General features: G+C 33.7%; 2 protein-coding genes, 1 long non-coding RNA gene and 2 other non-coding genes across 8 annotated transcripts; 4 read left to right on the top strand and 1 right to left on the bottom strand.

The window, feature by feature from the left end:
* Positions 1-102,337: 102,337 nt before the first annotated feature.
* Positions 102,338-427,479, top strand: LOC118186179 (regulator of G protein signaling 2-like). Of its 4 annotated transcripts, none has more exons than XM_085823246.1 (6): positions 102,338-102,520; positions 254,880-255,542; positions 414,409-414,494; positions 416,114-416,250; positions 419,084-419,247; positions 420,538-427,479. In XM_085823246.1, the coding sequence occupies exons 1-6, from the start codon at positions 102,476-102,478 to the stop codon at positions 420,721-420,723; spliced, it is 1,281 nt and encodes a 426-aa protein (XP_085679372.1). In that variant the 5' UTR covers positions 102,338-102,475; the 3' UTR covers positions 420,724-427,479. The 4 variants fall into 4 exon arrangements, with proteins under 4 accessions (XP_085679372.1, XP_085679371.1, XP_035212133.1 ...); XM_085823245.1 differs by lacking the exon at positions 102,338-102,520 and adding an exon at positions 251,272-251,399; XM_035356242.2 differs by lacking the exons at positions 102,338-102,520; positions 254,880-255,542 and adding an exon at positions 375,854-376,055.
* On the top strand, positions 237,121-237,194 carry TRNAS-GCU (transfer RNA serine (anticodon GCU)). Its single transcript has one exon. It is a non-coding gene; the product is annotated as a tRNA-Ser (tRNA).
* LOC146995304 (uncharacterized) lies at positions 315,159-340,529 on the top strand. Its single transcript, XR_015042935.1, has 3 exons — positions 315,159-315,285; positions 320,215-320,278; positions 338,465-340,529. It is a non-coding gene; the product is annotated as an uncharacterized LOC146995304 (long non-coding RNA).
* TRNAT-CGU (transfer RNA threonine (anticodon CGU)) lies at positions 407,903-407,975 on the top strand. The gene has a single exon. It is a non-coding gene; the product is annotated as a tRNA-Thr (tRNA).
* A 58,979-nt stretch (positions 427,480-486,458) lies between the features above and the next one.
* Stip1 (Stress-induced phosphoprotein 1) lies at positions 486,459-535,851 on the bottom strand. The gene is made up of 13 exons (XM_035356240.2): positions 535,701-535,851; positions 525,092-525,301; positions 518,370-518,514; positions 512,154-512,301; positions 511,870-512,047; positions 509,379-509,505; positions 509,187-509,289; positions 504,974-505,094; positions 497,928-498,024; positions 494,220-494,381; positions 491,705-491,808; positions 491,441-491,604; positions 486,459-486,757 (listed from the first exon to the last, which is right to left on the bottom strand). The coding sequence occupies exons 1-13, from the start codon at positions 535,716-535,718 to the stop codon at positions 486,685-486,687; spliced, it is 1,650 nt and encodes a 549-aa protein (XP_035212131.1). The 5' UTR covers positions 535,719-535,851; the 3' UTR covers positions 486,459-486,684.
* Positions 535,852-566,738: the final 30,887 nt, after the last annotated feature.

The following is a 566,738-nucleotide window of genomic DNA, read 5'->3' on the forward strand; positions in this document are numbered from 1 at the left end:
TCCATATTAACCCTTTCAGACTATATTTACAAATAAATGTATGTGAAATAATAAATAGTTAAATATTAAATATTTTCCAGTACTTGGTTTCTTCCTTTTAACACGTGTTTATTTACTTCAGAAGAAGCAACAAATACACTCAAAAATGTAATTCCATATATTCACATTCAATAAAAAGGATTGTATATAGAGTTTCATATGAAAACATTTACTATCAAATGTTTGTATCGTGTTTCTCTAGTATATAATTTAATCGAATGAATAATTTAGTGTTTCGTAAAATGCGAGATAGATATTTTCGTTTTTTAAACAGGGCTGTCGCTTTATTGAACTAAAATACTCACTACTTTTGATATTACCAGATAATGGCATAAATAATATTATTTTATTATATGGGTTAGTTGTTATTACGTGCTAAAATATAACATATGCATTAAATAGGAAGAGAAGTAAATAAAAGCATGTTTAGTACTGCTTAATAAATATTTATTGTCATTCTTGAAATATGAAATAATAATTTTAATTCTTTTAATAATGTGGAATAAATATAATATATAATTTATGGATGTCATGAATAAATGTGTCTCTCGCACTTTAATTCCTAACTCAAGAAGCTTATTAATGAATTTATTTTCCCTTTCTGTTGCTTATTCCTTTGAGATTTTAGCATGCATATATAAATTTACCTAATCTATATACCATACATTTTTAATATCCCCTCGTCATCTGACCCTCAAAATAACGAATGATAAAATAATAATATATAAATCGTAATAATGATTCGCTATAAAAATAATATTTCATAATAATGAATAATTCGAATAAAGGAAAATGGTTTCAAGTTGAAGCATTTCATTAATGCTATACTCCCAGAAAGTAATAAATGTATTCTAATTAAAAATTATTGTGTTATTACTTTTTCGGTTTTGTCAGTTACTCAGAACCATTATTCAGAAATTCATGATCATTATTTTATAATATTTATACAAAATAAATTTATAGTCATAGATAATAAGTAAATAGTAAATAATCCATGCAGTTAAATTTCAGCTAACGGCAATATGAAGTATATATATATATATACTTCATATTATATATAGATACTTGAATTCCCTACAGTATTGGCGCAAGAGAATATATATATATATATATATGTGTGTGTGTGTATGTATGTATGTATCACAGTGTACATCGTTTCCACAAAAGTACTTAACCGGGCTTTATTACTGCAATCTTTGGTTATAGATGTACGAGAAAATTTAATCGATATATTTAATTTTAAATTTCAAATAACGTTTCGTGAAAACTCAGGAAATGATTACAAACGAAAGAAAGCACTACTTAAACATGTCTTTAGCTAAAAATAAAATATAAAAATATCAGCTTAGAATAATTTTAAGAAATCTAAAATGGTTCTGATTCTCAAAAGGGACAAGTTTAATATGATTTCTCAGCGTAGATTATCAATTGCTCAGATCGAACAGAAAAACATTTTATAAGCTAATAGATATACCGGATGATCCAAAAGTTCGTTATATTTTGAAAATCCATGCTCGAAATGACATGGGGTGTTATCGAAAGCGTAAAAAAAAAAAAAAAACGCAAAAAAGTCCAAAATATGGAGCTGGGCAGCAAAATGTCAGTGACGAAGCATGAAAATCATGTATGAAACGAGCTGCAGTGAGAGCGAGAATCAGTCCCTTCATGACTTTGTCACCTTTCTATCCTCGATACCGGGTGTTGGTCAAGGTGAGATAGGGATTTATCAAGTAAATTATAATAGGACCCTTTTTTTTTCAAGAAAATGCGTGGTTCTTCTATTCAAACTGTCAGTGTGGCCGGTGCGAGGCACACGGATGTGTTACAGAATCGCACCATCTCTCGTCTGGCTGTTAAAAACCTGTTGAAAGGTATGACGTTTATGCGGGATGGCGCTCCACCTCGTATCGCTACACGTGTGAAAGATCTTTTGCACACATCGTTTGCTGAAGATCACATGCTGAACCGCGACTTCCAACATGCTTGGCCTCTTATGTCCCTAGATTTCAATCCCTGTGATTATTGGTTGAGGGATGACCTGAAATCGCAAGTCTATCGCGATTGTCAGACCTCATTAGGGATGCTAAAACACAACATCCGACGGCAGTTTCTCACCATATCTACAGATATGCTCTAGAGTGCTGCTCAAAACATTGTCCCTCGACTACAGGTATTGTTGATGAATGACGGCCGACATGTTGAACATTTGTTGTAAGAAACATAGTCTTTGCAAAAAATCAATTGTTATCCTACTTATTGCTTTTGTTAACATATGAAGCGCCATCTGTTGGCCGTTTTAAGCACTTTTTTGCTTTTAATAAAACCCCATGGCATTTCAAGCATGTGTGTTATTTTTTACCTCTTTTATTATTCATTTACTGAATTTTCAAATGTTAACGGACTTGGGTCACCTTGAACATTTAGACTAACATAGAAATGTTACGTATCTTGTGTATATTTGAAAACTGAAGAAAAAAAACATATAATTTTATTCCATAAAAATATGTAATGTTTTTAATAGGATATATCATAAATAAAGTGCATTTTTATTCAAGTGAATCAGATTCAAAAGTAAACAAAAAATATTTAATAGCTTGGTTTTTTTTCCTCAATAAGAGATAGATTAGGTTTGAAAGGTAAATAAATGTCTTACACTTTTATCTGAATTGCAACAAACTAGAATGACTAGATGAAACAACGCATTAAACTAAAACTATGCTAAATCGCACTTCGAGAATAATAGCCCTTTCGAGCTACAAATGTTTGATGTTAATTGATTAAATCTCATCCTTGTACGAAGTATTAAATTATACGCAATTTGCTCTATTTCATTTAAACTTATTTCCTGGAATTTCATTTGAGATATATTTCTCATTCAAATAATATAGTTCTTACTATATTATATATATATCTTATTAAAACTCATGTGTTATTTACTTTTTCGGTTTTTGGTGCACAAAACTGAAAATTTACTTTTGGTTTCATTCGGCAAATGATGGCGCAGAAACTGTTCTAATTCATTATTCTTCAAGTAATAGTTTCAGATGTAAACAAATATGGCTGTCATGGTAAAAAATATTAGGTTTAGCCGCACTTAAAATAAGTTTAGATTTGTTGATAATTCTACAATTATTGCATGCAGAGCAACTAAATGCATTAAAACTTTGAGCGAAAGATAAGAACATTATAACAATTTACCAATATATAAGAATAAAAAAAAACTGAGCTCAGGCAGCCGATTTACAGAATGGGTATATATATATATATAGTACGGCCGATTGCAACCAAAACGAAAGGTGCACAACTTAATGTTATAGCAGTCCTATTTACAAAATTTCAACGTTCTGAGACTACTCGTTTCTGAGCTATACGAGATAACCCATACGTCAAGAAAAAATCGTTTCTGATCCATTTTAAATTCTTTTTGCAACTCGTTTTGGGGTAAAGCATCCTTTATTCTGTCCCTGGGTACAAGGTGTCACACAAAAACATCGTTAATTTGCATTCGATAGCGGTCAAAATGGATATTTTCGTCGAAATATGATACCAGAAAATTTTCGCGAATACAATACTTCCTTTACTTCGTAAAAGGAAGTAAAAGCATATTCAAACTTACACAAAAAGAAAGCTTAGTGCTGAGTTTGATGTAATCTAGTATTTCCAATTTAAGTTTGAATTTCTTTGCTGTTAATAAATACTAAATTTGATATTTGAATAAGACGTGCTGTTACCAAGAGGTAATTAATAATCTTTAATACTTAATATTCATGTAGTTGTAATATCGCATGCCAGTTGTACTTCTGTTGACTAATAGTTCTCTGTCAGTATTAATCGACGTGCTATTTCAAGGGTCATTACTGAAAGGTATAATGAGCAACGGTAATATAACGCGTAATTCTGTCACTCTGACGTCATTCGTGACGTCAGTAAACTGATGAATTAATCACGCTAAGTTATTACAAGTTGGATTTCAGCAATATTTAGATGCACCTTACGATAATAATATCAATGTCGATGCTAACTGTATAACTTATCGAAGTAGAACGTCTTAAAGTTTTGCTGTAATGATTCCTAACTAAAGGAAGTTATTGTCTGAGTTAATTACAATGTATGAAATATCTAATATGAAAAGAACATTAATATAAAAATTTCGTCTAAGAATGTTTTCGCATAGTAATTTGGTAATACATCTGAATAAATTGGAAATCACAAATTTAAAAAGTAATTAAATCTCTTTGCAAGAATTTTCATGGTTCATATTTATTTTTATTATTTTTTATTTCTTTGTAAGAAGTCATAGAAGAATTTGTAATCACAAAAAATTTCGGGCGTCATATTTCTGCGAAAATTTCCATTTGACCGTTCCCGAATCCATTTGGATGCTTTTTTTCCGTCATGTCTTTCCATACACACAGCAAAAGGGCATTTTTTCAAAACGTATTATGAAATGGATTTAAAATGAATTCAAAAAAAATTTCTCTTGACACCTGTACGTATTTATTACACATGCATATAGTATGCATCGCATAATTCAAAAACGATTGGTCGTAGAACGTTCAAACTTTGTATACGGAACTGCTATAACTTTTTAATAGATGTCGTCAGTACTACATGTACACACACACATTATTACATATATATATCTTTATTCTTTTTTCTTTAAATTTCAGTAGATTTTTTAATTGGGTAACTGCTTGTTTAAAAGTTTTGGTTTTAATATCTTTTAAATTTTCTGTTGCATTTATAGGATTATTTGAAATTTATTAATTATGAAATTCAATTTCTGAACTTTGTGAAAAATTAGTTCTAAATTTCTTTCTTTATATTGTAGAGACTTTAGGTATTTTTTTAAAGCAGGAGTGATGAAAAATGAGCAACGCCCTCGCTGGGAATCGAACCAAGGACCTCTGGAATACGCACCCAGCGTGCAGACCACTACACTATAAAAGCATGCTAAGAAGTCGGAAGAAATACTTTATATACTCCCCCTTTTAAAGCGCGATGGGGTTTTAGGGGACCCAATCATCAAATCCTGGGTGTGGATAATCATCATACACCAGCCTTTTAGTTCGCGCGCCACTGCAGAGACATTATGTTTTTTTTAAAGGTGAAATGCGTTGCTCATGCGTTGCATGAGATCAGAAAGATCAGAAAGATGCGTTGCTCATGAAAAATGAGCAACGCATTCACCGGTAATTGAACCATGGACCTCTGGAATACGCGGCCAGCGTGCAGACACTACGAAGGCATGCTATAAGATGGCGGGAAAAATATCTTATAATATTTCTTTGACTCCAATTTACTTTTAACTTTAGAATTTTTAAGTTTCTCTCTCCCTCTCCCTCTCTTTCTATATATAAGGTATAATAAAATACGATGGCTATGTTAATAAATAATTGGCAACCTCAAAATAAACTGTTCTAAATTTTATGTTCTTCCCGTGAGTTCATCTCTTCTTCCAAATTAGAGAATTTTTCATGTTACATAAAGCTGCGTGGAAAAGGTAACTAAACCTAAAATTAACCAACCACGGCTTAGTGTTACATATGCGCCTACATAGTATAAATATTGCGTCGCGAGCAATGATGACCCCCCTTTTTTCTGACTTCCGCCATGCAAACAAAGTCTCCGTGCTGCAATACTTACTTGCCTGAAATGACGTCATATCGTTTTATCTTTGTATATAAAAATTATCGTATTTAAGTATGATTAGTATGATTGAATAAATGTGTTGTCTACTAGAATAATCTGATGTGAATTATCCTGGAATAAAATTATGTTTTGAAAGGGCCACGTCTGGAAGCATATATATATATATATATATATATATATATAATTCTTTCCCCGGTCTTTGTATTCTAAGTCGTTGGCTGTGGGTTTTAAATGGCGAAAATATTCATGTTTCGGGTAATGCGAATGAAGAAAATAGATTCGACAAAAAACGAAATCTGACATTTAATGTTATTCCTATACTTACATTTGGGAAAGTTTTATACTCGTTATGGAGAAATAAACTTATAGGAACGACTCCCATGGACTAAAATTGACCGGAATATTTAATTTTAAAATTTACACTTTTTGATGTGTTTTTCAACTTACCTCGAGGGATGGTTCAATCAAGTTTAAATAATGCGAGGAAACAAGTTGAAATGAAATGTAGCAAAAAACTTTAAAGCATTAAAAAAACTGTTTTTAACCTGTGAAGATTAAACCTGTTTTCCTTCAGTTATTCTTAATTTTCCATGTGGCGCAATAAACTGAGAATAACTATAAGCACTTCTAATAACAGCTTCACTTTTGAATTCTGTTCTGTTGTTTGTCAAACAACAATTCAGTGTTTTCGACTGATATATTGACGCTATCACCACTATAATAAATGGCACAGATTTTTTTCTTTTCCTAATAAGGAAAAAATTTGGTTTTGAAACAATCAGAGTGCTCATCTCTATAGGTAAATAAACAACAGAAAACCTTACCCTATAGTCATGTTAAATTTTCTCCTTTTCTAATCTGAATATTTATCCAAAATGTGTAATTTAATTGAATATTTTATTAATTTGTTTAAATGATTAATTTATCAAGAGCATATTTTTGATTCATCAGAAAGAACCAAAGATACAAACCTGCGATTGGAATCGATATCTTACATAAGACATCAATCGCGAACACCCTGTGAAATGTGCAGAAACGAATCACCAGATCCCGACAACATGAATTAATCCACAGCAAAGGAGGCGGAAAACATGAAGAATAACAGACATTATGTTATCAATAAAACTGTATGCATGTTTTTATATTAGGTTCATGCTGAGCCATAAAATATTTTACCACAAAGTCACGATGAACCAAAAATGGCTTCGCAATAAAACTTTAGCCCTTATGAAATATATGTGGCAAAAATGGCAATAAACCTTTAGCTCTTATGTAATATATTTGGTTTTAACCAGAAGGAAGCACTCATAATTATAAAAGATTTTCTCCAACCTATCCGCATACCTTCGTGGTTTAATTGCAAGCGTACTCGACGAGTATTCGAGAGGTCCAGGGTTCGAATGTCGACGAAGGCACTACATATTTCTCGCGTCTCCTGCTTCAAGATAACCAGAATGGGTTCCCGAACTGAAAGATGATGGACGATAATACGTTACCATTAGGATTTGCCGACTGCGTCTTTTAATCTCCAGTCCCCTTTAAAAGAAGGAGTATATAAGGAATTTTCTCCATCTTTTCGTGATGTACTTGGAAGCATAATCGACGCGTATTCGAGAAGGTTCGAGTTCCGGCGATTGCAATGCCCGTTTTTCATATTTTCTGCCTTAAAAAAATCTAATGAATCTACATAACTATAGTTTAAAATTGACATCCGTCTAGCAAAAAATGGGAATATAACACTATTTTGTAGTCTAATTCAGAAACGTAATTTAAAAGTAATAATTTTAATAATGGATTCTGTAGCACACTAGAAAAATTATATTATGGATTTAAACTATTAAGAATAAGTTCAGGATAAGCTTTACGCCATAATTATACGAAAATATGAAGATTTCTAACTTAAAATGCTGTCTTTGGAAAATGCACGACCCTCCAATGAAGGTTATAAAAGGAAATCGATAAAAAATTTTACAGAGGCAGCGTAGCTTGCCTGGAGATATAGAGGTGTCATAGTTTGCTCCTAATCGCAGGGAAATCTTTTTTTTTTTTTTTTTTTTTTTTTTTTTTTTTTTTCCTTTTCTCGTTTGGAAGCAGATAGAAAGGCAAGTGTAAAAATCATTTTCCAACCCTTTCGTAAACACACGCAATCTAGCTCGCAACCTTTTAAAATTTTCGGTTTGTTATCATTTGAAATTCAGTGATTAGCAAACAAACCATCACGATATTAAAGATTTCTCCAAAATTATAAGTATTTGACATTTAAACATTATCTACAAAACTGGAAAATTAAAATTTATTTCTCAATTCTTAGTTAAAATATCAAACTAAAAGTAAGATACACAATAGCGTCATTAGAGTTTTTGAAGTAGGAAACACGAAAAATAAGCAATGCCCTAGCCGGGACTCGAACCTGGACATCTGGAATACGCGCCTAGTGGGCTACCGTTACACCTCTAAGAAATGCAGAAAAGAGGAAGAAAATTCCCTTTATACTCTCCCTTCTAAAGGGCTGCTGGGGAAAAAATCTTATTACAAATCTTTAAATGTTACATGATGTGAAAATTTATAAATTACAAATGATATGCATGACAATTGCTTAGCAGCCAGAAAATTTTGTCTGTAGGTTTTGCGTTTATGTATTGTGTTACCAAATGCTTCTTCTAAAATATAGTTTCAAGGTATACATTTCCTGTTCATCTGGGATTTTTGCTAATGTATAACGTTAACGCGAATTAATTCCCAGTAAAAAGTGCTGCAAAGGCTTTGTTTCCATAAAGGAGATACTCCTAGTGTGCGTTGCCATAATTCAATATTCTTCCCAATTTTATTCGTTTCAATTTTTCATTAGTTTAATTTGTAGAAGCATTAGAATCTTTTTTGAAGCAAGAGATGAGAAAAATGTGCAATGCCCTTGTGGGGACTCGAACCTGGACCTCTCGAATACGCGCTGAGTGTTCAAACCGTTACATCACGAAGGCATGCAGAAAGGAGGGAGAAAATACCTTATATACTCCCCTTTTTAAAGGGCGACTGGGAATTAGGGGACTCAGTCGCCAAGTCCTTGTGGTGAAGAATCATCATAAACCACCTTTTAGTTTGGACGCCACAGTAGAGTCATTAGTTTTTTTTTAGAAAGAGAAGTCATTTAATGAGCAAAGCCCTCGGCGGAACTCTAACCTGGACCTCTCTAATACGCGCCGAGTGTGCTAACCGTTATGCCATGAAGGCATGCTTGAAAGAGGGAGAAAAATGCCTTATATGTGTAAGAATTACTTGATTATTAAGTGAAAACTTGAAATCGAGAATAAATGCTTATTTATTCTTAATTCATGATAAAAATCTAAGAATTCCTTCATGAAAATTAAGGTATTAAGTCTTAATGTGCATGATCAAATGCAAAATAAAGATTAAAAGTCATCCACCACCTTTGTAGTTCAGGCCCCACTCTAGAGTCATTAGGTTTTTTTTTTAACTAGGAAACACGAAAAAAGAGCAATTTACTTGCCGGAACTCGAACCTGGACCTCTCGAATACGCGCCGAGTGTGCTACACTTGTAGAGACATTAGGATTTTTTTTTTGAAAGCAAGAGAGATGAAAAATAGCAACCGACTTCGCCGGGAATCGAACCACGGATTTCTGGAATACCGGCCCAGAGTGCTGACCACTACACCACGAAGGCACGCTAGGGAAGTGGGAAAAATACCTTATACACTTACACCACGAAAGCATACATAAAGAAAGGAGAAAATACCTTACAAAACTTACATTTCTAATTCCTTAATTTACTATTCAAAAATTTAAATGTTGAATGAAAATAGCATTTTTTATCATTCCTTTACATTCTAGTGCTAAGATGTTCAGTAGCTAAGGAGTGTTTGAAATTATTATAAAGAAAGAGCTGAAGACTATAAAAGTATGAGAAGAAAGGCGTATTTATAACTAACTACTAAGACAAAACAATCCTCGTGCATGCACTGAAATAAAAAGGCAGTGTTATGTTTATATATAAAGTCTCTAACAAGAGCTGAGAACTATGTGTCCTTCACAGCGTCGTCTGGCCCACGAAGGTTCGTTATTTCTGCACATAGCAAAACTTTAGATCTGTTTTAGTCTAAATTTCTCCATGCTTTCGTAAATTTAGACGCAACATAGGAAACAGCATGCTCAAACATTTTTGTTTCTCATTTCGTCTCTCACAGTTTCCTTGAGTAATCTAAAAATCGCCGACGGTTGCCAGACTGAAATATACTGCTTCTCCTTCGGAGAAAGAAAGGCAATCTGTTACACAACTGGCATCATGTGTTTAGGAGATCTGTTCTCCTTTTCTAAACGCGGTTATTTGAGAGAACGCGAAAGAAAGGAACAGCCGGGCGTCTTACTGCGCGGTTTTCATGTTCGATGTTATATCTAGAACATCTAGCTTTTTTTTTTTTTTTTTTTTTTTCTTCCACTGACATCTGACTGCATCCATCAGATTTCAAGATACAGGTATCATGAAAGTTGTCGTAAATATAGAGCTGGGAAAGGCATCATTCAGTGACAGACGTTTGTTCTAATTTCAGATTCTTTCGAAACAGGCGCTTAAGTTTCTATGACAGTACATTTATGGATAGAGTACGTTAGGCTTTACTTAGATCCTATTGATTTTTATGCGAAAAGTGAGCAATTATTATGTTATGAAATAAAAGGCGATTACATTGCAAATTTTACACAAATAATTTTATACAATAATATGCAGTTGTATTTTATTGATTTATGTTATGCTTTGTAACAGTTAGGAAAATATCAGAAGAAACATTTTCCTTCTTGCAAATACTGACTATAGAAACACTCCAAAAATAGTCATAGCACACTCGAGGAGTAGATAAAGCTATTGAGTATTGATAATTCGGTCCGAGTTCACATCCTGACAAATAGTTTGGCCTTCGTGGTGCAACTGAAAGCAATCCCGCCGGGTACTCTTGAGCTCCAGGCTTCGAGTCCCAGCGAGGGCACAGCACATTTTTCACGTTTCCTACTTCAAGAAAAAAAATGTGAAACGGGTACCACATGACTTCCTATACAGCCTATAAAATTATACACATTTTTTGCTGAATTTCATTTTAACTTATTTCCTCAAACTTCATAACAGATTTATTCCTTATTCAATTAATTCATTTCTCGCAAAAATACATAAAAACTTAAATAGTCTTCATTAAAAATTGAGAAGTATAGGAAAAAAATAAACCGCCAAACACAGTTAAAACAATTAAAAAAACAATTTTTACAATTAAAATTAGTTTTTTTTTTAAACACAAGCCATTTTGACAATGGGCAAGAAGGCACACACAAAATGGTGCACAAAATTGAAAGTTAACTTTTGACCCCACTCGACAAAAAGACACTGAAGATGAAGAAATTGACTTCATTCACTATTCTGCTGAGTTTCAAATGTAAACAAATATCACTCCTCCGTTAGGCTTAGTCGCACTTAAACAACTTTTAAATTGTTGATAATTCTACAACTATTGCATGCAGATTAACTAAAGACATCAAAACGTTAACCGGAGGATAGGAAAAACGTAATTCAATCATTTTTAAAGGGAAAAAATTGCAAAATTTACTAACATAGAAGAATAAAAAAAAACTGAGCTCCCGGAGCAGAGTAACAGAGTGGGTTTTCTACTCGTTATTAAGTTATGCGAGATACATGCTTAGGCCCGTACAGACGTCACGAACAAGTCTCTTCTGTATCCATTTTAAATCCATTTTACAATTCGTTTTGAGAAAAGAGTCATTTATTCTGTCCTTACGTTCAGATGTTACACAAAAACATAGTTAAATTGAATTCGAAAGCCGTCAAAATGAATATTTTCGTTGAAATACGATACCCTAAATTTTTCGCAATTACAACACTTCCTTTACTTCATGCAATGAGGTGAAAAACGTAACGCCTCCTAGACGGTAAAGTATCGCGGCCCGGGTTCGAATCTCGGAGAGAATTGTCAGCCCCTTCATAGAAGGCAACGGTGTCCTATTAGTAGCTTCCGCAATAAAATGACCACCACCCCTGGCTTTAGTAGCTGCCAAGCCTAAATCTGCTACGTTCCCGCCAATGGAGGGGTAAAAAAGAATTGGCTGCACAAATATTTTCTTAGTTTTCTTGACTTATATGAATACAAGTCAGCTTCTGTTGTAGAGTCATTAGGTTAATTGGAAGCAGAAAAGATGAAAAATATGCAACCGCCTTCGCCGGGAATCGAACCACGGACTTAATGGAATACCGGCCCAGCGTGCTACCGTTACACCACGAAGGCACGCTAGGGAAGTGGGAGAAATACCTTTTACTGTTAAAACTTCCATTCGAAAGCAATCTTCCTCTTTTGGCAAACAGTCCTCGTGCGATTAATGTTAAGTAATTAACCTAACGTAGCTAGAAAATAGAATATGCAAGAACGAGTACAAAGGGAAAAGCTTTGGATTTTATCTCCTAAGAAACAGACTAAATTAAATGCCCATTGATACATAGTAGTATTTTCATACGTAAAAGGACCACAACGTTAACTCATTAAGTTTGTTCTCTGGTTCGTAAATGCTTTTAGCTCCTTCACAAAGTTTAAGCTGATTTATTAACTTAAATTGTTTGAGAAAAGGTAATAATTGAATTTATATGTTACGCTTCGCTACCTAAATGCATTACATTTCGCTCTAATTCGCAATAGCAGTAGTTTAAATAATATATTTAAATAATAGTAACTTTAGCGATTTTAATTCATAATCTTATCATTCATTAATAATAAAACCATATATCTCGGTCTGCTGAAGAAGAGTGAATAAGATCATTAATGATTTAATACTTCCTGATTTAGTTTCGGAAGGAAGGACAGCAGGAATAATTTTTAGTATCAAACACTCAATTCTGAATAATTAAAATGCACTTTATTATAATAATATGGAAAAAGTTTTTTAATTGTTTTTAATTCCCGATTTGAAATATTTTTTTAAATGCATCTATTTATTTTGCGTAATTTTAATTTCTGTTTTGCTTGCTAAACCTTTTTACTAGATATAATAGTACTTTTTTCATAAGCGTATTATATTTTACAGGACAATATTATCATTCATTTCTGATAAATTAAATTTAATCAATCTCCGCTGCATTTGTTCTAAATTTTCACATTAAAAGTCCTAAATCTTACTAAACTTTTAAACTTTTTGTTACAATTATATTACATAAATATATAAAGAACTAAAAATAGGTAAAGTTTGCAGTTAAAAAACCAAATACTTGCGCCAAAGGTGCTAAGTAAGAAAATATTAATTTATTTAATAGAATAGTACTTGTATTGTCTCCTAAGAAAAGAAAGGATAATAAAAATTGTAAATTTTAATGATAGTTTAGCAAAAATCTTTAGCAATCTCTATGGGTAATGAAAACATATTTAATGAAAGGTATTTCGGGAAAAGTGTAAAGACTTAATAAATGGAAAATTAATGAAAAATATCAATAAACTAAACCTTTTTTACGAAAATTATTGATGCAGGTATTGCCATTAATTGTAAGTTAATTGACTTTTCAAAGGGAATAAATTAATCTCCGATCAATTAGTAATATTTTATATAAGCAACTGGTTGTTTGGGGGGTTATTTATGCGATTGCAACAAAGCCTAGAGAGTTATCTAAGGAGAAGGAAACCTTCGTGGAGAACGTTTTAAGGAAAACTGGTCCGTATACACGTTACACATGGGAAAAAGCAGCCCGTTTGAAAGATTCGAAACCTGAACCGAACTACCAGTGTTCAGCGACATTACCGTTCAGCTGCTGGTGGGCCCTATGAGCGATTGTGTTCTGTCGTTTTAAAATATGGAAGAACAAAATGTAATCTTCTTAACCCGCGAGCACACGCACCGATCCGACGAACACGAGAACACGCGCCGGGTATGTCATACCCGAATAAAAAGTTGTAAATAAAAATTTGCCGAAAAACATTAATCGATTTTTTAAAAGAAATTAAAATGTGAAACCAAGTTAATACTTCATTTTATACAAAATAGGAAAAAATAAGGAGAGGAAAAATTATTTACTTACAATTTTTTAACATTGTTTACAAAATGAGGTCATATGTTCCATACATATACTTTTGCTACAATTTTCACAAATGAATCTAGTCTTTCTATCTTTTTTCTTGAAACACTCTGTACACCTCTTGTAAGTCATTTTAGGTTTTTTGGAGGGCGGTCCATTGTTAACATGTTCGTCGGTGGTCAGTGTTCGTCCAGAATCAGGAACCACAGATGCTTGTGTCGTTCATTTTGAACATATTCTATTAGCTGCATCCCTAAGGCTTTGAGAAAAGTACTCATCCCGTTCACGAGTGAAATTTTCTCGTATTGAATCAATATAAATATTTTTATTGTCAACTAAGGACTCCAAAGGTGTTGAGAAGCCTTTAGAATACTTTGTATTTCCAGGGAGTTTAGTTATAATATTTTGGGCGCCAATTCTAACATTAGTCCGGAATTTATTTTTGTTCCATTTTACTCCATTTTTTTCCCAACATGGAACTCATTGCTACATTCCAGAGTTTCATTCTGTTTCTGTATCTGATTCACTATTCTATATGGATGAATCATGATTACTAATTATATTCTTCGTCATCAACATCTTCCTCTTCTTCACTAAATGAATCCTCATCAGAAGAAACTGTTTTAAGATTTCTCAATCTTTTCATCTCTTCATCGTAAGGAATATACGGCGCCATGCTTACAACTCAAGAAAAACTTATACTAAAAGCTTGAAAACGAGAAGTGAGAAGTGACTCACTGAGAAACGCCAGTACACGCGCGGGTATGACATGCCCGAACAATACTGGTCCTAAAAAACCGTTGCACTTGCTACCTCAGCAATTTTCCCCATTTAAGTATGCGACCTTGAACTCAGCTACACCAAGTTTCGTCCTTTTATGAAAGAATGGGCGAGAAATATACAAAAAGAAAAATGTACATGGGTATGCCATACCCGCCGCGTGTGCTCGCGGGTTAATAATTTTTATTAACTACTTTTTAAATCAGATTTGGCACAACGTCTTCCAGGTTTAGTTCTGCATTTGGTTCTTGCATTTTAAGACGACGAAACAAAATCGCTTATACTAATTATTGTTAATTGATCGGAGATTATATCCACCTTTAAAAGTCAATTAATGTCCGATTAATGGCAATAACTGCATCATTAGTTTTCTTTAAAAAATGTTTAGTTTATTTCTGGTTGTCCATTTTCATTAATTTTCTATTTAGTAAGCTTTTGCTATTTTCCTGAATTACCTTTCATAAAAAAAAATTTAAATTATCTCTAATAAATACTAAAAACTTTTTGCTACTTTAGCATTAAAGTTTACTATTTTATTTTCCTTTCTTTTCCTAGGAGATAATACAAGTACTATTCTATTGTATATATATAATAGGGGGACCGGAAAGTTATGTCGCTTTCTTACATTAAATTCAAGCGAATACATTTTAAAAAGTTTTTATTTTTAATTAATAATATAATCACCCTCGTTATCAACAAACTTTTGCCATCCAATGTGCAAATTTTCAATCCAGGACGATAAAAATCAATTGGTTTTTGAGTAAAATATCTCGAGAGGACATTTTGGTCATCATCCAAATTTTCAAATTTTTGCCACTAAGAAAATGTTGTAGGGATCCGAATAAATGGAAATCCAATGCTGCGATATCGGCCGAGTATGGTGGGTGAGTATGGTAGTACCTCCCACCCCAATTCATTCAATTTTTTCCAGTGTTCGTCTTGTACAGTGCGGTCTTGCACTGCCGTGTTGCAGAATGACGCCTTTTCTGTTGACAATTGATATTTTTCGATTAAAGATTCGTTCACTCCCTCCAATTGTTCACAATAAAGGCCTGCATTAACAAGTTGTCCAGGTTTCAGCAATTCGAAATGAACAATTCCGCGAATACTCCATCAAACACCCAGAAGCGCCTTTTCGGGATATAAACCCTTTGTAACTCCTATTAAAACTGCCTTTTGCGTTTTGGATTATCATATAGGACCCATTTTTCGTCTCCAGTAATCAAATGATCAAAAAACGGTTCTGTATGGTGCCGTTGAAGCAATACGTTGCATGGGATGGATAGGTTGGCTTTGTTCTCTTTGGACAGATTATGGGGGGACTCAAACACCTGCTTTGCTTATTTTTCCATTCTGCTTTAAATGTTCTTGGATGGTCGACCAAGGTTGGTTAAGAGTGTTTGACATGGATTTGCTTCCACTTCTGCCCTTAGCATGTTGTTGTCGACATGCGCAGAAACGACATTACTTTCCGGTCCCCCTATTATATATAATCTTTTATAAAACACAGGTAAAAGCTAAAGTTATTTAACACAGAGAGCAGAATCCTTCCAAAATTCATTATGTATCAAATAAGACTATAAATATGTTTTAAACATTTTAAAATATTTTAAGGCACAAAAATCCTTTTTGTTGAAACTTTGGTGATATGTTACCCGCTTTTCAACGTGTATGAGCCATGTGTACAGTGAAATGCGATGTGTATGGTACGCATTCGCTGTAGCTAATGTGAGTGAGAAATAATCCCATATATAAAGCAATAAATTCCGTATAAATATTTTCATGTAATAAAAATCCTACCTTAGTTAAAGTGATTCATATGAAGAAAGATTATCTTACGTAAAAACTTCTTCTCAATACATATTGCTCCCACTAGCTATGATTCTAATTATTACAAGAGCGTAAGGTGATATCTTTGATCTTAATGCACGTACTCCGTGAATAAAATCCAGCTTCTCTTAGATGATCCTCCATCAAGGCATCCTGCCCTTAAGTAGATAGCCTTTGCAGACTGTTTCTCTAACAAACCTCTTAATAGATATAACATTAATGTCAGTATCATTGTGCGCAAGTGGAATTCTTCGCTGATGAAATAAAAGTTCTTTTTTTCCTCTACTTTATTCATAGATATTCTTTCTTCGACTGTTCCTTCTTCGGATCTTATTGTTCTTTCTTCGATTGTCCTTTCTCCTGTTCTTATTGTTCTTTCTTTCCATAAGGACGTGTATTTTATGCAACGGTTATTATAAAAAAAAATAGAATAGTTATTCAAGTTGTAGAATGATTAAGTTATTTTGAAACAGGAGACGTGAAAAAACGTGCACTGCCCTCGCCGGGACTCGAACCTTGGACCTCTCGAATATGTGTCGTGTATGCTTACAATAACACCACAATGACATGCGGAAATTAGGTAGAAAATATCTATATATTTCCCCTTTTAAAGGGCGAATAGGGGTAAGGGGACCCAATTGCCAGATCCTGGTGGTGACAAATTTTGGTCCCCACCTTTTTAGTTCGGGTACCACTTCTAGAGCCATTAGGTATTTTTAAAGCGGGAGACATAAAAAATGTGCAGTGTCCTCGCCGGGACTCGAACGCTGGACGTCTAGAATACCGGTCAAGCATGATTCAATTACACCATGAAGGCACGTGGAAAAAGAGGCAGAAAATATATAATAAGGATAAAAAATAACTTTTTCATACTTTTCAACTATTCTTTTGAATTGGTTGATACCTTTTCATGAATGGATATCACAGTGTTCTTAAGATCATCAGCTTCTCTAAAATCCTCATTTTATGAAGTAAGACATGCAGAATCTGTCACAAAGCTTGAACAGCAATCAATTTAATTTTGTTTGTGAGTTCGTATCCATAGGGTCTTCAAATATTCTTTATTCGCACTTCTGAAATGGCTTCGGTCACAAAAATATTCCTCCCGCCCCCAATGGCAGGCACTTGCCTATAACAGCACTGGCCACTATTAACGCCAGAAGTGGCGGCCATTTTATTGTGGAAGCACCTAATAGGAGACCACCGCTACTTCCTATGAAGAAACAAACATTTTTACATCCGTGCCTTCTCCGGGATTCGAATCTGGTCCCTTAGCACGCCTAACCAAAATGCCGTCTGGGCTTGCAAGTTAAAAATAATACTGTGTATTAATGTTGATTTTGCTGAGTGCGAAATATGTTTGCATTTAGATAAAAAGAACTTGTGCCAAGTAAGGTTTTGTACAAATGCCGTAAATTTCATTTATTTCTACTGAGTGATGAAAGTACTATTTAAAGTACTATTTACTTATTACGGTCTGTTCTAACAAAGTGCGTATTACAGAGACGGTTAGCACATTTTTTACACATTTCAGAGTAATTACAGAAATATTTTACATAAAGTTTCTATATTCTTCACTATCTTTATACATCGTAATTTATAAGACAAGAAAATCTCTTGCAGTATCGGAAGAGGTATTTTACCCATTAATCTTGAACAGCTATCCATATTCTAAGGAGGTTGATTGTAGGTCGACAGTTGGATAACTCTCTTTGTAAATGTCCAAAAGCGAAAAAAGCAGTGGTAATAGATCAGGAGATTTATTAGGGATATGAGTTAAGAGTAAAAAATTTGGTGTTGGTTTATTTAATTATGGCAAAGCACACTAGGGCTACCTGCCTAAGGGAAGGGATGCCTTCGTGGAGGACTTTCTAAGGGAAACTGGCTCGTATACACGTTACACATGGAGAAAAACACAAAAACGCCCATGCAGCCAGCCCGTTCGCGGGATTCGAACCTCGGACCGAACTACCAGTGTTCAGCGACTTTACCGCTGGGCCGCTGGTGGGCCGTAAGAAATTTGGTACCAGTTCCTTGTTCCATTTTTCGCTCTCTTCTACCAAAGTGCACATATCTCCTGTGCTTTCATCATGGTAGCTTCTTAATACAGTTTAACGTTCTAAAATGGTTTCTTTTTTGTCCATGCAAATGATCATTTAACTTGCTCAGCAAATGACCGCTTGAGATTAAATTATATCAAAGACATTCTTCAAAACTAATCCGATTCCAAACGGTTTAATAACTGATTGAAGAAAATGTTTCACTGCAGGCCCCTTATTCGTTAACAAAAGGTTTTATAATGAAATTAAATTTTGCAGACTATCGACAGGCTAAACGACAGAATTAAAATTAGCATTGCAACAGAGGGATTTAGATTTTAAAGGATTTATTTTCTCGTCTTAAATTTAATGGATTCCTCTGAATTTTACAGCTTAATAGTGAATGTTAGCAAAGATGATTACTGTGTCTCTAATCTACATAAATTCAAGGGCTAATAAAATCAATTTCAGTTCCCTTCAGAAACCACAGCCACATTTTACGCCGACTCTGCGTGCTTTATCAAGTTGTGGGATTAGTTATTCATATCTGACGATATTTCTGATAACCATATAAATACATATTCGTATAAATGCTTAAAATGGGCACTGCTTCACTTCATTCTATACAAGTTAATTCAGAACAGAAAACATTCTTCAGAGCAACTAAACCTTTATGTAATAAAAGCAGCAAGTTGATATAATATTTACGAAGTGTTTAGAATTCCAGAATAGGAAAAAAAAAAATGTGGACACCACATGACTGAATTGTCTGGCCTATTAAATTATACACAACTTCTGCAGCATTCCATTTAAACTTATTTCCTCGAATTTCGTTACAGATATATTTCTTATTCAGTTCTCACTTCGCGGCAAGGCAAAAATACATAAAAACTCAGATCATCTTCGTTAAAATTTGTAAAATGCAGAAAATCATAAACACCAAATACAGTTAGAAACAGTTTGTAAGTTTTGAACAGTTGTCTTTAGTTAAAGCTACTTTCCTATCCCTCCTAATTTCAGCTTACAATTTAATACCAGCATGCGTTTTTAGAATCGCGGTTAATGCAAATGAGTAAGAGCAATATTTAAGTCGAAGTTCCACTGACACATAATTAGAGAACCAAGGATTCTGACTAGCGCGCGTGTGCCTTTTGGCTACACTCTGTCTAAGCTATTTCTAGGCTCGGCCGCATTTCAGGCCCTTGACAGCTTCGCCAGTTTAGTTGATACTTAGGGGCCAACTACTTAGAAATATTGAGAGCTTCGGCTATATCCTTTTAGTTAAGCTTTAGTTAAGTTTTACTCTTTATTACTTTAAGTTCAACTCCAAGTGGAGGCTCTACTGTACGCCCTGAGAAAGGGACCATCTGTTAATTTCTCATTTTGAGAAAAAACGGATAATTAAGCCTTCTCGAGTTTTACGTATCTGTTTCTGAACTAAAGCGATTATTCTCTTAAGTGCTCACGAGGCTACCCTTAGCTGTTAGATAAAAGGTTGGAACCCCACAATTTTTTTACAATTAAAATTAGAGTTCCTAAGCAAAAATAAACAATTCATCCAGCGGGTAGAAAATAGATTTTTCGGTGCCCAAAACGGAAAGTTTACATTTGGTACTATTCGGCAAACAAACACTGAAAATAGTGCAAAAACTGACTTAATTCACTATTCTACTAAGAATTTCAAATCTAAACAAATGGCGGCTTCATTAGGCAAAGTAGCTATTAAGCAACTTTTAAATTGTTGGTAGTTCTACAACTATTGCATGCGGACTAACTAATGGCATAAAACCCTTAACCGGAACATAAGAACAACATAATTCAATCATTTTTAAAGCACTGAGATGACCAAGCCGAGTAACAGAGAGTATATATATGTTTGCTGCGGCCGATTCCAACCGAAAAGGAAGGTGCACATTTACATGTTATAGTAATTCCATATACAAAATTGCAAGGTTCTACTGATTTTTCAGTTATATGAGACAAATACATACCTACGCATGTACGTACAGACATCAGAAAAAAGTCTCTTCTGACTTCATTTTACAATCCACATTACAATCCGCTTTGGGAAATGAATCCTTTATTCTGCCCAAACATACGGATGTCCTGCAGAAACATCGTTCAAAAGGATTCGAGAGCGGTCAAAATGGAACGGTCTTTGAAAACGTATACCCGAGATTTTTCACAATTACAATACTTCCTTGACTTCGTACAAGGAAGTAAAAACAAAAATAATTGTAGGCTGGCATATTTCAATAAAGCCTCCTTTGATAAAATCCGTTAATTGCATGATTAAAGGATTTTAATGTCTGACAGATTCCAAAGGGAAGTGTGGTAACTGTCCATTAAGTATTGCCACCTTACTCGAAAAAAATACAGTAATAATTAATTGGTAAAATATTCTTAATAGGGTGAAGATATTTAAATATGTAGGTCAAGGTTACATCTGATGGGATTAAGCTATAAGTATCCGACAGACTTGTTCTCCTTTATCTGTCAGATCAGGTGTCAGTGAAAAAGCATAAAAAGTTGCGTTTTGAAAGAATAATTCGAGCGGAATAATCATCCCTAACTCATAACTTGAATCTTATCGTCTGCCATAAGGAATCCGCTACTAAAGTTGTCTCTTTTATTGTGAAAGCAATCAAACTGTGCTCATCCGTTGGGAAAAGAACTATTGTTCCCATCGATTTTGTTGCAGAAATGTTTTCGCCATTTTCTTTCTTTGCAATCAGTGTTTTTAGGATTCCCACAGACTCAAACAGACAAAAACTTAGATTTCAATCTTTCTCCGTTTCTTTTTTTTTTAGCCAAAAAGTCGTTGTCCCAGAAGGATTATTAATATCTTTTTGGCACTTTACGTGGAAAACTTTAAATGTCCGTTTCACTTTTCAAACTGTTGCCACCCGATATTATCACCCTGTGATATATTTAAAGAATTAAGTAATGAAGAATCTGCATAAATATATGTATGTTTCTTGCATTGTGATAAAACGACGGTACCTAGAGCCATCCAATTTTGAAGAACGTAATTCTCTACCGAATATGGCCATATGGGAAGCCCCAATTTGGACTTTTTTTTATTATCTATTTCATATTTTGTAAAACTTTAATGAGTTTTGAACCAACAAACTCAACGATCTGAAAGCGAGCAATCGTAATACTGTACGCGAAGAAAAAAAAAATCTTTATCTTCAGCGCGCGAGACTGTGTATCGGAAATTCTAAAGATATGCTCATTTTAAAATTATTTTGCGATATTGCCATTGAATTCCGTTTTATGGTGGAAATACGAAGAACATGATATTTAATAAATAAAGGTAACACACGAAACGTTGAAGAACGCCCCTTTGGGCGTAATGCAAAATCTGAAAGCTTTCACTTTCTTTAAACAATTAAAATTAGAGTTTTCTACGCAAAAACAAGTAATTCGGCCAGTGGTCAGAAAGACGAAATTTACGGTGCACAAAACCGAAAGTTAGCTTATGGTTCCGCTGGGCAAAAAGACACTGAAATTGGAGCACTATCTGAATTAATTCACTGTTGTACTAAAACTTTGAAATGTAAGCAAATGGCGCCGTCTTTAGGGTTAGCGCCACTTTTAAATTTCTGATAATTCTACAAGTATTGCATGCAGATTTTCTAAAGTCATGAAAACCCTAAATGGAACACAAGAACAATATAATTCTCTCACTTTTAAAACAAAAACGAATGCACAATTTACCAAGATTAAAAATCTTACTTCACTGAGCTGATTAATAGAGTGGGAGGCAGTGCACAACTAGATGTTATAGTAGTCTCATATACAAAATTTCAGCGTTCTATAGCTACTCGTTTTGAATTATCCTATATGAGTTATACGTAGGTACAGACGCCACGAAAAACCTCTCTTCTGAATCCGTTTTACAATCCGTTTTGGAAAAGAGTCCTTTATTCTGTCCGTACGTACAGATGTCAAACAAAATTATCGTTCAAATGGATTAGGGAGCGATCAAAATGGATATTTTCTTTGAAATGTGGTACCAAAAATGTTTCGCGATTACAATACTTCCTTTACTTCGTACAAAAAAGTAAAACTTGAATGGTTTTAAAGTACATTTTTAAATAAAACTTTAATATTATTAACTAAATATTTATCAAAACGTATATAAATAGTAATAATAATGACACAAACGAAACATTTATAGTACTTATTTCCTGCCTGAAATGTAAAGGACTGCATCGGCAAGAAAATTTTGTTGATTACACTTTGTAATTTCATTGTAACGTCGGCCAAATTTATTCAGATTAATTTTTGTTTCAAAACTTTCTAATATATTAAATTAAACACTTAATAACTTACATTTAACTTAATGATAAACAAATTACGAGAATTTTCCAAGTGGGATAAAACTTGAGAATAAGTTATGACAACTTCTTTCTTCCTCTTCTTAAATTTTTCTATAATGTAAAAAAAAAAAAAAAAAAAAAAAAAAAAGCATATATATATATATGTTACCGCTGAACTGCTGTTTGACAAACAATGGAAATCAATACCGGCCGAGCGGTAAAGTCGCTGAACACTGGTAGTTCGGTCTGAGGTTGGAATCCCGCGAACGGGCTGGCTGCATGGGTGTTTTCGTGGTTTTCCCCATGTGTAACGTGTATGCGAGACAGTTTCTCATAGAAAGTCCTCCACGAAGGCATCCGTCCCCTTAGGCAGATAGACCTGGTGTGCTTTGCCATTATTAAAAAAAGCCAAACCAAAACCAACCTCGTATTATTTTAACTTGATTGAACGATCCCGCGAGGTACGTCGAAAAACACATCAAAAAGTGCAAAATTTAAAATTAAATATTCCGGTCAATTTTGGTCGCATGGGAATTGTTCCTATAACTTTATTTTTCCATAACGAGTACAAAAACGTTCCCAAATGTAAGTATAGGAACCGCATTAAATGTCAGACCCAAAATATGAATATTTTCGCTATTTAAAACCCACAGCCAATGACTTCGAATATAAAGACCGGTAAAAGAATTATGTGTATATATATATATATATATACCTCACCCGTGTGTGTATATGTTACCGTGAAAGACCGAAATTAGAGAATGTCGACTTTCACCGGAGAATGTTAATATTTACCAAATACGTCGGTGAAAGATGGAATATTGCATTACATTCTTGTACATTGGGACCCTCACCGGAATATGTCGACAATCACAGATATGCTCTGGTGTAGGTCGAAAAGAGAGGAGTATATGTACACGCTGTCATTGCAAAAAAAAGTGTTCCATAAATAAATACAGTTGTAAAAGCAAGGGCCTCTTGTGCAATTCAAAGTGTCATAATAATTTAAGTTTGTGCAATAAATAAGATTTGAATCACATTATTTAGTAAGTTTTTAACTTCTATTATTTTCTTGTCTGATTTTGAATGTACTGTGTGCTTTAAGTTCTTATATTCTTAAGTTCTTATTTTAAGTCTCAAGTGCGTGTTTTCGCGACTGAATTACGAAGAAGAAAATATAATATTGTTATATGTTCAACATTGACCGGTGTAAGTCAGAAATAAGAGTATTTGGAAAACACTTCGGACATACACCAAGCGACTACGTGAATGTTGACATTCACCGGTGAAAGTCGACATTCTCCAGATTTCGGTGTTTCACCGTAACATTATATATGAAAATAATTGTAAATTTCTTTAGATCTTATTACTACTTTCTGTTAAAACATCTGATGGCGTTCTAATTTGATAACGCTTGTAACTTTGGAGAACAATTACTAGAAACTCTTCATAATCTATTGTAATAACTTCATAATCTATTGTACTAACTTCTTCTCTATTGTAATAATCATCTGTCAGTTTGGTTCTCTCCTTTGACATGTTAATTTTCATTCTCAGAAAAGACTGTTCACATATAAATGCATTCCTAAATCAATCAATTATTATTTGAAAAATTCGTATATATGCTTATATACTGAGGGTATTTATCTTTTAACATGTAGGAAAAACGCAAGTCAAAAGCAACGTCTTCAAAATCATTGAATGAGGTTTATATCAGAGGGCCAGTCTGGTTCTCTCCTTTGACTTGTTAATTTTGAATCTCAGAAAAGACTGTTCATCTATAAATGCATTCCAAATAATTGCAAATGATTCAAATAAAGTGATTATTCTTATTTCAAAAATTCGTAAATGGAGGTATTTATCTTTTGACAAGTAGGAAAAACGTTAATCAAATCAATGTCTTCAACCTTTTTGACAGGCGTTTACATCAGAGGGTCAATCTGGTTCTATCCTTGATAATTTTCAATCTCAGGAAAGACCGTTCACGAATAAATGCATTCCCAAATAAAATTATTGTTCTTATTTCAAAAATTCGTAACTGAGTGTATTTATCTTTTGACAAGTAGCAAAAACGACAGCGAAATCAATATTTTCGAAATCTTTGAATGATGTTTATATCAGAGGGCCTGTTTAGTCTTTTGACTTGTTAATTTTCAATCTTAGAAAAGACTATTTACGTATAAATGCTAAATGCCTTAAATTTATATCAGAGTGTCAATCTGGTTCTCTTTTTTGGCTTATTCATTTTCAATCTCAGAAAAAATTGTTCACGTATAAATGCATTCCTAAATAAAGCGATTATTCTTTCGTAAATAAATGTATTTATCTTTTGACAAGTAGGAAAAAAGACAATCATACCAATGTCTCCAAAATATTTGAATGAGGTTTATATCGGATTGTCAGTCTGGTTGTCTCCTTTGACTTGTTAATTTTTTAATCTAAAATAAAGCTATTACGCTTATTTCAAAAATTCATAACTGAGTGTATTTATCTTTTGAGAAGTAGGAAAAACGACAGTCAAAAATAAGTGTCTTCAAAAGCTCTGAATGAGGCTTATATCAGAGTGTCAATCTGGTTCTCTCCTTTTACTTGTTAATATTTAATCTCAGAAAAGACTGTTTAAGTATAAATGCATTCCCAAATAAAGTGATTATTCTTATTTCGAAAATTCGTAACGGAGGTTTATAAGGTACACTGGTGAAACAAATTAAGAGAATTTGCATATTTTATCGAATTGCATGAAATGAACTGAACTGAAAGAAAAACTACTGCTTCGAGATAAAAATGGAAATCTTGTACTGCAAACACATAGGCGTACACGTGTGTGTAGGCGGAGCCAGCAGAACAGGCTTTATAAGCGCGTGGAGGGTAAAACTAAATTGCGTTCGATAGCACACCTCGGCAACTTTCTTGGTGTTCTCTTGCAGCATTAGGTTAACTTCACATCGGAACAGTAAAAGTGAGTAACCAATAACGTTTAGATGATGGAATGAGGTGGCGAGTTGTGGCGAGGCTAGAGGCAGGCCAATCGCAAGGCCAAATATGCAGAGAGTTTACTTTAACGCCCAGCGTCGTGTGTAATCTATGGAAACAGTTTCAGGATACAGGATCTATCAAGAGAAAGCCTGGCAAAGGTCGTCCAGAAGCCACGACGGCCCAGAGAAGGTCGCTATTTGTCCATTTTAGCGAGGAGTAACAGAGGGACTACAGCTTCTCAGCTCTCTCGGGACCTGTATGCAGCCACAGGAACCCGTGTAACAAGGGTGACTGTTTCCAAAAGACTGAATAAGAGAGGGTTGTTTGCCAGAAGACAGGCTGTTTGCGTCCCGCTCACGTCTACGGACAGGACAGTCCGATTAGCATGGTGCAGGCAGGATAGTGATTGGTGTACGGAGCATTGGGCGACTGTTCTGTTCATCGACGAGTCCCGTTTTAGCCTAAACATCAATTCTCGCGTACTTTCATATGAAGAGAGAACCAGGGACACGCTACCTAACCTCCAATGTCTGCGAAATCAACAATTTATGGCGATGGCGGTGTAATGGTATGTGCAGGCATCATGTTGGATGGCCGCATACCTCTCCACGTCTTTGACAGTGGCTTTGTGACTGGTGTGAGGTATAGGGGTGAGGTCTTGGACCCTATGTTCGCCTTTTCTGGGGTGCAGTGTGCCCCGAGTTCATCTCACAGGACGATAACGCGAGGTCACATAGAGTTCTTCTGGTCGAAGAATTTCCCGAGTATGAGGATATTCGCCGGATGGATTGGCCAGCCAGGTCTTCAAACTTCAACCTTATAGAACATGTCTGGGACGCTCTGGAGAGGGCAACTGCAACTCGCAACACCCCTCCAAGAATCATCTAGAACTAAAAACAGCGATGCTGAATGCGTAAGACCAATTGCTACAGGTACTGATAAACTGCATTATTTCCAGTACGACATCACGCTGCGAAGACTGTACGGCTGTAAGAGGAGCCCATACTACCTATTAACCCATTTTTTTTTGTGTGTGTGTGTGTTTTCTGCAACCGCTGTATCAGACCTTCAGTCTCCCAAGAGTGTTACACACGAACATATGTGTCTATTATAACTGTTGAATGTTTATTTTGTTTGTATTATATCAACCTATGTTCACACCAAATTGTATTAAAATCTCTCCAGTAGTTCTGGAGATCGTAGATCAAATATGCAAATTCTCTTAATTTATTTCACTAGTGTATTTCTCTCGCCTTCCTAGCGTGCCTTCGTGATGTAGTGGTTCTGCACGCTAGGCCAGTATTCCAGAGGTCCGTGGTTCAAATCCCGGTGAAGGCAATTGCTCATTTTTCATCTTGCCTTCTTCCAAAAATACCTAATGTCTCTACCAGTTATCTTTTGACAAATAGGAAAAACGACAATAAAATCAGTATCTTTAGAATCTTGTTATGAGGTTTATGTGAGTGTTAATTAATTACCCCCATTTGTAGATTTTCTTTGGAGCTATTCGCGTTCATATTTAATGTTTGTAGAAACATTAGGTATTTTTGGAAGCAGGAAGGATGAAAAATTAGCAAACGCCTTCGCCGGGAATCGAACCACGGACCTCTGGAATACCGGCGTACCGTGCAGAACTACTACACTACGAAGGCACGCTAGGAAGGCGGGAGAAATACCTTACATACTCTCCCTTTTAAACAGCGACTGAAGTTTTTAGGGGATCCAATCGCCAAATCCTAGGTGGAGAGAAATGATCATCCACCGCTTTTTTAGTTCGGGCGCCACTGTAGAGTCCAGCATACAGACAGATTTTCATTCACTGGACTCTACATGGTAATAAAATAATTAAAAATTAAATAACTAATTATTAAAGTCTTAAACATTTTCTTCAGATTTTTATTATTGTAATGCTAATTAATGAAAGGGACATGTAGTCTTAGCCATATAAAATTGCAATTTGAGACCATTACCCGACAAAAAGTGCCAAAATAGGTAGAAGGTACTTGACCTCGTTCTATCAGTTTTCTGTACACTAAACAATTAATTATATTTGCGAATGAGCCTCCTCTTGCAAATTAGTGTAAACATTTTAGCAATGGCTTTTTAACTAAAATTTCGGCATACATTATAAATAAATTATAAAAAGTTATTATATTCTAACAAAACAATTCTATCAAAATCTTAATTTTTCAACTGCTATATCAAAATTCTTCCTGAAAGTATACATGGAATAATAAGAAATAGGTAAACATTTTTCTCCTTAAGCTAATGTTTTTACCATGAAAAGGCGTTGATGTTATTCTAGCGAAAACATAACTGTCAAAAACACTCTACTGAATGTACACTGCAAATATAAAATGCAGGATTCCATCCACATGACAATTATTCGCTTGAGTTGTTGCGAAAATCGAGAAGTAATAGTTTGTGTTTGTAAGCCACCCAAAAGAGGACGTTCACCTCTATAACTACACAGAGGCGGATGAGGAGGGGTAAATAAATGAAAGCATGTCACTGGCATGTATCAGAAACACATGCATAACCAAATGATAAAAAGAGATTACAGCATGTAACAATTTACAAATATTTTGATTATTATTCGAAATAATTCGGTAACAAAATTTGGCATGAATCTATATCATTTTAAAAACTATAGTTAAGCATGCATATAATTTAATTTTTAGCCCAGAAGGGCTATTAATTTCGTTTTGGCATTTTGCGTCGGTTTACCATAAACGACGAATCACTTTTTAAATTGCTACCACAAAATATTAGAGCCCTGTATTATATTAAACGAAATTAAATAACGAAGAATCTGCATAGATGTATATACACTGGTGTGCAAAAATTAAGGACCAGACGGTTTTTTCAATATAACTTTGTACAAAAGCTTTCCAAATCAACACATTTAATACCGTAAGATCCCCAATACGTAAGGACATGAGTAATGTAAGCAACACTTACTAAAAGAGAAATCAGAGGAATAAAAAGAAGCTTTATTGAAAAAGTAGCATGGAGCGCAATGCGACTGAAGGCCGAAACATCCCTGTGATGGGTGTCCAGCAAGAAACATCCGGTCTTTAATAGGAGATATGATCCCCCTGACTGCTAGGCAGGTTTCACAGCGTCTGCCCATGCTGAGAATGAGGGTGTCAATGAGTTGTTGAGCCATTGCTGCCCATTCGTCTTGCAGCGCCAATCGAAGCTGCGGAATCGTTACTGGTGGTAAGGTACGAGCTGCCAAGCGTCTGCCTAGAAAATCCCATACATGCTCGATGGGATTGAGATCCGGAGATCGTGCCGGCCAATCCATACGTTCAATATCCTCACTCTCTAAGAGCTGTTCGGCAGCTACTGTGCGATGACATGGTGCATTGTCGTCCATGAAAAGGAACTGCGGACCCATAGCGTCTCTAAAAAGACGCACATATGGAAGAAGAATCTCGTTACAATAACGGATCCCGTTGACTGAACCTGCGTCGAAGATGTGAAGGTCTGTACAACTACCAAGCATGATGCCTCCCCAAACGAGAACACCGCCACCTCCATACCTGTTCCTTTCAATGATGTTCGACGGATGATTGCGGCTTCCCCGCTCTCTCCAGATGAGTATGCGATGAGAATCGCTACTCAGACTGAATCTGCTCTCATCTGTAAAGAGTACTCGTCCCCATTCATTGTCTCTCCAATTCCGGTGCTCCCGGCACCACAGAGAACGCCTTCTCCGATGGGCAGGCGTTACAGGTACACACCGTATAGGGCGTCGTGCAAACAGACCACCACCGTGCAGTCATCTGGCCACGGTAAAACGCGTTATGGGTCGTCCAGTCGCCTGTGTCGTGTGTCAAGCGATTTCTCCCGCTGTCTGCCGCCTGTTTCTTCTGGCCTGTAAGGCAATATACCGGTCATCTGCGGGTGTGGTTTCTCGTGGACGACCACTACTAAACCCCCGGATAGCTGTTCCTGTAGTTTGAAATTGTCTCAAGTCGTGAAACGATGCTGTGAGCAATTTCGAACTCTGCAGCCACACTTGTCACACTGCGGCCTTCCTCCAACTTCCCAATGATTCGACCTCGGGTAAAAGCATCCAGATGTCGTCTAACAGATTATTATTCGCCATTTCTCGCTGAGGCAGCAACTCGGTGTGATTTTAACTGCTATACGGCCTGCAATCTCTTTGCCAGAAATACTGATCTTACACCGACAACATGCTTTATACTACTCAGAAACTCCCCCATTACGTCTACCTGCATATCTGCGCATGTGCTACCGTACATCACCTTACTTAATCTCCTGATTGATCTTTCTGTCCGCTCTGCCTCTTGGTTCAGCTGATATGCTAATTTTTCGACTTCGTCCTTAATTTTTGAACACCAGTGTATGTTTCTCGCATTGTGATAAAACAACGGTACGTAGATCCATCCAATTTTGAATAACGTACGTCTCCACCCCAATGTGGCCATCTGGAAACCCGAATTTGAAATTTGTTTTATTATCGTGTAGGAAAGCGGGAGAAATACCTTAGATACTCCCCTTTCTAAAGGGAGACTGCGGTTGTTAGGGGAACCCAGTCGCGAAATCCTGGGTGTGGAGAAACCTCACCCAACACCCTTTTAGTTCAGGCACCACTGTAGAGACATTAGGTGATTTTTTTCGAAGCCAGAGAGATGAAAAATTAGCAGCCACCTTCGCCGGGAATCGAACCGCGGACCTCTGGAATACCTGCCCAGCGAGCAGAACCACTACACCAGGAAGGCACGCTAGGAAAGCGGGAGAAATACCTTATAATCGATTTCATATTTTGTAACACTTCAACGAATTTTTGATTAACAAACTCAACGATTTCAAAGCGAGCAATTACAACACTGCACGAAAACAAAATTATCTCCAGCGTGCGAGACTGTACATCGGAAATTCTTGCTCTTTTAAATATAGAAATATGCTAAGTTAAAATATGCTCTTTTAAATATTTTGCGATATTGCTGTTGAATTGAATTTCATGGTTTAAGTACGAAGTACATAATATTTAATATTTAATGGTAACACACAAAACGCTACTTTGGGCGTAATATAAAGTTTTAGACTTTAGTTTATAAACATATTTATTCAGAAATAATTTCCGGATTAGAAAATAACAGTTATATTTTTAAAAAAACGTTTACTTCTGCATTATTACCAACCATTGAATATTTTCCTTAAAGCTTATCTGAACAAATTATGAGATTTAAATATATATTTGCATATAGGCCTCCCAGACGGTATAGTGGTTAGGAATGCCTGACTGCGATACCGAAGGGCCTGGGTTCCAATCCCGGAGAAGGCAGGGTTGTAACTGTCCGTTCCTTCATAGGAGGCGATGGTGGGACACCTATTAGGTGCCTCCATAATAAAGAGACCATCCCATTTGCCTTGCATAAATTAATGGGCTGTGTTACACTGTAACTGTTCACAATCTGCCATTGGAATATATATATATATATATATATTCTGTGAAGCTTTCAGAGGTATTTATTCCGATGTTACAAGCACAAAATATGAATATGATTGAATATGATTATGAAATGATTATGATTTTATTAATGCAAAGATAACCAACAAATTCCTGAAAGGTCATCAACTTTCCTACATTTACACTAGTTATCAAAATTGAAGCATAATGACAGAAATAAAACGTAACTGATTGAAATTATTAACAGAAATTTGTTCAAAAGCATTAATTAGCATAAATTGCAATATATGGTAGTTGATTATTTTCAAAATATCGGAATTAAAACTAAATTTATGGAAATTGGTAACGGATGGAAAAATTAAGTCACCTCATCTTGATTTTATAGATTTGTGTTGATCAAATTGCGCTACCAAAGTTTTGATCAAGTCTCGAGAAATTGCACGCCACGTTTCTTCTCACGCCTCTTCTACAGCTCCTGGAGTGTCCGAGGAGGAATTTGGCTCGGTAAAATTCAGCGTCCTGAGGCATCCCATACATGCTCAATCGCATTCAACTCGGGTGAGGAAAGTGGCCATTTCGTTCGAGAAATATCTTCTATTCGCAAGTATTCTGACATCACACATGCTCGATGAGGCTGAGGCAAATTATCCATTAGCAATCATAACGAAAAAACTAGACCAACAGCATCCTTAAGCAGTCTAACAGTGAGTAAGATACAAAACATTCGTTTTTCTCGCATACACTCCAACCTCGTTAAGCCTTCGCGTATCAGTATAACGGCTAGTTCGAATTTCTTTGGTAACCTGAAGGTCTAAAACCAGTATAGACCAGTGTAATTGTATAGACCAGTAAAGTAAACAAGCACGTAATAATATTTAAACTATTTTCCGGTAATTTGAAATCTGTGGAAAACTTTAAACTGGTTTGTTAAAAACACTCTAAAAGGGAGTAAGAATAGTTATCATAAAACGTGAAATTTTGTAGGGAATTAGTTACCAAAAGGATGGTCACAGCTAATTGTACACCACTGGTGTTTTCCAGAAATTCTTCAAGATGAAGATGATCCTAGATCCACAAAGCCTTGTTTTAGTAACAACATACCATGAAAGTGTGAAAGGTGAAAAGACAACGTGCTATGAAAAAAGTAAAGTATGCTGTTTTCTTCAGAAGTACAGGACTGGTCAAAGCCATCAAGCTGGAAGAACAGAGGAATAGTCATAGCTAACTGGTACACCGCAAAGTGCCATCCAGATATTCCTCAAAAAGTGAATGTTGGAGGACTCACGCTCCACCATGACAATGCATCTTCTCATTCAGCAAAATAATTATGTTCCATCACTTTGATGTGAGTGACAGCATATGTTCTATCACTTTGATGTGAACAAAAACACATCAAAGTGATAGAACATATGCTGGATGTCACCCGATCTAGCTATATGTGACGTTTGACTATTTTGTAATCTAAAAAAAAAACTTATGTGTGCATAATTTTCATTCTGATGAGGACATAAGGTAGTATCTACTCCTTCCTGGATGGCACACTCAGCGCGTATTCGAGGGTTCCAAGTTTGAGTCTCGGCGAGGCCATTACTCATTTTTCTTGTCTCCTGCTTCAAAATATTCTAATGACATCAAAATATTCTAATTTTTTCATCAATTCCAAGAAAGGAATGGCTTCAGGCATTTAATGTTTGGATAATTCACCTACAGAAGAGCATTGATGCTAGAGGAGACTTTATAAACGCTTCTAAAATTTCGTAAATATGACCTACGAAAACCTGTATGTATCTCAAAAATTTCAGAGTGACCCTAAAAGGTATTTCTCTCTCCTTCTTAGCATGCCTTCGTGGTGTAGTGGCTCGACGCGTATTCAAGAGGTCCGTGGTTCGAGTCCCTGCGAGGGCATTGCTCCTTTTTCATCTCTCCTGCATTGAAATAACCTAATGTCTTTATAACTCTCGATTCTCCACTGTAGTACACAAGTGAAGATTCTTTTGAAATCATACAGAAAATCGTCTTTACTACAGGAAGTAATTATTCTAATAAAGGCAGTGTCGGGGTGAAAAAACACTTTAAAATGCATACAAAAAAAGGATAAAGTTAACTTGTGCTATTTGCTAATTTTCGACTTTTTAATTCTTTATCTAATTTTGCTCTTCTTTAATACACTATAAGTCCTATAAAAATTATATTCAAATCCAAAATTTAATCATCTAGTTTTTTATTCCGTGTCATTCGATGTGTCCTCTGAAATTCTTAGCATGCTCGAATGATCATAATAATTATGCATAAATTTATAAGTTATTTTTATCGTCTGATATGAATTTCTCACATTACGACATGTTACTTATTTTTTAATGCAGGTTCATATATTTTAAGCTCCTATTTCACTTTATAAGTTTAATATAATAAGTAACAAGCAAGTTTTTTTTAAACAATATTGATATACGTGTTTTGCGAAAGGTATGATGTGCATATCATAAAAGCAAAGAACTTAAAAATGCAGGAAATCTTTAAGAGAGAAAACCCTCTTTATTGGTTTATATATTTGCCATTTAAGCTCAAATTAAAACAATTAAAAAAGAAACTGCAAAAATGTTGAACATATTGTTAGACGCAGCACTTTTTTCAAAGAGCACATTTGATTAATCAGGCGAGATTAAATATTCATATTATAAATTTCTGATGTAAAATTATTTTTCTTTTACATCGCTACTCTTTAATAATTAATTTTAGCCTCAGGGTCGACAAACTATAAACTGATTAAGTTTTATTTCCGGTACTTTGAGAAATATTTAGAAATTTAGAATACAATGTGATTAATTAAAAGTTTCAAATTTATAGCTTGTGACTAGATTTCATATCACACCTGCTACATATTCATTAAACGATGCTTAAACTATGGAAATTTATAAAACTCGAAATACTTTCATTTCCGTGTTTCTGTTTCCTGATTGAGGTGAAAGCTTCACATTAATTTCACGCTTAATATTCGTCTTAATACGCTTTGAAGTCGTCCTTCGCAAATGCTTTAAAAATATCAAAAAGCTCTAAACTTGTATAAATAATTTCTTTTATGATATATTTTTAATTTACGTTTTCAAAAATTGTGATTCATATAGAAGAGATTTCAATCGAAAAAATTTTTCCGTTCATCTCAATCAAAATGTAGTATGAAATGTTTAAAGAGCGCATATTATATTGTTACGAATTTTGTATTTAGATAGTTAAGGTTAGTAGAATTATAATTAAAATTGTTTTATTTCTCCGAGAAATGCAGCGCGAGACGAGTTTTAAGAGAAAGCTATGCCGGTAAAGTAAAACTACAGGAGCACGTGCATTTACCTTTGAATAAATGGATATTCCGGTAATTTACATTTAATTTGAATAAATGTAATTGACTACTATGTTAGCTGTAACCTTAATTCTACTCTTTTTGCCTTCCAGAAATCTCGAGAAGCAGAAATTACTAGAAATTTCTCGCCACCGATTGAAAGCAATAAAAATCCAGCCAAAGAATATCTCAGCTCCAATTGTTTAGATAGCTGCTGCTGTTATTATTGCGAATTCGCGATGAGATCGGATAAGCTTTTGCTTTAAATGCGCTGCGAATTGCGCTCAATTTAACGTAATTGCGTTCTACTGATTACTACTGCCAGATATTGTGAACACTTGTACGAATATCTCTGAGAAAACTTCCAGCGTTTTGTTATATTTCTTGCGATCAGAATGAATTTTATTAACCTTTTATAGGACTCGTGCATTCAATGTGTTACGAACCCGTATGCACGCAATAATATGAAATATCTAAATCCAAAAACATTATAATGGGTAGCATTAATCTGAAATTATATTCTATTTTGCTGTTATTATTAAAAGCGTGTATTAAAATTATTAGCAAATGCGAAATGTATCTTTTAAGATTTAAATAATTTTATCTGGTCTTATAAATTATTATAGGTAATATGAAGAAAAATATCTGATGCCAACACCACATTTCCTTGTATGGCCTATAAAATTGTACACATTTTTTGCTGCATTTCATTTAAACGTATTTCCTCGAATTTCATTAGAGATATATTTCTCATTTAATTAAATCAGTTCTCCCTTCGCAGCAAGGCAAAAGTAAATAAAATGTTCAAAACATCTTCATTAAAAATTGCAAGTAAGTAACTGCTATGGTTGTAGAGACATTAGGTATTTTGGAAGCAGGAGATGTGGAAAATGAGCAGTGCCCTCGCCGGGACTCGAACCACTGACCTCTCGAATACGCGTCGAGCGTGCTGACCACTACACCACGAAGGCATGCTAAGAAGGAGCGAAAAATACCTTGTATTAAGAAAAATACTTTGGTAAGTTAATATAACCGGTGACACAAAAAATAGAAAAAGCACCGGCGTTTCTATCATCAAAAGTATGAGTAAAGAACTATAATTATATATCTCCCTGTATTAGAGTGAACAATAACTTATTACTTCTGAAAGCTTATTGGCATCATGTTGTATTTGGGATACACAGAGGCATCATGTACATAATCCATTTTTCTTTTTTATACATCATATATTCCATTAATCTTTTCCTAATTCTTATTTTCATCTTGAATGAATTATTAGTTAGAATTATTTCGAGCAAAAATTCCATAACAGTGTTACTTTTAGGAATTTTTACAAGTAACGCTATAGAGACGTTAGGTTAATTTTGAAGCAGGAGACATGAAAGATGAGCAATGCCCTCGTCGGGACTCGAACCTGGAACTCTCGAATACTCGCCGAGTGTGCTAACCGTTGCACCACCAAGGCATGCAGGAAGGAGGGAGAAAATACTTTATGTACATTATATACAGAACAGATTATCGGATAACTAAACGGAAAACATCCAATAAAATGGATCTAAATATATATGAAGAATGGAATAAAAAAATGGAGAGATTCAGACCGTAAAAAGGACTACTTAGAAAACATTGAAATCTTAAAAAAAAAAAAGAAAAAAGAAAAAAAAAGAAAGAAAAAAAAAAGAAAGAAAGAAAGAAAGAAAACCATAACCGATAAAGACCTTTGTCAGATCCTTTCACGTCAGGGTAGATTCCCGGCTTACCTAAACAAATTTAAATTTCAAGAAAACATAAATTGTTTACTATGAGGAAAGCTGGGAAATAACAGGCACTATATGGAAGAATGTGAATTACAAAAGACCTTATTTGTAGCAAGAAGGACTTTAAAGGCCTGGTTTATACTGGAAATGACGCAAAAACGTAGCAAAAGAGATCATGAAAAAAATTAATAAAAACCTGGTCACAATCGGAATAGAACAATAACAAAGAACACCAATATGGCTGCTGATGGAGATTTCGTTTATTTATGTTGTATTATCTTATATGTTTTTTCTTCGCGGCCGCAAGCCATAAGGCAAGCTTGGTATTGCTTAGTGGGATGGACCGCGTACTTTATATACTTCCTCTTTTAGAGGGCGTCTGGTGATTAGGGTACTCGAACTCCAAATCCTGGTGGTGAAGAATCATCATCCGTCACCTTGTTTCTTAGTTCGGGAGTCACTGTAGAGACATTAGGTTAATTTTGAAGCAGGTGACAGGAAATATGAGCAATCCCCTCGCCTGGACTCGAAACTGGACCTCTCGAATACGCGCCGAGTGTGCTAACTGTTACACCACGAAGGCATACTGGAAGGAGGGAGAAATACCTTATAACGCAATTTTTTAAATTTCTAAAACTTTTAAAAATTAGTTTCTCCTTTCAGTTTAAGACATTGCTTAATTCTCAAATGTGTGATGTCTTACATTCAAAAACTTGTTATAACAAATGTAAAACATCGCAGAAGAAATATGTCATTTGTAGTTTGACATTTGGGCAGCAAAATGTAATTTTTTTCTCGACGTAGTAATAATTAGTATGTTAGATATGTGATTATTACCTGCCTGGAGCATTTAGCTTGACTCTTAATTAGTTATCGGCGAAGGCAGTCCGTAAGAAAGGTTACTTTGATGACCTTTGATTCCTAATTTGAAGTGACGAATGTACGCAACATCGATGAATTATGCAATAAATTCAGGGTTCTAAGGCGAAATAATTATCTCCGAGATCGAAAACTTGATTGATTCCGCTAAAACAGCAAAAAAAGTTAATTTTCCAGTTATTTCAATCGTTTTTCACTTAGTGTGGTGTTGTGTGTGACAATCTATCTTAACTAGACACTTGCAAGTATCAAACCAAAGTTACATGTTACCAATGTTTGCTGGCCTAAAAAACGATATTTCGTACATTGCGTTGAAAGAGTAATAAAATACTTCTTTTACCCATAAACATGTCAAAAGGACGTCAGAGAACAACTTGTTTGCTCAATCTCACTTTATTTAACCATTTAAGCATTCTCTGGGTTAACCCTTTCCGGCACGCTACCTTTTAAAATCGGAGGTTTGATTTTTAAAAAAAAGGTAGGCACTCTAATTAGGCCTAGAGTAGTACACAAGTAAAATTTTGTGAAGATAGCACTTATCGTTTTAATTCTGTGGGTGTGCCCAAGGTGGCACACTGATTGAATAGAGCTTCGAAAAGAGTGCCGAAACGAGCATTGCTGTCAATTGACTGACCGATGAGATACGGAAAAACAAAGAATACAGAGTCACAGTTGTCCTAGATGATCGGTGAGTCCGGTCTGGGCACACCTGGGGTTCGCCGTTTTATTTTAGGCAAGATTTCAAGGTAAAAATTTACAACTAATATATAATAAGAAGATTAGCATACAGCCAAAAAAATAATATCGAAATTTCTTTTCAAGCAATTCCTTTTATGCCCTAAAAAAATCTGGAAGATTTCTTTGAAAAATGAAGGTCTTAAAAAACTAAACATGCCTAAAATATATGGACTGATTTGTGTTGAGTTTCCATCTACTATAAATAAAGAAGGTTCAGAGTAACCTATAAATCCTAATTAACCTATAGTAACCTATAAATCCATGTTCATTCAATTTTTCTGTGCGTACAGAAGGAAAATTTTAGGTGTGTTTAGACCGGACACACTTTGCCGCAAAGGGTTAAACACATCATATTAATATCAAAGCACACAAAGTATAGTAAAAGAAACTGAGCAGCCCTGTGAATACTAGAAAACAAATCTAAATCAGCAAACATCGTTCCTTTTCCTTATTGGAAATATTACTACGCTTCGTACACACAGTCCGGACGTTGTTTTATATGATTCGTAGATTATTTATTTAAATAAATAACAAGATTTTTTCCAGGCGTTCGAACAATGGTATACTGAAGTCACAAACGATAAGGAAAGCAATACGTGCAGGGGGTGAATGCTTGAGTAAGGTGAATAATTTTCCAGAGTAGGTGGATTGTATTAAATGCAGGTGTGCACATAGATGTTATTCTAGAGTTTTGAGAAAAGATGGACAGAATTTGGGTTAAGAATGCCCTTACGACTTGAATGAATCCGCAGAATTAAGAGTCAGATTTTTTTTTTAAGTCCAAAGGGGCAATTTGCCCAGAAGGACTATTAATTTCGTTTTGGCATTTTGTATTAATTCACAAGAAATGTCAGACACAAGAAACTTTTGACTTTGTTACACCAAATATTAGAGCCCTGCATTACATTTAAAGAAATTAAATAATGAAGAATCTGCCAAAACGTGTGCATGTGTCTCGCATTGTAATAAAAAAAAAGTACCTAGAGCAATCCAGTTTGGAATAGCGTACGTTTCCAACCCGAATATGGGCATCTGGAAACCCAAATTTCGAATTTGGAATTTGTTTTATTATCTATTTCATATTTTGTAAACTTTAACGAATTTTTCATTAACAGTCTCAACGATTTCAAAGCGAACAATAGCAATACTGTGCGAAAAAAAAAAAAAATTATCTCTAGCGAGGAATTTGTTTTATTATCTACTTCATATTTTGTAATACTTTAACGAATTTTTTATAAATAAATTCAACGATTTCAAAGTGAGCAATGGCAACACAATACGAAAAAAAATAATTTTGTCTCCAGCGCAGAATTTGTTTTATTATTTATTTCATATTTTATAACACTTTAACGAATTTTTGATAAACAAACACAACAATTTTAAAGCGAGCAATAACAACACAATAAAAAAATAAATATTTGTATATCCAGCGCGGGAGACTGCGTATCGAAAATTCTAAAATTATTTTGCGATATTGTTGTTGAACTGAATTTCGTAGTTTCGTGGTTTCGTGGATATTTAATAAATAAAGGTAACACACAAAATATTAAAAAAACGCCCTTTTAAACGTAATATAAAGTCTGAAAACTTTCAGATTTTTTTTCTTTCTGCAGTCATTTGAAGTCGTGATTGTGAATTGAATGTCAAAAGCTTTAATTAATCGCATTTGCTTTAAATGCAATGAAATACCATTGATATATTATTCCTTTAGTAGTAAATATGGACTGCAAAACGAAGCAGCTCAGTGCTGGTTTCAAACGCAAATTCATTCAGTTTGCAAAATAAAATGGAAATCGTGTTGCAGCAAGGATGTTTGGTGTTGGTGAAAGATGGAAGGGATTACGATTATTTATTTATGGATCAGAGTAACAATGATAGTGAAGATGAAACAGAATTCGACGATGTGCCTGTATGTAAAATAAAGGGGCTAATGAGGAACTTTTTATGCTATCTAAGCATGAGAATTTGTAAGTTCAAAAGCTATGTCATTTCTTTTTAAATAAACAGCTTTATGTTATGTATATGTAAAAACCTAATTTTGTATGCTTATTTTTGTCTTATTTTTAAATGTATAATTTTTATATTCGGCGTATAACTCGCACGCATAAATTTCGATCTTATTTTTTGTATTAAAAGTGCCTTAGAAAGTCCTCCACGAAGGCATCCCTCCCCTTAGCGTGTTTTGCCATACTTAAAATAAAGCAAATAGTATTAAAAGTGCACATTATACGTTGGAATATACGATATCTCCTTCTTTATTTTGGTGCCTTTGAAATGTATGTCGAAAGATTATTAATAAACTAATTTTTATTATCTAAACAAAACCAAACTACTAGAAGTATAGAAATTTTACTCATAACTCTTCTTAAAATTTTCAATCCCATTAATATATTAAAATTATTTAAAAGCAAGGTACAATTATTTTACATTGGCAAATCATGTGAATTCTTCCCACAATAATCAACAAATCTTATTTATTTATATATTTTAAATTAGCTTACTTCACGTTTCTTTCGCTATTATTTCAATTTGTAAAATTTGTATTTTTATCAATAGAGTACACGTAGATTGTAGAGACATTAGGTTAACTGGAAGCAGGAGAGATGAAAAACACCTTCGGCGGGAATCGAACAACGAACCTCTGGAATACGCGCCCAGCGTGCAGATCACCACACCACGAAGGCGGAAAAATACTTTATGAGATGGCATTTATAATATTTATACATTTATACAGATGTTACATATTATTGAAGTAAGTTATATAATTTTCCTTTTTTTACTTGTTTGTAATAACATCGATGAGAAAGTATTAAAATAAAGTTACTCTTAGTAACATCGATAATCCGAAATTTTTAATGCAGGAAAATTGTGAAAGTTATTCTGAAGTTATAGGATATTAGGATGGGAATTGGATGGATTGGAATTAGGATCTTTAAAGGAATTAGGATCTTTTAGGTTAACTGGAAGAAGGAGAGATGAAAAACACCTTCGGCGGGAATCGAACAACGAACCTCTGGAATACGCGCCCAGCGTGCAGATCACCACACCACGAAGGCGGAAAAATACTTTATGAGATGGCATTTATAATATTTATACATTTATACAAATGTTACATATTATTGAAGTAAGTTATATAATTTTCCTTTTTTTACTTGTTTGTAATAACATCGATGAGAAAGTATTAAAAAAGTAACATCGATAATCCGAAATTTTTAATGCAGGAAAATTGTGAAAGTTATTCTGAAGTTATAGGATATTAGGATGGGAATTGGATAGATTGGAATTAGGATCTTTAAAGGAATTAGGATCTTTTAGGTTAACTGGAAGCAGGAGAGATGAAAAACACCTTCGGCGGGAATCGAACAACGAACCTCTGGAATACGCGCCCAGCGTGCAGATCACCACACCACGAAGGCGGAAAAATACTTTATGAGATGGCATTTATAATATTTATACATTTATACAGATGTTACATATTATTGAAGTAAGTTATATAATTTTCCTTTTTTTACTTGTTTGTAATAACATCGATGAGAAAGTATTAAAATAAAGTTACTCTTAGTAACATCGATAACCCGAAATTTTTAATGCAGGAAAATTGTGAAAGTTATTCTGAAGTTATAGGATATTAGGATGGGAATTGGATGGATTGGAATTAGGATCTTTAAAGGCCGAAGGCAAAGATGAATTGGAATTCTCTTCTCGTTAACGATCCTAATTCAAATCCATCTTTGCCTTTGGCCTTTAAAGAAATTATGTTTTAGTTCTGGTTTCACCAACAGATGGCGCCACTTGCTTATTCTTGTCCAGGCTTTCTTATGTTATCTAATCATTATTTCTTATCTTGTTCATTTGCGGTTTTGCAGCTGAGGATGCTGGTTTGGTAAAATATCGAAACTAGTCCTGTGAAAATTTTGAAAATATAACGCTGATTTTTGTTGTTTGACTTCGGAATTAGACTCTACAGTGCTTTAAGTTTTAAGTCGCCCGCAGTTTGATTTAATATTAAATGATCATTAGCAAAACAAATTACGATTAAATAAAATTCTAACATTGCTTCCGAAATATTATAAATGTGAAATCTAATTTTCTATTTTCTGTCTGGATATATTAGCTGTTATGAAGTGGACCTCATGAACCTCATGAAGCTTATAAAATGATGAGTTATGGACCTCATGAAACTTATAAAATATCTAACTGAGTCAGAATACATTATTAAAAAGAGATATATAATAACGTTTGACGGTTAAGATATGGTCTTAAACACTTTTTAATTAAGCAAGACTACTAAAATTAATTGGTTTTATAACGGCTCTAAAAGTTTTCATGAAATTGCTACAAGACCTTTCATAACGAGTACAGAATATTTTTGATGGCAACTGAGTACATAGTTCAGATTTTCACAGGTACAGCGCACCTCTACCATCTCAACAATAATTGTACCTGTTGTACCACATCAACAGTAATGTTTAAGAACCAGAACAGCACCGAAACATAAATTAGATCAAACGCTAACGCAGACTGCATTACATTTCAGTTTAATGCAGTAATAAATAATTTAACAAATCTGTTATTACTTTCATAGCATAGTGTTGCGTGCGTACGGGTTTGTAACAGACTGAATGCACAAGTCCGATAATAATTTAATAAAATCCGTTCTTATCAACAGAAATATATCAGAACTCTGGAATTTTCCTCAGAGATATTCGTACAAGTGTTCAAAATATCACGCAATATAATCACGACTTATACTTCAAACTACTAAAAACCTTAAACAGAACGCAATGGAAAGCGAATCTAAAGAGAAAGCTAACTAGGATTTCTCAATTCACGCAGAAATAACAACTCGCAAAAGCAGTAACTAAACAACTGAACTCAGTTCTCTCTCCGGCCTTTTACAGTTTTCAACCGGTCGCGAGAAATTTCTAGTACTTTCTGCTTCTCGAGATTTCTGGAAAGCAATAAGAGAAGAAAATTATGGTTACGGATAACATAGTGGTCAATTATATTTATTCAATTCTAATACAAATTACCGAGATAATCATTTACTCAGTGTCAAACGCACCTACCCCTGTATTCTTACTTTTTTTGGCACAGCTTCTTCAAATTTGTCTCGCGTTACATTGCACAGGAATATACAGCAAATTTCAATTATAATTCTGCTAAAATTAGCTATCTAAATACAAAATTCGTAACAATATTATTAAAATTGTCTCGCCCTACATTGCACGGGGAAATACAGCAGTTTTAATTAAAATTCTACTAAAATTAGCTATTTAAATACAAAATTCTTTACAATATTATTACATTTGTCTCGCCCTTCATTTCACGGGGAAATACAGCAGTTTTAATTAAAATTCTACTAAAATTAGCTATCTAAATACAAAATTCGTAACAATATTATTAAATTTGTCTCGCCCTACATTGCACGGGGAAATACACTACTAAAATTAGCTATCTAAATACAAAATTCGTAATAATATTATTAAATTTAAAAGTGTGCGGCTACATAGTTTATGTTTTTCCATATTTGACGTACCCGACCAATAAATTGTGTTGAGCAAAAAAGATGTTCATGCATGCATAATTTAAAATGTTTAATCAAATAATGAAAAATGCCTGAAAATTATAGCTTTTGAAATATTTCTCCTTTGTATTTCTATTTTCTTCCAGCAAGATACATCCCATTTTTCTGAACAAGCAATTTACAACAATTGTGAAGAGCACTTTTTTTTGCAGGACTAACAATAGATTGCTAAAGAGGTCCTTCAAATATTTAAAAATAATTTTGACTATAAACGCATAAATTACTAGTTATAACACAGGTAACAATATGAAAAGTTATAAAACGGGAACGAAATGAGATAATATCTCAGATAAGGGGAGCATTTAAAAGCTGCCTTTATCTGAAAAATGAATTTGCACTTTACTTCACTATAATGGATGAATATTAATGAAAATATATTTTAAGCTGTGAAAGGTGATACTAAATCATAAAGATTTAATTTCTTGGAAATTCTTATGTACGATGCTCAGTTTAATAGGAACATGCTGTCATAAATTGTGTTTAAATGCACAAATGTTGCTGCATTTAGTTAAAGGCAGAAGAAATATTAAGGTATTGAGATGATAAACCTTGCATCCTTGCATTTACTGTGCATTTAACACATTTTCAGGCTTTACGATTTAACACATTTCATTTAGCTTTGTTAATCGTAAATTTGGAACAAAGTTTTAAACTAGTTTTTGAATCCATTCTACAAAGCCAGTTTTCCCGAAATTTTTCTGTCATCCAAGTTTTCTATAAAACTACAATTCCCCATAAGCATTTTTGTTGATATAAATTTTGATTCTGATTTTATTTTCCATGTCGTTCCTTAATGATAAATTAATCACCGCAAAATTTCAATCTAAAACTATCAGAGTTATGAAAAGGTAAAGTTCTAAGTAAAGGTCTTTGAAATCTTGCAAATTGTGAATATTCGATGTTATTTTTTTCTTTAAGAATTGATTGATTTTATTATTAGTACATTAGAAGAATTAGAATAATTTAGTTTAAAAGAATTTTATTATTACCTAAGAATTGACACAAAGAGAAAGAGAATAAAACGAGATACGAGGTAAGTCAACCAAAAGAATTGACTCGACAATGTCTCGAGGGTTATCTGCCAAAGGACAGTTATGCCTTGGTGGAGGACTTTCTATGGGACACTGGCTCGTATACACATTACACAGGGGCAAAACCACGAAACCGCACACGCAGTCAACCCTTTTGTGGTATTCGAACCTCAGACCGAACTACTAGTGTTCAGCTACTTAACCTCTCGATCGCTGATGGGCCTCAACAGAAAGAATATGCAAGGAAGGGATCAAGTCTGATATTGAACCTTAATCGGCATAGAGGGATCCCACCATACGCGTATAAGGACCTCTTTCTATCTGCTTCCCAAACTAAGAGAGACGTGATTGAAAATTCCTTTAAATAGCTAATTCCACTTAAGGCCCTGTGGCACAGTGGCTAGCGCATCGCGCAGCAGCACCATATGTCCGGGGTTCGAACCCCGGGCTGGGCAAGGTCGACTCAGACTTTCATCCCTTGATTTCCCTCCCTTGGGTCGATAAAATAAGTACCGAGTTCGCTTCGGGACTAAACACTGGGGGTCCTGTGACAAGCTGACCACTTGTTCAGGGCATAGGCTTACGCACCCCGGGACCCACGATCAAGAAAGCAGATTTCGGGGCACTGCAGGCCTTGGCCCATTAGGGCTGTTTGCGCCACTGAGTTTAGTTTTTTAGTTAATTCCATTTATTCCATTTTTTATTTTGTGTATTGTTGTGTTGTTGGTGTATTTAATTATGGCAAAGCACACAAGGGCTATCTGCCTAAGGAGAGGACTTTCTAAGGTGTATTGTTGTGATAGATATAGTTTCAGTTATTTATATGTTTAAATATTTCCTTTTAAGGAATAAATTTTAGTGATTTTATTGTAATCGAATTTGCGGGGAGGTAATTTGTCAATAAATGCTTGTTTCTTGCGTAGAGTTCTTTATTATTTCTTGTAAATCCTTTCAATCCTCTGAATCCAGCAACTTTGAAATTGCGGAAATAGTTTAAATAGAACACTAGATGTAGGCAATATTTTTACCGATAGGCGTATCACAAAGGGGGGGGGACATTTATCAATTTCTCGCTAATTGGTGATTTACTGGACGTTTCGATAATACGTATGTTCAAACATCTAAAAGCAACTATTCCAGCAGTTTCCAGAAGGCCATGATGTACCATATAAATATGGTTCCGAAAGCCCAGTAGTTCTGCAATATTTCAGAAATCGATGAACGATAACGATTTACTTGATGAACGATACCGATAATCTAGGTTATATTTCTATATTGCCTCTTCTCTGATTTTCCTTGAAAAAATTACAACTGCTATTTTTATTCTTTACTTATTAACTGTAATATATTGTTAATATCTTCCTATTCATTTGGAGCCATTATTTGAAAAGATCTCCAGCAACTCGTAGTTCACAACTACACTGGTGTGCAAAAATTTAGGACGAGACGGTTTTTACAATATAACTTTGTACAAAAGCTTTCCAAATCAACACATTTAATACCGTAAGATCCCCAATACGTAAGGACATGAGTAATGTAAGCAACACTTACTAAAAGAGAAATCAGAGGAATAAAAAGAAGCTTTATTGAAAAAGTAGCATGGAGCGCAATGCGACTGAAGGCCGAAACATCCCTGTGATGGGTGTCCAGCAAGAAACATCCGGTCTTTAATAGGGGATATGATCTCCCCTGACTGCTAGGCAGGTTTCACAGCGTCTGCCCATGCTGAGAATGAGGGTATCAATGAGTTGTTAAGGCATTGCTGCCCATTCGTCTTGCAGCGCCAATCGAAGCTCCGGAATCGTTACTGGTGGTAAGGTACGAGCTGCCAAGCGTCTGCCTAGAAAATCCCATACATGCTCGATGGGATTGAGATCCGGAGATCGTGCCGGCCAATCCATACGTTCAATATCCTCACTCTCTAAGAGCTGTTCGGCAGCTACTGTGCGATGACATGGTGCATTGTCGTCCATGAAAAGGAACTGCGGACCCATAGCGCCTCTAAAAAGACGCACATATGGAAGAAGAATCTCGTTACAATAACGGGTCCCGTTGACTGAACCTGTTTCGAAGATGTGAAGGTCTGTACGACTACCAAGCATGATGCATCCCCAAACGAGAACACCGCCACCTCCATACCTGTCCCTTTCAATGATGTTCGAGGGATGACTGCGGCTTCCCCGCTCTCTCCAGATGAGTATGCGATGAGAATCGCGACTCAGACTGAATCTGCTCTCATCTGTAAAGAGTACTCGTCCCCATTCATTGTCTCTCCAATTCCGGTGTTCCCGGCACCACAGAGAACGCCTTCTCCGATGGGCAGGCGTTAGAGGTACACACCTTCTCCGATGGGCAGGCGTTAGGGCGTCGTGCAAACAGACCACCACCGTGCAGTCTTCTGGCCACGGTAAAACGCGATATCGGTCGTCCAGTCGCCTGTGTCGTGTGCCTAGCGATTTCTCCCGCTGTCTGCCGCCTGTTTTTTCTGGCCTGTAAGGCAATATACCGGTCATCTGCGGGTGTGGTTTCTCGTGGACGACCACTACTAAACCCCCGGATAGCTGTTCCTGTAGTTTGAAATTGTCTCCAAAGTCGTGAAACGATGCTGTGAGCAATTCCGAACTCTGCAGCCACATTTGTCACACTGCGGCCTTCCTCCAACTTCCCAATGATTCGAACTCGAGTAAAAGCATCCAGATGTCATCTAAAAGATTGATTATTCGCCATTTCTCGATGAGGCAGCAACTCGGTGTGATTTTAACTGCTATACGGCGTGCAATCTCTTTGCCAGAAATACTGATCTTACACCGGCAACATGCTTTATACTACTCAGACACTCCCCCATTACGTCTACCTGCATATCTGTGCATGTGCTACCGTACATCACCTTACTTAATCTCCTGATTGGTCTTTCTGTCCGCTCTGCCTCTTCGTTCAGCTGATATGCTAATTTTTTGACTCCGTCCTTAATTTTTGCACACCAGTGTATAATATCAATAAATTGTGTTAAAGAAATTGAATCTGCTGCTATGGCAAAAATGTTATCCGCAGTTTTATTTACTGAGCGTTTTTATATGAAACTAATTTGACGTAGACAATTCATGACTTCCTTGTACGGCTAGAAATTACACACATTTTTGCTGCATTTCATTTAAACTTGTCTCGCGAGTTTCATTAAATGTATATATGTGATTCATTTAATTCAGCTTTTCATTTCGTGGCAAGACAAAAATAAATAAAAATTCAAACCATCATTGCTAAAAATTGTAAGGTAGAGAAAAATCTAAAACACCAAATACAGTTAAAAATAGTTAAAAAAATGTTTACAATTAAAAATAGAGTTTGTGGCAAAACAAGCAATTTGAACAACGAGAGAAGAAAACATTTTCAGTGCACGAAACAGAAAGATCACTTTTTGTCCTATTGCGCACACAGACACTGAAAAGCTGGAGCACTAACACACTTAATTCCTCATTCTATTAAGAGTTTCAAATGTAAACAAATGGTGGTCTCGTTAGGTCCAGCGCCACTTTAAAATTATTGATAATTCCACAACTATTGTGGGCAAATGAACTAAAGGCTTCTAAAACCTTAACCGGTACATAAGAACAACATATTTCTATCACTTTTAAAGCAACACACATATGCACGTGTGCTTATACTAGCGTATAAGAATGAAAAACAGAGCTCTGTGTGATATTATATATATGTGTATAGATATATATAGTTTTAGTGCAGCCGATTACAATTAAAAAGGGAAGTGCAAAACTACGTGTAATAGCAGTCCCATATACGAAATTTCAATGTTCTGCCGTTAATCGTTTTTGAGTGAATAAATGCGTACTTGTTAACGTCACGAAAAGTCCTTTTTGATACCATTTTGAATCCATTTTGGAACTAATAGTCCTTTATTTTGTTCGTACGCACAAATGTCATGCAAAACAAATCCTCTAAATGGATTCGAGAGTGACCAAAATAGGTATTTTTATTGCAATAGGATACCCGAAAGTTTTCGCGATTATAGTGCTTCTTTTACTTCGTATAAGGAAGTAAAAAAGTGTTTTCTCACATTATGAAATGGGAATTATTGGTATAGTTATTATAAGGAAAGATATGGAGACCGTAGAAACTCCTGCTATTAAAAATAAGTAGTCTCCACTGTATATTTGCGTATGTATGCCTATTCTTAAAAGCAGTAGATCCACAATACCTCTGGGTTTCAGAGATGCAATAGTACTTTATTTATTCGGAGCGTTAATATTTTGTATAGGTCAAGTCAAATGAAGCTTTATAATTTATAAAAGTGCTTTTCTAGTTGTGTTAATTTAAATCGTCTACAAAGGTAATGCACTGGAAGTGTGCATGAAGAAATTTCGTTTATTTGGATGCATCAGTACGATTTATGAATAACCATAATATTTTGGGCAAATAATACAACAGATAATATTAACGAAAAGCAATTATGTATCGTGTACACAGGTAATATTCAGGGGAGCATCAGACCATGATAACAAATCACCAGGTACTGTTCCCACTTATTAGACTTGTTGTTCTCGTTGCTCATTTGTCTGACCTATAGTCAGCCCAAGCCCAGGAAATTCCCCGTGGCAAGAAGCATAAGCTTACGCATGTCGTTGGCAACAGGCCTTGAGCACCTTACAGGTGACAGTGCGATTTAGCTCACTCTTGCCCTCAATTTTGATAGAGAGCACCCCAGGAGGGGTACGTGTCCGAGGATCTCCCACCCTCTTCCCCTACCACCAACCTCTGGAGAGGACTTTCGGTTCGCGGCATATTTAGAGTGCTCCCATGCCGCACGGACACTATACATTTACAAACATCCATGCCTTCTCCGAGATTCGAACCCGGGCCCTTCGGCATGGCAGTCAGCGTCGCTAACCACTATACCGCTTGGGCGACACTATACTTCTTTAAGAGCTTATGTAAGTTAGGAGTGACCAAATCGGAAAACCCTTCTCATTTAAAAGTTGTATTTGTTCCATGAAACAGAATTAGCTCCGCAGCCTGTCCAGGTAATGAGATCTTAGTATTTTGGTTTACATAAATACACTATAAAATTATTACAGTATCAAACTGAATTAACTGGTTTTTTACACTCTGCTTTAGTCTTTTCATCAGTTATTAAACTCTGTTAAGTGCTATTTACATTTAGGTAACGTACTGAAGTGTTCATATATATTATACAGAGAATATTCATTTCATAATTAATTTGTTAACTTTGGTCACACAGATTTATTAAAAACAAAGTAAAATACTAGGTTTAATAGACGCAGAGGAATGTATATCTATGTTTCATAACTCTGAATATATCATTCTATCGAGTTATTGATCTGACATTTGACATAGGTCTGTCCCGTACGTTGCTAATTTTCTAATAACACTTTTAAATTTTCCTATCATATACGCAGTCTTGATTAGGTATGTTTTGAAAGCGAGCTTATTGCTAGCTATGTTCTTTATAAGAAACTCAGAGATTAAAAGACATCTTTCAAGATGTATAGGAAGATCTGTACCTCCTGTATCCCCATATGCACAGTATACGGAGCGTTTGGAATTTTTCTGTAACTCCTAATTAGGCCCACCAGCGGCCGAGCGGTAAAGTCGCTGAACACTGGTATCGGGTCGCTGAATACTGGTATTGAAGAGATTCAATTTGCGTTTATCATCCGAGGTTCGAATCCCGCGAACGAGCTGACTGCATGGGTATTTTCGTGGTTTTCCCCATGTGCAACGTGTATACGAGCCAGTTTCCCTTACAAAGTCCACCACAAAGGCATCCCTCCCCTTAGGCAGATAGCCCTAGTGTGCTTTGCCATAATTAAATACACCACCACACCACCGTAACTCCTAATTAAGCGCAGATAACATACCGCTTTCCTGTAAAAAGATTTCATCTTCTAAATCTTATAAACCAAAGTAAGACAAATATGTAAGTATATCCTCAGACATTTATTACAACATTACTTGTAAAAGTTTGCAATAATAAATGGCAAAAGATGGATTTGTTCTATTTATTTCATTTTTAATTAAATGACGAAAAGAAACTCGTTCTTTTGTTTTATTTATCTCTAAATAAACAAGTCATTGTGTCCTGAATATAAGTAACTGAGGAAAAATTATAATAAATAAATTTTCTTTGGAACCCTAAAGTGAGCATATTGCCTAAAAAGGGACGCAGTTTGATTTATAATGCAGAGAGTGGCGAACGATAAATGTACACTGCAAGGATTCATTGCGCATGTACTTCCATCAAGGATTCATTGCGTATGTACTCCTTGAAAGAAAAAAAAAGGAGACTGTTCTATATCTCCCGTTCTACTGAGCCGATTGACGAGATTCAACTTGCGTTTCTCATGTCTCGAATGCGCAACTTAGGATATGTATTAGATTTATATATAGCATTGTTCTAATATACCTATTTTGACACAAAATCGGACTTTTTCTGAAATGACATCCCAGTTGTTTTTCCATATTTCGATTCTAAGACTCAAGTTACGACAAACTGCCAAATTTTGAAAAAATTGCACGAGTCGTTTTCAAAAAATTAGCTCTCAAAATTTTAGATCCTCAATGTTAATCCAGTTTGGTATATATATTTATTAATCTCTCTTTTAATTAAACTTATTTGATTTTTCCTTTAATCTTTCGAAATTCAGGTTCATTTGAAATAAAATTCGGCCATTTTTATGACTTATTTTTAAAATTTGTATTTTTAAATAATTTTCATAAATTTTTCGAAAAAAATTTCGAATTATAACCTATAAAATTTTTACCATCAACATAAAGTAGATTTATTTCTAAGCATATCTGCAAAAAATGACAGTTTTTTATTCAAAGTTTCCGAACGATATTTATATTTTGGCGCGTTTTGAAATTCGGCATATTTGTTGAAAGCGATAGTAACATCAAATGTGGTTTAGGCACTTAGTTCAAATTATTTGAAAGTAGGAACGATGTGAGTTTTTTCCCGCTCCTTCGCAATGGAAGGGAAAGGAAAATGGGTTGCCATATATTAAGAAGTTCGCCAAGCGAAATATTCTTGGCGCGAAATGAAAAAATACGCCAAGATAAATTTATGAATTTCACTGTAAATTTTAAAGAAAAATTAATATTTAGGCATAATTTGAGTCGTAGAATGGAAATATAGAAAAAGAACTGGCATGTTATTTCAGAAAAAGTCCGATTTTGAGTCAAAATACCTATAATAAGACAATGTTATATATAAATCTAATATATATCCTAAATCGTGCTTTCGAGCCATGAAAAGCGCAAGTTGAATTCCTCCAATCGGCCCAGTAGAACGGGAGATATAGTACTGTACTTCCCCCCCCCGCAGTGTACATGTGCCCTCCGATATAGCTGTCATTTCCATGTTCCATGGTTCATTTGCCAGTAGCTATTTCCATGCCTGTACAAAAAATCGCCAAATCAAGGAATTTTCAACGAAACCTTTCAACGAATCACCAAAACGGAGAGAATAATTGCATCCGTTTCCTGTTCTCAGCAGAATCGCTTCTCATCATCGCATTAGTATTGATTTTCCATTTTGTTTGTTTTGAGGCCAGCTCGATGTATGCCACAGATTACTAAGGCGTTTCTATGAGCATTACGTATTCCTTCAATGAAATGTCAATAAAGGGAGAATTTATTTCCTATTCTTGGCAGATTATACTCTTTATTTCAATAGATTGAAAAGTACGTAAAACTAACTAAATTTTAAAACGTAAACATATATTCATGACACAAGTTTCATTATAAATCCTTTGTTCTCACCCCGCATTGCTTATCGTTAAGGTTTCCCGTAACTTACTATTAAATAAAATGCTTTAGTGAAATTATGATTTAAAGATTTCGTACGTTCAAGAAAAATATATCAATATACAAAATCCTTTACACTTAAGAAAAAGTAATTAAAGGGGCAAAAAAAGCTCCTTTAATTACTTTACTTATTAGTCCGAAGGGCTTTGTCCCTGAGGGACTATTGTTTTCGTTTTGCGATTTTGCATTGAATCATTATAAGTGTCCGTTTCACTTTGCAAACTGTTGCCACTCAATACTATCGCCCTGTATTATATTTGAAGAAATTAAATAATGAAGAATCTGCATAAATGTATGCATTTTTCTCGCATTGTGATAAAAAAGGGTACCTAGAGCCATCCAAGTTTGAATGACGTAATCCTACTGCAAATACGGAAGCCCAAATTTGAAATTTGGAATTGGTTTTATTATCGATTTCAAATTTTGTAAAACTTTAACAAATTTTGGATCAACAAACTCAAGGATTTCAAAGCAAGCCATGGCAACGTTGTACAGATAAAGCATTTTTATCTCCAGCGCGCGAATGTGTATCCGAAATTCTAAAGATAGGCTCAAAATTATTTTGCGATATTGCTCTTGAACTGAATTTTATGGTTTATGTGACGTGATATTTAATAAATAAAGGTAACATAGAAAATTTTTTTAAAAACGCCCCTTTGGGCGGGATTTAAAATCTGAAACCTTTGAGATTTTTTTTAATTGCTTCAGTTTTACTACACCTGAAAATAAAATACATAAAAACATTTGAATATGAATGAAAAAAGTTCATTCTTTCCAAGCAATTTCATGAATAATGTTTTATTTCCAGACCAGGAAGCAAAAACGTTGACACTTCAGGTTAATATGCAAAACGTTATGATTTAATGTAATATAACAATTATTTCTCAATATCAATAAAAGAATTAACCTGGCAATAACATATCGTGTCAATTATACTAACCTCAAACAAATGCGTTGCCAACAGCAGCTGTTTATTTAAAACGAACAGCATATGAAAATTTTTGAAATATTGAACAACGAAAATTTTTCGTTCATGAGAAGGAACGAAAAATTTTTGACATACAATAACGTCACAGGTAATCGCGTGCTTTTTCAACATCACAATATCTCTACATATAATAAAAGAAAGAATCTGTCTGTGTGTCTGTCTTTCGTTTGCGCTGCGCGTACGCTAATATACCCATGGCTACGAAATTTGGTACATAGGTGCATCTAGACAAGAGTCAGTGCACCGCGAAGCGATTTTTTCGAAATTCGAATTAAATTTTTTTTATTTTATGTTTTGTGACGAAATCGCGTCATTATAGGCACATAATGGGCTATAGGAAAGCGAGATTTTACTCTACACACTCCATTTTCACATCGTCGTGAAACGTAGGCACTTAGCTATTTTACGAACTTAAAATAAATTCCGTGTTTCAATAAATCGATTCAATACGAATTTATTTAACAAAGTGAGCTTAACACCTTTTCAACGGGATTTTTTTCTTAAAAAGTTTATTTTTAAAAATGTACAGTTTATTTTTCTTTGATTTTTGGACACGTTAACCTTTCATCCTTGCGACTGCTTTTACAAAAAGAATTTTGGAAAAATGATAATATTTTGTATTTTTTAAAAAAATTTTAAATGAAGCTTCCGAGTAAACTTCTCTAATCTCAAATCTTTAAAAATGTGATTTCGGCAACAATTTTCCTGTCTTATTGTTGTTGATAGATTTTTGATGAAATCGCATCATTTTGAATAGTTTCATTCTTTTAGAAATATGGGTTTGGCAACAATTTTTCATCGTATTTCTTATGTCACTGTTTTTAAGAGATTGGCATATTTCATTATCATTTATATATATATATATATATATATATATGTATGTATATATAATACATTTTTATTGATTTTTTTTTATAAAGTTGTTCTGTAGAGTAAAATTCTGCGCGGAATTTTATGTTCTTTGAGTTGCTTTCATGTTATTTTTTGCTTATTTCACTGTTTGTAAGATATTGAAAAGTTTTGCATGATTTTTTTTCTTCAACGGAAAGTTGGTTAATTTTTTATTAGGATAATTAATATTTGTATTAAAGGTTAATCTTATTTCATCGTAATTTTTTACTCTTGAAAATATAAGATAAAATATCATTAATTATACTTTGCTTTTCTGAATCTTTCGTTTTTTGTATTCTTTTATGTTATTTATTGCTCATTTCACTGTCTTTAAGATATTGAAACGTTTTGAGTGATTTTTTTAGGAAACAAAGTTCTTAACCTCCTTTATACTATTTGAGTTCTTAAGATTTTGCAAAGGGAAGTTGGTTAATTTATTTATTAGGATAATTAATATTTGTATTAAGGGATATTGCTTATTTCATTGTAATTTTGTTATACGTAGTAACTTTTTTTATGAAGTTGTTCTGCAGAGTAAAATTCTACGCAGTTTTTAAATTTAACGTTTAGTGTTCCCTTCAGCCACTTTTCCGGTACATTTATAAGCCAGCCGAAGGCGGGCAGCGAAGCTGCTAGTAACATTATTTAATAATGACATATTTAAAGTTTGGCAATGATATTTTTATTTAATATTTTGTAAAACTTACACATTTTTGATTAACAGACTTTACGATTTGAAAGCGAGCAGTGGCAACACTTTTCACAATAAAGCAGATTTTTATCTCCAGCGCGTGAGACTGTTGCCACTTAAAACAAGGAGGGGGAAAATTCGCGTTTTCAAAATTTTAAATTAACATATCGGCTGATTAAAATCGTACGAATATCAGAATATTCGAAACGGCTTCCCACGAATTTTTCACTACGAAGTAATATATTAAATGTTTGGCAATTCTATGTTGTTTTCATATTTTGTAAAACGTACCAATTTTTGATTAACAGACTCTACGACTTGGAAACGATCAATGGCAATACTTCTCCAAAAGGTAGATTTGGATTTTTATCTCCAGCGCGCATGACTGTTGCCGGTCGGAAAAATAAGTGCCAAAAATTAGCATTTTCAGAGTTTTTAATTAATATATCGACTGATTATAGTCGTACGAAGACGTGTCACGAATTTTTGGAATCCGGGAGTACCTCTCGCGGAACTCAATTCTCCGCTTTTCCGTAGGAGACAATGCCACAAACAAAGAGACACACAGAAGTGCAAAGGTTTTAATAGAATAGATATTTTAAATGTCAGGAAATTATTTTAGATTATGATTCAGAAACGAACCAAACGCAGAAATTCCAAAATATAACAGCCTACTTCAAAATATTGTTTCTAATTAAGACATAATTAAAAATCGGTGAAAACAAGTAACTTATTAAATCTTATTTTCAAAATGTTTTTTCATAAAAAAGAATATGGGCTGCTTGAAAGATAGAGCTTAATTTTATATAAAAAGAAAGGATTTGAAAGAACTGAAGCAGGTAAATTTTACGAGATTTAATATGAGAGATGGTTTCATAAAATAAGAAAAAATGCTGCGTCTATTTTTAATTAATATTCCTGATATTTTGAATTGTTTTATTTTAATTGTTTTAGTTTGTTAAATTGAAAACGTGAAGCTTCATGAACTAGCCTTTGCTTGGAATATTTTCCTTTTATTTAGATTTAACTTAATAATAATGTAATTCAAATATTCCTTAAGTAACAAAAAGGCTCGCATACGGCAATACGCAAACCATACCAGTAAAAAGAAGCGTCTTGCCTCAAGAATCAATTGAAACTATCTGATGTGGACGTCACATGACTTCCTTGTACGGCCTATTAAATTATACACATTTTTTGCTGCATTTCAATTAAACGTATTTCCTTGGATTTGATTGGAAATATATTTCTCATTCAATTAAATCAGTTCTGACTTCACGGCAAGGCAAAAATACATAAAACCTCAAAATATCTTTATTAAAAATCGAAAGATATAGATAAACATAAAACACGAAATACAGTTAAAACAGTTTAAAAAAATGAGTGTTTCTACGCAAAAGGAAACAATTCGGACAGCGGGCAGGAAGGCAGTTTTTTCGGTGCACACAAATTGAAAGACTACTTTTGGATCCATTCGATAAAAAACATTGAAATTGGTACTATGAGTTTCGAATGTAAGCAAACTTCGGCTTTGTTAGGCTTAACTACTTCTTAAACCAGGTAGGCAGGTAGGAAGAAAAGATGGATGGATGGATGGATGGATGGACAGCGCGGCCGATTGCAACCGGAAAGGGAGATGCACAACTACTTGTTATAGCAGTCACATATACAAAATCTCAACATTCTAAAGTTATTCATTTTTGAGTCAGATATATACGCACGTATGTATATACAGATGTCATGAAAACGTTTCTCTGAATCAATTTTAAATCTATTCTACAATCCGTTTTAGAAAACAAACTCCTTTATTCTGTTCGTATGTACACAAGTCGCAAGAACATCGTTCAAACGTTTTCGAGATTTCTTGAAATGGATATTTTCGTTCATATATGACATCCGAAATTTTTCGCAATTACAATTCTTCCTTAACTTTGTACAAGGAAGTAAAAAAATGATTCCGCATAGCGTAAGTTTTACTTACATTAATAACACTTTGTAAACAGCCAGTTACTTAACCCTTAAATGCCTGTAGTTGCCATTTGGAAACATAATGATATTCATGTAAATCAAATCATAACACAAATTTTAGCTTACTGCATAGTGTAACCAATTGCATACATACTGTTTACGTATACAGTTCTAAAAGTTTCAGTGTGGTGGCACCACTAACGATGCAACGGTCATTATTGTTAGTTTACGTATAAGGTGTGGACATCATTTGCATTACGATTTTTGATTTTGGGTTTTTTGTTATTTTGATGTTTTCAAAGTTTTAAAATTGTTTGAGTAAGTTTATAATACATGTATAAACACATAAAACAATATTACATAAAAATTGTGGTTACACTGTAAGGATTATGTTGATTTTATTAACAGTTAAATTTGAAGTTCCTTTCCTATCGTTTTTTAATTTCAACTTACCACTTCCGGCCAGAACACAGTTTTAAAATCACGTCTGAATACATAATGAGGAAGAGCGGTATTTAACCACGAAGTTCTTCGGTCTTAGAGAGAGAGAGATACCAGGCATTCTGTTTGCCTTTTTAGGCTACTCTCTTACGTAAGCCGTACTTTAGGTCCTTGATAGCTTCGCAGTCTATTAACGTTAAGGGGCCAATTCGGTTAGAATCTTGATATCTTCGGCTATATCTCTTTAGTTAAGATTAGTTAAGATTAGTTTAGTATTATTCTTAGTCTCTTAAGTTGAAAGCCCCAGTGTCGGCTTTATTGTACACTGCAAGACGGAGTTTGTTAAACCTTAGTTCGAATAATAAAGGGTTAGTTTACCCTTCTATCTTGTTGTTTCCTGTCACACGAACTCAAGCGATTATTCGCTTATCAGTTCTTAAGATTCTTCACGTTCAACAGTAACTCAGCATTCCACTGTGAGGAACTCTACAACACATTAACCTATCATTTTTTTAGCAAAAGTTAATAATATTTTTTTAATTGGTATAAAAGCTTTGTTCAGATTTTTTTTAGTATTTTTCCTATTTTATTTAATATTAGTTCTAATGTATTTTCACTAAATAAAAATAAAAATTCATGCATTTAAGGGTAATAACACATTTTATTAACTATTTTTCCAATTTTCCTGGGTTGTATACTCTGTCGCATTTTTAACATACATTGTACTTCATATAGAAAGTACGTAGAAAAGTAATTCTACTGCAAATTAGAGCATTTTGAGTCCCTAACTTCCAAAAATGTCTTCTTAAAAAAATTTGAAAGACATCATTAGATGTTGTAACCTGCAATGTTAAACTAATATACACGTTTTCCTTATTTTACCCCAGTTATATAGGACTTTTAACTTCTAAATATATTCTGATGAACATTTATTCAAAAACATCTAAGGAAAAAACTGGACTAGATGCTCAGCCACGATTCAAGTTTTTTACTATTGTCTAGAAATTCATGAATGTCTCCTTTTAAAGTGCATATGTTTCTATAGAAAGATGCAAGTCATTTATTTCTTTTATAAAACATTGACTCACTATAAAATACTTATAAGCCAGCCTCAGCTTTTCACCACAAAACATTGACTCACTATAAAATACTTGTAAGCCAGCCTCAGCTTAAAATTCATGTCGAGCTGTTTTGGGGATTTACGTTTCCTCAAAATGCTCTTGATTTACCTTTTTCATTGAAAATTGCTCATTTAGAATAAGAAAAATTAGTTTTTATTTTTAAACTATAATGCAAACTGTAATTAAAACTAAGTTCATTTTTTTTTTCGTTTTCCTTGCACTAGGTGTAGACAAACCAATTGCAAAATTGCAAATATTCTTTTATTAATATCTAAGACATTTTATAAATTTCCATGAATTTCTGTTTGGAATATATTAAGTAAAATACACTCTTAGAAAAAAAAAGACGCACAACGACGCACCGAGAAGATATAAAGCAAATTGGACACAAATTGATATGCATACCGGTTCCGACGGAAAATGCAAAATTTTACATTTTGGCTGCCAATGAATGAACGGTTGTCGCTACAGCGCATCTGATCTGCGCAACTGGCAGGATATTTAAGAGGAGAAATTATGATTCCAGATCATAAATTCTTCACGAATTTCATTCCGTGTACTCTGCTAGACAGTAACTATGCCTCGCATACAGGTATGCGAACGATATGCGCAGATGTCAGAATTTGAGAGAGGTCGTGTAACTGGGCTCAAAAATGCCGGTTGGTCTCATCGGCGAATAGCTCGACATTTGAGCAGGAGCGATGCCACTATTAGGCGATGTCGGCAGGAATGGGTGAACCAGGGCCGCACGCAGCGTTAAGAAGGAAGCGGTAGGATTAGAGAAACGACAGAACGTGAAGACCGAGCAATCGTCAGAGCGTCACTCACAGCACCAAATGCATCATTATCATCGATTGTACGTGCAACTAGTGCTTCAGTCATCACAAGGACCATTCATAGATGGCTCACAGAAAAGGGCTGAGGTCACGGCGCCCCTTGCGCCAACTACCATTAACCTCTGTACAACGTTAAGTCCGTTTGCAGTTGTGTCGGGCTCATTCGCACTGGCAATGCCACTGACTGGAGTAGAATAGTCTTCAGTGATGAATCAGTGATGAATTTGAACTGAGCCCCGATGACCAGCGAAGGCGAGTCTCGAGATCCCCCCTCGGACAGCGGTGTGATACCAACTTGACTGTCTTTCGGCAGACAGGCCGACAACCAGGAGTGATGGTCTGGGGAGCCATTTCATTTCATAGTAGGACACCTTTGGTTGTCATCCGTCGCAACCTTACAGCACAGCGGCACATCGACGAAGTTCTAAGGCCTGTTGTGTTGCCCTTCATGTAACGCCCCCCTGGGCTTATATTTGAGCAAGATAATGCCCAACCCATAATGCACATGTTTCTACGGCTTGCCTTAGTGCTTTCCGAACATTACCTTGGCCAGCAAGGTTGACGGATCTCTCTCCTATTGAGCACGTTTGGAGCATCATGGGCAGGGCCCTCCAACCAGCTCGGGTTGTTAACGCTCTAACGCGCCAGTTTGTGTACAACCATATGACTTCAAGATACTCTCTCTGAAACTAAAGTTCTTACGTGTATCAAACGACACGTATTCTATGACCGTGCATTACATGCACTTTTGCAGACATTAAAAGAATTCAACAATTTTCGATATCTAATAATTTTGTTTCTTTACGAATTAAATTCAGTATACAGTTCTGAATGTTCTACAGATTGCTATTATGATGCTTGCCTAACTAAAATCTGCGCTAGTTATTTAAATAATTAACTAGTAAAATATCTGAAATTTTAACGTTTGATGGCTTAACTCTTTTCTAAAAAAAAGCGCAAATGCTTCGTAGTTTGATAATTTAAACAACTAAATGAATTGGTAATAAATCAAGTTACATTTTAACTTTGCATTTAACTGAACTTTAAATGAGCTATGTTCAGAGCGGTGAAAGATTTTTCAAAATATCAAAAGAATATTTGAAATTAATATCCTGTTTGAAATATTATTTCTAAGATAGTGTTACACTTTATACACACACGCACATGTATGTATTTAAGATAAAAATCAGCTTTAGAATTTAATTTAGTCCCTTAATTACTCATTTTTAACTTGGGTATTTCGTCTCTCTATTCTAAAAATAACAATATTTCTGGACTCCGCCATTTCTAGGTTAACAGAGCTTGCGTAAAGTTTATGACGTAGTTAATTCTAAAACCTAACTTTATGAACTGAAACTTTTCTAACCTAAACAAAACCTTTCGCTTAACAGACTGCCATATTGGATTAATGCACACTTCGCTTCTACCATCTGTGTTGTCTGAACGCTATTTCGCTATGCTCTTCTCCTATCGTAATAATATCAAAAATGTAAATATTCTTGAATACGCAACGATTAGAGTGTCAAGTAAACTGTGGCCACAAATGTGAACTTAAATAAAATGGAATTTTATCTGCCTCGACTGTCAAGTTTCCTATTTATTTTTAATTAGTATTCTACGCAATCAAAATTCTTCCTCTTTGATATGCCATCTACGTGCTTCGCCATCAGTATTTTATGCTTTTCTACTTCTTTCCTACATCAGTACTTCTCTATGGGTCATATAAAAAGGCTCCGCGCTTTTTTTGGTACATATATGAAGAAAAATTTTCTTTTTTGAAAATCAATTTTAAGCAACTACATACTGATCATTATTATCTATGACCTTTGCCCATTTTTAGGATAGCTTCATAATTCCATCGGTGTAGAACTTCTATGGTTTATCGTCGAAAACCTTAGCCAAGTCATTTTCATCGGTGCTTTGGTTGGCCATATTTTTACCATCAAGAGAGTTTTGCAGAGTCCGAAACAAATGGTAGTCAGATGATACAAAGTTCGGGATATACGGTGGATGCATCGAAACTTCCCAACCAAGTTCCGTCAATTTGCTCCGAGTCATCAAACATATATGTAGCCGCGCACTGTCATGATATCTCCCTTTCTGTTGGCCAAGTCTGGTCGCCCTTTCTGGACTGCTTCGCTCACACGGTCGATTTTTGTGTACAGTACAGGGCCGAATTGATGGTTTTGCTAGGTTGCAGTAGGTCATAATGGACAATTGCCTTCCAATCTGGACATCGAAATTTCAAAAATGGAATCAAAGAATCCACTGATGCGTCCTCCGCTTACTCGGAGCATTCTCACCGTATACTTCACAAATTTTTCGGCATGTTTTTGAAGCGTTTTTACCTTTTTTATAGTAAAAAAGCATCATACTGTATTTCTTCAGATATTTCACTCATTTTCAATTCAATATAACTTTTGCCACGAGCAACAAATTACACAACTATCTTCACCAACAATGGAGGCTGAATGTCACCTTTCAAGCACATGTTCGTTTGAGACAATCGAGGAGTGCTGCCGGAGATATAGGCATCAATACCATCTAATGTCAAAAAAGCGCGGAGACTTGTTATATGACCCAGTATAGTATATACATACATAAGTTCGTATTCTAAAAATGATAGAATTTATCAGATGCATAGATGAATTGGTAATTTCTTTCACATTTATTTACTCTAAAGAGATGTAACTGTTAAATAATTTATTTTTCTAATGTCTTTCATCTTACTCACAGATCCTGTCATTACCATATTAATTCTAAATTTGAAATAAGAGCCCATAAAACTTTGAAATCGTTTGAAAACTTCCAGCGAGGAATGTCAGAAAGAATTTACTTGATATTTTGATATTTTATACTTCAAACTGAATCCAACAATTTATTAGAAAGACTCTTAAACTAGAAATTAAAATTCCATTCCCAATTAACAGACGGAAAGAAATTTTGCTAACAGCAACCTCATGCGAAAATTAAATAACTTGTCAAGCTACGATGCTTTCGGCTTCACGCTGAATGGATATCTGAAATTAAAATTTTTAATTTATTTCTAATCTGATATTGCATAAATAATTTCACTCTTAACAAATGAAATTTTTATCGTGGCAAGACTTGTTGGATGGCAACAGCATACTCACGTTTAATGCTTCAGTTAGCAAAATAAACATATAAAAGTTTTGTTTATTAGTCAACGTTACTGCATTAAGTAACATTCGAGAGGAGAAAAATTTAGTTGGCTTACACGATGATAATATTTTGAAAAAGAAAACTGCAAGTTATGTACAATTTAAATTTAAAATACGTCATATAGCAGAGATTAAATAAAATAGACGGCTCCTAAAATTTTAAATCTGTTATGTATTCATATATTTTATTTTTATTTCGGTAACTGTAATACCATTAATTGCTACAGGTTTGAAAATAATGGCGCTAAGAAGTGCAAAATAACATACAAATAGTGTCACATGAAAACCTAAATAATCATCTAAATTATATGTTACAGATTAAACTTAATGATTCTTATTTAGTCACTTTAATTTATTATGCGCATTGTAGTTTCTCAAAGAATAAATAAAAGATATTCATTTTGAATAAGCGTTATTAAATATTGACGCTATATAACATGAAGCATTAAATACGTCTAATATTCTCTGAGAACTATTACATCGAGAATAATCCAAATATTTAAAGTTTTTAAACTAATTTCCTCTCATCAAATTTTATTTTTCAGCATGCTAAAATGTAAATAAAATTTTCGCTATATTGAATGTTAACATCGTAAATTATACGTTTATACTTATAGGTTAATAAAATTAATTTTTATCAAAAGAAAAATTTTAGAACTCCGAAATTTTCCCCAGAAATTTATTCGTGCAAATGCTCACAGTATCATACCGTATAATCAGTAATTACTCCAAGCTACAAAAAACGTTAAATACAGAGCAATACAAAGCGTATCTAAAGAGAAAGCTAACTCGGATATATCAGTTCACATGGAACTAAACAACTCGCAACAACAATAACTAAGCAAATGAACTCAAATACTCTCTCTCCTGCTTTTTACAGTTTTCAATCTGCAGCGAGATATTTCTAGTACTTTCTGCTTTTCGAGATTCCTGCAAAGCAATGAGTGTGGAATTAAGATTACAGCTAACATAGTGGTCAGTTACATTTATTCCGTTTTGATGCAGATTACCGAGATACCCATTTACTCAATGTTAAATGCACATGCCCCTGTATTCTTACTTTTCTGGCATAGCTTTCTCACGGAAATTTGTCTCGCTCTAAAATTACACAAAATACAACAATTTTAATAATAATAGTAATAAAATTACCTATCTAAATGCAAAAAAATATTTATATATTAATATATATATATATATATATATAATTGCAATATAATTCTTTTGAAAACAAAATATAAACATGCCTAGTAGTTTCGTGCATTAAGCTGCAGAAAAATTATCATTAAAGACATAAAGTAAGAAATTTAGAACTAATATTTCCCAAAGACCAAAAATTGAAATTCATAATTAACAAATTTCAAATAATTGCAATAAAGAATTTAAAATTGTTAAAACAGAAACATTTTAAAAAAGCAACACCCCATTTCAAAAAGTTTATGAAGTTTTTAAAAAAAGGAAAAAAAAAAAAAAAACAGAAGAGGAATTCAATCACCTTCAATATCGGGGGGGGGGGAGGAACATCGAAATCCATTGAAATCTATCCCTCTTCTACAAAAATCCTTGCTTTTCTGTATCCAGAATTACCCGAATAGCCATTTCAAAGTATTTTAATTGTAATAGTTCACCCGAAAATTCCTGGCCCTTCCCCAAAGCAAAGAAAAAACAAAGTTAATTCTAATTAGAATAATTAGAAAAACCTTTAAACTTATATATATATAGAGTGATTTCACATTCATGGTACAACCTCGGAGAGTTAATTCTAATTAGAATAATTAGAAAAACCTTTAAACTTATATATATAGAGAGTGATTTCACATTCATGGTACAACCTCGGAGGGGTTGTACAGAACAAATCCGCAACCGAGATATTTAGTCATAAAGACAGGGTATCTTACTTCAACTGAAACAAGATGTTTACAAGAACGGCTGTAATTTCCATTCACCAACAGCAATTCATGCTTAACAGCGTCGGTGCAGCGACTGGCGTACACTGGCAAAGATGCCAGTTATTTGACGCACGCATGCAGCAACTACTTCGAGCAACGAGATCTTCAGCTGAGTCTGCTAGAGTCGCATAAACAAGACTCTTCAGATGTCCCCATAAAAAGTAATCGAGACTTAATAAATCGGGAGATTGGGGTAATCAAGAGACTGGTCCACCACAGTCAATCCATCGAGCCCCAAAAGTGGCATTCAGATAATTACAAACTTCAATGTTGAAGTGGGCTGGAACCATATTCAGTTACATCTTGCAGCAGTTATGGTAATAACTGTTCTAGAAAAATAATATAACGTTGGCCATTGAGTCCCTGTGGCAGTAGGTATGGGCCAGTTAAAATGTTTGGACGATACCCGCCTACACATTCAACACTGATTCGTTGTCGAGACGCATGTGGTCGTTTTGCTTTTGTATTCTCACTTTCCACACATGAGAATTGTACCCATAAAATAGTACATCATTTAGGATAAAAATAGTCTCATCTGTAAATAGCACATGAGCTGTGAAATCCGGCTGCAAAAGCCACTGGCGGAAGTTCAGGAGTTAAGGATAGCCTTGCGGATTCAAAGTTTGTACTCGATGAAAATGGAAGAGGTCTAAACTATTTTCATTTAATACTACTCTCTAAATGGTATATTGACTCAAACCTACGTTTTCTGCAACAGTTCTTGTGCAACCTGACTCGGGCTTGTCAGCCACAATATTCAAGATGCTTTCTCCAACTTTTGGACTGCGTATAGTTCGACATCAACAAACATCCTGTCCAGTGACGTGGGAAAGAATCTATTTCACGAAGTTGGTGAAGTAACCATTGAAACATTCTGTGCTACTTTATTCGTCTATCAAAAAAAATCATAGTTTTCTTAATCATAGTTTCGAATAAGAATATTGTTCGTATCTTTGTTCTATTCCTGCCTTTGAAATTTGCACCATAAATTTGCTATCATCCCGTATAAAGATTAACAGGATCTTATTTAGCCATTTATCTAAATATCTAAATTTCTAATTTAGAAGCCATTTATCTCTCTTTTTCCCCCAAACGAATTATAACGCATTTGATGTGCAGTTCAGCCATTATTATATATCTCAGAGTCATGTATTTTGAATAACTCAGCGGATATAATTCTAAAGCTATTTCGTCGTAAAATCAAATATTTTACAGTCGTTATTAGATGAAATTCTTTGATCAATGTTTCTTCCAAATATTGATATACTGAAAAGTAAAAGTAATTTCTTAATCAAACATTTTTCGATCACACAACGGGCTGTTACAAAAAGTAACCAAACTGATCTCTGATACAGAGGAGTGCGGTCTACGGATTACGCTTTTACAGAAATGCAGTTATTGATGAAAATATTCTAAATTCATAATCGACTATTCCATAATAAAATGCATAAGAATCGAAAGATGTTTTCTATGAAAACATGTGTTATTAATTAGTGATGAATGTAATAAGAATAAATAATCTAATATTGTTTAAGTTCTTTTATTATGCTCGGATTCTCTGTTTGTTTGCTGCTTATTTAAATCATAGTCTGAAATAAATATTTGAGTTCCTTACACTGAGTTGATTTTCTTCGCATTTTTTACACAAACGTATTTGCGATAAGTATACAATATACTTAATTTCTTACAAAATTCGATTAATACTTTAATATGTTAAATTTCACTAATATTTCTGCTTAACATTAGATTAACTCCTGCGTAATTTTGACCTTTGCACTTAAGAGTCATTAGATTGCTTTAAAACAGAAGGCGTGAAAAATGTAATGCCCTCGCCGGGACTCGAACTTGGACCTCTCGAATACCCGCCGAGTGTGCAACCGTTACACCACGAAGGCATGTAGGAAGGAGAGAGGAAATACCTTATATACTCCCCCTTTTAAAGAGCGACTGGAGATTAGAGGACCCAATTGTCAAATCCTGATGGTGAAGAATCATCATCCACCACGCTTTAGTTCGGGTGCCACTGAAGACAAATTAGGTTATTTTGAAACAGGAGAGGTGAAAATGAGCAATGCCTTAGCCGGGACTTGAACTTGGACTTCTCGAATACGCGCCGAGTGTGCTACCGTTATACCACGAGGGCATGCAGAAAGAAGAAAAAAATACCTTATAGCATCATCGGATAGATTAAAATTTAATTATCTAAATTAAGCTGTTTCGGGACTGTGAATTATAACCCTGTTAAGTGCAGTTTCGAAACTCTAGTCACGTAGCTATGTTTGTGAGTGTAGCTTTAATGCAGTTTGAGGAGAACTAAAATCCTTCGATTGGAAAGTCTTCTCGGGAAGTTGATGCTAGGGCTTCGGATTACATTTTTCATGAGAACTGCGACTAAATCTGGACTGGAGCTTAGGCAGATAGATCTCTTGTAATTTATTTATATTATTTACTTCATTTGAAGTAACAGAATGTAATTTATGCCATGGGATAGACAGAAAGACCCTGAAAAAAATTATATCACATATACATCTTTCCAGTTCAATTTAAAAAGAATAATTTTCCTATGCTTAGGAGAAACTTTTTTTTTTTTTTTTTTTTTTTTAATTATTCTCCGTCTATCAGACAGAGTTGAGAGTATAAAATAAAATTTAAAAAATAATTTTAAAGAAGAGCATGAATATTGGTATAAAATGTTTACATTCATTTAGTTTAAATTTCTGGTTGTCGATAAATTTGCTTCAAAGTTCGCTACTCTTTATATTCTACTGATGTTTGAAATGCATGTTAGAAAATAATACAATAATTAAAAAATTATTATTTACTCTTAGTGATTAAATGTGTAATTTAATTATTTTTAATATACTCGGATACAATTTCCTTTTTATTATATATTTCATTTAATTCATATATTTCATATATTTGAATATAGTAAATCTGAAAAGATTTTCAGATTTACTATATTCAAATGAAACTGAGTAATTATATGTAAATTTCTTTCACAATTGGTAATTGTCTGACAGATTAATTTAACAAATAAAATTATTTATCTATATATTTAATTGCCGAAATTAATTGTAAAAGAAAAGGCTATTCAAAACGGCTCATCTCAAATTAATTTTGATAAACGGAGCTATATTCTATTAGTGATGTAAAACAAAACACAAATTAACAAAATACAACTTTCTGTAGTAATGATATTGCATTTCACAGTGTTTTTAAGTAAATGACTAAAAGATAGGTCTTAAAAACTTTAATTATGCAAATAGCTATTTTTTTTCATCTCGTAAACAGCAATTTAAAAGCTAAATGCTTTTGACATTTTTAATTTACTGGATGGCAATATATTGACGAAATTAATGGGGAAAACCATATAAAAAACTTTCTAAGGACTGATAGAGCTATAGAGGCTGCTACAGCGAAATTGCTGTAGAAACGTTTACATAATTCTCTACAGTAATTTTTCTCAATACCATTTTTTAAAGTTTTTAGAAAGCTTTCAGATAGAAGAATTGTATCGAAATATTGCATCACATAAAATTTTATAAAAATGTATGTGTATGTGTAATAAATTTTATGTGATGAATTACATAAAATTTTATAAAAGCTTTGCTGAATGATATTCGATAGAAATCTGCAGACTTCTCAAACTGCAATCAAAGCAAATTGGCAATTTCTGATGCACTTTTAGAATACAGAAATAAAAGTAAACCAGTTTGTAAGATTTTCACTGCTTAATTCTCAGTTACTGTAAAAAGTGACGAGTCTTAAGAACTAGTTAGCGAATAATCGCTTAAGTTCGTGTGACAAGAAACAACAAGATGGAAGGGTAACTAACCCTTTATTATTCCAATAAGATTTAACAAAACTCCGTCTTGGAGTGTACAGTAAATGCAGACACTCGGGCTTGAACATAAGAGACTACAAATTAAACTAAAACTAATCTAAACTAAAACGAAATACAGCCGAAGCTATCAAGTTCAAATCGAGTTGGCCCCTGAACCTTATTTTTGACTACGAAGCTCATCAAGGGCCTGAGTACGGCTGAGCGCAATAACAGCTTTGAGAGAGAGAGTAGCCAAAAGGCAGACGCGCGTAAATCAGAAACTCTGATTCTCTCGAACTTTTTAAGTAACTTCGCGGTTTAAATACCGCTCCTCCTCATTAAGTATTCAGAATGATTCCAAAACTACGTTCTGGCCGGAAGTAGTAAGTTGAAGTTAAGAATTTGACAGGAAAGGAACTTTAACTTAAAATTTAACTGTTAATAAAATTAACATAATTCTTACAAGTTTTATTCACTGAGTCATTTTTAATAGAAATTTTTACCTTTTGTTATCTAACCTAATTTATTTTAGCTTTAAATTTTATATAACATTTTGAGATATTTTTTACTTACTTGCACGAAGTAAAGGAAGTATTATAATCACAAAAAAATTTTCCCGATACCATATTTTAACGAAAATATCCATTTTTACCTCTATCGAATGCAATTTAACGATGGTTTTACCTGACATCTGTACGTAAGGACAGAATAAAGGACTTTTCTTCCCCAAACGAGTTATAAAACTAACTTAAAATGGATTCAAGAGAGATTTTTTCGTGAACGAGCGTATGTATGTATCTCGATTGATTCAAAAACGAGAAGCCTCGTAATGTTGAAACTTTGTTTATAGAACTGCTATAACATTTAGTTGTGCACCTCTCGTTTTAGTTGCAATCGGCCTCACCAAAAGTACATAACTATAAATATATATATTTATATAAGTATATGTATGTGCAATAAATATGTAAGTCAAAATACCTATGTTAGAATGATGCTATATATAACTCCTAAATCGCGCTTTATACATATCCTATACAAAACTATATACATATCCTAAATCGCGCTTTCGAGGCATGAAAAACACAAGTTAAATTTCGGCAATCGGTCCCGTAGAACGGGAAATATGGAACTGCCCCCTCTTTTTTTTCGTTCGAGGTGTACATACGCAATAAATCCTTGATGGTGTATAAAACACAGATAAAATCGAAATGTGCTCTTATTTCGTGCAAGTAAACATAGCCTTATTTTATATGAATTTTCATTGTATTAACGGAAATAAATTTTGAAGGTATTTTTTTTTATGTTGACCAAAAAAACTATCTTTGTTGAGTCAAAATCTAAGAATTAACTTAAAGATTTAATGAAAAGATTTTTATCTTTGATACTAATGAATTCAGCAATGTCACTTTAAAAAAACTAGAATGTCGAATGATATGCATTGTTAGATGACAGAAGTAATTTCCATCCAAGTTTTTTTTTTTTTTTTTTTTTTTTTTTTTTTCCATCCTTTTTCCAATTAGTCTGAAAGACTTCCTTTAAGAGTTGCGATAGACTGGCTTCATTTGGAAGACATTCTTCCTGGTGGTGGTAAAAGGAACTGAAAAATTCAACTAGAACATTGTAAAGGTATTGAATGCATTTGCAGCTACATCTTTCTATTATTCATTTCAAGAAGTACTGATTAAGATTAAATTCATTTCTCCCGAGAAACAAATAGGAAATCGCCTGTTTCTGTTACTCACTTCTGAGACAAAGAGCAATATTTCTTTCATGAGCTTTATGTTACTGCGGAAGGTGTAATTCATTCAAAGTTCTTTATTGTAAGACAAGATAAGAGAAGCATTTGAGACGTACAGTTTTATATATGATACCAGATCCTGATTCTTTCAGTACTGTATTTGTATGGATAGGGTAAACTTCAGCTATTTATGGAATATACAGTTTTGCAGCTCTTTCGGAAAATTTTATTTATTCAAATACACTGAACAAGAAACGTTGAGCAGTATTACATATACAAAAAGTAACGACTGCAGAATTCAGAAGTTGGTTATTGTGATGGTATGGACAAAATCTATAACATTCAGTATGAAATGCCAATGCTTTCGAAGATACGGATAAATAAATTGGAGACTTTATGCTTTTCTTAGCTAAAGACAAAAACTATAAAAACTGATATAACTTAGCTAATTCCTGCCTGTACGTTAAACGTTTTGTAACTGTTAAGGTATTTCCCCCGCCTTCCTAACATGCCTTTGTGGTGTGGTGGTCTTTATGCTGGGCGCGTAATCCAGAGGTCCTCGCTTCGATTCCCCGCGAAGGCGTTGCTAATTTTTCATCTTGCCTGCTTCAAAAAATACCTAATGTCTCTACAACTATATCAGGTTACTTTTACTCAGAAGAAGTGAAAAATGCTCACTGTCTTCGCCGGGATTCGAACCCTGAACCTCTCGAATACGCGTCGAGTATGCTTCCATTTGCACCACGAAGGCATTCGTAAAGGAGGAAGAAAATACTATATAATCCCCCTTTCAAAGGGCGACTGGGGATTGAGGGACTCAGTAGCCAAATTCTCGGGGTGACAAACTATCATCCACCATCACTTTATTCGGGCGCCACTTGTAGAGTCCGCTGGATGCACAGAATGTCCCAAAAGGTCGTTTACAAGCTTAACGTGCTGATCTGTCAGACCATGACAAATACTTTTTTTATAGTTATATCCGAAATCGTGATCAGCCGCCGCTATAAGAGGTATTCGCAAGCGTATGGGTATCATTTCAAGCGTGACATTGCAGTGGAAGGATGCATCGGTTCAGTAACAATGAATGGGCAAATTTGTGTTACGCTTATGGGGTCATGGATAGGTATTAACAAGCCGTGCGATGTAACGCTTCCCAATCAGACGTCTTCCAAGTCACCTGTTGTTTGAAACATTACACTGCAGATTAAATGAGGCTGCAACTTTTCGAGTAAGCAGCTACGTTGGTTGGCAACATACGATACACACACTTGTCGTGGAGGGCGAAAAACAGAGAAAAACCTTCGAACAAATATCACAGAAATCGAAAAGATTTAGATGAGCCTCGCCCCATCGTTATGCATATATTGCAGAAGGATATTCTACACATCTACCACGGAACCCCTGCATTCTTCTCATACAAAGCCCTCGCGTGAAAATATCCCACTTTCCACGAACATCTGTTTCTAGCGGAGACAAACATCTTCTTGTAGCTGGTCACAGTTTCAAACACGTCTTCCTGTATAAAACTGTTTGATATCATCTGATAGACAAGCACGTATAATTTGTAAACGACATTTTAGGACACACTGTATACTTTGGATACTGGAAATGACAATAGGCCTCTTCTGAAATTCAGGTGATCCAATCCTTCTATCGAAAATTTATTGCTGATTGATACTCCTATCAGCTTTTTAAGGAACTTTCGTACAAAGACATTTCAAGTTCATCCACTCACCGCCAAAACTTACAAACGCTCACCTTTCATAATGATTTAAGTCTCCGGTTTTTAGCAAGAACGTTCATATATAGTACTGAGAAGGCCTAGAAACTAAACTTGGGAAAATAGTATTTGGAGCTGCAATATGAACAAAGTTTACACTTTCGTTACTTTTTATTATTCTAATAAACTAAATTATTCTATTTGTGTGCCTTCTGAAGAGTTATTCTATTTAATCTTATCATTTGCATGTTTTAGGGACAGTTCGAAAACCAAATTTCGGGACATATTTAGACAAATCGCCACCTAATAATGTGCATTGTAAAATATTTACATCAAACCTCGGCAAACTACGAGCGACTGGTCACCGACTAATCCATTTCATAATTTCAAGTGAGCCATTTGAATTCTAAAAATAGAGTACAATACATAAATTACAAAATACACATGTGAAATAAGCATTTGAAAAATACAGAAAAAAATGAATTAAAAAAAAAGCAATAACAATAATAATTTTTTTCGCTGCAAAGTTGCAGTAACAAAAATGCATCTTTATTTTTGAAAAACAAAAATTGGGCTATAATTTCAACGAGAAATCGATAAGTTTGGCAACGCCAGTCCATGACCTATAATTCTAAGAAAAAATCTGATGAGTACACCACATGACTTGCATTTCATTTAAACTTATTGAATTAAATCTATTTCGTCGATAGCGCATAAACCCCAATAGAATAAATGTACTCTTTAATATTCACTATATTTGTTTACCATTAAATCTTCTTCGTCAATAGCGCATAAACCTCAGTAGAATAAATACTCTCTTTAAAAATCATTATATTTGTTTACCATAGCGACACTCTGGCCCTAGGTTCACTTAACAGCGTTACATTTCGTTCATTTTTTAACTATGTCTATATCTATGTCTTATCACTTAGTAAGAGGCAATCGGCCATTAATTGCCTTTACCAATATATTATACTTGACTTTTAAATGCGTGAAGAATCGAATAAGTTGTATCCAATAAAATAGAAGTACTTGTGCACATGCTGCGTTAGAACTCAGAAATTACTAGTGGCGAAGGATCCTGTGCCGCCGTCCGTAGAATAAGTAAATTTTGAACAAATGAGGCGCTCGTGTGACGCCATCTATTAGTAGGGATAAAACGAATTTTAGCTCACTGGAGCACTGGTGGCGCCATCTCTTGCAGAACGTATTGTGAGGCATTTTTAATCATTTTTCAACACAGAATGCACAAATTTTATATCATCTTAAGCATTACCTAATCGTTGCCACATGTTCTATTCAAATACTATAATAAATCTAAAACGATGTATAAAAGAAATTAAGCAAAGAACAACAACAAAAACAAACAAAAAAAGAAACTGTTTTTCACAGACGATTCAGTATTTCTCATTCAAGTAATTCAGTTCTCACTTCGCGACAAGGCAAAAGTACATAAAAACTCAAAATATCTATTTTAAAAATTTTGAAGTAAATCTTAAACACCTATTTCCTCGAAAAATTCCAGAAAGGATTAAGCATGATTTAATTCTCAATAATAAATAAAGGCGTTATCTTTGTTGTTGCGAAACTTAAGTCTCTCTACATTGGCAACAAATCTACTATTCTGCTGTTTCAAATGTAAAAAATATGTCCGCCATGTTATTTAAGTTTAGGCTTAAACAGCTTTTAAATTGTTGATAATTCTCAAATATTGCTTGCAGATTTCCTAAAGGCATAAAAGTCTTAACCGGAAGATAACAACAACATAATTCAATCATATTTAAAGCAAAAAATGCACAATTTACAAACATATAAGAGTAAAGAAACTGAGATCACTGAGCCGGGTAACAGAATATATATATATATATATATATACTTTTGGTGCGGCCAATTGCAACCAAAATATGAGGTGCAGATCTACATGTTATAGCAGTCCTATATACAAAGTATCAACGTTCTAAGGCTACTCGTTTCTGAGTTATGCGAGATACAAATACAGATACACAAAAATAGACACCACAAAAATTTTTCTTCGGAATTAATTTTAAAGGAGTTTTATAATTTTTTGGAGGAAAAGAGTCTTTTATTCTATCCTTATGTACAGATGTCACGCAAAAACATCGTTGAGTTTCATTCGATAGCGGCCAAAATGGATATTTTCGTTGAAATATGCTGCCTGAATCTTTTCGCGATTACAATACTTCCTTTTTACTTCGTACAAGGAAGTAAAAAGGCTTTGCCTATTCGTCCGCATCCGATTCAACTTATTAATGAGAGCAAATACTTTCACACATGAAATTTAATTTAAGTAGGAGCAGGAGCAGCTGAACTACTCAAAATTCAGATGCTTTTATTCGTCTTAAGACGACTAACTATAAGACAAGCTTAACGAAATTGACGTCACAAGTTCAGCATCAGGAAAGCCATTGATATCGAAGAGAAAAATAATAACGTTCATTCAGTTAAGTTTGTTTATATAATATTTGGAATTATACATTTTATTTTTATTTTTACAGTTCAGATCGTATTGTAATTATTTTCCCAGTAAAATTTATTTTACTATTCACCAAGAAAGACTATTCCAAAATGAAAATAACACTGACCCGAAGCATCTTTTCAATATATACATTTCGTTTGACATTGATCTGAAAAAAGAAAAAAAAAATCGTGTTAAACACAACGGAATGCAAAGCGCATCTGAAGAGAAAGCTAACTGAAATATATTTCAGTTCACGCGGAGCTAACGACTCGCACAACTATAACTAAGCAACTGAGCGCATATGCTCTCTCTTTGACCTTGAATAATTTTCAACCGGCCGCCAAGGTATTTCTAGTACATTCTGTGTAGCGTCATTAGGTATTTTGAAAGCAGGAGTGATAAAAAATGAGCAACGTTTTCGCCGAGAATCGAACCACGAACTGGAATACGCGTCCAGCATGCAGACCGCTACCCCACGAAGACACGCTAAGGAGGCGGGAGAAATACCTTATATCTGCTTTTCGAAATTACTGGAAAGCAATACGAGGTAGAATTACGTTTACAGCTAACATAGTGGTGAATTACATTTATTCAATTTCAATACGTATTACGGTGTTACAGGGACCGGACCAAAATGTTGCCAAATGGTCGCCAAATTTGACGAATTTTGGCGATTTCTCGCCAAATTTCTGAGAAACCCATTTACTGAATGTTAAATGCATTTGCCCCTGTATTCTTACTTCCCGGCATAGCTCTCCCGTTTTATTACACACCAAAAAATACAATAATTTCACATATAACAGTACTAAAATCATCTAGCTATGTTCAATATTTGTAACACTATTATTACCAAGAATAAAATTTTACTCAAGCATTTTGATTCATCTTTCATCGAAAAGCCATTGCTCTATTCCTCGAATCACTTTTGTTTTTTATTTTAAAAAAAGGAGACAAAAGTTTTCTTTAAATACGTTAATGTAAAGAAACTTTTAAGTACATGCATAAATCACCAAGAAATTTATTACTTACCGAAGACACTTTCGATCACCGCAAACAGTTATTCATAACTTTCTCAGAGTAAATAAAAATATTAACACTTCATTTACACACCTGAAAGACTTGTTGAAAATTTTGAGGCTTTGGGCAAGAAAGATTTTTATTTTATATTAATTAAATGAGGTGCACTTTTACGATAATTAACTCGGATAATAGTTCGTAAACCCTGATGTAAAATTTTTATGCCTTTAAACAGCACCCTTTCAGTCCATAATTATTTCGCAAAAACAAATTAAAAGTATACTTTCTAAAGTGCGTCAACTAGATGTGAGCTATTAAGGTAATGGGAGAAGAATATGGACTTTTTAATAAGTCTTTCATTAAATCGTTTTGACTCGATATGATTTATTAATTGTTGTAATTCTTCGAATTATGACACAGCCGATAATTAAGTATTAAATTATGCATCCACAAAGGAGAAATGGTTGGAGACACAATAAGAATATTAAATAAGTTCGCAGAGAATGTTTAATAGTGTCATGGAAATTTCTGGTTATTTGAGAGTAATATTGCAATAGCGAATTATGGAATGAAAGCCCAAAAAGATATGTAAATATTAAAATTCATTTCCAGAACTTCTTGAACATGGTTTTCAAAATGAAATTTGGAACGCTTTGGAATTGTCCTGGGAATAACTTAAGCACACTTACTCTCAAATATTTATATTCGCAAAGGACCACTTTACTTAATTAATTTCCAGTTTAGGATAGTTCAGAGTTTTCATGTATTTTACTTACATGAATATGAAGATAGAAAAATTTATTTTGTCTTAGATCATATCTTCTTATTGATCGATCATAATATGACCGGATATATAGAACAGTGCACTATGTGATTATAATTTTTTTTTCTTAAAGTAATCAGAAAAACACTAGATTCGGACTACAGATGGACGATCTGCTCCGGAACCGATTCACTTTACTGAACGAATGATCAGTGTTCCGACGAAAACGGAACGCTAGTTCTTTAACAGTTCACCGAGAGCTATTGCTGGGAAGCGTGACAAAATGTGATTCCTCATAATGTAAACACTAGCATTCTTTCCTTTATTGTTTACCGGAAACGTCTATAACTTATTTATGTGTGTTATGTATGTATATATGTTTGCGTTTGGTTTGCTTGTGTTCCATCTTGTATTTTAAACACAAAGCGTTAAATAAAGCGACGCATCTCAGCGAAACTGACCACCTCTGTTTGCAAATTGACGGAGTTTTCTTTTTCCATCTGGCAGTGCGAGGATCTGTTTAAAGTACGTGGATTATAAGAACTTGTTCCTCGGATTCCCAGCTGTCAGCGCTGCAGCGCTAGTCCCAGATCTGGGCTCTTCGGAGTCCTGATTATTAGTCCAAAGGGATTTGAATCCCGAAGGACTATTAGTTTCGTTTTGGCATTTTGCGTCGGACTCATAAATGTCGGTTCACTTTTCAAACTGTTGCCACAAAATGTTAGAGTCCTGCATTATATTTGAAGAAATTAAATAATGAAAAATCTGCATAAATGTATGTATATTTCTCGTAATGTGATAAAACAACGGTACATAGAGTCATCGAATTTTGAATAACGTAATCCTCCAACGAATATGAGCATGTGGAAGACCAAATTTGAAATTTGAAATTTGTTTTATGATCGATTTCCTATTTTTTAAAACTTTGACGAATTTTTGATTAACAAACTCAAGGATTTCAAAGCGAGCAATGGCAACGTTGTGCAGAAAAAACATTTTTATCTCCAGCGCGTGAGTCTCTGTATCGGAAATTCTAAAGATATGCTCGTTTTAAAACTATTTTGCGATATAGCTGTTGCACTGGATCTTATGGTTTAAGTGCGAGGAACATGATATTTAATAAAGAAAGGTAACACACAAAATGTTAAAAAACGCCCCTTTGGACGTAATTTAAAATCTGAAACATTTAAGATTTTTTTTTTTTTTTTCTTTTTTCATCGTTTCTGCTTTCTAGCTGCGGATCGCTTTCGACGGAGTCTTCATTATTCGCTCTTGCTCAAGCCAGAAATCTGTCTCCTGCGGAGTCTTGATTATTTGCTCTTTTCGCTTCCTCGGAGCTGTTCCTTTGAGATTCATTTGATTCTTTGAATAGTGTGCCATAGCATAGCTATGCATATTACGTATTACTATGCATATTACGTATTATTAGTTTTGAATTTCTCTTTAATTTTCTTTAGAATTAGAATATATTTATAAACATCAATTTTTCCAGCAATGTTGCAGAACAAAATGTGGACCCTACCGAATAAAACCTCGAGCGGTATTTGGTATCATTTTGTCAAATCAGATAAAAAAAGGGAAGATGTCGGTATTGTCAGCAGACAATTTCCTGTTCTTTGGGATCTGCCTCCAATCTGTAAATTTATTTTTACACTGTGCTTTGTAGTAGCAATAAAATATAAGTTATAGTAATAAAATAATATAATCTTTAATAAAAGTGAATTTAGTTTTTGTTATTTTTTAACTTTTTAGCACTTTTTTACTCTAAAATTTCATTGTTGTTCTATGTAGAAAGGTTTCTTTTAAGAAATCTCTAAAATAGAGTTGAAAGTAATCAGTCCAAAAAGTGAACGGTTTGGTTGAGTTGATTCCAGCAATACCACTCCTTATGCTCTCCGCCTCCTTTCTGCTTTCCCCCCATCTTTGCACACAGCTCTTGATCCACGCCTGTTCCGAGCGCATTCATCGAGATCATTGTTAATGAGCAGTGAATTGTTAAAAAGAACTCATTCACTTCACTGAGGTTCCGATCAGATCCCTTAATGGAGCGTTTTCGCCCACCTGTAATTTGAATATACATTTCAGTATTCTTCATGTCACAGTTGTGAACATGCTCCTCAGCAATACTAACGTAAACGCAGAAATTATTTACCGAGTTATTGAAACTCCGTATAATACTGAATAATTGATTTTCAACTCGAATTAAATAATATAATGCATCGTAAGTATAATAGCCTGCAGGCATATACATTATATGCAAAAGATATAACAGATTTTTGTATTTATTCTTTCACGAAAAAGGTCTTTCTATCCTTGGTAATTCGTTTCGAAACCTTTTTATTATCTTTGATATCGCTTTCAAAATATATAAATAATACAATAATGGTATTGTTATAGTTTGGCGCTTCTCATCATAATAAGCAAGACTGAAAACTTTTATGAGCCAGAAGGAAAGACTGTTCAGTGATTGCCAATATTTAACCACACTAAATTATACTTTTGATATAATTATTAGTCCAAAGGGGCTTTGTCCCTAAAGGACTATTGTTTTCGTTATGAGATTTTGCGTTGAAAACTTTAAAAGGCTGTATCACTTTTCAAATCGTTGTCACCAAATACTATTGCCCTGTATTATATTTGAAGAAATTAAATAATGAAGAATCTGCATAAATGTATATATGTTTCTCGCATTGTGATAAAACAACGGTAACTAGAGCCATCGAACTTTCAATGACGTAATCCTACTGCGAATTTGGGCATCTGAAACCCCAAATTTGAAATCAGGAATTTGTTTTATTACCGATTTCATATTTGTAAAACTTTAACGAATTTTTTATTAACAAACTCAACGATTTAAAAGCAAGCAATGGCAATACGGGGCAAAGAAAACTTTTTATCTTCAGCGCGTGAGACTGTGTATCGGAAATTCTAAAGATATGCTCAATTTAAAATTATTTTTCGACATTGCTGTTGAACTGTATTTTATGGTTTAAGTGCGCAAAGAACATGATATTTAAAAAGTAAAGGCGACACACAAAATGTTAGAAAAACGCCCCTTTGGACGTAATTTAAAATCGAAATCTTTCAGATATTTTTATTTATTATTAATTAGCTTATTATTAATATTATATAACACATTATATTCAAGAAACAAGCGTGCTGTGGCCAAAGCAAAATTTATAAATTCTATGTACATCTGAAAGAAAATGGATAAATCATTCCAATATAAATGAAATCAGTTCATTCTTTCCAAGCAATAACCAATTCCTAAATAATTTGTTTGTTGCCAAACCAGGAAACAAAACCTTTTGACACTTCAGGTTTATATGTATACGTATGATGTCATAACTTAAATTTAATGTAATATAACAACTTTTACTCAATAAAACAATTAACGTAGCAATAACACTCTGTGTTAATGATCTTAATATGAAACTAAAATGTTCCCAACAGTGGCTATTTATTTAAACTGCTGACATTAAAGAAACATTTTCGACATCATGGACCTTATAAGAAATAGACTAACCCAAATGGGTTTTCATTCTCGTCTGAGGCGTTCCCGGCTGTCACCTTGATCACATCTGGAGGAGTAGGCGCGACTTGCAGAAATTTAACAGTGGTTGCCTATTGCAGCGTGTATAATTATCAAGAAAAAGCTGGCTGTAGCTCCTCATTTCACAAATTAGAATTTATACATATTTTTACTTTTGAAATTTAGATTGATTTTTAAAAATTTAGCATATTTATCAAGCATAATTAACGTTCCAAATAATTATAAAGCTATTGTATGCTTTCAGGGCTGGATATTTTTTTAGCTTTTCCTATGATGTAACGAAATTTGTAACTACTTCTTTAAGAAAATAATATTTTAAATCAGAACTAACAGAAAATTACAAAAAAGGAATTTTCTCTTGCAATTTTTATGCTTTTTATTGGTGAAAATATGTAAAAAATACTAAAATATTTAAAAACGAATTTTTGAAAGTTTTGTTTAAAATTCTAAAATGTGCTGCTTTTTTAAAATTATAGATGAGTTTTATAGCACAATTTCTATAAAGGAGATTTATTTCGACTATATTTCATAATACATCATAGTGATAAACACTCCTTAAAACTTTTGACGCCTTAAAAATTTTTATACATGTAATTCTAATATTAAAATTGTATTTAACCGTAGTAATTAATTTTGCTTGTATTTTATAGTGATTATTTTTTTTAATTTATTTTTAGTTCTGCATAAGATTTTTTTTTTTATTTACTGTTAATTTAATTTTTTAGCCCAAAGGGGTGGTAACCTAGAAAGGCTGTTAGTTTCGAAGCGGCATTTTGGGATGTTTTACTATGAATGTCCGCGTCTCCTTGCAAATTGTTGTTACCTAAATAATGAAGAATCTGCATGAATACATGTATGTTTCTCGCACTGTGACAAAAACGACAGTATCTAGAGCCATCAAATTTTGAATAATGTAATCCTACACCCGAACATGGGCATCTGGACGACCGAATTTTGAATTTGTTTTACTCTATTTCCTATTTTGTAAAACTTTAACGAATTTTTGATTAACAAACTCAACGAGTTCAGAGCGAGCACTGTACGGAAAATGACAGTTTTATCTATAGTGCGGAAATTCAAAAGATATGCTGTTTTCAAATGTATGTGGTTTACGGGCGAAGAACATGATATTCAATAAATATAGGTAACACACAAAACGTTAAAGAAAGGTTCCTTTTGGGCGTAATATAAAATCTGAGTGCTTCTAGATTTTATTTTACCTTTTTTTCCCCTTCATTACACTCAGAAATTTTATGCTCCAAATTTTATAAATTACTAAAATAAATATTCCACTTTAATGTTAATAAGTTAAGGATGATATAATCAAATAAATGATCGTTTTGTAATGTTATTATAGTTTTGAAAATCACTGCCTGAAAATGGTCATTAAATTTTAAAAAAAATTATCAGATCTTGTTTAATTTAACTTTATTTATTTCAAAGTATCACGTACTATCAATTTTATTTAATTTTACATTATTTGTACGCAAAATTAAGTTCATAAATTTTGTGCTTAGAATTTTTACCGTTTTACCAAAGTAAAGACGTTTGTACAAGAATTACGCGTCAAAAAAAGTGCGCGAAATGCAGTAAAAAGTGGTTTAATGAGATATATTAAATCCTATTTGGAAAAAACTGTGGCTTTCATAATCTCATCATTATACAACGTATCACATTTAATAATTAAAAAGAGTTATGTGATGCAAACGCCATAGGTTTCAGTGTTAAAGTAAACCAGATCGTCCGTACTCTTCCTTGCCGACATGTCGGTGACGTGCGCCCCGCCCACGGGGTTAGTCTATTTCTTATAAGGTCCACGTTCGACATACAATGACGTCACATGATATCACGTGTTTTCTCAACAGCAGAACATAGCCATATATAGTAATAATGTATTTAATGTTTGGCAATGCTATTTTTATTTCATATTTTGTAAAATTTAAAAATTTTTTGTTAACAATTTCTACGATTTGAAGGCAAGCAGTGGCAACACTTTTCAAAATAAAGCATTGGTCATTGGTCATCAGGATACAATAGGCATTTAGCATTTAAAATATGCTTTTACCTATACTTGAAGTTTTTTGCCCTAGGGCACTGGCGTTACTTAAATGTTTAAGACAACAGGATTGCTCACGCCGAAAAGGCGAATTTATGGATGAATTTTAAGTTACTAATGGATTTTAATTTATATAGGGATGCACTTATCTTTTTAATTTATTATTTAGTGCCTCCACTACCGACTAAAAGTGTCTTTAACTGAAAGCGAGAGATTTAATCACAAGCTTGAGCTGCTTGTAGTGGGAGCTCAGTCAGGATACGTAGTATGTTGATAATGTAATTTACAAGTGGATAACACATATTTCTTGTAATATTTGGAGTATGCTGTAATTTTACACTTGGAACTATAACGCTTTGAAGAAGAAAATACACACTACAAGTCACTAAGTCCAAAAACCTGCGTAGTCAGTTATTGCAAAGTCACCCGCTTTGTCGGTTGATAAAACACATAAACTTTAAAAGCACATTTGAAAATGTTGATAATAAATGAATACGGGAAGAACAAAATCTCCGCTTTGTAAAAGTTGAGCAAAGAGTCTATGCCGTGCTTTGTCAGAAATAAAGCATTTTTTCTCCAGCGACTCCTGAAACTGTTGCCACTCGGAAAAAGAACGAAAATGAGCGTTTTCAGAGTTTTTACTTAATACCCCGGGTGATTAAAGGCGTACGAAGATGAGAATGGTGGAAATGGCTTCCCACGAATTTTTGGATTTGGAAATAATATATTTAATGCTTAGCAATGCTATTTTTATTACATATTACTTAAAAATTGGAATTTTTTAAAGAAATTTTGCGATTTGGAAGCGAGCAGTAGCAGGCCTTTTTGAAATATAGCAAATTTGTCTCTCCAGAGAGCGAGACTGTTACCACTCGGAAAACCGAAGGCGAAAATTAGCGTTTTCAGAGTTTTTAATTAATATCTCTACTGACTGAAGTCGTACAAAGATGAGAATGGTCGAAACGGCTTCCCACGAATTTTTGGAATCCGGGGGGGGGGATTTCTTTCGAAAAACTCCCCTCCGTTTCGGAGGAAATAACGCCACAAACAAACAAACACACAGACAGACAGCATGCGCAGATTTTAATACAATAGATTACTCTCATTATTATGTTATTATTATATAAAAATTTCATTTATAAAAATTTTATTAATTGTATTATTATTAATGAACAAACTTTACAGTAATGTTATAAATTGCAAAACAGACCTCGTTCTATCTTCTCGTTCTCGTTTTTCTCTTAAAAAGCATAATCGAATTTTAACTTTGAAAAACTAAGTTAATATACATCTCTAAGTAATGAAATTATATTATGATATTCAAATTTTGAATTCTTTCAGGTAAAAACTATTGAGATTGGTTTGTATTTTTAAATGCAAGATAAATTACTTAAATTCAAATAGAATTACATTAGTCTGGAAGACAGTCAAGCTAAATGTTTGGAAACGCAGTTGATCCTACATTTGCAATTTAATTAACATCCTACAGTTGTAATGAAAGCGTTGGATATAATAAGAATTTACATATTGTATGTCTGTTCCAAACCGTGTAACATCATATTTCATTCGAAATGATAGGAGAATTTCTTTAGCTTTCTGAAATAGTTAATTTTCTTAAAAGGTACAGAATAGTTAATTTTACGGTAAATGTCGATTAATTACAGAGATTTTACGTGCAAGAAAGGCAACTTTCTCTCGGCATTTGAAAAAACATTTTGCTTGCCGAATATTCTATTTTCGTAACGCAAAATACCTCGCTTCAAATCACTTTATGAAAGCAAATGATTTTTACTTATCATATATGTTATTAGCTTTTTGGAATTATAATAAAAACAAAATATTTGCACAATCGGGTTTTCAATTTAACACAAATGAATGTATTCGAATTCTTTAATCGATTTATTTCTGAACACGATTTAACAAATCATCGTGTCATGACGTCACAAACAGTAGGTTTATTCCCTCTTGGTAGATTTGATTCATAGATGCATTCAACTATGATATTTCCGGATAGGGCAAGAATGATGAATGACTGAGAGTAAAGAACGCAAAGAATTTTATTTTTAAAATAAAAAAATTGTGGAAAATTTATTGCTATAAGAGCCTGCGTTCTAAAACATAAAAACAATAAGCATAAACAACATTCACATAGAAACAATTCAAGTACTTCTTTTAAGAGACCATTTATTTTCAAAAACTCCTTCGATCTCGATATTCAAAAAAGATTAAAATTTCATCTGCCTCATCAATCATATTGGAATATTTTAAAACAGGCTATTGAATTTTCGCTACATGATGTTTATACGTTATTTTTGGTGTTCCTACTTAAACTGTACGAGCCAGGTATGTTTGTATTTCATCTATGAATAATGCAATGATTCTTATTAAATGGTTAAATTATAATTTTTTTAAAGCTTAGTATTTTATTCCTTTCGTATTCGAAATTTCTCTGAGGAGGACTCACTTCTTATATCTCCCGGAGGAAAAAATACCAAAATAAATAAATAAAACTATTTAAAAAATCTGAAAGGTTTCAGATTTTAAATTGCGTCTAAAGGGGCCTTTCTTTAACATTTTATGTGTTACATTTATTTATTAAATATCACGTTCTCCGCACTTAAACCATAAAATTTAGTTCAACAGCAATATCGCAAAGTAGTTTATAAGGTATTTCTCCCACTTTCCTAGCGTGCCTTCCTATTGTAGTGGTTCTGCACGTTGGGCCAGTATTCCAGAGGTTCGATTCCCGGCGAAGGCGATTGCTTATTTTTCATCTTGCCTGCTTCCATAAATACCTAATGTATCTACGAATTTTAAAATGAGCATATCTTTAGAATTTCCGATACACAGTCTCCCGCGTTGGAGATAAAAATGTTTTTTCTGTATAACATTGCCATGGCTCGATTTGAAATCCTTGCGTTTGTTACTCAAAAATTCGTTAAACTTTTACAAAATATGAAATTGATAATAAAACAAATTCCAAATTTCAAACTGGGTCTTCCACATGACCACATTCGTCAGAGGATTAGGTCATTCAAAATTCGATGGCTCTATGTACCGTTGTTTTATCACAATGCGAGAAATAGACATACATTTATGCAGATTTTTCATTATTTAATTTTTTTTAAATATAATGCAGTATTCTAACATTTGGTGGCAACAGTTTGAAAAGTGAAACGGATATTTATAGTGAACCAACGCGAAATCGCAAAACGAAACCAGTAGTCCTTCAGGAACAAAGCCGCTTTGGACTAATAAAATCAAATCTGAAAGGTTTCAGAATTCATCGGTTGCCCAAAGGGTTTGTTAAGGTTTTTATAGGATCTCGCTGATCTCGCAATCTATCAGTCTGCTCTTGCACTTGCTCCTATGAACCTTTTTTTTTTTTTTTTTTTTTTTTTTTTTTGTCTTTTTAGTTTTATAAGGTAAGTTTGAAAGGTTATGTTTTTCCCTCCTTCCAGCATGCCCACGTAGTATAATGGTTAGCAGACTCGGTGCGTATTCGAGAGATCCAGGTTCGAATCCCGAGAGGTCATTGCTGAATTTTCATATCCCCTCCTCCAAAATAACCTAATGCTTCTACATTGGCGCCCGAACTAAAAGGTGGCGGCTGATGATTCTTCACCTCCAGAATTTGGCGACTAGATCCGCTAAACCCTACTCGCTCTTTACAAAAGGGTATATATAAGATATTTTGTCCCTCCTTTCTGCATACCTTCGAGGTGTAAAGGTAGCACACTCGCTGCGTAATCGAGAGGTCCACGTTCATGTCCCAGCGAGCGCATTGCATATTTTTTATGTATTTCTACTTCAAAAATCCTGATGACTCTACAGCGACGCCCGAACTAAAAGGTAGTGGATGATGATTCTTCACCATCACCATTTGGCGATTGGGTCCATTAATCGCCACTCCCCCATTAAAAGAGTATTTTCTTCCTCCTTTCTGCATGCCTTCGTGGTGAAACGATTAGCCCTCTCGGTGCGTATTTGAAAGTTCCAGGTTTGAATCCTGGAGAAGGCATTGCTGATTTTTAATATCTTCGGCTTAAAAACTCCTAATGACTCTACAGCTTGTAGAGTCATTATGTTAATTGGAAGCAGAAAAGATGAAATATATGCAACCACCTTCGTCAGGAATCGAACCACGGACCTCTGGAATACCGGCCCAGCGTGCTACCGTTACACCACGAAGGCACGCTAGGGAAGTGGGAGAAATACCTTATAAGCTTTCTTATTAAACATCATTTTCTTCGCGCTTACGACATGTAAAATTCAATAGCAATATTACAAAAATTTTCAAAGCATAGTAGCAGTTTATAATTTCTGATGCAGCGTTATGTGTTGGCAAGAATTCTTTTAGTAGTCTTTTCTTGGTTTATCCTCTCAATGTTCTGTTTTCTTGCGAAGATGAACTTTTTTATGTTATATTAGTTTTTATTAATTTTATTCCTAAATTGAATTGCTTTAGTTTAATTTTATTCAATTGCTTTTGTTGAATTCTGTTGCCTGTGCTTCCGCTTAGAATGTTTTTCTCGATTTATTTTTTTAATTGTTATCTCTTAATTATTTAATTAGATCCTCAGCATTTTGGTGATTTTAAGAACTTATTAATTTAATTTGATATTTCTGAACTTTTTATATATATTTCCTATTCTTTAGAAAAACCTTTTAGTTTCTACTTAAAATAAAATGTTTATATAACTTTTTCATATTTTCCTTGGTCTTAGAGAAATGTTAACTAATATTCATCTTAAGACACAATAACACGCTGAATAAATACTAATTTAGAAGTCAAACAACAAAAATCAGCGTTATACCTACAAAATTTTCACAGGACTAGTTTCGATGGTTTTACCGAACCATCATCTTCAGCTGCAAAACCGCAAATGAACAAGATAGGAAATAATGATTAGATAAGATAAGAAAGCCTGGACAAGAATAAGCAAGTGGCGCCATCTGTTGGCGAAACCAGAACTAAAACATAATTTCTCTAAAAGCCGAAGGCAAATTTGGATTGGAATTAGGATCGTTAACTAGAACAGAAAGATTTTTATGAATGTGAAATGCCTCTAGAAAATCCAGTTCTCCAATGGAAGATGTTTTTTGAATAATTTTGGCAGCAGAAAAATTGAAAGTGTGATTTTCGGACCAACAATGTTGAGCAACAGAAGACTTCTGTGTTTCCTTTTTTCTAACATATGCCTCATGTTCTTTGACGCGAAATTTTAAGGCTCTCTTAGTTTGGCCAATGTAAATTAAACCACACTGGCAAGGAATCCTATAAATACCCCAGGAATTCATATCCGGAATGGGGTCCTTGAGTATAGAAGTTGGAATTTTATTGATGGGAGAATAAACAACCCGAAAGTTAAATTTCTGCAAAATATGTGCAACTTTATAGCTAATTGATGGAAAGAAGGGAATGACAACAGAATTTTTATAATCTCCTAAAACAAGAGTGTGGCTTTTAGTGTGTTCAGATGAGAATTTTTTAACTGCTTGATTAATAATGTTGGGTGAAAAGCCCCTGTCAATAGCTATTGCTTTTAAATAATTTAGTTCTTCATCAAGGGCTAGTTTGGAGGAGCAAACTTGAAGAGCACGGAAAACATAGGAATAAAATGAAGCTAACTTTTGTTTAGTCGGATGACATGATTTAAAGTGTGTTGGAAGGCAAACCGATGAAGGTTTACGGTAAACTGTAGTACTGAAGTTGGTTTACGGTAAACTGTAGTACTGAAGTATCTTGTTCATTTGCGGTTTTGCAGCTGAAGATGATGGTTCGGTAAAACCATCAAAACTAGTCCTGTGAAAATTTTGTAGGTATAACGCTGATTTTTGTTGTTTGACTTCTGAATTAATATTCATCTTATTTAAGCAGGTGGGACAAAAGGCACAAACCAGCGTCATTTTATTAATAATAACAAAATATTCAGACACAACTAGGTGGTAGTTCTAATATTCAATGCAAAATTTTAGAACAAACTTCGTAATCATTTTAACATAGTATGTTTAAAAACATTTCAGTCGATACATAATACTAGGGCAAAACAATGATTTAAATCATAAAAGAAAACATGTTATTCAGATTAATGTTGATATCAGTTGCTAAATTACTTAAACATCTACTCCCTCTGTTGCATGTTAATAATTATAACAGTGAGACAGTTTCCCCGCAAAGCGGGTTTAGGGCTGCTTGAAAATGGCAAAATAAGATATGTTTGCCAGATTTCGCACGAAATCGCACACTTGGCAGCATTTGGCGACAAAATTGGCGATATGCCATGGACGGAGCGAGAATCTTCTAGAACGAATTCTCATTGGTTTACCCCAAAATGCTCCCGAAAGCACGTCAAAAGCTATAAATATCTTCCCTGTACACGGATCAGCAGTGCATCGTCGACTGAGTCTTGAGTTGTATCGTGGAGAGTGAGTGAGTGAGCGCCACCAAGGAAGACCACTGACCTGTCTTCAGCCTCACAGTGTGATAGTTTCCTGGCAGAAACCATCTACTTCTGCTCCACTCTGCTCCGGGAAAGTAGCCGAATAGATGGCCAAAAAAGCCTCATAAAGTCTACATGTAACCTTGGATACTGTTGTTCGGGGAAAGAGTATTTTGTTAGGAACTACTTAAAATTAAGCAAAGAAGCAATCAAAAGACTGTTAAGAATCGCTGTTAGAATAGACAGAAACTTGTGTTAGATAAAGTAAAGAGAGGAGGACTCTGCCTGAAAATTTAACTGCTGTGGATTTTCTGGACTTGCTAAGTGTCTACATGCGGGTGCTAATCCTGACACAACTGTCATATATTTATGGGGCTTTTGTAAAGTCGTTGGTGCTGCATGGAGGAAAGATGTAACCTATTAAATTATTGCACATAGTAAAAGAGAGAGAGTATAAAAAAATGATTAAAAAAATCCTAGCGCACAAACATAATTTAACGCAGATTACTTTCCATGTGCCTGACTCTTATGTAAGAACATTTAAAAGATTGTGTATCTGTTATCACTAAGGTAACAAATTCCTGCATAATTTAGTTCTTTGCGCAAACTTAAACTGTACTTGTTTTACAAATTGAACCCTGCACCTACATTTTCTTTCGTAGTACTTGCAAACAGGATAATACATACATAAATACAAAACTGAATATTAAAGTAAAAAACTAACATGATACTGAGTTCAGAAATGTATCGTGGAGAGTATCGAAAGTACACTGAGTTCAGTAGTAATGTCTTGATCTCCGAGAGCGACCGAACTGAGTCGAAAGCCATGCTTTAGTGCTTTGCCGTGAAGCTGTCTTCATCGTTATAGCCTGATAGCCTGAAGGCTGCGTTGCTGATTGCTTCAGCGTGTTTGTCGCAGTTTTTCGACAGCTGTAAACATGTTTTTGGAACTCTCCTGTGTAATACTGACAAATAAATTGTTCTTTATTTCTTCATCATCATAAGACTCATGTCCAGCCGGTTTTAAATTATTGCAACGAAGTGCTGGTCTCTGCAGCGGATAGAGTCCTAGGTATGCTTGATATTTTCCAAGATCAGGCTTTACGCTTGATCACGGGAAGTGTTAAAACTACTTCTGTACTTGCTATGAATTTGCTTTGTGACTTACAGCCAATGGCTAACCCGGTTCGGAGGAATGCATCTATTCTTTATAGGAGACTTACTAGACTCCCAAATATTTCTTTTTGGCGTGAATACGATCGTAACAGAGTACGTAATCTAAAGACTCAGAAGGGCTTCATTCAATGCATCCAGGAGAACGCTCAATATAATACCACTGACGACAAGGCCTATAAACCGTTAACTCATATAAGTCCACTGGAATTTATGGTTCTCGATATCAGATTGGGCTTGACTTTGAATATGAAGAAAACGACAACTGCTCTTCCTGCCATCGCTTTGGAAACCATTAAATTCGCTATCCTCCTGTTGAGTGGCTTCCCTTTTAGTTTTTACCCATGACGCTGGTGCTGGCGTCTTCTGTGATCCGTTTTCCTTTTACTTCCATGTTGGCTCTCATACAACCCATCTTGATGGTGAAGTCGGGGCCATCCCTTCATCCCTTCAACAGCTTTCTGCCAGTATCTCTCCCCTTAATAAGGATGCAGTTTTATCGGACTTAAGTTCTGCTCTTCTGGCCTTAGCGACCAACTTAGGAAAACAAAGTGCTCGTGTCCAGAACTGCAGGGAGCTGTTGAGCAGAATTCAGACAAAGGTTGCTTTTCACTGAATGCCATCATGCCATGGCCTTTAGGTAAATGAAATAGCGGATCTTTTGGAAAACAAAGGGGACGGATATTCTCTAAAAGTTTTCCAGAGACCTACCTCTTCGCTCTACTAAACTTGGAAGCAATATGATTTATAAAAAATGCTTTCGTAATGCTGCTGTTAGTAGTACTGAAAGTAAGTCATCGAGGATGCTACTAAAAGGCGACTATGTCTCGGACTCTCCCCACGCTACTTCTGTGGTTGAGTTTAGACTATTGACTGGACATGATAGCCTTGGTGCTCATTTGTTTCATTTTAATCTGACTGCCTCACCTTTATGTGCTTTGTGAGATTCTGGACAAGTCATGGATGCTGCTCATTTGGACGTGTGATCTGCGCTTAAGAGTTTGGACTGTATTGTAAAAGAGTATTGGAGAGCCTAATGACCTAATGGTCAATGGCTAGGTATTTGATAAATAAAAAAATCAGTGTTTCTTTATCAAGGGTTGTCCTCAGTCACTCCAAATCCACAAACCCGTAGAACGCAACGGTATAGAAATGAAAAAAAAAAATTCCCACGATTTCCCGGCTAGATTACCAAAAACTTTTTTTACCTTAGAATACCTCCATTAACTCAAAATTATCATTTATCTATTTTTCTAAGAATTTTTTAATGAACTTTTATGTTATTTCTGTATTTATGTTATTTCAGTTTTAATAGGGTATATCTAAATTTCTGAGTAAAATTGATACATGTCATTTCCGACAGAATTCATACATTTTTTTCAAATAACCTGTCGTAATACTTTCGATTCTGAGAGAAAAAATTTGGAAATATCTGCAGCCAAGCAAAAACTAATTTGAAAAAATTGGATATTTTTATTTTATGCTTATAAAACGTTTTTATAATTAATATTTTTTAAAACGTGGCAGAAATATTTTTCTGTGCTCCAAAGACAGATGCAAATTGTTCAAACAGTTCACCTTCAGCTTTTGCAAATCGATCAAACCGTTCACTTTCAGCTTTTGGAAATCGATCGAACAGTTCACCAGTTATATAAAAAAATATTATTTTTTTCATTTTAAGTTTAATTTTCCTAAATAAGTAATATTTCAAATGGCTGAAAACATTACCATACATAAAATAATCTTTTTTTAATACGCAGATCTTAGGTTTATATTAAAAGACACCATAAATACAAAATTAAATTTTTTTTCCAGACCTTAAAAAATAATCTTCCATTTCGAATTTTATTTTTTGTAACCTACGAACGTTATTATTTTCTGAAACTTACTTCCTGAAATGTGTGTTCAAAATTTTAACAAAATGATTTAAATTATTTTAATAAGCTTAAAAAATAAAAGAAAATTGCAAGTAGGTACGAAATGAATCAATAGCTTCAAACAAATTCTGCGGGTGAATCAAAAAAGTGAACTTTTTATTTTCTCTTTTCTGAGAAAAGAAGATTCGATTTTCACTTAATCAAATAATGAATACCGAGAAGCGGTCAGCCTGGTTTTCGGAAAAAAAGGTTTTGGATGACACTGTAGCTGGCATTCCTCTTAAGTGGATATTTATGTCTCTTCTCGGAAATCTAGAAAAGAATCGATTTAATGCTTCTATGAAAAGTAATCAAATAGGTGGAATTTGAATCATCCTGGAAGAGAGACTGTTAATAAAATGCAAACAAAAATTAGATTGTGCCCTCTAAAAAATGTAATCCTATACGATGATATTAAACAGACAGTAGTATTTCGATGTGAAATAAATGTGGTATTATATAGAGTGAAATATGAACTTCAGAAATGAACAGTAAATTTCAAAGAAACGAAGAAAAACTTTTAATGTCATTTTTATAATTCTTATATTCGATTACTTTTATCATATCTGAAAATTATAGTGAGTAACAACTATTAATTCACTGACGCCATAATAGGCATTGAAGCATGAATAATAAATATTTATGCACATAGTTTTTAAGTTTACTTTAGATATAAGATATTAAAGTTAACAAAGTTATGTTCCCAGTTGAATTTATGTTATTTCTGTAAAACACCAAATCCAACTAAATGGTCTATGATATTTTCTGTAGTTCAAAATCACTTCAATAGTTTTTAGCCCAAAGGGCGTTAGCCCAGAAAGGCTATTAATTTCGTTTTGGCATTTTGCGTCGAAAACTTTAAATGTCCGCTTTACTTTTCAAATTGCTACCACTCAATATTATCACCCTGTGTTACATTTAAAAGATTAAATAATGAAGAATCTGCATAAATGTATGTATGTTTCTCGCACTGTATTAAAATAACGGTAACTAGAGCCATTAAACTTTGAATAACGTACGTCTCAACTCAAATATGGACATCTGGAAGCCCAGATTTGGAATTTGTTTTACTATCGATTTCATATAAGAGCTATCGATTTCATATAAAGCATTTAGGAGTTTTTTATTAAGAAACTCGACGATTTCAAAGCGAGCAAAGGGAGCACTGTACGGAAAAAAATAATATTTTTATCTCCAGCTCGCGGGCTGCGTATCGATTAGGTGCGAAGAATATGATATTTAGTAAATAAAGGTAACACACAAAACCTTAAGAAAACGCCCCTTCGGGCGTACTGTAAAATCTGAAAGCTTTCTTATCTTGTTAGATTTTTTTTACTTCTAAAATGAGAAAGGAAGAATGCTCTAGGTCATTTTTTTCAATTAAAAATGCGTTTCATAAATTTACAATTTATAAAAATAAAGTATCTAAAATTATAACATGCAGTTTCTAAACATCTTTCTTAAAATTAATTTAGAATCAATCTAAACCCTTTCCCTACTTATCACTGTCATTTGCAAAAACATCATAAGAAAATTTGCATATTTATGTATACAGAGGGTGTTTACGCATCTTTATAACGATTTTTGGGGCGTTTAATTAATGTTTAAACTGTAAAAAGTATTTTTCTAAATGCTTAATATGATAGCCTTCATTCTGAGCTAGAAGGCTGCTTTGTGATTTTCGTGATAGAAAGGCTTGTATCTAAATAATTTTAGGATGAATTCAGAATAGTACAACAGATAAATTTTCCATCATTTTGTTATTCTGTTTTAAATCGTTTAACTTATATAACATATGTTTATTATGGTGTCGGCATTGCGTATGAAATTACTTTTTATATTATTAGTAAAATTTCTAGTCAGCAGCAAGTTAAAACTCAAGAACATGTAGAGATTATTTCGAAGGAAGAGAGATGAAAAATGAGCAATGCCCTCACTGGGACTCTAACCACGGACCTCTCGATACGCACCGAGCATGCTGCCCATTGCACCGCGAAGATATGCTAAGAAGGCTTGAGAACTACCTTATATACTAGCCCTCACCCTTTTGAAGAGCGACTGGCGATTATCGGACACAGTCGCCAAATCTTGATGGTGGAGAATCATCATCCACCACCTTTTTCAGTTCGGGAGCCAATGTAGGGACATTAGGTTATTTCACCAATACCTTCGCCGGAACTCGAACCAGGACCTCTCGATCTGTTCCGAGCGTACTAACATACATGAAAACGGTGTTACGCCACGAAAGCATCCTAATAAGGCAGGAGAAATAGCTTGTAAAGTCAACTATTACTCGCTGGTTTAGGCGTAGGGGAATGTTGGCCTCCCTTACTTCCACATAGTTCAGGAATCAACTATAATTTCTAAGAACACTTGTTATATACGTAACAAAATTTAAATATCACTTTTAGGTATCAGGTATACGCAAAGTAAAACGAAACTGTTTTCCTGGCCATAATTAAGAACTAAATTAGTATTATTTAAAGTCGAAATTCAATAATCAAAACTGCTACAAGTACGAGTAACAACAATAGTTATATTACTGCATGTACTTAAACCACTGATTTATGATGAAACCTGAGATAATATTTATAATTAATAATTACAAATATAAAAGCAACAAGCACACAGGAAAAATTATCAACAAGCACACAGGAAAAATTAATTAATAAAATAAAAATATTCCAAAGTCATGTAATTGGAACTCTTGACATTATCTTAAAACTTTAAAACTTTCACATGAAAACTTTGTTATTGCTACTTTTAAAATACCCAATACCCTACTGATCACGTATATGGGTCATCCAATTTAAAGTTCATTTATTCCCACTTGTTTTATTTATAGGATTTATGCATAAAATTTAAAATAGCCTGCAACAACACTTTATCAATGAAATCAATGTCATTGTAAGGTGAAATTGATTAATATGTTCTGCTCCTCTAAGCAGCATAATAATTGCTGACAAGGGATGGAACTTAAAACTGCCGTTGATTAATGAGTAGTGGGAATTTCCTTTCAAGATGACTTTTGACCTTTTCTTTAATCTCTCAAATTTCAGTTTTTAATTTTTTCGTCTGTAGTAGCAAAATAAGCTGAAAGTAAAAATCATGCTATTTTTACACAATCGATATTTTGAATGAAAGAAATATTATAAATGAATCTAATTTTGAGTTAAGTATAGCTCTGTACAGTTGGGAAGATTATTAACTATGAATTTACAAAGTTTTAAAATTTCTTATAGCTATCGTCTTTGCTGTAATTTACTAGGCTATATATCTAAATATCTAGCCTATTTTTACGCAAATATTGTTCCGCTTCAAAATATATATCGTAAGATATATTTTAATTTTATAACAGTTACTTAAATTTCAATGTGCTTTCCTATCGATTCCTGTTTCCATTTACAACCCCTTAAAAGAATGAGTTTTTAGAATCGCGCTGAATGCGAATGAGTTGGAAGTAGTATTTAAGGAAAGTTCAACTTACTTCGAGACAGAGAGCTAGAAATCCTGAGTAACGCGCGTTTGCCTGCGGGCTAAGTCTCTCTCGAAGCTGTTACGTTCGACCGTACATTGCGTGCTTTTTGATATTGACGGCTAGTAGCGCCAACTACGCTAGATACTTGTGTTTAGCTTCGGCTAAGTCTCGTTTAGTTATAGTTTACTTCTTATTTCTTATTCTGAGTTCAAGCCTGAGTAGAGGCTTTGTTGTAAGCCCGAGAAAGGGGCCAACTGTTCATCTTATTTTGAGTGAAATAAAGGGTAGTTAACCCTTCTTGAGTTTACGACTTTAGATATCTGAACTCGGCGATAAGTCACTAACAAGTTCACTTAGGTTCTTCGATATTTACTGCAACCAAAAAGGGTGAGGAACCCTAAATATTTTATTTTTCAAAGCGTTTTAAAGGGATGCTGAAATTTTGAATTTTATTCCTTTCAGAATAGTAAATAATTTAGAGTCCCGATTTTATGTTTGGGAAATTATAAAATTATTGATAAATTTAATTTATAGAGTCTCACCTTTTTGAGAAGCATAAACTAAATATCGAGACTTAAGCTGCATTCTAAGCGACTCATCCCTATGTCCAGCAAGAATACAGAGAACGTATGAAGGATGTAAAAAAACCTTTTATTAGGAACTCAATTAGTTTAACAGAAGGCAATTCTTGTGCTTACAAAACCAGCCAGCATTTTCTGTAGTAACTAAAAATGATACAAATTCAAACCAAGTTAGTTCGTAAGTTAACCAAATGCTCAGCAGACTGATTAATGCGCAAGGTTTTTAGCCCAAAGAGCTTTAGTCCAGAAGGGTTATGAATTTCGTTTCGGCATTTTGCGTCGAAAGCTTAAAAGTCTGAAGCCCTTTTCAGATTGTTGCCACCAAATATTACCCCACTGTATTATATTTAAAGAAATTAAATAATGAAGAATCTGCATACATGTATATATGTTTCTCCTATTGTGATAAAACAACGGTACCTAGAGCCATCCAATTTTGTATAACGTACATCTCCACCCGAATCTGGGTATCTAGAAGCCCAAATTTGGAATTTCTTTTATTATCTACTTCATATTTTGTAAGGAATTTATGAGCTTTTAATTAAGAAAAGCAACGCTTTAAAGCGAACAATGACAACACTGTATTAAAAAAAAAAGAAAAAAAAAAAAAAGAATTTTCATCTTTAGCGCGCGAGACTGTGGATCGGAAATTTTAAAGATATGCTCTTTTTAAATTATTTTGCCAATTGCTGTTGAACTGAATTTTATGGTTAAGTGCAAAGACCATGATATTTAATAAATAAAGGTAACACACAAAGGGTTAAAAAATAGTCCCTTTGAGCGTAATATAAAATCTGAAAGCTTTCAGATTTTTTTTTTTTTTTTTCCCTCTCTTTTCTGGAGGGCACTAGCCATTTTCAGGCTAAGTCTCGTTTAGTTAGCCACTACAAAGGCCGGGAACGGTGGTCATTTTCATAGGTTGCCACCGTTACCTCCTGTGAAGGGACGAACAATTTACATCCATGCCTTCTCCGGGACTCGAACTGGACCCTTTGGTATCGCAGTCGGCTTCCCTAACCACTATACTGCCTGCCTCTCAAAGCTATACCAGCGTGTCACGCACTATTGGTTAGACTTACGCAATATTAAAGACAAACTGCTATCAAAGAACCTCAGCTAGCAACGTGGCCTTCAGAGGGCGGTAAACGCTCTGATTAAACAATCTCAAATCTTCCTCTAAATCCTGCCTCTTTCTACCTCATTCGAAAACGCGTGAATTGAAATTTGTATTCTGGCAGGAAAATCGAAAGCGAGAATGACAGTAAAGGTACTGAATTTAAAATAACTGATTAGATAAAAATAAATAACTCCTTATGAGCCCAAAGGGCGTTAGCCCAGATCGGATTTTAATTTCGTTTTGGCATTTTGCGTTGAAACCTTTAAATGACCATTTCATTTTTCAAACTGTTACCACCAAATATTATTTCCCTGTGTTATATTTAAATAAATTTAAAAACTTAAATATTAATTAATTAATTAAAATAAATTAAATATGACATATTTAATTTCTTTAATTATTTAAATACTTTAGTAATTTAGTTTATTTAAATATAGAAGAATCTGCATGTGTATATTTCTGGCATTGTTATGAAACAACGGTACCTAGAGCCATCCAAATTTGAATAATGTAATCCTCCACCGAATATGGGCTTCTGGAAGCCGGAATTTGTTTTATTATCGATTTTATATTTTGTAACACTTAACGAATTTTTGATTAATAAACTCAACGATTTCGAAACGAGCAATGGCAACACTGTACGGGAAAAAAATTATCTCCTGTACACGAGACTGTCTATCGGAAATTCTAAAGATATGCTCATTTAAAATTATTTTTCGATATTGCTGCTGCTTGAATTTTATGGTTAAATGCAAAGAACATGATATTTAATAAATAAAGCAACACACAAATAGTTAAAAAAACGCCCCTCTTGGCCTAATGCAAAATCTGAAAGCTTCAGTTTTATTTATTTATTTATTGGTTGGTTGTAATACGCATAAAAATCTTTTTTGTTGGTGGGCATTGCGTTAAATAGGAGAATTTTGTAACTGTTCAAATTTTTCTAATTTTCCGATATAACAAATATAGAAACATTTCTAAGCAAATGTACATCGGGATTTTCCCTTAAATACAGATACAGATTAAACGTTTTGAGACATCCTGACTTCACAGCGTAAAAGTAAGCGCTGATATAAGATATTCATTAAATGATATAAAAATAAGCTTTCAAACCCGAGATAAGAATAAAAAATGTAAGAAATCTCGCTAATGAGGATGTGAAATTATTTCTGTTGCAAAGCTCCTGATATAGAAAAGAAAACAATATGCGAATTAATATAGAAGATCAACAAATTTCTCCAAGAATAGAAAAACAAATATTCCCTGGATCCACTTTTTCAGAAGAAAAACCTGGGGGGCGGGAAGGATTTGCAGGAGCTATAGCCAAGAAACGTATCAAGCAAGTCGAGCTTGTTAAAGCAAGTTAGTTAGTTTACTAGAAATGCAGAGAACTGACAATTAAATAATGTATGAAAGGACTAGAAATAAATCTAAATTTGTTCCATTTTATTGGAGGAAAAAAAGAATACTGATGAATAGGACATTAAAGGAATTCCATTATTCTTGTAATATACATTGAGGAGTGCTTAGGCTATAGTACAAACACGAAATGAGAAACGTTGTAAAGTGGTGATTTACTACAAAGAATTGTGAAACTTGTGTAAAATTTGAGAAAAAATGGATGATAATATATCCGCAAATACTTCTTTCTCGAGTAGAAAGACACACTTATCTTACTTAGAAGGTATTTTCTCCCTCCTTTCTGCATGGATTCTTAGTAAACGGTAGCACACTCGGCGAGTATTTGAGAGGTCCAGGTTCGAGTCCCGGGAAGGGCATTGCTCATTTTTCATGTCTCCTGCTTCAGAATAGCCTAATGACTCTACAGTGGTTCCCGAATTCAAAGGTGGTGGATGATCATTCTTCACCACCAGGATCTGGCGAGTAGGTCTCCTAATCCCCAGTCTTCCTTTAAAAGTGATAAGATATCTTCTCTCTCCTTTCTTGATGCCTTCGTGGTGTAACGGTAGCACACTCGGCGCGTATTCGAGAGATCCATGTTCGAGCCCCAGGCGAGGGCACTACTCATTTTTCACATCTCCTGCACCAAAACAACCTAGTGAGGCCTGAAATACAGTGGCGCCCGAACTAAAAAGGTGGTGGATAATGATTCTTCACCACCAGGATTTGGTGAATGGGACCCTTTATCCCCAGTCGCCCCTTAAAAGTTGGAGTATATAAGGTATTTTCTCCCTTCTTTTTACATATTTGGAGATGTAACTATTAGCACACTTGTTGCATAATCGAGAGGTCCAGGTTCGAGTCCTGGGGAGAGTGTTGCTCATTTTTTATGTCTCCAGCATCAAAATTATCTAATGACTGTACAATACATGTGTAAATTAACTATTACATCTTACTAGAAATATATCGCCAAAGATGCAGTTTAAACTCCTTTTTCCAAACACTATTATTCTTACTAATATCTGTTCGCTGAACAATCAAACAGGACAGGCGTAATAATTAAACTTATACGATAATTGACTTTTAACTATTCTTAGTTAGGAAGCAAAGCGTAGGTAGAGAACATAATGCGTAGGTGAACAAAACAAATAAGCCATAACAATTGCTGCCTACGTCTTTTATAAATGGTAATTTATCTATGTCATATAAATGAACTATAATTTGAAACATCGGAAATAGTAGATTTAAAGCCTTGAAAATCTGACTAAATCAAACTAGAAGAGATCCACATCGATATAAAATTTTAAATTAGGCAAAAACTGCAATGTTAAGGTGTCATCCTACCCTAAAATCGATGAAATTACCGATTTTTCAATTTTTTGCTAAAGCATACCTTAATTAGCCTTTCTACACTAAAGAGAAATTTTGAAATGATCTGACGATAATAAATGGCCTTTTAAAAGATTTGACAGTTCCATTCCCTCAGTGTTTATTAGTCCAAAGGGACCATTTGCCCAGAAACACTGTTAATTTCGTTTTGGCATTTTGCGTTGATTCACTATAAATGTTGATTCACTTTTCAAATTGTTCCCACCCAATATTGCAGCCCTGTAATATATTTAAAAAAATTAATTAATGAAGAAGAATCTGCATAAATGTATACATGTTTCTCGCATTGTCATTAAACAACGGTATTTAGAGTCATCCAATTTCGAATAACGTACGTTTCCAATATGAGCATCTGGAAGTCCGAATTTGGAATTTGTTTTATTATCGATTTCATATTTTATAAAACTTTAACGAATTTTTGTGTAACAAACTCAACGATTTCAGAGCGAGCAAAGGGAACACTGTACGGTTTAAAAATATTATCTCCAGCGCGGGAGACTATGTATCGGAAATTCTAAAGATAGGCTCATTTGAAAATTATTTTGCGATATTGCTGTTGAACTAAATTTTATAGTTTATGTTCGATGATCATGATATTTAATAAATAAAGATAACTCACAAAACGTTCAAAAACGCCCTTTTTAGAGTAATGTAAAATCTTCAGATGAAAAAAAAATTTTTTTTTTTACTTCTTACGTGTTTCAGTAGCTTATTAAAAGTCGGTGTAAAAGAAGAGGAATGTAATTAAATATGACTGGAAGTATCAGCAAACTCTCTTTGTATGTGTAAACTGATTTATTTAAATACAAAGCGAATTTGATAAAAAAAAATTCACATTTAAACAGGCAGGTCTGTATATTTTGTTTCAAATTTTGTATTTAGATAGTTAATGTTAGTAGAATTATAATCAAAATTGTTTTATTTCCCTATGTCATGCAGCACGATACATATTTTAAGAGAAATCTACGCTGGAAAAGCAAAAATACAGGAGCACGCGAATTTAACATTTAATAAATAGATATATCGCAATGAATAAATTAAACTGAATAAATGTAACTTGCTACTGCATTACCTGTAATTCTACTTTTTTGCTTCTCAGAAATCTCGAGAAGCAAAGAAATTTCTAGAACTCTCTCGCGACCGATCGAAAACTTTAAAAAGCAGGAGAAAAAATCTGAGCTCAGTAGTTGTTTACTTAGCTGCTGTAATTATTGTTGATCGGTTTAGTTTTCTCTGTACTGTGGATTGCATTCTATTTAACGTTTTAGTAGTTTAAATTATAGTTACTGATTATATTGCGTAATATTGTGATACCGTACAAATATTTCTGAGGAAAATCCAACGTTTTGTTATATTTCTTGTAATAAGAATAAATTTTATTAACCTTTTATCGGACTTGTGCATTCAGTCTATTACGAGCTCATACGCAAGCAACAATATATTCAGCTCAGGCAACTATTTCTATGTGTATGTGTATTTTCATTCAATTTTACTATGTTTCTTCAAAAATTGGAATTATTTGTGACAGGACGCCAACAGAAAAAGGTTACGTAATGAAAGCTATTGAGTTTCTGACTATAGCATTATTGAAAATCGTGCTGGAACAAACACTTGAATACTAACTAGTTAAAAATAAATAGATAAAAACCTCACAAGACTATACCATTTAAAATGACGTGGAGATTCACTATTTTACTTACCGTTTACTACAATGAATACATAATTATATTTATAGTTAGACAGGACACATTAAAGCGAGCAAGTTAAAGTGTGTTTTGTATTTTTAAGCTATATTTTTTAAAATCCTTTAGAAAGAAACCACTACATTCTCAAGGAAAAACCACTGCATTCTCGTTGGGAAACGAATCAAAGCGATTCAACATTTTAGCTGGACTTACTTACTCCGACGTCACTGCGTAAACTGTAAAAACGCTTACGAATCTTCTTATTACCTTGAGGTGAAGTTTAGAAGATTTTTTTTTTTTTTTTTTTTTTTTGTAAATTTGCATTCTTTAATTATATCCTAAATGCAGTCAGTTTAGATAATTTTTAGTTCTAGTAGTGTTGTATAACAAAAGAAACATACTTTAGTTTTTTTTAATCTAATAGCAAGATTTCGAGTTTTATATAAACAATAGAAGTGATATCCAACAGAAAATAAAATCAACAGCTTAGGAATAAAAATTATATGTATTCCTGTTTTTCGGATGCTCACAAGAAACATCACTTTTTCGTTTAAATGATCATTAGATCCTAAACTTAAGTTTAACCAAAAATAAACTAAGAGTAAGATTGGCCACAATCGTAATATAAATAGCATAAAATGGTTTGATCAGAACTACATTATATTGTAATGAATTAATAAAAAAAATTTAAAATTAAAAATCTGAAAGCTTTCAGGTTTTATATTACTCACAAAGATGCTTTTTTCATCGTTTTGTGTGTTACTTTGATTGATTAAATATCATATTTTTCGCACTTAAAACATAAGATTCAATTCAAAGGCAATATCGCGAAAAAATGTTAAAATGAGCATGACTTTAGAATTTCCGATACACAGATAATTTTTTTTTTTTTTTTTTTTCGTACAGTGTTGCCATTGCTCGCTTTGAAATCGTTGAGTTTCTTAATCAGAAACTCGTTAATGCTTTACAAAATATGAAATAGATAATAAAACAAATTTCTAATTAGGGCTTCCAGATGTCCATATTCGGGTGGAGACGTACGTTATTCAAAATTGGAAGTCACTAGGTGCCGTTGTTTTATCCCAATGCGAGAAACATACATACATTTATGCAGATTTTTCATTATTTAATTTCTTTAAATATAATACAGGGAGATAATATTTGGTGGCAACAATTTGAAACGTGGCTTTTAAAGTTTTCGACGCAAAATGCCAAAACGAAATTAATAGCCCTTCTGAGTTAACGCATTTTTTGCTAAAAATATATAAATTTAAAAAAAATAGCAAATACATTTAAAATTATAAACAGGTACACAACGGAAGCTCGTTTTTTGTGTCCATTCTGCTATTTTTAATTCCCTACATAGAACTAATCAAGGAGGGCTTCTTCACCTTATTATCCCTTCTCACTCTCTGTCTCCCTTACTCGAAGCCGGACAGGGCTGTGAATGACGTCACAGCATAAGTAGAGGGGTAATGGGGTCTAGTCGCGAATTTAGACCACCTTCGCGCATCCCGTGACGTCACTGGAGGCGCATGTGCCCGGGAAACCTAGGCAGGAAAACCAGAAGATCCCACAAATATCTCTTCAGTATGACAATATCCATCCCTCCGTTCTCATCGAGGATTCTTTTAGCGCCCGTTACTGCTATTGGTCGATGATTTAAACTGAATCTCTGAGAAGTTGAGAGGTTCTTCGATACTTTGCAGTTGATGAGTTAAATTCTTTGCATACTGCGTATCTCTCGGTGATTTTCTGATGACGTCTGCTTCGTGGTATTTGATAGCAACCCTTCCTGAAAAGGTACGTTAGTTGTTGCTTCCTCCAAACTGTTGCGTCCGACTTTAAAAGTTGCGTCGAGAGACTTTGCACTGTTATTGTCTTGAGCAAAGTTTTATATTTATATGTTGATGATAACAACTTGCAGTGTTTAAAATTGTGAACATATTATAAAATCTACTTTGAAATTAATATATTATTTTAAGTTAATTCTGAAAATTAAATAACTTTTAAATTTGATATCGATATATATTGTGAACATAATATAAAAAATATTGTGAATATATAAACAATATTGAGAACATAATATAAAATCAATTTAAAATTAATATATTATTTTAAGTTAATTCTGAAGATTAATTAACTTTTAAATATGATACTAAGTTTCTTCGACGTAGTAATGAATTGCAAGTATTATTATTTCAAAGCTGAATACTTTTGCTTAAAATGTATTAAATTCTGTTTGAATTTGAAAAAGATTTATCTTAAGTATAGAGGCCTTTTTCGTTGTACTTTCAAATTTCTTGCGCCTTTTAAAACATTGTGTCTAGAGTACAAATATGAAGCTTAAAATTTAGGATGCGATATTAAAGATTTTTATATTTAACTTTTGATTATAACATATTGTTAAAGCCTAATTTTTGTTTTAGACGTGCTGCGTAATAAATTTCAAACTTAATATACGAAAAGATTTCCATCATAAGATACAGTGTCAGATTTTAATTTAGCTGTAAATTGAAATATAAAGTTGGAAAAAAGTGTTAAATGAAGTGTTTGTATTCATTTCTTTCTGAATGTTTTGTAAATTCTTTTTATATGGAAAGCTATATAATAAAATGTATTAGTACGCTAAATTAGAATTAACAATTTTATATAAAATATTTACCTGAAAGAAAGAGAGATTTTTTAGATTCAGTGAAATTTCTTAAATAATTATCTGTTGAAGAATTATATCTAGATCGAAATATGTTGTAATTTGCTCAACCATTTTACTTATGTTTCCAGAACGACACGCTTTGTTGTAAAAGTTCATTCAAAGTTGGCTAATTTGAATTGAGAGTGAAATGCAAAATAATAAAGTTACCTAATATGACTAATTCAAAGTATCTAATTTCATTAAAATTAGTTATTATTTTTAGCCCAAAGCGGCAATTTCACCAGAAGAGCTATTAATTTCGTTTTGGCATTTTGCGTCGGTTTACTATAAATGTCGGTTCTTTTTTCAAATTGTTGCCACCGAATATTAGAACTCTGCATTATATTTAAAGAAATTAAATAATGAAGAATGTGCATGTATGTCTGTATGTTTTTCGCACTGTAAAGAAACAGCGGTACCTAGAGCCATCCAGTTTTGAATAACGTAGTCTGCCATTCGAATATGGGCATCTGAAAGCCCAAATTTGGAATTTGGTATTTGTTTTATTATCTTATAAGGTATTTCTCTCGCCCTCCTAGCGTGCAATCGTGGTGTAGTGGTTCTGCACGCTTGGCAGGTATTCCAGAGGTCCGTGGTTCGATTCCCGGCGAAGGCGATTGCTCATTTTTCATCTTACCTGCTTCCAAATAAATCCTAATGACTCTACAATCTGTTTCACAATTTGTCAAACATAAAAAAAAATTCGTTTAACAAACTCAACGATTTCAAATTGACAACATTGACAACATTTTACGGAAAAAACATATTTTTATCTCCATCGCGCAAGACTGTGTATCAGAAATTCTAAAGATATGATCTCTTAAATATTTTGCGATATTGCTGTGGAATTGAATTTTATGGTTTGAGAGCGAAGAGCATGATATTTAATAAGTAAAGGTAACACACAAAACATTTATAAAAAATTTTTAAAAAAAAAAAATTTTGGGCGTAATATAAATTTGGAAAGCATTCAGATTTTTTTTTGTGCCAATGTTTCTTTTGTTTATTACTTTTCATAACGTTTCTACTAAGATTTAGTTTTTATATGTTTGTACAGAACAGAACCACAGAAGCCAAAGTTGCAGATGATCTCATTAAAAGTTTCCACTTTGTACATACTCTTTTTTGTTTTTACTTACATAACAAACCAAAATCTTGAATACATTTGCGGAAAGAAATCTCTGATCATTTACATCATTTTTCATTTCAACAAATCCCTTTATTTTTCATAACATGCCGTCAGTTTCTGAAGGTGTTCGTAGGTGCTGTTCTGCTTCGTTTTGAGTTTTATTGTTTTGTGCTTCATCTAATAACTTTGTGCCTCATCCCTTCAGCAATTTATGTTTTTTATCAGTATTTGATTGAAATATTCAACTGACGTCAACTGATATATCAGTGTTCTGCAATAGGTACATCGACACGCTGTTATTGAATATTACAGTAATATTACAGTGTAATTTATAGTTTACGATTGTTACTGGTGTGATTTCTTTCTCGGCTTATAATTCTAGTCCAAATACACCAACTACATAACTAAATCAGTTACCGCTTGCGTATCTTTGTTATGTAAAATTTTTCCAAATTCCTTGTCGACTGAATACATGTTTAATATTTTGAACGACCCTTAAAGCCGTTGATTGAATGATGATACTAATATTTGAAAGCGATTGTACAGTTTTATGGCAACTCAAAAGAGCAGTGTTATGATGAGTAAATCAATTATCAATGAACCTCAATACAGATAAGCTAAGAAGAAGCTTGACTGAAGACAAGGCATTAAATCATGGAAAAAACATACTCTAACATAAATAAACTCTAATATTTTCAAAAATGATGTACCTCCAGATTCGCATTATCCCAAACAATAAACTTGTCTTTATAGGAATTTGAGCTAAGTAAATAAATTTATTGTTAAACAGAACAAGCAAATTAATTTCGATTAGTCTGTTTATAAGGATAGTTCTCCTGCCTTTTTAGCGTGCCTTCGTGGTGTAGTGGTTCTGCACACTGAGTCGGTTCGCGGTTCTATTCCCGGCGAAGGCTTTCTGAATTTTTCATCTTTCCTGCTTCCAAAAAATACCTAATGTCTCTACAAGTTTTAGCTACAAAATTTTAAATTAACTACAGGGGGTATTCACACACTTTTGTAAAAATTTTTCAAAGATTCTATATATATATATAAGCGGCTTAAGTGTTTGTCGCCGATAGTTTATTGGTTGCTTGAGTAACTGTAAATTGTTTTATTCCCCGTGCAGTGTAGTGCGTGACGAATATTATGAGAAAGCTAAGTCGGAAAAATTAAAAATGCAAGAGCACGTGCATTTAACATTTAATAAATAAATTTAACATCTATTTATAATGGAATTCGGAAATATGGAACTGGCAAAAAACGGCAACAATAAAAAAAGCAAATAAAATGAAATAAATAAATATCTTTATTATATGTGGCTTAAGTGTCTGTTTGTCGCCGATAGTTTATGAGTTGCTCGCGTAACTTTACTAGCCAATGGGGTGAAGTTGCCACGGCACAGGGGTGCCGTTTAAATTGAGACGTAGACAATTTCCTGTAAAACTTGCCTTTGCTATGACCATATCAATAAGTATAAGAGCCAAACGCTTAAGCGTGTTGGCATTTTTTTACCTGAGCCTGCGTATGAACACGGTCAACTTTATGTTGCCTGTTCAAGAGTTCACGGAAGAATGGACGTGAAATTAAAAATAATGGATGGTCCTCTGCAAGGCGAGCTTAAAAATAATGGAAAGATCTAAACAATAAATGCTGTGTATAAAAAGATCTTTGACATGGGAATTAACATTTTATTATTTAAATCACCTTTATTTATTGAGCTAGAGGTGGCTTTTAAGAAATGTACCGCCAGTGGTTTCCTTCATTGCACTCTACTTTAAGCAATTAAGTAAGTAGAAGGGGGAAACCCCGTGGGGCAGTAAGCAAAGGGGCGTCCTGGCCGCCTGCCCTGGGTAATTCAGTTTGAATTAGCATACACCTTTGCACAAATCATTTTAATTACAATTTATAATATCTAGAACAGCGGTCATTTCGTATGATTGCCGGGCTTTCTAGTTATATATAAACAATCCTTAGAATTTTATTTCTTAATATGTTCGGTCTTGTAGCCCTTTTGTTAAGCTATCATATTACACCTTGATTTCCAAGATAAAAGTCCTTTTCTTAAAACATAAAGGTCGATTACATTCGACTCCTCCTTCAAAGTCTTTCAGAGTCCATCCAATGTTTTGGTATGCCGCTTATGAAGAGATTCTTTTAAACGTCCAAATGCACAGTAATGCGTAGGAGACACATTAAGGGACTTGGGTGGGAGGAATTTAAAGGTTATAAGGTATTTCTTCCGCATTTTTAGCATGCCTTCGTGGTGTAGTGATCAGCACGCTCGGCGCGGATTCGAGAGTTCCGTGATTTGAGTCCCGGCGAGGGCATTGCTCATTTTTCATCTCTCCTGTTTTCAGAAAAAAAATACCTAATGTCTCTACAATATATTGCGTCATAGTAACGTCTAGAGAATTCCTTTCAAAAATAATGTGAGCGTTATAAAATTAATGCACTGCAAAAAAAAAAAAATTGCATATTATTATGCTAAATAAAAATTAGTTATTATCCATTACTGCCGTTTTATGTTTTACCGTGAAACGTTTATGCTCTACATATCCTTAGAGTAAACTTGAAAGGCCTCTCCCACCTTAGCCACGCCCCTTCGTGGTGTAATTTGAAAGCATGTCCGACCAACATCGGGATATCGAGAGATAGAATCCAGCAAAGGCATAGCGCATTTTCATAACTCCTACATCGATAAGCATGATGTCTCTGAAACCTGCTAGAAATATATTTCAAATGATTTACGAAAACTCTTACTACTTCTCAAGTTTACGTTTGAAAGTCATTTGTTCAATCAACATTTCATATTTAACTCTTTCTGAACACATTTGAAAAGAAGTTTTAATTGGTAAAATGCGCATCATCATTTCGTAGTTCTTTAAGAGCTACGAGAGTTTCGACTTAAAAGCTTTTCAGTTATATTTTATTACAGTTCGATATACGCTTAAGAAACAAATACTTTATTGCGTCATTGAGTAAACTGCGCCGCTCCCAGGGACGTCTGACCTTGAACCTGGAAATCCACGGGCAAAGAGGAGATAAAGTTTTGAACTGTCGGTGGCTTGAATCCTTGCGACTAGGATCACTTTCTCCCAAAATTTACGCTTTGAATATTAAGCCAGAAGGCAGAAAAGTATTTTTCTGGAACTCCCGTAACTTTTACTGACATTTTCATGAATAATATTCCATTAGAAGATAGGAATTGTGCTGCTTAGAGTCTTTGTAACGTTCCATTTTCTGTAACCAATTAAAATTCTAATCTTATACAAGTAACAAGGGCACGAAAATACCAACATTTCATGACTTTATCGTTATCGTTACGTAAATTTTTTAGCAATTAAATCTGAATTCTTCATGCAATAATTCAAATAAGCATTAAATTTATTATTCTGAACGCATTTATGTAATTCATGAACACTCATATGTAAATAAGAGCATGGATTAAGAAAGCGAAAAGTCAAGTTAGAAAAATTGAGATTTCCAGTCTCCTGTAAACAAAAATCAAATGGTTTATAAAGTATTTTATACGTGTTTTTATTCACAGAGTGTTTCTAAGTTAGCAGAAAAAATTAGAACTGATAGAACGCACCCAAAACAAATTCTTTTCTCCCCCCCCCATAGAACAGCGATTCTTAAACGGTGGTACCACTGGTGGTCCTCAAAGAAACAAAGTAAGTAAAAAAGTATTTTTAACGATTCATTTCAAAAATCTTGTAAAGGAAAAGATCAATTGATAGAAATTTTCTCTGATCGAACTCTAAATGAAGATTTCAAAAATAAAACACATGTTAACATTTGGCTGAACCAAAAAAAAAAAAAAAAAAAAAAAAGAATTTAAAGGCATTTCAAATAGAGCTATTAAATTTTTATTGCATTTTCCCACAGCCTATTCGCGTAAGCAAAGATTTTCTTCCATGTTATATTTGAAAAATAAATACGGAACAAAATTCAAAATGGATCTTAATGTACGGTTAAAGCTAAGTGAAATATGACCAGACATAAAGAAATTGATTTCTCTTAAACAGGCCCAAATCTCCCAATTAATTTCAGATTTAAATATTATAACTTAAATTTTGATAACGAAAATGGTAACCAATTTTTAATCAAATATTTTAATGTGTTCTAATAAGAATAGCCAACAGGTTGTGCAAATGGCAAAATATATTTTTTTAATATATTTATTGCGAAATTGAAAAATAATCAAAGTAAAATGTAGTGAAGGTACTAAAATTTTTCAGTTTTTGTTTAGATCGTTCGCGTTAGTCAAAAGGTTGAGAACCGCTGTCGTAGAAAGTATAGTTGCAAGTTCAGTGGTTATGCATTAAATAGTGCGTTCCTGTTTATCATACATATGCAGTTTGATGCATGAGGAAGCCAAAAGTGGCACGAAAAATCGAAACTAAGCATTAATAATGAGAGATAAATAACTTCTTAACATCTTAACGAAAAACTAAGATCAAAATTACATAAATTATAAAGTAGTATAATGAAAAGAAAATGACAGACCTGTAAAATTATAACTGTTAGGAAACCTAGTGAACTTATAAGGTATTTCACCCACCTTCTTAGCATGGTTTCGTGATGTAATGGTCAGTACGCTTGGCGCGTATTCGAGAGGTCCGTGGTTCGAGTCCGGCGAGGGCACTGCTCATTTTGCTTAAGTCCAAGAACAGAAACGTAAACTTAAGAAGGTTTAATTACCCTTTATTCACTCACAATAAGGAATTAACAGAGGGCCCCTTTCTCAGGGCGTATAACAAAGCCTCCACTTCGGCTTAACTGAGAATGAGAGAAATAAGAACTATCTAATGACTAACTAAGGATATTAAGCCGAAGTTAACACAAATTCTAACCTAATTCTGGCCCGTAATATTAAATTGTCCAGCGAAGCTATCAAAAAGCACGTAATACGGCCGAGCGTAGTAGCGGTTAGAGAGATGTAGCCAAAGGCAAACACGCGCAATTCAGGAATCCTAATTCTCTCTCCCGAAGTCCGTGGAACTTTGACTTAAATACTACTCTACTTATCATTTGCATTTAAAGTGATTCTAAAAACTCATTCTGGTAAGGAATTGTAAGCTGAAGCTAGAAGAGATAGGAAAGTCGGATTATAAGGTATTTCTCCCGCTTTCTTAGCGAGCCTTCGTGGTGTAGTGGCTCTGCACGCTAGGCCGGTATTTCAGAGGTCCGTGGTTCGATTCCCGGCGAAGGTATTTGCTCATTTTTCATCTTGCCTGCTTCCAAAAATATACTAATGTCTCTACAGTGGCACCCGAACTAAAAGGGTGCTGGATGATGATTCTCCTCTCCCAGCATTTGGCGACTAGTGTCTCCTAAAAAACCCCAGTCGCTCTTTAAAAGGGGGAGTATATAAGATATTTCTCCCGTCTTCTTAGAGAGCCTTTGTGGTTAGTGGTCTGCACGCTCAGCGCGTAACTGAGAAATCCGCGGTTTGATTCCCGGGAATGCGTTGCTAGATTTTCATCTTGCCTGCTTCCAAAAAAATACCTAATGTCTGTACATTATAAACTTAAAATAGCTGTTATAAAATCAGGATATACCTTACAAGATATCTGTAAACCAAATGTTCAAAATCGCGCAAAAAATAATTAACAAAGCGCTGCAGATATCCGAGCACTTTAGATAAATAGTCTAGAAAACGCTTTTTCAGAATGTTTTAATCTGCATAAAAGCCGAGCTTCGATTATAAAACAATTGATAAAGTCTTCAAAGAGCTTTTGTTTTTTAACTTTTCATTTCCAAAACGTTTTACTTCTACCGACATATTTGCTTTTCTAAAGCAGAACGTAAAGTTATTTATTATTTATTAAGTAAAAAGGTAATTCAGTAATTGATTAAATTATGGCTCGTTAATATTTTTCTACTATTATCCCACGAGTCCAAAAGTTATTATGTTTAATCTTTAAATTGGGTTCTAATAGGATGATCAAATTCTTTCTCTCTCTGTGGAAAAAGAAGTACGTAATGAAAAAGAAAAATCTATTATTTTTAAATCCCAATAATTAAAAGATTTTTTATTTCAGGTGAATTAAATTAAAAGTAATGCAGATAATTTAATTAATGAAGTTCCAGCTATAATTAATTTAAACACCTCCGTTTAACTTAGTTTAATCGCTAACTTAAATTTCTTTCTGTAGGTTCAATTCAAAATTAATACAAGCCAAAAAAGGAAAGTAGCATAATTAAAATGATTTGCTTGAAATTTGCTTGACTTGCTTTCTGTTTATTAAAATATCAAATGTCCGCCAGCGGCTATTTCAGACGATAATGATATATATTTTTACCCAACATCGATACGCAGTTCTAAGGAAAAGGAAATACGAAGACGCTTGTTTCCATGGAGAAACTCAACTGAAATAATTACATCTTACATTCAGGGCAGCGTGGATTGAAAACAGATATTTCAGAATAATTTATCCTTTGTGCTGTTAAGAAAGAAACGCAAAGAACTGAATTTTACCATTTTCAATTTTAGAACTTCATTTGACTATATAAGAGCAAGTGAGCAAAATTTTAAGGGGGGCGGATAGAAAGCAACTATAAGAGCAATATTCCTCATACACTGTATGGTCGGAACGCAAGTGTTGAGAAGTTAAAAGGTAGTTTACCACTGTCACATTTAAAGAATTAACACAAGAATGAGAGGAGATACTTCAGGAAACGTTTTATTAACAGAACGTCACAGAAACTGCTCGAAAGACCTTTCGCCAACTGTAATGCAGGCTTCGCCCCTGCAGGATAGGGACTGACGCACCTTTGCTAAGACCCCAGGCATTTGCTGAATAACACCGGCAACATCGGCGATCCAGGCGACTGGATACATATTGGTTTCAATGGGGCACTCGTAGATTAGCCTTTTCATATGGCTCTTCGGAAAAAGTCCAAACACGAGAGATACGGTGATCTTGGTGGCCAAGCTATGGCACCACATCGCCCTGGAGATTTTGTGATCGTATAACCAGCAATCCTCTCGGCAATCCGCGGTAGAAAATGCCGTTGGGTACGCGGGCCCACCTTTTTATACCATTTATTCACACTGCCACCTAGCGGCTCGCCGTTAGGATTCCGACCATACATACTATGACGAATATTCCTCGTATGGCTGCCTTTTATCACCCCCTAAAGTTTTACCTACTTGTTCAGATTCCCCCATAGATTTATTGTTTAAGATCAAAGTAACAAGGTCAAAGTAATCGAAGAGCACGTAATTTTGATTATAGAACTGAAAAATTGATATATTTTAAAATTTAAAAATACCTGAATTTTAATTCGTGGTATGTGTCTGGTTCCATAAAGCATTAACTATCTTCTTTCCCAAAATCCTTTTATTCACTTACTCAGGAAGAGCATATAATTATTGTGAGTCCAAAGGGTCCTTGATCCCGACGGAATATTGTTTCCGTTTTGCGATTTTGCGTCGAATCACTCTGAATGTCCGTTTGACTTCTCAAACTGTTGCCACCCAATATTATCGACCTGTATTATATTTGATGAAATTAAATAATGAAGAATCTGCATAAATACACGTATGTTTCTGGCATTGTGATAAAACAACGGTACCTAGCGCCATCCAATTTTGAATGATGTAATCCTACTGCGAATATAGGCATCTGGAAGCTCAAATTTGGAATTTGTTTTGTTATCCAATTAATATTTTATAAAACTTTAACGAATTTTTGATCAACAAACTCAAGATTTCAAAGCGAGCCATGACAACGTTGTACAGAAAAAACATTTTCATCTCCAGCGCGTGAGACTGAGTGTCGGGAATTCTAAAGAACATTATTTTGCGATATTACTCTTGAACTGAATTTTATGGTTTAAGTGCGAAGAACATGATATTCAATAAATAAAAGTAACACACAAAACATTATAAAACACTTCTTTGGGCGTAATTTAAAAGCTGAAACCTTTCAGATTTTCTTTCTTCCCCCCCCCGAAGGTGTACCCTTTACCAGATTATAATGGGGAGATGCTTCAACAGTGTCTGTCAAATAAAAACTATTGATCAGTGTGCACAATAATTTGTCAAAAACTTCAAAGATAATTAATTTTGATATGTTCTACAATGTTTGCGACAGACTGTGGATTGTGAAAAGAGTAACACCGACCAGTAAAATTTTAAAAAAATTTTGCCTTAACAGATTTTTTTGTCTTAAGCAGCAAAATAACATGTAAAATAAACAAAAAGAATCCTTTATCAATAAAATAAAAATTAAGAAACGTTAAAAATTTTAGAAATTAATCCTATGCATCTAACCCCAAAGGCCGTTTGGAACAAATCTAACAGACACCCCCTCTCGTCAATTTTTTTAGCAGGCGTACATACACTCTTAGATATAAAAAAGGACGCATCGAGAAGATATAAAGCAAATTTAGCAAAATTGATTTGCATACAGGTTTCGACGGAAAATGCAAAATTTTACATTTTGGCTGCCAATGAATGAACGGTCGTCGCTACAGCGGTTCTGATCTGCGCAACTGGGAGAATATTTAAGAGGAGAAATTACGATTCCAGGTCATAAATTCTTCACGAATTTCATTCCGTGTACTCTGGTAGACAGTAACTATGCCTCGCATACAGGTGCGCGAACGATATGCGCAGATGTCAGAATTTGAGAGAGGCCGTGTAGTTGGACTCAAAAAAGACGGTTGGTTTTATTGGCGAATAGCTCTACATTTGAGCAGGAACGATGCCACTGTTAGACGATGTTGGCAGGAATGGGTGAACCATGACCGCATACAGCGTCAAGAAGGAAGCGGTAAGCCTAGAGAAACGACAAAACGTGAAGACCGAGCAACCGAGAGGCGAGTCATAAGACCCCCCCCCGGACAGCGGTGTGATACCAACCTGACTGTCTTCCGGCAGACAATGCGACAATCAGGAGTGATGGTCTGGGGTGCCATTTTATTTCATAGTAGGACCCCTTTGGTTGTCATCCGTCGCAACCTTACAGCACAGCGGTACGTCGACGAAGTTCTAAGGCCCGTTGTGTTGCCCTTCATGTCACGCCACCCTGGGCTTACATTTCAGCAAGATAATGCCCGCCCCCACACTGTAAATGTTTCTACTGCTTGCGAACATTACCTTTGCCAGCAAGGTCGCCGGATCTCTCTTCTATTGAGCATGTCTGGAGCATTATGAACAGCCAGCTGCCAAGCCGAATAACGGCTTGCATAAGGGCCAGAGGTGGACAAACGCGTTACTGACTTTTCCCTTTGTGAAGCTCTATCACTTCAATAAATCATCCAATTTTTCTCAAACTGTAATCATTTGTTTTTTCTGTACATGTACGTCATTTCTACCGATTTTCGTCCCATTCGGATAACTCCTTTTCGGTGCTTCTTCTTTTTCTTTTTCTTTTTTTTTTTTTTTTTTTATTTATTTTTTTTTTATTATTATTATTTTTATCTAAGAGTGTATTTAATTTGTTCATTCAAAATTCACGTAATAAATTTTATACGAAAATGAACCTAAGAGAAAATAAAGAAATGACTTTTGAATATCCTGAATATCGCAAGGAATTATAATTTTCGTGAAACACCTTTCAATGGTTTTCTCCCTTCTCCTGATTCTCTGTTTCTAACTCCAAATTAATTTCTCGTTCAAAGCCTTTAGAGAAGCCTGACATTTCGGTCATCTCATTGTTACAGTTCCAGTCATCAATTTCGCGTATTAAATCTTGCAACGAAAGCCTTGTTGCTTGATAAACTGCATACACTTCATTAGTCCGGTACTTGTCAGTAACGGCAGTCGAAATTAATAGAGGTCTAACGAGAAATCTAACTCAAATTTCAATCCGTTTTACGAAAAGGTGAAAAGTTCTTGCACCTAGATTATTTAAGGAAGTTCATTTAAGGAGTTCATTTAAGGATTTAAGTTTATTAAGTTCATTTAAGGAGCTAGAACCAAACATTGCGTAAAATAATGGAATTTGATTTTTGTCCATCTACTTTTGAACTAAGAAAATAAATCATCATTTAATTATTTTAATCAGGAAACTTAATAGGTTGTTACACTGCGAAAAAGAAATGGGCCGATCGACGAAATTCAAATTGCGCTTGTCATGTCTCAAAAGCGCGACTTAGGAATTATATATTAGATTTATATATAGCATTGGTCTAATATAGGTATTTTGACACAATATCGGACTTTTTCTGAAATGATATGCCAATTGTTTTTCCGTATTTCGATTCTAGGACTGAAATTATGCCTAAATATTACATTTTGTAAAATTTGGAGCGAAATTTACTGAGAAATTCAAAAATTTATCCTGGCGCATTTTTTTCAGTTTGCGCCAACAATAATTCACTCGACGAATTTCTTAATTTATTTGAAACTTATTTTTTCTATCCTTTTTTTCGTCGTACACCAGTGGAAAGAAGGTCATCGTTCATTATTTCAAATAATTTTAACAAAGTGGCTAACCCACATTTGGGATTATTATCGTTCATAAACAAATATGCCAAATTTTAAAACGCGCCATATAAGTTCACGTATATCCTAGAAAATTTTGAATAAAAATTTCGAATTTTCTGCAGGTATGCTTAGAAATACATCTACTTTAATTCGATAGTAAAAATTTCATAGTAAAAATTCAATTTCTTTTTCGAAAATTTATAAACAATATTTAAAAATAAATCATACAAAAATGGCCGAATTTTATTCAAAATGAACCTAAATTTCGAATTCTGGAAGAAGGTTTCTAGTAAGTTTAACAAAAAAAGAGATATGAATAAATATATATCAAATTCAATTAAAATTAAGGAGCTAAAATTTTGAAAGCTACTTGTTTTAAAACTGCTCGTGCGATTTTTACAAAACTTGGCAGTTTGGCATGATTTGAGTCGTAGAATCGAAATATAGAAACAAATGGGAAGGTCATTTCAGAAAGAGTCCGATTTTATATCAAAATACCTGTATTAGACGAATTATGCTATATATAAATCTAATATGTATACTAAGAATGGCTTTCGAAACATGAAAATTCGAATTTCGTTAATCGGTGCAGTAGAACGGGAGAATAGAACTGTCCCATTATTTTTTTTTTCCTAGACACAAAAATCGGAAGCGAAGTTCTCTTAGAATGTAGCAAAGTACACTTCCCCCCCCCCACTTTTTTTTTTTTTTTTCCCTTCTTGGAACGCTTGCTTTCATTTGCGCATAATTTCAATGAAAACGAACCCAGAGCAGTGAAAAGAAACCCAATTGCCTAAAATGAACTACTTTGAATGTATGTTTTTCCTTTAAAATTGGTCTGCTTTGCCTTTGAGACCAACATGATATTAAAATAGTGTACTAAATTAAAGAATCGTAAAATTTCGTTAATCATCAAATGTTCTCTATCTAACATGTACTGAAGTTCAATTGAATTCTATGTAAATTTCATAATGGAGATCAAGTGGATTATTTATTTTATTTACTAATAACTGACTAGAAAAATTTAAGTGTAATATCAGAATTCGAAAATTTAAGATGTGTATTTTGCGTACAGGATTCAACTGATAATACAAAATGGAAACAACAAATACAATAAAAATATAAAAGTAGAGTTGCACCATGAGAACAGCACGGTAGTGAAGGCGAAAATTCTTTATTCTTTAACACATCAAAAGAGCAACTGCGGAGAATAAGATTTAGTCGACCAAATTCAGATGGTGCGAAATTAGTGCTCACCACGTTTTAGGACACGCCTAAAACGTGGTGTATTTTCCGAAATGGCAGATGACCCCTAAACGTGGTCATCTGACATTTCAGAGTCAGACAGCGTCAGAAATGGGGCGGCTCGAACTCATTCCGGAACTTCCGACCACTTGCTGGATATACTACCAATTAGTCAACAACAAATCGCAATAGGGAAGATGAAAATTCCTCATAATAAAGTGAAAACAAAAGCCGGAACAATTTATCATTTTGTAGCGCTTCTATTGGAAATAGCGTGAATTTAAGAATGGAGAACAAGCAGCAAACATTTATCATGGAATTAGAAAATAATTTATAAGGTATTTCTCCCTCCTTCTTAGCATGTTTTCGTGGTGTAATGGTCAGCACGCTCGGCGCGTATTCGAGAGATACGAGGTTCGAGTCTTGGCGAGGGCATTGCTCGTTTTTCATCTTTCCTGCTTCGAAATGGCATAATGGTTGTACAGTGGCGCCTGAACTAAAAAGGTTGGGGGATGATGATTCTCCACCACCAACCATTTTAGCTAAGGGCGACTGGGAATCAGGGAACCCATTTTCAAATCCTGGGGGATGATGATTCTCCACCACCAGGATTTAGCAAATGGGTTCCCTAATTCCCAATTCAGAAATCAAAATTTTTCTGCCAGTGCTTTTTGATAATATTGGAAGAAGTAATAAAGAAAGTGTTGTTCCAAAGTAAAAACAAAAGAATTATGTCGATAACCGTATTTAGGAGCAGCATGAAATGGAAGACAAAAGCACTGGGGTATAGCAGTGACGTTTGGAATGGTACTTATGTTACTGCTTCTTAATATTCTCGGAAACTACATTTTGCCCCGATGGAAGTTTCAGAAATTTTATAGCAGATATCTTCAAGTTATCTTGAGCCTATGTCCTTCATTTAACATAGGGCAATTTTTAATTCCTTGATCGATCTTATCAACTTATGACACCTTTCTAATTTCGTCGAGAAAGATTTTAGGTCACCAGGAAATAAGTCATTCATTATATTCCAAAATTATAAAATGATAACCGCTAGTGCCTAAAATGATGATTAGAAAATAATGAATATTCAATTATGAAACTTTTCCATCACCATCACTGCGTGAGGCTCAAATCGTAGATTGCATTGGATTACCCAATTACTTTCTGACTTTTCTCGGTGTGCCTTGGTGATTAGAGTTCTCAAGAATTAAACTTCAACAAATCGTAATTAAGATCGTAACACTAATTAAATTTCATGACGCTTCTGTTTTTCATAACTCTCTGTTAACTGATGTGTGTTCATGATGGTAGAAGATTTGATGGAAATAAGATAAAAGTTAAGAAATAAATATCACTATTATTTACAAAAATGTTAACGCCGATCGTACGGTCATTTTTTATAGATTTTTCATTGTTACGAGTTTTGTACATATACATAAATAATCTGAGTAAAATTGCATGTGAAACTTCTGTACCTTTTTCTGTATAATGTAACATAAAATTCTAAAGAGGTGTTGCTCAGACGGAAAAAAAAACTGCACGAATAGTTTTCAAAAAATCTTAGCTCTCAAAATTTTAGCACCTCGGTGTTAATGAATTTGGGTAATAATTATTAATGTCTCTTTCCTTTATTAAATTTAATTCATTCTTTTTTCACAGTTCGAACATTAAGTTGGATTCAAACAAAATTAACATATGTATTCTAATTTATTTTTAAAATTTGTATTTTAATAGCTTTTATAATTTTTTCGAAAACATTTTTGATATATAACCTATAAAATTTTTACCATCACCTTAAAAGAGATGAATTTCTAGGCACAGATGCAAAAATTTACGGTTTCCTTATTCAAATTTACAAATATATAGTGAATTTATATATTAACACGTTTAGAAATTTCTTGTATTTGTTACTAGCGATAACAACGCCAAATGTGCTTTAACTCTTTGAGGGACAGGAAAAGGCAAATAAATTTTTCAGAAAAACTCTTGTTTTATTTACTATATCAGGTGCTACAGTAAAACTATTTGCAACAATTACACATATTTTTTCCAAGACGCCTGAAAAAAATGACCACTTCTGGTGGTTAGTGTCAGTGACCACTGTCCACACTACACATCCCTACAAATCAGTCTCCATGGTACTCATGGAAATAGTTTTTCAAGCGGAGCTCAACTTTTGCATGTGCTGCATTCCCACACTGTTCTTACAGGCTTTTTCCTGGTTCTGCAGAGTGCACATCGTCGTGATGTTATATTCGATGGCTGATGCTTATTTTCTTGAAGACGAATTGCTGCATCATGGCTTATGTTTCTTGATTGCCATCTAGTGAGTTACAAGAGAACTTCAGAAACGGTCAATCTTGAAAATCACTCACACGAGTGAGTAAGACGTTCAATAGAAAAGGGGGTTACTGTAGGTAACCTCCGCCCTTCAAAGAGTTAAGGCACTTTGTTAAAATCATTTTAAAGAATGGACGATACACCTTTTTTCTCGCTCGTGCACAATGAAAAAAGGGAAATAAAAATATGTTACTATAAATTAAGAATTTCGCCAAATTTCGCTCTTGGCGCAAACTGAAAAAAGTGTGCCAAGATAAATTTTTAAATTTCTCGTTAAGTTTCTCACCAAATTTTACAAACGTTATTATTTAGGCATAATTTGAGACGTAGAATCGGAATCTGAAAAACAAAATAGGTATCTCATTTCAGAAATCCGATTTTGTGCCTAAATACCTCTGTGAGAACATAGGTGTATATATAAATGTAATATATATCCTAAGTCGCGCTTTCGAGACATCAAGAACGCAAGTTAAATTTCGTCATTCGGCCCAGAAGAACGGGAGATATAGAACTGTCTCCTTTTTTGTGTGCAGAATGTACTTTAATTCATTGTAATATTTTAATGAATTATTTATTACCTTGCTGTTTTACATTTCTGGTAAAATAAATTATCTAATTAACAAACAAACTTATAAAGGGGGAATAATTATGTTAAACGTTACCCACGTCGAGTGTTTGTGCAGTGGGGGCGAGTCTTTTATTTAATTTGGAGCTCACCGCTTTCGTTAAAAGAGTCTTGTTAATAAGTTCGCGCTTTTAGGCAAAGCTATTTATAAAATAAATTTCTAATCTTGGAAAATAGAATTAAGGGGAAAAATAAATAAGAAAATTAATTTTAGTTTCTCATTAGAAATTAGATTAGTTTCGTTCCTGTATTTAGTAGTTTAACTTATTTTGAAGCTTTCTCAGGAGATCGTTTACGTAAAGAATTATTGGAGAATTAGCTCATCCTTTGTAGCTCTTTCTTAATTTAATACAAGTGCTAAAATATTTAATGTATCGTACATCTTTCTAAGAATGATCCAAATGTAAATTTACGAGGATAAATACTTCAATCATAATCTCAGTTTCAGATAATATATATAACATGCATTATATTCCAAGGTAAGAACTTCATTTTTCGCATTCTTGATAGTTTGTGCATTTAATACAGTTAAGGCGTCACTATTCTCTATTTAGAACACATTTTGTAAAATAATGATAAGTTAGAATAACTATGAAATCTTTATTTAACAAGTTAGAGAGTTTGCTTAACTGATTTAGAACACAAATAAAGGGTGGCCATCTAACTTTTGGAATTTAAGTCGGTCATTAAAAAAATAAAATAAATAAATAATAATAAATAAAAACTAATGAATTTTTTTTAATTATGAGTTTATTAGAAAACTTGTACATTTTCATTTAAGAATGAAACACAGCACCATTCAAATGCCTGCCACGGCTAGCTTGATAGCACCCTATTCTATCAACCCAGTTTTTCAGTACATTTTCGATTGTTTGGGCTCCAATAGCATAAATGGCAACTTCCATTTCGTGTTTCAAGGCATCAATCGTCTCTGGATGGTTAGCCGTAACACTTATCCTTAAGTGTTTCCCACAAAATTAAATCCAACGATATCAATGTGGGTTTTGGTCTGGCATCATCATTGGGCTATTTTTCTTCGAAAATGAGCAAGGAGCTGCCGTTACTGTCAATAATGAACGTTGCCGTGCCATGCTGAACGAATGTTTGTTTCCAAAAATTGAAGAGGGTGGAATAGGTGACATTTGGTTTCAACAGAACGGGGCCACTTGCCCCACAGCCAACGTAACCATCGATCTTTTGCACACCGTTTTTGGAAATCGAATAATCAGCCGAAATGCTGATGTCAATTGGCCGCCTCGAAGCTGTAATTTGACACCGTTGATTTTTTTTTTTTTTTTTTTTTTTTTTTTGTGTGTGTGTGTGTGTGTGTGTGTGTGTGTGCGGAATCCTTAAGGCTAAGTGTTATGCTAACCACCTAGAGACGACTGATGCCTTGAAACACGAAATCGAAGTTGCCATCTATGCGACTGCTGCCCAAATAATCGAAAAATCTACTGAAAAATTGGGTTGATCGGGCATGGGGGTACTGTTAGGCCAGCCTTGAATGATGTTGTGTTTCATTCTTGAATGAAAATGTCAAATTAATAAACTCATAATTCTGAAAAAATATTAATTAGTTTTTTTATAGCCGATTCAAATTCCAAAATTTAGATGCCCCCCTTTTATAATACAAATCAAAGCTGACAGTCTTTACAAACGTTTAAATCGAAGTATAGAAAAACTTAACATGTGTTTTAAGTCTTAAATATGTCCAGTCTTACCCATTAGGCAATAATAGCAGGAGTATATTCCAAAATGAGTACGTAACATGCTGAAAAAGAAATTAAGCACAAGTTCAACGTTAGCACAAAATCTTTTTAAGGCTTCTGCACCAAAAAACCTCCATCCAGCCAGAACACAGGTAGAAATCCATTCTCACCAATATTTACATCGATCGGCGCTCGTTTGTTCTTGATGTTGCCGAGTTTCATTAAGCAAAGGAATGAGACTAATTTTTGCTAACAATTCTTACCATGACAATCGGAGTACTTGTCTGAACACAGGACATGTTTTGGATGCCCACTTTTGTTGCCAGTAAAATATGGTACGTGTAAAATATCGTATGATAATAGGGTAATAGTGTAAAATGTGGTATGATAGATATTCTGTCAACAAATTATTTGTTGACCATTCCGAAATCCGCATTCAGTAACTGCTTTCGAGAACTAAGTGAAGGTGAAAGACGCTTGACGTTACGTTGACCCTATAATTTAGATTGTCAAAAGTTTCTATACGATAATGTAACAAGAGTTTGCGAAAAGCAGCGAGATGTGGACAAGCATTTTCCCGCAAAATCCGAATTTTCTGAAATGGCATGCCAAAGTTTTTCCATATTTCTATTCCACGAGCCAAATTATGCCTAAATATTTAATTTTGTAAAATTTGGTGCGAAATATACAGAGAAAATCAAAAACTTATCTTGGCGTATTTTTTCAGTTTGCGCCAAGAATAACTCACTTGGCGAACTTCTTAATTTATAGCAACTTATTTGCCTTTCCTTTTTTTCATTGTACTAAGGCGGAAAAGGTCACCGTTCGCACTTTCAAATAATTTTTAACAAAGTGCGTAAACTACATTTGGCGTTATTATCGCTCATAACAAATATGCCAAATTTCAAAACGCGCTAATATATAAATTCGCGTATATCTTAGAAAATTTTGAATAAAAAATTCTAATTTTTTGCAGGTGTGTCTAGCAATACGTCTACTTTAAGATTATGTTACAAATTTTATAGGTTTTAAAGCAAACATTTTTTTCCGAAAAATGTATAAACGAATATTTAAACATACAATTTAAAAAATGCGCGAATTATACTTGAATTAAGTATAAATTTCGAATTCTGAAAGAATTCGAATGTAAGTTTAATATAAAAGAGATATTAATAAATATATTTTCAAATTAAAATAACATGGAGGAGCTAACATTTTTAGAGGCAATTTTTTAAAAACTACTCGTGTATTTTTTACACAACTTGGCAGTATGGCATAACTGGACTCATAATAATCGAAGTATGGAAAAAAAAATAGGCATGTCATTTCAGAAAAAGTCAGATTTTATGCCACAATACCTATATTAGAAAAATGTTATATATAAATCTAATACATGTCGTATGTTGCACTTTCGAGAATTTGGGAAAATGTTAGTTAAATTTTCACAATCGGTCTAGTAGAACGGGAAATATAGAACTGTCTCTTTTTTTTTTTTTTTTTTTAATATTTTAGTCCAGAGTGGCTTTGTCTCTGAAGGACTGTTATTTTCGTTTAGCGATTTTGCATTGGTTCAATATAAATGTCCGTTTCACTTTTCAAACTGTTGCCAATAAATGTTAGAGTCCTGCATTATATTTGAAAAAATTAAATAATGAAAAATCTGCATGAATGTATGCACATTTCTCGCACTGTGATAAAACAACGGAACATAGAGCCATCGAATTTTGAATGACTTAATCCTCCTACGAATATGTGGAAGCCGAAATTTGGAAATTTCTTATTATCGATTTCATATTTTTATTGATCAAGGATTTCAAAACGAGCAGCGGCAACGTTGTATAGAAAAAACATTTTTATCTCCAGCGCGCGAGACTCTGTATCGGAAATTCTAAAGATATTCTCAATTTAAAATTATTTTGCGATATTGCTCTTGAACTAAATTTTATGGTTTAAGTGCAAAGAACGTAATATTTAATAAATAAATGTAACAGACAAAAATGTTAAAAAAACGTCCCTTTGCATGTAATTTAAAATCTGAAACTTTTCAGATTTTTTTCCCGTAGTCCAAAGGCACTTTCTCCCTGAAGGACTATTGTTTCGTTTTGCGATTTTGCGTTAGTTCACTATAAATGTCCGTTTTACTTTTCAAACTGTTGCCACCAAATGTTAGAGTTCTGTATTATATTTGAAGAAATTTAATAATGAAAAATCTGCAAAAATATATGTAAATTTCTCGTATTGTGATAAAGCAACGGTACGTAGAGCCATCGAATTTCGAATGATGTAATTCTACTGCGTGCGTGCGTGCGTACGTGTGATTATGGCAAAGCCTCGAGGGCTATCTGCCTAAGGGGAGGGATGCCTTCGTGGAGGACTTTCTAAGGGAAACTGGCTCGTATACACGTTAGACATGGGGAAACCCACGAAAACGCCCATGCAGCCAGCCCGTTCGCGGGATTCGAACCTCGGACCGAACTACCAGTGTTCAGCGACTTTACCGCTCGGCAGCTGGTGGGCTAATTCTATTGCGAATATGGGCATGTGAAAGCCCAAATTTCAGCAATCGCCCCAGTATAACGGGAGATATAGAAGTTTACCCCCCCCCCCCCAATTTCTAGTGCAAGCCATTTCATGAGATGGGAATTGAAATTTTTGTTCATGGTCCATAACGAAAATGTGCTAGAGTAAAGTAAAACTAGCCCAAAATGGAAAATGCACAGTTCATCATATTGGAATAAATTTTACTCTTGAAATGAGAACCGTGATGAACTTCCTTTTCATAATCCCCCGTTAGCATGTGCCTCAATGGGCAGTGCTTAGATTACCAACGGTCCATAATGACACCGTATTTCGAATTTAAATATGTAATACGTTGATGAAAGGATTTATCTTGCCACATGCAGATTCAAATAATGTAAGTGAAAAATTCGCGTTTCTACAACTTGCTAGATAAATTCATATTTGTGGTTAACTGCAAAGTGACATAAATTCTGCCTTTTGAACGCACTGTCGTGCAGCGTTTATCCCTACGTTACCAGGTCTTTTCGATTTATGATATATTTAACTAAATATCCATTATCTTTCTACATAGAAACTGTGAATTATTAGCCGAAAAAGGGCATTAGCCCGAATGGGCTATTAGTCTCAAAATGGGATTTGGCGGCGTCTCACTTTAAATCTCTGAATCGCTTTTCGGGTTGTTGCGACGAAATATTATCGCCCTGCATTAATTTTAAAGAAATTAAATAATGAAAAATCTGCTTGAATATGTTTTACGCGCTGTGAAAAGACGATGTTATGTGAGTACTTTATAATTTTTTATTTTTATTTTGATTCACAGATCACATTAGTCCCAAACCTCCCTTTTCCGTCTGTATCATCTGTCAAATGTTTCTACCAAATGTTACCGCCATGCATTATTTTTACAGAAATAATATAGCGAATATAAAAGATGTATGGCAACACAAACAAAAGGATGTCGCCACTAAATATTACCTCCATGAAAAATTTCTATTTCTATTTTTATTTTTAAATATTCTCTGTATTTTTAAAGAAACAATTTAGCGGAGGTAAGAAGAAAGAAACAAATAAGAAAAACACAGAAATCTGAAAGATTTCAGATTTTAAATTACGTCCAAAAGGGCTTTTTTTAACGTTTGGTGTGTTACCTTTATTTATGAAATATCACGTTCTTCGAGCTTAAACCATAAAATTCAGCTCAAGAGCAATATTGCAAAATAATTTTAAAATGAACATATCTTTAGAATTTCCGATACGCAGTCTCACGCGCTGGAGATGTATTTTTCTGTACAACGTTGCCATGACTTGCTTGGAAGTCCTTGAGTTTGTTAATCAAAAATTCCTTAAGTTTTACAAAATACGATATCGATAATAAAACAAATTCCAAATTTGTGCTTCCAGATGCCCATATTGTTTTTCAAATTTTGATGTCTTCAGGTATCGTTGTTTTATCACACTGCCAAAAACATAACATACCTACATTTATGCAGATTCTTCATTATTTATTTTTTTAAATATAATAAAGAGCGATAATATTGGGTGGCAACAATTTGAAACGTTAAACAATGCTTGTAGTGAATCAACGCAAAATGCCAAAGCGAAACTAATAGTCATTCTGGGCAAAATGCCCTTTTGGACTAAAAATAATGTATGGAAACATTTAACACTTTATCTAAAATTTTAAAGATTTCTGACATAAAATATCTTGAACCATTAGCCACTAGTTTGTTGTCATTTGGCAAGCATACGATATTTAATTTTTCTTTTAAATTCAATCTGCCTGTTATTGATAATAAGTAATAAACATAGCACTTTATAATTTTGTTAATTAACAGATGGACAAGTGAAATTACACTAACTGTACTTATTAAAAGCAATATATATATATATATGAAATGTAATTTCTCATACATTATTTGTTTTGTGCAGCCGGGGCAACATGAATGAGACAAATTTTGTAATATAAAGTGGTAGGTTTATTTTAGCATCCATCTCACAAGCGTTCTCCTCGTACCTTGAGCAGCCCTACTTATACATATGTGTACGGTCACGAGGCTCCTCCAATCAGCGATATTAATTGAAATCACGAGGTGACGCTATCTTCTCATCAGGAGTGTTCTTAAGTACTTTATGTGATATGACAGATTTATGAGTTTGGCGATTTGGCGGGCGCCAACAGGTTAATATATTTTATACTAAAGAAAGGATTTCGCCAAAAAATTTAGGAACAGGGATGCAATTTAGGTAAAGAATCGCCAACACATTATTAAGCAATATTAATAGAATTTAATTTAATCAATTGCTTTAAAAATATCATTACAGATTATCCCCCCCATCTGAAAAGGCTTGCAGTCGCGGCCGTCGACCCAAGACAGTCCAGATAGTGAGAGCAGAAAATTTAGTTATTAGGAAATTAAGTGAGTAGGAAAACTGATTGGATTTACCTCAAGGGACACAAAATGTTTACATAAAATATGACATAAAATATTTGAATATAATTAATACAGTATATAAAATATAATAAATGATTAATGAAATTATAATATAGTAACTAAGTGCAGAACAAATAAAGCACTAATAACATATTGCTGGTTAGCTACGCGGCGATAGGAAATAGTAATATAACTGAATTTGTAAGTTTATATCTTAGGGCATGCCATTCACAGTTTGTGTATGAGTCCATACAATCATTATAGTTGTCATTCAGTCTCATCTTCAGTCTTTTACTGGTCTTTGGAGATCTCCGGATCATTTAATTAGCGCTAGAATTATGGATTAGCATTGGCACTGAAAACATTTGAGTTTTTATGTCACGATACTAGAGCTCTTATACTCTTGTTGAAAATACACATTTTTCTAGGTTTTTAACATTTTTTGTCTCTCTATTTTTCTAATGATAACAAAACAAAATTTAACTTCCAACATCCATACCAGTTTTTTGTACACGATGCTGCAGAAACATAAAGTGAAATTCAGAAATTTCAACAACTGAAATTTAACGTTTTCAACTGTTGCTACAATTTATAACACAAACATAGGAAAACATGAGCTCAAGGAAATGTGAGGGTATAGTACTCTACTTGTAGTATAGCCTCAATTGAGTGTTTCCCACACGGAAAGTGCATTGAACCTGAAACTCAAGTTTGAAGGAGCCCAGTAAAAGAAAAGGGCAGACAAACTTTTCAGGCACTGAGAGATAAATCAACTATTAAGGGGGACAACAGGATGAAAACTAAAAGAAGGGTTATGGATAGTTTATTGATTTATAAATTTTGATTTATTCATGATGTAATTTAAAGTTCTCGGGTGGATAATAGAACCTTAATTTTGACGCATGTACAATCTCAGTTGGTTTCTTCGTGTGAAAATTTTCCCTGTCGATTTCATAATTAACTTCAGATAATTTATTCATAATCCGATAAGGGCCTGAATAGGGTGAAGTCAATTTTCTAGTATTTGGGTATTCAAATTCCTCGTAAAGGACAAAATCTCCAGGTTGAAATTTAGATTCTACAAATCTGATGTCATATCTAGTTTTATTCTTTCGGTGGTATTCGATAGTTCTTTTCTTTGCTAAAGCCCTTGCTTCATTTAAGGAAGGGTATTTATTTTGATCAATTGGAGATTCAAAAGGGAGCTTACCAAATAGTAAATATGCTGGGGTGAACTTAGTTACCGTATGAGGGGAGTTGTTATATTCGATAACAACTTGCTCTAGCACTTTAGTCCACGGTACTTTTTTAGAAGAAGAATTTACTTTACATTTTAGTCGACTTACTATTGATTGATTTACTCTTTCTACTTTACCATTTGTCTGGGGATGGTGAGATGAAGTTAAAAGTTGTTTAACATTATGCTTTTTAAGAAATTTTTTGAATCTAGAGGAAGTGAAGGCTGCATTCCTGTCACTCAGAATTTTTTCGGGGACTTGTATTTGAAATATTTGTTTTAGACAATTGGCATAGGTTTCTGAAGTTACACTTTTAGAGGGAAAAGCCCAGACATATCTTGTTGCATGGTCAATAACTATATGCAAATATTTTTTTGTAGAATTATAATAATTAAATCCTCCCACAGTGTCAATAGAGAGACATTCGAAAGGTTTGTCGGTTGGGGGTACGTCTTGCATAAGACCAAATTTTTTCTTTTTATTAAGTTGACAAGTATGACAATGTTTAACAAAATTTCCGATATCTTCGCTAATATGAGGCCAATAATATTGAGAGGTGATTAAGTTAAGCATAATTTGAACTCCCGGGTGACCAAAATTTTCATGGGTTTTATTCAACAATTTTAATCTTAAAGATTTAGGTACTACAATTTTATAAAAATTCTTTTTCTTAATTACCATCATATCATTTATCTCTTGGTAATTTTTTCCGGAGACATTATCAGTTTTTTGTTGTTGGATTATTTCATTTCTATCAAGTAAATGTATATAATGTTGGAGGTGCTGTGAAACAGGATGTCTAGAAAGCATGTCAGCTTCAATATTGGTAGAGCCCTTCTGATACTTTACTTCATAATTGAACATACTTAGTTTGAGGGACCAACGGAAGAGTCTACCTTTTAAATTTTTAACATTTTTGAGCCAAACGAGGGCCGCATGGTCCGTATGTATAACAAATTTTTGTCCATGCAGATAGTAATAGAATTTGTCTAGGGCATCTACTATGGCCAAACATTCTAACTCAGTAATCGTATAATTTTTCTCATAATTTCTTAAAGTTCGGGAATGATATGATACAGGGTGAAGGACATTATTTTCATCTGGTTGTTTCAAAACAGCTCCAACAGCAGTTTGAGAAGCGTCAACAAAAATATGACATGGCCTACTGGAATCATACAATTGTAAAACAGGTTTGGAAATCAGTATTCTTTTCATTTCGTCGAAAGCTTTTTGACATTGGTCATCCCATTCCCACTTGACATCTTTTTTCAAGAGTCTGTTTAATGGAGCTCTAATAGTTGCATAATTCGGAATGAATCTATGATACACATTCACACTTCCCAAAACTCTTTGGTGTTACTGGGGTTTTTAAGTTTCTTAATAACTTCTATATTATGGTTATCGGGAATTATTCTACCATTTTTTATTTCATAGCCAAGAAATGTGATCTGATCTCGGGCGAACGCACATTTGTTTCGATTCAATTTAATATGCTCCTCTTTAAACACCTCAAATAAAATTTTTAAATGTTCTAAATGTTCCTTCTCAGAGGAAGAGTAAACGATTATATCATCAAAGTAACTGCAAGCGAAATTAATTTTATTTTTTGTTAATATTCGTCTAATTGTTCTGTTAAAAATTGCAGGAGCATTTTTGAAACCAAAAAGGAGTCTTAACCATTCGAATAATCCAAAATTCGTGCAAAAAGCTAATTTCTCAGTATCTGCAGGGTGAATCGGGATATGCAAAAAACCAGATCTCAAATCAATTGTAGAAAATACTTTTGCTTTACTTAAGTTGTCTAACAAAGTGTCAATGCGAGGAAGAGGGTTTGCATCTGTTTTAGCCAGGGAATTCAATTTTTGATAATCTATACATAATCTAGTTTTTTTTTCCTTCCTCACGTTTAAGTACTAAAGTCACGGGGGACGAATATGGGCTACAACTTTCTTTAATTATACCTGCTTGTAATAATTGATCAATTTGGGTCTTAATTTCCTCTTCTTCCATAGGGAATGTTCTATAAGGTCTTAATGATACAGGCAAATCAGAATTTAAATTAATTCGTTGAGGTTCAATATTAATTTTTCCTACATCATACTTATTTTTAGAAAACACAGATGAATAATCATTTAACAATTTTTCCAAGTTATACCCTTTGTTATCGACAGTATTAGAAACAGCATTTTTCACATAAATGTTAGACTGAGAAACTAATTCCTTTGGATTTGTAGTCCGAGATTTACAGGTTGGAAAATTTCTTACATCATCATCATTATTATTAACACATGGATAAACATTTGTTGTACCACCTTGAAGTTGGAGGTGTAGAGATATGGGTCGGCTGTCAAAATGGCAGTCATCATTAAGTACAATAGCTCTCTGTTTAATTTTTAAATTAGTACAATCAATACTCAACTCAAATAATTTGCATTCATAAAGTCCTAAAATTACATAATTCAAATTATTATCAAGAACAAACAAGGTAATTTGTTTACTAATCCGTCCAATTTTCATTTGTATACAACATATTTTGTTGAAGATTATTTTTCCTTTAGTTTGGGTTACTGAAAATGATCTAACTCTTTGTACTTTTAAACGTAATTGTCTAGCTGTTTTGGATGATATATGGTGGCACCACTGTCTACAACACACTCTAGACGTTTCTTATTGGGCAAATATCCCGACGCCTTTAATAGTCAACTACTGTGAGGGGTTTCTGGGGTTGGTTCTATTGCAAGGGGCGTAACATTAGGTGTATCAGATCTCTCCCTTCTGAAAGGACAAACCTGAAACTAGTGAAAAGCATTTGGGATTCCGTTCCGGGTGCAAAGTCTACAGGGACTAGGTGGCAATGGCAATCTATTTTGAGAATTATAATTATGATGGCTTGTAAATCCTGGACCACTGAACCGATTATAAAAATTACTTGGTCTCTGAAAACGTTGGAAATTGTTGGGTCTAGGAGAATCTTGTCTCACAGTAGCTGAAATTCTACTTCTATTAAATCGATTGTAATCTTGGGGACTGTTCTCAATCGGAGTAACAAATCTGGGAGGTGCACTTTTGATTTGTTGATTTTCTCTAATCTTAATAAGCTTATGGACATGAGTAAGCCAAAAGGTGGGGTCAGAGGGTGCGTTGATCGTCATTAAGGATTTTAATTCTATAGGAAGCCATCCGTCAGACCCTCCAAGATCACTTCATGAGTTAGATTTAATTTTTTACCAATATCTAATTTTTTGCGAAAATATTGCGTTATGTCCTCTTTATGATTGTACTTGTAATTGGCAAAATCACCAAACGTAGTTAAAGTGGGGTCGAAAAAATTTTCCTTTAAAATTTGGACTAATTCCACATATTTAGTAATTTTATGGCAGTTTTTGACATATACGCTAAGTGCATTACCTTTTAGATATCGAGCTACATTATTAAGCTTCCACGTTTCATCTTTATCTAAATGAGTTTTGTTAAAGTACTCAAGTCATGAATTTATATCCATATCATTCTGCGCGTCAAAGGGAATTATACTTGTTTCAGGTTCAGCGCTAGCTGCCCTTAATGAATCATCAGGATCAGAGAGGTTTTCATTAGCCATTATTCTGTTAATAATACTTTCATAAATAAAACTAATAATACTTTCATATATAAAACTAATAATACTTTCATAAATAAAACTAATTCAAAAATAATACTCTTTAAATTTTCCCAAAACAATATTAAAACCAAAATACATCCTTTTAAATACCAAATTTAAAAAACATTTATAACAAAATACTTTTTAAAATTTTCAAAATAAAAACACTATTATTAAATCAGTAATTATAATTCAATAGTAATAATATCATTTGCATCGCCAATCTTTTTACTAATTGCTTCTGTTTGACTTATTGTGACGAGAATACGAGTGATGAAATCGACACGAAAATACACATTTTTGTGCACTCTTGATTAGATTTTCGCAAAACACGATCAATCACCACACAAGCACAAAGCTCTCGAGAGCAACACAGAACGGTGTAAACGTAGGGAAAGATTTCCATCCTCAAAAGTAGGTCAACGGTAAGAGCACATTTGATGAACGATGAACTTTCGATGGAAACACAAATCACACATCACAGGGGGCAGAAGGATGCTTCTCTGGACGTAAAATAATCTGCAGAATACCAGAATACAGGTAACAGAAGGATGATTCTCTTGAATCAAGAACGCCTAGCGAAAAATGTAGAAACATAGAAGTCGCACAGCGGCAAATTCATCTAAAGTGCGTAACATTTTATCCGTATAATCCTTGGGGTATTTTCTTTTTTAGATAATCCCTTTGAAGGTGGTATCCTACCGGCTTTCTGAAATGTAATTTCTCATACATTATTTGTTTTGTGCAGCCGGGGCAACATGAATGAGACAAATTTTGTAATATAAAGTGGTAGGTTTATTTTAGCATCCATCTCACAAGCGTTCTCCTCGTCTCCAACTCCAACTTGCTTTATTTGCCGCGATTAACCTGCGAAATCGCAGGTTGTGTTCCGGCTATCGAACTTTCGTGCTTCTAGTAGCGCTGCAGGTAAGGAAATGCCGAACGTAATTCTCGTGGAGACATGATAGCAGATGCAGGGGGTGTGACCAATGTCACGTGATGAGCGATACGACATCTGGTTGGCGATGATGTTCTCCTCGTACCTTGAGCAGCCCTACTTATACATATGTGTACGGTCACGAGGCTCCTCCAATCAGCGATATTAATTGAAATCACGAGGTGACGCTATCTTCTCATCAGGAGTGTTCTTAAGTACTTTATGTGATATGACAGATTTATGAGTTTGGCGATTTGGCGGGCGCCAACAGGTTAATATATTTTATACTAAAGAAAGGATTTCGCCAAAATTTAGGAACAGGGATGCAATTTAGGTAAAGAATCGCCAACACATTATTAAGCAATATTAATAGAATTTAATTTAATCAATTGCTTTAAAAATATCATTACATATATATATATTACATTAGCATTTTTACATTAACTATTTTAGGCGGCTGGCCACGCTAATGGCTAGTTAATGTTACTGCCAATTACTAATAAAAATGGGGAATAAAAATAACTGTTACCAAATTAAGCTTAATTATTTTGATTTACGTAATTTATATCTCGCTTATAATATTATCAAAGTTATATTTTTCAATTATTTAATTAATAATTTTGGTTAAAATTTTAGAATTTTTATTTTTCAAATTATGCTTCTCTTCATTTGCTAATACTTTAGCGCTTTATCTCTTAAAAGGTCTTTTTGAAAGTCAAGCCATTTTGTTTTTGAAGATAAAAAAATTATGTAAGATAAAAAGATAAAAATAATGTAAGATAAAAACTATGTAAATAAAAATTATAACTTAGCAATAGCCTTTTTAATTCCTCAATTTAATTTGGGTATTTCTTCTCTCTATTCGGAAAATAGTAATAATTTATTTCTGGGCTGTGTCATTTCTAAATTAGTCTTTCATATGACTTTTATATTACGATGATGACGTAATTAATTCGGAATTTCAACGGGCACCTTTCTCTTAATAATATACCATATTTGACAACTACTCACAATATAAAAATGTAAATGTTCTGAAGGAGACATGACGAGAGTGCCATGTGAACTGTTCTCACCAGCTTCAAATGAAGTAAAAATGAATATTTAATCTGCCTTGTCTGGCAAGGGTACTGTTCATTATGAATGAATATCTATTCTATCACTATTTCCACATCATCATTACACACACACACACACATATATATATATATATATATTATTCTCCTATAAAACGCTAATTGTTTTTCATCTTCTTAAATTTTCTGTAGGAGTCTTGCTATAAAGGTTTCATGCAAAGATTTTTCAACAATGATTACCAAACCACTTGGAGTACCATTTAGTATATTTCAATGGACAGTACAGAATAAAATGCATATTATTTGAAGCAAAGAAATTCATTAGTTTTATATCGATGTAATTTATAAATTAGATATCAGTTAATTTTTTCTGCAGCCAAAATTATTCAAAAAAAAAACATCTTCCATTGGTGAATTAGATTTCTAGAGGCGTTTGACATTCAAAAAAGTATTTCTGTGCTAGTAAACGCTGTAACCCTAATTCCAATGCATGTTTACCTTCAGCCTTTAAGGAAATTATGTTTCAGTTTTCTTGTTTCATCAATAGATAGCACCAGTAGCTTAACTCATGTCCAATCATTCTTATCTTATTTCGTTCATTTGCACTCTGACAGCTGATGCAGATAATTCGGTAAGTCTTGTGAAAATTTGCAAATATAACACTGATTTTTGTTGTTTGACGTTTAAATTAATACTAATTACTTCATTTATATACCAATGGAATAATTTAAATATAAAAACTCCCAAATTTCTTACTTGGGTTGAATAATAGCTTATTACTCCCTCCGAAGTTTTTTTAAAGAATTTAAAGAAAATTTTATATTATCCTAAACACTCCATCTTTGATCACGAATTATCCTTTTGGAGCATTTGCATTAAAAATATAAAGTGGAACAATCCAAAGTTTAAAACAGAAACCCAAAATGCTTATTAACAAAAACCGATGGAAAATATATTTTAGCATTTCTGAAGTTTCCGAAATTACTAAAAGACTGGGGAAAGTCTTCTAGTTTAAAGACATACAATGCAGCTGAAATAATCAATAACTTCAAAGAGCTTAATCGCCAAAGGAACATCTCCTCCTCCTCTTCAGAGAGAAAGAAAAGAAAATAAAAACCCTACTGCACAAGAAGTCATTAAATTCACAATTAAACTCAGCGTTCTTTAAAAGCCAAGCATGCGAATCACTCAGTCTAAAGAATGGGTTTTTGATATCAGGTGTTCCAGAAAGATGTGCCTGGTGTTAAAAAGGAACATTTTGGGAAGTTGGGGGTGCGGGGAGATTCGATACAGCACTGATGGAACATTCGTCTTTTGAAAGAGATGGTCGGAGATCAGCTTCAGAAAAACTATAAAGTATATATATACATATATACTTTTGGTGCGGTCTATTGCAAGCAAGAAGGGTGGTGGATAACTACATGTTATAGCAGTTCTACAAAATTTCAACATTCTTAAGGCTACTCGTTTTTGAGTTATGGGAGATGAATACATAGATATGTACGTACAGACGTCATGGAAAAATTCTGTTCCAAATCCATTTTAACTCCTTTTTGCATCGCGTTTTGGGGGAAAGAGTCCTTTGTTCTGTCTTTAATACACGCAAAAACATCGGTAAAATGCATTAGATAGCGGTCAAAATGCATACTTTCGTTGAAATATGATACCTGAAAATTTTCGCGATTACAAAGCTTCCTTTATTTCGTACAGGGAAGTGAAAATGAGTTAAGTGTTATAACATTCTTTTCTTTTGAAAATTCAAACGTAACATTTAATTAACATACGAGCAGTTCACAGTTCTTGTAAAATATGCAAATACCTCAGGGTGTTTTATGCTCTACTGTAAATAATAGTATTTTTCCTTTGTAGTTTAAATTCTGTTTTCAAAGTTTTTACAATTTCTTTAAAAGGTAAAAATGACATGTATTTAAGAATAGCAAGGAAGAAAGTTATAAGGGAAATAATGTTAATGAAATAATTTTTAATGACAATACATTTAATGAATTAAATCCAATACCATACTTAGCTTTTTATTGCTTCCAAATAGTTAAAATACTCTGAAATTAAAGAAGCTCATTAGAATATGTGGTGAGCAAAAACTCCCTAGCTGAAATGCAGATTGATTTAGGAGATTTACTGTGATAAAAGTTGTTATTTAAATGTATTCTTAAAAGAGTTTTAGCAGATGTCGTGGCAACCACGATTGAAAATTAATTGTTTATTTCTTAAATTCATGCGCCGATCCAAGAGTTATTCCCAAAGGGGGCATGTTCCACACGTTTTTCAGTATTTTCTACTTACACTTTAGCGAATTACATTCAACTCCCAGAATCACTTTAATCAAAAGAAATTTATAAATTGGAAGATCTGCGAAGCTGAAATCTGTTTTTTTCAAGTTAAACTTGCAGATCTTTCAGATCTTAAATATTGCTTGTAATATGGTTTTACACTATTTCACGCTACTCTATTTGTAAAAATTATTTCTCGAAATTTTTCTTGTTATTGGTATTTTCTAATATGTATGCACCTGACTCTCTAGAAAGGAAAAAAATCAGTTCAATTATTATTTCAGTTCAGTTCTTAATCAATTAATTCAGTTCTCACTCAATTAATTCAGTTCTCACATCGCAGCAAATTAAAAATCCATAAAAACTCAGAAAATCTTCATTAAACATTGAAAAAATACAGAAAACGTAAAATTCCCATTGCAGTTAAAGCAGTTTAAAAATACAATTATCAGAATTAAAATTAGATTTCCTACAGAAAGGCAAGCAATTCGGCCAGCTGGAAGTAGATAGACATTTCGGTGTATAAAACTGAAAGTTTACTTTTGATCGCCCTCGGCAAAAAGACATTGAAGGGGCAGAAACTGACTTAATTCACTACCCTACTGAGCTTCAAATGTAAACAAATGGCGGTTCGTTAGGCTTAATTTGCCACGTGAGCTTTTAAATTGTTGGTAATTCTCTAACTATTTCATCCAGATAAACTTTTTTTTTTCCAATGGCAGTTTGTGGACAATTACAAATGTAACCAAGTCCATTAATCTATGCAAGGCCGGATGTGGTGGTCTCTTTATTATGGAGGCACCTATTAGGTGGGCCACCATCGCCTTTCCTATGAAGGGGACGGACAGTTACAACCATGCCTTCTCCGGGATTCGAACCCAAGCCATTTGGCATCGCAGTCAGCTTCCCTGACCACTATATCGACTGGTGCAGATAAACTAAAGGCATAAAAACCTTAACCGGAACATAAAAACCACATGATCCAATCACTTTTAAAGCAAAAATTGCTCAATTTACCAACATATAAGAACAAAAAACTAACCTCGCTAAGCCAGGTAACAGAATGGAAATATATATATATATATATATGTAATAATAAAATTCCATAGTCAAGAATACAGTTAAATTTCTAACTGTATGTTCTTTTCATTTTTAATGGCGACGTTCTCTTATTTGAAAGTGCGTGGAATTAAATCCATAGCCCCGTAGTCAAGTTGCTTTTCCCGCCTTTTTCTACACGTACAGTTTTAGAATGTTCTCGAGATATTTAAAGCGAACTGGAATGGCTGACGAGGCTGACGTCATTTCTTGGAAGCTCGGCCGTTCCAGAGGCTATAAAAGGACTCGCAAAAGAATATTGGCGGCTTTTTCATTAATGTAACGATGCAGTAAACTTCTTACAAAAAGTTATTAGTAATTCTTTTTTATTTACTCCGGATATCTGATTTTGTAACTGCTATTTCTCCTGAAATATAATAAATGGATCCTGTTTTTTAAACTTATCGTCTGATAATTTAAGCTACGACTACATCTATGATTCTTCACGAATCTATTTATTCCGGACAAAAGCTGGTACATCATATATATATATATATGAATGCTGAGGCCATTGCAACTAAAACGATAGGTGCACAACTACATGTACTATATACAAAATTTCAAAGTTCTACGGCTACTCATTCTTGAGTTATGAAAATATACATACGTACAAACATACATACATACATACGTACAAACGTCAAGGGAAAAAATCTCTTATTTTACAATCGTTTTTGGCAAAAAAAAAAAATCTTTTATTCTGTCCGTTACGTACAAGATATCACGTAAGAACATCGTTCAAATGGTTTCCCGAGCTCTTGAAATGGATATTTTCTTCGAAATATGATATCCGAAATTTTTGGAGATTACAATACTTCCTTTACTTTGTACAAGGAAGTAAGACGATCACGTTTACCGATCTAGTATGATATAGAAATTGATTTCATTGATAAATCAAGAAGCCTCTTATATGTCAAATTCAACAGAAGGAAAAATGAACTCAAATCAATTAAAAGCTTTTGCACATGATAGAAGAATAAAAGTTAACTTCTGTTTTCCAATTTCTTTAGTTTTCACATAAATCGTTTCCATAAAGTAGCTACGAGGAAAGTTACAAAATTTCAAAATGAAAGTATGACAGGCCGAAATATAATACCAACTGACTATTATTGTATTTCAAACGCAACTTTTTCCTTTACTGGAATTTAAATCACTCCTGTTAAGTAAATAAATTATTAAAAAGATGTAAAATTATAAATTACGTTATCCGTGGATTTTTTAGGCGTGTACAGTGAACCCTCTTTAACGCGAATCCCAAGAGACCGAAAGGTTAGGAGTTGCTTCTAAAAAAATTCGTGTTAACTAGAGACTCGTATTTTATTTTTGGAATAGATTTTTCTATACGCTAACCATTAACAATACATAATTATTATATACGTACTGCAGTATATTATTCATGTTGCCACAGAAGGCGTTATAGTGCTACATTAATTAATGTACGGTAACTTTAAAAAATGTACTTACAAATAATTTTCTGGTGAAATATTCCTGCATATTGCTTTATTGCAGACGAGAACGAAAATGCCTAGAAATTTCATAGCCATGTATATTCATGGCTTCCGTAAAACTAGCGGCCAATTCATTTGAGAGGCGGCATTTGAGAGGAAAAATGGCAATATCCTAAAGTGTCTAAGGCGTACTGGCAGATGGGAGAAATTATACTGTCTTCCTCGGTTTCTTCTGATGACATTTCTTGCACTTTAGACACAACTATTGGGCTGTTCGAGAAAGTAAATTCGTTTTTTTCCCAACAGACGCCTTAATTGTATTTTTTCAGAGCCAACTGCACACTCAAGCCGCATAATCATTATACATTATGAGAGCTGATACGGCAAGGCTTACTTCTGAAAACGTGCGATTGATTCTACGCAGTAATTTTCGGTTGATGCCCTTTCAAACACAGAAAGTGAAAAGCTTCGGCATATTTTATTTTTTTACTATCGGAAAGGCAAAAATGCGGTTCTAGGAAGAAAACAATTATCCGATGGAGAAGACATATCGAAAGAACGTCAGTGTCAAAACTTGTTTACAAAATTTCGATCCGGCAGATTTTGATCTTGAAGATGCACCACGTTCTGGAAGGCCAGTTGAAGCTGTTGAAGACATAATAAAAAAAATCTGATGTGTACACCACATGACTTCCTTGTACGGAATATTAAATTATACGCATTTTTATTTGCATTTCATTTAAACTTATTGGATTGAATTAAATCTACTTTCGCCGACAGCGCATAAACCACAATAGAATAAATGCATTCTTTAAACTTTACTCTATTTGTTTACCATAGCGACACTCTGGCACTAGGTTCACTTAACAGCGTTATATTTCGTTCATATTATAACACAGAATGCACAAAATTGTTATCAATTAAAGAATTATCGAATCGTTGCCACATGTTCTATTCAAAAGCTATAATAAAGCTAAAACGATGTGTAAAATAAATTAAGCAAACAAAACAAAAAAGAAACAGTTTTTCGCAGATGATTCAGTATTTCTCATTCAATTAATTCAGATCTTACTTCGCGACAAGGCAAAAATACATAAAAACTCAAAATATCTATATTAAAAATTACGAAGTAAATTTTAAACACTTATTTCCTCGAAAAAATTCTAGAAAGGATTAAGCATGATTTAATTTGCAATAATAAATGAAGGCGTTACCTTTGTTGTTGCGAAGCTAAGTTTCTCTAGATTCTCAACAAATCCACTATTACGCTTTTTCAAATGTAAACAAGCAATGATCGCCATCAAAAAAGTTATTAGGCTTAGCGGCACTTAAACAACTTTAAAATTGTTGATAATTCTAAAAATATTGCATACAGATTTACTAAAGGCATAAAAACCTTAACCGGAAGATAAAAACAACATAATTCAATCATTTTTAAAGCAAAAATGTACAATTTACAAACATATGAGTAAAGAAACTGAGATCACTGAGCCGGGTAACAGAGTGGATATATATATAAATATATTTATATACGTTTGGTACGGCCGATTGCAACCAAAATACGAGGTGCACATCTACATGTTATAGCAGTCCTATGTACGAAATTTCAACGTTCTGAGGCTACTCGTTTTTGAGTTATGCGAGATACGTACGTACATACGTTCGTACAGACGCCACGAAAAATACTCTTCAGAATTCATTTTAAAGCAGTTTTATAATTTTTTTAGAGGAAACGAGTCTTTTATTCTGTCTTTACGTACAGATATCATGCAAAAACATCGTTAAATTGCATTCCATAGCGTTCAAAATGGCTATTTTCGTTGAAATATGCTGCCTGAAACTTTTCGCGATTACAATACTTCCTTTTTACTTCGTATAAGGAAGTAAAAATGAATTGACGCAAACCGGCGAATAACAACTCGTGAGACCGCTGAGAGATTACATTTATCGAATTCGACCGTTCATGGTCATTTGAAATGCGTAAGTTTAATTTCAAAGCTCGACATATGGGTTACCCCTGTTCTCAAGCTCTTCACCAGCTTCAACTTACCTTCCAGAGCGTGGTGCATCTTCAAGAACAAAACTACCGGAACGAAATTTGGCACTGGCTTCTGTCGGTAAATCTTCTCCATACACATTCGATACTTTTTTTCCTTTCCTGTACAGGATTTTTAGCTTTTTGATAGTAAAGAAATTAAAATATGCCGAAAATGTTGCTTTTCACTTTCCTTATTTGAAAGGGAACCAACCCAAAACTACTGCGTAGAATCAATCGAAATTTTCACAAACACGCCTTGCTGTATCAGCTGTCAAAATATATAATGACTATGCGGCTTAAGCGGGAAATTGGCTGTGAAAAATACAACTCAACCCTCTGTTGGGAAAAAAACGAAATTACTTTGCGAACAACCCAACACTTGAACAGAAGATTCCTCTGAAGCATACACGACTTGCTGCATTTGAGAGGAAAAATTTAACCTTCACGTTGGTTAATTATCAAACTTTGAAAGTTCCTGTTAAACGAAAAAAAAATTCATGAAGCAACGGACTAAAAAACAGTTTGTAATTTCTGCTAACCGAATTAACGTTAGCCGATAACACTTCCTACAAGACCATGTAGGGAAATTTTGTTCATGTTAACCGAGTGTTCACCTTTAGCAAGTTTATGTTGAAGGGCGGTTGCTGTAGTAAGAAATCTGCATATAATTAAATTTAATGTAATTTCTATATGCTCAGTTTTGTACATATCTTTTTACTGATTATAAATTAACCACACTTACTAAGCAAACATAATTATGACAAAAAACATGTTCTAAACGTTTTGCTAATGGATTTTTTTTATTTAAATAGTTCGAGATTTACTTACAGTTAAATTAGTTCCGTGACCTCGTGTACGCCTTTTCACTGATCATAATTCTTACGAGAGGCGAAGCAACATCCATAAGATCCAATATTTAAATTACTCTTTTCAGACTCTGACACCTAAAAGAATTATGAATGAATAATTTTCTGACATTTGGTCAAAAATTCAGCAATATAATGAAATATCTTAAAAACTGAAATTTATTTATAAAGTTTTAATCTTTCACCGAAACACATGCCATTTGGAAAGAACATTAAAAAGAATCTCTAAATTTTGAAAGGAATAGTAACTGTAGTATATATAGGCTAGGTTTCAAGCAGAAATATATATCTGAAAATATTTTCAATAGGCGTATTTGACTCCACATTTATTGAAAGTTCCTAAATTACTTTTCATGACGTTAATAAAACAAATGTTTCTTAAATTCTTAAGGGAATAGGTATTTAAAGAATTTCATTAATTAATTCTTTAATTAATAGGTATTAAACAAAATGATACTCAAGAAATTTTATTTTAAACTACAAACAAAATATCATTTATATTGCATAAAGCAAGTAGTAGGCGATATACACACATTTTCAAGACTTACAAAATCTAACCCTCTTAGGCAGCCTACACGATAGACTTTAAAAAGAAGAATCTATTAATGAATTTTTTCTAGCCTTGTGAAGCAAAACAAAAGTCAGAAGAAGGGTACATAAGATCCTTTTCTTCGAAAACAAACTTAACAGTTACCCAACTTGAGTTTACGCAAGCCAAACACATCTGGCTTAAAAGAAATATATTACGACAAACAAATTCAAATTGTGGTAGATTTGACCTAATGGCTCACAGGATAATTTAACGAGCAGACAAGGCTCTGGTTTGTAGAAAACCGGCGATACAAAGCCAAACTGGCTAGAAGCACCCAACGCCACTAAATCAGGTTGCTAATAATCACGGCATAAAGTGGTCTGGAATAGACAGACACGCTCTAAAACTAACTTCTGAAACTCTTGCTTAAATAGCACTTCTTTCTATCTTAATCTAAATGATAAATACTGTTGTCAGAAACACAAATACTAACTAATGTAATGAATCATTCGTATGTTTTTTATGTTGATATTTCTGTAAAGTAGAATTAAATGTTCATAGAATATACTTTTAAAATAAAATACTAAATCAGGAAGTAAATTTGAAGTGTTCTAGAAGGTATTTATTTTTATTCTGAAACTATAAAACGTTTAAGTTTCACAGTATCTTCCAACATGTGAACTCTTTCGTTAAATTTCGCAGTTTCATGTCGCATGTTTTGACGTTATTCTACCTTCGAAATGCAAACAGTTTAATTTCTTTCCATGTTTCTCTTATCTTGGAACGAGAATTTATTTTACGAAATAACTAACCCGTAAAGACTTAAGTGCATCCTTTTTTTGTTTTCGCTTCATTATAAATTTTAAAACTACCGTCATTTAACTTAGAACAAAGACTCGAGGACCTATTTAATTCTTTGAATATATTTTAGCTATTTTATATAGTAATTATATGCAAACTTTTCTAAACAGTCTGCATTCTTATTGTCATGGCATACTCCAAAAGACGAAACAAATTCTTTCGCATAACACCACGAGCTTCTAAACTTTGCCCTTCTAAAACTGGTATTAATTAGGGCAGTTAAATTCTTAAATTACATTCAAGCTTAAGGTAATGAAGAAAACTTTAGAAAAATGTGAGGTATAGAGAAAGTAACGAGAAGAAAATATGAGATAATATAGTGAGGTTCCAAAAGTAAACAAAGTCCTTTTTTCTGTCATGTTAGAATTCTGTGCTAATACCTAATTAGTTATTAATAGTATTCATGAAGCACAACATTAAAATATTATATTATTAGTTTCCTTGTTAGAGCAACCCACAATTTTGCATTATTGTTTCCTTTGTCGGTGCAATCTAGTGAACATTATTCTGAGGTACTATGAAATCTCGTGTTCTTTGGTAGCATCAAGTATACGAAACTTCTAAGACTTTAAGTGAATTATCACTTTGTCTTGCAAAGTATCACAGAGACTGAGAAAGGGTGTAAACCTTCTCTCACTCTTCCCCTCTATTTCTCAATTAAAACTACTTCTTTTTCTTCTCTTTTATTTAACTCAATTAAAAGTTAACAGAAGGCACCCCTCAGGCTTACAGACTAGCCAGCATTTACGGCTTACTGATGAATTTGACTTGAACTAAGTAAATGTAAATTACTATTTACATTCAACAAGTACACATATAGAGAAGTTACACGAGTTGGTTCTGACCTAAAGTCGGCGTGTCAAGTCTAATGTCGAGATTAACGGAACGCTGCAGATTACAGCTCTCAGGAGAATAAAATTAGCATTGTGACCTTCAACAGGCGAAACACGCTTTCATTCTACCCTCTAAAATATTTCTTTATACACTATTTCCTTTCTACCTCATTTGAATATACGCGAGGTAGAAATTCACATTTTGGCAGACAAATAAGAAACGAGATGGACAGAAAAGCAAATTAACATTAAAACTAAATGAATGCTTACAGTACACATAAGACAGGATTCATTGTAATATGCATTTATCTAAAAACGCCTTAAAAAACGGCATACCGGCCCTATGCCTCAAATCAAAAGCAGCGATAGACAAAGCGGAAACCGAGATAACCAAAACGGAAAGCATGAGCTGAAGACACACACCATTTACACGATGAAATGCGTTAGAGGGCTGTCAGGATGTTGCAAGGCATTCTGCTCTTGAGAAAGAGCTGAATCTGCATCGTAGTATCATCAATAGACTGTGGAACTGTTACCATTGGTGATCAAAACCCCTAGAAGATGTGGGTCTGGACGCCGGAGGATTCACACAATGGCTGACGATCGCTGCCTATTGTTATGTACAAGACATCGTAGATCACTAACAGCACGATAGTTTGTTTCGCATCAGCAGGACGGTCCATATGACTGGTGACTATGACTGGTGGTTTGTGTTCTTTTGTCCCCGTTGCATGTCATAGCGGGACTGAATTAGGCCCAAGAACATCGCAGTTGGACTTCAGAATAGTTGGACAATGTACTCTTTACGGATGAGTCTCGATTTAATATCCAGAACCATTATCAAAGGGCAATGATATTGCGAAAGCCGAGAACATGTTGTTGGTCTCCAGACATCGTTGAAAGAGAACATTACGGAGTAGGAAGCTAACTTGTATAGGCTGGGATGGCAACAAAAGGCCGTTCCGACCTCTACGTGATTCCTGGTGGTTCTTTCGCAGCCGTTTGATATCGCGACGAAATTCCACACCTCTTGGTTGTCCTTTAATCGTTGCAATGGGTACCGAAGTATTATTTATGGACGATAACACCTCCTCGCATACAACTCGAGGGGTGCGGTGTTATCGGAAGAGCAAAACCATTCCACATCTGCAGTGGACTGCTACATCATAAGACCTGAATCCCATAGAATACGTGTGGAAAATGTTAGGCCGACGGACAGCAGGTCACAGTGCACCGCCAGACACCTTACACAAGCTCCAGCACGCATTACTGTAGGAATAAGCGCTACTGCCACAGCAAGCGTTCAAAGACACTATTGCCAGCTTTCCTCACCGTTGTCAAACATGCATTTCAACTAGAATGTGCAATGTAAACATCACGCTAATAACAGGGTATCATACCCGTTATTAGCGTGATGTTTGCATTGCACATTCTTCCGACCCATTTGGTCTTCACGATATAAGGTAATACATGTGTTTGCTACGTGGTCTAGTAATGCCACAGCAACCTCTTGGATCAGTTTCAGGCATATCCGTTAGACAATTTTTCTTTTATTCCATGTTTTCTCTTTGTTGCTTATCTTTTGATCAGGAGTGTATTTTACAGAGATTCTTGAGTAACTTTGATAAATTCTGTTCTAAATTTTTATGCCATATTTGCATGGATAGTATTGTACAGACATTAGGTATTTTTGAAAGCAGTAGAGATGATAAATGAGCAGTAGAGATGATAAATGACCGTGGGGTTCGAGTCCCGGCACGGTCCTCTCGAATACGCGTCGAGCGTGATGACCACTACACCACGAAGGCATGCTAAGAAGGCGAGAAGAATACTTTATATACTCTCCCTTTTAAAAGGCGACTGGGAATTAGGGAACCCAGTCACGATATCCTCGTGATGGAGAATCATCATCCACCAATTTTTAGTTCGGGCGCCACTGTATAGACATTAGGATTTTTTTGGAAGCAAAAGATATGAAAAATGAGCAATGTCCTCGCCGGGATTGAAACCACGGGCCTCTCAATTACGCGTCGAGCTTGCTGGCCACTACACCACGAAGCCATGCTAAGAAGGCGGTAAAAATACCTTATAGTATAAATTGGGTTCCTTTATGACAAAACTGCATTGTCACCTCTCACACTAATTCAGTTATTTGAAATTACTACTCGTTCTTTAACCTGGTCCATACAATTACTTCTTATTCGTTAAAACTTAGTTTCGATTGCCATTCGAGTCTTCATTCCTGAAATAATTGATTCGAAATTTAACGAAGCATAACAATTTATCCTAATTACAACAACGTTGTAATGATCAAACCAGTAATTAGTAACCTTCGAATAATCTTAAACCTGCTTTCAAGTACTCAGAGATAATAGAGATTCTGTGATGCATAGTATTTCGCCCAGACTAATTCAATTTTTATTTTCTTCAGGGAAATACTAAAGCAATTACATTATGTGGGTCAGAAATACTTAACAGCCTTCAAATATTACCTTTGAAAATAATTCCCACTCGGAATTGCAAAATTGTGTGTACCATTATTCATAACTTTTCCTTTCAAGCTACTCTCATAACCCCGTTTTGCAGTTTATATTTGCGTTTCGGATCATTACTCTTCCTTTGATGGAAAACTTGAGCATCCAGTTTTGACATTTTCTAGATAAAATCCTTTGGAAAGCGTATGAATAATTATAGCAGCGTTAACCATTTTTTGTTAGTTTTCCCAAAGTGGGTGGGAAAATGGGTATATTAAGTTACATACTATCGTGTCCGTTGTGCTATATGTTATACATAATGCACTGGAAGCTTTTATGTTCTTTACAACGTTCGAAGCAAAAGGTGTGCGTCTTGCATTTAACAAAATTCCAGCTTGAGAAAACAAAACCTTATTTATTATTTCAAGCCAAGCATAGATATCTACTTTATTAGCTTAGTTAATAAGGCACTAATTCTTTGAAATGCTGAATATACTGTGGAGGCATTAGGTTATTTTGAAGCAGAAGATCTGGACTCAAACCTGGACTTTTCGAATACGCGCCGAGTATGTTACCGTTACACCACGAAGGCGTGCCGAAAAGAGGGAGAAAATACCTTACGTAATCCTCCTTTTAAAGAGCGACCCTGGGGATTAGGAAAGCCAATCGCCAAATCCTTGTAGGGAAGAATTATCACACACCAACTTTTAGTTCAGGCGCCACTCTAAATTTATTAGGTTAATTGGAAGCAGAAGACATGAAAAATATGAAATGCCTTCACTGGGACTCGAAACTGGACTTCTGAAACAAGCTCTGGTTACGCTACCGTTACACCACGAAGGCATGCAGAAAGGAGAGGGAAAATACCTTAGAATACTAGTTTGAGAATAAACATTTTCCCTTTTAAAGTGGGTTTATTTTTATTTAAGGTATCCGAGGAACTGAAATCTACTATATAGACAGCAATAAGTAACAAGGTATCTCATTTTAAGGCTTTGCAGGCTATCATCCATCGATCGAAATACTGAAGAATAATATAAAGATGATTATGAAAAATATGCAATGCTTTCACCGGGACTTGAAACTGGACTTCTCAAATAAGCGCCGATTATGCTACCGTTACACCACGAAGGCATGCAGAAAGGAGAACCTTAGAATACTAGTTCGAGAATAAACATTTTCCCTTTAAAAGTGGGTTTATTCTTATTTAAAGTATCCGAGGAACTGAAATCTACTATATAGACAGCAATAAGTAACAAGGTATCTCATTTTAAGGCTTTGCAGATCATCATCCATCGATCGAAATACTGAAGAATAATATAAAGATGATTTCCGAAATGCTTCTCAGAATGCATAACTTAAAATTCTCTTTCTTACGTTCTCTCATTATATGTCACACATAAGAAATATATTTGAAAAACAATTATTTCTTAAATACATCAAACGCCGCGATATAGTGGTTAACGTCGCCGACTGCCGTGCCGAAGCGCCGGGTTTCGAACCCCGGAGAAGGCATGGATGTTTGTAAATGTATAGTGTCCGTACGGCATGGGGACACTCTAAATATGCTGCGAACCGAATGTGCTCTCGAGAGGTTGGTGGGAAGGGAAGAGGAGTAAGAGACCTTCGGACCCGTCCTCCCGGGGGTGCTCTACATAAAAATTTTGCTACGGAACTGAGCTAAATCGCATTCTCACCTGTAAGGTGCTCAAGGCTGTTGCCAACGGCAGGCGTAAATTTGCGCTCCTTGCCACCATGAATTCCGTGGACTTGAGCTGACTGTCAGGTCAGACAAGTGAGCATTAGCAACAACAATAAACTCATAAAACGGGCATTAGCGACTACAGGATGCACGAAATTCACAAATAAGGTAACATTATAAATGTCTGGAGGTTATAAATAGATGAACATAAGAATTTTTTTCTTAATTCTATTTCTAATTATAATGCATAGAAACGATCCTATTTTTTTGCTCCTTGCTTTCTCCGCAGAGCTTGAATAAACGCAGATCTGTTGCTCCTTATATTTTGCGAAATATGCTCTATCGTTCTCAAGAAATGGGATTATAGGCCTTTATAGTGACAGCAACTGTTTAACAAATAATTATTATCATTTGTTATTTCTCGAATATTATATTCTAACCTACGGGCGATTAGGTCTACCTACGGGGACGATTATCAAAAGTAAGTTTTATTAAAGTCTATTGATTCTAACCTACGGGGTTTGGGTCCCCTAATCCCCCAAACGCCCTTTAAAAGGGGGAGTGTATAAGATATTTTCTCATTCCTTTCTGCATGCCTTGGTGGTATAATAGTAGCGTAATCCAGAGGTACATGTTTGAGCCCCGCCGAGGCATTGCTCATTTTTCGTGTTTCCTACTTCAAAAAACTCCTCCTAATAACTCTACACACTTAACGTTTCTTCCTCTGAGAACGCTTTGGGCAACTAACGTTCCCGATATTCGAAATTCAAGTAACTGGAATTATAGCATTTGAAAATTGTATATCTGCAAATGTGTTTGCATATCTGCAAATTTCCTAGTGTGAAATACGAGTATATTAGCTATAAGAATTTTAAAACAAATTATATCCTAGATATTAAACCATTGATAGCATTTTAGTACTTTTGTGTACGAACTAGCATTCTGCCTGAGACATTCATGTTTTGTTTCTTCCTCTGTAAATATACTTCTAGTTAGGTGAGGTGTATTAATTTCGTACCAAGCGCGGGTAAATAGTTCCCATTTAACAAAAATAAAACTCATTTTACTTATTATATCATATTTTTGTTCTGGAATTTTAAAAATTAATTAAAACGTTTTAAAATCAAATTGCTAAGCGAACCGTATCATTTCAAATTTTTCTCACATATGATTTAAAAGCGCCATTTTATGCAGTAAATGACGCTTTCTTCTGAGGTTGGAAAAACGCTTTGATGGCTTCCAAAAGATTTTATACGTTCTTAGTAGGTACTTAAAGTTGATAGGTACATAAAATAAACGGAAACCTCCATTATTAATTTCATTGCTCTTTACAACAAATTCCTTTTAGTTTACAAAGCGTCAAAAGTTTTCATAAGTGTGGATTAGTCCGGTTTATTATTAATACCGAGGCATGTTCTTAAGCACAAAATCTCGTATTTTTTTGTTTTTCAACTATCTCGAAAGTAAGTTTAAGACTCTTAAAGGATAGATTTGATTGCTGTTTCATAAACTGCCTAAATTTTCTTTCCCCGAAGCTAATTTGAACCATACTTTTAAGCTCAGTTTCTTTTGATTGAATTGGAAGTTCTAATTTATTTTTCGAATTTATAATTTATTTTCATGAGTTTACTGAGGGTTGTAAGTAACTTTTATTTCTTCTTTCGCGAGTTCGAAGATCAAAGGAAAACTTTTCTAAACGCATTTCTATTGTTTTAAGAGATAATAATAATTTATCCATTTCAAGCGAAATATATTATTTCTAACGAACTGAATGCTTTTCTCGTGAATTTGTTTTGCTTTTTTCAGTAACAATACTTTACGATTTATGAATCTTTATGCTTGAATTCGTATTAAAAATAAACAGTTTTCCTTAATCGCAAATTTTTAGAACATTATGTAGTTAATAATTGTTTGACACTATAATATGGATTGGATTGGACTACTCAATTATGGCAAAGCACACGAGGGCTATCTGCCTAAAGGGATGGATGCCTTCGTGGAGGACTTTCTAAGGGGAACTGGCTCGTATACACGTTACACATGGGGAAAACTACGCCCATGCAGCCAGCCCGTTCGCGGAATTCGAACCTCGGCCGCTGGTGAGCCTGACACAATAATATAATGTTATAAATGCAAGCTATGCTAGAATTAATTTAGCCGCCCAACCGGAATAGTGGATAGCGACGCTGATTGCCGTACCGAAGGTCCCGGCTTCGAATCCCAGAGAAGGAATAAATGCTTGTAAATGTATAGTGTCTGTTTGGCATGGGGACACTCTAAATATGAGGCGAATCGAGAGTCCTTTTGAGAGGTTGCTGACAGAAGGGGGGGGCAGACCCTCGGACCCGTCCCCCCCGGGGTGCTCTCTAACTCCATCAAAACGAGGACTTTCGCCTCGCCGCATATTTAGAGTGCCCCCATGCCGTATGGACACTATACATTTACAAACATCGATGCCATCGCCTGGATTCGAACCTGGGCCCTATAAATGAACATGTCCCAAATATATGCTAATATCTATGTATTCAGTACCCAGGTAATGCTGTAGTTAGTACTCATGTACACAAGTAATTAGTTCTTAGGTACTTATGTATTAAGGAAATTAGGTCGGGCTTATGAATGAACATGTCGCAAATGTATGCTAACATTTATGTATTCAGTATTCAGGTAACGTTGTATTTAGTACTCATGTGAACACGCAATTATTTCTCAAGTATTTATGTATTTGGGTATTTACTTGTTATGTATGAAGTGGCATCTATGTATGTATTTATGTGTTTAATTAGGTCGGTTGTATGAATGAACATGTCGCAATGTCTGCACAATGATATCAAACGAATGTATTACTGACCCTGTTCGGCCATGTAAACTTTTTATTGGAGTTCAATATACGCTGGGCCCGGACACTTTGGACGTTAGTCCACCCTGTTGACATTTGGTCTGCATGACTGCTGAGGGTACGGTCCGGGCGTTGGGACAGGGCGTCTTGTGCGAGGCTCACGTGTGGCCCCTCAAGGGGAGGACATAGATTCGATAAGGGATAGATAAGGGATTCGATAAGGGATAGATAAGGGAGGGCGTGGCGCTATACCAATTGACCATCGTGGTAGAGGGATGGTGCCCACGCCCTCCGTCACTTATCACTTACTTATCAGCACGTCAGTCAGCGAATCTAACCACTATGGCGGTTGGGTGGCATGAAAGAACTGTCAGAAAGAAATGAAATTTATTCCACACATTTCTGATAGTGGTACAAATAAACGATCAAATTTACAAGACAAAAGAAAAAAAAACGAACGTCAGAAATCAGCCCTTTGTTTACCCTCCACGTTGAGCGATGAGAGCCTGTACACATCGTGATATGGAATCATAGAGGTTATAAGTATTTCTCCCGCCTTCTTAGTGTAGTGGTTTGCACGCTATTCAAGAGGTTTGTGTTTCGATTTTCGGCGACGGCACTGCTCATTTTTTAACTCTGCTTTGAAAAAAATTACCTAATGTCACTAAATTGGCGCCCGAACTAAAAAGGTGGTGGATGATGAGTATCCACCCCTACGATTTGACGATTGGGTCCTCTAATCGCCCTTTAAAAGGGGGATTACATAAGGTATTTCTTACGCCTTCTTAGCGTGCCTTCGTGGTGTAGTGTTCTGCACGCTCGGCGCGTATTCGAGAGGTCCTTGGTTCGATTCCCGACGAGGAATAGTCTTATTGCTCATTTTTCAAGTATCCTGCTTCCAAAAAAAAATACCTAATGTCTCTACAAGGCTTTGAATGTAATCCTGGGGATGACGCCAGAGTCCAGTCTTAGTGTGTTCTCCACCAGTTGTACGAGAGATTCGCCGACTGATGAAATCCCAAACATGCTGACTCGGCTACATAGCAGGGGGAACTAGTAACCCATGGAAGAAGCGAAACCTTTTGTGCCCTAAAGAAGGCTTGTGCAATCTGAGAAACATGTGATCGGCCATTATCCTCCTGAAATAAAGCTCTCGTAATGCGTCAAAGAATGGGGAGGACTTCTGACTCCACTTTCCCTTATGTAGCGATCACGGTTGAGGTTGCCCGCAGTCTGCCACCAGATGGAATCGACAATTATACCCAGTAGCTCTCCGCACCATGGTGCCAGGCGTTTGTGAGGTATGACACTACATAATACACTGTAGGAGCAGGCATTCACATCTGTAACGTCTGACGTGTACTCTTCCATAGTGTACTCCAAATTGTAGCGAGACTCATCGGAGAAAACAACTTGCTGCCACAGAACACGCCACGAACTGTGTGAAGTCGGTAGCATCTGTAATTCATCGATAGGGAAATCCGGTGTAGAGGAACCGAAACCCTTGCAGGCAATTCACGTTGCAGCAGACGGCGACGAAGCAACGAACCGTGGAGCTAGACAACACAATACCTGTAGCCGTTCTCCAACGTTGTGCCAACATACGAGAGGACGCTGTACGATCCGTCACAGCCATGCGGATGAAGTGTCTGTCGTCCTCTGCCATTGTACTATGGCGTACTCCACTGCCAGGATTTCGCCTTGTTTGGTTCTCCTCTGTCCATTTCTTCTAAACATGCATCACTGTTGTGGCATCACGCTGCGTGTCGGCTGCGATTGTTCGATACGGACGTCCACCCTCTCGCATATCGACGATGTGGTCTCGTTCGAACTCTAATTGTTGGTATGGCATCCCCCGCTGTTGACAAAGCATACTGACCACTAATTAAACGTTCACCGCAGACAGACGACAATAAAGAGATTTCAGCGCAATTTTACAGTCCTTTATATACATGGAACAAGCGGCCGGTTCTCATTCTATGCATGCGCGATCGCTTTATAATTATAATCTTTGTTATTATATTTATATATATAAAAGGGAGTTAACTCAAAATATGAAAACATTTAGTAAGAAGGAATTAATTTCTTTATGAACTGTGATTTTTTACATTCAAAACTGCTGGAATTCTTCTTTAATAGACAACTGTAAATCTCATGCGATAGATTATACCTTGTTATACTAGTTTCCTTTACAAAATGTGCTTTTTGCAGGGACCTTGAACCCTGGTATCTGAAACTAACTCAGAGTTTAAATAATGTCAATTTCAGTGACAGAGAAGACCATGGAAGATAGAAAATCGTATCGGCATTATCAGAAAAGCGTGTGTTTTTGTTTCAGGTTTATAGATTGGAATCTTATCCCGTCCTTCAGTAGTACCTTTTGAGGGAAATGATATAGAATGGTCTTGTCCGTCAGAATGCTTATAGTAGTCTATAGCTGGAATATGATACCGCAATAAAAAAAATCCTATCCAGCAACAAACCATGACATGCCTACCCAAAGAAATAATTGAACTTCCACAAGCAATCCGGATAAAAAAAACTTAAATGTTGTTCTTAACACATCAGTTAAGTCACAAATGGGAAATATTGTGACAGTTAACCAAGCCCCACTCCAGAGTTCCACTGATCGGTAGTCCATGTTTTATAACTGTTTCACGACGCTTACTTCTTTTATCAGCGGTTTAGAGATCGACCATAAATTCCCTATTTATGAAGTTCTCTTCATTCTGTTTCGTACTTACAGAGTTTGAAAGCCGCTTCCCTCATCAGTCACTTTTCTGTTGCTAACTTATTTTTGCAAATTAATAAACACTTTCTACAAATTAGGCTTCTCGGAAAAAGTCTTTTTGCAAAACAATATCAGATTCTTACTCCAAATATAGCACCTTGTGATACACAAAACACATTAGCCATTTTGATCGCATTGCTGCCCGCCTATAAGGGACCACACAAATTTCTTTCTCTAAACTTGCGTAAAAATTTATCTGTGATCGCTAGTTAGAAACCACCGCAGCTTTCTACTGGTTTGAAAGTTTTCTTATTTCTCGTGAAATGTAAAGAACCACGGCACCATCTACATTTTCAAGTAAAACCTACTGCCCTTTTACCAAATGTTTCGGTCTGGTTCTGTGTTTTGTCACTCGACATGTACTCACACACAACAACACAGTTAAGCTGCAAAACGTAATCACTCTCATAAAACTGTAGACTCTGAGTAAAGCCTCGAGGGCTATCTGCCTAACAGGAGGAATACCTTCGTGGAGGACTTTCTAAAGGAAACTGGCTATACATGTTAGACATTGAGAAAACCACGCAAACGCCTGTGCAGCCAGCCCATTCACAGGGTTCGAACCTCTGACCGAACTACCAGTGTTCAGTGTCTTACCGCTCGTGCACTGATGGGCTCCCAGAAATGAGGGAGAAAATATTTTACATATTCCCCTTTTTAAAGGGCGAAGGGAATTAGGATACCCAATCACCAAATCCTGGTGGTGAATAATCATCAACCACCACCTTTTTAATTCGGGCGCCACTGTAGAATCATTAGGATTTTTTAAGTAGAAAACACAAAAAATGAGCAATGCCCTGGCCGGGACTCGAACCTGGAGCTCTCAAATAGGCGCCGAGTGTGCTATCGTTACACCCCGAAGGCATGCCGAAAGGAGAGAGAAAATATCTTATAACACTTTTAATTGTGTATGCCTCAAATAATTCAGGAAAGATTTCTTTCCTACATTTTTCCGTCACATCATATTTTAAACTGAAGCTTAAGAGAAAGAGACAGTAAAAATTCAACTAATAATAACTAATTTAACTGAATTTAATTTTTCTTGAATCTCTCAAGATCAACATAAAAAGTAGTTAAAGAAAAATATAGATCTTAATTAAATGAAATTTAAAAACAAAGGTATAATACACTACGCATGAAAAAAAAACTGTCTTCAAGCAAAATATTATTTATTTTCAGTTACAAGAAAACATTTTATATGCATGAACTCTGCAGAATAACATTTTATATGCAAGGATTCTTCCAGAACATTCATAGACTTCTGAATAAAGAATGCTCAAATTTTCAATTAACTGTTATTGCTCCGAAACTCAATATTGAATTAAACACAGCAGAATAAATTCGACAGCAGTTCTGGAACTACTTATTTACATTAGACTACAAATGCATACATTCCGCAGCTTTTCTATTAACTTCGATTGCCTCTAGCGAAAGAATTTCAATTGCCTTCAAACATATTTCTTCAATTTGCAGATTAAAATTGCTTATCAGAAATTTTTGAAGAAAAGGAAATTACTGTTGGCAAAATTTATTACATAAATATATTCATCGATTGAAGGAGGAACGCGTACTTTAATCTAACTACATTCGTCAACGGAGATAAAATAAGTCCTAATAAATGTAACATTTTATTTTTTGGGAAAATCATGCACTTTATTGGTATAGCATTCGTTGTCAATTACATTAAAGTATTATTTCATCTGTCGTAACCTGCGTAACATTTCAGTGACTTATTTTGTTGCCAGTAAATAAATAAAATACTACAGCAGTGCAATCAAAAAATACTTCAATATTTATATACTATATTCACAACAGTATTGGAAACAACAGTACATTTTTAGTGCTTATAAACACTAAAATGGTTAACTAACAAATAACAGAACTACTTTTAAATGTCTGGAACATGCAAAATACTTTTCGAATTCAACTTTCCACGAAATTTAGCTTTAATTACCGACAGAAAAACGAAACATTTAAAATCGTGCATCAGTCGCTTAATTTTCTTTCAACAATTATTGTTTGAAATCAACTTAAATGTGAATTGCTTAATACGATTTTTCGTCCCGTTTGAGATTTTGACGAGTCAACATTCTGAATGTTCAAATATCCAGTATACCACTAGGCTTTATAGCAAAACAATATCCCGATATATCCTAGAGCTCCTTTGACTAAATTATTCTCAGAAAGGATTTATCATTTTTATTCTTCGAAGATTATTCATTTCCCCATCTGAAACAACCTCGTGAAAATTGAATCTGCTGGCAGAACATATTGGAAACTGGAAGCAAAGATTCTGGATACTGCTACAGCTCCAGAGAAGTAAAAATAAATTCGAGAGATATCTAATGTCAAAGATTCTCGTTTTTATTCCAAAGTTATAAATCACATTTATGATAGATATAGTGGTACGTATATTTTAAAGTAATCCGACGGTACACAAAGAACGAAGATGTTAAAATAAAGTAAAAATTCTAATTGCATTAGGAACACTTTTATCCTGAATACACCTAATTATTTTTAGCCCAAACGGCGTTATCCCAAAAGGGTTATTAATTTCGTTTCGACATTTTGCGTCGAAACTTTAAAAGTCTGAATCACGTTTCAGATTGTTGCTACCCAATATTATCGTCATGTATTACATTTAAAGAAATTAAGTAATGAAGAATTTGCATAAGTATGTGTAGGGTTTTTCGAATTGTGATAAAAATACGGTACCTAAAGCCATCCAATTCTGAATAACATACATCTCCACCCGAATATGGGCATATGGAAGCACACATTTAGAATTTGGAATTTGTTTTGTTATCTCTTTCATATTTTGTAACACTTTAACAAATTTTTGATTAACAAACTCAACGATTTCAAAGCAAGCCATGGCAACACTGTACGGAAAAAAAAATTATCTCCAGCGCGCGGAATTGTGTATCGGAAATTCTAAAGATATATAATATATATATATATAATTTTATTCTTTTTTTCCTTTTGGATACTTTTGCAATAAACCTGGAATTTTCGTCTCAAGGATTTAAGTGCTTTTAAATATTTAACAGCTGCTCACAAATTTAAGTAATTATTAGCGCGAAACTTAGAGAAATTTAAGTTATATTTAAAAGACGAATTGTATTACAGTTTCCTTGGATTAGCAGCAATTATTGGTTCTCAACACCAAACTTTTATAGCCTGACTTCACTAACAAAATTTATTTCTTCGACATTGGTAGTTAACTTATTTATCGCTAAGTAATTAAGTTAATGGTGCCTTTTAAGAAAGCTTTTTCTAGAACTTGAAAATTTTTCCTCCTACCGTAATGCAGTTTTCTTTTTTTTTTCTCCTAATTTATAGTTTTAGTCATAAACAAATTTGGGAAAGAAACGTCTCGAGGTTAAATCCTTCAAATAGACTATGGTAGCAAAGTATGTTTAAGGCGCATATTTATCTTTTAGCATTTTAGGGAAATCCTATTGCCTTTCCCATTGATTAAATTCAAATAGACTATGGTAGCAAAGTATGTTTAAGGCGCATATTTATCTTTTAGCATTTTAGGGAAATCCTATTGCCTTTCCCATTGATTAAATTCAAATAGACTATGGTAGCAAAGTATGTTTAAGGCGCATATTTATCTTTTAGCATTTTAGGGAAATCCTATTGCCTTTCCCATTGATTAAATTCAAATAGACTATGGTAGCAAAGTATGTTTAAGGCGCATATTTATCTTTTAGCATTTTAGGGAAATCCTATTGCCTTTCCCATTGATTAAATTCAAATAGACTATGGTAGCAAAGTATGTTTAAGGCGCATATTTATCTTTTAGCATTTTAGGGAAATCCTATTGCCTTTCCCATTGATTAAATTCAAATAGACTATGGTAGCAAAGTATGTTTAAGGCGCATATTTATCTTTTAGCATTTTAGGGAAATCCTATTGCCTTTCCCATTGATTAAATTCAAATAGACTATGGTAGCAAAGTATGTTTAAGGCGCATATTTATCTTTTAGCATTTTAGGGAAATCCTATTGCCTTTCCCATTGATTAAATTCAAATAGACTATGGTAGCAAAGTATGTTTAAGGCGCATATTTATCTTTTAGCATTTTAGGGAAATCCTATTGCCTTTCCCATTGATTAAATTCAAATAGACTATGGTAGCAAAGTATGTTTAAGGCGCATATTTATCTTTTAGCATTTTAGGGAAATCCTATTGCCTTTCCCATTGATTAAATTCAAATAGACTATGGTAGCAAAGTATGTTTAAGGCGCATATTTATCTTTTAGCATTTTAGGGAAATCCTATTGCCTTTCCCATTGATTAAATTCAAATAGACTATGGTAGCAAAGTATGTTTAAGGCGCATATTTATCTTTTAGCATTTTAGGGAAATCCTATTGCCTTTCCCATTGATTAAATTCAAATAGACTATGGTAGCAAAGTATGTTTAAGGCGCATATTTATCTTTTAGCATTTTAGGGAAATCCTATTGCCTTTCCCATTGATTAAATTCAAATAGACTATGGTAGCAAAGTATGTTTAAGGCGCATATTTATCTTTTAGCATTTTAGGGAAATCCTATTGCCTTTCCCATTGATTAAATTCAAATAGACTATGGTAGCAAAGTATGTTTAAGGCGCATATTTATCTTTTAGCATTTTAGGGAAATCCTATTGCCTTTCCCATTGATTAAATTAATAGAATTTTGAGCTTTATAATCTTAATACTTTACTGAGCAATGGTTTTAATAACAAGACTTTCAGTGCCCGCTTATAACTCCATGTAGTTGCATGTAAATGCATTTAACTTTTTTGTTGTCGTCATGTAATATATTTAGATAATAAATGTAACTTTGACAGCTTTTAACCTTTTACATTCTTTGATTTTTGATGAAATGAAATGTTGTTTAGTGCACCTTGCAATTTCAGTTACATATTCAAAACAATTTTTAAAGACCCTGCAAATTCCTCAGTTAAGATAGGCGTTGAATATTTTAAGTTAAACTAAAGTTTTTTTTTTTTTTCTAATTAGAATCAAATGTATTTTATTCAATGTATTATAATATAAAACATAATTACATAACACAATTGTATTATATAAATTAGAAAATTTAACACTCTTTTATCCACTCTAATTTTAAATCAATTTATTCATTTTAAAGACTTAAGTCACCCAGACAGATGAAGTTCTTTCTCTAGCAGCGAAAGCGTGAAGAAAAATTTATAAAATTTCTCAGACTAAAATTAAATGCTTTTTAATCAATATGTGATACTTCTTAGTAAATGTATGCTTGAAACTATGTGTGCAAGGGAAAAAATTTAATTTATATTTAAAGTAAAAATAATCTATAATAATAAATAAAAGATATAAAAGAAAATATTCTTTTAAAAAAGAAAACATCATTAAGAATTTCTAACATCTCAAATTTCACAATATCAACTTTTACTTCTAACGTCAATAAATCAGTGAAACGTTTTGAAATTTAAACAAAATAATGCGTGCCAGTTATAACTACGTTTCCGTAAAAAAAAAATTCCCGAACAAACTTTTTAATCGCATAAGTTTGGAATAATATTTCTTGATTTTGATTTGAAATTTCTCATCTTTTACCCATTCTAATACTTTTTATAATGTACTCGAAGATACTGGAGAGATTGTAAGACATTTTTCTCTCCTTTCCTCCTGCCTTGGTGGTGTAATTGGAAACATACTCGACGAGTACTCGAGAGGTCCAGGGTCCAGCCCCGGCGAGGAACTTGCACATTTTTCACGTCCCCTGCTTCCCCCAAAACAAAACTCTTATGACACTACAAGTGGCCCCCGAACTAAAAAAACGAAGTGAAGAACGGTAATTTGTCACCACCAGGATTTGGCGATTGGGTCTCTTCATCCCCAGTCGCCTTTTAAAATGGGGAGTATGTAAGGTACTTTCTGGCTCCGTTCCGCATGCCTTCGTGAAAGCATACTCGACGCGTATTCGAGAGGTTCGGGGTTCGAGCCCCGAGGGAAGGGCATTGCACATTTTTCAAGTCTTCGAAAAAGACTAATGACTCGACAATGTTATTACTTTTAAATAAATCTTAAACACAGAGAAGTTGCCATTTTCTTCAGTACTGATAAAGAATCTTGATTGGTTGAGAAAAGCACAGCAGAATTTTTTTATGTTTAGGACTAAATGCCTGAAATTCTAGAATATGGACAAGGAAAAAGATATTAACTATAAGTATCGAATACTACTTGATTTTAAGTACATTTTCGGATAATGAATCAAAATCATTTTTTTTATTTTCCTACTAAAAAACATAAGCGTATAAAAGTATAAACTAAAAATATTAAATGTAATAATTTACTGTCATTATATTAAGTATAAAAATATGTATTTGAAGAACCTGTTTTTAAACTAGTAATTTATATGAATTTCAGGTACTAGTTTCTAAAACATTTTGAAGTCTGATAAAAAGCACTTCAATAGAGATGCTGCTATGAAATATAATATCTTATTTAAGAGCTTAAATATTTTATAAATTATTACGAACACATTATGATGAAATTAAGAAACATCTTATAATTTATTTGATAAACTTTATATTAAATTAGATATAGTAACTGAGTACAGAAAACGCATTTTATCAGGTTTCAGCTCAGTTTTGACCATAATATAATGCTTCTTCTGCTAAATTTATTTTTAGTTAAAGAAGTATTTGCTTTAAAATCTATACCTTCATCGATTTATTTCTTTTGTTCATTTCAAAATCAAAATTAATCAACAGTGATATCAAAATATACTGAAATTAGATTCAATTCAAAGTGCACTATTTTATGACTAAAATCACAAAATTTACTACATGCTGGTCCAAGGCCGTCTTGGTAGAACCATGAACCTCCGAGCCTTTGTAGTTATACGTTATGTAACATCTTCACTTGAGAATACGTCAAGCTCCCTATAGCATAATTGTTCCATTTTCAAGTGGTTTGAAATAAATGGTGAAAGTATTTGTTTCTTCATTAAAGAAATGGATTTCTGGGCGCAGAAAAAGAAATTTACAGAAACGTTTTAGGACAGTGAGGCTTTGAAAAATAAGAGCGTGTTTCTTTTAATCTTTTCCAATCGTAATAGTTAGAAAATTGCCTGCTTTCTAGGGATTTTAATTAGTTAATTAGTTTCGTAGCTCACTGAGGATTTTGTGCTAATGAATGGATGATGCTTTGGAGAAATATACTCCTATGTGCAGATTCGATCTTGAATTGTAGACAAGACCCGGATCTGGAATCAGATCAGGAAAAAAGGAAAAATATAGGCGAAAAATTCTTTTGGGTGCTTTTTGGAGGATAGAGGCTATGAAAAAAAATCTTTTTTGGTTTCTCCTTAAGCTGTTAAGGGAATTGTAGTTAGACTTGGTTGTGGTTAATAAGTAAATTGTTTAAGTGGTCTATTTTTTAAGAGTCATTATTTGTGATTTGCCGTTTTTTGTTTTCTTCCTGACTCAGGGGATATGCTGAGAACTTAGATGTTTTCAAAGAAACCGATTAAACATGTAAAGTCATTAGACTTCTTTTAGGCTGGAGACGTGAAAAATTTGCTATACTCTCGCCAGGACTTGAACCTGGACCTCTCGAACACACGCCGAGTGTGCTACCGCTACACCACGAAGACATGCAGAAAGCAGGAAAAAAATACCTTTTTCAAGGGCTCCCCCTTTTCATACTGCCCCTTTTTTCAAGGGCTACTGGTGATTAGAGTACCCAATCGCCCTGGTGGTGAAGAATTATCATCCACCCTCTTCTAGTTCGGGCGACACTGTAGAGTTTTAGGTTATTTTAAGCTCGAAACGTTAAAATGTGCAATGTCCTCGCCGGGACTCGAATTTGGACTTCTATAATACTCATCGAGTGTGCTACCATTACACCAGGAAGGCATGCAGAAAGTAGGGATTAAATCCCTTATAAACGTACAACTCTAACTGTATCACTTTTGCTTTAGAGTGGTATCAGTACCTCGTGGATGGTCCGATTTTTCTTTATTCATTTCCAGGATGTGTTTCAAGATATCCCTTTACTAATGAAACCTAATTAAAAATGAACGTAGGCTGGGTTACGTTAAGTGTCAATTTTGATTAATGATTGAGAAACGGCGTAAATAGTGAGAAATTTTAGAAGAAAAAGAAGAAAGCAAAACGAAAATAAGCAAGGAGGAGAAGGGATTAGTGCGCAAGTAGATCTGACTGACTTACTTGTATTCTTTTTGCTGTTGCTAATGCTCACTTGTCTGACCTATAGTCAGCCCAAGTCCACGAAATTCCTTGCGGCAAAATGCGGAAGTTTACTTAGGACGTTGGCAACAGCTTTGAGTACCTTACAAGTGACAGTGCGATTTAGCTCAGTTCCGGCCCCAATTCTGATGGAGAGCACCCCGGGTAGACGGGTCCGGGAGTCTCTCACCCGTCTTGCTCTACTCCAACCTCTAGAAAGAACTTTCGGCTCACCGCATGTTTAGAGTGCCCCCGTGCAGCACAGACACTTTACATTAACAAACATCCATGCCTTATCTGCGATTCGAACCCGGGTCCTTCGGTACGGCAGTCAGCGACGCTAACCACTGTACTGGTTGGTCGTACTTAATTTTGTTTTGATCTGAAATAATTTGAAGATTTACTACAGTAAAAGAGGTTTATAAGTGCTATGGAGTGAATTTAGAAATGAAAGAAGCAACCACCTTTGTCTGGTTCTAGGTGAAAATTGCTTAGAGCAGCGATTCTCAGCCGGTGGTAGGCAAGAGAAAAATAGGTACGCAAAGAAGTATTTTAAGTATTAAATTCAAAATCTCCTGAAAAAAAAACAATTGTTAGAAATTTCCTGTGATCGAACTCTAACTGGAGATTGCAAAAATTTCTTTTGGCTGAATCTAAAAAAAAATATTAAAAGGCATTTTAAATACCACTATTACATTTTTATTGCCTCTTCTGCACAACCTATATGTGCCAAGAAATATTTTCTTCGGTCTTATATTTCAAAAATAAATACTGAACAAAATTAAAAGTGGATCCTAATTTACGGTTAAAGTTAAGTGAAATAAGACCAGAGATGAGGAAATTGATATCTCTTAAACAGGCCTAAATGTCACACTAAATTTATAATTAAAGTATTATAACTGAAATTTTGGTAATTAAAATGGTAACCAGTTTTTAATCTAATATATTTTTGTATGTGTGCACATTTTAATGTTAATAACCAATAGGTTGCGCAAATGGCAAAATATTTTTTTGTAATATTTCTATTGAGAAACGGAAAACTTACCATTGTAATGAGTACTGGTGGTACTAAAGTTTTTCAAGTTTTGTTTAGATGGTTACGCGTTGGTGAAAAGGTTGAGAACCGCTGGTTTAGAGGATAAAATTTTACCTTTCCGAAATGGCAACGTTTAGTTTGCGATTGAGTAATATTGTTTTTTTAAAGCTTAAGAAGAGATTGCGTTACATCGAATATCTTAATGCTGATTTCGGCTGAAATAGTCTGAGTTGCGGTTTTTGTAAGTGGAACTCTGTAAATTTTCAAAACGCGTCTTCGTGTGATGTATTATCCGACTACATTTCTTGACTGCTAAACCTTTGCGGGCGTTGGAGTAATCCTACCTTCTGCAACTTCAACAAATAAAAGTTCATTTCGCCAAATAATCCTCATTCAGCCTTCGGTGTTTCTCTGTGTGGACTCCAGCTGGAAACGTATCTCGTAAAGCTGAGAGCGGATTGTTTCGTGTGCTGCATTTATTGGATTATTCATGAGAATTATAAACTCAAAAAACTAAAGAATCCTCACAAAGACAGTTCGCTGAACTCTCGCTGAAACCATTGAAGAAGAAAGCCTCCGTTAAGTAAACTTTCTCTTAATGTGTGTCTTGAAAATTTGTAGACTCACTGATGGAATAAATTAAATATCTAATTCTAAATAGGACAACGGTTTTAAGTGTATCAAATCAGCATTTGCCTTTTGAATGTTGCTTATATATTATTTAAGATGTTCTTAAGGTTTTTAACATCGGACTAAATAATGCCTTGTTTAAATAGTTTATGTCAAATTTAAGATAATTAATCTAAATAGTTTATAATTAGACAGAATTATTTAGAAGAAATATTAAAGTGATCATTAGATTGCTATGAATAGTTTTCCTCTCTATTTAAGTTAAAGAATCAGAATTAATGATTCAGTTCGAAACTGTTCTTGTTTTTCTTCTAAATGCCAATAGTTTTCGGCCCCTTGCCTATGCTTTTTCTAGAAGTGAGTTTTTTAAATTGTGGATTGCGACTCCCATCCCGATTGGAGTCGCCAAAAATTTTGTTTGTCGCAACAAGTGAATTTTGAAGTGAAAATGATGAAACAGATCATCAAAAATATGAGTTGTTTAAAAGTGATAAATGAACATTTTCGGTGGCTTGAAAAAGACTTCTGAGAAATGTTTCCATTCAAATTTTAGTGCCGAAGAACTAATATGGATTTCGAAAAATCATCCTAACAAGGCAGCAACGAGCTTCAGGAATGAGTTTTCAGTGACTGTGTCGTGTCTGACTTTAAAAACATTTCAAAGAGAAGACATCAAATCACATTACACAAATGTGAGAAAAATGGAGTTCCAGTGAATCTCAAGCAGAGTCGAGAAATGCTAAGCAACAAAGAAAAGATAGAAAGAAGATGCCTCATGAAGATAGTTACCTGACGGCTTTATGGAAAGGTGCTCTTACACCAAGCAACAATACGTATTGTTACGAAACGTCCAGTCGCTGTAAGATAGCTTCCCCACAATCCGGGTTTAGGGTTTGCAGAAAATAGCAAGGAAAAGCAGGGTTGCCGAACTTGGTGCGAAATCGCCTGTTTAGCGACAAAATCGGCGACATGCCATAGGCGGATGGAGAACATTCGGAAACGAATCCTTACCTGTTTGGCCCAGAATGTTCTCGAAGGCAGGCCAAAAGCTATATAAACCCTGCCTGTACGCGGGGTAGCGGTCTAGTATCGTAGAGTATCACGAGTTGATGCATCGAGAGAGTGTGCATCATTGAGGCTATCGAGTGTATCGTCAAGTGCGAAGTGTAGCGTAGACAGTCTCGAGAGAGTACTTTGAGTTCCGACAACGATCAAATCGAGTCAGGAGCTGTACTCTAGTGCTATGCCGTGAAGCTGTCTTTTCCGTTATAGCCTTACAGCCTGTGTTGCTGATTGTTTCAGTGTTTTTGTCGTAGTTTTACGACGACTGTAAACGTATTTTTGGAGCTGTCTTGAGTAATACTGACTAATAAATTGTGTATTCATTGTTCAAGTGTTATCGTCAATCACTCCAAATCCACGAACCCGTAGAAATGCAACAGTATGTTTATCTTTTTCCTTTCCGCAGCATTTTCCACTAGTAATCTTTTCCTCCTATTTAAAATTTGCAATACGACTGTGAACAAAATACTACCGTAAATTTTAAATAAGCAATAATTTCCAGGAGCAGATTAACCCATTTTACGTTAACTCTTACGGGAAAAATAGTTTTGTTTTACGACCATTTCAGGTGATGATATTCTTTCAAGAAGAAATTTATTTCATGAATCAGCGTTTCACTACAATCGATTTCCTTATCTTAGCTACCACATTGCGTTTATTTGCTAAAAGAAGGGATCAATTCAGTTGAATAGTGTTCAGTTCAGAACTCGATTCAGAATGTCCTTCGAGTAACTATCTTAGAGACTTTTTTTATGTACACCGTAAAAAAGAAAATGGCACAGGTCTAAATCTTCCGTTCTACAATGCGGATTGATGAAATTTAAATTGCGGTTTTTATGTCTCGTAAACACGACTTAGGATATATTTTACATTTATGCATAGCTGTGTAATAAGATAGGTATTTTGAAATGAACTCGGACTTTTTCTGAAAAGATATAACGATTCTTTTCGATATTTCATTTCTACGACTCCTTACGCCAAAGTGCCAAGTTTTGTAAAAATCACACCAATAGTGTTTAAAAAATGTACTCTCAAAATTTTAGTTCCTCGGTGTCAATTGAATTTGATATATATTTATTAATATCTCTTTTTTATTGAACATACTTGATTCCTTCTTTCACAATTCAAAGTTTAGGTTCATTTCAAATCGTATTCGTAGATATTTTTGACTTACATTTTAAATTTTATTTTTTAGTAATTTTTATTAATTTTTCGGAAATTTTTTACATTATAAAATTTTTACCGTCACCTTAAAATGGATATATTTTTAGATATACCTGCAAAAAATTATATTTTTTTTAATTCAGAATTTACCAACATATACGTGAATTAATGTCGCGTTTTAAAATTTGGCATATTTGTTAAAAGATGATAACGCCAAATGTGGTTTACGCGCCTTTGTTAAAATTATTTGAAAGAATTAATGGTGGGCTCCTTTTCTTCCCCTTGTGCATAATGAAAAAGAAATAGGTTACCAAAAATTAAAAAATTCCGCCAACTGGCCAAATTATTCTTGGAACAAACTGGAAAAAAAGTGTGTTAAGATAAATGTTTTCATTTCTCCGTATATTTCTCACCAAAGTTTACAAAAATTTTACATTTAAGCATTATTTGAGTCGCAGAATCGAAATATGGAAAACAAATCGGTATGTCATTCCAGAAAAGCCCGACTTTGTGTCAAAATACCTATGTTAGAACAATGCTATATATAAATCTAGTACATATCCTTTCGAGACATAAAAACGCAAATTAAATTTCGTCAATTGGCCCAATAGTAGAACGGGGGATACTGTCCCACTATTTTTGTGCAGAGTGTACCCAATTTTCATCGTTTCACAACTTCTGTGGTATTGTGTAAGTGTGCAGATGAAAAGAAAGGAACGATTTGGATTTTAAATGAAAGTTCTTTTAAAAAAATAAATCTTGCAGAATTGTAAAATAAAATCTTACAGTTAGTTATAGAGTATTAAATTTTACAGCTAATCGCGAAAATATTTTCACATTTTTCTCGATTTAGTCCTAAGAAATTTCTCACTGGTTTGGTTAGCAAATTTAAGACCAATAAATTAATGTTTAAAGGAACTAACGTTGTTTAAACGAACTAAAGAGAACACGATTAAAATAAGAAAATCATGAAATAAAATATAAAACAATTAAAGACTTCGAAATTAGTATAAAATGCTCTAAACTTTAACAGAAAATAAATATTCAAAGCTTAATTCAAGACCCTTTCTAATTTGGATTTTACAGTACCTCTGCCAAAAAATGAAGTTTTTAATTGTGACTTTCTATAAATGTTATTTCTTTCAAACTGCTGAAACATATGCAAAGAATAAAAATTATTACTTAACATGCAAATTAATTTTTTAAAGCATTAAGTTAATTATTAACCAGTGAATTAAGGTATTAAATTACAAGTTTTGGTTTTAATTGAAAAATGAAAATCTGAAAGCTTTCATATTTTATATTATATCCAAAAGGACCTTTTTTTAACGTTTTTGTGTGTTACCTTTATTCATTAAATATCATGTTCTTTGTACTTAAATCACATAAAATTCAATCCAACAGCATATCACAAAATAATTCAAAAATAGCATATCTGTAGAATTTCCGATACAAAGTGTCCCGCGCTGGAGATAAAAAAGTGTTTATTTCCAGGAAAGTGCTGCTATTGCTTGTTTTGAAATCGTTTTTGAACTTATTAATCAAAAATTCTTTAATGTTTTACGAAATATGAAATAGATAATAAAACAAATTTCAAATTTGGCCTTTCAGATGCCCATATTCAAATGGAGGACTACGCAATTCAGAATTGGATGTCTCTAGGTACCTTTGTGTTTTCCCAGTGCGAGAAACATACATATATTCATGCAGATTCTTCATTATTTAATTTCTTTAAATATAAGCCAGGGCTCGAATATTTGGTGGCAACAATATGAAAAGTTAAACGCCGTTTATAGTAAATCGACGCAAAATGCCAAAATGAAATTAATACACTTTCTGGACTAACGCTTTTTGAGCTAATGAATTTTTTCCTCTTGGATTTTATAAAATATCCATCTACGAGTTGGTGTTTTAGTTAAAAAAATTATTATCGATTTATTATACGAACACGACATTATGCAATATTCGAACAACATATTTTTACAATTTCATACACTCAAAGTTGATCCTGATAATTTAAATATACTACCACCAATCATATGAATTGATCAGAAATCACAGTTATAAGCATTTCAACAGACTGAAAAACTGCTTTTTTCAATTCGTTTAAAAGACTTAAAAAATTAAAAAATCAATCCTGCTGCTTCAACTAAAATACGTTTTGTTACCTGAAAAATTCTTAACCTGACATAACCTATTTTTTGTACGACGCATACTTTTCCGAATTTAATAATTACAAAGATTCGCAAGACATATCCTATCCCCCAAAATTAGTTTGCAACATTTGAAAACGCTCGGGGGAAAATTTTATAGATTTTATATTTCATCAAGCAGACACTCGGTAAACATTATCTCCCGAATTATTTTCCGACAAAATAAATGAAAGTGAATCAAGTGCTGAGTTAATTTATTTTATAAAGTTCTCATCCTCTGTGCAATAAAGCTAAAAGTCAGCATAATGTAATACTTCCATGGGAAAGTGAAAAGTACTTTCCTCAACTAAGGTTAAATCTAGTTGAAACCCCAAGGGCTAAAGAACAGAACTAGGAGGAAATAATAATTTCTGAGACTACTGGTTAATTTTTGTAACATATTGATTGCTTTTATATTAAGGATAGATTAAAGGAAGTATTTTAATGAGTACTTTGCGCTGTATAATTTAAGACATGATATAATCTAGAACTAAAATATTTAAAAACAGTTTTTAAATTCTACGATTTAATTTAAATGCACTAAAAAGTCTTGTGTTCATAAAAAAATTAATTTCGCTTTGCACAAATAGATAGTATTATGTTTCTTTTGCTATTCTTCTGCCAAACTTACATCTTTTCTAGCCAAACGGCTATTAATTTCGTTTTGCCATTTTGCGTCGAAATTTTTAAAAGTCTGAATCACTTTTCAAATTGTTGCCACCAGATATTAGAGCCCTCTATTCTATTTAAAAAAATTAAATAACGAAAAATTTGCTTAAATGTATCTATGCCTCTCGCATTATGATAAAAACAACGGTACCTAGAGCCATCCAATTTTGAATAACGTAATCCTCCACCGAATATGGGCATCTGTAAGTCTTAATTTGTAGTTTGTTTTATTATTGATTTCATATTTTAAGTGTTACAAACGATCAAACGTGAGCAGTGGTAATGCCGTATCTAAAAAAACATCTCTATCTCGAGTGCGCGAGATTGTGTATCGAAAATTCTAATGCTCATTTTAAAATTATTTTTGATATTGCTATTGAAATGAATTTTATGGTTTAACTGCGAAGACCTTTAATAAATAAAGATAACACACAAAACGTCTGAAAGCTTTCATATTTTTTAAGGTTTCCCAGCTGATACTTTTAGTTTGCTATAGAAACGAATTCCGTGTATTTTTGTTTGTAATTTTTAGTTTACTGTCAATTTTAACATGCGGTGCAAAAAACAAAAAGCATTTTCGACATATTTCACTTTTTACTTCCTTGTACGAAGTAAAAAGGAAGTATTGTAATCGCGAAAAGTTTCAGGCAGCATATTTCAACGAAAATATACATTTTGACCGCTATCGAATGCAATTTAACGATGTTCTTGCGTGATATCTGTACATAAGGACAGAATAAAAGACTCCTTTCCTTCAAAAAAATTATAAAACTGATTTAAAATGAATTCTGAAGAGAATTTTTCGTGGCGTCTGTACGAACGTATGTACGTACGTACCGCGCATAACTCAAAAACGAGTAGCCTAAGAACGTTGAAATTTCGTACATAGGACTGCTATCACATGTAAATGTGCACTTCGTATTTTGGTTGCAATCGGCCGCACCAAACATATATAAATATATTTATATACATATATATCCACTCTGTTACCCGGCTCAGCGATCTCAGTTTCTTTACTCTTATATGTTTGTAAATTGTACATATTTTGCTTTAAAAATGACTGAATTATGTTGTTCTTATCTTCCGGTTAAGGTTTTTATGCCTTTAGTAAATCTGTAGACAATATTTTTAGAATTATCAACAATTTTAAAGTTTCTCACCCTGTTCGTGTTCTTCCTTTCCTGTGCTTTGTGTTGTCACTACTGCACCAGGAAAGCCTTTTCGACCGTGCATTGCTAGGTGATTTTTCATCGTCTAGGTGTGTACTCTAACTCTCCTGAATTTTTTTTTTCCTTTGAGAACATACAGACTCCCCGTGCACCACATATGTACAACACGGGGCTTACAGAAGTAAATTAACTAGAACATTAAAGGTTACATGTATAAATAAACATTAAAAATTACATAAATAAATAAAGCGAACAAAAGCAGAGAACAGCAGTCTGGACTTATCGAAAACAGATAAGTTCACTGGCCAAGTCACTCCGAACATTTTCAAATCGTTCTGTAAGCATAATCTAGGGCCATCAAATGTAGGGCACGAGAAAATCAAATGTTCCACATCCTGAGGAACTCTTTTTGAACATTCACATAAATTGTTTGATCGTAGATTAAAACGAAACAGATAACTTGCAAATTTACCGTGACCAGATAAAAACTGAGACACTTTAAAATTTAACGAGAGGAAAGACTCGGAATTCAGTCTATGGTAAATAGAAGGAAGGAACGTTTTGGTGACTTCAGCATTACAAGATGAAATGTATTCCTCATTCCACATAGCTAAAAGCTTTTTATAATGAAAGGACTTCCAATAACTGTTTGGAATGCTAATGTTGATATCAATGGGTAAATTTAAGGCATCTTTAGCTAAGAAATCAGCTCTTTCATTTCCGTAGAAACCATGATGAGCGCGCACATAAGCAAAGCAGATATCAATACCTCTAATTCTAAGTGAACTAACAGTTACTGAGAAACACCCTGTATATTTTTAAAAATTCTAATTTGATTTTTCAATTTCTACTATTTTTCATTTCTTGCATTATATAATTGAAAACATTTTGGCTATAAAAAAGCTTGTTTGGATTTACTTCAATGGAATTTGAATAACAATTCGGTTTTGAACTTCCTAATAATAATTTCTTCGATACCTTCATCTGAAGCCGATGCTTTGATTAATAAAATTATGTCACTATCCTGAAAAGATCGATAACTACTGCATTTGTTAACATGTTTAAGTCTGTATAGTTGCCAACTGATCTCAAACCAGTGACTTTGTTTAAGAGTTAAACTTTTAATGCATCACCTCAATATATTAGAGCTTTCAACAGATATTTTTATTAAATGTAGAGATTGTAAAGCTATTATGCTATTTTTTGAGGGAAGTAGGAAATGTGAAAAATGAGCAGTGCCTTCGCCGGGATTCGAACCTGGACTCTCGAATACGCGTTGAGTGCGCTACCATTACATCATGTAGGCATGTAGAAATGCGAGAAAATACCTTATATACTGGTATCTGGGGACCTAGTCACCAAATTCTGGTGGTGAAGAATCATTATTCACCATCTTTTAGTTCGGACGCCACTGTAGAACTATTAGGCTACCTTTTGGAATTAGGAAATATGAAAAATGAGCGGTGCCTTCGCTAGGATTCGAACCTGGAACTCTCGGATACGCTTCGAGTGTGCTACCGTTACACCACGAAGGCATACCGAAAGGAGGGAGAAAATACCTTCTATACTCCCCTTGTTGAAGGGCGACTGGGAATCAGGGGACCAAGTCGCCAAATCGTGGTAGTGAAGAATCATCATCCACCATCTTTTAGTTCGGGTGCCACTGTAGAATCATTAGGGTTTTTGAAGTAGGAAACATGAAAATTGAGCAGTGCCCTTGCCAGGACTCGAACCTGGGACTGTCGAATACGCGTCGAGTGTGCTACCGTTACACTACGAAGGCATACAGAAAGGAGGCAGAATATACCTTATAAAATTAGTTAGACAGGATTTATAAATCAATATTCTATTAATATATTTAAGATTTAAGAAAAAATAATTCAAAAAGGAAGAAGCAATTGTAATTGGTTATCTTCAATGAATTTTTCAAAATAACTCCAGACTCTCTTTCCAGCCTATATTTCTCCTAAACACTTTTCTGATAATAAAAATAATGTAAATATTTTGAACTCGGCAACAGCCAAGATTATTAGAAAGCTAAAGTGCTGAAATTTTTATTTCCTCTTGGTCGTCGCTCCTTGGGGGATGATTGATGAGAAATAACTAAATCAGGAGCACGCAGCCAGAAGATCAATTCAGTGCACGCGCATATTTACATGATCAGATTAAGGAATTGACGACGCAGAAACTGCATATCGATCACACAAGGAACACTTTTCGTCAGTGCTACTTGATGAAATGAATTTCCTGCCATTTTCTCCTTTCATATTCATTTTAAAGAATTGTCTCAAAAAAAAAGATACTTATATGCATGTTCTTGAATTAATTTAAATACTTTAAGGACATTATATAAGTATAATTAATTGAATGAATACCACTGTATTCATTCAGCTAAAATTTTGAAAATAAAAAATATCGATAAAAATTCTTCTCTATTATTGTTATTTATTTGCAACTAGCGGAAGTACCCGATGCCAGTTAAGTTCGATTGAGAGTAATGCATCTAACAACAGAGAGAACGATACTATTTGTAATCCTTCTCCAATAACGACGCAAAAAATACGATTCGTAGCCATACATTTTTCAGTCTGATGCGATATGGAACCCATAAAAAAAATTCCATAGAAAAATAAACTAATTCTCTCTCATTATATCAACAAAAAAGGCACGCGGTTTTTAATGATTTTCGTTTTTCTAATCAAATGGTAGTAAAAACTAAAGTTCCGTTGAATATTTCATATATATTCAAGTTTAGTCTATTAAATGTGGGGAAAATTGATCAGAAATTAATAACGCGAACAAACACACAAAGTGGCATTCTTCTTTATATATAGAGAGATAAATATATTTTGTAAAACTTACAAAATTTTTATTAACAAACTCTACGATTTGAAAGAGAGCAGAAGCAACACTTTTCGAAATAAAGCACTTTTATCTCAAACACGTGAGACTGTTGCCACTCGAAAAAGTGAAAGCGAAAATTAGTTAATTAATACCTCGGCTGACGATAGTCGTACGAAGACTGGAAGAGTCGAAATGGCTGCCCACAAATTTTTGGAATCGGGAATAATGTATTTAAAGTTTGGCAGTGCTAATTTTATTTCATTGTAAAACTTAGAAATTTTTTATTGCAGACTTTATAATTTGAAAGCGAGCAGTGCCAACACTTCTCGAAATAAAGCACATTTTTCTCTCCAGCATACGAGACTGGAAAAATAAGGGCGAAAAGCGTTTTCAGAGTTTTTAATTAATATCTCTGATTTTAGCTTTTTTTTTCGGGGGGGGGGACAAAGTGGACGTCGACCTATCCCAGGACTTAAGAAAGAATTGTAGAAAGTTTACTTACGATAGGTATAGTAAGGATTGAATTAATCGCGAACAAACACACAAACAAACATTCTTTTATATATATAGAGAGAGAGAGAGAGATTATGAAACGAAATGGGACAATTCAGAAAATATTTTTCTTTATTCTTCTAAAATTATATTTTACGCTATGCTCCAACTTTAATTATTACAAATGCTTTTGTGAATACGATAATTTAAAGCTTCCACCTAGTGACAGTTACAGAGAATCACTTACATGTTGATCACTTACACAATAACAGCGATTTTATTATTGTACTCACACGGTATCTACAAATGGAGCCAAAAAGTGTTCGTACACTTACCAGTTTCAGTGAAATGTTGCTTTAGTCATTAATAAAAATTAATATTTCAGAATGAAAGTTTATTAATAATATCTATAAATTTCTGTTAGCAAAACTACATTCATTATTTTATGAATATGTAGCGTCATTAGGTTAACTGGAAGCAAGAGAGATTGGAAAATGAACAACGCCTTCTGCGGGACTCAAACCACGGACGTCTGGAGTACGCGCCCAGCGCGCAGACCACCACACCATGAAGGCATGGCATGAAGGCGGGAGAAATACCTTATACACATATTGAAACAGTTTTTTGAAAAATCCATTATAAAAAAGTAACATAAAAATTACCTCACAATAGCCTTCGAACTCGTTAAAGAAATCTGCATATATTAGTAAATATTGTAGCATTTTGTAACATATCCTGCAGTATTCATGATAGCCTTCAAACGTCTGGGTACAGATTTCAACATTTTTGGGGTAATATCTGCATCATTCCTCCATTCCTTTATCTTTTCTGTTATTAGTCCGGTTTTTTGTTTTAATATAGTGTCTTCGTACTCTAACGTCTAATTCTCTCCAGATGTCTTCTGTTGGGTTTAAATCTGGTGACTGTGGTGGAGTTTTCAGAACTTGCGGACAGTTACAGACACCCAAAAGGCGAACGGCGTGCTTAGGGTCGTTATCCTTATAAAAAATAGTATATTTGTTGTTTCCAGTACCCAAATTTTGAGCCGATAATTTTAAATTACCTTTTAAAATATTTAAATAAAGACCTTGTTTCATTGTGCCATCTACAAATGCTAAATTATTTAAACCTGATGCTGACATGTATCCCCCCTCATACAAAACCCCTCCACCTCCATGCTTTACTGTTCCAACCAAGGTCTTAGAATTAAGCCCTCGTGTTTTTCTTTGTACAATTATAAGCCCATAGGAAAGAAAAACTCTTTGCAACTTTTATGCTGAAAAACAAACAGAATTCTTTTACAAATTTTAACATTTAGCTGAATCTCGCAACATGAGAATGTGCATAAAAAACTTTTCAACGTATATTTTCTAGTACGTACACTAATATTTCTCAGCTCTAGAAAGGAATCACCCGGAAGAGATACTAAGCACAATAGGTAAACAGCTGGCGTATTACATCTAGTGTGCATATCTACATACCCACTTCATCTTTATTAAGTAAATTCTAAGTGCAACAAATGTCCCCAAATGAGACAAAGCATTACTAAGAGGTGTAAAATTGATCTTTAATTCACTTGTAGACACATCAGGTATTTTTTTTTTTTTGGAAGCAGACTATGTGAAAATTGAGCGACACCTTCGCCGGGAATCGAACCGCGGATCTCTGGAATACGCGTCTAGCGCGCAGACCACCACACTACGAAGGCATGCCAAATCTGTCTTTATCAGTCTAAGTCCTACACGCCGAAGTAAGCAGTGCTATATTGCGCAATTATAGCATCAAAAACATAAACAAATTCAAAAAGAATGATAGACAAATAAATCGACAAGACAAATAGACAAATCAATCGAGTTCAAAAACAAAACTTCCAAAAATAATGAACATATATTTCAGGACTTGAAAACAAAAATTCGTAATCCAATATTTAAGAAAACAAAGTTATGAAAATTTTAAAACTATAAAGACTCCTCAATAAAAATTTAAATTCCAAATTAAAAATAAATAAATAAATAAATAAAAGCACAAAAAAATCATAAAAAATTCTAGAACCTTTCAGATTTTACATTACGCCCAAAGGAGCGTTTTTTAACGTTTCGTGGGTTACCTTTATTTATTAAATATCGTGTTCTTCGCACTTAAAACATAAAATTCAGTTCAACAGCTATATCGCAAAATAATTTTAAAATGAGCATATCTTTAGAATTTCCGATCCGTGTTGGAGATTTTTTTTTTCGTACAGTGTTGTTATTGCTCGCTTTAAAATCGTTGAGTTTGTTAATTAAAAATTCGTTAAAGTTTTACAAAATATGAATTAAACAAATAAATAATAAAGAAATTCAAAGTTCCAAATGGCTTCCAGGTGCTCATATTCGCATGTAAAAGTACGTTATTCAAAATTGTATGGCCCTAGGTACCCTTGTTTTATCACAATGCGAGAAACATATATATACATTTATGCAGATTCTCCATTATTTAATTTTTTTAAATATAATACAGGGCTCAAATATTTGGCTGCAATGGTTTTAAAAGGGAACGGACATTTTAAGTTATTCAACACGAAATGTCGAAACGAAATTAGTAGCCCTTTGGGGTAACAAGCAATAATACAAATTTTACAATTTTAGTACGCACAAACCAAAAAAATCCAAAAGAGAAGTAATCCAACAAAAAAAAACGAAATAAATGAAAGTTTGATCTAAATAACACAAAATAAAGAACAAAAATATAGATGTAAGTTCCTGAAATTTGCAACACAAGAGCAACAAAACATTTGAAATCGAAAAATGTATTCGCCTGTATAACAGCCAAAACAAAATATGCTAAGTAATGAATATATGTGTTTAGCATTTGCGTTCATTTTTATTCCCCTTATGTTTTGATTTTTTTACGCTGTATATTTCCTTTTTAAATAATGCTTTTAAGTACCGTAGAAATCCCAGATATTCGGTTAAAATAATACGTTATTTTTTGAATGGTTATAGAGCTTGCTAAAGACCCATTTCCCATCTGGAGGACATTCAAACATTTGTACATTACAGATTGCTTTCTTGTCCCAACTGAATTTAAGCAAGTAATGTTTCAAATTATCTCAATTCTGTCAGCTTCAGTAATGTGTTCTTTTCTCCAGCTAAGGAGGTAAAGCTTCAGAAAATCTTTTGACAGTTTGGATAAGTTGTCAAAGGCACATCACCCGTGTTACAAGTATCGGGACAAATGAAGTTAAGTTTCTGCTTTCATTTTTCTTCTCGCCTGTCCAATGTGTCATATAGCAGTTTTCTTCGTTATCCCTTATACATCACTTCCGACAAAACGATTTTTATTTATTTTATGCTCCATAAATAAATAAAAGCGTTTACATTCGATACTATGGTTTAGATAGAATAGATATTTATTAAAGCCTGAATATTTTTAAATTTTAAAAAGTTGCAATAAGGCGTACGATAAAAACAATGATAATAACAATAAAATTCATTTTTGATTCAATAGAATCTATAGAATTATTACTTTCTTGTACGAAGTAAAGGAAGCATTGTAATCGCAAAAAATTTCAGGTATCATATTTCAACGAAAATATCCATTTCACCCCCTGTCTAATGCAATTTAAGCATTTTTTGAGTGACATCTGTACGTAAGAATAGAATAAAGGACTCTTTTTTTTCCCTAAACGGATTGCAAAATGCTTTTAAAATGGATTCAGAAGAGAGTTTTTGAGACATCTGTACGTACGTATCTCGCATAACTCAAAAATGAGCAGCCTCAAAATTTTGTATATACCATGCAGTTGTGCACCTCTCTCACCTTTTTTGGTTGCAATCAGCCGCACCAAACGTGTATATATATATATATATATATATATGCAATGTACTCAAACTCAGAAGCAATGACCAGCAAACTGGAGGCGAAGGTAGATTAAATCTTCACAAGTCGGCACATTAAATGTGCCTGTTCAAAAGGCTTACATTTTTTATAACTTTGTAGCAAGAAAGCAGCAGCAGACAGACAGCAGTGCAGCTAGGCCAAAACGTTGAAAGCAAGTGCGTAATGTTCAGGATGAAATCTTAAGTCAGACTGAGTTAGTTTTGGTTCTCAAGGCATTTTGATTGGGTAGTTAATATTGCTGTAAAAATATTATTGGCTGCTTGAGTTTTAGTTCAATTTACATCACCAGAATCACGTAAGAGTCATATGACATAGATTTTTCTCGAAATGAGGCAGTCCAAATAGATATTGCTATTTTTAGAACAGAGAAGGAAAATTAATTTACGCTGCTAATTTAATCTTTTACATATTCTTTATTTTTCTTACATATATACATATACGAACTCTGTTACTTGGCTCGATAAGCTCAGATTTTTTATTACTTTGTTAGTAAATGGTTCATTTTTTGCTTTACAAATACTGAATTATATTAATTATAAAATTAGCAATTATAAAACCTTAACAGCGACGTAATTTCTAATTTATAATATAATTAGCAATTATATTATCAATTAGAAATGATGTTGCGTTTAGGGTTTTTATGCCATGCCTTTAATTAATCTGCATGCGATAGTTGTAGAATTATCAATAATTTTAAAGTTTTTTAAGTGTAGCTAAGCTTAACTTACCAGCCATATTTCTTTCCATTTAGAACTTAGCAAAATACTGACTTAAGTCAGTTTCTGCACCTTCAATGTCTTTTCTCCGAGTAAGGCCAAAAGTAAACTCTTAGTTTTGTGCACTGAAAAATCTGCCTTCTTGCCCGTTGACCGATTTGCTTGTTTTGCGTAGAAGGTCTAATTTTAATTGTAAATATTTTCTTTGAATTGTTTTAACCTTATTTGATGTTTTATGTTTTTCTATATTTTTAAATTTTTAATGAAGGTATAAGATTTTATGTGCTTCTGCCTGCTGCGAAGTGAGAACCGAACTCCTTGAATGAGAACTATATCTCTAATGAAATTCGAGAAAATAAGTTTAAATGAAATGCAGCAAAAAAATGCCTGTAAATTAATATTCCACACAAGGAAGTCATGTGGTGCCCGCATCACAAGCAAGTCAAATGGTGCCCGCATTTTTAGGTATATTATTTCAAGTATGTTATATCTCACACCAGTCAAAGTTCCTTCATGGAGCACATACAGGTCAGTGTGACCACCGAGAGTGATCCCAGCCCAAAGCGTTATTTCACCGCCTCTGTAACTGCGTCCTTCAACAATGCGGGATTTAGTTGTATGTGGTGCGTTGTTTCCCTCCAGATCAGCTGACGATCTGAACCTGGATTCGCCTGTGAAGAGAACAGACGCCCATTGCTGACTGGTCCAGGAGACGTGTTTTCTTGCAAAACATAAACTCTGTGTCCTCGGGTCAAGGGAACACAAACAACTGGTCGTCTTGCATATAGACCTGTATTGTGTAGGGGTCTGAGCACTGTAGTAGCCGAGATTCTGGTTCTTGTTGCCATTAAATGATCTGCCATGAGCTGAAGCAGAGTCATGTCACTCCTCCTTCGTGCCAAAAGAACTAAATAACAGTCTCATTCAGGTGTTGTAACTCTAGGTCTGCCTGGAACATGTGTTCTAGACACAGAATCCTCGGATTCAAACTGATCCGTGGACGAGAGACATTGAGATGTCTAGCAGCACCAGCTTGTGACATCCCCATTTCCATCCATCCGATTGCCAGCTACCTCAAGAAATAGGGCAAGCGAATTCTCCTGGACATTGAAGGACTCTCCTGAATATTGCCAACGAAATTACTAATAACTATTAAAGATGAACACTCGTGAACAAAACTTACAATTTTTGCATTTTTCCTCCAACTCTTATATAAGTATTCATTTCTATAAAATAAAAGTGGTAGCTATTACTTTTGCATTTTTCTTAAACTTCGTTACTATCATGAATATAAATTGTGAATTTAAATATTACAGACATTTTACATGGTGAGCTTTGAGACACATGCTGTTCGTTAACTTTTGGAGAGGGGCAGTGTATATATACCCACTCTGTCACGCGGCTTGAAGAGCTCAGTTTTTGTTTTCTTGTATGTTAATAAATTGTGCGTTTTTTGCTTTAAAAAGGATTGAGTTACGTTGTTCGTATCTTCTGGTCAAGGTTTTTATGCCGTTAGTTAATCTGCATGCAATAGTTGTAGAATTATCAACAATTTACCATGTAGTTGTGCAAGTTGTTTAAGTGCGGGTAAGCTTAATTTTTTTTACCATAGCAGTCAGATTTTTTCACATTTGAAACCTAGCAGAATAGTGAATTAAGATAGTTTCTGCACCTTCAGTGTCTTTTTGCGAGTGGGACCAAAAGTAAACATTCATTTTTGTGCATCCAAAAATCTGCCTTTGGCCAACAGGCTTGTTGTTGCATCCAAAAATTTGCCTTTGGCCAACAGGCAATGTGCTTGTTGGCCAAACTGTTTGTTTTCGTAAACAAAGTCTAATTTTTTTAAGTGTTAAAATTGTTTTCTTAATTGCTTTAACTGCATTTGATGTTTTATATTTTTCTATATTTTTCAATTTTTATTAAAGATATTTTGAGGTTTTATGTATTTTGGCGAAAATATTAATGTTTGGGCAAAATAAAATTTTAAAAAGATTAGTTTTGGAATAAATAACGAAATCTAACTTTACTGTGCAGTCTCCCGGTTTTTATATTTAGTTTTGGGGAAGTTTTATACTCGTTAAGAAAAAAATAAAGGTGCAAAAAGTTTGACACCCGTAAAGCAAAAATTGACCGGTATTTTCCAAATGTGCAGTTTTTGGTGTCATTTTCAACTAGCCTTGAGGAATAGATTAATTAAGTTAAAATAATTCGACGAAATAAATTTAAATGCAGTGCAACAAAAAATGTGTATAATTTAATATATCGTGCAAGCTATTCTAATGGAAACTAAGTTTTGTCAAATCAATTCTGCTTCGTGATCTTCATCCCTATTCTGTTTCTGAAAACATCATGAAAGGATCGTCATCATCTTTATCAAATGTTCTCATTTGTTTTTCTAAACTTTTAATATAACACTCGAGAAGTTTGTAAATAATATGAAGTTGAATCGAATGGAAAAGCTTTTCTAAGTACAGAATGTTAACTTGGTTTCTTAGATTCAGAATTAATGGTCCATGTAGGAATCTTTCCTTAAATCTTTTCTTTAACGACAGGAGAGAAAAATACCTATTTCCTATAAGATCACTAAAAGAAACTTTTCGTTTCTTATATTTGCAGTCCTGCCATGAAGGAAAGTTACCTCCGAAAATCCCTACAATAATAGTAGTAGGAAAGATTTTTTTTGAAACCAGTTGATGGTGCACATAAAAACGTTGCCTTAGGATAAATATTTTCTTCGGTTAGTATAGTTACCAGTGGCACAGCAGTCTGGGTTGTTGACCTCTAGCATTTTTACTAGATTTAATCATTTAAGCGCTTAATAGATTACTTAATCTTAAAAAAAGCCTTATTGTGTTACGAATTTTGTATTTAGATAGGTAATTTTAGTAGAATTATAATTAAAATTATTCTATTTTTCCGTGCAAAGCTGCGCGAGACAAATTTAAGAGAAAGCTATGCCGGAAAACTAAGAATACAGGGGCACGTGCATTTAAATAGAGTAATTGGTTATCTCGCTAGTTTGCATTGAAACTATATAAATGTAATTGACCACTACGTTAGCTGTGACCGTAATTCCACCCTTTTTATTGCTCTCCAGAAATCTCGGAAGCAGAAAGTACTAGAAATTTCTCGCCCCCTTTTTGAAATCTAAAAAAGGCCGGAGAGAGAGCGTCTGAGTTCAGTTCCTTAGTTATTGTTTGTGAGAGTTGTTTAGTTTCGCGTGAACTGAAATATCCGAATAGTTTTTTCTTTAGATGCACTTTGCATTGTGTTGTGTTTAGCGTTTTTATTAGTTTGAAGTATAACTACGCATTATACTGAGTGATATTGTTAACACTCGTACGAATATCTCGAATATCAGCACTCTAGAAAATTTCAGAGTGCTGATATATTTCTTTTGATAAGAATAAATTTCATTAATCTCTTATCGGACCTGTGCATTCAATCTATTACAAACCTTTGCCCAGGCAACAATTGTAAAGCGCTATTCAATTTATTTCAGTGCTTGCATTTTTTTATTGGTGTTAATGGCATTTTCAACTGATTGCATTGTTACCTCAGTCTACCGCATCATTGTTACTTCAGTCCTTTGTTGAATTGTTACTTCAGTCTATGGGGCAAGCATACCTAACTTTTCATCTTTCGTGGACTTAAGGAGCAGTACTCTTTCATTTCAATAAAGTATCCTTCCGCAGGAAAAAGGCCTCCAGGTCGACGCAGGAAAAACCTGTGAATTTACTGGCTCAAATCTGTACCGTGGCAGTCTCGGCCACGGGAGCATAAAATCTCAAGCCTGGTGGTTTCACTTGCACAGTTGGGAGATACCTCGAGACGAAACTTCATTGGCCCAGTCTGAATGACTTGGAGTAAGCCATGTGTATGACCAGTGTGACTTCAAGCTTCCCGCGTAGTACTGATGAGCAGCATTTTTGACGACCAGTCAGATCTCCAGGCGTTTATATTCCATACCATTGTGATCACTGAGAGCCGGGAGTGGTGACCCTTTACCGGGGGGGATAGCAGTGTTACAGAGAAACTTTAAATCTGCCGTCTCGGAAGGGGGGCCCCGGGGTGGAAGCATAAGCGTTGATAACTATCCTCTTGGGGAACTTTGACAGGTGTGCCCACCCCTGCCTGACATGGGGAACTGTCATTTGGGATCCAATCCATGCAGTGCCAAACAGGCGGAACATGTTAAACAACCATTAATTTCAATGCAGGTAAAATAACGAAAGTGTAAATAACCCATTTAGATTGACTTCCATGAACTGTATACTGTTAAGTGTCCTGGCATTTACGGCACGCCATAAATTACATGATTTTCATGCCATCGGAACACAACTAGACAAGGCTGATGTCACGCTACACTTCGCTTAAATGTTGAGAACTTATTTTCACAACAGTCTTTGATGCCTTTAAAATGTTACAGCATCTGCAGTGATCAGCTAAGCATATTGTCGACTGAGTGAGAACCGAGTTGTGAATCAGGATGGCTTAAAATATTCTTGAAGAGCTTCCTATTACGGATCAGCCAATTTATTGAAGAACCCCGTTCTGTGCGAAGATGTCAAATTCGTAGGCTTGGAACTGTTACAACAAAATTATTTTCATATCATAAAGATTCTTACAACCTTCTCTGTTAAAACCTGGAGGTTTCCGGAATCGCAGAAGCCGACAGCCTGGTATCTTCAGTAACTAAGAAAGCTATAAATATATACCATAATGGAAACTCCATGAATGAATGTTAAACCATGTGGTTATTTGTAAAGTTTTAAAATGAAGTTCAATTAATTATGTTTTTATGTTTCTTCAGCTCATAGCCACCTGAACGCCTTCTGAATAATCGAAGGTGAATCAGAAGATGCAAATGAGGTTGGCCAAAGATCTTAAACTCTATAAGTGTGAATGACTTGTTCAACTCCGTCTTAATTTTGAGAACGTCCCGGTAGAATAGAATTCAAAAATCTGGTATCCTTATTTTCCTCTCACAAATCTCTCAGAAAGATATAAATAGAGACATTAAAGCTATCTCATGTTGCTGGAACCTGTAAAGTAAATCTCTGTCGATTTCGGGAGCGACAAATTTGAGTTTTTCCCTGTTTTGTGCCTTTCGAAAATATTATTTTTAAATTAACAATAACTTGAAAACTAATATTAGTAACTTACCAGCAGTGTTTTTCGGGTATAATAATATATGTATACATTAAACGATGATAAAAAGAGTAAATATATTGAAGCAATGTAACCAATTCTTTAATATAAACATTGCTGTTACTATAAACTCTAGTGGACTCACTCTAGCAACGAGGTGTCCTCTGGTGAGTAGCGAGAGAAAGACTTCAGTAAAGGCCAGGTGATGAACCTGTTAAGTTGTATCAGACACCTGCTCTGTATGTGTTATGTTATGTTCGCGTGTTCTCAAAATAAAATTTTGTGTTATTTTCGCGTGTGTCCTTAACCATTGTAAAAAATTATTGTTACAGGATAAAGGTTTCTTTTATGACCTCATCCAACACGACCCCTCATAGTAATTATTTTTATTAGATCGAGTTAAGAGAAACGAAAAAATTGACTTTTCCATCACAGGTTCCCTCTTCTGCTGAAGTGAAATACAGCTTCGAAAGACAGTGGAAGTATCGACAGATTTTAAGTACCCCTATCCCATTACGAATTATATAATCATTATGTAAGGAGCCAAGACAACAAACTGTCAAAAAAAATCCCTGCATTATCTAAATTTCGAAACTGAGACCAAATGTATGACATTCTGCAACTATTCATGTCCAAAGCGGCATTTTAATTTTATCTTACTGCATAGTTTATCATTATTATTTACCTAGGGCACTACACGGAAGGGAGGGATGCCTTTGTGGAGAACTTTCTGAGGCAACTGGCTCGTACTCACACGTTACACATGGAGAAAACCTCGAAAACCCCTTGCAGCCAGTCCGTTCGTTGGATTCGAACCTCGGGCCGAACTACCAGTGTTCAGAGACTTTACCGCTAGTGTACGAGTGTTCAGGATGGGCCTAATGCATAGGTTGTATTTCATTCCTTCTCTTATCATGCAACCAAAAGTCTACGTTTCTTATTCCTAGCCAAGCATATTTATTTAAAATCTTAAGATGTTTTGTCCCTTTTTACTGCGTGCTTTCGTGGTGTAACTGGTAAGCACATCTGAATAGCAATCAAAACGCCCAGAGCTCGAATTCTAGCGAGGATAATGTCCATTTTTTCAGGTTTTCTACTACGAAATAAAGCTAATGACTACAAATAGTAAATAAAATGTGACGGATGGTAATTGGTCACCACCAGGATTTGGCGATTGAGTGTTCTCCTACTCAGTCGCCTTTTTAGTGGGGAAGACTGTTAGGCATTTCTCATTCTTACCGCGCGCCATCGTAGTGTAACTGGAAAGCACATCCGATCAGCAAACGGATGGTCCCGAGCTCGAATCCAGGCGAGGGCATTGCTCATTTTTCACGTTTCCTGTCCAAAATAAAACAAATGACTACAAACGTATGTTTATAAATAAATTGAAATATTCTTTATATAACAAGTAATTAAATTACTGTTTAATTATTAAGCAATTATTATTTAAATATTATACGGATAAAACATTCGTTAAATTGCAAACAAAAAGTGATTTCCGTGAAATCTGAGTTTTTTCCCTACTTCTGGTCTGTAGGAAACGTTTCTTTAATTAATGATTATGTAAAAATTAAAATTAGTAACATTCCAGCATTTTTTAGATAACAAAATAAATATATTACTAAACAGTGACAAAAAGAATAAATATGTCGAAGTAATTATTTCTTTTCAGATTGAGGTAAAAAACAAAAGAATTGGTTTTTGTCAGCGAGGATGAAGGGGAAAAAAGACGGAATTGCGTAACGTCAAAAATTGTTCGTCCGAGCTCCCCTTTTTTAATAAGTTACGCTTCAGTTGCCTGGAAGGATTTATATTTGATTAAAACAATTTCCCAAAAAACTTATCTGAAACCATAGTTTTTTTATTATTATTATTATTTTAGTCGAAAGGGGCTTTGTCTCTGAATGACTATTGTTTTCATTTTGCAATTTTGCCCTGAATCACTATAAATGTCCGTTTCACTTTTCAAACTGTTGCCATCCAACGTTAGAGTCTTGCATTTTATTTGAAGAAATTGAATAATGAAAAATCTGCATAAATGTATATATATTTCTCGCCTTGTGATAAAACAACGGTACATAGATTCATCGAACTTTGAATGACATAATCCTCCTACGAATATGGCATGTGGAAGACCAAATTTGAAATTTGGAATTTGTTTTATGATCGATTTCATATTTTGTAAAACGTTAATGAATTTTTGAGTAACAAACTCAACGATTTGAAAGCGAGCAATGGCAACAATCTACGGGAGAAAAAAAAAACCTTTTTATCTTCAGCGCGCCAATTGTGTATCGGAAATTCTAAAGATAGGCTCATTATAAAATTATTTTGCGACATTGCTATTGAGCTGAAATTTTTGGTTTAAGTGTGAAGAATATGATATTTCATAAATAAAGGTAACACACCAAACGTTAAAAAAAGCCCCTTTGGACGTAATTTAAAATCTGAAACCTTTCAGATTTTTTTTTTAAGAAATAGCATTAAAATGCATAAAATAAGAATTATCATTTAACTTTGGCATAAGCTGAAAAGACTCAACACTTCATGTTTTGTTAGCTTTACTATCAATTATTCTATTACATATAGCACATTGGTTTTACGTATTTTAATGCTTGAAGGTAGATTTTTGATTGCTAGAAATATGTCAAATTATAGCAAAGCGAAATTTCCTTTCGAAATTTATCTATTCTGCTGTTGTTGTTGCTCATCTGACGTAGTCAGTCCATTCCCACGGAATTCCTCCTGGCAAGGAGCGGAAGATTATGCCTGTCGTTGGCAACAGCCTTGAGCATCTAACGGGTGACAGTGCGATTTGGCTCAGTTCCTCCGCCAATTTTGATGGAGAACACACTGGGGGATGTGTCCGAGGATCTCCCACCCCTCTCCCCTTCCAGCAAACCACACGAGAGGACTTTCAGCTCGCCGCATATTTAGAGTGCCGCCATGCCGCACCGAGACTAAACATTTACAAACATCCATGCCATTTCCCGGATTTGAACCCCGCACCTTCGGCACGGCAGTCAGCGACGCTATCCACTATACTGGTTGGGCAGCTCATCTAACTATTTTGAGATACATATACACATTTTTTGCTGCATTTCATTTAAATATATTTCCTCGAATTTCGTTAGAATGTCCTCGTATCTCCTTCAATTAATTTAGTTCTCATTTCGCGGCAAAGCAAAAATGCATAAAACATCTTCATTAAAAATTGTAAAATACTGAAAAACATCATAAAACACCAAATACAGTTAAAATAGTTTTAACAAAAATTTTACAATTAAAATTAGAGTTTCTACGAAAAAAAAATTCGTTCGAGAAGGCTGATTTTTCGGTGCACAAAACGGAAAGTTTACTTTGGGTCCCACTCTGCAAAAGGACAACTAAAGTTGCAGAAACTGGTCAGTTCACAATTCTGCTAAATTTCAAATGTAAACAAATGGCGCTTCGTTAAGCTTAACTCACCACTTAAACTTTTAAATTGTTGACAATTCCACAAATGTTGCAAGCAGATTAATTAAAGGTATAAAACCTTAATCGGAAAGTAAAAAGCCACATAATTCAATCACTTTTAAAGCAAAAAATTCCCGATTTACCAACATATAAGAATAAAAAACTAAGCTCACTGAGCCAGGTAACAGAATGAGAATATATAGTTATATATGATTGGTGCAGCCGATTGCAACGAAAAAGGGAGGTACACAACCATATTTTTCGCGATTACGATACTTCCTTTATTTCGTACAAGGAAGTAAAAAATTGTTGCCATTTTCAAAATTGTGTAACTACCTTTAACTACCTTATAGTTAATTAAATGCTGTACACATCTCACAGCCTATTACAAAGTGTAATATCTATTAATGTTTGTAGGAAAGCTAACGGATATAAAACTAACATGTTTTATTTAAAATAAAATACAAATTTTAATAATAAAATTCAAAATGTGAAAATTTGCATAAAATAACTTTTGTTTATTTGTAGTTTTTTTTTTTTTTTTTTTTTTTTTTTTTTGTTTTGTTTTGTTTTGTTTAATGATATAACTACTTAAAATTATATACTAAACAAAATAGAAAACTTATTTTGTAGTTCGAATATCAAAATAAAAAATCTCTGTGATCTTTTCTCCTATACAAATGTCCGACAGTAACTTTTTCAGAACTCTTCTTAAGGCTACATCTCTAGTAGTCTGAAAAATATAACATTTTCTAATAATTAACGCTCATTTTTCGTGGCAGCTTAATAAATAAATCAAAAATTTCTTTTATTTTCAAGCAGTCTTTTTCTATATAAATGGTCTTGTAATTTTCATTACTGTAACAGTCAGCAAGAATACTTCGCCGAAAAATAGGATTCACATTGAACTTTAACTGTTGGTATTGAAGTGAAACATGTCAGATTAAATAGCGTTTTTATTCTAATATTCCTGCCATATACAATTTTTATGTCCGTAGTATGATATTAATCACATTTTTGGTTTCAGAAATTTATAAAGTATTTTTCGCTCCTCTTCGCATGCCTTCGTGGTGTAATTGGAAGCACACTCGACGCGCAATCGAGAGTTCCAGTGTTCGAGTTCAGACGAGGACATTACATTTTTCACGTCTCTTGCTTCAAAAAAAAAAACTAATGATTCTACAAGTGTCGCCCGAACTGGAAGATTGTAGACGAAAGTTCGTCACCACCAGGTTTGGCGATTGGGTCCCCTAATCCACAGTCACGATTTAAAAGGAGGAGTATATAAGGTATTTTCTTCCTCCTCCAGATTTCGAGTCTCGGCGGGCGAGGGCACTGTTCATTTTTCACGTCTCTTGCTTCAAAAAAAACCGAATGACTCTACATACTGAAAAATGAATACATATTTGCAGAAAATTAGATGTTATAATTTAGTAAAAAATATTACTCCAAAAATGACTTAAACACAGAAAAGCTGAAATTCGTTATTTAGTATATTCTTTAAAGCGTTTATGCAAATTAAGCCCAAAAAGTTATATTTTCAGTTTTTATACAAACAAGACTTATACACATTTTTATGAACATATAAATTATATTCATTTTTCAAGATGCGATTTGTTTGCATTGAATTCTGAAACTGTGTGAAGAAGAAAATAGAATGAATATTCTTACGTGTGCTTATTCTAGGAGACCGATTCCTAAGGGGCACGTTAGGAGGCAAAAGCTTTAATTAGGTTTCAAAAGCGATTAAATTTTTTCATGCTATAGGAAAAGAGCTTGCATTAAAAATTCTTTCTTTGAATAAATAATAAGAGACGGCAATTTCTACGGGTTAATTATAAATAACAATCTATCCTGTTTCTGCCGGGAATAAACTATAATACATAATATATATAACTTCAATTTTTGTATGCCAAACTATATAAATATTATCGTTTAATTTCCGGGTTATGTTTGTTTAACACATGTTTCAATTTCTTATTTCAAAATCATCTTTTTGAGGAAATTAAAGAATGTGTTTAAGATTTCAGAAGAATTTCAAATCGTTATTTACATTTTTGAAAAATGTAATTCCCTTAGCTTCGTGAGGTATAAAACTTGTAGATTAAATTTTACTCAGTAGAATTTTCCATGTTAGTAAAATAGTTTTAAGGTTGCTATATGAAACTAACAGTTATGTATAATTTCAGTCTTTACTACAACTTTTAGCCTTTCCATCTCCTCTCCAGTCTGCAAATTAGTTAGTATTTAAACTGCAGTTTCTGGATTGCGAAACAGAACGTGTTACTGTTTCTCGAGGCCACGTTACCTTAGCTCTGCCATCTCTGATACGTTTGTAATGACTCGGCTTTGCGTTATTTTGCTGCCGATAGTTATTAAACTTATACGCCGGTTAGTTTTCTGAGCCAGCTTAAATTGAAATATGTAGTCTTTGACTACTGGTCCACGTTTCAAATATGAATTTGACTGTTTCTTTTGTTTCGTCGCAAGGCAAGTAGTGGTTGATTTTTACCAAGCACAAAAAGTGGATTTACATTCAAGTTTCATTTTGATAAAAAAAAAAAAAAAAAAAAAAAAAAAAAAAAAAATTGCTTTAACCCTTTTCAAGTCCATGAATTATTTCTGATACAGCGATAAATCATTCTACGTCTGTTGAGATTTTCTATCTAGTTTATGATTCGAAAGAAAATCAAACTCTATATAATTTTTCATTCCAAGCTAAGCGAATAAACTTTTGTTGTTTTAATTGGTATTAAGCATTTAGATGAAATGCAGTTTTTCTCAAATGTGTGTCTTTATTTCTTAAGCGGTGGCTGAATATTTGACAATTAGTTTGCTAAATATTTTTTTCCGTTATATTTTAATTCTCAGATTTCGTTGAAAACAGATAGTTTATAATTAATCCCATCTTGAATATAAAATCGACAAGTATAGGGTATTACATAATTTATATGACAGCTTTCAAACAAATAAGTGAAAACTGTACCGCAAAATGAAATGGACCAAACCTGCATGAATGTATGTATGTTTCTTGCATTATGAAAAAAACAATGTTACCTAGAAGCATCAAATTTTAAATAACATAACTTTAACTTTGTAAACATAACATAACTTTGTAAAACTTTTAACGAATTTTTGATTAACAAACTCAACGATTTCAAAGTGAGCAGTGGCAACACTGTACGGAAGAAAACATTTTTATCCCCAGCGCGCAAGACTGTTTTTCGGAAATTCTAAAGATATGCTGCTTTTAAATGGTTTGTGATTTTGCTGATGAATCGAATTTTTAGGGTTGTGAGAGCCAAGAACGGGAAATTCGAAAGATATCATGTTTTTAAATACTTTTTTGATTTGCCTTTTAATCGAATTTTATGTGCGGTAAGAACAATTTCGAAAATAACAAAACAAACAAATTTAAGTCATCTTAGTAAGAAAGCTAAACATTGATATGGTGAACTGAGAAAAGACTGAATACAAAAAAAATTTCAACACTTGACGCTGCATTTGGCAATTCTAAATGTACTACGCAACCAATAAACTTCGTGAGCTTTTTGTCACTTATCAAGAACAGTCTCCAAACATCTTAAACACTCATTTTATTCTTCAAAATAATCATCATTAGCTTCAATTACATACTCTCAACAAGAAACAAGTTTATAAATACCCTTTTTGAAAACTTTTTTTTTTTCTGGAGCCCAAAAATTGTGATAAGAGCCTTTGTAACATCGTCGCAAGTGATCATCCATGGTCCAAAACTGGTAACAGCTCGATGGAACGATGTCCAGGGAATAGCGTGACTGAGGCAGAATTTCTCAGCCCAGTGTTTTGATCACCTGTTTGGTCGCTTTTACGGTATGAGATCCTGCATTATCGTGAAAGAGGGGAGTTTCTTTTCTGTTGACCAGTGCTGGCTGCTTCCGGTGCAGTGCAGCTGAAACTCTTTGCAATTCTGACAAGAAGACTTCGGCTGGTATAGTTTTTCCGCCCTTTAGATATTCAGAGTGGACTATGCCAGGACTGGTCTACCAAACACACAATACATACAGCATGACCTTCTTTTGGTGAATGTCCAGCGGCCAATGAGACCGAACCAGAAGCCGACCAACGATGTTTCCTTTTTCTTTTATCATACCTGATCCATTTTTCGTCACATGTCCAAGATTTGGTCCAGGAACGAGGCTTTATTACGGCGCGACAGCAACAAGTTCAGCCGTTTTGGCTTGTTTTCTCGGACAGGACATGAGGAAAACATTTGCTTAGTTTCCATGTCATCCCAAGGTTATGAAAATGCGATCAAATGGTTTCGTCGGATTCTCTAAACTTGTATGCAAGATTGTGGCAGGTTTTATGAGGATTCTGCTTGATTTCCTCCTCCAGCTGGACTTTGTCGACGGTGAATGGACGAGCAACACGAGGCTTGTCTTCAAGGTTCTCATCTTTGGAAATAAACTGGCTGAAACACTTTTGAGCAATCCGTTCACTCACTGACGTCTGTCCAAACACAAAGCATATTCTAACAGACTCCTCAGCTTTCTTTCCCAATTTATACTCGTAAAGCAAAATAGGCCTGAAAGGTCTTTCCGAAGGTTTCCCTTGGTACAAAACCGATATCGAAACGTACGATGCACTGAACAACTCTCTACTGAATAAGGCTTTAAAGGAATGTGTAAATATATGGCGTCATTGGAATCAGTTTGTTCACACCGAGGCGCCAAAAGTAATTGTTCTCAAAAACCGCGCGAACTTTCTTGGCTACCTGATATACTACTAAGCTACTTTTAATTTTTTTTTAATTTTGCTGTTAAATCGTATATGGCGTAAGTGCGAAGAAAATGATGCTTAATCATAAAGTTAAAAAGACAAAAAAAAATGGGTTAGTAGGAATGAGTGTATACAGTTTAGTTTTCTTAGGAAGCATACACTTTAGAGATAGACTTTAAAAAGACTAGTGAAGAATTATCTTCTAGCCTTGTGAAACAAAACAAAAGTCAAAAGAAGCGTGTATAACACCCTTTTATTCGAACACAAAATTACCAATGACACAACTTGAGTTTACACAAGCCAAGCACTTCTGGCTTAACAAAAACACGTAACATTGAACAATTTCAAATGTGGTAGATTAGCCTAACGGCTCACAGACTAACTTAAAGTACAGGAAAAACTCTGATGTGTAGGCAGACCGGCAAGACAAGCCAAAAGGCCAGAAGCACTCAACGCCACTAAATGTAGTCGCTAATAATCGCAGCACAACGTGGTCTAGAATAGACAGACACGTTATAAAACTAACCTCCGAAACTCTTGCTTAAATAGCACTTCGTTCTACTTCAATCTGAATAAACGCTTGCTGTCTCATTTACATTCTGGCTTGAAAGGAGTATGACAGAAAAGTACTAAAAATTAACTATTAGTTAAAAATAAATAGATAAACCTCACAAGTGTAACAACAGGCTGGTAGACTGCGAGCTTAGCTTAAAAGTAAAAAACCTTGGTACTTTTCCGTTTTGCCGGCGCAAACGATAAAGTCGCCAATAATGGTACAACCAATGCCAAACAGAATATCTTCGCTGGTAACCTTTTACGCCTCATTTTCAAAACAAGTTGCCATTTTAACCATTTCTTACCAGATTGATTGTTTCTTTCAATACTGGCATACAATTACATAGAATATTTACAAAGATAATTAAATTTTATGCCCTAAGACCATTCGCGGTCATTAAGTCAATTAGGATGCAATCACACCGCTCACCCGAAGGCGAAAATATAGAAAAGGCAAAATCAAGGGTTAAATTTATCCATTCTAATGAGAATGCACTAGCGAAGTAAAGCACTGCAATTTGACATAATTTCTGAGTAAGCTATTCGTACGAATTGAAATAATTCTTGCATTTAAACTTGTATTCCAAATTAAGATTTCACTTGAAATTAATGTAAATCATTACTGAGAGAATTAGATTTTTGTAACGTAGTTTATGAGATCACTTGGGGTCACGTGATACGAACCGGCGAATCAGGATGTTGAACCGTGATAAATGGTTCATGGTTTAAGTAATAGTAAATTATAGTAAATGCATAGTAAATTTTTAAATTAATGTCTTTTTACAAATTTATTGTCTTTATTTATTGGCTTTTTACAAAATTTTAAACCATATTAAAATGTTGATGCCTTCAAAATAAAAAATTCTTAGAACTAACATTTGTTAACAATTTTATGTGTATACTGTATGTTGTCGCCAACAAAGTCTGCTTGGCGAGATTTGCGCAGGGAAAACTAAAACGTACCAAAACATTAAACCATTTTAGGCGACCGTCTAAATTTGAAAGCTTTCAGATTTTTATTAGTTATAATCTTAAATATGGAACTACAAAATGAAAAAGTAATAGCTTTTAGGTAAGATAACTTGTTACTTCCTTAGCAAATAAATGGAGCCTAAAGATTTTTGACGACATTTTCTCGAAATAAATACATTAGTTAACGAACATGAATAATAAAAGATGACGGCATGATTTCCATTACAAATATAAAATAAAACAAAGACGACATAGATTATCTCCCTTCCCCATTCCATTTTCACATTCTATGTGTCTTTTAGCAGGGTATGATCTAATGAAATCCAACGGAGCATAAACGCTAACATTAATCGGAAGCGAGAGCCTCATAAATAACGGAGGGGAAATTGTTTTCCCGGAGGAGAGGAGACATGCTAATAATTTTTCTTCTTTAGAACAACTCGTAATCATTTTTTTAGAGCTGTGATCCCTCACGTAGAAGATGTAAGAGTTAAAAAAAAAATCTTCAGAAACAGCTACTCATTCTTTCTTGACAAATAAAGAGAAAAACGTATTTCGAAAGATTTGTTGGAACATTTCGAGATTTATCAATACGGAAACTGAAAGGAATTTCTAAATCTCATTGCAAAACATAAAAAAATGATTTATTCTCTTTTTATTTTTCGGTAATGTTTACTCCGGTACAGATGTGGTTTTAGCAGTACAGCAAAATTTACTCACAAGTTAATGGATTTACGAAACGCATTACCGTTATTGCACATAGAATGAAAAAAAGAAAGGAAAGACTTTCTCTTAAATATTTCATAAAAAATTCTTCCCATCCACATTACGTTTCTATTATAATTCAGAGATTTGTTCTTACAATAGAAAATCTATTTAAACCTTGTTTCCTTAAAATGCATGCCATGATATTCTTCCCATCCATATTAGATTCCATAAAATTCTTCCCATCCGTATTACGTTTCCATTATAATTCAGAGGTTGGTTTGTTTTTACAATAAAAAGAACTATTTGAATCTTGTTTCCCTAAAATACATGCCATGATATTCTTCCCAACCATATTACATAAAATTCGTCTCATGCATAGTACATTCCATAAAATTCTTCCCATCCATATAACGTTTCTGTTATAATTTAGAGATTTGTTCTTACAACAGAAAAACTATTTAAACCTTGTTTCCTTAAAATACATGCCATAATATTCTTCCTATCCATTTCCATAAAATTCTTCCCATTCATATTGCATTCCATAAAATTCTTCCCATTCATATTACGTCTATAGTATAATTCAGGGATTTGTTCTTACAATAGAAAAACTATTTAAACCTTATTTCATTAAAATACGTACCATGATAAACTAATTAACATATAATTCTACTCTGATGTTTTCGGTTAAAATGGTAGGAATATTACTCCAAAAAGTAAGTATCTTTTAGGGTATTTAAAGGCATTTACATGAAGCACATGACATGGAACCATATTGTTGTCATCCAATGAGACGATTATTAAATATCTTATAGCATCACAAGTGTGATAGTATTAATTATGATAAAGTATGATAATGGAAAAAGTATGATAATTTTACCATACAAATATTTTGATTCATTGGAAGTTTTTTAAGTCTGCTCTCTTTTTTGGAATTATTGCCTAAGAGCAGGTTTAGCAGGATTCAGTCTTAACACGGTTTAGCATGAACACATAATTTTTAAATTTTAAAATTCATTTGTCAGTCTAATATTACCGTTTATTATCGCTAGCTATTTAAAAGAACAGATCTTATCTGGTTCGCATTTGCTATGAAATCTCATGGAATGCATCAAAGAAGGATCTAAAATGTTATCTTACAAAATCCCCTGCATCTGACCGTCGACATACGCAATACCTAGCGGCTACCTAAAATTGCGAGTTCACGGATGACCCTGTATTGCTGTCTACTTCAATTAGGGGTAAATATGATGCAGAAAATCTTGAGGCAAGTTATATGAGTTGTAGAGCCATTAGGGTATTTCGAAGCAGGAGACATGAAAAATTAGCTAAGCCCTGGCTGGGACTCGAACCCGGACCTCTCGAATATGCGCCGAGTGTGGTACCTTTACACAACGAAGCTTGCAGAAAGGAAGAAGAAAGTACATTATGTACCCTCTTTTAAAGGGCGACTGGATATTAGGGGATCCACTCGCCAAATCCTGGTGGTGAAGAATCGTCATCCACCTTATAGTTCAGGCCCCATTGTAGAGTAATTAGGATTTTTAAACCAGGAGACATTAGGTTCAATCAATTAATTTTTGATTTTCAAACAGAAGCCCTTATACGCTCCTGCTTCAATCTTTTTGAAATTATTACGTTCAATAACGTGTCACAGTAAAATTTTCAGTGTATAGACATCCGTACCTCTCTCATGAGTAAACTTTTATTCAAAATCAAATATCATATGCTTCTAATATATATACACATAAAGGTACTTCGTAAACTCAAAATTGTTATTTTCCCATTAAATTAAGATACATGTCAACAATTCATTTGTTCCACGGCCTTTTTCACATAGAAACATTAAGTTTCTTTAAATATTTTGATTCTAAAATTTAGATCATTTTTTGAACATCTATTATATAATTTTCAATGTACCTGTGTGCTCATGTTAAGGCTATTACGAATTTTTTGCTTAGAATAAAAATTCATTAATTCGAATTTATATTACTCGAAATTTAAATAGCTTGATTTTTTTAACATACGTAAGTGAGAATGAAATTTAATGCAATCAGAAATCACAAAGCATATGTTTTTCTTCATAATCTTCCCTTTATGTTTTCTATAATATTTTTTTTTTTTGATATTTTCTTCTTTTCGGAGGGTGATAATTATTTTGAAAAATTTATTTAAAATTTATCAGTCCTAAATCATTGGTCATCTAGTAAATGACACATAGCATTCTTAGCTCTTTGCATCAAGATTTATATTTAGATAATTATTTTAAATTATATTTGTAGCGATTTTCATAACTTAATTTTAAATTATATTTTTTAATTTCCTCACCCGTTATTTTAATTTGAAGCACCTTTCTTTTCAGTTTTCATTTCATTTCCCTGCCGGAATGCAAATTTTCAATACACGCAATATTCAAATTAAGAAGAAGGAAAGAATTATTAAAAGGATGAGTCTAGAGGGTGAAATCAGAGCGTGTTTCGCTTACCTGAAGACCACATTGATATCTTTGATTCTCTAGCGAGTAGAATTTCACAGCTTTGATTTATTCTTCCTTGTTTACGCCGACTTTCAGTCAGATATAGCTGGCGCGATAGTTAATCTGTGAAGCCGTTAGGCTTAGGAAGTTAAGTATAGCCGTTAGGCTATACTTAACTTCATTAATTTTGAGTTATTCATTAACTTTTGAGTTAAGTCAAACGTGGTGGCTGTTGTAAGCACGAGTTGATGCCATTTGTTAAATGTTATTTCAGTTAATAAAGGGTTCTTTGCGCCCTTCTCCTGACTATGTAGTCCCTTAAAAGACTTAATGATAATTCACCAAGAGTCTTAATGATAATTCTGAGTCGTAATGATAATTCAGCAAGAGATTCACCAACGTCGCGTACATTTTGTGTTAACTAAACATACATAACGTTATAAAGTAATTGAATCTATATTATTCTTTCCGTGGAAAAACAGCCATACATATAAAAAAATTTTATTGAAACATTTTTGTATACAAATACAAAGCATAAAAGTAAAGGGAAGAACACTTAAGTATTTTTATCGCCAGTTCTGGTTAAGGATTTTACATCTAAAGTGTTCAACTGTAAAACTTACAGACTGCTTATTTTTCTTAACAAAAATATATAACAAAAGCAAGATTCGTGACGTATTTCCTTTCTTAAATATTTTGTGAAAGTTAAATAAAGCTAAAAATCCAACATTTCCATTAAAAATAAGTCTTGATATTTTTTCTCCTTCCGCTGGGAAGTGTTGCTTCCCAACAAGAAGAATGTCTTGTTGAAGGTTTCAGCTGGAATATAAATTGGTTACTTAGCATATACTTATAGCTTCCTCAAGTTACTTATAAACCACGAAGAGCTCTTTCCCCTCCCCCAGCCCCCCACACACAGATTTCTTAAGCTTTAAGTTTTAAAATGAACGCTACTAATTTTTTTTTTCAGGAATGATTTTCTGTTACTTATACCTTTTTACTTCCATGTGTGAATTAGCGTAATCGCGAAGAATTTGGGGTATCATATTTCAATGGAAACATCCTTTTTGACCGTTCTCGAATCCATTTTGATTACTTTTTGTGTGAAATCTCTAGGTATGGTCACATTTTTTTTTCCTTGCAGGGTTGCCATTGCTCGCTTTGAAGTCGTTGAGTTTGTTAATCAAAAATTCATTGAAGCGTTACAAAATAGGAAATCGATAATACTACAAATTCCAAATTTGGATTTCCAGATGCCCATATTCGCAGAAGGATTATGTTATTCAAAATTGGAGGGCTCTAGGTACCGTTGTTCTGTCACAATGCGAGAAACATACATATATTTATGCAGATTCTTCATTATTTAATTTCTTTAAATATGATAATACAGGACTCTAATATTTGGTGGCAACAATTTGAAAAGTGAAACAACGCTTGTAGTGAATCAACGCAAAATGCCAAAATGAAATTAATAGTCCTTCTGAGCAACTTGGCCCTTTGAACTAAGTGAGTTTTTATGTGCCACGTTTATCATATAAGCCATCTGTTTAGGAATACTATTACAGATTCTGACCCTCTTTGGTAAAGTACACTAAAGTACACTCTTGACGAAAGCGAATTATCACTGCTTCTGGGAATTTGCAACGGAGACGTAAAAAGAAGTAAAAGACCGTCTTATTAAAATCAGCAAATTAACAGAAAACACTGCTCGTGCTTACAGAACAGATAAGTAATTATCTTATTATCCAATAAATAATTAATTATCTTAAGATAATTAATATCTAATAATTAATTATCTTAAGATAATTAATAATTAATTAATAAGAGAATTAGATAATAATATTATTAACAAGTAATTATTTTATTATCCAATAAGTAATTATCTTAATATAATTAAAATAATTAATAAGTAATTAATAATTAGATAATAAGTAATTATCTTATTATTCAATAAGTGGTTAGGAATATTAAATTAATCCTTATAATATGCATGGTAAATTTGAATACACAAGCAGGTTTCAAATACTTCAGATTTCAACTTGAAGAAATCTTACTATTATATATCAAAAAATATTTATTATATTTGCTGTTTACCTTAAAATACACCAATAGAGAACAATACAGATTTCAAAATGACTAGGGGCCATTTAGTTATTTCTGAGAATAAGTAGGTGTCATTTATTATATATTAAAGCTACGTTAATTAAAACGTTATCCAAGTATAATATGGATTAAATTTTAATTTAATTATATAAATTTGAAAAAGCTGGAATTTTTTAAATACTTGTATGGCAATTTTGCTTCCTAAAAAGTGAATTTAAAAATCTGTTCTAAAAATAAACATGTTTGAAAAGAAGGCATGTAGCTCTACCACTTTTGATTTTCTACGTAAATTTAAATGCAATTTTAACGTTTAATTAATTTTATGTCCTCATGCCAGTTATGATTACTAAAAATGTAAGAATTATTTAAATTTTTTAATACTTATTTTTAATTTTGAAAGCCTTTCCTTTAAATTCTCGTTTACCACCTACAACTCCCTGCTAGAATGAGATTTCAATATCGCGTTTTATGCAAATGAAATAGAACCAGTATTTAATGGGAAGTTCAGTCACTTCAGCAGAAGAGCTCAGACGTTCTCAGTAGAACGTGTTCTGCCTTCGAGCCACGTCGTTGCTTTAAGCCTATCTTAGTACGTTTGGCTGTAGCATTACGTGTTGTTAGTATTCGCCGCTGAGGTTTAGTTATGGACCAACTCGGTTAATTAATTTTGTACTGCTTCGACTAAAAATTAGCTAGTTAGAATTAGCTTAGTTCCTTATTTTCGATCTTAAGTTAGAGGCCAAATGGAGGCCTTCCTGTAAGCCCGAGAGGAGAGTGAATAAAAGGGTATAACCGTTCTTTGGTCTTATATTTTATAATTGCAAGAAGACCAGCGATTCTCAACCTTTTGACTAGCGCGTACCATCTAAACAAAAATTGAAAAGGTTTAGTACCACCGCAACATTTTATAACGAAAATTTTTCAATTTCTCAAATATTAAAAAACCTTTTACCATATGCACAACCTGTTGGTTGTTTGTATGAAATATGCACACATAAAAATACTCGATTTAAAAGTGATTACCATTTTAGTTACCAAAATTTAAGTTATAATACTTTAATTCTAAAATTTAATGTGAAATTTTGGCCTGTTTAAAAGATATCGATTTCTTTGTGCCTGGTCTTATTTCACTTAGTTTTAAACATAAATGAGAATCCACTTTTAATTTTGTTCTGTATTTTTTTTTTCAAATGCAACACGGGAGAAAATTTTGTTAACACAAATAGGTTGTACAAAAAGGAAAAAAAATGAATTACCTTTAAATTGTTTTTTTTCGGTTCAGCCAAAAGTTAACAGGTGTGTTATTTTTAAAATCTTCAGTTAGATTTCGATCACAGGAAATTTCTATCAATAGTTCTTTTTCTTCACGAGATTTTTGAATTTAATAGTTAAAAATACTTTGCTTTTTTTTTTTTTTTTTTTTTTTTTTCTACCACCTGTCTTTCTCGATGTCCGCAGAAAACATGGAGAAAACAACGCAAGGAGAAAACGTCGTGGTACAAAACATCGTGAGATAAAACATCGCAAAGAGAAAACATCGTGGTACAAAATATCGTAATCGAAAATAAAGCGGTCCAAAAACTTCGCAGTTTAAAAACATCGTCATCAAAAATATCGTCGTAAAAAATAACGTGCCTGCAAATCAATGCATGACGATAACATCGCACACATGCGTTTTCAGGCTTTGAAAGATGTAAATGCATGTTCGTATAAAGATCATAGTGTTCAAGAAGGAAAGAGGGCTTCTTTTACTTTTACATTTCATATATTTGAACGAACTAATAAATTTTTGCTGAAAAAATAAGAAGGAAACTTAAGCATTTAAAATCTTAAAATGAGTAGAAAATTAATGCAACTTAAAAAGCTGAATAGAATTTTAAATTTATATAGTTAATTAACAAAGATTATTAATAAATTAAGCTTTCTTTATGAAGTTTAACTGACAATTTTTCATGAAATATACAGTCTAAAAATGCTTAGAAAAAGAAAGATAAATAACTACATAAGGTTACCTCTATAAAGATTGCTTAGTTAATGATCAAATTATCTTCTTTCACATTTGTTCATCTGATATTGTTTTAATGAAAATTACATATCGTTTTGTTTCCGTTTATTCTTAAAGTGTCGTTAACATTTTCATGTACAGCATGCAAAGAATTTTTCGGATGTCGATTTGTTAGTTATGACGAAATTCAGTTATATAATATGTCACTATGCGATTTGAAAAACCCATGTATGCGATGTTATCGTCATGCGATGATTTGTACGTTATTTTTTACCACCATATTTTTCACGACGATGTTTTTAAACTGCGAAGTTTTTGAACCGCTTTATTTTTACTACGATATTTTGAACCACGATGTTTTCTCCTTGCATTGTTTTCCCCACGAGGTTTTCGTCCGCGATGTTTTCAGCTGTAACCGTCTTTTCCCTTACATACTACCAGTGGTACACGTACCACTGGTGGTATACGTACCACCGGTTGAGGTGGTACACATAACACCGGTTGAGAATCGCTGCGCTAGACACATTACGAAGCTCTAGTAGCCAAGGACACGTAAACTAACGAGAACATTATAAAGTATTTAAATTTCGCAATAAATGTGCTTACATTTTCTGAGTGGGAAAACTTTAATATAATGTTTTATTTTTCATACTGCGTATGACAGTATGAAAAATGAAACTGCTTATGACACTGTAATGTAATTCGCGATTACGCATGCTTGAATTAAATATTTCATAGAGTTTTTGACAGCGTACAAAACGTATTTCGAAAACTAAAATATTGTACTTTTAACTACATTATAATCTTAGCCACATGCGCAGGTTAGTGACATGTGAGGCACACAGAAAATGGGGCACAAATATCCATGCAATTAACACTAACCTATTAGTAGCTGTAGAACGTTGCCTATCTGCGTGTTATAGAGAAGCACCAGCATAAAGATGCATTTCTTAAGTCCTTTCTTATCATTCTTGTATTGATAAAGTGGAATTTTCCATAAAGAAAGCATGTGGCAATTGCTAGCACATGATTACGGTATATTCCGGTGCATAACGCGCGCTTTTAATGCAAAAAATAGGACCGAAATTTACGGGTGCGCATTATACGCCGGATATAAAAAGGTAGCTTAATTGCTGCTTTTTTAAAAGAAATGACATACCTTATGAAATTAAACATTTTCATTATCGGATAACATGAAGAGTTCGTCATGCTCGTCTTCCGCTATATCTTCAGGCGTACCATCGAATTTTGTTTTATCTTCACCATCATTGCTATTTTGATCCATAAATAAATAATCATTATCCGTTCCATCTTTCACGAACACCAAACATCCTTGCTGCAGCACGATTTCCATTTTCTTTCGCAAAAGGAATGGCTTTGCATTTGACACCAGCACTGTGTTTGTTTTTCGCGGGAGCCATATTTACTACTAAAAGTAGCATTAGATCAACTGTATTTCAACTAAAGCAAATGCGATTTACTAGAGCCTTCGATTTTCACTTCAAAGTCGTGGCTTCAAATGGCTGCAGAAAGAGAAAACATCTAACACGTAATTCCCCGAATTCATTCAGGTTAGAACTGCTGCACAACAGCATTCTTTTGGACATCTGCATTGAATACAATCCACCCTCTTTGCCGGAATATAAACTCCCTTAAGCAATTAACCCACACAAATATTGTTCCCCTTATCGCTTGTCAATACGGTTTACCATTGTTCGAAACGCAAGGACAAATGTTCGAACAAGTGACCTCAAAAGATAAGACCATCTTACATGTATCTTTTAGGTTTCTTCATGAAGAATTGGGTATGCGTTATACGGCGAATATACCTAAAAATTAAAACATAATGCTTGGACTCCTAGATGGTTATACACCGCTGCGTGTTATACGGAGGAAAATATGGTAGTCACAATAAATAATATAATAATTTATACAAATATGTAACATCTAAGAAATGGAAACAATGTTTATTAATACCTCCTCAATAATGAAACAAATCCAAAAACTAATTCATGTCAAAGCAGTTCATACTTTGAGTCCTGTCCAACTTCGGTCTTAAAAATCAGATATTAAGAAACCTTTAAGGCCATTGCCCCTTTCCTACTCGTTTCATTATAAAGCGTCTGAAATATGATCTCTATCATGTACTGAAATAATCTAAATGAACATCATTTCCACAGAGAATCTGGAAGTGATAGCGAGAAAATGCGTGCTAATCCCCTTTACTATTTGACATTCGTCCAATCTTTCGTACCATCACCTGCCAGATATAGAACACATTGATATACACTTGTTCTAAATTTGGTTAGTAGTAGGTGTGATAAAGCGTGAACCGAACACATCAAGATAGCTTATGCCGGAAACTCGTGTTAAAGTACCTAAATCAACCACACAAATTAACTGCTGGTGCCAGCTGATGCGAAGAAGGATTTTATTGAGGATTTTGATGTCTTTGGCATTATAAGATACGATTATCAAATACTGGGTAGAGCTGAATCCCCTTCCGACAACTAAGGTTATTAATCTGAGTTTCCGGAAGGAATATTGATTAACTAGTATTCGAGCCCATGCGGGTGAAGCGAGAGTTATGGAGTTACGAGACTCTGCTTATCAAAATATATTTTGTGGCTTTAGTTTGGGAACAAAGTAGTTCGCTACATAATTAATGGTTTCTCTAAACGTAAACAAATTTAACTCCTCATATATGTTAAATACCCTAAAAATTGAGAAGTCATACGAGTAAATATTCCGTACAAAAATATGCAGTCGAACACGTTTAGAGTGAGCACGTTGTAAGGTGTATTTTAATATTTAGTCCAAAGGGGCAATATGCCCAAAAAGGACTATTAATTCCGCTTTGACATTTTGCGTTGATTCACTTTTCAAACTGCTGCCACCAATTATTACAGCCCTGTATTCTATTTAAAGAAATTAAATAATGAAGCGTCTGCATAAATGTGCATCGCACTGTGATAATGCAATGGTACCTAGGGCCATCTAATTTTGAATAACGTAATCCAGCACCGACTATGAGCATCTGAAAGCCTTAATTTGGAATTTGTTTTATTACAAATTTCATATTTTGTAACAGTTGAACGAATTTTTGATTAACAAACTCAACGATTTGAAAGCGAACAATGGCAACACTGTACGAAAAATAAAGCCTTTATCCCCAGCGCGCGAGACTGCGTATTGGAAATTCTAAAGAACATTATTTTGCGATAGTACTCATGAAATGAATTTTATAACTTTAGTCCGAAGAAAATTATATTTAATAACACAAAAACGTTAAAAAAACGCGCTCTTGAGAATAATGTAAATAATGTAAAGAAAATCTGAAAGCTTTCAGATTTTCTTTACAACAGTTATTTTAATTTTGTAACCCTTTCCTTTCAGTTCTTGTTTTCCACTTACTTGTAGTTCCTACCAGAATGAGTTTTTAGAATCGCGTTGAATACAAATGAGTAAGATATAGTATTTAAAAGAAATTCTACTTACTTCAAAAAAAAACAGAGTGCTTAGGGCGCTTGTGTGCCTTCTGTCTAATTCATTCTTGAATCTATTACGCTCGGTCGTATTGCACGTGCCCGTTTATAATCACGGGCTAGTTTAAAGTAAGGGCCAACTACGTTAGATATTTGTGTCTACCTTCGGCTAAGTCTATTTTAGTTAATATTAGTTTCTTATTTTTCTTATCCTGATTTAAAAAGACCGAGTGGAGGCTTTCCTGTAAGCCCGAGAAGGGGCCAACTGTTATCATTTCTCTGAGTGAATAAGAGGGTATTTTAACAATTCTCGAGTCTACGTTGTCAATGCTTGAACTCAGCGATGACTCGCTGTGCAGTTTACTAGGTTCCTCGACATTTGATCATAGACAAAGAAGCGAGGGACATTATAAGGTGGACATTTTAGGAGAAACTCGCTTTAGACGTACGGAAAGCCATGAAAACGCCCCTACAGCCAGCTCGTTCTCCAGGCCGGACAGAACTACCAGTGTTCAGCAGCATTTACCACTCGGCCGCTAGTGACCTTTTTTCAAGTATTAGCGTAATATATTATCTATTAATTTGGAATAAAATAGTCAATTAAACAATAAAACATTAGTTAATTTTCACATGAGAGTATGAAATTTTTTCAGTTTTTTAATTAAATTAATTTTTAATTTAAAGAAATCAAAAAATGTTTTAATGTCGTCTGTATCAAAGTATTATATTCATATTCAAATGCGGTTAAGATAAGCGGAAACTAGAATCTTGCCATAAATACTGCTCGAAATGTACATGCTCAAGAAATGAAACTCAATTATATCCGTATGGCTTCTGGAGCAAATCGGAAACATAATAACTTCTCGTCAAACGTGTATAATTATTGGGAAAAAAATCAGAATATTTTGAAAATGAAAAACTCGTAAATCTCGTTTGCCTATTGGTGTCTCAATTTATAATGCTGGAGAGAATCTAAGGTTATAAAATAATAAAACTTATATTGTTATAAAACTACAGAAATAGTAGTTGTTAATTAAGATACAATAACACGCCGAACAAGTATTAATTTAGAAGTCAAACAACAAAAATCAGCGTTATGTTTTCAAATTTTCACAGGACTAGTTTCGATGGTTTTACCGAACCATAATCCTCAGCTGCTAAAGCGCAAATGAACGAGATAAGATATAGTGATTAGATCAGAAAGACTGGACTGGAGTTAAGCTTTTCCGCCATCTGGTGATGAAACGAGAACTAAAACATAGTTTCCTTAAAGGTTGAAGGCAAAGATGGATTGGAATTAGGGTCGTTAACTAAAACAGAAAGATTTTTTTTGAATGTGAATGCCTCTAGAAAATCTAATTCATCAATTCATGAATAATTAATAGTACTTAATTATTCACCAATCACTCAATTGATAGTAGTTGTTATTTTAACATTTACTATAGCCATGAATGAACTATCTCATATTTGTTACAGTTCTAAACTTTAAATTCATCCAAAAGATGTGAAGCATTACAGTTTCACCATTTTATACCATTAAAATTATTCCTGATTTTCTGACCCGTATAAAATTTTGCAGTTCCTCCGTGTAGATGCTTTGAACACTTCCCACACAAGAAATATTATCTAAACAGTGCATTGTTAACAAACTCTAACTAAATGTTTCCAGGGAAATTCATATTTCTACATGAGTTAAGTTTACGCTTTCCTGTGCTGTATCTAAGTATCATAACAGTGCTTGGATAGCAGTAATAAAGTAGCTTACAATGCAATTACAGCTTAGATCTAACTCATACTGCGAAATTTTTCGTAAACATCACCTAGAAACTAATTTTTGTTTTTGATTTCCTTCACTGCTACTGCAATCTCACACCCAACAGTATGCTAATTCATATTTAGCATTATTCCACTTAACTCACACTAATATAGAACCATTAAAATACTTAACCATCAGGAATTACTTGAATAATAATATACCTTGAAAATAAATTGTTTAAGACAGTGAATAGGATCAAAGTTATACTTTAAAGGGGAAACCGTAATAAGCTTCATTAATTTTAGTTGCCAAATAATTTAAATCAGTAATATTTCTCTGAACGTTGTATCTCAATAATTCAGTTCACTTCAGTCTCCATTGTTCGAAGACAGCTCTTGTAAACTTGGAATTGTTAAGCTTTAACAGTTCTTTTAAACTAGGTTAGTAAGAATAAAGTCAGTGAAAATTATTATTCCCTTTATTGTAAACAATATTTTTACTCTTTTTTTAGGCTGATGTTCTTTAAAAGGGTTTTGTATTTGACGTACATTTTTGTTGTATAACGTTGCGCGCCTCCAACTTGCACGCAACCAAGAGGTGACTGTGAAAGCTGTATAAAACACAGAGTCTTGTAAAGGGTTTAAGTCCCTTTTTATTCAACGTAATAAATTACAATTGCGTCCTCTTGACGCTTACAGACAGTGCCAACTCGGCAGTCAAATAAAAATAATAACCTGAAAAGAAACTAAAGACAAGATTCTAACTACGAGGCTCTCTAAAATAACTAACTCACCGCGTTTTACAATACCGCTGCTAATTCAGCAGACTTGAAGCTCACTGGAACGATTACCACTACTTCCCGCCAAGCACATAGGCCGCAACGCGGGGTTCTTCAATTCTCGCTAACTACCTCCGCGCTCGTGCAGTAAGAATATCACACCGAACTTGTTTCCTCTCTATTTAAATCATACTACTTCCGCTGATAATTTGAATCCTTGCGCGTTCTACTCAAATTTACATATTCTGGCATTGGCAGTTCCAGGGGAAAGTAAGGCTTGACAGGAAAGATAGTTTAAACTTAAAATAAATGTTAGTTAAAATAAATGTAAACCCTACATTTGCCGCTGCCAGAATTTGGAAAACTTTGAAGCAGGTCCTACAAACGACCTGTTGTAAGTTTCTCTAATTCTGAACTAATTGGCGAGAACCTCGTTTACACAAAAAAAATATCTTATGCAACCATTTGTATACTAAAATTCTGTTGATCGTTACAAAGCTCTCTTCTTACAGCAACTTTTCCTGGACTTCATCAATCAATCTTGGTCTTTCCTTCCAGCATCTGGAAGGAATAAGTATCAGTATCTTTCTACATACATTATAATTTACACTTTCTTGACACAATAAATTTTTGTTTTTAAACGATTCGTTTTTCTTAGTTATTGCTTACTTCACATTCATTCAATTTTTCAAGCATTAATTTAACTTTACCCTGGCTCTCCACCGTGTGTGGTGTCAAACGGGAATATTCGTGTTTTAGTCTTACAACACTTCCCCTAACCACCATGATTTGTTAGAATTCAACGACCAAATAGACACACCTTACTCGACATTCTACAACTCAATGAGCTACTTTAATAGTCTTAAAAATTCAAATGTAGGTGAAGAACCCTACAAAACACGTTCATTCTAACTTCCCCCTCATTCATCTTTAAACATGCAGGCTTTCGCTCTAAAGCATGACTTTATGTACAATTTAATACTTAAATTTTGACTTCATAAGCTAAATAAAGCTAATAAAGTAATAGCTTCATAGCTAAATAAAGTAAAACAAAACTAAGTCTCAACCGAGACATATTGACTTTCGTCAAAACATAGAACTTCGTACTTATGCATAACATTTCGGAACAAAAGAGAAAAAAAAATTATAGAAGGTTTTAACTTATCTTTGAGTTTTTGATGCTTGAAACTCCATCATTCGTTTTTGGCAGAATTGGTCCCAAGTTAGAGGTTTCATGGATGTTAATCTCCTTACTGCCCTCCGAGTGTCGTCCACCTGACTTTTTCTTTTGCGTCCTCTACATGCTGGCCTCTTGACGGAGTAATCGTCTGGTTGTTGGCCTTTCCGTTTCTCCCTGGGACGGCTGGTCTTGACGTCCTCCGGTCTGGAGTCCTTCTTGAATTTCTTCTGTTCCTCGTATTTTTGTGCCTCCTGTTGGCGTTTCAGTTTCCGGAACGGCGGCCTTGCTGGCACCTGACTCTGGGGCCGTGTGCGCGTTTTCCTTGATGTGTAATTTCTCTTGCTATCCTTTGTAGGTGGTGTTCTTCTCTTTACCACGGTTTCTTTACCCGGTTCATCTGTATTTTTGTTTTTCTTAAACGCTGGAGTTTGAAAATTATTTTTTCTTTTTGATACCGACGTCCGGGTTGTAGAAGTGCTAGGTCTCTCTTCAGTTCTCTGTTTCTTGGGTGGTGGAATAGTTGTTGTAGTCTTTGGACCTTCTACTTCGTTTAGACTTGAGTCCTGCAAGAAACTTTTAAGGATTTCAAAATCATTTGGATTATAGTATTTTTTCACCTGGTCGGGACTTGCTTTACAGATTTCCCCTCTCTCGTTCTTAAGATATAAGACTACTCCTTTGATTTCCTGAATTACATAGGGGCCTTCAAACTTTGGAGCTAGCTTTGCCATAAAATTGTCTGGGGCACTTGATAAAGAAAATTTCCGCTTCAATACTTTATCCCTAACTTTAAAATCTGCTTCCCGGCGTTTTCTATCGTAATATAGTTTCTGCCTATTTCTTGCCGTATCCGAGGTTTTAAGCGCCTGATCAATGAGCTTTTGCACATCTTTTTGTTTAAACTCCTGCTCTCTTTGTTGCACAAAGAATAATTTATCTAAAGGCGTAATTAATTTTCGGCCTAAGAATAATTCTGCTGGAGTTTTTCCCGTAGTATCATGATGTGCCGTTCTTAAAGCATAAGCTAATTCATTTATGTAGCCATCCCAGCGCTTGTGATGTGTGCTCACGTAACTGCGAATTATTTTTACTATATTTTTATTAACTCTTTCTGCTATGTTAGCTTGTGGTCTATACGGAACCATTTTGATATGGCGTATGCCAAGTCCATTGCATATGTTTTCAAATATTTGACTAATGAATCGTTTTCCGTTATCGCTAATGACTTTTATCGGTGCACCGTATTTTAAAATGTATCTGTGTAAGAATGCATCTGCGACTGTTTTGGCTGACGCGCGTTTAAGTGGAACAATTTCTATCCATTTTGAAAAATGATCTACTATTACTAAAAGAAAACGATTTTTATTTAACTCGCTCTGGGGAAAGGGACCAAGGAGATCTATGCCTAAAATTTCATTCGGAAATGTAGCGCGAATGCTATTTAAGTACCCGGCCGGGCTGTAATTAATATCATTTATTAACTGACATTGATTGCAGGACCTGACATACGCCGTTACTATTTTGTATAATTGCGGGAAATATACCGCCTCGCGTACCCTTTTTATAGTCTTTCTGACCCCGAGGTGGCCCGCTGTTTTTTCTTCGTGCAACTCCTTCAAAATGCTTAATCGAAGCGAGGCTGGGATGACTGGCTTATACTCAAGATTTTCGTTTGTTGTTTTCGTATAAAATAATAAATTATCTATTATTTCATAGTTTTTTGCTCTATTTCTTATCGCATCGATATCTGTATGCTCAAAGCTTTCGGGGTCTTTCAAATAAGCATAGATATTTCCAAATTCAGGATCAGCTTTCAGTTCAGTAATAACCGTATCTCTAGAATCTAAAATTTTTGAAGTCAACACAGCGCATTTAAGTTCATTTCCTTCATCGTCCAGTTTTATACGAGAAAGTGCGTCAGCTACATTGTTTTCCTTACCCGGTTTATATTTTATTGTGATATTATATTCTTGGAGTTTTAAAGCCCATCTTATTAACCTGGGCGTTAGGTTTTTCCCCGAGTAAAGTCTACCAACAGCCGCATGATCCGAAAAGACTGTTACTGGCGATTTGCCGAAATAAACTCGAAATTTGTGTACAGCCATTAATACGGCTAATGTTTCTCTTTCTGTAGCTGTATAAGTCCTTTGTGTCTGATTCAACGTTTTACTAAAAAATGCGAGCGGATGGTTATTTTGCATAAGAACCGCACCCACTGCATAGTCTGACGCATCTGCTGCAATTTCCAGGTTTTCGTCCCCCTCCGGAAATTTTAAAACAGGGGCATTAATAAGCGCTTCTTTTAATCTTTCAAAAGCTGTGTTAGCTTCCGCTGTCCACGTAAATTTACTCTTTTTTCTTTTGATTACTAAGAGTGGTTCAACAATATTAGCGAAATCTTTTATGAAAGATCGATAGTAAGAACATAACCCAAGGAAAGACGAAAGTTTCTTGGCGGTGTTGGGCGGTGGGAAATTCTTAATAGCTTTTATTTTTGAATCTTGCGTTTCTATACCCTTTTGCGAAATTTTATAACCGAGATATTTAAGTTCTTTAGTTGCGAACTTGCATTTTGAGGCGTTAATTGTAAGACCGGCCTCTTTTAATAATTTAAAAACTTGTTCGAGGTCATTAATGTGTTGTTCCAACGTACTACTCGTTATAATTATATCATCTAGATAAATTAAAGTTGACTTTCCTAGGACAGGCTTTAGAACAATGTCCATAGCTCTCTGGAATGTTGATGGGGCCCCACACAACCCAAAAGGCATGCGTAAAAATGCATAAGTGCCCGATTTTGTTATAAACGCGGTTTTATGTATATCTTCGGGTCTCATAGCTATTTGATAGTAGCCAGACGTTAAGTCCAAAGTAGACATATATCTTGTCGATTTGATCTGTCTAATGATCTCGTCTATAACCGGCAAAGGGTAAACTGGAAATTTAGTAATGCTATTTAGTTTTCTGTAATCGATAGCAAACCTCCAAGCCCTTTTATCCGAAGGAGGAAACTCGTTCTTTTTCCTACATAGTACGACTGGACTCGCGTACTCACTATTTATATGCGTTATTATTTTATTCTTTAACATCTCCTGAATATGTTCTTCGATGATTAAGTCTTTTTGTTTGTCATAACGGTATGGCTTAGTCCTACAAGGTTTTTCGGCATTTAATTGAATCTTGTGTGTCACGATTTGGCAGTTTCCTGGTTTTTCTGAAAACAAATGAGAAAAATTACTCACCACTTGCTGTATTGCTTTACTTTCATGGTCATTCAGATGGCTAAGGTCCACTTCAGGTGTCTCCACAAGTTCCACCACCCTCTGGTCCATCTCCAACACCACGGAACTATCTTGAAAATTTAATTTGGCCCTCGCGGCCCTTAAAAAGTCCATACCTAAAATAAGAGAGTGTTGCAGGTCTTTCACCACAAAAATTAATACTTTGAGATTTTCCTCTTTTACCTGTAAGTTTAATGATAATTTCCCGATGCAGTGACATGTTTTTCCTTGCACCGCTATAATTTCCGTATTTCTGGTTTTAAATAATCGTATCCTATAAAAATTCTTTTTGAAGAAATTTTCACTCATAAAATTTCCTTCTGCTCCTGTATCGATGAGGGCTTCTACTGGTACATCGCCAACCAGGACTTGTATAATTGGTAGCTGTGAGTTTTTTACGATGACCGTGTTTAAATGTCTATTTGAGGGTTTTTTTAAAACTTCCAGGGTCTGGACCCTCCCTTTCACAGGCCCCTCTACTCGTTTAAAGCTTTCCTTTCAATCTGTGTCTTCTGGGTACGCGGATGTTTATTTTCAAATTTTCTTTTTGGGCCTTGACCTTCGAGTTTCGATGCGTTAGCTTGATAGTTCTTTCCCCCATAAGAGCGATTTCCATTTCCGGTTTCCTCCTTTGAAGATTTCCTTCGGGTACTTTGAGAATATGTTTCCCCTCTCGCATTTTCCGCTATTCTGCGATTTTGAAACTTCACCGCCAATTCGAAAAGTTCCTGCAATGTGCTTGGGTTTCTAATTTCAAAGTAGTCTTGAACAGCGGGTAACAATCTTGGTAATATTATTTCAATAATCTCCGCATCGGGTTTCTTTCCATACAGCATATCCGTTAGCTTGATTTTTCGTAGAATAAAGTCCGTCAATTCTCCTGTATCCCGTTGGTAGAAACTATATAGTTTGGCTTCCAGCCGTGCGCGATCTTTAACTATGGGGAAGGCCTTTACTAACGATTTTTTGAAATTTTCAAATGTATACGTCGGGCTTCCAAATTCACCTAGTAAAAATTTGCCTATGTTTTTCCACCATAGCGTGGCCTGTCCTCTTAGTGCTGATGTGGCGATGGCAACTTTTTGTCTTTCAGGCACAGGGTAGAGCTGAAAGTGGTTTTCTAGACTTTCTAGAAATACCGCCACCGAATTTTTTCCGTCGAAATGGACGTTTGGCTTGATTGATGCTCTCAAAGTCTGGACCAGGTATCCAAATCCTTCTAACTGACTTGTCATTTCTTGGTGTTGTCCAGCGGCTTCCATTCAGTTTTCGGCCATTTCAGTTCGATAATTGTTCGGGCGCCAATATAACGTTGCGCGCCTCCAACTTGCACGCAACCAAGAGGTGACTGTGAAAGCTGTATAAAACACAGAGTCTTGTAAAGGGTTTAAGTCCCTTTTTATTCAACGTAATAAACTACAATTGCGTCCTCTTGACGCTTACAGACAGTACCAACTCGGCAGTCAAATAAAAATAATAACCTGAAAAGAAACTAAAGACAAGATTCTAACTACGAGGCTCTCTAAAATAACTAACTCACCGCGTTTTACAATACCGCTGCTAATTCAGCAGACTTGAAGCTCACTGGAACGATTACCACTACTTCCCGCCAAGCACATAGGCCGCAACGCGGGGTTCTTCAATTCTCGCTAACTACCTCCGCGCTCGTGCAGTAAGAATATCACACCGAACTTGTTTCCTCTCTATTTAAATCATACTACTTCCGCTGATAATTTGAATCCTTGCGCGTTCTACTCAAATTTACATATTCTGGCATTGGCAGTTCCAGGGGAAAGTAAGGCTTGACAGGAAAGATAGTTTAAACTTAAAATAAATGTTAGTTAAAATAAATGTAAACCCTACAGTTGTTTAAAACATGCAGATATAAAATATTAAGATTCGTTTTCATTTAGAACACAAATTTTGACTATGTCCAGAATTAGAAAACATTTTTTCAAATGGATTTTAAACTATTAATTCGTTTAAGGTTGACTGCAGCGAGAGTATTTTGAGTATTTTTTCTATTTTTCATGAGGAGAGGAGAAGAAATTGTGGTCCTTTTTATTATTTCATGCCAAAACGTAGCGAGAGAATTCAATAAATAAATACACAGTTTTAAGTTATTATTTAAAACCTGAGTATGCATTTCTTACTATCAGTTAAAGTTCGCGATTTTAAATAGCATAATTTAACATATTGCTTCAGCTGAACATGTTAATTCACTGACAAAACAATTTTGTGAAATAAATTTAAAAAAGAAACTATGTGTGTTTCAAAAACCTGATGTGGTCGCCGCATGATTTCCTTGTACGGCTGATTAAATTATACACATTTTTGCTGCGTTTCGTTTAAACTTATTTCCTCGAATTTCATTAGAGATATATTGCTGATTCAATCAATTCAGGTTTCACTTCGCGGCAAGCCAAAAATACATAAAAACTCAAAACATCTTCATTAAAATTTGTAGAATACAGAAAAACATAAAAAACCAAATGCAGTTAAAAACAGTTGAAAAATCCATTTTTACAATTAAAATTAGAGTTTCTGCTCAAAACCAAGCAATTCAGCCAAGGCAGGAAGACAGATTTTTAGGTGTCCAAAACTGAAACATGTTTAAAAACAGCAGCTTTCCATTCTGGAAAGGTAGTATTCGATACGTTAGTACGATTGCTAGCTAGTATAATAAATTTATTCAAATCATTTTCGTTGCATTTAGGCCTTTAGCTGTTTCTTTTGCTAGGGCATCCACTTCCTCATTGCCCTTGCTGCCAACATGCGCTTTGATCCATGATATTGTTACGAAATGTAGAGGCGCGGTGAGATAGCTTCCCCGCAAAGCAGGTTTTGGGTTGCCATAACATGGCAAGGGAAGGCAGAGTTGCTATATTTGGCGAGAAATCACCAATTTGGAGACAAAATTGGCGATATGCCATGGACGGATTTAGAACTTTCTGGAACGAATTCTTACCGGTTTAGCCGAACACAAGCCAAAAACTACGCGGAGAGTTAGAGTGCGAGATAGTTAGTCTCGAGTGCGAACTCGATGACTTTAGCATTCCGTGCGAAGTCGATAGAGTTGACACCCGGGCAGCGAGTGCCGAGTGGGTAGTTGAGTGCATCGAAGATTCTCTTAGTGTATCGCGGTTAGTGCATCGTCGAGAAAGTGTGTTACGCTCCGGAAACGGCTGAACCGAAGAATCGGGAGCTGTGCTCTGTGTGTCGTCTAGTGCATCACAAGTTGTAGCGTGGAGAGTCTCGAGAGTAGGTGGAGTTACGAGAATGACCGAGCAGTGTCGGGAACTGTACTCTGGTGCTTTGCAGTGAAGCCGTCTCCACCGTTATTGCCTGACTATATGAAGGCTGTGTCGCTGATTGTTCCAGCGTGTTTATAATAGATCTTCGACGACTGTAAAAGTGTTTTGAAGCTTTCCTGATTAATATTGCTAAATAAAGTGTATTTCGATATTCCATCAAGTGCTGTCGTCGTTATTCACTCCAAATCCACACGAACCGTACGAAAGTGAAGGAAGAAAATAACGTAACAACTGGTGTCAGAAGAAAACGCAACAATATTATGAAATGCTGGTTGGCTGTGTTGGAGGCAGTGTTGAGTACTTCCTGGATTATCGGGAATCTATTCAATAGATAGGCTATTGCGTGCATGGCGGATCTGTAAAAAGATAGGAGGATTTAAAGGAGTGGTGAATACTGTATTTGATGACGTCTAATATCGCAGTTGCTTCTGTTTAAAAAACACTATTTTCTTTATTTAGTTGAAACTTTTTCTCTTCTGTTGACTGGCTGTTGAGGTAAACATTTAGCGCATATCCCTTTCCACATTCTAGGCCGTATTCATCTGTGTAAATTTGTGGCAGTTTTTTCATGAATGGCTCTTTGTTGATGCAGAGAGTTATACTGTTTGTTCTTCACTGCAGGATGTCGCTCACACGGGTGCAATTAGCGTCTTGTATAAATTAAATGTATTACTAACATCAAACTATAGCAAAGCAAAATATACATTTATTTATTTGTTATTTGTGCTCAGATGGAGCTCCCGGAAAATCGACGCTATAGGCATTTACCTGTGCCAACTGTTCTTAGAACCTAGATTGGTCTTACCTTAATCAAAGCGTATAAATAATAATTAAATAATTTATAATTACCTGTGTCTCCTGTACTTGGAACCGAGACTAATCTATAAAGTACTATTTTCTCCCTCCCTTCTGCATGCCTTCGTGATGAAGTGAAATGTAGTGGATGATGATTCTTCTTCATCAGAATTTGGCGACTGGATCCTCTAATCTCCAGTGGCGCTTTAACCCATATTTCCTCGTCGTCCTAAAAATAATACAGAGCACAAAAATGGTCTTTGTCGAAAATCTTTGAAATAATTCAATTCAAATTAAAGACGATTTATTATTTAAGAGTCATTTAACTATATATTTGTTTTTATCGCAAGTTAGAATTAATTTAGAAAAATTTTATTAATTTTTTTAAATTGAGATTTTTGAAAATTTTATGTGTATATTTTGCTTATGTTTTCAACGTAAAAGTTTATTAAAATTTTGAGCTCGAAGAAAAACAGGCATATAAATTTGCTGAGATAATATTACCAACTTTTATACCAATAAAAACATTATCAAAAACTTTTATCTGAAAGATAAATTTCCCTTGCATTTTTAACTGTCCTAAAAATAGGACGAGGGTAAAATCCACTACTATCAAATTCCCATCGGTTTGGTAAAAGAGATAATTCTTTCTTTCTCTGTTACATTCCAAATATTGCTATTCTACAACTAACCCGGGCCCTTTAGTCTAACTGGCAAGTGCACGTCAAGTGACAGAGAGGTGTGTGAAATGTGGGGAGGGGGTTGAGTAAATATTTCAAACATTGACTTCTGAAGTCAGTTTGTATTCTGAAATTCATTTAAATAGACTAAATTTCTCTCGTTTTCGCATGCTTCAATTTTGGAGAAGAATAAAAATCCAAAGACACAAAAGAAGAAACCAACTAAGAAAATCGTGAATGAGGCCATTATCTCATACAGTTGTCCAGAATTTACTTTCAATAATTACAAAGCCTTAAATACATAACAATTATATGGGTAATTTCTTTACTTTCCATGAATTATTATCCGTTCTTGCAAATAAAAACTTCTTCGCTACAGGTAGTGTTAGAGAACACAGAGTATCTAAGTGCCCACTTATACTCTCTAAAAGAATGTTGAAAATGGAGCGCGGCTCTTCAGGTAGCAGTTTTGATTCAAAAAAAAAAAAAAAAAAAAGTTGCAGCAGTTCGATGGAATGAAAGTCGCGTTTTTTCAGTAATGTCCAACTTCGAAGAAACAAAAAGTGTATCATTCGTAGAAAGAAGAGTAAAAGGTGGCGGAAAATAGGTAAACATAAAGCAAATGTGCATTGCATCTTACAATAAATATAAAAACGGAGTTGCCCTATTTGATAATCATGCAGTAGCTTATGTTACTTTAATTCAAGGAAAGAAAGGGTACTGGTCTTTATTTGTTAATGCGTTTGAAACAGCATTTGTTGCTTCACGGAAGCTCAATTAATTATTTAGTGATGATAGTCTGAGCCTGCTTCAATTTTAAAGACACATAACAGTTGCCTATTTGGGACTTTCTATTCCAAGAAAATCATCTTGCAGAAAACTGGGTGTTCAACAGGTTAATGAAGATTTTTCTAGAGCTTCAAAATGAACATGTCATTGCGGAGAACCCATAAAATAGACAAAGAAGATACAAGCTAAAAACTTGCACACAATAATTATCTGTGTAACATGTAATGGTGCTTGGATGCTTAACATGCTTTCTCCCATTCCAGTTACGTAAGAATGATTAGAAATGGATTACACCGTTGTCCTATTTTTAGGACAAGCTGTATTGATCAAACTAATAAAAATTTGATATGTTTTTTGATTTTATATGTATACAAAGACTTAGAGAAACACATATTTAAGAATTTTAAACATGTATTAATTTCTTCAATGCTTGGTATGATATGGATTAAAAGGGGGAGTATATATGGTATTTTCGCCATCCTTTCTGCATTCCTTCGTGGTGTAACGGTAGCACACTCTGCGCGTAATCGAGAGATCCAGGTTCCAGTACCGGCAAGGGTATAGCATATTTTTCATGTACCTGCTTCCAAATAACCTGATATATCTACAGCGGCGCCCGAACTAAAAGATGGTGTATGATGATTCCTCTTCACCAGGATTTGGCGATTGGGTCGCCTGATCTCCAGTGGCGATTTAAAAGGGGGGAGTATATAAGGTATTTTCTCCATCTTTCGTGGTGTAACGGTAGCACACTCGGAGTGTATTCGAGAGGTCCAGGTTCGAGTACCGGCGAAGACATTTCTCATTTTTTATTTCTCCATATCCAAAATAACCTAATGACTCTACAAATCTTGCACTAATCAAAGTGTATACATAATAATAAAATAATTTATAAATACCTGTGTCCCCTGTGCTTGGAACCTAGACACTAATCAAAGCGTATAAATAATAATTAATTAATTTGTAAATTTGACATAATGCATTAAACCCTTATATAAAAACACATTTCTTCATTTCATTTAAAGAAAAACATTTAAAATGTCTTTCAAATTGTATCTCCAAATATTAGTTTAAAAATAAATAGAAGCTTAGTTTGAAAACAGAGAGCAACATTTTTCTTAAGCTAACGAGTGCAAAGTAATAAGAACGTTTAACAACGTATGGGGCGCAAGGGAGAAATATAAACGAAATATAAAGATTGTCAATGAGAATCTGATATGTAAAAATGTCATGTTTCATGTAAAGAAAAAGAACTAATGTTTGTCCACGAATTACCGTATCACTAAGCCAGTCCACGGTTTAACTTCTAAAATAAGAATTACAAACTCAAATTAGGTTTCTTAATTATAGTTGCAATGTGATATTTGCATAAAAGTGTACTTTCTTCCCTATCGATATTTATATTCTGTATGCATAACTGCGTACGATTTCCGCAGAGGGGAAGATTAGAATGACGTATACCTTCTAACTTTCTAACTGTGTACCTGAATATTAAATCCTTCTGTTGTGAAATGAGAGTTTTCGGTTCGACAGTTTAATATAGCGTTGTAATTTTAATAAGACACGTTTAATGACAGTTGAAGCAGAAACTACTAAGTCAGGAAGCAATAACTTTCCAAGTTTCGCCCACTCGAGTTCTAAAGCAAGCATGTTATTGAGGGCGATGCCTCTTTCTTGACATATTGACCTTGAATTTGATGCAGCTGGTTAAATTTCAGCAAATTTTATTTTATTATAGGTATGCCTCGTGTCTTACTTCTTTTATGTTTGGGTGTTCAGCAAATATGCTGTTATATTTGGCAGATTAAAACACTGTGGGTCAATGGTACGTCTTCAAATAATTTCAAAGCTATATTCAAAGATTTTACGAGTGTCCAAGCATAGATGAATAAAATTAACTACATAATAATATATTCTGGATAATCTGATGGATGTGGGGCAATAAAGGAGTCTGCTGATAAGTATTTATTTCGCCTTGAGATTTCTAAACCAGTGATCAGAAAATGGTAACAAGTAAACGTTCGTTAATATCAGCTGTTCATATTTGAGCATTGACGTTCAGATAAAGCAATTAGAAAAGTTAATTAATGGTTGATAATCAGGCCCCGAATTTTGGATATTTAAAAAATTCATTGAAAATGCTTTTAAAAATGACCAGACAAAGCCCTTAAAATGGAAAAAAATGCTCTTAAATACTCTTAAATACTTTTAAAAAGCAAAAGTCTTCAAAAAATATGAAATAATAGAGCAGTAGATTAAAATCCAAACAAGCATGCATATTGTATTGTTGTGAATTTCCCAGCTGAGGTGAGATAGATTCCCCTCAAAGCGGCGCTTAGGATTGCCAGAAAGTATCAAGGAAACGTAGGGTTGCTAGATTTGACTCAAAATCGCCTATTTGGCGATATTTGGGGACAAAATTGGCGATATGCTACTGAAGGAGCGAGGAGATTCTAGAACGCATTCTCAACAAGTTCCGGTTATCTCGGGTATCTATCGTTCCGGTTCCGGTTATCTCGGGAATGTTCCCGAAGGTAGGTTAGAGCTACACATACCTGTCTATACGGTGAAGTAGTAATGTCTTGAGTTTAGAGATTAGCTTGAGAGCAATCGACCGAGTAGGGAGCTGTCCTTTAGTGCTTTGCCGTGAAGCTGTCTTGACCATTATAGCCTTGAGGCTGTGTTCCTGATTCTTTCAGCAGGTTTGTCGTAGTTTTTCGACGAGTGTAAAAGTGTCTTTCGAACTGCCCTGAGTAACAGTGCTTAAAAACTGTGTTTCAATTCTTCATCAAGTGTTACCATCAATTACTCCAAATAATTCTAAAGTTACGTGAATGCTACCGTTTATGCTAAGAGAATGTTCTCGTTAGTATAAATCGGCAAAATATAAAGCTTAAATTGGTGCAAAAATAATAAGATTTTTGCTTATTGACGAGGCATAACCCAATTTACACGCTGGTACGAAACAGCTGCTAGATTTGGAGTGTTTCATGATGAAAATAGGTATTAAATACGATTACAATGCCGTAGTACAGTAAATTAGGCTTGGCGTAAACAACATCCCTAGCGCAGCAGCGCTCTCTATAAACCAAGAGACGAAAAGTGGAAGAGTCCTGCCCAAAAGTACCATAGCAGTTCACCCTCCTTCTTTACACTCCGTGCCCTTCTAGTACACTGCATCTATGGTCTAGTGTAGTGGTTATCAAGATTTTTTGCCCCATGAACCTCTCACTGATTTCCCCCCTCGTAAAATACAGCTTCATATCCCAATAATTCAACAACTTTTAACCGCGTTTAATGAAAATATTAATTTTGCAAACATTTTTTAAAACAAACATTGTACTTGTATGATCGCGAAAATTATGTATCAGTTATTACCTATATGTAAAAGATTATTGGATTTCATCAAAAACGAATGCTTATGTTGAGTTGTAAGCACTTTATCTCCCTTCGTTTTAATATATTGTATTTGTTATACAATGTAAGGTACACAATTAATTATCCCAAAACCTGTAATCGACAGCATTCGCTAGGATAGAATCGATGCTGTTCACGCTCTATGTGTTTTAAAGTTTTAAATCTGCTAATTAGTGTACTTAAATAGCAAACAAAAATGTCCTTGCAAACGTTTCGAATAAATTTAAGTTCCTGAATTTAGTTAATTAGCTCTCCTTACTCCCTGCGAGTGCTTACCGAAGTTTGAAAGTTACCTTGATAAAGTCCATGACAATTGCATTTTATTTATTTATAAAAAGATCAGTTTATAAAATGTTACCTATTTTGTAACGTGAAACAAATAGCGTACTTTTTAATATATAATTTCCAATCGCTTTCAAAATAGAATGAAAATTTAAAGTTACAAAAACATTTTCTGACATTGTTGCAATATATTAAATTAAATATTAGCAAGCCCCAGAACACAGCTGAAGTATCTTCTATTCTATGTTTCATTCGTTACAAAATGTTTGAAAAATTTTTAGAACAAGAGTTAAATCTTTCAATTGAAAAGATTCGAATATAAGTTTTAAATAAATGAAATAGATATGCTATAAGAATATTTAACTAAAGCTACGTAGGTGTAAGATATCACTTTCAAAGCTTTGTAAAAAATTGTTCAATTTTCGTTGTACTATTTCTTTTTACTGTTTGTTAAATAAATTCGTTTTGAATGTAAAGCGAATTTTTACTCTGTCGATTTTCCAAAACAGCAAAGGTGACTGAGCAAAGAACATGCATTAAATTCTGTTTTCGCAATGGAATTTCTGCTAAAAAAGTGTTTCAATTCTTGTAAAGAGCCATTCTGATATATGACGAGAACAACACATCATCATAAATAAAAGTGGAATACGAGAAGCGTCTGAGAAAAGCAAAGAATGCTTCGAAAAAGATAAATCACGTTCTAGGGAAAGGAGGGAGTATATAAGGTATTTTCTTCCTCCTTCGTGCTGTAACAGTTAGCACACTCGGCACGTATTCGAGAAGTCCAGGTTCGGCTCCCTACGAGGGCATTGCTCGTTTTTCATGTCTCCTGCTTCAAAAATAACCTAATGACTCTATAAACTTATAAGGTATTTCTCCCGCTTTTCTAGCGTGCTTTCGTGGTGTAGCGGTCAGCACACTCAGCCGGTATTTCAGAGGTCCATGGTTCGATTCCCGGCGAAGGCGTTGCATATTTTTCATCTTGCTTGATTCCAAAAAAAAAAAAAATCCTAATGACTCTACAGTGGCGCCCGAACTAAAAGGGTTATGGATGATGACTCCCCACACCCAGGATTTGGCGATTGAGTCCCCTAAAAACCCCAGTCGCCCTTTAAAAAGGGGAGTATATAAGGTATTTCTCCCTCTTTTCTAGCGTGCCTTCGTGGTGTAGTGGTTTTGCACGCTGGGTCGGTATTCCAGAGGTCCGTGGTTAGATTCCCGGCGAAGGCGGTTGCTATTTTTTATCTTGCCTGCTTCCAAAAAATCCTAATGTCTCTACAAACTTATTTGCTGATATGGTAATATGTAGAACTTAAATGCTGAATTATAAGAATGTGGCATATATGAAGGAGTAAAAATCTTTTTTATGATTTTATTACAGAAAATAAGATAAGAAAACCAACAAATAACGCAGTTTATTTACAAGGAATAATGTATTTATCCAGAATTTCGGTGCACTGTTTCACTTAAAGTTAGAATAAGTTTAAGTGAAACAGTGCACCAAAATTCTAATTTTGGTGCACTGTTTAAATTTTCTAGTGATTTTAAACAGTGCACCAAAATTAGAATTTTTAGTGAGTTTTGGCCATTTTTAAATGATACATAATTACAATTTTGGATTTAAGCAACACTTTCTATCAAATTACAGTGCATTAATCTGGAATTTTAGTCGATATGCAGATAATAGTTTTTGATAAGATAAATATTCAGGTAAACCGTAATTTTTTTAATTTTTCGTTTTACATTTCTTATAATTTAATGTATTGTATTGATATTATATTAATTTTTTATCTATTTTAGCATCTGTGTTATTTTATATCTAATATATTAATGACTCCCATTTAATAAATATGATAATTTAATAATTGTACATATTTAATAAGTATAATATATTTAATTAAATAAATGGTACAAATTTATCTTCCTTTCTTAGCTCTATTTTCTGTCTTTTGAAAAATATGAAGGAACAGAAATATGCTGTATTATTGATCCCTTTTTGAGAATCAACTTAAATTTATATCCTAAGAGTATTTATTTGACCTTTCTTACGAACACTAATACTTAATGTATAAGCATTTTATAATATGTAAGAAAATTACCTATGTTAGATCTTTAACATTTTATCATAAGTTTTAAATTAGCTTTATTAACAGATTGTTTGATTAAGTATATTTTTTCCTAATATTACTACCTTGATTTACTTTCTAGAAGTTTCTGCTTTTATTTTCAGTGAAGATCAGACATTTTTTTTTTTTTTTTTTTTTTTTTTTTCCATTTTTATATTTTCCAAGACCTTACTGGTTAAATGCTTGCATAGTTCTTTTTTATTTCCGCCTTTTATCTCGAAATTTTGTTTTATGTTTCGTAACTTTGATATATGAACACATTTTATTTCATTTTTCTTGATTTTCAAAATTTGTTTTGAAGTTTCTATAATACTTTCATTAGCATTATTGTTTCACGGCTTCAAAAAATATATAACTCACTTTTTTTTCTTATTTTCTGAAAAGTATTAGTTTGAATAGGTGTTCTAATTTTTTTTTTTTTTTTCCCCATGCTGTCAATTTTTATTTTTCATGTTTACCAAGAAAACTGCTGTAGGCTTTAATAGCAATTTTTGCTATATTTGTTTATATTTTTAATATGAATTCCACGAATCAAAATTATTAAAATATGGGTTTTTAATACTACCTTTTTAGTATTAGTAATAATATTCAACAATATTTTACGCGTAGTAAGAATCCCTATAGAAACATAATTTTTAAAAATCTGATGTCTACACCACATGACTTCCTTGTACGGAATATTAAATTATAAGCACTTTTTTCTGCACTTTTAAATTTATTTCATCGAAATCATTAGGGATATATTTGTCATTCAATTTATTGTGTTCTCAGTTTGCGGCAAGGCAAAAATACATAAAACCTCAAAATATCTTCATTAAAAATGGAAAAACAGAAAAAACACAAAAGACCAAATAGAGTTAAAACAATCAAAAAAATCTTTACAATTAAAATTAGCATTTCTACGCAAACACAAACAATTCGGCCAGTAGGCAACAAGGCAGATTTTTCAGTGCACAAAAATGAAAGTTTAATTTTGATCCTACTCGGCAAAAAAGACACTGAAGTTGCAGAAAGACATAATTCACTATTCTGCTAAATTTCCTGCTATGGTAAAAAAAAAAAAAAAAAAAAAAAAAAAGGCTTAACCACACTTAAACAACTTTTAAATTGTTGAGAATTCTACAACTATTGCATACAGATTAAATAAAGGCATAAAACCCTAAACCGAAAAATAAGAACAACCTAATGCAATCATTTTTAAAGCAAAAACTGCACAATTTACCAACATATAAGAATAAAAAAACTATGCTCACGGAGCCGAGTAACAGAGTGGGTATATATTCCCTTGCTTTGGGGAAGAGCCAGAATTTTCGGATGAACTATAATAATTATAATTTAAATACATTGAAATGGTTCATCGATTAATTATGGAGACAGAAAAGCAAGGATTTTTGTAGGAAAGGGTATTCAATTAATTTCAAAGTTCCTCCCCTCTGATGAAGTGACATTGAGATTGACTGAATTCCTCTTCTGTTTTTGTTCACTTTTCTTTAAATTACATAAATTTTGAAGTGAAGTATCGTAACAATATATATATTGTTACGATTTTTTCTTTTCTGACTCCAGCTGTTACGTTATTTTCTTCCTTCACGTTCGTACGGGGTTCGTGTGGATTTTGAGTGAATAACGACGACTCTTGATGAAGTACCGAAACACACTTTATTGGCCGGTATTAATCAGGACAGCTCTAAAATCATTTTTACTGTCGTCGAAGATCTACTATAAAGACGCTGACATAATCAGCGACACATCTTTACGGTTTTCAAGCTATCACGTTGGAGACAGCTTCACTGCAAAGCACCAGAGTACAGCTCCCGACTCTACTTCTTCATTCTCGGAACTCCATGTACTCTCGAAACTCTCCACGCTATAACTCGCGAGTTGCACTCCACGACGCACAGAGCACAGCTTCCGACTCTTCGGTTCAGTCGTTCCCGGAGCTGAACACGCTCTCTCGACGATGTATTAACTATTCGAAGACACTCTTTCGATGCACTCGACGACCCACTCGGCACTCGCTGCCTGGCTGTCAACTCGATCGACTCCGCACGGACTGATTTGCCAGACGAGACACACTCTCGATACTAATCAACTCGCATTCTATGTGAGGCACACACTGACTCGACCTCTCGACGAGGCACTCACTCGATACTAACTAACTCTCCGCGTACAACAGGGTTTATATAGCTTTCGACTGGTGTTCGAGAACATTCTGGGCTAAACCGGTAAGAATTCGTTCCAGAAGGTTCTCCAACCGTCCATGGTATATCGCCAATTTTGTCGCCACATTTCGCCAAATGTGGCAACCTTGCTTTCCCTTGCCATTTATGGCAACCTCAAAACTGCTTTGCGGGGAAGTTATCTTACTGTGCCTGTACACTTCGTAACAATATATATATTTATATATTAATAGTTCATATTTATATATTATTAGTTCATATTTGAATTTATATATATTAATATACTTTTGGTGCGGCCGATTGTAACGAAAAAGGAAGGGGCACAACTGCATGTTATAGCAGTTCTAAATACAAAATTTCAACGCTCTGATGCTACTCGTTTTTGAGTTATGCTAGATACATACATACATACGTACGTACAAGCAGACGTCACGAAAAGTATGTTCTGAATCCATTTTAAATCTTTTTTTGCAACCTGTTTGTGAAAAAGAGTCCTTCATTCTGTCCTTACGTACAGATGTTATGCAAAAACATCAATAAATTGCATTCGATAGCGGTCAAAATAAATATTTTCGTTGAAATATGATACCCGAAACTGTTCGTGACTACAATGGTTCTTTTATTTTGTACAAAGAAGTAAAAATGTAGTTTTCATGGAAATACATAATTATCCCGAAAAATGTATAGCATTTTTATGGCATCACACTACTCATGATTAGTAATTTTTTTAACTGTTTAAAATAAATATTCTTTTGAGTTCACTCTTTGACTTCATTGACCTCAGATTGCAGTCAAATCAACCGCAGTTGTATTTCACATGATATATTTTAGAAAAATGATGACATAGTTAAAATTTAAAACATTTTATAATAAAATATAATAGCATTTATACTGTAAAATAACTTTCTTTTAATAACAGGAATTTACGGAATATGGGACAAAATACAGAACATAAATTTACTTCGGTATTAATCTGAACTTTAATTAAACTTATTACAGTACTCGCACTGTTTTTCCTTTACAGTATAAGTAACCAATGATTTTTCATAATAAAATCGTTTGTTTATCTAGCTAAATGAATATTAAAATAAAATATCTCAGTTTACATTTCTCATAATATATTTTTTAATCTCTCATCTATTCACATTCTTTAACAAAATTATTTGTCAGTTATTCCGAAATAAATAGGCCACAGTTGGCAATAAATTTATTGTAAAATTTCGGAAGATATCCTTCGCCAAAGATTTCAAGGTACTGTCTACAATGATGCGCGCGTTGCTAAAAATGGCTGCTACTTTCATTGATTGCATCGAAGATCCGCCTACTCCAACAGATGCCAGAACACATGTTACTAAATATAGATCCACTGTAGCCCCTTTCTCCGGCAATCGGGTTTACAGATTCTTTACCGAAACCTAGGTGGCAGGAATTATCGGCTTTTCCTAGGAAATGGTGGGCATCAGGTGGGACGGAATTCACTAAGATGATCTCTCGGATTATTCCTTGCAGTTGAGATCGCTTTAAAAAATGTTGATTTTTCGTCTTTCCGCGGTTAGATTGTTAGCTTAGAACATTGTTCGCCAGAATTTCATCGTCTAAGCACTGTTTATTCGATCGAGTAAATAAAATTTAAGCTATTTGGATATTTGTTCTAAAACTGTGGAAGGATACTATAAGAAATTGTTGCTCAAGTAATATTATGCATTTAAATAGGTTCACGTTTTAAATATGATTTTTTTATTTTTAAAAACAGGAAATTGCCCAGGACTTTGGCTTCACAATTCAGATTTTTAATATTGAAAAAAATCACTGACTACGAAAATATTTGTATGATAAACACTGGGGATTATTCGCATATTAATTCTAGAATTAAAATGCAGTATTTCAAATACATATTAATTAACTGAAAAAATAAATAATTTTATTATCAGTAAACAAACGTAGACTACAGTGTTGGCAAACGTTTGCAATGAAATTGGAAAAGACATTTCCAGCGGGCACATTATACACAGATTTCGCACTTTTAATATAAGAAACTTTGATTATAGGTAAAAAAAAAAACTTAGATTATAGGGTTGGCAAGAGTTTGCACTGAAATGAAAAAAATCCAACATGACTCCCTTGTACGGACACATGACTCCCTTGTACGGGATCATGTACAAGGATCGGGTACATACTCTCTCGTACGAGATCATGTACAAGGTACGGGATCCCCAATCCACATGACTTCCTTGTACGGAATATTAAAATACACGTATTTTTTCCTGCGTTTGATTTACATTTATTTCCTCGAATTTCATTAGAGACATATTTCTCATTCAATAAATACAGCACTCACTTCGCGACAAGGCAAAAATATATAAAACCTCAATATCTTTATTTAAAATTCAAAAGTATGAAAAAACATGAAATCATGAATCACTTAAAAAAAAACAAGTTCTACAATTAAAATTAAGGTTTCTAACCAAAAAACAAGCAATTCGGCCAGCGGGCAAGAGGGCAGATTCTTCGGTGCACAAAACTGAAAGTTTACTTTTGGTCCCACTGGACATTGAAGACATTGAAGGTGCAGTAGCTGACATAATTCACCATTCTGCTAAGTTTCAAATGTAAACAAATATGGCTGCTGTAGTAAACACTTTTGGCTTTGCCGCACTTAGACAACTTTTAAATTTCTGATAATTCTACAACTGTTGCATGCAGATTAACTAAAGACATTAAACCTTAACCGGAAGATGAAAACAACATAATTCAATTATTTTTAAACCAAAAAATGCACAGTTTACCAACATAAAAGAATAAAACAACTGAGCCCACGAAGCCGAGTAACAGAGTGGGTATATATATATGTCATAATAAGAGCAAAGGAAAAAAAACGGAGCAGTGTAGATGCGTGATTAGACCCATATTGAAGAAGAATTTTGATTGCGTAGTATTTAAAGAACTTGGCAGTCGAGGCAGTTTTAATTCCATTTTTATTTCCAATTGATATTTGTGGCCACAATCACTTGGCACTCTAGTCGTGCCTTTCCACAGAAGATTTACATTTTTGATATTGTTGGGATAGAAAGCAAGCCAGCGAAATTACATCTTAGCACAGTAGAGAGCAAAAGCTAAAGTGCGTAGTTATGAAGGGTGGAAGCACGCGAAGAGGAAAGTTTTTGTTTGTTATTTGGTGATTGGTCAAGAGGCATCTGCATTAGCGGTTACGTAAGATCGCATGATTAATTTGAATGACGCAATGCAGAGAAGTTATTACGATTTTAGAATAAAGAGAAAGAATTAATGTTTTATAGTTTAATCTATAATTTTGATTCATATATTTTTATCTTACATATTCCCTCCTTCAAAAAGAAAAAGGCGTAGCGACAGAGAAGCCTTTTTAAGGAGAAAGAGTTAAAGCACTAGCAAATGTAAAAAAAAAAAAAAAAAAAAAAAACATAAATCATAAAATTTTTGTCCTGTAAAGTATAATTTATAAATATCAATTTTTTTTAAATAAATTTTTAATTTTTAGAGTCCTATTGAATTTTTCAGCATTTCGGCCCAAAAGTCTTTGTTAGAGAGTTCACATAATCATAATTCTTCAGGGAAGGTTCTTGTTATCGCAGAATATCACAAAATAAACTTTTACATAATCATTACTTATAATTAAATGTAATGCACATAAATATTTATGATACTTATTTCTATACTGATCAATTATAATTTAACATCATAAATAATAATATGAGTAAGCTTCAGAAATTATTGTTTCACCGTTATCATCTTTCATTTACAGTTCCTGATTTTACCAAACTGGAAGCCTCGCAATACTTCTAAACAAACATATCCATCAATAGGGCTGTCCTCTTGAGCTAGCCAGTGTGTTCTCTGCACTGGTGGCCCAGGGTACCTAGGCAGTTACTTGAAAAGGCCTCCGTTCCTTGCATTAAGGTAACTGGCCTTTGAGAACTGCACTAATACATTCCATAATACAAAAAAAATATAATAATAATAATATAGAAAATTTACATGCATTCATAAAATGAGAGCCTCCAACATTATCTTGCATGAAGAGGGTAAAAGGAACAACTGTACAGAGGTAATTGCAGGCCTCTGTTGAAGGAACCAGTACACCCTCATCATACTATACTTAACGTACAATCACCCATACATTTAACATGCATTTACCATAATTTCATATTACTTATCTGTAATAATTTCACTTATTTGTTACACCTACTTCATTTTTAGAATAATTATAAAATTCGTATTCAAAATTCTCAACAAAATTTCAAAAACATAAAAACTTATCTCAATATCCTTCCCTATGAATAATTTAAATAGCTTAAAATTAATTACTTAATTTGCTCACACATAATTATGAAAAATTAGAAAAATTAATGAACAAGAATTTCAGATTTTCTCAAAACAAATTGCAGAAAATTTTAACCAAAGTTGAAATGAAAAGTATAGAATCCGCAACACATTAAATAATTTAGTTCCTGAGCTAGATTCACACGAATGTAATAATTTTTGAGCTGTTGAAAAAGCGGAAGTGCAAATAATTTTCTGTCGCGCATACTTGCAAACACTAACTCGGATCGACCTTGAACCCGCTGTAATGCTGAATTCCTAAACGGTAATTCACTGATGATTTCCTTTTCACTAGGCATTCGAACTTCTCAATTTATCGAGAGATTACTTTCAATCTGTAAACACTACGCGTGATTATTTTCTTGAAGCACTTGCAAAACACCACAGCAGAAGAATGATCTGTTATTTTTTAAACACTGAAAAAACTAAGGACAGTTTCAGTTCCCAATGATTACGTCATCAGAGCTGCGCCGATCATAGAGTGATCTAGAAATGACGCAATGCAGAGAAGTTATTACGATTTTAGAATAAAGAGAAAGAATTAATGTTTTATAGTTTAATCTATAATTTTGATTCATATATTTTTATCTTATATATATATACTATGGTGCAGCCGATTGTAACAAAAAAGGGAGGTGCACAACTACATGTTATAGAAGTCCTATATACAAAGTTACATCGTTTTCGGCTACTCGTTCTTGAGTTATGCGAGATACATACGTATGTAAGGAAAATCTCTTTTGAACCCATTTCATATCTTTTTCGCAACCTTTAATCTGTCCTTACGTACAGATGTCAGGCACAAACATCGTTAAATTGCATTCGATAGCGGTCAAAATGGATATTTTTGTTGAAATATGATACCTGAAAATTTTCGCTATTAGAATACTTCCTTTACACTGTACAAAGAAGTCAAAATACATCTGCAGCGCACGCATTATACAAAGATTTCTCCCTTTTCATATAAACCAAAGAATTTTCAAAATTTCACTATCATTGTTTTGAATGAAAAGCGTATTTTTACTGTGCCTGAATAAATTTTTAACATTTATAGAGAACCAATCCGTATATATACCAAATATTGTTCACTGCCTTATAAACTACACACAAGGAATACATCTACATAAAATTTACAATTTTATATAATAAATGTAGGTTAAGTATCCAAGATAAATAGTTTTACGGAAAAACTCTTAACACGTTTTCTGTTTAAATCCTTAGATCCTGAATTTTCATTACAGTATTATCAACAGCGGCACCTATTATAGGAAAAAATACAAATTTATTTTAAATTTTGATAATCATCTTCGCATTTATCATGATGGCACGACTTATTACTTGAACATAACTGATACGTCTTTAAGTGCAAGCATACTTTAATTACTAAAATAAAAAAAAATTTGCTTTATTTAAAAAAACAATTGTGAAATTGAAAGAGTGTAACACTCCCTATGTTTAACTATAAAAAAATATATTATTCCTGTAGCTATTGAAATGCAAAAGGTAAGGTTTCTTTTTAAACACATTTTAGCCATTGAAATTTGTATGCATTTCTTTGTTGAGAATGCCTGCAAATCTATATAAGATCTGGGAATGGCTGGAAAAATTCCAAATTGATCCTTTGAGAGCTTTTCCATTCAAAATAAATCTAAGGCTGCCAGTAGATCCATTGAATTCTAAGGATGATTCAAATACCTTTTATAGTTCTGCTTTTTTGTTAGATATTGAAAATAAAATCTTCATATCAAAGTTAGCTTTATGACTGGCTATATGCAGACGGAAGAAGTTAAAATATTCATGGTGACATATATATTTATCTTTAAAAGCTTAAAATATTTATGATGACTCGCTATTTTTGTAATTTATGTATTCTGTAATTTGTGTATTTTAAGAAAGCCTCGATACCAAAAGGTTTAAAAATAAAGTTTAACACTTCCCTCGTATAATAAAGAGAACAAATAATTTATCTTTCCACAGATGCATACTCGTTATACACTTCAACAGTTTGGTTTGGTTGGTTATACAGATGTTGTTCGTACATTTTTAGACTACTTTGCTTTGTTATAAAGAATCATCTGTATGGAAATTTTGTTAACTACATTTTTTAAAAGGTAAATTATCGTCTGCTATTTCATGATTTTGCTTGCCTGCAAAATGGCGCTTTTAAAGAATTAATGGAGGGAATTTGTGCTCTTTCCGAAGAATATTATTCATATTTAGTTATTAAAAATTGCTATAAAAGGCCATGACTTTTTGGTATCTAAAGCAACGATTGTGAATCGATAAAAATGTGTGATTTTACCTATGTTGTGAATACAAAAGGAAAAAAAAGAGTCCAAGTTTAGCTTCGAAGAGAAATATCATATTAAACTAAAAACGCATACATATTAAACTAAACATATTAAACTGTCCATTTATTTCTTTCAATTGGATACGTATAAAAGTGTCTTCAATAAATTTGAGCAAAAAGTTGATACGCGATAATGTTCCATTTTTTTTTTTTTTTTATATAATTTGAATGCATTCAGACACAGAATGTCTAAGAAATTAGAAATATCTTTTTGTAGTACTTTCTGAGTCATTTTCTTGCTGTAGAATACGCTATGATAATTCCATCGCTCATATCCACTCCAACCCATTTTTTTTTATTACAATCACTAGCTCCGTTTTTTTTTTCTCTGTTTCTATTACGTTGTCATTATGTACAAAACTTACTAAATAACCTCCCTCTTCCCTCTTATCTTTCCATTTCATTAACATAATATACGCAGGACGAGTATACTCGTCAATACACAAAATCGTGTCACTTCTCCATAACGAGTATACTCGTCAATCACAGTTAACTGTTTAAAATGCTCAGTGTCAACTATAAATAAAGTAATTAAGGCTGATTTGAATCTTAAAAAGAAAAAAAACGTAATGTGCGTCGTCTTTCTCCACGACATATCGCCGAAAGCAAAATGCGCTCCAGAATTCTCTATGAGAAACAATTATTCTAATAAAAATGAAAAGGTTTTGTCACAATAGATAAATCTTCGGTATATTTAAGTGACCATAGTAAAAAGAGATCCATTTATTATCATCAGAAAAAAGAAAAAAATCTTAGAAGATAGTTCAAAGAATCTAAAGAAAGCTTTTACAAAGGGATTTATGAGTGTTGCTGGTGTTTGATATAACGACAAATAAAAATTAAAATGAGTGCAGAAAACTGTTCAAGTCAACTTCGCATATCATCAGAAAAATATCTTATACCCAATTTTCAAATATAAAATACCTTCTCTTTACGCGCAGTTCCATCAATCAGTAGAACTGCATCAAGACAGCCGCATGTCAAAATCCACTGTTAATTTAGTGACAAAAATGTAACAAGAAACGTATATAAAAGCCATACTCTTCACTCATGTCCCTACTAAATTTCCTGATGCATCACCCACAGATTTTTGTGCTTTTGGACGTTTAAAAAGTGCATTGTCCAGACGCAAACCTGTAAGGTATTTCTCCCGCCTTCTTGGCATGCCTTCGTTGTGTGGTGGTCTGCACTCTGGGCGCATATTCCAGAGGTCCGTGGTTCGATTCCCGGCGAAGGCGTTGCATATGTTTCATCTTGCCTGATTCCAAAAAATAACTAATGTCTCTACAAACCTACAACAACTCCTTGGACTTTGGAAAGCCGTTCAAATGAAATGAGATGAAATACCTCTTCTGGTAATAAAAAAAGCTGCATTGTTTTGGAAATTATGGTATAGAAAGACAGCGAAAAATAAGGGTTATCAAATGGAATATTTAAAATGCAAAAATTTTACGTCAAATATATGTGTAAAGACAAGGAAAGTCATCTAAAAAATATACGAACAGCCTTAGTATGCTTTGGCCCCAAACCTGCCAATCGTTATGTCAGACACATCAGAACATTCTGGCCGTTAATTCCAAAAGTAACAGATATAACTACAGTTATCGGGATCCTTTTATGTTACTTCAATACTGGAATATTAATATATAATTAAGGAATGTAGTACACATTTAAGGAATTATTAAATTTAAATTGGTGCGTGTGATACATAAAATTAGCTTATAGAGTTTCAAAAATTTGAGACTTCTAAATATAATAAAAAAAAAAATCTGAAAGCTTTCAGATTTTATATTACGCCCAAAGGGGCATTTTGTGTATTACCTTTATTTATTAAATATAATGTTAAACCATAAAATTCAATTCAACAGCAATATCGAAAATAATTTTAAAATGAGCATATCTTTAGAATTTCCGATACACACACACTCGCGCGCTGGAGATTTTTTTTTTCCCCGTACAGTGTTACCATGGCTCGCTTTGAAATTGTTGAGTTTGTTAATCAAAAATTCGTTAAAGATTTACAAAATATGAAAGAGATAATAAAGCAAATTTCAAATTTGGGCTTCCAGATGCCTATATTCCGGTGGAGACGTAAGTTATTTAAATTTGGATGGCTCTAGGTACCGTTGTTTTACCACAATGCGACAAACATACATACATTCATGCAGATTCATTATTTAATTCCTTTAAATATAATACAATGAGTCAGTTTTCTGGTCTAAAAACCCTGAATTGATGAAGATTTTACATTTTTTTGGGGGGGGGGAGATTTCGGATCGTATTGGTTTTAAATTTCATTTATTTCGTATCTTTGTGACATTAGTTCAAAATTTATTACTTTTCTTTTGTCTATAATTAATTAATTTTTCAACAGCATATTGTGCGGAAATGATATTGGGTTATTTTGGTTGTAAAAAATTTCTATAGACTAAGCACACCTGGAAAATTTCTTATATATAAAGAACTGCATCCAATCCAATCCATTATAACAGAATTCGTATTGTAGTTTTTGAATTTGCATTAAATTATTAATTGTTAATTTAATTTATTATTCAGTATTTTATGATTTTATTAAATATTAATTTTCTTTACAGTTTTTATTATATTTAAATAGATTTAATATTTAGGTCAAAATAACACGCCGAACAAAGTTTAATTTAGTAGTCAAGCAACAAACTTTAAACTTCCTGCATGGTTCCGCAACGCAGACGATACTTTTACCCTATGTGACGGTAATAAAGATGATTTAAATAAAATTCTTTCAGTAGTGAATTTTATTGATCCTGCTATTCAGTTCACGTTTGAAACTAAAACATGCATTTCTCTTCCGTTCCTCGACATTTTGGTCACATGTAATGCATAGAACTTCACTACTGCTGTTTACCGTAAACCTTCATCCGTTTACCTTCCATCAAATCATGTCAACCGACTAAATTTTAGCTTCATTTTACTCCTTTGTTTCCAGTGCACTTAAAGTTTGCTCTTCCAAATTGGCTCGATCCAGAACTAAATGATTTAAAAGCAGCTACAATTCACAGGGGCTTTTCACCCAACATTATTATCAAGTAGTTAAAAGATTCTCATCTCAACACACCAAGAGGCATACTCTTGTTTTAGGAGATTATAAGAATTCTGTTGCCATTCGTTTCTTTCCATCAATTAGCTATAAAATTGCACGTATTTTACAGAAATTTAACTTTGGGTTGTTTATTCTCCTATCAATAAAATTCCTAGTTCCATACTTAAAGACCCCATTCCAGATATGAATTCCTGTGGTATTTACAGGAATCTTTGGCAATGCGGTTTAATTTACATTGTTCAAACTAAGAGAACCTTAAAATTTCGCGTTAAAGAACATGAGACATATATTAAGAAAAAGGAAACACAGAAATCCTCTGTTGCCCAGCCCTGTTGGTCCGAAAATCACACTTTTCATTTTTCTACAGATAGTTAGTTAAAAAACATCTTCCATTTGTGAATTATATTTTCTAGAGGCGTTTAACATTCAAAAAATTCGTCTTATTGTAGTTAACGACCCTAATTCTAATCCATTCTTACCTCCAGCCTTAAAGAAATTACGCTTTAGTTTTCTTGTTTCATCAATAGATGGCACCAGCAGCTTAACTCCTGTCCAACCATTCGTTTCTTATCTCGTTCATTTGCATATTGGCAGCTGAGAAAGGTGATTTCGTTAAACCATCGAAACTAGTCCTGGAAAATTTGCAAGCATAACGCTGATTTTTGTTGTTTGACTTCTAAATTAATTTGGGATTTAATATAATTTAAATTACTATCGCTATGCCTTGCTTAAATTTTTGAATTTTTATTGAACAACGCAAATACTTGAATGATGTACATTTAACGCCTAGATTCAGATGTAGATAAATGATTTATAGTGTATTTGGAAAACATATGTTTACATATAACAGTATTCAGGTGAACGTTAAATGTATGCGAGAACATAAAAAATTTAATTTTCTTGACATTTGATAGTTGCTTTTATTATATCTCCGCTTTTCTCAATCTGTAAAATACGTGGGTGCAGAAATATGAATATTTGAAGGGAATTTGATTAGGTTCTCAGTAGGTGTGACTCACGGGTGTTTGAATACAATGGTGTTAAAAGACACTTTAGTTTCTGAGGATTAGCGAAAACGAAAATTTATATTTACCCGAGGAAAACGTTTTGATTTATTTCAGAAGAAAGGGGCGTAAAAAAAATGCATCAGACTCCGTTTTTAATATTCAAAACTAAAAGAAACGTTCTAAACTTAAAATGCAATTTATTTAAATGATTTTTTCTGAAGTAATTCATAGCAAAAAAACCCAGAAATAAATGTAAGATCTCAAGAGGGAAATAAATATGAGATACCACATTCGAAACATTTGAAATTCTAAGGAAAAGTATTTTTATGTAGCCAAATTCAGCAAACAATTTCTGAAGATATTTGAAAGAAAGGTTTTTTTTTTTTATTTCTGTAACATAAATTCATAAAAATAATGAAACATTTTCCTTCACTATTATAATTAGAGAACTTCTCTCGATCAACGTTCTAAAAGGTATATGAACTATTTCTTTCTCAATAATTTAGATATAGGTTTTTTTTTTTTTTTTTTTTTTTTTTTTTCCAGTTACTTTCAAAGCACATTTTTTGTATTTCTTGCTTCAGTTTTCGTGTGTATTTTCTTATATTTTGATGTCAAGGACTTTTTGGTTGTGTTGCACCTGTATCATATTATTTTTAAATGGAGAAAATAATTTTTAAAAAAATCTGGAAGTTTTCAGATTTTATATTACGCCCAAAGGGACTTTTTTCTAACATTTTGCGCGTTACCTTTATTTACTAAATATCATGTTCTTCGCACTTAAACCCTAAAATTCAGTTCAACAGCAATATCACAAAGCAATTTAAAAAGAGCGTATCTTTAGTATTTCCGATACACAGCCTCGCGCGCTGGAAATAATTTTTTTTTTTTTTTTCTGTCTAACGTTGTTATTGCTCGCTTTGAAATCTGGGAGTTTGTTACTCAAAATGAAATCGATAATAAAACAAATTCCAAATTTGGGCTTCTAGATGCCCATATTCGCAGGAGGATTAAGTTATTTAGAATCCGATGATCTAGTACCGTTGTTTTATCACAGTGCAAGAAACATACATACATTTATTCAGATTCTTCTTTATTTAATCTCTTTAAATATAATTCAGAGCTCTAACATTTGGTGGCAACAATTTGAAAAGTGATACGCCGTTTATAATGATTTAACGCAAAATGCGAAAACGAAATTAATAGCCCTTCTGGGCTAAAAATTAATTTTCATTTATTTTGGTCTTGCTAAATAAGCATCTATATTTATTTCTTATCGTATTAAAATAAGGTATTTCTATTAGCACCGAAACTAAACACATAACTTCGTATTTAGTCAATTAAAACCAAATATATAATTTTCGTGAACCAAAATAACAAAAGAAAACCATAATATTAATAATAAAGTAACAAATATTATTAAATACCCTGCAATTTATAGTAAATTTGCAATTTTAATGGAAAAATCTTTACTGGCCTTTTAAAAAATACGTTCTGCACAAAAGTACATATTTATATTATTCATGTGTTAAATCCTACAGTTTCTATTATATATATATTAAATGTCAGCAAAAAATTAAAGACGTAAATTAATTATCAAGCTGAATTTTACGCTGTCTAAAAAGAACAAGCAATTGGGATAACTGGCTTTTATATATTTGAACCTGTACTGTAGTACTGAACGCTTCCTTTGTGAAAAATTAGTTTCCTTTTATAAAAAGTTGTGTGTGTGTGTGATTGTGGCAAAGCCTCGAGGGCTATCTGCCTAAGAGGAGGGATGCCTTCGTGGAAGACTTTCTAAGGAAAACTGGCTCGTATACACGTTACACATGGCGAAAACCACGAAAACGCCCATGCAGCCAGCCCGTTCGCGGGATTCGAACCTCGTACCGAACTACCAGTGTTCAGCGATTTTACCGCTCGGCCTTTGGTGGGCTTTATAAAAAAGAAAAATGTTACTTTTTAGAAATTTAATAAAGTGTAATATTTTTCTTTTTTATTTAAAAACCTTTAATTTATTTCTTCGATTAAAAGAAAAAATCAGTTTCCTTCTATCGTATTTTTAACAGTGAGATTTTTGACAGTAAATCTATAGTGAATTACTTTTGTTTATTTAAAAAATTAACTCTATTAATAATATTTAAATATTAATAAACATCCAAAAATTATCGAAACAGTTGAATAATGAACGATTTCTAATCAACTGAAGATTTTAAATAAACGTCATGTATTTCTAAATTCTCAAAAGGTCTTAGCAACCAAAATAAAAAATTCTACTTTATTTATATACGAAACCTAACCTTTTTACTTCCTTGTACGAAGTAAGCAAAGTACTGTAATCGGGGAAAATTTCGGGTATTATATGTCAAAGAACATAATCATTTTGACCACTCTCGAATTCATTTACAGAATTTTTTACCCCGGGACATCTGTAGGTACAGACATAATAAAGGAATATTTTTTGCAAAAGGAACTGTAAAATGCATTCAGAAGACTATTTTCGGGACGTCTATACGTGCGTACATATATATCTCGCGTGACTCAAAACCGATTATCCGTAGAAAGTTGAAATTTTGTAGATGAGACTTTAACACCTAGTTGTGCACCCTTTTTTGTTGCAATCAGCCGCATCAAACGAGTATATATATATGTGTGTGTACCTACCTTCTTATCCTGCTTAGTGGCTTTTATTCTTATATGTTAGTAAATTATGTATTTTTTGCTTTAAAAGCGACTGAATTATCTTGTTCTTATCTTCCAATTTAAAGTTTTTATGCCTTTAGTTAATCTGCATGCAGTATTTGCAGAGTTATCAACAATTTATAAGCTTAATTGTGCTAAGCCTAACGAGGCCGTTATTTGTTTACATTTGAAACTCTTAGTAGAATAGTGAATTAAGTCAGTTTCTGCACCAATTGATTTTCCTTTTATCCAGTGAGAACAAAGTTAACTTTCAATTTTATGCATCGAATTTTTGTCTTAGGTAGTAGGCCGAATTTCTTGTCTTGAACTGAATTGATCGAATGAGAAATAATGAAATTTGAAGAAATACTTTTAAATAAGTGTAGCAAAAAAATAACAAAATTTAATAGGCCCTATAAGGAAGTCATGTGGTTTCCACATCATATTGTTTCCTTATTTGTTTACAAATAAATCTGCAGATTTTTTTTTTTTTTTTTTTAATTTTAATGAAAAATTTTATTATTAAAGCAAATAAAGCAAAGTATGCAATTACAGAACTACTAGAAATAAGGGAAAATCTGTGAATTATTTAGTAATACACAAGAGGGCATATTTTATTAACTATAATTTTATGAGGGATAAAGCATCATAAAATCCTCTTCACCTCCTGGGTCGAAAATGCACTTTTTAGGCCGAGTGGGAAAAATCACGTCACAACTCAGCAAGCACGTTTTGTTGCTTTTAAGCCGGTAAAATATAAAATTATAAAGTATTTCTTTCGTTTTCCTAGCGTGCCTTCGTGGTGTAGTGGTTCTGCACGCTGGGCCGCTATTCCAGAGGTCCGTGGTTCGATTCCCGGCGAAGGCGATTGCTAATTTTTCATCTCTCCGGCCTCCAAAAAAATCCTAATGTCTCTAGAAAATATTTGTGTAAAGTATAGAAATTAAGTAGTTTGAAATTAAATCTAGGTGCGAGGGCTAATCTCATAGTATTAAATTTTCGATAATCTCAAGCTAAGTGGATTTCTGCAGATTCTAATTCACAGAATGTAAAAACTTAAAGCGCTCATATTTACAATTGTAAATTAGCTTTCCTATGCCTCTTTTGAAATTGCCAGAGGTAAAGAATTTACGACTCTAATTATAAGGAAATTACGGAATAAAAAAGTCTAAACCTCAGCATTACGAAATAATGTATATGTTATAAAGCGATCAAACGTTTAGAGTATTAGCTTATATTTGAAAACTAGCTGTACCCGCCCGGCGTTGCCCGTGCATTTAGAAAATGCAGATAAGTGAATAGCGCAGGAATAGTAGTGTAGGACATGTAGACTGTCTCTCTCTCTTCCCCCCCCCACACACACACAACATTCCCCGTCGATAAAAAGGAACAATATATCCTAACCATGAGCCATCTGTTAAAAAATTAGTTTAAATGAGAACAGACCTCATATTAGCACATGCTAGGAAACCGTAGTCATGTGGTTATAATCATTGGTCTGAAGTATAAAGAAAAGTAAACATAAAAAATTCAAAATCAAAGATAGGAAAGAGTTGAAAGGGAAAGATAGAGAGTACAGTACAGAAAAAATAAAAAGTAACGAAAACATGGATGAAATAAAACATCCTGCTTACAGGAAATTTGGAGTTAAGAACCAATTAAATTTTTAATTTAAGTGTAAGTTAAATTTAGATGACAATGAATTAGAAGAGGAGAGTGTTTGTGTATGTTTGTGGAGCTCGGGCTGGGGTCGCAAGGGCCCCTGACCGATTAATGTCTGTTGGTACGGCAGCACCATTCGGATTATTGCTCATGCTCTCAAGAGAGCACTAAACAATAACATCACTATTTAAAGCATGATAGTCAGAGTTAGTTTGGGAGAGTGGAGAGTGGCAATAATTTTTCGTTAGATTGTCCTTTTCGTTAGAGAGCCTCGGGATAAACTATATTTAATGTTCTTCCATTCGGAGCTAAGATGTGTAGATTATCGGCATTACCAACTCTTGAACAACCCACGTACAGTTGACCATGGGAGAAACACGGCTTACGGAGGTCGAGCCCTACAACTTTGAGAGATTGTCCTTGTGCCTTATTAATGCTCATCGCGAAACTCAAACGAACAGGGAATTGTAGACGCTTAAACTGAAACTGGAGATCGGAAGGGATTATAGGAATTCTTGAAATAAACACATCTTCGCCTGCAGCATGTCCGGTCATGATGGTGGCTTCTATAATATTTGGCATCAGTTTCTTGATAGAAAGTCTTGTTCCATTGCAAAGTGCAGGCGGATCCAGATTCCTGAGGAGAATTATCGGTGCTCCAACCTTCAAGTCCAATATGTGGGAGGGTACTCCAGGTGGCTCTAATTTGTTGAGAAACTCTGTCGTATAGTTGACAGCCTCGTCAATATTGCATGTCGTGTCTATAGATTTGTAAATATGAAGAGTTCCGGGTAAGTTCTGTAAAAGTTCCTTGTTGATAACACTGACGGCTTCGTTTGTTGGGGCAAGAATTGCTCTTTCGCACAGCCATGCGTGATCAGTGAAGTGGTGAATCACATTCGGAAACACAGCCTCTTTCAGTTCTTCTTCAGTAGTCACAATCCTTCCAATGCCTTGCATCGCTACATATCCATCTTCATTTTCTGAAGTAAGGGCTCCATTTCCTAGTTTCAGTAGATTATCTGCAAACTGCTGGGCAGAGGGATCACCGTTGAGATGAACTCGCATGTTAGTCGATAATCCAAGTGTTTGAATGCCATTCCAGATGTAAGAAGATTTTATGCAGGCCTGCATTTCATCTGCCCTCGTTCCACGCGGAATAACTGGTAGCGTCTGTCGAAAATCGCCTGCCAAAACCATTACGACGCCTCCCATTCTGTCATTGTTCCGTCTGAGGTCTTTCATGGTGACATCTAATGCTTCGAATGCGGCTTTGTGGGACATAGTACACTCGTCCCAAACGATGAGCTTGCAATCCTGTAGAACCTTTGCCTTTCCTGAATTCCTTGGGATGTTACACGTTGGAGTCTCTGTGCTTGTCAGATTTAAGGGTAACTTGAACGCCGAGTGAGCAGTCCTACCACCTGTCAAGAGTGTAGCAGCAATGCCGGATGAAGCGACAGCCAGGGCAATCTCATTTCTGTGCCGCACCTTTGCCAAAATAAGGTTGATAAGAAACGTCTTCCCGGTTCCGCCTGGAGCATCCAAAAAGAATATACCCCTTTGCCTATCAAAAACTGCTCTAGTAATCTTGTCAAAGGCTTCTTTTTGATCTTGGACCAATTTAGGCTCATTCTCCTGTATATAAGCTGCGAGCACATCCATGTTATAACTTCGTTCTCTAATTACTTCACTGGAAATGGCAGAATCGCTGTTTCTGTTAGGTTGGGGAAGTCCAAAGCTTTTCAGGTTCAATCCTCCTAGAGATATTATCTTGTTCTCAATGTAGATTAGGGCTCTGTTAAAGATGTCGTCATTGTAGTCCAGGTCCATATTCTGCTGCTGGATCCTTGCTTGATGCAGTATGTCTTCAGACAGGTTCTCCCTGTGGTTCATCCATAACTGTTCAGGGCCCGACATGGAGCACGTTTGAAGCATTACAGCAAACAGATTACGCATCATCTTGGGTGATCGAGATGCAGCTGCTTCTTCTAACGCCGTGTTCCAGTGTTCGTCATTCTCCAGAAGTCCTTGAAGTTGGCAGGCCTCTTTGAAAGTGTTGCAGACTCTTCCTTGAACGGTTCTCAAATCCGTGAATGATGTTGGGCCTCTAACTTCATGTAGTAATAGGCGAAGGTGGAAGCATTCGGAGTTGTTGGGATGGACGGTGTAGACACGGCCAAGAGCATCAGTAGACCGGATTCCTGTTTCTTCTGGAACAATTTGTCCTTGTTTACGGCGGTTCCAACTCTTGTTCCTGCTGTTCCATGTGTAGTACTTTGGAATTTGGTTGTAAAGTAAATTGCGAGCAAAGTTATCTTGGGTGCACAGCTTGAAGAAAGATGTGAGCGTTGTTTCCTGGGGTGCCTGGACCCGTTCAGCAGCATTTTCTTCAGTGAAGTACACTCTCTGGCCATTTTCAAGGTGGACGCTTAGATGAACGACTGTGGGATGACGTTCGTGGATTGGAAAGTTGAGTATTCTCCACACTGCTTCATTGCTGCTAATGTATCTTCCCATCTCATATTGATGAATTTCATTCAGTTCATTGGCTCCACTGGTGACATCAAATACAGCCATGTCGGATCCTTTATTGACATACTTGCATACATACTTTATGGACTTGACAGAATTGCAGTACTCAACGTTGATATGTGCGTTAAAAATTTTGGATAGTAGTGGACAGTAAGGAACAATCCAGGCATTGTCCACCGAAACTTCTGATCCTCGTAGATTGATGCTTGCTGTAAAACCTCCATCTGCAGGGCTTCTACGACGATACAGTGGATATCCGTCTTGTCCCGTCTGCGTCTCTTTCAAAAACTGGCGAGGGTATCGCTCTCTTGTCGATTTTTATTTTCCAAACATTTCTTTTTTCGAGGTGGCTGCGGCATATTTCTTCTAAAATCTGAAAAGCAAAAGTTAAGCAACCAACAGAAGAATGATTACAAAAACTGAAGAAAACGCTACAATAAAGAAATCAATTGTTATAATCGAACGTTATTTGAAAATAAATAATAGCAACACGATCAGTGAGTCAAAAAACCATGATAATATTAATTAAGAAACAAAAAGTTTATAAAGTGCAATTCTGAAAAAAAAAAGAAATTAATGTGTCATGAAAACAGCAAACTAAAGTTACAAAAAAGAAATGAATTGTAATTAATCGATTTAATGTATCGTCAAAACAGCAAACTAACGCTAGAATAAAGAAATCAATTGTTACAATCGAACGTTATTTGAAAACAAATAATAATATCAGTGAGTCAAAAAAACCGTGATTAATTAATTATAAATAATTTTTTTTAAATTTTTCTAATTCAAAAATCGAAAATCGGGCTTCGAGGTCTGGTGGCCAGCCCCTTTGTGCTTCCGTATAAAAAATTCCAGGTCCCTGCGTGCCATAGATTTGGCTGGAGAGCTCGGTCAGACAGACAGACAGACAGACAGACAGACTTACACTTGCTTTTATTATTATAGATAAGGTAATAATGGCAAGAATAATATACACGCTATAAGATTTATAATCCTTGTAATGGAAAGCTATGATTTCATTTAAAGATATTCAAAGCCATTTATGTGAAATTTTTTATGACATGCAGTTTATTTAAAAGCATAGAAGTTTTAATCGGAACATAATAACAATATATTTTAATAGCTTTTAAAATAAAAAATGCACAATTTACCAACATGTAAGAATAAAAAACAAAGCTCAATGAGCCCGGTAAGAGTTTGGCTATATATATATATATATACGTGTGTGTGTAATAAAAAAAGGGACTTTGTAATATTGATGGTGTAGACTTTGCACTTTGTAGGACACAGATAGTTGAATCCGTAATGAACACCAAGAATTTTGATGTCGTAGAATGTCGAATTGCCAGTCCACAATGAATAGGAAACTGGCAGCCGAAGCAGATAAAATATTTTACTTTGGCAAACATGTCGCGGCCGCAAACAACTCGGTACATTATTTGTGCCTATTTCAAGAGGTTTACATTTTTGATAAATTTGCAATAAGAAAGAAGCAGCAGATAGCGGTCCAGCAAGGCCGAAGAGTAGTGTGCGAGATTGTTATGTTCAGGGTGAAATCCTAATTCAGACTTAGCTTTGGTTCTCAGTACATTTTGATTGGATAATTATTAATACGGCTGTAAAATTATTATTGATTGTTTGCGTTTTACTTCCATGTACATAATCAGGATTCTGGAAGAGTCGTATGGCATGGATTAAACTCGAAAAGGCGCAAATCAAAGAGAGATCACTATTTTTAGAATAGAGAAGGAAAATTAATTTACGCTCCCAATTTAAATTTTATCTTTTACATATTCTTTATTTTTCATATATATATATATATTTCCAATGTTTAATTTTTACCAGTAGTTTTGAATTAAAATGCATAAACACGAGGGTGTCGGGAGACAATTACTCGAGCAATATCAATTTTATTGCAGAAATTGCTTTTCACTCAAAATTGAATTAGTTAAAATGCTTAATCCGAATGAGTTCTTTGTTTCTGTGCATTGGTTCTTGATCCCTTCTATTCACGGAAATATTTGGCCTAGCTTGAATTGCCGGTTTGGCATCGCCTTATTACTCGAGTAAAGGACGAAACACCTTTGTATTTATTTCTTAATTATTGTTTTCATTGAACGGGAGTTGGTTTGATTCCCGTGAAAAGTCAACTAATTTCCGATCAACGGCAATGATTACTTGCATTTAATTTAATTACTTGCTTTAAATTTTTTTTTTCTTTTTACAATTAAAATGTTATTTATGATTTAATTCAAGTCCTCGTTAAACATTTTTAACAATTTACACTCAAGTTACTTTAAACAATTTTCGAAATTGAACTTACTAACTATGGATTCACTCTTTTAAGAGGCCCACCTGCGGCCGAGCGGTTAAGTCGCTGAACACTGGTAGTTCGGTCCGAGGTTCGAATCCCGCGAACGGGCTGGCTGCATGGGTGTTTTCTTGGTTTTCCCCATGTGTAACGTGTATATGAGCCAGTTTCCCTTAGAAAGTCCTCCACGAAGGCATCCCTCCCCTTAGGCAGTTAGCCCTAGTGTGCTTTGCCATAATTAAATACACACACACTAACACACTCTTTTAAGATAATTCTACTAAAATTAATCTTAGGAGATAATATAATCAATATTTCTTTAGTAAATAAATTATTATGTACTTTATAGGTTAGGTTAGGTTACTTAATTACGGCAAAGCCTCGAGGGCTATCTGCCTGAGGAGAGAGATGCCTTCGTGGAAAACTTTCTAATGGAAACTAGCTCGTATACACGTTACACATGGGGAAAACCCCCGAAAACATCCATGCAGCCAGCCCGTTCGAGGGATTCGAACCTCGGACCGAACTACCAGTGTTCAGCGACTTTACCGCTCGGCCGCTGGTGGGCTATATACTTTATATATATATACTTTATACTCGTATATATATATATATATATACTTTGTCAGAAAATTTGATGACTCAGAAAGCATAAATTTCATCGTACTTAGTTTGAATCATTATGGAATATATAATTTGGAGAAGTTAATCTGAATTCTGTCATTCGAATGGAATAAAGATGTGTCATTAAAAGGTGAATCATTTTTGTGTCATCATTAGATTCAGCCTTATCACTCTGCTACAGAAATGCCTGCCGTATCATCACATATACGTTTTGTGCGGCCGATTACAACAAAAAAGGAGGGGCACCACTAGATATTAGAGCAGTCCCATATGCAAAATTTCAACATTCTACGACCAATTGCTTTTAAGTTAATGCAAGAAACATATACACATACAGACATCATGAAAAAATTCCATTTTACAATCCATTTTATAAAGAAAAAGTCTTTTATTGTGTTCGTATGTACAAATGTCAAGCAAAAGAAAAATCGTTCAAATGTATACGAGAGCTGTCAAACTGGATAACTGTGTTGAAATATACATTTTCGATATTTTTCGCGATTATAGTATAGATTTTTACTTCGTACAAGGAAATTAGAATGGAAATAAAAACGCTTAAGGAGAAAATTTTCAGCAGACTAAATTTAATTAATTAATTAATTTAATTTAATTTACTCCCCCTTTACTTTATTTTTCCCACATATCAATTTTAGTGTCTGTTAACATTCAATTGCAATTTCTGTTTGTTCTAAACGTCTCAGTTAACTATTTCAAATTCTGGGCAAGAAAATGCATATTCAACTATATAATAATCAAACAAATATTATTCTAATTTTTCACTACCAAAACTTAATCCACAGTGTGGAACATATATTAATGCATGTAATATTCTAATACGTCCTCTGCGAAAAAAAATGGGGGGGGGGATGGGACAGTTCTATATCTCCCGTTCTACTGGGCCGATTGACGAAATTCAAATTGGGTTTTTCATGTCTCGAACAAACAAAAAATCTGAAAGATTTCAGATTTTAAATTACGTCCAAAGAAGAGTTTTTTTTAACATTTTGTGTGTTACATTTATTTATTAAATATCATGTTCTTCGCACTTAAACCATAAAATTCATTTCAGCAGCAATATCGCAAAATAGTTTTAAAATGAGCATATCTTTAGAATTTCCGATACCGAGACTCACGACCTGGAGATAAAAATGTTTTTTCTGTACAACGTTGCCATTCCTCGCTTTGAAATCCTTGAGTTTGTTAATCAAAAATTCGTTAAAGTTTTACAAAATAGGAAATCATTAATAAAACAAATTCCAAATTTCAAAATTGGACTTCTACATGCCCATATTCGTAGGAGGATTACGTAATTCAAAATTCGGTGGTTCTATGTACCGTTGTTTCATCACAATGCGAGAAATATACACACATTTATGCAGGTTTTTCATCATTTAATTTCTTTAAAAAATCTTTACTTTAAAACAATGCATCATTTTTCAAACATCTTTATTCCATTCGAATGGCAGAATTCAGATTAACTTCTCCAAATTATATATTCCATAATGATTCAAACTAAGTACGATGAAATTTATGCTTTCTGCGTCATCAAATTTTCTAACAATATAAAGTATATATATATACGAGTATAAAGTATATAGCCCACCAGCGGCCGAGCGGTAAAGTCGCTGAACACTGGTAGTTCGGTACGAGGTTCGAATCCCGCGAACGGGCTGGCTGCATGGGTGTTTTCGGGGTTTTCCCCATGTGTAACGTGTATACGAGCCAGTTTCCATTAGAAAGTCCTCCACGAAGGCATCCCTCCCCTCAGGCAGATAGCCCTCGAGGCTTTGCCGTAATTAAGTAACCTAACCTAACCTATAAAGTATATAATAATTTATTTACTAAAGAAATATTTATTATATTATCTCCTAAGATTAATTTTAGTAGAATTATCTTAAAAGAGTGAATCCATAGTTAGTAAGTTCAATTTCGAAAATTGTTTAAAGTAACTTGAGTGTAAATTGTTAAAAATGTTTAAGGGGGGACTTGAATTAAATCATGAATAACATTTCAATTGCAAAAAGAAATTAAAAGCAAGTAATTAAATTAAATGCAAGTAATCATTGCCATTGATCGGAAATTAGTTGACTTTTCAAGGGAAACAAACCAACTCCCGTTCAATGAACAATAATTAAGAAATAAATACAAAGGTGTTGCCACCAGATATTATCTCCCTGTATTATATTTGAAGAAATAATACAGGGAGATAATATCTGGTGGCAACAGTTTGAAAGACATCCAATTTTGAATGACGTAATCCTCCTGCGAATATGGGCATGTGGAAGCCGAAATTTGAAATTTATTTTATTTATCTATTTCATATTTTGTCAGACATTAAAGAATTATTGATTAATAAACTCGAGGATTTCAAAGCGAGGCATGGCAACGTTGTACAGAAAAACATTTTTATCTCCAACGCGCGAGACTGTGTATTGGAAATTCTAATGATAGGCTCAACTTAAAATTAGTTTGCGATATTGCTCTTGAACTGAATTTTATGGTTCAAGTGCGAAGAACATGATATTTAATAAATAAAGGTAACATACAAAATGTTAAAAAAACACCTCTTTGTGTGTAATCTAAAATCTGAAACCCTTCAATTTCCTCCTCTCCACGAAATTCTTGAGAAAACTCGAGAAATGCGGAATGAAATATCTTTTGTCAAGAACTGGAAAACGCTAGAGAAATCGTAAACAGTGCATGCGACGATTCTGCGATTTCGCATCTGTGTTTGTCTTGCAGCGCCATCTTTTGGGAAATCATAAGGTTTACTTACGATAAACAAAGAATAAAACGATTCTGTTATTTTTTATAATCCATCAAAAATATCAGTGACACCATTTTATTTAAATTTTGCATTTTATTTAAAATTAAATAATTTTTAAAGAATATTTTTAAACATAAAAGTGAAAATTAATAAAATATGATTTAAAAACCTGGAAATTGGAAGTTTAAATAATGGAATGATACAGAATATTTTAGCTACAAATAATTAACTGATCAGCAATTTTCAAAAAAAAAAAAAAAAAAAAAAAAAAAAAATGTAAGTTTTTTGATTTTATATTACGCCCAAAGGGGTTTTTAACTTTCTGTGTTTGGCTTTATTTATTAAATATCCTGTTCTTCGCACTTAAACCATAAAATTCAATTCAACAGCAATATCGCAAAATAATTTAAAAAGAGCATACCTTGAGAATTTCCGATATACAATCTCGAGCGCTGGAGATAAAAACTTTGTTTTCATACAGGGTTGCCATTTCTCGCTTTGAAATCGTCGAGTTTCTTCATGAAAAAATCATAAATGCTTTACAAAATCTATAATAGATAATAAAACAAATTCCAAATTTGGGCTTCCAAATGCCCATATTCGGGTGGTTCTAGGTACCGTAGCTTTCACGATGCGAGAAACATGCATGCATTTATGCTGACTCTTCATTATTTAATTTCTTTAAATATAATATGGAGCGATAATATTTGGTGGCAACAATCCGAAAAGTGAAACGCCGCTTATAGTGAAAGATCACAAAATGCCGAAACGAAATTAATAGCCCTTCTGATCTAATTCCCTTTTGGCTAAAATATATATATATATATATATATATATATATAAAGCAATTGGCATTCTAAATCAGTATATTTATTTCAGCCAATTTCGGAATGCCTTAAAAGCTAGAATTTTTATGAAATGGTATTTCATGAATCACTTGTCAGCTTGGAATTACAAATTCTTTCAACGTGACTTTCTAAGCCCTTTTGATTTATTTTACCATTTCCTATGCTAAATATTCATTTTGCCTTTCACTATTTCATGAAGCATTATAGCGGGGTTTCTCAAACGTTCTTGCATCATGCACCCCTATCGTCATTGCTGAATGATCGTTCCCCACTTCCATTCCAAAACTTGAAAAATACGTATTTACGTTTATAATAGACTTAGATTATTTTATAACGGGTTTTATAAATTAAACAACAAAAAGTACAGAAAATGTTAGTAAAACCAAAACTTGATCAAAAGTAGTATTTTATATTCATAAACTAAAATAAATACTTAACAACTATATAAAAGGCTGATTCCCAGAACTCCTTTTACATAAAAAGTATCCTTTCTTCGTTACTTTTACATCGTATATTCGTATATTATTTATACAGAGTCATATCTAGAGTTTTCAACTCCCGGGGGCAACAGAAGTTTTTGCGCCGCCCCCTTCTGTATGACAAGAATAGAAAACATTTCATTCTAAAATTTCTTATTTACAATTGGAGCTCTCTCAATGCTGCACCTGGGAACAAATATCCCCCCTTGTCCCAACCTAGCTACGCTACTGTATTTATATGCAGCTCCATAATAATTCTGATAAAGAAATATCTACAGTCGCTTCTCAAAACTTTCCTATACCAGATTTTATTTCTAAATATTGCCCATAGATGGCAGCACGAGAAGCATGAATGATGTGTGAACCTGTCAGATCATTCTGAAAGGACAATTGCGTAGCATTTGGAATTTAAAAAACAAATGCTTCTCTTCCAAATTTTTTTTTCTTTTTTTAAAATTTTTTTTATTTATTTATTTTACATATCGAATGAATATTTTCTTAGCATTAAAAGTTGTGATCAAGTTTTGTAATTTTATATTATTAATTTTTACATACATAAATCTTTAGTATGAGGGAAGGAACTGATCCATAAATTCTTCTTTATGCCATTATCTAATATATTCACATTTTAATTTCTTTTTTTATTAATTTTATAAGGAATAGATTCACAAAATATGTAAGATGATACAATATAAGTAAGGATAAATACTACTTAAGAAATTTTTCAATTACGTATTTCTCTAACGTTTTTTAAGTTAAAAAAATTTTCAAATTTAAGATTTACCTGTAGGAATAATAATGAATTATCAAACAGGCTTTTTTACTTGCAAAAGTATTATGAAAGTTCGAGGAAGATAAATTCGACATTGAAAGGAATTTTATCTTAAATTCACTTTGGCAGGAAGCTGCTATTAACTTTGTCAGACATTTGAAAATATAGAATTGCTTAGGTAATTCGAAACCATAATACAATAATCGTCATATGTATTAATGAAATTCATAGAAATATATATTCGTGAAATGTAGTATACTAATGATGTTATATATACCAGTGAAAAATGTTCGCACGAAAAAAAGAGCAATATCAGCTACAAATAATAAATTCCTGGTTTATAAGAAAGTTTACAAGAGGAGTTTTCCAGTTTCCGTTTTAGCTTTAACGATATTTTTAAGGTTTATATGTTCATTTATGTTATCTAATATATATTGAATATGGCAGTTTTGCAAGGAAACATTCTGTCTTCACTTATAAGGATAGATTAATTGCAACTTCAATTAATTAATATTATATATATATATATAATATTAATTAATAATATAAAATATTAATTAATATATATATGCATAAAAGCGAAATATAGTGTCAAATCTGAATGTTTTGGGGGTAGTTTTTGTTGGGCGAATCCGGACACCCTTATCCACAGAATCACTGGAGTGTTGGATATTGTCATAACTATACTAGATTAAAAAAATGTCTGAAAGCTTCCAGGTTTTATATTAAGCCCAAAAGAGCCCTTTTTTCTTGCTGTATTCAAAAGGAATTTGAAAAGTGCTCCATATATTCAAAGTCATTTAACGCAAAATGCCGTTAGACATTGTAGCGTCTTTGCTTTGCTACGCTACAAACGTAGTACCAGTAAGAAATGTAAAGAAACCTCGCGCATGAAATATCCGTGCTTGAAGTTGTACGCGGTGTTAATGGAACGCTTTGAAATCGTGTAGTTTGTTAATCGAAAATTCGTTATAGTTTTACAAACTATGAAAAAGATAAATAAACAAATTTCAAATTTGCATTTCCAGATGTCCATATTCGAGTGGAGGACTTCGTTATTCAAAATTTGATGTCTCTAGTTACCGTTTTTTTTCTACATTGCGAGAAACATGCATACATTCATGCAGATTCTTCATTTTTTAATTTCTTTTAGGGCAACAATTTGAAAAGTGAAACGCCGTTTTATAGTGGACGACGCAAAATGCCAAAACGAAATTAATAGCCTTCTGAGGAAATTGCGCCTTTGTTATTGATATAATTCAACCGTTGCTTAATTGTTTTGAGCTAAATCAGTGTCAGAGTTTAATAGAATTCAATGAATATTGTTACTGAAATTTAATTTAAACAATGTCTGAATTTTCCAAGTGATTTCCCAGTGAGTGCAACCTTTTATGGTTGCATAATCAGAATTAATATCCAGAATTATTTTTGATAAATAATTATACTTGTATGGCAGTATTTTTTACTCTCTCTAAAGAATTATTAGCCGAAAGGGGCGTTAAACATAAAGGGCTATTAGTCTCACGGCATTTCTCTCTCTTTCTGCGTTGATTCATTTTTAAAACCGTTGCCACCAAATATTATCGCCATACATTATATTTAAAGGAACTAAATAATGAAGAATCTGCATGAATGCATGAATGTTTCTCGCATTGTGGAAAAACAACAGTACCTAGAGTTTTCCAGTTTTGAATAACGTAGTCGAACATAAGCACTTGCAAACCCGAATAAGGAATTTGTTTTATTATCACTTTCAAATTTTGTAAAACTTTAATGAATTTTTGATAAACAAACTCAACGATTTCAAAACCAGCAATGGCAACACTCTTCGGGAAAAAAAGAAAAAAAAAAACATTTTTATCTCCAGCGCGCGAGAATGTGTATCGAAAATTCTAAAAATATGCTGTTTTTCTGCTTTTCAATATTTTTGCGATATTGCTGTTGAATTGAATTTGATGTGGTTTAAGTGCGAACTTGATATTTAATAAATAAAGAGAACAACACAAAGCGTTAAAAAAACCCTTTTGAGTGTAATATAAAATCTGAAAGCTTTCAGAATTTTTTTTTTTTTAGTCCAAAGGGGCTTTGTCCCTCAAGGACTATTGTTTTCGTTTTGCGAATTTGCGTTGAATCGCTATAAATGTCCGTTTCACTTTTCAAACTATTGTCATCAAATGTTACAGTCCTGCATTATATTTGAAGAAATTAAATAATGAAAAATCTGCATAATTGTAGGTATATTTCTCGCATTGTGATAAAACAAGGGTACATAGAGCCATCGAATTTTGAGTGACGTAATCCTCCTGCTAATATGGACATGTGGAAGCCCAAATTTGAAATTTGGAATTTGTTTGATCGATTTCATATTTTGTAAAACTTTAACGAATTTTTGAGTAACAAACTCAAGGATTTGAAAGCGAGCAATGGCAACAATCTACGGGGGGGGGGGGAATCTTTTTATTTCCAGCGCTCGAAAATGTGTATCAGAAATTCTAAAGATAGGCTCATAAACGTGGTATTTAATAAATAAAGATAACACACAAAACGTTAAAAAAAAACGCCCCTTTGAACCTAATTTAAAATCTGAAACGTTTCAGATTTTTTTTTTTTTTTCATTAAATTTGTACTGTTAAACCCCTACAAGGTTGTCTAAACTTTTATTTGTTAAATGGAGTGCTAGTTCAATTGCTATCACTACATGAGTCAGAACTTTGCAACTACTGGTCCTCAAGAGTGTAAAATATTTATTCAAACATAGTCCATTAAAAGAAGCTTGTGCTTCGGATATTTGAATACATGTAAAGCCAATAACTCAGTTTTAAGTTTCGCCAGAACACGCGTACCAGATTTATGACGTCATTGAATATAATAACCCAATCGCGTTGCCCTTCGCTTTCCCGCCCCGCAACTTGCCGTTTGCTTTGGGAAAGGCTTGTTCCCTTGAATTCGGTAAACCGTTTTCTAACTATCTGTTCGACATGGAGAGACATAACGATGAATCTGTAATGAAAGTAACAGAAAAGATGACAGCATCCTTCATTACGAAGTTCGTACGAGCAGCGATCGAAAACTTGGTACCGTAATTTCATTGCTATTTATTTTTATCTTTTTTTTTTCTCCTCCATAAATTTCTCACGCCTTATTGCTTGAAACAAAAAAGAATTCATTTCAGATAAAGGGATGAGCTAATTTGTTTTCTCTCATAAATAACATGTTCGTTCGTTTTCGTTCGAAAAGTAAATGATTGTTTTTATTATAAAAATAACTATTGTAATTTTTGTGCACCAATTCAGTCTTTAGAATCTGACCAGCTTAAAATAATTTCATCCTTTCAGAAAACGTTATGCTACAGGAATGAAATATACATGTAAAATTTAATTGTTCTTTTGCTGCGCACACTTATGGAGTGTGTTAGAAGTTTAAATAGCTTTAAACTTCTTTAACTTACGTTCCGTTAGAAGCGTTTATTTTTAATTTTCTGAATGTTCTAAGCTCTCTGCATTTTGGAAAAAATACTTCTGTCGTCGATTGTTAATTCGTATTCTTATGAAAGAGCATTCTGTTCACAAATTCCCCATCTTTTATGGCTTCGAAAAGATTTTGCAATTTTATTTTCTTTATTTTTGATTTAATAGATGAAAGGTAAAATCTTAAGTATTGCTTCCTTTCCTTAACTTCCAGGAATAATACATTTTGCACAAATGAGAAGATATCGTCTGCATGCAACCAATCGAATGTGAACTCATTTCAAGGCATTTGCTCAGATTAAATAATAATTTTGCGCAAATGAGAAGATATCGTCTGCATGCAACCAATCGGATGTGAACACATTTCAAAGCATTTGCTGAGATTATATAATAATTTTGCACAAATGAGAAGATATCGTCTGCATGCAACCAATCGGATGTGAACTCATTTCAAGGCATTTGCTCAGATTAAATAATATTTTTTCTATAAAAGACAAAACTGCTTGAATCAGCCGCTCTGTAAAACCGCTAATAAAAAGAGGTAGAAGTAAATTTACGAAAAAAAATTTTTTAATGTATTTAAGAAGCATCGCAAATTTTTTATTATTGTATTTCGGGAACAAGAATTCATTTTAAATAAAACACGATTTATATGTAACTTAATTTTTTATAATAACTAATTATTTTTAAGTTGATAATTATAAGAGGAAATATTTCAAAAATACAGTTTTCAGAAAACTCAATATTAACTTTTAATTATTTTGAAAATTTACGCAAAATTTTGCTTTGAATATGATTTAACACATCTGTAATTCCAGTTGGATAGCTTATTTTAGTATACTTTTTATGTTATGTGTTTCTGGTGTAGATGTTTCTATCTGAAATACAGATATACCTTATTCACGGATGTTCGTTTTATGTCATTTTATATCAGGAAAAACATGTATTAGTTCTTAGCCCAAAGGGCGTTCGTTAGCCCAGAAAGACTATTAATTTCATTTTGGCATTTTGCGTTGAAAACTTTAAACGTCCGTTTCAGTTTTCAAATTGTTGCCATCGAATATTATCGCCCCGTATTATATTTAAAGAATATTAATTAATGAAGAATATGTATAAATGTATGTACGTTTCCGGCACTGTGATAAAACAACGGTACCTAGAGTGAGTCGAACAATTTCGAATAACGTAATTCTCCACCGAATATGAGCATCTGGAAGCCCTAATTTGAAATTCGTTTTATTATAGATTTCATACTTTGTAACACTTTAACGAATTTTCGATTAACAAACTCAACGATTTCAAAGCGAGCAGTGGCAACACTGTACGGGGGAAAAAATTTATCTCCTGCGCGGGAGATTGTGTATTGGAAATTCTAAAGATATGCTCATTTTAAAATTATTTTGCGACATTGCTGTTGAATTGAATTTTATGGTTTGAGTGCGAAGAACATTATATTATTAAATAAAGGTAACACACGGAACGTAATATAAAATCTGAAAGCTTTAATTTCTTTTTTCTTTTCTTTTGTTTTTTAGAAACTTTTAAGCTTGGCTAATTAAGATTCTCCTCTTAGCGAATGAGCACTGAAGATCTTTCTGACAGCATCACCTTGAAAATGCGGCACAGCTAATTGCGCTTGAATGATTAAAGCCCAACTTGGCATCCGATCCTAAAATAATTAAGGTAATTTTGCGGCTGAATGATGTAATTAAGTTTTGAGAAATCGATCACTGTCTGGGAAGTTGTTCGATCAGAGGATAATTTGCAATTATTATTTTTACCACAAATTATCATTTTGACTCTTCAATATCGCGATGAACTTATGTTTTAAAGTACTTTTGTTCATGTGTCCGTTATTTTACTTATTTTTAATACGTTCCTTAATACACACGAGAAACACTGCAGGAACATATCCAGAAATTTTAAGCACGGTTGCTGCACTGAACTTGAATAGGGTACTTAAAAAAATTCAAAAAAGCGATTAATTGTTAAAGTATTTCCTTTAACAAAAATAATTATGTTGAAATATTTACTTTATCACAGTTTCAAATAGAACATTAAATTAAACAAGAGGACAATCGTTTATGCGGAAGTACAAAATTTAAAAAAAATTAATCTTAAATCACTTTCAGATTTTATATTACGCACAAAGCAGCATTTTCTTTCTTTATACGCACATATACGTTTCGAGAGCCTTTGGGCTAAAAATATTTAAAAACAGCATATCTTCAGAATTTCCGATAGACAAGTCTCGCGCACTAGAGATAAAAAAATTTTTATTTCATACAGTGTTGCCATTGCACACTTCGAAATCGTTGAGTTTTATTTGAGTTGAAATCGGACTTTTTCTGAAATGAAATGCTGATTTTTTTTCATATTTCGAATCTTACAGCTTAAATTATGCATAAATGGTAAATTTTTGCGATAAATTTAAGCACTCGTTTGAAAATTTGTCTTTGTGATAAATTTAAGCAGTCGTTTGAAAAATTTAACCTTGTATTGCATGCATCAAGATGCCCACGATCAGTAACGATGCCAACAAAAAATGAAATAAAGGATAAATATGAATCTAACCACAGAACGCAAGTTCAGGTGCAGCTAACTAGCCCCTTTTAGCGTAGCGTTTTGTGAAGTTTAGTGCCACTAGCTATGCGAAACAGTCGTTCATTCTCCAACGCTTAATTATGAACAAAAAAACTCTATTTTCAATGAAAAACTTAAATAAATTGTCTTCTTAGAGCATTTTATGCATCATTTTCACTTTCAGTGACATTAAAAACTAGGCTGTATCGTGAATGAGCATTCACCAATCCTCAAGTCACAAAAATTTAATCTGATTACAAGTACTACACCTTCTGATTACACGTACTACAAGCGCAGCAGTCATACTTGTAGCACATGTAATCAGTAGATGTAGTACAGAAAGCGGAAGTCATCATTTTGCAAAAGTAGTCACATCTGCGAACATCATTATTTAATCGTGAATTTTAATTGTAACAAATAGAAAGTTTGTTTTCAAATAATGGTACATTATTTTGTGAAAAGTGTTTGAATTTTCGTTGAATAATCCAGGCATTTTCTTTCTAGGGTGTTCTTACGGAGGAGTCGGAGAACAATAATCCAAAATGGACGCTGAGTACCATGGAAAAATATATGCGAGACGAAAGCGAGTCCAGTGTAGCCTTAGGACTCGTATCCCAGTCTCCTCTTCCCAACAGCAAGAGGAGACAACCTCAGGCCGCATACCACCATCAACAACATATACCCAGCTATTCCACCCAGAATGGGGACGTAGTGGAAAGTGGAGGAGAAGAAAGCAGCCCATCTTGGGCTTCTAGTAGTAACACACCTTCCTATGCTAGTGGTGGAGTATCCTTCGATTTCAATTCTAAGCCTGAAGATGGTTGCGACAAAGTAGCTCCCACCATTACCACAACTAGCTGTACTCCAAATTCGACACCTGAAAATGCTAAGAACAGGAAACAATCCGGAGCTGTGCCATTTTCTTTGAGCACTGATCTGCTGGCTGCCTTAAATTCCGATTCTGAACTGTCTGCTGTGAAACCAAGGAAATCTAGGAAGGATTCGGACAGCAGCTTGAAAAGTCAGAGTAAAGGTTCCTCTGCGGCTGGGTCTCGCAATGGTACACCTACCAAAACCAGTAAATTAAGCAAACTGCTGAGAAGGACACACAGCGCCGGCTGCTCCAAAGATGTGCCGGCTCATTCGCAATTTATGAAAGAGAAAGCGGTAAGTGTTTTTTTTTTTTTTTTTTTTCTGTAAGTGGATATGTTTGCCATGTCTCAAATAGTATCAAAAACTAGATCATCGAATCAGATTTCTCTTTATTGTCAAAAATTTTGGATTTCATTTCTTTATAATTACTAATATAGGGATAGCATAAGTGATTCATTCGTTTTGAAAAGGCTATATTTTCAAAAGTATTTTACGTGTACACATGAAAGATATACGAAAGGAACCACAGACTCACCAAGTTCATACACACTTTACAAATATTCAGTATGGTGGAAAAGACACACATATAATCGAGCTCATTCCATACATTTTGCAGCATTGTTGTCCAGATGTTCGTCCTGTCAATTGACCAGATGTTGCGAATACCATAAAAACGCTGTGGAAGATTTTGCGTCAGCAACAAATAAAGCCGGAGGAATACGCCCGTCGATCAGATTTTATCGTCAGCATTGGAGGGCGAAGAGTTTGCCATCAAGATGATATTCAGCGATGAAGTAACGTTCCAGTTATCTGGCAAACTTGGTGAAATAATGAGAAAAACTTGGTGAGTTTTTGGTTATTTTCACATACCGTATACACTCGTGTAATGTCTGTGCTTCTGTAATGTACGCATCCCAACTTTACAAATAAGATTTATGTTAAAAAAAAGTGACCCGCACAATGTCCACATCCCCAAAACTAAAGAATTTCTTACTTTAAAATATATTTTTAGCATCGCCTTTTCCCCTTTATTCAATAATATTAGTCAATAAATATATTTAAATAAAGAATATGTATTTTGTCTTTGGTTGGCGCAAGGGTTGGTTGGCTTTGGTTGGCGCCAGGATGGAAAGCATCTGCTTTCCAACCTGGCGCCAACTTGTCGTAGCATCAACATCCTGGCATCATAGCATCCTGGCGCCAACTTGTCACAGCTTGCAGCTGTTATTCAGTCATGGCATCGGCGCCAGGAATTACTCGGCAGATGAGATAATAAAAGAAGGCAGTTACCTCACTGGCTTCCAGGAAATACTGTTTTGTAATGAAATTACTCTCCTCTCCTTCCTCCTTGGAGCATTCGCATATTTCAAGATTTCTCTTTTCATTCATAGTATCATTCGGAATTTGTGATAGTTAGCAAGTAGCCTGCTTGAAATGAAAAAATACAGTAGCTATATAGCGGCTTCTAAATTGAAAGTTGTAGACTTTGCGCAGGAAAATGGAAAAAGAGCAGCAGCAAGAGTATATAAAGTGGACGAAACGTGTGTGCACAATTGAAGCAAAGAGCGTGATCAACTGGCGGCAACGAACAAAACAAGATGTGCGTTTCCTGGTTCGAAATGCAAGTTTCCGAACTTAGCAAAAAATAGTTCCGTATCTTCGTGATATGCGGGCTCAAGGGTACGCAGTCACTCGGGAAATGTGCCAAATAAGAGCGCTTGCTGCGGCACGAGAAGAAGATATTCTTACATCGCAATTCAAGGCGAGTTGTGGCGAATGATGAAACGAAATGGATTTTCATATAGTGCGTGAGAACAGATTTTTTTTAAATAATGTGTGCAAGGTATTATAAGAACCGACGTTTATTTAATTTTTATAAAATTAAACATTAAAATTGCAAGTATTGGTTAATTTGTGCTTCTATATTGCGCTGCTGGGCGAACTAATACGCGCCGAGTGTTGATAACGTAAACAGGGTCATTTATGTTATATGTGTGGATGGGAGAAAGTGAGTTTGTAAATTTTAGGTAGCTATTAGACAACTTTAAATTTGATACTTTTATTACTTATGCCATTTTGTTCCACTTAACTTGGCTGTTTGAAATGAAATTTATACCCAAAATTTCTCAAGATAAAAAGCGCGACATTTGAACGACCCGTGAAATGTCCACGCCTGCATTTTCGTAATGTAGTTTTAGTAAAAAAAAGTGCGGTCATTACCTGAGCATATAAGGTAGTTTTTCTGTGCGTACCCGTAATACTTTTGAAAATATATCCTTTTCAAAATGAATCATTTATACTAACCCTGTATTTTAAAGTACTCTATTTTCATGAGAAAAGGTGCAAATTATCTCCAAAAAATTTAAAATAAACTTGAACCGATCACAAAACTTTATAGTCGGTTAACGTTTGCAGTATTTCTGTAGTACTTCATAAATGAGATATTCTGTAGGAATACTTTCTTGATTCAAAATCAAGAAAAATAATTTTTTTCTTGTCCGGTTAAAGTTAGTAGTATTTATACAGTATTTCATAAATGAGATATTTTGTAAGAATGCTTTCATATTAAAATCAAGAATCAGTAATCAGTCAACCAGGAATATTTTCGGGATTAAAATCAATAGATACGAGTATTATGTAAATACTTCCTTGCTTAAAAAAAAAAAAAAAGGAAATATTTTTTTCTTGACCTGTTAAAGTTAGTAGTATTTATACAGTATTTCATAAATGAGATATTTTGTAGGAATATTTTCTTATTAAAAGCAAAATTCAGTAATCAGTTAAGCAAGAACCAATTCTTGATTAAAATCAATAAAATATTTTGTAAGAATACTTTTTTGACTGAAATCAAAAACTTTTTTTATCTTGACCGGTTAAAGTTAGCGGTATTTATTCAGTACTTCATAAATGAGGTATTTTGTAGGAATATTTTCTTGATTGAAAAAGATAGTGAGACACATAAATTTTAAAATAAAGCAATCTAGGAAGTTATTTTTCAAAATATCAATAAATAAAAAAGTCTGAGACGAAATACTTCAATAATTGTTGGAAATTTTTTTGCCCAAATTGAACAAGAGTTTAAGTCATAAACTGCAAATTTTTTTTTTATTGTTAAGTTGTTATGCTGTTTTCTTCTAGATCATTTAAATAAAAACTGATATGATAAATTAGTTTAAAAGACTTTCCATGACGATAACAGCGCAGCATGCTCTTTTCAGGCTTTAGTAATTGTAAATGGATATTTTCATAATGATTTATGAGCGCAAGTTAGAAAGAAGGATAATTTTTACTTGTATATTTTTTATTAACTAATAATTTTTTGCTGAAATAGTAAGAAGGAAACTTAGGATAGAAAATTAAGGCAACTTATAGCACCTAAACAGAATTTTAAACTGACATAGTTAACGAACAAAGGTCATTAATAAATCATTTTTTATAAAGTTTTACTGGTAATTTTTCATTAAAAGTATAATCTAAAAATATTAGAAAAAAGAAGATAAGTAACTGCATGGCCTTATCTATAAAAAAACTGCTAAGTTAATTATGAGATTATTTTTTTCACTTTTGTTAATCTAATACTCTTATAGTGAAAATTATTTCTTTTTCTGCTTCAGTTTATTCCTAAGTATTAAGTTTCCTTCTTCCTCTTTCAGCAAAAATTTATTAGTTATTAAAAAATATGAAAGTAAAAATCTTTCTCTCCATCTTGCGCTCACAAATCATTATGGAAATATCCATTTACAATTATTAAAGCCTGAAAAAAGCATGTCTGCGATGTTATCGTCCTGCGATAATTTGCCGACACTTTATTTTTTACCGCGATATTTTTGACAACGATGTTTTTAAACTGCGAAGTTTTTGAACCGCTTTATTTTCGACGACGATATTTTGTACCACGATGTTTTAGAACTGCGATGTTTTCTCCGCTACGTTTTCGTATGCGATGTTTTTGACCCGATGTTATCGGCGGACACCCGTAAATGAAGCAATGCACAAAAAGCTATATATAGTTCTTTGCATACGGTTTTAAATGTATTTCTCTGCTTATTTTATTATATTAAATCTCTTACTAAATATGAGAGAAAATTGGGACCAAGAACATAAAACTAGTATTACTGAATGAGTACGATGCTTTCGGCGGAAGTAAAATCTCAGGGAAGATATTGCTTTTCGGCTTCTGCATAAAACATTTTACTAAACAAATAAATGTGCGACATAAAAGGACTACACAAAACACTTTTCTAATTAAAGTTTTCGGAGTTAAGATGTGATTGATCTCGCATCCATCGCTGAAACTTTTGAATGCAGGTGAATATTTTAGATCACATGGATAAATTAAATACTATGAAGCTGGAAAAGAATAATGGATATAGACTAAGTTAGGAAATGAAAAATCATTCCATTGTCGTTCTCGGATACCATATTTCTATTTTATTGTTTTTTGAATCAAAAGCAGAAATTAGCAAAATGAAAACAACAGTTATAAATGCAGGATGGGCACAAAATCTTTGATAAATAACAAATATGTGATGCCGCGTTGGAGTTTATTTTAAAATAACATGACTGGAGTTTATTTTAAAATAACATGTTTATTTTAAAATAACATTTTAAATAACATTTTAAATAACATTTTAAAATAACATCCAGCGAAATATAATCCATCATAAGTATCAAAAATAATTCCAAGTAATTTATTCACAATTCACTACTTTAAATTAATATTGATATAATGGAAATTTAAATCTGAAGTAGCAAAAGTGCTCGAACATTGCTTTCGAATTTTTCGAATTTCCGAATTTGCAGAGCTTGATTCATCCTAGCACAACTATTTCTCAAAATAATGCTTCACTTTTTTAGCCCAAAGAGGCAGTTTGCTCAGAAAGACTATTAATTTCGTTTGGCATTCAGTGTTAATTCACTATAAACGTCGAATCGGTTTTTAAATTGTTGCCACCCAATATTAGAGCCCTGCATTATATAAAGAAATTAAATGATGAAGAATCTGCGTAAATATGTCTATGTTTCTCGCATTGTGATAAAAAAAAGGTACTTAGAGAGCCATCCAATTTTGAATAACTTACGTCTCCACACAAAAATGGGAAGTCAAATTTGGAAATCGTTATATTATCTATTTTATTTTTTGTAAAGTGTTTATGAGTTTTTGATTAAGAAGCTCAACGATTTGAAAGCGAGCAATGGCAACATTGTATGGAGGGAGGAATATTTTTATCTCCAGCGCACGAGACTGTGTATCGGAATTGCTGAATTAAATTTTAGGGTTTAGTTTTAGTGAAGAACATTATATTTAATAAGATGCAGAGACATTAGGTTATTTCGAAAGCAGGAGAGATGAAAAATGAGCAACGCCTTCGCCGGGACTCGAACCACGGGCCTGTCGAGTACGCGCCGAGCGTGCTGATCACTACACTACGAAAACATGCTAAGAAAGTGGTAGAAATATCTTATAAAGGTAACACACAAAACGTTAGAAAAACAAAGGTAACACACAAAACGTTAGAAAAACAAAGGTAACACACAAAACGTTAGAAAAACGTCTGGTTGAGCGTAGTAGTAAATATGAAATCTTTCAGTTTTTTTTTTTCTTTTGTAATGCATGTAAATGTATATGCATCATAACAGGTTTATGTTGAGAAGTGCATAAACCATTCATAACCACAGTAACTTCCCACAAAAATGTACTAATAATCGCAAAAATCTAGCAATCTCACCAAACAGAAATCAATTATCCGAGACTGATCGCGGGCTTCAGAATTGCAGTAGTAGAGAATACTTACGCTTGAGGATTTCACAGGACCCGATTCCCAGTTGAAAACTGCATATTTATCATTAACTTGAAGCAATACTTTTAGCTATTAAAGTTATGAAAAGTCAAAAAATACGCCCAAAAGTACATTTTTTAACGTTTTGTTAAAATTATTATTAAATATTGTGTTTTTTGTATTTAAACCACATAAAATTCAACTCAACAGCAATATCACAAAATATTTAAAAACAGCATATCTTTAGAATTTCCGAGATACAGTCTCGCGCGCTGGACATAAAAAAATTTTTTTTTCGTACAGCGTTGCCATTGCTCGCTTTCAAATCGTTGAGTTTCTTAATCAAAAATTCGTTAAAGTTTTACAAATATATGAAATAGGTAATAAAACAAATTCAAAATTCGGCCTTCCAAGTGTCCATGTTCGGTTGGAAGACTACGTTATTCAAAATTGGATGGCTCTAGGTAGCATTATTGTTTTCACAATGCGAGAAACATTCATGCAGATTCTTCATTATTTAGTTCCTTTCATTTAATTATTTTTCTTTTCACGGCGATAATATTTGGTGACAACAGTTTGAAATGTGAAGCAACGCAGAAAGCCGTTTTGAGACTAATAGCCATTTTGGGTCTAATGCTCCCTTGGGCTAGAAATTGTGTTTTCTAAAAAAAAATGGCCACGGTTTATGATTCTACTAGTTAATGTAATGTAATATATAGAAATAATGTAAACGCTGTTTCCTGAGCTGCATCAAAACTGTTTTCTTTAACATAAAGTACATTAACATTTGTAGTCCACGTAGTAACAGTTAGGATGTATGTCAAAAAAATTAAAATCTATTAATTTTGTTGTCTACTGTAATAACGTAGTATTTTTCAATAACTGTATTGGATAGAAAACATTACGAATAATTCAAAGTCATTATTCTTATTTCCCTTTTTACTGGATTCAGGTCAGTATCAATTTAAAGGGAGGATGGCAGTAATCATTTCGTGTCATTATAGTGTTATATCGTTCCTTTCACACGCAAATTTAACATTAAGGTACATTAAAATATTTTAAGCGTAGCTGGCTTAGAAGGTAACGATCACGATTCAACGTATCAATTTGTGACATTCACGTATGTTTCAGAATAAAGTGTATAATCAAAACCGTCTATCTTTTTATTCTAAACAACACTAAGCGTATTGGATATACTGTGTTCTGTTTCTCAATCTAAAGCTACATTAAATGAAAGTGTTACAATGTTTTTACAGAACTTCCGTATGTAATAAAATTTAATGCTTTAAATTCTGTTTTGTTTCACGCAATGGATATGATCTGTTGCAGCAGACTCTAATAACGATGTGCATTATAAAAGCGGATTAAATCATTTGGCAGGTTATCTGAAATGATCAAATTGTTCCAGTCTGTTGTAAAAATGAAAAATCCGATGTGGGCAGCACCTGACTTCCTTATACAGAATATTAAAGATAAATATCTTACATTTTTCCGAATAACAACAAACTCGAATGAAAAGAGAAAAAAAACGAAATATCGCTTTTCGACATTAATAACCGTTTTGGGCTGAAAATTTCAACATTTTAAGTGTTTATTTAAATTTCATAAAAATATATCAGTGATTATCAATTTTTTCTTCTAGGGCACTTTAACGAACTTTTCCTTAAATTTCTCTGTATTCGTTCTATTTTCGTCAGTATTCATTAAGAATAAAACAACAGACTGCAAATTTTTAGCTCTATTACTATAATTGATGGCGATATTAAATATAATTATAGTTAGCTAAGATCTGCATAAAGATCTCAAAATATAAGTTAAAGAAAATCTGAAGGCTTTCAGATTTTATATTACGCCCAAAATGGCGTGTTTTTTTTTTTTTTTTTTTTTTTTTTTTTTTGTCCTACGTTATGTGTGTTACCTTTATTTGTTTTGTTAAATATCATGTTCTTCGCACTTAAAACACATAAAATTCAATTCAACAGCAATATCACAAATTATTAAAAACAGCAAAATAGCATGTATTTAGAATTTCCACCGTTTCGCTCGCTGGAGATAATTTTTTTTTTTTTTTTTTTTTTTTTTTTTTTTCCGTACTGTGTTGCCATTGCTCGCTTTGAAATCGTTGATTTTGCTAATCAAAAATTCGTTACATTTTTACAAAATTTTAAATAAATAATGAAACAAATTCGAAATTCGAGCTTCCAAGTGCCCATGTTCGATTGGAGAATTACGTTATTAAAAACTGGATGGTTCTAATTACTGCTGTTTTTTCACAACGCTAGAAACATAATGCATTTATGCAGATTCTTCGTTATTTAGTTTCTTTAAATATAATACATGGTGATAATATTCGATGGCAACAGTTTGAAAAGTGAATCGACGCAAAATGCTGTTTTGAAATTAATATCTCTTCCGAGCTAACTTCTTTTGGTCTAAAAAATTGTTTAATTTTGTCTGTAAATTTATACCTTGTTTCTAACTATTTTAACCCGAAATAGTTGTTACTAAACTCAGAATTTTGATTAGTTTTAATATCGACTGGTCTATCGTTTGATATAATCTTTAAGAAAGATAAGACCATTGTATTTAATATGTTATCCGGTAACTCTATAATACACAACTACGCATTTAACAATTTTACAGCATGACTGCACGAACACGGTAATGTTGCTAAACAAGAGGCAGTTATGCCTGAATTCAAGGTTAAAGTTCTCGTGATCATATTTAAAAAGTGAATTGCTGGAATTTTTTTGTTGCTGTATAACATCGCAAAAATTCCTAATTAATTATCCTTCCTCTAACTTCGCTTTTAATATTGTACCAAGAAAATATGCTTCGCGACTTCTTAAGACTGTATGTTAAGGTAATAAAATTGCCAGATATCCCGGACTTACATTTGAATAAGCGTCCCGCTTTATGATATGTCCCAAAAATGTCCCACGTTCTGCAAACATTCTTGAATTTCACAAATATTGTTGACATGATTTTTTCTATAAAATATTTTTTTCGAGAAACGGGATTTTGCGTTGTTTAACTTTTTATTCGAGACGGTTGCTATTCCGAAAAATGTAAGTATTGTTTTTTCAAATTTAATCTGTCTATTATTAATCAACAAATTAAACTATTTAAAAGCAATATACGCAGTTCTAAAATTAATTATTCTTTGACGTTTTAATCAGATTTAGTTAAATAAAAGTGCATTTAATTCAAGATATAATTAATTAGAATTATTGAATAATTTTTATAGAATTACGTTATATATATATTTTTTTTTTCATTTTTCAGATATAGAGAAGAAATATAATGTACCTATGTTAGTCTAAATTACATTAATGTAGTATATTTTGCTAATCTACCTGGGCTATTAATGTTAACGCTGATAAACCATATTAAACTTTAAAAGAACTCTTTTGAGCGAACTTTAAAATCTGAACTCTTCCAAATTTTGTTCGGGAGGATGTGATCAGAAACATATTCAATAATCAAATAATCGTGTTTTCTGGATATATACTTATAGAACATGTATGGTTCACAAAGAGACATTTGTGGATTTCTCTTCTCAGCTAAGATTAATATTTGGAAAATAAACAGTAAAATTAATATATTTGAAGAATTTTAAATGAATGTCACTTTTTTAAAATATTATAGAATGTAAAGATATAGAAGAAAGTTTACTTCCCGAAAGAAAATATTTTGAAAAAAAAATTATTTTATTCGACGCTACGCGATGAAACACTGTACTTAAAAAGGCTAAAAATGATTAAACAGTTTTCTGACTATAAAACTGAATCTGGGCGAAACGGAGCAAAGTAATCAAAACAATATTGTTTCTTTCCAATCTGAAACGTTTATAACTGAACTACTATGAACAAGTGCAGAAATATAATGCATATTTCAATAATAACTGTCGTGAAAATTCTCATGGTAATCATCTCTAAACCTGAACATCATCGATAGTTATATTATTATTGGGCAGGAACTGTTGGGAACTTTGAGGCTTGTGCTTCATAAGATTTTGCTTCAAGTAAAGTTGTGTCATCTTCTCTTTTCTGAAGTCGCCGAAATTATCCTGCCTCTAACTGACACATCCTGCCTTAAACTGACTTGATTATATCATATTCCTTTTCATTCGCTATCTGAGCTATAAATTGTTTGAATGTACATATTTAAGAATAACACAAATAGTTTAGCAAAAATGATTTTTATTTTCCCCTAAGTTTCTAAGACCACAAAATGCAACATGAAACAACAAGATAACATGAAACAGCATGTAATTTTATTGTTTCGCGTTGCATTTTTGATCTTAGAATCTTAGGAGAAAATACTGTAAAGCATGCTAATCGTATTGTTTCATGTTTATAGGGAAATATGAATGTTATGAATTTATAACGTTTTTGTTGCAGTTGTTTTTCCTCCGGATTCTGACAAAATCAGACAAGGTCTAAGAGACCGTTGCCTCGGTGGTGTAGTGGTCGGAACCGCTATTGTGAAACAGGGTTCAAAAATCTTCTAACGTGAGTTCCAACAATAACATAAATTTTAATAAAATAAAAATCTTAACATTCACAATGCATGACAATGCGGGACTTCGATACATTCAGTCCCGTAATTTCAGATATTTGTAAATGTGAAAATACGCTACCGCTATTAACATTATACACAAGGAGTGATAGTTCTAGTTGGCCAACACGCCCATAGCTCCAGCAGGAAAGTCCTCGCTCGTCTCATGAAAAACCTTTTATATCTCACTGTGTCGTTACCTGCGCTAAACTCCTGAGGGTGGGATTCCTTCACTCGTACATAACAAAGGTATCCATATTCTGACCCTGATGAGAAGACTTATGGACTTTAGCTCTTTGTCCCTTGGAGTGACCTTCGAGGCTGCAAACGAAGTTATTAACAAAGGCACCTCGTTGCTACTGGATTTAACCACTAATCTGAAAGAATTACCATTGCATTCTGAAATCATTCATCCTAGACAAAGAACTTCTATGTGACCTTATCACAAATCTAAAGTCGAGCAGAAGGAGGGGATTGGTATAAATATCCTCTCTAGAGAGGTCCCAAATAGACGAAAATATGTTCGACAGAAGCCTGATGTTCCCTGCACATGTGAAAAGGATTTTCATGCCCTCCTTGAGAGGGTGGCACTTTATGTGACCCCTGCCAATATGTGAGAAATTTATATCTCTTAAACAGGCCCAAATTCCACATAAAATTTTAGAATTAAAGTATTATAATTTAAATTTAGATAATTAAAATGGTAACCAGTTTTTAATTTAATATTTTTATGTCTGTATATTTAATACAAACAGCCAATATGTTGTGCAAATGGCAAAATATATATATTTTTTAATATTTCTACTGAGAAACAGAAAAATAATCATTTTAATAAGTACTGGTGGCACTAAAGTTTTTCGAATTTTGTTTAAATGGTATGCGTTAGTAAAAAGGTTGAGAACCACTGTTGCAGATCCTTTGGAAAGCTTGAGTTTCTCATCTCTTCAACCTTTCTTCGTAAATTTTTTATAAAGCTTACAACATAAGTTAGTATGGGAAGGCATTATCAGGGGACTCATGCTACATAGCTGGTTCCCCCATACTTTTACCTGCCAGAATAAGGTTGTGAGTTTTATCTATTTATTTTTAACTGATAGTTCATTTTAAGTTTGACTACTTTTCTATGACTCTCTTTTCATGCCAGAATGTAAATGAGACAGCGAGCGTTTATTCAGATTAAGGTAGAAAGAAGTGGTATTTAAGCAAGAGTTTCGGAAGTTAGTTTTTAGAGCGTGTCTGCCTATTCTAGGCAACGTTGTGCCTTGATTATTAGTGACTTGATTTAGAGGCGTCGAATGCTTTTAGCCAATTGACTTTGTCTCGCCGGTTAGCATATTTCACAAGTGCACATCAGCGTAGCCACTGAGGGAGGAGTTTCGAAATTGGACCAATGAGCTTATCGAGAAAATGACTCAAGCTATAATTAGCCTCGAATATTATGCATTTACTTAACACCCGTGGATTAAGAAAATTTAAGTGTATAGTTTTTTTTTTTAATATTTTTTTATATAGACTGCAATAAAAAGTGCTGATTTCTATATACATATATAATTGGTGTAAATATTTTTCTCATATGCATAGTTTTATGTAAAGATAGCATTTGGGCTCAAATGTTGTCACATATTTCTTTCTTCATCTTATTTACCACTTATTAAGTAATATTTCACATGGATATTTTTTGCGGAGTATCCGAATTGTGTTTGTATTTATTTTAAATTCTTTCAATCAGGTAGTGAGATCTTCACATTTGCAAACTTTCAGAAGAAATCGACAATGCTTTAATTATTTTGTACAGAAAATTGCGTGGCAAAATATTTTCAACCATTTTGCTTAAATCTTAAAGCATGCGACGAAAGTTCATGTGACATGACAGAAATATTGTTGGATGCCCATTGGTCCATCCTAGAAGCCACACCCTCAGTGGCTACATAGATGTGCACTTGTGAAATATGCCGCCGGTTATCTACCAACCAGAGCTTTGCATGCGCGTTAAATTATCCTGTGAGCCGTTATGCTAATCTATCACATTTTGAAATTGTTCATCGCTACGTATTTCTGTTAAGCCAGACGTGCATGTGTAAATCCATGTTGAGTAACTGTTAAGTTGGTGTTCTATTAAAAGTGTCTCATACACCCTTCTTCTGATTTTTTTTTTTTTTTTTTTTTTTTTTTTTACAAGGCAAGAAGATAATTATTCATTAGTCCTTTTTAAGTTTATAGTGTATGCTCCCGGAGAGAGCTAGACTTTATGCGGTTATTGACAGTAATAGTTTCGATTCCCTTTCTAAATATTCGATTATTTATTGTATAAAGGAAAATAATGCTGAGACTATATATGTATCATAATTCTAAATTCTTGATCTGAAGAGCTATGTATTCTAAACTGAAGAATGTGTAAGTTTTCAAACAATTATTTTTTCAAATATATATATATATATATACATTAGAATTATTAGGTTATTTCGAAGCAGGAGACATGAAAAATAAGCAAAGTCCTCGCTGGCACTTGAACCTGGACCTCTCGAATGCGCGTCGAGTGTGCTACCGTTACACCCCGAAGGCACGCAGAAAGGAAGGAGAAAATACCTAATATGCTTTTTAGCGGTATTATTTAAATCCTTAGCTATTGATAACATAAATGTCTAAACTCTTAGCTTGCAAAAAGAGGGAGTTTTCGTGTGAACATTCCAGCTAATTCTGCAATAGTCAATTCATTTGCAACAAAGAATGCATCTTGCTTTTCCGATTAGAAGATTATGGCTCTTTGATATAATTCAGTTAGCTCCTGTCATTTAAAGTTTTCACCTGGCACATACATTCCATTTTATCCGAATCCCGCAAGAATTATGATTCATCAGGTTTGAATGACGTCATTTGGCGTTATCGACTTGCATGCTGATCAGGCCAAAGGGAATTGAAAATAAAAAATCCAACAGCTCCAACAGATTTAAATAACAACTTAAGGCCTATGGGACACAAATTTGAATTCTACCTGCTGTTTTCGTTTTACTGCTCTAGGTGGGGTTAGGATAACCGCGTGGAGCGGTAGGGTGGCTATTACATGATTCTTATTCAGGGTCGTCTACTTTCAATGACGTGCGTATGACGTAAATGATGACCCTGAAAGTGCGGAAGAGGAATGGGAGGGTAGACACAGCGGAGCGGACACCTCAACCGCCGATAGACAAAACAACACCAATTTGTGGTTCTTGGTCAAAGGGCGAAGCTTATAGCCAGGATGTTTGGCATGAACGGAGTTTTACCAACGCTCGTCCATCGATTGTGTGTTAAATCGTCTGATCTCCAGAGAGTATCATCCGCTATCGTTCCCTCATTCCCGACACGCAAAGAAAATTATGACTAAAAATCTTTCCAAAGAGAGGCAAAAGCATTTGTGGTGAGAATCATCTGCGCTGAATGCACGTACATTCGAACCAAATGTGGGCGTTGTTATCCTAATCCAAAATTAAATGGAAGTTCGTAGAGAAAGATACCCAGGCGTTATAAGAATCTTAATAGATAATATAAGGATACAATTATGTTTATACCTACGCGGAGAAAGCTCAAAAATAAATTTAAAAACATTACGCCCAAAGGGGCCTTTTTTTAACGTTTTGTGTGTTACCTTTATAGATTAAATATCATGTTCTTCGCTACTTAAACCATAAAATTCAATTCAACAGCAATATCGCAAAATAATTTTAAAATGAGCATATCTTTAGAATTTCCGATGCATTGCCTCGCGCGCTGGAGATAAAGATTTTTTTTTTTTTTTTTAAGACATACAGTGTTGCCATTGCTCACTTTGAAGTCGTTGAGTTTGTTAATCAAAAAATCGTTCAAGTGTTTCAAAATATGAAATCGATAATAAAACAAATTCCAAATTAGGGCTTCAAGATGCCCATGTTCGGATTGAGACATACGGCATTCAAAATTGGATGGCGCTTATTACCGTTGTTTTGTCACAATGCGAGAAACATCCATACATTTATGCAGAATCTTCATTATTTAATTTCTTTAAATATAATGCAGGGCGATAATACTGGGTGGCCAACAATTTAAAATGTTATTCCCTGTTTATAGTTAATTGAGGCAAAATGCCGAAACGAAATTAAAAACCCTTCTGGGCCAACGTGCTTTGGACTAAAAATTCTTATTCTAATATATTGACAGAAATATAGTTTTGGCTGTTTGAGATCTGATCAGTTTTAGATTTATATTTCAATAATCAATGTAAATATGCACTAAAATGTAAGGGATAATTAAAATTAGTGCAAGCAACACACCTGAGAATTTTAATGATAATTCTTATCTTCCTTAAATTTCGGTTCAAATCCATTAACAGGAAACCGCAGAATGAGCAGCTGTTCCATCCGATGAAAGACTTTCAGATTTTTCTTTTCATTTAGCAGCTTTTATTTTATTTTTTTTTTTTTTTTTTTTTTAAATTTTGGACACAAATTTTTGATATAGTGGTGATTTAAATGTTATAGAGAATTTTTTACACTTTTACAAAGAATGGTTCATTTTATTGAACTTTTTCTGTGAAGCAAAACATTTTGTTACAAGTATAACATAGATGTTATAGAGGACGCTGACACTTTAAATGTTTTGAAAAAATTAGAACACTGTTGTAGAATATTTTTCGAAAAGTCATGCAAAGGCGATGAGCAGAGTTGACAGTGGATACTTTCGACATAAGGTATGAGATACCGAAAAGATTTTACAATTCTGGCAAAATATTTTGCAAACTCTGAGAAAATTAAACAGTTTAGAGGAATTATTTAACAAAATCAAATAATGTTACAAAAATAAAAGGAAACTAATAAAATTGCTGGTGCAGGTAACAGTTTACTAAGATAGATAAATACAAAAAATACAGAATATAGAAATTAAATTCTTAACGATTTTAAGAAAAATGCAGTGCATTACATTATGTGTACAATCTAAAATTCTCTGAGTTTGTTGTTGTCGTTGTTACTTATGCGTACTTGTCTGACAGTAACATCAGCTCAAGCCCACGAAATGAAATTCCTCGTGGCAAGGAGCGCTAGTTTACGCCTGCCCTTGGCAACAGCCTGGAGCAACATATAGGTGGCAGTGCTATTTAGCTCGGTTTCGTCCCCAATTTTCATGGAGAACACCCGGGGGATACGGTTCTTCCACCCCTCTTCCCCTACCATCAACCTCTCGAGAGGACTTTCGGCTCGCCACATTTTTAGAGTGCTGCCGTGCCGCACCACCATTCACTTACCAACATCCACGCCTTCTGCCGGATTTGAACTCGGGTCCTTCAGCATGGCAGTCAGTGACGCTAACTACTATACCGGTTGGGCGGCTCTGAGTTTCAAATCCGTTAACAGTCTGAAAGAGTTTCTTTCGCGTTTTCTGGCAAGAAATGGGAGATTGTGTAAAAAGCCACATTATTGTCTCTCATTATACTGTTATGGCAAAGGAAGAAAAGGCAGAGTTGCCCCATTTGGCGACAAAATTCGCGATATGCCATGGACGGATGGAGAACCTTCTGGAACGAATTCTTACAGGTTTAGCCCAGAATATTCTCGAACGCAAGCCGAAAGCCCTGCTGGTCTGCAGTCAGTTAGTATCGAGTGTGCCTCGCCGAGAGAGCGCGTGTGTGCCTCGTCTAGCGAGCTGGTAGTCAGTCATTGAGATAGTGTCTCGAAGTCTAGCGCCGAGTTGGTCGTCGAATCCATCGAGAGTCTTTTAGTGTATCGCGAATGAGTGCATCGTCGAGTTTTTTGTGCTCAGTCGAGAGCTATACTCTTGCATATCGTCGAGTGCATCGGAAGTTGTAGCGTTGAGAGTCTCGAGAGTACGTGGAGTTTCGAAAACGACCGAGCAGAGTCGGGAGCTGTACTCTGGTGCTTTGCAGTGAAGCTGTCTCAACCGTTATTGCATGACAGTGTGAAGGGGCTATGGCACTGAACTTGTCAGCGTGATTATAACAGTTCGACGACTGTAAAAGTGATTTTGGCGCTGTCCTGATCAATATTGGTAAATAAAGTGTGTTTCGATATTCCATCAAGTGCTGTTGTTGTTATTCACTCCAAATCCACACGAACCCCGTACGAACGTGAAGGAAGAAAATAACGTAACAATTACGTTCTTAAAGGAAAATACTCTCTTGTTTACCAGGATTCTGATAATGATATTCAACCTTGCTGATTAGAATGTGAAAAATTACTCAAAGCCCGCTAGTTTGCTATGTTCATCGACCCTACTCGGACAGCTAACTTTAGAAATGTACTTTTTATTGTTATCTTTGAAAATATTTTCAATATATTTCAGGAAATTAAGTTAATCTGCTCTATTATATACATATATGTTGCTCTATTTACGCTTAAATGCTTATCTTAATTAAGTTTTGCCATCTCATAAATATCATACTTTAAGGAATAAGGTAGTTTCTCCCTTCTTCCAGCATGCCTTCGTGGTGTAACGGTAGCACACACGGCACGTATTCGAGAAGTTCAAGTTCGAGTCCCGGCGAGGGCATTGCCCATTTTTCACATCTTCTGCTTCAAAATAACCTAATGACTCTACAAGCAAATATATGTATGTTAGCGGCAAAGCTTGAAATCCGGCATTGTATATAATGCCTAAAACTAGCCTAAAATCAACGTATAAACGATTCATATTTCACACATTTCCTAGACTTTTACTCGGCGCAGGTATTACTCATTCTTCATGTCTGCTGTTTCAGAATAACCTAACGACTCTACAAGAAATAAGTGATGTCTTATATACAACATATAAATAGGCACTTCTGATAGCATATCAAAAATGTTCTTACGTGTGTATAACAGAAAATTAATGCACATAATAAGATAAGTCTTTTTCATCTCTTACAAGATAACTGCTAATCAGCGAATAACGTCTACTCAAAATAATATTCCATCTTGGTTGTAGCAAAGAGAGTTATTCTAAAAATCATGCATATGGTAATGTGGAATTTTACATATATATATTTGGGTATTGTCACTCACTTTCATATCAAACTAACTATAAGAATTTACCATAAACTTAGTAGCTGTGCAAGTTTTGCACATATTTTCATTATTCAGTTCTTGAAATTGGCACAGATGAAAGGGATTCGTACTGCATTATTAGCCCTCAGGGGCAATTTGCTCAGAAGGACTATCAATTTCGTTTTGGCATTTTGCGTCGTCCGCTATAAAACGGGCGTTTCACTTTTTAAATTATTACCACCAAATATTTGCGTTATATTTAAAGAGATGAAATAATGAAGAATCTGCATGCATGTATGTATGTTTCTTGCATTGTGAAAAAACAGCGGTACCTAGAGACATCCAATTTTGAATAACTTAGTCCTTCACTCGAATACGCCCATCTGGAAGCGCAAATTTGGAATTTATTTTATTATCTGTTTCATATTTCGTAAAACATTAACATTGAAGAATTATTGATTAACAAACTCAACGATTTCAAAGCGAGCAATGGCAACACTGTACAAGAAAAGCATTATTACCTCCAGCGCTCGAGACTGATCGGAAATTCTAAAGATATGCTCTTTTTAAATATTTTGTGACACGGCCGTTGAATTGATTTTTACGGTTTAAATGCAAAGAACATGATATTTAATAAATAAAGGCAAGACATAAAATGCCGTTTTGGACGTAATATAAAATCTGAAAGCTTCAAGATTTTTTTTTTAATTTACTTATTTTTCTTTTCTTTTCCAAGAAAGTTAGGTAAACAAGAAAGACCTTTAACAATCTAATGTGTTAAGAAGAAATCAAAGAAGAATAATTAAACCAATTTAAATTAATTTTTAATGTTAAAATAATCGAGAATTCATTAATCTCAAAAGATCTGAAATTCTGTTCAGTGATAACAAACCGGTTTTAAAATTAAAAGCAAATCATTTATGTTAAATATTCAATAAATTTTAGTTATACAAAAACAAGTAAATGGAAATAATATAATAGTTATATTTTCTATTCTCCAACATTTCCTTTTTTTAATCAATTCCTTCCAACCCTGAATAGAAATATAAAATAAACAGTAGCAAATTTAGTTCATGACTGATATATTGAATAATGTCAGTGAGGCTCAAAATTTGCCAATCACGCGACCTTATTCGAACTAAGTTCGACAAAATTAATTCTGCAGAAGCACTCTTTATTTCTTTCGAATACGAAGCAACACGTGGTGTTACGTCCCGCTACAAATTTTGCACATCGTGTCGCCAAATGCTGGTAGTAAAGAATTATCACCCACCACCTTTTAGTTCGGGCGCCACTGTAGTGTTCTTATGTGTTTTCTTTATGCTGTAGAAGCGAAAATGAGCAATGCGGTCCTCGGGACTCGAACCTGGACTACTCGAATACACGCCGACTGTGCTAACCGTTGCACCACGAAGTCATGCAGAAAGGAGGGAGAAAATAACTTATAGGTCTATCGGTTATTATTTCTCAAACACTGCACAGAGTCATTACATACTTATTGGGGCAGGGAATATGTAACGTCAATGCCGACCCCGCACTCTCAACCTTCCGATTGCTAGTCTTACGTGCTTCCAATTACGCGTGCAGTAAGGAAGAAAAATATTCTCTATAGCTGAATCCTTAACGTTACAGGAACTTTTAATCGATTTTTACTTCCTTGAACGAAGTAAAAAGGAAGTATTGTAATCCCGAAAAATTTCAGGCAGCATATTTCAACGAAAATATCCATTTTGACCGCTATCGAATGCAATTTAACGATGTTTTTGCGTGACATCTGTACTTAAGGACAGAATAAAAGACTCTTTTCCTCCAAAAAAATTATAAAACTGTTTTAAAATGAATTCTGAGGAGAATTTTTCGTAGTGTCTGTACGTACATACGTACGTTATGTATCTCGCATAACTCAAAAACGAGTAGCCTCAGAAAGTTGAAATTTTCTATATAGGACTGCTATAACATGTAGATGTGCACCTCGTATTTTGGTTGCAATCGGCCGCACCAAATGTACAGGTAAATATATTTATATATATACCCACTGTGTTACTTGGCTCAGTGATCTCAGTTTCTTTACTCTTATATGTTTGTAAATTGTGCATTTTTTACTTTAAAAATGATTGAATTATATTGTTCTTATCTTCCGGTTAAGGTTTTTATGCCTTTAGTAAATCTGTATGCAATAGTTTTAGAATTATCAACGATTTTAAAGTTGTTTAAATGCCGCTAAGCCTTTTTTTTTATGGCGGCCATTGATTGTTTACTTTTGAAGCAGCAGACTAGTGGATTTGTTGCCAATCTAAAGAAACTTAGCTTCGCAACAACAAAGGTAACGCCTTCATTTTATTATTGCCAATTAAATCATGCTTAATCCTTTCTGGAATTTTTCCGAGGAAATAAGTGTTTAAGATTTACTTCGTAATTTTGAATATAGGTATTTTGAATTATTATGTATTTTTGCCTTGTCGCGAAGTGAGAACTGAATTAATTGAACGAGAAATACAAAATCGTCTGTGAAAAACTGTTTCTATTTTTTGTTTTGTTTGCTAAATTTCTTATATACATCGTTCTAGATTTATTATAGTATTTGAATAGAACATGTGGCAACGATTAGATAATTCTTCAAATAATATACATTTTGTACATGCTGAGTTATAATATGAACTAAATATAACGCTGTTAAGTGAACCTTGCGCCAAACTATCGCTATGGTAAACAAATATAGTAAATTTTAAAAAGTTCCTTTAGCCTATTGTGCTTTATGCGCTATCGACGAAGTAGATTTAATTCAATCCAATAAGTTTAAATGAAATGCAAGAAAAATGCGTATATATTCCGTACAAGGAAGTCATGTGATGCACACATCAGATTTTTTATATTCATATCTGTAAGAATCGATACGCGTAAGATCTGTAAGACTCTATAGAATGCAATCTCTGAACAGTGAAAAGCAGTTTATTATGTTTTTTCAAATAACTGAGCAGACAGAAGAAGACAAGGAATCCCGCCAAATTATCTCCACTCTAAGCCAATGGAATATTCGTGGGTTGTGCTAAGAATAAGTGTGAAAGTTGAGATACCCTCCCCCCCCCCCATGAAATAATATCCGATCTGACAAACTGCTGCAGCGGATGTGGATGCGAGTTATGAATAGAGAAAATTCAGAATTAACTTTTGGAATCTATTCTTAGGCACCTAATAATGAGCCGTGGTTTACGAAGAAGACATCTAACCGCAAGTCAGTTAAAAAAATAACCCTTTTATGAGCTAGCTGCTCCTAATGTGAGGCAAACTCAGTATATAGCAAACTTGTTGAGAGCGTACGGGTTTGTAACAGATTGAATGCACCATTCCGATAAAAGGTTAATAAAATGTATTCTTATCACAAGAAATATAACAGAAAGCTGGAAATTTTAAAAAAAAAAACCACTTTCTCAGGAATGTTTCACGCAGTAATAATCAGTAGTTATACTTTAAACTACTAAAAATGTTAAATAGAACGCAAAGCATATCGCAGAGAAAGCTAATCCGATCAGCAATAGCAACAGCAACTAACTAACAACAGTTGAGCTAAGAATGTGTTTCTCCGGCTTTTTAAAGCTTTCATTCGGTCGCGAGAGAGTTCTAGTAATTTCTTTCTTTCTCGAGATACCAACTAGAGGACGGAATTACGGTTACAGCTAACACAGTAAGTTAATTACATTTATTCAGTTTCAATACAAATAAAAGAGGTATCAATTTATTCAATGCTAAATGCACGTGATCTTGTATTTTTACTTTTCCGGCATAGCTTTCTCGTAATTATTTGTCTCGTGCTGCATTGCGCAGGGAAAGTTAAAACAATTTTAATTATAATTCTACTAACGTTAGCTATCTAAATACAAAATTCGTAACAATATCATTTTTTGTTTAGCCTCGAAAAGATCTGGACGTACTGGACTTTATTGAATAGATGGAGACTATTCGGATATGAAAACTATTCTATTTCAAGGTATAAAATTATTCTAAAAGATAAGTCGAAAGAAGAAATTAAAGCAAATCGTGGCATGAAAAAAAATTAATTTTTAAAATAAAATGCTGATTTGGAAATTAATATGGATTAAAAAAACGTTTGAGTGATTTCTTTCAAAACTTTTTGAATATTTAAAATTGTTCTTTTAAAGATTAAGGTACGGAACTGTTTTTAAAACAGTTACTATGAAATTTTAGATAAAAAGAAATCAAGAAGAAATTCATAGTAAGATTGTTAAGTATTCCTTGTGATTGAGAATAAATTACAGAAAGATTTCAGAAGGGAGATTTTCCATTTGAAAACGTTTATAGGATGTAAATAATTATTATTGAAGATTAATAATTAATTTATTAATATAATTATTAATCTTCAATAATAATTATATTAATAAATAAGTTTAAATTTTATTAAACACTTCCGTTTTAAAATTTAAAAAAGTGGGATTATCTTCTTAATGTTAGTTCAAACTGTGCAGCGGAACTTACCAAATTAAAATTATTTGCGTGTATCATTAAAATATTTTACGCCTGTATAGTAGAAAATATTTCGCCTCTTTCTATAGAGTCATTAGATTATTTTGTCGCAGGACATGTGAAAAATGTGCAGTACTCTCGCCGTGACTCGAACCTGGACCTCTCGAATACGCGCCTAGTGTGCTACCATTACACCACGAAGGCATGCAGAGAGGAGGAAGAAAATACGTTATATACTCCCCCTTTTAAAGACGATTGGGGTTAGGGGACCCAATCGTCAAATACTAGTGGTGAAGAATCATCATCCACCACCTTTTAGTTAGGGCGCCACTAAAAAATTACTAGGTTTTTTTTTTTTTTTTTTTTTTTTAAATTTTTTAAACCAGGAGTACATGAAAAATGTGCAATAACCTCACCGGAACTCACCTGGACCTCTCGAATACGCGCCGAGTGTGCTGCCGTTATATCACAAAGGCATGCAGAAAGGAGGGAAGAAAATATCTTATAGTTTAAGATTTAACTTCATTGCTAATGGCTGTGATTTTAGAGTAACTTTTAACTTGTTAAAATGTATTATCATTTCTCTGTAAATTCCGAATATTTTATCTTAATTTTGCAGTTCTGTTAACAGAAAAGATGTAGAGTTACATTAGAAATAAAACATTATTTATATCGCAGCAATATTTATTGTCAAACCTTGAACTTAAGGCTTTTGGCAATCTTCTCTTTTATATTTTCTCTTTGTATAACTCTAGTTTGTTGAATAAATAAATCATAAGTTTGTTAAGCGTGTGAATGGCTATTGAAAGCACTGACGTATTATGAAATGAAAGAGAAATTTAAAATTGTACAAATATTTCCTTATTACTATGTAAATCACACCATCAGAACGCATCTTCATTCCTTTATGCATTCAGGATTCGACAATTTTAACCGGAAAATTTTTTAAAGGCTCTGCGTGATCAGGTATGTCTGATAAGAGCGGTAAGTTTTTTCAGGCACATGTTATAAGTAGCTTTTTCTGAAGCCAACAATTTTTTTTTTTAACATTTCTTGAGATTTCCAAAAAGCTTTTGGTGAGAACTTTACATCAGTATTTTAGATGGGACAGAGAAAATCGAAGGACTCAACATCACAAAACTTCGGTGGCTCAGATCAAAATCCTCAGGTACAATGTTTTGAACTTTTCTCTTCCATAAGTATATTATTTGCTATAAATTATATCAGAATACATGTATAGAGCTGAATTTATATCCAAGTTACCCATCACGTATTATAAAAGTTTATTTGTTTCTTTTTGGCATATGTATAACATCCGAAGAAGTATTTAAAAACCTAAAAAAATCAATATATATATATATATATATATATATATATATATATATATACTATATTCAATCATTCAGATCACTGGATTTCAAAGATAAAACTGTTATGCATCTGCGATTTAATATGTCGAACACCTATATACCATCATGTTTACGGCTTTAAATCTGATCAAACTAGGACAAGAATTTTGCATTTGTAATAAAAATGAAATCTTTATTTCATAATAGCTACGATTAGCAATATCTAATTAAAACAGAACTAATGGGACAGTTTAAAAAAAACCGGAAGGTTAGGTTAGGTTATTTAATTACGGCAAAGCCTCGAGGGCTTTCTACCTAAGGGGAGGGATGCCTTCGTGGAGGATTTTCTAAGACCGGTAATCTATCCTGCGAACCTTTTGGTATATGCAGGGTTTAATGGAACTTCTATTTAGGATAAATACATTCACCATACTGTACCCTCCACTGGCCGAAAGATCCACTGTCCTCGCCAACAAATATCCTTTTATTAATCAAAATCAAAAATACAAATCATTAAATTTACATATTTACATAAAATTTTACATAACAAAATATCCTATTTAGGATTACGACATTTTAAACAAACATTTATACAACTTGTATTTCATACATAAAATAAATCATTTATACAACTTGTATTTCATACATAAAATAAATCATTTATACAATTTGTATTTCATAAAATAATAAGATCATTTTCTTTAATAACAAAAATTATTTTATAATTAAAACAGAGACTAAAAATATTCTTTTCTTACAAATTCAATAAACAAACTATTAATCTCATTAATAACTTATTACATTTTCAAACAAAAATACAAATCCTTTGCATATTTTAATTTAATAGAACCATTAACCATAATCAGTTCTTCTAATCAATAAGTCATATTGTCTTTTTAGACATTCACAATTTTTATCTAGACTAGAATGTCTAGAATCCAACCCAAGTTTATATTTTTTGTTGGCTTCTTTACAATTAATACATTCTGGATCTTCTTTACAATCCCAATGATTGTGACCTTCTCGAGCACATCTAGCACAAATCTGACTTTTTATACAATTTTTATGAAAATGGCCAAATTCTTGGCACTTGAAGCACTTAACAACATTCAAATACTCTTTAATCGATATTCGGAACCATTTCAAGTTAATTTTTCCTTGATTTATAATAGATTTGAATTTAGCAGGCTGAACTTCAGCCACCCAATGCAACTTATTACTTTTTGCTTTGATTGAAAACAAAAGTTCAAAACCTCCATTTTCAAAAATGTGATTTTGTTTAATCACCGATTCTTGAATCTCTTTCTTTTTTAAATCAGCTTCTATATTATATAATATTATCTTTGGACTTTTCTTTTTTAGAGCCTTTGTTTCAACATCTTCTTTCAACAATATATTTGATCTTATTTCTTCTTCTAAAATTTCAACTTCTTCTTTATTTACACATTCTATAACAATTCCTCCGTTGTTAATTTTTCTCACATTTTTTATTCCAATCTTCAGCTGAGCCGGATCTATTGCTTCAACCACCTTCATTTTCACTTCTTCAGATGAAACCCCTTTCACCTTAGGGTATAATAATGCTACTTGTTCTTCTTTTTTCTTAAATTTATCCTTCTTTTGAATCAATTTCTTTTCAACTCTTTGTTCTTGAACGATTTCAGCAAAGGACTTTTCAATAAAAGGTTGTGGTTTCTTTACCACTTCTAATTTTCCTTTCAGGTTCTCTATTTCCAACGCTTGTGAAACAATATAACCAAATAGCACTTCTTGTGCTTTAAAAATCCTCTTACGAAGAGGTATTGTAACTCTAGAGGCATCTTCTAGACAAGTTTCTAGTTCACTAATAAGTGAACGAGCCTCCTCAATAAGTTCTGATTGAACAGCAGTCTCTGTCTGTACACTTTCATCCATTATCAAGCACTCTATGTGGAGTTTGGATTAGACCTCCTCCCTTAAGAGGAGGAGCCCCCAGACCACGACAAGGTTCCAAACTCCTGGGAAGTTTTCTTCAGTTAGCTTATCAAAATTTGCAAGTAAATAAAATACTTTCAATAAATAACGCTTCCAATCACTTTATAAGAGCTAATAACTTCCCCTGGGGGAGAGGATTTTCTAAGGGAAACTAACTCGTATACACGTTAAAACGCTGAAAACTATGAAACGACCCATGCAGCCAGCCCGTTCGCAGGATTAGAGCCTTGCACCGAATTAGCAGTGTTCAGGCATTTTACTACTCGGCCGCTGATGGCCCCGAAATGGACTTGAGGAAAAGTAAATTATTCCGTAACTCATCATGCGCTTAAAAAACTTACGAGTTATATCATGCCTTATGAGTGATTGTATGAAAATAATTGTATGAGGCTTATCTCTGGTACTCTGACTTTCAGTTTTACAAATTAGGAAAGAATTTTATAAACTGGTCGGCTAATCTTTAGAATATGGTAACAGGTAGTTTGGCGACATTTTGGTAAGGCGATAAAGATTACTAGGTAGAACTTTAACAATAATCTGAGAAGTACACAGTTCGAATCACAGATTATTTTGTCTCAGAGAAATAAGAGATCATGGTGTATTGGTGTATTGTGAATACGGCAAAGCACACTAGGGCTATCTGCCTAAGAGGAGGGATGCCTTCGTGGAGGACTTTCTAAGGGAAACTGGCTCGTATACACGTTACACATGGGGAAAACCACGAAAATGCCTATGCAGCCAGCCCGTTCGCGGGATTCGAACCTCGGACCGAACTACCACTGTTCAACGATTTTACCGCTCGGCCGCTGGTGGGCAATAAGAGATCATGAGACATGTAATATGACATTTTCCGGAAAATTCCGATCGTGTTTTTAGCTAATAAGCACTTAGAAACAATTTCGCTGCTAAAGTCCAGAATAACCCACTTATTTCTTTGGCGCTTTTTACAAGAGTAAGAAGAATTGGATTTTTGTCAATTTTCTTTGACTTTTTAAGTGAAAATAGGTCGATGTGTACATAGATAAAGTCAAGAGTGTGCGCAATGCCATTTTTGTGCAATTCTGGGATTTTTTTTAAGTGAAAATAGGTCGACGTGTACATGGATACCGTGTATGTCCAATTCTTAAAAACGCGGCAAGCAGTTTGCGATTCTACACTTTCTCCCAATTTCGCACCTAATCTTCGTCATGATTAAACATTTTTGTTCCATAAAAGTTCTAGTATAAGCGTAATTCGGCTAGCAGATTGTTGGGGAAAAAAAAAATGCTTTTACTTCGTGAAAACAAAATGGCGTCCAAAACAAAACTAGCAGGTTTCTGTAGCACTGTTGGTCACCAAATTTTCGCCAAAAAATCGCCAAGTTACCATAATGTAAAGATTCACCACTGGTCTACTTCTTTCTAACCAAAAGTATTTTTAATGTTCCTGAGAAAAATTCAATATGATCTTTAAAATAAGGAAGTTTGAAATCATGAAAGCATAGAAATTTAAAATTTTCTACTCGAATTAAATGTATGTTATTTTTCTCTTTAAGCTGTTAATGTATAACGAATCAAAAATAAATTGATTAGAGTACTTTTCTTTGTAAAAATGACTAAACTAAACGAGAAGTATAAACAGCAGGCGGATTACTAATATTTCTCAACAGCGTAATTAACTTGACACGTTATCCTAATGCTTCACTCGAAGTTATTTTAACTTCAAATGGGTTAGTTTATTTAATTACTGCAAAGCACTCGAGGGCCATCTGCTTAAGAAGAGAGATGCCTTTGTGGAGGACTTTCCAAAGGGAACTGGCTCGCATACACGTAACACATACCGAAAGCCACAAAAACACCCATGCAGACAGCCTGTTTGCCGAGATTCGAACTCCGAGCCGACCTACCAGTGTTCAGTGATTTTACCGCTCGACCGCTGATGAGAGTTAACCGCAAATAAATATTCACGGGAAGCAATATCATGTTATTCCTTAATGTATGCTGTAAGGTTTGTGTTAATTTCTTTAGCAGTTAAATTTTGAGTTAAATTTCCTTTCTTATCGTCCTGAATTTCAACTTGCAACTTCCGGCCAGAACGTAGTTTTAGAAACGCGTTTGGATGCAAATTGAAGAGAAGTATTTAACCGCGAAGTTCTACTGTCTTCGTCGGACCGAACCAGTGATTCTGACTAGCACGCGTCCTCCGTTTTAGGCTACTCTCTCTTAAGCTATTATTACGCTCGGCCGTACTTTAGGCCCTTGATAGCTTCGCAGTTAATCAGCTTTAAGGGGTCAACCCTGTTAGAAGTTTGATAGCTTCGGCGATATCTTTTTAGTTAAGTTTAGTTCTTAGTCTCTTGAGTTCAAGCCCGAGTGTCGGCTTTATTGTAAAACTCCAAGACGGAGTTCTGTTAAACTTTAATTTAATTCTGTTAAACTTTAATAATTTAACTTTTTTCAAAGTGGGTCTTTAACCCTTTTCAAGTCTTACTCACTGTCTCACGAACTCAAGCGATTATTTGCTTACTAGTTCTTAAGATTCCTCAAATTCAACTGTAACTTAAAAGTACACAGTACAGAATCTTACAATGCCTTATATGGCAATTTTAACTGACACCAGCAGTGTGTCCCTAAACAGAAATTATGAACATGCTGACATACATTTTGAGCATTTTTAACAGTTATATTTACACTCCACGTTTCAAAGGAGGTGTCAGCTTTCCCATTTCAGCTTTTTCCACTTCAGGTTTTCTGAAGGCGGCCAAAAAGTCTTGTCATTTCAGGCATTTTCTTTCCTTATGTTGGTGTTCGAGATGAAAGAATTTTTTAAAAAAAATCGTGTCATTTCAGTCTTTCTTCTGCATAATGGAAGAAGCTTCTTGCTTCTCTAACGAATAACTGCGGAACAAAAGTTGGAACTCATTATGTACCTTAAAACTGAATTATGTAACAACTTGAGTGACTTCACTAAATGACGTCATTTGCCACAAACTCTGAAAACAGTTTGTACGTGAAAGAAGGAACAATGAAAAATTACGGCTTTTTAATATGGACATAAAATACTGATTTGAGCTGAAAATAGAACAAAGGCGCTATTTAAATAACTTGCATTAACTCTATTCGGCAGTTGGCCATAAAAAAAAAGTCCTTTCTTTGTGTACATTTCAACTTTCCTCTTAGAGATAAAACGCACTCTTTTTGAAGTAAAAATTACTAAAATAATAATAATATAATAAATAAATTACGAACATGTTTTATGAAAAACTGTGGCAACAGTATCACTTACGATTTTTCGTGAGTCTTTTGTAGTCACCAAATAATGATGACTAAATAAACACAACGTCGATACTAATTAAACTGTTTTATTTATTGAAATATTATTTACAATTTCTGAGGACTTTAAAATCGTTTAAATTCATCCATCAAACTCGCATTCTGATAAATAAATAATTTTTACCCTAAAAGGGACGTTGGCACCGAATGGGATATAAGTCTCGAAAGGGGATTCTCCGTTTGAATCACTATAAACGACCTATCACTTTTCAAATTGTTGCCGCCAAACATTATCGCCCTGTGTTATTTTTAAAGAAATTAAATAGTAAAGAATTTGCATGAGTGTATGTATGTTTCTCGCGTTGTGCAAAAACAACAGTACCTAGAGCCATTCAGTTTTGAATAACGTATTCCTCCACCCCAATATGGGCTACTGGAAGCGCGAATTTTCATTTTCGAATTAGTTTTATTATCTATTTCACATTTTGTAAAACTTTAAACAAATTGTTGATGAACAAACTCAACGATTTCAAAGTGATCAGTGGCAACACTATTCGGGGGAAAAAAAATTTATCTCCAGCGCGCGGGATTGTCTATCAGAAATTCTAAAGATATGCTGTTTTTAAATATGTTGTGATGTTGCCGTTGAATCGAAATTTATGTGGCGTAAGCGCCAAGAATGCGGCATTTAATAAATAAAGCAAACATACAAAACGTTAAAAACAAAAAAACAAAATAGTTTTTAAAACCATCTTAGTAAGAAAACTGAACATTGACACGATAAACTGAAAAAAGACTGGGGGGGATGTATGCAAACACTGCTATGCTGCTTTTAAAAGTTTTGAAATTTTGCTGTTGAAGTGCGAAGAAAATGATCCTAAATAATAAAGCTAAAAAGACAAAAAAAAAATGGATTAGTAGGTGTGAGTGTTACAGCAGACTGGTAGACTGCGAGCTCAGCGAGAACGTAGAAAACCTTAACAAACCCTTCAGAGTGATCGTTAAAATCTGAAACATTTCAGATTTTATTATTATTATAGAAAAACTGTTGTCATAGCAACTGTTTGAAATAAAATTGCAATAATGATAATTGCTTTTAGTTAAATTATGAAAAGGGTTTTTATAGGCATAAATTTAAATTATTAATTTTAATTCTACGTTTGGATGAAACTTATTAATATTTAAATATTTTTAGAATTTTTAATACATTTGTGCTCCTACAAATTTAAAATGGAGTTTACTTTTGGTGTACACGTCTAGACCAAAAGTTCTCAGTTTTCATTAATGTGCATAGTTTTCAAAATGTTTTATCTAAATTTTTTCTCCAAAAATCCATATAACCATATCGCAAGATAATAACAATACTTATTTTTAATTAAGTCAAATAAATATTTATTCATGTATACTGGATTATCACTTTTATGGGATATACTTAAATATATGTCACCATTATGGAATATTAATGTTATAACTTCAACATTTCCTAAATTCAAGGTTTAAGGAGCGAAACGTCATTGAAACATCATTTTTACACATATTACAATTGCAAGATTTCCGATCACATTTCCGGAAAGTAATTTTATTCGACAATTTAAAAAATATCAGTCTCTCAATCTATTTTTTTCCTTTCCCAGTCTGCTTAACATTTCAGTTTTTAATGCTCATAAATCTTTCAACATTATTCCAGTGTGTTAAAGCTTGGTTTGGTTTATTTAATTTTCGCAAAGCACTTGAAACATGGGAAAACTAAAAAACGCCAAATCAGGCAGCTCATTCGCCGGGATTCGAACCCCGAACCAAACTACCAGTGTTCAGAGTCTTTACCGCTGCTGATGGGCCTCTAGCATGTTAAGAAAGTTACGAATCAAGTATACAGTAAACTAATTATTTGTTTTAGAAATCGATTCAAGCATAACATGCCTGCGGGCAAACTAAACTGGAAATTTTTGTGGCTTATGGAAAATATCTCCAAAACCTCTGTGTAATCGGCCCTTTAGCTAAAATATGAAACCAGAACGAATAATATCTGTACAGCAAACTTATCTATTCAGATATGATAGGTATATGAAACGGAATTTCAGGCTGAAAATAAAAAGTTTCTTCCTAACATATTTTTTCCTTTTTGTTTCATGATCAATAGATAAGAATATTTATTGTTATGTTAATTATCGGCTATTTATAAACAAAGGATTCAGCATCTTGCCCCATATGTTTTCCCAAAATCCTGGTAAAGAAAAAGAGCCAAAGTAAAGAAATCATAATGGAAACCATAATCAATTTTTATTTAACTCATAAATTATGTAATTTAATTTTGGTTTCACTGTCTTGAAGTCATTTACTATAAGGCATAACAGACAGAAAACTCTGTCCACGTATTCGCGCCCAAAAATTTAAATAACGTTCACATTTTCGAATTTCTTTTAAACATTCACCGAATCATAGAAACTGTTTTTTAATTGTAATTGGAAGAGACGCTTATGTTCAACTGACTCTTGAAATGCAAAAAACATTTCCTTTGAATTCAGTTAAAAGCGTATTTTAAAACTTCAAATTTGATCACTACAATTATTGTAGTGCTGCCATCTAGCGATTAATTTGTACACTATTTTATCGCGCTTAATTTAAGGCATTTCCTTCGACTCGTTTTCTTTCCCACAAGTTTGTTACCGAATGTGCTGCCATCTCGTGATTAAATGTTAGAATGGATTTTAATCGTAATTGTGGATTGAATTGTATATTACTTATACATAAACAATTACATTGTGATATTGGTTTTCATAAAACAGCGAGGCTAATTCTGTTTAGCAAATGTATGTATAGTTATTTTTAAAAGTAATATATTAAAAACTATTTAAGCACTATAAAAGGATGTTCGTGACTCTTTGAGATGAGGAGTAAATAAATGTTTTTGTAAAGGGTTTTGAGATTATTTTTATTATGCTTTTGCACTCAAACAGTCAAGAATGACGAAACTTGTAGTCAGTACTCCTTAATTGTTCAATTTAATTTTAATGTTTTAAATAATTACCCCCTGATGAGTGTATTTGAAGCATTAAAATATGAAATTAATATGCAGATGTTCATAAAATTAATAAAAAAGTTTTTCCAAAAGTTCGGCGTGACTTGACTAGTGAACATATCTGTTTTTGTGAAATCTAGACTGAAAAAAATATTTAAAAAATAATCTTTAGCTAATTCAAAATGTTTAATACGTCATTTAAAATGCTTTATTAGTGATACACTATTTTCTTATTCTAAATTTACAATTAAAATGTTTCTTAAATTTCCAAGATGGTATAATCATTATATTAAAAATATTTTATATCTGGAAATATATACAGTACAAAGTCCGAGATCCGGGCCGTCTGGACCTCCACGATTCCGGATTTGGGATTTTTCCGGATGACATATCATCATTTTAAATCCAATTAGATGGCATGTAGAAATTATAAAATTAAAAATATGAAGTCGTGATTTATGAAAGACTAGCAGCTTCGTTGCCAGCCTTCGTCTGGCTTTTAAATGTACCGGAAAAATGGCTGAAGGGAATACCAAAGGTTAAATTTAAAAACTGCGTAGAATTTTACTCTTCAGAACAACTTCATAAAAAAAAGTTGTTACGTATAACAAAATTACAATGAAATAAGCAATATCCCTTAATACAAATATTAATTATCCTAATAAATAAATTAACCAACTTACCTTTGCAAAATCTTAAGAACTCAAATGGTATAAAGGAGGTTAAGAACTTTGTTTCCTAAAAAAAATCACTCAAAACTTTTCAATATCTTAAAAAGAGTGAACTGAGCAAAAAATAAGATAAAAGAATACAAAAAACAAAAAATTCTGAAAAGCAACGTATAATTAATGATATTTTATTTTACATTTTCAAGAGAAAAAAATTACAATGAAATAAGCTATATCCCTTAATACAAATATTAATTATCCTAATAAAAAAATTAACCAACTTTCCGTTGAAGAAAAAAAATCATGCAAAACTTTTCAATATCTTACAAACAGTGAAATAAGCAAAAAATAATATGAAAGCAACTCAAAAAAAAAAAATCTGAAATGTTTCAGATTTTAAATTACGTCCAAAGGGGCGTTTTTTTAACGTTTTGAGTGTTACCTTTATTTATTAAATATCATGTTCTTTGCACTTAAACCATAAAATTCAGTTCAAGAGCAATATCGCAAAATAATGTTAAATTAAGCATATCTTTAGAATTTCCGATATACACAGTCTCGCGAGCTGGAGATAAAAGTTTTTTTTTTTTTTTTTTTTTCTATATAACGTTGCCATTTCTTGCTTTTAAAGCATTGAGTTTGTAAATCAAAAATTCGTTAAAGTTTGACAAAATATAAAATCTATAATAAAACAAATTCCAAATTTGGGATTTCAGATGCCCATATTCGCAGTAGGATTTCGTCATTCAAAATTCGATGGCTCTATGTACCATTGTTTTATCACAATGCGAGAAATAGACAATCATTTATGCAGATTTTTCATTATTTAATTTCTTCAAATATAATGCAGGATTCTAACATTTTGTGGCAACAGTTTGAAAAGTGAACCGACGTTTATGAGTCCGACGCAAAATCGCAAAACGAAAACAATAGTCCTTCAGGGACAAAGCCCCTTTGGACTAAAAAAAAAAAAAAAATTCCGCGCAGAATTTTACTCTGCAGAACAACTTTATCAAAAACAATCAATAAAAATGTGTTATATATGTATAATAAATGACAATGAAATATACCAATCTCTTAAAAACAGTGACATAAGAAATACGATGAAAAATTGTTGCTAAACCCATATTTCTAAAAGAGTGAAACTATTCAAAATGATGCGATTTCATCAAAAATCTATCAACAACAATAAGACAGGAAAATTGTTGCCAAAATCACATTTTTAAAGATGTGAGATGTGAGAAGTGTACTCGGAAGCTTCATTTAAAAAAAATTTTAAAAATACAAAATATTATCATTTTCCAAAATTCTTTTTGTAAAAGCAGTCGCAAGGATAAAAGTTTAACGTGTCCAAAAATCAAAGAAAAATAAACTGAACATTTTTTTAAATAAACTTTTTCAGAAAAAATCCCGTTGAAAAGGTGTTAAGCTCCTTTTGTTAAATAAATTCGTATTGAATCGATTTATTGAAACACGAAATTTATTTTAAGTTCGTAAAATAGCTAAGTGCCTACGTTTCATGACGATGTGAAAATGGACTGCGTAAAGTAAAATCTCGCTTTCCTATAGCCCATTATGTCTCAAAATGACACGATTTCGTCACAAAACATAAAATTAAAAAATATTCGAATTCGAATTTCGAAAAAATCGCTTCAAGGTGCACTGGCTCTCGTCTAGATGCACCTATGTACCAAATTTCGTAGCCGTGGGTCTATCATGGGTCTATCACCTTATGAGAAATAGACTAACCCAATTGCGTTTTCTCCCTTGTTTGGCGCGTTCCCGGCTGTCACCTTGATCACATCCGGAGGAGTAGGGACGACTTCCAAAAATTAGCAATGGTTGGCTATTGCAGCGCGTACAATTGTCACGAAAAAGCTGGTGGTAGTGCCTCATTTCACAAGTAAGAATTTTTAAATATTTTTATTTTCGACACTGAGATTGCTTTTTAAATACTTAGCATGTTTTTCAAGCATAATTAACGTTCTAAATAATTATAAAGCTGTTGCAATGCTTTCAGGCTTGTATATATTTTTAGCTTTTCCTATGATGTAAACGAATTTGTAACTTCTTCTTTTAAAAAATAATATTTTTAATCTGAACTAACAGAAAAATTCAACCAAGTAATTTTCTCTTACAATTACTAAAACCATAACTAATACTAAACTATAGCTAAATACTAAAATGCCTAAAAATGAATTTTTGAAAGTTTTTCTTTAAAATTTATAATTTTTTGCTGCTTTTTTAAATTATAGGTAAATTTTAATTCCTAGCATTATAACTAATCAAAAATAAGAATATTTAAGAACGAAAAGTATACATCTTATATAGCTGGTTTTGTTGTTAAAAGCTTAGCTTATAAAGTGAAATGTAATATCTGTTTCTCAGCTTTAGTTTCAACAGAACCATATGATGGTTTGCTAGGTTTCGAATATTATAAATCTGGATGTAAAGGTTTGACTTCTCCTTCCAGTGACGTCCGAATGATCTGCAAAAATGCAAAAATAATTTTTAGGCAGACTGAAAAGGAGTTTAAATTGAATAAAAAAAATAGTATAAATTTCATGACTTTAAAAGTCTTAAAAAGCGTAGGAACACATATATTTCCTTCTCTTCAAGACCATATTTATGATGATGAGCCAGATAAAAACCTGATTAAATTAATTACAGCAGTGATATTTCAATATTTAAAAATCAGAATGCATCATGCAGTTGCATGTTACAATGAATCTAAACAGAGAGAAAATATTCAAAGCAGATTTACTAAATTCATTTTATTTAAGCATCAATAAACCATATTATCTGTTTCTCTTCCTCTCTCTCTGTAAATATATATATATAGGTGTGTGTATTTACATTAATAGATAAATAGATATAATATTGTTTTCACAAATATTTGAAATAAAAAGTGAAGTAAGCGAACTTTTCAATGCTACAAATATCCTAAATTGTTTACTTTCATACATATGTATTTATGGATGTATAGTCATTCTGCTTAAAGTATTTACAGGTATATAAAATTACAAGGTTACTTTAGGCGCATTAATAAAAATTTAAGATTGGACATATAATATCTTGTATTTTATAGTAATTATTTTTTTAATTTATTTCTAGTTCCGCATAAGAATTTTTTATTTACTTCGAATTTTTTTTTAATTTTTCATTACACTCAGAAAAGTTTATGCTCCGAATTTTATGAGTTATTAATATTGTCATAAATGATCATCTTTTAATACCATAATAATTTTGAAAACAGAAAAAATAAATAAAACAATCCTTGGTTTCTATAAACATTTGAAATGATAAATATTTGCTACTACTGCCTGAAAATGTTCATAAAATTTTTAAAAAATTACCATATCTTGTTTAATTTTATCTTATTTGTTTCATAGCATCATGTACTATCAATCTTACTTAATTTTACTTTATTTGTAGGCAAAAGTAAATTCATAAATTTTTTGTTCAGAGTTTTTTACCGTTTTATCAAAGGAATGATGTTTAGACAAGAATTACGCTTATGCTCAAAATGCAGTAAAAAAAATACTCAAAATGTACTAAAAAGTGGTTTCATGAGATATATAAAATCTTATTAGCAAAAACTGTTATTTTTATTATCTCATCATTTATACAACGTATCACATTTAATAATTAAAAAGAGTTATGTGATACAAACGCCATATGTTTCAATGTTACGATAAACTAAATCGTCCCTACTCTCTCTTCCCGACATGTGTGTGACGCACGCCCCGCCCACTGGGTTAGTCTATTTCTTATAAGGTCCATGGGGTCTATTAGCTTACGCGCAGCGCGAACGAAACACACACACACACAGAGAGACTCTTTCTTTTATTATATGTAGAGAAGATTGAAGTATTTATGATCTAAAGGATATCAAAATTTACATAAAAGGTTAACATTCATTAGTTTACTTTATTAAAAATGTCTTTCAATTAAGTTCCTTTTTTTCGGGGGGGGGATAATACTTTGTCTTTAATTCGACAGACAAACACAATTTCTTGTTGAGTTACAAAGTTCCATTGTTCAAGTCCTGTAATTGCTGTGTCGAGATTTCCGACTAACTTATCAATTGAAATTTTTTCGTTTTCAGTAAACTCTCTGTCACTTTCTTCACTACCGGCAGCGGTATTTTCTGGATCTAGAACCATACCACAGATTTCTCCATCCGTTAATTGATTGATGATTGAGAAGTATTGCCATCACAAAGAAAAACTTCTTTTATATCATCTTCATTTATAACCTCTTGTCCGTATTTCTTTACAGAATCTGTTAATTAAAAAATAGCTTATTTGTTGTTAGTACGGTCGTATTACCACATGCTGATCAAATGTAATTTGTAAGTGTGTTTCGATAATTTGCTCTACATTTTCAAAAGCTAACCAAAGAAGTGAATAACTTTCCAAGAAGTAACAGACTCAATGTATAGAATAATGATATAGCATAGTAATACTGACATTTCTTTTCATTTAAAATAATATTAAATTCAAAATTATGAGTGTAATAATAATGATTTTTAGTGTGAGAATAATAATAATTTTGATAATAATAATAATATAAGGTATTTCTCCTGCCATCTTAGCATGCCTTCGTCGTGTAGTGGTCGGAACACTCAGCGCATATTCGAAAGGTTCATGTTTCGAGTCCCGGCGAAAACATTGATTATTTTTCACATTTCCTGCATCAAAAAAATACCTAATATCTCTCCAATGGCGCCCGAACTAAAAGATGGTGAACGATGATTTTTCACCACCAAGATTTGGCGATTGACTCCCCTAATCCCCAACGGCCCTTTAAAAGGGGAACTATATAAGGTATTTTTCCCGCCTTCTTAGCATGCCTTTGTGGTGTACTGCTCAGCACACTCAGCGCATATTCGAGAGGTCCGTGGTTCGAGTCACGGCGAGGGCATTACTCATTTTCATCTTTCTTGCTTTCAAAAAAATACCTAATGTCTCTACAATAATAATAATAATTTTCAGTATGATAATAATAATTTTGAATGTGATAATAATAATTAGTAATCAACGAATGTTTTCCCAAATAACGACATAATACACATACGAAAAAAATGGTTATTTGCCACTGAGAATCAATTCATAAAACTAGAGCCGGGTGATTTGGACTAAAAACCAGTCTCCAAGCGGAAACCGAATAAATGGCAACGTGCCCTATTCTGAAGACTGTGATAACCCCAATTGTTCGCTGTATGCCTTTCGCAAAACCCTATACATTACAAATAAAAGTAGGTGGAGACATCAGAATTTCAGCATCGGTTACACAAGTGTAGTTCCACCACACCACATGTGCGGCTTCATCAGAGAATCCGAAGAACTCGGAATCCTAAAACAGAATTCATCCCCGAGGAGGACACCCCGAAGAGGGAACCAGGCTCTCCCTTTTTTTCTCCTTTACACCAAACTACTCGAAGGTACTTTTGGCTCGCCAGTATTTTAAGTACCCCCATGTCGATCTTTTCGCTAAGATCAAAGTGTAAACACCATAACACTTTCAAATATGCATACTTTCTCCTAGATGAACTCGAGTCCAACAATATGGCAGCCAGCATCATCAACCATTATACCAATAACGCCACGTTTAATCTCGGCAGAAAGTAATAAAGACAGTTTCAAAACTTTTCAACGTCTTTGTATGTACATTCTTTTTTTTTACTTCCTTTAGTTTGGGATAAAGAGTACGTGATTGTGGCACTTCTATATGTTTCTGGTATCATAGCAAAATTTTGTTCCGGAGATTGATTTTTACTAATTTTATTTGCAATAAGGTTGTTACGTTAATTGATTACCTAAAGCACCTACCTCACCTAAAGTACAACAAAGCAAAATCTATTAATGGAGAGAAATGCCTTCATGGAGGACTGTTTAAGAAAAACTGGCTGGTATCAAAGTTGCACGTGCGGAAAATTACAAAAAACAACCATGCAGCCAGCTCTATCGCTGGGATTTGTCGAACTATCAGTCGACCCATCAGTGTTCGGCGACTCTGTCGCTCGGCTAGCATAACATTCTAAATCTATATAAAAAAAAGAATCGTTTTATATTACTCCCAAAGGGGCGTTTTTTTAACATTTTGTGTGTTACCTTATTAAATATTACGTTCTTCGCATTTAAACTATAAAATTCAATTCAAGAGCAATGTTATAAAATATTTAAAAAGAACATATCTTTAGAATTTTCGATAAACAGTCCGGCACGCTGGAGATTTTTTTTTTCGGGGGGGGCAGTGCATTGCTCGCTTTGAAATCGTTAAGTTTGTTAATCAAAAATTCGTTAAAGTTTTACAAAATATGAAATGGATAATAAAACAAATTCTAAATTCTAAATCTGGGGTTCCAGATGACCTATTCGAATGGAGTTATTCAAGATTTGCTGTCTCTACGTACCATTGTTTTTTCACAGTGCGAGAAACATACATACATTTATGCAGATTCTTCATTATTTAATTCCTTTAAATATAATGTAGGGCTCTAATATTTGGTGGCAACAATTTGAAAAGTGAACCGACGCAAAATACCCAAACAAAATTAATATCCCCTCTGGGCAAATTACCCCTTTGGGCTAATAATATTGTATCAAAAGTAGTTAAAGTATGTTTGGTACCTGGTATCATTTAAGGTAATTAATTTTTGAAGCAAAGAATAATTTGCTGCCTTATCTGTTCTAAAGAATACTTTTTAATTCGCCAGACAGAAAAAGCAATAAACTAATATTACTTCTTCTCTTAAAAAATTTCGCAAAATTTTCATGCATCAGAAACTTTAAAAAAAAAAAAAAATAGTTTGGTAACCGTACAACAGGCGAAAACTTTACGTAAAGTATTCTCTTTACCAGTCGAAATTCATTTAGCATCGCTTATCGTTGCAAATTCGAGGCTTAACAATCGACCTTCAGACTACTGAATTGAAATGTAATCAGTAGTTTAGTTTTTGTATAACTAGAAAAACACACTCATTAAAGACTATATGTTTAATCCTTTTTTTTTTTTTTTTAACTGTTTATAAAAATTTAACGACTGGGGATGGGAAGCCCAAGCGGTCTTTTCTAACCCCTCCCCCCCCCCGCTTCTCATAATGTTAAACTGTTCTTCAACACAGCTGAAATATAAGAACTTTGTTTACCGAAAGCGACCTTGAACAAAAGTTACCGATATTTTAACGAAGTTAATCTCAGAGCAAGTACTGTATTCAGCATTATTTCCCTAATGAAACGGAAAAGGAATATTTTTAATTCTAACAAAAATATTTTTAACAATGAAGAACTAACAAGACAAATATTTTAAAGTTTATTTTTCAAGGCGAACTAAGGAAAATAGTTATGAAGGATATTTCAATTAGAACTCAAATATTAAAACTGCTTGACTATTATCACTCTATATATAATCTAATGCGCTTTCAGTGTGTTTAAGTGTAGTGCAAATGCAATATAATAGCTGATACTGAAATTGGTTCTTTGAACAATGAAAACAATATCATTTGTATAAGTCTGCTTATAACAACTTCATTTATTTCCATTATCCTTATATCAGTTTTATTATTATTTATACTAGCACTTCATAGCACCGACCTGAAGATTAGCTCGAACGTGTAGAGTCGATGTTTTTCTGCTGGAAATATTTAAAGTGTTGATACAAACATTGCTTTACTTTTGTATAAATTGTTAATTTAATTTATAAGGTATTTCTCCCACCTTCCTAGCGTGCCTGGTGACACTGGGCCGGTATCCAGAGGTCTGTGGTCCGATTCCCGGCGAACGCGATTGCATATTTTTCATCTCTCCTGCTTCCAAAAGTACCTAATGTCTCTACAGTGGCGCCCGAACTAAAAGGGTGGTGGATGATGATTTCTTCCCACCCCGGATTTGGCGATTGGGTCCCCTAAAAACCCCAGTTGCCCTTTAAAAGGGGGAGTATATAAGGTATTTCTCCCACCTTCCTGGCGTGCCTTCGTGGTGTAGTGGTTCTGCATACTGGGTCGGTATCCAGAGGTCCGTGGTTCGATTCCCGGCGAAGGCAGTTGCATATTTTTCCTCTCACCTGCTTCCAAAAATACCTAATGTCTCTACAAATTTTATAATTGTAAAAATTTTCGTAGTCTTCCGTTAGAGCGAGTGTCCCTTAGAAAGTCATCCACGAAGGCATCGATCCCTTTAGCCAGATAAAACTAAACCAAAGTAAAACCGAGCCTAGGAGCGCGACGTACACTGAGCCGATGCTAGGCGTTTCGTCTTTTGTCGTGATCACTGCGGCTTTAAAAATTTTACTGTTTGTAAATGCTGTCACCCTCACCGTTTCGGGCGCCGAAAGTGCGTTGCAAAAATTAGTTGCCTAGTATAACCATATCGGCATGCCGAAACATTTCAGGTATGAAGAATCTATTCTGATTTTGCTTCATTAAGATAAGTATATCTTAATCTCTCTATATAATAATATATCTTAAGATAAATATATCTTAGTAATAATAAATGTAATATCTAAATTTATATCCTAATAATGAATGTATCTTAATTAATTAAGATAAATATATCTTAATCTTTTAATAAATATATCTTCATTAAGATAAATATACCTTAAAAATAAGAATTTTATACCCTTTTTAAAATAAATGGATAAAAGTCGAAAAAATACAAATGTGGGTGGAGTTGGTCAGAAAATAGACGGGAAATAACTTGACAAGGACAATAAGAGTCAACGACGTCAGAACATTTTTGCATCGTTTTATATAACCGCTTCGAAAACGAATATATTCGCGAAACAGAAACAACCCGTCATCAACATAGTAACCCAATGATCGCATGTTCCTAAAAAGCACTACAACCTTGACCTTCATGAAACGAGCGCTTCGAAATGGAAAGAAAGCGAAATGAAAATCAAGCTGTCAACGTGAAGCCACAAAATGGACCGTTTGATATACTTCCTCTAAATGGATACAGACCGGAAATTAGAGGTTGGGGGCTATGAGAATTATCGTGCTCGTACCCAATTTAGTGCTGAAGCGTTTTTATTTACTTTATCCACTTCTTCAAATAGAAAGCTGATGGTGCCCTTGCCTACAGTAACAAGAATAAGCTATTTTTGATCGCAAATATTTAAGGTGATTGGGAAATAGGTTTCACTTACTTGAGCGCTGTTAAGATGAATGAGCTATGTTTAGATTGCCAAGAAATAAATTTATTCCACTTCCGTCGGTCCAACGAGAATGCTTTTTATTGATTTTCTTTAATCGTGAATGTTCATTACTCGTAACGTTTCGGCGTACAGTAGGTTATAAAGCTTCACAAACAAATTATAATTTCATTTCTATTGAAATCAAAATTGGACAGAGACTATCTGCACCAAAGTTCGTGAAAGACACCCAAACCTGCGTTACCTTCTCTCGTCTCTAATTTCTTATATCGGTGCTTCTGCAATTTGGTTACAAACTTTCAGGAGAGATAGAGTACATCTAGAGGATGAAAAAAAACATAGCAATTGCATGGTCGGAAACGCTTTACTGGAGTGCTAGTGACGTAACACAGAAAAACGCGGGAAAGGAAGGACATGAACAAGGGGAGAATATGTGTGTTTATTATGCTTAGTGCAGCGAAAATCAAGAAATAACAACAAAAAAAGACAATCGTCATTAAGAAAGTAGTGTTCGAAATTACATTGGAATTGTATCCTCAACATACGATCGGCAGGGTGGTCCGGTCTCCAGATATCACTTGCATTGACCACTCTCTCTGAACGTACGTCAAGACACTGATGTATGAAATCCCTGTAAAGAGTCGTTCAGATTGGGGTTTATCTGAGCTAAAGGAGTCAGTTCCACGTGTCCACTAATTAAGCTGCGTTCCCACTGGGGTTTATCTGAGCTAATGAACACAATTGACGCAGCCGACCCATCTCCAAAACCAGTTTTTTCCCATAGGGTGGCAAGTTGAAACATCTGAACTGCAGGCACAGCGGAGCTAGTCGACACATAGAACTGATTCCGTTAGCTCAGATAAACCCCAGTGGGAACGGGCCTTGCCCTATGGAAAAAAAACTGGTTTTGGAGTTGGATCGGCTAAGTCAGTTGTCTCCGTTAGCTCAGATTGAACGGCTGAGAGCTATCGGAGTCAGTTTAAAGCTGCGTTCCCACTGGAATTTATCTGAGCTAACGAACACAATTGACGCAGCCGACCCATCTCCAAAACCAGTTTTTTCCCATAGGGTGGCAAGTTGAAACATCTGAACTGCAGGCACAGCGGAGCTAGTCGACACATAGAACTGATTCCGTTAGCTCAGATAAACCCCAGTGGGAACGGGCCTTGCCCTATGGAAAAAAAACTGGTTTTGGAGTTGGATCGGCTAAGTCAGTTGTCTCCGTTAGCTCAGATTGAACGGCTGAGAGCTATCGGAGTCAGTTTAAAGCTGCGTTCCCACTGGAATTTATCTGAGCTAACGAACACAATTGACGTAGCCGACCCATCTCCAAAACCAGTTTTTTCCCATAGGGCGGCAAGTTGAAAAATCTGAACTGCAGGCACAGCGGAGCTAGTCGACACATGGAACTGACTCCGTTAGCTCAGATAAACCCCAGTGGGAACGGGCCTTTACGTGTCGACTAGCTCCGCTGTGCCTGCAGTTCAGATTTTTCAACTTGCTGCCCTACGGGAAAAAACTGGTTTTGGAGATGGTCGGCTACGTCAGTTGTGTTCGTTAGCTCAGATAAACTCCAGTGGGAACGGCCCTGAGGAACTTGTTGCCCGCGTCGTAGCAGCTGCTAGAGAAGTTCAGTACACGCCGTGTTATTTTCCAGAAAATCAGATCTTCCATGTTCTGGAGACGTAGGCCTGCATCAGAGTCCGGGGTCTTAATTTCAAACACCTTCTTTGATGACGATCGTTGTCTATTTTTGTTCTTACCTCTTGATTTCTGCTGCACTAAGGCATAATAAACGTGTTTCCTCACCCTGTTCGTGTTCCTTTCTTGTGTTTTATGTTGTCACTACCGCTGCAGAAAACCCGTTTCGACCATACATTGCTACGTGATTTTCCATCGTCTAAGTGTACTCTATCGCTTTTGAATGTTTGTAATCGATTTGCTGAAACACCCTGTATGTGCGCCTTAATTATATGAGAAAGTGGATGTTTACTTTCAGTAAACCTATTTAATTATTTAAACGAACAAGCATCATTAATCATAATATATCTTAAAATTAGTTTGAATGAACCTCTCTGCAGCGGTCAGCCAAGCTACGGCACTTTTTGTCTTTTGCAGATATGACAATTGCTTTTATTCAGTGTAATTAATCTTAATGGATTGAAACTTCTCCGTAATATCGATAATTTGTTCAGTACAATTTTAATCTACTGTAGGGGTTGTCGCTTTAGAGAACATGGCTTTCAGAGATGCTGAATACCTTTATTTGTTTACTATGTTCTTAGAAATACACCCATTAACACCTGACATTTTGCAATATGCCTGAGAACTCTCACTTTAAAGAGGAAACAAATCGTTCTTCAGTGGGGTGCCTGGCCATTGTGGCCTTTGGAGCAATAAACGAACGGACTCCCTTGCAGAAATGTGCCTGCTTACTACAGCGTCCTAATACAGCCATATCTTACTGGAGGATTGAACTGTTTATTTTACGTCTAATACCTTACGAGATCTTCAGATTCGTACAGCCTTAAAAAGTTGGAGAATGACAACTCCTTGTCTTATTCCCGATAATCGAAAACGCAAAGCAGTTGCGAATCTCTGTCTGTCTACAGGATATGACTGCCTTGCCGCCCACCTGCACCGAGTAAACATTTCAAGCGGTCCTATTTGCCCACTTTGTGATTCTGGAGAAGAAATGGACAGGGACCACCATCTTCGAGGTAAGGGTTTTCGTGGTCTTTTTACAGACGAAAACGCGTATAATTTAAAATTCCGTGCAAGGAATTCATGTGGTGTACACATAAAATTTTTATTCCTAATAATAAATATCTTAACAAAGCATTTTTTCCTGTCCCGAAACTTTTATATTTGTGGAAGTTTAAAAAATTTAGAAAACTATTTATGTATTAGTGTGCAGATACTGTAATTTTACATCTACCTTTTTAAATCTGTATGTAATATAGACAGAGCGACTTTTATCAAATTTCTTTTTCCAAGCACGTAAGATATCTGAGAAAGAAAAAGGAATTCTAAAAGCCAATAATAATTTTATAAAAAGCCTATCTGATCCACAATCTGTTAATCAAAAGCAGGAAAAAGTAAATAAATATTACATAAATAATATAAAGTAGAAGTGTCATGAAAATGTTTCTAACCAGCTAAGAAAAGTTTTAAGAAACTAGGGCAACAATCCCGCTATAGATTGACTCCTTTACCTAATAAATTAAGAAATATTCCGTTCGAAGCAATATTAGTTTCTTAAATGTCAGAGGAGATTTCAGTTATTGCGCTTTCTTCTTATTGCTGTCTACTTGACGCGTATCTAATTTAATTCGGAATTACTTTACTTCTTTCCCCTTGTCTCAGTTTTCATTCTTATCTTAAGAAATTCCCTTTCTTCTTTCCTCCATTGTTGTTATTTATAGATTTGAAAAAAATCTACGTAAAATGCCGATGGAATGTATTTAGCTTGAATGAGTTTATTTGAATTGACGTCATACAAATATGTTACGTAATCTCGTTATTTCAGTATTAGTATATTGTATTTTGATTGTAATATCAGATGAAAATTCTCGAGCATTTATTCTTTTAACACTGCTTATGCGAAATTATTGCTTGTTATGAATTTCATTCGTATTAATGTGTATGCGTAATACCATTCATGCTACTCTTAGTTATGGAAGGAATTAAAAGTAAACTTTGCTTTCTGTCAGAACAATGTTTACAGATTTTTTTTTTTTTAACCTGAAAGCTTTCAGATTTTATATTAAGCCCCAGTGCGGCATAATAAGGAATTATTAGGAATGAATTACGCCCTAAGGCAGAATAATAAGGCGCGTTTTTTTATTATTATTAGCACATACATACACGTTTCGAGAGCATTTGGGCTAAAATTATTTAAAAACAGCATATCTTTAGAATTTCTGGCAGTCATGCATGTAAATAAAAATGTTTTATTCCGTACAGTGTGTTAACACTGCTCGCTTTGAAATCGTTGAGTTTGTTAATTAAAAAGTTCGTTAAAGTTTTAAAAATGTGAAATAGATAATAAAATAAAATCGAGATTCTTGCTTCCGGGCGCCCATATTCGTGTGGAGAAGTACGTTTTCCTAAATTTGATGGCTCTAAGCACCGTTGTTTTTTCACACTGCGAGAAACATACATACATTCATGCACATTCTTTATTATTTAATTTCTTTAAATATAATACGGGGCGATAATATTTGGTGGCAACAACTTGAAAAGTTGTAGAGACATTAGGATTTTTTGGAAGCATGAGAGATGGAAAATGAGCTACGCCTTCGCCGGGAATCAAACCACGGACGTCTGGAATACGCGTCCAGCATGCAGACCACTACACCACAAAGGTAGCTGAGATTCTTGTTCCTGTTGCCACTAAATGATCTGCCATCAGCTGAGGCACAGTAATGTTACTCCTGCATCGGGCCGAAAGAGCTAAATAACGGTCTTCCGCAGGTGTTGTAACTCTAGGTCTGCCTGCAACATGTCTTCTAGACACAGAATCCTCGTATTCAAACTGATTGCATAGTCCAAACTGATTCTCGTAGTGGCCCACACTACGAGAGACATTGAGACGTCCTGCAGCACCAGCCTGTGACATCCCCATTTCCATCCATTCGATCGCCCCCCACCTCAACGAATCGGGCAAATGACTTCTCCTGGACATTGATAGACTCTGTATTTTCAAAGAAATTTCTAATAGCAGCTGAAGATGAACACTCGTGAACAAAACTTACAATTTTTGCATTTTTCTCCAACTCTTATATAAAGTATTGTTGCGTGCCTACGTGTTCGTAATAGATTGAATGCACAAGTCCGATAAAAAGTTAATAAAATTTATTCTTTTCACTAGAAATATTTAATATAATGTAATATACTAAACGCTGGATTTGTCGTCCAAGATATTCATACAATATCTTAAGATCGCGCAATATAATCAGCAGCCATTTTTATTAAACTCATTATTTTTTAAATGATGTCACCCATTTTCTAAAATTTTCAGGCAAATTAAGTCTGAATTTTTCAGCATTTTAAATGCAATGTCTATAGTTCTTAACTGAAATATAGTAGTTAAAATTTCTTATAGGTAGTTCAGCTTAAGTCAGATCTCTTTAACCGTTTTAAATAACACCATACAATCTTGGCAATAAATTCATCTTAAAAACGAAATTCGTAAAGTTAAGGAATCTTTCTTCGGTACCTAATCTACGAAAACAATGCTAAGGGTTCTCGACGTACGGATTCCTATATAATTCACTCTCTTTATGCTTCGTATTTATAAGTCTTTAGAACTTCTTTCAGTCTTTAGAACTTGAATGCTTCATCCTCTGTTAGGGCCTTTTATTATCTTGACTTTTGCCAGAGGATACGCTTTCAAGATCTATTGTTTAGATATTTAGGTCAGACTTCTCCCTTCTCTAACATGCCCAGAAAAATGCGCAAGACGAATATTTTCTTTTCTTTAATTTCCTGAAGCCATAGTAATTTCAGGAAGTGATCTTTGAGATTCATAATATCAAAGTAATACCGAGAATGTGATATCCGTTGTGTGGCTTAGAGAAGACATTCAGTCTCACCAAGCAAATATCAAATGACGTTAGAAAACCTCGTCTGAAACTAAAATATTCATTAGGTACTAATTTAAAAAATACAATCCTTTGAATTATGATATATGTTAAAGGGATTATGATTGTATATTGTACTAGACAAGCTACATTGTACTAGACAATACAATTTCCAGATACGGCTACTGAAGCTTTCATTATTTTATTTTTTTATTATATGACATAAAGGAAAAAATTTAACAAAGAAAAAGATCTGAAAGCTTTCAGGTTTTATAATACGCCCAAAAGGGCGTTTTTTAAACGTTTTATGTGTTATCTTTATTTATTAAATAACATGTTCTTCGCATTTAAACCGCACACAATCCAATTCAACAGAAATATTGCAAAATATTTAAAAGGAGCATATCTTTAGAATTTCCGCTACACAGTCTCGCGCGCTGGAGGTTTTTTTTTTTTTTTTTTTTTTTTTTTTTTTTTTTTTTTTTGTGTGTGTGTGTGTGTGTGTGTGTGTGTGTACAGTGTTGCCATTGCTCGCTCTGAACTCGTGGAGTTTCTCAATCAAAAATTCAGAAATGCTTTACAAAATATGAAAGGTGTCCAGATGCCCATATTCGGGAGGAGACTTAGCATTATTCAAAATTGAATAGCTCTAGGTACCGTTGTTTAATCACAATGCAAGAAACATACATACATTTATATGCCACAGCCTCCAGGTTATCAGGCTATAACGGTGGAAACAGCTTCACTGAAAAGCACCAGAGTACAGCTCCCGACTCTGCTCGGTCGTTCTCGGAACTCCAGGTACTCTCGAGATTCTTCACGCTACAACTCGCGATGCACTCGACGACACACAGAGCACGGCTCCCGACTCTTCGGTTCAGTCGTTCCCGGAGCTTTAACATAACTCTCTCGACGATGCACTAATCGAGATACACTAAGAGACTCTTCGATGCACTCGACGACCCACTCAGCACTCGCTGACCGGCTGTCAACTCGATCGACTCTGCACGGACTGACGAATTCGAGACTAACTATCTCCCACTCGCTCTCTGCGTACCGGCAGGGTTTATATAGCTTTCGGCTTGTCTTCGAGAACATTCTGGGCTAAACCGGTAAGAATTCGTTCCAGAAGGTTCTCCATCCGTCCATAGCATATCGCCAATTTTGTCGCCAAATAGGCGATTTCTTGCCAAATGTGGCAACCCTGCCTTCCATTTTTATTATATGGCAACCTTAAAACTGCTTTGCGTGGAAGCTATCTTACCGCACCTGGAGATTTCGTAACAATATTATGCCCAAAAGGGCGTTTTATTGACGTTTGGTGTGTCAGCTTTAATTATTAAATTTCATGTTCTTCGCACTTAAAAACGTAAAATTCAATTCAACAGCAACATCACAACAAAATATTTAAGAACACCAAAACAACATATCTTTATAATTTCTAATACACAGTCTGGCGCGCTGCATATAAAAATGTTTTCTTTTTCTCGTACAGCATTGCCATTGCTCGCTTTCAAATCGTTGAGTTTGTTAATTGAAAATTCGTTAAAGTTTTACAAATATATGAAATAGGTAATAAAACAAATTCAAAATTCGGGCTTCCGAGTGTCCATTTTCGGTTGGAAGACTACGTTATTCAAAATTGGATGGCTCTAGGTAGCATTATTGTTTAAACAATTCGAGAAACATTCATGCAGATTTTTCATTATTTAGTTTCTTTAAATATAATACATGACGGTAATATTGGGTGGCAACCATCTGAAAAATCAACTAATGCGAAAAGTGAAACGATGCAAAATGCCGTATTGAGACTAACGGCCCTTTGTGTCTAATGCCTCTTTGGACTAAAAACCTTTTTGCCACATCAAATATATACAATCGCCAAGTCACGTGCTATCGTGAAATAGCCTCCAGCTAATTTGTCAGCTGAAAGCATATTCGGGTGTAGTTGTCAAAAGGGCTGATTGTAGTGCACTAAAGTGTAGAGCTTAACAGGCGTTCATGTTTTCTAAATTATACGATTTTTATTTTAATATTCAATAAAAAAACCAAATAATTCTGTACCGCGGCAAATAATATACGGCGTTAAAAACTTTTATTTATTACAGTTATGCTGCAAATGTTCCTAATTATCAGTTCGATATATTATAAATTAAATATATTTTTATTATATGAATGGGCTGAAATAATTGGTCAACAAATAAAATAAAGATTGTTGTTGTGACCTATCTCACTTGCCTGACAGCAACATCAGGAAATGCCTACGAAATTCATCATGGCAAGGAGCGCAAGATTTCGCCTGTCGTTGGCAACAGCCTTGAGCACCATACAAGTAACATTACGACATTTTTGAGTTCCGCCCCCAATTTGGATGGAGAGCACCTCGGGTGGACGGGTCCTAGGGTATCCCACGCCTCTTTCCCTACCATCAACTTCTCGAGAAGACTTTCGACTCGCTGCATGTTTAGAGTATCCCCATGCCGCAGATATACCGTACATTTACAAACATCCATGTCTTCTACAGGATTCGAGCCAGGGCCCTTCGGTACGGCAGTCAGAATCACTAGCCATCATCCCGGTCGGACAATAAAGCAAAGATTTAAGTTTCGGAAGTGATTCATTGCTTTTCAATCGCTTAATTTGTTAATCACTTATAATTTCAAAGATAAATTAAAGTTTTTTTATATCATACTGAACGGCACCGTTTTTGAAATTAACTACCTTTTATGCCGTGTGGAAGATCACTTAAAGATCTTGTGCCTTGTTTAATAATAGGTAGACTTTCCAATGTTATTAAATGGCAAAGTAGCGTAAAATAAACAGCCCAAAATATTGAAAATGTATGCTTGGGAAATTTCTAACATCAAAACTGTGCATTGCGTATTTCTCTGAGAATTTAAAAGCACTACGATTACGTAGAGATTATTTAATTTTATCTTTACGTTTTAACTATTTCTCTATTAATAATATGATCAAAGTTTTATACTAACGAAGGCAATAATCTCTATGAGATAACTGTACATCTTTAGGAAGATACATTGTGTGTATAACGAAACCGCGCATTACGCCTTTAAATATTAATTACACGATCCAAGAATCAATAATATATACCAAATGTAAACGTAAGTGGAATGACCTAAGCATCTTTACAAAATTTTCGGCCTTAAAATTAACGGCTGTTTAAAACTGAGACCCTTGACAGTTCTTTCAACTTACAGGGCTCATAATTTATACATAAAAATTCTTTCTTTATATATATATATATATATTATAAATTAATCTGATAATGGCATGCCCACTTGTAAATAAGTAAATTAAGTAGCTAGTTATTCAAAAACGACAGGCTTGATTTAAAAAAGTTTGCTTTATTAAAGTAATTGATTCTTCTGTTTCTCAGTTAGGTATTCCCGACAGATTATGGATGGGTGAATATGTTTAATGGCTTGTAGGTTCTAAGAATAGAAAGTTATTTGAGGAAAGGCTATCAGAGTTTTTCCCCTAAGTACATTTTTGAGAAAAGAGTGGTTTCTTTTTCTTATCAAAAGAAGAAAATTCAATTTGAGCATTAGGCTGACGTGTTTAATGCGAAAGTAGTTGTAATCCTATTAACATACTGGGCATGAATAATAAAATACCACTTCATGCGATAGATTTTGGAATATTCATTAACTAATAAAGCTAGACTTTGCTAACATGAATTTCGCAGTGACGCTTTAGCTTTCTGATGTCCATAATAAAGTATACTTTCATAGTTTAATGTAAAGTGTTCGAAAACTCGCAGAACAAAGTTGTTTCGCCTACAGAGTTAGAAATTTTTCTGTAGAAAGGCGAAATCTTAAAAAACTCTTCGTTGTGGACAATAATAAGGACAGATTTTTTTTAATAAAAAATCAAATTAAAACATTAAAAAATGTTTATTATTTTTCTTTAATGTCTATTATTAATGGATGTCTTTTTTTTTTACACCAAAGGGCTATTAATTTCGTTTTGGTACTTCGCATTGGTTCACTATAAACGACGTTTCACTTTTCAAACTGTTGCCACCAAATATTAAAGCTCTGCATTATATTTAAAGAAATTAAACAATGAAGAATCTGCATAAATGTATGTGTATTTTTCGAACTGGGAAAAAACAATTGTACTTAGAGACGTACAATTTTGAATAACGTACGTCTCCACCCGAATATGGGCATCTGGAAGCCCATGTTTGGAATTTAGATTTGTTTTATTATTTATTTCATATTTTGTAAAGCATTTATGAGTTTTTGAATGAGAAACTCAACGATTTCAGAGCGAGCAATGACGGCACTGTGCGGGAAAAAAAAAAAAAAATTATCTCCGCCGCGCGAGACTGTGTATTAAAAACTCTAAAGATATACTCATTTTAAATTATTTTGAGATATTGCTGTTGAACTGAATTTTACGGTTTAAGTGCGAAGAACATGATATTTAATAAAAAAAAAAGTAACACGTAAAATGTCGAAAAAAGAAAACGCCCCTTTGGTCGTAATACATCTGAAAGCTTCAGATTGTTTTCCCTGAGTAATTAAGGATCTCTTTTTTTAATTCGATAACAAGTTTCCTACAGAGAGTTTACGTTTTACAAAAATCAATGTTTTATAAGTGTGTATTTACTGAATACTTACTATATTTAAATTAATTTAGTGCCGCCTCGTTACTACACAGAGGGGTGAGTGAAACCTTAACCAGAATAATGCTATCCGCGTTGTAATGAGACAGTAATTTTCCACTGTAGAAATCACATATTTGAATGGAATAAAAAGTTACTCATATATTTAATACAATCTTTAGAAATTATTTTTAGGCATTTCGCTCAACAAACTATGTAGGAGATAAATAATAAACAAAATAGGAAACTGCAAATTATAATTCATAATACACAAAAATTAAATACGCAGGATCGGTTGTATGCATGAATGAATAAGTGGATTAAAATTCCATTACGTATGGAATTTTTGAAACTCATTTAAAAATTTTCACTTTTTTGTGTTTTTCTCTAAAAGTAAGAAATTTTATCGCGAGGAATTGTATGGTTTCACTTCAGTTTATATTTTAAATTTCAGCTCAATGCCTTCATGTATTCTCAGCTTTCAATGACTTTTAATTTGAAAGTGGCGCTTTTTCTTTTTCTTACTGCTTGCTTCTTCTCCTCGTTTTCCTGCTCAATTTAGTTACATTTTTAAAGTTCTTTGAGCTTAATTTTATTTGTTTTGTTGTTACGCATAATCCCGGGTGGAAGGAATGATAGGTTTTAAAGCGACACCCCTGTAATATCAGAATCCGACGGTATATCCGGTGTCAGAAATTAGCATATAGTTCAAGTTGCGATAACCGCTAACCATGAGTAAGCTTGAAATATCCGCTATAGCAGCGCAATATAAATTGAAGCAAAGCTGCGTAGAACGATGTAGGTCCGTTGCCAGTACCGCCAGAGAAAATGTGCCTTCCTAGAAGAAATCCGTCCAGTTCAGTAGTCGAGTGGATTCTCTAAGACAGCCCACGTCCAGTAGCGTTGTGGATTCTATTAAAGAGGAGAAATTAAATCAAGTATTTGAGTAGATACAACAACTGGGATCAAGTCTAAAGCAGTCGAGTGGATCCTACAAGCGTCTGGCCTTATCACAGAGAGACACTTATCACATAGAGACTGAATGGACTTTACGAGGAATCTACAACATCTGTCCAGAAAGTTCGGTGAATGACAGCATAGTGCTCACGATCGTAAGAGTGTGCAACAGGCAAATGTAGCGCCGGACTTGAAAATACTGAAATGTCTGCTGCATCGCATCAAGCGGGTATACCTCCAGTACGCCAACAAATGCAGCTGCACCCTGCTCTACGGCAATGCCCGGCCACAAACTGCCTTTCTGGTATATCCGTTCCTGACCAACTGGGTAATTGTGTCCCTGGGTGACCCACTCTACTCCCCAGACTTGTCTTCTCTGAACTTTTTCGCGTTCTCCAAACTGAAATCAGTTCTGAAGGGCCAGAAGTTTTCGGACATCCAACGTGACTACTATGACCCAATTGAAGGACATCTCTAAAGACGACTGAGTTTCCAGGACTTGTACAGCCTTTCCCAGATATACATTACCATCAACAGGTATTACTTCGAAGGACAGTAACAGCGCTTTATGTAAGACATCAATCCATTGTAACTATAAACACATTCACCGAACTTTCTGGACAGAGGCTGTACATGTCAGTGGTCCTATTCCCCAACTAACGAGTAGAATACATCTAAAACGCTTGACATCTTTGCCTCCGGGCACCATTCCATCGGCAATGAAATTCAGCTTAGTGCTCTGTCCACGCTGTCAGTCCCCGTCACTAGAACTGAGGGGGTCGAACCCCCGAGGACTCCGCCGTTAAATCTACAATCTAGACCTAAAACAGCCGAGGGAACGGACACTGTAGTTCCAGTATGATCTCTGCCAGGTCCGAACCTACCCTCGAATAAACAGAGGCTCTAGTCCTGTGAAGACAAATTATTTGCCCCTGTGGTTGAGACTGCCTAAGTACAGATCCTAGCCAGTACTTCCCAGGTCTCCTGAGTCAACCACGCGGGGGCCCCTTGAGAGACAATCAGAGAGGAATATTCCTAGGTGGAAATTTCAGTTTCAGGGCAGGAATACGGTCAACATTTTACATGCTTTTCAGCGTTTAGTTTTTGTTTCTAAATATAAAAATCTACTTTCATTCAAAGTTTATTATTTATGAACATTATCTATACTTTTTGTTGTTTAATTAATAAAACTCGTTAAAAATAACCCAAATCTAAATAAATGTATATGTATTTTTCAAGTTTTGGAAAGGGGGGAGGTATAAACTTCTATCTGTGAAGAAAGGGGCGAGAACGATTGAGAATCCTTAGTCAAAGAGAAGCTGTATGGTAATATTGAGAGTTGTCTAACTTCACCTAAGATTCTGTTCTTGTTAACCTTCTTGTGTTACGTTTCGTATCTCAGGATTGTTTCAATAATAAAACCATAGTTTGGTTAAAGATTTTGCGTTTTTTATAAAGTAATATTTCAAAGTCAAGTTTTGCAAGTTTTCAAGAGTTAAAGTAAGAACTTAAAGTTCCAAAATTAAACTTCCGATATACTAAGGAAAGATCGGGGAAGTATTATAAATAGTTTTAATTAATTTAGTTACCTTTCTTTCTGCCGTAAATTTAATTTTACAGTTTTTATATATTACATCACATATTACAAAAAACTTACAACAGAAAGTCCAGTTGCAACAGCAAGATGGCAGAAATTCTGAGAAACCTTGAAGAATGTAGGTCAACTTTCGAGGGCTTCACAAGCATGCCGATTGCGGAAGAAAATAAGCAAGGACATTCTGTGGTGCAGTGTTTTTGTGTTTAATGATATGCCTGAACTATTTAACAAATTAGTTCTGACAGATGTCACTTTACATATCCATGATATTAAATGATCGATGGGGCCCATGAATTGAATTATTTTCGTGAATTGAGAAAGTTAGAGTATTAAAATAGGAAAACAACTCAATCAAAATTTATTTTAATGGAATTAACTAAAATGAATGGTATGTGTTCTTATTACATGGTACGGACGTAAACATTAAATAACTAGTATTTGTAATAATATAGAGTTTGGTTCTGTTTGGTAGCGTAAACTAATATCAAATGCAGACAGACGTAGAGGGAATTATCGCTGGTCTGAAGTAATCACACAAGCTCGAAAAGGTTTTAAACAAACCTTTTTATTAAATCAGAACTTGAGCATAAAACGCACTTGTCGTCCTTGACAGGCTCAGCTGCCGCTTGTGAAGAGGTAACTTCAAGTAACAGTCAGTTCAAAAAATTAAATTAAATTTGTCAAGTCTCCTGCTTCCAAATAACCAAATGTCTCTACACGTAGAGTTGGCTCAAAACTTTTCACCGGCGTAAAAATTTAAATGTCGGCAGCTATAACGCAACGCCGAAGAATTCCAATCTAATCATAACTAGCGAAACCTAGTTACGTGGCCTTGAGAGACAGAACGCTAGACTAAGGTCCCAAACACATTATGTTTCGGCTACGCGGGACTTGACGTCGAAAGGGACAAGTCTCAGAACCCGCATATTTCCAGCGAAACCTACGCAGCTAGGTTACCATTTTCACTAACTACAAAGACTTGAACGCCAAACGGTAATCGATTATCGCTCAGATTGGGATCACGTGATTCTTCAGAAACAGAACTTTCGTCTGATTGGTTGACCTTTACCCGGTACAGAGTTCCAGCCGAGACATTTTCGGTGCAGTTTGAAAAACTCCCCCGTAGCCGTTACATCGTTTCCGTAGCTAAACGGGACTTCGCTTCCAGCGGGGCTCTTTTTTCCAGGAATCCTCCCGTTTAAGTCAGTGCTACCAGAATCTCGTTTCTTAGAAAAGTCCCGTCTAGCAGGAACTGCCGCCATATGCGATAACCTCTTTAGATATCCGTCCTGGATCCTCAAAGGGAACTGCCCCTCGAGGTTATGATATCTAAGGTCCAGAGACCTCGTCCAAGGGGGCGCAAACTCTGCAGTCCCAGTCTGGCTTTGTACAAAGCATGGGACAGAGCTTGTAACGCTAGCAAAATATGGTGAGAAAAATATAAAACGCTTGACATCTTTGCCTCCGGGCACCACTCCATCGGCAATGAAATTCAGCCTGGTGCTCTGTCCGCCCTGTCAGTCCCCGTCACAAGAATTGAGGGGGTCAAACACCCGAGGACTCGGCCGTTAAACCTACAATCTAGCCCTACAACAGTCGGGGGAATGGGCACTACAGTTCCAGCATGGTCTCTACCAAGTCCGAACCAACCCCCGAATAAAGGGAGGCTGTAGTCCTATGAAGACGAATTATTTGCCCCCGTGATTGAGACTGCCTAAGTACAGATCCTAGCCAGTACTTTCCAGGAGTTCTCCTGAGTCAACCCCGCGGAAGGGGGACTTGCGAGACAGAAACATGCCGTTTCTTACAGACCAAGAACTTCGACTTAAATACTCCTTCTTCATTGTCTCAATAGCCAGAGAGGGCCCTGGCTTTCTCTAGAAATCTTCTCCAAGCACCTCTGCGTTTGGCAACTGTTTTTGAGTTTTACACCTTTCGAATGTTTAGGTCATTTTAATGTTTGGTAATTTTAATTGAATGTTTACGTAAGACTCTGTAGAAGAATTTTACCACATTTGTAGACTTTTCCTTAGTTCAATTAACCTATTATTCAAATTTTTATCTTTCCTGAACTCCTCAACTTTCCCTCATTTCCTCGCCAGGATGTAAATTTAAAATTAAGTGACACCTACACGACAGAGTAAAGGACTATTTTTCCTAAAACGGATTATAAAATGGATTTAAATTGATTCAGAAGGAATCGTTTTCGTGACATCTGTACGTACGTACATATATATGTATCTGGCATAACTGCAAAACGATTAGCCGTAAAACGTTGAAATTTTGTATGCGGGACTGCTTATAACAGGTAGTTGTATACCTCTCGTTTTTGTTGCTCTCCGTCGCACCAATTATTATTTTTCTAAAGGATTATTGAGTAATATATTCCGACCTGTCAGCCAGCTCGGTAAGCCCAGTATTTTTGTTATTTTATGTTAGTAAATTGTGCACTTTTTGCCCTAAAACTAGTAGGTATTATTTAATTTTCTAATAGTTATTTTTAGTCAAAAGGGGCTTTGTCCCTGAGAGACTATTGTTTTCGTTTTGCGATTTTGCATCGAATTACTCTGAATGTCCGTTTCACTTTTTAAACTGTTGCCACCAAATATTATCCTCCTGTATTATATTTGAAGAAATTAAATAATGAGGAATCTGCTTAAATGTATGTATGTTCCTCTCATTGTGATGAATCAACGTTACCTAGGGCCATCCAATTTTGAATGACCTAATCCTACTGCGAATATAGGCATCTGGAAACCCAAATTTGAAATTTGTTTTATTATCGATTTCATATTTTGTAAAACTTTAGCGAGTTTTTGATTAACAAACTCAAGGATTTCAAAGCGAGCCATGGCAATGTTGTAAACAAAAATTATTATCTCCAGCGCGGGAGACAGTGTATCGAAAATTCTAAAGATACGCTCATATTAAAATTATTTTGCGATATTGCGCTTGAACTGAATTTGATGGTTTAAGCGTCAAGAACATGATATTTAATAAATAAAAGTAACACACAAAATATATTTCTTTTCGCCCATACATTACAACTACATACATTACATTAACATTACAGAACGTTTTTAAAAAAAAAAAATCCCTTTTGGAAGTAATTTAAAACCTGAAACCTTTCAGATTTTCTTTTCTTTTTCTTTTTTTCTTTTTTTCTTTCTTTCTTTCTTTTTTTTTTTTTTAATTTTGAAATTCTTATTTTCGATATGCAACTCCCTGCCAGAATGAGATTTAAGTATCGCGTTTTAAGTAAATGAAGTAGAAACAGTATTTAATGGGAAGTTCGGTCACTTCCGTAGAAGCGCTCAGAAGTTATCAGTAAAGCGTGTTCTGTGTTCTGCCTTCGGGTCACGTCGTTGCTTCAAGCCTATCTTACTGCATTAAGGCCGCAATTTGCCGGTAAAGTTTAATTACGGGCCAACTCGTTTTTTTTTTTTTTTTTGTTTTGTTTTTGTGTGTGTGTGTACAGCTTCGGCTAAAGTTTAGCTCGTTAGATTTAGTTTAGTTCCTTATTTACTATCTTAAACCCAGCTGAAGACCTTCCTCCAAGGCCCAGAGACGCCGTTTGTAATATTTCTTTAAGTGAATAAGAAGGAATTTTAACCTTTCTTTGGACTTACATTTTACAGTTGCAAGAAGACCAGCGAATTGTCCCTAAGCACTTTAATAAGGGTTTAGTAGCCAGGGACACGTTAATTAACTAGAACTTTATAATTAAAGTGACTGAATCATATTGTTCTTATGTTCCGGTTAAGGTTTTCATGTTTTTAATTGAGCTGCATGCAATAGTCGTAGAATTATCCAAAACTGAAAAATGGCGCCTGTTAAGCCTAGCGAGGCCGCCATTTGTTTGTATTTGAAACTCTTAGAAATCTTTCTGTTCGTTGGCCGAATTACTTATTTTGGGGAACAAAATCTAATTTTAATTGAAAAATTGTTCTTTTTAACTGTGTTTAACTGAATTTGGTGTAATTTCTCAAAACAGTGCATTGCGTCCCATACTAAGTTATGCCTGCCGTTTCGGGCATATTCATGCAAATCATACAGGAAAACGTTACAGCAGGCATATAAACTTGTGTCCTAAGACAGATCACCAACTCCCCCTGATACGTTCGAAATCAAAAACGCCACGATGAATTTGGCATTGAAGAACTGAAATATATTTATTGCCGGCTTGCCCGGAATTGTTATGCTAACCTCACAAGTATCAACAACCCTGTTATAAGGGTCTACGATTATGATGTAAATGACCCTAATAATTGTAAACGGCCTATAGCCATACTTAGTACTCATATTGATTAATTTGACTTACTTTATGACTTATGCTATGTTTTAAATGCACCAGTTGACCCATACTATCTGTATTGTATGTACTATGTATCTCTAGACTCAGGTTAAAGCCAGCTCTTTTCCTTTTTCTCAACTCTTCCAGATGACATTTTCAGATCTTTATTGGAACTCGGCGCACACTTTATTTCTGCCAGAATATCTTATTATCCCATTACTCAAAATTATTATCATAATTTATCAAAAAAAAATCATATGTTAGTTACTCATGACAACAACCTACGTATTCGACAAGGGGTAGGGTCCTTGACCCAGGCACTCTGGTGTTACACCGCTTCTAAGTGCGACTTAGGTTTTTCTGTATTTAACAATTTGTAATGGAGGTTTTTTTGAGCTTTTATGTGTTTTTGCCTCGCCGCGAAGTGAGAACCAACTGAATTGATCGAAGAGAAGTATATCTCGAATGAAATGCGAGGAAGTCAATTTAAATGAAGTGCAGCAAAAAAATGTGTATAATTTAATAGGCTGTACAAGAAAGTCACGTGATGTCCACATCAGAGTTTTTTTTTTTTTTTTAAATTTCAAAGAAAGAAAAGAACGGAGGAGTAACCAAACATCCGGTTATTGAAAAGGAACGTTTAAAAGCCATGTTTTTAAAAAGAACTGCTTCTGAAGGATAACAACGTCTTATGCACAACGAAATTACTTCTAATTCTTTTTTTTTTAATTATTATTAGTCCGAAGGGGAAATTTGCCCAGAAGGGCTATTAATTTCCGTTTTGGAATTTTGCGTCGATTCACTATAAACGGCGAATCACTTTTAAATTGTTGCCACCAACTATTAGAGCCCTGTGTTACATTTAAAGAAGTTAAATAATGAAGAATCTGCATAAATGTATGTATGTTTCTGGCGTTGTCATAAAACAACGGTACTAGATGCATCAAATTTTGAATAACGTACGTCTCTAGCCGAATATGGGCATCTGGAAGTCTTGGAATTTGTTTAATTATCTATTTCATATTTTGTAAATATTTAACGAATTTTTGATTAAAAAAACTCAACGATTTCCAAGTGGCCAATGGCAATACTGTACGGAGAGGGGGAAAAAACATTTTTATCTCCAGCGCGCGAGACTGTGTATCAGAAATTCTAAAGATATGCTTTTTAAAATTATTTTGTTATATTTCAGTTGAATTGAATTTTATGCTTTAAGTTCGAAAAACATGATATTTAATAAATATATAAACTGCCCTTTGGGTGAAATATAAAATCTGAAAACTTTTGGATTTTAATGATTATCTTTTATCTTACTCAAATATTGTAACTTACCATTAGAAACGAATCTGCTTATAATCTGCTGTATCGCTGAATTACGTAGAAATCTAATTATGCTTTCGAAAATTATGTAATAGAACTGTATTAAATCTTACAAGCATTGCTCCAAATGATTCATTCAACAAAGCTATGCTTTGAGACATCTATTATTAGGTTGTTGTGAGTTACAACATTTCAGTTGCCATCTTACACCCAAACAAAATTATCTTTTCCCGCAGACAGCGTATCATGGGTATGTTTGCTTTTTAAAGACGTCGCTCAGGGTCGCTTTGTTCCTCGCCGACTGCACTTCTGTTATTCTAGAACCGTGGAAGGATACCCAGAAGCGATAGATGTGCTTTGAAACTCAGTCTTAAGCCTGATGATGTAACTCGGCAGATTTCTCGAGCGGATAATAAAGGGTCATAACTGGTAAATATCCCTGCTATTCTCTCCTAAAGTAACATCAGTCTGGTATCTCCAGACACTTCAATTAGTTTCGTTGGAGTCCGTGTCGTTTCCTAGCGCATATCGTAGAACCTAATAATTGGTGAAGTCATAAATCTTACTAAGAATGATGAAACAGTTGCGCATTACTATATATCAAAAGAAAAATTAGCTTCTCGAATTATTCATCTATGTGCTACCGTGCCCTCAAAGCAATGTAATATTGATGATATTAATATTCTTGAGTGGAAAAGTAATTTTTGGATGTTTAATTACAGCCTTATGCGCATTATGTGTATTTTTCTGGTATATATAATATTACGAGTTTCTTCCAAATATTCCCTTATACCTTTTGCGCACAGGCTCTGTCAAGCATTTCTTTCGAATAGGCCTTTCAATTACAGGTAGAGACAAACATTTCATCCAAATATGCAGCTCACGAGTGGCGAAGCTGTAGTCACTGAACACTGGTAGTTCGGTCAGAGGCCTGAATCCAGTGAACGGGCTGGTTGCATGAGCGTTTCGTGTATATGAGCCAGTTTCCCTCCGGAAGTCCTCCACGAAAGCGTCCCTCCGCTTAGACAGATAGCCCTAGTGCGCTTTGCCGTAATCTTAATGAACCAACCAAACCATTCCAAGAACGCTTGCGGGGCAGTTTGCTGGTTTCCCAATATTATCCCCTAACATTTAGATATAATATAAATATAAGTTATTTATTTATTTAAAGGGGTACATACACCTTAAAATCCGTAAGATCTTCGAATATGTGACTGTTGCGAGAACTGGGATATTTTATTTATTTTGAAAGCAATTACTTCCAACATTCTACAGCTGACTATATAATACAGCTGTTTTCTGAACTAGTAACCAGAAAGTTTGTGTTGCTACAAATATTTTTATGATTTATTTTGCTTTGTGACAAAATTTTTTATGCGCGCATAGTTTAAAACATTCTGTTGCATAATTTAATTCTATATTTAATATGTAGCTTTTATAACATTTGAAAACTACTGCGAATCCAAAATCCTAAGAATTTCATGTTAAATTTTTATTTTATTTGGAGTTGAGTTTATAACGTTTTTATTAAAAAATGTATAATATTTTCGTGCATAAATTTTTTTAATATTAAAATATTCATGAGATTTTTGATTAGAACCAAAAATATAAAACTATCTAATTTCAAGTGCATACCATTAGCCATTTTTAAAGTATGCGCGCAAGGTAGAAGCATAACGTGAACGCATAAAACATTTTGCCACAAAGCAGGTTAAATTATTAAAATATTTTTGGCAACACAAACTTTCTGGTTACTAGTTCCCAAAGCACTATATTATGTTGTCAGCTGTAAAAGTTGGAAGTAATTGCTCTAAAAATAAATAAAATATCCCAATTCTTGCAAGTCACCTATTCGAAGATCTTAAGGGTTTTAAGGTGTATTTGTCCCCTTAATCAATACGGTAAAGTGCATGCGGACTATTCGCCTAAGGAAGGGATGTCCTCTAGGGCGACTTTCTAAGAAAACCTGGTTCATATTCACGTTCCACGCAGAGAAGCATGGAAATGCACATGCAGCCAGGTCGAACTAACAGTGTTCACCAGTTTTACCTATTCAGCTACTCGTGGCCATACGTCTACTACAAATACATAAAAATAAAGCGTAAATATCTTTCCGAACAGAGTTTTTTCGGAATGAAAACCATTCACAATTTACATAACAGAATATGCATTGGCCTCCACTAGCTCACAGTGGTACATTAAGGTGTTGGAGGCTAAAAATCTTCAAAAAATGGTGATTTGGGATTATTGCATTTTCAAATTCTTTGGACTTTTATCTTTCTAAAAATACCATACTTTAATCTCTATGAAAATTAGAACTGCAAAAAAAAAAATCTACTTTTAATTTTTATTATTGAAAATTTTAAATTTCTTGTGCACCACATAGTATTACAAAAGGCTTACAGAGGTAAATGAAAAAAATACAACAACACAAAATAAACTTACAAATTCACAGATGACACGTAAGAGATAAATTTACGGAAGAAAGAGAAAGCCACTTTATCTTGGACAAAATGTTTTACTTTTAATTCATGATCGAATGTTTTGATAAATGAGTATTTTTACATAAATGTTATTTTTCTACATTCGATGTACATTTTCTCAGTATTTGCTCACAGGTATTTAATTTTTTTTGGCTTATTTATTATGTTTACTAATGTTTACTGAAACGACATTTGTGATAAAATAAGAAAAAACAAATTTTACAATTTTTTTTTCTGAAAAAAGTGCTATATTTTACATTGCCTAATACAATATTCTATGGATTACTCTAAAACTCAAAATTTTTCAGAAGCCCAGTTGAGTGTAATCAGAAAAGTGTACTTTAATTACACAAAAATTTCAAACATGTATGTGTAACAGATTTTGAGGAAACGTACGTCAAAAATGATCAATTTAACATGGTCTATACCGACCATGTTACAGATACAGTTAAGGGAGTTCCGACTTCCCTTAACTGTATCTTCACATCAGGCCAGAATCGCCCATTGTTTTATAATGTACTGTAATCACGTAACTTCAAATGACTACTCGTCGCTAACCTTATCTCTTGCACTCTTCTCCTAGTCTCCGGACAGTTAACATCACTGCGCAAGATCTTTATCCAAGATCCTCCTCCTTAAGTTTATTATGTAAATTGTTAAATCTATTTACGATAATCTCATCCCGACTAGCTCAGGACATCTTGAACAAGAAAGATTAGGATATCCAATCGCCAAATCCTGGTGGTGACGAATTGTCGTCCACCACCATAGTCAAAGAACCTCTAGCCTAGTCAAAGAACTCCTTAAAGGTTCTTTGTTTTGGTTCAGACACCCCTTGTAGAGTCAAGCAAGAGACGTAGAAAACGTGCAGACCCGGAATTTGGACCTCTCAAATACGTGTCGAGTATGCTTCCAATTACACTGTGAAGGCATGCGTAAAGGAGGGAGAAAATACCTTATAAACGTTAAAGTAACGCACAGGGGCTTCAGCAGACTATGTGCATAATCTGTTCTTTTTTCTTTTCTTTTACAGTTCTTTTTTTCTTCTTTCTCGATGAGAACATTATCTGGTAAATTATTTGCATATAGTCCAGAATTAGAATCTTAAATAATTTAAATACGCTACTTCCTTGCTTTTGTCAGCTCGCTACATTTCCAAGATTTTCTTCTGTTTTCATGATCATAAGGAGTATATCAGCGGCGAAGCGGATAAAACCACAAAGCACTGGTAGTTGGCCTCAAGTTTCGTTTCGATGACTGAAGGTATTAGCTGCATGGGTGACTTTTCTTGCATCATACACAACGTGAAAATGAGCCGGTTCCTTCACGAAGTTCTCTACAGAAACGTCCCTTCTAAGGTAGATAATCCTTGTGTCGCTTATTATGACCAATAAGTTAAGCTGACATGATTAAAAAAAAGGTATTCATTATACTGTACAGTAATTTAATCTCTCATTAGTATTATTATTATTTTACACTTGACTGTTTAGTGTCTTTTAATAATAGGGGGACCGGAAAGTAATGTCGTTTATGCGCATGTCGACAACAACATGCTAAGGGCAGAAGCGGAAGTAAATCCATGTCAAATACTTTTTTCCAACCTTGGTCGACCATCCAAGAACATTTAAAGCAGATTGGAAAAATAAGCAAAGCAGGTGTTTGAGTCCCCCGTAATCTGTCCGAAAAGAACAAAGCTAACCTATCCATCCCATGCAACGTATTGCTTCAACGGCACCATACAGAACCGTTTTTTGATCATTTGATTACTGGAGACGAAAAATGGGTCCTATATGATGATCCAAAACGCAAAAGGCAGTTTTAATAGGAGTTACAAAGGGTTTACATCCCGAAAAAACGCTTCTGTGTGTTTGATGGAGTTTTCGCGAAATTGTTCATTTTGAATTGCTGAAACCTGGATAAACTGTTAATGCAGACCTTTGTTGTGAACAATTGGATGGAGTGAACCAATCTTTAATCGAAAAATATCAATTGTCAACAGAAAAGGCGTCATTCTGCAACACGACAATGCAAGACCGCACTGTGCAAAACGAACACTGGAAAAAATTAACGAATTGGGGTGGGAGTATTCCATACTCACCCACCATACTCAGCCGATATCGCAGCATTGGATTTCCATTTATTCGGATCACTACAGCATTTTCTTAGTGGCAAAATATTTGAAAATTTGGATGATGTCCAACATGTCCTCTCGAGATATTTTACTCAAAAACCGATTGATTTTTATCGGTCCGATATTAAAAATCTGCACATTAGATGGCAAAAGGTTGTTGATAACGAGGGTGATTATATTATTGATTAAAAATAAAAACTTGTTAAAAATGTATTCATTTGAATTTAATGTAAGAAAGCGACATTACATTCCAGTCCCTCTATTACTTTGTCAGATATCTCTTAATGCCATCGTCTTACGAACAAATACTTCCATGAAGCTTTAATCTTTGTAATGAAAACACAAGATTATTAATTTTCCATATAAATATTCAACAGATAAATAAATGATGAAGAGCTTTGAAGATTATATCTTAGGGTTTGCCGCATACTAATTAATCAAAAAAGGTCGTTGACTGGTTCATGCATATATTAAACAGATTTTTATATTTTTCAAATACTTTTCATCTAGTTAATTAATCGTAAGTATTCTGGTAATATCAATTATTAATGTGAATAATGATCGTGCCGCTTCTACGTGCAAGGTGTGAAAGGATAAACAGTACATGGCTAAATGCATGAGAAAGAAATATTCCACTAAAATTAATACCTACCAGGTTCTTATGTAATCATCTCTATAATGTCAATATTTTCTTAACGTTAAAATATCAGTAAAAAATTCTTTTCCCTTTTCCGATATATATAGGGCTTTATTTCTAAAATCTGAAGTGCCGGAGCCCTCTGAAAGGCTGTCGGGAAGAAGAAAAAAAGTAAGTAAATAAAAATTTTTAAAAAAAGAAAAAAATCTGAAAGTTTTCATATTTTATAGCACGCCTAAAGCGGTGGGGGGGGGCTTTTTTTAACGCTTTGTGTGTTACCTTTATTTATTAAATATCATTTTCTTCGCACTTAAAACATAAAATTAAATTCAACAACAATATCGTAAAATATTTAAAAGAGCAGATCTTAAGAATTTCCGATACACAGTCTCGAGCGCTGGAGTTTTTTTTTTTTTTTTTTTCTCGTACAGTGTTGTCACTGCTCGCTTTGAAATCGACGAGTTTCTTAATAAAAAATTCGTGAAAGTATTACAAAATATAAAATCGATAATAAACCAAATTCCGAATTCGGGCTTCCAGATGCCCATAGTCGGAGGAGGATTACGTTATTCAAAATCGGATGGCTCTAGGTGCCGTTGTTTGATCACAATGTGAGAAACATACGTATATTTATGCAGATTCTTCATTATTCAATTTCTTTAAGTATAACAGCGGAAGATAATATTTGGTGACAACAATTTGGAAAGTGATTCACACTTTTAAAGTTTTCGACACAAAATGCCAACACGAAATTAATATCCCTTCTAGGCTAACGCACTTTGGGCTAGTAATTAAATACTTAAATTTAATAAAATATAAAGATGTAAATAAAAATTAATAAATTAATTCATTCATGATAAATAGTTAAGGAAAAGAAATAAAATGTCGTGTTTCATCTTATGTGGTGCTCCGGCTGAATTTACAATTTCATTCAGAAAACTAATCGATAGCTTATCCGGTTTCAGGCTGAATTGAAGCCCTGAATATACTGTGTAACGAACTATTTCAAGGGATAAGAGAAAAACAACTACTCCTTTTACAAAACACCAATGGAAAACGATTAAAGCGTCACTAATGAGAATAGACAGAGTGCTGCAAAGAATGTGAAAGTGTAGAAAAAAAACCTTAATGGAGAGTTGTACTTCGAAAACAAAGAGAGAAGTGCCCTGAGATTTCTGACCGCGATGCTCTGCCGATATAATTCCAACTGTCAAGCAGAATGAAACTGGGCAAAAACATTTCCCCGAATTCGATCCGACAACTGCATGAGAACAAACGTAAGGTTTACAGAAGCGACAATTTTTGTTCCCCATATTTGGTTACATAATTCAAGTCTGTAGGAGCTCTGCAGTGAGAGGTCACTATCGCTGGAAGTGTACGACAAAGATAATCACTTTTAATACTTTCGGGAACAAAATATTTTACCCTCTCTGATAAATTCCATTGCACTACATGGAGAAAAAGCCTCTGACATGTGGGGATGTGGGATTTTCTTTTCTTACAAGTCTTAACACCTCTTTCCTTTTTTTCCCAGAGAAAGATAGGTATGCATTCGAAAGTTATAATTGATTTTTAACGCATATTTATTTTTAAAAAAAAATTTGCCTTCTGAAACTATGTATCATTGACATAAAAAAGTACCGGAACGCTTTCATTTAGGGTTCCGGTACATCCTGGCTAGAATCACGATTTACTTCAGAAACAGAAAAGTAGCGGAGCAATTGGGGTATCATATTGCAACGAAAATATCCATTTTGACCCCTATCGAACACAATTTAACGATGATTTTTGCGTGACATCTGTACGTAAGGGACAAAATAAAGGACTATTTTTCCCAAAACGGGTTGCAAAAAGGATTTAAAATGGATTCAGAAGATATTATTTCGTAACGGCTGTACGTGTTTATTACATATGTATGTATCACAGAACTCAAAAGCAAATATCCTCATAACTTTGAAATTCTGTATATAGGACTAGTATAACATGCAGTTGTGCACCTCCCTTTTTGGTTGCAATCGGCTGCACTAAAAATAATATAAATTTATGTATATACGTACCTACGCTGTTACTCGGCACCGTGAGTTCAGTTTTTTTATTCTTATATGCTGGTAAATTGTGCAATTTTTGCTTTCGAAATGGTTAAATTGCGTTGTTCTTATCTTCCGGTTAAGGTTTTTATGCCTTTAGTTTTTATCTGGATGCAGTTATCAACAATTTGAGTTATCAACAATTTGAAAGTTATTTAAGTATGGCTAAGCCTAATTTTTGTTTACCATAGCTACCATATTTGTTTACATTTGGAACTTAGCAGAAAAGTGAATTAAGTGAGTTTCTGCACCTTCATTGTTTTTTTTTCCGATTTGGACTAAAGCTATGCGTTTTGGGCGCCGAAAAATCTGCCTTCTTGCCCGCATGCCAAATTGCTTGTTTTAGCGGAGAAACTCTGCATTTGGTGTTTTATATTCTTCTATAAATTTGGGATAAAGGTATTTTAAGGTTTTATATATTTCTGTCTTCCCACGAAGTGAGAATTGAATTAATATAATGAGAAATCCATCTCTAATGAAATTCAAGGAAATAAGTTTAAATAAAATGCAGCAAAAAAAAAAAAAAAAATGCGTATAATTCGACATTTCGTACAAGAAAGTCATGCGGTGTATACATCAGAATTTTTCATATTATACTGGAGTCGTTTAGTTATAATCTTTTAATAGCATACAGATAAAAATTTCCTTTAAGAAATTATTTAATTGTTAGTTTTTAGTACCTTCAAATTTACTTATAGTTAGTACATTTGTAAAACTTGTTAAAAATCCATACTTAAAGTGAGGACTCAGGGTGTCCACAAACAAACAAAATCTTATGTAGACATCACATGACTTCTTTCTACGTCCCTTTAACTCATACACATTTTTTGTGAACTTCATTTAAATTGATTTCTTCGATTTATCCTAACTTGAATAGCCGATGAACTTAAGTAACTCAAAGGAAATTGAAAACGACGTCACAGCAAATATAATGATGCCAAACGCGCTATGAATTATTATTCTTTTAACAAAGAATTAGTGAAAGAGTTGTTTTGTCTTCTTCACAATGCTTTTAAATCTTAAATAAAATGTTGACATCTGGCAACATGCTCATATTTAGTCATGTAAATCAAATCAAAACACAATTTTAGCTTACTGTATAGTGTAGCCAATTGGATACATACTGTTTGATATACGTATATAATTGTGAAAGTTTCGGTGTAAAAGTAACGGTGTAAAGGTCATTATAGTGAGTTCATGTATAGGGTGTGGACATCATTTGTGTTTACGAATTTTGGATTTTGTGTTTGATGTTGTGGGGTTCCAACCTTTAATCTAACAGCTAAGTGCTTACAGCTAAGTAACAGCTAAGTGTCAGAAACAGATACGTAAATCTCATGAAGGGTTAATTACCCTTTGTTTCTCAAAATAAGAATTTAACAGATGGGCGCTTTTTCAGGACGTACAGCAAAGCCTCCATTTGGGCTTCAACTCAAAGTAATGAGAAATGAAACTTAACTAAACTAAAGAGATATACCCAAAGCTATCAAGATTTCTAAATAGTTGGCCCCTAAATATCATCTAAACTGGCGAAGCTATCAAGGGCCTAACATACAGCCGAGCGTAGTAACAGCTTAGAGAGAGTGTAGCCAAAAGGCAAACGCGCGCTAGTCAGAATCTCTGGCTCTCTAACGAAGTCGGTGGACAGTGCCCACGTCCACCGTCACTTATCACTCAATGAAGTCGGTGGAACTTCCACTTAAATACCACTCTAACTCATTTGCATTAAACGCGATTCTGGAAATACATTCTGGTAGGAAATTGTAAGCTGAAATTAGGAGGGACAGAAAAGTAGCTTTAATTAATGATAACTGTTAAAAACTTAGGATAAACCTTACAATGTATTCAAAGTTTTAAAATTGTTTGAACAAGTTTATAAGGTATATATTATTACATAAAATTGTTATTACAAATTTGACTATCATATTTTGTTTCTAAAAGTTAATAATTTTTTTTTTTCAAAACGTGGCATAAAAACTTGTTTAGATTTTTTGTCCAAAGGGATTTGAGTCCCCGAAGGATTATTACTTTCTTTTTGGCATTTTGCGTCGGACTCCTATAAATGTCGGTTCACTTTTCAAACTGTTGCCACTAAATGTTAGAGTTCTGTATTATATTTAAAGAAATTAAATAATAAAAAATCTGCATAAATGTACATATATTTCTCGCATTGTGATAAAACAACGGTATTTAGAGCCTACCAATTTTCAATAACGTAATCCTACTGCGAATATGGGCATCTGAAATCTCAAATTTGAAATTTGGAATTTGTTTTATTATCGATTTCATATTTTGTAAAATTTTAACAAGTTTTTGAGTAACAAACTCCACCATTTAAAAGCGAGTAATGGCAACACGGGGAGGGGGGAACCCTTTTTGTCTCCAACGCGTCGAACTGTGTATCAGAAATTCTAAAGATATTGTTACGAAATGTACAGGCGTGGTGAGATGGCTTCCCCGCAAAGCAGGTTTAGGGTTGCCATAAAATAACAAAAGAAGGCAGAGTTGCCATATTTGGCGAAAAATCGCTCATTTGGCGACAAAATTGGCGATATACCATGAACGAATGGAGAACCTTCTGGAACGAATTCTTACTGGTTTAGCCCAGAATGTTCTCGAACACAGTCTTTTAGTGCATCCCCGAGTTTTGTCTTAGACTGTGCTGAGTGAAAAGCTATACTCTTGTGTATCGTCGAGTGCATGGCGAGTTGTAGCGTGGAGAGTCTCGAGAGTACTTAGAGTTCCGAGAACGACCCATCAGAGTGGAGAGCTGTACTCTAGTGATTTGCAGGAAGCTGTCTCCACCGTGATAGCCTGATAACCTGAAGGCTGTGTCGCTGATCGTGTCAGCGTGTTTATAGTAGATCTTCGACGACTGGAAAAAGTGTTATTGGAGCGGTCCTGATTAATATTGGCTAAATGAAGTGTGTTTCGATACTTCATCAAGTGTCGTCGTTATTCACTCCAAACCGACAAACCCCGTATGAACACGAAGGAAGAAAATAACGCAACAACTGGTGTCAGAAAAGAAATAACGTAACAATATGCTCATTTTAAAATTATTTTGTGACATTGCTATTGAAATAAATCTTATGGTTTAAGTGCAAAGAACATGATATTTAATAAATAAAGGTAACACACGAAACGCTAAAAAAACGCTCCTGTGGACGTAATTTAAAATCTAAACATTCCAGTTTTTTTTTTTTTTTAAGTATTTTCCCTATTTCATTTGATATTAATTCTAATGTATTTTTTATTTTAAAAATAAAAATAAAAATTCATGCATTTAAGAGTTAAGTATGTTATATTCCTTAATTTAAGGAACTAGGTATTATATTTTGTATACATTCACTGAGTCATTTAGTCAAAATCGAGATTATATTAATATTATTTATTGAATGCTAAACTATATAAGGTAATTTTCTTCATACGAATTAAGGGGGGGACTCCTCAAATTCATTCGGAAAATAAAAGAAAGAGAAAAAAACCTTTACTCCCACTCACGAAAAGAAAGTAATAAAACAGCCATCCTCAGCACCCACTGCGAGAAAAAAAAAAAAAAAAAGAAACGAAAGAAAAACTTATGAAGAATCACTTGTTTAAAGTTGTCCTACCAACCCAGTCAAGGAAATTACGATCCTCGAATACTGTTAAATTACTGAAGCCCAGCTATCTTATCAGTGACTTAATGCCGCCCTCCGCTGCAAAATAAGTGGAACGAATTTTGTTCCTTCCTTTTTTCCTAAAAAAAAATGTCACCAGTTCTTCTTCAAGTCATGTTGCCTTTTAAGAAGAGCTTCTCTAATGTCAAAAGAAACAAACGATGCTAAATAAATATAGCTCATCAGACAGATGCACATGAAAGTGGCGAGAAAGCGTGGAAATGAGCTGCACGTGTTTTTGTTTTTTCGCAAATCATAAGAAAAGGAAAGGGAAAGGAACTCGTTCTTTGTCACAAGTGTGAGATTTTAAACAACTCAATCAAGCTCAGGAAAGCGAGGCTTGTAAGTTGAACAGAGTTGTTGATGGCTTAAAAACAGCTCTGTTTTTCTGCTCATAGGCTTAACTATCTTCAGCTGGATCAAATTGTTCTAAATCTTCTGCTTTCACTAAATACCTCCTTTTTCTTCACTCTTTCGGTTCCTTTTTAAGATAATTCTAGTCTCGGGTAACTTCAGCAAGATATTTCTGTCTTTTATTATGTTGGTTGAAAGGTAATGTCGTTTAAAAACTATTCTAGGTTAGTGTAAATGGTTTTCAGACTTGGAGTTTTATCAATGTGTCATTACCTGCCATGAATTTATATTTTATCGATGATGGATTTACATTTCATCGATTTTATCCTTACATTTTATTGATGTGTAATTTGGATTACTTTCAATTTAACGTAACATTTGACAGTATCGATCTCGGTAATGAGAGTTTTTGTAATTAGACAAATATTCATCATAAAATATTTTAAAATATTTTTCATTTTTTAGCATTCTTTTGTTAACTGTGCATCGTAATTTTTATATAAGGTTGTATTACATATATATATATACAGGGTGTACCGTAAACGTTGGGACAAATTTCTAGGGGGTAGGGCACATTATACGGATTAAGAACTGCATAGGAACCCATGCCCGAAACTGTCAGGGGTAAGTGGTAGAAGATAGGAAAGGAAACAAGAAAGTGATCAATTTGAAACATTTATTGGACATGAATACAAATGGTGTACGACAGTTTGAAGGCTACAACAGATGCTCGAAGTTTGCATCATCAGATGCCAAACATGCCTGACACCGACGGACCATTGATTGCCGGACGTGTTCAAACACACCCGAAGTTTCTTTGTTTGTAGCAGCTGCGTAGGCGAGTCTTGCCACAAGATACATTTCAGACACAACAGGATCGTGATACATGACATTTTTGATGGCGCCCCACAAAAAGAAATCAAAGCTCAATAAATCCGCCCGGCGTGAGTGCCAGGAACCGGACCGTCACGCTCAGTCCATCGGTGCGGTAATGACCTGTTCAAATGGCTATGAACATCCAGTCCAAAATGAGCAAGCGCTCCATCATGTTGGAACCACATGTTCAAAAGCTCTCCCTTCGTATAGCGTTCCACGTTCTTCGTATGGTGCCTACCGCTTCCAATGAGGCAATCCTCACTTTCCACTAGCGGCGTACAGTAACGCTTCTGGTCATGGGTTCCTATGCAACTCTTAATCCTTATGATGCGCCGTATCTTCCCTAGAAGTTTGTCGCAACCTTTACGGTACACCCTGTATATATGTGTGTTTGTGTGGGATATAGCCTGTAATATTTTGATGATTGGGTGATAGCTGCAATGGATTGGAGATGGTGATGTAGTAACAACTTGGTGAAGTATCAAATGTGTAGATAAAGATGACAGAGAGACGTGACCAAAGCCAAGATATAATTTATTGTTGGACAATTAACTTTTGATACACATATTCTCATTCACATATCAGTATAAGAGCGATATGCACCCCATAATTTGTATAACGTAGCACATCTTTATGCAATGGACGACACAGAGAAAAGAACAATGCATGTTACCAGCACCGAAACTAAGAACAGCCAACAAAACACAACGGCCACTAAGCCCTGGCGTGACATCACAACCCTCTTGTGAACACGACCGTCACCACTTAAGAACAAGGCCTTGGCACAACAAGCGTGATGTTTCTAGAAGGGCAAAGGAAAGAACGCGCTGGTACACTGCGCAAGAAAAATAGGACAGTTCTATATCTCCCGTTCTACTGGGCCGATTGACGAAATTCGAATTGCGTTTTTCATGTCTCGAAAGCGCGACTTACATATATATTAACTTTATATATAGCATTTTTCTAACATAGGTATTTTGACCCAAAGTCGGTTATTTTCCGAAGTGAAATGCCAATTTTTTTATAATCTAGGAAAGATCATACTCAATATTCAATGTAATTTTCCTGTACCAAACTGACACATCCAATTTATTCATTTTATACATATATGCTAATTGCTATAACACCAACACTGTCTGGTAATTTCTTTTCATGGCGTTTTATACCTTGCTATATGTTATATACTGTGATTTAGTTTCATTAAATTCTACATGTAACTTTTTTAACAATCGTCAGTGTGGTTTTTACCAGTGTGGTTGGAAATAAATAAATTTAAAAACACACAACGAAAAATTTTAGATTAGGAATTTAAAGCTTAGACTATTCCCTGCATTAGTTTTCTAAAACATCTCCTATTCAAATCTATTTTAGCTGATAAAATTTTATATTTCATGCGAGTTGGTCACTAATGCATTAATACAACATTTTTACATATCAGAATATCACAAAAATATGTATTTCTGTACATAAAATCAATTGCGAAGTTCAAATACAGCAAGCAGAATCTAATTTACTCAAACCTCGTAACTACAGCGAAGGTAATATGTATGTCTTCATTTCAGTAAAAAACGCGCGTGTATTCCTGGAAAATTTGATTCTTTCTGGAAACTGCCACGTGCGATTTCTCAAATCCCTAGAGCTTTTCAAAAGAGCTTCGATCAAAAAAAAAAAAAAAAAAAAAAAGATCTGCAAAGGCTTCTCCGAACGAAAGAAGTATACGCACGTGTGGCAGAAAAAAATCAAAGATTTAGCTTTTCGGAAAAAGAGAGGAGAATTTTTGAAGCATCTCACCTAAGACACTGTTGCGTGGTATGAAATCATCCCTATCGTAAAAGAAAAATCAAAAACGAAATCCCCTTCCTAAAAAAAAAAAGCGCGGGTCAGTCACATTTGTAACAATGTATCATATTCTTCGACAATTCCAGTATGAAACTCTGAGGATTCTTGAAGGTAATTCTTTTTGAAGAACAGCTTTACAGGTCATTGACATGAAAAGATAGCCAGAAAATAAGAATGATATACCTTTGCTTGTTATTTATTTAAAAAAATAGGAAGGAAGAAAAGAAATATTTTTTAAAAATATTGGTTTCTTATTTTACTTACTTACCTGTCATATGTTACTATAGATAGGTATTAAGAATAAATCTTTTAGTCGAGAAAGATACGTATTTCAAAGTTCGGTGTTTCCATTTATAGCGCCGAAACTAATTACAAAATTAATTTTTTTAATGTTGGATTTTAATGCTTTATTAATTAAAGAAAGTACATGAAAGATTAATTAATGCAGTTAATTTTAGGTCTGAGGATAACACAATTTTTTTTTCACTTTAATGAGCCAATTGAAATTAAATATTACTTTTCAAACTCTCCCTGAAAGCTGTATCCTCGGCAAGATATATGTAATCTCTTTTCATAAATTTAACAAACAAATATTTTTAAATGTAATTTACCTGTTTCATAAAATTGGGTTGATATTAATAGGCCAGTACTGTGGAACTTGCTAATATGTACAGAAATATTTGGGTTAAATATTTCGTATAACATTTGACTAAAAAATTAGCATTTCATTATTTTCTAAACGGGATTTAATTAGTTATGATAATCGATCGTCTGTTTCTTGATTTAAATTTAAAAGAATAATTGTATTTTCTAGCATCAGTGTGATGACATTATTCCAAAAGGGAAAAAAATCTGTTGTGGACATTACGTGACTATCTTGTTAAACCTATCAAATTATATACATTTTTGTCTGTACTTTATTAGTCCAAAGGGGCTTTGTCCCTAAGGGACTATTGTTTCCATTTTGCGATTTTGCGTCGAGTCAGTCTGAATGTCCGTTTCACTTTTCAAACTGTTCCCACCCAATATTATCGCCCTGTATTACATCTGAAGAAATTAAATAATGAAGAATCTGCATAAATGTAGGTATGTTTCTCGCATTGTGATAGAACAACGGTACCTAGAGCGATCCAATTTGGAATGACGAAATCCTGCTGCGAATACGGGCATCTGGAAGTCAAATTTGAAATTTGGAACTTGTTTTATTATCGATTTCATATTTTGTAAAACTTTAACGAATTTTTGATGAACAAACTCAAGGATTTCAAAGCGAGCCATCCCAACGTTGTACAGAAAAAACATTTTTATCTTCAACACGCGAAGCTCTGTATCGGAAATTCTAAAGATATACTCAATTTAAAACTATTTTGCGATATTGCTCTTCAACTGAATTTTGTGGTTCAGTGCGAAGAACATGGTATTTAATAAATAAAGGTAATACGCAAATGTTAAAAAAAACTCCGCTTTGGAAGTAATTTAAAATCTGAAACCCTTCAGATTTTTTTAATGTATTTTCTCGAGTTATTCTAACTTGAGGCAAGTCGTAAATGACATAAAAATTGCAAATTTTGGAACTAAATATCCCGATCAATTTCTAACATACGACAGTCAAATTTCTTCTAATTTTTATTTTTGATAATGAGTATAAAACTTTCTCAAATATAAGTGTTATAACCGAGAGTTAGCATTAAAAGTTAAATTCCGTTATTTGTCGATTTTTTCCCTGAAATTTGACATTGCCAAAAACATGAATATTTTTTTTTAATTTTTAAAACACTTCAGTAACTGGAAGTATACGACTATAATCAACGATTGCTAAAATAAAGGCTGGATAAGAACTTTTAAGCTGGGTGAGAAGGTGTATAGATTATATACAAATTTGCAACTAATAAATTAATTAATTGCACTTCAAACATTTCCAGAAAAGTAATTAGTAACGCAGTCACTAATTAAATACAACGAATCAAAAATATTTGTACCGATACACTAGATAATCAAAACGAAATATTAATACTTATTGATGTTTTAAAAAATAATTTAGTACCAGATAGATTTATTAATTTCTGTCTCAAAAAACAGGCGTTAAATACTAAATTCAAATCTGTTAGTGATAATTCATTCCTAAACCTACAAACGGTGGAATAATTTGGATGTCTGTTAGTTAAAGATTTGTAAATTTTGTAATTAAGTTCTATATATAATGTAAATTTTAAGTTTTTTTCTGGCATTCTATTCTTTTACTAACTAATGGGCCTATTTCATATTTCTTAGTCTGATAAATGACCTTTTACCAGTAAACGTACACTGCGGAAAAAAAAGGGGGCAGTTCTATACCTCCCGTTCTATTGGGCCGACTGAATGTCTCGAAAGCGCGACTTAGGATATGTGTTAGATTTATATACAGCATTATTTTAACATAGGTATTTTGACACACATTCGGACTTTCTCTGAAATAACATGTCAATTTTTTTTTTCCATATTTCGATTCTACGACTCAAAGCATGCCAAACTGCCAAATTTTGTAAAAATCGCTCGAGCAGTTTTTTAAAAATAAACTCTCAAAATTTTAGCTCCTCTATGTTAATTGAATATGATTATTTATTAATACCTCTTTTTTTTATTAAATTTATTCCTTCTCCCATAATTCGAAATTTAAGCTTAATCCAAATAAAATTCGCACATTTTTTGTGATTTATTTTTAAAATTTGTATTTTTAAATATTTTTTATTAATTTTTCGAAATATGTTTTGAATTATAACCTATAAAATTTTTAACATCATCTTAAAGTGGATGTATTTCTAAGCATATCTATAAAAATTTAGAGTATTTTATTGAAAATTTCCTAAGATATGCATGAATTTACATTTTGGCGCGTTTTGAAATTAGGTGTATTTATAATAAGCGATAATAACGAAAATGTGGTTTACGAACTTTTTAAAAATTATTTGAAAGAATGAACGATGGAGTTTTTTTTCCTCTCGTGCATCAGTGAAAAATAAGGAAAGTAAGCAGGTTACTATAAATTTAAGAATTCCGGCAAGTGAATTATACTTGGCGCAAACTGAAAAATATTTGTCAAAATAAATTTTTTAATTTCTCCCCAAAAATTATACAGAACTGTCCCTCTCCCCCCCCCGCAGTGTAGCTTCTTCTTTATGTGTTTTAAGAAAGTAGTCTTTAATGATAACTTTAACTAAACAATAAGTTTCTCTCACCAACTTTATGGTATCAAATAGAGTACAACACGTCACTAACCACTACCTTTTTTCCCCTAATACGGCAACCGTATTACATTCCATCACTGAGTACATTTACAGTTACAGCTATTTCATTTCAAATTTTGCAAACAAGTAAATTAATTTCAATTTCCTATCTGGCATCGATTTCTACCTAAATTTATATTTAAGTACATATTTGTGTTTTTGCTTTCAAATATAAAAGAATATGTTAATTCATACATATTTCTATTGTTTTCAAATATTTTCTTTTGCACATATTTCAATTATTTTATAATAATTTCTACAAGTCTGAATACTTTTTTAATGTTACTGTACTGTAAGAGTGTCGGTGAAAGTTTTTTCTAAAGTGAGAATCTCATTTAATTCAGTTCTTAACAAGTACCGGCCCACCAGCGGCCGAGCGGTAGAGTCGCTGAACACTGGTAGTTCGGTCCGAGGTTCGAATCCCGCGAACGGGCTGGCTGCGCGGGTGTTTTCGTGGTTTTCCCCGTGTGTAACGTGTATACGAGACAGTTTCCTTTAGAAAGTCCTCCACGAAGGCATCCCTCCCATTAGTTGATACTGCCAATTGCAATAAAAAGGGGGTGCACAACAAGATATTTAAGCAGTCCCATATGCAAAATTTCAACATTCTACGGCTAATCATTTTTAAGTTACGCGATGTAAATTCATACATAGATACGAACGTACGTGCAGACGTCACGAAAAAGTCCATTTTGAAACCACTTTTAATCAATTTTATCCTTTATTCTGTCCGTATGTACAGACATTGTGCAAACAATTGTCCTAATGGCTTCAGGAACGGTCAAAATTTATATTTCTGTCGAAATATGAAACTCAAAATTTTTTGGAATTTAAATACTTCCTTTACTTAGTACAAGGAAGTAAACCCACTCAAAAGCTTATTTAATTTCTCTGTAACATTGTGTGATTAAATATGTTTGGACTGATGATCAAGTAAGCTTTGCATAATTCATTTTGGTCTGAATTTTAAGAAAGTATAAAAGTGAATGTGCACAAAATAATAAATTAATCACTAATTAATCAATAAAACATTCTTCATGTAGAAATAAAATATTTTATTCAAGCATTTATTACAAGTTTTTTAGAATATTCTGATATTTTAAAACATTTGTTTTTTTAATTTTTATTCGCAACTGATGATAAGAATAGATTATAACAGTAAGTGATTCTTGTAGACAGGTTAGTTCTAGGATTTAAGGCAAAGCATGAGCTGGTTAAATGTCCAAACACAGAAGCCGGATGCTTCAAAAACTAGCTTATTAAAGGAAACCAAAACGCATTGTCACCTGCAAATGTGCTCAATGCTGTTGCCAACGGCAGAGATAAACTTGCGCGAGGAATATTTTGCTATAGGTCAGATAATTGAGCATTAGCAACAACAATAATTCATTATGATCTGTTTCGTTTGCTAAAAGAACGGGGAATATTTCGACCAGTAAAATTAAGAGATTATTTTAATAGAAAGAGTTTTGAAAAGTTCTTTATTTATTAACTTTTTACACTAAAGTCATCAAAATTCATATATTTCGCCTTTTAATTTTTTTTTTTTTTTTTTTTTTTTTTTTTTTTTTTGCACTGGCTCCTTGCAGAAGACTAAAGTAAATATTGCTTTCACACTAAATCGCAACAGGCTTTAAAAAGACTAAAAACAGTTTCAAAAATTCAGCTGAAACACATATTGTGAATTCCTTACGACCGAACACATGCAAATCATACACACCAAAGTCAAATTGTCCGTGACATTGTAACAAGTAGGCTATGTAAACAGATAATATTGATTGGTTTAATAAACAATACTCCAACAAGTCCAGTGTAAAATTCTCTGAGAGCTCTCTGTGTATGTAGAGGACTTTTAGAAGAAATTGCTTCACATTTACATCCAGTTTCGAGAAAGTTCTCGCTAAAAACATCGCGAATGAAATTACTCGGAAAAAATAATGCAAAGGAAAATATCTTGCAATTTTGGAATTTACTTACTTTGTTTCAGTATTGTTAACAGTGGACTCTGTGCTTGTAGCGATGCTGTGGAAAAGGTGGGAAATATTTTATTGCATTGTAGATCGCATGCAAGTGCCAGAAGTGCATTAAAAATGGGTTTAGGGCAGCTCTCTGCTTGATGGCCTCCTGTCTTGTATGATCTTGTTAGAAACTCCGAAACCTTCGCGGCCCACCAGCGGCCGAGCGGTAACTGAACACTGGTAGTTCAGTCCGAGGTTCGAATCTCGCGAAGGGACTGACTGCATAGGCGTTTTCGTGGTTTTCCCCATGTGTAACGTGTATACGAACCAGTTTTCCTTAGAAAGTCCTCCACGAAGGCATCCTTCCCTTCAGGAAGATAGCCCCTGCTTGCTTTGCCATAATTGAATAATCTAAAGCCTTCGCACTCCTGCGCGACTTTATTTGTTGTCTGAACTTTTAGTATTATTATTTATATGACTGGATTTTAATTTTTTATGTGCCACTGTATTATTTTGCGTATTATCTATGATTGCGTTATGTATTAATGAATTTGATTGTATTGTTGGTGTGTTATTTTTCCTTTGTATCAGTATTAAGTACTATTTCATTTTTATTATTATTGTATTAAGTTGGTTTATTTTCTTTTATAGAAGTATTAATGTAGTTTAATTATTCATGGTATATTTTAGTATTTTGATTATAATAGTATTTGTATTTTATATTTTTCTTTACTTTCTTCAGAATATTATGTTTTTATTGTTGAATTGTATCTTCTTGTATTATGGGTTATTTACTTACATCTGTAAGCCTCGTGGAATGCTTCGTGAAACACGAGGAGTTTTGTATTTATTTCTTTAATTTAAAAAAAAAAAAAAAAAAAGGCATAGGAGGGGAAAAAATGGGCAAAACTTTGCATTATCAATGCTTTTCTTTTTCCCACGATGTTTTGAAACTTCAAAGTTATATTGCTGCTTGATTTTTACTCTCTTGATCAAAGTAAAAGATGTAGAGTAATCGACAAAAATTTCGGGTATCATATTTAACTCCATTTTAACCACTCTCGAATCCATTTGAGCGATTTTTGCATAACATCTGTAGGTATGGAAAGATTAAAGGACTCTTTTTTTCCAAAACGGATTGTAAAAGGGATTTAAAATGGATTCAGAAAGAAGTTTTTCGTGGTACGTACCTATGTATGTATCTCGCATAACTCTAAAACAAGTAGAACATTGAAATTTTATATATGGGATTGCTATAACATCTAGTTATGTAACTTCCTTTTTCGTTGCAATGTGCCGCACTAAACACACACATTATATATATATACATATATATTCCCACCCTATTACCCGGCTCCGTGAGCTCGGGTTTTTATTCTTATAGGTTAGTAAATTGTGCATTTTTTACTCTAAAAGTGGTTGAATTATGTTCTACTTATGTTCCGATGAAGGTTTTTATGCCTTTAGTTAATTTGCATGCAATAGTTTTAGAATTATGAACAGTTTAAAAGTTTGAGTGTCGCTAGGCCTAATGTGGCGCCTATTTGTTTACAATTGAAGCTCTTAGTAGCATAGTGAATCAGTCAATTGCTGCACCAACTTCGGAGTCTTTTTTCACAGTGGGGCGAAAGTTAACTTTAAAAGTTTGTGCACAGGACTTTTTTTTTTCTTTTTGCTCGTTAGCCGGATATCTTGCTTTGCGTAATAATTCTAGTTTTAATTGCAAAAAGAAAAAAAATCTTTAACTGTTTTTAAACTGCATTTGGTGTTTTAAGTTTTTCTGTATTTTACAATTCTTCATGAAGATGTGTTGAGTTTTTACATATTTTTGCCTTGCCGCGAAATGAGAGCAATTAATTGAATAAGAAATATAACTCGAATACGAGAAAATGAAATTCGAGGAAATACATTTAAACGAAATGAAGCAAAAAATAATATAACTCAATTGGCTGTAGAAGGAAATCATGTAGTGTCCACTTCATATATTATATCATATAATGATGGATATTTTAAAAGAACGATTCATTGATATTTTAAAAGGAGAGATTTAATCCTTTATTTTTCTTCGCGTTATTTCTCCGCAGTGGCATTGCTTAGAATGTTTACCGCGACGATTTTTCGGATAACCTCTGAGAAAGTCCGACGCAACCATCTTGTTGAATTGTCGGAGCTGAAAACAGGATGAATTACAGGTGAGCTGCGACTTTAACCGTCGGCCTGTAGCCGAATACGGTAATGAAGAAGGTTATCAAAATTAATAAAGCGAAATTTGAAATTTCAGCAATCAGTAAATTTCTGGTAATCAGTAAAAAACAACTTATAAATTTTTAGTTCATGTTCATGAAATTCTTTGGCATGAAAATTTTATACTTTTCTTGAATTTAAGTGACACTAGACGAAATCAGAATCCAGAAAAATCTTTTCGGTACGTTTGTAATTCACATAACTATTCTATTCCATTTATTAACTGCAGAATTATCTGACACAGTTTATTAAAAAATAAGCAAATAAGGTGATAAATATAGCTAACAATTTAAGAAAATAGCAACACGTACTTAACACTACGCTGATGTAACTCACGCACAATGAAAATCAACTTACCATAAATTAAATACAAGGTAAACCGCATAAGTGTTTCGGGAAAGATTCTGCTTTTCCGAAAAACAACAACGTCTTAGATGACGTCAATGAAATTTGCCATGTGACTCGCAAGTAGCGATTAAGAGCGTCAACAGTGATTTGCAAGCGTTTATTTCTAAAACGAACAACTCTAATCATCGCGTTATTTGTTCACAGCTTCTGAAGGTGACACAAATGAAATAATAATCAAATTTTATTTCATTTAATAGCGATAAATTTTATGCTAATTTAATCACACACGTCACATATATCTCATCATTAATAACGATGTTATTGTTTTAAATTTTTTATAAGGAAACGTAGAGTACTTTATGCGATGTTTTCCTTTTCTGCTACTATATTTAGTCACGCTATTTCCTGAAGAAATGAATGGATGGAATGAGTTCCCCAACTAGAAAGTTCAGTGACTCTTAATTTGATAGATCATAGATACACATGCAATCACACAAACTCATACATAATTGGCTACCCCACAGTTTCCGTGTTGGGATGCGGCTTCTTTTATTTTGATCGTCCTAGAAGTATTAATCTATATGCAATTGCAGGTTTACGTTATAAAAATACTAATGTTAAGTTTAACTAAAATATCCGATGTGGACACCATACATGATTTCCTTCTACGGCCTATTAAAGTATACACAGTTTTTGCTGCATTTCGTTTAAACCTATTTCCTCCAATTTCATTATAGATATAGTATTTCTCGTTCAATTAATTCAGTTCTCTCTTCGCGACAAGGCAAAAATACATAAAAACTCAAAATATCTTCATTAAAAATTTTAAGTTTTAGAAAAACATAACACAACAATACAGTTAAAACAATTTAAAAAAAAACAATTTTTACAATTAAAATTAAACTTTCTACGCAAAAACAAGCAATTCGACCTGCGGGCGAGAAACCAGATTATTCGGTGCGCTAAACTAAAAGTTTATTTTTTGTCCCACTCATCAAAAATACATTGAAGGTGCAGAAAGACTTAATTTATTATTCTGCTTCAAATGTATGTAAATAAATTATGTCATGTTTCAGAATTATGTAAACAAATATGGTAAAAAATTTTATGGTAAAAAAATTAGGCCTAGTCGCACTTAAACAACTTTTAAATTGTTCATAATTCTACAACTATTGCATGCAGATTACCTAAAGGCATAAAACCCTTAACCGTAAGATAAGTATAATGTAAGTCAATCATTTTTAAAGCAAAAAATGCACAATTTTCCAACGATATAAGAATAAAAAAACAAATAGGAGGTACACAATGACATGTTACAGCAGTCTTATATACAAAATTTCAACGTTCTGAGGCTACTCGTTTTTGAGTTATGCGAGACACATACACACACACGTACGTACGTACAGAAGCCGCGAAAAAATCTCCTCTGAATCCATTTTAAATCAGTTTTACAGTTCGTTTTGAGAGAAAGAGTCCTTTAGTCTGCCCTTACGTACTGACGTGACGCAAAAACAACGTTAAGTTGCATTCGATAGAGGTGAAAATGGATATTTTCTTTCAAATAGGATGCCCAGTATTTTTCGTGATTGCATTATTTCGTACAAAGAAATAAAAACGTATTTCTAGAATTGCTATTAATAAGACAAGTAAACTGAACTTATTTCATTAGTGTGATGTCTTGATTGAGCAAACTGGCTATTCGACTAACGTACAGCTTTTTTTGCAGTTACATCCTCTTGATTATAATCACACTGGACAATCTGAATGCCGTGAAAATATAAAGCAAAGAAGATAAATATCTCTTGGTGACTCAAATAATCTGGGCTGAAACTGTTCACGTTTTATATGTCTTTCTTGTGGTACTTGTTTTAAAACAGCTAGAAGCAAAGTTAATCAATCAGATAAAAAATTATCAAAAGCAGATGAATGCATATTAATTTAAAATCTTAAAAATAAATTCCGAGGTTAATTATTTCGTGACAATTGAGAATTCAAAGTTATTGAACACTTTTTCCGTTAAATTATAAGGTATTTCTTCCGCCTTCTTAGCATGCCTTCGTGGTGTAAAGGTCAGCACACTCGGCGCGTATTCGAGAGATCCATGGTTCGTGTCCCGGAGAGGACGTTGCTCATTTTTGATCTCTCCTTCTTCGAAATAACCTAATGTCCCTACAATATGCATAAACAAAAAAAAAAAAAAAAAAAAAAAACATGCATACGTTGATCTTAGAAAAAAGTTAGAGAGAAAGAAGTATCCTCAGAGATAATAACGTAATAATGAAATAAAATAAGACGTATATATATTAGAAGTAGCTGAAACACCCGATGCCAGTTAAGTTAGATTGAAAGTAATGCATCTAACAACAGAGAGAACGATACCGTATATATGTCATATGTGTGAATTACTGCATAATTTGACACAAAATATAATTGTTAGTTTTCTTTAGACGGTTTACTCTTCATCTATAAAATGTTCTCAAAAAATTTATGCCACTCTGTTAATATTTTAGGCTTATATTTTTCTTATGATATTATCTAGCAACGCAATTAGAACTAAAAATGAGTTCGTTCTTTTAAACGTATTTTGTGCAATGAAGGTTTCGCGTTTTAGCTTTTAATGTAATTATTTAACCTGCTTCTGCCTCATGCCTACAAAATACTTACTACACCACACCTGCTTTTCTTCTGGTAGCGTTGGCACCGACTGGAATCGGTTGTTTAGTAGAACAGTTTTGTGCAGAAGAACATTTGCTTGCCTTCGTTCTTCTGTCGTAAACATCACAGAAAAAAGTAAAATTGTACCTAAAAACCCTCTTCCGTATTTCTTTAAACATCTCCTAAATCATCTGGATATTTTTAAAAGTCAACGGCTGTTGGAACTTCTAAGAACACTCTAATAGCTGATTCCTGCAATGCGGAAGATGAAATGCAGCCAATTCCTTACATTTAGTGTTTGTTCTGCCCAAAGAGAGTCATTACCCTATCATTCATTTACATAAACATACGAACCTTGGAATCAATCCTCCCGCATGATTGTTATTTTAAGCATCGGCGTTTCGCGTTTTAGCCTAAGTAGCCGGTCAGAGAACTCAGGCAAGTTCACGATCACTCTCGGTAATCATAATAAACGAAATTAACGGTTAATGGGGAAATTTTCCAATGTCAGTCCCTGATCATATTATCTGCTATCTCGGCTTCATCCTTGTTGTTTTAATCACAACCGACTGCTTGCTAAATATATTTCATATAAAGGGGTTTCAAAGAGCGCTGGTAATGAAATTTCCAGCGGGTCTAAATGGGGTGATAAAGGTGTGTCGAAAATAGCTGAGGAAAAGTCATTCACCGAACTAATTATTCCAAACGTATAAATACTCGATAAGGATCCGCCTTAGTTTTTGGTAATTAAATTACAAATGTAAATGTATAGATCTTATTTCGAAGTAAATTGAATAATAGGTCATTTTGTCCATGTTTCAAATAAAAATGTAAGGGAGGAATCACAGTACGTTTCAGTCTAGCTAAAAGTGACTGCATTTTTCTGAAGCCAATGCAGAGCAAAACAAGTACCCCGATTGAAAAAAAAGCAGTAATTTTTAATAGAAAAAAAAATATGAAATCTTTCAAATTTTAAATTACGCCCAAAGGGGCGCTTTTTTAACGTTTCGTGTGTTACCTTTATTTATGAAATATGAAGTTCTTCGCACTTAAACCATAAAATTCAGTTCAACAGCAATATCGCAAAATAATTTTAAAATGAGCATATCTTTGGAATTTCCTACACATTGTCTCGCGCGCTTGAGATAAAATTGCTTCCCCCCCCACACCGTGCAGTGTTGCCATTGCTCTCTTTGAAATCGCTGAGTTTGTTAATCCAAAATTCTTTAAAGTGTTACAAAGTACGAAATCGATAATAAAACAAACTCCAAATTTGGACTTCCGGATGCCCATATTCGGGTGGAGATGTACGTTATTCAAAATTGGATGGCTCTAGGTACATTTGTTTTATCACAATGCGAGAAACATACATGCATTCATACAGATTCTTCATTTTTTAATTCCTTTAAATATGATATAGGGCTATAATATTTGCTGGCAACAATTTAAAAAGGGATTTGTCGTTTATCGTATAACTCCACAAAATAGACCTTGAGACTAATAGACCTTTCAGGCTACCGCCCATTTGGGCTTAAAAGAAAGGCTTGAAGCATAATTTTATTATTTCAGTTAATTATTAAAAATTTTTAATAATTTTATTATTAGCCGCAAAGGGACGTTAGTCCCACATAGGATACTAGTCTCGAAACGGCATTTTGTGTTGAAACACTTAAATGCGCTTCATCACTTTTCAGATTGTTGCCGCCAATTATTACGGATTGTGCACTGTATTGTATTTAAACAAATTAAATAACGAAGAATCTGCATGAATATATATATATGTTCCTCGCACTGTGAAAAAAAAAAACACATTACATTACCATTTAAATACCTTAGACAAAACCAAAAATTAATCGATTTCAAAATCTCAACATGCTGATTCTCTGATTTTTAAAATCTCTAACACAATATATAATTGGGAAAATGAGATTTTGCATAGTTTTGTGTGATCATTTTTAAAGAAATAGTTTAAAAAAAAAAAAAAAAAAAACCCTCCTTTCTTCTAAAATCACATTTATTTATGTTTATACTTTTTACACTTAAAGCTTCAGCTTCACATCGAATTCTACGTATTTCGTTCTAAGAAAATACTTCTAAGCATCTTCCTACAAATTTATGAGACTTGAAAAGTTTCTAGTTTAGTTTATCAATTCCTCCCTCCAGAAATGACAAAACACGACCAGAAAAACCTTCCTAAAATTCAACAAACCTCGCATTCGGTGATGAATGTGGGAAATGTTAAAACATTCCCAGAATTCCAACTCTCCCCAAACGTTCTGCAAAGCAATTTATAAACTTCGTGAAGAAAAAAAAATTGTATTCTTCGAAAAGTAGATTCCTGGGGTTTCATTTAGAATTCGTATTTAAATGCTTCCTAAATCAGAGACCTGCATCTGAAACTGCATGCGTGATATTCGATGTTAGTTATTTCATTTCATTAATTTAAACTGTGCCATACAGAGATTAGAATTAAAATACCACTCACAACAGTTTCTTATTATTTTCGATAATATTATTGCGTACTTGGTGGCAATCTCATAAATGAGGAAAAACAAGGGCTATTGACTCTTATTTGTCAAGTTTAGGAACACAGAAATACAAGACCTTGTATGAAACTAGATATATGTAGTGTATATGTATTTTATTGTGCGTATAATTAATTTGTAAGAAGAATGTTTCCTGTACAAATTGTAACGTGCTTGAACTTATTTATTGTTGAGACAATAAAAGGTATATGTACACTGCGTAAAGAGGGAAAAAAGTGGGACAGTTCCTTTATCTCCCGTTCTACTGGGCTGATTAATGAAATTCAAACTTCGTTTTTCTTTTCTCGAAAGAGCGACTTAGGATATGTTTTAGTTAAATATAAATAATATTCCAACATACGTATTTTGACACGAAAAGGACTTTTCTGAAATAATACAACATTTTTATTTATTTATTTACTTATTTATTTATTTATTTAATTTTTATTTTTTCTGCATATTTTAATTCTGCGACTCAAATTATGCGTAGATATTAAATTCTGTAATTTTGGGGAACAAATTTACGGAGAAATTTAAAAATTTATCTTTGTGGATTTTTTTCAGTTTGCGCCAAGAATGCATACTTGGCAAAATTCTTAATTTATAGTAACCCACTTACTTTCCTTTTTTTTATTGATGCACGAGCATAAAAAATGCCCATCCTTCATTCTTTCAAATAATTTTAACAAAGAGAGTAAACCACATTTTCGCCATTATCGCTTATAATAAATGCGATTTCCAAATTTCTAAAACGCACCAATATATAAATCCCCGTATATCTTGGGAAATTTTGAAAAAAACTTTAATTTTTTGTAGGTATACTTAGAAATGCATCTACTTTAAGATGATATTAAACATTTTATAAGTTATAATTCAAAACCTTTTTGAAAAATTCATAAAAATTATTTAAAACTACCAATTTTAAAAATATATCATAAAAAATAGGCGAATTTGGAATGAACCTAAATTTCGAAATGTGAAAGGAAAAATCAAATAAGTATAATAAAAAAAGAGATATTAACAAATATATATCAAACTCAATGAACATCAAGAACCTAAAATTTTGAGAGCTAATTTTTTAAAAACTACTCGTGCAACTTTTACAAAACTTGGCAGTTTGCCATAATTTGAGTCGTAGAATCGAAACATGGAAAAATTCGCATGTGATTTCAGAAGACGTGCGATTTTGTGTCAAAAGACCTACATCAGAACAATGCTATATATAAAGTTAATATATCTCGCTCATGTTAATGTATCATGCCCCGCTGTCGACACATGAAATATGCAATTTGAATTTCGTCACTCGGCCTAGTAGAACGGGAGGTATAGAACTGTCCTATTTTTTCTTGCGCAGTATACCAGCGCGTTCTTTCTTTTACCCGCTTCTAGTGACATCACGATCGTAGTACCAAGGCCTTGTTCTTTCGGTGGTGACGGTCGAGTTCACAAGAGAGTTGTGATGTCACGCCAGGGGCTTACGTGGCTGTTGTTTTTTGTTGGCTGTTCTTAGCTTTGCTACTGCTAACATGCATCCGTATATGACATGCCAATAGAACGGGAGATGTAGAACTGCCCCCCCTTTTTGTGCGCAATGAAAATATAAAGTGAGAAAATTTTCTTTCAATTGAATTTTACTTCTAGAAATATGTATGTAACATACAAAAATATGTAATTCCTGGGTAATGTAATACGTTACCCAGGGTACACCACAAGAGGTCACCAAACTGCACCCTTAAGAAAGGGGAAATTCCGTCGCAATTTTGATGGTGAGCAAACTGCGGGACGGATCCTAGGTTCTGCCCTCTGCTACCCGTAACACCAAACATCACGGAAAGATTTTCGGCTCGGCAGTATTTTAAGTACCCCTATTTCTCACAGACACTATACTCTTATAAGCTCTTTTTGGGATTCAAACACAAGTGCAACGATACGGCCAGCAGGGTCATTAACTACTTTACCGATCAGGATGGCGCCTAGGAAATTGTTGCTTGGTATTTTCTTTATTTCATGATGTAAGGATTATTCATATAATTTTCATATTTCCAATTAATTATGAAACTAAATAAATTATAAATTGTGAATTAATTTCGAATCGCTGTTATACTTCTTCCTTTGCGTGCCTGTTTATCCTGAAATGCAGAGTTGATACTTTTGTAAATTTTAAATTGAATTAAAATAATGTAATACTTTTTCCCCTCCTTTCTGCACGCCCTCGTGGTGTAACGGTTAACACACTCGGCGCGTATTTAAGAGGTCCACGCTCGAGTCCCGGCGAAGGCACTGCTCATTTTTCACGTCTCCCTCATCGAAGAAAACTAATTACTCTACATTGGCACCTGAACTAAAAGGGTGGTTGGTGGTGACTCTTCACCACCAAGATTTGGCGATTGGGTCCCCTAATACTCAGTCTCCCTTTAAAAGGGGGTATATAAGGAATTTTCTCCCTCTTTCCTGCATGCCTTCGTGGTGTAACTGTTAGCACACTCGGCGCCTATTCGAGAGGTCCGGGCTCGAGTCCCGACGAGGCCATTGCTAATTTTTTTAAGCTTACTTCAAAAATTTCAGTGTCTCTAAAAACTATAATTTTAATTAATTATATTAAAAATATAAAACCAATCAAACTGATATAAAATAATTACATTTTTAACTATTGATATTGTTGCGTGGGTACGGTTTCGTAACAGATTGAATGCACAAGTCCGATAAAAGGTTAATAAAATTTATTCTTATCACAAGATATATAAAAAAACGCTGGAATTTTCCTGAGATATTTGTACAAGTGTTCACAATATCACGCAGTAATAATCAGTACTTATACTTTAGAACGTTAAATAGAACGCAATCCACAGCGCAGAGAAAGCTAATCCGATCAACAATAGCAACAGCAGCTAACTAAACATCTGAGCTGAGATGTATCTCTCCGGCTTTTTAAAAGCTTTCAATCGATCGTGAGAGAGTTCTAGTAATTTCTTTGAGACTTGAGATTTCTGGAAACCAACAAGAGTATGGAATTACGGTTACAGCTAACACGGTAGTCAATTACATTTATTCAATTTCAATACAAATAACAGAAATATTTACTTATACAGTGTTCAGTGCGCATGCTCTTATATTTTTGCATTTTCGGCGTAGCTTTCTCCTAAAATTTATCACGCGCTGCAGTGCACGAGGGAATAAAACAATTTTAATAATAATTCTACTAAAATTAGCTATCCAAATACAAAATTCTTAACCATACCTATCAAAAACGCAAAATAAATCAATGTAATATTATTTGCTCATATATCTCGATATCGGTCGACAAGTTTAGAATAAAAGAAATAATAAAAGGGTATTCTGATCTCCACATTAATAAACATGCAGTACATGATCATAAAATAGTCTTTTTAAGCATTTAAGGATGTAAACGTCTTAAAAATTTTCAATTATTTAGTGCAATGTATTACTTCTACCTTTGGGAATGTGTGCCCATGTCTGCTCAGCTGCGACTGAGTGTGTTAACCGGAAAACGATTACTTATAAAGTATTTCCGCTGTGTTAAGTCATCTTCCAACATCTGTGCCACCATCTAAGTCAGCTGCAAAAATATAGTAGTTATGTTACCATTAGAATGCTTATAATGAAGAAACGAAAGATATTTTCAGTCGGGCAATGAGAGCCTTAGTTTAGGTGCTAAGAAAGAATACTCTTAAAGAAAAGCGTAAAAGAATAGTCGGTTAGTCATCTATTTATGTAACATTCGGCTACATGCAAAATTTTATTATAAGGTAATTTACTTTTTTTAGCCCAAATGGCGTTAACCCATTAATTTCGTTTTGGCATTTTGCGTCGAAAACTTTAAAAGTCTGAATCACTTTTCAAATTGCTTCCACCAAATATTATTGCCCTATGTTATATTTAAAGAAATTAAATAACGAAGAATCTGCATACGTGTATGTATGTTTCTCGAGTTGTGATAAAACAAGGGTACCTAGAGCGATCCAGTTTTGTATAACGTACGTCACCACCCGAATATGGGCATCTGTAAGCCAAAATGTGCAATTTAGAATTTGTTCTATTATTTATTTCATATTTTGTAAAGTATTTATGAGTTTTCGATGAAGAAACTCAACGATTTCGAAGCGAGCAATGGCAACACTGTACGGGAACAAAAAATATTTTTGTTTCCGCTATATCGGAAATTCTAAAGCTATGCTCTTTTGAATATTTTGTGATACTGCTCTTGAATTGAATTTTATGATTTAAGTGCGAAGAACATGATATTTAATATATAAAGATAAAATAAAAAACGTTAAAAACCTCCCCTTTGGGCGTAATATAAAATCTGAAAGCTTTCAGATTTTCTTTTCTTTTTTAAAATTTACTAAAACGTTTCACTATATTTTAAAATGGTATTTTCAAAGTAAAACTAATTTGAATAAAACGTCAAAAAAAACTTGTTAAACAAATTAATCCAGTTTTAAAATTAAATTAATCCCTGCAAAAAAAAAAGGGTAGGCCATTTTCATTTCATTTTATTAAGTCACATATTTGAAGATTAATAAGACAATGCTTCTATATATATATATACAACATAATAAATATTTAAATATTTTACTCATATGCCTGTTATAGTAACTGCGGAAAATGTGTTCCTTAGTTTTTTTCATTTATTTGCAATATTCGGTTATTGAAAATATCACACAGCAATTTTTTATACGTTTTTCATAAACAAATTATTACCAGTATAAAAATTCATGATAAATTCCATTAACAGTAGGGTAGAAATTTCCTGTATTTGATGAAAGAAATTATTTTATTAGATTAATTCTTGTAAAATCTAATTGAATAAACTGGCTAGAGATAATTGTTTCCTTTCGGTTTGTGACGGACTTCGAAACACCTTTCAATTTCACATTATTTTCCAAAATGAAATTTGTAGAAAGAACTGAATTCATATTAATTTTGAATTGCTAAATTACTTTTCTTGCTCAAAATTACCAAATTATGTCACAGCATTTCTATTTTTTTTTTTTTTTTTTTTCAAAATAGAAAGAAACGGAATTCATACCATAATAATTTTCAAAGTTTGGAAAATAGTAAAAAAAAACTGGTATTTAATAAAGCGAACTTTTCCATTTAGACCAATTAAAAAACAGTTTTTATTTGTCTAAGCTATTCAGCATTACAAAATCATTTTCGCATTCGATTTGAAATATCTTTTAAATTTCAAATTTTGAAATTATTATTCAATTTCGCACAGCAAATAATAATTTATTTTATAGTTATAAGGATATTGTGAAATTTAATCTGGAAACTTGTTTAATGTTACTCTGATTTTTATCATTTAGTAAGGGTGGGAACAGAATTCTTCGTAACAAAAATTTATTTATAAAATATCATTGAGAGATTTATTACGTAATATTATTCGAAGAACATATTAATATGAAGCTAATAACTTAAAAAATAAAAATCTGAAAGCTTTCAGATTTCACATTACGCCTGAAGGGGTGTTTTTTAACGTTTCAGGTGTTACCTTTGTAGACACATTAGGTATTTTGAAGCAAAAGAGATGAATAATGAGCAATGCCTTCGCCGGGAATGAAACCACTGACCTCTGGAATACGCGTCCAGCCTGCAGACCACCACACCACGAAGGCATGCTAGGAAGGCGGGAGAAATACCTCATACCTTTACTTATCAAATATGTTCTTCGCACTTAAACCATAAAATTCAATTCAACAGCAATACGCAAAATATTTAAAAGAGCTTTATCTTTAGAATTTTCCATACACAGTCTCGCGTGCTGGATATAATTTTTTTCCCGTACAGTGTTGCCATTGCTCGCTTTGAAATCGTTGAGTTTCTTAATCAAAAATTCTTTAATGCTTGACAAAATATGAAATAGATAATAGAACAAATTCCAAATTTGGGCTTCCAGATGCCGGTTTTCAAATAGATAAATTCAAAATTTGATATCTCTAGTTACCTTTGTTTTTTTTCGCAGTGCGAGAAACATACATACATCATGCAGATTCTTCATTATTTAATTTCTTTAAATATATTTTTTTAACGTTTTGTTTAAAGTTTAACACCTTTATTTTTTAAATATCATGTTCTTCGCACTTAAACCATAAAATTCAATTCAACGGCAATATCGCAAAATAATTTTAAAATGAGCATATCTTTAGAATTCCAGATACACAGTCTCGCGCGCTTGAGATAAAAAATCCCCCCCGTACAGTGTTGCCATTGCTCGCGTTGAAATCGTTGAGTTTGTTAATCAAAAATTGTTAATCAAAAATATATATGACTAACTTATGACTAACTTAACAATTTTTGATAATTATGAATGAAATGTCATTTTAAGAGGAAACTACATCATTAAACTTCAAGAAACCGTCCTAGGTATATCACGTGGGTCATTTCTCAGCAGCTGTTCATTATTCATCCTTTGCAAGTGCAGTAAAGTTAGTTACGCTGTTCTTCACGATAGTGAGTAACTCTACTAATACCGACGAAAGCTCTGATGTCAATTGTACCTCCAATGAAACAATGAAAGATAAGAATTTCATTTTTCTTCATCGCTGTCGTTAAAAGGTGTCACCCAACCACTCCTCCATACTTACGCGTTAAGAACGAATGGGGGACAGAAGAAATTGAAGGATCTCCTTCAATTTGTGCTTACTCGTCAGACTGTCATCGACGCTGACGTCAAACTTCCACCAGGATGTGCTCCAGGAATTGCGGAACGTTCCCTCAAAGGAATCTGACGGCCAGTTCCTGATCTGTAAACAGCCTTGCACATGTGGCAGCTGGAGATGACCGCTTTTTTTTTTACTTTATTAATGTAGATGCAATGTCGTTATCCAAATTTGCTCTCATTACTACTGTTTATTTTGTGTACCCAAAATTAAAGCTCATCTAAACTTTTTTCGAGTTCACAGTTTGCATTTAACAATCTAATAACGGATAACAAATAACTAGACTTTGATATCCGGCTTTTCGTGCTTAGTTATATGTGAAAGAACAAGTCATTAAACAGTAACTGTGATACATGATGTTTTATTTACAAAAGAACATAATAAAACAGGAATTTCAAAGATCTTTTTCAAGAACACAGTTCAATTACGATTCTGCTTTTGGTTAACAAAATAATGATACACAGATGACTATTAAGAGAATAATTAGCTGGAAATCGTATAGAAAAAATCTGATGTGGACAATACATGGCTTCCTTGTATGGTGTATTAAATTATACACCTTTCTTGCTGCATTTCATTTGAACTTATTTCGTTAAAGATATATTTCTCATTCACTTCTTACTTCGCGGCTAAGCAATAATACAAAACAATTCAAAACATCTTCATTAAAAATTGTAAAATACACAAAAAACATAAAACATTAATTTAGAAGTCAAACAACAGTTAAAACAGTTTAGAAAAAACTAAACTCACCAAGCCATGTAACAGAATGGGAATATATATATGTGTGTGTATATACGACTGGTGCAGCCGATTGCAACGAAAACGAGGGATGCACAACTACGTGTTATGGCAGTCTCATATACAAAATTTCAACTTTCTACGGCTATTCGTTCTTGAGTTACGCGAGATACATACATACGTACGTATAGACGTCAAGAAAAAATATCTCTTCTGAATCCATTTTAAGACCCTCTTTAACAAAAACAGTCCTTTATTCTGTCCATACGTACAGATGTCACACAAAAACATCGTGCAAATGGTTTCGAGAGCGGATCAAATGGATATTTTTGTTGAAATATGATACCGGAAATGTTTCGCGATTACGATACTTCCTTTACTTCGTAAAAGGAAGTCAAATACGGTATTAAAATATATATATAATGTTCTGCTAATGAGAACTCATTTCCGCTGCTCGCTAACTATTAAAGTTTGAATTTTATTATATTACATCATTTAAAGCTAAGATGCTTGTCAAGGAAGGTTAGTTCGCTTTTTGGAAATCCGCTTATCCTCTTCCCTCCCCTCCTCTGAATTTTCAAAAACAATTGAACGTCAAATAAAAGGCGTATTTTGATCAATTTTATAATTGTCCTACAAAACTCCAAAGTTATTTTCATAGGAACAAAAAGACATAACTAGATAAGCTTTCATTTAAATCCTCACAGGAAAGAAGGAAACAAATCATGTTTAAATAATGTTCTTAATTTGTGCACAGCGGCATCTTATTTTATAAGGAAACAAAATTCCGGAAATACGCTAAGTTATAAATAAGGAAAAAATTTACAGATAGCATGAATTCATCTATTCTGAACATTAATGAGTTACAAAGCGAACTCCTGTTATTGCTGATTTCAGCATAACAGGAGTACAAATTCAAACATAGCAAAAGATTTATAAATTCTTCAGCCAAACCATGTGTAAAGACCTTATTTTATTATAACCAATTATTTTTAGTCTTGCAAACTTTCCTTTCCCTTCTGATTTCAGTTTCCTGCCAGAATGTAAATTTTAATGACGTAGTATACAACTCTAAATGAGTTCGAAATCAATATTTAAGCAGCGGTTTTAAAAGTAGGAGAATTAGTTCCGAATTGATGCCGCGTGTTAGAAGTAACTTAATGTGTGAATAGTTGGTGCTTAGCCACTGTCTGTCGATTATATTGATATTCTATGTTCGGCTTTGCTGTGGGCAGCCGATTTAGCGGTTTAGATAAATAAGTAGCCAGTCGTGTAGCCAATCTTAGTTTATTGTGATTTAACAACTTATTTTTCTGTTAAGTTACTTTATCGCAAGTGGTAGTAGATTGTGATCGCCGAGCGAGTGCATTTTTTGTCAAGTTCAAAGAAATAAAAGGTTCTTTAAACCTTCTTCTGCACTTATCTGTTCTTTCAACACCTAACGATAATTCCCTACTTAGTCTTTTCGGCTAACTACAGTGTATGATTCCAAAACATACTAGAAGACTCTGTAGGGTTTCCTTTAGTTTATTTAACCTATTATTTAAATTTTTTTATCTTTTCCGAACTTCTCAACTTCCCCTGGCATTTCCTCGCCAGGATGTAAATTTAAACTTAAGCGAAGTGAGTATTGAAACGGGTGAATCTTGGAGTTTATTCAGAGCGTGTGTTCGCTAGCCAGCGGACGTTTCGTTTCTGACCTTGCTGTTACGCCTTTTGGCCATTTGAATAATTATCACGCCTGTTAGGTTGTCCAGTCAACCTAGGTTAGCCGTAACTTAGTGCTAGTGCAGCACTACTCTTTTCAGACTTGGATTTATTGTGTTACAAATTCTTAGTTTCCACCGCAAGTTGTCGGTGTTATTGTAAAGCAAGAAGTACGTGCCTTTCTGTTATTAGTTGAAAATAATAAAGGGTTAATTCCACCCTTCTTCTGTCTGTGCTGGTTTTATTTCACGCCTGTGTGAAATAAAACCAGCACAGACAGAAGTCGCCAGGTCATTAGTAGGAGCTAAATTAGTTTATGTGGCCAAAAAGAGTCAAATCCTATAACTCTACACATGGAGTTATAAATTTACTTTTGCCTCCTATATATATATATATATATATACGTAATAATAAAATTCCATAGTCAAAAATACACTTAAAATCCTAACTGTATGTTCTTTTCATTTTTAATGGCGACGGTCTTTTATTTGAGAGTACGTGGAATTAAATCCACAGCCCCGTAGTCAAGTTTTTTTTCCCGCCTTTTCTACACGTACAGTTATAGAATGTTCTGGAGATATTTTAAATCGAACTGGAATGGCTGACGACATTTCTTGGAAGCTCCTCCTTTCCAGAGGCTATAAAAGGACTCGCAAAGGAATATCGGGGTCTTTTCTTTAATGTAACGATGCAGTAAACTTCATACAGAAAGCTATTAGTAGTTCTTTTTTATTTACTCCGGAGATCTCGTTTTCGTAACTGCTATTTCTCCTAAATAATAATAAATGGATCCTGTTTTTTAAACGTATCGTCTGATACTTTGAGCGTCGACTACGTCTATGATTCTTCACCAATCTATTTATTCCGGACAAAAGCTGGTACATCACATATATATATATATATATATATATATAATGTTGTATGAACTTAAATCCATTTAGTGCGAATACAAGTTATTATTACTTGCGCAATTGCTGCAAAGTTAGTTAATAATAATTTATTTCCTAAACCGTATTGATTAATTGATTATATTATCTCCTAAGTTTAATTAAAGTAGAATTATTTTAAAAGTGTGCATCCATACTGGTAAGTTATATTTTGAAAGATGTTTTGAAGTAATTTGAAAGCAAAATGTTAATAATGTTTTAACGGGGACTGGAGTTAAATCATCACGAAGAATAATATTACAATTGTAAAAGTAAAAATTAAAACATTATATATACGTATGTTTTTGTGTGTGTGTAATTCCAGTTTTAAATTGTACATATAATAAAACAAAAACTGAATCATGCCCTGAAACTGCCGTAATTTAGTGGTAATAATTTTAAATTAAAATTTAAAAAATTAAAAGCAAATTCGAAAATCATTAAAGTACAGCAAAGTAGATCCAAAAACCAAAAAAATTTACAATTTTTATACTGTTTTAAACGAATTTCGTTTTGGTTCTATTTTGCCGTATCTGAATATGATTTCTGAATTTGCTCTTAATTTTAATTATAATTTTAAGTCATGTGTATGTGCGTGTCAGGAGTGCGAGAGCACAACATGACTGGAGAGAGAGCAAGGCGAGAGAATGAGGGCGTAAGACATGTAGGTAGGAACACGGAACCTCCTATGTATAATCTTATCTGAACTTACTTGTTCACCGCGTTTTCGGATGTCACAGACTGTTCTTCACCATCGATAGACAGACCTTGTATCATCGATAAGCAAGTGGGCGTTGTTTATCGATTACGAGATTTTCAAATACAGTGGATGGACAAAAATATGGAAACATCTTGTGAAATGCATGTTTGAAAAGAAAGATTTATTTTAATGAAATATGTAGGTGGCGCTGGCGTTTTTGACTACTGACGCCACCTATACAACTTCGTAAATGTGCTAAACAGTTCAGTTGTTGTCGGAGTACTGTTATGTGAGGTTGTCATTGCATTATGTCAGAGTTAACAGACTTCGAACGTGGGCAAATTGTTGGAGCACGTATGGTAGGTGCTTCCGTAAGCAAGATAGCCGAGGTGTTTAGTGTTTCAAGAGGTACTGTATCGAAGATTTATTCCGCATATTTGAAAAGCGGAAAAACATCATCTGATAAATCACAGCGCTGACGAAACTGTGTCCTGAGTGATCGTGACAGACGATCATTAAGGGCAATTGTGACGAAAAATAAGAAGACCGCAGCTGCAAAAGTTACTGCTGAAATGAATGTTGTGTTACCGAACCTTGTGAGTACCAAAACAATTAGAAGGGAGCTTCATAAACAGGGAATTGCTGGCCGTGCTGCAATTGAGAAGCCACTCATCAGTGATGCTAATGCCCGTAACAGGAAAAAGTGGTGTTTAAGTCATAAAGCCTGGACTATAGAGCAGTGGAAGCGAGTAATATGGTCTGACGAGTCTTCTTTCACATTGTTTCCCACTTCTGGCCGAGTTTACGTCTGGAAAACGCCATCTCAAGCCTATAATACAGACTGGTTGTTGCCAAGAGTGAAACATGCCGGGAGTTCTGTTATGGTTTGGGCAGCCATATCGTGGTTCTCTGCTAGCCCCATGATAACTGTGTCAGGGCACATGACTGCCAAGACTTATGTGAACATTTTGGCCGATCAAGTTCATCCCATTGTACAAACTTTGCTCCCCGATGGTGATGGTGTCTTCCAAGACGACAAAGCCCCTGTTCACACAGCTCACATTGTCCAGGACTGGTTTTCTGAGCACGAGGATGAGTTGTCCCATCTTCCCTGGCCACCACAGTCACCAGACCTGAATATTATCGAACCTTTGTGGTCTACATTGGAACGGAAAGTGCTTTCTCGTTATCCACCGCCAACATCGTTATCTGAACTTGCCACCGTTTTGCAGGAAGAATGGTATAATATTATCTTGGCAAACATACAGGAACTGTATTTATCCATTCCGAGAAGACTGCAAGCTGTTTTGGATGCCAACGGGTTTCCTACACCATATTAAGCAAAGAAACATGTTTTTTTAAAGGTGTTTCCATATTTTTGTCCAACCCCTGTAAATAAAATTCAATGATTCTTTTCCTCATCTGCTCTACCATATGTAATTATTATTTTAAATCGTACATATACAATCACTACATTCTTATATCTATTTTATAATCATACATTATTTCTGCTTAGACAACAATACAGACAAGTATTAATTTTCATTATTTCTTAGACTCGTTACATGCACGAGTGCTGTTTTTTATTAACGAGAGTACTATCAATACTTTTTATCATCGTAATCAGTAATATAAGCCAGTTTCTGTTTATTAAGACTTTTATAAAGGTGTCGCGATGAATTGGAAGTGACTGTCAGTATCATAGAGATTTATTCGCATTGCTTACAGTTTCGTATGTAACAAGAAAAAATTAAGTATGAAGGTAGGTCCTTTTCCTTCCTGTGCGTTTTTCTATATACAACCTTACCACAATTCCGCATAACACGCAAACGAAGCATGGAGACTTCGTAATCGATTGCAAAGTATATCAGTTATCCTCCATCGATGGTAAAAGGCCACTCTGTGCTATCCTAAAAAAGCGGCAACCGTCTTAACCTCCATAGGACACAAAGCGAGTACTCTGCTCCATTAAGAAGAAAGATGCCGTAAAAAAGTAACGAGCCCCCAAACGGTAGATTAGTTAGAGGAGCCGACTGCGATACCAAAAGTTCCGGGTTCGAATCCCCGAGAAGGCATGGTTGTATTTATCCGTCTCTTCATGGGAGGCAAAGGTGGCCCACCTGTTAGGTGCCTGCATAACAAAGTGATCACCGCTTCTGGCTTCTGTAGTTAGTGGCCAACGTCTGTGGACGGTTTGGGCCCATCGGAACAACTATTGGAACGTACCGACTCCATTGTCACACTTCATCTGTAAATGTTATCAAAATACATCGGTGTAATACAAATAATCACGACAAATACTTCAGTTATATAATTTAGTAACGAAGATTCATCTTGCCTGGTTACTAATCCCGAGCTACATGAACGCAGTATCGATCCTAGATCATAGGCCGCCCACGCGCAAATTAAAACTGGCCGCCGTTTTTTAAAGAAATATAAATATGTTTGGTAACCATTTTGCCGCCCACGTGCTGTGCACCATCTTGGCCCCCCCACGCTAAAATCAGCCCTACATGCACGCATACAAACGTATTAATAATTCTATCAGCCGATTTTCAACTAAAAGCACAAACAGATACAATTAACTTTTAAAACAAACGTTCTGGAAGTTTTTTTTTTTTTTTTTAAGTTAAGAACTGTAGATTTATTTTGTACCTACGCAGTTTCTGCTTGCAGAAGGCAAAGCCACATTTTTGATACCCCTCCCCCTCAGGATAGCCCTTTGTCAACCCACCTGTTCGAAAACCCCTATGACACTGCATGTTGTCTGCTGCCTTTCTGGTCATTCTTTGTGATATTTCTATAGAAAATTCGTCGACTGCTGCCAGAGTAGAATTATTTTGGGATACTGGGTACTTCAAAAAGCGGAGGACGATATTTATATATTGCGTTACTACCAATTGGGGATGTCTTAGTACAATAGTGGACGATTTCAGTAAAAAAAAAAAAAAACCCTGCGCATTGATATTTCAAGATATCTTTCAGTCCGCAAAAGAAATCACGCTCCTCGTTGTGCATCTTTTATATTATTATTTGGATTCTTGAAATCTTTTTGATTAGTTTCCTTTGAGGTTGAATCGAAGAGGCGTTACTTGAGATTTCTGGATGGTTTTTATTTCCCAAAAATTCTCGAGAATTTATCTCTACATATAATAAAAGAAAGAGTCTGTCTGTGTGTGTGTGTCTTTCATTCGTGCTGCGCGTAAGCTAATAGACCCAGGGCTACGAAATAGATAGTGCTCCTCGAAACGATTTTTTCAAAATTTGAATCCAATTTTTTTATTTTATCTTTTTTGATGAAAACGCATCATTTTGAATAGTTTCATTCTTTTCGAAATGTGGTTTTGGCAAAAGTTTTTCATTCAATGCTTTGTATACTAGACTGCTGACTGTTGAAAATATGAGATAACATATTATTAATTACACATGATATACATGTGTCTCACGAGGCACAACGGAAAGAATTTCCTTTTTTCTCCCCCCTCTCTCTCTTTATTAGCTAATGACAAAGAGGTTTGTATATTTTGAATTAAATCATCCACAAAGCACAAATTTGATTGGCATTTGCTTTCTAATGATAGTTTCATTCTTATAGAAATGTGGTTTTGGCAACAATTTTTCATTCATTACTTTGGATACTGGACTGCTGACTGTTTTCTCTTGAAAATATGAGATTTATTGCTTATTTCGTTGTAATTTTTATGTTATGTTTTAATTATATAACATTTTAATTATATAAAAAAATTTGCATGATTTTTTTAGGAAACGAAGCTCTTAACTTCCTTTATAACATTTGAATTCTGAAGATTTTGCAACGGGAAGGTGGTTAATTTATTTATTAGTATAATTAATATTTGTGTTAAGAGATGTTGCTTATTTCGTTGAAATGTTTTTCAATATGTAGTACATTTTTTTGAAATTCTTGTTTTTTTATTTTTTGGTTTTTTTTTTTTTTTTTTTTTTTTGATAAAATTGTCCTGCACGGTAAAATTCTGTGCAGTTTTTAAATTTATTGTTTGGTGTTTCCTTTAGATATTTTTATAAGCCAGACGAATGCTGGCCGCGTAGCGGCTAATTGCTAATATTACTGTAAAGTATTTCCTCTCTCCTTTCTGCATGCCTACGTGGCGAAACGGTAGCAGACTCGGCGCGTATTCGAAAGGATCAGGCTGCACAGAGAGGTCCGATGAGTGCATTGCATATTTTTCACATATCCGTTTTCAAAACATACTAATGACTCTACATTATATATATATATATATATTATATATGTTGCATGATTTTAAATTCACTTAGTGCGAAATTGAGTTATTCTACTACTTGCGCAATTGTTGCGAAGTAAGTTAATAATAATTTATTTACTAAAGAAATATTGATTATATTATCTCCTAAGATTAATTTTAGTAGAATTATCTTACAAGAGTGAATCCATATTTAGTAAGTTCAATTTCGAAAATTGTTTAAAGTAACTTGAATGTAAATTGTTGAAAATGTTTAACGGGGACTTGAATTAAACCATGAAGAACAAAATTTCAATTGTAAAAAGAAATTAAAAGCAAGTAATTACATTAAATGCAAGTAATCATTGCCATTGATCAGAAATTAGTTGACTTTTCAAGGGGAACAAACCAACTCCCGTTCAATGAACAATAATTAAGAAATAAATACGAAGGTGTTTCGTCCTTTACTCGAGCTATAAGGCGATACCAAACCGGCAATTCAAGCTAGGCCAAACATTTCCGTGAATAGAAGGGATTAAGAACCAACAAAGAACTCATTCCGATTAAGCATTTTAGCCAATTCAATTTTGAGTGAAAAGCAATTTCTGCAGTAAAATTGATATTGCTCGAGTAACTGTCCCCCGACACCCTCGTGTTTATGCATTTTAATTCAAAACTATTTGTAAAAATTAAACATTGGAAATTGGCTCTATATATATATGTGTGTGTGTAATTTTATCTAGTTTTATACCCATATTCTTATGTCAAACAATTTAGCATCAGTTTCCAGTTAATTATTCGCCTTTGAAGAAGTTTTACATTTATTTAAATATAAAATTATTATATATAAATTTAAAAGGGAAAAAAACTGTGCGCTTGGAAAAGAATTTATGTTTGTCTTGTTTCAGAAAAAACAAAATCTGGCGATTTAAAAACTGTTCAGAAATTACTTACATTTGTTCGGATTTAAATTTCCCATAATAAGTAACTTATCATACTTTATTAATACTAAAATTTAGATCTAACAAAATCCCTGGTTTTGCTTGGTTCTTTTCCTCCGTAAAATTAGATTTTTATGAAACGTACAGCAGTCGAATATGAGCTTGCATTTCAATTTTATCCCAAATAATAAAAGATTTGCGGGAGAAAAATTATTTTTATTTTGGAAGTTGAAATGTAATAAATTTGGAAGTTGAAATGTAATAAATTTTGGAAGTTGAAATGTAATAAATGAAAATATATCACTGTGTAAGGTATTTTCTCCCCCTTTCTGCTTACCTTCGTGTTGTAACGGCTAACACACTCGGCACGTTTTCGAGAGATCCAGGTTCGAGTGCCGGCGAGGGCATTGCTCATTTTTCATGTCTCCTGCTTCAAGATAACCTAATGACTCTACAACTGTTGTTTTAAATTTACTCTCTTTTTACTCGTGAATTCGGAAACGTAAAATTCATCAGAAGCAAGTTTAGTATTAATAATAATCACAGAATTTCAATTCCTCTAAGATTTCTATTTTTTATGCAAATTTAGTTTAAATGAAAGGGATAATTCTCCTCTAATATGAGATGAAATTCTAAAAGCAAGTTTTCGTCATTGTCAGTATCACACTTATTTTGGCTGTTTCTAAAGAATCTGTTTAATATTTCTATCGTTATTTTCTATATTTCTTTTCTTAAAAGCATATTATATATATCTCCTTCATCATAGCTTGGATTTTGAAGGAGTTTATAAAATAATATAATATTATGGCTTTTTCTTTTCTTTACGCCGTTTATAATTTCAGTAAAAATCCTCAAACGAACTATTCTAACTTCAGTTGCCGATCCCTCGAGGCAACTTGAAAATGACATCAAAAATTGCAAATTTTGAAATTAAATATCCCGTTCAATTTTTGTCGCACGGGGTCAAAATTCTTAGCATTTTATTTTATTACAACGAGTGTAAAACTTTCCGAAATATAAGTATACGGACCAGAACGCTGAATTAAATTTTACCCGAAATTTTTCGTGATTAAAATATTTCCAAAAACGTTTGCAGTAATTCAGTATCAAAAGCTAATTTTAAGGAAAAAGTTATTTAAAAGGAAATAGGGAATATGCCCATATGTTTTTAAGAATAATGAATTTTATAGAAAATTTAAAGAAACCCGTAATTTTCAAGTTTTAACATGTATTGTTATGCGATAATTGTATTTTGCTAGAAGATTCATGTATAGAATTTTTTGGTTTATTAAATTTTTGAATTTTGTAATTATTTTTATATAGTTATTAGGCATACATTATCATAAAATATTTGTCTTTGATGTAATAAAATAATTCTATCATACATTAATTAAATATTATATTATTTTGTAAATGCATGTTAATCAAATATTGATTATATATTAATTTAATTAAACATTGATTAAATATTAATTTATATTCAATGTAAAGCATTCAGTTTCACAAAGTTATAAGCATTATTTTCCTAACTAAATCTTGTATATATTTGCTTCATAAATTATTTTGAAAAGTTGATCTTAACATTGTTCAGTAACTTTCAAAATATTTACCATAAAAAAATATAAAACTGAAACACCCACCCTTGGGTCTAATCGAGAAAAATATTTTCCTAGACACTGCTTATGATTGTCACTTACTGCATTCAAACGTAAAATTCCCATTTAGTGATGTTGTGACACGTGACCTATCTATATGTTATGATCTTTTCACTTCTTTCGTATACGCTTGGTGTTTAATAACGATTTGCTTAATTTTTTTGGGGGGACGCAGAGTTAAATGCTTACTTGCTGGAGATTTGTTATCATTCTGTAGGGATTATTTTGATTTTCTAATAATTATTTTTTGCTTTGAAATCTTTTCCTTTATTCTCTTGTTTCCCACCTACAATTAATTCCCTGTCAGAATGAGTTTACAGTATCGCGTTTTATGTAATTGAGGAAGAACCAATATTTAAGGGAAAGTTCACTCACTTTCGTAAAAGAGACCAGAAGCTCTCAATAGAGCATGTTCTGCCTTCTGGCCACGTCGTTGCTTTAAACCAATCTTAATGACGTTCGGATGTATTCTTATGTGCCTGTTAGTATTCGCCGGTGAAGTTTAACCCTTTGAAGGTGAAAACGCCTGAGACGACCTTTCATTCAAATGACCACAACCACCCGATACAGCCGAGATTGCAGTCTTGTTTTCTTCCCTCCCCCTAAGGTATACAGTACCAAATGCAGTTTCCCCAAATGCACTGCATCGGTTTATTTCCGACAGCCTATCCTCAAAAGCTAACGGAAGCTTCTTTGTTAGAAAGAAGAAAGAATGTCGTTTGAAATCGTCACACCTCTTTGTGCGTTACTGAACGGGGAGGTGAGGAAACGGACGGAATTGGTAATGGACGTTTCCGTATTTTAAGCATACAGGTTATCGAAGGCTTCGGTTTTCTAAGGGTTAAATAAGGGCCAACTTGGTTAGTTACTTCTGTACAACATCGGCTAGTTTTAATTAGTTATAATAAATTTAGTTTCTTATTTTTAATCTTAATCCCAAATGGAGGTTTTCATGTAAGCCCAAGATGGGGCCAACTGTCATTATTTTTTTAGTTGAATAAAAGGGTAGTTTAACCCTTCTTTGGACTTTCTATAGTTGTAAGAACAGGGAATAGTCGTTATACTCTTCTCTAGTTTTAGTTGCCAAGGACACTCAAATTAACTAGAACTCTGTAATCCGTTCATTTTTTTTCTGCATTTAAACACTTACGAACTTTAGGAAGAATAAAGCTTGCTTTTGTCATTTCTCATTTTCCACATCTGCTTGAAAAACTTAAAAAATCTACAGTGGCGCCCGAACTAAAAGGTGGTGAATGATGATTCTTCACTACCAGGATTTCGTGATTGGGTCCTCTAATCTCCAGTCGCCATTTAACAGGGGAAGTATAAAAGGTATTTTCTCCCTTCTTTCTGCATGCTTTCGTGGTGTAACGGTAGCATATTCGCCACGTATTTGAGAGATCCAGGTTCGAGTCACAGCAAGGGCATTGCTCATTTTTCATGTCTCCTGCTTCCAAATAATCTAATGTATTTACAAAGCAAGGAATTTCTAAGTTTGCTATTAAAAATTTGAAAATCTTTTGTTAATTTTTAATCTTGGATTCTAACGCATTGCCGAAATGAAATCGTGAAGAGAAAAGGAAAATATATATATGTTTTTTTTAAATTTATTTTAAGAATAAAAGTAAGTATTCTAGAAAAATAATTATCGTTCTTAATGAATTAGTTAAAAAAAAAGGAAACGTTCTGTAATCCTAAAGAATTAGAATGCAATTACAAAAAAGCAATTTTTAATATCCGCTGGTTAAATGTTAAAGGTTACTGTTTCAACTCAAACAAAAATCAATTTTATTTGGCAAAGAAAAGATCAAAACGTGCTACATTTTTCTTTTTCATTGAAAATCATATTGAATTTTCGTCATTTTTGACTATAATGCATGAGAAAGTGTTACTTTATCTGCTTCTTTACATACGCTTAAAATATGTCAATCTAGAAATTTTGTTTGGTCGTGATGAAACCTGATACGAGCAATGAGAACACAAAGATAAAGAAGTTATTAAAATGTAATCCATTTATTCAGCAAACATAGGTCTAGAACTATTTCACATTAATGTTCTTTAGTGGCAATGCATAAGAGTCAGCCTGGCATGTGCTTATCTCTACATATAAAATAAAAGAAAGAGTCTGTCTGTGTGTGTGTGTGTTTTTCGTTCGCGCTGCGCGTAAGCTAATAGACCCACGGCTACGAAATTCGGTTGGGCTATAGGAAAGCGAGATTTTACTCTACACACTCCATTTTCACACTGTCATGAAACGTAGGCACTTAGCTATTTTACGAACTTGAAATAAATTTCGTGTTTCAACAAATCGATTAAATATAATTTATTTAACAAAAGGAGCTTAACACCTTTTCAACGGGATTTTTTCTTAAAACGTTTATTTTTAAGAAAAAATCCCGTAAATCCGTAATCCCGAAAAGCTTCCGAGTACACTTCTCACATCTTTAAAAATGTGATTTTGGCAACAATTTTCCTGTCTTATTGTTGTTCATAGATTTTTGATGAAATCGCATCATTTTGAATAGTTTCATTCTTTTAGAAATATGGGTTTGGCAACAATTTTTCATCGTATTTCTTATGTCACTGTTTTTAAGAGATTGGCATATTTCAATGTCGTTTATATATATATATATATATAATACATTTTTATTGATTTTTTTTTTTTTTTTAATAAAGTTGTTCTGCAGAATAAAATTCTGCGCGGAATTTTATGTTTTTTGAGTTGCTTTCTTGTTATTTTTTGCTTATTTCACTGTTTGTAAGATATTGATTTTTTTTCTTCAACGGAAAGTTGGTTAATTTTTTTTAGGATAATTAATATTTGTATTAAGGGATATAGCTTATTTCATTGTAATTTTTTAAAATATCATTAATTATACTTTGCTTTTCAGAATTTTTGTTTTTTGTATTCTTTTATGTTATTTATTGCTCATTTCACTGTTTTTAAGATATTAAAAAGTTTTGAGTGATTTTTTTAGGAAACAAAGTTCTTAACCTCCTTTATACCATTTGAGTTCTTAAGATTTTGCAAAGGGAAGTTGGTTAATTTATTTATTAGGATAATTAATATTTGTATTAAGGAATATTGTTTATTTCATTGTAATTTTGTTATACGTAATAACTTTTTTTTATGAAGTTATTCTGCAGAGTAAAATTCTACGCAGTTTTTAAATTTAACTTTTGGTGTTCCCTTCACCCATTTTTCCGGTACATTTAAAAGCTAGACGAAGGCTGGCAGCGAAGCTGCTAGTACAAATATAAAAGACTTTCTTTTAAAACTGGGTAGTCTATAATAGCTCATAAACTTCTTTCATGCTGCAAGATGGCTTAGCCGCTATTCTGTAATTCCTATTTATGCATGTTCCATTGAAGAAAGGTTTGGAAATCTGGTACTGTAAGGAAACTTTGCGACATTATGTAGACATACCCTGGAGACATTCGCCGTATTACCCCCAATGGCGGGCACTTGCCTTATAACGGCATTGGCCATTACTAAGGCCGGAAGTGGCCATTTTATTATGGAGGCGCCTAATAGGCGACCACCGCTACCTGCTATGAAGGGACAGACAGGTGACGGAGGACGGGGACGCCTGGTGTTTAACAGAGGTAAACAGGCATATGTCCTGCGTCCTCCACTATCTAGAGACAACTCTCTGGGGCCTCAGGAGGCCGCACTGGGAGTTTATTGAAAAACTTAGGTAACATAACATAACATGGCCATACAGGGGCGTTTTAAAGATACATTTGCTATTGGTAACAGGGAAGGGACAGACAATTTTACATACATGCCTTTCCCGGATTCGGACTGGGCGACCCTTCGGTATCGCAGTCAGGTTTCCCTAACCACTGCACCGTCTCGGCGGCACATTCGCAATGTGCAAAGTGGCATTATCTAGCTAAAAGATAATCTCCAAAAAATGTAAAATATTAATGTAGTATAACAGACTTATAAAGGACCCCATATCTGCAACAGCTTAGGGGCTTATTAAGTCAAAATCCGGCTCTGACCATAGGCAATATAACAAGCCGTAAGATGCCTTAAACATATGTTCGGGCCTTTAAAGTACTATGAAGTACTTTGAAGTATAATCAAAACCTACTGGACATCATAGCCACTGGATACTCAAAGTTCAGCATTAGATCTGATGAATGTATACCGCTCCACAATAACACGGAGTGAACAGCTTTAGCCAGGCCTTGTCAATACCCACAATACGTCTCATCATCCGAGAAACACAAAACCATGATGATGCTGTTATTCTGACTAATCCTCTTCATCTGAACATAGTCTATCTCAGATCTACGAATTCATGGTGGCCAAGAGGGAAAATCTTGTTCCTTACCCTTAACTCAGGTCTTGGGTACCTTACAGATGATAGCACAAATTTGTCCAGCGCCATACCAGTCTTGATGTAGATGTAGAATACTCCTCGGAACAGATCCAGGGCTGCTCCTTTTCCGTATGACCAACTTCTCAAGGAAACCTTCAATATTTTAAGTGCTTCTGTGCCTCAGAGACACTATAAAAGTCCGTGCTTTCTCCGGGATTTAAACCTGGACCGTACGACATGGCGGCTGGTTGTCCTACATTTATCTTAAACCGGGCCTCGAAAATCATGATTCAGAATTGAAGTCATTGTGGTTCCAATACAGTGCATTCCAAACTTTACAGTATCAGAATCTCAAATCTTTGAGAAATTCTAATTTGAATCTTATAGAAATTCTGATTTTAATTGCAAAAACTGTTTTTTTAACTATTTTCGGTTTTTCTCTATTTTACATATTTTAATAAAGATATTTAAAGTTTTTATGTAATTTTGCCTTCCCACGAAGTGAGAACTGAACTGACTGAAGGAGAAATATATCTCTTATGAACTTCGATGAAGTGAAGTTTAAATGAAGTGCAGCAAAAGATAAGTATAATATAATAGGCCATAGAAGAAAGTCATGTATTCACATCAGATTTGTTTTAAAACAAACATTTGCACTGGATGTCAATAAAGCTACTTTTTTCCAACATTTTGAGTTCAAACGTTTAACAATATTTAGGTTAGAATTCAATTAATTCAAATTACAATAAAAGCTTTAAGACTCCAGTTTTCGAATCTCGAATCTTTGAGGATTCGAACGTCACATTCCTGTCTGTTAACAATTATGGGCAAAATTATTCAGAAGGTTTTTTTTTTTTTTTTTTTTTTTTTGTTTTGTTTTTTTTTTGTTTATGGCTAATGCCAAAACTTGAGATAAATAAATTAACAACATTTTTTATTTAATTCTTTTAAATTAATGCCTCCATCTAAGTATTCAATTGGTTTCTTAACTTGTCACACAAATGTGTTTCTGAGTAATAAATTTCTCAAAAAACAAACGTATTTCTTATCAAAAAAACTAGCTTCATATATATAGTAGTTAAAATAAGTTTCAAAGAAATTGATATTGTAGACAGATAAATAAAATAGAGGTTAATGCATCAGCTGAAATAGATCTTTAGAAAAATCAAAATATTTGCGGTCATGAACCTTATTTTCTTTAGCTCGAGTGATGTAATACTGTCAAATAATAAAATAACTCAAGATCAAACACCATCAGTCTCAAAGTTTTGAAAGTTCTCTTGAAAATTGCGAAATTCGCTTTAAATGCTAAATGCCACGTTTCACATAAATGTATTTGGAATAGATAAAAAAAAGATCTAAAATCTAATAATTTCCTATAAATCGCTTTTTTTCATTTGCTAAGTAGATAGTAACAAACCAAAACTTATCAATGACGAGATTTTCCTTAAAATGTACTTTTACAATTATTTTTTTAACTCTAATATCTTCTTAAGTAATCATCCTTTATGTCTGCACCAAAAAGGGAGGGATAGAAGATTATACAAAAGGTATTTCAAAAATATTATTTGACTAAAATGTCTTGATCAGCTGGTCATTGCCCGTGCTTTAATTTAAGAAAGGAAAATCAAAAAGATAAGCTTTCAGACTATGGCAATTTTGCTCATGTTATTCTTTTTAGTAAAATAAGTTTTATAAGGGAAATTCTAACTCGTTTTTTATGAAAGTGACAAAAAGTTCATTCCTTAATGTGGCAGAACTATCTCGGAAGGGGGAAAGAATATTGTCGCTGTTATATGGCATGAAACTAAAAGGGAATAAGTATTTAAAGTCTCATATGCAAATTGAATTTCGTAGCATGTAAAATTTTGAGTTCAGTATTTCTGTAATGAGATTCTGAAAGCCATGGCTGTGTAATTATTGTTTTTCAGAACACTAAAAGCGCCTTTCTGGTAACTGTATTAGAATATTTAATATGATTACCTTCCACAATGTTTACTTGCGCTCTACTAAAATTTTATCTTATGGTATCATCAATAATTTTGATTCTATAAGGATGGAATTTTTATTTATTTTAACGATGGGAAACGTTAGTGTTGTCCATCTCTACATCTTTAAAATTATTTTTTAAAGATGAGTATAAAAGTATCGTATATATTTATTAGAAGGTGTCTCACGGCCAAAATTGTCACAATTTGAACATTTATCCATATTTGATTCATTTCTTAAACTTATAAGAACATGGCTTACGATCATCTTTTTTGCTTGAAATCTTTTTTGAAATAAGCAGCATATCAAAGATATATATACTAATATTTTTTTTAGATTTCTTTTAAAGTTTTATTCAACTATTTTTATCAAAGCCACTGTTTCTGGTGTGGGGGAGTGATGAAAATCAGAATCAAGTACATACGAAATATTTGTCGTCACATTTCAATCATATTCTACTTGAATTTATAAAATCTGTATCATTAATTATTAGAATTGTGCGCTTGTCTTCAGTGTGTGCTGCTACTTAAACTACTTAGTACTTGTTTTAACTACTTAGTGCTTGTTTTAACATCTAAAAGATGAGTAAAATGTTTCAAATTTTTTTACCTTTTTTTTACTTCCTCGTACGGAGTTAAGAAAGTACTGCAATCGCGAAAAATATCGGGTATCATATTTTAAAGCAAATCCGTTTCAACCGCTCTCGAAACCATTTGCACGATGTTTTTTGCGTGATATCTGCACGTACGGACAGAATAAAGAAAGGACTGTTTTTGCCAAAATGTATTGTAAAATGGGTTTAAAATGGAATTTAAAAAAAAAATTTTCTTGACGTCTGTACGTACGTACGTACGTATCTCGCATAAATAAAGAACGAGTAGCTGTAGAACGTTGAAATTTTGTATATGGGACTGACATAACATGTAGTTGTGCACCTCCCTTTTTCGTTCCAAGTGGCTGCATCAACCGTATATAAAGACACACACATACGTATGTATATATATATATATATAAACCCAATCTGTTACCTGGCTCAGCAAGCTTAGTTTTTTTATTCTTATATGTTGGCAAATTGTACATTTTTTTTGCTTTAAAAGTTATCGAATGGTGTGGTTTTTATATTCCAGCTTATGCCTTTAGTTAATCTGCATGCAATAACTGTAAAATTATCAACAATTTAAAAGTGGCAAGTTAAACCTAACGAACCGCGATTTGTTTACATTTGAGACTCGGTAGAATAGTGGATTTAGTCAGTTTCTGCACCTTTAATGTCTTTTTGCCGAGTGGGATGAAGAGTAAACTAAGTTTATTGCATTGAAAAATCTGCCTTCTCGCTCGCTGGCCGAACTGCTTATTTTTTGCGTAAAAGCTCTAATTTTAACTGTGAAAAAAAATTTTTTTTTAATTGTTTTTCTGTATTTTACAATTTTTAATGAAAATGCTTTGAGTTTTTATATATTTTTGCTTTGCCGCGAAGTAAGAACTAAATTAGTTGAATGAGAAATATATCTGTCAATGAAATTTGCGGAATGTAAGTTAAATGAAATGCAGCACAAATGTGTATAATTTAATTGGGCATACGAGGAAGTCATGTGGTGTACACGTCAGATTTTTTACATTTATAAGTTGTTTCTAAACTCAGACATATTACTGCAATCTTCAAATTTCAAAATGTTGTACGCGTATTTTATTATTTGATATTAGCACAATTATTTCAATATAGCATATAAACATTCCGAATTATTTTCGCTTAAATCTAATTTACAAAATAACGTTCTACTACTTCTAAATGAACATTTATACTCGCCGTATATAAATAATAAAATTATGTACTTTCTTAAACTTCAATCATAGTTTGATCTGCTTCTCGGAGCTACAAATGTTTAAAAATTGTAACCTTCATTTTCCTTCTACTGATGCAATATTACAACATTTAAGAGAGCAAAAATGATAATGAATTCTCTTTCGCAACTATGCATTGTAACCTTAAGAAATTGTAAAATTTCTTTAAATATTATAATGTTCTTGAATTACTGTGATTCTTTACTTCTCGGGAAAAATTCGCTAACCATAAAAATGGAAACTGCAAATGTGGACTCTGAACTTCTTTGTGTAACAGTTTCACAATTTGCATGTTTTCTCTACTGAAAAATACTACAATGCTGACCTTCAATTATGCTTAAAAGCTTCGTTAGAGGAAGGAACTTAGTTACTTAATTAACCATCATGATACATTAATTATCAGCGATTATCATCATAAATCATGAATAACGGAATTCTCTGTAATTATCAATAACACAGTACATCAATTATGATTTCAAAAAGTTCAGTGATGCTCATGATTGAGTAATGAAATACATATATTTACTTCAATACATTTTCTTTATGAAAAATAAGTTTCCATTGCTTTAAGATTCTGCGCTGTATGCCTAATTAAAAGCCTTCGTATACGTATGGGACTAGAACACCTGGGAAGCCATAACAATACTCTGCTTTTACAGAGTTTTTATATCCAAGATAGAAATATTAAAAATTATTAATTTCACAACTTCGCATGTTTCATCAGTGTAACACCAGCAGAATCGATTTTTTTTTTCTTTCTCGGAATACTTTAAGCTCCCCAAACAAATACGAAAGATAATTTATCTCTCTTAATAAAGCATGTCGAGAGTTCTCTTATTAAAAATTAATTGAAACAGAATATTAACGAAATATTAATGCATAATTTTATAATTCCGTAGGTTTGTAATGAATATAAATGAATAATTGCACTTAGATTTAAAAACTTGTTTTCTAAGTATCTGATACCTTATAATGAGCGTGTTCCTGATAGAAAGTTTTTTTTAAAAAAATCCTTTTCTTGAACTTTGTTAATGAAAACATTTAATTTAAAGTAGAAATTTGTATCCTCCGTAACAGGCTGAGATACATAGTTAGGATATTTTGCTTGAAAAATCTGCCCTTTTTTCTTCAGGCATAATTAAGTTATTAATTAGGGAAAAATATGCAAATATTGGGCAGTGCTGTAATTTATAGAGAGTTTCTAGATGTAGTTCGCTCTTATTTATACAGTTGTGTTTTACGGGTGCGTGGATTTGGAGTGATTGATGACAAAACTTGATGGAAAATCAAAGAACAATTTATTACCCAGTATTACAGTTTATCAGGGCAGTTCCAAAAGCACGTTTACAGTGCTCTAAAAACTATGATAAACACACTGAAACAATCAGCAGCACAGCCTTCGGACTACAATCGTAAAGACAGCTTCACGGCAAAGCACTAAAATACAGCTTCCCACTCGGTTGATCACTCTCGAGCTGGTCTCTGAACTCAAAGCACTACGACTGAACTCAACACACCCAAGATACTCTTCTCGATAAACTGCTACTCCGCGTACAGGCAGTGTATTTATAGCACTTGACCTGCCTTCGAGAACATTCTCGGAAAAAGGGCCAGAATTCATTCTAGAATGTTCAAGCACCGTCTATAGCATATCGCCAATTGTTCGCCAAATGGGCGATTTCCCACCAAATTTGGTGACCCTGCCTTTCCTTCACACTTCATGGCAACCCTAAATTCAGGCAAGTTATATGAGTTGTAGAATCTATAAGGTATTTCTCCCGCCTTCTTCGTATGCCTTCGTGGTGTAACGGTCAGCAGACTAAACGCGTATTCGAGAGGTCCGCGGTTCGAGTCCCGGCGAGGGCATTGCTCATTTTTCACGTCTCCTGCTTCGAAATAACCTAATGTCTCTACAGTGGCGCCCGAACAGCGTGTCGAACCACTGACTACTCGAATACCCGCCGAGTATGTTGACTATTACACCACGAAGGCATGCTAAGAAGGCGGGAGAAATACACTATAAGTCAGTAGAGTATTTCGAAGCAGTAGATATGAAAAATGAGCAATGCCCCCGTTAGGACTGTAACCTGAACCTCTCCAATACACGCCGAAAGTGTATTCCTACAAGTCGAAAGTGTCCGTTACGCCACGAAAGCATGCAGAAAAGAGGGAGAAAATACCTTATATACTCCCCTTTTTAAAAGGCGACTGGGGATTAGGGGACCCAGTCGCCAAATCTTGGGGGTGACGAATCATCATTCACCAACTTTTAGTTCGGCCGCCACTGCAGAATCATCAGATTATTTTGAAGTAGGAGACATGAAATAAAGGAAATGCTCTCGCCGGGACTCGAACCTGGACCTCTCGAATACACGCCAAATATGATACCGTTACACCATGAAGGCATGGAGAAAGGAGGAAGAAAATAAAGGGAAACTGGGGAATAGGTGAGTCATTCGTCAAAATCTGGTGGTGAAGAATCACAATCCACCCCGTTTATTGGTGCCAGTATAGAGTCACTGGGGTTTTTTGAAGTAGGAGACGTAAAAAATGTGCAGTGCCCTCGGCTGGACTCGAAACTGGACCTCTCGAATACGTGCCGAGTGTGCTACCGTTACATGACGAAGCATGCACAAAGGAAGAAGAAAATACCTTATAATTTAAAGTTTTATACATATATCCAACTTTAAACATTAGATGTCATCTTGAAATGTATTACTTTTATCTATTTCAGGAACAAAACAATGGTTTCTAATATTTCAGGTGACCTTTTATTCAGTACTTGAAATCTTAACAAATATTAATGCTGAAAACAGTAGTATAATGTATTCGACATAAGCGTTTTTATATTGTGAAATGTACCAAAAGATATTGAACAGTTTTTGATAGGAAGTGAGGCGTTATATTAAACGCATATGTTAAACGCGTGTATGTTTCTCACTAGCTCTAACTCCATGCATGACTGAGACCGCTATTATGTCACTGCTGTTTTAAAATTGGTAGTCATGTATGTTTCACATCGCATTCAGTGTGAAACGTTGTTGTGGTTGTTGACTGGTCCTTACTTGTCTGACCAAGCCCACAAAATTCCTCGCGACAAGGAGGGCAATATACGTCTGTCGTTTGGCAGGAGCTTTTTACAGGTGATAGTGCCTCTTAGGTCAGTTCCACCCCAATTTTAGTGGAGAGCACCCTGGGGGCGGCACGGGTGAGAGGGTCTCTCGCCACTCATACTCTCGAGAGGACTTCAGTCGGTTCACCGCATATTTAGAGTGTCCCCATGCCGCATGGACGCTATACGTTTACAAACATCTGCGGGATCTCCTTCTTGAACCCGGGCCCGCTGGCTTGGCAATCAGCGACGCTAACCGCTATATCGGTTGGGCGGCAGTGTCAAACGTAATAAGAATGACAGTTTTATAACAAAAAATAATTAACTGTTTCTGCCACTATTTTGTAGCTAACGCTTTTAAGAACCATTTAATATATTCGATACAATTATAAAAAAATTGTCTCATACTTTTTATTATATTGTGGAACATGAAAGTGTCTAATTAGACCAAAGGGGTGTTAGACCCAAAGGGTTATTGGTCTGAAAACGGCATTTGCGTCGTTTCACTTTCTACGTTTTTTCACTTTTCAAACTGTTGCCACCAAATGTTATCGCCATATATTATATCTAAAGAAACTAAATAATGAAGAATCTGCATGAATATTTCTCTCATTGTGAAAAAGCAACGGTACCTAGGGCCATCCAATTTTGAATAACGTACTCCTCCAACTGAACATGGGCAACTGGCAGCCCGAATTTTGAATTTGTTCTATTATCTATTTCAAATTTTGCAAAACATTAACGAACTTTTGATTAACAAACTGAAGGATTTCAAAGCGAGCAAGGGCAACACAGTACGGGAGAAAAGCATATTTTATCTCCAGCGTCGGAGACCGTGTATCGGAAATTCTAAAGATATGCTGTTTTTAAATATTTTGTCATATTGCTATTGATTTGAATTTTATGGTTTAGGTGCGAAAAACATGATATTTAATAAATAAAGGTAACACACAAAACGTTAATAAAAAACGCCCTTTTGTGCGTAATATAAAGTATGAAAGATTTGAGAATTTATTTTTTTAGTTTTTGAGAAATTTGCTTAGCATATTTTATTTTTATTGTTTAACGTATTTTATTTTATTCTTAAAAAAGAAAATTGTTTTCACGCAAGAACTCTCCCACCAATACAGCTGTAATAATTTCCATTACATTTTGCCATCCTAAAATATTCGTCGAGTGGAAAATTTAAAAATTAATAACTAGCGTTAAGATAGTTAGTTGTAAAATTCTGACACTAGATAGCGGTATTGCTTTCTGGTGGGGGAAGAGAAATGTCTGAATCACGTTCAAATTTTAATATTGCAGAGTATGAATAGAATTTAACATAATAATTAAATACTTGGCAAAATAATGTGAAAAAAGTAACAAAAAATGAAAAGGTGTAAATTAAAGAAAAAATAAGTAGGCTTAATTTTAATAACTTTTCACCGCAGAAGAAATCTTAAAATATATTTTCAGGTACCCAAAATGCCTTTATGAAAAATTATTAGTCCAAAGGGGCAATTTGCCCTGAAGGACTATTAATTTCGTTTGGCATTTTGAGTTAAAAACTATTGTAGAGACATTAAATTATTTCGAAGCAGGAAAGATGAAAAATGAGCAATGTCGTCGCCGGAATTCGAACCTCTAGAATTTGCATAGAGCGTGCTAACCACTACACTGCGAAGGTATGCTGAAAAGGCGGGAGAAGTACCTTATACTCTAAACGGCGAATCACTTTTCAAATTGTTGCCACCAGATATTACCGCCCTGTCTTGTATAAAAGAAATAATGAAGAATCTGCATGAATGTACGTTTCTTGCACTGTGATAAAACAACGGTCCCTAGAGCCATCAAATTTTGAATAACGTAATCTTCCATAGAATATGGGCATATGAAAGCCCTAATTTGAATTTGAAATTTGTTTTATTATCGATTTCATATTTCGTAACACTTCAACGAATTTTTTGATTAAAAAACTAAACGATTTCAAAGCGAGCAATGGCAACACTGTACCGAAGAAAAAACATTTTTATCTCCAACGCGCGAATTCTAAAGCTATGATCATTTTAAAATTACTTTGAGATATTGCTGTTGAAAAGAACTTTATGGTTTGAGTACGTAAAACATGGTATTGATTAAATAAAAGTAACACACAAAATGTTAAAAAACCGGCCCTTTGGATGTAATTTAAAATTTGAAACCTTTCAGATTCTTTTATACCTAATCTTATTTTAACGTTATTGCATAAAAAATTAATCAATCATTAAACAGCATTTGAATCAGAAATATTTTATCAGCGGAGGCGAAAACATTTTGGATTTTGTTATGAGCTTTCACAATCATTTTATTCATCTTTCGAATTTATATTACTTTATTCCATCTATCTATATTGGATCATGATATACATTGCAGACTCAATAATCAAAAAATAATTTCACTTTTTTAGCAAAGATATTTTTCTGTGATCTACTTTTTTTCTTTCCACAATTTTCTAACTTCACTTATCTAATTCGCTTATTTAGCAAGTCCACTTATCTAATCCCCAAACTAATTCTAAGACGGAGGTATAGGGAATTTCATTTTCTTTTCTCCCTTTTGATTTCTTTATGATGTCCAGAAAGGTTTAGCACCCCGCAGTGTCATAAAGGTTAGGGCTTAGTGCCTTGGCAGTTTGTTCCGAGTTCGATTCCAAAGGCTGAATGGAGTTTCTGCAGTACGACTTATTAGCAAAACAGATCTGAGTTAATTTTCTGGGAAATCCTATTGCTGAGAAAAAGGTGTTTTGCCCTCCTTTTGCATTAAGCAGATAGATTCGGATGATTGGCTATAATTAAGCATATCATTTATGAAATGTGATACGTTTAATTATTAATAGGAAATTATAGGAAAAGGGTCTGTCCAAATTTTGCTTCAGTTACTAATAGCCAACCGAACACACGTAATAGGTCTTAAAAATTTTACCTACACTCAACTGCTGATCCAATATGGAAAACCTGTGCTCCCCCCTTAGTTAGTCCATAAGAGCTATCAATTTTAAAATGTCATTTTGTGTCGATTCAATTTTCAAACTGTTGCCACCAAACAATATAGGTATGTTTTATATTTTAATGAAGAATCTGCATGAATGTTTCTCGCATTGTGAAGAAGCAACGGTAACTAGAGCCATCCAGTTTTGAATAACCTAATCCTCCAACCGAACATAGACAACTGGAATCCCGAATTTGTTTTATTATCTATTTTGAATTTTGTAAACCTTTAACGAATTTTTTATTAACAAACGAGAAGTCTTTAAAGCGAGCACTGGCAACACTGTACGGAAAAAAAAAAAAAAAAACTATTTCCAGCGCGCGAGCCTGTGTATCGGAAACTCTAGAGATATGCTCATTTTAAAATTATTTTGCGATATTGCTGTTGAATTAAATTATATGGTTAAGGAGCGAAGAACACGATATTTAATAAATAAAGGTAACACACAAAATGTTAAAAAAACGCCCCTTTGGATGTAATTTAAAATCTGAAACCTTTCAGATTTTTTTCAGCTTCAGCTCGGCCAACGAGCAAAAAGAAAAAAAAATTCTTTGCACAAACTTTTAAAGTTAACTTTCGGTCCCACTGAGAAAAAAGACTCCGAAGTTGGTGCAGCAACTAATTCATTATGCTACTAAGAGCTTCAGTTTTAAACAAATAGGAGCCACGTTAGGCTTAGCCGCACTTAAATAACTTTTAAATTTTTGACAATGCTACAACTATTGCATGCAGATAAACTAAAGACATAAACCCCTTCAACAAACAAAATGTTAGAAAAAATTCCCTTTTGGGAGTAATCGGAATGAGGTTTTTTTTTTTTTTTTAATTACAAAAAAAATTGCTTTCAATATTTATCAGGTAAATCTAATTGGTTAACTTATTTAATAGCTAGGCTTGACAGAATTGATTTATCCTTCACCCGCATTGTTTCTTATGGGGTTTCTTTGAATTCGACCCAAACACTGAGCTACTGCGTTCTCTGCAAAGCTACTTTAAAATAGAAACGCATTATTCATCAATATTTCGCCGAAGAGAAAAAATTATAACTTACGTTATTAGCCAAAAGGGGCAATTTGCCCAGAAGGTCTATTAATTTCGTTTTGGCATTTTGCGTCAGTTCACTTTTCATAGTGTTGCCACCAAATATTAGATCCCTGCATTATATTTAAAGAAATTAAATAATGAAGAATCTGCATGAATGTATGTATGCTTCTCGCACTATGAAGAAAACCATGGTATCTAGAGACATCGAATTTTGAATAACGTAGTCCTCCATTCGAATATGGGCATCTGGAAGGCCAAATTTGGAATTTGTATTGTTATTTATTTTATATTTTGTAAAGCATTTATGAGTATTTTATTAAGAAACTCAACGATTTCAAAGCGAGCAATGGCAACACTGTACGAAAGAAAAAAAGTATATTTTTATTTAGTGCGCGCGAGACTGTGTATCGGAAATTCTAAAGATATGCTCATTTTAACTATTTTGCGATATTGCTATTGAATTGAATTTTATGGTTTAAGTGCGAAAACATGATATTTAATAAATAAAGGTAACACACAAAACGTTAAAAAAAGGGCCCTTTGGGAGTAATATAAAATCTAAAAGCTTTCACATTTTTTATTTTTTTATAATTTACTTAATTACTTATTATAATTTACTTTAGTTATATAAATTAACTAAAGTTGAATTACATTTTTTTATTCTTATGCAAATCGACAACTGTCATTAGATTAAACGAATTTAATCGGTATTTCATGCCCTTTTCAGTGCTTTTTCACAATCTTTCACGATTGTTGGACCAATACTAAACTAAATATTACGGATTTTATGAATGTAAACAGCCTGCCCTTGAATTGAAAGATTTTGTTATGACGTGGGAACTGCTAGCTATGGATGGTATATGAACCGCACGCCGACTCTCTGACGTATTTTAAATATGGATGCCTGAATGCAATCAATGCATCGACTCCGCAGGAAACCTATTTGACTCAGAAACACCGCGCATTTCCCGGCCTTGAAGCCCCGCCTTCTTATGACGTCGCACGTGCTCACCGTTGCCAGAGCAGAAACGCGTGAAAGTCTCTCTCTAACCCTCCGAATTCCGCTCCGTTCGAACAGTTTGTCAAACGATCTCCATCTGAGGAGTTTCTGCGAGAGCTCGGTGAAAGTTCTTTATAGAGTTCTTCCCTTAGTCCGAGCGGACGTTTATTCACCCTGGAGTCTTCCCTCAAACGATCGTCGCTCGTGAGTGACATCATGCTACAGTTCTTCATTGTGGTGAGTATTTATTTTAAATAAGAGTTAGAATAATTATTAATAATAGTTAGAAAAATGTATCTTGGGCATCCATCAGAACAGCATCTCTGATGCGCTTCTTTACTGTAGTTATTCTGTTGTAGAATGAAATGTCAAGTAAATTCACATACAATTGTGCAGATGTGAAAATGAAAACAGCCTTAATTAATAATAAGTGAAATAAATCAATATAAAAATTTAAAGGGTATTTAGTATTTCATAATATTATAAATCTGTAATACAAACACTGTTTAAAGTTTAAATAATCATTATTAATAATAAAATCATTGAACAATCATTAATTTAAATAATCTTTACTAACTCAGAAGGGTTGTTAATTTCTTCTTGGCATTTTGCGTTGATTCACTATGAACGGCCAATCACTTTTTAAATTGTTGCCACCGAATATTAGAGCCCAGTATTATATTCAAAGAAATTAAATAATGAAGAATCTGCATAAATGTGTGTACGTTACTCGCATTAGAAGAAAACAACGGTACCTATAGCCATCAAATTTTGAATAACGTACGTCTCCATCCGAATATAGGCATCTGGAAGCCCGAATTTGAAATTTGTTTTATTATCGGTTTCACATATTTGTAAAAACTTTAAGGAATTTTTGATTAACAAACTGAACGATTTCAAAGCGAGCCATGGCAACACTGGACGAGAAAAAAAAATATTTTTATGTCTAGCGCGCAAGACTGCGTATCGGAAATTCTAAAGATATGCTGTTTTTAAATTATTTTGCGATATTGCTGTTGAATTTAATTTTTTTGTGATTTAAATCCGAAGAATAGGATATTTAATAAATAAAGGTAACACAGGGCTCTTTGGGCGTAATATAAATCTGGAAGCTTTCAGATGTCTTTTTTTTCCCCTAATTACAAATCTAAAAGTATTTACCAATCTACTTATTAATGTGATTAAAATACGACGGTGTTTACATATTAGATTTCGGAATGTTATTGGAAGTTTATCAATTAATATATTTGGAAAGTTAACCTTAAATATAGGAAAATGCTGTAGTAAAGTGGGAGTGAAATTGCATTAAATATCATGTATTTAATGTGCATTTAAATTATTTTATTTAAATACAAATTAAAATAAATTTTTGTATTTAATTTAATTTGCATTTATTTGCATTAAATATCATGTATTTTGCTGACAACAGAATAATTTATTAACTACTTATCTAGCTTCATTATATATCTCTTAATTACCGTCATGATATGCAAGAGTAACAAATATTGCCTCTTTCTAAGCTTCGTTCAAACTGTAAAGCCACCAGATATAGTCACTTTCCATCAGTTTACTAATTAAATTATAAAATTATAACTGCGTAGATTATATCTTTAAAAGCGTGATACGTAAGTGAAACAAATGTAAAATTGCAGCAATAATACGGACTCTTTTTAACTTCAACGCGTTGTACCTTTATACATATCTGTATTATTTAACATGTGACATTTCATATTTGTATTATTTTAGTGTATTTAGATCATTATAAAGTTAAGAAGAGAACGTGTTATTTATATGTTAATCATAGACTTCTTTCAGTCTGAATATTTATCTAATTTACCCGTGCTCGTTTTTTCTTTTGTTTGCTGCTGGCTTACTTCAAGCACTATGATATTAATTTCAAGCACAACCACATGCTTATCTTTGAGTAATCACATTCAGGAGGAGGCCGCTACAAAGAGCTGAGTTTCTTTACAGGAATCGAAACCGAAATGCTTCGGTTTGTCGAACAAATGAATGCTTTTTTCTTTTTTTTTTACGAATTTTGAACTTATATTATAAGGTATTTCTCCCGCCTTATTAGCATGGCTTCATAGTGTAGTGGTCTGCACGCTGCGCGCGTATTCCAGAGGTCCTTGGTTCGATTCCCGACGAAGGCGTTGCTCATTTTTCGCGTCTCCTGCTTCCAAAAAGGTACCTAATGTGTCTACGGTATAAATAATTTTAGGGAACTTATATGTTAAATCGTTGTATTTTTCTGTACAATGTAGCATAAATATCTAAAGATGCTAAGCTTTTCCGGGAAATTAAGAATACAGGGGCAAGTCTATTTAACAATAACGAAATGGCTATCTCGCTAAATTCGCCAAGCTGGCTATGGTTTTGGCCCCTAATTTTTGTCGCCAAAATTGGCCACATTTCAGTCCGGTTACTGTAAGGAGCATTGGAATTGAATAACTGTAATCGATCCAACCGTATCCGTCTCTCATATGGCTTCCAGTAATTTCGAGAAGTAGAAGGTACCAGAGATTTCTCGGCGGTTTCAGAAATGTGTTTCAGAAAGTTCCAGATTTTTTTTTTTATTTTATTTTATTTATTTATTTATTTATTTATTTATTTTTTTTTTTTTTTTTTTTTTTTTTTTTTTTTTTATTTAAGTAAAATTTTATTAAGCTTTCATCGGTTCCGTCTGCATTCAATCTCTAGAGTCTTTAGGTTATTTTGAAGTCGGGAGTACATGAAAAATGAGCAATGACTTCGCCGGGACTCGAATCTGGACATCTCGGATACGCGCCGAGTGTGCTAACCGTTACACCACGAAGGCATGCAAAAAGAAGGGAGAAAACACCTTTAAAGTGCGACTGGGGATTAGATGACCCAGTCGCCAAATCCTGGTGGTGAAGAATCATCATCCACCACCTTTTAGTTTGGGCGCCACTGTAGGGTCATTAGATTATTTTGAAGCAGGAGTACATGAAAAAAATGAGCAATGCCCTCGCCGGTACTCGAAACTTGACCTCTCGGATACACGCCGAGTGTGCTACCGTTACACCACGAAGGCATGCAGAAAGGAGGGAGAAAACTCCTTAAATCTTTTTTTTTTTTTTCATCCCAATGGCGGGCACTTGCCTATAACGTATATATATATAAATCTATTACAAACCCGTACGCACAAAAAACTATGAATCACAGAGAAATCAAAAATCAATCAATCACACAGAAATCATTTTGCTTTCATTTTAGTTCCTTTATATTCTGCATTCTTTTAGAAAACAGCTATGTAAATTTAAGAAACACAGAAGTTCCCTTACATGTGTTCTTTTATATGCAATGCAGCCGTATACCTATACAGGAAGGACTTTTTAAGTTTGTCACTGATTTAAGGTATTTTCAGAAGAACGAGTAAATTATATAAAGAAACTTATACAAAGAATTAATCAGAAACACACGTGCAGTTCATGAGAAATTATTTGAACTTAAGATATGTAATCCTTAGTTGATAATGTGCCATTGTTTCTTTTGAAGTACTTTTCTTACGTCTAAAGATATGCATTATCTCTCGCTATTTACGTTTCCTTGCTATACTGATAAATTTTCAAAACCTTTATTAAATATTTTTTATGCTAATAACTGCGTCAGGTATCTCTTCTAAATATCATCTGTTATCTGATAACTTCATATTCATGCAAAATAAGGTTTCGCTTCCAACGCGCTTATAAAATATGCAATAAGAATTCATTGTTTTCACAAAAAAGTACAACATGACACAGAAGGAAATAGAATAATATCGCCTAACATTAAACGCCATGAAATTCTATGGCACCTGTCTATGGCATGAAATTCTATGGCATACTGTCCTTTTTGTTGATACAGGATTTCAGTTATCTACAGAGTTCTTTATTCTCTGCTTAAATTTTAAAAATAAAGATAGAAAGGATGAATTTCTAAAAACGTACTTTCTTTAAGAAAAAAAGATTGGAGTTCTACACCTAAACAAAAAACGCAGAGAAGTATAGCACTTATTAGATATAAAAAATCTAAAACCAAATTAAATATGGCATAAAATCAGCAAGACAACAACAGCCTTGTGTTTGGCTTAGATTTAGTCATCAAAATCTCAGTCAATTTCGAGAGCAACACGGGAACAGGTCCCTCTTCATCAGCAGCAAGGAAATCTGCAAGACTGGAAAGCAGCTAGTCAAGTTTAATGTGTCAAAGACCAAAGTACCTGGGTGCGAGACCCTACCCCCAATCAAATTAAATGGAAAAATCGAATTAAATTCTGCCAATAACTTAGATCAATTATCTTAAATAATGATTAAATATTAATATTTTTTAAATTTAATTTAGAATACTAAAACTGAGAAAAGAGTGAAACGAAAGCTGCTGAGCTGGCATATAAATAAGATAAATCCTAATGACCCAATGCCAGTAAGTCATCACATATTTACACAAAAGATATAATAAATACAGATAGAAATACTACATTAATATAAATACAACCTGAAATTTATAATACTTTTAGGGACAACGTGTAATACATTACCTTTCCACCACAGTGCTGGAGTTTAAAATTGCCATAGGTCTTTTTTTTTTTTTTTTTTTTTTTTTTTTTTTTTTTTGTCATACTATTGTAATTATAACTGTAGATTCTTATTTCAGAATTTGAGGTATTTCTTATTTGAACACAAAATTTTCTGGCCAAGTGGTTATGCAGTGGTTTTATTTATAACCTACGGCAGTAAAGCGAACGAGAAAGTAGCGCCATCTGTCGTTAAAAATAGTAACAAAATTGAAAAATTAAATTAATAGAATTCTAAAAGCGTTAGAAAAAATTGGATTGGACTCAAAGTCATTGACTAAACAACATAAATCTTTGTGAATGTGAAAAACTTTAAGAAAATCCAACTGACCTATTACAGAAACTTTCTTAATAATTCTTCAAACCCAAAGTCGAAATTATGATGAATTTCTAACTATGATTAACTATCGAAGACTTGTTAATGGCGCTACCTTATCGTTCGCTTTACTACCGTAGAGTATAAAAATGACCATTGCGCCCTTTGCTTTCCAGTCTTGCAGATTTCTTTGCTCCTGATGAAGATGGACCTGTACATGTTTGCCCTCAAAATCGATTGAGAGCTAAATAGAAAGTTGTTGTTTTGCTGGTTTTATGGTCCACTTTGGCGTGTTTCTCTTTTGTTTTAAATATAACATTTTTGTGTTGCAGATATTTATTAAATTAACTTTTGATTGCGATTGTAACTGATCATTCTGTTCAATCAGTTTGACTGACAGAAACTAGAGTTAATTGAAGAAAGCATAATGATGCTTTCAAGAACGATTTAAATAAACGTACGACACCATTTAATCTGTTCTCCCGTCTACTTGATTCAACAACTCTATAAATGCAATTGAAATTCATGTTTAATTATTTCAGCCAGGCTCGCAATACATCCTATAGGACTCGTCTTTAAAAGTTCAAACGCAGTACTATATCGGTATGATTTGGTGGCAGGTGTAGAGTCTATCTACTCATTAGTCTTTTCTCTTTCAGGAATTTTATTTTAATATATCATTGTAGTGAAAATACGGATAAAGTAATAAATGCATATATAGAATTTTAGTGCCTATTCTCCTAAAAGAGTAAATTTCAGAGCCTTATCAGTCGATTAGAATAATACTGTTACGCAAGGACGCACCTTAATTTTCAGGCCCACCAGCGGCCGAGAGGTAAAGTCGCTTAACTCTAGTAGTTTGATCCGAGGTTCGAATCTCGTGAACGGGCTGCTGCGTGGGCGTTTTCGTGGTTTTCCCCGTGTGTAACGTGCACAGAGACAGCTTCCCTTAAAATGTCCTCCACGAAGGCGTCCTTCCCCTTAGGCAAATAGCCCTCGAGGCTGTGCCATAATCACGTACAACACACACCTTAATTTGCATCCTAGTGAGGATTTCGGAAAAAAGAAATTATTACAAAGGTTAAATCATAAAAATTGCTTAATTAACATAAAATAGCTTATAAATTACATTTATAGTAATGTATTCTTTCCTGCCTTTATGTCTTAATATAATTTATTATGCACACACATAAATACAGTTATTAAAATTTATGTGTGCGCAATTTTGCATATTTCAGTAAGCTTATATAAATAGATAATTTCGTAACAGTAAACTAAATAACGTGGTTGTTTCGCATTTGTAAAATACAAGCTTCTTCAATGCGATTTCGAAGCTCTAGTCCTTCGTCTTATTAAAAAAAAATAAATAAAAAATAAAAAATAAAAATATCTGAAGGGTTTCAGATTTTACATTGCGCCCAAAAGGACAAATTTAGAATTAAGGATTGAAAACTTCTACATCTGCTACAATTATATGCAAAAGAGTTTTGGAATAACAGTAATGAGTTTTCTGAAAGGGGCGTTTTTTTTTTTAATGTTCTGGTTGTTACCTTTATTTATTAAATATCATGTTCTTCGCACTTGAACCATAAAATTCAGCTCAAGAGCAATATCCCAAAATATCTTTAGAATTTCCGATGCACAGTTCCGCGCGCTGGAGATAATTTTTTTCTCCCCTGTACAGTGCTGCCATTGCTGGCTTTGAAATCGTTTAGTTTGTTAATCAAAAATCCGTTAAAGTGTTACAAAATATGAAATCGATAATGAAAGAAATTAGGGCTTCTAGATGTCCATATGAGGTAGAGGATTACGTTACTCAAAATTTCATGTCTCTAGGTGCCATTGTTTTATCACAGTGCGAGAAACATACATACATTCATGCAGATTCTTCATTATTTAATTTCTTGAAATATAACACAGGGCGATAATATTGGGTGGCAACAATCTGAAATCTGAAAAGAACATTTAAAGTTTTCAACGCCAAATGCCAAAACGAAATTATAGCCCTTCTGCGCTTACGCCTTTTAGGCTAAAAAAAAAAAAAAATTTACAAACCAGATATTTAGCCAAGAAAATTTTATTTAAGAAGTAGGTTAAATATGAAAGATGAGGGGAAAGCAGGTGCTCCTAGAATTTCACTCCTAGGTCCCTTAACATTATTTATAGCGACACAGTTTTCTACCGGTTTTAGGAAAAAATAAAAACTCCCGAAAATCTGGGTCAAAACGAATCCCAAAGTCATCTTATCAAAACTTTCGTTCAACATTTCTTGTTGATTTTTTAATTTTATACCTTGCCTCCGAGTTTGCGCTCTTCACTACAAACAAGCGTGCATCTCAGAAACGTGAAACAAGGTCGATACTTACGACGTGCATTTCCCACGTTCCCGACGACCTTAGTTCTCGTATTGGATCCTGTTCCTCCCGCTTCGGATCGACTATCTTTCATGAATACAGTCTATTTTTATTGGCTATCGCCGTCTAAGGAGGATAGGTGTCCGAATACAGATATTTGGTGCGTTGTCCTCTGCACCCCCCTTTAAACCTCGCATATTTATTCATATACTTTTTCTCCCCCTAACGTGACCTCATTTTTTCTCCCTTTACCCTACTGATCCAGTGGGGATGTTCAGAATTCTTCCCTCGATTTCTTTTTACACTTTTTGCCATTGATGATTCATAACAAGAAATAACTGCAGGGATAAAATAGGAGCCCCCTAAAGGGGAAGGGACATTTTAACAACTTCGCACCCAACTCAACAACTCGTACTCTTAGAGAAGTTTGGTTGGGTTTATTTAATTAAGGCAAAGCTTTGGAGGGCTATGTGACTTAGTGGAGGACTTTCTAACGGAAACTTGGCTCGTATACACATTGTAAATGAAGAAAACCACGGAAACGTCCATGCAGCCAGCCCTTTTGCCGGAATTCGAGCCCCGGACCGAACTACCAGTGTTCAGCGACTTTACCGGCAGCCCCGAACGCTTAGAGAGTTTTCTTTCTCTATAAGAGTCAGGCTGGCCAGCGTACTTTAAGAAAGATAAGATGAGGGTAGAAACTATCCACACATTACCCATTCTTAATATTTCAATTCATTTTTAATATTTCACTGAATAATGAACAAACAGCCATTATTAGCACTTTATAACTAGTACAATCCAGGCACTACCCATTCTTAATATTTAGCCCAAAGGGGCAATTTGCCTAGAAGGCCTATTATTTCGGTTTGGCCTTTTGCGTCGGTTCACTTTTCAAACTGTTGCCGCCAAGTATTAGAGACCTGAACTATATTTAAAGAAATTAAGTAATGAAGAATCTGTATGAATGTATGTATGTATGTTTCTCGCATTGTGATAAAACGCCGGTACCTAGAGACATGAACTTTTGAATAACGTAGTCCTCCATTCGAATATGGGCATCTGGAACCCCAAATTTGGAATTTGTGTTATTATTTATTTCATATTTTCTCAAAAAAATTTTTTGATTAACAAACTCAACAATTTCAATGCGAGCAATAGTAACAATGTATGTGGAAAAAAATTAACTCCAGAGCGCGAGACTATGTATATGTATTGGAAATTCTGAAGATATGCTGTTTTAAATATTTTATGATATTGCTGTTGAATTGAATTTTATGGTTTAAGTGCGAAGAACATGATATTTAACAGGTAAAGGTAACACACAAAACGTTAAAAAAACCGAATGCTTTCACATTCTTTATATTGTTTTTAAATACCCCTGAATGATTAACAAACAACTATTATTACCATTGTATAAGTAATCATGAAATTTTTCATATTTTTAGTTAACTGATAGTTTAAAAATTAATTAAAAAATCTTTGTATAAGCCTCATTACAAAATGTTAAGAAATATCTCTTGTTTAAATCATTTTGACCTATTTCAAAACTACTTTTATATACGACTTGAAGAACTTAGGAATTTCTCGTTGTTTTTTATTTTATTAACCATTTCATTTCACTTCCAAGTCCATTGCCCTATTATATTCATAATTTAGCATTAAAATGTAATCTTAATTTTTAATCCAAAATTATGCAGTTTGTCTCAGAGTTCTCACCTCAAGTGGAAACTATAGTTTCTACCTTAGAGCATCAAAATATAATAAATTTAATGCGAGGATAACATTATTTGTCTCAACACGTTCGTAAAATTCGCATGTTTCATGTCTTAGTTATCTCTAACTCAAAACTGAATACACATTATATATATATATATATATATATATATATATGCGTACTGACTTCCAGTGCGAAATAATTATCATGTGAAGTATGAAGACCTGCTGACGTGGGATCTGATTTTTAAAAAAAATACTGAAGTAGTCTTTGTAAAATAATCTGATAAAATACGATTATTTAACATCATGGCCTTAAGCTATTCGATACGTGACCACACGCTACAAAAGGAGTGCCATTACAATACCAACGTTTCTGCTCTTCTCCCACTCAATTATCAGATAACTTTTGCGTCTTATGATCTCCAAAAGGTAGTTGGCAGGGACATTTCCCTGCCTCTTGTTTAAAAATGCACTAAGTTTTATGGCCCAAAACCGTGAAATTAATGGCGAATTTACGTGCCATTGTCTCGATAGATGTGAAAAATAAGTGCCGCTTATTTTAATCTAAAATGGTACTGGTGGATAAATAATTTTTTGTGAAACATTTCAAATGCAAGCTGACAATAATCGAATATTTTAAAAAAGACACAAAGCGACAGAATATAGGGAAAAAAAATCTGAAAGCTTTCAGACGCCCAAAGGGGCGTTTTTTTAACGTTTTGTGTGCTATCTTTATTTATTAAATATCATGTTCTTTGCACTTAAACCATAAAATTCAATTCAACAGCAATATCACAAAATATTTAAAACAGCATATCTTTGGAATTTCCGATACACAGTCTAGCGCGCTGGAGATAAAATGTTTTTTTTTTCCTCTGTACAGTGTTGCCATTGGTCGCTTCGAAATCGTCGAGTTTGTTGGTTACAGCCGAAAACATCGCGGCAAAAACATCGCAGACGAAAACGTCGCGGAGAAAACAACGCAAGGCGAAAACGTCGTGCTACAAAACATCGTGGGAGAAAACATCGCAGATCAAAAACATCGTGGTACAAAACATCGTCGTCGAAAATAAAGCGCTTCAAAAACTTCGCAGTTTAAAAACATCGTCGTTGAAAATATCGTGGTAAAAAATAAAGTGTCTACAAATTATCGCATGACGATAACGTCGCAAATATGCTTTTTTCAGGCTTTAATAACTATACATGGATATTCCCGTAATGATTTGTGAGCACAAGATGGAAAGAAAGATAATTTTTACTTTCATATTTTTTATTAATCAATAAATTTTTGCTGAGAAAATAAAAAAGAAACTCAAGCATAGAAAATTAATGCAACTTATAGCATTGAATAGAATTTTAAACCGACATAGTTAACTGACAAAGGCCATTAATAAATCATTTTTTGTAAAGTTTTCACTGGTAATTTTTCATGAAAAGTATAATCTATAAGTTGCATTTAGTTTTCTATGCTTAAGTTTCCTTCTTACTTTTTCAGCAAAAATTTATTAGTTAATAAAAAAAATGTGAAAGTAAAAATTATCCTTCTTTACACCTTGCGCTCACAAATCATTATGGGAATATCCATTTACAATTATTAAAACCTGAAAAAAGCATATCTGCGATGTTATCGTCATGCGATGATTTGTAGATACTTTATTTTTTACCACGATATTTTCGACGACGATGTTTTTAAACTGCGAAGTTTTTGAACCGCTTTATTTTCGACGACGATATTTTGTACCGCGATGTTTTAGAACTGCGATGTTTTCTCCCACGATGTTTTGTAGCACGACGTTTTCGCATTGCTTTGTTTTCTCCGCGACGTTTTCGCATTGCGTTGTTTTCTCCGCGACGTTTTCGTCCGCGATGTTATCGGCGGACACCAGTTTGTTAATAAAAATTTCGTTAACATGTTACTAGATATGATAACGTTATTAAAGTTGATAATAAAACAAATTCCAAATTCGGGCATCCAGATGACCCTATTCGGTGGAGGATTACATTATTTAAAATTGGATAGCTCTAGGTACCGTTGTTTTATCACAATGCGAGAAACATACATACGTTTATGCAGATTCTTCGATATTTTTAATTTCTTTAAATATAACACAGGGCGACGATATTAGGTGGCAACAATTTGAAAAATGCAACGAATATTTAAAGTTTTCAACGCAAATTGCTAAAACGCTTGCAAACTGTCAAATTGCTTCTGGGCGAACGCCCTGTGGGCTAATAATTGCATAGCTTATTGAAAATACTATTTTTTCCTCAGGAGCGTTTTAATTCAATAGTAAAACATTTTATTAGATCACAAAGAACATCTGTGATCCTTCCCAGTTGCCATTTATTTGTGACGAAGATGCTCATTTCTTATGAGATTTCTAAATCAAAATTTTTGAATCCAGCTAATTGAGTAAATTATCGTCAGCACATTAAAAAAAAAACTTAATCTTCGTAATTCATTTTCTTTCGAAAGGACAGCTATGTATGTATCATTGCCGATGTCTGCGACTCTTTACGAATGCCCAGACGAGAATTCCTTTTAAGTAGAAACTCATTCTTGAATTGATCCCATTTCGCGACGCCAGTTGCCGCTATTACTCTTAATTTAAAAGACCATAACTTCTAATTGAAGCCCTTTGAGCTTGTCTACTTCTGTCTGCGATGAAGTAAACAGAAACTCTTTTAGGAAATACGTACAGTTTTCCGTTATTATTTATTTCTTACGCCACCGACCGAAAAATCATTACAATCGGACTTTAAATATGTTGTATTTAAGGTGAATGATATCCCGATTCTTTTCGTAAAATTCTTTCTGAAGGGCTTTGAATAGGATTTTTAAACTAGATATTGAGACATCGGTCGTTAGATGATTAAATACGAGTGAGTGATTAAGTGTAAGTGATTAAGTGATTAAGTTGTAAATGAAACGCCGTGATCATCTTTGTCTATCGTCTTCGGTCATTCTCCATCCGACCAAGGACATCTTTTCCGTAATCTATTCAGAAAATTCTTGCTGACTGCTTCCTGACACGCCTTCTGCCTGATAAATTCGCAATAGCTTTACAGGCAAACTTATAAAAGTGAATATTATTTCCGCAGCGTATGTTTATCCAGTGCTATTTAATACTAAGAGTTTTACATGAATAATAGTCAATTAAAAAGTATTGTAACATAAAACATTCTTCTGCTTGAATAGGGACTAAAAATGTAATGAAAAGAATAAATCTGATAAATAAATTTAAAAAAATCGGATAGCTTTCAGATTTTATATTACGCCCAGATTTCAGATTTTATATTACGGACTTTTTTTAACGTTTCATGTGTTACCTTTATTTATCATGTTCTTCGCACTTAAGCCACATAAAATCTGGACATAATTTTTTTTTTCGTAGTGTTGCCATTGCGAGCTTTGAAATCATTGAGTTTGTTAATCAAAAAAATCATTAAGGTTTTACAAAATATGAAATAGATAATAAAACAAATTCAAAATTTGGGTTTCTAGGTACCCGTGTAGGGGTGGAAGATTACGTAACTCAAAATTGGATGGCTCTAGGTGTCGTAGTTTTTTCGCAATACGAAAAACATACAGTCACGCAGATTCTTCATTATTTAATTTCTTTAAATATAATACACGGCGATAATATTAGGTGGCAACATTTTGAAACGTGATTCAGACTTTTTGTGATTTAACGCAAAATGCCGTTTCGAAACCAACTGCCCTTCTGGGCTAACGCTCCTTTTGGCTAATTAGTATAAATAATTAAGTGAAAATTCTTTTCGAAAAGAATTATTGAAGCTTCTGAAGGAAAGGTCTTATCAATTAATTAATTCTTCATTATTATTCAACTAATAAATTTCTCTTAAATTCTTACAATATAATTTGAATATTTGGGGGAAAATCTAATTCCTGTTTTTTTTTTTTTTTTTTTTTTTTTTTTAAATCTATTTTGAGAAAAAAAAATTTTAAACGCGAAATCAATCACATGCACATATTTTTCCATTAAAAACTAATTTACTCACTATTTTGTGACTTCATTTTTATACGTACACTTGACTTTTATGCGTATTTTTATACGTATTTTTTTATGCTTTTAGTCTTGCAACATATTACTTTTTATTTTTTATAAAATAGCAAGATCATTTTTTCTTCACATTCTCCACGAAAGCGGCTTTTGCTTACCATGCTATATACAGTCATGAGATATAGGTAACTTAAAACATAATCTGAAATTGCGTTCGTTACCAACTAGATAAATGGCTAGAAAATTAATCATTTTAATAAGCCGGAATAGAAAAAATTCCAAAATTGCGTTTCGAGAAAAGACTTTAAATCAGTGCTCTGTTCGCAGCACTTACCGTAGTGTAGTGACTAGTACTGAGCAGAATTATATATTCAGAAATAAGTTCTTTTTAATTATTAACTAGCGGAAGTACCCGATGCCAGTTAACTTAGATTGAGAGTAATGTATTATTTTACTCATGACATCATTTGAAAATTCGTATAATAGCATATTACACGTCATAAGGAATATGATGCACCGTTTCAATGCATAAAAAATGCCAAAGAAACAAAGTAATATTCAATACATGTACCACAACTGACTACGTAATCATACAATCGTATGGTATATATTACCTATATGACATATGGAATTGCCATTTGAGTCAGCAAAGATAAAAACAAATACATCATTATTTTGAGCGATATGGAATCCACATAAAATTTCGATAGAAAAATAAATTAATTCTCTCTCATTATATCATTGTTGCTGATATGAACTTAGTTGCCACTCGGGAAAATGAGGGTGAAAAATTAGCGTTTTAAGAGTTTTTAATTAATATCTCTGATTTTAGCTACTTTTTTTGGGGGGCGGGGGGAATAAAGTGGACGTCGATCTTTTCCAGGACCCAGAAAAGAACTGTAGAAAGTTTGGTGGCGATAGCTAGTGACTGAGTTATTAGCGAACAAACACACAGAATTTCTTCTTTATATATATAGACAGGTGATAAAGAATTCTACAGTTAACTCATGTTCTCATGCCTATTTGTGAAGTAAAATGAGGGAAACGTTGAGAGTAAAAAGGTACTTAAAAATTGTAATAGTTATGTCCTAAAAGAGCCATTCACCCAACTGCGTTAGCATAAGTCTTTTCCGAAACCATATCTATTTTTTCTCCGTTTAAATCAGATCATTTCGAAAAGATGACATGTGCAGCAGATCCACTTGAGTTTCTAAGCCAATGTACACATAATTAGCGTGACTTTCAGATCATCCATGAAAACGTCGGCGCTTTAAACCAAGGCATAAGTATATCGCCAGTCTTTGTGACTCACAGCCATTAGACTGTTGCCAAAATGTGCACTGAAATATCAGATTTTTTTTCTGTTCTGCTACTGCGTTTTCTTAATGTTATCGCTCCAAGAAAAATAGGTTGAAACTAGATTTATCCATTCAGACGGAACGGAAGTTCTTTTATACTTTTTTTACTAAATTTTTCTTTAAAAAACGTAACTCGTGGCAGACTGCTAGACGATGGATTGAGTTGAAAAGGTTAAAAGTGAACGTAAAAAAATTGCCCTTGTCAGGTTGCCGTCTGTACCATGCAACAGTTATAAAAGCGGTTCAGGCTCAGTGAAAGGAAGTTATTTTTGATACATTTAGAGGTTACTTGCTTTTTAATTAATTGCCTTTAATATTACGAAATGGGGTGTAATTTTACATCTGTATTTGAGGTTTAAAGGACTCTGCTATTCAGTTGTATTACATATTTAAGTTACGAATTAATGAAACCCTTAACATTTCTGCAGCATCCACCGTCTTAAAGTGACTTAATACAAAAATTTTTTGCCTCGGTTTAATGATTAATCGTACTCAAGTTTAGTAAATTTCTAGTAATTTCTGCTTCTCGAGATTTCTGGAAAGCAAAAGAGTAGAATTGCGATTACAGCTAACATAGTAGTCAATTACATTTACTGAAATTAAATATAAACTTTTATTCAATATTAAGTGCACGTGCTCCGAATTTTTACTTTCCCGGCATAGCTTTCTCTTAAAACTCGTCTCGCGCTGCATTGCACGGGGAAATAAAACACTTTTAATTATAATTTTACTAAAATTAGCTATCTAAATACAAAATTCGTAACAATATTATTTAATCATTAAAATTATCAAAAGATGCACAGAATAGGGGAAAAAATGTATTAATTCAAAATGCTAATTATCAGTTTACTTATGTGAAGTAAATTTTATCTGTGTGTGACAATGAATGTAAGTATTCTAGCAGCCAAAACAACACAATATTTTTTTGATTCAAAATGACGCCTTTACATATATATATATATATATATATAGAGAGAGAGAGAGAGAGAGATGCATAAATTTCTAATCTATTTGCAAGGGTGGGCGCTAATACAGTTGAAGAAAATACAAAGGCGAAAAGAAGTTACTGAATTCTGTTTTCTAGAAGGCATAACGGGTGAATCTAATTAGCGGCGGATAGCTTGAGAAGTATCGAGTTTTATCTGCGTTCTACTGGACATGGAACCCGTCACGTACGCCTGTATTTGCTATAAAAAGCCTTCTTTGTGCCAAGCGGCTTTTGCAAAACCACCGCAGCATTGCATGATTAGGAATTTTATCACCCGTTGACATCCTCAGATCTATTGACTGAAGCCGAAACTCAAGTAGATGTACGTGCCTCATCGGACCGCGCCCCTAGACAGAGTTCACGAAATGGCACCAAACTGTCTGAAAGAGTCGGCGTATCTTGTCTGTTGTCTTTGCAAGGGGGTGCTCCATGTGTTATAAATAATCCTCCTGTTTGGGTCCGCGTTTCTTTGAGAGGGTCTATTTTTAAAGGTGTTGGACAGTATATTCAGCAAATGTGCATCTTCAGGACGGTACTTCAGTTGCGCATCTACTGTTATTGTTATCTCTTATGGGGAAGAAAAGGAGTTTATAATCGGCCACGTTTTTATTTTCTGCCTTCTCCGGATTTTTTTAGGAGTGGTTAAATGTGAGGGGTCATTATTCAGTCGCAGAAAGTTAAAAAAGTTAGAAACCAGAGCTTTAAATGCAACTGTTATTTTAATGTCATAAATAAGTTGGGTTACTTAGATTAAATTAACACGCCGAATAATGATTATTGGGGAAGTCAAGCAACAAGAATCAGCGTAATGTTTGCAAATACAACGCTATATTTTTAAATACAACGCAATTTACAAATATTACACTGATTCTTGTTGTTAGACTTCTCCAATAAGTTGGATTATGTCACGTTACTAACCTTTTCAGTAAAAGTTTATTAAAAATTCCTATAATCTAGATATGTTGTCGTTGCTAATGCTCAGCTTAAGTCGTTGCTAATGCTCAGCTTGTCGTTGCTAATGCTCAGCTTCAGTTGCTAATGCTCAGCTATCGTTGCTAATGCTCGGCTTAAACCAGTTGACGTACGAAATTCCTCGTAGCAAAGAGCGCAAGTTTTACGCCTATCGTTGACAACAGCCTTGAGTATCTTACAGGTAACAGTGCGATTTACCTCAGTTCCGCCCCCAATTTTCATGGAGAGTACCCCCCTGGGGGGACGGGTCGGAGGGTCTCCCACCGCTCTTCTTCTACCACAATCTCTCGAGAGGACTTTCGGCTCGCCGCATATTTAGAGGGCCCTCATGCCGCACGGAGACCATACATTTACAAGCAAGGGACAACTATTTATATGCCGCTTATGGGATTAAAGGTAATGTAATAAAGCTCCGTTCAGACGGTGGTATAAATATCATAGAGGCATGGTCATAAGGCATAAAATGCGGAAGTTCCGTTCACACCTGCAAGACAGGATCTAAGCTGTATCCAATTAGAGAAGATACATTTGCATATGCCTGGATGTGTCTACAGCTTTCCTGATCTGTTTTCCCGCTCAACAGGTTTCACGCGTACGCTTATACCAAGGCGGCATAAGGTTGAAAACTGCGAACTTTATGCAAAACTCCTGAACTAGTTTTTCTCGCGTAGCAAAGTTTGGTTATCGAGCAACGAAGCTCGGCTTAAACCAGTTGACTTTTATACCACCGTCTGAACGGAAACTAATATACGAATGGTGTTCAACCCTGCTGGCCGATAATAACCAGCCTCATGGTTAACGCATCACACCCAACACAGATTATACTCTTAAAAACAGCAAATCATAATTATATGGGATTAAAGGTATATTTTGCTTCGAATTATTAATATGTTTAATTTATATGGAGTGGTCGCCTACGGGTTCTCTAAATTTTCGAAAATGGTGGAGACGGAATATATATATACTATAATGTGTGTGTCTGTATATAATTTATCGGTGACTTAGCTTGCTTTATTTATCTTTAGTTTGCTGAGACTAAGTTCACATGTAATTGCGGACGAAATTTACTAATCATTTGGTTTTGCTTGGCAAACTGTTCTTATTTTTACTAATTAACGGACTCGTGAACAATTCGTTCTTAGTTTTGATCCCATCTTTAAGATCCCATGACCTTAAATAAGGCTTCCCATGAGTCATTATCTCAATGGAACAAATTTAGAAAAAAGAATCCAACCAAATGCTTTAATTAATTGGAGTGCCAGTAGAGAGAAACGAGAAAAAAATTACTTTAAAAAGTAAAAGAAAGAGTCTGTAAGGATCAGTTTTGTGGATAGAGTTACAGAAACGCGTTCAGCTGTCCTTGTTGGTATTTGTGTATATTACGTATCATTTTCTTGCCTGCTATTTTTTTTGGAAAATGTGAGTAATCTTGATAACACTGACGAAGAAGTGTTATTGTAAATTGTTTGATAATAACAGTTTGTAAACAGAAGTTCTGTTTGGATGTGATTAAAGTTTTGCTATGGAAAATAAATCAAAGCGTGATTAATTCCTTATTATTTTGAATTGTTAAATTGTTGTGTAAAACAAGTATTTTGACAGTAATCTGTGTGAGAGGCTCTCAACCTTTTGACTAATGCGAACCATCTAAACAAATATTTAAAAACTTTAAATGCGACCACTGCATCTTACAATGATTATTTTGCAATTTCTCAATAGAAATATTTAAAAAAATATAGTTTGCCATTTGCACAACCTATTGGGTATCTGTATTAAATATACACATATCAAATGTATTAGATTTAAAATTGGTTACCATTTTAATTATAAAAATCTGAGTTGTAATACTTTAATTCTAAAATTTAGTGTGAAATTTGGGCCTGTTTAAGAGAGATCAATCTCTTTATGTCTGGTTATATTTCACTTAGCTTTAACCGTAAATTAAGATCCACTTTTAATTTTGTTCTATATATATATATATATTTTTTTTTTTTTTTTTTTTTTTTTTTTCAAATATAACATGGAAGAAAATCCTTATTCACACAAGTAGGTTGTGCAAAAAGGGAATAAAAATTTAATAGCTTTTTTGAAATGCCTTTAAATTCTTTTTTTCGGTTCAGCTAAAAGTTAACAAGTGACTTTTTAACTTTTGAAATCATCAGTCAGAGTTCAGTTACAGAAATTTTTTATCAGTTGTTCTTTTTCTTCACGAGATTTTTGAATTTAATCGTTAAAAATGCTTTTTACTTACTTTGTTTCTTTGCGTACCACCGATTGAGAATCGCTGTGTTAATTTAATTTTCGGAACTCGTAATTTTAACTATTAGTGACTTATACTGTAAAATTTCAAGAATTGTGATTATACATATTATGAAAAATGGGGGAGGGGTGTATCTAAAAATTATCTTTGCAAGGTTTAAGTGACAATTTTTAAGGGAAAGCTAAGCCGGAAAAGTAAAAAATTTGTATTAAAATTGAATAAATGTAATTAACCACTATGTTAGCTGTAACCGTAATTCCATACTCTTATTGCTTTCCAGTGTACTAGAAATATTTCGCGACAGCTTGAAACCTATAAAATGCCGGAGACAGAGAGCGTCTGAGTTCAGTTGCTTAGTGACTGTTGTTGCGAGTTGTTTAGTTCCGCGTGATTTGAGATGTCAGATTTAGCTTTCTTTTTAGATGCCTTTGCATTGTGTTGTGTTTAACGTTTTTAGTAATTTGAAGTGTAACTACTGATTATACTGTGAACACTTGTGCGATTATTATTGTGGAAAATTCCGAAGTTCTGAAATATTTTTGATAAAATTTGTATTGACTTATTATCGGACTTCTGCATTCAATCTATTACTAACCCGTACGCAAGCAACACTTTTTAATTAATTTAAAAACTACACATTTTTGTCAAGCATCATAAAATAGCTGTTACGGTTTTTAAATATCTCTTATAATTTTAAATTTCATAGGAAATTTTAACTTTATAAATACTGAGTGATTAAAGTACATTGCTTCGAAATTCATATATTTCATAGTAAACAGTATATCGAGAGAGTGTCCGACGGAAAAGATATCTTTTTAAAATTTAAAACGAGAATAAGGAAAAATTAAGTAAATCTATTATAATAACTTCTGATGGGTTACTAACGGCCAATATGAGATCGAGTTGCTTTAATGATACTTAATGCGAATAAAGTTTAAATTGAAACGGCTAAATTGATTAACAGTCTCATCATTCATTTCATTTAACAAATCGCGTCTATGAGCAGGAGCGCCATCTCTTGACGAAAATGAAACGTATTTCAAATGTTCGTTATCATAATACAGTAATTTCATAATCGCCCTTTGCACTGCATTCGTCTTTAGGACGGCCTGGTAGCTAGCTTAACATTTTTGATAAAATATTAAGTGGAATGAAGGAAAAAAATATGTTTTTCTCTTCCAGTGCAAAATCAAAATGTAATTTACAGAGATAGAGAAAAACTCTGCCTTCTCTGTAACTTTGCCATGCATTTTGAAAGTATGGATGAATTATCTAAAAGAATACGATTCAGGGCCGGATTTAGACTTAATAAGCCTTAAGCTATTTGAGATATGGGGCTCTTTATAAGTCTGTTATACTATATTTTAATGCTATATTTATACTTTACTTTAATTTGGGGGGGGGCACAAGAAAGTGGTGGCCTTAAGCTATAGCTTGTGTAGCTTATACGTAAATTCTGCACTGGTACGATTACACGAAATATTTTCTAGTTGTCTAAAAATTTCCGAAGCCTAAAAATTTTCGAGGTGGTTTTGCCATATATTTTGCATTAAATCATACTGTTACAGTCCCAATACTTTGAAAATAGGTGTATTAGCATAATGGTGTATTCCAGAATGATATGGTTCGCAACAGAAAGTAATTAATAATTAAGTTAGAAAGTTTCGAATGCAAATTTGAAAGCTAAATAAATATTTATATATAATTTTTCAAAATATTTTATCCAAAACTCATCAGCGCACATAGTCTGCCAAGATCGAAATTTCGCGAAATTAATTATTGATTTATTGGTGATGGAATTAATGATTAATATTTATTGATGATGCAATGAATGATTAGTTGGCAACACTAAAAATGTTAAATGAACTTCTCCTCCGAAATTCAGACCTTTTTGGTCATTCTCAAAGTTTCCTAGCTGTATCCTGTTGTTGTTGCTAATGGTCACTTGTCTGACCTATAAGTCAGCCCAAGCCCACGAAATTCCTCGTGGCAAAGAGCGAAAGTTTCCGACTGCCGTTGGCAACAGCTTTGAGCACCTTACAGGTGACAGTGCGATTTAGCTCAGTTTACACCCCCTCGCCAATTTTGATGGGGATCACCTCGGAGGGACGTGTCCGAGGGTCTCCCACCCTCTTCCCCTACCATCAACCTCTTGAGAGGACTTTCGGCTCCCCGCATATATAGAGTGCCCCCATGCGGCACGGACACTGTCCATTTACAGACGTCCATGCCTTCTCCGGGATTCAAACCCAGCCCCTTCTGCATGGCATTCACCACTGTACCGGTTGGACGGCGCTATATTCTTACAGACTTAAAAAAAAATTACAAACTAAATAAATTAATAATTACCAGCAATTAACGATTGCATGACAGTTTGGTGGAATAATTAAATTAATTCTTTGTACAAAAAAAAAAGACGAGGCGTTAAAACACTGAAATGCCTTCTGAGCACAAACCGGATGATAAAATTGCCAGCAAAGTAAATCAAAAAGTTGACTCACGGACATGTTGCATCACTCCCGTAACGTACTTTCATGACTCAGACATTTTTTAGTTAGGATTGAATTCTATCGTAATGTAGTAAAAAATAAATCGTCAATGATTAGCCACAGATGCTCATTATTTCGGCATTGTTTATATTTGTAGCAGCTCCCTCTACGCATAATGTTATCTTTGTTTAGTATCGAAGTTTAGTTTCTGTTGATTGTCGAAAGGAAAAAAATTTAAACAAAAACGTATTAACGTTGATGATGTCGTCTTTTTTTATTATTGTGAACAACGATATGCTTAATCTATTCTGGAATTAATTATTAAATTATCCCATGCAACGACGCGGCACAGAGTCCAAGACATTTTACCACTTGATAATGTTCCTTAAAATCATCCACTTTCTTAATCATTTCCTATTATTCTCAGCACTTTTAAGCCTTAATCTTATTGCATTAAATGTGCATTAAATTATTAAATGTATTTTTCCATTCTGCAATACTGCTGGCTAAATAAAACGGTCTCTTATACGTTCATCTCCAGCTGAAAAACCCCCGTTGCGGAAGAACGGGTAACCATTAAAATTTCTGAGAAAGAAATAACCCGAATGGACCGGATCGTAAACATTTCAAGCCAACAATGTAGTTTTTTTAATCTGGCAGTTTAGCAAGCGCAAGACCACAACCGAGATTTTAACTGGGAACAACCAGAATTCACGCTGTACATCAATTCCACCAACAGGCACCATATTTTGTGTCACAGATGACCTTTGCTCTCTACTAAATTTACGCGTATTGCTGGGAATCTTGGGATCCAAATCATGCTGGATGCCTGCCAGAGCTTCCAAGGCAGTTGTGACTAAATATGTAACTAAATCAACGTTGATCGGAGAGTGCAGAAATAAAAATGAAATGAGCATTAAATGCAAAGACTCCTTTTCCTCTGTGATGTATCTGTGATAAGAGTTTTGGACCTCTCAGTTACAAGGCCTTCGAAGTCGACAACACATCTCTGGTATTTTTCAACTCGTTACGTAGATCTGAGGAATATAAGCAACTCATCGTCTCTCGGTTACTTCACGGCTAGTTGATTACTTGGGATTTTTCTCCGTGTTTCTCAGAGGACGCAGAGGATGTAAGCTCTCGTATGCAGAAGACAATGAGTTTGGTGCTTTTTAAAAAAGTATTCGACTCTAGAAAGTTGTGGTCAAAACTATCTTATCTCTCTACGATGTTGACGGAGTTATTCGTGTACTTGGCATCAAGTATGCAGGTAAGAAAATATCATTTCAAAAGACAAACTTAATTAACCATTAAACAAATGATAATGTCAATTAATTAATTAATTAAAGTCAACTAATTAATTACGGTAGCTCATCAAATTTAATACGACTAGTTTTATGCACCTGTTTCAAATTTAATTCCCTCAATACAAGACGTTTTTTTCATCTATTTCATCGTAAATATAGCATTGTGTTGTAGCTGTATTAGCACTTCGTATAAATATATACATATTTAATGAAATTCACGAAGATCCTCAATAACATAATACCAAATCGATAATAAAAATGTTCTTGCTAATGATTCCTCTGCTAAGTCACCGACTATGAATGGTCTAAGGGCAGCGTTCTCAAACTTTTGACTACCGTGTACCATCTTACGGAACTAAAAATTTTTTTCTACCACCACTACATTTTACAATCATTATTTTTCAATTACTGAATAGAAATATTTAAAAAAAATATTTTGCCATTTTCATAACTTATTAGGTCTTTGTGTTAAATATGCGCACATATAAAATGTTGGATTAAAAATTGGTTACCATTTTTATTATCAGAATATAAGTTATAATACAGGGTTGGCCAACTTCATGTCAGTACGTTTGAATTCAGGAATGTTCGAGAGCCGCATCTAGATTTTCTAAAAGCCACAAGTTCATAGTTACATCATTATAGAAGTAGTAGAGGAGGTTTCAAATAGAAAGAAATCCCTGATAACTGTGTAAAAAGAGTCTAAACTAATTAATTACTTATTTTTGGACACTGAATAGTTTTAGTTTACCATATTTCATACATATATTTTATATGCGTAATGAGCCTCACAAATTGCCTACGAGAGCCGTATCAGGCTCGCAAGCCGCACTCTGGCCACCCTTGACCTAGAATATTCTATTCGTTGTTGTTAAAGCAACGGCTTTGTTGGTTATCAGAAATTTAGTTTTCTAAAAGTATTTATTGTTAACTAATTGCGAAATATGTTGTATTATGCGTGAACGTGTATTAAATCCGCATTTTATAAGAAGCTTTATTAAAGCTCAATAAAGATATTTCACATTTCACACTTAAATTAAATTTGTACGTATACCTCCTAAATTAAATTTATTTGAAACGTATAAAAAAAAAAAAAAAAAGAGTTTTTTTTAGTAAATAAAACAGTTTATTTCAAACTGAATATATAAAACTTATATTATAAGGTATTTATCCCGCCTTCCTAGCGTGCCTTCGTGGTGTAGTGGTTCTGCACGCTGGGCCGGTATTCCAGAAGTCCGTGCTTCGATTCCCGGCGAAGGTGGTTGCATAATTTTCATCATGCCTGCTCCAAAAAATACCTAATGTCTCTACAATATGAACATGAAATTTCATAACTGCAATTTTAACTAGGAGTTATCTGCTTTCCTGAAATTCAGCCACGCAAGAATTTCCGAAAAAAAAAAAAAAAAATCTTTTAACATTTACTCTTTTTTTTTTTTTTTTTTTTTTTTTTTTTTTTTTGTCAACTAGTCTGACGGAAAATCAAAATAGTATTTCAACTTCAAAAAGTTTAAAAAATATTTAATTGTAACTTATAATTCCTGATCGTGTTCACTTTGAATCTTTCAATAGAAAACCAAATTAGAGTAAAAAAAAATAAAAAAATATTCATCTTTAACTGTGATCGGTATTTAAATCAGTAATACCATAGATTTTTCCAGTATGCACCCCAAAAAAGTTTCATTCTGCTATTGTAATTAAAAAAAAGGCAAAAGAAAAAATATGTCGGTGTTGCATATATTTTTTTACACTGGGCATGAAAGCTAAAATTGTTGTAATTAGCTTTTATGTTTAATATTTGTGCATATTTTACGGTATTAAATAATGTATCAAGCATTTATTTTTCAAATGTACATACATTTCTAGACCACAAGGCTCACGTTTGAATTTTACGAACTGTGGCAAATGTCTAAATATCTGAATCTACTCATTACAAAAAAATATATATATTAGTTCAGAACTCCGATATTCAAGGAACATCTGAAATTATTTTTGACTATTTATCTTAATAATCTTTAATATTGAATTTATTTCGTTTAACTTCAATCCTTGGTATAATATCAGTTTTTTTGGACGCTCTGCTGATTTGATCAGGACTTTTAAGCTCACTTTCGAATGTTATATTTTATTTGCCAAATCTCGTCTGTCAATTAAATCTTTTACTATACTTTTTACGTTGGAATTTATTTCTTATATTTGGCAACAGTGCAGGACAGTTTCTGTCTGCGATTTAGATGAGGATGCGCATACGGCGTTAATTTGCTGTTCAAAGGGTTGCGCCTTTCGCAAGGAGACAGGAAGAGAAGGAAAGCGGGACTTTTTTTAGCAGGAATCTGGTCCGATGCCAGATGCCGCTTTGTGTGCCACGTGGCGAGTAGCCTCCGAATAGCACCTGTCTCGGTTGCGGTTTGTTTATGGGACGTCAGAATGTCTCTGGGACATACTAGATTTTGATGTCGCGTACATGACAGCCGAGTTGAACTCGAATCATTTTTGTCGTGAAAGTTTTGCTGGCTTCATGTGTGAATCATGTTGAAGGAATCTTGGGGGAATTTACTCGGAACATCGTAACTTATTACAGACAGACGCATAAAATATTAAACTGAGACAGTTGTAGAGTTTATTAGTAAGGATGTTATGCGCGTGTATTGTTAATTTTCTGGCAGAGCATTTTCTCTTTCAAGCATTTCATATGTTCTACATAAAAACCTACAATTTCACATATGCGTTCACTAAAATTATTTACATATGTGCAAAACATGATATAACTCATCTGTTTTTAATGAGATATGGAACAGAATAAAGGAACATTGTTTATATAAAACAATCCTTTAAATAACTGTAGTAGAATCATTCATTTATTTCTAAAATTTTTTTTCTTTTTGTTTTGTTTTCCGATAGGAGTGTTTCATGTTGATAGCAGCCGACAATTTTGCATCTTATCGACATTCGCTATTTGTTATTTTGAAAAATAGCGCGGCAACTTTGAGGAAGCAAAAAAGGCGATGGTTAAAAGGATCGTATCCTACTAAACTTTGAACATTTTCCATGACCTTTCTTCTTTCACAATCCCGCCCGCTCTTACCCTGTCTTTCAAATTCTTCGATCGAATTTCGATCGAGGAAAATGATTACTAGATGGCGTGTGTTGTAGCAGCATCTTCCAAGTTATTTTATCTTCTCCGCTAGGTCGATACTCTTGATAATGAAATTTGTCTTGCTTTATTTCTTAGATAATCGTCTGTGGAATTTGAGTTCACTCAAATAAATATCTATCTATCTTATTAATCTTCGAGATCACGCGACCAGACATGTTATAATTATTTCTAAATGTTTGCTGCCATATGACCTAAAACAAAACTTGAGTTTTTTTTTTTTTTTTTTTTTTTTTTTTTTTGAGTAATCTGTGTGCAATAAGGGTTAATTTTTTAGAAGAGGTGTATATTGTAAGGGTTGAATTTACTTCTGTTGAAAAGTGGAAATTTCGCTGTCATTTTACGAGTGAAAATGTTTATTACAAACAGTTAATAAGATTTTATAATTTCAAGCCTTTTTTAAAAGCACTTAAATAAGATACTGCGAAAAACATTTGCCGAAAAACAGAATTATGTTTTCCCCCAATAAATGTTTACATGCATCTTAAAGAATATGTAGTGTTTTGCTGCACTAAAACATCGATTGAAAACCCCCCAAAAAAATACATTTACAAAAAAGGAATTCTTGTTTAGGCAGTAGTCAGGGCCGTTCCTAGGCCATTGGCTGCCCCCGTACTTTCCAAAGACTGCCGCCCCTAAATTAAAAAAAAATGCTCAGTGATAAATATAATTTCATTTCATACTCATTAAGTCCTTACATATGACAAATCGTATAAAAAGTACTTACAATGAATTTATTGAATTTAAAATATTTAGGCGCGCTATTGCGAAAGTCCGGCCGCCCCTGATTTTGGCCGCCCGCATACTTTTATGCGCTGCGCCCTCGCTATTTTTATTCAACATGTAATGACAAAAACATAATTTAGAATTTGGAAATTTCGTCAATTGTAAAATCCTTCACATTATTTATAAAAGCTCTTTCCAGAATATAATAAAGGTAACATATTTTGTAAGTCGTGTAAATTAGATTTTCAGAAAATTATTTATACCACTATAAAACTGTAGTATAAAACTTTTTAAATTTTTTTTAATTGCGATGTGACGATAATTTTTAAAAGCTATGAGCATTTAATAATTGTTTGTTATCCTTTTATATCATTCTTTTCTTTATTCCAAAATTTTCTTCTTTCAACAAAATTATATAATTTGTTTCACTGATTAAAAATAATAAATTCATTTATGATTTAATGGTTTTTAAATGCTATGTTAAAATTTTCTTTCCATAATCAATATTGCGAAATGATGTATTCAATACATTACTCTGCAATATTGCTTTCGAATCACATTTTGTAAAGCATTTATGAGTTTTTGATTAAGAAACTCAACAATTTCACAGCGAGAAATGGCAATGCTGTACGGGGGGGGGGAACATTTTTTTCTCCAGGCGGGCGAGACTGTGTATCGGAAATTCTAAAGAAATGCTGCTTTTAAATGATTTTGCGATATTGCTGTTGGATTGAATTTTATGGGTGCGATTTTTAAAGTGCGAAGAACATGCTATTTAGGCAAATACCAAAACGTTAAAAAAAGGCCCTTTGGGCGTAAATAAAACCTGAACATTTTCAATTTTTTTATCAGAATTTTTTTTCTGCTTCTTTGATTTTAAATTTGCACTTAATAAAATAAGAATTCGAACTGCGTGTTTAACTTGTCAGAAGGCAGAAATCGTCGAAACGTGAACCCAGTCCTCTTCTAAAGATAGAAAATATAATTCCGTTGCCGAAAAATTGTAAATAATGCTCTTTATAGAATAGAAGAATGCTCTTTATTGCTTCATAGTGTCGCCAATCCCGTGTGTAACCGTATACTAGGATTAAACCCCTTTATGTATTTCTCTTGTATTGTTCCGAATACTGAAATACGTACTTTTATACTTGCACCAAATATAAAATGTCTGCCGAAAAGAATACAGATTTGATGAACCGAAAAAAACCAAAAAAGAAAGAAAGGAACAGTTCTATATCTCCCGTTCTATTGGATCGATTGTCGAAATTTAACTTGCATTCTCCATGTCTCGAAACCGCGACTTAGGATATATATTAGATTTATATATAGCATTATTCTAACATAGGTATTTGGACACAAAATCGGACTTTTTCTGAAATAACATACCAATTGTTTTCGATTGTACGACTCAAATTATGCCGAAGTCCCAAGTTTTGTAAAAATCGCATTAGTATCTAGCTCTTGCATGTTATTAATATCGCTTTTTTATTAAATTTATTTGATTCTTTTCACATTTCAAAATAAGAGTCCATTCCAAATAAAATTCGCCCATTTTTAAAATTTATTTTTAAAATTTGTATTTTTATACAATTTTTATACATTTTTCAAAAACATTTGTAAGATCTGTAAACTTTTTATCACCATCTTAAAGTATATGTAACGTTGGCATATTCATTATAAGCGATAATAAAGCGAAATGTGGTTTATGTACTTTGTTAAAATTATCAAAAAGTATGAACGATGATATTTTATTCCGCTCGTGTACAATGAAAAAAAAAAAAAAAACGAAAGGAAACTAGGTTGCTATAAATTAAGTTCACCGAGTGAATCGCCGCAAACTAAAAAATTGCGCCAAGATAATTTTTTTTTAATTTCTTCATAAATTTCTCACCAGAAATTACAAAATTTAATATCTACGCATAATTTAAGTCGTAGAATCGAAGTATGGAAAACAGTTGTATGTTACTTCAGAAAAAGTCCGATTTTTTTATCCAAATACCTATGTTAGAATAATGCTATATATAAATCTAATGTATATCCTAAATCGCTCTTTCGAAATTTGGAAAATGCAAGTTAAATTTCAACAATCGGTCCAGTCGTAAGGGAGATATAAAACTGCCCCCTTTTTTTGTGCAAGTATAAATATAGGACTTGCATACATACTGAAATACGTACTTTTAAACTTACACTAAATATAAAATGTCTACTGAAAAGAATACAGATTTGATGATAATGGAATGTTTGTACATAAATATAGGAATCCCATATTTAGAAAAAGGAGTTAAAAAGTGGCTTTTCGAAAAACAGTGATAGTCGGTATTATTTGTTGGAATAATAGTATCTTTTTATTCAAACCTCAAAAACTGAATTATTTTCCTTTTAGTAAAGTGAAATAGAATAAACAATGTGCATACAGCAGCTCAAAAGTTTTGTTTTTTATCGAGCAGGGCTTCTGTTAGCTAGAAGCAAAGTTATAAATTTTATCTATCTTTAACATCTCGACAGTTTTTGTCTTTGCTATCAATTTTGTAGGTCAAGTATTTGACCGGATTTGACGCATGTCATTTTACATTAAAACGCATCTTCTGAGTATACATTTACAGTGATGAAAACAGCAGTAAATTTCTTAGCTGCTTACTTTTTCTTTTTGGTGTGTACGCGTGTGTGGATGTTTAATCATTCGCTTTTAAATTGAGTATGTGCTTGATTTTGAAAATGGGGGAGCATAATATGAATTATTGACTTTTTTGTGTGTAATATTGTTTATAGATACTCTTTTTCATTTTTTCCTTTTTCTTAACAAAAACTCAAAGAAGGGTACCTGAAAGTTACCCAAAAATTAACCCAGTCTTACCCAAAATTTAAAAATATATAGAGAGAAAGAAATTTTGAACTAATTTTTCACAAGGACTAAAAATTGTTGTTGCATGCTCACTTGTCTGATCTGCAGTCAACACAAGTACAGGGAATTCCTCGTGGCTAAGAGTGCAAGTTTTCGCCTGCCGTTGGCAACAGCCTTAAGCACCTTACAGGTGATAGTGCGATTTATTTGAATTCCGCCCCAATTTTGATGCAGAGCACTCGGGGGAGGGGCCGGGTCCAAGGGCCTCCCAACCCTCTTCCTTTACCATAAACCTCTCGAGAGGACTTTCGGCTCGCCGCTTATTTAGAATGCCCCCATGCTGCACGGACATAAGCATTTACAAACATCCTTGCCTTCTCCGAGATTCGAATCCGGGTCCTTCGTCACGGCAGTCAGCGAAATAGTCAAAATGGATATTTCCGTTGAAATATGGTACCTGAAATTTTTCGCAATCACAATAGTTCCTGCACGTCCTACAAAGAAATAAGAACTACTTTTATTCAATGTTTTGGGTATATACCAATATTTTTTATACTTTTCTTTGATTTACGAAAATGAAAGACTCCAAAATGAAACAAAGTTAGCATTGCAAGGTCTCTCTTCATCAGGAGCAATGAAATTTGCCTTCTGATGAAGAGGGACCTGTACCTGTTTGCCCTCGAAATCCATAGAGTCTGGACTGAAATCTATGCCAAACACAGGGTTGTTGATTTGCTCATTGCATAACTATGGACTGTATCAAGCGTCCGTGTATGCATCTTCATTGTATAAAACCGCTGTTAATCATCATCATCGTTAGATCCTGAATTTCATCATCTATATATATATTATGTATGCATTTAAGATACTCGTGTAGCTGGACTTAATTTACATTTTTAGTTTTACGATCACTGTTTAATATTCGAACGTTATGAAAATCGAATATATGTCACTTGAGTTCGCTGCCAACATAATTTAGTATTGTAATATAAACTCTAGAACATAACCCAATCAGAATACACGTTTTATGAGTTCAAAGCCCCGTTTTCCATTAAAGTAAAGTGGTTTTATCACCGCAGCCAAACCATGTCTTTCCCTGGGGCTGCATAAATTGATTTCTCTCGTAAGGTAGAATTCTGCTGCCCTCCCCCCCAGAAGTCATTTAATATTCGACGTTTCTTCGATTGCTTTTAAAAATGGCATCGTAACCAGCAATGTGCGCCCGGACTAAATAATGGGTAGAATCGAGTGAAGTGACAAGCGTGGTTTCTGGCCGTCATCTTAGAACGAGAGGAGAAAGAACGCGAGCCCGGTAATTCCCATAAATTTCTTTTACTTAGCGTTTATCTTCCCGGGAGACAACAGTTGAACTTTTCTTCTTTTGGCAAGAATTGGAAACTCGAAGGCGGATGGCACTGGGCTGTTTTAATGCTTTCTGAGTCACTTGCCGTTTGAGGAGTTCGATAGAAGCGAACAGAGTACACCATTTTTATTTTTGCTGATGTGTTTTTCTTACCGGATCGCCATGTTTGGTGCTTTTTGAAGCGACGTTTAAGTGAAATTTGTGGCTCACACTGACATGTGTTGTCCTTGTACTTTTACATAATTGACATACGATTGTAATAAGAATGACAGAGGGTAAACGGATTGTTGCGCGATACGTTTAAAATCGAGAGGCCTTTTTTTTGACTGCTTTATGTAATAGTTTAATTTGCAGCAGGTGAGTGAACTTGAGAATGCGTTTAGAAAATTCATCTTGACGTTTGTTTTATAAATATTATATTACGTTGTTATTTATAGGCACCACAGAAGTTTCTCTATTGAGGGTAATACCTGTCGCGTCGCTTGGTAACATTTTCTATTGTTTGACATTTAACTATTTTAGAATGCCAAAGAATTCCAACACGTTTGGGAGCTGAGAGAACTGTCAAAAGTTTTATTTTTTTCGACTTATCATGTTTCTGTCTTAACTAAAAGTAATAAAATGTTAGTTTTATAACCCATAATGGATTCTGGAATTGTATTCCAGATTACAAATGATTATGGAAAGAAAAATTAAATGTTTAAGTTGAGAATCAAAAAATAGAAGTAACTTGAAGTTGTAGAAATGAGTCCTTCATGTAAAATCGTTGTAATGCTTATTACTTTTTATTGCATTGAAATGCAATAAAAAGTAATAAGACATTATGCAAGAGACATTATGCAAACTGTGAATGAGAATAAGAATATTGGTATCGAGATATAATAAAGCAGAATATCATACTGAAAACAGAAATAATTGATTTAACTTATAAATTTAAGATGAATTTTGATAATATAAAAAAGATTTGAATAATAATAACTAAGTGAAAATAAAATTTATGAAGATTTTAAAACTTAGGAAAAAACACAGAAATGGAAACGACACATCTATGTACTATTTCACCGAGAGTGTTTGGAATGTATGTATCTGCTTTACGTTTTTGTTTTTTAAATAAATCCTTCCCCCCCCCCCGCTTTTATGTTCGTTTTGTGTGATTGTATGTGATCTGAAATCATTACCGAATGCTTATTAAGTTTGTTATTTTCCGTTGTGTGAACTTCTTTTCTTTTTTTTTTTTTTTTTTTTTTTTTTGCTAGGTCGGCTGGGGGCTAGTGCTGAGAACTAACTAACAAACCTTATACCTTAAAATAATGTAATGGGCGTAAATGGGCGTGGCCTGTCATGACCATGTGACCAACTTGTTTGGTTAGGCGGGTCGGGCTTCGCCCACTACTGATACTGATTACTGATACCTTATACCTTAGCATCTGTTCCGAAACGAATAAGTTTCGTACCTTACACCTTATACCTTTCAGTTGTACCTTATATCTTAACATCTGTTCCGAAATGAATAAGCTTTTTCATTGTCATGAATGCTGCTAAGTATAAGATTCTTAATTCTTCAGTATTTTTTAAAACTATTCTTTGCTATTGCGTAAAATGTATAGGGTATTTCTTCCGCTTTCTTAGCATGCCTTCGTGGTGTAGTGGTCAGCACGCTCGACGCGTATTCGAGAGGTCCGTGGTTCGAGTCCCGGCGAGGGCATTGCTCATTTTTCACATCTCTTCCTTCGAAATAACTTAATGTTTCTACAAAGGTACCCTTATAATCATTTTCCTTCTTTGTTTCATGTTATTGATGACAGCGGTATTTAACGCATAGTGCTTCTGAACTAATTTTAGTTTCTTCCAATTTTAAAAGGTCAGAAACCTGTAATATTCGATTCCTTAAAAATGCACATCTATAAATATATGCCCAGCTTTCGTGGTCTCACATATGGCCTGAAAAGATGAGTTTTATAACCCTGTCATCACAAATTCTAAAGACTGTCTGTTCTTTTTTGTAGTCAAATCTGAGATGAAAGCTCATTTTTCCTTAGAGATAAAAATAGCATCATGTTCCACCGGAGCCAGTGACCTGACAATGGCTCTGAATTATAAAACTAAGCCACATAACTGTTATTAGATCCACCCTAATCAGAACTTAATGCGTCGCGTTTTTATTCTGTTGAATATTAAACCATTAAAGGAAGAACGATGAACTATATTTACCGAGGGAAATAAGAGGAATTTAATGAACGTCGGGACATATTTTGTTTCTTGGTTGCTCTTTATTCTACTTTTCTAGTTAATTTCATAGAATTTGCTATAGAATACCCACAGCATGATGCTTTTCTCTGAGTTTAGATTTTTCTGTCAGTATGCAGGTTTCATGATGTCTTAATGGTATTTTGTTTTCTTTTAAGCAGGTTTAAGGTCGTCAAAACCCGACTGAGCAAATATTTTAGGCGTTTCATAAATGATGTTTTTTCTTCATTCAGTTGAAGATGTAAATGTAAGAAAATGTTATCATAATAGTTTATATAATTATAATAGTTTAAGTAAATTCTATAGTAAATTTATAACATTCTTTTTAATGGATTTGTTTCTGGATGGTGTCCGATCTCGTTAATATGGCATAAGTGAATTCTTACAGAATTAACGTTAGTTTTTAATACGTTTTCGGAAGACGAGAAATGTTTGCTTATGAAATAGAAATATTTTTATTATAATTCCCGCCTTAACATCAATATCGTCAATGAATATAATATATCCTTTCTAATTTTAAAACTGGCATGAGCAAAAAAGTTCTTTTTCACAAGAATGAGCTGAAAGTTTCGTTCAGATAGTCTGTTTCGGAATATGCGATTTTACGTAACTATGAGAATGCTTATGCTTATACTCGTATATACTTATGCTTATATTTACTTCATTAAGATAAACTCGATTGGCAACAAACTCTGATTTTAGGCAAAACTCTCAAGCCTTGAATATTTTTACCAAAATTGCTCAGTAATTCACGAATTATCTGATTCACATAGCCCAGTGCTCAGAACTTCATCTTAGTCCAAAGGGCCAATTTTCCCAGAAGAATTATTAATTTTGTTTTGGCATTTTGCGTCGATTCACTATAAACGTCGAGTCACTTTTTAAATTGTTACCACCCAATATTAGAGCCCTGTATTATATTTAAAAAATTAAACAATGAAGAATCAGCATAAAATGTATGTATATTGCATTGTGGGCATCGAATATGGACATCTGGAATTCCTAATTTGAAATTTGTTTTATTAGCGATTTCATATTTTGTAACACTTTAACGAATTTTTGATTAACAAACTCAGATATTGCAAAGCGAGCAATGGCAACACTGTACGGTTTTTTTCCTCCAGAGCGCGAGACTGTATCGGAAATTCTAAAGATATGCTCTTTTAAATATTTTGCACTATTGCTGTTGAACTGAATTTTGTGGTTTAAGTGCGAAGAACGTGATATTTAATAAATAAATGTAACATACAAAATGTTAAGAAAACGTCCCTTTTGGTCGTAATGCAAGATTTAAAAAGCTTTCAGATATATATATATATATAGAGAGAGAGAGAGACCTAATTAATTTATGTGTTCCTTGTCCACCAGAACTTTAGTGAAGTGTCTAGTGACTATTTGCTGGTCTTCTTGCCACTATAAAATATTAATTCCAGTTCAAAGAAACGCTCACAGACGGCCCCTACTTGGGCTTAGCCTCCACTTGGGCTCTAACTTAAGATAGAAAATAAGGAACTAAATTAATTCTAACTGCTAAACTTTAGCCGAAGCTGTGCAAACTAACCGTATTGGCCCGTAGTTAAACCTCACCGCCAAATAATAACAGGCACGTAAGACTACGACCGAACGTATTAATATAGCTTAAAGCAACGACGTAGGCCGAAGACAGAACACGCTTTACCGAGAACTTCTGTGATGTTCTATGGAAGTAACTGAACTTCCCATTAAATACTGGTTTTACTTTATTTACATAAAACGCGATACTGAAATCTCATTCTGACAGGGAATTGTAGGTGTAAAAGAAGAATTTAAAAGGGTTTCAAAATAAAAAATAACTATTAGAAAATTTAAATAATCACTACAAATTCTTTGACTTCAGTTCGTAGAATGCTAAAATTTAAATTCATGAAATGAGGAATCGCTGCGCTGCGAATTCGGAAAAATTTGTAATTGAAAATTGGTTCTTCTACGCTTAATTAATTTTTATTTTGTTAATTAAATATTAGTTCTTAAAAGTTTGTGTTACATACCATATGTAATATTCTTCTAATCTGAAACTGGGAAATTGGCAACTGTCGTCTTTAAAAAACGCTTCCATTTTTAATTACATTACCATGTTCCATTTTTCATTATATTTAATTAAAAGCGAAAGAGAAAGTAACAAAACTTTAACTAAGCGAAAATATGTTAAGCTATTTCCAATTAAATGTACTAGATAGAAGTGTAGATGGATGGCAAAGAAAATACCGGAAACTATGGAAGAAAAATATGCATTCGACGATAAGAAGAATGTTCTTTCCTTCCAAAAATAGTAAAGATCGATACTGCTGAATATGTTTTTCTTGAATTAAACGAGCCTCTTTTATTGTTTTGTTTTCATATCAAAAGAAAAATAACCGGAAAATAAAGGGCATATATAGAACAACGTTCTTCCCTATTTTTCTTTTTTCTTTTGGTACGTGCCTTTGAGTTCATGTACGGGGCAACCGTGCTTTCAGACTAATGTTCAGAATTTCAAATTCTGAAATATATTATTCACGAGAAATCGGTTTGGAATATCTTTCTGTACTAAACTTTTATCGGTGATGCTTTTCCGGATACGTGTTTTTTCGGCTGTGTGTTGTTTATTGTTTTCAAAACATACAGCAAAATAAATGCGTTCCTGTATGCAATTTGCAAAATACAAAATACATTTGCAAAATACATATTTACCTAAATTTTATTGCTATCTATCAGAATTAACCTTTAAATGCATGTAGTTGGCATTTGACAATATACTCGTATTTAGGCATGTAAATCAAATCAAAACACAAATAACTTACTGCATAGTGTGACCAATTGAATATATATTATTTATGTATATAGTTTTGAAAATTGCAGTGTGGTGGTACTACTAACAGTGTAAAGGTCATTATTGTGAGTTGATTGTGGGTGTGAACATCGTTTGTGTTTACGAATTTTTTGATTTCGTTTTTATTGTTAATTTTGATGTATTCAAAATTTTTAAATTGTTTGAACAAGTTTATATGGTATGCATTCTTACATAAAATGGTTATTATAAATTTGCCTACCATATTTTTTCTCGTAATGTAGCCATTTGGTAACAATAATATTTTTTTCAAAAATTGGAATAGAAACTTAGTTTAGATTTGTTTTAGTAATTTTCCTGTTTTATTTTATATCAATTCTGACGTATTTTTGACTTAAATAAAAAAATAAGACAAAAATAAAAATTGATGCATTCGAATTTGTTTCCTAATTAATCTACAATGAGTCTTCCAAACAATACTCACTCTGCAGTCTTTTTAATACTTTGCATATTTATATAAAATAAACATCCATTCCATTATCATAAACCTTCCTAAAGTGATAAGTTTTATTTTCTTTTGAGAAATTTTAATTAAAGAAGTGAAGGAATTCTAATTTATTACGCAATTTTTAATTTTCGTGGGATTAAAACTAATCATAAAGTTTTTGCCTTCGTTATATGTCAGAAATGGCATTAGAAAATGTCTCAAAGAATACGTTGTGACGTATTCAGGGCATCTAAGACATGCATTTAACAAATAGGAACAAGATTTGAATCAATAATTAAATAGATGCACTGTAAAGAGGAAATATATTTTCAGATATGTGTTATTAACGGGGACGTTGTCTGGTAGGTTTTGCTTCCGTGTGGGTGGTGTAAAGATTTCGAAATGTTGCGCTCATTAAAGAAATTCCTTCTATGCATATTAGAGGAAAAAAATGTTCCATCTTCTTTCTGTTCTCTTACATATTCTTAAAATAACAACAATATGTTTCAAAAAGAGTTGATAATAAGCTAAATTCCTTTAATAAGAACTCTTGTTCTTTTAAAATGAATATTAAACTGTTGTATAATTCTAAAGGGAAGAATATTAAACTGTTGCTATGCGTATTAAATCCTTCGCTATGAAAATAAGCATGACCGTTCGTTAGGAGAAACTACGTTTGTGCTTAATCTGAAAACTTTTATTTAATACTAACACAAATTCCCATTTAACGTATTTAGTTGGATATATGATAAAAAAATATTTAAATCAGCTTTATAATTTAATTTATTAATAGCTTCTTAATTCTAAATCAGAAGTCAAACAACAAATTCTTCAATTTTAATTCTTCTTAATTCTTCAATTTTAATTCGGGTGTTTCGCTTCTCTGTTCTAAAAATAACGACACTTCTGGACCGCGGCATTTCTAGATTAATCTATGCCACAAAGCTTGCGTAACGCTGATGGCGTAGTTAATTGGAGACCGAAACTCTGAGAATTGAGACCTTTGTAACGTAAGCCAAAACCTTTCTCTAACAGACTGCCATATTGGATAAATACGTACTTTTAGCCTGTAACTCTGTTGCTACTTGGACATCATTTCACTGTGTCTCAAAGATTAATCATATGTCTGTTTCCATGAGACATCTTATGCGATACCACGAAATGGGGAACCAAATCTTTTCAAGGACCATTGATGAACCGTGGTGCCATCATTTTGATCCAACCACCAAAAGCATTGAATGACGACACTCTTCATCCGCACGTCCACTAGAGCTGGTTAAGTCATGTTAACGTGCTTCTGTGACGTCGATGGCCCACTACTGTTGGAATGGTTACGTACGGGCACGACTGTATCTGCCACGTACCGTGCCACATTGTAAAAACTGAGACAGAATATCAAGATCCTCCGACGTGACACTGCTATAAAGCGGGGTTATCTTTCTGCATGATAATGCTCATCCTCATGTGGCTGTGGCGTGCCAAACGTTGTTATGGCAATTCCGCTGGAGGTTCTCAAACATCCCCCTTATAACCCGGACCTCTCGCCGTGTGACTACCTCATCTTCGGTCTACTCAAAAAAAAATCTCTGGAAGGGACGGCGATATGCCGATGATAATGAGGTTCATGCTGCCGTCTAAAATTAGTTCCACAAACAACCCCGGAGCTTCTTCGTCCAGCGTATCCATCATCTCATTGACCGCTGGGATACTTGTTTCAACCTACAAGGTGACTTTGTCTAGCCTCTCTGTTACGCCTGTAGTACTTCCTTCTTTTGTATACTAATTTATATTAATATCATTAAACCATTTCTCAAACAGACTGTAGAGCCACTTTCATTTGAACGACCTTATATTACATTGTTGGGATGCCGCCCCCATCTCGATGTTACTAAAGGAAGTTCTTTTGCCGTCTTCCATGATATTTTTCCTGTAACATTGTTTCCCCCCCCGGGGGTTGACTCAGGCGAATGCCTGGGAAGTACTGGTTAGGATCTGTACCTAGGCAGTCTCAACCACGGGGGTATTAAAACAAGACTTCACAGAAGGCCTGAGGGCTCTCGAGACAGAGTAAGGTTCGGCAGGGACCGTACTAGTACAGCCTTGTCTGCACTTGCTCTGTGAGGTCGCAACATGGTTGATTGAATTTTGTGTGGGGTGGTGCAAATCTGAGAAGCCAAGTAGCCAGGACAGAGTTGCCTCGCACTGCGAGTTGTAACATTGTTTTACACTATCCATTTTTCATCTCCCGTAATTATATTTTCACATAACAGCGATTGCAACATATTATCGGAGGATATGGGACACTATTTTAATGAAAATGGTAACTTTTAAAGAGGAATTTGGGAAGGGTTTTCTCCTCCCCCTTCCTATGAAAAATTACATGCATTGATCTTAACAGCGTTATTACTTACGAAGGATCTACTAATTAAGGTCTGGTTCACAAACTGGATCCCTAGAAAATTCAGTGCCATTTCCGCTTTGAGGAGTAATTTGTCACTTGCTTAATAATTGCAATTTTTTTTCCAAAAGCTATCAACGTAAATAACTGTGCTTAAAGTAGCTTTTTGTACTGAAATCTACTTTTTTTTTCTTCCACAGCCTGTCACAAAAACGAAGTCGGCAGATTCGGCTCCATGCAGTCGGGAAGATGGCGACGAAAAGCAAAAAAGAAGCAGAAAAACATTGTAAGTGAAGAGATTTTTCTAACTTCCTGTATAGTATTTCATTTTACGAGTTCGTAATCAATGTTAAAAGAAGGAAAAACATGCTGTATGAGGTCCCTGGGAAGCTTTTCTTATTTCATCTTAAGTTACCGAAGATCTTTTAAAGCATAATTATAGGAGATTATATTTTTTTGCACTTTGAATGGCGGAATGAGGAGGAAAAAATCGCCATACATATTTACTTATTAAGGATTTCCTTGTATGATGGCTGGCAAATTTTTCCAGATAACATTGACAAAAGGTACTTAGGTACTTGATGAAGGTTGTCAAAATAATTGAGAAAAAACAAAAGCTATTATTTTTCATATAACTATCACCGACTGTACTAAGCTTTTAATTTCAAATTTATGGGGTAAAAATATTAAAAAAGGACATTTTATTGACGAATTTCTTTGTTTTATTTAAAAAGGAACTCTTTTTACTGTTTTGTGTTTTGGTTAGTTTTATACTGTTTACTGTTTACTGTTTTATAGCTTTATCGTTAGGTTTTTACTGTTTTAGGTTTATATTATTACGGCAAAGCCTTTAGGGCTATCTGCCTAAGGGGAGGGATGCTTTCTTGGAGGACTTTCAAAGGAAATATTTAATTAATGTTATATTTCTGGCTCGTATACACGTTACGCATGGCGAAAACCATAAAAACGCCCATGCAGCCAGCCCGTTCGTCGGATTTGAAACTCAGGCCTAATCACCAGTGTTCACTATTATTTAATGAATAATTCAGAAAATTTGTATATGTTACTGATATTCAGTGACTTATCTAATGAAGTGACTATCTAATGAAACTCATTCTGGTAGGGAGTTGTAAGGGGACTGATAGAAAATGATTTCAAAATTAAAATAACTGTTATAAAATTAAAATATACCTTACACTCTTTTGCAGCCAGCCCCACTTTGGCCGCTCAACACTGGTGGGGGGGGCATTACGCATTTCTGGTTGATATTTCTTGATATTTGTATTACAGATATTAAAAAATATGTGTTTCTTATTATTCAATCACTTGTGGGACATGCGCATTTTATTTGCTTGGCTTTACGTTATTGTTGTTGCTGTAGCTAATGCTCACTTGTCTAACCTGTAGTCAGCCCAAGCCCAGGAAATTTCTTGTGACAAGGAGCAGAAGTTTACGCCTGCCGTTGGCAACAGTCTTCAGGACCTTACAGATGACAGTGCGATTTAACTCAGTTCCGTCGCAATTTTAATGGAGAGCACCCCGGGGGAAGGATGGGTCCGAGTGTCTCCAACCACTCTTTCCCTACCATCAACCTCTTGAGAGGACTTTCGGCTCGTCGCATATTTAGAGTGGCCCCATGCTCTACAGATGCTATTCTTTTACAAACATCCATGCCTTCTTTGGGATTCGAGCCCGGACTCTTCGGCACAGCAATCAGCGACGCTAACCATTACACGGTTGGGCGGCCTTTACGTTATTTCTATACTGATAATATTTTTTTTTTTTTTTTTTTTTTTTTTTTTTTTGTTTCTTGCTCATATTTTTCAGAAAAAAAAACGACAGTCGTACTATTTTTCTGAATTATTACTATATTAAATTTGTTTAACTCAGTTTATTCTTTTCCAGGGCGCAAGATATGAAAATGCGCTTGAGTTTTCTCCGCAGGAGGCATACAGATAGTTCATTACAGCCTTCTGTAAGACCTTCCCCTGAGGAAGCTCTCAAGTGGGCAGAATCATTTCAAGAATTGACGAATAGTAAATGTAAGAAAATATTATTTTTTCCGCATCTTCGTTTTTTCCAGTTCTAGAAAATCCTTAATTAATTTTTATGAGCTTCTTTTACTTTTTTCTGATTTTTTTTACGATATTCTCTTCTTTCTTAAGAAATCTAATGATATCTTCTTTTAGGTTTTAGAATTTTTATTTCATAATTAAGATTCATTGGAGTTTTTTTGTTTCCACTTACTGTTCGTTATTTTTTAATATATTTATATGCTTAATTTTCTTTCTTCCCCCTCTCGTTTTTAAATTTTATTTTGTAAATTATTTTTAGAAAAGGGTGATTAATGAAAGCCAGTCTTCTTTCATATTGCATTTAAAACCACGGAAATGATTATCTTAGAAATAAATCTGTATTTTTTTCTTTGCGATATTATTTTAATTTAATGCTACTGAAGTTGTACTTATAAGTTAAAGCTTTCAGCCTGGAAATTCTGATATGTTATTAGAACTGTGATTTATTAGTTAAATTCTGATGGTATGATTTTTTTAATAAATGTTATATTTCGTTTTTCGAACGTTTAAAAGATCGACATGCTGCGCATTTAACTTTTAAACAAATGTTACATATAAAAATACAACATTAATTATGCTTTCAAAATTTTAAGATTTTTTTCTCTTTTTAATCAGAAAAAAATGAAAACAAAATCAACAGTGAAACAAACATAATGAATTGAAAATAATTTCAACGTCGCTTGTGAGAGAATTCTGTAAAAATAAAATATTTTTATATACTTCACGTAGAGTAAAATATTCCATTTTAATTAGATAATTATTATGCTTTTTAATTATTTAAGAACCAGTAGTTTTACAATTTCACATTTAAAATTTGCAGCGATATTTGAAAGTAAACTTTAAAATCATTTTCAGCGCCTAAAATAAAGAATAAATGTATAATGAGAATAAATGTAGGGAAATGTACTAAACAAAAAACAAGTGCATGTGCTTTCTACAGTCAATGGCTCTGCCTTGGGTATTACATCTGCAAATTTTACGCGCTTGGAATTTTTTCTTTTAAATTAACTCAAACAATAATAAAGCAAAAATTCCTTTCTCCAGGGAAACTATAAAATTATGTTTTATATTTACAAAACTCTTTCACCTATAATATTGAAATAGATTTTACAAAAGTTATTTTAAGAAACTCAATATTATTACGTGTTTATGATTAATGTGTAAGGGAAAAAATTACCTTTTTAGCCCGAAAGAGACGTTAGTTCCAAATGGGATATTAATCTCGAAACGGCATTTTGCGTTGAAACACTTAAATGCATTGCATCACTTTTCAGATTGTTGCCACCAAATATTATCGCTCTCCATTATATTTACAGCAATTAAATAATGAACAATCTGCTTGAATGTGGGTATGTTTCTCCCATTGCGAAAAAACAACGGTACCCAGAGCCATTCAGTTTTGAATAACGTGGCCCTTCACCCCAGACGTGGACATTTGGAAGCCCGAATTTTAAATTTCGAATTTGTTTTATTATCTATTCCATACTCTGTAAAACTTTTAACGAATTTTTGATTAACAAACTCAAAGATTCCAAAGCAAGCGGTGGCAACACTGTACGGAATAAACCATTTTTATCTCCAACGCACGAGACTGTTTGTCAGAAACTCTAAAGATATGCTTCTTTTAAATATTTTGTGATTTTGCCATTGAATCGAATTTTACTGGGGCGTAAGCGCCCGAGAATGTGATGTTTAATAAATTAAGTAAACACAAAAAACGTTAATAAAAAAAGGCAAAAAAAGTTTTGTAAAGCCACCTTAGTAAGAAAATTTAACATGATATGATGAACTGAGAAAACATTGAAAAACGTATGCCAATGCTTAACGCTGCATCGGGAAATCTAAACGTATATTGCTATGCTGATTTTAAAATTTTTGAAATTTTGCTGTTGAGTTTTATATGGCGTAAATGCAACGAAAATTATGCTTAATAGTAAAGCTAAAAAGATGGATTAGTAGGAGTGAAACAGCAGAGGCTAGTAGGCTGCGAACTCAGCGGCGAGAGCGTAAAAAACCTTAACAAACCCTTTTGGGCGATTGTTAAAATCTGGAACCTTTCAGATATTTTTCTTTTTTTTAAGCACATTGTATACTTTTTGGGTAATTTTAATGCTATCTCCTAAAAAACGCTAAGCTTTTACGTCTCCAGACATAGCATCCAAAGCTTCAATTACCATTCGCGGTTACTTTTCGGACGGTTTATTTATTAATCCATAATGCATGCACGTAAACATTTCGTAATCTTCTGATTTGTTGTAATGGAATCTTGTAATTTTTTAAAATGTTATTTTCTTTCCAAAACTCTTAATGTGTGAGAGCTTTTAATTCGAAATTTCCAAAGTAGATAGATGGTTTATGTATGTCTTGTAATTGAAGCTTGCCAGTGGATACGTCATTGAAGCTTGTCAGTGAGTAACACTGAGAGATTTAGGTAGAAAAAGAAAATTTAAAAATTTCCTCTGCGATTTTGTTTAAATGCTGGTTGATCGAACTAAAATTTCCAATATTTTTTAAATAAAAAATTCTAGTTATTTCCAAAGCTACATAAATAACAGGTATAAGAAATACTTTGTTATTTGTGAATTCTTTCTAATTCTTTGAAATTTAGTTTTGCTTTTAAACAAGTTTGCTTTTCGTTTGCTTAGAATCTTTTTGCTTTATTGAATAAGCTATTGATAATAAATTTATGAAATACTTTTCTGTAAATAGTGACGTTTTTTTTTCTTCTGCTAATTGAAACAAACCTAAGGGCAATTTTCATTGGCAGTTTTTCTTATTGTTTTTCTTTCTTCTCTTTCAGATGGACTGTCATTATTTCGTGCATTTCTGTCTCGCGAATTCAGTGAAGAAAATATTGAATTTTGGTTAGCTTGTGAGGAATACAAGCGCTCCAGAGCTAACAAGCTCAGCTCAAAAGCTCGAAAAATTTATGAAGATTTTGTAGCTGTACAAGCACCCAAAGAGGTACGACGATTTTAATAAAAATCATCTTCTAATTATAAAAACCTGAATCATTTTGGGGGTTTCATTTTTCTGTGCATTAGGTAGCCTCGTTTAGATGCTTAAAATTATTGTTCATCTGCTAAAGAAAAATTGTTTCCCCTTGAAAAGTCAATTCTTCTTTGGCAAATTAAGAATAATTATAGTATTTACATTTTGTATTATAAAACATTTTTCAACATTACTGTTTCGTTTCTACAATTTTGTTCTGAGTTTCATTAATTTATTTAAGTTATTGTAATATTCAAATACTGTTTCTAGGAGATAATAATTAAATTCCAATATTAAATATATATATTTATTACGGTACAAAGTCCGTAATCCGGACTCGTCGGGACTTCGGCGATTCCAGATTAGGGTTTTGTCCGGATTGTAGATCATCAATTTAAATCTGGTAAGATGGCATGCAGAAACTATACAATTAAAAATATGAAAGCGTAATTTATAAAATAAAGAGCAATTATGATCTAAAGAGTATCAAAATTTACAAAAAAAAAGGCTTAATATTTATTTGTTTACTTTATTAAACATTTCTTTCAATGTAAGTTGCTACGTTTTTTGTGCTAATACTTTCTCTTTAATTCTATAAACAGACATTATTGCTTGTTCAGTTACATAGTTCCACTGTTCAAGTCCTGCAATTGCTGTGTCGAGAATATCGACTAATTTGTCAATCGAAATTTTTTCGTTTTCAATAACCTCTCTGTCACTTTCTTCACTATCGGAAGCGGTACATCGAAACATGCTTTCGCTTTGTCGATCCTTCGGCAGCTCCAGAATTGGAAACTCTTTTTGACATAATCGAAAGTTCAAGCTTAATTTTTATAAAATTGCTGTAACAGTCTGCAAAAAAATAAAAAGCCGGATCCCATTAGAAGATTAAGGAACAGCCCAATCTGCAACATTAACTGAAATGCCTTAGAATCAGTCAAGATAATTTTAGCCTAGCTTATACCGTCCATTATACATTAAACGCATTACGCGCATACGTAAAGCATACAAAAAAGTTTGTGGCTTTGAGGCCCGGATTATAGATCATTCCGGTTAATGGACGTCCGGATTACGGACTTTGTACTGCATTAGAAAAGTCTTTTTAATTACTGCGATGAATTATTGGAATCAATTGGGAGTCAGTATTTTACGTATAAGTAATTTAGACTTCTATTGTAGTAAAATAATGTATGATATGTATAATTATCAACATCTGATGTGCGTAATTTATGAACTAAGTTGAATTTTTTTTTCCTTTTGCAGGTAAACCTAGATTCATCAATGCGTTCCTTGATACATGACCACCTCCAGAATCCAGACAGGCATGCTTTTGATTCAGCTCAAAGAAGAATCCAAGGGCTCATGGAACAAGATGCTTATGTCAGGTTCTTGCAATCAGATCTATATACGGACCTTGCCCAAGCAAATAATCCTAATACTTCGAGTTGAAAAGTTTCCTCACATATACTTTAAAACCTGAAGCATTCCCGTAAAGTAAAAACTTACCTGCAGTATTTGCAATGCGAGTGGTTACAGATCTTTCTTCGTTTTGCGTGGATATAGTACTATTTATTGTCGCGAGTAATGAACTGATTAAATTGCAATGGGGTTCTAATTTGCCATCTTCTTGGATAACCAAATATGTGTGTTGTATATTAGCTTAAGAGTGGACTGACTGATTGGTAGTTGAAACACATTTCTAACCCATAAAATTTTATAAGCGAGGTATTTATGACACCTTTGTTAAAAAACGGAAGACCGAATAAAATTAGAATATATGTTTTATTGCCATGTAAAGGAGCATAACTGTAACCTTTTTGACTTAGATCAAGATGTTGTTGATATATGTCAGTCGATTTAAGTCAGAATGGTCTGTACAGCTAAATTTTGAAACTCAATGCAATAATGAAAAGAGATTTTTTTGTAGAGTTAACAGCTGAAGTGTATCTCAGTTTGTAATAACGGAAGTGCCAAATACTGGTGTAAAGTATCTGTACATAAATAATTTTTCTATCACTTGTTGCAAGGATATCGATGGTCATTATTCATTTTTGTAACCTTGCAGCAAGGTCATTCGGTCTTGATGAAGAAATATTTGTTACAAAATAATAAGAAACTAATTTGAAATTCTTTAATTATGCCCAGGAGAAAATGTAAATACAAATAGTGAGTCTGCATGGATGTATTAAGAATCAATTCAGCTGTAAATATATTTGTTTCATCCTGCTCCACAATGAGTACTGTATCCACGGACTGTAGCTTCCGGACGAGATGAACATATTAATGTGAGGAAGATGAAATTTTTTGGCATCGGATATCACATTCAGAAATCTCATGGAAAAGTGTTTTTCATACTTGGTAGATCGCATCGATGGTTGTAAATTATTGATTCACGAGATGTATTATTTAAATGATGTATTTTCATGATGAATAACGTGGAAGATATTTTATCTTCTGTTAGATGCAGTTGTAGCTGTCTTCTGTCATTATGTGATCTTTTTTGATACGCTGAATCGATAAATGGTGCGAATTATCGTTTGTAAAGCAGCAGAATTCTACGTTCGATGTTTGCACCGTGTTACGTTTTTGCAAGTTTTTCAAATAATTTTTTCCAACTTTTGAAATATTTTCCTATGTTTCTATTTACCCGTTTTTCAGTAAAAATACAGCAACTTTAATATTTATACTTCTGAATATCACCCTCAAAAAATTTTAAACTGTAATAGAATAAATTTCGACATTTTATGTGCAGTACGAAAAGCTCTGTATGTCTCTACTGTATCAGTATCTAAATGTGTATATAACAAAAAAAGCACAAGATTCATATGCAGATTCTAGTGAGTAATTAAATATAATTCATGTTACTTATATTTGGAGTAACTCCTATCTAGTCAGCCTTTAAAAGTGATGTGTTACTTTTCAACAAGGGATAAAATAATTGCATATGAATTAAAATATTCATCTTAAATTTTATTTCAGATTGAGATAAATGTAAAGATGGAATTGTTTTTTCCCTTTATTTCACGGAAGTTAATTTTTAAATAATTTGTCATAATTTTAAGTAATTTGACAATAGTTTGTCACTACACAATAATTTAAAATAATTTCATGTGATAAATTTGAGAAAATAAATAATTTAATAAAATAAATAAATAAACAATTTGCTTTAAATTATTTTTCAGTTTAAATTTTAAATTATTTTTTGGGTTTAATTCAGTTGGTTAAATTCGTTAAATTTTAAGTTATTTTTCGGGTTTAATTCAGATTTAAATAATTTTTCTTTTGGTGATAGATAAAAGATTTCTTACTTAATGCTTGCTCTGTTTATCTTAACATCATTTTCGTTTTAACCTCTTTTCTGCTAGGTTTTTCTTTTCCTTCTGTAAATTTTAACCCTCACCAAAATTCAGTAGAAAATAAAATATTTAAATTCTTTTCTGTGTATTATTGTACTATAACGGCACAGAAAGGTAAAATACGACAGAAGTATATTAGTAACCTAACAACTAAAAGTACACAACTGAAGTTAATACCTGTCTCTTCAATACAAAGTAAATTACGTAAACCTCACTTACTCTTAATTACTAATTTTCTCTTAAAACTTCTCTTACTAATTGTTTTAAAAGTATGTCAACTAGATCAACCTGAACCTGTTAATAGACTTTCAAGTCGCATTAACTGCAAATTATATTAATAATCGTGTTTCTTCTTTTTCTATTATTCCAAAGGAATATCCTTGAAGTAAAATGTACAGTAATGTAGGATACAGGAATTCGTACTGCACAAGATTTTTTAATAATTAATGAGGAGTTTCTAATTTAAAAATACTTAATTAGTTGAAAGATTTGTAATAGCATTTTTGAGAAGTGATGTTTTTACAATGCATTTTGTATTAAAAAGTAGATAAAAAATTCTCAACATAAACAAGTTCTATATATCACAGTTTATAGTAGTTCTAAATTTGGGTTATACAATGATGGTGATGAGTGGTTTACAAAGAAACTGTGTATAATTAGATATTTGATTAATTTTACAAGCACTGAATGTAAATCTGAGGTATACATGAACGTTGACTAATCACATTTAAATTTCAAATAAATAAATTCACAGAAGAAATTTTATGATGAATATTAATGGATTCGTGTTCTTTTACGCTGTGAAGGCGAAAGATTTCGTTTATTTATGTATAAATTATTACATTTCACATAGTTATAAAAAAGTTTTCTGAAACCTTTAAAAATAAAAATTAGAATGTAAAATAGATTTAGAAAAGTTCCTTTTTTAATTAATACTTATAATAGTAGATTAAAGAAGAGTAAAAATCTTAAAATCTGTTCTAATCGCGATATATTTTTATTTGTATCGAAATATAAACTTTTCAAATTTTGCCTAATAATATCAATTAATAGATATAATTAATGAAAAACAGAGAGGTTCCCCGCCCCATTATCCAAAGAAAACACTATCCAGAAAATGGATGAAAGAATTTAATAATTAGATTGAAAATTAATGTTCTAATTTAATCTCTTTTTCTCCAAGTTGTAATTTTTTGCTTTTTATATTAATGAAAAGTGCTTAATTTTTTTAGATTTTTAAAATCTCGACAATTTTCTTTAATCCTCACTCAGTAATAATTAATTTTCTTTAATTTTAAATTAATTTTTTTTAATTTTGTATGAAGTAAAAAGAGCTTCTTGAAGTAAAATAGTAATGTTCTGTAATTTGTAAATTGTATATAAAATGTCTAGTGTTGCATTTTATCGGCAGTTTAAGTGCATAACAATAACACTTACGTTATTATTAAAATGCATTCAATAGTTTTAGTTATTTTACTTGCATAAAGTTCTGTTTTTAAAAACTTAACAACGACAATAAACCAAAAATTTAACTATTAATTAAGGAGTTAATTTTTCCCATATATTTAAATAATGTTTTGAATTTATACCATTATCTTATTTCGTTTTTTTTATAAAACTTTTATAATGTATTTTTTAAAAAAATTCATCAAATCTGTACCACATTCCATTAACATCTGTGTATATTTTATCTTGTGAAACCATCTGATATTCAATTTTTAAATAGCTCACAATTATTGTAAAATGTAATTTGTTTTTAAAAGTAGAAAAATGTACTGTCAGTATAGCTTTTCTCCTGCGCGTCGAAAATGTCATGAAAAGAAAATGAAATATGTCATATGCCAACTTCGTTCTTGCGAGTTTCGCAAATGTTTTATGGCTTCATATATTCCATGTCATAAGCTCTGCTCACGAAAATTATATTTCTAAATCTGGTAAATATAAAACTAATATAGAAATTCCAATGTCATTATCTGAAAGCATTTTCCAAGTTAATTGACCTATGAAAGATAACATTATCCCTTTGACTACTAACGGGACTGTCAGTATATTTCCCGCTAAAATTCTAGAAATTACTGCTGAATTAAAAAGTACTTAGAATCTCCTGAATGTCGGGGATCATCTTCCAATAGTTGGAAAATCAAGACGCCGCTATGCTCGTTGTACACCAATGAACATCGAGAAACGAACAAATATGACTTTCCCAAATTTGTAATTGTTGGGTTATGCAAAGAATGCTTTTTACCCTGTACCATACGGTGTAAAATCTAATTCATATAACACTTTTCCAGAATAATAGGTGTGCTTATATTGAGTTGATCGCATGCCTGTGGGACATATGTATCCCACCATTAACTACGGCTGGGACATATGTGTCCCAGGCTTTGGCTGGAAAAGCGTTTGTCAAAAAAAATCTCAAATGCTAAATTTACCTTATTTTATGACATATTTTGTTCAGTTGGAAAGAAAACGGAGTAATGTTTTTAAAAAAATTCATGGTCAAAGGGTTAAAGAATAAACAAATTTCTGAAAAAGGGTCATCAGTTAAATATTGAATATCAGTTTAAAAGTTTAATTCTGAATTTATCTTAAACGGTTCTTTTAATTTTTAACTTTTCTCTTTGCCTTTCTTCAACAGCTTTAAATGTCAGATATAAAACAGATTTATTATTTAATCACAAAGTTTACCATAGACTAATCAAACTAAAACAGCCATTTATTATTAAAATATTTTATTTATATAATGATTGAATTATACCTTGAATTATATTTGAGTACATACTGAATGCAAAAATCGGATCAATTAAAGGACTGCTAAAAGTTTCATGTAACGCTTTTTCTACTAATTTTCTGATCGTTTTCCAAGGAAACTAAAATAAGGACTTTTTGACAAAAAATGTTAAAATATATTTTATTGGAATTTCTATATTAGTATTTTATTGCTGTTAAAGAAAGGCAAATATAAATAATAAGAATAGCAAAATTTATCCAATTAAATTTCTAATAAATAAATAAATAGTAATTTTTATTGTTAAAAACCAAGCGTAACTAATGCATGAAACGATTTAGAAAATTACTGGTAAAACAAAATGAAAATTAAAAAAATTAAAAATCTTGTTAAAACAAAATGAAAATAAAAAAACATGCATCTTTTGCGAAACTCTTACCAGAACTGTTGTAAAACTTAAAACTGTATTCAGAACATTATGTATGGCTGTGTGAATTGTTTATAGGAGTATTATTATAAATGAGGAAGTGAATTTACATCAATATTCGTATCTAATGTTGTTATGTGTATTATTTGACTCAATTGTCATATCCTGTAATATATCTTGTTATTGCGTGTGTATTTATTTTAAGTTATTAGACGTGGTTCTCGTAACCGAACATCTTAACGACTGATAACGAAATATCTGTTATTATTTCGTGTTTTTACGGTTATCCGAAGCACTATGTTTATCTTTCATTTTAGTGTATTGTGTTTATGTGTATGTATTAAAGTGCACATCGTGTTTATGTTACATGCATTTCTACTGAAGACAAACATAGATAATAATTCATTTGAAACTATTGTTTTTAATATTTTTTCTTCCTACTTCTTCAATAACATATTGTATTAAGTTAAGCAGTCGAGAGTATGTATTTAGGATGTTAAAGGGATATTCCGGGATATAGTAACTAGTATTTCAAATTATGAAACATAACATATGCTACCGATGGGACTTAGATAGGATGTCTTAAGGATATACTGGGATGTGACATTAAACACTTGGGAGGATGAGTTTAGGAGGATGTCCTGAAGATGTAATAAGACTTTAAATCCTAATAACATCCCAAACGCTGTCGATGGGAACCTAGGTAGGATGTTCTGAGGATATAATGGGATGTGTTAAGGAGGCTATTTGGATGTCCTGAGGATGTAGTAAGTCGGAGTTCAGATCCTGATAACAACCGATACGATGTCGAAGGGGATTTAAGGATGTCCTGAGGATATACTGAGATGTGACATTAAGCACTCAGAAGAATGTGTTTAGAAGGTTCGGGGATATTCCGGGATGTCCCGAGGGTGTGCGCTTATCCCGCGAGTGTGTTTGTGCTATGTAGGTAAATTTAAAGCATGTAAGATAATGAAAATTTTAGCAAACTTCTGTCATAATACTTAATATGTAATGTGTGGAAATTTTCTAATTAAATCCTTTATTGTATACTCCCATATTTTAAACATTTCTTATTTGAGTGAACGATAAAAAAAAAAAAAATGTGTTTATCCTTCGACGTTTGTATTCTCCCCCTCCCACCTATAAAGTATATACGTATTTTCCCCAAAGTGTATTGATTCGAACTCAGTGTATTATTACTTAAAAAGTAATGCAAATACTTAATAAATAATGATAATCATACATAATAAATAATGTTAATCATAGATAATAAATAATGTTAATCATAGATAATAAATTACTTGATATGCATGAATTTATTAATACATTTGTTCTTGTTAAAAGGAGGAAGAAATTATAAAAAAATCCTATTACTATGTATACCGTCTTTTAATTCTAAAAAAAAATTACAGAAAAATAAATTAAAATTACGTTTTACTTCTAAAAGTTTTATTTTATTACTTTGAATATCACTCGTGTAATTTATCGATTTCTAGTCCTGTTTTGCATTTGGTTTATATATTACATTTTATCTTCCAAAATTGCAGAATTGTAATTCAGTTATTGAATTCTATTCTTTTTTCAGTGTGCAGTGAGATGTAATTAAAAGAACTTATTGTTAAAAAAAGGACATTTTTTTTGATGAAATGTAAACATGGAAAATTGTTTTGTGAATAAAACTTTCCTTGTAAGATTATGTGTTTTAATCTCTACTTCATCAACTAAAAGAGAATACATACATAATAGTAAATTATACATTAAATTAAAAAATATGAATTAAATACTGTAAGTTATTTGTTTGAACGATTCTAATGTTCTTTTTAATTAAAAGCTACATATGACGTATGAATCGAAGTTTACAGTCATTGTCTGAGTGAAAATACAAATCTACATAAATGTCCGTTTAATTATTCAATTAGTAATGACTACCATTATTCCTAAACTGTTCATTTAAGTATGGAGAACTAGAGTCATGTAACTTTTGATTAAATGCAAATGCAGATTTTTTTTTTTTTTTTTTTTCCCCAAAAAGCTAAAATTATTCTAATTCTTTTCACATTGAGAAAGGACTACTTTATCAGATTGTGAGGTTTATCTATTTATTTTTGACTAATAGTTCATTTTAAGTTGAAAGACTTTCCTATCCCTTTCTTTTCATGCCAGAATGTAAAGGAGACAGCGAGGTTTATTCAGATTAAGGTAGAATATTAGCGACTTGATTTAGTGGCGTTGAGTGCTTCTAGCCATTTGGCTTTATCTCGCCGGTTTTCTACAAATCAGAGCCTTACCTGCGCGTTAAATTATCCTCTGAGCATTTAGGCTAATTTGTTCAATATTACGTTTCTTAATATTAAGCCAGAAGTACTTGGCTTGTGTAAACCCAAGGTGGGTAATTATTCAGTTTTTCTTTCACAAGGCTAGAAGGTAATTCTTTAAAGGTTATAGTGTATACTTTTTTAAGAGAGACATAGACTTTATAAGATCGTAGTCAAATTCAGGAATAATTCACTCAGGTCCATGTCAAAAGGGCATTTGAGTGGCTAAAACCGTGTAAAACAGATAATATGTTTCTGTCTCCAATGGTTAAACACTCTAGTTTCTTATTGTTTGTATCGTGCTGTAGTGTAAATGTGGCCACTTCTGAGAAAATATTCCACAAACGCATAATTTATCTCCTTAGGCAAATAGTTCTGTGTATTTTACCGTCATTAAATTACTCCGTCCGAAATATCAGAAAGAGATTAAGATAATCTAATGTTGTATTTGAGTAGAAGATGCATGCCCTCTGGCGACCGAACAAATTAAGGTCCTTGATAGTAGGTTGGAGAAGTATAGTCTTTTGCACTACCAACGTTGAATTTGCAATGGATATTCCCGCACTAGAAAGTTGTTCCTCAGAATGGCAACTCTCAACTTACCCAGAACATTATCATGCTCATGAAAAAAACTACTGCAGCCTAAAGGACCAGCACACACAGTGGATACCAGCGCATGTTGATATGAGCAGGCTGATTGCCTTGCTAAAGACGCCCGAAATACACTCATGTCCATAAATTAAGGATAATGCAAAATCAGGCAAAGGAAGAGTTAGAAGCAAAACAAATTTCACTTATTTGTAAAGCTTATTTATTAAACATAAGGTAAAGAGCAAAAAAAGATGCTATATGTTTGATATTATTAAAAAAAATTAGCGATTTTTTCTCCCTGGAGCAAATTACAAAAAAAAAAACTATTTACAAAAAACCAATATTACATGGTTGGTATGATTGTTAATACATTGTATTGTATGTCTCCCAGACGATGCAATACAGTTCGTACAACGCCTAGGCATGCTGAGTATCAAATTATCGATCTCATCTTGGGGGATATTACACCACTCTAAAAGCAATGCTCTCCGAAGTTCCGGTAGACATGTAGGAGGAGGTTGACGGGCTGCAACTCGTCGGCCAAGCATGTCCCACATGTGCTGTACTGGATTCAAGTCGGGTAAGAATGCTGGCCAGTCCATACGGGTGATATCCTCCGATTGAAGGCATTCGCTTACGATGTTTGCACGGAGAGGACGGGCGGTGTCATCCATAAACACAAATTGCGCGCCCATGGCGCCCCGAAACAAACGTACATGTTGTTCCAGAATGACGTCCCGATAGATTTGGCTTGTCATGGTTGCAATTTGAAGATGCAGGTCAGTTCTGGAACCCAGAATAATTCCACCCCAAACGAGCACTCCTGCACAACCGTAACGGTGTCGTTCAATGATGTTTTCTTGGTGGTAACGGGTACCTGGAGCTCTCCATATGAAAGTCCGACGAGAATGAGACTGCAAGCTAGACCTGGACTCGTCGGAAAACATCACACAAGTCCACTGTTGCGGTGTCTACAATGCATGCTCTCTACTCCAGGCTAACCGCAGGCGACAGTGAGTTGCAGTAAGTGTAACGCATCTCACAGGTCTACGAGCATATAGAACCAATCTGCCCTAAGCGCCTGTACACGGTCTGCCTTGAAATTGTCGTACCAGTGGCTGAACAGAGCTGACGAGACAGGTCTGAGGCTGTGCTCCGCCTGTTTCTTTTGGCAGTAACTGCCAAGTAGGGGTCCTTATTCGGCGTTGTAACTCTGGGGCGACCTGTGCTGTAACGTCTACTTACATTACCATCGTCTTGGAATCATTGCCAAAGCCTGGAGATGACACTCTGGGCAAGTCCAAGTTCGTCTGATACTTCCAGTTGGGCACGCCCACATTCCAGACGGCCGATAATTCTACCACGTAAAAAATCATCCAAATGCGTCCTTTGTGTCATAACTATTCGGTTATTGCACTGAAATGCTTATAAAGCGCCTGCAAATAATTTTACTTCTTTGCCTGTGTTCCTTATATATCACTCTCTTACACTCTCGTCATTGTGACGTACCATCGGTGTCATCTGGTTACTTCCTGAAATTTGCATATGATTCTTGTAGATGTGTGTAGTGATTTTACAGGTGATATATTTATTTTAGAGTTCGATTTCCGCGTGACTCCGAATTATCCTTAATTTATGGACATGAGCGTAGTTCTCAACTTTCCAATAGCTTAACCCTTACCGATGCTGACGCAATAGCCAGCCGTAGACTTATCTCCCAATCAATCAAGAAAAACTGCATTCCTGCCGTAAATTGTAACCGTGTCCTTTCCACTACCATAGCCAGACCGAGGATATAACACTTCAAAGGAATGAAGCTATCTCCTGATGGCCAGCAAAATTATAATAGCTGTCCTCACTGTGCTGACATCCAACTTTCTCCAGACCACCTCTTCGCCTGTCCTGCTATTTTGACCAATTTGCTCAGTATAAATATAGCTCCCTTGCACCATCACCTCCATTCTTCGAAGGTTATTGATGTTGCTGCGGCTGTTGATACTTTCAGTCCTATTTGACTCCTCGGACAAGACAACAACAACATTCCCGCACTAGTAAAAGCAGCCCTATGTGGCAAGTAATATAAATAAATGCCTATCATGCACAAGTTTAGGAAAAATTCTCTTTAGTTTTACAATATAAAAAAAATAGTTCATCTTAATATTATGAAGAAACAGATATGCCAATAGCATTATATCTGTTTTTCCGTAAAGCAGTTGAAGCAGCGAAATATTCATGCCGGGTTCAGTTTGCTTGCTATTCATTATGCGTAATATACATAACAATAACTGGAAATTTTTAAGACTAATCCTATCATTCAGGAACAGATGACTCTATGAGCCCTATTTTTTTCCTTTTCAGAAAAAAGCGGTTCACGTTGAATTACACTATTTAAAGCGTTTCATAAACGATTCAGGAATATGAAACAGTTTATTCTATAACAAAACTTTTAGCACTGGTCACCTTTCGAGTTGGCTTCCGACCTACAGGAGTTTAGATGCCAACTCGTCGAACGATACTAGGGTTCTAACAGTGAGATGAGCTCTGTTGAACTTGTAGAGACATTATGTTAATTGGAAAAGTCGGAGAGATGGAAAAGGAGCAATCGCCTTCACCGGGAATCGAACCACGGACCTCTGGAATACCGGCCTGGCGTGCAGAACCACTGCACTACGAAGGCACGCTAGGCAGGCGGGAGAAATATATATACTTCCCTTTTTAAAGGGCGACTGAAGTTTTTAGGGGACCCAATCGCCAAATCCTGGGTGAGGAGAATCATCATCCAACACCCTTTTAGTTCGGGGCCAGTGTAGAGACATTAAGTTAATTGGAAAAGCCGGAGAGATGAAAAATGAACAATTGCCTTCGCCGGGAATCGAACCATGGACCTCTGGAATACCGGCCCACCGGGCAGAATCACTACACTACAAAGGCACGGTAGAGAAATACCTTATAAACTGACCGAATATAGCTTGTAAACATGTTAATGATAATAGGTGCTTTGATTTACAGAAAAGCTGAGCACACGCATCACTCTGAGCAATCAATGGAAAGACAAAACTGTAACAGCGTTTAAATAAGCAAAATTTAATTGCACCTAGCTAATGTAAGAGGATATATCATCTAAACATAGGAGCAGCTGATAAAACAAATTGAAAATACACATATCGATACAGAACTACGTACAAATTTGAATATGGGTAACAGTATTCAAATATAAATATTATATCACAGTATTTGTATATACATAACAGTATTGAAATAAGGGGAGTGTGACCTGTACTCCAATTGTTGAAGGTCATTTACGCTGTAGACGCGTTTGGAGCAGATTGCATATGGCATGACATGGCTGAGTAGCACAGTATGTAATAACTGAGCCAATTTTATGTTGTGTAGCCAACCCAATGTGTGGCCTGGTTGGTTTTATGTTTTGTAGCCAACACAGTGTGTGGCCAGTGATTTTATGTTGTGAGGCAATTTTATGTCAGTGCCAGTGTTGGTGGCCTAAGCTGACCAATTTGTAGAAGCTGTTTCTTAAGTTGGTATTTTGAAGTCTGAGAGCAGTCAAATACCACTTCAGTGGTCCACTGTTCCATGCTTACTGTATACAAAGAGACCTCTTTCACTGCACCTAAAGAGTTACAGGTATGCTGAGAATGACCGTGTCCAGAGGAGTACTGTTTCAGTGAAGTAGAGCTGCGTCGTAAGTCTGTTGCCGCCTTTTGAAAGAAAAAAACGCTCTGCGACCTTTGGTAGTTGTGAGCCATCTCTTCTGCTACGTTTTAGGCATGTTCTGAGTGATCTTCTCAAGATATGGTGTTAGAAGGAGAGTTGAAATCACTTCATCCTGAACGTTGTTTGCTGCTTGCTTCACCAGAATTGTAGCCAGTTAATTTCCGGTGATATCCTTGTGGGCTGGAACGCAACATAGAACAGAACGGTTTAGGGATGGAATTCACAACATTAGGGAGGCGAATGTCATGTGCCAATTGCGCTTCTTGGGACTCCAATTGCCCTATAAGGCGTGGAGGCTAGACGCCAACTCAGTAATGACCATGGCATTCAGCGTATATTAGATTGCGTAGTAGATTGCAGGTTACAGAGCAATTAGGTCCGATTGGAAAACGAAATTGTGGAATCCGAGCCTGCGTTTCCACTAGTACAAAACGATGTTATTCTGCAGATAACAAAATCCACTACCAGTACCATTTTCCATCTTGGAGCTGTCCGTATTGATGGCTTTTGCTACCTCAGTGTACGACTAAGGGCCCATAATCTCATTCTGCTTCAGTTTTTCATGAGAAGGATGGCAATTTATAAGAGCCTTTCGTTCTTCATAGTTGGAATGTACATATGTCTGGCCTCAGAGATGACATGCTACGTCAAGTTTGGTGATATTTTCAATGGTAGCCGCTTTTAACATTCAACCCTGCGGCGCTTATTCAATTTCTTATCTGAAGAGAGCCCTTCTCTTGGCAGCATTAAAAATTAAGCTTTCTTTTCAGCATTAAAAATAGTTCTCTTTTCAGCACTCAGAATGCCCTGACATAACTTCGTCCAAAATGCATGAAGGGCATTTTATTGCTGCCCTGTCAGAATTCAGACATTATTGCCAATGCCACAGCAGCAGCATGTTTCATTTTCATTCTTCAACAAGTTTTTAGCACCTTTGAAACCTGTAAAATCTACTGAACCTCTGAAATATTTTCACAAAGGTATCTTCTTCGACCTCCACCACAAAACGTACTAGGTGCTTTCACGGGCTGTGGCCAAATACTGTTGGTCTTATCTGCAGTTCCTACATGTCGATATTATGAACTTCACAGTACCCAGTACAGGATTTATCACCGATAATACCGATAAGACATATATATAGATGCATTTTTAAAAGTGTTGAATCAGCCTTTTACATGCATGAAATAGATTTGCTTGAAAATTCCTCTTCAATGGAAGCTCTGCGCGTAGAATAATAGTTCTAGAATGCTCGCTTAGTCGTAATTAAATCATCAGATTTAATAAAAAAAGAAAAAAAGAAACTAGGAAAATACCAATACCAATTTTTCGAAAACAATCAGATACAAATTTTTCGAATAATCAATTTTTAACATTTAAAATGTTAATTCAGAAGTCAAACAACAAAAATCAGCGTTAATTTACAAAATTTTCACAGGACTAGTTTCGATGGTTTTACCGAACCATCATCTTCAGCTGCAAAACCTCAAATGAACAAGATAGGAAATAATGTTTAGATAAGATAAGAAAGCCTGGACAAGAATAAGCAAGTGGCGCCATCTGTTGGCGAAACCAGAACTAAAACATAATTTCTCTAATAGCCGAAGGCAAGTTTGGATTGGAATTAGGGTCGTTAACTAGAACAGAAAGATTTTTATGAATGTGAAATGCCTCTAGAAAATCCAGTTCTCCAATGGAAGATGTTTTTTGAATAATTTTGGCAGCAGAAAAATTGAAAGTGTGGTTTTCGGACCAACAATGTTGAGCAACAGAAGACTTCTGTGTTTCCTTTTTTCTAACATATGCCTCATGTTCTTTGACGCGAAATTTTAAGGCTCTCTTAGTTTGGCCAATGTAAATTAAACCGCACTGACAAGGAATCCTATAAATACCCCAGGAATTCATATCCGGAATGGGGTCCTTGAGTATAGAAGTTGGAATTTTATTGATGGGAGAGTAAACAACCCGAAAGTTAAATTTCTGCAAAATATGTGCAACTTTATAGCTAATTGATGGAAAGAAGGGAATGACAACAGAATTTTTATAATCTCCTAAAATAAGAGTGTGGCTTTTAGTGTGTTGAGATGAGAATTTTTTAACTGCTTGATTAATAATGTTGAGTGAAAAGCCCAACATTATTGTTTGTTGTTTTACTTCTGAATTAGTATTTATTCGGCGTGTTATTGTGTCTTAATTATTTAAAATGTTGTTTAATATTACTCCCATTTCACATTTTCATTTTAAAATATCTGTTCCCTCTACTTTTTTAACACTTGATAGTGCTTAAATCAGCTTGTAAATTCACACCTTTTAAATTATTTTTATGAATTTTCTTTATTATTATTTGCAAAAGTATCTGCATTAGCTTCAGATCAATCTTAGTTGTTACAAAGCATTTCTTATCATCTTCTCATATAATAACAGTTAGAGTTTTATGTTTTCATGTCTAATATTTCTAGTTAATGAGTCAGTTGATGAAAGGCTGATTATAAGTTTTAAAATTATAATCTCGGCATTGATTACGTTAGTGTAATTTAGCAAAAATACTTAACCCTTATAAAACCGAAACCTTCGCTAACCTGTATGCTTAAAATACCGAAACTCCTTTCGAGAATCATATCAATTTCGTCCCCTCCGCGTCCATTAACGTGCAAGTGGTGTGAAGATCTCAAATGACAGCCTTTCTACTTTCTAACAAAGAAGCTTCTATTAGGGCATGCTGTCTACAATAAACTGATAGAATGCATTTGGAGAAATTCCCCATGCTACTCTATACCTTAGGGGGGAGGGAAGAAAACAACATCGCAAGCTGTGCTTTGGCGATTGTGGCCGTTTGAACGAAAGGCCGTCTCAGACGTTTTGGCCTCGAAATGGTTAAGTAACAGTTCACATTTTAAAAATTTCCGGGAATCTTTCGAAATTGAAGCAAAAGTTAATGTAGATAACATAAAATTGAATGCTAAATTATAAATAGTAATTTCAGAATGCTGCTTTGGGAGTCGCTACTAGGTGATCTTGTACGGTCGTTCTCTCTTTTTCTACATAAAGTAAACTCGATCCTACAATGAACCCGGCGAATTCTCGCACAGGTGTGGATAACTACCAGCACAGAAGAAGGGTGAAAATAACCCTTTATTAATCCAAAATAGTTAACAGAAAGGCACGTTCGTGCGTTACAAAGGCACCGTCAAACTTGCGATGAAACTAAAAACGTAGAATATAATTCAAGTCAAGATCTAAAATAAATAGTGCTGGATAGCACTATGTGGACTCACAAAAACCTAACACGCGTGATGATAAATCCAAAATGACCGAGAGGCCTACTAGCGTAGCAGCGAAACAACAACGAAAGGTGCGCTGGCTAGCTAAAACACGCTCTGAATAAACTCAGAGATTCACCCATTTAAATATGCACTTCACTTAACTTTAAATTGAAATTTACATCCTGGCGAGAGCATGTGAGGGGAAGTTGAGAAGTTCAGATAAAGGTATCAACTTAAATTAAATTTGTTATGCAAAAAAAGGACAAACCTACAATCTAGGTGATTTTAATTTGCAAAAACAGAGTTCGTTTTAATGAACGTTTCTATTAAATGTCAGTAAAACTAATATTTACAAAGTTTCGATGTAAAACGTTTAAGGCAAGTTAAAATTCGGAATAAAAAGATGGCTGAAGTTTCGGTTTTTCAAATCTCAGATCTTTTTCGAGATTCATAGGATTTGAATGCTACATCCCTATTTTTACTTTCTTAGGTAAAGGAAATAATGTAAACGCGAAAATTTTCGGGTATCATATTTCAAAAAAATATCCATTTTGACCGCTATCGACGATTTAACGATGTTTTTGCGTGACACCTGTACGTAAGGGCAGAGTAAAGGACATTTTTTCCCAAAAGCGGTTGCAAAAAGGATTTGAATTGGATTCAAAAGAGATTTTTATCGTTACGTCTGTACGTACGTAAGTATGTATGTAAAAACGAGTAGCCTCAGAACGTTGTAATTTTGTTTATAGGACTCCTATAACATGTAGTTGTGCACCTCTCTTTTTGTTTGTAATCGGCTGAACCAAAGGTGTATAAATATATATATATGTGTGTGTGTTATTGGGATCCGTGAGCTCAGTTTTTTAATTCTTATATGTTGGTAAATTGTGCATTTTTTGCTTTAAAAATGGTTGAATTAGATTGTTCTTATCTTCCGGTTAAAGTTTTTATGCCTTTAACTTGTTAGTTAAACTGCATGCAATAGCTGTAGAATTATCAACAATTTAAAAGTTGTTTCAGTGCGGCTAAGCCTAATTTTTTTATTATAGCAGCCATTTTTGTTTTCATCTGAAAATTAGCATGATAGTGAATTCAGTTTCTGCACCTTCAGTGTCTTTTTGCCGAGTGGGGCTAAAAGTAAACTTTCAGCTTTCTGCACCGAAAAATCTGCCTTTTTGGCCCAATTGCTTGTTTTTTGCGTAGAAACTCTAATTTGAATTGTAAAAATTGTTTTTTAATTGTTTCAGCTGTATTTGGTGCTTTATGTTTTTCTATATCTTTCAATGTTTAATATATAGATATTTTGAGTATTTTATGTATTTTTGCCTTGTCACAAAATGAGAACTGGATTAATTGAATGAGAAAGCTATCTCTAAGAAAATTCCAGGAAATACGTTTAAATGATATGCAGCAAAAATGCGTATAATTTAATATTCCGTACAAGTAAGTCATGTGGTGTCCGCATCAGATTTTTTCTTAAACAGAAGAAGAATTTCTGAACCAATCTGTCTGAAAAATTTTTAAACCAAATCTTATTAATCGGATTTTGAACTTTTAAATTTTTTTCCATCTAAAGAAATTATGGTTTTAAGTAAAGATACGTTAATACCAGAGCGATATCCTTTAGCAAAATATAGGAAGGGCATCCGGTTAAATTGCGCAACTAGAAGCACTAAGGTCAGGACATCGTCTGCGTTTTATCCTTGACTAGGAATTAACCGAAGCTGGTGAATAAATAGCTTGATTGCATCGATGAAAAGGTCATGGGTTCATATCCTAACTGGATGCCATGTCTTCATAAATGTGTAAATCTTTAAAAACTTTACAACTATTTTTATTTAATATTTTTAGAGATATTCCTTTATCAAGTAGATACTAATTTAAAACAAAGTTTTACGAGCATTTTTATTTATTTAACATTTTTGAAGACATATTGAGATAAAATAAGTAAGATTTTTAATAAATTTTCAGTCTGATATATAAGTTCTCATGGCGGCTGCCTCTGAAAGTATCAAGTAACCAGTATTTCTGAGGACATAAAATAAATACTAGAATTCAACATCAGTTATCTAAAAAATTATCCAATTCTCCACAGAAAGCTAACATTATATAGGAGTCTCAAATTAGATGCAACGGATTTCAAATCGTTTGTACTTATGTGTGTGTGCGTGTATATGCATGTATGTATGTACGTATGTATGTATGTATTTCGCGTAACTCAAAACCGGAGTAGCCTCAGAATGTTGAAATTTTGTATATAGGAATGCTGCGACATGTAGCTGTGCACCTCCCTTTTTGGTTGCAATCGGCCCCACCGAAAGTATATATAGTATATACCCACTCTGTTACTCGGCTCCGTGAGCTCATTTTTTTAATTCTTATATGTTAGTAAATTGTGCATTTTTTGCTTTAAAAATGATTGGATTATGTTGTTCTTAACTTCCGGTTAAAGTTTTTATGCCTTTAGTTAATCTGCATGCAATAGTTGTAGAATTTTCAACAATTTAAAAGTTTTTTAAGTGCGGCTAAGGCTTTTTTTTTTTTTTTTTTTTTTTTACCACGGCAACCTGTTTACTTTTACATTTTAAACTTAGAAAACTTAGAAGACTAACTTAAACTTAGTTACATTTTAAACTTAGAAGAATAGTGAATTAAGTCAATTTCTGCAAGTTTAGTGTCTTTTTATTGAGTGGGTCCAAAAGTGAACTTTCAGCTCTGTACACCGAAAAATCTGCCTTCTTGCATGCTGTCCTAATTCTTGTTTTTTTCGCAGAAACTAATTTTAATTGTAAAAACTGTTTATTTAATTGTTTTATCTATATTTGATGTTATATATTTTTCAATTTTTGATAAAGATATTTTAAGGTTTTATGTACAGGTTATCCATAATTAAACTTGAAATTTGTGAGCAGTCTGTAGTAAAAACTATGCAGCAAAATTGCATGAAAATTGGGTAATAGCAGAATGAAATGATGAGAGTTTTATTGAGGGAAAAAAAAAAGCAATGAGTTTTAAAAACCACCACTAGATGGCGCTGTGCAATGTAAACTATTAGTAGATGCAAATATCGTAACTATAGTAATCCTGTGCGTGCGCAGCAACCCTATAAAGATGCGAGAGGCGAACCGCAGTCATACGAGTCATACTCGTTTCCAAGTCAAGGAAGATGATGTTGACTCTCCAGGAACGTGCTTTAGTGATGAAACTGTTTTACCAAAACGGAGACTCTGCTGCTGCTGCTTTGCGGAAATTTCGATCTTTGAAGCGATTACGAAAAGGTCCACTCACTAGTCAAGGACTAAGAAACATGACTAAGAAATTTGAAGCAACGGGAACACTGAGGATTTAGCCAGGAAGGGCACGAAAGTGTGTTGCAGCACAGGTAGTGGATGATGTAGCGACGCAACTGGAGGAAGACAGATCACAAACCATCGCCAGCAGTAGTGTTCATCGTATTGCAGCATCTCTTGACCAACCTCATTCCACGGTTCATTAAGATTCTACAAAAGATCTTACGCTACTATCCTTATAAACTGTCGCTAGTGTAGCAGCTCTTACCAGCTGTCGACAAACTTTCGCGTTACGGTTTCTTGCGCGAGTTGAGCTCCTGGATGAATAGCCATGGAACATTTTGTGGACCGACGAGGCCTGCTATCACGTGGAAGGTGCCGTTAACACGCATAGTTGCCATATTTGGGCTGCTACAAACCCACATCAGTTCCTACAAGTTCCATTACACTCATCGCATGTAACGGTTTGGTGCGGCTTTATTGCAGCCTTCATTGTGGGTCCTTTTTTTTTCGAAGAGCACAGCCGCCGCAGGGCCTGAGACATGCACCGTCACCGGTCAACGATACGCTTTATTATTAGAGCAATCCGTTATTCCGGTTCTTCAAGCAAGGCGATGTGATGCAGCCATGGTGTTTATGCAAGATGGTGCTCCTCCAGACATCGCCCGTTGTGTGAAACAAGTGCTCCGCCGCCATTTCGGTGACGACAGAATCATCAGCCGGCAATTTCCTACAGCTTGGCCTTCTAGATCTCCCGACTTGAATCCTTGTGACTTTTGGTTGTGGAGATATCACAAGGCCATGGACTACCGTGATCCCATGACATCTCTATCCGACCTTAAAGAAACCCTAGAACGTTTTGACATATTTGTTATAAGCGATAATAACGCGAAATGTAGTTTACGCACTTTGTTAAAAAATTACCAGATAGTAGAAAATGATAACCTATTTTCCGCCCGTGCACATTGAGAAAAATTCTGATGTGTACACCACATGACTTCCTTGTACGGAATATTAAATTATACACATTTTTTCTTGCATTTCATTTAAACGTATTGGATTGAATTAAATCTACTTCGTCGACAGCGCATAAACCACAATAGAATAAATGTATTCTTTAAAATTCACTCTATTTGTTTACCATAGCGACACTCTGGTGCTAGGTTCACTTAACAGTATTGTATTTCGTTCATATTATAACTCAAAACGCACAAAATTTACATCATTTAAAGAATTATCTAATCGGTGCCACGTGTTCTATTCAAATACTATAATAAAGCTAGAACGATGTATAAAAGAAATTAAGCAAACAAAACAAAAAAGAAACAGTTTTTCACAAGCGATTGAGTATTTCTCATTCAGTTAATTCAGTTCTCACTTCGCGACAAGGCAAAAATACATAAAAACTCAAAATATCTGTATTAAAAATTACGAAGTAAATTTTAAACACTTATTTCCTCGAAAAAATTCCAGAAAGAATTAAGCATAATTTAATTCACAATAATAAATGAAGGCGTTATCTTTGTTGTTGCGAAGCTACGTTTCTCTAGATTGGCAACAAATCCACTTGTCTGCTGTTTCAAATGTAAACAAGCAATGGCCGCCATCAAGAAAAGGATTCGGCTTAGCGGCACTTAAACAAATTTAAAATTGTTGATAATTCTAAAAATATTGCATAGAGATTTACTAAAGGCATAAAAACCTTAACCGGAAGATAAAAACAACATAATTCAATCATTTTTAAAGCAAAAAATGTACAATTTACAAACATATAAGAGTAAAGAAACTGAGATCACTGAGCCGGATAACAGAGTGGATATATATATGTGTGATGTACCAGCTTTTGTCCGGAATAAATAGAATGCTGAAGAATCATAAATGTAGTCGTAGCTTAAATTAATCAGACGATAAGTTTAAAAAACAGGATCCATTATTTATTATTCGGGAGAAAATAGCAGTTACAAAAATCAGATATCCGAAATAAATAAAAGAATTACTAATAACTTTTTGTATGAAGTTTACTGCATCGTGACATTTAAGAAAAAGCCCCGATATTCCTTTTGCGAGTCTTTTTATAGTCTCTGGAAAGGCGGAGCTTCCAAGAAATGACGTCAGCCAATCCAGTTCGCTTGAAATATTTCCAGAACATTCTAAAACTGTACGTGTAGAAAAGACGGGAAAAACAACTTGACTACGGGGCTGTGGATTTAATTGCACGTACTTTCAAATAAGAGAACGTAGCCAATAAAAATGAAAAGAACATACAGTTAGAATTTTAAGTGTATTCTTGATTATGGAATTTTATTATTACATATATATAAATATATTTATATTCGTTTGGATCGGCCGATTGCAACCATAATACGAGGTGCACATCTACATGTTATAGCAGTCCTTTATACAAAATTTCAATGTTCTCAGACTACTCGTTTTTGAGTTATGCGAGATAGGTACGTACATACGTTCGTACGAAAAATTCTCTTCAGAATTAATTTTAAAGCAGTTTTATAATTTTTTGGGGGGAAAAGAGTCTTTTATTCTGTCCTTACGTACAGATATCACGCAAAAACATCGTTAAATTGCATTCGATAGCGGTCAAAATGGATATTTTCGTTGAAATATGCTGCCTGAAACTTTTCGCGATTACAATACTTCATTTTTACTTCGTACAAGGAAGTAAAAAGGAAAGAAAAATAGATTACTATAAATTAAGAAGCTCGCTAAGTGAATTATTCTTGGCGCAAACTGAAAAAGTACTCCAATATGGAAAAACACTGGTATATTATTTCAAGAAAAAAGTCCGATTTTGTGTTAAAATGCGTTTGTTGGAATAATGGTATGTAAAAGTCTAGTATATATCCTAAGTCGCGCTTTCGACACGTGGGAAACGCAAGTTACATTTCTACAATCGATCCAGTAGAACTGGAGATGGAGAACTGCCCCATTTTATTTTGTGCAAGGTGTACAATACCTAAACAAATACACTTATTTCCAAATCCCGTCTTTAAACAACGTCGACGATTCGCGATATGTGATCTCAATAAAACCTATTTTTATCTCAACAAATATTTCTCTTCATTCCTTTGGGTTTGACGTTTTCTTGTTTCACAATTCTCTCTAATGCATATTGCTTTCCATTAAAACTGGTAACTGAAAAACTACGTTTAACTTTTCCTAAGGTGAATTTTTTCGCAATTATTCAATTTAAACAGCGGTAAAATCATACAACTTAAAATATACGCTGCTGAACCAAAATTATGAGTTAAGACTGTGAAAACTTAGCGTTTTGATGTTCAGATTATTAGCAAGAAATAATATTTTTTTAAAATAAATTAAGAAATATATAAAATGGACACTTACCTTTCTGCATTAAATACCAAAGAACGAAAGTTAATTTAAATATTCCTATACAAGTTAGCCCTTGAAACCCTCCGCTGTGGAGACGAGTATTGATGTTAGAGAAACCGGAATAATCCGCTGCGGAACCATTTCTGCTATTTCTTATTCATAAATAAATGAATCACTTATTACACAAAATTAGCACGTATGTAAGTTAATGTATGTCCTAAAAACCATTCCCTATACTTAGCGAACATTAAAAATTTCATTCTATCAAAAATTATAAAAATTAATACAGTAAAAAAAAAAATCTGAAAGGTTTCAGATTTTTTGATGGCCCAAAATTGTTTGTTCAGGTTGTTATGCTGTCGCTGACTCGCAGTCGACCAGTCAGCTATGGCACTCAGTAATATTAACCGAATTTTTTGTCTGCTTAGCGTTATTATTAGGCATCATTTTCTTTGCATTTACGCCATATACAATTCTATAGCAAAATTACAAAAATTTTAAAAGCAGCATACGTCGTAGAATTCCCGATGCTGCATTAAGTATCGGAATATTTTCACACATTTTTTTTTTCAGACTTTTTCTTAGGTTAATGTTCAATTATCTTACTAAGATGGCTTATTAAAAGTTTTTGTTGTCTTTTTATTATTAACATTTTGTGCGTTTACTTATTTATTAAATATCACGTTCCTAGCGCTGTCGCCGCATGAAATTCGATTCAGCAAAATCATAAAATACGTATTTAAAAACAGCATTTCTTTAGAATTTTCGACAGGCCGTCTCGCGCTCTGGAGATAAGTGTTTTTTCAGTACAGTGTTGCCACTGCGGAGTTTTAAAATCGAGTTTGTTAATTAAAAATTCGTTTAAGTTTTGCAAACTATCAAATAGACGATAAAACAAGTACTAAATTCAAGCTTCCAGATTTCCGTGTTCGGGTGGAGGACTACTTAGCTCAAAATTGGATGGCTTTTAGGTAACGTTGTTTTTTCACAATGCGATAAACATGCATACATTCATGCAGATTTTTCATTATTTAATTTCTTTAAATATGGCGTTTTGAGACTTGTTTTATTTCTTTGCACAAGATATAAAAATATTATCTAATTAAAAAAAGATATTAAAACAATCTGAAAGTTTTCAGGTTTGATATTACGCTCAAAGGAGCTTTTTTTAACGTTTTGTGTGTTACCTTTATTTATTAAGTACCATTTTCTTCGCACTTAAACCATATAAAATTCAATTCAACAGTAATATCACAAAATATTTCAAAACAGCATATATTTAGAATTAATCTATTTTTAAATGGAACTTCTGTTAATGAATTTCTTAACATTTACATATATGCGACTGCTGAGATGCATTTAAATGTTTAATAATTCTTTCGAAATATTAGTCTGCACTTTGAAATTCAAATAAAACTAAGTGTATTTACTTTTCAGAAGTAAAAATACTATTAGGACTATCAAAGACTTTGTTCTCCTTAACAGTAACAGTAAATGACACAAAATAATTTAAAAGGAGCATATCTTTAGAATTTCCGATAATTTTTTTTTTGTGCAGTGTTGCCACTGCTCGCTTTGAAATCGTTGAGTATGTTAATCATAAATTTGTTAAAGTTTTACAAAATGTGAAACAGATAATAAAACAAATTCCAACTTTGGGTTTCCAGATGCCCATATTCGGGTGGAGACGAACGTTATTCCAGATTGGATGGCTCTAGATCCCGTCGTTTTATCACAGTGCGAGAAACACACATACATTCATGTAAGATTCTTCATTACTTAATTTCTTTAAATATAATACAAGGTGATAATACTTCGTCGCAACAATTTGAAAAGTGGTATGTCGTTTCATAGACATGCAATGCAAAATGCTGTTTGAGACTAATATCCCATTCGGGACAAGCGTCCCTTCTAGACTAATAAAAGATTATAACTTCAGTTTTCATATACTTGGATCGTACAGAAATGACTGACGCAACGGCTCTCACAATGAAACTATTACACCATGCGAAAGGGAAAACAAGTGAAATAGACATAAGGGGGCGTAAGCTACTCAGAATGCATAAATATTTATGGCACTGGCCACAAGCGAACGGTATAAGTCAGCGCCCGTCCCTTTCGCCGTGGTCATTGAGAGCGTGGACAGAAATGATGGAAGGTGACTATCACGGCCAGCGCTCTACAGCGTGGTTCTTATGGAAGGAAGGGATACAGGGTAGTGAGATCCATCGGTCGCATTGGTGTCGGTGTGCGAGAACAAAGCATCCTCAAGGCGTACCGTATCCCTTTGGTTGGCCAAGTTCAGCAGTGGAGTGGAGACCGCAGCCAAAGGTGCCAACATGATGCAGGAAGACACAGGGCTTGAGTAAAAAACATTGCAGGCGATTGTGCATGGTAATTTGGAGATTGGAAATATGCGTGCAAAGTGGCTGCCTCAGGCACATACACCCAACAAAAGGCGAAGCGCGTCAACATCTGCAAAGAACTTCTTGACCTACACGATACCAATCAAGATGATTCTTCGCAACTCCTGGTCACGGAGAAGAGTCTTGGTTTTTACACGACACTCCCGAAAAACAAAAAAGCCACAGCTCCATGGAGTGGAAGCATGCAATCAATCTCACGAAGCCTAGGCCGGCGTTAAACACGCTGAAACAAATGGCTACAGTGTTCTGAGATGTCCAGGACATTCTTATTGTGGACTGGCTGGAACCTGGGTGCATCATCAACAGCGACCGGTACTGTGACTTTGCCAGAACGCTGCGACGGCGCAACCAACAGCGCCGCCCGCGGAAACGGGCACGGCATGTGCTGTTGCAGCACATTCCCACACCAGCCAGAGCACGCGCGACACTCACGAGGCATTGGGCTTCACTATGTTGCCACACCCTCCGTACTCGCCTGATCAGTCCCCTCTCGGACTACGTCTTCCTTGACAAGATGAAGGATGCAGTTAGGGGCCAATATGTTGACTCTTCTCCCGAACTGCATGCAATTGTCCGTAGGTTCTACACCAACAACCCCCCCCGCACAGACTGGTTTACCAAAGCCCTTCAGAATCTCCCAGCCAGATGGCAGAAGCGTTTTGTCCTGGGCGGAAATTATTTCTAACTGATGTACTATCAGTTTTCTGGTAATAAATTTTATTCCGCTCTATGGCAACATTTGTGTCATTAATTTCTGTATGACCTTAATATCTTTCATTCTTTTAATCCAGGTTCACATGTGTTGTTGTTATTGTTAGCCCAGAAGGGCTATTAATTTCGTTTTCGCAATTGGCTATAAACGGCGTTTCACTTTTCAAATTGTTGCCACCAAATATTATCGCCCTGTATTATATTTAAAGAAATAATGAAGAAGCTGTATAAATGCATGTGTGTTTCTCGCATTATGATAAAACAACGGTATCTAGAGCCATCCAATTTTGAATAACGTAATCCTCCATCCGAATACGGGCGTCTGGAAAACCAAATTTGGAATTGGTTTTCTCATCTATTTCATATATTGAAAAGCCATTAGGAGTTTTTGATTAAGAAACTCGACGATTTCAAAGTGAGCAATGGCAACACTGTGCGAAAAAAATATTTTCTCCAGCGAGCGAACTGTGTATCGGAAATTCTAAAGGTATGCTCTTTTTAAATTATTTTGTGATATTGCTGTTGCATTGAATTTTATGGTTTAAGTGCGAAGGACATAATATTTAATAAATAAAAGTAACGCACAAAACGTTAATTAAAGCCACTTCAGGTGTAATATAAAATCTGAAACCTTTCAGATTTTTTATTATTACCGTTATTATGAAAGTTTTATAATTATTTCTCGTAAAGTCTCGAGAGTTTAAGAGTTAAATTATAAAGTGAATCAGCTTAGTGATAAATTCAATTTCTGAGGATGACGAATTTTATTATAAAAATTAACTGAGGATGGAGTTCAGTAAGAAGGGAGAGATAATCGGTTCTGGGAATATTACGTCAGTTCTTCTGAAGACGGACACATAAACGGTTACATAACGTATTACAGATAATATAAGATGTCAGTAATTGGTCAGTTGAAATGCAGTAAATGCAAATGTACGTTAAAATATGAAGATAAATATCGTCGATCATCCAAGGCCACTTTCTGCCTCATTTGCCAAGCTAATAATAGAATGTTTATATTTCAAGTTCAATGTAAACGTTTTGCCTAACGGTCTTTCCACTTTCAGCAGGCTTTAATCATAGTATTCTTTATTAAGTTTCAAATTACTGGTAAAATTTCAAAAATAATAAATATTCAATAAAGGCGATAAGAACTAAAGAATTTAATAATGACTTTTAATTAATATTAACGACAGTGATTCTGGCTCGCCACAACTGAATTCGACATTTTTTTGCTTGTACGAGGATTGCTATTTATATTTTTCGCCTAATAATGAAAAAACAAATGTTTAGTTGTTTGGTTTATCATTCGGTTGTTGGTTTTATTGTTTTTCAAAATATTCTCCATGAAGATCAGTACACTTTTGCATGCGTTTGACCCCCAACCATGCTGGTAAACCCCAACATTAGAAAACGGAGATATAATATTTCATTCCAAACATATTAGTTTACCTGCTTTACTAACTCAAGCACAGATTAGCTGTGTTTTCTGAAAATTAAGCGTTTCTACGGAAACCATTCTTAAGACGAAGAAAAATGCAGTTATCATATATTTATAGAAGAAAATAATTAGTACTCTCGAATCCAAAATATAACTTATTAATCGTACAAAATAGCCAATAAAATATAAAATAACACTAATAAAAGCAAAAACTGTATGATAAAGACACAACTTATTTTATTACAACTTATTGCAATGTACTTTTACTTAACCAATACAGTAAAATTAAGACCGCTGAAAAGAATACGAGGTACGTAGTTTGTTGAAGCGCATCATCGGATAAAGATTAACAGGGAGTTAGTAATTTGGTTTATTGAGATTACGGCAAAGCACACTAGGGCTGTCTGCCTAAGGGAAGGGATACCTTCGTGGAGGACTCTCGAAGGAACACTGGCTCATATCCACATTATACATAGGAGGGAAACCAGGTTACAGGTTACGGAGGACGGGGACGCCTGGTGTCTAACATAGGTAAATAGGCGTATGTCCCACGCCCTCCACTATCTAGCGGCAACAACTCCCTGGAGCCCAAAGAGGCTCTATCGGGAGTTTATCGAGGCATGAAAAAGGTTGTACATGGCCAAACAAGGGCGCTCGTGTTTTGTTTTACAGATTTGGAGAGACTTTGACTGAACAGAACAGGCAAAAAGAAACAAAAGTGTTGCAAAATTTAAAAAAAAAAAAAAAAAATCGGTGAGGGAAAGAAACCACGAAAACGGCTATTCAGGAATCCGGGATTCATCTGGGATCGAAGCCAGGGCGGAAATACCAGTGTTCAGCGACTTTACCGCTTGGCCCCTAACAAGAAGTTCGAAACTTCTAAGAAGAGTAAGTTAGAAGTTAAGTAAGTTAGCGTAAGTTAGTAGAAGTTAGAAGAGTAAGTTTAGGACAGAGAGAGAAAGCATTATGTACTAACATAAAATGGTAACCTAAATTCATTAATCAGACATACTTCATAATTTCTGTGCCTTCTATACTTGTCTATATCGTCTGTATCTGTGCATTCTATATCAACATTCATCGATTCTTGTGTATAATTTAAATGTCATAGCATGTTTAACTGTTTAGTCTGGCGTGTTTTTTCCCTGTCGCGATTCTTTATCGGCACTCTCACAACCGGCAAATTATTATTAGTTAATATGCAAAACAGTTAGTATGCATTATAATTATTTAGTATGCAAAACATTCTCATCCCATGTACACTGCGAAAAAAATATATTTGATATAAAAACCTGAATGATATCTATTTAAAAAAACTGAAAATTATTAAATAAAATAGAAAGAATTGAAATATATTCAGGTACCTATTTTAAGAATAAGTGTGTTCCATTTGTTACCAGGTGTTCCATGTCTTTACCGATAATGTTAGGTTTGGTTCATTTGATTATGGCCAGCCGGCACTCGAGGCCTATCTGACTAAGTGAAAGGATGCCTTCGTGGAAAACTTTCTAAGGCAACCTGGCTAGTATGTACGTTACACATGAGGAATGGATTGGATTATTCAATTGTGGTAAAGCACACGAGGGCTATCTGCCTAAAGAGAGGGATGCCTTTGTGGAGGACTTTCTAAGGGAAACTGCCTCTTATCGTTACACATGATGAAAACCATGAAAACGCGCATGCAGGCAGCCTGTTCACCAGGATTCGAGCTCTGAACTGAATTACCAGTGTTCAGCGACTTTACAGCTCGGCCAATATTATCGGCTCGTGGGCGCAATATTAGAATTAAAATCTGGCATTTACATAATGGCGGAGTTGGACTTTGATAAAAATATTATAATAAACTGAAAACGTTACTTAAATGTAGGCCTTTTTTTAAAAAAAAGAAAAGGAAAAAGCAAAAGATTGGACAGCAAAATTGATTTATATAAACAGATAAGAGTTTATTTTCAAAGAGAAAATATCATACGAAAGAGTTTTATCAGAACAGTGAATTCTGAAAGAAATGGGTAAAGTTGAAATTATTTTCTCATTCCTTTCCGCCAGGAAGAAAGCTGCGCACTAGCAGCCGAATGATAAAACCCCTAAACACTGGTAGTTTGTCTCGGTATTTCAAATCTTGGGGAACTGGCTTGCTGCAGGGAAGATTTTGTGGCTTTTCCATATATAAAGACCGTTTACGCTAACGAAATTATGAAAATTATTATTATTATTATTATTATAAATTATGAAATTATAGAAATGCGTGTTGGCTTGACATTTTCTCTTAAAAAAAAAAATCTGAAAGGTTTCAGATTTTAAATTACGTCTAAAGGGCCGTTTTTTTAACGTTTTGTGTGTTACATTTATTTATTAAACATCACGTTCTTCGCACTTAAACCATAAAATTCAGTTAATAGCAATGTCGTAAGATAATTTTTAAATGAGCCTATCTTTAGAATTTCCGATACACAGTTCCGCGCGCTGGAGATAAAGAGGTCCCCCCCCCGTAATGAGTGTTGCCATTAATCGCTTTGAAATCCTTGAGTTTGCTGAATTCGTTGAAGTTTTACAAAATATGAAATCGATAATAAAACAAATTCCAAATTTCAAATTTGGGCTTCCAGATGCCCATATTCGCAGGCATGGACCTTATAAGAAATAGACTAACGCAGTGGGCGGGGCGTGCGTCACCGACATGTCGGCAAGAAAGAGTAGGGACGATCTGGTTTACTTTAACACTGAAACCTATGGCGTTTGTATCACATAACTCTTTTTAATTATTAAATGTGATACGTTGTATAGTGATGAGATTATGAAAGCCACAGTTTTTTCAAATAAGATTTAATATATCTCATTAAAGCACTTTTTACTGCATTTCGCGCATTTTTTTCACGAGTAATTCTTCTACAAACATCTTTACTTTGGTAAAACGGTAAAAACTCTAAGCACAAAATTTATGAACTTAATTTTGCGTACAAATAACGTAAAGTTAAATAAGATTTATAGTAGGTGATGCTTTGAAATAAGGTAAAATTAAACAAGATCTGATGAATTTTTTAAAAAATTGAATGAACATTTTCAGGCAGTGATTCTCAAAACTATAACATTACAAAACGATCGTTTTTATTTGATTATATGATCATTAAATTATTAATATTAAAGTGGATTAGTTATTTTAATAATTCATAAATTTCGGAGCATAAAATTTCCTGAGCGTAATGAAGGGAAAGAAAAACGATAAAATTAAATCTAGAAGCACTCAGATTTTATATTACGCCCAAAAGGAACCTTTTTTCAACGTTTTGTGTATTACATATAGTTATTGAATATCATGTTCTTCGCCCGTAAACCAAATACATTTGAAAACAGCATATCTTTAGAATTTCCGCACTAGAGATAAAATTGTTATTTTCAGTACAGTGCTCGCTCTGAACTCGTTGAAGCTTGTTAATCAAAAATTCGTTAAAGTTTTCCAAAATACGAAATAGATTAAAACAAATTCGAAATTCGGCCGTCCAGATGCCCATGTTCCGGTGGAGGATTACATTATTCAAAATTTGATGGCTCTAGATACTGTCGTTTTTGTCACAGTGCGAGAAATATACATGTATTCATGCAGATTCTTCATTATTTAAAATCATTACATATAATACAGGGCGATAATATTTGGTAGCAATTTGCAAGGAGACACGGACTTTTATATTAAAACAGCGTAAAATGCCGCTTCGAAACTAACAGCTTTTCTATGCTACCGCCCCTTTGAGCTAATAAATTAAATTAACAGTAAATAAAAAAATCTTATGCAGAACTAAAGATAAATTTTAAAAAAATAATCACTATAAAATACAAGCAAAATTAATAATTACGGCTAAATAGAATTTTAATATTAGAATCAAATGTATAAACATTTTTAAGGAGTCAAAAGTGTTTATCACTATGATGTATTATGAAACATAATTGAAATAAAATTCCTTTATAGAATTTGTGCTATAATACACATCTATAATTTAAAAAAAGCGCACAATTTAGAATTTTAAACAAAACTTTCAAAAATTCGTTTTTAAAAATTTTAGTATTTTTTGCTTATTTACATCAATAAAAAGCATAAAAATTGCAAGCGAAAATTGCTTGTTTGAAATTTTATATTAGTTCAAATTTAAAACATTATTTTCTAAAAGAAGTAGTTACAAATTTCCTTACAGCATAGGAAAAGATAAAAAAATATCCAAATAAATATCCAAAAGCATGCAATAGCCTTATAATTAGACTAGAAGAGAAACACGCTAATGTGACAATCAAAATCGTAAAAACGACCTTGTATTTAGCGTAGATATAATGAAACACTCAACTTAACTGCATTTTAACTCAGTTAAACTTAGTTTTAAAAGTTAGTTTTAACCACGTGCAGTGCTGATAAGCACCACGTGTTTCTAAGACTCCTCCTTTATTTTCTTCTTTCTAGGTATTTCTTTCTCCTGATGAGGAGGGACCTTTAGCTGCCCTCGAAATCGATTGAGTGTTTCATTATACCTACGCTAAATACAAGGTTGTTTTTACGATTTTGATAGCCTTATAATTATTTGGAACGTTAATTATGCTTGATAAATATGCAAAATTTTTAATAATCAATCTCAATTTTAAAAATAAAAATTTGTAAAAATTCTAATTTGTGAAAAGAGGCGCTACAACCAGCTTTTTCTTCACAATTATACACGCTGCAATAGGCAACCAATGTTATATTTCTGCAAGTCGTCCCTACTCCTCCGGATGTGATCAAGGTGACAGTCGGCAATGCCTCAGACGAGGGAGAAAACCCGTTTGGGTTAGTCTATTTCTTATAAGGTCCATGTTCGCAGGAGGATTACGTCATTCAAAATTCGATGGCTCTATATACCGTTGCTTTATCTCAATGCGAGAAGTATACATACATTTATGCAGATTTTTCATTATTTAATTTCTTCAAATATAATGCAGGACTCTAACATTGGGTGGCAACACTTTGAAAAATGAAACGGACATTTATAGTGAACCAATCCAAAATCCCAAGACTAAAACAATAGTCCTTCAGGCACAAAGCCCCTTTGGACTAACAAAACAGCATTCGCTCTTTTTTTTTTTTTTTTTTTTTACATAACATCGTATATCTATGCATTATTTGCATAAAAATAATAAACAGCATAAGCAGGTGACAGTTGACGGAAAACGGGGACATCTGGCGTGTGCCAGACGTAAGCAAGTGCATGCCTCTCGTTCGCCACCTGTCCAGCACTTGTTGAAGAATTTAAGGAATTAGGTTTACGGGGGCTAGGTGGCTGTACAATGGCTGCAGATTTGGGAAAAGACGGTGCAAGAAAGATATAATGCCAGAATATAAATCAGAGAACATAAAGTGTAAAAGTAAGGTAATCAAAAAGCACTGCAATATAAAAGTACAACTACCCCCCCCCACCAAAAAAGGGATAGCTCTGTATTTCCCGTTCAACTGGGCCGATTGACAAAATTCAAACTGCGTTTTTTATGTCTCGAAAGCGCGACTTAGGATATATATTAGATTTATATACAGCATTATTCTAATATACGAGGGCCATCCAGGAAGTAGATTACGTTTCCGTCTGTGTCCGCTAGGGGCGGGGCTAGCGCGGCCATCTTGGGGTCAGAGCGTTGCGCAGCTCAGTCTGCATCTAGCCGTGCTAGTGAGAGGTTCGTGCTGTGCTCCGTTCAGATACTGTGACGGTTTGAAATGTCTGCGTTAATTGAAAATCCCGCGAGCTGCGAGGTGCGCTCAGTAATAAGGTTTCTGACTGCAAAAAACTGTAAACCGATAGAAATCTATCGGCAGCTTCGTGAAGTGTATGGGGACAACATTATCACTGAAGGTGGAGTGCGTCAGTGGGTCATAAGATTTCAAAATGGCCGAACCAATGTTCACGACGAAGATCGAAGTGGGAGACCCAGCATAGTGACCGCCGAACTTCTCGAAAAAGTCGATGCTAAAGTCCGTGAAAATCGAAATTTCACAATAACGGAACTTTCTTTGAGTTTTCCACAAATTTCGCGAAGTTTGTTGCACGAAATCATCAGCGAAAAGCTTGGTTACCACAAGTTTTGTGCAAGATGGAAGGCAAGAAGAGGTAACGAAGTGGTTGAAGGCGCAGGCGGCCGAATTTTTCGACGAAGGAATTTCCAAGCTCGTACATCACTACGATAAATGCCTTAATTTGTATGGTGACTATGTAGAAAAGTAGTATTTGAGTGTGGCTTTCATCTGTATATAATAAAATTTGTTTCCTATACTTTGTTTATTTTTTTATTCCAAAACGTAAGCTACTTTCTGGATAGCCCTCGTAGGTATTTTGACACAAAATCGAACTCTTTCTGAAATGACATGACAATCTTTTTCCATATTTCGATTCTACGACCCAAATTACGCCAAACTGCCACGCTTTGTAACAATCGCACGAGTAGTTTCTAAAAAAAAATGAGTTCTCAAAATTTTAGCTTCTCCATGTTAATTGAGTTTGGTATATATTTATTAATATCTCTCTTTTTATTAAACTTATTTGATTCTTCCTTTCACATTGTAAAATTTAGGTTCATTCCAAATAAAATTCGTCCATTTCTTATGATTTGTTTTTAAAATTTGTATTTTTAAATAATTTTTACAAATTTTTCGAAAAACACTTTGAATTATAAGCTATAAAATTCTTGCCATCATCTTAAAGTAGATGTATTTCTAAGCATACCTGCAAAAAACTTACAGTTTCTCATTCAAAATGTCCGAAGATATACGTGAATTTATATATTGGCGTGTTCTGAAGTTTGGCATATTTGTTGAAAGCGATAATAACATCATATGTGATTTAGGCACTTTGTTAAAATTATTTGAAAGTAGGAACGATGTTATTTTTTCCCCGCTCCTGCACAATGGAAGGGAAAGGAAAATAGGTTGCCATATATGGGTTGGATGCATGGTTAGCTTTCTCCATGCTTGCTAGTTTCCCTTAACCCTTTCCGGCACGCTACCTTTTAAAGTCGGAGTTTTGATTTGAAAAAAAAAAAAGGTAGGCAGTCTAATTAGGCCTAGAGGAGTACACAAGTAAAATTTTGTGAAGATAGCACTTATCGTTTTAATTCTGTGGGTGTGTGTAAATGTGCCCAAAGTGGCACACTGATTGAATAGAGTTTCGAAAGGAGTGCTGAAACGAGCATTGTTGTCAATGAACTAACCGATGAGATGCGAAGAGACAAAGAATACAGACTCTCAGTTGTCCTAGATTATCGGTGAGCCCGATCTGGGCACACCTAGGGTTCGCCGTTTAATTTTAGGCGAGATTTCAAGGTAAAAATTTAAAACTAATATAGAATAAGGAGATTAGCCTACAGCCAAAAAAATAACAGAGAAATTTCTTTTCAAACAATTCCTTTTATACCCTAAAAAAATCTGGAAGATTTCTTTGAAAAATGAGGGTCTTAGAAAAACTAAACATAGCTAAAATTGGTTTGTGTTGAGCGGCCATCTACTATAAATAAAAAGGTTCAGAGTAACCTATAAATCCTTTTTCATTCAATTTTTCTGTGCGTACAGAAGGAAATTTTTAGGTGTGTCCACACACTGTGCCACAAAGGATTAAAAGTCCTCACGAAGACATCCATCCCTTTAGGCAGTCCTAGCGTGATTTGCCATATTTCCATAACCAAGACGCATTTAGGATACATTATTTTATTCCTATTCACATCTGGAACTGAACACATACATAACTTAACAATTGTCTTAGCTGAATAACTTATCATAAATGATTTATTTCTGTATGAGTTAACAATGATTTTAATACAAATGTAAATAATTTAACATAGCATTAATAAGAAATTAAATTATGGTATTTATAATAGCTGATATTCTCGCAACAACTTCGAATTATCAGATAATGTCACAACAACAATCAATGTCCCAATTCAAATTATCAATTAATATCACAAGACATCAATTAATGTCTTCTTTCACAGGTGGCAATCTTAGTGAAATGGCCACCGTAAGAGGTATCATCGTGTTTCACAATAAAGAATCGCTAACCAAAAAGTTAAAAATTCACGCTTCTCCTAAAGCGAATTATCATAGCCGTTTCTTAGAATTATTAAGCCAACTTTCCTAACTTCCCTGTGCAGTAAGATTGCAGCTCTGGTATGGCTGGTGTACTTGATTATGTCAAAGCACTCGAGGGCTATCTGCCTAAGGGAAGAGATGCCTTCGCGGACGAGCCAGTTTCCCTTGGAAAGTCCTCGAAGGCACCCTCCCCTTAGGCAGATAGCCCTAGTGTGCTTTGCCATAATTAAATACACCACGCCTTCGTGGAGGAATTTTAAGGGAAAGTGGCTTGTTACACCTGGGAAAAACCACGAACGCCAGCCAGCCCGTTCGCGGAATTCGAACTACCAGTGTTCAGCGACTTTACCGTTCGGCTACTGGTGGGCTAAGATTGCAAACGCAGTTTCGTCTAATTAACAGAAGGCAAACAAAAATTTTTCAAAATAAAATCTCAAAGCGAATTACTAGAGATATTGAAACTTCCTGGAAGACGGCCGTTGAACATTTTAGTCGGCTTGGATCTTCTTAAAGAATAACAAATATTTATACTATGCTTTAAGAAACAGTCACTTTGAGGTCATTACTACAATATATGTGGAAAGCGGTCGCCATGAAATGTTTTATAGTATTTTCATTTGTTATTGGTCTCAACAATGGCAAGACTGGTTAAGTTCATTACTGTACTGAAAAGTACAAAGAAATAAATAGCAAGATAAATAAATGCCTTTATTATAAACAATTCCTAAATTGAGCTCACGCTCATAATTTTCAAATCCTGTATACATATTAACACCTACGTAAATATCCATATCCGTGTAATATTGATAAATTAATTTATATATGTCTTGGTATTTCTAGTTACTTTTATACGCAAAAATTTTTTCATTTCTAATTTTAAGAAATACATCCGTAATAAATGCGAAAATAAATATTAATTTCCTCGTTAAGTAAAAAACTAACTAAATACGAGTATATATATATATATATATATATATATGCAAGAATATTACTTATTAATCATATTAATTCTTATTAATACTTTTTTAGATCAAAAGGCGTTAGCCCAAAAGGGTTATTAACTTCGTTTTGGCACTTGGCGTTGAAAACGTTAGATGTCGGTTCACTTTTGAAATTATTACCATTATAATTAAAATTAAATTTGAAATTAGTATTATCTCCCTGCGTTAAAGCAATTATGAATTTAAAGCAATTATGAATGAAATGAAGTATACGCATAAATGTATGTATGTTTCTCGCATTGTGATAAAACAACGGTATCTAGAGCCATCCAATTTTGAATAACGTAATCTTTCACCGAATATAGGCATCTGGAAGCCCTTATTTGGAATTTGCTTTATCGTCAATTTCATACTTTGTAAAACTTTAACGAATTTTTGATTAACAAACTCAGCGATTTCAAAGCGAGCAATGGCAACACTGTACGGAAAAATATATATATATATATATATATATATATATTTCCAGCGCAAGAGACTGTGTATAGGAAATTCTAAAGATATGCTCATTTTTAAATTATTTTACTATATTTCTGTTGAATTGAATTTTATGGTTTAAATGCAAAGAACATGATATTTTATAAATAAAGGTAACACACAAAACGTCAAAAAAGTCCCTTTGGGCGTAAAATCTGAAAACTTTTAGATTTCTCGTCTTTACATTATTATCTCTATTTTTACTTGCTTATACCAAGAAAGGAGGTATTGTATTGTAATCCCGAAAAGCTTCGGGTATCATATTTCAACGAAAATATCCATTCTAACAGCTCTCGAATTGCTTGCTACTTACTTTTGAGGAATTAATATTACATTTAAACACTTGAAATCGTATCTAATACAAAATATTTAACTCACTAAATATAAACTTTGATAAATTTATCTTTTTATTATTGACATAATGAGTCACTTTTTTATTACACTGACTTCAGGTTATAATCTCTTTATCTAGCCTATGGTGTTGTTTTGATATTTTTGGCTATACGTTCAACTGAAAGTATTTCACAGACGTAGGTGACACATACTTACAACCTCGCAGACTCATTTACGTATGCATATTTCACATAATGTAATATTAATACTTTAAATCTGTTAGTAAATGGAATCTAGTATCTTCCTGCAGCAGATAACGTTATTCTTCTTTAAAATCGATAAATGTACTTATATTATTATCACCGACATAGCAATGAAGAAGAGAAATGCATTTCTTTCAAACTCAGAGGTAAAACTTTCGATCAATGAAGCTACTGCACAGTGTATCGGCATTTTCCAGTTATTATCTCTGAGCCTTCACGTGCTGCTGTCTTTTAGATCCCGCACGTGATCGAACTTCACGCGCTATCTGTTCACAACGGCCGTAAACCCTTAGATAGTACCTGCCGATACTTCGTCTCTCACAGAAGCTACATATCAGCTTTAATTTATATAAGGCCTTTTCATCTGTTTCAGATTAATACCACCTCAAAAGTAGTAAACCGAAAGAGAACCCTGCGTTATGTTTCTTGGGTTTTAAAATGGGTTTAAACATTTCGAGAGAGAATATGATGCAGTTTTTCAGATACTTACGTTTTAACGAAACCATCTTTGTGCAATTTGGTGGTTTTAAAAAGTGAAAAGTTAAAAGTTATTTATTTCGTACAAGTTGGTGATTTTCTGCGACATTTTTTAAAAAGATTTCCAAGCTATCGATATTTATCTAAGTTGACAAATATTATCAACATATTTGGGCAATTTGGTGGTTTTAAAAAGTGAAAAGATAAAAGTTATTTATTTCGTACAAGTTGGTGATTTTTTGCGACATTTTTTAAAAAGATTTCCAAGCTATCGATATTTATCTAAGTTGAAAAACATTATCAACATATTTTAGCAGTTTTAAATACTTTCGTCTTTTCTTGTAGAGATTTTGTGGCAAAATTCTGTGTTACTATTTACGTGTTCCGCCCTAAAGCACTACAAGGAAGGGCGGGATACCTTCGTGGAGGACTTTCTAAGCAAAACTGTCTCCTATTAACACGTTACACACGGAGGAAAACCACGAAAACGCCCATGCAGCCAGCCCGTACCCGGGATTCGAACCTCGGACCGAACTACCAGTGTTTAAGGACTTTACCCCTCGGCGGGCACTAATGAGCGCTGAAATTCTGTATTTCTGCAGAGATTTTACCCACGTTTCTTTCATTGTTGGCAACTTCCGGAAGCTCAGATTTTAAAACTAAGGCAAAAAATATATCACGGTTCGTTAATAAAAACCATTAGAACTTAGAATATAACAAAAAAAAAAAAAAAAAGAATAAATAAAATAAGGAACGCATACGAAAATGGCGGCGTTGTTTGAATAAAGGATTGCTATAAGAATGGTTGCCTGAAGAGTAGTTATGCGCATGTTTGCCAGAATTTGACACATTCTAAAAATCTGGTCATTTCTACTAAGGTGGTTGCAATAATACGTAAGTACCGTTTTTCGTCTTTAACCATCAATGTTCTAATAAATAAATAATAAATTATTTATAATAAATAAATTCTAACAAAATGTTCCAGTAAATAATACACCATCTTAAATTAAAGTAAATATTAGCGCGCGTTTCTAAAATTGCAAAAGGAATGAAAAATAAACAGAAAACGACGATATGCCCAAATGAAACTGAACAACTAAGTGAACTCTGTTGAAAGTTGAATAATGCTCATAAGGCATCTGTCGTGACTTTTTTTACTTTGATTTTACTTGATAAATGGCATGCACTACGCTAATTAATAGATTACAATAACAAATCAATTGTACCAAAGCGAGAAAAATATTCTACCGTTTATAAAGAAATCCATCGGAATTATGATCCGAAATAAATGTCGCATCAGAAATTTATTAAAATAACAACAAAAACTCCAAATAATTTGCGGATTTATTATTTAGAAAGCAACATGCTGACTGAAAGTAGCCGCTATTGGTTTTTTGGATACGTGATTTCCTTATAAAATTGTATTGGCTGTCGACAACTAAAGTCTCGAGGAATAACGTATTCCGTCATGATCAATGATTATCACTCCTGGCCGTAAGCGCCGAAGATATTTATCTAAAGCGCCGATATGTTTCCCCATGTAGACTAGTGGTTCTCAACTTTTTATGCCTATTCACCCCTTTCACCATTGGTAGCAGCACATACCTTTACAGACAGTCTTTCAGCGATGCATGCCATCGCAAATCCGCGCCACCGATCAAAATTAATCCAGGAGTTTACAGAAAGAACTTCAGCATCACAAAATCAACACTTCTTTTTCACTTGGTTGAAGGCACATGCAGGAACAAAAGGCAACGAGGAGGCTGACATTTTAGCCAAAGAAGCAGCTAGGGACAAAATTTATCAGTACCCCATGGCCTGGCTCGCACCTTAAAAAAATCTTAACCATGAAATCTAAAGCTGAATGGCAGAACTGGTGGGACAACGCCGAACAAGGAAGAAGGACTTATCAGTTGTTCCCAAAAGTAGGCACAGCTCCCAGTTTAATAACTAGAGAAATAACGCAGTTCTTATCAGGGCATAGCCTTTTCCCACGTACTTCTATGCAAGGAAACTAGCAACTTCAGATCAATGTGCATGTGGAGAAAGAGGCAGTCCCGACCATTATATATTCAAATGCCCCCTTACAGCTGAACATCATCTAAAAGTCCCGAATTCAGAGAGTGAAGTGACTCCCTTTATTAGATACGCTATCAAGAACATCCATCTCCGAAAAAAAATCATAATTATAATGAACTTCCTGTCCACAAGAGGCACTGAGCTAGGCAGCACAACCTAGAATAATATAACAAAGCTATTACTTAAAACATAGTATGCAAACAGACCTGGAGCTGCCCTCCATAGCATGTAAGTGCGAAAGGCATCAACTGTAAAAACACAAATGTATATTTAAGGGAAAAAGAAAGGCACTGCCCGCGGTCTGGTAAAATACAAAGCATTGCAAACAACGCCTGGCAGGATCCCCTGTAAGTCCTGTGGGGTGTAACTTATCTGGATATCTAGTGTGGCTGGACAATACCCATACTGCCAATGGTTAAACAATGGGTGTCCACCACATTTCTCCATATCCATATCCATTGGTAGACTTTCTCCCACCTCTTTTCCAATACACTATAATAATACACCTCACAATATATTTAATGCGCACCCAACATTTGACAGTATTCGCACAAGGGTTGCCCGACCTAACAATTTCAACAATTCAAGGTGCTAACCTAGTGCACAATTAGTAAGTAGTTGAAGGCATCAGTTTATCAGACTATAATTGTATCGGGTTCAAAATAGCCGGTGACACCGCAGTTACTATTATCAAAAGGTATCAATTGCCAGGTCGCAAAATTAAATCTTTTACAAAGAAAATTCAAAATCGGTTAACAAATTTACACCGATGATTTGAACAGATTAATTCTAAAGAAGGTATCAAAAAATTTACCGAGGATTTAATGATAAATATACAAAAGATCTATAAGAAATACCTTCCAACATGAACAAGCAAAAAACTAAATAAGATATATTGGTGAAATGGGTTCTTAAAGAACCAAACAGAAAAAATGTCGTGCATTACATCGAAGCTCAAACAAGAACGTCGAAAAAATATACAATCGACCACTCTCACTACTTACCAACGAGAAAGGGCAATATACAAAAGAAGCAATTCAAGCAAAAATCATTTCCTGGGGAAATGAAATTTTGTTCCGAAACAACAGCTACCTATAACATACATTATAAAATAGTTACATTGGTTAAAGTGTTCAAACCAACTTGCATTTCATCTTCTCCCTACTCTCAACTCCAATAGCAATTATACTTTTAAAACACTAAAGTAGGTTATAAGTATAATATAGTATACGCACAGGACAGCATGGACGATGCTACAACTACACACATCATCCAAAAGAATAAATCATCCAAAAGAACTTGACACCACTGATGATCAACTTTTCACCAATACAGAAACTAAACAGGTCCTACGACAGCTTCCTAAAACGAAAGCACCTGCCTAGATGGGATAGATTCTATAGCAGTGGTGCCCAACCTTTGGCCTATCGCGAGCACATTTCCAAAACATCAACATTTTTGTTAAACATATTTCCAATCTTATGTGATACATCTGAAATATTAATTTCCGCAAATGGGTTTGAGATGAATAATAATATTGGTTGAACTTTATGGAAATCAGAGAAGCGGATTTCAAAATTATTTTTCAGTGCATTTAGGTTTTCCGAGTATTTCTCTGTTTCAATTGCCTTATGGTTATTAATATGGCTTGATAAATTCTGAAAATGGGTGAAATTTTTTCTTTCATCTGATTTATCCCACAAATTTTACTTTATCTGAAAAGGAGTTACAGTCCCTGTCAACTGAAAAAGGGTTTTTTTTCTTTTCCCTGGAGATCTTCGTTCAGTTTGTTCAGTTTAGCTGTTATATCCTTGAGAAAACACAGATCAGATAACCAATTATTATCGTCCAATTCTTTATAACTTTCGTTTCCGGATTCAAAAAAACTGCTTCTTTGGCGAAAGAAGTTCTACAAATCGTTGAAGTACTTTTTCCCTGCAGAGCCATTTAACGTCGGAATCAAGCAATATGGTTCGATGTTCATCAGTCAGTAATCAATTATTTTATAACGTCTTGCAAGATATCTCTTATGACTATAAATGCTTACCATATTTTAACAATTAAAAAATATAAATGAATGGTTATTTTTAAAATATTTTTTGTTCATAGTACCTAATCGGGCTGGCGAGCGCATACAAAACGATCGGTGAGCACAAGGTTGAGCACTGCTGTTCTACAGGATCATTAATGTAGTCATGGATAATGATATTATCATCTTCAGAGTACTCTTTAACTCTTTAACACAAAAACAATTACCTTAAACAATGGGTGTCCACCACATTTCCGGGAGACGTCAATTCATTTCTTGTGTCACTGTAGACTTTGACATCTCTGAGACGTCAAGAACTGTCTTCGGCTAATGCTGCACAGTCTATTATTATTGTTACATGGCAATGGAAATTTGAAAATAAAACGTTCTATTTCTAAACTTGCACATGAGTGTCCACAGTTGAGCCAAATCAAATGGTTTCTTCGGACTCGACGATGCGTATTTTATTTCTATGTCAAGGAGTTAAATAAACTTCTTTCCACTAGCACCTTACCTCGATACCTTAAAACAAGACAAGTAATCTTCTTGTTAACTAAAAATCATGATTCAGCCAATGATGACTCATACCGTTTTCTGCCTCAGGAAGGAGGTTTTGAGAAACTACTAATGTATAGGATCAGGCCCCACTTTAATACAGTCGAGTTCCCAAGTCCAAATCAATATAGCTCCATACCTAGAAAATCAACTACGGACGCTCTTATTGAAATTTAAAACAAAATTTTGAACAATAAACATAATGACCACCACACAGCTTTCATAAGTATGGATCTTAAAAGCGCATTTGATACTCTCTGGTGGCCGATCACACAAAGAGCCTTAAGAATTGCTAAATGCCCTCGGAACGTTTATACCATTCTGTGTCACTATCTTTCTGACCGTCGACTTATTGTTGTGCATAATAATGGAATATTGTGAAATGCACAAACAAGAGGATATCCGCAAGGATCTTGCGCAGGATTTCATTTACGAAATCTAACTTTTAAAAGAGTCATAGCAGAGCCATGCCCTGGACACACTAAACTCATAGTATATGCAGACGATGTAGCCTTAATAGTTCCCAATTCCATTCTCGATGCAAAGAGCTTAAACTGAAAATACCAGAACGCAAATCACAGATACTGCTTATTCCAAGAATGGGAACATTACTTAACGACAGTCGAGCATCACAATAAATGGAGAAAGAATAATTATAGTAAAACAATTCAAATACCTAAACTTTATATTTTATACCAAATTTACGTGGATACCACATCTATTCGATCTTAAAAAACGAACTCATCTTTAAGCATCTATAAGACAAATGCAAGGATATAAATGGAACTTAAATTCACATATACAAAACGCCCTATTCCTAAACAGTCAGCCCTAGACAAAATGTTACTATATAGTGCAGCAATATAGGTTCAACCTATGCAAGAACGGAAAGGCAAACATCTGCTCAGTATAAAAAGACCCTTTGCATTAAATATAATAAAAGCCTATAGCACGACCTCCACAGTTGCAATAAACGTTCTTGCATGGGCTTTTACCACTTCATATATAAGTACAGAAAAAGAAGCAATACAATAGTTGGTTAACACGTTGACTGCCGTGGGGGTCACCGGTGGCTGGCACTCGGCTACAGCGCCGTGGGGGCCACCGGCGACGCAACCAATAATAAAAATACATAATATCGAAACTGATAAATTTTTAAATAATACCATTGTTCCCATAATAGTTTGAACAATAATAAGTAGTAAAAATAGTCTACAGCGCCTCGGGAGTCGACGGTGACCCTCACCACGAAAAAATGCATTAAACACAATTATGTAACTCACCTTACCTTCTGTAGATAATATTTCAATATAATATACGTCGCATAATAAAAACTCCATGTTGGGGTCATGGCAAACAACGTAAAATGCGCGCGGCAGTCAACGTGTTAAACAACTACGTAGAACAGCTTCTTTCAAAGATTCACACTACTTGCCATCAGAATAAAAAGAAGCAATAAACCGTCTGGATCTCCATCCATGTCTTCAAGGCATAAGCGTAACTGTTTAATTAAAGGAACAGAATCCATCAATATCAAATGCAAGTAATTTATACAGATAGGCTCAAAAATAGAGAACAACGTAGGATGTGCATATGTAGTTCTGAAACACAATCAGATGGTTTATGAAAAAGGAAAGGCCACCTACGTAGTAACAGCAGTGTTTCTCAAGGAGAAGCCAAAGCAATAGCTCAAGCAATTAGATTCATATACAAACACAGCTTGAGTAATAGCATTATCAAAACTGACAGCCTGTCAGCACTTTATGCTATGTAGAATCCAGAACACACTTCACCCATCATCAAAATAGCACAAGAAGAATTACGTCAATATCAAAGTCTTCGAACCAAACTATACAAAAACACATATGGAAACTTTGGAAATGAAACAGCAGATCACTTTACTAAAGAAGCAGCAACGGATATCGATTCTTAAAGCATACTAATACTCTGACCAACTACACATTTAAAAATAAAAAGAGCACTCAGATTAAAAGCTATCTCAATGTGGCAAGAGGAATGGGACAATACCACATCGTACACATTACCACATCGCATATGTTTACACAGCTAGAAATATATTAACAATCCGATTTTAATGAGATACATCACGGTACACGGCCCCTTCCCATTATACTTTGCCAAACATGAAATTGCAACTACAGACCAGTGCAGATGTGGCGATACAGAAACACCTGAACATTACATTGAGAACTGTTTTTATTTTATTTATTCACCAAACACTCTATCCCGGCATCACTCTATCCCGGCATGGTCATTGAGCTCAAGTCCAGGCTCCGCAGACTTGAATCTAACACTCCGGAGATGTGTTTCTCTGCGAAGATGAACAAGTGTAATGATGCAGACGTCGAGGGATTCTTGTGTGGAGGTATTCTCGAGTAAAGGAGCCCTTTGCTCGTAAGGAAAGCCATGAAACCTCTGGCACAGTTAGCCGAGGGATTCTTCTTCGGAGGTATGCCTCCTCGTGTAAAAAGGCCCTTTACTCGTGAGAAAAACCATAAAACGCTGGCACGGATTGGATCGAAATACCTGTGATCGTCAACTCCCCTGAGAAACTGTGATGTCTTTTGCTGAATATACTCAGAATAAATACAGGCTGAATCCGAGTAAAAGAGCAAACCTTTAGGGGATGACAGAAAGATATACGAGTAATATTCGTCATAGAATGTATAATCGGAAAGCAAGCGGTAACAAGTTAAAAGGTAGATTTCCACTGTCTTATTTAAAGAATTAACACAAGAATGAGAGGAGATACTTCAAAAAACATTTTATTAACAAAATGTGCTCACAGAAATTGCTCAAAAGACCTTCCGTCATCTGTAATATAGGTTTCATACCTGAGGGATAGCGACTGACGCACCTTTGCGAAGAGATTAGGCATTTCCCGAATAACGCCGATAACAACGGCGATTCTGGAAACTAGATTCATATTGGTTTCAATGAGGGGCACTCATAGATTAGGCTTTTCATATGGCCCCACAGGAAAAATCCAAACACGAGAGATCCGGTGATCTTGGTAGCCAAGCTATTGGACCACCAGACCAATCCACCGCCCTGGAAATTTTGTGGTTCGTATAATCAGCAATCCTGTCGTAGAAAATGGTATGGAATGGTAGAAAATGCCGTTGGGTGAGAGGACTGACCCTTTTATACCATTTATTTACAATGCCAACCTAGCTGCTCGCCGTTTAAGTTCTGACCATGCATTCTACGACGAATATTGCTGGTATAGTTGCCTAGTATCAGCGTGTCTGTAAATACCATGTATCTGTTCCAGTCTTGTACATTTTTAAGCGTTGTAAGTACCTCATCCGTGTATTGCAAGAATTTCTATTTTAAACATATTCTACATATTAAAAATTTTATTAATGTCTGTTAGTAAATTGCATGTATATAAATCACTTCTGCACTAACATTTGCCTCTGTAACGTATATTATTTACATATTTAAGATATCAAGGGCATGTCTCCCAAATCAGTATGTACTGTTTTTGTGTGTTATCGTGTTAATGCTAGGTGTTAATGTATGCGTAACTGTTATTGTTTTTGCAAGTATATGCCCACCTTCTCTTTCCTCGCGTCTCCTCCTCTCTTCCTCACTTTCATAACTGTCGTCTTTTCTCATCCCTTTCTCAACTCCCATCATTTCCTTATCTCTCTGTTTCTCTACTATGTTTATTTATGTTTTATATATATATATACATACATACAACATTATGTTATTCTGTCACCTATGTCAAGCTGAAACTGCTCCTGTATGAGACTGTAACCTCTATGTTTTAAATCAAAATAAACTCCCGGTGCAGCCTCCTGGGGCTCCAGGGAAATATAGCTTCTCAATAGGAAAGAATGCGGCACACATGCCTGCTTAACCTATGTTAGACACTAGGTGTCCCCGTCCTCTGTCTCCTGTTCAGATTCACCTTGTATACATGTACAATTCATGTTCAATGTCATAATTTTAAGGCAATAGTCCCCCATTACCCTTTGCGCTTGCGTTCGAGTTCCATCTAATAAAATAACCTTAATTCTCATGTTTATTAATTTAATTTTTCTCAAACAAATATTAATTTTCTTCATAGTATCAAACAACTAAATTAATTGTTCATTTTCAAATTATTATACTAATTTCTTCATATCAAACAAAATCTTTATAATCTAAATATGCAATTTTTTCGATTATGATTTATTCCATAAATTGTTCAAACATGTCAAGTATGCATAGACTTTAGATGATATTTGATTATTTATGAAATAAGCTTACAGTACTTAATTTCATGGCTGCATTTACAATGTTAAATTTCCTAATTCATGAAATTCGTAAAATGTTAGCTTAATTCATGACATTTATAATTTCTAATTTCATGACTACTACTACAAAAAAAAGGGGTCTTGAATTGCAGTTTTAAAATGCTTAAGACATGTAATGTGACGTGCATATTTATTTAAAGAAAATATTAAATCTGATGACAGATTTGAACTCAGATTTAAAGAGAATTTAACGCAGTTTCATTCTGATAAGGATAGTTTTTCTTGTTTTAGCTTTTTTGTATAAAGAGCAGGTCCAGAAGAACATACACGAATATAAGTCTAAGATCCGATTAGTGTTGAAATTGTTGACATAGGATCAGACATATCACACACAAATTTAAGATTATGAAACATAAGTTAGATCTGACTACAGAAAGTCAAGGAAAAAAATTTTTTTGAGTTTCAAATCTTTCACATACGTTTCCTGCCGCTGGCAGATGATACAAAAAAAAACGCTGAGTAGTTTGATTTTTCAAAAAAGCAAGAGCAATATCTAACGAAAATGGAAATAAATTCTAAATTCCTTTTCTTAAACAGGTCGTCGACCCTGCCGTAATATATGATCCCTTATAATAACACAGCCTCTCTAATAACAATATTTCCCTTTAATAAAATTTCTGACAATGGTAGGTTATTCTGCATTATGAAAAATGCAGCATCTGACAAAATTTGTCTGCTGAAATCAATTTATTCTTGGTCAACATAAAAAATTCATATTATTTCGCGTCGAAATGAAAATAATCTGAATATAAAATGTATTTATTCTTTCATCTTAAAGCGCAATTATTCCATTACTTTACTGTCTGGAATGCAAAAGGTACAATTTTGTTATGACAGATACAAAGGAAACAAACTAACCTTAGAACTTCGAACACATTAATCGATATATGTAAAAAACTCGAATAAATTTGAAATAGAAAAAATAAAAATTCAACGCTAGCCTATAGGAACTATGAAGGTGGGTGTCCCAGGTTTTGCAACTGACATAAAACCTTCACACTGCGGGTAGGGGGACGACAGCTCTATATCTCCCGTTCTATTGGATCGCTTGACGAAATTCAAACTGCGTTTTTTCATGTCTCGAAAGCGCGACTTAGTTTATGTATTGGATTCATATTTAGCAATGTTTTAATATAGGTATTTTGTCACAAAATCGCACTTTTTCTGAAATGAAATACCAATTTTTTCCACATTTCGATTCTACGACTCAAATTATACCAAACTGCCAAGTTTCGTAAAAATCTCACAAGTAGTTTTAAAAAAAATTAGCTCTTAAATATTAATTGAATTTTTATATATATTTATTAATATATTTTTTTATTAAACTTATTTGATGCTTTCTTTCATAATTCGAAATTTAGGTTCATTCGAAATAAAATTCGCCCGATTTTTATGACTTACTTTTAAAATTTGTATTTTTAAATCATTTTTATAAATTTTTAGAAAAATATTTTCATTTATAGCCTATAAAATTTTAACATCATTTTAAAGTAGATGTATTTCTAAGCACACCTGCAAAAAATTAGAGTTTTTTACTTCCTTGTACGAAGTAAAAAGGAAGTATTGTAATCGCGAAAAGTTTCAGGCAGCATATTTCAGCGAAAATATCCATTTTGACCACTATCGAATGCAATTTAGCGATCTTTTTGCGTAACATCTGTACATAAAAGACAGAGTAAAAGACTTTTCCCCAAAAAAATTATAAAACTGCTTTAAAATGAATTCTGAAGAGAATGTTTTGTGGTGTTTGTACATACGTATGTATCTCGCATAAGTCAAAAACGAGTAGCCTCAGAACGTTGAAATTTTGTATATAGGACTGCTATAACATGTAGATGTGCACCTCGTATTTTGGTTGCAATCGGCCGCACCAAACGTATATAAATATATTTATATATATATCCACTCTGTTACCCGCCTCAGTGATCTCAGTTTCTTTATTGTTATATGTTTATAAATTGTGCATTTTTGCTTTAAAAATGAGTGAATTATGTTGTTTTTATCTTCCAGTTATGGTGTTTATGCCTTTAGTAAATCTCTATGCAATAGTTTTAGAATTATCAACAATTTTAAAGTTGTTTAAGTGCCGCTAAGCCGAATCTTTTTCTTGATGGCCGCCATTGCTTGTTTACATTTGAAACAGCAGACTAGTGGATTTGTTGCCAATAATAGAGAAACGTAGCTTCACAACAACAAAGATAACGCCTTCATTTATTATTGCGAATTAAATCATGCTTAATCCTTTCTGGAATTTTTTCGAGGAAATAAGTGTTTAAGATTTACTTCGTAATTTTTAATATAGATATTTTGAGTTTTTATGTATTTTTGCCTTCTCGCGAAGTGAGAACTGAATTAATTGAATGAGAAATACTCGATCGTCTGTGAAAAACTGTTTCTTTTTTGTTTTGTTTGCTTAATTTCTTTTATACATCGTTCTAGCTTTATTACAGTATTTGAATAGAACATGTGGCAACGATTAGATAATTCTATTCTTTAAATGATATAAATTTTGTGCATTATGAGTTATAATATGAAAGAAATATAATACCGTTAAGTGAATCTAGCGCCAGAGTGTCGCTATGGTAAACAAATACTAGAGTGAATTTTAGAGAATGTATTTATTCTATTGTGGTTTATGCGCTGTCGGCGAAGTAGATTTAATTCAATCCAATAAGTTTAAAGGAAATGCAAAGAAAAATGCGTATAATTTAATATTCCGTACAAGGAAGTCATGTGTTGTACACATCAGATTTTTTATTCAAAATTTCCCAAGATGTACGTGAATCTACATATTGGCGCTTTTTGAAATTAGTCATATTTGTTACAGGCGATAATCATGCCAAATGGGGTTTTACGCACTTTGTTAAAATTATTTGAAAGCATGAATGATGACTTTTTCCGCTGGTGTACAATGAAAAAAAGGAAAGGAAAATAGATTACTATAATTTAAGAAGTTCGCCAAGTGAATTATTCTTGGCGCAAACTGAAAAAAATGTGCCAAGATAAATTTTTTAAGTTCTCACCGAACATTACAGAATTTAATATCTAGGCATAATTTGAGTCGTAGAATCGAAATATGGGGAAAAAAATCTATATGTTATTTTAGAAAAAGTCCGATTTCGTGTCAAAATATCTGTGTCCCTATATAAATCTAATATATATATATAAAAAAGTCGTGCTTTCCAGACATGAAAAACGTAGTTTGAATTTCGTCCATCGACGCAGTAGAACGGGAGATATAGAACTGTCCCTCCCCCCCCCCCCATTTTGCGCAGTGTACATAGAGATGACCAAGTAGTCGGGCCTCATTTGTTATGAAATTTAGACAAACGAATGAAATTACTATTCCGTGCATCATCCAGATGGCATAGATTCCGCATGACATGGTGAACCCAAAGACACCTCAACACTTTATTCGGTCTCAGACGGTACATCGCGTAAGCTGTAGGTTAATTGAAAAGTCCTGGTTTGTCACAAAAAGATCGTAATTTTCCAATGCAATCGGCTAACTGAAAACTTATCTATTAATTTATAATGAGCTTGATACATTTTAGACTTATTGTAATTAGCCCATATGCTTTTAGGCTGACAGAAAATGTGCAACTGTTTTTTCATATAGCTTGCGGCTTTTATCTTATGTCTGCTCACTGGAAGGTCCGCCACGCTTGCCTTTCGAAACCTGAACAGCCATAGATGGGGAAAGCGTAATCCTCCTCTATGAACACTGCTCAGTATTGGCATTTAAATCGTCTAAGAATTTAAGACAATTTAAGAAGCAAGTTCGTTTTCGTTCTATGCATTGTTCTTTGCCAAATTGCGTTATCATTTCGTATCATCAACTACTGGATTATGTTTCTTGATTAACCTATGCTTCTTGGTTGCCATTTAGTGAGCTTCAAGGGAACTTGAGAAATGGTCTGTCTTAAAAACCACTCACATGAGTGATTAAGACGTTGAATAGAAAAGGTGGTTACTCTACGTAACCACCGCCATTTAAAGAGTTAACTAACGCGGTCTTAAATCATTAGACCTCTCTCGCTACTATGTTCCTTTAACATACTTTTTCCAGAGCCTTTGAACCAACTTAAGGCCTGCACGTACGTTGCTATGGCAACATTCTGTTGCTCCCCAACTGGATATGATAGGAAGTGGCTTTCCAGGTCTTCCACAAAGCTTACTACTAAGCTGCTGGCAGCAAAACTGATGGCTGGTTTACTGAAGTTTGCACGCCATTTATAATATATCCGAAATTTATATCGGACTTGCTGGCATTCATCCAGCATGCAAACTTCCAGAGGTTAAACTAAGCGTTGCGTTATCTCCATGCATACTTAATTATTTATATCGGGTGCCAGTGCTACCTTGAATGTCAATTTCTGATCCCATGAAATTAGCCAGATGACCTATCGAACCGTCCTAATCTTTGAATAAAGTAACACCTGCTCATAAGAACGTTTAAAACAAACCTTTTTGTTTAGTTCTTCAGCCTAACAATTTACACACGTTACGTAATAACTGCTTGTGAGATTAACAGAACACAAAAAACAGAGTAAGAAGTTTTTTAAAATATGAGATTTACGAGACAATGCCTCTCACAATGTTTACAGGAAACCACAGAACAGCAGCTGTTCCGTCTGAAAGACTTTCAGCTTTTTTCTGCTCATTTAGCGGCTTTTATTAAAAAAAAAAAAAAAGTAGTAGAATAATATTACAAAAGTAAAACTATTATCATTACAATTATAAGCCATTGTTGTGACTGCTACTTAATAACATAAACAGGTAAAAATTTATAAATAAAAATGAGAATTATAGTGCTTTGAGACTGCCGCTGTTTATAACGAGATAGTTCAATAGAGTCTGAAGCTTCTGGCGAAGAGATTTATTCCTGAGAATCTGCTGAAACCATTCAGGAGCATTCTTTGTTGTTGTAAGGCCAAAAATGTAGATCTTTGGCTATTACACACTGAAACAAGTAGTCGTCTAACGTACCTGGTAAACCACAAATACAACTGTCTGTGTTATGTAGCCCAAAACGAAATAAGTAGGCCACAAAAGGTCGATGAGCTGTCAGAAGATAAGTCACTGCACTATTTGTAGAAACTAATTTACGTGAGGGGATAGGTAAGAAGGTAACTGTTCTTCTTCCAGTGACTTCTTGGGCCAATAAAAATTCCCATTATTTTAAGTAAGAAATTGGATTAGGCAAGGAAATGATTGATGTTAAAGTACTGTTTGCAGCCTCTCGTTCTAGCTGATCAGCGATTGATTCCAGTGTTAGCTGATCAGCAATTGATTACAATGAGATTTACAATGACAGTTGTCAGCTTTAACCCTTTGTTGAATGCAAATAATCTAGAGAAGTTAAACGAAAATGTTTGTGTTTTTTCTACTAAATCTTTGTAATAATAAAACAAATTAATTTTATTCAAATTTCGTTTTAAATAATTGCTACAGTTTGTTCACTACACTGGAGAGCATGCATATACTGCATATACGTACATGCATACAAATCTCTTCCCAGCGATTTAAGGTCATTGCATTTGAAACCATTTCCTGCTTTGTTTGCAGTGACCATCACCATCTTCTAAATGGTAAATCTACAACTGACATGTACATACAGATCCCCCAAAATACCTTCATTTCGTCGATTGTGATTGAATTCATTTTTGCCACGATTTTGTAACCTCTCTCTATTGGATTCAAATGTCAAAAGTTCTAGAAATTCCTTGCCAAACATAAACATTTCCAGTGGTGTTTTGGCTTGATAAGCAGTCCATTTGGGTTTCAATTCACTCTCTTCGGTCGATCTTTATCTACCCACTCCCCAATTTTCTCAAACTGACGTTTAAAATAAAATGTCTAAAATGACTAATTATGTATAAAAAATGACAGTATAAGAAAATGTAAGCAATATTATATAATGTTTACTATGAGAAATTGTACTAACTTGGAAACAGAAGTAGCAGCCATTTTTCAAACAGCAATACTTTACTTAGTGATGCTATACTGCCATCTATGATCTACAGTTGAAAGTTCTAATAATATAGAATGAATAAACACAGGAATGGAATCTGTTGGATGGAATGGAATCACAGGAATTGAAGCATTTACAGAAGAATAAAAAAATTCAAACTTTTGTCTACTAGAGTGGACATGATGCAACAAAGGGATAAGCTTTGCTCAGACCCTCAATTTATAGGAGCAAACCGGCTAGAAAAAGACTAAACCTGATTTAAGTAAATACATAAACCTCTCAAATTCAAAAATTCTGCTCTTATTTGCATTAACTTATTTGCATCCTGATGACAAGCCGATGAGATAAGAAGTAATAGTACGGCCAAATTGATAATTGGTTTATTAATATAAAACCCTACAAATTCATAGATTTAAAAGGAATTCTAAAGAACGTCAGTCCTTCAGTTTAGAAATCGTCTAGTCAAATAAAGGAACTGAATACATGAGTACACAGCCTCTGAAATGCATCGTAAAGACAAAACTATTTCTAGAGTAGTTTTTCACCTGTTTCAACCGAATACTAATACGAAGGAGCTTTGGATGATTTAATACTCCGGTGTTTATCAATGCCGCAAAAGTTCACCAGCACTTCCTACAAAGTGAATATCTAACGGAAGCTATCTTTACATTGGGATTTCACATTTTGCCATTTATATCCGTCGGAGGAAAATGTCACTGGATTTGTCTAAGGTTTCGAAGAGTTGAACAGACAGTCTTGGAATGCATGAATGAAGAAAGCCAGTCTAAATTATTCGGAGAACTGCTTTTACTTGTGGAGGTACAATTTCTGAATTCGAGATTTAAATTGAAAACTACGCAGTTATTCAGAAGTTCCTGAATCATGCCTTAAACGTGCTAGAGAAGGATACGCGAGTAAATGCGGTTCCAGAGAATGAAAAATAAGTAAAAAAGAACCCTAACTTAATTTTAGAAAAATAGGTCTGCGTGTGTTAAATCCGTCAAAATTCAAAAATCCAAAGTCAAAAAGTTATAAGTGAAAACTCAAAAAGTTATAAGAAGTAACTGAATAACAAATAAAAATTTGTAGAACAGTTAGGTCTAGGTACATGCACTTCAAGCATTTTCAATTAAAATTAGAGAACTGTTAAACGGTAAATCATCGCAATGCGGGACAATTAAATTTTATAAATTGCTTGGATACCCGACAAACATAAATCATTATATAATTGACGAAAGACTATATGCGAAAGCACTGTAAAATGAATAACAGCTTTGCTTTAAATACAAAAATAAGCAGAGTACATATCAGATGCGTAAGGTTTCGTATGTATTGTAACTAAAGCCGTCAAAGGAATAGGTCTTCGAAAAGCAGTGGACGTTTGTACCCACTTTTCCATCGGAAGCAAATAAAAATATTATTTGCCACTAAAGAGAATGAATTTAAAATTTTCAAAGCATGGAGATCGTGAATTCAGGAGACTACCTGAGAGATGTCACCATTGTTCAATATCTAGGCCATGAAGAATCGCATATTTCAATAAGTTTTAATCTAGGTCATGTTCGTTGCCATGGGAATGAAAAGAGACTTCTGCCATGCAAACAGGCCGCAAGATATTAATAATAAAATCACACTGTTGAGTGAATTCATTATTCAGAAGCAAACTTATGATGAAAGATTTTTTACTTCCTTTTTTGACCGCTATCCAATGCAATTTAATGATGTTTTTGCGTGCCATCCGCAAGTAAAGTCAGAATAAAGGATTCTTTTTCCCTCAAAAACATATAAAACTAATTTAAAATGAATACTGAAGAGAATTTTTCGTGGCGTCTTTGCGTACGTATTTCGCATAACGCAAAAACGAGGTATTTTGGTTGCAATCGGCCGTACCAAAAGTATATAAATATATATATATAATAATGTAATATATGTATGTATAAAATTTAAAAAAATTTAATATATGTATATATATATATATATGTCCATTCTGTTACTCGGCTCAATGAGCTCAGTTTCTTTATTCTTATATGTTTGTAAATTGTGCATTTTTTGCTTTAAAAATGATTGAATTATGTTGTTCTTGTGCAGCTAAGCCTAATGAATTTTGCGATGGTGGACATGTTTGTTTACATTTTAAACTTGGCAAAATAGCGGATTTGTTGTCAATCTAGAAAAAGATACGACAAAGATAACGCCTTCTTTTATTATTGCGAATTAAATCACGCTTAATCCATTCTGGAATTTATTTGAGGAAATAAGTGTTTCAGATTTACTTCGTAATTTTTAATATAGATATTTTGAGTTTTTATGTATTTTTTCCTTGTCGGGAAGTAAGAACTGAATTAATTGAATGAGAAATACTGAATCGTCTGGGAAAAACTGTTTCTTTTTTGTTTTGTTTGCTTAATTTCTTTTATACATCGTTTTAGATTTATTATAGTATTTGAATAGATCATATGGCAACGATTAGATAATTCTTTAAATGATATAGATTTTGTGCATTCTGAGTTACAATATGAACGCAATATAATGCTGTTAAGTGAACCTAGCGCCAGAATGTCGCTATGGTAAACAAATATAGTGAATTTTAAAATGTGCATTTATTTTATTGTGGTTTATGCGCTATCGAAGATGTAGATTTAATTCAATCCAATAAGTTTAAATGAAATGCAAGAAAAACGCGTAGAATTTAATATTCCGTGCAAGTAAGTCATGTGGTGTATACATCAGATTTTTTTAATTACAAAAAGCTAATTAAGTTTCACTTTTAATGGAATGGTAAAAAATGCATATTTTTAGTAATACGAAGGAAGGAGATATCTAAGTAATTGTGTAATCCATGAAATGAAATTACATTTAAAAATTTTTAAACTTCAATTCATTCTCAAATGGTTAAGTTAATAGAATATGGCAAGCCTAAAGAGAAGATGACTTTTTGGAAGGAAAACTGGTTCATATTCACGTTAGATGTGAGGAAAACTACGAAACCAACCATGCAGCCACCCCTTTTGCCAGGGATCGAACTCTCAGTATTCAGTGGTCTTAACCAATCGGCCACTGGTGAAATAGTATAAAGTTCTTCCAAAATTCAATGAATTAAACTAGTTTAGGCTAATCTTTGGAATATAGTAACAGGTAGTTTGGCGACATTTTGGTAAGGCGATAAAGGTTACTAGCTAGGACTTTAGCAATAATCTGAGAAGTACACAATTCGAATCACCGATTATTTTGTCTCAGAGAAATGAGAGATCATGAGACATGGTATGTGACATTTTCCGGAAAATTCCAATGGGGATTTTAGCTAATAAGCACTTAGAAAACAATTTCGCTGCTAAAGTACAGAATCGTCCACTTATTTGTTTGGCGCTTTTTACAAGAGTAAGAAGAATTGGATTTTTGTAAATTTTCTTTGACTTTTTAAGAGAAAATAGGTCGGTGTCTATATGAATAATGTCAAGAGTGTGCGCAATGCCATTTTTGTGCAATTCTGCGATGTTTTTTTAAGTGAAAATAGGTCGACGAGTACATGGATAACGCGTATGTGCAATTCTTAAAAACGCGGCAAGCAGTGGGCGATTCTGCACTTTCTCCCAATTTTGCACCTAATCTTCGTCATGATTAAGCACTTTTGTTCCATAAAAGTTCTAGTATAAGCGTAATTCGGCTAGCAAATCGTTGAAAAAAAATGTTGAGTAAAAAAAAAAAAAAAAAAAAAAAAAAAAAAGCCTTTTTTTTCGTGAAAACAAAATGGCGTCCAGAAAAAAACTAGCAGCTTGCTGTAGCAGGGTTGGTCGCCAAAAAATCGCCAAGTTAGCATAATCCGAAGATTCCCCCTAATTTATCCTACAACAGATAATATACATTTTTGCAAAGAGGATCATTATAGTTGTTACAATAAATTCGGTTCCTGCAAGTTAATCATTACATGAATTCAAATAAAATACAAATTCGACTATCGATAATTTGAAATTTATATTAATTATTATATTATAATTTAATTTTATACTATGACGCACTATAGGCTTAAATTAACGTATAACAAAACCTCCTTAACACGAATCCCAGCAGAGCGAAAAATCAATCGCGTTAACTGGTGACTCAAATTGTATTTTCGGAAGAGTTTTTTCCTACACATTAACCACTTACAGTACATATGTACATATGTACTCCAGCATATTATGTATGTCGTCATAGAAACCATTACAGTACTACATTAAATACAGTATTGCAATTAGAAAAAAATGTACTTACAGATTATTTTCTGGTGGAAAATTCTGCATATTGCGCTGCCGCAGACGGGGAAGAAAATGCCTGGTTAACTTCACCAATGATTTGTGTCCCACTCATTTCATTTTCAAAAACGTCTTGTTTAAAAAGTAATGTTATCCTCATGTTCGATGCAGACAAAAACAGTGAGATCGTATATTGTTTATGAATGAGTCCAGGTATAACCTGAACTGCGACTAAAGGCTCCTAGCCAATGTTTTGATCTGCAGGAAGACAGGAACACACAACTTGGGTTTGCTTTTTTATGAAAGGTTCTCGTTTCGACGGAAGCGATTTAATGGCTTAGGGTGGAATCATAAAAAATAACTTCACATCTTTGATGGAAGAACTGGTTATAGATACATGGATTAGTTTTTGGAAGCCCACTGTAAGGCTACATAAGACTGTTGTTGGCCCAGATTGTTTCCAAATGAATCAAAATGTTCGTCCACATCGAACATCTCTGACATCAGATACATAAGAACAGATCGTATCACTCGAATAGATCGGCCAGCTAACACACTATCTTGAACCCGACTGAGAATGCGCCAGATGCTGTAGGCCACAGATGCATTGCAGCACGCCAAAGATTAAAAGATTTAAAATCTGTGGTGTTACCTTTAACTGTTTCGTGATCATATTAGGATTCAGTCTAACATACGATGAACATTTGAATAATAGTTTAATTATTCCCTATGTGTATCATGAGTTTTAGAATCAAGATTTAATTGGATCATTTCTTCTTGTTGACGCACGTAAAAACTTACATCATATTCAAGTGTTATCAGGTTTATTTACTTTGATGTTCATGAATTTCTGTATCATTATCAAAATTAAATGTACCTTAAGTATTCATCAAGAATAAAAAAAATAATGTCCGGTGTGACTTTAATTAGCCTGGTTACAGACAATTTGTTTACTGCGTTATTTAGCCAGGCGTACAATTTCGTAATTCCCATCTGTTAACTTTTCTTGTTACTCTGTAGGGGGCCATCATTTAATATGCTGAACTTTTTTTTAGTCCAGCTTTTACTTTAGGGGTACACTAGGCTGCTTAATGTGATCATGTTTGTGTTTGTAAACAGTGAAAAGAACTTTTTACAGCATGAATATTCATTGTTAGAAACTAAATATTTGGCCACAGGGATATGATGCTCTTCCTAAGTTAGATACTATAGGTCGAAAAGAAATTTTAATTTCAAACATAGTACAGTTAGCACTAGGTGAAATGAGTGATTTTTTAAACTGAGCTCAGATTATACGAGACTTCCTGAACTTGAATATCTGCTTTCTTTGGTTATTATTCTCGTGTCCACGAGCAATGAAAATATGATGTGATTTAAAACAGGTTTCCAGGAACAGGCCTCCCCAAAGGTTCGGATGACTGTGGCCGTTAGTTGGGAGCGTCTCAAGTCGATACAAGATTTCCTGCAGTAAGTCAAATAGTGGTACCATTCCGAGTTTTGATATATTTGAGGTGAAAGCCGCTGACTCAGAGATATGTCTTGGTGTGAGCTGAACTCCAGGGCAGTGTTTAATGTATGATCTTGATTTGTTTTTAATCTAGCTGTTAATGGATGTTATGTTTCTAGGACAGTCGAAGTCTACAAGTGGCTTCTTAAAAGTATGACACAGACGTCTTTACTGCATTTGTATCAGTAAATGTGATCGAGATATTGGATTGTTCAAGGTATCTGGCTTTTTAAGCACACCCATTTCCCTAAATCTTTACATGTGCAGGAACCCACTGTAGCACACAGGATTATTCCTTGCTGTGCAACCGCTCTAATGGGAAATTATAGCTAAAATCCATTTCTGATAGCTTTCAATGCCAATTTGGAATCTAAAAAAACAACCAAACCCTCCACTGGGTCCACGGCTTGCGAATAACCTAGGTATAAAACACATTCCCATTTCCTAATTTCTATTAAGTTCACTGGTGAAATCATACGTGTATTAATTTTTTGCACATGTATATTACCATCCGAAAGAAGAAAGAGAACACCATCTCTGCTTTCTTATGAACTTACTTATTTGAAATAAGTTGCCATTGGACAGAGGATTTTCACCCATGGTCATTGATAAAGGCTTTTAAAGATGTTCATCTTGCCACCAAAGAAGACATTCGACTGTTAGAACTAGCATTAATAACCTTGTCGTTCTTCCATTTCCTCCTTCTATCAGTTGCAAAATTGCCCAGATTCTTCAGAAGTTCAATTTTCAAGTCATTTTCTCACCTATCAGTGAAATCCATAGTTAGATTCTTCTCGAAGATTCCAATCCTGACTTGGGGAATTTGCAGCACATCTTTTCAACGTGGTTAGAAATATATCGGCTTAACTAAAGAGCGTTAAAGCTTCACATCAAGAAACATGAATCTTTTAAGTCCGAAAAAAAAGAAATTAATAAATCTGATAGCTCATCTTTGTTGGAAATTTAATCACAGTTTTGATTTTATGTCTGCAAAAATTATCCAAAAGGCTTCTTCAATTGGTGAATTGAATTTCCTTGAAGCTTTTTCTTATTCACAAAGATTTACCTCGTCTTTCTAACCGCATTTTAAAATTGTATTAGCTTTTTTCAAGTTTATTATTTCTGCAATCAGATAGACCTTCTCATTCGCTTTACTCCTTTTAGTATAAATACGGCTGTGGTGTCTCATTTCAGTGCAGATTTCTTAGCTCTTGTTGAAGAGGGATCTGTACCTGTTTGCCCTCGACATCGATTGAGTCTTATTTAAAATCTATGCCAAACACAAGATAGTTGCTTTATCTAATTTTGTTTGGCACATCTCTTTTCTACTGTTTTGGATACACTAGGATGTGTAATATTATTATGGCAAGCTGAAAAATTGTTGAAACTAGAAATTTGGGGACTAGAGATTAGATTTGCAGACAACCAGTTTAGGTTCTTGTCTTTGATTACGACGATACAGTACATCTTCAATAATTCCAAACCTTATATTTTCTTAGATTTCTCTCAGATTTCTTTAATTTTGGATGCTAATGAAGTATTTAACAAAGCTACATAAAGGTAATCAGCATCAGTGTTCATGAATTATGTCACATGAATATTGTCAGAGCAGACATAAGCCAATGGACTCTTCTAGATGTTGGATCTTTTAACTTAAATGTGTGGGATAACAATGCTATCAAGTAATGTTAAAAATAATTTAGTGCAAAAACTACACCTAAAAGTTCTTTATCAACAGTACTCTTATTTCGTTTTGGGATTTTTAAACTGCCATTTCAAAACCAAGGTATTTAAAGGATGACTTTAAGAAGCACATTTCCTGGGTTTTAATTTTAAATTTACAATTTTAATTTTTCAAAGTGTTTTATTACTTTTGAGGCAATAATAGTAATACCAACATAAAAGAATATATTAAAAGGTTTCAAACATCCTCAGTGCAAAATGATGTTTTATAAATATTTCTCAAATCCAGTAAATCTGATAAAAACCTCAGTCGAATTCAGTATTCAAGGAGAGCACTACATAAGGTATCTAAACATTACAATTCTAGGTAATATGTGTGCATATGGTAATATCTTTGCATTTGATTTTCTCATATCGGATACCATTCTATATGAACCGTCACTCTTAGTCATTAATAATGGTGATGAATACAGACTAGCAGAAGATAAAATAATATTTGCCGCTAGCAGCTCATTTATTTATTTAATTTATCTGATATCCTGTATGGTCCAGAACGAACAAGAATTTGGTCTGATAAATGTAAGCAGTATGATAAAGTGTCACAAACATCTAACTGTGACACTTTTCACAAAAATGTCTCTGTACTTTTGCAACATTTTCAGAATTCTTAATGTTATTTCTTCTTTTAAATGAGATAAATTAAAATCCCCTCCCTGAAATTTAAAATCATCATCTAAAGGGTCATCCTCAACCAACACTGTGTTTACATTAGTTGCATTGTCTTTTAAAATGAATTTCCTTAACTGTAGCAATTTTAATTTCTTTACTTCAATATTCTAAATCTGATGGGTTAATTATTTTAATCCTATGACTGGCCCAACAGATCCACCCATGAAGAACTGGAGTTGAATAGCATTTAACATTAGCTAAATTCACATAATTATTTTGGACCATTTACATATATTTTCATTCATAAAGATTCATGGATAAAGATAAGATTCCTGGATCATTCATAAAACTTCATGGATTCAGATCACTGAAATACATAAAGTAACATACTTGTATACCAAATAACAAAAAGTCTAAGCCAGTCATGAACTCAGTAGGTTAATTAAAAAAAACACAATTCTACCTAAACTTATTTATGGATTTCGGGTTTATTCATATAAGGATCCAACTCATTCACTCAATAGGTTCAACTAATATATTTTCAGTTACAATTTTATTCACTTTAATTTTAATGAAGATCTCGTCGCACTCTGGAGGCAACTTTGTATTCAGATATCAATTTGCCTCTCTTTATTAGCTAATATTTTTTAAAAGCTTGCTTTTAGAAAGTTCTTTGTAATCAAAATTAATTTCATCCATGCAATTTCGTAACTCATTATCAGCACTTATAATAAAATCATTTGCTATGTTTGTGGATTTGTTAGCTTATCATTTGAATCTTGTGTATTAATGTTTGCTTTCCTTAACTCTTCTGACATACAGGAATTTAAATAGTTTGCACCATTACAGGAATCTACCACATTACTGCTTACTTTCATAAACTCTTCTGACATACAGGGAATTTAGTTTCTACCATTACAGAAATTTGGATTTCATTAATAATCATACATTTGTTCCATCAAAAATTACATTATTATTACTGATAAAATCCATGTCACAGATCACTTCATACAAGCGAGGATACAATAATGAAGTTATCACACATTATGTTTAAATTCAAATAGATTCATTTTTATTATTTATACTTCCTAATTTAAACTACACTATCAGTAATCCATTTTACTACCATATCAAAATTTTCTGCAGTTTTTATCAAATCTCATTTATACCGGTTCTTTTTACTAATGATGTTGAAGTAACAATAATAAATAAAAATCCTTAACTATTTTATAGATGCATTTATTACCGGTAAATATATTTAATTAGCCCTAATGGTATTTAATTAACACTAACAGCACTTAATTCGAGTTTCAAGAAGATGAAGGGTGCTCACTTTGACTCTTAATTTAAATTCTGATTATTAGATAAATTTTGATTTCATCTAATATTCTACTTACTCCGATTTTAATTGGGTGTTTTATATCTGGTGGCATTATTTACCTATACTTGAACAAAATTGTTGAAACACAGAATATCTGTGAATAATTTTAGCAGTGTTTATTAGAATTACATAACAAATAAATTATGAATGACCTAGGTTTAGTTAAAAGTTATAAGCAACTATTTAATTAACCTGTAAGCTAGATATATAGTTTGTTTAAAATCATCATGTTCAGCTATGATACCTATCAGTAGTAAAGAATCCCAAATCACATCACAGACTATGGATAATTTACTATTAACAAAACTTTTGAGCTGTTTGCTACAAATTTTGGAACTGTACAAATTTCCTAATTTGTACAGCTTCCTCAAGAACTGCTTGGGCTTTTGTTTTTCCAGAAATTTGTGTGCTCTAGTAAATTTGTTCAATTGCAGAGTGTAAATCACTCAAAAGGTTTGTTAATAGTATATTATCCCTAGTGTGTGGTGTGATTTGGGATTCGTCTTTACTAACAGGTATTATAGCTAAACATCATGATTTTAAACAAACTATATCTAGTCAAAGCATGCTGCCGCAGTGGCTAGCGCATCACGCTGCAGTGCCACAGGTCCGGGGTTCGATCCCCGAGCTGGACAAAGTTGGCTCAGCCTTTCATTCCTTACGTGAGTCGCTACAATGAGTACCAAGTTCGCTTGGGCACTAAACACCGGTGTTTCTGCGACCAAGCTGACTACTTGTTCAGAACATATGCTCATGCACCCCGGGGCCCACGGTCAAAAAAGCAGATTTCGGGTAGTGCTGGCTTTGGCCCATTTGGGCTGTTGCAAGCTTAGTTTAGATATATTTAGCTATGGGCTAATTAATTAGTTGCTTAGACTTGTACCTAAATGTAGGTCATTCAATTGAATAACTTATTTGTTATGTAATTATAATAAACACTGCTAAAATTTGCACAGATATTCGCTGTTTCAACAATCATGTTTGTTAAACACTAATGCTTCTTCCAAAATTCTCAACCAAGTCACCACAAGTTTTTCTACTTCTCCCTAACTTGCCAAAGGTGCAATTCATTCAATAGCGAGTATTAAAAAATGTATCTGTGCTACCTGAATCTGTTAGGAAATAATGAAATAAGCACTATAATTGTATTCAAAGTAAATTTATTTAAAAATCCATAGCAGAGCTCTGAATTGCCTTTATTTCTATTCTACCTGGAATAGGACGAGTTGTTTTTTCCTTGTTATGTAATGACCTCCGACAAACAAATTAATTGCAAATGATTTTTTTACAAAGATTAAAAAAATACTTTCAGGTGAGCAAGAGGAAAACCATCAAATTTTTTAATGCTTTTAACCCATTAACCGCCAAAACTACAAGGAATGTTTCTTTTCTCATGAAAATAATAACAAATATTAAATTAAGCATTTATAACATCACTTTACTTGTACTTAATTTAATATTAAAATATACATTGTATTTCTTTTACAAAATAATAATATTCTCGCGTTTGAAATCTAAGAGACTTTATATTTCCAGTAGTAAGAAGTGGTGATATTTAGTAAGTTTAGATAGGGTCTCACCTCATATAATTTATCAGTATTGTCAATTTGACTATTGTGAAATGCAAATTCTATTTCATATTCCTGTACTGCAAACGTGATATCAATTCTCGTACAACAGGAACAGAAATGTCCTTATCAAAAGACCAATACATTTTTTCTTGAGGTAAAGAATGATATCCTGTAAGCAATAATATTCCAATAAATCTTCTCATATAGGCTTCAGATGCAATAAATTCTGGGCAATTTTTTTTTTCTGAGCGTATATATTTGTCTGTTCAACGAGAAGAAAGTAAATGTCTAAACCGAAAAGAAAATCGAAAATCTGTGCACTAGTTTTACCTTGTGTTTTGTCTTTTATAATTTCTCTTCTACCTCCTTCATGTTCTTCCTGAGACATAACTAACAGTTCCTTTTTTATCCACTTCAAGATTTCAGTCTTCTGCTTTTTAAACTTTTTAGTATGACTATAACTGCTTTTAGAATGCTGAAACTTACTTCTTACGTGAATTTCAACTTCCTCAGCAGTATCATTTGGTAAAATATCATTATCATTATTTCAAACATTGCCATTCCTTTCGTCACTAGCCTCTGCAATTTCTGGGGGAACAACAAAAATATTAGTTTCATTCTGGTCATTATTAACATTATCATAATCTGTTTCTTCATCAAAAAATCTTTGAAGGGCTTCTTCTAATGTAAGACACCGAAGGGCTTCTTCTAATGTAAGACACCGTGCTGTAGGCATTTTTAAACAACCAGAACATTGAAAGGAATGAGTGAAAAAGGAGATTGACTACCCGTTCCTGCTGACGTTGTGTCAACGCAACACCTGTTTTCTCTTTCTTCCCAACACAAATATAAACATGACTAATGTAATGTTCTGATAAATGGTGACCTTGACTACAAATAGATCACTCATAAAGACCGGCGATTTCAGCAAAAATACCCGGTCGAAAATTTTGCTTAAAGCATGAGATTAATTATTACAAACAAAATGATTGTTGAAGGCAAATATTTTTTAACAGAAATAATCTTCATAATATTCCCTACACAAAATCATCTGCTGGTATAAAATATCTTAGGTAGTTATATTTATATAGGCATTTATTCAATACAACACCAGCATCTAATGGGTTAAATAAATGAAGATCTGGCACTATATCACTGACATAGGATATATGGCTTCTTGAGAAAACTATATCAGCCACTTTCTAATACCCCAGTTGCAGAAGGAGAAGCACTTTTTTCATTCAGATTTTACCTCTGAACAAACACTTGGATACTGCCTACAATAACTCTGTTGAGCCCCAAAGAATTTGGGAAGGAGGGACCCCGCTGTAAAAATAGGTGAAGAGCATGAGTTAGTAACAAAAGCAAAGAATTTCTTTATAGAGCCTTATGAATGTCGCTAAACACCAAAAAACTACTTATAGTATATCAAGTCCACCGAAAAGAATTAATCAGTATGAACATCAGAATTTCTCAAAATCTTTCTGGCTTCACAACGTGTATGTACAATAAAATGCATGAGAGCCCTCCTCTTGAATAATGATCTAATATAATAACACTAAGAATACGTTTCCAGAATTTGACTAGTTTATTAAATACAATAACTTAGTTTAGTATAATAAGTAGTTTATAATGTATGTTTCATAATATATTAGTTTTTGTCTTACTGCTTTGTTGCCCTCTGAATATTGCCCCCCCCAATGATAAAATTATAATCCTGCACATACTGGTATTTCAGAAATAATAAACTGATACATTGTATTTCTATATCATTCCTCTTAAAGAAACACCAACAACCTTCATTACAAAAAATCCATTGTTTGAATTATTATTATTACCCACTATTTCTATGTGATCACCATCAGCGATAGTTATCCAAGATAACATTTTCAGGGAAGACTAGAACACGATCTAGAACTTGGGTGATCATTATCATCTCCTTTATTTAACTGATGTCGAATTGATGCCATTTTTATCACTTAAATAGAATACCAGTTTCTAAATCTTTCTCACAGTGCAAAAGCATTTCAATAAATATTAGCAAATTTTGAATTACATTGTGTTCAGCTCCAGTTAACAGAAAATTAATCATAATGCTTAACTTTGCATATAAATGTAAAAATTATAAGTACAGTTTAACTAATTCAAAAATTTAGCAAATATTTGGTGTTGAATTTCAGTGATAATGCTCACAGCATGTGCAAAAACAAAGGACTATATTCTACATACTTTTTGATAAATAAATAGATGCATTCAAATCTCAACTTTCATTATAATCTCAGTGTCACTCATATTTTGATATTTTACTCCTTATCCACAGCTTCTGTTTAATGATAATATGAATGCCAATTTTTCTCTAAAAAAATCTACTAACAGAAACATCAGGAAAGGGGGTGAAATATTTCAGAGAAAGAAAAATCCAAGGGAAAAATAAGATATTGCTTTTGGTGTAAAAGTAAGATATTGCTTTAATATTAAGACTTTTCGGTGTTATTATTCAAGTGAATGTAATTAAATTGCAATTGAAAGAAACTTCAATTAAGTCATAGTTTTTCAAAATAGGATTGCATGACTATATTTTATACTTACTCTACTGGATTTACTATCTTTTACTAACTGTAAAGAACTCTAACCAACTTATAGCAAATATTTCAAGAGTTATTTAGTCATGCAATCTTTTTCTAACACCCTAAATATAGGACTTAATAAATGCAAACAGGGGTTTAAATTAACCAAAACATAAAGCAATTGCATTTTTCACTCAAGAAAATTCAGCAAAATCCATGAAGAAGCTTAGTTTAGGTTAAAAGTACTAACACTATTTATTCTACATAGATTCACTCAAACTGATCCCATATGGATTCCACAGAATTAATAAATATTTGAAGGTATAAGAATTAAAAAACTGACACAATCATTGAATTGTACTGAAGTAACAAATATTTATTTGCAGTTTGGCTTGAATATTATACAATTAATGATACTGCAACTTTTATTTAAAGAAAATATTTAGTGCAATCTTCTTTTCATAATCATTACATGAAATGATAATGAAGAATTATGACAGCTTAGCAGCAAAGAAACACTTTGATGTCTCTGCAATGGAAATAAAAGTCGGAATGACTAGGCCACTAGTGACATTGTTAACGGATGGCTATAAGTCCAGATTCAAGTAGTTTTTGTATTTTTGCAGCTATATCAGGATTCTTCAGATGTCTGAAAAAGAAAATATTTTAAAATTTCTGGTTTCTTAAATAGCAGAAAAGAAAAAGAAACATCGGTAATATTTTCTGCATAAAATAACCTTATTAATAATTACACCCATGCTCATTTGAACTTGAATTTTGTTATTTCCAAAGAATTAGAAAAAGGCACATTTTTAGAGGGAAAATGTGAAAAATTAACACATAACTACCCTATAATTTAACATCAAATTATTTTTAAATTATTGTTATTGAAAAATAAGGTTTACATACTGCAGTTCGCAAAAGTTAACCCCTTTGCACCGACTGTCACGTCTACGTGCCAGCAACGAACACACTCACTTCCCGGCCAACACGCAGGCGTACCAGAGCGTTTTCCCGTTCAGCCCCGACTGTCACGTATTTGTGCCAGTGTCCTGGAATATTTTAAAAACTATAATTTCTGCCAAAAGATGATACTGCATGTCCATATGATTTCAGATACACGTACATTAGACCTTCTACTCGAAATGAGAGAAGCATGACTCACATACATGTGTTTTTGATTATATAAACAAAAGGGGAAATAAATGTTTCCGAATGACATGATTTATGATGTCTCTTTAAATTTGCACGTGGTAGTTGTTTACTGTAAGTAGAGAAATTTTATTTTCGGTAAAGCGTTGGATATTTTGGTTTGCAGTTCAGTTTTTAGTAAATAATTAGATCTTGTTAGATGTGAATTATTTCTGTTTTTACCGTTGCAATGTTGAAGCGTCGAAAATGTTTAACAGAGCATGAAATAGCAGAAATGATGCAAGATATTTCAGATATTGATTCTGAAATTCTGATATTCTGATATTGATTCTGAAAGATTAACTGAAAGACATTTTCCAAAACTTTGTTCAGAAGGGACTGATAAGAAAATGAGACGATGATGCTTCGTTTGTTCACATTCCCGGAAAAATCCTCCAAAACGGCAAATGAGTTATTACAAGTGCAAGGAATGTAACGTAGGACTGTGTGTAGATCCCTGTTTTCAAATTTTTCATACGAAAAGAGAATTTTAAATAATATATTTAGTTTTCAGATGTATAATGTTAAAGTCATAGAATGGTGAGTAATGAAAATAAAATGTGTAAAATATGCATTTAAACAAGAAATAAGGTAATTAAAGTATCTATAAAGCATAAGCCGTTTAAATACTCTATAGAGCATTATTAAACAATGTGTTGATACTTCCCAAATTTCATGGATTTAGGCTTAATAGCAAAAAAGCTCCCGGCCCTGGACAAACGCTCGCGTAGGACACTGCCGGCCTCCGCAATAAGCGCGCGTTTGCGCTACCCGGCGCGAAGGGGTTAATCTACTAGTATTGCTTATTTGGCAATCTACTAATTTAATCATATCACACTCAACTTTACAATATAATAATGCATGTGATATTCCTACATTAAAAAATAAATTTTTTTAATATACATAGGCAGGCTGGCAGATAGATAGAGATATTTGGTATTTTATCATTGTTGTCTGGAGAGAGGTACCTTTTATTTATAAAAGGGATTATCATCTGGTGACTGCAAACATTTTGTTGATAATTTTTTATCATTTTTAAAAATATAACTGGAAGGAACACTCAACATGAGTCATTCAGGGTTCAGTAATGTTGCCATTATGTGTTAGTTCCACTGACAATTTTTTTTCAAGCTATTACAGTCAAAAGTCGTTAATCGGGATTCGTCGGAACTTTGGCGATTCCGGATTATCGATCATCAGTTTAAATCTGGTAAGATGGCATGCAGAAATTATAAAATTAAAAATATGAAACCGTAATTTATGAAATAAAGAACAATTATGATCTAAAGGATATCAAAATTTACAAAAAAAAAAAAAAAAAAAAAAAAAAAAAAAAAAAAAAAGCTTAATATTTATTTGTTTACTTTATTAAACATTTCTTTCAATGTAATGTTCGTTTTTTATGTAATAATACATTCTCTTTAATTCTATAAACAGACATAATTTCTTGTTCAGTTACAAAGTTCCACTGTTCAAGTCCTATAATTGCTGTGTCGAGAATACCGACTAATTTGTCAATCAAAATATTTTTGTTTTAAATAACCTGTGCACTTTCTTCACTATTGGAAGCGAATTATAATGACGAGGAATTTGATTTAAATCATATCAAAGACGGAGTACATCGAGATGAAATACTACATTTAGTAAGGAATTGTAAGCCAAATAAAATAAAAACATCTGCCCTGAAAATAAGGATAGTGCTGACAGATAACTTCAAGTTCATTGCGCGCCGCGATGTCCTCTCCCTCCCCCGCAGAGCAGCGTGAAATTGATAACAGATTTTGGAATGGTTAGAGAAACAAAAACAAAGGATATGCCTTTATCCATTTTTTGCAGCAATTACACTTTTTGTTTGATGGATATCGAAACATACTTTCACTTTGTAGATCCTTTACATATTAGTAAATATATATCGGAAATTCTATTTGACATAATGGAAAGTTCAAGCTTACTTTTATAAAATTGCTCTAACAGTCTGCAAAAAATAATAAGCCGAATCCAATTCGAAGATTAAGGAACAACGCAATCTGCAACATTAACTGAATTAGATAACTTTAGCTTAGCTTATACTGTCCGTTATACATTAAACGCGCATTCGTAAACGTATTTTGCGCACGCGCACATCGCAGCCGTAAATGCCTGCGCAGCGCCAACGCGACGCATGCGCAAAAAGTTTGTAGCTTTGAGGTCCGGATTATAGATCATTCCGGATCATAGGTGTCCAAATTAACGACTTTTGACTGTATATCCATGTACTTGAGGAAGGAGCATCATTTCCCTAAATCAGTTTAACAGTTCAATTTTTTTTCTGACAATTATAAAAATTATATAAATTACAGGGATTAAATAAACCTGCTCAATAAAACAGGTAATTGGTTATAAAAGACAGTCTTATTTCTGATAAACTACAATTTTAAAAAAAATTATTGAACAGTTTAGCAAAAAGTATGATTAATGAACTTAAATAATTTTCACTAAATATATACAGGTAGAAGCAAAAATTCCCTGATAGTGTGAGGAAAAGTTAGTTTATTTTTCAGTGTGATCTTCTTGCATCTTGACACATCTTTACATCATTTAATCAGGGTTCGTATGCATTTCTCCACATGGAAATTAAATACTTTTAAGGACCTATCAGCAAATGGGAGCTGAATAAGTTCAATTAAAAATATTATCTATGCCTGAACTTCACTTTTGTAATACCATCGTAAAAATATAACAGATCTTAGTAGGATGCATTATTATTAAACATAATTACAAAACAAACTTGAGAATAAAATCGCCTTTAAAATATTTATCAAGCAGCGTTAAATATTTTACACTTGTAATAGCTGAACATATTTGAAAGAAGATTAGTGATATTTTATTTACAGTTTACTTTTTGATTAGCAGTTAGCTTTTTGATGATTTTTTTTTCTCATGTCTCATTCTGTCATGTTCTACTCAGTTCACAGATTTAGTAAATAGTATAGGTTAAAATAAGAAGTAAAATTATAACCAGCATGATTCATAACAGAAGTGATTGTTGTCACCACTTCTGCTTGCCTAGAGAGAGACCTCGTTGATCTAAGCAAACCTGAATTAAGGTTAAAATAAGCCAGTCGTGCTACAGAGCCACATATGGCTCTTTGGCTCCTTAAGTGCGGCTCTGGTACAAATATCCACGGAAGGCGCAATAATATTTTCATTAAAAAAAAAAAAAAAAAAAAAAAAAAAACTTGGTAAGAAATGTGATCTTAGTTCACAACACAAGTGGTCTGCTTTGAATGACCTGGAGAACGAAGACATGATCATTTTCAACGCTTGGAATAGTATTTCTGACTCTTATGATCAGCTGAAAAAGCTCACGTTTGCTGTTCTTTCCCTTTTCGGTTCTACATACATATGCGAACAATCTTTTTCAAGCATGAACATTATCAAGAGTAAACTGAGAAGTCATCTTATTGATGAGAACTTGGAATCATGCCTAAAATTAAAAACAACATACAAACCTGACTTACTCAAACTTTCCAAGGAGATGCAAGCACATTGTTCGTATTAATAAATATTTATTAAGTATTAAATTTAGTTTTATTTAGTGTAATAAAAGTTTACTAAACAAGCAGATTTGGCTCCCAATTTTTTTAAATTGTTGTAATGTTCATATTTGGCTCTTTGGCTAATAAGTTTGCCGACTACTGCAATAAGCCATTAAGTACCAGAAGTTGTTTGTAATAAGTCTCAATATATGCAAAGAATATTTTACATTAATTTTTATATTTTTGTACTGTATGTTGTGACCGCTGTAAATATTAATGAAGGGCAATAACTCACTTTAATATGCAGAGATAACTTCTAACCCTTTGAAGGGCGCGATATTATTTTTATAATTTTTCAACTAAAAAACTATAGAAATTGAATATTATGATCCTAGAGACGAATAATATACAAATTTTAAAAAATTTACTCTTGGCCCATTGATCTGTGGGTGGTGGTCGCACTGGGAATTAATTTGTATTTTGAAAAAGAAGGAAAGGAAATTTAAATATTTATGAATTGGCATCATGATTCCAAAGGAAGACCATGCTTTATATATATAAAATGCAGACAAATATGTTAGCAGCTATTTTAAAAATAGTAATAAAAGAAAATTAAAACTTACTCTTGAAGCGCTCTAGGATCATTCTGCATTTGTTCTAAAATTAGGCGCATAGCAGGATCTCCTAATATTTTCTGAACTTCAGGATCAGACATAGCTTGTTTACGCACTTCTTCGGGATTACTACTATTTGCAGTTATACATTTCCTATAACCATCAAGAGCTTCCTACAATATATATATATTTTTTAATGAAGATTATCAATAAAACTTTAATGGCAATTTTTAAGATTATATTTAATTTCATTACATATAAAATAATACTAACTTGATTATTAGGGTCAAGCTCTAAAGCTTTTTGAAATGCAGCTGAAGCTTTAGCATGCTCTTTCAAAGCCATTAAAGCCATTCCTTTCCTAATATGACCTCGAACTGTTTAAAAAATAAAAGTATTATTTAAAAATTTTTTAAAACACTTTATAAATGCACAAATTAAAAGAAAAGTTTTTACAATATTCACAGCATGATGAAAATTTGAAGTTATGGAATTAAGTTAAAAATTTTAAAAGCACAGCATTTCAGTCCTTTATATATGCACTGAAACAAAACCATGAATCTTTAATAAACGGAAGAAAATCTGCACATGAAAAATATCTAAAAGCAAAATTAAATCAAATGATTCTTTTTGAGTTATGTCATATAATGCATTACAAAATCCCCCTAATCACAAATATTTGTAATATGGAAAATCTGCTAACAGCATGGTAAATTGGTAAATAAATTATACTAATTCAAAGATACCTCTTGTCCAATCAAACTAATTGTAAACCAAAACTCGGAACGAACTTTTCCGATTCCCACACTTTTTTCTCTGAAGTACTTTAACACTCTTCCCTTTTTTGCACAAGTTTCATACTCAGTCTGACAAGGCGCTTTTCATCCATGCTGCTGCCACTTACTTGCTTAAGATGACATACTTTGAAATGGAACTTAATGTGATCAAATATAATTAGGAAACATCTTATCTGCAAAAGAATGGTTTGATATACGTAAAAAAATAAAGATTGTGTGTACTTTTTTAGTACTTTTGGATTTATGATTTCAGCCAAGCCTTATATGTTCTTTGCTGTGAGCAACTGATACTTGACTGATATCGGTTTATTCTCTTCAGAAACTACTACTCAAACACTTTGGTGGTAGCCTTAATACACATTTGATGGCTTCTATCAGAGCAGGAAGTGATCAGCTAATGGGAATAATATAATAATCATTCGTGATGATATGCTGATTCAGAAATGCTGGTCACTTTCGGAGGCAGTCACCATAACACTGTACTTTTCTAACATATTAAGCAAATATCTGGCATTTGCAGATCCCACCGGCAGCCAAGATGTCACTGAATACTGGCAGTAAAGTTTGGGTTTGATCCCAGGCAAATGTATGGGCTGCATGGATATTTTCAAGGTTTTCTCCATGTGTAACATAGATATCGGCTTGTTCCTTTTAGAAAGTCCTCTGTGAAGGCATTTCTTGCTTCACGCAGATAGCCCTAAGCATGCTATGTCATTACCAAATAAATCAAACTTGTATTTGTATATGTGCTGATAATGTGAAATAAGGCTAAAATAATAGAAAAGATGGTACCATACGAAAAGCAAGGCCTACTTATTTTCCATTTCATTAAACTAAAACTCTTCAGATAATGAGACAGAATAACTTTTAATAGGAGTCAACAAGAAACAGAAAATTAAATAATTGTGCATTTTTAACATATGATTCAACATTATTTACATACTGCTAATTGTGCAATTAAATTATGAGCTGTTGTGAATAAAAACAATGTACTGCGACTTCAGTTAGCACACACACTACACCCCCCCTATGAGCTGTTGTGAATAAAAACAATGTACTGCGACTTCAGTTAGCACACACACTACACCCCCCTTTTCGCATTTCCCATGAAAATTTTCTCGATTCTGACGGTTTAAAATAGTAACTTTTGTTCTGCAATAAACAAAATAAACTTTTTTATGACAATGCCCAGTTATTGGGAGTTAACTGCATAATCTAGTTAACGACAAGTGAAAGTATTTTAAGATGACGTTTTACGATTTTAAGATGAAATTTAAGAAAAGATTTTTTTTATTTTTTTTATTTAAGGAAAGTATTTTTATTATCTACATATTTTAATATAAAAATTAGACATTAATTTTCATACAGTAGCTGACTGCTGAGCCAGATTTTGCTTCATTTTAAGTTTAACAGTTATATTATCGTTACTTTTCAAAACTAAACGAAATAAATTTGGAAATCTATTTTAAAAATACCACATCACGAAAAGATGCATTTATTCCAAGCAGAGAGACTTCAGCATGTAAAACCATTTTATTGTCCAGTGGAACTTGAAATATTTTGCAGAACTAGCTTCTAACATCTGAAGAAACCTCACCTTTCTCAGAAAGTTTTTATACTGCACTGTTGGTTTTAATACCTGTTCATCCCTTTTTTAAGCATTTATTACTGTAATTCACATGATATGAAACTGCCCCAGTTTCTCTTTATAGTCTACAGAAACATAAATTAATTACAGACAACAGAAATCACACTTTAGGGGTGAAAATGAAATATTAACACAAGCTATATAAAAATTTCAGAATCCTCAGAGAAATATGTTATAAATCGGGATGGCAGAAACGGTAAAAAAATTGGGATCGCCAAGCTTAAATCATGACAGTTAACACCTCTGCTGGAAGAAATTAAAAATAAAATTACCTAATGTAAAAAACATTAAATAATACACTAACATAGAATACAAAATATAGATATAAGTGAAAGAAATGTACCAAAATTTGGATCCAATTTTATACATGTTTCACAGTCTTTTAATGCCAAAGGAAATTCTGCTAATTTTTGATAACAAGCAGCCCTATTACTATACAAAATAGCATCATCAGGATTTCGTCTAATTGCTTCAGTGTAATGCTTCATTGCACCTGGATAATCACCTAAAAATAAAACAAGTAAATATAAATTTTCTTTATACATTAAAATCAGCACTCAATTTTTGATAGACGTATTATTCTCACTCTACTTTACCATTCAATAACTACAGGTCATACTGACTTTAAACACAGTTATTCTACTCCAAATACATGCATCAGCAATAAAAACAATCTAAATATTAATTCATAATGTAATTCTTTTATATATATTCAGAGTTCAGATGCTTTCACTTATGAGCAAGCAATATTTCCTTCCTTACAATACAGGGGATCTCAAATAATTTATGAAAAACTTTCAATGAACTTTTTAGAAAGAAAAAACATACATTATTAAAAAGCATTTATGAGACAATACCATAATACTGCAAAAGTAATAAAATATGAGTTTTTGTTGTCATCATTTTACAAATTAGGATATATTTATTCTTTTCTCTCTACCTACACAATCTTGTAACCTATTATTTTAAAGATGCAATTAAACTTTGTTTTAAATATAAAAAGAATACTTGGCAAGTACTTTATTAATATTAGCAAATACAGTTAAAGCAATCACATCCACAGAGATTTGTTTACTTTAATATAGATGACTTTCATCTCTCATAGCTGACAACCTTGAAATATGATAAATAGAGATGTTTTCATGCCATACAGTAAGGCAAACTCATAAGGACTCAAAATCTATACATTTTTCTTTATAATGCATAATTTATATAACTAAATTTGTTTAGTAAAGTTTTGATGCTAAATAACTTAGTGTTACAGATTTAAAATTTTGCTTTATATTCTGGAAATAATTTCACACAATCATAACTTCCATAATCATAACTCAATATTTTACATTCATAAATTGCATAATGCTTGAAATACAATGAAAATAAAATTAAACATATATCCGTGTAGATAAATAGTTCTTTTTATTATTATTATGTCCCTACACTCCTTAAATATTGTCAAGATTAAATAAGAAAGTTTAAAGTTTTAATTAAGAAAAAGTTAAGAATTTATACATCAAACATGTTTACTTCTTACATCAGTCTACATTTGCCATATTTATGTGACTGCTTTTAGAACAGCATTATGGTATTTCCTTTTCTTTCAATACATAGTGTTTAACAACTCTTCTTAAACTACATCTCACACAGAAAAGATAAATTCAGATAAAAACCAGAGAATGAAAAATTTGGAAATCCCAATTTTACCTGCAGCACTGGCAGTTTTAATTAAAATTTTGTCCACTCCATCTTTACTTTCACCTATAGAATTTTAATTTACAATATTATAAATACATATGCAGGATTTCCCGCTCTCCCGCCAACAAAAAGTAATAAACGCGTAAATTGTAGGCATCTGGCAAGTCAGTCAGTTTTGGCCCAGTTAACTGTTAAATTCAGAGCTTTGACTTTATGAATGCACATACTTGTATTGTACTGTTCAAACAAAATTAAATTAGCTGTTCAAATAAAATATCTTATTTTATGAATAACGATGTAAGCTCTATCTGCAGCAGTCCCACACATAAATGAATCACAATTAAGAAAATGCTGAAAATAGCCAAGAAGGTGAAAACTGACTTTAACATGAGTTAAGATGGCACTCTAAACATGTTTATTCCTTCACTTTATCATTTGGTACAAGGTATACATTAAAGAAGTAAGCGAACAAATTTTTAAAAATCATTAAAAAACCAAATGATAAAGTGAAGGAATAAACATGTTTAGAGTGCCATCTTAACTCATGTTAAAGTCAGTTTAAATTGGTTATTTTGTTGTTTGCATATCAATACGCTGGAGTCATTTTTATCTACAGGGAAGACATTGCACAAAAACATTTGCTTCGAGTGGAACATTATAGCATTAAGTGTTGTTACAAATTAGGTAAATCAGTTGCTGAAAGGTAATTCAAATAGTATATGGTAATGCATCATTATCTAGAACACAAGTCTATAAGTGGTACAACCACTTGAAACACAGATGTGAAAGTACTGAATGCGAACCAAAGACAAAGCACTCTTCAACTTCAAAGAATTAAAAGAAAATGTGGAGAAAATTCACTCTTTGGTAACAACTGATAGATTTGTAAAACCTCAGTAACTTTCAGACATGCTTGGTATAAGCAAAGAAAGCCGTTGGTTATTTTTTAACTGAAAATTTGAAAAATAGGAAACTTTGTACTCAATTTGTGCCTCAAATTTTGACAAAATAGCTAAAGAAGACAGAAAAGCTTGCTATGAAGATTTTTTGACTATTGCTAGTTAGAACAACAGTGTATCACAGCACAAGATCAAATCTGGTGTCTACAATTAGACCTGCTGTCGATCGATTAATCAGTATTTTTACAAAGAGATGCTTTCACAATTAAGAAACAGGATAAGGTGATTTAGAAAGGAATTTCTTGATTCTAGGAAATGCCTTCTTTTACATAATATTAAGCCCCATACAGCACTGTCTGTAAAATAGCATCTTGCTAAACTAATAGCGGTGATAAATCACTTGCCATATTCTCCTGACTTATCACCAGCTAATTTTTTATCCTTTTTCTGAAGCTTAAGATTGCCATGAAAGGACAAAAATTTGAAAATGTGTTGGTTTTTAAATCAAATATTTTGTGTATTTTGTGAATAGTTATTTCCAACACTTATATACGGTGTTTTAATAACCTGAAGAAATATTAGAAAAATTGTATAGACATCCTTTTCTTATAAGAAATTGTTCAATTACTTTATGAGCACACCTTGTATTTCAAAATCAGCATTATATCAAATAGAAGTGTAATTTTTCTTCATGGCCAAACAGAACAATTTCACTGACTACATATAATGAACTAATTTATAATGAATAGTAAACAAACAACTTTGTATGTTTACTTTAAAAGTCAATGCAGTAATTTAAGGCTTCAGGTTAAAATAAGAAAAAAATAACTTTTAAAAGAAAAAGATCACAATAACTTTCCACCTGGATCTTTTTTAGGATGGATATTTTTGTTAACAACGTACTCTTTAACATACGAAATATTTTCTTACTTGAGAGGACTAATCGGTCCTTAACCTAAATGATTTATTGGAAAAAGTACTAATTTATGCTCATTTTTATCTCTAGACTTTTCATGAATTTCTAAGGTTTTCTAAGCGACTAAGGGAGCATTCACGTGTTGGTCTAGCCATCACTATTATTATAGAACTACGGTATAAAAGGCAAAAGCTCTGTTTACACCTGTGGAACATAGTTTTAAGCCACAGCCAATCAAAGAAGGTAAAAGTTGCACATGCATAAATGTGCAGCTGACTCCATGAAATTGTTCACTGAATATCAGTTGGCGTTTGCTTTGCTGTGATTGTTCAGTTCTTATTCCAAGTTGGTATAAAACTATAACTCCTCCAAAAGGCCAATTTTTACATATACAAATTTTCTAGTACAACACTTATAACTCATTCAATCTCCCTAATTATTCTTTAGTAACATACTTGATTATATGTTCAACAGTTCATCCACATGTTTCTAATGAAATTAATTTCATGTTATAATTTCTTAGAACACCTAAACTTATAATTACCCTTTTGGAAACATTCTTTTCCAGCATTCTTCTCTTCTAATGCTTTTTCTGGGTCAATATATGCTTTCTTTTCCTCTTCTTTGATGATTTTTTCAACCTAAAGTTACAAATGTTAATATTTACATACCATATCAAACATCAGTCTTATGTACAACAGATTTCTAAATGGCCAAACAAAACTTAGTACTATTACATACAGAATAATAATTACTTTCTCAGCTAAGCATTAAAATTCTAATACAATTTTGAAAATCAACTTTTTTAAATAAATATAATAATAGTCATGTGAATGTTCTCTTATGGCTACACAGTAGTGCAATTGTCAGATTACCCCTATGAACTTAAATAATATATATATATATAAAAAGGAGGAGAGAGAGTTACCCTATTTAAAAACCACAGAATTTTAAAAACTGCAGTAACCTAAGCAACTATGGACGGGTGTCACACATATATGGGGTAAACTGTCTACATAGTTCCATAAAGCAGAACTCCTTTCCATTCCACAAACAAAAAAAGCAGAAAGCATTAAAAAATTATAACAGTTTACTGTAGCATATACTAGGTAAAATGTATTCCCTTATTAAGCCCAAAGGATGTTAGCACAGAAGGGCTATTACTTTCGTTTTGGCATTTTGCATCGAATCGCCATAAATGGCATATCACTTTTCAAACTGTTGCCACCAAATGTCTTAGCCCTGCATTATATTTAAAAAAATTAAATACCAAAGAACCAGCATAAATGTATGTATGCTTCTCTCATTGAGATAAAACAGTACCTACAGCAACCAAATTTTGAATAATGTAATCCTCCACCCGAATATGGGCACCAGGAAGCCCTAATTTGAAATTTGTTTTATTATCAATTTCATATTTTTGAAACTTTAACGAATTTTTATTAACAAACTCAACGACTTTATAGCGAGCAATGGCAACATGATATGGAAGGAGGGGGGAAATCTTACCTCCAGCACTAGAGACTGTATATTGGAAATTCCAAAGATATGGCCTTTTTAAATTATTTTGTGATATTGCTGTTGAATTAAACTTTAAGCGTGAAGAATATGATATTTAATACGTAAAGGTTGTAATATTTTGGTAGAAATGCAATTTTGGACAGAACGTCAAGAAGATGGTTTGAAAATATTGAAGCAGCTCATTTCGACTTTAATGATAAAATCTGGGTGGCCAGAAGCTATTTTTAAGACCAAGATACAGCAATATCCTTTTTTGACAATAACAGAGACTGCAGAAGAGTTTAACCATAAAAAAACCATTTGAGAACATATTTGTAAACTATAATTGGTTTATAAATATTATAGGTCCTCATGAATTAAGTGAGAAAGATTTGCTCAATTGAGTCATCATATGCCCACCTCTGATTGCTCAGAACAAAAATGAATCCTTCTTGGACCAGATGATAACAGATGATGAAAGGCGGATTAACTACAAAAATACCATTAAGAAAAAAATCTGATGTGTACACCACATGACTTCCTTGTACGGAATATTAAATTATACGCCTTTTTTCTTGCATTTCGTTTAAACTTATTGGATTGAATTAAATCTACTTCGCCGACAGCGCATAAACCACAATAGAATAAATGCATTCTTAAGAATTCACTCGATGTGTTTACCATCGCGACACTCTGGCACTAGGTTCACTTAACAGTATTATATTTGTTCATATTATAATGTCTATGTCTATGTCTTATCACTTAGTAAGACGCAATCGACCATTAACGGCCTTTACCAACCAATATATGATTCATATTACATAGAATGCACAAAATTTATATCATTTAAAGAATCATCTAACCGTTGCCACATGTTCTATTCAAATCTCTACATATAATAAAAGAAAGAGTCTGTGTGTGTGTGTCTTTCGTTCGCGCTGCGCGTAAGCTAATAGACCCAGGGCTATGAAATTTGGTACATAGGTGCATCTATACAAGAGCCAGTGCACCTCGAAGCGATTTTTTTTAAAATTAGAATTAGAATTTTTTTTATGTTATGTGACGAAAACGTGTCATTTCGAGACACAATAGGCTATAGGAAAGCGAGATTTTACTCTACACATTCCATTTTCACATCGTCATGAAACGTAGACACTTAGCTATTTTACGAACTGAAAATAAATTTCGTGTTTCAATTAATCGATTGAATACGAATTTATTTAACAAAGGGACTTAACACCTTTTCAATGGGATTTTTTTCTAAAAAAGTTTATTTTTAAAAATGTACAATTTATTTTTCTTTGATTTTTGGACACGTTAACTTTTCATCTTTGCGACTGCTTTTATAAAAAAAATTTTGGAAAAATAATAGAATTATGTATTTTTAAAATTTTTTTTAAATGAAACTTCCGAGTACACTTCTCACATCTTTAAAAATGTGATTTTGGCAACAATTTTCCTTTCTTATAGTTGTTGATAGATTTTTGATGAAATTGCATAATTTTGAATAGTTTCATTCTTTTAGAAACATGGGTTTGGCAACAATTTTTCGTCATATTTCTTATGTCACTGTTTTTAAGATATTGGCATATTTCATTGTCGTTTTATTATATACCTATATAATACATTTTTTTTTTTTTTTTGATAAAGTTGTTCTGCAGAGTAAAATTCTGCGCGGAATTTTATGTTTTTTGAGTTGCTTTCATGTTATTTTTTGCTTATTTCACTGTTTATAAGATATTGAAAAGTTTTGCGTGATTTTTTTTCTTCAACGGAAAGTTGTTTAATTTTTTAATTAGGATAATTAATATTTGTATTAAGAGATATAGCTTATTTCATTGTAATTTTTTCCCCTTGAAAATATAAGATAAAATACCATTAATTATACTTTGCTTTTCAGAATTTTTTGTTTTTTGCATTCCTTTATTTTATTTATTGCTCATTTCACTGTTTTTAAGATACTGAAAAATTTTGATTTTTTTAGGAACAAAGTTTTTAACCTCCTTTATACCATTTGAGTTCTTAAGATTTTGCAAAGGGAAGTTGGTTAATTTATTTATTAGGATAATGAATGTTTGTATTCAAGGATATTGCTTATTTCATTGTAATTTTGTTAAACATAATAACTTTTTTTATGAAATTGTTCTGCAGAGTAAAATTCTAAGCATTTTTTAAATTTAACGTTTGGTGTTCCCTTCAGCCATTTTCTGGTACATTTAAAAGACAGACGAATGCTGGCAGCAAAGCTGCTAGTACTATAATAAAGCTAGACCAATGTATAAAAGAAATTAAGCAAACAAAACAAAAAAAGAAACAGTTTTTCACAGACGATTGAGAATTTCTCATTCAATTAATTCAGTTCTCACTTCGCGACCAGGCAAAAATACATAAAAACTCAAAATATCTGTATTAAAAATTATGAAGTAAATCTTAAACACTTATTTCCTCGAAAAAATTCCAGAAAGGATTAAACATGATTTAATTCGCAACAGTATTTGTGTAAAGGTGTTATTTTTGTTGTTGCGAAGCTATGTTTCTCTAGATTGGCAACAAATCCACTACTCTGCTGTTTCAAAAGTAAACAATCAATGGTCGCCATAAAAAAAAAGGCTTAGCGGCACTTAAACAACTTTAAAATTGATAATTCTAAAAGTATTGCATACAGATTTACTAAAGGCATAAAAAACTTAACTGGAAGATAAGGACAACATAATTCAATCATTTTTAAAGCAAAAAATGTACAATTTACAAACATATAAGACTAAAGAAACTGAGATCACTGAGCTGGGTAACATAGTGGATATATATATAAATATATTTATATACGTTTGGCGAGGCCGATTGCAACCAAAATACGAGGTGCACATCTACATGTTCTAGTAGTCCTATATACAAAATTTCAATGTTCTGAGGCTACTCATTTTTGAGTTATGCGAGATACATACATACATTCGTACAGACACCACGAAAAATTCTCTTCAGAATTCATTTTAAAGCAGTTTTATAATTTTTTGGAGGAAGAGAGTCTTTTATTCTGTCCTTACGTACAGATATCACGCAAAAACATCGTTACATTCGAAAGCGGTCAAAATGGACATTTTCGTTGAAATATGCTGCCTGAAACTTTTCGCGATTACAATACTTCCTTTATACTTCGTACAAGGAAGTAAAAAGCATGCTGTGAGGTCAAGCAGCCTGCCACTTCCACTCTAAAATATATATAAATCATGATAATGCTAGAACACGTACTACTTTGGTGATTTACCGGAAAATCACAGAGGTAGGCTGGTAAATTCTGCCGCATCTGGCATTCTCTCTAGACCTAGCACCCTCTGATTATCACGTTTCTCTCCTTGCAAATATTTCTGAAGGATTAGGGGAATTCAAAATTGAAGCAGATGTCAGGCAAGCACTGTAAGTTTTCTGCATCTATGGACAAGAAGTTTTTCAGAATGGTATGTATAAATTACCATCATGTTGGCAAAAGGTCTTAAGTAGTGGCATAAATTATACAATATATGTTATTAAAGATGTAGAAAATGGTACTTACGTATTAACGCAACCAGGCCAAAATTCGCATAAATCGCCAAATTTGGCGACCCTACTTACGGCAACCTTATGTTAATTTAATAAAGCGAGGTGTGCGTAGTTCGTAGATTCGTTCGTTGCCTACATTGTGCCATTCGTAGATGTTTTTTTAAGTTAAAACATGTCGCTGTGTACATGGATTCTTGTCTATATTTCGAACTATAAGCCTAAAATGTCTCCAAAAACGTGATTTTCGCACATGCAAAAACTACGTTTTGAACACACGATTTAAGCTGAAAATCCGAAACAAAAACAAAAAATTTAGATAGCAAAAACGTAAAGTTTCTAACCAAAAATATTTGACAAGAATCCACGTACACAGCGACATGTTTTAACTTAAAAAAACATCTACGAATGGCACAATGTAGGCAACGAACGAATCTACGAACTACGCACACCTCGCTTTATTAAATTAACATAAGGTTGCCGTAAGTAGGGTAAACAAAATAATATAAACTGTATTAAAAATTATCTGTAATTAATAAATGTACATTTTCTTTCTATTCATACTTTTTTACTTAAACTTACAAATCGCGCCAATCTGGTTGCGATAATACGCAAGTACCTAGAAAATGTACCATTTTCTTTCACTTTTGATACAACAGCATTTTCCACTAGACCTCACGTAAAACCTCTTTAATTACTTTTATTGTTATTTGTTCCCTTTTTAATTGTACGAATTTCCTTCCTTGTCTTTTCTTTAGTTCCACAATATCGAGAAGAACATAAGCAAGTAGAGATATAGGATACATGCTGCACATGATTATAGAATTAACAAATTTTGCATAAATAACTTATTTATCAATTTTTTATTAAATTTATAAATAAAAATCTAATGTGTACACCACATGACTTCCTTGTATGGAATATTAAATTATACGCATTTTTTCTTGCATTTCATTTAAACTTATTGGATTGAATTAAATCTACTTCGCCGACAGTGCATAAACCACAATAGAATAACACATTCTTTAAAATTCATTCTAATATTTGTTTACCCTAGCGACACTCTGGCGCTAGATTCACTTAACAGTATTATATTTTATTCATATTATAACTCATAATGCACAAAATTTATATCATTTATAGAACAGAATTATCTAATCGCTGCCACATGTTCGATTCAAATACTATAATAAAGCTAGAATGATGTATAAAAGAAATTAAGCAAACAAAACAAAAAAGAAACAGTTTTTCACAGACGATTGAGTATTTATCATTCAATTAATTCAGTTCTCACTTCGCAATAAGGCAAAAATACATAAAAACTCAAAATATCTATATTAAAAATTTAAAGTAAGTCTTAAACACTTATTTCCTCGAAAAAATTTCAGAAAGGATTAAGCATGATTTAATTGGCAATAATAAATGAAGGCGTTATCTTTGTTGTTGCAAAGCTAAGTTTCTCTAGATTGGCAACAAATCCACTAGTCTGCTGTTTCAAATGTAAACAATCAATGGCCACCATAAAAAAAAAAGGCTTAGCGGCACTTAAACAACTTTAAAATTGATAATTCTAAAAGTATTGCATACAGATTTACTAAAGGCATAAAAAACTTAACCGGAAGATAAGGACAACATAATTCAATCATTTTTAAAGCAAAAAATGTACAATTTACAAACATATAAGACTAAAGAAACTGAGATCACTGAGCTGGGTAACATAGTGGATATATATATAAATATATTTATATACGTTTGGCGAGGCCGATTGCAACCAAAATACGAGGTGCACATCTACATGTTCTAGTAGTCCTATATACAAAATTTCAATGTTCTGAGGCTACTCATTTTTGAGTTATGCGAGATACATACATACATTCGTACAGACACCACGAAAAATTCTCTTCAGAATTCATTTTAAAGCAGTTTTATAATTTTTTGGAGGAAGAGAGTCTTTTATTCTGTTCTTACGTACAGATATCATGCAAAAACATCGTTAAATTGCATTCGATAGTGCTCAAAATGGATATTTTCGTTGAAATATGCTGCCTGAAACTTTTCGCGATTACAATACTTTCTTTTTACTTCGTACAAGAAGTAAAAATGAAACCAATATTTAGATAGACTAGAATTAGATTAGATACAATAGAATAGAATTAGATAGAAATAGATTTAGATACTTTACAAACTTATTACTAAGGAACATGAAAATATTTCTTTGCACAGATATACACTGGTCAGTTGGTGACTTTTTACACAGACATTGCTTCACTGCCAATATAATCAGCAGATACTATAATCAGCTTGTATCAAAGATATGTGGTTAAACAATACATCATAGATTTCTAGTGCCAGAATTTTCTCCTCCATGATTGAAGTGTTCTGACCTAATTATTTTATACAGAGTAGATTTAAAATAATCAGTATTACATACATAATCTAAATTTTTAATCTGAACTTGTCACATTCTGTGTACGTTAAGGCAATTTTTAGGTTAAATGCACTATTTACCAAATTTAGAAATGGAAGTTAATAGAGTGATAGGAGGGCAATGCTTACTTCAGATAATTTTGCAAGTGTATCAGGTGTTCTATGCTCTGTCAGAGATTTCTGGTAGTACGTCCTAGCCTTATAGTAATCCTTCAGCTTCATATATGCGGCAGCCATTCTTGAATATGCCCTGAAATTTTAAACACAAAATGTTAAATTACAGCACAGATTTAATTAAACAAAACAGAACCTTAACTATCAAAAGACAGATGTCAGACAATCAACACAACAAAAACATGTGTCTTATGCTCATTTAACATATGCTGACATAAAAATTACCATACAACAGCAGAAATGTTTCATTTAAATTTCAGCAAATTATAAATGGCAACCCATTAAAATAAAAGCATAATAATAAATGTTTTTTAAAAAATCAGCATTTTATTATTTTTTTTAGCTAATTAAAGTTTTGAAATAGTATCAGAATATTAAAGTTTTGAAATAATGTCAGGTAGCACAATTTTGTAAGTTTCAGTAAAGAACATAGAATATGCCAAATTGATGTCAGGCAAAAAATAAGCCATGTAACTTAAAAAATTCCTGAGTTATTAATTCAAAATGTATATACTACATAGATTAAAATATTTTACATTTTATAATCCTTTTAAAATAAAGTTTATTAAGTTAAAAAAAAGATAAAAGTTGTTGGAAAATTAAGAAACTGAAAGAAATTTTATGACCAAACTTTAGAATGACATTTCACCTATTTTAAAGTTAATGTAACAGAACTTTATTAAAGTTAACATAAACTTTATTAATTTATCATTAAAAGTAATAATCAAATGACAACAGACTGCACTATAACATATTTAAGAAGTAATTTTCCAGTCTATTTTAATAGAATATTATTTACATTATAAAAAATAAACTATAACACCAAATTCAAAATTATTATTTGGAGTCAAACAATCCCCAATTAAATACAAATCAACTCTAACATTCTGCAGAATAATAATAATAATAATCTGCTTTTGTTTCTTACATTTGTCATTACAGAATTAACAGTATCGCAAAATAGTTTTAAAACGAGCATATTTTTAGAATTTCCGATACACAGTTCCGCACGCTGGAGATAAAAATGTTTTTTATGTACAACGTTGCCTTTGCTCGCTTTCAAATCCTCAAGTTTGTTAATCAAAAATTCGTTAAAGTTTTACAGAATAGGAAATCGATAATAAAACAAATTCCTAATTTCAAATTTGGTATTCCACATGCCCATATTCGTAGCAGGATTACGTCATTCAAAATTCGATGATTCTATGTACCATTGTTTTATCACAATGCGAGAAATATACATACATTTATGCAGATATTTCATTATTTAATTTCTTTAAATATAACACAGGGCGATAATACTTTGTGGCAACAGTTTGAAAAGTGATTCGGCGTAAAATCGCAAAACGAAAACAATAGTCCTTCAGGGAGAAAGCCCTTTTTTAGACTAAAAGAAAAACAACATATTTTGGAAGTATTTTTGTGATAGCTATGAGTAACTGCAACTTCATTAAAAATACTAAAAATTACTGTGCAATAAAAATCTGACTTTGTTCTAATTTAAAACATTCATGTAATACATACACATTTTTCAAACAATTTATTATTAAAGCAAAATACATAATGATTTTTGTTTTACTTGGAACCCTTTTCTGTTTCTTAAAATTTTTTTAAATAACTATTTAGCTTGCTTTTTAGAAGAGGCTAATTTCTAGAAACTGCTGCACTCATATTTATCTTTGAAAATGCAGGATCATCAGGACATCAAAAATTTTTATAGTGAATAATGAATTTTCATGTTACTTTTCAAGTATTAAATTACAACCTAAAGTATACATCATCGCACATGTTGAGAAGATGAGGAACTGCTGGCAGGAAGAGAATGGTTAATGGAATATAAAGAATTTTGGAAACTTGTCCATTTGTGCAACAAACTTATCAACAGAATCCTTAGAGGAATTTTTTAATCCAAAAACTTAGTGTATGTTTTTATTAAAGGAAAATACATAATATTTCAGTATTCAGTACATATTTACAACACCTAGGGCATCACTGCTGAAGTTCTACTCTCTCCTAATATCACCCATATAATTAAACATACTTTCAACAATGGATGGGTCCATGGAAGCAAGATAAGAATTAGTTAATCAGTTTTGTCACTAATAGGTTTAGCCCAAATATTTACAATATAACTAACTTTTTGTATAGCCAAGTGACTATTTTCACAGTTCTGATAGCTTCTAAAGAAATTTTTTTTATTGTCTGAAATGACATATGCAAATTATCTGCTATTCATCAAAGAAGTGATTGTTCTCAGAGTTCTGAAGTGATTCATCTGCAATTCATAATACAGTACTAAGTCCGAAATCCAGATTCGTCGGGACTTCGGCAATTCTGGATTTGGGATTTTTCCGGATATTAGATGATCAATTTAAATCTGGGAAGATGGCAAGCAGAAATTATACAATTAAAAATATGAAATCATAATTTATAAAATAAAGAACAATTATGATCTAAAGAGTATCAAAATTTACAAAAAAAAAAAAAAAAAAGCTTAATATTTATCTGTTTACTTTATTAAACATTTCTTTCAATGTAAGTTGTTTAAGTTGCTTCCACGAAAAATTCAAAAAGTTCCTTTTTCTTTTTTCTTATGCCTTACTACTCTACTTTCATATACAGTTGTTTTACTCCTTGCATAATTTTGAGACGGGTATGCCTTTATCCATTTTTTGCAGTAATTCCACTTTATCCATTTTTTGTTTAATGGACATTGAAACATGGTTTTGCTTTGTAGATCCTTTGGCAGCTCCAGAATTGGAAACTCTTTTCGACATAATCAAAAGTTCAAGCTTAGTTTTTATAAAATTGCCGTAATAATAACAGTCTTCAAAAAATAATAAGCTAGATCAAACTAGAAGATTAGGAAGCAGCGCAGTCCGCTACATTAATTGAAATGCCTTAGAATCAGTAAAGATAATTTTAGCCTAGCTTAATAATGCCCGTTATACATTATTGGCTGTGTATCACTAGATTGGAGACAAAAGCCAATTTGTTTCGCTAAATTTTGTCTTGCTCCTATTGCGTACTGAATTAAGCCTGAATTGCATTAGTTTAGTTATTTACTATACCTACGTTTATTTCTTGCACATGCTTAAAACTAATCCGAGTCCTAAATAAATAAACTCCCACATATACTTAACGCTATATCTAGAGGCGGCGTTAAATACAGCCTGGTGCAGTATCTACGATTCCTAAATTCTGCTACAAAGAGCCTTCTTAAGTTGTAAATTTTCACCGCAGATAAACTTTGCATCCCAGTGCTTTAGCATATGAGAAGAAATTTTTGTTGAATTTTTCCTCATCAACATTTCTTACAGCATTTAAAAATCTATATTCATTCGCCAAACATAATGTTAGCATAAAAGATTGCCATACTCTTCTTATTCAATTACTAATATAAAAAAAGTTTAGACATCACTGCACGAGTTATTGCTGAAGCTGTCATATATTGATAAACATGCGATGGATGATGAAAGCATAATATAATAAATAATGACTCACCAGGTCGGCATCAGGGATATAAAATAGGTGAATGTTTCAGTTTCAGATGTATGCCAAGCAGATATACAGCTGCGGAACCAAATTATTAATCTCACAAATTTATGCTTACATGATTGTTTTTCCATAATGACATATTTTATTTATTGCCTAAGTGAAATTAAGAATCGGAATTTTTAAATGAAAACCTCCACATGTTTTATTATGGAAGGAAAAATAAAATGCACATGTGTAAAGCATTAAAAAAAGTGGCTTTAAGGTCTGGATTTTAGATCATTCTGGATAATGGACGTCTGGATTTTGGACTTTGTGCTGTATTCATCAAAGAAGTGACAGTTTCATCATGCAAAACTAGATTCATGCCATTAAATTTCATAAAGACAAAACTCTGTTAGGGTAGCTTTTTTTCATACAATCAACAGATTCTATTTATGTCTTTTCGAACTACATGAACTCTTTCACTCACGCATTAACTTTTCCAAATCTCTAATAATTTTTGCAATCCATACATTAATGAAAAAAATTTATCATGAACATTGATCAACACAATATGCAAAATTTCTCAAACCAGATGTTAAAAAAGCAAAAAATATGGAATTCCAATTGCATTCAGACCACAATCATCCCAACATATCTTAAAACATACCAAAAATACAAAACTACGTACTTTGCAAGTTTTTTGAAATCTGCCCGATTCTCCCGACCAACTTCTATAGCCTTTTCACATTCTTTAACACAAGTTTCAAAATCCTTCTGCTCAAAATATACAGCTAGAAAGAGTAAAACAGGTTCAAATTTATACCACTTACATCAAAAGCACAGTATAACGTAATTTATTCACAATCTAATGTAAAAATACCTGCTTTATTCGTTAAAAATGTCATTTCCGTAGGATCTAGTTCAATTGCTTTATCATATTGCGCTATAGCTTCTTCAAATTTCTTTTGCTTATAAAATTCATTCCCTTTATCTTTTTCTTCAATTGCCTATAATTTAAAAACAAATTTTAAAATAACATACAGCAACAGTAATTTTTCACATATGAAATTCGAAATATAAATTATTAATATCTAGTTTCAAGCAACAGGGTTTGTACACATTTCCACACACACAAATTAAGCACTTTTAAGGACCATTACCTGAGCTTCACTTTTGTAATACCATTCAAGAATAAAATAAATCTCTAAGTGCTACTCATTATTATTAAACATACTTTAATACTTACCTAGCTATAAAAATTAAAAAAAATCAACTTTGTAAAATTTATCAAGTAATTAGCATTAAATTACAAAATTCCTCCAAAATTTATGCTTGTATTATTTATTTTATGTTCTTTTTTAAAAAAATTGCCTTATCATGTACTCACTCAGTCCTGAGATTTATGCAAATTTTATGTCAATCAGCACAGATTAAAATAATTAAAATCATAACCAGCATGATTCATAACAGAAGCTTCGCTGACACGGCTGCTGTTTGCTGAGAGAGAAGGGCACTGATCTGAAAAGATATGAATGCCGAACATTGATTGACAAGATCGGTGAGCATTAAAAGTTAAATATGTTGTCTGTCTGACCAAGTTGCAGCTTTGCGTAGAACTGTTCGAGTTAAAAATCCAGTTAATATATAGTATTTAACATATAAAGCCACCAAAGTACCACAGGTGGTAAGTTGTTTTATATCACGTTATCATTAGCTGTAAAACATAGTTTTATATTAATTTTTACCTTGAAGTGCTGTATCTTACATCTACAATAAGGATTTAAGGAAAGAAGGTAACTCACCTTAACATGTAGGAATAAGAGTTAGCAGTCAGTTACAAATGCTTATAAATGTAGTTAGATATTCTGAATCATTACAGATTTACATTGTAACTATTAATTTTTTATTTCTAAAAAATACCTGTTTAAAATGCACTATTCATATTATAATCTTGAACAATTTACATTTTAAAATGCAAATATTTATGCATATATAATTTATGATATTGATTCTAAAATATTACATTAATTACAAGAAAAAAGTTATAAAATGTGTACGTTTCTTCCAAAAGCATAAAACATTTTATGCATCTTTTTAATTTGCAAATTTTCAAGATATTTTAGCTAATCACATCAATTTTCTTATCTTTAACACCTTTCTTGTTTTAATAAACAAATCAATATTCCCATTATTCTCCACTGAATTAATGAATTCTGCTTAGTAGAACTTTGTTAATAATATTGAATGATGGCAATTGCAGAAATTTGTATCAGCTTTACACTTATATTTTGCAATATTATTTTAAGAACGGCCAATAAAATTGCTCGCATTTTTCAATACAACTCATGTTGTTTTTGTATACAATTATATTTGAGAACACAGGCTCTTCCACCAAGCAAAATCGAAAAACAGCAATGACAAAAGGAACACTTTGCAAATGTATAACATTTTCTTGATGAAATAATAGGAGGAAAGTCATCTGTGTACAATTTCTGAAAAGTACATGAATATTTTACCTTTTTAACAGACATAACTAAAACAAAAGATCATGATTTCTTAAAAGCATGAGGACACCACACTGCTCAGCGACAAGTTGAAAGAAATAACAACCTCAATCTTGCTTTGAGCTCATTGGCTAATATATGCCAGATGATATATACAGTGGCATTCTATGCTCATTGGAGAACTGGAACATGACATTTTCAGACACATGTGCTCTCACTCACAAAGCAGGAGTGCATCATAATTTCTCACTAATGAAACGACTTTGGTTTTCGTTTATATGTAATCTAGAGAAAAAAACAACAGCTTTCAGAAGCTTAAAACCACTTTTTGGGGGGGGTGAAAATAGAAAAGTCTCTCTATAGCTAAGATACACATAAAAATCGTGACAAATTTTAAGAATAAAAGAAAGTCGGGAGAAATATGTTGCAAATCGGGTTGGCAGGAGTATGGTTGGAAATCCACAGAGTTGGCAACTCTGTAAACATGTTAAGAAGACTTCTATAACCTAAAACAACTTTTTCACTGTTCTTGAAATATTTTCCATAAATTCATCACAAATTTTCTATGACACACATTCATTATATCTTTATACCACAAAAGCATCTATCAGTTGGTCACATTTTTCTAGTGTAGATCTACAAATCTTGCTTTCAAATCCTTGTAAGCCTTTCGAGGTGCAAGGTATAAAAATTACCCCTGCCAACTCTGTAAAAGCAATCAGCTAGATTTTTGAATAAAGAATTCAAACCTGAATTTCTAATTAAATTAGGACACACCGATTTAAGCTACAAAATATTTGGTTCAGTGGGTGTTCCTTACTAGGACAATTTATTGTATTTACACAGCAAAAGTTAAGATAAACATACCTGTTTCTTTTCAGGTGATAATTCTATATCCATAGGTTCTTCTTTTGGTTTTGGAGGTTCTGTCTTAGAAGGCTCCATTTCAACATCATCATCATCGTCAGCACCAGCAGCACCGCTCAAGTCGATGCCTAACAAAACGCTCAGCGTTGTCATTACCCTTGGGTCTTTCAACTTTTCACTAAATGAGATTTTAAAGTATTAATGCCAACAAAATCTCCATAGAGAAATAATCCTTTTAAGAAAATGAACTATTTAAAAAATATAAAGAAAGAAAAATAACTTACATCATGCTTTGTGGATTCTGCTGCAAGTCAGATAGTAACTTTAAATAACTTGGATCATTTAAAAACTCTCTAGTGCGATGATCATTTCTTAATTTTTCCATAATGCCTGGTCCAGAAAATGGATTGGGGAAACCTCCATCAAATCGACCTACATAATATAATACAACATATAAGAAATTGCCTTATCTGGCACAAAATTTTCAGCTGAATTGTATGGATTTTGCATGACAATTTCTCGGCCATACACTGCAACCTACAGCAAAACTTGTCAGTAGTCAGCACGCAAACGGCATTTTTATAACTTGCATGCACGTGTAGGGCATGTTTTTTAACCATTAACTGTAATCAATGTAATTTAACTTAAAATTCATGTATATAAAAAACTTAATAATTAAAAATACTTTTTGTAAATTATATACACATTGTTGCATGCATATAAGTTCATAATAGAGAGAATTCACACAGGTCCAATGATGATGGGTTGATAAAATTTATTTTATCAAAAGAAACACTTGAATTCTGGAACTTCCCACAAAAATTCTCCCATAAATCTTCACAGTATCAGAGTACATTCAGTAGTGACACTTTCAACTACTAAGAACATTAAACAAAATGCAATAAAAATCACAGCTTATGAAAAAAGCTAAACCCAATCTAGTTTTCAGAATTCACACTAAGATAACATCAGATGATCTCTCGTACTTTCCGCTTCTCGAAATTACTGGAAAGCAATATAAGGGTTAAATTATGGATATTGATAATGTAGTGATCAATTACATTTATTCAATTACAATACCTATTTCAGTGATATAGGAACAGGACCAAAATGTTGCCAAATGGTCACCAAGTTTGCAACTTTTGGCAATTTCTCACCAAATTTGGCAACAAAATTAGTCGCCAAAGCCATTGTTCAGGTTGGCGATATCACCAAATTACCAATGCTGCATGCTCAAGTTCTGAATAAGATAATTATTATTATAACACAGTTCTTCATTTGACTATATATTTACCTTTTCAACCAGAACTGCTTTAAGTGTTTTCGTACCTAAATTTGGTCGAAATTCAGTCCAATTTTTTTTTATAACAGAATTTTTTTTTTTTTTTTGCAAGCTTTATTTGAATTAGGTGTTATTAAAGCAGAAAGCATTGCAATAGGCAATACCTTGTATTTAATGTACACATTCATATCTTTTAATTTTGCAATTTCTCCCCATGCTATATCAATATGTAAATCTGCAACTTCAATATGTAAATCTTTCAAATTACCTACTTGATACGTAGAAACTCAATTTTCACTTGATTAAGATATTTTTCATCAATAATGTATAAGAAAGTATCCGTCAACATTCTTTTCGACATGTGCAACTGAGAAGTCTTTGTTGCATACATTGCAATGTGCATGATTCACAGAAATTTCAGATGCTTTGATACATGAAAATTCTGTACAAATTTCTAGCTTGATAATTTTTGTGTCTCAGTTTGAGACAGCTTAATTCACACACACACACACACACACACACACACACAAAAAAAAAAAAAAAAAAAAAAAAAAATTGAGCTGAATCACAATACACAAGATACATGTGCTACACCAAGGATGTCAAACTTACCAATTCACTCGGGTTGCAATGAAAATATGTTTTGATTATTTTTTGATTATTTTAGTTTTGTTATAGTCACATATTTCTAGCAATATATTTAGAGCCATTGTCTATCCACTACACCAAGGATGTCAAACTCGCGGCCCACAACAAATATTTTTGCGGCGCGGCCAATATATCAGCAAATACTAATATATAATAATAAAATAACATATCAACAAAGAAAAAAATGAAATGTTTACTGCTAAGTAATTAACGATAATTTATTCAGTGTTGTTAGATTACTCACAGCGAGCTGACACACACATTACTTAAATTACAAATGCATGTGAGTAGCTTGCATTCAGCTACCTTCGGCTTTTGGGGGACACGTGCACTCAGAACTTGTACGCATACCCCGATAGCCAAATGTGGCTGAACTCATGGTCTCAGTTTTCCAATCATAGTTTTGTACGATATATTGGTGCAAGCATGTGCATGCACTTTGCTTTATTATTAATTATTACTTAATTCATATTGTTACGGATTTCATAGTTATTTATTTAGTTAGTTTTTTTTATTTAGAATTGTAATTAGATTTGCTTCATGTTGCCTTAGCAACGCAGACGATTTTCGAAAAGACAGCTGCGTTGGAAGGTAAAAAATAGAACAGTGCATGCATTTAATACCTAATAAATAAATATCTCGTAATTGCTGTCCACAAAAATCCAGATATTTATAGATGTTTCCAGTATATTCGAGAAATTAATTATAAAGCTTTTAAAAGCCGAGAACAAACAACTCATCTCGGTAGTAGCTGTAGTTCTAGCGAACTGTTTGTTTACTTAATGCTGTGATTGATTTGTAGCGATTTCACTGTGAGAGAGAATTAGTTTCTCTGTTTTGAATTGATTTTTGCTAAACGTTTGACATTTTGTGATATTGTTAGAATATTTTTAAAGAAATATTTCAGCATTTTGATTTATCTCTTGTGGAAAGAATAAATGTTTGTTAACTTTTTAACGTTAACCATGTTTATTCCAGCCCTTTGTATTCAGTATGTCTATATAAAACCAAGTGGTAGTAAAATTAAACGAAAAATCGCTGACGAACACAGAATATTCCAAGTAAAATGGGAATTAGAATATTTTTGCTCTGAAATAAAAGATAAAATAATCTGCTTGATATGTAATAATACTATTAATGTACCAAAGTTATATAATATTAAACGTCATTACGAACAACACAATATAACAATATAACAATTACGAAGGATTAATGAGAGAAGAAAAGTTGAAAGAGCTCAAGTTAGGAGTGAAAAAGCAACAGTCCATGTTTAGTAAAGTATTGCCAGAAAGTGAAGCGGCGGTACATGCAAGCTACGTCTTGTCCTAGTTGATAGCTAAACATTCGAAGCCTTTTACTGACGGTGATTTCATCAAGGAATGCCTAATGAAAGCTGGAGAAATTGTTTGTCCTGGAAATGTGAAGGCTTTTCAATCAATTTCATTGTCTCGAAATACAGTTGCAGAAAGAGTTACTGATTTAGCCGTGAATTTAAGTGATCAGATCAAAGCAAAATCATCTAATTTCGAAAGTTTCTCGATTGCCTGTGACGAGAGCATGGACATTAGTGGCAAAGCTCAATTAGCAGTGTTTCTTCGTTCTTGTCACAAGAATTTTAACATTTTTGAGGAATTACTGGAACTTATACCGATGCCTGGTACTACCACAGGAGAAGATATATTTACTTGTGTTTTTGGACTTCTGCAGAAATACAATCTACCTTTGGCAAAATTAAATTCTGTAGCTACAGATGGCGCTCCATCAATGACCGGGAAAAACAACGGCTTTGTAGCATTACTAAGAAAAAAACTTAGTGAAATTCACGGTTCAAACATTCATCATATGCATTATATTATACATCAAGAAGTTCTATGGACGAAAGTAATAAATATGGAGAATGTTTTGTCATATATAAAAAAAATTATAAATTTTATAAGATCTCGAGGTTTAAATCAGCGTCAATTCACTGCTTTCTTAAGTGAGTTAGATAGTGAATATTCGGGTTTGTCCTACTATACTGAGGTACGTTGGTTATCTTGCTCCAAGATTCTCAAACAATTCTGGGATTTGAAAGAAGAAATGTGTCAGTTTTTAAAAACGAAAAATCAAGACGTAAGTTTGTTTTACGATTCAATATGGATACAAGATTTATTTTTCTTGGTTGATATAACCAAACACTTAACCGATTTAAATTTATCATTACAAGGAAAAGATCATATCATTACGAACATGTTTGACATAATTAAAGCATTCAAATGTCAACTAGTTCTTTGGGAAAAACAACTTAAAAATGAAGATTTGACGCACTTCCCGGCGTGCAGCATGAACAAATCAAGTTTAGATGATACTTGTTCGTATCAAAAATACGCAGAAAAAATTGCAAATTTAACAACTGAACTTGAAACGAGGTTTAATGATTTTAGTTCCCTCGAAGACAATTTTTTTCCCCCCTTCGATTTTCTCAATAAGTATTGACTCAGTACCCAGCCATATGCAAATGGAGGTGATCGAGATTCAATGCAACTCAAATTTGAAAGCAAAATTCATTGAAGTGAGTGTGCCTGAATTTTACAAATATTTACAAGCCAGGTTTGAAAATATTCGAAAATTCGCATATGAAATTATTTCCATGTTTGGTAGCACTTATCGGTGCGAGCAGTTATTTTCAGTCATGAAAGGTAATAAGTCTCCTATTAGAAACCGTATTAATGATGCTCACCTTGGGTCAGCATTGAAAGTTATCACTGCAAACAAAATTTCTCCCGAAATAGGAAAGATAATAGCAGAGAAGAGATGTCAAGTATCAGGACGTAAACATTACATTTTTCTTGTTCTTTTCTATATAAATATATATATATGTTTATTATTGTATTATTCGAAATAAATCTACGTTTCTATGAATATTGATTTTTTTTTTTTTTTTTTTGCGGCCCGCCTAAAGTTAAACCTTATTTGTTTGGCCCAAGTGTACCTATGAGTTTGACATCCCTGTGCTACACACTCACCATAACCTAAATGAATGAAGTTAAAAGCAGGATAAACAAGCCCTTCACTGCAGGGAATTATGTAAACGAGATTATCAGTTAAAGTTTATTATCTACAGCTGGCTACTCTTCGTAGTCAGTAACGTACTCAACACGTGAATACTTGATGTTGTAAGTATTCAGCCCATCCTCGGACGAATTAGCTGGTTCTGTTTTGCATACTAATCTTCTACCCTCATTTTTGTAAAATCCTAGTTTTTTCTATATTTTCCACACCTTCCTTCCCTCCCTCCTTCTTTCTTCCTTTTTCAGAAATTTTTTAAAAAAGTATGGAGAATCTGCTGTACTCTATGCATACAGCCTTCAAAATACAGCCTGTTCAAAAATACAGCCTGTATACTGCCTTCAAAATGTAATTCCCACATTCAAACATTATAGGAATTTATTCTTTTATACAATTTTAAGCAAGCTTATTATTAAACTGCATCAGTAAAAATTTCTACTATCAAAAAATTGTCATGAAATAAAATTTTCGTCCACAATTAAAATATTTAAAAGGTGTACATGAATAATTCTTCGGCACTTCTTTTGTTAACACCGAAATGAAAATTCTACATTTGCATGCAAAACTAAGGAATGCTATTTTTAAGAAACAATCTCAAAATTAAATGGAAGTTTAAGGTGACTTACACTATTGTACACTTTCAGCAGAAAGCAGATTTATACTTAGAAATCATGTCGTCAGAGATGATGCCACAATACATATATGATAATGCAAATTAGAAATTCTTTCCAGATTTCTTAACTGTAAGCATAAGCATTAAAGACACATAGCGAGTTTCATTCCGAACTGTAGGCAATGATATGGCCACTAGGAAATATTTAATGAGCTCACAAACTCTAATAATTACAAATTTGAAAATAAAGCTTCGAGAATATTGTTCATTTTAAGTTCATTTTACCCTTAACACATTATAAATAACTTTCACGATATCACTGATATTCGCAATGACAACTTCATAAAGATGAGTTGTTTACTCATTAGCTAGTGCATACAAGTTCAATATATATTATAATATGTATGTATGTAATAATTAATGCCCAAAAGCATTAGTGAAACAATAGATATGGCAATGGTCTGGTAAGTTCACATGCTCTCTTCTGGAAAGATACTAAGCCACAGGCACATAATGCAGATAATGGACGCTGCTGTTGCAACTGGGAAATACTAATTAAAGAACTGAAAAGTATTTGCTACTTCCATGAAAATACATTAAAAATTACATTTATTGTAAATGCAGGCAAAAAGCAAATAACAGAAAATGCTTTATATGTGAATGTACTCAAATTCTCTTCAATAAAGGAAAACAACTTCAGTTACACTAACGAAACAACTGAATACTTAAAAAAAAAAAAAAAAAAAAAAAAAAAAAAAAATTTCCCCCTTACAGTTAATGAAAAATTTTATTTAAGGAGGGAAAGGGAAATTTTCAATAGATAAGTAATTCCTGCTATTTATTTAAAACTATATTATTACTACAAACAGCAACATTTAATTGTATCATTAATTATCACCAATAAATTACCTCCTGACATCTGAGATTGAACTTCTTTGATACCTTCTTTTAACTGTAGGTTATTTGGGTCATACTTTAAACCCTCTTTGTATGCATTTAAAGCATCATCATATCGCTTCAAATATGCAAGGGCAGCACCTTTCCTAGAATAACCCTAAAAAAAAAAACTAGGAATTATTAAATACCATAAAATATCATTTTAGCATAACATATTTTAAAAAGCAATAAATTAGACTAAATTTTTTTTAAAAAATCAAGTGGAAAAGAAGCAATTACATCTAAAACAGTTACTAAAGTACATTTAAATTCCTTTAAGAAAGGTAAGAATGACTGATATCGGTTTTTGTTACACTGTCCAAAACTATGCAAAATTTAAGAAACAAATTCAAACACTTCTGCATAACTTACTACTATTGTAAATTTTACCTGAACAGTACTTCTGGTTCTTAATGGATTCCTGGAAAAATACTGCAGTGAAAATGTAGGCGCCAGATCTAGCAAACGCGCCCATTTAACAGCGTGCGAAATCTAGCGTGCGTGCTGATTTCAGATTGCGTAAGTTTATATACTTCCATCTGATTTCAGATTGCATTACGTTTGTATACTTCTATATTTCTTAAACGCCATTGAAATACTAGTTTAATTTTTAAATCCTTTTTTGATATCCTATGGATTTAACAATTTGGGAATTGCCCATGATGAAAAGTCTGTGAGAGAATTTTGGGTAAAGTGCAGAATCACCCACTGCTTGACGCGTTTTTAACTGAATGGATGCCTTTTAACTGGCTGAAGTAAAAGAAAATTGACAAAAATCCAATTATTTTTACCCTTGTAAAAAGCGGCAAACAAATAAGTGGGTGATTCTGCACTTTCCCAAGAATGTTTTCAAAGAAAAGGCATCATTCCTTATAGAAAATTACGTTTGAACAACCAACAAGATGACATGCTTTAGCAATAACTCGGTAGCGAAATAGCGATGCAGGCAATCCATTCAGTTAGCAATTTTTATAAACTAAATTATAATAATGATCTGAATAGTATTTACTCTTATGCTTCCATTCAGTCATGTTTAGTCTTTTATATATAAATTATAATAATAAAAAAGTATTATATGAAATTAACTTTTCATCTAAATTAAAACATCAATCTTAGATAGTTATTTACTATTATAATTCCTTTCTTGCGTTAGGATTGGCACAATTATTTTTGGCAGCACTGGCATCAACAAAAGTTTGGCGATTTTTTACGGCCCTCAAAACCAAATAGTACCAAAATTTGTGCTCTAAAATCATAAAAACTATCATTTTATTTGTTACCAAACTGAATATAAAAAGCCTACATTTAAAATTATATACAAATTTAAAAAGAACAAAAAAGTGCATTTTGGATGAGGATGCATTTCATAGGCTTCAATTACAAAAACATGTTGATTTGTAAAGTGCTGGTAAACATAGAAGTTGGAAGAGATATTATTAATCATTTCAGCATACGTTCAAACAAGCAGATCACTCTTTATTTAGTTAGATAATAAAGATATACAAATTACAGTCATAGTATATAAAAAAACTAAATCACTTTTAATTTCCAAAATTAAATCACTTTTTCACATTACATCACCATGATTTAACCATTTTCAAAGTTACATATTGTGGCTTTTATCCATGCCTGTAACTTTGAAAACAATTTCAGGCAGTCCTAAATATTAATGAATTTTTCTAAATGCAAAGAACAAACTTGTATCCTTCTTTGCAAAAATTAAGAACCTTCTTTGCAAAAATTAAACCAACTTACCAACTTGGTGACAATGTATATGTGTTAAGAGTACTATAACAGCATAACAAGTCTCTCGTTTAACCGTTTGAGTCCAGCGTGCGCTTCACTTGTTGTAAGCCAAAAATATGGTGCAGCTCGACAGCGCTTCTCTTGTTCTGTATCGAGAATATGAAAATGCTGCTGTTGGTTAGTATACTTGAAAAAAAAATTATTGAAATATTCAATTGGTTTCACATCAGGAGGAGGGGCATGCTTTGGTCCAGGTATTTCAGAAAAAGTATTCGATTCATTCAAAAAAATTGTATCCACGGGTAAAAACTCATCAATAATATCGTCATCGAGGTACTTGCAGTTACTTCATCATCATCACTGCTATCACTAATAACTCGTAATCTCTTAGAACGAATGATGATGTCACTTCCACTATCACTTTCAAGGTCATTATTATCACTTTCAAATGAATCAGAACTTGACATGGGTTATTTCGTAATTATCAGTATAACACTTGGTAAAAAAATGAAAACAATTTCCAATTCCTATAAAACAACTCCTACTGATATCACTACAACTGCTCTCAATAATTGCATAAAGTATACTAACCAACAGCAGTATCATCGCATTCTCAATACAAAACAAGAGAAGCGCTATCGCGCTGCGTCGTATTTTTGGCATACGACGCCGGACTCAAACAGTTAATAAATTTTCCAGGGGGAAAATTAAATTCTAAAATATTCTAGTTACAGTACAACTCTAAATATCCCAACTCTGACTATCTGAATTGCTTTCAGAATCAACAACAGTTGAAGAAGAGAAGGAAAAGGAAAAAGAAGCTCAAGAAAAAGAAAGGGAAGAGACTAAAGAAGATAAGGATGACTTATCACTTTTAGAATAAAGAAACATTCTTTTGAAAATTCCTGGATGTTTAGAAGTTAGTGCTGAGGATATAGCAGAATGGATGGCGTGTGATTCATCACACTCTGAGTTTCAAATTCTAAATGATGATGAACAGTTAACAGCTTTTTTAGGTGTAGTCCTGAACATGGGTACTATACTAATTCCTAGCATGAAATATTATTGGACTAAGGATTATATTGGAAACATACCATTTTTTAGAGATATGTTTCGGAAGCAAAGATTTTTCCAAATATTTTGGATGTTACATCTGAATGAAAATGTTTCCACAAATAGAAAAATGTATCAACGAGGATCCAAAAAGTGAGCAACTTTCTGGATTATATTGGTGAAAATTCCAAGCGTATTTTAAACCGGATAGAGAAATATCCATCAATGAGTTTGTTGTGAAATTCAAGGGCAAAATAAGCTTTATTACATATAATCCTAAAAAGCCCACCAAATGGGGAATCCGGATTTATGTATTGTCAGATGCACATACAGGATACATATATACTATGCTTCCCTACTATGGAAGAGTTACAGACATTCTCATTCGTCCAGACCTACCTGTCAGTTCAAGGATCATCTTGCAATTGTATCACACGCTGTTGACCGCAAATCCTGGGGCAAAGGGATATCACATCTTTACGAACAGATATTTTACAGGGATCCCATTAGTGCAGGAACTTCTAAAACTAAGCTGTTATTTAACTGCTACAATTAGCACAAACAGGAAATATGTACCAGCTGTGATTAAAAAACCAGCTGTAACAAAAAATAATACTGTCACTGCGTACCAATCAGGCGATATTCTATTATTAGCGTGGAAAATAATTCTTATAAAAGAATAGTCACCATACTAAACATTTACGAATACATCGGGCACGACAATTACAGAAAGAAGGAAGAAACAAGCTGGGACCGTCAACATTATCAAACCAAACATTATTATAAATTATAATATGAATATGGGAGGTATGGATAAGGCTGACCAATTAGCAAGTTCATATTGTTTTATGAGAAAATCGTGCAAATATTGGCAAAAACTTTTTTTCTGGAGATTAGAGGTTTGTGCAATAAATAGTTACATTTTATATAAGGTGTCAGCTAGAAGAGAGAACAGGACACCTATGCCACATTTTATGTTCATCCGAAAATTGGTGGTACAACTAGTACATGATTTTCATGACGGAGCAGATTCAAAACCGGGAAGACCATCGACCTCCAATAAGGAAGAAAGACTTAATGGAAAACTGCATATATTGCGGCATTGCTAAAATGCAAAAAGTAAAGATTGTAGAGTATGTTCAAACAGAAAGATTAAGGGTGGAAGGCACCAAACCAATTATTTTGGGGCCTGCATGTTGGAGAATGTTTTGAAAAATATCACATGAAAGAATTATAAAACATAATTTTTATACAAAAACATATCACTAGATGAGTGTATGGAATAAAGATATATCTAAAGTTCACAAGAGAATTACTAAATCTTGTTTATCCATCATAAACTTGCGTGTTATGTATCCCTGCTCTATCAACGGAAATTAATTCTGACAAGAGCAATACCCATCTCCAAATTTAATCCGACTGCAAAGGGTTAAGACAGTCAAACAGCTTACTTTGACCGAGATATTCAGCAAGCAATGACTTTTAGCACTTGTAAGTACTGTACAGTACATAAAACCTGTATGTAAAAGTGTTGTTTTTTCATTTTAATCAATTAAAACCTCTTTTTCTTCAAAAATAGCTTTTTCTTCCATTTTCAACATACAGTACATACATTAACCTTTTTGCGACGGCGCACCTTTGTTTAAGACGCTCGTGCGGGATGGAAGAGAATCGAAGGCAGTCACCGTACAGGACGGAGGTTTTGCATCACTAAGTCTAATTTTATAACAAAAATCAGAAAAACAAAAGTTTCGCTTCTAGCATCGTAATTTTTGGTATCATTTTAGATTATTACTTGAGCTCTTATATATGTTAAAATTAGCCCTTAAAACATTTTTTTCTTTATTTTACATGAAAATATACTTAAAAAATTGCTTATCTTCTAAAATAATTTTCGGAAGCTCTATTCAAATTATTCCAAAGTTTTAATCGATAAAATCCATCAATAAAGTTTAAAATTAATAAAAAGAACACAATAAAGACTATTTACAGTAAGAAGTAACAAAATTTAAAATGAAAACGAGTGTGGTAAATCTCAAAGCACAGAGAAGTATCACTTTGTAACTCTTAGAAAAAGTATCACTTTTTAACTCTTTAGAAAATGAATCAGTACTCTCATTTGTGTTAGTAAATGGTTCACTAACCATACTAGGGTACTCTTCCTCTGATAAATAGTGCCTTTCCGCCATAATAGACTGGAGGTGAGGTTTTCCTAAATAAAAAAAGAAGGAATGGAAATATATCTGAAGGCAAAGCAAAACGTAAAAAAAACTCCGCACAGTAACCCTAAAAGACGGTACATAGTAGAGGAAAAAAACAGAATAAAAAAAATATAACAAAATCTAAAATGTTTCAGATTTTAAATTACGTCCAAAGGGGCGTTTTTTAACATTTTGTGTGTTACTTTTCTTTCATGTTCCTCGCACTTAAACCATAAGATCCAGTGCAACAGCAATATCGCAAAATAGTTTTAAAACGAGCATATCTTTAGAATTTCCGATACAGAGACTCACGCGCTGGAGATAAAAATGTTTTTTCTGCACAACGTTGCCATTGCTCGCTTTGAAATCCTTGAGTTTGTTAATCAAAAATTCGTCAAAGTTTTAAAAAATAGGAAATCGTTCATAAAACAAATTTCAAATTTGGTCTTCCACATGCTCATATTCGTTGGAGGATTACGTTATTCAAAATTCGATGACTCTATGTACCGTTGTTTTATCACAATACGAGAAATATACATACATTTATGCAGATTTTTCATTATTTAATTTCTTCAAATATAATGCAGGACTCTAACATTTTGTGGCGACAGTTTGAAAAGTGAACCAACATTTATGAGTCCGACGCAAAATGCCAAAACAAAACTAATAGTCCTTCGGGATTCAAATCCCTTTGGACTAAAAAAGGAATTGGATATAAATCAGATACGAGAATGTTTTCATTAGCACACACAGTGATTTAAAGAGCCCACCTCTGTTTACGCTTTCCCTCCGCCTCTCCCCACCCTCTAACAGCTAATGAGTAAAATATTAAAGTCAAGTAAAATATATCAAACTCAAGGTCAGGAACCTAAAACTGTGTTCATTTCAAAAGTAATGGACACAGGATGCCATCTAGTGGCCTTCAGAAAAATGTTCCACCTTAAAATGCCTATACGCATCATCCGTTTTCTGAATGCGATCTTTACTGATGCACGGATGGACACCCGGCTGTAAGAGATGTTCTTAGGGAATGCGTATATGGGACGCTCGTCCTGAAGGGGTTAATTACTTAAAGTGTATGTAGCCCCTTTCTTCAGAAAAAATCCAATTATCCGAATTTTTGATTATTCGAACGAGGTCCGGTCCCAACTGATATGGATAATTGGAGTTCTACTGTACTTATGCCAGTATCATTAAATATTTGAATCATTATCAGCAAAATAAAGATGCGTTGCTGGTGCTCACTTGTCTGATGTATAGTTAGCCCAAGCCCACAAAATTCCCTGTGGCAAGGAGTGGAAGATTACGCCTGTTGTTGGCAACAGCCTTGAGTATCTTATAGGTGACAGCGAGATTTAGCTCAGTTCCACCCCAATTTTAATGGACAGCGACCCAGGGGGACAAATCTGAGGGTCTCCCACACCTCTTCCCCTACCACCAGGACCTTTGGCTCATCGCGTACTTAGAGTGTCTTCATGCCGCATGGATACTATTACATTTACAAACATCCATGCCTTTTCTAGGATTTGAACCCGGACCCTTCAGCACTGCCGTCAGCTATGCTAACCACTATACCAACTAGGCAGCAAATAAAGATGTAAGAAATATTGGCTAAAATAAACTACAAAAAAGAACATCAAATATCTACGTTACAACATAAAATAATCAAATCAGATATTCAGAAGATACATTTACCTTTGCCCAGTCAGATTTCAATGCTACAGTTTTCTCGGCATCTTGTAAAGCATCTGTGTACTTTCCTGCTTTGCAATAAGCAGCACTGCGATTGCTGTATAAAACATGATTAGATGGATCAAGCTTGATAGCTTCTGAATAATGTTTGATAGCATCTTCAAAATTCCCTGCATTTAGAGCAGAATTGCCTTGATCTTTAAGTAAATTAGCCTAAAAAACAAAATCTTATATCTTAATAAAAAAAATTCACTAAAAGTTTTTCAAACTATACAATAAGTTATCAGTATCAAAAAATAATATAAACAGCACTAATTTGATATAAAAGCAATATTATTTTACTTTTAACCAGAAGTTTTACCTAATAAAGATATTAAAAAGTAAATATATTGTCTAAATTATTACAGCAATTCAATTCTTGGAACTACTTATATGCACCCTCAGGTTGCCAAATTTATGGTGCCATATTACTATCTAAATTTTTTGTCTACATTTGGAACTTTAAGCCTAAAATGTTTCCAAAAACGAGGTTTTTGCACCTGCAAAAATCACGTTTTGAACAAACAATTTAAGCTAAAAATCTGAAACAAAAAATTTATATAGCAGTTTATAATATTTATTCTAAGTTTCTAACCAAAAATATTTGACAAGAATCCATATACACAGTGATATGTTTTAACTTGAAAAAAACATCTACAAATTGCACAATTTAAGCAGCAAAAGAATCTACAAACTATGCACACCTCACTTTAATAAATTTATTGCTGTTATAGCAATAAATTTCAAAGAATACCATGTACACAGCATTCTGTGTACATGGTATTCTTTGAATACCATGTACACAGAATGCTGTGTACCAATCCATGTTCGCCAAATCTATCAAACTTGCCCATTAAACAGCACGCCAAATTTTGCGAACACGCTGATTTCAAATTGCGCAAGTTTTAGATAGTTCTATATTTGTAAGTCGCCATTGAAATACTAGTTTAATTTTTTAATTCTCTTTTTGATAAAGCTATGGATTTTACAATTTGGGAATTGCCGAGTGAAGAAAAGTCTGCAATAGATTTTTTTAAACATCTAAACTTAAAAAAACATCTACGAATTGCACAATCTAGTCATTACGCACAAATCAACAAAATAAACTAAAATAAATTACAAACAATTCATCTAATAACATTCTACAAAATAAAAACAATAAAATGCACTTACCATAATATACACATGAATAAAATTTCGCCAGTCACACAACGTCTGTCAACAAAAGTATCACGATTTTGCTATAGCAAAATCGTGGTACTTTTGTCGTGGCACGTCCTTTTGCGATTCAAAATTTTGAAAGTAACGATAAAAACTTCCTCCAAAGTTAACTTACTACACGAAAACCACAATCCAAATCTTAAACTCCGCTGACAGTCACATACTTTACAAGCAACCATTTGATTGCAAACCCACACAAGTCTATCAGAAACACCATTCTTCATCCGAGTTCTCATATCAGCTCCGCATTTCGGACACACCAAACTCCGTTTTAAAAGTCCTGACTCCCACAGAAATTTAAAAAATGCACTTCTCTCCGCATAAACACACCTGTGAACAAAAGATTCGTTAACAACTCCAACATCGTACCTTTTAATACTAAATTTACTTTGCCCACAATCTACAATACGAGACTGAAATCTTGCCACCATGTCTCACCAAGTTTCAATGTCAAAAGGGTTGCCATACAAACAGCATCGTCCACCAAACCATCCGACAACATGGAATCCCGCCAAAAACAAGCACAGAATTGCCACATTTGGTGATCTTAGGGCGCATATAAGAGTAGAGCCCAATTCTCATACTTTTCCATTAATTCTGTTGAAAGATCTCTTATCTAAACGTCATTATTTCTTCTTCATTTATAAATTAAACTATCATTTTGTTATAAATCTTTAATATGCAATTTATAATAAACTTTTTTATGGTCACGGTACAATTCGGTTTCGGGGACTGTAAAAAATTGCAGCGAAAATGCACGTGCAAAAGCGCCAAATCTATCAAACTCGCCCATTAAACAGCACGCCAAATTTTGCGAACACGCTGATTTCAAATTGCGCAAGTTTTAGATAGTTCTATATTTGTAAGTCCCCATTGAAATACTAGTTTAATTTTTTAATTCTCTTTTTGATAAAGCTATGGATTTTACAATTTGGGAATTGCCGAGTGAAGAAAAGTCTGCAATAGATTTTTTTCAAAAAAAAAAAAAGGCATCATTCATGATTGAAAATTATGTTTGAACAATCTTGAGATGAAATTGTGCTTTATCGATAACTCGGTAGCAAAATGGCGCTGCAGGAAAGAAACCTGTAATGAGAAGAAAGGATTGAGAATTCAAAATTGGTTTGAAGGATCGAAAATTACCTTCCTTACAGCCGTTAGGTTCATCTATTTTTGGTGTCAGGAAATGACATCTGTTGAATTTTGTGAACTCCAGCTCAACATGAACCACAGTACAGTTGTAGACTGGGACAATTACATGCGTGAGATGTGTGCCTCAGCTTTAATTGCTCGGCCCAAGTCTAAAATTGGCGGATGTGGCAAAATTATTGAAGTAGACGAAAGCCTTTTCAGTAAAAGAAAGAACAATATTTGACGTGTTCTTCCGCCACAATGGGTTTTTGGCGGATTATGCAGAAAATCAAATGAATGTTTCTTAGTCGCTGTTCCAGATCGATCGGCGAAAACCTTATTGAGCATCATAAAGGATAATACTGCAGAAGGAAGCGTTATTTATACGGACTGCTGGAAATCATACAAGTCAGATGAACTGTAAGATGCCGGTTTTGAACACTTTACTGTCAACCACAACTACAATTTTGTGGACCCGGAAAGTGGGTGTCATACACAAACAGTAGAACGGCTGTCGGGCAGTGCTAAATGGCGTAATAAACGCCATCGGGGAACTGCTCGACAGCATTTTGATTCTTACTTGTCCGAGTTTATGTACAGCCGTTTGCACAAAAAAAACTGAAATTTTTTCTGCTATGTTAGAAGACATAAAAAATTTTATGCCACCCGTTTAATTGCAAGTATATTTAGCTTTTTTTCTCATAAAGTAATACAAAATTGTATTATATGAAATTAACGTCTCATCTAAATTAAAATAAAAATCTGAAATAGTATTTACTATTATGTTTCCACTCAGTTATTTTAGCCTTTTTTATATAAATAATAATAATAATAAATTGTATGATGTGAAATTAACCTTTTATCTAAATTAAAATAATAATCTGAAACAACCTTTTATCTAAATTAAAATAATAATCTGAAACAGTTATTTACTTTTATGCTTCCAATCAGTCATGTTTAGCTTTTTGATATAAATTATAATAATAAAAAAGTACTATATGAAAGTAAGTTTTCATCTAAATTAAAACATCAATCTTAAATAGTTATTTACTATTATACTTCCCTTTCTTGCGTTAGGGTTGCCGCAATTATTTTTGGCAGCATTGGCATCAACAATAGTTTGGCGATTTTTTACGGTCCTCAAAACCGAATAGTACCTAAACTTTTTTATGGTCAGCAACACACTCAACCTTGAATTCCAGTTACACAGTGGGATCAAATGAATACAGCTCACAATACAAATTTAAGGCAGATAGATATTCCCCGTATTCAGGAAGAACTGTTTACTGCCGAACAGTTAAAAATCTCATTCAGTACCTTGAAAATTTTCTTTTAAGTTTGCTTACTATTAACTTATCTTCTCATATGAGCACTACCCAAGGGTTCCAAGATCAGCAATACATACTTTGGAAAATTTAATGGTTTCTTGAGAAAGTTACTATAATATTGCAAATATACTACAAAAATCAAAACCTAAAATTAAACTATGGCATCCATACCTACTCTTCCTCTATATGTAAATGACAAAAATGACATACTACAGTCAAAAGTCTTTAATCCGGACTCGTCGGGACTTCGACCGAATTATTGGTTTTACCGGATTATAGATCATCAGTTTAAATCTGGTAAGATGGCATGCAGAAATTATAAAATTAAAAATATGAAACCGTAATTTATGAAATAAAGAGCAATTATGATCTAAAGGGTATCAAAATTTACAAAAAAAAAAAAAAAAAAAAAAAAAAAGCTTAATATTTTTTATTTGTTGACTTTATTAAACATGCCTTTCAACACATGCATGCGTAGAGCATACATTACGCATAGTCGAAATTAGAAAATTGCTACCAGAAAACTATTTGATGTGTATTTGTGAAATTTATAATGACGAGGATTTTGATTTAAATCATATCAAAGACGGAGTACATCGAGATGAAATACTACATTTAGTAAGCAATTATAAGCCGAATAAAATAAAAACATCTGCCCTGAGGATAAGGATAGTGCTGACAGATCAACTTCCAATTCATTGCGCACCGCGACATCCCCCCCCCCACAGAGCAGCGTGAAATTGATAAACAGATTTCGGAATGGTTAGAGATACAAAGGACATGCCTTTATCCATTTTTTGCAGCAATTCCACTTTTTGTTTAATGGACATCGAAACATGCTTTCACTTTGTAGATCCTTTGGCAGCTCCAGAATCAGAAATTCTTTTTGACATAATCAAAAGTTCCAGCTTACTTTTATAAAATTGCTCTAACAATCTACAAAAATTAATAAGCGGGATCCAATTAGAAGATTAAGGAACAACGCAATCTGCAACATTATTTGAAATAGATAATTAGATAATTTTAGCTTAGCTTATACCGTCCGTTATACATTAAACGCGCATGCGTAAAGGTCTTATGCGCGTGTGTTTACGCATGCGCAGAAAGTTTGTACGAGGGCTATCCAGAAAGTAGATTACGTTTTGGAATAAAAAAATAAACAAAGTATAGGAAACAAATTTTATTATATACAGATAAAAGCCACACTCAAATACTACTTTTCTACGTAGTCACCATACAAATTAAGGCATTTATCGTAGCGATATACGAGCTTGGAAATTCCTTCGTCGAAAAATTCGGCCGCCTGCGCCTTCAACCACTTCGTTACCTCTTCTTGCAGCTGTGCGTCGTCATCAAAACGCTGCATAGCCAGCCACTTCTTCATTGCTGGGAATAGGTGAAAGTCGCTCGGTGCCAGGTCGGGACTGTACGGCGGATGAGGAAACAACTCCCACTTAAAAGATTCAAGAACTTTACGAGTGACATTTGCCGTGTGGGGCCGGGCGTTGTCGTGAATCAACAAGATCTTAGAGCTCAACATTCCTCTGCGCTTGTTTTGAATTGCTCTTCTGAGTTTTTGGAGAGTTTGGCAATACCTTTGAGAGTTTATTGTAGTGCCTCTTTCCAGGAAGTCCACCAAAATTACACCTTTTCTGTCCCAAAAAACAGTCGCCATCATCTTCCTTGCCGACATTGTTTGCATGCATTTCTTGGGTTTTTGGGGAGAACTTGTGTGCCCCCACTGCATTGATTGCAATTTCGTTTCAGAGTTCACATGTTTCACCCATGTTTCGTCACCAGTAACGATGCGATCGAGTAAAGAGTCACCATCCTTATGGTAAGCGTCCAAAAAGTTCAACGCTGCAGCCATTCACTGATTTTTGTGGTCCTCTGTCAAGATTTTTGGAATCCATCTTGCACAAAACTTGTGGTAACCAAGCTTTTCGCTGATGATTTCGTGCAACAAACTTCGCGAAATTTGTGGAAAACTCAAAGAAAGTTCCGTTATTGTGAAATTTCGATTTTCACGGACTTTAGCATCGACTTTTTCGAGAAGTTCGGCGGTCACTATGCTGGGTCTCCCACTTCGATCTTCGTCGTGAACATTGGTTCGGCCATTTTGAAATCTTATGACCCACTGACGCACTCCACCTTCAGTGATAATGTTGTCCCCATACACTTCACGAAGCTGCCGATAGATTTCTATCAATTTACAGTTTTTTGCAGTCAGAAACCTTATTACTGAGCGCACCTCGCGGGATTTTCAATTAACGCAGACATTTCAAACCGTCACAGTATCTGAACGGAGCACAGCACGAACCTCTCACTAGCACGGCTAGATGCAGACTGAGCTGCGCAACGCTCTGGCCCCAAGATGGCCGCGCTAGCCCCGCCCCTAGCGGACACAGACGGAAACGTAATCTACTTCCTGGATGGCTCTCGTAGCTTTTGAGGTCCAGATTAAAGACTTTTGATTGTATAAATGCACTGTACCTGACATTAGGCTAGGGCACAGATATCTAAAACTGACTGATAAACAGATAATTAATAAAGCATCTACAGCTTTTAGTATGTTGTTTATTTTTAGATGGTGGCACTAAAATTTGTTGTTTTATTTTATACATTTTCAAATTTCAAAACACCATTTTAATGGCACCATCTAAGAAACAAATAAATAATTTAAAGTGAAAGATCACATACTATATTACTGCATTCAAAAAGCTGATCACAATTTAACCATCATAGGCAACAAGTGACGATTTCAACACACAAACACAACTTTTGTCACGATTCATAGAAACAAATAATTATGGCTCCTTTGGTACAGTTGGCATTTAAAATCTGCCTTCTGTGCCAGCTAATAAGAGAGTAAGAAAGCAGCTAGGCAAACTTCAAAGTTCCTTCTTTCTACATTTTAAATTACAATTGTCCATTTGCACACATCTTTTGCATGATAAATACTGCTATACCAATATACTATACCTCCATAGATAAAGAGGGTAGAGATAAAAGATAGATAAAAAGGGTAATCTGGAGGTGTATTTCTTTTTAACCTTATGTATCAAATAGATTACCCACAAAACAGCAACTTGAAAAAATTTAAATTAAGGGTCTTAGGGTACAATTATGAGTTCAATAAAATGTTTTTAAAAAGCCCATCTTGAAATCATGTGTAGTGACTACTGCATCATTCAGAATAAACCACAGATTAGCAAAAATTCTCTAAAAATTAAGATATTCATCACTCCTGTAAAACACATGCATTATGCGTTAATACCATAAAGTCATTTTTTTCATTTTGTTGCATTTTTATGGATTCATAGGTATATAAATCTTGATTTGAAATCCTTTTAAACTTTCTGATGTAGATTTACAATCCAAAAGAAAATTTGTCTTTTATCAACTCTGTATGAGCAAAAATCCATGATTTTTGATAATAAAAATTCAAAAAGGTTAAGTGTAAAGTAACCAAGAAAACTGATACAGGCTTGAATATTTTGAAACAATTACATGGCAAATCTCGCCAAGCAGACTTACAACGCCTGGCGCAAGTCTCGCCAGGCGACAACATACAGTATACGCATAAAAAATGTTAAGAAATGTTAATTCTAAGAATTTTAAACATTTTTTTTTATTATTTTGGAGGCATAAATATTTTAATATCGTTTAGAATTTTTTCAAATGGGTCTTTTGTGTCCTTTTGCCACATAAATTCGGCGAAGTAACTTTCTAGACGATGCCGAGCAGTTCCTCTGTGTTTCTTATTCCGCCATTTTGCGCTTCCCCATAGTCTTTCAATTTTTTGCGTGTGCGTTCCAGTTTCCGAATCTCACTTTGAAATGTTCGAAACTTTCCTCTTCCAGTTTTTCAGTGCAATATGATTTCCATGAATCGGAATATATTGTAGTTCCTTTTTCGATGTTTTCATTTATTGCCTCTAATATAATACTCATGGATCGGTTTGGCACCATCACAAGGAAACATTCGTTTGTTTCACGAGAAACTCCACCAAAGATCCACTGTTGTGGTAAAATCCGTCCCGTGGTGTTTTTGCGCTTCGTGAACATACTGTCATCCACTTCAACGATCGTACCAGGGCCGCCTATTTTGCGTTGTTGACGTTTAAGTAAAGAATCCACACAAACCTCTCGCATGTAGTTATTCCAATCCACAACTGTTCCGTGACTGATTTCCAACTGCTTTTCACACCATTTAACTGAAGTTAATTCTTAACTCCAACCATAAATGAATCTTAAACACTACAAGAAACTCAATCTCGATGATTCAAACCATGTGCCTTTCCGTATACTTCTTTTACTGCGGCAAGTTGAAAGGTTGCAACGCCATTGAATTTCGTCTCCGAAATATAATTTCATTTCATGATTATTTTCACAAATAGCAATGTTAGGCAAAACGCCTTTCGCTTGAAAGAATCCGACGGATTCTTCCTCTGTCCTGGGCAAATCCCCAAATTTTCATTGGTTTTTCATCCATTTTTGACATATTTGTAAAAGACGTTAATTTAAGAATTTAAAGACGTTAAATTAAAGATTTACTATGCTTTCATGGTATAACCTCTTGATTCGCAGGTTAATATCACGTGATCCCAAACGATCTCATCTCACGTAAAATACGCTACAAAAATCTGATTCTCTCAGGAATTATCTACATTAATTTCAAGTTAAATCTCAGTATGGAATACGAGTTTAAATGCAAGAATTATTTCAATATTATAATTAAAAAAATTCTATGTAACTGTATGCCAATATTGAAAAAAAGGTAAATCTGATAATTAATTTCAGCGACTTGTTTTGAAAAAGTGCCGTGAAAGGTCATCAGCGAAGATATTCCCTTTGGCATCAGTTCTACCATTTTCGGCGACTTTATCGCTTGCACCGGCGAAATCGGAAATTGCGCCGGCCAAACGGAAAAGTACCAAAAATAATTACAGTAGCCATTTTGCTGTTAAGAAGTTCTTCAGAAACTGTACTTTATAGTATTCATTATCTTGTTTATTTTTCAGAATCTGTACTTTAAATAGCAATTATTATTATACTGATCGTTCAGAATTTAACGAACTTTTATTCTTCACCTGAGAGAAAACAGTCACAAAAACTTCAATCCCAGTTTTCATACTGCTACACAATTATGAAAAATATACAAACCCATCTTTCTTCAAACATAGCTAAGAAGGCTTTCATACATACTTGATGTGTTCATATGCATCAAGTCCAAATTTGATGTTCTCTGCGGAAGTGCTTCCTTTAATCCATATATCTAAGATGTGCACTGAGTAGCATGACTGCCTTTATCCATTCATGAAATTTTTAGACTCAATATATATCAACTTATAATAATTTAAATATTTTTCTTTTTTAATTTCTTCAATGATATATCTATCACCTTAACCCTCTGTTGCATACAAATAATCTAGAGAAGTTTAACGGAAATGCTTGTATTTTTTCTACTTAAAATAATCTTAGTAATAAAAAAATTAATTTTATTCAAATTTCATTTTAAATAATTGCTACAGTTTGTTCCCTACCGTTGACAGCACGCACATACATACAAACATGCACACAAATATCTTCCCAATCATTTCCTGCCTCATTTGCAGTGATCATTACCATCTTCTAAATGGTAAATCTACAACTGACATGTACATACAGATCACCCAAAATACCTTCATTTTGTCAATTGTAATTGAATTCATGTTGCTACGATTTTGTACCTATTGGATTCAAAAGTTTCAGAATTTCCTTGCCAAACTTAAACATTTCCTGTGGTGTTTTGGCTTGATAAGCAGTATATTGGGTTTCAATTCGTTCTTTTCGGTAGATCTTTATCCTATTTTGCCTCACTCCACGATTTTCTCAAAATGACATTTAAAATAAAATGTTTAAAATTACTAATTATGAATAAAAAATGGCAGTATAAGAAAATGTTTATAATGTTTAAATATTATATAATGTTTACTAAGAGAAATTGTACTAACTTGGAAACAGAAGTAGCAGCCATTTTCCAAATCGCAATGCTTTATTTAGTGATGCTATACAGCCATGATCGACAGTTGAAAGTTCTAATAATATAGAATGAATAAACACAGAAATGGAATCTGTTAAGGCATTTACAGAAGAATAAAATTTAAACTTTTGTCTACTAGAGAGGGACATGATGCAACAAAGGGTTAATGGAAAGTTATGAAAGACAGAAAAATAACTAATTAAACAAATTTACTTAATAAATGGTATTTTAAAATGCTACATGAACAGATTAAAAGGCTCAGAGGGTTAAACCACATTTAACACTCTTCCTTTACAAACCTTAAACTTGAATATTCAGTTAAAAGCAAGGCTGTATAAGCAGATCAATGCTGCGTATTGTTTATATTTCAGTTCACTTACAACATCGGTGACAGTATCAGTTACGACTGTATTGTATTTTTCAAAAAAATATGAAATGCAACACTTAAATATGAAACTAAATAAATAAGCAATAAATCTAACGCACGTCAGAATATTAAAGACAATAATCCTAATCAAAACTGATAATCCGAATCATTGATCCATCTACAAAAAAAAAAAAAAAATTAAATAAACAAATGAATATATTAAAACGTTGGAATTTAAAAATAAAAAAAAAAAAAAAAAAAAGAAGAAGCTTCCTTAAGTTCCAAAGTAAAATTGATTGCATAAAATTTTAGAAGTTGTTTAAATTCCTTTCCATCGCTTTCTAATAATCAATAAAGTACTTAAAGTGAAACAGAGTAAATGAAACAGTTCTAAGACTGAATGAACATTCGTTTAAATTGCATGATAACTTTATAATTATCTACTGTTAGTACAATTAATTTGATGTTTAAATCTGGAAACTGATGGGCTAATATACAGTACCTTTTCTTTGTCACTCATGCTTTCACAGTTAGAACAATACACTAATATCGGAAAACTTTACAACACAAGATACTTCCAACACGAGGAAAATAACAAAAATCCACTAGAATGTTCGATCACATTGAATGCGCTCACGAAAAGTTGAGAAGTTCCGCTTCATCTTTCAAGCAGCTTTCTCCAAGTAAAAAAAAAAACGCTCCGGCCAAGAATTATGATTTTCTCTTTAGTTTACAATTATTAAACTAAAAGGGAACCGAAATAAAAATAAAGCCTAAGTTACTAATTTCAGTATTACACTGCTGTTATTAACACTGCAAAGAGAAAGAAATCCTAGAGTTCTAAGTAGTGTGACCAGACATACGTTAGAAGTTAGAAACGTTTTTTCAACATTCCCCCGACTTCGGTCGTTTTCTCAAAAATAACCACATCCTTTCAATGAAAACCAGAGCTTAAATTGCGCCGGAGTCCAATGGTGCCAATCTCCAGTACTTCAAAGCTTTGAGATAAATCGTAATCCTAGCCTGAGAGAAGCATAGGCACTTCTTTAACAAACTCAACTACAATTTCAAAAGAAAATTCTTCTGATCTAATTAAATTTTATTTTAGTAGCACGTTTTTTAGCCCAAAGAAGCTTTAGCAGAGAAGGGTTATTAGTCTAGAAAAGGCATTTTGCCCCGGTTCCCTATGAATGTCCTTTCACTTTAAAAATTGTTACTACCAAATGTTCTGCCACAAATCGCTCTGTATTATTAAAGAAATTAAATAATGAAGAATCTGCATTAATTTATGCATGTCTCTCGCACTGTGAAAAAACAACGGTGCCTAGAGACATCAAATTTTGAATAACATAGTCCTCCATCTGAACATGGCCAACTGAAAGCTCGAATTAGGAATTTATTTTTAGTCAGTAGAACTTTAACAAAATTTTCATTAACAAACACAACGATTTCAAAACCCGCAATGGCAACACCATATGGAAAAATGTATTTTTATCTCCAGGGCGGGAGACTGGCTATCAGAAATTCTAAAAATATGTATTTTAAAAATATATTTTAAATATGTTTATCCCAAAGGGACATTAACACAAATGCTCTCGAAATGTGTATATGTGTGTAAATGAGAAAAAGCGCCCCTATGGGCGTAATATAAAATTTGAAAGCTTTCATATTTTTTTCCAGTGGCAGGCACAAGTCATCATAGACGTTGGCAACTACTAAGGCCAGAAACGGTGGTCATTTTATTACGGAGTAAACTAATCCTGTTCCTGAATGAGATTTAATTTTTGACGCATATCTTTCCGTCCCCAAGAAGGAAAACCTTGATGGAAATTTAAACTCTAAAGGAAAGAAAAGCCTGCACCCCCATGTCAAAATTTTGTTCATCAGGAAGAACTGTCCAAGATACTTTATTATTGAGCATGATCTTCACATTTACACCATATAGAATTTAACAACAGAAATGCAAAAATTTTAAAAGCTGCATAGGAGAGTACGTTTAGAATTCCCCATGCAGCCTTAAGTGTTGGCACACACTTTCTGCTTTTTTTTTTTTTTTTTTTTCCAGTCTTTTCTCAGTTAATCATATCAAAGTTCAGCTTTCTTACTTAGATGTATTTACCAAACTATTCACGTTTTGTGTGTTTACTTCATTTCTTAAATATCACGTTCTTGACGCGCGTAAAATTCGTTTCAATAGCAAAAATCATAAAATATTTAAAGACAGCATATCTTTAGAATTTCCCATAGACAATATCACGCGATGGAGGTAAAAATGGGATATTCTTCGGAGAACAGCTGTGACGCTGAACAAGGTAGAAACAGTTCATTGTAGTAGATGAGAATATGGTTGTCATCCGATGACATACTTCTTTTAGGGAGATAGCGCTGATACTTTTCCCCTCCATCTGATCCATTTTTCGTAGTAGTCTATCGGGATATGCTTTGATTTATTTTCCGTTTTCATTTGTTTTGTTATGCTTCCCTGCACTCATCGATGTTCAGAAATATTTTATTCTATACCTTTTTAGGATCTGTTTATGTGTATTATTATTAAAACACAGACCCATCATTAAAATAAAAATATTTCACTCATTTAAGATATAGAGCAATCCAGAAAGCAAAAGACCAAACTTACTTATTTACCTGGGTAGTGTGATGATGAATCGAAACCAATGCTGATGCATGGGAAATAAAAACTCGAAGATTCATCTTATTATACTATATCTACACTACAACATAATACAATTATACTAAAATATATACATTATAACAATTTCCGTGACATTTTACTGTCCCCTGAAATTTTTAAACATGTCAATCCGTTCACGTCACAACAGAAGAAAAAAAAAAAAAAAGAACCCTGTTTTGATGACAGCCAAAGCCATCTTCTGTACCTCGTACATCAAATGAAGAGGAGATTTATTTTTTCACAACACTCCCACTTTTTTGATTTTCAGAAGCAAAATCAAAACCCAAATAATGGTATTTTTACAGGAACACACTTTTAAAGTAAGGAACACACTTTTAAAGAGTTCAGTTTACGTACAGGGCGAATCAGTATGCTATTTCAAGTTTTCATTTTTACAACTCTTACACGTCTACCTCTGTTTGTACAAAGTTCTTGGACACGAGCTATCAGGTTCAGTGTTTCTCCTTACTTTCTTTGGGAACATGCAGAGACCTGACTCGGAACAGGGAACTTACTAAAGCTATGTTCAATAAATGTGGGAAGTAGACAAGATACACAGGAAGGGTATACGAAACCCTTTATTTTTCACTCTTTACAATAATTTCCGGACTTCGGAATACAGAGACCAACCACTTGTGGTCTGAACGTAAGAATATAAAAATATTAACTAAATTCTAAATTAACTTTGGAATAATAAACAAGGGCCTACGTGGAAGATTGGCCGTACATTAACAGGAAGCCGTATGTAGTACAGAGAGCTGTTAGCACTACAATACGTTTAAAAATTATCAAGAGGATTAAACCTCTGGCCTGGAAGGCAACCAGCAACCGAGTAAAACTGCTAAGGCAAGCGGCCTGCTTCTACTAACTCCTTCCTCTCTCTCGCTTGGCAAAAAGCCACAACTTAAGTACTTGGCGTTCGCCAGACAAATTTACATAAATAAGTTAAAGCTTTTAATTCTGGCCGGAAGTAGAAAATAAGAAGTGATAGTAAAGATTTAAAATAAAATAAACGTTAGTAAAACTTAAGATCCTTACAGAGCGATTGGCCAGTTCACTCTTTTAAGGTTCTCACAACCTGTGAGCACAATGTCTCCAACTTTTAATTCATAGTCCTTTTGTACTAACTGTCCAAGATACTCCTTGCGGAAACGGCTTCGAAATAGTTCCTGACAGAAACGCTGACGAGCCAAGAGTTTATTTCGATCTAAGGCATTCAAATCTGCTGTACCCGAAACCTTAATGTCCTGTTAGAATATGGAAGGCGTTAATGGTAGAAGATCCTTAGAGTCATTTGACACATAAGTAAGTGGTCGATAGTTTATTATGACTTCCACATAGAATTCTTCCCTAATAGAAAAGGGCTGGAGTTTACTCCAAAAACTACCCTTGTGGGCGGAAAACCTTCAGCACATTATCTTTCTCCCACCATAAAATTCTTAAAAAGTCCCTATCTTCTTTCCGTAATTCAATCTGTAAAAATGCATGCCTGATATCAGAGGTTACGTCAATGCATTTTCCTCTAAATCTTAAAAAAATTGAAGGGATTTCTTCTATTAAATTTGGTCCTTTTACTAAGTAATCATTAAGCGAGGGCAATTTATTAACTTTACATGATGCGTCAAAGACAGGTATTGTCTTATTCGAGACACTGTATGACTTAAATACTGGATGATGCGGTAAATAATGCCCTTTAGAATTCAGTTCATCATCTGGTACTATTTCAATTGCACCTTCCTCCATCCATTCATTAGAAATTCTATCATATCCTCCATATTTATGTAAAGACTTGAGTTTTCGGGTAACACTAAACAATCTTTTTTCTGCTACGTGACGATTTGAGGGCAATTCTGTGCTATATACTAACCAAGGTAATACGACACAATAGCAACCATCTTCGTTTCTGGGAAAAGAGTTTAAAAATTGTTCTTGGGCAATTTCTTCCTCAGCAGCGTTAGTTGAATTCCAATGAGCATCTATTCCGATCATTTCTAAGCTCCAAAAATCGGAGATTTTAAAAGTCGTGGCCCACTAAACTTGCACCAAAAATGGAAGCATCTTTATATTTGTAATTAACAAATTCCTCCGATGCACCACAAACTGTCCAACTAAGTTTCGTACAAACTGCTGTTAGTCCTCCTTTTAATTGTTTTACTGATCCCGTGAGAAGTTTTCCATAAATATCACTACCGATGAGCATTTCTATTTTTGGACAATCTGCTCCCAAATCCGACAATCAAATGTTGTTCCGTTTTAATCCTTTTAATATCGGACCCTTGGGTACCGGAGGTATATCACCACATATTATGTCTTGATCTAAAAATTCAAATTCTAGATCTGAATAGTTACGTGGACTGGCTGAACATAATTTTACCCGATATTTGATATGCAACTTTGGTTCTGTTCTGGCACCTCCAAATAAAGTAAGAGCAACATTTTTCTTAGACAATTGGTAACCCCAATTCAGTGGCAAATGATTTCAAAGTGTACGATTTCTGGGAACCATAATCTAAGAGTACTCTAACATAGTTATGCTTTTTGACATCAGCTACTCTTACGCATAAAGTCACTAAAGCTGTGTCAGCGGTACAAGTTTGCCTGGCTGTAGCCGTGTGTATATTGTCTACTTCTGATTTTTCTGTAGGAGGTTCAGTTTCATTATTAATGTCCGGACACAAAATAACTGAGTGTGATTTGCCACAAGCAAAACACCTAACAAACTGTTTACAGAACTTTGCCATATGATTTGGTTCCAAGCATTTTAAACAGAATTTTTTCTCCTTAACTTTAGAAATCCTTTCATTAAGAGATAATGAACGCGCATCGTAACTATTTTTACTTTGCATTTTACCACAAAGAATACAAGCATGTTCTCTAGTTGTAAGAAAACCTGTGGGAATGGGAACTTAAATTTAAATTTACTTTTTGTTTCCCTCCTTGCTTTATCATCATATCCTTCTTTACAACTAACACCATCGAGTCCACTACGTGCCAATTATAATTTCTCCTCACCCTCAACCTCAGCCTTTAAAAATTTCATCAAGTTAGTAAGGCGAGAAAGATCAGTTCCTTCAGGCTGGTTAAAGAGCGAACTCCTTTGTCACGCCTTTAAAACATCCTCCGTGAGACAAGATTCCACAATTGGAAATAACCACGATGTGTTTTCGCTCGATTTAAGACCTAAAAATTATAAGGCTCTCAAATGAGCTTCAGTTTTATCACACAGTTTATCAAGAGGTAATTTATCCTTCTGATCTGCTTTCACCATTAGAAAGAATTAATTTAATTAGTTCCCTAATATACACTTCTACTAATACTTCAGGTTTCTCAAAACGTTTCTTCAAAGCTAAAACAGCTTTATCATAATTTTCCAAACTCACCGGATAGCTTTCAATAAATTCTTTAGCACGTGATCCGGGTTTCATACACTGAATCAAATAGGAAAATTTGTCACTTTCATACAAATCAGGGCCAGTGTGAATTTTCTCAAACTGCGACCAAAACGGTAGCCAATTTATCAATTCCCCATCAAACTTCTTAAGTTCGATTTTCGGAAGTCTATACTGTTTAATCTTACTACAATAAATACCAGCACAATCATTTAGTCTCGATTCTAAATTGATTTCATCTGAAAATTTCAATTTTTTATTAATTTGCCAAGTTAGTGTTATGAAATCACCAGAATACACCTCGCGACTTTCGATTTCTTTAGTAACATCATCCTCTAAAGTTTTCCCGTCTTCAGTTAACAAATCAAGAATATTATCATCTATACTTTTTATATCTGAATATACGTACGTTTTGTAGTTTAGTAAGTTTATCTCGTATTGAATCTACAGAAAAATCTTCTTTTACTAACTCCGTTTACGCACTTCTTTTGCAAAAACTGCTATTAGCAGTAAACCTGTCCGTTTAAGTTTCAGAGCCTTTAAAGTTTCCATAGTTAACTTTCAAAATAAAGCAAAATGCTTTACAAAATAGTTGCGATTTCAAACTTAATTATACTTTAATACATCAAAAACTATCTATAACCCTTAAAATAATTTTTTTTATTTCTTAAAATCCTGTCGCGGACGCCACTGTATATTATTACTAAAACATAGCCTCATCATTAAAATAAAAATATTTCTTTCACTCGTCCAAGATACAGAGCAATCCAGAAAGCAAAAGACAAAACTTACTTCTTTACCTGGGTAGTGTGATGATGAATCGAAACCAATGCTGATGCATGGGAAATAAAAACTCGAAGAAGTTGATTCATTTTATTGTATTATATCTACACTACAACATAATGCAATTATACTAAAATATATGCATTATAAAAATTTCCGAGACATTTTACTGTCCCCTAAAGTTTTTAAACATGTCAATCCGTTCACGTCACGAGGGCAAAAATAAACCCTTTTTTCCCCCTACTTCGATGACAGCCAACGCCATCTGTACGTCATACATCAAATTAAGAGGAGATTTATTTTTAATGTTTCTAAGATACTAATCAGTTTCACAACAATGTGCATTGCAAGTTATCAATTAACATTTTCTTGTACGTCCTCACTAATACCTAAACTTCTGTACTTATAAAGTTAAATACTTTGGAAACACGGGCTTCGTATACAACATATGGGAGAGAAAGAATCATAACAAACGTAAGCACATCATGGTACTACTAAACATTAAACAATTTTCTTCCCCCTCTTCAGCGACTAAAATATTTCAATTGTGATATCAGAGTAACAGTCTTTCCAAGAAACGTAGAACATAAACAGAATTATTATATGTCTGTCAGACACTTTTTAGTTTCTTACACTGTTCTCCAGTAGCATGATATCCATCTTTGTTATGTATGTTTTCATTATATAGTTATGAACAGTAATCTGAATTGAGAGGAGCTTTTACTTCCCAGTTCCTGGAGATATCTGGCTGAAACAGACCTAAGTTCCCAAACTAAACATATTTACAGTATATTTGCACTGGGATATTTGAAGCCTCACTCTGATATTATATGTTAATGGGATAAGCACATTTAATATGTTTAGTTTTTTATTATATGAAATAGTCTTATGTGTGCAAAATTCCACATGAGACAATGACATCTTATTTCATTCTTCAACTGCAGTAAAAATATAAAAATTTAATCAAACCTGCTAGAAGCATACACATTTTGCACTATCTTAAACGCATATTTACTTAAAGCATTATGGAGTGGAAAGAGTAATTTGCCATTAAACGTTTCCTCATTCTTATGTTTATAATATTTCGTATGTATAATGCATTCTGAACTGAGAGGTTGCAATAAATTTTAGTAAATTAATACTCCCTGATCTACAATAAGTAAAATGTTAATGCTGTATAGAATTAATAAAGCTGTAAGAATAAAACGAAAATAGTTTGCTTCATTTTTTATTTAAATGTTATAAATATGTTGTAGAGTCCATTAGGTTAATTTTGGAAGCTGGAGAGATGAAAAAATAGCAACTGCCTTCTCCGGGAATCGAACCAAGGACCTCTGGAATACCGGCCCACCGTGCAGACCACTACACCACGAAGGCACGCTAGGAAAGCGGGAGAAATACCTTATAATGTAAATCATGTAAATTTACAGTATGAGATAAGAAAAATTTTGCTTTATTTCATTCTTTTTCTTTTCTTCATTTAATTAAGTAAACTGAAATTATTGATAATTGATTGTGATTACAGCAAGATATTTCAGAATTATTATAAAAGAATTGTGCAAATGGGTAACTAGAAACTTCATTGCATGCATACAGTGACAGTAGATCTTGTTTACAAAACAGAGATTGATTCTATTGCAAACCTTGTCAACAAATTAGCATCACTTCAGTAGAAGTACACTGGTGTGCCAAAATTAAGGACGAAGTCGAAAAATTAGCATATCAGCTGAACGAAGAGGCAGAGCGGACAGAAAGACCAATCAGGAGATTAAGTAAGGTGATGTACGGTAGCACATGCGCAGATATGCAGGTAGACGCAATGGGGGAGTGTCTGAGTAGTATAAATCATGTTGTCGGTGTAAGATCAGCATTTCTGGCAAAGAGATTGCACGCCGTATAGCAGTTAAAATCACACCGAGTTGCTGCCTCAGCGAGAAATGGCGAATAATCAATCTGTTAGACGACATCTGGATGCTTTTACCCGAGGTCGAATCATTGGGAAGTTGGAGGAAGGCCGCAGTTTGACAAGTGTGGCTGCAGAGTTCGGAATTGCTCACAGCATCGTTTCACGACTTTGGAGACAATTTCAAACTACAGGAACAGCTATCCGGGGGTTTAGTAGTGGTCGTCCACGAGGAACCACATCCGCAGATGACCGGTATATTGCCTTACAGGCCAAAAGAAACAGGCGGGAGAAATCGCTAGACACACGACACAGGCGACTGGATGACCGATATCGCGTTTTACCGTGGCCAGAAGACTGCACGGTGGTGGTTTGTTTGCACGACGCCCTGTACGGTGTGTACCTCTAACGCCTGCCCATCGGAGAAGGCGTTCTCTGTGGTGCCGAGAGAACACCGGAATTCGAGAGACAATGAATGGGGACGAGTACTCTTTACAGATGAGAACAGATTCAGTCTGAGTAGCGATTCTCATCGCATACTCATCTGGAGAGAGCGGGGAAGCCGCAATCATCCCTCGAACATCATTGAAAGGGACAGGTATGGAGGTGGCGGTGTTCTCGTTTGGGGAGGCATCATGCTTGGTAGTCGTACAGACCTTCACATCTTCGACGTAGGTTTAGTCAACGGGACCCGTTATTGTAACGAGATTCTTCTTCCATATGTGCGTCTTTTTAGAAGCGCTATGGGTCCGCAGTTCATTTTCATGGAGGACAATGCACCATGTCATCGCACAGTAGCTGCCGAACAGCTCTTAGAGAGTGAGGATATTGAATGTATGGATTGGCCGGCACGATCTCCGGATCTCAATCCCATCGAGCATGTATGGGATTTTCTAGGCAGACGCTTGGCAGCTCGTACCTTACCACCAGTAACGATTCCCGAGCTTCGATTAGCGCTGCAAGACGAATGGGCAGCAATGCCTCAACAACTCATTGACACCCTCATTCTCAGCATGGGCAGACGCTGTGAAACCTGCCTAGCAGTCAGGGGAGATCATATCCCCTATTAAAGACCGGATGTTTCTTGCTGGACACCCATCACAGGGATGATTCGGCCTTCAGTCGCATTGCGCTCCATGCTACTTTTTCAATAAAGCTTCTTTTTATCCCTCTGATTTCTCTTTTAGTAAGTGTTGCTTACATTACTCATGTCCTTACGTATTGGGGATCTTACGGTATTAAATGTGTTGATTTGGAAAGCTTTTGTACAAAGTTATATTGAAAAAAACCGTCTCGTCCTTAATTTTTGCACACCAGTGTATATGACGTGCTGAGCAGCTTTCAAAGTATATGCCAGTCAATTCATCTTGTCTTCTTCCAGACAAGTGTCATCAAGGTACCCAAGGTAACGAAAGGCCGGACTCTCTAGCTAAAGAAGCCACAAGTCATCCTTCCATCGACTCAGAGATCCCACTTTCCGCAGTTGCTGCCAAACACAAGATCTTCTGCGCCTTCATGTCCATTTCGCAAGCTCTCTGAGACGACTCAAACACCGGTCGACACACCTACTCCATCTTTACCGTGGTCTCTACCAAAAGGCTCAAAACAGACTTCTATCTATAAGAAACTTTCACAAATCATGGAAGATTTCCGGCGTACCTCAGCAGGTTCTGCCATCAAAACTTCAAATACGCCTGCGGTTCCTCACCTTCTTCAGCAGACGTCTCACATTACGGAGAAGGAAGGCTGTGATGGAAGAAGTGAGTGGACAGCCGTGTATGTACGTAGGTAAGTTGAAAAATAAGTTTCCCCTGCCGACTGTGCTCAGAGTTGTGTATGAAAGTCAAAAAATAGAATGAGACATTAAACATATGACATACCTTTATTTTTCCACATAGGTACCAAGTACATTGAGACATTTGTCATATCGCTTGATAAGCTTCAAAAAGCCCTCCAGGAAAAATTCAGAGCTTTGCATATAGAAGAAGCGTTGAACGGCTTGTTTCACTTCAGTAATGCTTCCAAAGCGCATTCCCCCGAGATTTTTCTTCAAAGCCGGAAACAGATAGAAGTCGCTTGGTGCGAGATCAGGACTGTATGGCGGATGGTGTAGGTGCTCCCAACCAAGAGTTGCAATATGGTTTTGCGTTGCCGTCGCCGAATGTGGTCTGGCATTGTCATCCAAGAGCAGAACGCCAGATGTGAGAAGGCCAGGCCGCTTTTTCCGAATCGCCTCTTTCAATTTCGACAGGGTGTCACAGTAGCGCGTAGCATTAATAGTTCTAACCTCCAAAAAGTCCAGCAACAAAACTCCTTGGGCGTCCCAGAAAACTGTGAGGAGCACTTTATCTGCAGAGGAAGTTGTCTTGAACTTCTTTCGGACAGGTGATGACGGATGTTTCCACATGCAAAGCCCATATGCAAAGCCCTGATTTTTTCCTGGAGGGCTTTTTGAAGCTTATCAAGCGATATGACAAATGTCTCAATGTACTTGGTACCTATGTGGAAAAATAAAGGTATGTCATATCTTTAATGTCTCATTCTATTTTTTGACTTTCATACACAACTCTGACCACAGTCGACAGGGGAAACTTATTTTTCAACTTATCTACGTACATACACGGCTGTCCACTCACTTCTTCCATCACAGCCTTCCTTCCTCAGCTCAAAGGATCCCATAGCGTCAAAGACCTTCTTCAGGATTACTACGGACAGCGGGGCGTGAGAACCGTCATAGAGTATTTCTATTCTAAAAGAAACATAATCATAACCAATAAGCAGGTTTAGGAACCTGACGAAATGTAAAGGCAGCAAGCCTCCATTCGTGTATACATGTAAATATCTCTAAACTAACTAACCCTTTTTGCTATTTTTACACTAACATATCCAAACATTGTAAGGAGCACTTAACAAAAGTAATATACTAATGTTAAATATGTTTATTAATAATAAGGTTGAAAAGATAAACAAAAAAAAAAAAAAAAAAAAAGGTTGCTGGTGCAACGATCAAAATAACATGACTGACCTGTAGTGCCCATTGAAAGGTGAAGCAGGCGGAATAATGATCTAATGATCCTAATCCTCCAGGTTATGGGCCTTCAGTTTTTAAGCCCAAAGTTCAGGATAGGCAAACAGAAAAAGAAAAAGTGGCTTCTTTTTAGAGGTTACCAGAACGTAATAAAATACTTAAATATATAAGGTGTTTATCCCGCCTTCTTCGCATGCTTCGTGGCGTGGTGGTCTGCACGCTGAGCGCGTATCCAGAGGTCTGAGGGTTCAATTCCCGACGAAGGCGATGCATATTTTTCATCTTGTCTGCTTCAAAAAAAAAATACCTAATGTCTCTAATGTGGCGCCAGAACTAAAAGGGTGGTGGATAACGATTTTCCCCACTCAGGATTTGGCGATTGGATCTCCTAAAAAAACTCCAGTCGCCCTTTAAAAGGAAAGTATATAAGGTATTTCTCCCGCCTTCTTCGTATGCCTTCGTGGTGCGGTGGTCTGCACGCTCGGTGCGTATCCAGAGGTCCGCAATTCGATTCCCGGTGCATATTTTTCATCTTGCCTGTTTTCAAAATACCTAATGTCTCTACGAATAAAACTAAAAAATCCCAACATTGAGTTCCGAAACGGATTGTTGTTAACTGCAAGAAAAATAAGTAAACATGTAAACAAAACTAAAATCCTTCAACTATCACTCAAAAATTTGAAGAATGACTACCAAACAACAGTACAGGTGACAAAAACCTTTAAAATTAACTTAATCTGAAATAAAAATTAACACATTCATAGAGTAAATGAATTCAATTAAACAGCATGGAATTGAAGTACTGTATCTTCAAAACACAGCATATTAAGAAAGCATTTATGTATTCATATAGGAGGAATGAAACTAACACATTAATAGAATAAATAAAACTGACACATTCATAGAATAAATGAAACTTATCTGTAATAAAACTAATACATTCACGGAATAAATGAAACTTATCTGTAATAAATATAACACATTCATAGAATAAATGAATTCAATCAAACAGCATGGAATAGAAATATATATTCGACGCATACTATTTTAAAAAGGCATTAATATACTCATATAGGAAGAATTATAGGAGGGCATAACAGGAAGAATTATTTTAATCCCCAAAACTTGTTTAATGACATTACGATAAACACTATGGATGTCGGAATCTCAGGAAATCAAAAAGTCGCCAAAATAGCGATAACAAAACAAATCTGGCAATTTTTGCATTAAAATTATTCTTTATTATTAAACATAGCAATATTTATCGCTACTAAAAAACAAGAGATTTAATTATAAATAAAAAGTTAAGCAAAAAAATATGGGGTTGAAATGAAAACTTAAAATTAGAAAATATAGCTTGAAAATCTGCGAAATTCCGTAGAGAAACATTATACTGGAAGTAGAATTCACAGTTTCGGTTGAAGCATTGTTTGTTGTTGTTTATATCGAAAACTTGGTCAATAAGCAACACAGATAATCCTAATAGTCAAAAAGAATTTGTCACCTCAACCTAATTCAGTTTCATATATTAAATTTCAGAGAAGGCGAACGTGTGAATATATAGTACTCTTTTTGGCATGTCGGCATCTAAATTCTACTGAAGCAAAAGTCTCCTAAAGCAGTTAGTGATAAAAAAAGATGGGTGCGAAACCCTTGGCTAATGATAAACTTTATTTTGTGGGTTTAATCTTATGCTTTCAAATAGATCTTCAGTTCAGAGCACATGTTTGCCATAATGTGACCTTCACTTTTTACGTACTTTATTATCACTATAAAAAATCTGGTGTATACACCACATGACTTTCTTGTACGGAATATTGAATTATACGCATTTTTTCTTGCATTTCATTTAAACTTATTAGATTGAATTAAATCTACTTCGCCGACAGCGCATAAACCTCAATAGAATAAATGCATTCTTTGAAATTCACTCTATTTGTTTACCATAGCGACACTCTGGCGCTAGGTTTACTTAGCAGTATTATATTTCCTTCATATTATAACTCAGAATGCACAAAATTTATATCATTTGAAGAATTATCTAATCGTTTCCACATGTTCTATTCAAGTGCTATAATAAAGCTAGAACTATGTATTAAAAAAATTAAGCAAACAAAGAAAAAAAAAAAAAAAAAAGAAACAGTTTTTCATAAGCGATTGAGTATTTCTCATTCAATTAATTCAGTTTTTCGCGACAAAGTTTACGAAGTAAATCTTAAACACTTATTTCCTCGAAAAAATTCCAGAAAGAATTAAGCATGATTTAATTCGCAATAATAAATGAAGGCGTTATCTTTGTTTTTGCGAAGCTAAGTTTCTCTAGATTGTCAGCAAATCCACAATCCTGCTGTTTCAAATGTAAACAATAAATGGCCGCCATCAAAAAAATTATTAGGCTTAGCGGCACTTAAACAACTTTAAAATTGTTGATAATTCTAAAAATATTGCATACAGATTTACTAAAGGCATAAAAACCTTAACCGGAAGATAAGAACAACATAATTCAATCATTTTTAAAGCAAAAAATGTACAATTTACAAACATATAAGAGTGCAGAAACTGAGATCACTGATCACGGTAACAGAGTAAACGTATATAAATACATTTGTATATGTTTGGTGCGGCCGATTGCAACCCAAATACGAGGTGCACATCTACATGTTATAGCGGTCCTATATACAAAATTTCAACGTTCCGAGGCAACTCGTTTTTGAGTTATGTGAGATTTTGCCAAAAATAAATGTATACATGTTAATGTATCTCGAGGTATATCTCAGAACATAAAATAGGTCAGAAAACCACACCAAAGGCGTTGGTCGAAATTTCTGATTTTAATTTAAAAGTGTTTTTAAATAATTCTTTAATTGTGTAAATCAATGTCCTATGGAAATTTGCAGAACTTAATCTTTTTGACAAACAGAAATGATGATGATATAAATCAGGACATTGACTTTTTTGTACAAAAATTTGAACGTAAGATTAAACGTTGTTAATTTTGAACAAATTTGAGCATAAATTTTGAGAAGCAGAAGTGATGATGATACACCATTTTCATGTTGAAAAAAAAAATTACACTATTCGTAATTATTTCAGTTAGACTATTTTAGTACAGCAAAGAGCAGAACTGCTAAGCTATAAGAATCGGTCAATATACCGAACACAAGCAGTGGCGTAGCTAGGGTGGGGCAGAAGGGGACATCTGTCCCCGGGCGCAGCATCCAAGGGGCGCCAAATTGATGCTACGAAATTTTTTAATAAAATATTTTCCATTTCTAGCACACAGAAAGGGGCGCAAATTCTTCAGTTGTCCCCGGGCGCTAGGAACTTTAGCTACGCCCCTGAACACAAGCAGTCTTTAACGCGTTAAAATTCCACCACAGTGTTATGATCTACAACAATCAATTGACGGCCTTTAATGTGCACTGCTTATAAACTCATTCAAAAACGCCGAAGGTTTTTCCACAAGTCTCTGCTACAGCAATCAACAAATGACCTTCTTCGATGATCCATAAAAATAAGCCCCACCCACCGGCAATTTCTTTTCTTAACGAGGTTTTCTTCACATCTCTCACCCCATGAGTGTTTTCTTATTTAGACAAAGCTGGATTTATCACTAAGCAAAATAAGTTACGACTGATTAGTAAAGTCGTAACTTTGTAGAGACTTTAGGTATTTTGGAAGCAGGAAAGATGAAAAACATGCAACGCCTTCGCCGGGAATCGAGCAGCGGACTTCTGGAATACGCGCCCAGCGTGTAGACCACCCCACAACGAAGGCATGCCAAGAAGGCGAGAGAAATATCTTATATACTCCCCCTTTTAAAGGGCAATTGAGGTTTCAGGGGACCCAGTCGCCAAATCCTGGGTGTGGAGAATCATTATCCAACACCCTTTTAATTCGGTCGCCACTTGTAGAGACATTAGGTTATTTCGAAGCAAGAAAGATGAAAAATATGCAACGCCTTCTCCGGGAATCGAACCGCGGGCCTGTGGAATACGCGCCCAGCGTGCAGACCACCACACCATGAAGGTATGCCAAGAAGACGGGAGAAATACCTTATAACTTCATTTATCAAAATGAATTATTTTGTTAAGTCTCCATTTAAATGTTTATTCAAACATTCTTCATCATAATGTCTTTATGGTAAAACTACTACATTAGGACAAGTACCTTTGAAGTACATACAGAATGCTTAGGTTTTAAAAGAAAATTTAACAAACATCCATGCAATTTTGCTTACACAAAGGTAAATTATGATGCTTTTATTGGACGCATATGAGGGCCATAATTGCTCTTGAATATTTATCAAATAATCGATAAATCTAAGAAGTCCTATCATTGTTTTAAGAAATATCATAGAAGTAATAAAAACGACGCAATAAAAATTTTATAGCGGGAGAGGGAGTATAGGAAGTACATCCTATAGCAGTATCATAGGATAGGCATATGATACTGCTAGGAGTATAGGAAGTAGCAGTCTTGGAAATGAAATTATTTGCATTTAATTTACCCTCATTTGCAGCGCAACGTACAAATAAAAGATATTTAATTTATCATGGTAATGAAATGAATATCAAATACAAAAATTAAATGAGTATCTAGGACATATACACTAATTTAAATAAAATTCTTTCTTTCCCATTTACAAGAAAATGGCTTGAATTAATTATTCTGTCATGGCAAAATAAGCTAGGGGAGGGAGGAGATTTAAAGGAGACCGACTTTAAAGTAAACTGGCTCGTGTTCATGTTACAGTGGGAAACACCATTAAAATTCCAATGTAACCATCTGGTTCCCCAGGGCTCAAGCCCAGACAGGATTACCAGTATTCGGTGAGCTTACCGCTAAGCCACTGATGAACCGAAATCGGTATATAATCAGAAATAATACTCCGAAACTATAAATAATTATGTAACATATTAATTTCTCTTTTTCCTCCAATAATGTAACTGCGATTTCAAAAACGATCATTAGCATTTAATTACCTTACTTCTACAACAAAAGCGTTATAGAATCAGCTTAATGAAACAAAATCAGAGAACTTCAGTTAAATTCAGAGAAATTTATTTTTAGATAAAATTGCTTTTGGTTATGCGCAAAGGGTGTGGATATCTTAACGTATAAAAAAATCAACATGTAAAGCAGATAATTTCATAAGTTTTACTTTTCGGTTTTAAGAAATGGGCAGTGTATCGTACAAAAATGAAAATGCGTTACAAAAATATGCAAGTTCCTTCAGCGTTTACTCTGGCAATTTCCTTAAGAAAGTCCTCCATAACGACATTCCTCCTTTTACAGAGTTAGGCTGTCATGAGCTAATGTCATAAAATAATCATTTCTGTGATAGTTAGGTATTTCTTTATTAAGCTTGTAGAGTCATTAGGTTAATTGGAAGCAGAAGAGATGAAAAATATGCAACCGCCTTCTCCGGGAATCGAACCACGGACCTCTGAAATACCGGCCCAGCGTGCTACCGTTACACCACGAAGGCACGCTAGGGAAGTGGGAGAAATACCTTATAAGCTAAACTAAACATTTCTAATGGCAATAATATAACAGTAATTTTGCTCCTCCGGATAAAATTCTGAGTAGTCAAAAATCAAAAATTTATATCTTTAAAATTTAATAATATCGCTTAGAAACCAAGACGAGGTCAAAAACGCCTTCGACAACTTTGTCGCATCCAGAACTCCAGAATTTTATTCTACCGGCATAAATAAACTTCTATCTCGTTGGCAAAAATGCATTGATTCGGCTGGTGCTTATTTTGATTAATAAAATTGTTTTTGAGTTGAGTTATGATACTTTAAAGATAAATTTTAAAAACCTGCATTATTTTCCGGACAACCTAATACTACATGAATAGAACAACTGCGCCGCTAGCGAGGCTACACTTAATGGGACGCTATAGCTGCCAAAAAAATTAATTTAAGTAAGCTGTTTCCGTGGTGCTAATATTATATAATAAAGGCCCTACAGATGCCATCTATTATGAAACGAAAATATTTTGTCTTTTATATAACTTTAGTTCTGAAATGGCGTTCTGAAATGGTGTAAGTTGTGTCCCCCCAAAAAAAAGCCTACACAACTTACACATACGCAAGGAATGACACACATTTCTAAGTAGTCGTCGAATATAAGCTTCATTTTTTAATTTCAAGCCCCACCAGTGATTGCGTGGTTAAAATTGCTGAATATTGGGCATCTGACCCGTGTTCGATCCAGCGAACAGGCACAGCTGTTTTCGTGTTTTTCCCATGCGTAACATGAATACGAAACAGGTCGCCTTAGAAAGTCCTCCATGACGACATCCTTCCTTCTTAAGCACTTACCCTTCATTATATTCAATTAACTTGACCTACAACTTCTGTTGCATTTCTGTAATACAAAAAGGAGCACTTGGAAAAAGACAAAAATCTGTAGATATGATGTGCATGTATTGAAAAAAAAAAAAAAAAAAAAAAACTCGAGCGGTATCATAGGAATTTAATGTTTTGTTTAGGAAATGCAGCTACAAGAGCAAAATAAATAAATAAATAAATAATGCGTTGGTTCACCTTTGGCTCTGATGCAAGCTGTAATCAGATTGGACATTGACTCGTAGAATGGCGCATGTCCTCCTGCGAGATTTGCTTGGCATATACTTTCAAAGTGGCACGCTAGATCGGTTCCATCTAAGGACAGTCGAAGATAGTTGCTAATCAAAGTCTAAACATGCTGTATTGGGGAGAAATCTGGCTATCGCGCCGGCCAGGGAAGTGTTGGAGACGCGGAAAAGCAATCAGTAGAAAGGCATGCCATGTGCCTCCGTGCATTACCCTGTTGAAATGTAAGCCCAGAGATCCGTGAAAGGAAGCGCAACAAGTAACAAGGGTGCTGTAAGGGTGCCAAGCCAAAGACATCCGTCAAATGAAATGACAGCTCATACCGTAGCTCCTTGTTGTCTGGTTGACAATATTCAGGTGAGTATCCATTGCTGTCCTGGACATCTCGAGACATATCTTCGCTGGGCTCACTTCGAAGCAGGATTCATCTCCGAAAGCAATTGTACCCCAGCCTCTTAGATCCCAAGTAGAATACGCTGGGCACCACTGAAAACATACCTGACGGTGTGCAACAATGAGAGACAGTCGGCTCAGTGCCTTCTGTTACCTCAGCGTCCGTTCGCTGAGTCTACTGTCAATAGACATTGCAATCATTGGTATCTTGGTTACACGTCGGATTAGAGGTGGTAAGAATTAGAGGCTGTGAACGCCGATTGGACGATCGTTTTCTCCTCGCGTTCTGTCGTCGCTCTTGGTTGCCGTTACCTTCTTGACGCTCTCTACGACCGTGGTTCACCTATTCCTGCCGACATCGTCGAATGGTCGCATGGCTCGGACTCAAATGTCTAGTAATCCTGCTACCATCCTGTTTCTTCTATTCTTAGATGATGACATCTGCTCATATTTTTCACGAAACCGGCTGCAAGACATTGCTATAGTCGACGTAGGTCGACGGAGCCACATACGCATGGAAGCTTTGCATTAGCATTGGAGTGTCATCTGTTTTATGTACCATCCGTCGATAGCTCAGTTGGCAGAGCAGTGGACTGTAGAGGCGTTGAGACAGCTATCCATTCCTTGGGATCCTGGAGTTCGTTGGAGCTTCATAGCTAGTCAGTTATTCGCCACCAAATGTTAATCATTTCTGTATTCTGTCTTGAGGTATGTACATACGCAATTTGAAACACCTTAGTGCGTCGCTTTCTATATTATTGATTCTATGTATGCATGTATGTACGTACGATATATTTCAATTTACTTACAACAGTACTTATTTGTCAAATGATAACATTACGCTGCTGCCAATTAAAATTGCAACATCATAAAGGTGGCTGCAATAAAACGTCAGATTTGCATGAACGCCAGCTACTGCGTGCTGGATATACAAAGGATTAGAATTCTAACGCATAGGAGCAAAGCATGTATAAGTAATGGCGTCTACATTGTGTATAAATCGGAAAACTGAACAGCAGAGTTTTCATTGAGAAATTGCATTTAAGCGTCAGTTGCTTGTATAAAGACTGTGTTATGCCCCTCTATAAAAGAAGAAACTCTTACTAGTATGTGTTGGAATTAGACTATGGCAGAATCATGGACTCTTGGGATTATGTTTCATTGTTCCGCGACATTTTGTCCCGTTTTGTTCGGGATCCCATGGGCATCAGGCGAATATAAGATCAGTGGGTCCAGGAGAGCCTGGAGAACCTTTCTGGATGCCAAGCAGGATTTCAGTGTCCCTGGAGCTTTAAATCCAGACAAGGCGTTACGGACCGTGTGACGACATCTGCAGCCGACTCACTATCATCACAGTGGCCACTGTTGCTGCTTTCCATAACGCTGCAAAAGAGACAGGCGCACCTAGAGTGAACGTCATTGGAATGAACGACGACACTGGGCACGGGAGTGGCGTCATGTCGCGATTCAGGCGAAACCTATTCTGCTTACAGAATGATGATGAATGTATCTGTTTGTGGAGGCACAGAGGAGAATAAACGTTACCAGCTAGAATTTGTAAAAATAATACGTGCCCAGCACTTAGTGTGTGCCATGAGGTACCATTTAGCCCCCATCCCGACCACCTCTTATTCACACAGAGGAATAAGTAATGTGGCCAACATCGCTACATTCGTAATGTGTTAAAGGCCAGTACCTCCTACATACAAAGCCACGGCACGGCTGACACTACATCACTAAAGTCGTCCTTATCTACAGACAGTATGGTTGCCACAAGAAGCCACTTATCGCTGTTATTCCCTTAAGAACAGAGAAAATGAAACGTAATCCCCACCTTGCAGAAGGCTTACATCATTCGGTTTTAAATAAATAAATATGTATATCCGATTTGCCCTTCATCGACTGCATTTCCTAATTTCAAATACGTATCTTAACTTTTCTCAAATAATTTTACACTTAAAATAATAGAACAAAAATTGATTTAACATACTTCAGATGGTGGTAATAAAATACATGTTTAAGATCTGGCTGTTGCTGGTTTGTTTTTTGAATATATATTTTAATAAATATCCTCTTCCTTAATAAAAAGGCAACAATAATGCATAATGACAATTTAACAGTTAATAACAGTTTTTAACAACATTTGCTATTTACACGTATTTGTTTAGTAATTTTCCGGTTTTAATCTTATTCACTTCACAACAGGATTGAATTTCGTAACATATAATAAACCTGGAGTCTGATTTGAATACAATTTCTGAGCAATATGAAAAATACTGTTTTTGAGCATGTATTGGTATTGGTATTCAGTGTTAATTTTCAATATAGGAGCAAAAATTTCCATATATTTAAGCTTTTTCAATTAGATACCTATTTTTGAAGAATATGTAATTGCATCTTTCTCAATAACAAAAAAGGAAAATTACAAAAATTCAACAAACTTTACACTTGTTTGGAATTCAAAATTCTCAAGTTTCATTCTTATCATTTAATGTCTGTAACATCCCCTGTGCATATATAATTTTCTTGTAACTAGTAAATATTTGTTCCTAAAAATCATTTAATTGTAACTTATCTAAGAATTTTTTAGCAAATGATAAATATGAAGTTGTATAATTGATATGCACTTAATGGAATTTTTTATCAGGATAATCAGCAGAAACTTTTAAAACATCTAAATAGATCAGATGCCCTGAAATTTTAGAATTTTAAGGAATAAGAAGTTTAGTGTTCAGGTAAGATTTAAAATTTTAAGAATAATTTCAGATCTTTATTAAGAAAGTAGCACAACTAGGGTGCAAAACGCATTAAAAAAAGTCTTATTTTTTACCTGAAATTTTTCTACCAGTTATAACTAGAAATAATAGGAAATGACACCATGTATTATAGTGAGAAAAAGGGGAGTAAATGTTTATTTAGGCAACTTCATGCTACTTACTTTTTATTACAGTAAATCCCTTTGAGAAAAAATAACTTAGTACAAATGTATGAGGCCTTACAGCTGGGAAGAAATGAAAGTCCTTTTTTATTCTAGTTTATTTTTATAGACTTATCAGATGTATTTTCCCCTGTATACGTACAACTATATTTCTAGAAATTTTATTTCTTTGACAGAATTAAACATAAAATAAAATGAAAATAATATATTAGTAAATATCTATAAAAATTAGTCATCTTGAATTGTATTTGACTACAAATTGTGCATACTTCCTTCTTACAGTTTAAAATTAATGTAATAAACACGTCTGTTTCAATTAAAATAAGATTAGAAAATTTCAAGATATTGATTTTAAGATATAAACGAAAGTAATATTAATTGACAAAGTATTTTATCTTCAAAAATGAATATTTCTTTAGTTTATGATGAAAAAGCTTAGTATATTATATAACAGACCTTAGAGCTTCAGCACTTTTCTATGATAATTGCAAATATTTCCCTTTTTTTGTGTGTGTATGCGTGCATGCATTTTGGAATAGGTGGCAAAGACTTCACAACACAAATAGAAAAAGCTCTTTTTTATTCAACATATTATACACATTCTGCAGAAATATTCATTTAAAAAATGAATTACAAGTCTGAAAATATTAAGAAAAAATAGGTTAGTTTCACTCTCTTATTTTTTACCTTAAACACATAACATATTTCATTTCTGCTACATACATAAACTATTTTTTTAATGTTTTTAATTTCCGTTGCTTAGTTAAATTATTGCTTAAAAGATTATCATTTAACTTTTTGCAGTAATTATTTAGAAAAATATTTGTTGATGATTGTATGATATTTTTCAAAATAATCTGAGGGTTATGAAGACAAAGTGGAGAGACGACTTTCGTGACGTCAGAGCGTTCAAGCAACCCTAGAGCCTTGGCTTTGTATGTAGGAGATACTGTAAAGGCCCGTGGCTGTGCTCTGTCTTCAAAGCCTGCGTGACGTCATCTTTCAACAAGATGATACACGACCTCGTGTTGCCTGTGCTCCTCGATACAGAATATATTCGAATTTTGCCCTGGCCAGCACGTTCTCCAGATAGCTCACTTATTGAGAACCTCTCATAGGTTGTCGGGAGACTGGGCACTTGGCAGGAAATGTAGTTGAAGCAGCGTGAAATGAAGTACCTGTATCTGTTATCCAAGATTAGTTCGATTAGATGCCCAGCCGTATTACAGACGTTGTTGCTGCCAGAGGTTTCAGCCTTGTGTACTGAATTTCGCATGTAATGAACCCCAAATAACTTGTTAATTTAAGCATATCTTCCTCTCCTCATATTGCGAATGTACAACAAATAAAATTCTGCTATTTGCTTTTCTGCTTGTGTAGCAATCTTAATGGTCAGCAACGTATTTGTTATCTTCTTATATTCTCTATCAGAATCTAATTTTCTGAACCGTCGATATTTGCGTCTTTACAGCAGATTCTACCCCATATTCACTGTTAAGTGCGCAACGCATGCACGCGAAATGGCCATCAGATCCTTAATTCGAATTATAGCGTATTTTAAGGAATGAAATCCAAACATTTGGTTATGTATGGATTTGGTAATTCTATGCTGTTGGTATGTATAGGGCTGCCCACACGGGATTATGGTTAATGACGCAGAATACCGTAGTGAAGGGTCTGAGCGAGAAGGTACAGATATTTGTAAGCTTATAATGTGTTCACATTATAAACTACCACATGCATGGATGTTTGTAAGCTGATAACGTGAAGATATTATAAATTTACAATCATCCATGCTTTCTTCATGCGTGAAGCAAGCGGGCACTCAAAATACACTGTGAGCGGAAATTCTCTTGAGAGGCTGATAGTAGAGGAATAAAAGTTGAAGACCCTCGGATTACCCGCGGAGCCATCTTCCATTATAAACTGGGGTGCAGCTTACTAGTTACACAAGACCCGGCAATACCCAGTATAATTTAGGGAATGCACGGTTGCTTATCAATTAACTTAACCTAAAAGTGCCTTTGCCAGTTGGGATGTTATGAATGAAACTTTTATATGATAGAATATGCGAAAAGATTTATTTACATAAAATTCAAGAGTGTTTGTAAACATTTGAATAATTTAGTGTCATATAGTAATAAACATCATGTTAACCGTATAAGGTATTTCTCCCGCCTTCTTAGCGAGCCTTCGTGGTGTAGTGGTCTGCACGCTCAGCCCTAATATCTCTACAACCGTATAGAATCAAGCGAAGAACTAAAAATGAGATGAACTCTTTATATACAAAGAAATAGTTCTCAAATATATTAAAAATGATTGTTAATGGAAACATAATGAGATAAACCTAAATTTATTTACAACCTCTCCTGTATTCTCGAAAAGTCTTATAAATGCTGTTAGTGCAGAAAGTTTTCAAAACTAAAATTGATTAAGAGCAACATGAATAAATGTAGTGAATGGACTTGTAATGCTTTCTGTTAAAAGTAGAAATTGCTGACAAATATGTTAGCGAAATTAATAGCTCATCTTATTGATGGGGATAAAAAAATCGAAAAGGATTTTCATAATTTTTATCTATCTGTCTTATCTTTTGATATATGCCTAATAATATATAAGAAACATTCAAAAATTAATATTTTGTTTTCTGATGTATTGTTTAAATATATCTGTAGAAAAAGATTTTAACATCTGTAGTTCAGATATATATGTAATAATTTAGAAATTTATTTTGATGTCGCAGATGTTAAAGCATACTATAGAAATACCTGAAATCATGATGATACGTTGTGGACAAACTAATAATATTTCCTTTTTATTTACCGTTAACAAACATATTCATTATAAACGAATATAAATAAGATTGCCGCATGCGAGCTTGTTTAAGATTTTTTATACTTTTGGAGAGAGAAAACATTAGTAGGTCTAACTAGTAACAGAAGTTGAAAGCAAGTACAATGTGGTCTGGACAAAATCCCAATTCAGAGTGAATTAATTTCGATGTTATTTGATTGATTGACAAATAATGCTTTAAAATTATTATTGGCTGGTTGAGTTTCGGGTTATTAAATGTCACCAGCATTATATAGAAGTCACTTGACATGGATTGATAGAGGAATGACGCATTCCACAGAGGTTTATTATAGGCAGTTACTACTTTTAGTACAGAAAGGGAAAACGGCAAAACAAATTTAAATTAGAATTTTGAATTACATAGTTTTTATTTATCTCTAGATATATGCCTAATAATATATAAGAAACATTAAAAAATTAATATTCTGAGGTATTTTTTTAACTATATATGTAGAAAAGTATTTTAATATCTGAGTTCATATTTAGGTTCAGATTTTAAGACACTAACTATTTGTCTAAAGAGATTTGTATTTATTAAATGACACGGGAAGTATACTAGTGGGAAGTATACTATATTAAGTATAACTAGTGGGAAGTATACTAGTTGGAAGTATACTATACTTACGGGATATTTATTAAATTAAGGGAAGTATACTATATTCCCTGACTGAACGATGCTTTCGTTGAGGGTTTCGGATGAAAACTGGCTTATGGAGGGGAGGAATCTATGAAAACGGTGCATGCAGCCAGCCAGTCTGTTCGCTGAGATTTGAACTTGAACTGAACTATCAGTGCTCAGACGGCTTACCTGCTGGGCTGTGAAGAAGAAAAGATGCCTACATGGATAACTTTCTAAGAAGAACTAGCTCTGTTCATGTTATAGTATATGGGGAAAACCATGGAAACATCCATGCAGCGAATTTGTTCGCCAGAATTTGGATTTTGTCCAACTATCAGTGTTCAGCACTCTTACCCACCAGATTCCATGATAGGCTATATATATTACAGATACAGTTGTTAATACCATTTATTCATTGTGTCCCTATGTTCCATTCTTTCCCAATGTGTGTGATTTCGAACATGAAAGCAAGATTTTAACATGCACACAATAAAAATTGTTTAATGCATAGCACTAATGCTGATATACGAGAAAATAAAGCAAAGATTATCTGAAACTCAGAAAAAAGAACCTTCATAAGGCAGTAACTACGTAACGCCACACTTGACTGCCCAATTAACATCAGTGTGATAACTGACGAATGAAATGTGTGCTGCTGCAACGTTAAATAGTAAATTCATAATGGAAACTTGAGACAAATGCTTGTTCAAGAATAATCATCTGAAGATACTGCTATGTAAAAAGGATTCGGACATAGTGGCATAGCTGGGGGGGGGCAAGGGCATATCTCTTGTTTTTAGGTGCAAAATACAGGAAGTACCAAACTAATGTTCCCCATTGCATTTTGGCAAAAAGGATGGGGCACGAAATCTTCAGCGTCTCCAGGCGCTAGCTATGCTTCTGCTCAGATGAATTTAAAAGCTTATATTCAACCTAATCCATGACACTAAAATAAAACATAAACTAAATCAATAACTTGTACAAAAATAACCCAATATGAGTAAAACCAAAAGCTAAGTTGAAAAAGAATTCTGTATGCAATATAAGATTCTGAAAACAAAATCCTTTTGGGAAGCTCTTGTGTTTATCTCTCTATCTGAAACTCTATAAGACACATAAAAAATGTGCTAATTCAATCAATTGAAAACCAGAAACTGAAGAGAATGTAAAAAAATGATTAGATAGGAACGTGAAATAAATTTCAGTTGTAAAAAATAGAGCTATAACATGCAAGCATCAGGCATCTGACAACCATATGTCAAATATTTATGTATATAATTCAAAGGCACAAATTTAGTCAAATGGCTGACAAATTATTCCTTATTTTATCTCAAGAACTGAAACAGCAACTTTATATGACACTGACCACCTGCAGTTCAGAATTAATCACTTACGTAATTTCACTGTACACACACACACACACACACACACACACACACACAAACACACACACACACACACACACAAACACACACACACACACACACACACACACACACACACACACCGATAGTTAATCTGTACAAATTGCATTCATAAACTGATACAGCTATGATTACATAAAGAAAAAATAACTAATTGTACAGATATTTTTTAAAATAGCACAGATACTTTACAATGTGATGTCCTATAAATTACTTCATGATGTTCATGGACATAGACAGGTTAATATAAAAAGTGGACATGTATAAATATTTTTTAAACTCGAATTAAATAATCAATGATTTAGCAACATCCAAAATGTGAAACCAAGCAGAAAATAATTAGAGTTTTAAACTTTCAGAAGCATTTATATCGACAGCTATTACAGAATCTCTCCACCTATAAATGACGTCATTTTCAAGTCAAACATAATTAGCCAGCATCAGAAGGCCACAGCCAGTACCTCCTACATACAAAGCCAAGGCTCTAGGGTTGCTTGAACGCTCTGACGTCACGAAAGTCGTCTCTCCACTTTGTCTTCATAACCCTCAGATTATTTTGAAAAATATCATACAATCATCAACAAATATTTTTCTAAATAATTACTGCAAAAAGTTAAATGATAATCTTTTAAGCAATAATTTAACTAAGCAACGGAAATTAAAAACATTAAAAAAATAGTTTATGTATGTAGCAGAAATGAAATATGTTATGTGTTTAAGGTAAAAAATAAGAGAGTGAAACTAACCTATTTTTTCTTAATATTTTCAGACTTGTAATTCATTTTTTAAATGAATATTTCTGCAGAATGTGTATAATATGTTGAATAAAAAAGAGCTTTTTCTATTTGTGTTGTGAAGTCTTTGCCACCTATTCCAAAATGCATGCACGCATACACACACAAAAAAAGGGAAATATTTGCAATTATCATAGAAAAGTGCTGAAGCTCTAAGGTCTGTTATATAATATACTAAGCTTTTTCATCATAAACTAAAGAAATATTCATTTTTGAAGATAAAATACTTTGTCAATTAATATTACTTTCGTTTATATCTTAAAATCAATATCTTGAAATTTTCTAATCTTATTTTAATTGAAACAGACGTGTTTATTACATTAATTTTAAACTGTAAGAAGGAAGTATGCACAATTTGTAGTCAAATACAATTCAAGATGACTAATTTTTATAGATATTTACTAATATATTATTTTCATTTTATTTTATGTTTAATTCTGTCAAAGAAATAAAATTTCTAGAAATATAGTTGTACGTATACAGGGGAAAATACATCTGATAAGTCTATAAAAATAAACTAGAATAAAAAAGGACTTTCATTTCTTCCCAGCTGTAAGGCCTCATACATTTGTACTAAGTTATTTTTTCTCAAAGGGATTTACTGTAATAAAAAGTAAGTAGCATGAAGTTGCCTAAATAAACATTTACTCCCCTTTTTCTCACTATAATACATGGTGTCATTTCCTATTATTTCTAGTTATAACTAGTAGAAAAATTTCAGGTAAAAAATAAGACTTTTTTTAATGCGTTTTGCACCCTAGTTGTGCTACTTTCTTAATAAAGATCTGAAATTATTCTTAAAATTTTAAATCTTACCTGAACACTAAACTTCTTATTCCTTAAAATTCTAAAATTTCAGGGCATCTGATCTATTTAGATATTTTAAAAGTTTCTGCTGATTATCCTGATAAAAAATTCCATTAAGTGCATATCAATTATACAACTTCATATTTATCATTTGCTAAAAAATTCTTAGATAAGTTACAATTAAATGATTTTTAGGAACAAATATATACTAGTTACAAGAAAATTATATATGCACAGGGGATGTTACAGACATTAAATGATAAGAATGAAACTTGAGAATTTTGAATTCCAAACAAGTGTAAAGTTTGTTGAATTTTTGTAATTTTCCTTTTTTGTTATTGAGAAAGATGCAATTACATATTCTTCAAAAATAGGTATCTAATTGAAAAAGCTTAAATATATGGAAATTTTTGCTCCTATATTGAAAATTAACACTGAATACCAATACCAATACATGCTCAAAAACAGTATTTTTCATATTGCTCAGAAATTGTATTCAAATCAGACTCCAGGTTTATTATATGTTACGAAATTCAATCCTGTTGTGAAGTGAATAAGATTAAAACCGGAAAATTACTAAACAAATACGTGTAAATAGCAAATGTTGTTAAAAACTGTTATTAACTGTTAAATTGTCATTATGCATTATTGTTGCCTTTTTATTAAGGAAGAGGATATTTATTAAAATATATATTCAAAAAACAAACCAGCAACAGCCAGATCTTAAACATGTATTTTATTACCACCATCTGAAGTATGTTAAATCAATTTTTGTTCTATTATTTTAAGTGTAAAATTATTTGAGAAAAGTTAAGATACGTATTTGAAATTAGGAAATGCAGTCGATGAAGGGCAAATCGGATATACATATTTATTTATTTAAAACCGAATGATGTAAGCCTTCTGCAAGGTGGGGATTACGTTTCATTTTCTCTGTTCTTAAGGGAATAACAGCGATAAGTGGCTTCTTGTGGCAACCATACTGTCTGTAGATAAGGACGTCTTTAGTGACGTAGTGTCAGCCGTGCCATGGCTTTGTATGTAGGAGGTACTGGCACGGCGCGGGGCATAGCTTCTCGGTGTAAAATACATGACATAACATGACTTGTAAATGGGTGCCATTAAGAAATTTGAAATATTAGAGAGTTTATTTATAAGATAATAATGTAGTGTTTATTATTTATATAAAATATTTAAATGAGGCTGTTAGGGAAAAAATAACAGCCACCTTATCTAATTAATTATTTAATTAATGAAACTCATAGTGCACTAAAAGACTTGAATGTAAAGTGAAATGTTTCATTTGTTGTTGTTTATATTATTTTCTACGTGAGCATCATTTTCTCTGAAGGCTGTTCTCCAAAGAATATCCGTAAAAATGCTTTATTGCTTTATTCCCATGGAGGTTCTAACCTCCTCAAATCATTTAACTTGTTAATCGAAAATTCATTAAAGTTTTACACAATATGAAATAGGTAATAAAATAAATTCGAAATTCAAAATTCGGGCTTGCAGGTGCCCATGTTCGAGTGGAGGACTACGTGATTCAGAATTTGATGGCCGTAAGTATCATTTTATTTCACAATGCAAGAAAAATGCATACATTCATACAGATTCTTTATTATTTAATTTCTTTAACTATAAAAAAGGGCGATAAAACTCCTGTAAATGTTTCTACGCAAAATTTCGTTTTGAGACTAATATCCCTTTCGTGACTAACGTTCCTCTCAGGCTAAAACCTTCGTAGCATTCGATATAAAATTTTTTAAAGCCTGGTAAAAATGTGGGTTAAAAAATAAGATCTAGATTATAATAATCGTCACATAATGGAAAAGTTTATGTGACCTATCATTTTATAATGAAGGCCCTAATAAGCTGTTGTAAATTTATAGTATATTGAGTGAGCTGTTGAAAACACAAACCTAATATAAATTAAAATGGCTTAAAAGAAGGGGAATGCTTCCTTCCAGTTACTGAGCTTCCCTAAAAATTTGTTTTTTATCAGAGGAAAAGATGCTAAAAATCTTCTGATTAGGAATGTTGCATTTTGAAAACACTCTGTTTTGAGGTCTGTTTGAGTTAGTTGAAAAATCCGGCAAAGCCAAGAAAAAGAAAGAAATACTAGAAGCGTAGTGTTTAGTCTTAAGTGTGTATAGCAGCGGCTCACAACTAGGGAGGAAATTTCATGGAATTTCAGGGTGGGAATGCCGTCTGCCTCTTATTTATCTGTTAAGTATTTTGCTCAATTTGTGAATATAAACTGCTACTTTTATGCAAGCGTTGATATTCATCCTATTTTCTATACTTGTTTAATTCACAAAACTCATTTAAATGAATCTAAATTTAATTAAATATGTATGTATTTTTTGAGTTTGGGAAAGGAAGGGGGGAATGATCTTTTAGCAATGGGGGAAGAGCACATGGGGCTAATAGAAGTTGATATTCAGTGGTCAAAGTGGATTTTTTTTGCACCAGAAACATACTCATATTTGTGTTTTGCATGGAGAAAACTATACAAATATCTTTGCAACTAGCTGTTTTATAAGATACTAATCGTGATCAAACGAATCTGCTCTAAATGCACTTATCTATTATGAATCGATTATTACTCGCTCTTTATTTACACTGCGAATTTAGAACGAATTTACGCGTGTTCTGATAGCGCAGAAGTTTCATTAAAAGGTCTCTAAAAATCTACACCTTCAAAATAATTTTTAAGTCCTCTTCCCTTCAGTTGAATTGGTATGAAGAAGAAAGTTATTTAGATGAAAAATTAATCTTGTAGTGGACATTGTAACTGGACTTTTGACGCGCCTTGGCCTTCCTGTCACGAATGTCTCGCTGGGCTGAATTAACCATTAAAACCACTATCACATTATATTTCCGCTACGCGGGACTGGACGTCGAAAAGGACAATCCTCAGAACCCGCACATGTCCAGGAAAGCCCCGTAGTTAGGTTACCATTTTCACATACTACATAGACTTGAACGCCAAACAGACTTGAACTCGATTATCGCTCAGATTGGGATCACATGACCTTTCAGGAGCAGAACTTTCGACTGATTGGTTATTCTCTACGCGGTACAGAGATGCAGCCGAAACATTTTCGGCGACGTTTCAAAAAATCCCGCGTAGCCGGTACATCGTTTCCGTAGCTAGGCGGGACTTCGCTTCCAGCGAGGCTCTTGTTTCTAGGAATCCTCCCGTTCAAACCAGTGCTACCAGAATCTCGTTTCTCAGAAAAGTAGCGTCTAGCAGGGACCATCGTTAGATATCATAAGGGTTTAACTAATATAAGCACGTGCTTAAGGTGT

This window comes from Stegodyphus dumicola, chromosome 9 (assembly GCF_044657685.1).
Source record: "Stegodyphus dumicola isolate Sdum_Otavi_A_Nest chromosome 9, ASM4465768v1".
NCBI lineage: Eukaryota > Metazoa > Arthropoda > Arachnida > Araneae > Eresidae > Stegodyphus > Stegodyphus dumicola.

Bases quoted from the DNA above. Each gene is read 5' to 3' on its own strand.
- LOC118186179 (XM_085823245.1), top strand. From the start codon at position 251,304: ATGGAGAGACATAACGATGAATCTGTAATGAAAGTAACAGAAAAGATG. The intron at 414,495-416,113 runs GTAAGTGAAGAG...ATTCTTTTCCAG, and splicing joins AAAAGAAGCAGAAAAACATT to GGCGCAAGATATGAAAATGC. The intron at 416,251-419,083 runs GTAAGAAAATAT...CTTCTCTTTCAG, and splicing joins AGAATTGACGAATAGTAAAT to ATGGACTGTCATTATTTCGT.
- Stip1 (XM_035356240.2), bottom strand. The intron at 518,515-525,091 runs GTAAATGTATCT...TTTTTTTTTTAG, and splicing joins TGAAATCTGACTGGGCAAAG to GGTTATTCTAGGAAAGGTGC. The intron at 509,290-509,378 runs GTATTTTTACAT...TACTCTTTCTAG, and splicing joins ATTTTTAACGAATAAAGCAG to CTGTATATTTTGAGCAGAAG.